At 43.1% G+C, this 532,358-nt stretch overlaps 12 protein-coding genes across 49 annotated transcripts; 5 read left to right on the top strand and 7 right to left on the bottom strand.

Moving 5' to 3' along the window:
• The first annotated feature begins 45,856 nt into the window (after positions 1–45,856).
• On the top strand, positions 45,857–77,864 carry POMGNT2 (protein O-linked mannose N-acetylglucosaminyltransferase 2 (beta 1,4-)). Of its 10 annotated transcripts, none has more exons than XM_071429453.1 (4): positions 45,888–46,005; positions 66,961–67,114; positions 72,014–72,163; positions 75,541–77,864. In XM_071429453.1, exon 4 carries the CDS (start codon positions 75,633–75,635, stop codon positions 77,367–77,369), a length of 1,737 nt encoding a protein of 578 aa, XP_071285554.1. In that variant the 5' UTR covers positions 45,888–46,005; positions 66,961–67,114; positions 72,014–72,163; positions 75,541–75,632; the 3' UTR covers positions 77,370–77,864. The 10 variants fall into 10 exon arrangements, with proteins under 10 accessions (XP_071285549.1, XP_071285554.1, XP_071285551.1 ...); XM_071429451.1 differs by lacking the exon at positions 72,014–72,163 and adding an exon at positions 62,096–62,201 and having other exon boundaries at positions 45,901–46,005; XM_071429452.1 differs by lacking the exon at positions 72,014–72,163 and adding an exon at positions 62,099–62,201 and having other exon boundaries at positions 45,907–46,005.
• Positions 77,865–95,129: 17,265 nt separating this feature from the next.
• GASK1A (golgi associated kinase 1A) lies at positions 95,130–113,617 on the bottom strand. The gene is made up of 5 exons (XM_071429459.1): positions 113,224–113,617; positions 102,192–103,025; positions 98,619–98,741; positions 98,239–98,342; positions 95,130–97,690 (listed from the first exon to the last, which is right to left on the bottom strand). The coding sequence occupies exons 1-5, from the start codon at positions 113,224–113,226 to the stop codon at positions 97,480–97,482; spliced, it is 1,275 nt and encodes a 424-aa protein (XP_071285560.1). The 5' UTR covers positions 113,227–113,617; the 3' UTR covers positions 95,130–97,479.
• A 13,114-nt stretch (positions 113,618–126,731) lies between these two features.
• Positions 126,732–130,948, bottom strand: RPL14 (ribosomal protein L14). The gene is made up of 6 exons (XM_071429460.1): positions 130,862–130,948; positions 130,071–130,172; positions 129,388–129,482; positions 127,921–128,020; positions 127,512–127,565; positions 126,732–126,990 (listed from the first exon to the last, which is right to left on the bottom strand). Exons 1-6 carry the CDS (start codon positions 130,862–130,864, stop codon positions 126,808–126,810), a joined length of 537 nt encoding a protein of 178 aa, XP_071285561.1. The 5' UTR covers positions 130,865–130,948; the 3' UTR covers positions 126,732–126,807.
• Positions 130,949–132,250: 1,302 nt separating this feature from the next.
• On the bottom strand, positions 132,251–153,653 carry ENTPD3 (ectonucleoside triphosphate diphosphohydrolase 3). 10 transcript variants are annotated; one of them, XM_071429468.1, is made up of 12 exons: positions 153,079–153,653; positions 152,583–152,631; positions 149,923–150,003; positions 149,429–149,549; positions 144,494–144,611; positions 141,614–141,764; positions 140,679–140,838; positions 138,400–138,630; positions 137,680–137,952; positions 137,476–137,586; positions 136,824–136,961; positions 132,251–134,650 (listed from the first exon to the last, which is right to left on the bottom strand). In XM_071429468.1, the coding sequence occupies exons 4-12, from the start codon at positions 149,546–149,548 to the stop codon at positions 134,417–134,419; spliced, it is 1,536 nt and encodes a 511-aa protein (XP_071285569.1). In that variant the 5' UTR covers position 149,549; positions 149,923–150,003; positions 152,583–152,631; positions 153,079–153,653; the 3' UTR covers positions 132,251–134,416. The 10 variants fall into 10 exon arrangements, with proteins under 10 accessions (XP_071285569.1, XP_071285563.1, XP_071285571.1 ...); XM_071429462.1 differs by having other exon boundaries at positions 152,583–152,694; XM_071429470.1 differs by lacking the exon at positions 153,079–153,653 and adding an exon at positions 152,901–152,978 and having other exon boundaries at positions 152,583–152,694.
• Positions 153,654–178,745: 25,092 nt separating this feature from the next.
• Positions 178,746–188,941, top strand: GGCT (gamma-glutamylcyclotransferase). Its single transcript, XM_071429472.1, has 4 exons — positions 178,746–179,043; positions 182,191–182,336; positions 185,431–185,566; positions 187,433–188,941. The coding sequence occupies exons 1-4, from the start codon at positions 178,921–178,923 to the stop codon at positions 187,580–187,582; spliced, it is 555 nt and encodes a 184-aa protein (XP_071285573.1). The 5' UTR covers positions 178,746–178,920; the 3' UTR covers positions 187,583–188,941.
• A 509-nt stretch (positions 188,942–189,450) lies between these two features.
• On the top strand, positions 189,451–217,054 carry NOD1 (nucleotide binding oligomerization domain containing 1). 6 transcript variants are annotated; one of them, XM_071429475.1, is made up of 13 exons: positions 189,579–193,788; positions 194,223–194,302; positions 195,993–196,331; positions 198,182–198,356; positions 199,557–201,366; positions 203,392–203,475; positions 204,475–204,558; positions 206,147–206,230; positions 207,847–207,930; positions 209,987–210,070; positions 210,686–210,769; positions 212,818–212,901; positions 214,301–217,054. In XM_071429475.1, exons 3-13 carry the CDS (start codon positions 196,116–196,118, stop codon positions 214,371–214,373), a joined length of 2,862 nt encoding a protein of 953 aa, XP_071285576.1. In that variant the 5' UTR covers positions 189,579–193,788; positions 194,223–194,302; positions 195,993–196,115; the 3' UTR covers positions 214,374–217,054. The 6 variants fall into 6 exon arrangements, 4 of the variants coding, with proteins under 4 accessions (XP_071285577.1, XP_071285576.1, XP_071285575.1 ...); XM_071429474.1 differs by having other exon boundaries at positions 189,579–192,531; positions 192,929–194,302; XM_071429476.1 differs by lacking the exons at positions 189,579–193,788; positions 194,223–194,302 and adding an exon at positions 189,451–189,509.
• A 5,660-nt stretch (positions 217,055–222,714) lies between these two features.
• On the bottom strand, positions 222,715–281,543 carry ZNRF2 (zinc and ring finger 2). Of its 2 annotated transcripts, XM_071429478.1 has the most exons (5): positions 280,441–281,543; positions 250,209–250,304; positions 230,520–230,625; positions 229,729–229,806; positions 222,715–228,607 (listed from the first exon to the last, which is right to left on the bottom strand). In XM_071429478.1, exons 1-4 carry the CDS (start codon positions 280,913–280,915, stop codon positions 229,749–229,751), a joined length of 735 nt encoding a protein of 244 aa, XP_071285579.1. In that variant the 5' UTR covers positions 280,916–281,543; the 3' UTR covers positions 222,715–228,607; positions 229,729–229,748. The 2 variants fall into 2 exon arrangements, 1 of the variants encoding a protein (XP_071285579.1); XR_011679572.1 differs by lacking the exon at positions 222,715–228,607 and having other exon boundaries at positions 250,198–250,304.
• A 2,302-nt stretch (positions 281,544–283,845) lies between these two features.
• Positions 283,846–353,284, bottom strand: MTURN (maturin, neural progenitor differentiation regulator homolog). Of its 6 annotated transcripts, none has more exons than XM_071429484.1 (4): positions 353,075–353,284; positions 347,208–347,330; positions 340,871–341,025; positions 283,846–284,632 (listed from the first exon to the last, which is right to left on the bottom strand). In XM_071429484.1, the coding sequence occupies exons 1-3, from the start codon at positions 353,234–353,236 to the stop codon at positions 340,915–340,917; spliced, it is 396 nt and encodes a 131-aa protein (XP_071285585.1). In that variant the 5' UTR covers positions 353,237–353,284; the 3' UTR covers positions 283,846–284,632; positions 340,871–340,914. The 6 variants fall into 6 exon arrangements, with proteins under 6 accessions (XP_071285585.1, XP_071285584.1, XP_071285582.1 ...); XM_071429483.1 differs by lacking the exon at positions 283,846–284,632 and adding an exon at positions 286,746–287,510; XM_071429481.1 differs by lacking the exon at positions 283,846–284,632 and adding an exon at positions 286,746–287,513.
• Positions 353,285–365,824: 12,540 nt separating this feature from the next.
• On the bottom strand, positions 365,825–385,846 carry EAF1 (ELL associated factor 1). The gene is made up of 6 exons (XM_071429490.1): positions 385,713–385,846; positions 382,175–382,269; positions 378,738–378,874; positions 376,050–376,216; positions 369,363–369,593; positions 365,825–367,467 (listed from the first exon to the last, which is right to left on the bottom strand). The coding sequence occupies exons 1-6, from the start codon at positions 385,813–385,815 to the stop codon at positions 367,421–367,423; spliced, it is 780 nt and encodes a 259-aa protein (XP_071285591.1). The 5' UTR covers positions 385,816–385,846; the 3' UTR covers positions 365,825–367,420.
• On the top strand, positions 385,791–407,721 carry METTL6 (methyltransferase 6, tRNA N3-cytidine). 6 transcript variants are annotated; one of them, XR_011679573.1, is made up of 7 exons: positions 385,791–385,930; positions 387,637–388,020; positions 388,722–388,856; positions 390,073–390,243; positions 391,945–392,086; positions 394,694–395,081; positions 406,045–407,721. XR_011679573.1 is itself a non-coding variant. In XM_071429485.1 (6 exons), exons 2-6 carry the CDS (start codon positions 387,739–387,741, stop codon positions 394,840–394,842), a joined length of 879 nt encoding a protein of 292 aa, XP_071285586.1. In that variant the 5' UTR covers positions 385,791–385,930; positions 387,637–387,738; the 3' UTR covers positions 394,843–395,135. The 6 variants fall into 6 exon arrangements, 5 of the variants coding, with proteins under 5 accessions (XP_071285586.1, XP_071285590.1, XP_071285588.1 ...); XM_071429485.1 differs by lacking the exon at positions 406,045–407,721 and having other exon boundaries at positions 394,694–395,135; XM_071429487.1 differs by lacking the exon at positions 406,045–407,721 and having other exon boundaries at positions 385,915–386,026; positions 394,694–395,135.
• An 18,337-nt stretch (positions 407,722–426,058) lies between these two features.
• Positions 426,059–477,461, top strand: SH3BP5 (SH3 domain binding protein 5). Its single transcript, XM_071429495.1, has 9 exons — positions 426,059–426,223; positions 428,383–428,445; positions 438,512–438,640; positions 457,496–457,660; positions 465,789–465,919; positions 469,790–469,832; positions 471,723–471,942; positions 475,062–475,322; positions 476,008–477,461. The coding sequence occupies exons 1-9, from the start codon at positions 426,143–426,145 to the stop codon at positions 476,187–476,189; spliced, it is 1,275 nt and encodes a 424-aa protein (XP_071285596.1). The 5' UTR covers positions 426,059–426,142; the 3' UTR covers positions 476,190–477,461.
• A 1,098-nt stretch (positions 477,462–478,559) lies between these two features.
• Positions 478,560–510,803, bottom strand: CAPN7 (calpain 7). 4 transcript variants are annotated; one of them, XM_071429491.1, is made up of 21 exons: positions 510,625–510,801; positions 506,536–506,644; positions 505,737–505,894; positions 503,417–503,484; positions 502,114–502,314; positions 501,629–501,715; positions 500,817–500,943; positions 500,403–500,488; positions 498,632–498,725; positions 496,905–497,051; positions 495,151–495,257; positions 493,498–493,618; positions 493,094–493,238; positions 491,484–491,583; positions 489,691–489,826; positions 489,152–489,227; positions 486,782–486,927; positions 485,990–486,052; positions 483,526–483,656; positions 482,259–482,351; positions 478,560–482,178 (listed from the first exon to the last, which is right to left on the bottom strand). In XM_071429491.1, exons 1-21 carry the CDS (start codon positions 510,724–510,726, stop codon positions 482,034–482,036), a joined length of 2,442 nt encoding a protein of 813 aa, XP_071285592.1. In that variant the 5' UTR covers positions 510,727–510,801; the 3' UTR covers positions 478,560–482,033. The 4 variants fall into 4 exon arrangements, with proteins under 4 accessions (XP_071285592.1, XP_071285593.1, XP_071285595.1 ...); XM_071429492.1 differs by lacking the exon at positions 510,625–510,801 and adding an exon at positions 509,924–510,465; XM_071429494.1 differs by lacking the exons at positions 486,782–486,927; positions 489,691–489,826 and having other exon boundaries at positions 510,625–510,803.
• Between the last annotated feature and the right edge of the window lie 21,555 nt (positions 510,804–532,358).

Genomic DNA, 532,358 nt, shown 5'->3' on the forward strand with positions numbered 1-532,358 from the left:
TTGACTTCTTCATAATGCTCATCCTAATGCTCATTCCTGCAGTGGAGGAAATTAATCTTTGCTATTAATTTTGTCTATTAAAGCCAGAATTCAGATCGGTCCATTTGCAGTCCTTATTAAATAAGGACCCCTGCTGGCCCTTATTAGATAGATGAAGGACCAGAGTGAAGTTCCTTGTTACTTAAATGAAACCCATGTTTAGCAAAGCTGTTAAATCACAGCTGAAGGCAGACATCTTGATGAATAAATCAGCATTCATGAATAAATAATTGACATGAGTGCTAAAATGGGATTTTCGTTTTCATGCTGTTTCTGTTCTTGGCCAAAAATTGAGACAGTCTGTGTGAGTGGCAGTGGTGGCCTTGTGGCAGAGACAAGTAAGGTCAGGTTTCCAAAGGTGTAGATACATTTCTGGTAGGACTAACAGAAGCGTCTCAGTTTGCTGAAGGCTTCAGCTCCTTCAGTTTCAATGATTCTGATGAGTTAAGGAGCTGGAATGAGCCTTACCAGCACGTTTCCCATAGGACATCAAATAACGTGAGTCAGTGCTGCTCTGGGACACATTTGCACTTTGATCTAGCAGTTAAAGGCTCAGTGTCCCATTAACAGTTTGTTCAAGACAGCTGCCTTTCCCTGTAATTGTGCTGGTTATTCACACCAGTGGAACTTTCATCAGCCAGCCGCTTCCTGGGGACAACTATTTCCCACTCTGCATCACCAACCTTAAATAGGTTATGAGTCTTGCAGCATTTTGTGTACAAGGCCGTGAAAAGTTTCAAGAGTAATGTTTCTGGAAAAGTCTCCATGTTTTTGTTAGCATGGTGGCTGTATCCTGCCAGAGACAGAGGAAGCATCACATCCAAAGATCATCTTGCATAGAGCCAACTCTGGGATTTTTTTGTCTCCTGCCTAAGTGCTACACAGGACCCATAAGAACCATCCCAGCGTCCCATTTTGTTTTGCTAAATTTTTTAAATACCTGTGGTTGTGGGGAAATACCAGTGCTGAAATCTGCCACTTTAATAATACAAGTGGTTTTCAGATGCTGGGGATAAGGATGCAGCTGCTCCAAGAGCCCAAAGTGCTGGTATTCCTAAGAACTGCAGCCAGGCACTTACAATGCCCCTGTGTCTTAAAGCCACAGCAAAGGGCAGGAACCGGTGCCACCCGGGAATCAAAGGCTGCCGTTCATGCCCACACAAAGCAGGCAGGCAGAGCCTCTGGAACACTCCAAAGCAAGGCTCAGATGAGACTAAAGCAGTGCCAAAGCTCTTGCTGTGGTGGTTTTCCTCTCACCTCACAAAGTGCATGTGATAAACATCAGTGCCCCTTGCTGTATGCGAAGGGCCAGCACGTGGCATAACATGCAGTCTGCAGGGATGCAGTGCTAGCAGGCTTGAAGAGAGAAAAAGCAGGATGGTGTCTTATTACAGGCCATTTGGGGGCTATGTCTCCAGTTACAAGAGCTCCTCACCTAGAATAAATTGACCCAGCTCCATCTGACTCAGAGGAGCTACACTGATTTACACATGCTGGAGCTCTGTTTTGGGTTTCTGTAGTGCAAAGCCATCCACTCTCTAATTTCACTGGCTCATAACTTCACCAAGTTACAAAACCAGCTAACAGATATTTGCATATTATAAAAGCAACAGGTACTCCTGGAAACAGGCGTTCCTGAAGTCCTGGGACACGAATTTCCTGAGCACGTAGCAGGATGATTGCGCAAGGCATGGAAAAGCCACTCGCTATCATCAGACACTGTGAAAGACATTAAATAGCTCTCATGGTAGCATGGCATGCAAAAGGAGCAGGTAAAAGCAGCATCAATCTCATGAAGAGGAAGAGAAGTTACATGAAGTTCATAAGGAAATTTCTAAAAATCCAGAATTCGGGTGAGATGGGAAGCTACGAATTTGGACCGTGACACAGGCTGCTGAAGTTAGCAGTGACCTTGCTCAATGGCCTCTGTTGTCCTACAGCCACTTCCTCTCCACTGCTGCTGCAGCAGCAGAATTTCCCTTGACAGCTTCTGTTTCCCCACCAAATCTTGTTGTTTCTTGCCAAGTGTCCCTGTTTTATTTCGGGCATGGAGCACCTCCCCAGGATAGAACCTGTTATTTGGTAGTCACAGCATGTATCTAGGACACATATATTCCTACTCCCTTAGGAGAGGAAATTATGCTTGGGATTCCCACATTGTGGATGAAGCTTCTTGCTGTAAAAAGCAGAAGATGCCGAGTAAGAGTAAATTGCTCTACCTATTTCACAATTTTGGGCAGAATGGACTGGCCACGTGTGTGGTGAGAGAACTTCCTAGGTGAGGTTTAATGGATCTCATGGGTGAAGGAGCTCCTAATTTTGGACCTTGTAAGCCCTTCTGTCCTTAGCCATGCAGCATCATGAAAATTGTACTGTACAGAGATAACCACCTGACAGCACTGTCTGGGAAATGCTTGGGGGCTTTTTTTCCCCACTGCTTTTTGCACACAGCAGCTCCTCAAGCAAGATTTTGAGAATCCAAACATGTCCATGGTGAGCAGAAGCAAAGTGCAGAAGGACATGCTGGGCCATAAGTATTTTTACAGCTGAGCTCAGTCTTCCCTAAGGATGCTGCCCTATGGATCTTCAGGTCCAAGATATGCTCTGGCAGCAGACAAGCTAAATCAAACAATACCCATGTGGGCAGCATGCAGGCAGGAATGGGGTCTGGATCACCTCTGACTTTGCCTTTCAACACAGAAGTGCCTAAACATTGAAACTGGGGCATCTGCACAGGAAATTTGGTGCTACAGATGCTTCATGGGGAACCCATGGGCAACTGTATATATGTCTTCTTTTATATATCCTCAGTCATGGATTTGTTGTAGATGACACTAAAATACATGTGGATGTGGGATCACTGGAAAATGTTTGGCTTGATGATGCTCTGTTGCCAAGAGATGCTAAAACTGGCTTCAGGCTTGCCAGATCCTTTCAGCTGAGAGGCCTCTGCCAGCTGTGCAAGGCTCAGCAAAGGTTGGTTTAAGCCTTTTTCAACCTTGAGAAGCCAAGTTTACTGGAGAAGTCTTACAGTGTTTGTACTACCTACAAATGCTCCCGGTCAGCATTTTATTTTACTTTGTGACTTGGTTACCTAAGCTGCAAAAGCTGTTGTTTTGGAGTTGCTCATAGGACTTCTTATTGCTTACTTCAGTGGCTACAGGATTTTGAAGTTGTGATGCATATTTTTTGCTCATCCATTTGTCACCCTGGAGTTTTCTGGTCACATGTTGCTCTGTATGTGTGTCCCCTTCATGTATGTGTGTCCCCTTCTGTATCTCTGACCTACAGATCAGACATTCTAGGCCCTTGTAGACCAGATTTCAAGGGGGTTGTAAAACCTGGCAAAAGCTGAAAGAGAACAAGACAGAAAACATATTGACATTGATGCAGTTATACACAAAAAAGTGCCAATATTTTGCAGTGGAGTCCCAGAGGGAGATGGTGCCCATCCAAAAATTCTTGTAGGAAATGCTGTTGTTTCTCAGCAAACTTCAAAAGCGAGAAAAATCTCCCTGCTTTTATTGATGAAAACACCTGCTGGTTTCTCAGTGATTGGTAACAACAAATAATGAAGTTGTGGAATGGCACTTATTTAACAGAAAGATAGACTAAAGTGGAATTGGAGTTCACCCGAGTCAGCTATACAAAACTCCCTCTGACCCAGTTCAGAGGCTGACGTGCTGGAGGAGCACAAGGTGCTGTGCCTGGCAGGCAAGATGCTGTGCTCAGGTAATCTCACTGCCCTGAGCATTTTCACAAGCACACATCCACAGTTCATTTCAGAATCTAGTGCTTGGATAGGTATTTCTTTGAAATGTTTAAAAAATTTTTTTGAAAAAATTTTACATATTCTAACATTTTAACATACTCTCATCAAAACTGTGCTTTTATAAAACATTTTCAATGCTTTTTTTCCCCAAAATTTCCATTGACTGCAGCAGGCTTTGGCATGGACACTAACTGTACAAAGCCGAGGACTATAAATATAGATTCCCAAGGACTTGACTGGAGGGAGTGACAGATGCATAGCTTGACTCCATGATCTGCCAGGGCAACATTTTCCAGAAGCAAAAAATGAGAATCATCTGTGTTAAATTTATCCAGACTTGGACTTCTTTGGTACGTGCAGGAGGAACTCGCTAGGGAGCAGATGACTTTTTAATCTGCCAGTAGTGTAAAGTTTGTGCACAGTCTTCGAGGCAATGCTGTTTATTACATTCCTTGGGTAAATTTTACCTCTGATGCAAAATATATAAAACATCTTCACAAGGTAAAAGGGAGGATCAAAAGCATATGGTGAATAACACTCTCTTCTTCGGCTCCCGCCTGAAGTGTTGCTGTGTGCTCTTATGACATGGTTCAGATCTTGGATCCAGACACCCAATCATGCTGTTGACGTGCTTCCCAAGGACTTCATCTGCACCCCACCAAAAACCTCCTCTGCACCTCAGTTGCTTTGGGACCAGGCCGAAATGCACTGATCTCCCACTGATGCCCCACTGTCTACTAGAAAATTTCTTTCTCTTTGTACTGGAGAGGGATCTTTTGTTCAGTCTGGCTAACAACTTGAGAGCAGGGTTACATTTTTTCCTCCATTTCTGGTGACCTTTGGGGCTGGAAGAATGTTTTGGACGTGAGCTCTTGGGCAGCAGAGTGCTGTGTTTGCTCCTGCCGCGGCGGGGACGGAAACGTGTGTTTAGAGGGAAGTTCTGATTAAGATCATCAAAGTGTTTCTTTTCTTCAATTCAAACAGACCCGCACAATGCAAGCTCTGTAAGCCAAAAGCATGATTCAATGCTTTAATCATTATGAGAGGTGATGGGGATGGAAAGGAGTCATTTTTCAATGGGAGGGAGATGCTCTGTACCAGTCTCATTGGCAAAGCCTTTCTGTCAGTGCCCAGCCAAGCCCTTCATCAGAGATGGGATACAGAGGTAGCCGGGGCCTTGGCCTGACCCAGAACTGATGCACTGATGCTTTTATAAGTGGTTTGCAGCAGAGAGAACCAGAGGCAGTTTGAGCTGACTGGCTGGGGCTGAGTAATTCAGGCATTCACAGCCCAGGTTAGCAGGAAGGCCCTGGGCAACTCTTGCCATTGCACCTCCTCTCATTTTTCTCATCTGTCAGAAGGAATAACACTGACTCTGCCTGCCTTGTGAGGGTACCCTTGCAGGGCCTGAGTCATTTGGGAGGGGGACAGGCTCTGCATGGTGCCACTGGTCCCAGCACAGCTGCCTGGTGGTTCCTGAGAGGAGACTGCAGCCAGCTGATGGTAAAGAGCTTTGAAGATGCAAAGAGCCAGGGCTGGCATTAAATCACAGGGGCCGGTACGCCTTCACAAAAACTGTATTTTAGTGTCTCCTGATGAGCAAGAGAAAATTAATGCCTCTCTGGAGGGTCCAAGCTCAATTCCCTCCTCCCCCATCCCCAAACCAGCTCTTTCTTCTGCACTTATGGGAAGGAGAGGCTGGAGGCTGGAGGCTGGCAGGCTGGGAGTTGTTCCAGCAGCAGGGAGCACTCATCTGGCAGCATGCTGACAATCTGGAACTGGAGGACTGTCCCCCAGGGACCCCTGCCAGATGGCTGGGATTAGAGTATCCCTCTGGCAGTTTTAGCTCCTGCTGGAGCAGTGGAGGGACATGGGACTGGAGCTGAACAGGACAAAGATGTTTTCCACTGGTTTAGCTGGGTGGGCTTCAGGACAGAGGAGAACATCACCAACTGTATTCCTGTGGCTTTTAGACAGGCTGAGACAAGGGAATAGCTGCATAGACAGAGAGAGGAGCGTTGATGCTGTGTACTGGGTGAATACCAGCTTTCAACTCCTGTGTGTGTAAATGTTAGTCTTGGATCAGTGATGGCTGGCCCTGGAATGTGTCACCACAAAGCCATTCCTGAAGGGACTGGAGATTCATTTAGCGAAGGCAAGAGTGTTCTAATGAAAAGGCATGTACTGAAATATCCCCTCCACCAGCCTCCTTCATGGTTTGACATGGAGGGAGAAGCTGCTGTGCTGCTCCACACCCCTTCAGTGCTGAGAGCTGGCCTTGGTTTAGCTGGACCTTTGTGAGAGGAGGGCAATGGGCACTGTCTGCATGGCCAGACAGGCCCTCAGCCCTGCCTCTCCTCTGCTCTGGCCTCGTTGGCTCTGGGCTCCAGCACGGCTTCATTGCTCCCGTGTTCAAAAGCCACTTCTCACAAAAGATGTCTTCTCTCACAATGCAGCCTGCAGACAGTCTCTCTGTAGAGGAAGGAAGGAAGGAAGGAAGGGGCTGGTTTTGGGACTGGGGCCCTGGGTTGGCATTCAGAAATTGTTCTGCTGCAGCACCACTCCATAGTGTCAAGCATGCTGTTTACTTGCTGAGCTTCCTCTGCCCATCTGCTTTGGCACAGGGGGTGGAGAATGAGAAATCTGCTGTGGAAACCCTGGGCCTCCTGCACTGGGTCACAGTTTCCAGATATACATGTGATGTGGTGATGAGTATGGACCTGCTAGTGGAGGGAGGAAGGGCAACTAACAGGGTTGAAGCCTTACCCTTCCTGATGCTGCATGTGTGTTTCTGAATCCCACGGCACCCTCACAGCCATCTGGTTTGCGACAGCTCAGTCACAGCTGTGACCACCGTGTTGGGGACTATAAAGTTTCTGGATAGATAGAGACAAGAAGATGGGCTTAAGGAAAATGTCACAGCTCTTGGAAAAATACCGTGACCTTTTATAGCCAACGCTGATGTGGTGAATGAAGAAATTGCTTCACTGGACAAATATGAGTTTAAGGGAGGGGTGTAGGAGGGCTGTCCAAAGGAACCTTACACACAGGATAAAAACAGGGCTTCCAGATGCAAAAGGCACAAAGAATGAAGTGGGACCATGAAGGGATGTAGGGGCTGGGTGAGGAGAGCTTGAGGTGCTGGGCAGGTGGGTGGGTTGAAGAGGACAACTTACTCCCCTCAGGTCACATTCAGACCCTGCTGTAGTGCCTCATACAGTCAGGGTATCAGTGTTCCAAGGGCTTGTAGCTACTCAGAGAAAATAATTCTGCATAAATGTAGGATCATTATTCACTCAGCATGTCGACTTGTTTAAATTTTTGTGAGGAGAGCAAGTATATTACAGTATTGTTATCCTATGTGGAGAGTTGTTCATGTTTAATTATAGTTCATGAGAAATACAGACTCTTACAATGCGTCGTCTGTTCAAACAGATATATACATCTGATGGAAAAATATAATAGTGCCATTATGCTGCTCTTATACAGTGCTAGAACAAAGCACACATGCACGTCTCCTCAAATCCAGCAATAAAATAAATGTAGGTGACTAAACATAGGAATGTATCCTACAAATATGTGTAGCAGCTCACTGTGAGTCAATGGGACTGATCTGTGCAAATCCCTCAGGTACCTCTACGTAAATAGATGCCCCCACACCCCAAGGGTGACATTCTTGGGAAAAGGAATGTCTTGTATTTCCTGATTTGCTTCCTTGCTCTTTAGAAATCACTAATCTTGCACTTGGCAATAGACAATTTAGGGATAAACTGTGAGCCAAAATCCCAATGTGACTCAGGGGGGCTCTTCCTGCCCACTGTGGATGTTATTCACATCACCTCACTCCTAACTGCTGAGAACTGCAGAAAACAAAGTGTTGCCACCATCCTTTGTCCTGCAGGCAGCAATTTTCTGCCTGCCTGTGGGAAATAATCCTCTTTTAATTTAATTATTCATTTTTCAATTATTTAATGCAGTACTCTGGGATAGCAGCAAGGTTTCTGGTTAGTTTTCAAATTGCTGCCACCTCAGACAGTAGAGCACTGGGATCCAGCTCCCTGGGAGAAGGGATTTGTTGTCTTTGAGCCACTGCTTCCATTAGGAGGGATATGCTGTCACCTTTCCCTGGCACATCCCTCGGGAAGTTTCCATGTGTTCTGCCAACCTCCTTAGGTCCCACGGAGGTTTGGTCATGCCTGGCCAAAGTCAATGGCTCTGGACAAGGACAGCTGAAAATGGGCCACCATCAGGAGTCCCTCGGTGTTTCTTCCTGGAGGGCCCCGTGAGCACCCTCCCTGAAGCACTGTGCTGTGCTTTAATATTTCCTAGTGTAGGAAAAGCAAATGCTGGCCCTCAATGGTGGCACTTTACAGTGCTCTGTGCTGGCCCAAGGATTGCTTCCCATATTGCATGGGCCTTCACCAAGGCTGATTTTCTGCTCTGAGCTGAAAATCCATGTTAGTTCCTGAACGGCATCAGCTCTGATGTGGGGGGCAGGGGTCAGCTCTAAAAGATTACTGCATCAAATATAAAAGATGTTCATACAGTATTGAGCAGGAAGGAGTTTAAAAGAAAAGAGGTCAGTTCTGCTGCCCCTTGTGTAGTTTTTGATAGATGTAACTCCATTCATTTCTGTGTAGCTAATTTTGTTTTGTGCCACCACAAGTGAGAGCAGACTCGGGCCTTCCTCCTGCAGCAGCTAAAGTGAAAAACATTTCTATTTTTAAAGCTGAAAGCATTTCTTATTTCTATTTATCAGATGTCACTTTCCTGGCAGTGATGGTGTAAATGGCACAGAAAAATTGAATAAACAATTTATGGGCACTGCTTATGACCCCATCGTGACAGCTACCAGGCATTGCTGGGCAGCAGAACCTAGGAAGCCTCAGTGCTTAGGCAAAGACAGGGCTGATGGTGTTCACCTCTTCCACCCTAAAACTGCTAAAAGGGTGTCTTTGTTCTTTATGGATTCTGGTTTTGCACTGCTTCTGGATGCTTAACATCTCTAAGCTCTCTAGACCTCTGTAAAATTCTATTTCCACAGTAAATGTGACTTAAACAACAAGAGGGCAGGTGTTCAGTCGGGCAGTCTGCAGGACACATTCTCATGGCTGACCCTGCATCCTTGGAGTGGCAGTGAACCCTTCCCAGGTGAATTTGAAGGCTTTTTGGAACACAAGATGAGACTTCTTCCCCTGTGTGTCATAGTAAGTCCACTGGTAAGGAGTCTCACAGAGACATTTTCTTCCCTCTCACAGGAAGAAATTTCCCTCCAGCTAGGAAATTTATTCCCTGTAAAATTGAACAGGAGAATAAGATTTCCAGAGAGAGCCTGTGGCTGTAATAAGGGATTATTGCCAATTTCTTTGGCTGTGCACACAGAGCTTGGCACTCAGGTAGAAAATTTTGTGTGTCCAAAACCCCACAGTTGGGTGAACACGAATGCCAGGGTGCAAAGCCCTCACTGAGCAATGACCAGAGGTTTCAGGGATGCTCATCCCCAGATGAAGATTTCCTTGGAGGCCCTGTGAGGCTCTGCCATGCAGGCTAACCAAGCAGGTCAGTGTCACAATGCTCACCCCAGCCCAGGGTGCTTTGCCCAAATTCCCCACGCCAAACAGCTCAGCTCCACATCTGCAAGGCAGAGAGAGGGACCTTTCTTGGTCCCTTTCACAGAGAGGTTGTTGTGCTGATTGCATTAAAGACTCCAGCACACCCCAAGTGCTCAGGGAGCCATGCGACTACCACGGGCTGGGAGAAATATAAAATACTATAATTTAAAGGCCCTTGTCTTTCAGTTGCTAATGGCTTAATTAAACAATAACATTTAACAGATGTGCTTTTTCTCCTCCAGTAATTCACTCCATCTGTGTCAACATAACTAGGCCCAAATTAGTGCATCAAAATGTAGATGTTAATGCCTTATTTCAGTTTTTATGTATCAATGTACATTTACATACATATTGTTTCATCTTGTGATGAGATGATTGCCTCCTTAGAAGGAGATATTGCACACTATATGGAGTTTAAAGAGCCTCTCTTAGTTCATAGAGTAAGAACAAAAAAAGCAAAAATCCAAAGACAAATACTATACGGATACTTTGAAATTAAAAGAAAATTAGGCACATGTTATATTAGGGGTGTTACATATTGAACTGCAGGATAACTGTGGCTCTGTGCTCTTTAGGATAGTGAATATTTTGTGACCCTTTGTTTCTGAAGCAGTTTCTCTCCTAACTTCACATGATGGGAAAAAGAAGCATGCCTTGTTGCATGTGAAAGCAGATAACCATCTGAATTCCTGGAGGATGTGCTGGGGGAGTGGATAATGTAGATATATATCTGTGTAGAGATCTGTTGCTTTATGAAATAGCTTTAATAGCATGAGAGATGAACGTAGCTCACTTGATCCTTATTACTCTCACTTTAAAACACCCTTCCCTGTGGTAAGTGCTTTCTCCAAAGTGCAGGGGGTGGTTGCAGACCGTGCAAACCTCCCGTGCCATGGGTGCTGGGTGTGGAGGCGGTCAGGCTGCTGGGGCAGCAGGGATGAAGGAGGTGAGGATCCCTGCTGGCTCCGTGCTGCCCTGCATCCCAGCAGGCTCATGCGGAGCTCCCAGCCCGGGCACGGCACGGCACGGCACGGCACGGCACGGGAGGGGATGCTGCAGGGCAGGGCTTACGACCTCCTGCAGGGGCGTGTGACAGGTCCCACCGCCAGGTCCTCCCAGCCACGCTGTCCCCCGGGAAGTCCGCAGGCTGTCCCAGAGGCAGCTGGGAGTACTGCAGGGCTGAGGAGCAGGCACAGCGTGTTCCCGGCTGCTCCTGAGACTGGTCGTACAAGCCGTGCGAACTCCTCAGCCTAATCCATCCGGGTGATGCCTAGGCAAGAACACTCTCGGGTCCTGATCCTTTGTTTCCTTACAGTCTGAACTGCTTCCTTTTAATACTTTTCCTATGAATTCTTATGAACTGACTACGTTACTTGACTTTCCCCTAATTTAATTTGGATTAATTTAATTTTAATCAGTCTGTCTTCTCAGCATCCTATTAACCTTCCAATGAACCCTTCCTATAAGGGGATTGGTGAAGGAGGCAAGTCTACATCTGTTAAAATACTAGCTTGCTGTTTGGGCTGCAAATCATTAGATATCAGAAAAGGTTTTTTTGGCACAGCACATGGTCAGAGGGGATGGTGATTGATGATCCAACCTTATCCTCACTGAAGACCCCAGCAAAACCAATGTAGCACCTCCCCAGATCTGCTTGGCCCAGTTTATCCTGGCAGTAATATGGAAAGCATCTAAGACTATAAGCCCCTGGATTCAGAGCACCAGCCTTTGGTGGTTCTGCCCTTGCCATTGAATCCAAGGGGACATTGCAGGCCCAGAGACACAGGTGGTCTCCAGTAGATATAAGATGTATAACAAGATTAGAGTTGTATCTGCCTGGCTTTTTCTCCTGTTATACTGCCCAGTTTGCCATCTGCTTAAAAATTCATTAGACTCCTAACCAAAATCAATTCCATATATATACACACAATAAATTGTCCTCAGTGTTAACACCTGCCCAGATAAATTTTGCTGACAATCAACCATGAAATAGTCACAGCTTTTTCTCAAAAAAGGAGAGCTGAACTGTGCCAAGGTGGCAGCAGAACTCTCATCTGAGCCACCTCCAAATTTAATATTTTTTTTTTAATTAAGGCAGGTAGGTAATAAGGAAGTTTAGCTAAGAAAAGTCTGGGGAGAATGCGACTGTTTTGTATTTTTTGTGATCAGTGGGCAATTCCTCACTCATCACCAGGAAGAAAACAAAGTGTCTAACTGGGGGTCCTCAGCATCACAGAAGTCAATTATTGCAGCCTTTGCCACAATTTGACATGGGAAAAATCCCCAGTGACTGCATCCAAATTTTGCCTGCTCAGGACTGACGTGTTGGTCACATAAGTTATTCAGAATCTATTTCATCTTGTTAAAAATAGGTACCTAATGAACCTGTCCATCAGCTATTAAAAGAATAGATATTTCTGAAAACCAGTGGGGCTCTGCCAGTGTTCTCTGGAAAACTTGTGTGCCATGTGGCTTACGTAAATTTGCATTCAGCCTTGCCAGGATTTCTCTCTGGAATAAGCAGCTGATGCATTTGCCACCAGGGCTGTTACACAGCCATGAACAAGAGGAAAAGGGCTTTGGATTATCACAAATAGGATGGAGAGTCCTTTGTGAAACAGCCCTTTTACTAGGATGCAGTCTGCAATCTGAAATGGGGCATGGAGAGATGGGTGTCTGATACCTGACAGTGCCATGGCTCCGTGCATTGAGCTGTGGAGGCCTCAGCACAGGGTCCAGGAGATGAGGACTTGTCCCCATGGGGCTCTGTATGGGGTCCTCAGCCCGAGCCATCAGCTCAGCAGGACCACAGCACCAGGATGCACCATGTGATGAAGAGAGTGGCTGTGTGAGATCTGCCAGGCTTGTCCAACACACACATTACAGCCAGGGCTCAAACACCCAGCTGCAGGCACCTGCCTGCACCACAGGGCCAGCCTTAATCTCAAGAGCAAAGTCTCCCTCTGCTCACTAAGGACAGTCAGCTCAGATCCTGCTGACACCCGGGGCTCTGACAGATGGGCTCTGGTGGCATCAGCGCTGGGGCCGGGGGTGTCACAACCCTCTCGTTTCCCCATGCCAGGGTACTCCCAAGCTTGACCAGGCAATGTGCAAGGGCAGTCCTTAACCCACTGCCAGGAATGCTGGCAAAACATGCAGCTCATTTCATCCCCCCTGCAGTCACTCCGGGCTCAAGCAGTATTTTGCCCACAAGTGGGCATTTTCAGGACAGCATGGGGACTGCAGTGAAGGCATTGCACAAGGACAGCCATCCCTTCTGCCAATGCCTCCTTTGAATACTTGCTCCAGCTCTTCCTCCCTTTGTGATTTCTGTACTGGTTTGTGTGTAGAGATCTCCCACAGGTATCAACTGGCACTGCACTGCTCTTGAAGGATTAGAATTTGGTCAAGAAGACAGCAGTGGCAGAGCAACATCACAAAGTCAGCCCCCTGGAAATTAGGAGCTGTTAAGAAGGACACAAGTAGTGCAATTTTAATTTAACAGTCCCTACAATACATAGACTTTAATTACTAATGTAATTGAGTGCATGCTAATTAAAATCTATTTTTTCTATGGGATTCTTGCCATCATGGGTGCATAGGATAGAAATCCTATTTGATAGCCACTACTGAATATATTATTTTCCATTTTCCCATCTTGTCTCTCCCTTACCTTTCAGTTCAATTTCATTCTTTTCTGCTCAAGCAATCCCAATTCTCATTCAATTCCTCATTAATTTTCCTTCCATCACTGTGTGCCTGCCACCTGCAACCTCCATAGTCACTCCTGGTGTTGGTGGCTGTGACACGCTTTCCTGGGTCCCGTAAGGATCAGGTGTGCCCATATCAATCTGTTCCAGATGGACTGATCTGCCTGCTTGCACTTGGTCACTTGGTGACTCTTCTTCCATGCACTGATCTGCCTCATCCCAGCTCCCAGTGTGGCCTGTGCAGGTCAGAGCAGGGCCATGCAGTGCCGGGGGAAAAACAGGCTGGAGCCTATAGGGATGAAGGACCTCAAAGCTCATCCTCTGCTTCAAAATTGCCTTCTTCTAAAACAAGCTTGTGTAAATTAGGAGTAAAAAAAGCACTTGTTTGCTGTCTGTGGAAGCGTTCTTCACTCAGGCAAGAGTCATCAAACCACTTTCTGTCACTGCTCGCCCCTCCGGTTCAGTGAGGCAGATGTTCCACGGACACGGCTCAAAGCCACTCTTACCAGTCCAGCCAGAAAACAGTGTCAAGACAACAATTTCTCAGAGGCTTATTTAAACTACAAGCAAATTACTAATCTGTTGTGAAGCCAAACATTCTCTTCCTCATTGTGGCTGCACAGTCAGATCTCGGACCGAGACCTTCCCTCCACATGGCTGTGTGTGTGACAACCCTGCGTAACTGGGACCATTTACTCACATGAGTAAATTTACTCACATGCCAGAGATTAATGCATGCACCTTACACACAGCTTTTGTCTGAAAGCACACTCAGGGGCACATCCTCCTTCTCCAAGCAGGAATGGGTTAGAGAGGCTGTCCACTGGCTCTGCCTTTTGCAGCATGTGGTGACTCAAATCAAGGACCACCTTGATCCACCATCTGCTCCATGTCCTTGTCCCTTCACGTGGTTGCTCTGAGCACCCTTTCAGCCTGTGTTTGTTAGCAGGATGAGAACGTGGAGTTCTGAAGAAACTGTGCCCCTGCTTTCCACCCCAGTATTCATAGTGGGTCCTGGGGATATCCAGGTGGAGACCCCAGAGCCAAGCAGTGGCACTGAGTAGGAAAGTAGCATGAGACTTGGGGAGGGTGAAATTATGGGGGAATTCCTCTGAATTGCTCAAGTTCTTACATGCCTCTGAACCGTATTCTTAACATATGGTCTTGTTTTCCAAAGGCTTATACCTAGCCCGAATTTGAGAAGATTTTCACAGGAACAGCAGAAGGCACACCCCAAAGGTCTCTTGCACCTGCCAAATTTCACAACTCTGCTCCAAACCATGGAAAAATAGAGCTTGTAAAGGTCACTGTTATTTTTAGCTTACTTCGTAAGGAAATACAGCTATGCAATCGCTTGCTCCTTTTGCATTCCCTGTATTACACTGGAATCATTGGCTGCCCTCAGACAAACCTGACAGAGGAACAAAAGGCACAAAGATATTGAGTTCCCACAAGTTTCATGAAAATAGGAGCTGAGCATAGCAGAGATCCCAATAAAAGCAGCAAACAGAGGGAAGCTGCAGGCACTCAGCCTTTACTGGACAACAGATTAAATATCCTTCCTCTGCTTTGGCAATTGGTTCCCTTGAGGATACAGGGAATATATTTTGGCTGGAACATATGTTAGCACCTTGTAGCCTCTGGGGCCAGAGCTGATGGGCTCATGGGGAAGGGTCCACAGCTCTTTGTTTCCCCTGTGAGAGGCAGCAGTTGTAAGAGTAAGAGTCCCTGTAGCAATGCCTTCAGAGCAGCTCTGCAGGTGGTATTGGGGTCATCTCTCATCTGGTGCTGGTGTTACCCCAGTGTAGTTGATATATTTGGGTGCTTGTTGTAAATTAAGCATCTTCTGTGATCTCTATAACCTGAGGATTCTGCTAGAATATTAGCCAATATTTTAAAAGGCACCCCTGATACTTGAATAACATAATTTATTTGCATCCCTCAGCATAAATGTGGGCTAATTAGTTTCTCACTTCAACTTTAATGACCTCTCATGTTTTATGTGGCATATAACATCCTGAGAGGACATAAAAGATGGCACAAAACGTGAGGCTATTAAGGCAAAGATTTATTTGTCATGTTTGAAAGAAGGATGTTTTGAGCCTGTAAGCAAGTCCTCCAGAGATCCCAGGTCAGCAGCAGCCCAGAGGCCCTGAGGGAAGAGCCAAGCAAGGGGCAGTGTCCCCTGTCCCGAGGGGCAGGCTGAATGCAGGAATCCTGCTGGGAGGCCACGAGTCGAGGTGGAATGTAATTGCAGTCCTGCCTCTGTAGGAAGTGCAGTGCCTCAAAACCAGGACTAAAGAGAGCACGGCAACGACGAGGAGCCTTTAACAGAGTAACAGGCAAGTCAGCAAACAGGAGGAGAAACTCAGGAGGCACCCAAATGTTGAGGTGGTCAAGGCTAGCTGATGTATATGCCTGTGGGGCTCTGGCAGGATCTTCTGGGATATTAAATTGTAATAGGGCTCTCACTGGAGTAGTTCAGCTCACAAGCTGGATGTGGGCATGGGTCACCTGCCTCATCAACATCTTCTGGCCCTCAGATTTATGGGTTTATGTTTGGCTCTGCTCAGCTGAGTGTTTTTTGCCCAGGTTGAGGTGATGCTGATCTGTGCTACACTTTCTTTGGTATTGCTGTTAAACCCCCAGGTCTGTGTCCCCCACAAGCATCATCAGTGATGGTTACGTTTTCTTCAAAGTAGTTATCAAAAATATTTGCTGTAATGGGCACAAAACACATGATCCCCAAAGTGGCCTGCACACAATGCACACAAGGTGAGTCTTATTTACAATTTACTTCATGATGTGGATGTTAAGCAGTCTGTAGTTGCTTAATTTCATTTAATATTGACACATTGATTTCAAGCCATCCTGGTTTCTAAGCCAATGCCACGCAGTACCAAGTCCAAGGCATTTTATTGCTTTCAGCAAAATTTATCATCTCATCAAAGGAGGCCGGTAGGTTTGAAAAAGTACATTTTATATAAACCACTGTGAGCTGGCATCTTTTTAGTGACCTCCTTTAGTTCTCAGAGCACTGTGCCAGCTGTTGCATTATTTGGCCTGTATATTGGCCTCACTTCATTAGTTTGAGTTTAACCCTGTCCTGCAATAAAACCCTGAAGCAGTTAATCTGAGAGTCATGTCAGTTAATATAAAAATTACCAGGATAGTTTCTGTTCCTGCAGTTTCCTGATTTTATTCCACTCCTAATCCCAAAGTAAATGACAAAATTTAAAATATGTCCTGAAATTAAAATTCAGTTTTCAACTGGCTTTTGGGTTAACTGAAAGGTTTTCAATAACGTGATGGACCTGGGATGTTTTAATAATATCAGCACAGTTTGCTTAACCAAAGAAAATTGTAATTTTATCAAAACCAGTACGTGGGGCATGTACTCAGTGTAGGGAAACATCAATCTTTCTGTCTAAAGGGGAAGTGGGTAAAGAGAGTGACTTGGTTTTCCTGTGTTGACCTCAGTTTGTAACACCATTTTTTACAGCCCCAGAAGAAAGAAATCCCCATTGTAATTAGAGCAGCAGCAGTTTATACATCTGTGTCTGGCAGTGGACGCTTAGCCCCGCCACGTTGCCTGCGACAGCAGCAGCAATATGGGCTCAGTGGAGGTGCTGACATCTCAGAGCAGTGAAGAGATGTCAACAGAGCCACATCCGCCCTCAGATATCAGCTATTCCACGAGGGAAAATAATGCTTTTAAAACAGGGATCCCTGTTTTACCCTCCTTTGCCAAGGGTAACATGCTCACTCTGCCCCTGTGGAAGTGGGGTTGGAAGATTTTTGAGGCGTGCCCCTGGAGCAGATGTGGTACCCCTTACCCCACGTCCTGGTGACCTTTCGCTCAGCTTGTGGTTTGTGCCCGTGACTGCCACGTCCTCAGGAAGCAGGGATCACCTTTTGCAATCAGATGTTATAAAAGGAGCATACTTAATCAGGCTCTTTTGTGGCTGTTGCCCTTATGATAGAGGAAAATATTCTCCTATCATGTATTTATTAGCATTCTGTATGTAAGTAGCACGTCTCAGTCTGCATCTTCGTTACAGCCAAAAGCAAACCCTGTCTTCTGTTTGTACTGGATAAATGAGACCTCTTAAGTAAGGGAGGCAAAATCCCTGTCTTACCATGGAAGATTTCTGATTACTTTTTCTTGAAAGCTGCATTTCACTGAATGTCCATCATATTATGGCTCGGCCTGATAATCTGGATACTTTGTCTCCTTGACGACAGACAACATCCAGACCAGAGTGTCCCTCTGTCACAGATGCTGCGGGAATCTCGGGAATCTCGCTGTCCTGGCGGGCAGGAGGGCTCAGCCTGGAGCAGGGGGTTAGGGCCCTGTCAGCAGGGTGCCTGCAAGGGCAGGGAGGCAGCCAGCAGCCAGCCCATCTTCATCCCTGCTCTGCTCTGCCCCAGGTAATTCTCAAAAGCCACAAACCACAACAAAATTAACTTTTCTGCTTTTCAGAAATGTAAAAACTCAGTGTGATGGAATAATTAATGCAGCTGATTAAAGGGGAAGATTACACATTAACAGAGGAAGATAAGCACTTAATTTCCAGCCTTATTGCATTTCAAACTTGAATATATTGGTTCCAAAGGTGGCTGCAGACTTATTTGCCTTTCTCTATATGTAACTATGTAATATACATATGTATGATTACAATCTCCTGCCCTGCTTTAATAATATACTTAATTACTTTCTGGCCCCACCTCAAGCTGCCTAAATTCGTTTCGCAGGGAAAAGATTATTTGCTGTTGGCCTTTAGCAAGTAAATTGCCTGCCATCCTTAATCTGGGTAATAAAAGGTACTGCATCAGGCTGCTCACAGCTCTGCACGTTGTGTCTGCTGCCACACAAAGTATTACTGACAGCTATTTGCCTCGTGCCATCCCAGCAAATGGAGTGAGGATGTAATGTGAAATGTAAACCCCACAGACCTGCTGAGAGTCGGATTCCTTCTCTTCTGTTGCTCTCACTGTGACACTAAGTAAATTATTTGCATATGATATTTGCATTACATATTACATCTACTATGCTATCCTTTTTAATGTCATACATTATAATAAAAGATAAATACTCAGGGGCAATACTCTGATCAGCTCACATATTGGCATATATGCATATTTACACACAAAAGCAGGCAGGCTCATGGCTCTACATCCACATATCTGCAAGCACAGAAACCATGGCTGTGGTTCACACTGCTCCTGTCCATAGGACTTTCCACCAAAGCGCCACGCAACAGGTCACAAATTGAGATAAAAAGGGGAAAAGACACCTAACAGACAAAGAGGGGCAAGTGTTCAGGATGGGTTTTTCCACCCAAGATGGTGTAGTTGATGTGATATTTTTCATTACAGGGGAACACCAGCAGGCAGGACTGACCAAGGACAGGGGAACATACAGCCCTCCACTTTTGTCATTTTCCCATGGGGGACTGTGGGGTGTAAAAAGCCCATAGTGGTACAAACATGGCCAGGAAATTCCCAGAACATCAAGTGTGAGGCTGCAAAGACTAGAATCACGTTGCATCATTTAGATGTAATCCAGCAGGAGGAACGATCTCCTGAAGGGTAATCTCCTTGGGGTTCATGCTGTGCATCTGTGCTTAAGCATTTAGGCATCTGTGACTGTCTTTGGTGGAAGAACAGAGGCCTCTAAAAGCTTCCAGACTGCCTTTCTATTTTTTTTAATATATATCAGGAGGAAGAGAAAGGATGTGGCATTTTTTTTCCTGATAAATATCAGACACATTCCACATTCAAGTTACCAGAAAACAAGAATAATGTCAGTGCAAATTTTGCCATAGCCTCCTTTTGTACTGGTTTTGTTCAGCTCCCCATCAAGTGAACAGCCAGAAAGGGCATGAAACCATGAGAGGTGGGACATTGTCAGGCCTGGAACACAACCTGCAGCAGAAAAAACTGAACAAGGTTGGTCCCTAACACTGGCAGACACAGAGGGATTCTGGATAGATTGTCAATGGGTTTGGTCCTCACTGCACCTCACAGCTGGTCCCTAGTGAAAGCCAGGCAGATATGAAAACATATGGGATATTGCCAGCCTGCCTGGTTTAATGATGGTAAAATATCATTCCTCACTCAAGCAGGGGGTGGGAGGGCAGCTTCTCAAATCAGGAGGTAAAGGCAGTAATTAAAGAAAATTGTAAGATGCTCATGAGCTCAGGAACAGCAAGGCAAAAGGGGAAGGGGTTGCCCAGTAGGAGAGTTCTCCCTCTGCTCCTCCTGAGAGGGAAGAGATGCATCCACCCCCTCCAGCCTGTTTTATCTGCTGAGAGAGGCATTCTTTGCTCAGGATGTGAAGGAAGACATTTCCTCAGTGGTTGCTCCTGAGCCTCTCTCTAGTGTGGGCTCTGTGTTTGCTTTCTGGGTACTCTGTGGCAAAGACTGAGAAACTGAGGCAGTCATGCTGTTCCTTCTTCACTCGTGCTGCTTTCCAAGATGGACCAAGTGATCCCTGCCATCATTCAGTCATGCCAGCAGCTGAACTTGAACAGTCTGGAGCTGCCAGTGTACTCACAGCCATATCCAGCAGCATCATCCCCATGGCTGAGCATGCATCCAGGGGACAGTGGGGAAATCTTCTATGTAAAAGGCAATGCTGTGCAAGACACGATGACCTCAGAGAGATCACCCCAATGATGTGGCTCTTCTACCTGTACCTCCATTGATTCATTGTGAGATGCCTCAGGTAGATCAACATGGCTAATGCTGCACTGCTGGGGGGAAAAAGGCAGCCAGAAATAGGGAACAGTGTCTGCGGGAGGATGGGCTGGATAGACTGGAAGTGAGATGGCTGCAGGGCCAGGGTGAGCATGTGGGAGGTCCATGAAGGAAAGGGAAACAGAAAGAAACTTCCATTCCTTCTCACCAGGCCTGAAATCACCATGTAAATTTATGAGGCAGCACGTTTAAAGGAAGTGTGAGGAAACAGCGTTTCAGCACTTCACTGCCATTTGAGGTTGTTGGCACAGGATGGTGTAGGTGCTGGGAGATTTGTCAAGGGTCAAGTAACTAAAATCCTTCAAGGGCCACTGAATTCAAGGACATCATCTCAAGCAGGTGATGTCTGTGAGGCACTGGATGGAATTTCCATGGGACAGATTCATTGTATGCTTGTGCTTTCCTCATGCCCTCCCTGGACATCTCCTCTGGCTGCTGGGCAGGGGCTGGCAGGAGCTGGCTGCTTTCTGTCCTTGCAGCCTGATGTGCTCTATTGACATTCCTGCTGAGTGAATGGAAAGGGCAGGAGCTGCAGGGACCCAGAGCACCCAGCCCAGTGGGGAAGGTCTCCCCTGAGTTACATGCTTCAGGGAGCTGCAGCCTTCCAATGATATTCCAGAATATTCTGTACACATTTGTCACAGGGCTCCTGACTTGCTCTTGCCCCTTTTTTCCCACTTCAGGAGTAGGGTAGCCTCGGTTTTGCAAAGAAATATTTTGCTCCTTGTGAATATCACGAGTAGTGATTAATGGTGGATTTTAAAAATCCCAACCACACACCAAATTAAATGCAAATTTCAGAGTTCCTCATCTGGCACCTTTCAATGCCATTTAATTGTACAGTTTGATGACACATAAAAAATCTTTCACCAAGTTTTTCTGGCATTGCCACAGCTCCCCATTCCTGTAGCTCTGGGTTAAGGAACACCAGGGCTACAAGGAGCCCTCAGCTTGACTAAGCTCATTGGGACAGAAAAATAGAAAATTCTGTGGCTTGGTGTTCAGACCTGCTGCCCCTTAACAGCAAGGAATCTTGTTTTAATTTTAGAGGCGCAAATTAAACCATATGGGAACACACTGTGAACAAAAACTAAACCACACAGGTGAAAATCCTGAAAATGAAAGCGTTAGGAAAGGCAAGGCAAGGCAGGCTGTGCTGTGTGGGAAGAGGCTGCCCAGAGAGTTTGCTGCAAGAGCCCCTGGGGCTGCTCCCTGGGGGAGGTCCCTGAGGGTGCTTGCTTGGGGACCAGCTGGCTCATCAGGTTCCCAGTGGCTCTAATTGTGCTTCATCTTGGATTTCCATCCTTCCTCCCCCTCTTTCTCACAAAGCAAGTCCCGCAGGACACAGAAGGGGTCACAAGGAGAGGCACTGCCTTGGCACGCCTCGGGGAGCCCTGTGGAGCACAGACAGACCAGTGAATCTCTGGGCTTACCTTTTATCTTTCCAGGTAAGCAGCTGTGTCTGGCCAAGGGCTGGCTGAGCTCACCATCTCAAAATTCCTCTGCAGAGGTAAAGGTGCAGCACTGCACAGCCCTTGCCCAGGGCTCGGCTGCTGCTCCAGCTGTTGGCTCCGTGTCCGGCCTGGTAGAGCCAGGGGCAGTGGGAGCTGCTGGAGGGGCCATGCACACTCCCAGCAAGCAGAGGAGGCCCAAAGGACTTATTCCTCCCTCCTCAGTCCACAGGGGAGGTGGGCTGAGGTGTGCTTCTGTGTGGTCACACCATCCCCGCTGTCGCGCTTGTCCTTGACTCAGACCCCTTGGAACCTCCCCTGGGAGGGGGCTGGGAATGCTGGGCTCATCACTGGCCAACCCATTCTGGATAATTGGGCTTATCCTAGTCCTGCACACAGGCCATGGCCAAGGGGGAGGTGAAAGGGGACAGATTTGTCCTTACCAACTTTATTGAGCACATGGAAGGCTTGGGGTCAGTTGGCAAGGCAGCTGTGCTTGAAGCATGCCAAAAGGTGCTGGGCTCCAGCTTTGAAGGGAGGAACACCTGCACCACGGGGCTCAGCTTCAACTTTAAATCTTAAAATCTAAGTAAAGCATCTTTTCCTTTGGTTTCTGTTGGAGGTGGGCTCAGACTGAAGCACTGGGTGCACACTCCATCTCAAATTAGATATGAAATGCAAGTCTAAAGTTCCCAGGCTTCAGCATTACCTGGGACTGCAGCAGCATCCCAGACTCAGGCATCAACAATGCTGGGACTGCCTGGAGCTGGAGCTGGAGAGCTGCTTGCACCTTGGGTCTCTTTACTTAATTTATTCTTAATGAGAGCTGGAGTTGCCTGTGTCTGTAAATCACTCTGTTTATCATAGTTTTACTACAGCACCATCTGTTTTCATGGGATTTGGTGGCCATAAAGATAGTTGTTGTCATGGGTAAGAGAGAGAGAGTGTGTGTGTGTGTGTGTGTGTGTGTGTGTGTGTGTGTGTGCAGGGGTCGGGGATCTGCAGCTCTCTGCAGGCAGCAACCCCATTGTAGACAATATAATGATCTAAGAAACTCTGAATTTTGAGGCAATGCACATTCACAGGTAAGCAGAGCAGGTGACAGACCCAATTTTTTTCAAGACAGTGACTGGAGTACTTGTTAAAAGGAATATCTGTTTCCAGACATCCTTTGCTCATAATGAAAACACCTTCTGCAGCATCTGTAGCCTGGTGGTGGGGATTTTTCTGCCCTGAAAGCCTTCTATTTTAATGCCTTTTAAAGTTACTAGCATAAAAGAAGGGATGGTTATTCATTCCCAGTTCAGAAGTGCCTTTTCTTTTTGCTGCAGCCCAGGCAAGCAGGTTTCTCTTCCTGAAATGGGCATTTGAAACAGGGTTGGAGCAGCAGCAGGCAACTGGCAAAAACATTGGGTGCACTCAGCTGAGCAAAGCACAGCAATATCAGCCCTGGTGGGATGAGCGGGCTCTGGACTCTGGACACAAAGCACAAAAACCTGCTGCTGGAGACAAGCTTGAGAGGAGTGAAGAAGTAATTCTGTAAGAAGAGGTTTTGTATATCCAAGAGAAATAACATTTCAGACCTGCAATAACACATAGCTTTAAACTGAGCTGAGTGTTCAAGCTGCTAATATATCTTGTTGTCATGTTCCTTCTAGGTTTGCTTTGTGCTGAAGGGATGCTGTCAGAGGGCCTGAGCCAGAACCTTCAGGTTTATAAAACAAATGTGTCCTTTAATTTTTTTTTTATCATTTCAATAAAATAATATGTCCATTGCTTATTTAAACATTGCTTGTGTATTCCCTGGCTAGTCTTGGGAAGAGAAACAAAGCAGAGCTCTCTAACGCAGAAGGAGCAGAGAACTTCAATGACAAATGCATGTCCTTGTCCCAGTCAAGCACGAGGCCACTGCCTGAGTCCTGGAATGTGCTCAAATAAAAGCACTCCCAGGCCTGCAGGTCAGCTCAGGTGACAAGAGAAAAGGAATTAAGGGGCTTTCATCTCCTCCACAGTTTTAGCAGGAGGTCTCAGTGCTTGATAACATTCTACGTATCTCAAAATACAACTGCCCTGTTGAAGAAGTGCAGGGTTATTTTTAGGTCTTTGGGATTGTTTTTTTGTACCCAAAAGTTCTCTCTAGGACTACAAAAAGAAGGCCAGCTGGAAAGCTTGGGTTGTAAGTTTGTTTTGGATGGCCAGTGCTTCCTGGAGAGCTGTGGAGGGTTTGCCCCAGCCCCTGTTTACCCCAGCAGGGCTGTGGCACCAGCAGCAGGGGTGTTGGCTGTGCAGGCACCCCATGTTTTGGGGACTTGGCTCCAGGTTTGGAGAGGGATACTGGAGCACTGTACCACAAGTACCTGCCTGGCAGCCCCACCAGCTGGGCTGTGATTTCAGATGGTGAGCTGCTGCTTTCCCCCTTCCCAAAAGGACCAGCATGGAAACATCCTGATCTCATCTTCTGTGGGGGGGGGGGTTGCTGTTTTCTTTATGTTCCACACTAGTGCTGTGTTGGAAGTGTGTAGCCTCTCATGGAGGCTGGAGTGTATCCACTGTGCACACAGCCTGCCATGCCCTGTGTCAGGATGGGGGGACAGAAAGCTGTGTCTCCCATCTGAACAAGTCACAGGGAGTATTATTAGCCTTTTGAAGAGATTCCAAAGAATTTTGTAATGATGTTCAAAGTCTTTGAATCAGGTCTGGACCTCTGAAAAGCCAGGTGCTACCTCTGGCAGCGCTTGTGATCCCAGTGCAGAAATCACTGGGTGAAGATTTACAGCTAAGTTGTGAGAAGATAAAACCAGATTATGGTGATGGTCTCTTCTGGCCTGAACATGGATGAGTCAGCAAGGGGGCAAGACAGAGCCTAGCTTGGTAAAACCAGAGCATTGGGAAGGCTGTGCTGCCCTGCAAGGTAGCAACAAGGCTGTCCCTAAATCAGTACCTCCTCCTGAGGACCCTCCATCAGTTCTGGCATCCAGATGGGGATTTGCAGAGGACACTGGACACAGGAGCTGTAGGATGCCATGCAGTGTGGCCCTCCTTTGCAATCCTCCTTGGCTGAGCTCAGAGACATGCTTTGCCTGGCCTGCTTGACCAGGCTGGGTCATGCAAGGAGACAGGTGGGAGGGAGGAGCTCCAGAAGTCCATTGCAGTGGCCCCGCTTTTCCAGCCAATTAATAATGAACCACATTTGAGCAGGCTGCAAACCAAAGGTTAAAGCTTTGCTAGAGGAGGAAAACCCAGCAGGAGCAGGTGGCAGGAGAGCTGACTCCAGGTACACTCAGCTATGCTGGCCCACAAGCAGATGGTACAGAAAAACAGAGGCTCTAAATTAATGAATTCTGGGTTTATTTAAAGTAGGAGACAAAAAAGCACTATGGAAAATTGACCTGAGGTGCATACCCAGAGTTGGGATTTTCCCTATGTGTGTCTGTGGGGCTGCTCTAGGTTGTCACCTCCAGTGTGATGCTGCAGGTTCCAGCTCTATATTTACCACACAGGGAGATGAGCCCTGTCCTGCTTGTGTGTCAGACCTCCTGCTTTGTGGTTACCACCTGCCAAAGACAAGTGGGATGTTTGTTATAGAGGAGAACCATTTCTAGACTAGGAGGCCAACTGCTGGCCACCTCCCTGTTATCTCTGGAGACACAGGCAGATGGGAAGGGTTCAGTGGGAAGGCAGAGGACTTTTCACCCTCTTGAAAAAACCTTTTCCATGGAGCGTGCCCAGGTGACTCGCAGCAGTGGAAGCTATTCCCAGCATGGGATGGATGGGAGGATGGTTGAGGATCACCACATCCCAGTGATGCTGGAAAATGGGGACATTCCAGCATTGCTGCCCAGCAGCCCATAGCTGGAATAGCTTGGCCATGTGGGGAGCTTGCTGCTCCAGCCCTGGCTCCTGCAGTGGCATCCTGCCCCTTTCTCCTCCTCACAGTGTCTGTTTTGTCTACAGGCTAATATTTTCCACTTGGTGCATCCAAAAAAATGCAGCCCAGCTGGGCTGGAGAATCCTCTGAACCTTGACACCCCAGAGCTGCAAACATTCCCCTCCAGCAGAGACCTGCAGCCAGGGCTCTGCACTCCCCACCACCCCAAGAGATCCCACAGCTGGTGATGGTTTTTTTGCCTCCTGTCCCCCCTAAAGCTGGCTCCTCTGAGTGGCTGGATGCTGGGAAGAAAGGGTTGTGCTTTGCCCATGTCCAGGCTCATGGCTGAGATCTGGGATGATGCCCCAGCGAACTATGGAGCTGCCAGGTCTCTGCACTGGCAACCAGGGGAAGGCAGCAAAGGATGAGGTTTCCATCCATCCCATGTGTTAAGGTACAAACTGTCTGACTGGAGTGGTGTGCCTCTCTTTAAAATGGTTAGTGGACAGGGAAGATAAAATCTGAGGCTGGCTCCAGGCTGTGTTGCCTCCTCAGGGCTCTGTCCTGTGGTATATTTTCAGCAAGCATGGTTTAGCACACAGGAAGGTTTCCCAAGAGGCTGCCCCACAGCTCTCCCTCAGGTGGGAGGAATGGCTCGAGGTGGCAGTGATGACCTTGCCAAGTGGGAATGCTGCAGAGCACAGCAAGCAGTTTAATGAGTTCCCTGTCCCTTAAAGTGAGCTCAGGAGCAGCTCCCCAAAACTGGGAGGCAGGGGGAAGCATGGGGTGCAGAGGGAGACCCCCGTGGCACATCTGCCTTGGCTATGGCACATCTGCCATGAGGCTGCTGCACGAGGGCATTGTGCTTGTGCTGACCCAGCAGCAGGGCTGGTGACCAGCCAGAGAAACAGGCTGGGAAACTCATGGCCCAACAATGTTCTGAGAAGAAGAGAGGAGGAAGAAAAATGAACATGTGCCAGGGAAGCAAAAACTACAGTGGGGAGGCATGTTTGTATAAATAAAACTAATTGCCCAGCCTGGGAGTAACTCTGGTTTTGCTGTTTATATTTTTTCTTTCCAGGTTCTGCCTATCCCAGTTGCAGGTGCAGCACAGCTTCCTGCAAAAAGCCATAGAGCAGACCAGAAACTTCTCTAAATGCCTCTCCCATGCCTCCAGAAGAGTTGCATGGCACAACCTTGACACAGGCAGCAAAGACCTTGCAGCACAGCTGGGAAGCTGGCAAGCACAGCAGCAGCACCTGCTCTTCCCCAAAGGCTCATGCAGAAATTCCAGCCCTGATTGTGCCCAGGATGTGAGGGATCCTGACTAACACACCTTGCATAACCCTGACTGGGAAATTGCCCCATCCCGCCAGGGGAAGCACAGCAAAAACCAGACATGGAGGCTGAAAACAAGGAGCTGGGATCATTTTCCCAGCTAGCTGTGGGAGCGACTGGCAAACTTGTTCCGAGGGCCAATGATGTTTAATGCATGCCTTAATGATCTGGAAAAGAGGTGAGCAGTGAGGTGGCAAATCTGCAGATGGCCCCAAATTGTCACAGTTGCTTGGGATGAGACTGCAAAGAGCATTTGTATGGCAAGTCCCCTGCCTGGGACCTTGACCCATGATTTAGGGTGGGACTGGAGGGGTCCCACCCATTCGAGGCTCACTGCTGGCACCCTCTGTATCCTGGTTATAGCACACAAGGCAGCAGGGCTTCAAATCCTCACAGACAGTCCATGTCTTTCAGATGGCTCCCAAAATAAAGCCTGTGAAAGCAAGTTTTGGAGTCTCCTACCAGCCTGAGAGCATGCACTCTCTGTGGGGGCACTGCGAGCAGTGTGACAGGCAGCTGTGCGGGCAGACAGGGAACTGGGAAGGAAGAGATGGGGAAGGTTTTCCTGAGGCATAGCCTCTCCAACTAAGGTCTGAAAGAGGGGGGCTTCTCTTATCTCCTTAATTCTGCCCCAATAAATCTGCCCCTCACTCAACAAAACCATAAAAGACTGCTGCTCTCTTTTTATTTAAAAAAATAAAAAGGAAAAGGGAAAGGAAAGGGATGGAAAAGGAAGGGGAATGGAAAGGACACAAATCCCAAGGGAAAGGACATCATAAGCCACTTCCTTCTTGGACCAGAAAACAATAGCTTTGTGCTGAGCCTCTATTGCATCCATGAACAGGCTTAAACAAGCTACACAGAACAAGACACCAATATCCCCACATTTCCTAAACATCTTGGTCAACCTGCCCTAAATTCAGGACCTGACTGACTTGAAAGATGGGGAATTTACCAATTGAAATCCCAATTTCAATGGGCTTAAACATGACCTCAGCAGCACATGAGCCCAATGGACCGGGGTATTTTACACAGCAGACTGGATAGCTGTGGAAAACACTAAGACTGGGTCTCATTGTACTTTCAACTTGCTTGAAGATGTTACAGTGTGTGAGCTAAGAAGCTGTGCTGAATCAAACCTGAGAAAAGCAGTAGTGCTGTGGTCGGTGTGTTAGACAGTGTTATCTTGTACGTGGTGGGGAGCTGTCAAAACTCAGGAAGATGAATTGTGTCTAACTTCAAAAAGCATGCCTCACCTTCACATTTTCACATATATAATAGTGTTGTGGCAGCAGCAGTGAAGTGATAAAGCCAAGTCTCAAGGTAGCTCAGCAGGAATGAATAAATCTTCATAATTGACAGGCTGTAATAATAATAAATACTTGAAGAGTTTATTTCTCCCTCTATCCAGTTAGAAAATGACTACATGGGAATCCTTGCCAGCAATTGGGGCTCTTCTAAATAATTACCAACTCAATTCACAACCTCTGCCAGCTCCAGCATCTCAATAATTAAAAAGGTAGCACTTGTAGCTAATGGTAAAGAGAACAGATGTTTCCCCTCAGAAGATTTTTTCTTCTTCTTTCCCATTGTTTCCACTGCCTTAAGCCATCCTGTATCTCCCAGTTATGCTGGCACACCCATTCCAGCAGGTTGCAGAGGCAAAGTCTTGCACCCCAGAGCATGTGAGGGACATATCTGCAGAAGCAAAGCTGGCTTTGTTGCACTGAAGGTGATCATTGTTGTTGGCTGCAGGGTGAAGCAGTGCCATGTTCTCAGGAAGCTGGCTCAATGCCCTTATGCATTTTCCTGCTGGCACCTACACTTGGATGCCAGGCAGGATGAAACACACAGCCACATGCCCAGGCTGGCCAGGGCAGGAACTTTCAAGGCTTTCCCCACCTCGGTGTGGAGGCAGCTCATGTACAAAATGGTGATTTGCTGTCTGCTACAGGTTTGTACCCTACCCTTAGCCCTGGCACTGGACTGTGCACAGCCTCCATGATCTCCAGGTGTGAATTCTGTGAGTTTTTCTTCCAGGCATGAAATCATCTGCTCAATGGTGCTGTTTTGCTTTCCTCTGGCATTACAGCTCTTCTGTGGCCCAGTTTGCTTTGCTTGCTACTACAATCACACAGCATGTTATGAGCACTCAATAAATGCTTCAGTCATCTTGAGGTAAGGTGTGAAAAAGGAAAGCCTAATTTTTTGTCTGTTTGGAGCTTAAAAGATGCTTAATCTAGAACAGCAGCATTTTTGCTGCTTAAAATTTGTGGTTTATTCTGCGAAATTGTATCAGTTGCTGTTTGCTGGCATTTGATGTAGTAAACATGACCTACCTCTGGAAGGCTGCAGGTCATTAAAGGATGTTGCCAACAAAACTGCAAGCATTTGCCACCTTTAGAAGGTTTCTTTCCACCCAAAGTTTAAAATCTGGTAGGTTAAAGTTAAGACAACCAGTAGTATTGTGGATTTGCACAGAAGATAAACAGAGTTGCTGGGTTTGGTCTCTGCAAGGCTCGGTCCTCATGCATCTGACAGACAGCAGCATGGTAGTGCCATGGACAGTTTTAGACTTGGTTGAACTCTTGGTGCGTCTGATCTCTCCATTCCTGCACAGCTCTTGGGATAAAAGTGGGTAATCTGCTCTCCTGCCAGGGGCAAATATAAGCAGGTTGAAATTTAAGCTGTCCTAAGTTAGTCTTGAGCTAACTTAGTAGTTAAGGCATATAGGGAGATGGTGTGGCTAATGTGAACTTCAAAACTTTTCACTCCACATCCCAGACATGCAGAAAGGCAGACAAGGGAGGTGAAGGCACAAATGAAGCACAGCACCTAAAACCCCTTAGAACCAGACCCATAAAGCCTGTCATGAATCCCTGTGTACAAATACTGCAGTCCACAGGTGAAAGCAGCAGACCTGCGAGGGTTTCACCCAGACAAAGACCCCTTACAAAGCAGGCAAACTGTTGGCAGCTACAGCCAAAATGTTGTGCTGCTCTGAGCACACAAATGCTCAAGGTCCTCTTGGGGTAGGCAGTGATCAAAGGGACAGCAATGGCAGCCAGTGACACACCTCAGGCCACAGGGGGTGACCAGACATGGAGTGAGATCTGGCAGAGATTACAGCAGAAAGACAGTAACTGGTAATGTGCAAGGATGGAAGGGGACAATGGGCCCAAGGAGCCAGAAGGAGGGCACAGCAGCCTGTCCCCCCATGGTGACTGAACACCAGCTCCACAGACAGTCAGCAGTGCCCACGCTGGGCTGCCTGGCTGTGTGGCATGAGGGGTACCAGAGCTGGGGAGCAACCCCACTGCCTGGCCCCAGCCTATGGCACAGGAGCATGGCCCCAGGATCCTCACACTCAGCTTGTGAAACCTGATCACTTAGCTGAGCTTCCCTCCACAGACCCTGGCCTGATCAGGTCCTGTTTGACCTCCAGGTAAAGCTGTACAGACATTTGCATCCTTCATAAGGGAATCAGGGCTGGGCGAGGCAGGAATATCCTCATTTCCCTTTCATTGTCCAAATATCCTTTGGCCTGGAGGGGTTGCACAACTTCTGCCTGCTGGGACAGCTGGACAATATCCATCAGTCTGCCTTGGCTGTACTGCAAGAAGTATTTCTAAAAGCAGACGTGTGACATAGATGCTCATATCATCTTGCAAATCAAGAGGACTTGTGCTCCTTTGAAGATTTTCAGTCCACATGAGCATAGAACTTCCAATATTTTGAAAGCCACTGGAGAGACACATAAATATTTGCTTAGGGTCCATCCTATTTTAGACAAATAAAACTACCCACAGGAACCCTCAGCGATGCTCACATCATGCCAAGGATCATGGTGGGACTGATGTCTCCTCCGAAGGTTGCTTGTTTGATCTGTTCGCTGTTCTCATCTCTCTTCCCTCCTACTCTTTGGCTCCTGCAGAGAAAAGTGGTGACATGATTTATAGATGTATTCTGAGGCATTTGAATACCTTGTTCCTGCAACCTGCTCTGACAACTGCTGTGCCGAGGGCTCCCAGAACAAAGGCTCGGGACGAATGAATCCTTGTCTTCACTCACAAGAAAAGTTTAAAAAAGAATCACCTCCTTCTTCTATTATTTCCTTGTCTTGTTATTTTAATTTTTTCCCCTGTGCAGACAGCAACATTAAGCCCACTGGAGAATGAATGAATATCAATGAGACAGGGCAAAGATGGAATATGCAGCAGTTCTCTCCCAAACTTATAATGAAAATGCCTACAGGGAGGCGGTATTGCAGCAGATAACACACACACTCTCACACCCACTGGTTTTGGGAAACATCCACATTTACTGTAAAATGTCTCCTAAGTGGGCAAGCTTCCAATTGTCAAGTTCATGGTGCACCCACTCTTCCAGCAATTTCATATAGGAATTGCCTCCTTTCAATTACAAGTGGAGGTGCAGCCAGAGCCCAGAGATGAAACAGGCTGGGAACACTAGAAAGTTAGATACAGACTTTGCTGTAAATTCCCACATCAGGGATTGTTTCTAATCATAAATTATGTTAGTCAGGAATTAAAATAATTGATTCCTTGCTGGCAGGGAAAAAAGATGTGCTTCTAACAGCAAATAGAGAGTTAGAGACAGTGTCTGTAAACACTGCACCAGCTAAATCCTCCCTTCAAAATTTCCTAAGTCCAGCCCTTTGCCCAGGGTGCCATCCAGCAGCATCCCCTCCTGCTGCAGCTGTGGGGATCTCCTCACTGCTCTCTGGTCTTTTTAAAACTCAGGAGGGAACAGAGACTTTTAGTGAGAAAGGGATTCAAGTCCAAAGCTGGTTCACAAAACTACTGTCTGCAGCAGGAGCTGGTGGCTCCCCAGATGATTTCTGAGTACCCCTAGATCCTTCCTTTCCACAGGCCCCCAAAACAGGGGAACAGCAGCTGGGTGTTACAGGACATGTTTCCCTTACAAGGCTGCCCAGGTAGTGTCTAGTTCTGGTGACTTTCATGGCCAGGGTAGAGGAGAAGCAGCATAGGCCTGGCAAGGGGCAGACCAGAAAGCAGCATTTTCCATGAAGCTGTGAACAAAAAACCCCAACCCTGCCCTCCCTCTGCCAAAACAGTCTCAAAAATAGCCAGCTTTAAAAGGAAATTTTAGTTAAAAGCCAGTTGATAGAACAGTTTTTGAAAAATATGAGTGAGAAGCTTTTCTTCTTTCCGAACTGCGCAATCACTAGAGAGCCAAGTGTTTTGTTGGGGGTTTATTTTATGTGATAAAAAACTCAATGCTGCCCTCTGTCAGAAATGCAGCAGAACTGGTCTTCAGCTGCTTGTCCTTAATTAACAAGTACTCTGTGTTCTTTCCGTGGCACAGCTTTCGACCATAAATCCCTCTCATCCCATCCGAGTGAGAAGGTGATCCCATGGCCGCCTGCTGCTCGGGTTCGTGTGCTAAACATCTGACGGTGATAAATAATGCACCTCAGCAGCTCAGCTATTTACAGAGATGGCTCAGCTAAGGATGACTTCATGAAAAGAAGATCTATTACTGCCCAGGTAGAAGAAAGAAATAGTGCAGTTACTGGTTGTGCTTAGTGCAGTTTAAGTGGAAGAATACACGGGTGCTCTGTTAAATGCTGATTAATCTACGGTGTAAGGTGAGTTTGCAGTTCATGAAGGCCAAGTTGAAGACAAATCCCCCAGGTACGCTGGGAGAAAAACACCCCTGCAGTCTGGCACTGTCCCTCCCCAGCTGCTCAGTCCCGTGCTGTGTGGCTGTATAACCTATGTATGGTCTGTGTCTGCACCTGGGTGCAGGGCTTGTGCTGCCTGGACCTCTGCCCAGGGGTGGCTTTAACACACCTGGAGAAGTGACTGCTCAAAGGGGATAAATTACAGCTCTTAGCTATGTACCTCGTCAAACAAAAGGCTAAATCCAGAGTTGTTTGGTCCCAGCACACTGTGCTGTAGCAGAGCAATCTAAAAAGATTGTGATGACAGGGGACACTGCCTGGCTAAGCCCCCTCCCAGCATAGGCTGGTGAGATTTACACAGTGCAGACTTACAGACTTCTGCCTGTAGCTGTATGTGTGCTGGGCAGCCCACAGCTTCCCCCACTGAACACAAGACAGCTTTTCTATGGCACCATGTCCCACAGGCCTATGAGTCTATCTCCAGAGTGCCTGACAGCCACGGATGGGACCAAATGGCCAAGGGGTGATGAGAGCCTGCCTTGTCCTTACACCCCGCCATGTGTCACCTCTGCATTTCTTCTGGAGTCACCACCATGCAGTCCTTGCACCTCCCTGAGAGGAGATGGTACAGTGGAGCCCACCTTGAGCTCAGCCAGCCTGCAGCCAAAGCAGGGCTGCCCTCAAAGGCCACTTTGGACAGGACGGCCACGCTCTCCAGTGTGGTTTGGGAAGGCCAGCAGCTGAGGGAAGGAAATCTGCACCTGTAAAATGTCATAGTTGCTCAGTAGCCACAAGCACAAAGCACCAGGTTGCATTGCTTTTCAGACAAGTGCTGTCCTTGAGAAAGGGCAGAGGTCTGGGATGAATTTTCCTGACTGAAGACAGCAAAGATATCACTTGGTTTCACAATGAGTCACTGAAACTCGAGAAAGGCAATTCACCAGGGAAATCAGAAGGAGTAATTAAGAGAACATGGTAATTTAAAATGTATCCTAAGAGATGCTGTACGTGACATCCGCAGCAGATGGAGAAGCATGCCTTTATCCACCCCAGGTTACACCAAGTCTGGGGAAAGCTGCAGCCACAAAGTCACCATGGTTACAGGTGCACAAAACTCAGAGTGATGAGATGTCCTGCTCTGACACAGCCACAGTGTTCATCTTCAAGCTGCAACTATTTAAGTGACCCTGTGCATTTGAAAAAGAAAGAACCACAGAAAGTCCTAATATATTCACGAATATGAAAGTAGACAGATTAGAGATTTTAATATATGCACACAGCTCAGGGTGTGCAGAGGAATATATAATACGTTATTGGACTGTAAATTGAGGCACTCATTATGCAGCCCTCATTCTGTGTCCAAAACTTCTGCTTAGATTTGTTTATATCACCTTCTGTCCTAGAGATGCCTGCATTTAACACACTGATGTATTATGTGTCTATTTGCATGCATGCATACTAAGATGTAGTTGTAATACATCATAAGCCCTGCGTACTAATTATCACATGCTAATGTAGCAAATTAACCATGCATTAGTTTCCATCAAAAGCAGATTTCCTTTGCATGCAAGGTGCCAGATACAACTTCATGTGGCCTGATCAGAGTGGTGCATAATAACCACTTGAATACACTTTCCATGCTATTTTGCTGACATAAATCCAGTGATAAAAGCTTAAGAAGCCACTGAGGGTTTTAACTTCACAGTGTTTACTGCACATGATAAGGAAACTGGATTTCACCGTCTGGATGTATTCCCAAGGGCAGACTAATACACAGTGGTTTTTGGGTAGTGTAACAGTAAAATCCAACCTCACTTTTCAGATTTCTTAGGATGTCTTGTTATTTTTGCAAATGCTGCCTTCGTCTGATGCTGACAGGCTGCCACAGCAAACTTACAGCAAATTACCTTGACACTGTAAGCAAGTCCATAGGCAGGAAGAAGGTGTTTGGAAACATGGGCTGTGTTTACAGTAGGAAGTAACTCACCTAAGGGTAGCATCAGAGCCAGCTCCTGTCTCTTGCCCTGAGGCTCCCAGTCCACAGGACTGTATTGACTGAAATGCCTCGGCCTGATCACCAGAGAGCACACAGCTTTTCTGTGGCTGAGGAGGCTGTTCTTCCCCCCTAGACCACGGGTACATGTGTGACAAGTATCAAATGACATGCTCATCCTCGTATTTTTTGCATGGATGTGGCTCCTAGGATGATTTAAGACTGATGGAAGTACAACAACTTCCACTGAGCCACAGAGTCGATGGCACCTCACAGGAATTTTACAGAAGTACTCTTCTGAGCCAAGGCCAGCTCTCAGTGGATATAACAGAATGACTGGCTTTGTTCCTGGCAAGGTGAGGAAACTAAGCAGCAGTCTTTTTGCTCAAATATCTGAGCTTTATTTTAATTTTAAAAATACAAGTTTGTAACTCCTTGGCTATGGATACTCAGTATAAAATATAAAATGTTTTTCCTTGGAAGCGCAGGAAACACCTGTGTCACTACAGGACACGAAATAACATGATGCGGACATGCAGTTCTTCCAAGGTGAAAAAGAGAATTTTTAATTTCTGACTCCAACACTTATAGATTTCCAAAAGTGACAGTGGATTGGAGGGTGACAGTGCCACCTCTCCTATGACACTGGACAAACCAACAGTCCATCAAATTTCTGCTCCTCCATAAAAGAATGCAAAACAATAAGTTATTTACAGAAAGTGTGTGAGAAAGTTCATTACAAGAATGTAAACATCAGAAGGCTTAGAAAATCTTAAAAAATCAGGGCGACACACTTGCTCTATATATAATAATGGAACATAAAGCAGAGCAACCCAAGTTTCAACACCAAATTTCAGTAAAGCTGTTACAACTAGTGGTTCATAGGCAATGAAATTGCTGTCAGCATTTGGCTGTAAAGAATTATAACTGCTCAGTTGGTAAGAGGACTCAATTACAGAAACCCTAATTAGAAAGGAAGTAATTTGCCTACCTGTACATACTTACACCTTCAATGATGCCACTGCCATCTTGTCTCAGTTTCCTGCCAGGTGAGATGACCATGGTCTGTATGTAATATCAACCTTGGTGTGGGTCTGCAAACGTCTCAGTGTGAGCTGTGCTCATGGTGCTCCTGCAGCTCCCAAGCAGCCCAAGCCCACAGTTCCCTTGGCCTGGATGAGACAGTATGGAGTTCTGTGGCAGCTGAAATGCCAAATTTTAACTTTTAGCAACTGAGGCTCCTTCCCCCTAAAATACAAGATCTTCAAACCAGCCTTTTCTCAAAATATGATTTTTTTCTGAGCAGTTACTTTTCTCTGTGCAATGCATTTAATTGTCTGAAGCTTCAAGCTGTCTGTCTGCTCTCCTCACACACATTCTTGCTGCTTTTTACCAGCCTTGCTGCCATTGCCAGCTCTCAGAGCCATCCCTTTCTCCTGGAATTGTTCAAATATCAGTAGGGGGCATTATTGTCTGAAGCTGCCTGGTGTCAGAGTGCTGCCTGTGGTTCCTTATTCCATTCCTTATTCTTCATGAAGACTGTCTTTGAGCAGATTGTGTGTTACTAGAGAACTAAGACCACTTTGGTGGACAATCCTACAGGAGTTAATGATCCTAGAACCAAAGCCACAGCTGAAAGGCTTGGACTGTAACTATCACAGTCACACATTACATCTGCTATCTGTTTGAAGAAAAGTTCTGTAGCATAAATTTGTCCATAAGAGTCCCATCAGCAGAATCAGATGTTTACAGCTCAGAGGAGTTTGCATGGACCCTCTTCACGAGGGAGAATATCACTGTCTTGTAAAAGGAAACAGAAGAGGAATACAGTCTGCAAGTTAGATTCAAAGTTGGGAACATGCCTTGAGGTTTCCACACAGAAGAGTGGTATTTTGCAGTTTTACTTTTAGAACAGTTTATTAAAAGACCCCAGATCCCTTTCACCTCTGAATTTTCAAAACGTGTCAGCACTCCTCTGGTCAGATTTTCTTTTAATCTTTGATTTTGGAACTGGTAAAGTTGTCTTCAAACATGCCTATAGCAGTGCTCTGACATGAGCTTGTGTTGTGCTCTGGATCCAATTCATTCACGTACAGAGGAACCAGCAGAGGGATCTCTGTGCTGCTAACACCCTGAAAATAGGACTTACACAGTCTCTGTGCATACTTTGGCCTTGAGACCGCTAAAGGGAGTGAATTTCAGCTCAAAATTGGACTTCATCTTCAAGCTACAATGTGATTTTCATGCCTGGGCTTTTCTTACTAAAGTTTTCTATTACAGCCCTAGGACAAAAATGCTAATCCAATAGCTTTCATCTTTACAGTGTCTCTGACCCGTCTCACTCCCCAGCCACATTCTGGAGTATGCTCTGGATAGAAGGATGTGCTGCAAGGAAGGCTGAACAGATAGCCTGGTGCTTCTTTAAACAGCTGTGTACTTAGTCAGTAGCCACTATGAAAGAGGTGGATTAATTTTTATTGTGTGGCCTTCTCTGTAGAATAGCTCAGTCATTTGCCCAAAGAAAGAGCAAAAGCTCCTCCTTTCTTCCATCCCTGCTCCAGTACTCAGGTGAGACCCATCAGATGGGTGCTGAACACAGTGAAAAACTGGAACTGCCATCAGGAGTAGCCCCTCAGACCATCTGATCCTGTGTTCTTCACAAGAGACTGCCAACACCATCTGACTTGGAAAAAGAAGCAAGAAAACCTAATAGTGCTGTTACAAAGGTTAGCTTTGGTCTGGGACCATGAGGACTGGCAGCTTCTAATTGCTTTGAATGGTGCATTGCTGGTGAATACAACTCTTGGCTGCTCCAGCTATCCATATGGCAGCAGCTTCTTTCAGACCTGTAATAAAGAAAGACAATGGTAAAGACTAGTAAATATCAGAAAGCTGCAAAGAATTCACACATTTAAATCAAGCTTAAGTGAAAGACACAATTTCCAAAGTATTGGTTTGCATATTTACTGTATTGTCTGCATCCCATACCAAGAATTACTCATTGCTGGCAGCATTTTTGCCTGTGAAACAGTATTTGCAATTACACTTCCTAAAACAGTCCAGCACTTTACCTTAAACAGCCCAATGCCTTTTGCCAAACTCACCTGCATGGAAATACTTTTAATGAAATGCTTGAGAAGTCACAACAGACATCAGGTCTGACTTCAGTGTAAGCATCCCTCCCCATGACCCATCACTTTTGTGCATGGAAAAGAAGATAAAAGCCCTTTCACCACTGGGTGCTACTCTACAAGCTAATCACCACGGTAATGTGCAGATGTTCTTTTGATACGACCTTTGTCATACTCCACACAGCAGGCTGTTTGGGTTTTCTGTGAAGAAAATGGAAAGAGACCCAGTGGGTGACAGGAGTACTGCATGTTTGTTATTATCCACCTCACTCATCAGAACACCATATGAGTCGATGTGCCTGTGATTTCTTTTTTTTTTTTTTTTACATCTAATGCAGTCACTAGGAGCTGCCGCTGCAGTGGCGCTGCCTGTGGAAAATTAAAGGATGGAGAAGTGAGGACAGATTTAAAATCTACAATTTAAATCCAAGTGGCACAAGAGGAAGAGCTTAATTTTCTCTATCATTTCAGGCGTGAAGCAGAAGGTGACCCCGTGGAAATCATTTTAATAATATAAATGAGATGGGATGTGTCATCTGTAAGGGAGGGAGCGGGGGGAAGGCAGCAGCAGCTCACAGGGGGCTGTAGCTGCAGGGAGATGGAGCAGCTTCACATGGAGATGATTTTTCTGTCAACACAAAGCACATGAGGGGAGAGCTGGGGCACACTCACAGACAGCGGTGCTTTCAAAGAGCAGGGAAATGATCCTGGCTGAGAGATGCTTTGTCTTGCTGTGACATGAATGGAAGGAGCCAAACTCCCTGCTCAAATACACAGGCAAATGCTACATGTTTTCCACTACAAGAAAAGAAAAAGAAAAAAAGAAAGGGAAAAGAAAAGAAAACAATAAGAGGGAAGGGAAGGGAAGGGAAGGGAAGGGAAGGGAAGGGAAGGGAAGGGAAGGGAAGGGAAGGGAAGGGAAGGGAAGGGGAAAAAGAGTACCTGTGTTGCTGTTCCCTGGAGAGTTCTTTTCCGTCCTATGTATGAAATCTTCAGCAAAAAGACAGATGCTGAATTCATGTTACATCCTTGAGGCCCTGTGTTCCCAAAGAAGTGGAGCATTATTCTTTGCCTTGGTTTCATTTAATTTGCTGTGCTAGGTAAAAATTGAGCTCATAGGAAGATACTTCCTGGCGCAGACAGACTCCAGCAAGGGAGCCAGCATTATTACCTGTCCTGGCTTTCCCAATTCACTTCTGTGGTTCCGAGGGCTGCTGTCAAGGACGGCAAGGTTCTAGCTAAGTTGTGGGAAAGTTCACTGAGACCAAACATTCCCACTTGAAAACAATGCCACACAAGGATTGGTAGTTGGCATTGCCTTCTGGCTGGCCTGGAACAGGATCATCCTGAAAAGCAGGACAACCAGTTTCCATTCTCTGTCACAGTCTGGCCCTCAGAGGAAAAGACAAAGAGACATTTGCTCTCACTGAGAAGAAAGATCTGAACCTTTTTAGGCAGGAGTCAGCTAGTCCAGACTCCTCTGCAAGTGGGAGAAGGGTGGAATGATGACCACTTCCCCAGGTGGTGGGCAGTGGGGTTTCTGGAGCAGAGGAATCACTGTAACTCATCCCCACTCAGATTTGGAACCACAATGGTTGTTCATGCATGCAAAAACAAATTGCTGAAAATGAAAGCAATTGTTCAGAAGGAAGACTTGGGTCCAAAGCAAGGATTTCTTAGCATTAGGCTTGATGTTTCCCATTGTTTTGCAGGATGGACATGGCTCTCAAGCTGCAGTCTTGGGAGGAGGTATAATGCCTCCTTGTTTCATATCTGTGTCATTAAATGAAGGTGACAAAGATAGACTATGCTACACTGGGGCAAAGCTCACATCTTACAAAAAGCAGATGCTTTAGAGAGCAAAAGGCTGGACTGTTCAACCATCAAGTGAAGCAGGGATAGTTATCTTCTATGTCCAGACCTCACACTTTTCCTATGGAGGTGTAACACATAAAACTGATTCCTTTCCTGTAAAACAACTTCCTAAAAATAGGATATGCACTGCCAAAACCTTACATGAACGAAGGGCATCATATCTCATTAGAGGTGCAGAAGGGATCCAGGGAGTGAGGATGATCTGTGGCATAAGCAGTCTTAAAGCAAAAAAAATCAAAATTCTCTCCTGTGTGACGGCTCAGTACCAATGTCAATAATCTCTCAGGATTTCAGCAGGGTGACCTGGAAGAGATGGCTGAAGAGAGGGTCTCCAAAGGACTGCTCATCTTGGTGAATTTCAGGTGTCAGTTTAAACTTCAGCATCTGAGCTAACCAGCGATAAACTAGGCATCCCAAAATATATTCTAGCCGCAAGCTACTAGATATTTTTCAGAGAGTTACAGATGGATACTTGGGAGCCACAACACACGCTTAAAAAAAAAAAAAGGAAAGCAAATATTCTGCTAACCACAAGTTGGCAGAAAGAACTGTTAAAAATCCTGTCCCTGAAGAGCTCATGAATAAAGGAAAGAAGCTCTTTGAAAAGAAAGACAGAGCGTGTGAAAGTCGAGGTGAACCACATCTTTATTTGTTATCACCAGCCTGAAGAGTTAAACACTCTTTTATTTTGTTACAAACACTTATATGTAGGAAAAAAGGAAACTACTCCTCTGTGAAGACTTTGTTTTGTTATTTTATTAAAGAACAAATTCTTTTCATGTTACCATTTGCTGGTGTTAGTTTTCTTTCTCAAACAGAAGCAGGGAAGCCCTGTGGTACTGAAATGCAGCTGATACTAGGTAGTTTTAGCAGTAACATGTAGATGGTATTTTATTTAATTTACAAAATCAGGTGCTTAAGGCTTTGCAAAGGCAGATCTGCAGCTTTAATGCATCCCCTTGTGACAACGGGCTGGAATCAGCCTTTATACATGCATAGTTTACAGGAAGAGGCAGAAGAAATAGATGGGAATATTAATCAAAAACAAAAAAGGAAATTGACAAATTATACCTCATGATATACAAAAAGGAAGATAAGACCAGATGTATCAATCCAAGTCAAAGACCAAAATTTATGTAGTCACAGTTTGGTGAACACACTGACACATTGCACATTTTCAGTCATGTCTCTTACCAACAGTAATTCTCATGGAAGCAGCACACAGCTCTCTGTTAGAGAAATTCCTGCCAGGAAGGGTGGGAAGATGAAAGAATTTGTGGTGATAGGAGGCCCTCTTTATGCAGAAGAGCAGGTGTGAGAGGGTAGGTCAGAGCACAACAGGCTGGGAAAGCAAGAGGCAAGAACATCATCAAATATGGGAATCATTCTCAATGAACAGGGATGGCAGGCATTGAAGTTGGAGGACTTGTAATGACAAGACACGGCTAGCAGGTCTCATAAACATCCTGTATGGAAGAAGAGTGATTGAATGGACTGCATTCCCTCTGCATCTAGAGCCCTCTCATGCCCCGCCAAAGTGGCAACTGCCAGCACTGCTCCTGCCACTTCCAAAAATCCATCTGGATGGGACATTGCTCAGTGCAGAAGGGAACTGGTCTCTTACAACCTATGTAATGTTTCTCAAGGATTCTGGGCCCATGCTCTCCTACTTTCTGCTGGACAGCTCCTCACCTCAGCAGTTAAATACGTGACAGTGCTGTCACCTTAAACAGGCAGACTACACAGAGAGAACACCACAGAGAGCAGAGCACCATCAATTCAGTCACTGAGTGACACAAAGTACTAGGAGTGATCAATCTTTCCCACACGGACAAGAAATGATTGATTTGAATAATCGCCCGAGAATATTCACATGACACTCGAACAGTTGCTGTCATGATTACCAATGTCTCTCTTCCTCACAGCAAGTCTATAATTGGCAGGAGTGTCTTAGATAATTTATACAGCAACAAGATTTTCACACTTTCCCAGTTTTGGATAGTTGCTAATATTTCATGAGACAGTCATTTTGTCATACAAAGGAGCTTTTGGCGCATCTGTTGATGCCGACTGCCATTGGATTTCTCCATTTTCCTGTCTTTTATATTCATTGTCATTAGTACCCACCTATTCCTTTTTTGAATTGTGGAGATTTACATTCAGTTGAATTTAGATTAGTGCAAGTGTTTTTCTATATTTAACAGAAACATCTACTTCAAGTCCATAAATGAATGGATTTCCTGTTTTAAGGAAAAATTCCTTATTGCTTAATAGTTTGCCTGTACCATGTTGTTAAAAAAGTGAATGGCTAAATAAATCAGGTGTTTGCATATCTAACTGTCCTGCATTCCAAACCAAGCAGACTACTCCAAAAACCAAGCAGAAGCTGTCACCACTCCAGGAGGAGCTAGGAAAAAGCTACTCTCTCCATTGGTTTGCTGTCATGCTAGTGTGGATTGCCATGTGCTGCTCACCTCTGTGCTCCATGGGATCCCACTGCTAGCAGCAGAAGCAGAGGTTGGTGCCCTGCTTCTGGGACTGGGAAGTCTTCTTGTTCTCTTAGTATCACCATGAAACCAGTGGATACTTTTAACTGTCATCTTTAGAAGTCCTTTTTTGATCTCTCTTTGTATAGAATAGTTATGTTTGCTCCCCTGTTTGTGCTCATTTCACCTCATTTCACCTGCAACAAGATAAACAAAACCTTAACCTTCTTTGGCAACAGCAGCAATTACTCAACCCTTGGGCTTAAGGAGAGAAACACTGGGATCTGAGCTGTGATCTTCAGAACACCCAGTGTCCTCACCACCTCGTAGGAACAAGTCATTTCAGTGGCAGCATTGCTCAGCAGCAGATTTATTTCTTTTTTTACTCCTGCATGTGTTCGACATCAGTGTGTGAAAAATTGCTACTAGAGGGCAGATACTGATCATGATACAGCTATTACTGGCTGCCAGGTACTGCAGAGATTGGGGTCACTGCTTGCTTTTTCCAAAAGAGAGACAGTTTAATGAAATCTTGCTCTTCGGAGGCAAGAAAGCATTTATCCCCTCCAAACAAATTCATGGTCCTGAGGTAAAATGACATGAATATGTATAATTTCTTTAGTGAATTACATGAATTTGTAAGAGAGGTTTGAGGCATACAGCACTTTCAAAGTCCCTCGTTCAGCTCTCTCTGCTGCCCACATTTAGCATATGCTGAGCGGATGTGCAGAGAGTTCCATGGTGCCTTCAGTCCCAAATGGCTTCACTTATGGTTTTGGCTGAAACAGTTTTCCTTGGCAGGATGATTAGGCAGCAGCTACTCCATGGATGTTGCTTATTACCTCTTACTCCATGGATGTTGCTTATTACCTCTTGCAAGACTGGAATCCCTGGTGCTCATCCAATTTTACGTACTGGCTGGTTGGCCCACAGGCTCTGCTGAGCTGTGATTATACCACAGGCAGACTGCTACATCCCTTGGGATTGCGTGTCCCACTAACCCCACCAAATGCATTTCACAAAGCTGACATTGAAAAAAATCTGAGTGGCTAAATCCCAGCAAGATCCCAGTAGATCCTTATCTCTGTCCTGCTGAGGAAAGGATAAGAGCACAAGTACCCACAATTTGTGCAGCACACAGAGGCAGTGAAAAGCAAGGGAGAACAGAGGCATTAGGTAAATGGCCAAAAAAGCTGAGGCAGCCTCACACAGAAACACACAACAAAGAAGCCAGTGGATCAGGTTGACTTCAGCTGAGCAAGGCTTGGAGTGCTGCAGTCCCATGTGTTCATGAGCAGGCACATCAGTGACTCTGCTGGGTGGAGTCAGCTTCCAGGATCCAACCCTCTGGCATTTTATCATTCAAAGAGAGTGTACATACAAGAGAGCTATAGCACAGGTATAGAAGGTGATGTGAGGAGAGGATGTAGGTGTTGGAAACATTCCAATGTTTGCTTCAGGCTGGAGATGCAGCCTATTGAACTGCAAAAGCTAAGTTCGAGCTCCCAGCTGTGAGCCCATCCTCTGCCTGTGTCTGCAAAAACTGATTTATTCCCTGAATGGTCACATCAGAAGCGATTTGGGCAATATAACTGTGTGACACTCTGTTGAAGCTCAAGTCCAGGCCAGGCAGTGTCTTCTTATAGATCCCATGTTGAATCTACCAGCCTTGTGCAGATGTCTTGGGCAACCTAAACTGTCCAAAACTGCACTAGGCACCAGTGCCTGGGCACCTGAAGGGGCTGTCTCTGCCATTAGCACACTGCTTCCAGTAGGTATCTCCTGTAAAACCTTGCATTAAGGAAAACGCATCCCTTCCCTGTACAGACGATGTGCTTAAACAGATGTGGGTCCACAAAGTTCTTATTCCAGGAATAACCAATGAACTGTTCTGCATGAAAAGTTTATCAGATTATGCTCTTTTTCCCATTGCAGGTTATTCTGGAGCAGACATGACAATAAATCACCACAACCCTATGAATATTTCATAGAAACACATCTCAGCTTATGGGTGTTCTTTTTTTCTTGAACGATTATGTCTGTGTCTTTAGCCATTCATCGTCTGCGATACGTGACTGGCCACTTGATTCAAATTACTGTAGTGTCTGGCTTTTGACTGGTTCATTAAATATTTCATAACAAGGAGGAAAAGTAGCACTGCAGATGACATTAACGTGAATATACAAGCAGGTATTTGTGAAATCTTAGTCAGGATTTCTACTCACAAATGCTTTGGGAAGATTAATAGATATCTCTAAACATTATTGAAATAGTGACTTTTTATTCCAGTGAAAATTCCAATGAAATAATGAAAATTATGATGATAATGATTATTTGGTACTGTTGCTCTAGTTAAAGGGATATGGGTCCAGCATTCTGAAGTCTATTCAAGACAGGACTATAACTAAGGAACTTAATGAGAAGCAGAGTAGATGGTATCTCTTGCAATGGAGCTCATTAGTGTAGTAGTTCTTGAACAAGCTGAAAAACAAATCTCAGAAGCCTGACATTTGCCTTGTCAGTCCACGGGAGCTCAACACTAGAATTCACAGAGACTGTAACAAAATTAAATTTTAAGTAGCAACAAGCATTTCTGAAAACCCTCAGTTCTTGTGTGTATCTCTTGTAACACAAGTTATTTCTTCAAATTATTAGCTACAAAATCTGCAAGGCAGAAAAAAGAGGCTAGAGGAAGGAGCACTAAGCTTTTAGATTTGATTTTCCCCAAATGATTATCAGCTTTTCAGGAGCAAACTTTTCAATGGTTAAACTTTTTTATTAAATTCCTGCATGCATGTTTAGCAGTTCTGTCACTCTGGGAGCATTTAGGTATACATACAAACATCAGCCAATGTGAAAGATGCTGCCAAACCTCTATCTGTCCTTCCCGTTGAGTGAGAGCTCTGTATGGTTTGGAAATGGGAGCTCCCATGAGCCTCAGTGAAGTGGATGACAAAAGCCCCAGTGACTTTGGGAGAGGCTGGGAGCAGAGGTGCTGTTACACACACGTGCCCACCTGCTCAGGTGATCCAGCCTCTTGTTGCAGGCTCCGCATGATCTTGGAGGTTTTTTCAAGCTGTAATGGTCTCTGGGTTGCTCTGGTGAAGCCTGACCAGAGAAAACACCACCATGTGAATGTGACCTGCCACCACTGTCACAATTTCCCTGGTGGGAAGGAACCTTCTTCCACTAAAGATGCAGGTGCCTGAGATCTGTCAGGTTTTCCTGGTGGATTTGGAGGCGTGTGCTTATCTTAAGGATGGCTGCCCTCTGCTTTACCACCTCTTCTGAGTGGAAGAGGGTAATGAGTGTGAGCAGCAAGGAAGAAGCCTGTCAGGCAGGGGGAGCAGAGGGTGAGAAATGGAGCCAGAGGGACAGGGGTAGGACAGTGTGGAGAGGTGATGGGAGGTAGAGCGTAAGAAGAGGCTCAGGGGAGACTTCATTGCCCTCTACAACCACCTGAAGGGAGGTTGCAGTGAGGTGGGGGCAGGTCTCATCTGCCATGCCTAGCATGAGAGGACTAAAGGAAATGGCCTTAAGCTGGGATAGGGGACTGTCATATAAGCTGTCCCCTATTAGATTAGGGGACACACATATATTAGAAACATATATTAGAAACAAATTTTTCCCTGTTAGGGTGGTCAGGCATTGGAACAGGTTGCCCAGGGGTGTGTTGAAATCACCGTCTCTGGAGGAGTTCAAGAGACACTTGGACCTGGCGCTGGGTGAAGTGGTTTAGGGGTGACAGCGGTAGTGCTGGGTGGACACTTGGACTGAATGATCTGAAAGGTCTCTCCCAGCCTTGATGATTCAATGATTCTGTGGAGGCTGAAGGAGATTTGGGAGAAAGATGAGGAGTTGCAGGTGGGCAACGCAGAGGGCTGGGAAAAGCAGAGGGTTCCAGGAAAACGATCAAGGACTGCGCGGGCCGGGAAGAGAGCCGGGAAGGGAACCCGCCGGGCTGCGGTGGGAGCAGGGGTGGGAGCTGGCACCGGGTGCAGGGTGTGCGCGGAACAGCCCCGAGCAGGGCCGGGGGCAGGGTGTGCGCTGACCGCGGGGACAGGAGCGGGGGCAGGGTGTGGGCTGAGCGCCCAAGCAGGACGCCAGCCCTCAGGGCCCCGCGAACTGCAGCCTCCACAATGCCCTTGGCCCGCACCGGGCATGCGCGACCGCCGCCTGCCAGGCCCGCCCGCCCCGTTCCCGCCCGCCGCCGGGCGGGGACACCGTGAGCGAGGAGGCGGCCGGGGCGGCGGGGCCGGGCCGGGCCGGGCCGAGGGGCGGTCGCTGCCGCGGGCGGCAGGTGAGGCGGCGCGGGGCGGGGGCCGGCCCGGACTCCCGCAGGGGGCGGTTCGTGGGGGGTGGCGGTGGTCGCTGTCGCCTTCTTCCCGAAGGGGGGGAATGAGAGGAGAGGGGGTGATGAAGAAGCGGGGGGAGCGGGGCCATGTTCCTCGTGGTCGGCGGCGACCCCGCGGCGGGGAGGCGGATGAGATGAGCCCTCCCGGAGCGGGGCTGGCGCCGCGGCCGTGGGCACCTCTGCACAGGCGGGCAGCGAGAGCGCTCCGGGCCGGCAGGGCAGCCCGCGGTGAGGGTGAGCGGAGCAGGCAGCTGTTCAATCCCAACTCTGATAACCTCCCCAGAGGTCAAAGGCACTGCAGGTTTAAAGCCTACTGGGGAAGGTGAAGATGTAATTATGCTCTCCTGACAGTTTTCTTTGATGGCTGAGTGCCTTGGGACACCCCCCTAGCCCCCCGACAGCTGTCTTCGGCTTTGAAAGCTTAGCAATGAATTTGCGAGTTTGGCCCCAGTGGATACGGATGCTGGGTTTATCACACCCTGCACCTTTTTAATTATTGCGTGCTGACTAAGCATGGTGGAAAAGTTTCTCTTGGCTGTGTCAGCTCTGGATGCATTGCACACGCCTGTTCCGAGGGTGGGCTCTGTGTGTTTGCTGGGTCCCCTTGCTCCCTTCCAGCCCCCCTCAATTAACCCGGTGTTTAAATGGGCTATGAAGATAAAGGCTTCATGTTTAGAAAAATAAATAAATTGGAGAGGCACACTCTCCTCTGGTGATGAGAATGAGGACTGTATCTGAACAACTGCTCAAGCCAAGGGAACGTATCAGTGTTTTCACACCAGTGCCATAGTTGGGTAACTATTGACAAATGCTGACTGTTAAACGGTGACTGCTGACTTTGGTAATAAAACAGAAGCGGCTCTTTTAAGAGCAATCTCAAAACGCTTGAACTGATTGATTGGCTTGTTAGCTCCAGCCTTGACTTAGCTGGGAACCAGAAGAGCTCTTATTCTCTGCAAGGACGTTCTCCCTGAAACAAATCTGACTTATGCTAAACGCATCAGCTATAAGACAGGGTGTTTATTTTGCAATGTCATTTTCAAAACCGCGGTAGATACCAAATGTGTGAACTAGATACAGGAAAGCTGCCTTGCAGTCTGCTTTTCTGCCAGAGTGCATTTTGAACGGTTTATGATTGCAAGGTGGCAGTTTTACTTGGAGTCTCACTTTTGTGTTTTAATTAGCTGTCATCAAAGCTGGAGTTCAGCTTCCAACACTTGTGAAATGTGCCATGAACATGCACTCTAGATGCCTGGGTAATGTTTTGGAACTAGTTACTTAGAGCCCACTCTCTATTCAGCAATGTGAAAAATGGATTGACTATATGGAAATTTCTTTCCAGCTAAATTTCCAATCTCCTTAGTTGCATCTCATTGTGAACTTACTGACGTTTGCTTCAATCATCTGGAAATTGAATATTCTCATTCCCCTTTTTCTCACCCCCTTTCTTTTAAAAGTTGTTGCTTTAAAGTGTTCCATAAGTGCTGTGGGTTTAAATGGTTCCCTATGACATTAACCCACATTCAGTTGCTGCTCCCCAGAGTTTTTAATGTGTCCGGCCTGTGCTCTAACATAGTAAGGTCTTTAGGAGGTGTTTTAAAACATAGGGACCTAGAGAGATCTTCCACGAGTAAAACTGTCAAATGATCAGAGCCATAGATGACTTTTCTCAGCAGAAGAAACTGCTTTCTATTTAAAATGGCTTTTCCAGTCAGGGTGTATCTAGGCTATGAGGGAGTGGATTTTTCTAGGAAGTAGTGGGAGGCAGGAAGAATCATGAAAAAGAAGGTGGCGCAAAGGAGAGCATTTAACCACAGAGCCAGAACCAGATCACAGATCCTCAGCTATGCAGATAAAATTTCTTCAAAAAGGCAAAGATCTCACACTGTGGGACAGTCTTTTCTTAGGTTGTGTTCCAGGGTGGTTGCAGAATTCAGTGTTGAAGTTTACATTGAGAGGTAGAGAGACCTGTGGGTCCACAAAGGCCAGGGAAGAGCGGGCTAGGAAGGGTCAATGGAGTTTTGGGGAAGATGAGTGATGCTCCCGTCTTTTGCTGGCTGCCTTCCTGGGGAAGCCAGCAGCTGTCCCTAAGGGACTTTGCACCATTGGCACAGAGCACTGACTGAGGGTTAGTCTCAGGGTCTCAGCTGGTCAGAGTGACCCCAAGATATGTTAGAGAGTCTCTTCTCCCAGCCCGGCCCTCAAAGAAGGAGTCAGAGCTCTTCAGTTCTCAGTCTCAAGGTTGTTTATTGTATCTTATCTATAAAATTCTTTCTCCTGGCCTGCCGAGGTCCGCTCAGCAAGACAGTCAGAGGCACTCTGCCCACCTCCAGGCTGTGTTATCTTTTTATACTAAAAACTATGTGGACAATAGTTACAATTACTTTCCAATACCTGTCATCTATGTTAGACAGTGAGCTTCTACTCTAAACCAGTCTAAAAGTGCCACCATCACAGCACATGGAGACCAAGAAGGAGAAAGACAGGACACGCCCCAATTCCTCCCATCTTGTCCCCTGAACCCCCATTCTAAAAACCTCAAAAACCTATTTTTCACCCTGTGATAAATTCACTATCATTCTACTTAAATTTCATTGCTTGTAATTCTTCATATAAGGTTGGTAATTGTTTTTTCCAAGGGCTAAATCAAAGGCACAGGGGTCTTGGGCTCTGTGCCAAGGTCTCTGAGCCCCCTGGGCAGGGGCTTGAGTCTTCCAGGGCAGCCAGAGGAATTTCCTGGGTTCCCAGAGGTTAGCATTTGTTGGTGGTTCTGCTGTGCTGGATGAAGACATGATATGGGATCCTCTTCCTTCTAAAAGGTTAGGTCTCCCCCCCTTTCCTTCACCTTCTGTGGTAGAACGTGTTCCCTTCTCCATCAGCACACCACCTGCTCTGACACCACTCTGCCACCTTTCCCACACAACCGTCTCTCCCTGTCCTGGAAGCCAGCTGGTAGGTGTGAGGGGCTGGAAGAAAGCAGGTTTCTTTCTTTGCCTTCCAAGTGTGCAGGTTCTGCCCGCTGGCAGGGCAGGGGAGAGAGGGCCACTCACCCCTGGTGGTGCCGGACGGCGCCCGGCTCGGCCTGCGTTTGGCACAAGCTGTGAGCGGGCATTGAGCTCGGCACGGGGGAGGCTCAGCTGGGAGTGTTCAAAGCCAATTACTGGACGCAGTCTGTGTATGACAAGCTTCAGTTTCATTAGCTGCCTCCCAGGAGTATCGAGCTGTGCGGCTCACCTTTGCAGAGATCAGAGTCTCCTCTGTGATGTTATTAGGTGTTTTTAAAAATAGCTTCATCAATCCACTTTAAAAGAGCTGGTCTGCTCTGATAACAGTGCCTGCTGGTGCTTTTCCAGATAAGGAACTTGTCACTTTTCCTGCTGTCATACATGCAGCTTCTGCCCTATTTAGAATACAATATAAAAAAAGACTACAAAATAACCACCAGTCTTGAGTAAAGATTTATGTGTTTAGTTTAGTAACAACTGAACACTCCTTATTTAACTGCTTTGGACAGTATTGGTTTATGGGGAAGTTAGGATCAAGCTAAATGCAGAGTTGAAGATAATAACTTCACATACCAGTGTCTTGAGGAAATCTTCATGATAATGTCTCTTACATAACAAAATGACGACAGGCCAAAGATATTTTTTTTTTCCTTTCTGTCCCAATTAGAAATTCATTACCTTTAAAAAGAATTTGAAATACTATGTTGTTCATGTATGTGTATCATCTATACAATGGTGGGAAGGAGCCAGATGAAATGGCGTAAAACCAATTTCAGTCTCTTTTGGGGGTCTGAAAAGAAGTTCCCAGCAGTATCATGAGGAAACTGCAATTGCAGGACATACCTAGTAATTCATTCTATAATGGTATATGCAGGAGCAGTGTTCTAATTTACACATTTCTTTGATGTTTTGTGAGCAGATGGCATTTTTAAAAAGGTCTATTAATTCTGTGGGAATTTGGTAATGCCTAATTGCTGGGGGATCAGAATAGAGTAGGAGTCAAAGCGAAGCTCCTGACTTCTCTGCTCTCAAAAGGGAGACAGCCCTCTGCAGCCTCATTTTTAAGCTACTATCCTTTTAGAAATCCTTGCTTAAGAATATTCACCAGTGCCCTCAGCATAAATTTGGAACTTGCTGATTGGTCGTCATTAATTGGAGTGTTCTCCATGAACCAGACACTTGTTATTACAGGTAAAAAGTACTGGGGTGGTCATTGCTTATTGTGGGACACGATGCATTGTGGATTTTCATAAGAAAGCCCTTTACTCTTTCCCTCTTTCCCTTTTTCTCACTTGTTTCATGGTTCCTTTCCTTTTATTTTTCCTTTCTCTGTTTCTGTCTCTTTCATTGCACCTTGACTTGGTTGGTGTACTTCGGGCACCTGCCTAAAGTGTTTGCTGCAAAGGACCTAAGTACCTATTTGCACTGTGACATCAAAGGATCACATTTTGAGATTACAACTTTTCCTTTGAACAAGAAGAAGAAAAGGTTCCTGGTTGCTATGGTGATGAGCACTATATAAATGCCTATAAATAAATAAAGTAAACAGCTGATTCATGGACTTTGATTTGCACTATTTTTTGCTTTTCTAATGAGATATAATTAAATATCAGAATGGGAGGAAGTGACTTTCTATTAATTTTATTAAATACATGCTATGCCTTCTCTTTTACAGTATTTCAGCTGAGAACAGTTAAATAGTAAGATGTGTATTTTTCTCTCTGTAGGAAGTTGATGGTTTGAAAAATCATAGTCTAGTATTTATAGAAAAAACTTTTAGATGCCAAAAAGCAGTCCAGTAAAAAGATGGTGTCCATTTTCAGTTTAATCAGAACGTACATTTTGAGCTAAATGCCTATTTTTCTTATCTCTAAGAGACTATTATAGCTGTTGCAACATTTAAGTTCCAGTCAAAAGTGTCTATAAATGTAATTATGTTCTTCTGCAGTATTTGAAACCCCACTGGTGCACAACAACAAAACTTGAAAATGTCACTGACTTTTTCTTTTATGTCAAAATGACAAAGGCACAGTGAAAAATCATACATTCCTTGTTGAAGTTCGAGGAGGAGGGTAGAATTGGCTTTTTCATAAGCTTTTTGTTCTCAGGGCTATGATGTAAAAGTAGCTTTCTCTCTGTGCTGAAGGTGATAATTGTAAAATGGATTGGATGGAGACAATAAACAGCACACTGGAGTAATCCCACACTCAGGTGTTTCTCACTCAGGAAACGGGTGCACTTTGATTAACAGCAAAGGAGAGTCTGTAATGGAAGGAGCTGCCTTAGGGGAAGGAAAAAAGGTTTGTGTGATATACAGAACTACTCCTTGGTTAAAGGATCAGTCTGGTTTCTTGGTGGAAACTGATTGTGCCACACTGGCCTGAAGAGAGATTACCTCAGCTCTGAGCTGTGGAGTGCAGCTTGTGCACTGACAGGGAGTAGATCTGTTTTCTACCACAGTCACAGCTTTGTATTCAAAGCAACTGTCAGATTTCCAAAGGACTTGGAGCACCATCTTGCCCTATTAAACAATGATAAAGTAACACCACATCCTTCACTGTCTTCCTTCCCATTGTGCATTCAGATTCATGTCCGTTTGCTTTACCAATTAAATATATATTTGACTAAATACCTTTTAGTCCCAAGCATGGGTAATTGGGAGGACAAGGACATGTGGTAGTTCTTTGCAGTTACACACAACTTCCATCTCACAGAGCAAAACATGTTTCTGCACACAGCTGTAGAAGGCAGGGGCAGAACAGGAGCAAGGAATGGTGTTCCTGAGGGTCTCACTCGAGCAGTGACAGCCTGCTCCAGTTTGATTTACATTTCATAGGCCTGTCACTTCTGTCACAGCTGAGCTGCTGCTGCGGCCAGGCTGGTGGTGCTCACCTGAAGAACAGTGACAGCATCAGTGAAATAGCCATGGAGCTGCTTCTGAACCTGGAGTTTCCTGCCGTGGGACTGTGCTCATTTCTCAGAGGGTGGCACAGTGTCCTGGCCCTGACCCTATGCCTGCCACAGCACTGTTTTCTGTGGGCCTGAGGCTGGAGCAGGCTGTGCATGCTGGAATGTGATTTGTACTCCACATGTATCAAAGGCAGTTTTACCTGGATTGAGGGTAGGTTTGGATAGTCAGTGTTTGACTGTGTGACCGACAGTGGACAAGGCAATCCAAGGTCTCTCCTAAATGAGTTGCTGCAGAGGCTGATGAGGTTTGTGGCAGCCTGGACCCAAACAGAATCTGCTGCCTGCCAGAGCAACAGGGAGATGGGAAAGGTGGCAAACAGGGAGTCTTGAATGTGCTTCAAGTTTGCAGCTACTCCCAGGGCTAACCACATGGTTTTGGTGTTCCTGGAGACCAGGCTGGTGCTGGAGCAAGACCAAGCTCCAGAGTCATTGACAGAATTTTCTCAATTGAAAAGCAGCATTGTAAGTAGTACATACTGCCTTTAAGGGAGAGGCATCTTTATTTAGAAGTCTTTTCTTTGGAGAGGAGGATGAAATATACATATAGATATTAATGAGAGGACAAACTGTTGAGGACAAGCTGGAGCTGTTGTGTATCTCTTTTTCTGGCATGGTTAGGGCAAAGGGTGAAACAGTGCATATACCAGATTTATTTTTTTTTCTATTCCTCAGAAGCTCTGCTTATGGGTGGTTAGAATTTTTTTTCTGTCAGAATTTTTTTAATAGATAGATATGATCCAGGACCATCTGGTGGAATTTGCTGTTGTCACATCTAGGTTTTCTGATGTATTGCCTGTCAAGTTATGTTGTATGTTCAGATGAATTTCTCATATGATCTGCTGACAGCTACTGACAGTCCTGAGACGGGAAGTTGGAAGCCTGGGGGGAAGAACAGAGGGGCAGAGCTAGCTTTTAAAATGTAGCTTTGATTGCTTTTGATTGGTGAGCTTTTATTTCTGGTATTTATGGGTGACTTTTTAAGTGAAGAAATGTGAATGAGTGAACTTTAAACCAAGTGTACCTAAACTACTGTAATTTTACTTGTAAGGTCTTGGAAATCTGCCTATAGTTTGTTGTTGATTTTATTTCTTTCTTTGACACTGGGCTCCTTAGTCGTTCTCTATCCTTAACTCTCCATCTGTAGACAATCTCACACCTACTTAAATTGCAGCCTTTTCTTCCTCCTTTACTCCTCAGTCCTTATCCAGTCCCTTTTTAGGAAGACCTCAAAATATTTTTGTATTTTTAGGATACCATTAAGAATCCTAATAGTCATGGTATGCTAATCCTAAATCCTAGTACCATAATAATTCTGTAGTAAAATGAACTTAGATTTTTGGCAAATTCATATTAACCTTTGCAGACAGATCACATGTATAAAAGCAATAAGCAACTCTGAAATAACTACAGTAATTCTTTTCTTGGTGATATAATTCTCAATTAATTAAAGTAGATGGTTTTTGATGTAGAGATCCACAGTGCAACTGCATTTCCTCACACACTGACAAAGATAATGATCTACACTTTGTAAACCAGAATCCAAATAAGCCATAAGCCCTTCAGTTTTGTTCTTCATTTTTTTCTGCCATAATTTGAAGCTCCAAGTAGCAATTATAGGCTGGTGACAAGATAAATTTCACAACCTGTTGTCATTCATCATTTTTCAATTGGCTAGATCAGAAAATAAGTGACTTGTGTTTGAACTTTAAAGGTTTTTAGTTTATATAGTACTGGTAGAAAGCATAGTACAGGTATTTCTGAGTGGGTTGGGAGGAAGCCTGTTTGTAGGCAGAGGTGGGATTGCCCTGCAAAGGCACATCCAGGTGTGGCTCTGAACACAGACTCGCCCCCTTCTCTCTCAAAGCTGTCCTGGTTATACTGGGCCTCAAAGTTGGAAGTCACTCTTGAAAAGGAAAAGGCTTTCTTCCATGGGAATCTGGATCTCAAGATGACTGTCCTCAGAGGACTCTTGCTGAGGAAGAAGCTGGAAAGCATTTACTTGCCTCTGGTCACTCCTGTGAGTCCTTGATGCTCCTTCCCGGACTGGGGACTGCGAGTGCCCTTCTGTGGCAGTCGAGAGAGAGAGCATATTAAGCTGACCAGGCCTGCAGAACCTAAATGTGGGGACCACTGTTGTGTACTCCAGTCTTCTTCCATGCTTTTAAAGTATCAGATAAGGAGACTTGGAAATGATCCCACTCCTGTGATAGGGGAGGGATTGGATATGCAAGGGTCAGTGTAAAGATGCAGCAGCTCTCTATGGTGGTGGTGATCTGTGTTGGATGGAGCACTGTTCTCATACTGCTCAAGCACCAGCTCAGCTATTTTCAGCAGAAGTGGACTTTGAAAGAGACCCCATAGATGGAATATGGCCAAATCCTCTGCCTGTAACATGTTTGATAGCCCTGCAGGGTGGCAAAGCTGGTCTTCAGTCCTTAAATGCATTAAATTAACTGCAGGCAGGCTTGCTGAGGAAAGGGTAATGAAGCGGGTCCAAAATGGGCCGTGTGCGCTCAAGCACATGCAGTGGGCTTAATGCTCTAGGCAGCACTGCCACAGGCACGTGGCTCTGGAGCAGCCAGGTCAGGAGCACACTGGGCTGTTTGTTAAATGTATTGCAGACCACAGGTGCAGCCAAAATCACTTAGCCAGGCATCAAAGTGAAAGGCAGGAGGGAGAGCAATCCCATCAGGAGAAACTTGTGAGAGGAGCTGGATGCAGTCTGGCATAATGCTGGCTTGTGGAGGATGTGTTCCAGTCAGCACCCTCTCAGGACCTGCCTAGCCCACTGTAGGAAAAATTTCAGTTTCTGGTAATTGAGATGAGAATTTCAACACATGGATTGTGTAGTTTCAGGTAGAGGCAGCAACTGAACAGGTCTGCAGCGAGACTGACATCGTGCAGTCTTCATCTTTACTTCATGGGATGAAGAGGTGGGAGGGTGGAGATTATTTGAAGCACCTGGATAGAGACAGAACATAATTTTTCAGAGTTCCTTTGTCTGGAGGAATACACAGCCCATATATAATTCAGAAATGTTAAAAAGTAGAGCACTGTTGTCTTTAAAAATCAGTGAGCACCCAAGTCTGTTTGTTTAAAATCTTGTGCTATGTCTAAAATGAACCAGAAAGTGTGTACAAAAACTAAGCCCTTCATAAACTCAGAATAATGTGTATTTTCCACATTTAGGCTGAAATACCTGGAGCTGCACGTGGATTTATTCTTGTCAATTCTTCTGAAATGACGTTTAATAGAGATGTTCTTTTCAGATTGATCTGTAAACAGACTTTTTTGTTTGTTTCTTTTGTAGTAAATCTTGCTTCCCTCACTTTTTTTTTTTTTTGCTTCTTCAAGCCTTTTCTTCCTTCTTCTGATTTAAACCTGATGATGTTATGCTATAGTTAAATTATCTGAGAGGGAGAGTGATATCAGCCTCCTCCACCTTGTAGTAAAAAAATCTGTATTTTTGTTTTCTGCAGTGTATTGAGAGCAAGATAAACGAGCAGGGTGTTGCCACCCTTTATCACAGTCAGAATGATAAATGTCATGTCGTGGAAAGCTTAAAGATGTGTAAGAATGCAAATCCTTGGCCCACAAGGAGATATGCTTGAAAGTGCAGATCCAGCCAGGAGTTAAGCACATCCTTAAATCTAAGCAGAAGCATTGCTTCCATTGGGTGTATATATCTGGCACCACGCTGTGTGGGGTAAGCAAAGCTCATTCTGTGAAAGGAGATCTGACTTGTTTTAGTGGCTTGAAGTGGGATAAGAAGATGAGCCTTTTCCTGTCCCCTTGAAGAGCAGTCTGAGGGTAGTGCAGGTTTAACTGTTCTGTGTTACTGTCACACAACAGTGTGAACTGATGTAATGGAGATGCTGATTGTTTGCTACCTTACAGTGCATCCATCCCTCCACTTCTCTTCACTTTTCACCCTCTGCCCATGTCTGCTAACCATGAACAGAGAGCCTTGTTTGTAGCAGGCAATACAGCACCACAGCACCTCAGCTTACAAGGTGGAAGCACTAGAAGGGACTGGGATGTTATGTGGGAGTGCAGGACTTTTCCTCCCTCACAAACAGGGAAATATGTAGAAATTTTCAATAATTCCCAACTCAGCCAGGAAGGCCAGTGACTTCCTGGGGTGCATCAGGGACAGCATCACCACCTGGGCAAGGGAGGAGACTGTCCTGCTCTGCTCTGCTCTGCTCTGCTCTGCTCTGCTCTGCACTGGGGCAGCCTCACCTCCAGTGCTGGGGGCAGTTCTGGGAGCCACAATGTAAAGAGGACATTTAACTATTAGAGAGTGTCCAGAGGAGGGCAACAAGGATGGTGAAGGGTCTGGAAGGGAAGCCTGGTGAGGATTGGCTGAGGTCACTTGGTTTGTTCAGCCTGGAGGAGACTGAGGGGAGACCTCACTGTGGTCTTCAGCATCCTCAGCAGGGGAAAGGAGGGGCAGGTTCTGATCTCTTCACTCTCATGACCAGTGACAGGACTCAAGGAAATGGCAGGAAGCTGAGTCAGAGAGTGTTTAGTTTGGATATCAGGAAAAAGTTTTTCACCCAAACAGTGGCTGAACACTGGGAGAGGCTCCCCGGGGAAGTGGTCACAGTACCAAGCCCAACAGAGTTCAGGAAGCATTTGGGCAATGCTGTGGGACATATGGTGATTCTTGAGATGTTCCACATGGGACCAGCAGTTGGACTCGATCCTGATGGGTTCCTTCCCTTAGCGTATTTTATGATTCTATGATCTTTTCTCTATCTGGTTCTTTTTCTGGTTGTCCTTTAGTAGAAGTACTCTTTTTGGCTCTGTTTTCTTTCCTCCCCTGTAGTTCATTTTCCTGCCATGTTTCTTTCTTCTTTTTATTTGATGTCATGTGTGCTTTCTGAGGATGCAGTGTATTCTCTGCTCTGGTGGCTGTCCACATATTCCTGGTAGTGTGAAGTCATCTATGCCTTTCCTCATGGATTTGAGCTAGTTTTCTAACTGGGAGGTGATATATCATTTTTGTGTACAGATGGAAATGTTTTTATTTGGGTTTTTTTTTTGGTACTGAATTAGATGTCATCCCTCTTGCATCCTTGAGACTCTAAAAGAGGGATGGAGGCTGAGTTTTCCTGATGCACTGATTTTACAGCATCAGTTTCACTGAATTACCACTAGCTGATCCAACAGCATTGCAGCTGGCACCAACATTCCCACAATCTTCTCCTGTGTTTTAAGTGATTTTGTTTACTTCGTACAGTGCAATGAGGTCTCGAGCTCATGACTGGAAATTTCTTGGTGTTTTATTGATAAATACAGATAAAAAAGATAATCTTCCTGTCTGCTCTTTTTTTTTTTTTTTTCCCTAGAGCAGTCTTTGAAGGTTGCACCTTCTTCTGTTGTACATCCTTTGCCCAAGTGTGTCTTTTTTTTTTGTCTATTCCCCTCCTACTTGTTTCTTCTCTTCCTTCCCTTTATTTTATTCCTAGGTCTTCTTTATTCTTTTGGGTTGTTTTGTTTAGGTTTGAGAAGAGACACACCTGACTTTAAGTATAGTTGGCTATTCGGAATTAACCTGGAAGTTTTCCTTACAACTGCCATGTAAGCAAAGAGCTCAGTAATTTGCCTCTTCATCTCTTCAAGCTTTTTCCAATGTCAGCTGAAAAGTTTCACAAACTTTTGCCATCCTGCCTCCAGCTTTCATTGCCTTTTGACCATCTTGTGCTCCAAAGCTTGCTAAAAAACTACAGGTCATACCTGTGAGAGGCCGTGCTGCACAATTCTCACATCCAAACCAACTGATGTTTCCCTTTTCCACTGTAAAATGTTTCACCTTTTCCTTTCAAAACACAATGCAAGTGTTCTCCTCTCCTCTGGCCTTTGACTCTGCCTTATAAAACTGCAGCAGAGATCTAGGTACCCACTGGCAGCTGGACTTCTCTGCTCACTTGCATCCAGGAGCCCCTTCTTCAGCTGCTAGATGTTCTGAAGGCCACATGTGTATAAAAAGGGGACAAGGGCTCATTTTGATATTAAATAAGGATTTCTTGGTTCTAGTGTGGAGGTGGCTTGGGATTAAAGATGAGAGGAATAAGAGTTTGTTTGATACCAAAAGGGGTTTCTCGTATTTCTGAAATAATGGCTTTTGTACCACACAGTTTACTTGCCAAAGTTCAGCTGAGAAAATGTTATTCTCAGTGAAAACAGATCATGTGTTTTCAGTTGCAAAGATTTCTTTGTATATGGTGTTAATTGCCTTTCCATATTTTTTACTGTTTTACCTTAACAATTTGATTATACATGTGTTTTTGCTCTCGAGAGACAGTGGGTGTGATACAATCTCTGTTTTAAACTGTTACCATGTAATTAGCAGGGAGGGATGTCTCTAAAGTCTGATCTGCTGGCTGCTTTGCTGCTCAAGAAGCAAAGAGCAGCTGAATTATGGGATTTGAGTCCTTGACTGGAAGTCCTTGTTGTGCAAATTTGGCATAGGCTGCTTCTGTTTCAGAGAACTAACTCTTTCATCAGCTCAGAGTTGTGTATTAGGACCATGCTTTCATGACATCAAGAAATTGTTATGGGTTTCCTGGTTATGCTCTATGTATGAAGAGGGCTTGCACACAGATCTTTCTTATGCACTAGTTATGTTCTCTGATAGTAAACCATACAGGCTTTTAAAGATCCTTCTTGTGAAGTCTTATAGCTTACACTGAAAAGTAATCTTTGCTCTCCCTTCTCAGAGTTTCTAAACCAGATGGGAAGTTTCTGCTACATTCTTCTCAAAGCTATGCTGTGAGTTTTTAATATCTTCTGGTACTAAAAATTCACCCATTCTATTTTAGGGATCAATTTTGTATACTCTTCACTGAATAACACTATTGGCAGTTCAGTTCTCTTCACTGGTGTACTAATGTGAATGTTTTGTTCTAGGAGTGGTACTCAGCTGAGAGTTTAGACCTTGGTTTCTTTAAGCTCAGAGACTCATCTGCAGTTTTAAGCTGTATGTGACTTTTGAATCACAGGTGACCAATGAAATACTTAAGCACAGTCAATGTAACATACCTTGGAAATGCCTTGAAAGAATTTGAAATCAACTGCCTCTGTCCCTTCCTCTCTCCCAGGGAAAAAAACCCTTCTGAGTTTGTGTGTAGGGACTGCAGTCCCCCTGTGCAGTCAGTGGTTCCCTGGATGTGGTGGGGTTTTTCATGTGCTTCTGGCAAGCAGGCAGCCAGGTGTAGTTACAGAGTGACCACAGTCCATGACACAGACGCTCATTGCTATGCCTTTGATGCATTGGAAATGAGTGATTCGTGAATTGCTTCGTGTCTTAGTTTGCTGTTGTTTTCCCCTGTCCCAGCTGGCCACATGTAATGTAAATTGAGTGGGATGGTGGTGGATTGTGAATTGAAATCCCTTTGCACTGGAAAATTAGTTTCCCTGAGCAGATGAGGCTTTCATCTGTGGATATGTGGACAAAAAGCTCTCTCCAGAAAGGTGTGTGACAGCACTTTCATGACCTCTTTTTTTGCACTGACTCAACCATATCATAAACTCACTTTTGTGAGCCAAACCAGACTCAGGCTGTTCTGCTGTTGTCATTTATTTCAATTTTAATTTCAGTATATTCCTGCTTACCTTTCACAACGGCTAGGAGGAGTGGCGGGAGGGAAGAGGAGGAGCAGTGAAAAATAAAAAGGTTCACAAAGATTAATTTGCTGTGTAATTTTCTCCTTTAGAAGGAGGGAGAGACACACCTGGGAAAATAGGCTATCAGACCTCTAAGCACACAGATGAAATACTGCCCTTTCTAGCAGACACTGGTGTGTTGCACTGAGGCAGTTCACTTACTCAGCACTAAAACTATATGACCAGATTCATTTTGAGGAGGCATGATGTGGTTTTTTCTGTGTGTCTGCATTTTTACTGCCTTTAGCTAAGTTAGGACCCTTGGTGCTTATCACTTTTTAATGATTTGTTCTTACCTCTGCTCCTTGCTTCTGGCTGTTTGTTCTTTACTACTTAGGTTGTTATTCATGTTCATGTAGAGACCTGAGAGTTAATAGAAAATGAAGATTGGAGTTGCTCTCACCTTCTCTTCTCCTGTAAGGTTGCCTGGGACAGTTCCACAGACATTTATATAAGGCTTTGCAGCATCTCGGCTTCTGACTCTGTTATGGTTGTGTCAAAGTATAAAGCTAAAGCTAGGAAGCCAGCAGCTCATTGAAATTCTTTGGATTTATAAAATCATTGATTAATCATCTTTTAATGTGGGTATAAACATAGAAGAAAGACATAGTCTCTGTCTTAATTGTAATCTTTTATATTAATTTTGGAATAGTCATACATATGTATTATATATAAATATATATATACACTTAGCACAGAGGTCACAAGGTTATATTATACACAAAGTTCTGTAATCCTTGCTTAATTTATGTGCATGTATTGTCCCCCTGGAACACAGGACTCTTGTTTGCATGCTTATTTTTAAGCATTAAGTATATTAAAAGAGGGGTTTTATTTCAGTGTATTTTGGGGTTTAATTTGGTTCATCACCTCGATGGTAAAGAAATGGTGGTTATTTTGTATAACTATAGGTCACTCAGCATGATGGTTGTTTCCTAGTCAGTCTTCAGTCCCTGACTTCGGTGTTTTCTCATTTTACATACTTGCTGCAGTAACACAGGTGCAGATTTGGGGCTTTATAGTTGCAAGAGAAGCTTTTTGTGCTGTAGCTTTAATCCCTTTGCCTGGAAGGAAGGGTTGGCTACCTCAGCAGATTGTTCCTGTCAGCCTCCAGGTTAGATTATAAGCACATCATTCTGCCACAGAAGGGGTGAAGCAGGATGAGCCAAGGCAGGAAGGTTCTAAATGTCCTCTATCTCTGACCTCTCTCTCCACACTTAGGATAGGATTCACTGCCTATTGCCAATACATTTGTATATTTTAGTCTTGGCTTCAAGGTCACCAGACCTTCCTCTTTGAGGCTGCAGGGTGTGGCAGCACTTATGTCCTTACTGTGGCTCATCTTGGGGATGCTTTGCTACTGAGAGGGTTGAGCCCTGCTCCAGCCCTCCCTGTGCTTGGTGGCTTCTCTGGGGATGGCTGCATCAATGCCAGCAGAAGCCTAGGGATGGAAAAGCACATCCTGATGTAGGAAGCTGTCTGGAGAGCCCTTGATGTCTTGAAATACTCTGTAAAGTAGCTGAAAGACCACTCTATTCTTGGCTTTGCAAATACCAGCACATGGATCCAGAGCTGTACAAAATGAATGAGGGCAGATGTTTTTAACTGGAGCTGCCTTGAACAGCAGTTGCTTTATTGGGCTGATGTTGCTTCTCTCTCAGTAACAGTCAGGTTACACTTCAGTTACTTGAAGAGATTCTCATTGCCAAAGACTTGACTCAGCATTTGATGCAACAGAGGCAGCAGATATTGCTGGTAGGAAGGAAGGGAACAGAAATGAGCTGCTGTGGCAGGGTTGGGTAAGGAATCTCCCATCATGGAAGGGCCACAGGTGAACAGCAACTGTGTCAGTAGTTTTGCAGGTGTTCCTCTTTCAACAGATACTTCCTGCTTTTTCTCTGAAACTTTCGCCTTCTTGTGTGTATTGAATGTCATATTGTTTATTTATGGGGGTGTTAAAAACTCTGCAGAAGTGGGTCACAAGGAGACCCACTTTTCATTGTAGAGAAATAATACTTTGATTTATTGGTGGAAAAAAATGGGGCAAAAATTAACCACCTTGGTTTTTATTACTATTCAGATAAATACAACAGCAAGTCTAATACAAAAATTTCCCATCATGTCAAGCTTGGACTTCTTCCTCTTGCTGCTGTGCCCTTGATAAATATGCCTAAATTCAATAGTCTTTCCATGAATTTTCAAGCTGCTGAGGGCATGAAGAGGCTCTTCTTAGGTATTGAACTGTAAATGGTTGCATATGACACCTGGAGGAGTTGAAATGGGCTTTTACAATTAATTCAGTGTATTCATCACACTTCCCCTGTTGTGTGCAGCGGTTCATGTTGAAGCTGAGAAAGATGATTCATTTGCTTTCTTCTCCCTCCTGTCAGTAGCAGGAGTAGCCCTCAGAGCAACAGTAAATGCCTGGCCTGCAGCCATGTGTTGATACTTCTCTTCTGGGCCTTCTGAAGATACTGTAATCAGATGAGGGACAAGGTAAGAATTCTTTTCCCTGGGGGAAATCAGACTGAGATTTTTATCAAAACCCAGTTGTTAGGATATTTTTTTTAATTGGCCAGCAGATATTTTTCATTTGTATGGCTTATGGTGTCAGGAAACACAGCTTTGATTTTTTTTTTTACCTCCTGTCTAGGTTATTTTATGATTTGTGAGACCTAATGCTTTGTTCTAAAATTTCATGTGACTGTCAGCACCCTGGGATATGCCCCCCACTAAAAACATGGATGTTTTGTGCTCCCTTAGCATCAATCTAACAGGTTACACTACAGGGAGAGTATCCTGTGATACTGTGCTCCTACCTGTTGTTATATTACACTGCTGACCTAGGAGTAGGGTTGGGCTGTATGCTGGCTGCATCCTTTAAAACATGAGGAGGATGTGTTGTACAGGTGTGGCTGAAGGGGGCGTTGGAGGCAAAACGATCAGTTTGCAATTATGGGACTCAAAATGGCAGTAAACCTTTTTATTTCCCCTGATTTGATTTAGATTCTCCTTTAGCTTGGCTCTGAACTATTTTCCTGTCATGCTGCTGTTCTAGCTACTTCCAGGCATTTGTCAGAGACTGGCTAATTGAAGCACATGCTCCAGCTTGGATCGAAACTGCTGTTTTGATCCAGACTGTAGATGCTGTTACTGCTTCCTTGTGGAGTTCTTTCCATGAAGTACTAGGACTTTGGTTTGTAGGTTTGGATTCTCAAGGTTTTTAAGAAAGTACAAAGTCTCTGAACATAGAAAAAGTGGAAGGTTAAAACAAAGGCAGCTTCAGGCAGCAGTCCTATCATAGAATATTCTGAGTTGGAAGGCACCCATGAAGACCATCCAAAGTCCTGGGCCTCGATCCTTGAAGCCCTCCTGTAATCCTCCTTGTGAACCAAGATGTCCTCATCAGTTCTGGAACAGCTGCAGCCCACTTGCAAAGCAGGTGCATAGTCCAGTGAAGGCAGTTAAATTCTTGGACACCTTAAGCCCTGTCCTTTGAATACTTCCACATAGTTGTTATCTGTTCACCCCTATAGATCTGTCTAAGTGCCTGTTGGTGTTTTTTATTTCTATTATGTCTCTCCCATAACTTGGCACCCCTATTATGTTCACATTCAGGGGTGTTTTTTCTTTCAATAGGTGTATTTTGCTGTGATATTAACATCTTAATTTCCTAAGACATCTGTGAGACTTGCTGGTTATGACTACCCTGTCTGTCTCAATAGACAGGAGAAGAGGCTCTCTTCCTTTTCCTCCAAAATTCCCAGGACAAGTAACTCTGACATGGCCTCCAACTTGAAGCTAAGTTGTGGGTCCAGGAGGGGTTTCCCAGCTATGCAGGAGGCCCCTGGATTTCTGCACAGCAAGTGCAGTGGGAATAGAAGGTGAGACAGAAGGGAAGGTGTGTGGGGAACAGAGTGTGTCAGGCTTGTGGCTACTCCTCCAGCAGCTGTTTGAGAGCAACAGGGACAGAGCTGGTAACATATTCCTCTCTGTCCTTTACCATGTTTACTCTGTCACCTGTGGTCTTAGAGGCCCCAGCTTCTGTCTTGAGCCCTGGAGCCCATGAGTACAACCTTGGAATACACAAGAGGTTTTGATTGTTGGTAGTTTTTTGACAGGAAGCTGCTCTCATATTAATGGATGCTGGTGTGGTGCATCCCAGCCAGATCCCATTGACAGGCTCAGTCTTTTTGTCTGTAAAATGGGAGATGTCTGTCTTCAGGTGAGGTTGTGGCTGAATATTGAAGTGTCATCTGAGAGAGGGCAGATGATCTTCCTGCTGCCTGGGCAAAACCAGTGAACAAATAGCAACTGTGGGCAGCACCAGGGTGAGGCTGTACCCAGGGATCTCACAGGCAATGTTTTACCCTTGGTTTCTCACGTCGGTCTTGCTGAACATCATTGACTTACCAAACTGCTTTTATGAGCATGAATTATCTCAAATTCCCTTGCAGACTCACTGGCACTAATTACATTTGCAGGTGCACAGTTGGCAAAGCTGTAGGAGAGGGAATTGATTTATCTCTGTCACCCTGCTGACCTGTCATTACTGATGGCCAAATAGGAACTTGAAAGAGCACAAGTGGCACCTAACTTGAATCAGAACAGCTACCAAAGCCATTTCCTGCCTTGGGAACTGGCAGGTGACTCTCCCACACCTTTCTTCCCCACACACACTGCATACAGCTGCAGGAGCAGGCCAGTGTGTCCCTGCAATGCTGCTAGGGTGGTTCCTAATAGGGATGGAGGGGTTTATCAGAGTGAGTAGTTTAGCATATGACAAGTTCAGATAGCAGGCAAGTATATGTTTTATATGTCTAAAACATGCTTACATCTGCAGAAGAGAATAAATATCTATGAATTTGTCTGGTTGATGTCAAGACATGTAACCTCTGTGTGTGTGTGCGTGTAAAATATGTTTGATCATACTTCAACCTTTTTAAACCTAATATTTATGTAAAACTTGCATCCTACATCTCTTAAGCCTGGGATCATGTCATTCTTGAAGCACTTGAGCAAAGGGTAGTTTAGCTTCTGAGATATTCTTCTGAAAAATACCTTTTACCATATCAAAGTATATTCTTGCTTAGGAATTTTCAATATTTGGCTGAAGTCCTCATCCTTTTGGCATGAGTTTTAATTTTAGCTTCTACAGAATCAAAATGTCATCCTCTCTGTGTGAAGTCCCAATCTTGGTGTCCAGAAACCAAATGCTTCCTTTGTGTCCTTTTTGTATTTGTCAGTACAAAGACTTTTTTTGTTAGTTCAGGCATAATTTTTTTTGTGTGCTCTCAAACTGAAATGCACTTTTGGTTCAAAAGCACTGCAAGAGGAATAATTTCTTATAGAGAGTCCTTCTGGGACTATAAATAATAAATGCTGTGACTCAGAGTGATGCAGGCACCCCTGCAACATATATGTGCACTGAAAAGATTCAGTAAATAACGATTTACCTGCTCTTTGTCAGCCCTAAACCAAGAGGGATCTATTCAGACTTTCTTGCTAGCTTGATGAGTTTTGTTTGTGCTGTACTGCTTTTTAGGAGTTCTAAAATGTGGTGCTGTTATTGAAGACTGCAACTTTATGAGGGGTATTAAATAATTCATCAAATTCTTAGTTCTGAGCCAAGATCTCCTATTCAAACCTTACCAGCTTGTAGTAGGTGCTGACTGTGAAGAGCTTGGGACTGCCACACTTAGTGCCTTATAGTGCAATAGAAATGGACAGTTATTATTTCACAGTTGCTGGAATTATTAGATTATGGTTCCTCCCCCACCCCTTAATGATGCAGTTTTGTACTTTGTGGTGTGGCAGGTTGACAAACAGGACCCTCTTCAGGACTGGGTTTAAACTCTCTTCCCTATGCATTGTGATAAATTGTACCTAAGAAATCCTTTAATATAACTCATTCCAGGGGTAGAGAATAAGTTTATTCATAAAAGACCAGTCTGTATATGTTGTCCTTTCTTCTCCAGTAAAATAAAAGCTTTTCTCAGAGAGAGAGAGACCAACATGGTGTGTCCGGGTTATCAGGGTTCCTACGGATACAGTCACTAGCCAAGATCTGTGGGGTCAGTGGAAAGGCTCCCGTTAGCATCAGTGGGAGGTAGGTCACGCTGTGGAGCTTTCTGAAGTGCAGAAAGCACAAAGTTAAGGTGTGTTTTTCTCAAGTGAGATCAGCTCCAAATCTAACTCCACTCCTAGAGTTACAAAATTCAGAGGAAAAATATCGGACTTGTTCCGCACAAGGCAACATCTTTGTATTCAGAGGCGCAACGGGACAATGAGATGGTCTTAAAAAGAGAAGGGTGACTTTAGATTTCCTTAGTCCCAATAGGACAGGCTGAGGGCACTGGATGGGCTCGCTTCTTTTTGCTCTATTCTATTATTTATTTCCCCCAGGCACATGTGACTGAGCAATGTCTCTCTGAGATCCTCTCAGGACAGGCATAGGTTCATGCTGTAGTTTGAAGTGCACCTTGAGCATGTAGGAGGAGGTATTAAGAGAACTTTCCTTCTTTTTCATCCTTCTTATTTTACCTGTTAGGTCTTTAGGGAAAATCCTCACAGACAGATATTGAACAAGATGTGTCCTGCAAGGATACAATCAACAGGTTTGCAGAGCCTCCTGTGTTTGCTTGTGGTCTGCCTGCAGGAGTGTCCCTGCAAGGCTGGGGTCTCACTCCTGTGTTTAATGGTGTGATTTCATGCCATGAGCCTTTTGGAGGGCTATGATCTGCATGTGGATCCCATTGTGGGATAAGAACTGGAAGTGTTCCCAGTCAGTTCTATCTGGTTTGCCATCTTCATGAAGCTGCTCAGCCCCCACAGGTTCAAGCTCTGCTGGGAAGGTTTGTTTAAGGCACTCACCTCCGTGAGCTTGTGTGCACTAGGAGATTCTCTTACAAGCTCCGGGATAATTTCTGTGCCTTTGTGTTTAGCAATTACTTGTTTCCACCATAAAAATTAACTCTAGTATGAAAATACTGCTCCCTGGATCTCTGAAGGAGGGCAATCACAGCCCTGTTCAATTCTAAGCCATTTGCTGACCGTCACAGCTGGGAAATTGCTTTCCTGGTGCCAAGGGAATTACTAGAAAGCACGACGAAAGGCTTTCACGTCTTCAAGCAAGGGGCATTTTTTCCTTTCTCTCCTATTGTTTTCTTCTTTTCTGTGAAGTGTTTGGAGTAGCGGTGGCGTTAATGATCCTCAAAAGCAGCATTTCTAAAATGCGTGTGTCCCCCCTCCCCAGAGCAGTTCGCCGCCCGTCTCCCAAGACACGCTCAGCTCCGTGGAGCAGCACGCTGGTGTTTGTTTCAGTGTGGCCGCCCGTCGGGGATTTGCAGGAATACTGCAGCAAATCATCCTGCATGCAAGGCTGACCTCTGGGAGGCTAACAAATTGAGGTGAGCCAGCTGGAGCGATAGGACAGTGCCGGCACACAGAGCATGCTCAGACCTGGCGGAGAAAGGTAGCTCGGGCTGCCGATGGTGCGCGGCTTACGGTGCCGACGGCTCTTAGGTGGGATTTTTGCTTTTTCTTTGTGGTGGTGAGGAAAGAAGAGGACTGGAGAGTGCTCGTTCCCCTGCAAAGCATAGCTTTAAGGTGTCTTCTTTTTTCTTTCTCCTGTGAAAGAGAGGCACCGGATAGCATTTCCTGTTATTTAGCATCACCAGGTATGCGTGCATGTGCTGAAACACTGATCTACCAGTGACAGTACTTCCAAGACTAAAAAGGTTGCAGATGCTCTGAATTACTGTATTTCTTTGCCGGGTGTCATTGTAACTGTGCTGTGTTTGCTGTGCTGATCACATACGGCTCTGAATTCAGTTTTGTTGGCAGTCCTGGTTGCAGTGTACTGAGGAGAGGGGGGAGGTTGGCATGTTTTCCATGGTATCTCCTCGCTCCCCCTTCCATGCAAGTTCACACTGAATCCCTCCTCTGTGTGTGTGCACATGTGGGAAGGGAGTCAGTAGTTCATTTGTAATCCCACGTCTTTGTAGTCCCTCTTTGTTTGACTAGTGGTTTGCTTTATCATTTTTAAACAAAAGTCTCATGGGGAAAACATCTCTGATATGGACTAAATCCTGTAGGTTTACAGAAATGTATTTCTTGCCTGACATGTGCTGCTATGGGATTACTTTTTTTTTACCTTCCCTTAAAAACATGCTAATGTGGAGCTTGTGGTAACCAAGGAGGGATTGTCACTGTTCCTATTGGCTGTGCTGTGCTCCAAAGAATTTTGGCTCCTGCTTAGGATTTGCAGCACCCAGGAGCAGTCCTGGGCACCGTGCTGATGGAAAGCAGGGAGAGCTCAGGCTGTGGGTGCTGCTAAGCACAGTCCCAGTACCCGAATAACACAGGTACTCTGCCTGCTGGAGAGCACAGAAGGAAAGGATAGATAAAATACAGAGAGTAACAAATGGCAGCTAAAGCCCAGAGGCACAGTTGGACTGGCTGAAGATCGTCTTGTTCAGTCCTCTGGGATTTCACATCATACTCTTTTTCATTCAGTTTTGCAGCATTAGTAAATTTTCCCTTCAGCCACCCCCGCTCACTCTTTGCTTTAGGCAGACCACTGAAGTAAGACAAACCTGCTGCTCTCTTGACACTTTTTGTTCTGACAGAGGTATCTTGTTTACAGACTAAAAGCAAGAGACCAGGCCAAAGGAGAGATTTTTTTACTCAAGTGACATGGCTGTTAATGACAATGTAACCAGATAGGTTTCAGTGGGATGCTCGGGTGAGCAGAGATCAACTGGAATGAACTCTGCCTGTTAAGCTTTCACCTCTGTTTAGCCATGGTTATTTTGAGTAGCTTGGGTTTTCATCTTCAGGCTTGGGACTCTCAGAAGGTGAACAAGACTTGAGGGACTGGGAGAAATACCTTTTTTTTTTCTTTTTCTTCACCTTTTTAGCTCATTTTCCTTACATCTCTCGCCTCAAGCTTGTTTATCAAAAATGCATCTTTTTTAGGGGAATTTTCTTGAGATCTGGGATTTTGTATGGGGAAAGAATTTCATAGTCTATTATGGATGGAGAACTTGGGAATGCAGATCTTAAAAGCCCAAGAAATATTTTTTTTAGATTAATACTTTTAGTTCAGCTTTGTGGCTTGCTTCTATGCATTGACTTCTTAGTCTTGGAATTTTTTTTAACCTGTTATTTTCTAGATCAAGACAGGAGTATCAGCAAATATTAAATTAATGGCTGCTAGTCATTGTGAAAGTCAGGTTGGATCTCTTCCTGTCCCAGCTCTCACAGACTTGGAATTTAAATGGAAGAAAACTTAGGTTTTCTATCCATAAGTGCAGCTGGGAGGTGTCCTGTAGCCACCAGGTTGTTCATATGGAAGGTACTTTTGCAGTAGGGACCATTGCACAGAGCCTCAGTCTCCTTGGTTGCAGTCTTGTATAGAAAGATTTACAGTTTTGCTTTCTGTTCTTCACTTATGTTGAACCATAAAAACTGAAGATGGACCCTAATTTTGATCACAACTATCTATAGATAAGGTTTTTATAAGACAGTTATATTTTGTTTTTTTATATTTTATATGTTTTATATGTTTTGTTATATTTTGTTTTTTTTTCCCTAAATAAAGCTCTATTTTTAAAATTCTTCTTGAGACTACATAGTCAAGATATTCTTGTTTTTCATGTCCCCTCTTTGTATCAGGCTTCAATAATGATATTTTTATCTTTAACTGCTGGGCTTACTCCCTCTACAAGAATCTGCTCTTTTCCTGTTTAAAAAGTCAGCACTTCTACAGTTGGCTGCTTTTTACAAAGAAAATGTTCCAGTATATCAATCATTCAGTGTACCATCCTTTCTTTAATGTGCTATGTACTGTGAAAGATATATGTATCTCATTAAATAAATAGAGTGAATAAGATGATAGCAGCTTTTTGGGGTGTGGGGATTGACTTGCTTGTAGTTCTGTGGGAATCTGTGACAGAGATGAGAATAAAAGCAAATTCTTGGCTGCCGAATCCCAACTCCCCCTCTTTCCAATTGGGAAAGTTGTCTTCTAGCAACTTCTGCTTTGAGGATGAATGAAGTAGGTATTTAAAACTGCATGTGTTGCATACACTGAATCCTTAGCTAAACCTCTTGCATCAGGGATGGGAGAAAGAACAGAAGACGTTTTGCAGGGGGAATGCAAGATGCCATGTTTGCATGCTTTTCTTTTCCTGTACTGGTCCTGGAAAGCCAGTCTAGCAAGAGATGGATCCAGGGGTAGGGAGTGCTGATGGAGAAAATGTCCTTGAGGAGGGAATAGCTGCTCCTGCCCCTCCCACGGTGTTACCCTAACAAGAAGCCCATTTCCTGGCCATGCAACTCTGCCCTAACTCCTTTCCTGTCCTGTGGCAAGACCAGCTCCAGTCCACTTCCAGTTGTGTTGCATTTCTGGCAACTGTGGAGATGGTTCTGTTTGGACACCATGCCACCACTGGCAGGCTGTGCACAGGAGCTGGGCCAAAGCCACGTTGGCCTCCATGAGGCATTTCCTCTGTGCACAGAGGGGTGATGCTCTCTGGAAATGTGTCTCCTTCATGCTCTTTGGTTTTCCATTTGATGAGGCTTTTTAGCCTGCTGAAGCTTTTTAGCCTGCTGTAGCTATGGGAAGCTGAACATTGGCCTGGAAAATGTCGGGCAGTTAGTAACAAAAGTTCATCAAGGCCTAAACAGACAAACCCAGCACTTCTCATTTTGTTAATACCTGCAGGAATCAGTGACCCCTCCTTAGGCGTGCTGGTCACCCTGTTCACCCTTGTTCTCCCTAATCAAGCTCTTGATTTTTTCCCTTTGGGGGTCTTAGTAGTGTATGCTTGTCTTTTTTGTAGTTGGGATTTTTTTATGTGGATTTTGTAGCTTTTCTCCCTATTTCTTACCTAGATTGCAATTTTTAAAATTGAGAGGAGATTTGGAACACTGTCCATCATATTAATAGCTTTAGTGATTCATCCTACTGTAGCTTCACAATTAAAAAAAGAACAACAGAACTCATCTCCTAAATGAATCCAAACAGTTCTTCATGCCAACTGCCTATTAGTGGAAATTCCTCTCTCATCCCGCCCACTCTGATCTCCTAGGCATGTTAACAGGAGATGGAGAACAGTGTCTCCATCTATGCTTCCTGTGTCCTTACCACTTCCTGAGGATGTTTAATATATCAGATAACCTGTAGCTAACAGGCAGAAGGTGCTGCTGTGTCCAAACTTGCATGAGAGTGTTATGGATCTGCAAGACCCTGGAGGGCTCTGCCAGAAGTGCCTGCTGAACAAACCAGAAGAATATTCCTGAAGACTTTACCTGCTCGCCAGCAGCCAGTGCTAGTTAGAGGAGAAGTAGCTTAGCTGTGAGAATGAAACTGTGATGCTTTTGCTGAGTGAATGGGGGTGGCAGAAGAAAATGGGGTAAGCTCTTCATGCCTGTGAACTCTTGGAAAAAGAGTAAAGATGAGCTGACCAAAAATAGAGTGCCTCCCACAGGCTCTTAGCTGCTGGAGCAGCATCCATTGTGGTTGAGCTGCAAGCCTCAGGATATGCTCTTAATTCCACTGCACAGTCTGGAGCTGCCCCCACAACGATGTTTTTGTTGAACTCCCCTTGTCTGGCTCTAAGACTGCTGCCTCCTGCCTGTCAGCATCACTGCCAGGGAAATCGGCCTCTTCTACCTGCCTCTCTCACTCCTGCTGCTCCCCTGCAGCCCACTCCTCTCAGAGTCCTCAGTGGCACATCCCATGCCCTCCTCTGGGACATCATTGCCCTGTGGCAGCTTGGCAGTGAGAAGCTCTGTGCAGCTTTTACGTGCACGTCTCTTCTGCCTTGGCTCTGCTCTATCACTTGCTGTGTCTCCTGGTGCTGAAGGATGGTGCTTTAGCATTTCAAAGCAGAGAGTGAAAAAATGTCAGTCCAATCGATTTCTTTGGTAACTGGGGCATATTCCTCATGTGGAGCAGAGCCCTGGGTATGCCAGTGTCACTGGGAAGCAAGAGGGTGGATGAATGTGGTAGGGATGGGGAGGAGGGAGTCTGTGTGTGGGCAGCTTGGGTGGTGACTGGCCTAGAGGCTGCCCTCTATGTAGAAAGAAGCAGCACAGAGCACTCTGCTCTTAAGAAAAGTAGCAGTGTGTCTGGCCTGCCACTTCTGCAAGGGCCTTTCAGTTCTTAGGATGTTCTCTGATGACACCGTGGGAGTGGCAGCTCTAGACCCATTTACTGAGGGAGATTTAGTAATGAAAGTTTCTTTTATTGTGAAGCAGCTCTCTTCAGGTAGGAAACTAAATGCTTTCACCTTTTTCAGTGTTGCCCTCTGCCTCCTGGGAAAGATTCTTATCCCAGGTCTATTGCTGCTGACAGCACTTTATGACTGATCTCAGCTTGGGGGACTGAGGAACCAGGGGACATGCAGAGTGGTTGCTTGCCTTTACTTCCTCGGTGCAGCCTCTCTTGGGTATGTAAAAGCAAACAGTGTTTGTTACTATTTATGCTCTATCGTTCCCTGAGGGACCAAAATTATAGTTCCTGAAGGTCTGTTTTCACTGAAGGTGTCAGATTGAAAAAAAAGTGGATGATAAAATGTGGGAAAACAGGCAAAGAATTAAGACAGTTCTCTGAGTACCTGTGAAATTCTCCTTTCATTTCTGCCTGCAACACCCCTTCCTGTCCACATCCCGTTGTTCACTTCCATCAAAAGCAGCTTTCTCTCAGGCAGCATGAACCAGGATTTAGGAACTGGCAACGAGGACCAGAAATGAAGATGGATTACTTTAGCACTGCTAACATTTAACATATATTCCTGACACCTGGTTAGCTAAAGCACATACACTCATTTCAGCTAAGTGCAGGGGAGTGAAAGAGCTGCAAGAGGAAACAGGTAGAAGGGGGCCTTGCAGGTGATTTTTTGCTAAAAAGCGGAGTTGCTCATTCCTAGCCATTTAGCAGATATGGCTGTGGCAGAATCTGAAATGAAAATTGCTAACCTCTGAACATTGGCTGCATCCATCAGGCCGCATCTCTGAAGTGCCTCTTATGCCCTTCCCTTGGGGCTGGAGGGGAGAGAACAAATCAGTCAGGGGTGAAACATTTGAGCAGGCTGTTTTCAAGGAGACCTGTTTGGCTCAAGGGGTTTGTAATGGTCAGCAGATCTCCCCACCACCAAAATGCCCATGAAATGCAGGTGGCATCAGTGGTGTTTTTGTGGACTGTGAGCTTCTCATGGCTTTGAAACACCCACACATACGCACTCACTTTGCCATAATGGAGTAATAAAGAAGCCATGTGGTTTTCCCTCCTCTGCCAAGTTGTTGCAACCTGCATTGACTCCCTTGAACTTGTGTGTGCTTTGTTCTTCTGACCCACAGAAGTTAAATTTCATAAAGCCTGCGGGCTGGCCTTCCTTTGAGGATGTGCTTGCAGGAGAGTACCTGCCTGTTAAAGGTCTCCTCCATGAACTGATTATCAAGCTTTGCACATGGCTGGTGGGGCTTGATCCTTTCCTTGCTGATGCTGTTGAAGTCACTTAAAGCTGTGCTCACAAGATGAGAGGTTTGTAGTGGAGAGGTTATGTACAGAATTGGGTGATACCATTAGACATTTTTCAAAGAGAGTGAAGAAGTAAAATAAAGCTGTGAAAGTTGGTACCAGTAAAATAATTCAGGATCTGTCTGCATCAAAATTTTTTCTTCCTGAAAACTGATTTGATTGCATTAGCAGAACCTGAGTGATATACTGCTGTCCCCAGTGGGTTTCTATTCCAGGCTGTCCATGGAATAGCCATGATTGAGAGTTGCACAGCCGTGAGGAGCAGCAGTCACCCCTGATGGAGTGGACAGCTTGAGATGTGATGTGACAGCCATCATTTTTCTGTGCAGGCTCTCTGTGGCACCTGGGATGAGACCCAGTTAAAATTGCTGTGGTGGAAACAAAGGCTAAGTGTTAGAAAAAGTTTATCACAGTCCTTCATGCCTCTCTTAACAGAGGCTGGCTGAGGAGATGAATGAGTACTAAGAATGAGATTTGGGGCATGGTTTATGGAGAATTGATTCTGCCCTGATAATCAGATGATCACTCTAGGTCCCTTTCCTTTTTTTCCATGGTTGAAATCAAAACAACACATTTTTAATTTGCTGCTTGCTTTTAGGGAGTTTCTAAATGGAGCGGGTTTTCAGACCACTTTCCAAAGGAGGTGGACTTCATTTCTCTTTCATTTGAATAGCTAGAAATGGAAGTGAATTTGTTGCTCAGATCCCTGGAGATCACCCCTTGAGTTTGTGTGGCTTACAGCTAGCACTCATTTCTTTGGCATTATTCAGACTCTCAGTACCTTCAGCTCTTCCTAAGATAGATCCCCCAGGCTGTTGGGATCTCATGAGGTATAGGAATCCCTTCACTGAGTTCCATGACTCTCCATTCAATTCCAAGTTGCAGGATCAAGCTTTTAAGTTGCAGTAGCTCTTTTTAAAGAGATTCCTTTGGCAGTAGAGGATGTGTGCTTTGGTCCCAAGTATGCCTGGCTAACTTCCTCCACATTGCCATGTAAGAAGTGTCTCTTGGTTAAAATGCTAAAGGATGCTTGGGATGTCAGAACATGTGTTTGAGACATTTCTTTTTTTCTGTCACGGTAAACTTGCACCAAAAGAAATTTAAAATTGCTAGCTTTAAAAATGGCAGCTAGAAACAATCTAGTGAGGTAAATACTAATCAGAAGTTTCCCTTCCTGAAGTTCCCCATGAGTCATGGATGCAAGTATTTACAGCCTGGCTAGCAGTGAATCTTGATGCTTAATGAAAATTGAAGCCCATAAATTCTGTAGGTGAATCAATATCTCAATTGAAGTTCACAGTTGAAGTTATAATCAATACTCTGCTATAAGCCAGTAGTGTTTCTGCATAGAAGGAAAACAGTGGTAGGCTCTAACAGAAAAAGAATCAGGGAGGCTTTGGAGCCGCACAGAAAAGGTTCTCAGGTTGGAACGGGAAAATGCCAACAGTGAAACCCTTCAAATGCATTAGCTTATCATTTGTATAAGGGCTGACTGTGCTGTGCAAGCCAGACTCTCACTAAATGAAGGTCTGATTGCTTTAATGACACATCAGTTCCTCTCATAAAGAGCAGAGCTCTCCTCTCTTCCATGCCAATATTTCTTTTGGAAGACGATGGCAGTTCCTAGCCTTTGATCCTGGATTGCAGCCAGAGCAACACCCCAGTGACTCAGGATTCTCCCTCAGGGCAGTCCACAGACCTGCAAGTCCTTCCCCCACCCCTGGATAAAATGAAATTGAATGTGATGTTCACTAGTTCACATTGCACACTGGAGTGTAGTGAAGTCTGTGCTGGCAATGCTCCTCGAGCTATTGCTACCGGCACAGTGAAGGTGAGGGCACCCCGAGTGCTCTGAGCCGTGCAGAGCGGGAGGAGGAGCTGGGGCTGGGTCCTCTGCAGGTGATTGCACTGCTCTGTTTCCTCTCACTGTGGGAGTGGTCTGCAAAAGGCAGAGTGTTCCAGAGTCACAGAGAACGTACTTTTCTTTCTAGCAGGTCTTCATAGAGCTCATCCTTAAAGTCTTGTACATTTTCTTCTTCAAAAGCATAGAAATGAAGATGAGAGAGGAGCCTTCCTGTAGTGCAGCTCCCAGTTCTGTTTGCTTTATATTTTTTTACAGTTTTGAGGAGAGCTTTGTCACTTTTTTTCTTTTTTCCCCTGATTCCCTGGAAAGGGAAAAATTACTGAAAGAAGCCTAAACTCTCTTGAATAGTCCATCAAATATGATTTATGGTGGAGCTGTAAACCTGATGTTTAAAGGTTCCTCTCTTTTTTTATTTTCCACAGATCTTTGCCCTCACCATGTCCAAGAGCGTTAATGATGTGTTCCCTCTCCATTGCATTCCCCACCTGCCATCCTGCTAGGATCTAAGTACAGAATGAACATAGCAGCTGTGTTCAATGCCCTGCTCGTGTCCGTCCTTGCTGCCGTGCTGTGGAAGTACATCAAACTGTGCGATCATGCCGCCATGGTGGAGGAGGAGCTGGTCCTCATGCGCCAGTCTCAGGAGCTTTCTGAGGCTCAGGTTGACTACCATGCAGCTCTGCAGGCCCTGGTGGAGAACGGTACCAGGATGGTGTGCACTGGCAGGATGCACACCGACCGCATCTGCCGCTTCCAGTCCCTCTGCTACTCCACCGAGGCTGAGGAGTTTGTCTACTTCCACAGCAACTCCTCCATCATGCTGCCCAACCTGGGCTCCCGGAGGTTCCAGCCGGCTCTGCTCGACCTCTCCTCTGTGGAAGATCACAACACCCAGTACTTCAACTTTGTGGAGCTGCCAGCTGCTGCGCTGAAGTTTATGCCAAAGCCGGTCTTCGTGCCTGATGTGGCGCTGATTGCCAACAGGTTCAACCCGGACAACCTGATGCACGTCTTTCATGATGACCTCCTCCCCATCTATTACACCATGCAGCAGTTCTCCGACTTAGATCTGGAGGCACGACTCTTCTTCATGGAAGGGTGGAGTGAAGGTGTTCACTTTGACCTCTACAAGTTACTGAGTAACAAGCAGCCGCTCCTCAGGGAGGAGCTTAAAACCCTGGGCAGGCTCCTCTGCTTTACCAAATCCTATGTGGGACTATCCAAAATCACCACCTGGTACCAGTACGGATTTGTCCAGCCACAAGGGCCAAAGGCTAACATCTTGGTTTCTGGTAATGAGATCAGGCAATTCACCAAATTCATGATGCAGAAACTGAACATCAGCTTGGAGGAAAGCTCCAGTGAGGAGTACATCGTAGTATTCAGTCGGACAATCAACAGACTTATCCTAAATGAGGCAGAACTAATCCTGGCTCTTGCTCAGGAGTTTCAGATGAAAACCATTTCCGTCTCTCTGGAGGAGCATTCGTTTTCTGACATCGTGCGGTTGATCAGCAATGCGTCCATGCTGGTCAGCATGCACGGGGCCCAATTAGTCATGTCGCTCTTCCTGCCAAGAGGGGCCACTGTGGTGGAGCTCTTCCCATATGCTATCAACCCCGAGCACTACACCCCCTACAAAACCCTGGCAACCCTTCCTGGCATGGACCTGCACTACATTGCCTGGCAGAACACCGCCAGGGAAGACACCGTGACCTACCCGGACAGACCCTGGGATCAGGGCGGGATTGCTCACCTGGACAAGGCTGAGCAGGAGCGCATCATTAAGAGCACGGAGGTGCCGCGGCACCTCTGCTGCCGCAACCCCGAGTGGCTGTTCCGTGCCTACCAGGACACAAAGGTCAACATCCCATCTCTCATACACGTCATTAGGCAGACTGTGAAGTCTAAGCCCGGACCCAGGAAGCAGAAGTGGTCTGGTAGCCTCTACCCTGGGAAAGTGAGGGATGCCAAGTGCCAGGCCTCTGTCCAGGGCACGAGTGAAGCTAAACTTGCTGTGTCCTGGCAGATCCCCTGGAATCTGAGGTATCTCAAGGTCAGAGAAGTAAAATACGAAGTGTGGATACAAGAGCAAGGGGAAAACACTTACATGCCTTATATATTGTCCCATCAGAATCACACCTTCTCAGAAAACATTAAGCCCTTCACGATATACCTGGTGTGGATACGCTGCATCTTCAACAAAAACCTTCTGGGACCTTTTGCAGATGTGCTCTTGTGTAGTACATAACCCACTGCACTACCTGTACAGCTCTAACCTGCTCTCCACTCCATCTGTGGTTTAAAACTTCTTGTCTTGTAGTTTGTAGAGGGCTGAAGAGGACTAGACTGTACCAGTGCCTAAGTGTCCATTTTACTGCACTCCACATGTATTCTTACAATGGTATTTATTTCCAGTGAGTGTTTGGGAAGAAAAAAAAAAAAAAAAAAGAGAAACCTCTGTGTTCTTCAGAGTAACTTCCAGAGGTTAAATTACATGCTGAATACATGTAATTGAAAACAGAATGGAAGTGAATTGTGTGTACCTTGGTCGTGATTTAAATTTGTTCCTATTGTGTGGTGACTATTTAAGCACAGCGTTAAAGCGCAGTTAATTCCATGGCTAAGTGAGCAATTCTCATCTGCTTTTTCACTGTGAGTTTTATTTTTCCGTAACTCTTGGCTGTAACTTTGAGTTCAAGATTTTGTACGAGAGCCTTCATTAAACTGCTGTAAACCTCCTCAATACTTTTTTTGCCTTTTGTTATTTGTCAAAAGCATTACTGTGATAGATTTGTCCATTGCTGTGATAAAATGTGTATCTGTAGCTTCCTCTGTATTTTGACTGAAGAGAATGACTACAGACTACAGCTTCGTGTTTAAAATCAGATTTTAATGCATCCCTATTGCAAAACATTGTAGTAACAGGTCAGAGGTAGAAGGGATGGAGTAGATGAAATAATTTACTGTGTTTTAGGAGCTTTCATTTTGTGAGTTATGTACAGGTGGGTGAGAAAGGAGTGGGGTGATTTGGGAGAGCTGATGCAGAAGAGATTGCATTTACAGCAAACTGCTCAAGAAAATCCTTTTTTTTTTTGTGTGTGTGTGTGTGTGTTTAATCAGAATAATTGGTTGATAATAGCTACTAATAGGTAGATGCTTTGCTGGGGAATAGGCAGGTGGTGGCAAAAGGGAAGCTTTCTGTGCACAGGTGTTCCTGGATGTTGGTGGAAGGAAGCAGAGTCAGGCAGGAAACAGGTAGGTGTGCCAGGGAATTGGGCTGGCCACAGAACGTGGCAGGGATCAGGCTGATGACACTCACACCTCTGTTACTCCAGGGGGGGAGTAGTTTAGTTTAGACTTAAATTTGTTTTCCCTGAGATGAGAATCTGGCTTCATTGCCAGGGTAACACACTGACTACTTTGGACCTGATCCTGTCACATCTGCTTTAGCTGGAGACCCTAAATGGCACTGTCTGAAAAATGGCTCTGAGTCACAAGTGCAGTTCTTGAGGAGGGGAAAAGGAAAGGGGCAGGAGTGTGAGATGTTTCCCTGACAGATATTAGCATCCTCTCCAGTTTATAACCAGTGTTGAAGCAAAAGGAAAAGTGCTTTCTTCTCCTTTCCCTCCCAGTCCACACCTTCCTCCCAAGGTCTGGATGAACATTTGAAGAATAGGATAAATGTCTTGCTTTCTGGGTTGATAGATGAGCATCTTAGTGCAGGATTATAAATATGGGTTCTAAGGAGAGGGGGAGTACAAATGGATGTATAAATTTGGACAAGAAACAGAAAGATTGAAAAATGAACAAAACACAGCACAACATTGGATCTTTGGGCAAGTGCTGCTTCTGTAAATTCATTTTCATTATGTCTTGCTTTGTTTTCAAACATGTTTATGATTTAATGGAAGGGAAGAAACAGAACATGAGTCCCAAAGTCTGCATTTGCTTTTCAATTGTAACCTTGCCAACTAATGGTTTTTGCCTTGATATTTTAAAGGGGCACAGGAATATTCCCATTGTTGTTTTCTTGGGAGAAAATGGGCTTCTTGCTGAAGTGAGTATTTGAGTTGTGCCCCAAAGTCTCCATGTGGCTGCACATTCCACACCATATATGTCAGAGCTGAGGTGAGAAAAATTTCCTAAAAGCTGGCAGTGAAAGCAAGCTGTTCAGGGAAGCATCCAGGACCTGTGGCTCCCCAGGAGCTTGCTGGCAGATGAGCTCCTGCTCACAAAAGGGTTTTGCAGCAGGTTTTGCATCCCCACATCCATTCAAACTGAAGCCCTGTGGCCAGAGGCTCAGCCCATCCTGCTGGCTCTTGCAAAGATGGTATTGTTGGTATCCTATTCGGTAGTGAATGAGTCTGCAGACATGTGAAATTTAGTCAGCATTCATTTTGTATCAGCTCTCAAAAATAATTTTCTTTGAGTGTAAGTTCTCCTAACCTTTGTTCATCCTCAGCAGGCTATTGATCTGCTTGTTGCCTTCCTGCCTGCTTTTCTCTGTGCCTTTTGTAGTAATCCTATGCCTGTAATTTGTAGATCATCCCATTTCACTTAAAATTAGTTCCATATGATTGCAGATTTTATAACATTTGCAGATTGGTTACAGCACATTAACTATTTTCTTCTCGTATCCTAATGACTAATCAACAAAATTGGCTACAGAGCAATGAAGTGTCATATATGTGGGTTTCTGTGCTCTTTACTCTGGCATGAAACAATCTCTCGTGTTCAGAGAGAGACTCATTTTTTCCAGAAGATAATCAAATGTGCTTTCCAAAAATGTGCATTCAGGTTCTGTCTTCCTCATCAGTGCTGTGAGTACTTTATGAGGTGGGGGAAAAAAAAAAAAAAAAAAAAAAAAAAGAAGGGCTTTTTCCTTTTCAAATTCTCAAATAGCTGAAGTTGTGCTGGTGATGTTGCCATTTGCCTCCAACACCTGCCCAGTGTAAAAGTGTCTGTACCTCACTGCTGTACCTGAATTTCTCCTCTGCCAGAGCACACAGCAGTGAGAGCCCCTGGTGCAGCCTGTGGCTGTCATAAATTGGGCACTGTAATGTTATGCTGATTTATACTACCTCAAGAACTGCTCTGGAGTGCTGGCATCTTTCCAGAGTAAATCTTCTTTCTTTTAATAACTTTGCCATCAGCGCTTTGCAGGCCCATTCCATTTCTTAGGCCCAGACCTCCCCTGTCCCATGGGCTCTTTGTTTCCCTTGCTCCTCTCTGTCAGTGCCACTTCTTGATGGATCAGAAGGAATGTTTGCCTGGCATCATTTAAAGTTCTGTCCTATAGTGAATGAAGGCTCTCTGTGCACAGGGGCTGAAGCTGCATCTCTCTTGTGTGCAGGAGGGCAGGACTGGAGCTGGATTAGCTCAAACTCATTGTGTGAGTTTGTGGGGCTCCTTTTGACAAGTTGCTTTGTGCAAGAGACTTGGAACTTCTACTGCTGCATCATTTGTTTCTGCTCCCAGAGGAAATGCATTATGCTCTCCAGTGCTGTCTGTCCACGCTGTCCTGGAAGAAGAGCTGGGATTAAATAGTAGATTAAAATTAAATTGTAGTTTAGGATTAAATCCAGAACCCTCTGGGGGCAGTGCAGGATGCTGGTCTTGAACTCACTGCTCCTGGGCTTGTCCATGCTTGCAGAGATGGATCATCCCAGGAGGGTTTCCTCTGGATGCAGTTTCATATCTCCTCCTAAATAGCCAAGTGCAAGCACCAGCCAGTGGCTGTGGGAGGGCTCTTACTGACATGTGTGAGGATGAAGAGGAGCTGAATGGAGGGCTTGGACCCATGAGGTGTTGCAGCAGGAGCTGCAGGTTGCTGGTAATGCCTCCATGGGCTGCTTGCAGCCCAGGTTGGTCACCCAGGGTGGGTTTTACAGCTCCAGAAGGTGACTGGAAATAGTTGATCAAAATACCTGGGTCTGCAGGGTTCAAATTGAGATGTTTCTCTCTCCTTCCTCTCCCCTCCCCTGATTTTTTTTCTGACAGATCCTTTTCTTAAGGAAATGATAACTCTTAAGAGCAGTAACATGGGACTTTGCAAAGTTCTTTTTTTGGCTTTATCAGCTCAATCTCTAAGAGCTAAATACATTACTCAAGGTAAATGTATGACAGGATTATTTGTTAAAGCTGTCTGTTGAGTTTTAAAATTTTTATTCTTTCTTCCATTTCAAGCCACTTTTTTGCCTCCATCTCTTAGGGCTTTGCATGTCCAGCACACTGGGATCTGTGGATGTCTCTTGTCCCAAGACACCAACACCTCACAGGACCCAAATTAAGTGAGGACACTCAGGATTTTATTCATTTCAACACCCTGTAGGCTGCTGGTGTAGATGGCTCTGAGGCAGAGGCACATTTGCTGCAGGTGGACTGGCAAGGGCCCTGACACAAGCCTTTAGCCTCCTCAGGGCAGGAGTTGGTCCAAGTCCACAGCAAGGAGGTTGTTGCTCTCTGGGACCCCCTGGGTGAAAGGAGCTCTATAAGCACACCATCATTTAATTTGCATTGAACAAAACAGTGACTTCAGCATCTTTATTGCTGTATCTCTTCTGCTGAGCTGTATAAATAGCAGACTTATTTCTGTAACATTTTTCTTCTGCTGTCTATGCTGGTGTAAGGTAGGATTGGTTTAGTGGATAAAAGAGCACTTAATTTTCCCCTGCTGGACTTGGGGTAGGCACACTCTTGGAATGGCTTTCAGTGTGATGACTGACAGTCCATCTGTGCTGTGGGTGGTATGAGAAGCATCACCATCTGCACGTGTGTGAGGCACATCACCGTCCTTATGTAAGAGCAGTCACCTCCCCCAGCGTGGCCCTCCCGAGGGGCTTTCAGCCAAACCCTCTGCTAGCATGGGGCTGGCTGCAACACAGAGAGCCATGCTGAATTTACCCTGATTGAGGGCCTAGCCCTGCTTGTCACCTCTCAAGTCATCCCTTCAGAACATGCTGATTACTAAATTAATTGTTGGCACGTTCAGACAGATGCATGGAATAGCCTCCTGTTTGCTCAAAATAACTTGGCAACGATCTCCACCTTTAAATGCTGCTTAGTCCTGCCATTTTCAAACGTGCTGCCTTTAAAATTTCATTGAGTTTGCTTTTGTTGGGTGTGCATTCAAACAGCTTGCTCCAATTGCCTGATTTCCCTTCTGGGTTAGCCATGTCCCTGGATGCATAATGCAGCATCCACGACAGATCCACTCAGGCTAACATCTCTGTTCCCTGCCCTAGGGACTCCCTGCTCCTTTGTCTCTCCTTGCTTTAGTGTTATCCTGGCCTCTAGCAATAGCCAGCCAGTGTGTGGGTGAGGTGATGGAGGTGGGACAGTCTGCAGGCATTCCAAGCCCAGCAGCATTGCTGTTTTCCCACTGTGGGTTTCCAGCAGTGTTACCCTGTGGATGTTGCTAGCAGTGTGATGCTTTTGTGATGAGTCAATTCCTCCTGCTTCTTCAGTCTGCCTGACAAAAACCTGCCAGGTCCTTGTGGCTGTCCACAAATAGGCACTGGGGCAGCAGCTGCTCTCTGGGCTCCCATGGATCTCCTGCTTTGGGGTGATTTCACCCCAGCCAGAGCTGGGTACTGCCTTTCCCCACCTGCCAGCCCCAGGGGCCAGGTCTGCTTGTGGGGCTGGCACGGTGTGACAGACCTGGGTGAGCAGACACCGCCTCAGGCTGCTGCTCAAGCTGCCTAGTGGGGTACAGGCACTGGTGGCCATCTGGCTGAGGTTTTCATGAAATGTGTCTGGGTTTTTGTGGGATTCTCACTCCAAGAAACAGGGAGGAGAGGGAGGTGGCATGCGGGGGAGCAATCTGGAGTGAATTACTGGAAGATCTCCTCTATTTTATAGGTGAGACACCAGCGGAGGACTGTAGATCAAAGCCTTTTGTTTTAGCATGGGACTCCAAGATTTGCTGTTTGTACAAGTCCTCATCCCAATCCTGCTCCTCTGTTTCAAGGATTTACATAAATCTCCATTACTTTGTCTTTTTTATTTGCTCTTCTCTAGATTCCGTCTTCTGTTTTGCCATTGGAAGGTGAAAAATTTGAGCTGAACTTTATGCAGAGGGGAGCAGGGGGAGAGCTCCATGAGCAAACACCTGTGAGAGAGCTGTGATGAGACCTGTGTGTCTCCAGCTGTGGCCAGGAAGCCCCTGGCAGCAGTGCTTCTGCAGGACAATGGAAGATGAGTGCTGCCCTCCATCTTTCATAAGCATTCTTTTTCATCTCTTTCCCTCTGAGAGAGAAAGGTGCTTTCCTCCACACATTAATACCTGTCAGCTTCAGAGCCAGACAGCTGTGAAAAATCTCTTTCCTTTCTTCTTCCTCCAAATTCCTTCCTCAGGATGGTGATAGTGCTTCAGAGGAGCAATTAGAAATGTTTGCTTAGGAGGAAGAATGGGATTCAGTTGTCTGGGAGTGAGAGCTTCAGATGCTTTGGGTTCTTGTTCTTTTCCTACCTCTCACTTGCTAAATTTTGGGCAGGGAGTGACTCTGTAGAACATCCTCTGACTATTGCTGATGCCTGGAAGATGCTTGTCCTTAGAGAAAGTGGACAAAGACACATTGCTGCTGCAGCTCCAAAGGGCCAAACACCACAGTTGCATGTCCAGCTGCTTTTGTGAGAAACATTTTGTTTCTCTGACAACTTTTCCTTCCTCCACAAAAAAAAACCCCAAACAAACAAACCAAACCAAACCAAGCAAAACAAAAGAACAAAATTTTATTAGGGAGAATTTTGATGAAATATGTAAATTCCAGAGCTATCTTTCCACTCAAAACTGTTTTGACACAATTTTCAACAATTGATTTGGGTCTAGATAGGGAGTTATGATTAGACAGTGGTTTATTTATGCCATTTTTCTTTTCCCAGGCTAGAGGAAGGGCTGAGAAATTGGTGGGGCTGACCTGATAGTGCCTGTCTGCAGTGCAGAATTTGCAGTGGAAGTCTCAGGGCACCCTTTTCCTCCCAAAAACTGTGCTGCAAAGCTGGTAGGCAGGAAGAAAACTACCAAAGAGCAATTAGCTTCATTCTCTACATTGCACATTTCCCTTTTAGGTGTCATCACCTTTCTGAGCAAGGACCTAATCTGAGTGTTCTCCTCAGGAAGGAAAAAACCCAAACAAACTGTATTTCTTACAGCCCATGTTTGGGCAAACTCTGACCAGCAGAGTAAGCAGAGTACACCTTATCCAGTTTGATGCATCCCCACCAGGAGCTCAGGTGAGGGCCACCTAGGTAAGCACCACACACAAATAAGTTGCACAGTTCCAGGCAAGGGTTTTGGCTCTGCTTTCTCAGCTCTGTTTCAAGGCAGTAACATTTCAGGGGAAGCCAAGACCCACAAAATGACCCATGTGGAGCAGTAGTACACCTTGGTTGGTGCTGCTCCAGGCAGGACAAGACATTTGCCTGGAAACCCTCTCTGCTTGGTGGAATTAAAGAGTATCTTACAGCCAATCCCCATGATCTGTAGAAAGATCAGATCACCATTATCTTGGGTTTCTGTGGTTGAGATGACCCCCAAGGTATTAGAAAGTCTTTTTTTTCCCAGCTCTGCGACCAAAGAAGAAGTCAAGATTCCTCTTGGTTCTGCTTTTCAAGGTTGTTTATTTTTTCTTATCTATTACATTCTTTCTCTGACCTGCTGAGATCTCTCCAGCAGGTCGGGTTGTGGCACAGGGACTGCCCTTGGGGTGGTGTTAACTTTTTATACTACAAACTACATGTATTTTATTTACAATAATTTTCCAATGCCTATGTTAGACAGTTTGTCTCTACTCTAAACCAATCCAAAAGTGCCACCATCACAGCAGAAGATGGAGGGCAAGAAGAAGAAGGAGACAGACAGGATACACCCAGATTCCTCCATCTTGCTTCTTGAACCCCCATTCTAAAACCCCACAATTCTACTTTTTCACCCTGTGACAAATTAACTATAATACTCTCGTGGCTTGTAAATATTCACACAAAGTTGGTAATTGTTTCCATGGGTTAAAATCGAAGGCACAGGTGGTTTTGACTCTGTGCCAAGGTCTCTGAGCCCCCTGCCAGGGTCTCGAGTCCTCCAGGGCAGCCAGAGGAATGTCCTGGGTCCCAACACCATTAGGGGATCAACAGCTTCAGGAGCAAGCAGACATGCCTGAACACAGCCAGGTGCAGTCAGTGCATCCAGCTGCAGCTGCATGGAGCTTCTCCCTTTTTATCCCTGTTCTGGTCTGATAGCTTTTTTCATATCCTTTGCCTTCATGTAAACAACCACATGGGTTGCAACAGAATAAACAAAAATCAAGCCCTTGAATGTCATTGCTTCCCAGGAAAGGGACCAACGTGGAGCTCCATGTGCAGCACTGCAGGCACAGCCACCTTTGCTGGGGCTCTGCCCTAGCAGGGGCTGCAGCCACCTGCATGTCCTTGGGAGCCTGCTTGCCTTTGAGAGATACAGCAGCAGGGGAAGTCTGACTGTCACTGTAAAAGGGATCCATCTCTTGTTTAACTCTGAAGCTGCCTGACTCACAGGGGAACCTCTTCCTCTCCACGGAATCCAAACAGACTGGAAATGTGTGTTTTTAGGCTGGAGTGTTTTGAAACGCTTTAAAAATGCAAACTATCCATAAATGCAAACTGATTGCAAACCTGCAGCTTGAAGCAGAGGCAACAAGAAGCAAAACCCCAGTGCAATCAGTGCAATTTATTTTAAAATGTTTTGTCTGTTTCCATTTAAAGCATTTAAATAACCACACTGGTACCTCTACACCCACCTGCTGTGCACCTGCTGCTACCCCAGCCCAGCTCTCCAGCTGCCAAGAGCTCCAAATATTTCCAACCTCGATGTAGAGTGTTAATTTCAACATGCTGCCTACTGGAAGCTGTGGTCCTAGAGCACACCAAGCAATGAGGCTCTGGACTGCTTCACTGAGCTTGATTTAGTTGCTTGAGACCAGGCATCACCAAGACCGAGTTCCCTTTGTTCACTTGGAGCTGTGGCTCGGGGTAAATAATTTCCTAGTTTAGTTAAGAAGGCAGCTCAAACTCTGCCAGAGTGGGATCCCACATGTGATGGCAGGGCTTCAAAAGAAAATGCTGCTGACAGTGGGCTCACTCTGTTTTCCCATTATCCAAGCTGCATCCGTGGTGACACCAGGGTGATGCTCCAGGGCCGAGGCTGGGAAAGAGCAGGGGGTTGGCACATGGTGGTGGTTTTCATCTGGTGTCCCCTGCCAAGCCCACCAGGTCACCCTGTCCCTGAGCTGTGGGCCATTTTCTCCTCAGTTAACTCACTCTGACAGTTCCAGCTGGTCCCAAGCCATCCTAATTAATGCCACATCTTTCCTGTTTCTCTCTGGCTTTCAAACACGTGCCCAGGCTCCCGCCAGCTCCCATCAGCCGCTCCCCTGGTGCCAGCAGAATGGCTGCAAGCCAGAGAAAGGACCAAGTGGTCTTGCACCAATGGTGCCAGGCCAGGCTTTGCGAGGTCTGATGGGACTGGTGTGTCACCTCTCACCTCAGAAGTTTGCTCTTGGACTCTGCAAAAGTGGGATCAAAGCCTCTCTGCATTGATGGCAGCTTCTCTGTCCTCTTCCACTGTTTCCTGACCAATTCAAAGGACCATGGAGAACCTGTGGGTGAGCTGGACTTGCTCTCCATCATTTATCAGAGTTGTTTCAAGCTCTCTACCCAGAGAGAGGACCTCTGCCATGCAAGAGGGTTGTCTCAGTGCTCCCACTTGTGTTCCCCTTTATTCTCCAAATTTACTTTCTTCCCTCCCATCCTCAGAGACAGTGCAATTAATAAAAAAAGACACCTGATGAAGGGTTTTCTTTGAGGAGACTGCAAAAAAAATTGTGGAGTACAACCTCTGTTTTGCTCTGTTTTGCTAAAATGGAGATAAAAGTCTGTCCAAACTCATTCCACACCTGGAGCTGAGAACTGCTTGAGGACTTCTCTGCAGGCATTCAAAGACCTGATTTATGACTACCAGGTTTTAGGTGAAATATTTTGTTCTACCTGATAGCAAAAGGGAAAGATTAGGCCCTTCAAACCCTGGCTCTTCCCAGGCACATTGAGGAAATGGACATATTCCTCTCACGTTTGGGGCTGACATTTCAACGTTGAGTTCAATGCTTGGGTTTAAGGATTTCTTTGGCACCTGGCTGGGATTTTATTGGGGTTGAAAGACAGAGCTTGTGAGTGTTTTATTAGCTGTTCCTTTACCTGTGAAAGGAACATCTCTTGTTTATTAGTTTAAGAGAAGTACAAATGATACATTGAGTTCTTGTTAACTTCCCCCAGTGCTCCAACACAATGGCAACTTAATCTCAGTGTAGGGTGCTCTCTGCAGCTGGAGAAGATTCCAAAATCATGGAGAAAAAAACCATGCAAACCTCCATCCCCTTGGGCAGGAGAAGCCTGTGACAGAGATGTTGCAGAGGGGCTGTGGACACTGGTGTAGGGATCTTGCAGGGCATCAAATAATTTTGACTAATAGCTGAATATGTTAAAAAAAAAAAAGTCTGAATCTCCTCATGGATAATTCACAAGCAGTAAATCAAACATTGTTTTGCTGGGAACATCTTGCCTTGGACTTTTTGCCACATGTATTCTGTGTATGTTGCCACCTGGAAGTTTAGTTGTCTGCATGTGTTTGGTGCCAACATCTCTATAAAATCCAAGGAAAATAAGCTGTGAAGAGCCAGAGAGCTTTTAAAAGAGGAATGCTTTACAGAGGAACAAAATACAGCATTGAAAAGACATCCAGCAGTTACTTCTTCTCTTGGGCTAGTTATGGTTTAAGATTTATTTGTTATGGGAGTAGTGAAGTTGGACCCCAGCTATTAATCCAAACCAGAGGGAGAGTGTTCAGCTGAGAAAAAATTTCCTACCTGCCAAGCTTCCCCCAACATTTTCCCTGTTTCCCTGCTCATGCTGTTGGGTTTAGCTGTATTTGTGTCCCAAGGGCCTATGATTTTTTAATTTCTCAGCAGGATTTAATATTTAAATTCTCTTCCTTTGCAGAGGAAGAAAGAAAGGAGAAATCATGGTGCTTGTGAGAAGGACCACAAGTGTAGAATCTCTTGGAGGGATGTAGGACAGAGCCAGCCTTGGTGAGGGCTCCCTGGGCTCCAGGGAGGTGATGGACACCAGTAAGGTGATGGTTCCAACATCCTCTGGACAACAAAGTCTCACCTGGAAATAGGTGTGATCCCTCAGTCCCAGCATCCTCATAACTGAGACTGGGCTGAGCATCTGGGTCAGGAATAAGGATTTGGAGGGAAGATTAGGGAATAAGAAGACAACAGGACTTGAATGGAAATATTTGTTTTGCCCAAGGATTTTCATTTATTTGATTCTCCTGGAAAAGCTGCAGCAGGCTCATTAGAAACCAGCTCAAGAATTGGTTTAATCTGCAGTCTCCTTTGCTCCTCTGGAAAGGGGCTGTTCCACCTCCTCCCCACTCCAGCCTAGTTCCCCAAACACTACCCACACAACAGAGATGAGGGTGGTTTTTAATGTTTAAGTTAACTGTTTTTAAAATATTTATTCATTACATGTCTGTTGGTGCCTCATTAGGGTGTTGGCTGAATGAATTATTTAATCTTTAATGAAAAAAGATGGGGAATATTTTCTCTTCCTATCTAAGTGCTGATTAAAATGAATCCCAGCACTGGGGGGGGGGGGCTTATGCAGTGGAGCCTGGGCTCTCCCCATTAGCTGGGTACCACACTTTCCCTTATTAGCCCATCTTTTCAAATAAGCTTTGATGCCCTTAGCTCCAGAATTTGCTCATCAATACCAGCCTCATGCCCAAACATTTAGAGAGCTCCAGCAAAGTTCCTCCATGGAGATTTCATACAGAACAACTCCCTGAGGGTGTGTAAGGGCCAGGAAGGTGGGGGACAAGGGGGCATTTCCTTTACTGATTCCCCAGTAAATTATTTCCACACAGGCCATGCTGCCTTTGTGCCTCACCCCATCCAGTTCATCAATGTGTGGCCCAGCTGCAATCTCCACTGCACTGCAGAGGTGGGGGGAAAAAAAGATTTTGTGCAAAATGAACGATGGCTGCCCCAGCTCATGTGAACCAAGGATGCAGGTTTGCTCCTGCACTGTGTCAGAAGATGCTGACAGGAGGCACCTTTTTTTCTCCTGCACCCTTGCAAGAGCTTAAACTCTAATGGCATCACATTCTAAAAATTAATGATAGCATCATTATAACCATTAGATTTGGGGTTTGCTGAGCTGACAGGCCTTGACTCGTCCCAGGGTATGGCTGCTGTAACCACCCTCTTGTGATGTGGTGATACAGCCTGGGAGGATGCTGTGTAAAATGGCAGAGGTCAGTGACCTGGGACTGCTGTGAGGAGCCATCCTGCCTGGCAAATCTCTTTTTGTGAGGATGGAGGAGAAGGGACAGAGATTTGTTTCAAAGCTTCCTTCAGGTAATGCTGGGTTCTGTCTGCTCTGCCCCTGTGAGTTCCTCAGGGTCAAAACTTGGCAATGCCAACTAATAAATAACCATGTTTTTAGAGGCTTTGCTAAGCTCTTTTTTGTAAAATAAGTCCAGAGAGGCTGTGCACAAAAGAGCTGTATCTCCCCAAGGACAGGCTGTGATCAGCCTTGCCATTTGTGCTCAGAGAGTATTGCCTTTTTAATAAACCAACATGATTTTATGGTATTGTTGTCATATAAGGAAAAAGAAAACAAATTATTGATTCTTTACTCACAAAGAGGTTGCTTTGCAGCCTCCCTGTAATACCTGCAATGATTTTGCAATATATAATGATTTGAAAAAAGGGACAAGGACAGTTCACCTGTGCTGTGACCATCCTCAGCAGTGCACTTTTATTGTTGTAGGAACACACAGTTTGCCTTACAGACCTGTGTAAGGGCTGTACAAGACCAGACAGAGTCAGAGCTTGTGCCATTTCCCTCCCTGGCTCTCTCCCCCACTGCCACTGCAACCTAGAGCAGCAGCCCTTGGAACAAACGTTATCCACCAGGCAAGCTGGGAATCTGGCACTGCTGGAGGAGACAGCAACTCCAACACCAGCACCTCTGCAGTCTGTGGCTTCAGTTTTCATGGAGCAAAACTGGATCTTGGAGGTGCCTCTTTTTGGTCCTGACTCAGGGGTGTCCTTCATTGTGGGAGCCTCTCTGCCCACTCTGGATGCAGATGTGCTGCAGAGTCAGCGTGCTGGGGAGGGAGGCCAGCTGGGAGGGGAGAAACAGACCTGCACTTTCCTGATCAGTTCAGGCATGGCCTAAGCTGTTTTCCACCCACAGCCAGGAAATCTGTGAGAGGGGAAGAAATTGGATTTCAGCCTCCCTGCTATGAAGCTGGAGCCCTAATCACTAACCTATCTCAGAAATGTAAATTTTGCAGAGTAACTCCTGAAGACCTGGTTTGCAGCACTCAGCTGGAGACAGAGCTCTCCCTGAGATGATTAAAACCTGATTTACAAGGCACGGTGGACAGATGGCATCTGTTTTCTGCAGTCAGTGGTCCCTACAGAATAAAAGAGGCAAACTTCAAGGCCATAGCTCTGCAAAGACAGAGAAATTATTGTCCATATCCATGCAGGTGCCTGCACTGACACATCTGCTCCCACCAAGCCAGCAAGGTACCTGCTTACCCTCCTTCCCCTGCCTCTCAGCATCCAAATGTTCCTTATTTCCAAGCCCTTCCCCTGCCCCACATCCCCTAAAGCAACTGTAAGGAGGTGGGCAAAAGCAATTAAAAGAGAGGACAGTGCCTGGCTGCCTTGTGGGGTGTGCAAGAGGCAGCTCCAGCAGGCAGGGGCAGGGAAGGGATAATGCTGCAGGCAAAGAAGGCAGTGTCTACCTAGAGCAATCAAAATGCCTCAGGAAGATGAGATCTTTTAGAAGGGTGAATGATGCAAAAGCATCACCAGGAGGGAGAGGCGGGGAAGGACTGAGCAGGTTTTCCCTCTGCATAGCCTGGGGCCAGGCTGGAATGGAGCCCCAGGATGTGAAGCCACATTGCCCAGCCAGGGGCATGGCTGTGCCTTTTTGGAGCGTTTTTTCCCCACCTCTTGAACTGAGATCAGGCTTGAAAAGGCCATGCCCAGCTGAAGTAGAGATACCTCCCCCACACTGGTTGTTTCCTGTTTCTGGAAGAGGGGTAAAACTGAAGGCAAGGAAGAGGCTGCAGCTGATTTGATGCCCCTGTATGGGCACTTAACCCTCCAGTTGAGCTCCTCAGCAAATTGCTCTGGCCTTTGATCTCTGCCCTCTTAGTTTACAACTTCAACTCAAATGGGCAGGATGAGCTCTTCCTGAACACCTAATTATGGCTCTTTCCATGTGATGCAATGTTTCATGCTCAGACAATAAAGTGTCTGACCTAACCTGTCCATTCTGTGCATAGATGTTGTGCCACCTCTCCCCCACACTCCAAACCAAGTAAAACCATGCTGAATTGCCTTAAATTTAATATAATCACCAATTCCCTGCTTCCAGACTATTTACTGTTGGCAAGGAGCAGAGCTGGCAGACCCTGGTGAACTGAACAAAAGCCATTTAAAAAGATTTGTCCCAGTTGTGGCAAATCTCAGCCTCCTGGTATCTTGTTGGCACCTAGATGTGCTTCCTAGAAGCCCAAATCTGCAGCTCAGCTTATTAGATCCCTTTTTTTCCCCAAGATTTAACTCAGAGGAGTCAAGAACTTGTTTCAGGGAAGGTCAAGGCAATAAACCTCCAATTGTTCATGTATATAAAGAGCCCAGGGATGTAACACGCTTTGCTTACTCCAAGCTTTCCCAGATGCCCAGAATGGGAAATTAAAACCAAATAAATGCAAAAATACAGCAACATTTACAGTGCAGCCTGCACCACTCTATCCACTCACCTCATCCTCAATAAAAACTACATTCCTGCTTAGATACAGCCAAACATTAAATCCAAGGGAGCAAAATTCACTGAAAAAGCAGGACTGGAAGAGGTGGTACCACACCTGCTCAAGCAGAGAGCCTGGCCAGCAGCACTATGGAGTCAGCATCCCTAGTGATGCTGGGTGTGGCCCAAGGGAATAAAAACTTGCTCAGCTCAGAAGAGGAGGAAATCTGAGGCAGGTCCTTCAGTCAGGAGTGAAGCAAAAACCCAGGGAAATTCCCATGGTGATAGTCTGGGGGTAGAAAACTACTCCTGTTTGGGAGAGGCTGTTCCCATCTTTGGCTTTCCTTGCTTACAAACCAGTGGATTCCAAAGCCCCGGAGCATGGTTGGATTTGTGTTATCTGCCAGTTGGATGCACACAGCTTTAGGAGATGTATCCTTTTAAAATCCATCCCAGGGACAGCTGCAGGGCCCATTCAAAATGTCCTGAACTTTATGAGTTCTCTGGAGCAGAGACAATCCTACCAAAGCAGCAGCTATCCAAAATATCCCTAGGGAAAAACTCCTGGACCTGACTGCCATTTGAGATCTTCAATCCAAAAATCCAGTGGCTGCTGTGCACCTGGGTCCCCATTTGGGTGCACACTAGGGTGGAAAGAGCCCTGGGTGCTGTGGCATTTTGTTCTTCAAGCAGCTGCTTGCTCTGTCTTGCTCATAACATAACGCTCTGCTTCCCTAAATCTAGATTTTTGTAGGGAAGAGAGAAATGGGGGCAGAAAAGGTGGAGATATAAAGTACAGCTGGGCAGATTAGGCTGCAAAGGAATTAGGGACTTAATGATGCTTTAGCAGCCTGAAATCTGCCAGTCCAGAGATGAAACTTGTAAGACGCTCTTGGCAAGCCCTGGGAAAAGACAGCCTGTCGAGCCAATGCCACCTGCTGGAGACAGCACTTGGACACCAAGATTCATGGCACCAGCTAAATTCATGGTTTTTAGTCATCAGTGTACCTAAAATCCCTCTTCTGAAGCTTGAAAACCTGAGCCCATGTCTATCAGAGCAGAGACCTCAGGAACCCACAAGCACAGCCCCTCTGCCATCCCCAGGAATGTTTAGTTTCTCCCACATTCCCTGTCTCCTTTCTTCCATTTGCCTTATCTGGCAGGTAATTATCCTTGCAGTGGTAATTGCTGCAGGAGCCATATGGGATGCATAAGCTGCTAATGCTGGGGGATTTTTTACAAATAATCATAAGACCTGTACATCATTGTTGCTGATATTGGCACAATTATCCCTGGTGTAAAAAGCAGCCAAAATTGCCAAAATAAGTTGCAGAAATGGTTGCATCAGCACAGACATGAAGAAAAAGTTATCATTTCTGAAATCTTAGGGGATTTTAATTGAGAGGAAATTGTATGAGAGAGCTACAGAATAAACCCAAACCTACAGGGAGGGCAAGAGGAGGGAAGGGAAGCTTCAGTGTGGACACCACCCCACTGGGATTTGGGAAGCAGCTGCCGACAATGCGGCAGATCCGGGGGGACTCAGCACTTCCCTGTGCGTGTACATGGTGCTTATCTAATAAGCCATTTCTTGAGCTCCAGTGATACTGCTACTTATATCATAAATTCAATGATCTTCACTTTACTGGCCATTAATCTGCTCCTTTTCCTGACAATTTTATACTCTTTTGATAAACTGTTTGTCTAACTGTGTGGAAGAAACAATGTCAAGAGCTGTACCTTAGGCGTTCGCCCAGCTAATGAAGAAAATCCATCACAAGGAGAGTTTATCTATTGCTTTTCTGGATGTAAATAAAACATCAGGCTAATTTACTTCCATTAATCTCAAAGACCATGGCTACAACAATAATCCTATGTCAGAGTAGACTTTTTCCCCCTTTTTCGCATAAATATTTAAGTAAGTACTGAAAGAATAAATAAATTGCTTTCTAAAAGCCAGATTATTTTTATATACAGAGATTTAACAATGAATTTGGATTTACTTGCTAGCTCATGCCTTTCAGGCAGCAGTCAGCCCACGCTTCCCCTGTGCAGCACGGGGATGCTTGGGTGGGTTTTGCAGAACATCCCTGGGGGCTCTCTGAGTGTCACCTGTGACACCCCACCCTTAAGGGGAAGGAAGCACAAGGGTGGCTCATCATCTCACCTCCAAGTGCCACCCCACTGGTGTCACCTCTGCCACTGGGTGGGTTCCGTGAGTGCTGGGGCTGCTCTGCGAGTCCACAGGGAGCTGCAGAAAAGACTACTTAGTGTCCGGCTCAAGAAGTGGCCCTTAAGTGCAGCAAATTGGCATTTAGTTTATGGAGGGTGAGGCCAGCAAAGCACTGGAGCAGGCTGCTGGGGGTGCCAGGGATCACCAGCTTTGGGGGGTGAAGATCAGGCTGCACAGGAGCAGTGACACAGTGCGTGTTTGCACATGTGAGTGCATGTGCTCGGCAGGTTGGAGCCAATCTGGCCCTGCCTTCCCAGCCCCAGCCCTGTTTCCTGCCAGCTGAAAGGCTGTGCACAGCAGAGAGCTGTGGCACACGGCTCGTGTTGCTCGGATCACTGCAGAATGAAGCACTTCCCTCCTGCTGGAGCTCCGTGGAGGTGTGTGCCCGTGCTCCCAAACGCTGTTCCAAGCACATTCCAAGGTGCCAAGGGTGAGCAGGGGGGTGCTGCAGGGATACCCCCTGTCAAGGAGCTCTTGTCTCTCCACTGGATTTTCCCTTGCTTAGCTGCTGCTGCCTTCTTAAAGACAGAGCCATCCTGCAGCCAGCATGAACCATCTTATTTTGTGACCACACCCCAACACGACCTGTGATGATGTGCAGTAAAATTTGGTGAAACAGCATCCCTGCTCAGATGAAATCTAGCTTGTCAAGTATGGCCCCACAGGAATATTTCCAACTATAAAGTAGTTATTACAACCATAACAGTAAGTCTGTCATAGGGAATACGACACACTGATAGCTGGAGCAAACCAAACCCAACACGACAGGGTAAAGGCTGGCACAAGCAGGGCACAGGATCTCTCTGAACAGCCATGACTGCAGTTCAGAGCCTGTGCTGGTTACGTAGGCAAGCCCATGGAAAAATGGACTAATTAAAGAAGATGAATGATCAGTCTCAGCAAGATCTTGGCTTTTGCTTCTCTCATTTATCCATACAGGGCTCTTTGTTAAATCACGAGGGGTTTTTATTCACATGTATAACTGCTTACAGATGTTCCCACATGTGTTTAGCCAGCAAACTCACATTACAACTAAAGAAATGCAAAAAAACCCCACTACCTTGTGCAATGTTAAGGTAGAGCAGATGCAACAAAAGCTGCTGGTCCAACTCAGCAATGTCCACAGCTTTGGCCACTGCACAGAACCCCACCTGTCTCTTGATTCTCACTGAGAACTTGGCTTAAATGGAATGAAAACCTCTCCTTTGATGAAGTTTCTCACTTCAGTGAGATAAAGCAAAACTCTGACTGATGCTGTACATCATAACTAATGCTCTTGTTACCTCACATTTTTCCCAGCAAATTTTTTTTATTTAATTTTGTTACATTTAGTATCCTTTATTCCTACACAGCCATGCCTGGGTATGGCTTTTCATAGGACCCAGGATGAGTTATGTTGCTTTCTTTCAAGCTCACAAGCTAAGCTCACCTCCCAGTAATAAATCCTCATGATTCAGGCTTTAGCAGGGTTTCCATGACTGTCATCCATCTCTTGGCACAGCAAATAGGGTGATAATTCACAGGGTGGAGAGAGTGTTGGGGGAAAGGCCCTCCCTGGCTAATTGGAGGGCAAGACTCCAGGAACAAGCTGATGGCACTTTGGATGCTGCTGTGCCTGTGATGCTGAGTGCTGATGCTTCCTGAGAGCACTTGTGCTTGCTTGTTGATTCATGTCACCCACGTCTCGCTTCACCCTCTCTTCAGCAAGAGGGAAAAGGGGGAAAAAGGCAATTGCCTGTGCTTATCAGCATGGGTGTTAAAGCAGACTCTCAAACTGACATAGTGCTGGGAAGGATGGAGCAGGGAAAGTATCCACAGCCAGCTTTTCCTCTCCCACTGCATGGGTGGCCATGTTCTCCAAACCTATTGCAATGGGGCAGCTGTACCATGGTGCAGCTGGGTGCCAATGCCAGTTTCACTGAGACTTTCCAAAGGCACAAGTGAATTGGGAGTGCCTGAAGCAATAGATGCTCTGCCTGTAACACTGGAGAATTGTAGGCCTTTAAAAAGCCTTCTGGTGGCAAACCATAAACCCACAGGCCAGGAACTGACTGCTCCAGGCAAACACTGCCTGCATGCCTCAGCTGGGAAACACACTGTGGGGAATGATGGAGCCCATCCCTGCATCTCTTTTCCTCCTGTTCATTTTGATTTTGAATTATCTCTCAGCCCTGACACTTGAGGAGCTACCTAGCTGGGATGCTGCTGTGCTTCATCAGAATGGGCTGCTGGGAAAGAGCCTGAGGGGTGACAGGAACAGGATGGGCTCTGCCGGAGGTGCCAGCATGCTCAGAAAGCATTTTGCACTCGACTGCCTTCTGCTAAAATAGCTTGGCATTTTTGTTAAAACATATTTCTGCAAGCCTGGGGAAGAGTTACATGCAGTCATGCCCAGGAGAGCAGCCAGGAGTGCTTTTCAGAAGTGGGGTAGTTTTGCCTTTAATCCCCTGACAGTGAAGGCAAAGAGTAAAGGAGAGATTTAAATCTTCAAATCCGACATTGAGAGCATTGGCAGCAGCCCAGGTGCACCAGGGCACGTGCATGGACCACGGCTTATGGCACATAGCACGTGGCTCTCACTGGGGATGGTACCATGGGCTATGTGAGGGCAGCTGCTGCTCAGTGCTGCTGAGCTTCAAGGTCCTGCCTAATCTCAGCTCCAGGCAGAGGCTCACAGTTTCCCAGGCACATATTACCTCTTCTGCAGGGGGAAAGGCAGAGCTCAGCTCTAGTGTCTTGTCTTTGTTTAATCCACTTAGAAAGCTCCCCTCTGCTTTTCCCCTGCCTCTCTGTCCAGGATGTTTTATAAATAGCAAAGGTATAATCAAAAAGTCATGGAAAGGCTGCCAGTGACTTCCTCCACAGCTTCTTTAACTCTTAACTCCAGGGTCCCTGTCAGCTGTTCAACTGTCCAAGACTCCAGTTTCCATAGTTGCTGTTTGTGTGTTTCTGTGCGTGTGAGTAAAGGCACCCAAAAAATCTCATGGATGTGCCCTTCCTTTGAAAATCCATGCTGAGACCATAATTTGATGACTGTTGCCTTTCTCAAGCAGTCGTGGCTTGTCTTAGGAGACATCTCCTCCCCATGTTTCCTACCCCCCTGTGGTACCATCTGCTTTTCCAGATCATCCTACAAGGTGAGGGGAAACACCTTGTGGAGAGCCAAGCACCAGAGTGGAGCCTCATAAGGTCCATGCCGAGGGCAAGAGGGACATCCACGGCTGCTGGGATGTGCAGGGACACTGTGAGCCAGCTGGACTCAGCACGGCGAGTCCTCGAACACCGTCAGGTTGTGCTCCTGGATGTGGCGGAGCAGGATCTGTGCCCTCCTGTCAATGGTGTGGAGCAGGGGTCTCAGCCCCTCGGCGCCCCCCTGGCTCTCCCAGAGCTCCCGGTCCAGGCGCAGGGACTGCAGCAGCAGGCTCTGCAATCTGCCCGACCGCAGCCTGGCCACCGCCGCCGCTGGGAAGCTGCAGGGAGGAGCAGAGGAGACAGGGAGAGAAGGGGTTATCCAGGGAAAGCTGAGCAGCAGGGCACTGGAGCAACGATGCTTCAAGAGGAAATGCTCATGCAGGACAAGGAGCCTTCTGCTTAAAACTCTGCCCATGGTGAGCATGCAGGATAGCTCCATCAGACACAGACCCAAGCAAATTCCAAATCAAGAGGCCTCCAGCATGCCAAAATGCCTCATGGGCAATGGCGCAAGAAATGCTGAAATACCTGATTATTCATTATTTTTGTGCAGCTGCCAATTAAAGAGGGGAAATAGGCTTTGGAGCCTGCCATCAGCCACCCAGAGCAGAATAAAGAGTTAGTTTCAGGGCAGGGGCACGTGGGATGTTTTTGAGAGCCCAACCAACCACCCACCCTGTTCTGGGAACATCCAGAACATCCATCCCCATTCAGAGGGATGCCCCATCAGGGAGGCCAGAAGCAGCAAGAAGGTGAGCACACACAGGGCTGCTGGACATCCCCTGTGTGCCAGCTCAGCCCTTGCTCAGCTCGTGCACATTCCTACCTGCCTATGCCTTGCAGGAGCCTGAAGTTGAGCTTCTCCTCAGGGTGCTGCAGCCTGCCCGCATTGTCGATGAACACCAGGCGGGACGGCGCACTCCTCCGGACCTGCCAGCAGGATAGCAAGGAGTTCACTCAGTGCAGAGTCACCAGTGTGGGGGTTTAGGCTGCTTTTTAATGCAGTGAGAAAGCCTGAGAGTATTTGGGGGAATGTGGATGCCAATGTCTATGTCCCTCCATACCTCTGCATACCTCCCAGCCAGGACCCAGCATCACCATGGGACCTACATTCCCTTTGCTACCACCTCAGCCCTGCAAGTGCCTCCCAGGCACCCCCCAGAGGTGTTAGCCCCAGAGCAGCCCTTGGACAGCAGGGAGGCATACCAGGATGTGGACCAGGACCAGCTCTGCTGGATTCCGGCACTTCTCGTGGAGCATCTCCTCCACGCAGGGCTCAGAGGGATCAGGCTGAAACCCACAGCAGTAGCGGTCCAGGCGGTCATGGACCTGCAGGAGACATTGGGGGACCTTAACAGGAACATGTGCCTGGGATGGGGAGGTGCTGTTGTGAGCTGTTCTTGTAGAGAGGAAAATGAAACATTTCTAGGGATCCTCAGGAGACGTGCAATGGAAAAGCTGCACACAGTGGTGAGTGAGAGGAGTGGAAGCACACATGCAAAACCCCTTTGGCATGAAGAAGGTGATGAAAAAGGTGATGGTGACAGGCTTTTCTGATGGAGCTCAGACACCTGGTACCTCCACATTCTGTATCTGCACAGACTGAAGGGGTTGTGCTTCCAGCTGAAATGAAGGCGTACACGATGATCAATGAATTAAAAAAAAACAACAAAGCATCCAAGGAAACCTAGAGTCTGAAACCTCAAAAAATAATTTATTTTTCCCAGTCCTGGTGCTCTGTATGACAGTTTCATCTGCTTCCTGTCACATATGCAACCTTTCATCCATTCCTACAGTAACCTGAGCAGCTCTCAATGGAAAGATAAATGGAAAAGTATTGGTAAGGGAAAAAGCAGTCTGTGAATATGCAGAGCATGCCTGACATTTAAGTTGGGCCACAGTGACTTGTTTCAGCTACATTTGTGTTTAATCATTTGCAGGTGCTGCTAAGGCTCCATGTTGCTCCTGCTTAAGCCCAGGCTATCAAACCTCCTGCTTCCCATCCCGGTTCCCTGCAGAAACACTGGAGCTGCTTGACAACTTCCAGTGTTTCGACCACACCCTTGGAGGAATGAAGGGCTTTTAAAAGACATAAATCTCTGCCAGACTTGGCCGCAGTATTTATGGAGCTTCCTCAGCTTTTTCAGAAGCAGCTGGTACATCCTCTGTGGTGATTTGTGGGGCAGACAGGACCTTAGCTGTCAACACACCTCCCCATAGCTGTGTGTTCCCATGACCCTGTAGGGGAGCTGCCTCACCTCCTCCTGATCTCAAGGCCTGTTTACAAAAAAAACCCCATGTATATATATGAAATATATGAAATATATATGAAATATATATTAAATATATGAAAATATGTATAAAGTACAAAATAAATCTATTTTCTGGTTGCAGCATGAAAATGTCCTACTTGCTGATTTGCTCGGCATTGCTGGTGCTGGCCCAGGAGGCAGGGCTCGAGGTGCAGAGAGGCTCCTGGAGCCACTGGGAGGGCTGGAGCAGGTCTCAGGTGATCCAGAAGGGATCTGCAAGTGACAATGAGACAGAAGCCAAGGGACCCAGAGAGGCTGCCTATTCCCTTTACCCTGGTAATTAGCACAAGTTACCAATTACAGGCTGTGCTTTGCCACAGAGCTCAGTCTGAACCCAAACACTGACCAAGCACTGGAGAAGATGCTGCAGGGAAACACAAATTGTGATCTCCGTGGCCATTCCATTCCCTTTGAGAAGAAGGATTAGTCCCACACTGGAGCTTCTCAAACCTCTCTGTTTTCTGAGGTTTAATGAAGAACTCAGGTCAGTATTCCTCCATTGGGAGACATTCCAGTAAAAAAGTACTCGAGCCTCTTGTCACAAAACACATGGAAACAGAAGAAATATCACATTTCCTCCTCACATCTCCTGCTAGAGAGCTCAGCACGCCAGTCTCTCTCACCTGATATGTTGTTTTGCAGGCTGCACAGAAGGTGAAGACAACCTGAGAGAACTTACAGAGACATTAAATAGGCTCAGCACTCCCCTCACCCACCCCCGAGCACCTGTGAAACCAGGGTGGGTTGGTGCTGAACCCGCAGGGATGCGAGGTGGAGCCAGATCTGGTGTCCAAGTGGAGCCCCAGGAGAGGGACCAGATGGCTGTGGAGATGCTGAGAGTGCCCTGACATGCTGACAAGCCCGCCCTCCCCTGGCCCTCCCCTGATTTTCTGGTATTAATTTCTTCTTTCCGAAGCCTAAACAGCTCGAATTCATGGGAATTTTGGTATTATTGCTAGGACACAAATACATGAGCCACACCTTCTCCCATCCAAGCTCAAACACTACCAGAAGCTCACCTTCAGCCCCTCTTATGCCCACCCTGGGACATCCCCTCGCATGTGATAGGTTTTTCCAGTTATGATTCAGCCTGGGATTGCTTCCTCTAGGGAAATTTTTATTGCTCTCCCCCTGGCTGGGAAGAGGGTGTCCCAGGGCAGGGATGTGGCTGCAGAGTTCATTTAGATTTGGCTGTGTTTAAGTGCAGGACAAAACCATCAGCAGCTGCCCCTTTTCTACCAGGCTTGGCATTTTGACCCCACTAAAACTTTGCACATAGTGGGTGGTTCCCTTATGGTAAATACCAAGAGAAATTAACATCGAAGAAGCCAAAATTTAAGAGAAATTGAAGAAAACGACCAAGATTTCAATGCCAATGTACAACAGGGCTCAAAGCTCACCAACTTCTCCTTCCCCAGTAATGGCAGGAGATGCTAAAGCCATTTCTGAAAGATGCTACTCCACTTCTACAATATCCTCTTTATGTGACTTGTTCTGCATGGGAGGATTCTATTCGAATTATTGAGGAGAACCTATGGATTGCCCTTGAATTTATCATTGCACTGCTTCAGTCCTTGAGGAGGAACTCTCCTTAGAACTAGATACTTTCTCCTGCAGTCTCAGCCTTTCCACTGCACTCAGCGGTGTTTTGGCCTGGGGAAGGGAAGGGGGTTCGTTAATCTTCTCATTTCTCTGGTTGTTTCAGCTAAAATATTTTCAAGCCCAACCAGAACAGCTCCACCTCTGCCAGCCACAGTTGTAAAAAAAGAGAGAGTAAGGAAAACATATTTTAGTAGTTTGAGGGTTTTTTATTTCTTCCCTTTTTTATTTGTATTAATACTTGTCCTTTCAGGCAGTTTTCTCTTGTCTGATAAACAGCCCCCAGGTGCCTAAACAGGCTTTCTTTTTCTCCACAGAAATCACTTTTGCCTCCTCACAGCTGCCCTCCAAGACCTGATAACTCTCTGGGATACTGTTGTAATCCCTCATAGCGGCAGGGTGTGATTTTCCAGACAGAAGATTAAGTGCTATTAATGCTGAGGAGGAGGAAGGCAGTGCTGTCCAAGGCATGGCTCCTTATTTCCAATGCCTGCAGCACATCCCTGAGTTTGGATGTGATGGGGCTGGTGCAAGACATGCTGCTTATCCCTAGGGATGCCCTAGGGATGTCTCTAGGGGTGTCCCAAGCCTCTGCCAGCACAAAATGAACAGCAGAAAGCTCTCCCATGTGAGCACAGACTCACCACAACTTGCCTGGTAAGTGCCAAATATGGGCCATACTCAGGCCAAAGTACTTCTACACAAAGTTCTGCTGCTCCCCAAGAGTGAAAATACATCCCAAGAAACCACAGCTGATGTGACCCCTCAGAGCAGAAGGAGACCATGGTCAGACAATAGAGGTGCAGGTGCAGGGGAACCTGGGTGCAACAGCTGATGGGACAGGTGGCCTCAACCACCACAGCCCTACCTGGAGAAGAAAGTCAAAGAGGGCCAGGCGGCTCCACTCGCTGTGTGGGATGCTGGAGCAGGGAGCATCCCTGGCCACCGGTATCAGTCTGTGGGGCTGCAGCATCTCCTGGTACTGCAGCCATCCCAGGGCACAGGAGTTCTGGTCATTGTTGGCATCCTGCAGGTGCTGGAGGTCAGGAGCCCACCAGATGATGGGCCGCAGGGCGCCGTCGGTGTAGCTGTAGGGCAGGAGGCGGCTGCTGAAGCGCCGGGCCACGGCGGGCAGGCTGCGGTTCAGCCCCAGCACCCTGTCCAGGTGGAAGGCCAGCACCTCGTACAGGTCCCCAGGGCGCTTGATGAGCCCACAGCGCCCATCCTGGCACTCTCCTTCCGGGCTGGCTGGCAAGACATCCCCCTTGGCATCTCCCTTGGCATCCCCCGCGGCACGCAGCCTCACTCGCATGATTTGCCCATGGGCAGGGACGCGGGTTTTGGAGACCACCTGCCCGCTGGACAGCAGCCACATCTTCTGGAGGTCGTCAGCAGAGAGCCAAGGGGGAAGGTGGGGAATGTCCCTCTCCAGCCCCCGCCGCCTCCTGCCCCAGCCAGGGGCCTGCTCCTGCTGCAGGCGAGTGCGGGGCACGGGGAGCCTTCTTCTGTGGGCCTGTCCTCCAGACAGGGGGGCAGCCACCTCCCTCGGGGGCCCTGGGGGAGCCGAGGCCGGCAGCGGGAGCAGGGAGTGCTCCGGGGCTGGGGGCAGGTGGATGAGAGCCAGCAGGGCCAGGGCCAGCAGCGCCCCGACAGCTGCTGGGGCCGGGGGCTTCATCCCCATCCTTCGCCAGGGTCGCTGGGCCTGCGGGGACACAAAGGGGACAGAATGATGCTGGAGTGGCACTGCAGGCAGAGCCCTCCGTAGGGCTTGCTTTAGGGAAGCAGCCCCTCTGCTTGTGTGGTCCCTGCAAGAGGATCACACTGTGGCAACAGGGTTATTTGCTTTATTTGCTGGTGCCTTGATTTGTGCCAGAAATTAGCTGCAGTCCCTTAGAAGCAAATCAGAGCAAGGGCTCACTCCCCACCCAGAGGCTGCCATATCTGCAGCTCTGAGGTACAGGATGACCTTATGGGCAATAAATTTTTCATGGTCAAATATTTCGCTTTAAAGACTCAAGAAATGGAAAAAAAAAAAAAAAAAAGAAGACCAAACTAGAGCAAATTCCTGTCTAGATGTGAACACTTTCCAGTTCCTAAGAGGTTTTATTTTTCAGACCTTGCTCTGGGCACTGTCACTGGTTCCTATTCTGGTTGCACACTGAACCCATAACTTGGATATCTCAATGTGTGCTGAGACAAGGCCTCTGGAGCTCTGCCCATCATTGTATCCAGCAAAAGCAAGGCAGCTCCAAGTGTCAGTCAGGACATGTTTTAAACAAAAGGGTGCAAACTCCTGGAGGAGTTTGGGACACCTCTCCTGTGAAGACAGGCTGAGAGAACTGGGATTATTCAGATTAGAGAAGAGAAAGCTCTGGGGAGAATTTACAGCACCTTCTTGTGCCTAAAGGGGCCCACAAGAGAGTTGGAGAGGAATTTTTTACAAGTGAGTGACAGGACAAGGGAAAAGGACTTTAAACTGAAAGAGAGGTTCAGATTAGACATTAGAAAAAATTCTCCATGGTGAGAGTGTTGAGGCATTGGAACAAGTTGCTCAGATAAGCTGTGGAGGCCCTATCTCTGGCAGATGGCAGACATTCTCCAAGCCAATCCAGTCCCTGGGCCACGCTGCACCCATGCCTCACTCACCCAGGTTTGGGCAGCCTCACACACTTCAGGAGGCAAGAGCCACAAAAAGCACCTTGGCACCATTTCTCTGCTTTCAACAGGCATTTCCAAGCAGCTCAAACCCACACTGGAAGTCAAGGCGATGGTCAAGTGGATACGTCTTTTTCCAATTATTTATTTTGGAAGCACAAGCATATCCATGGCAGACACAGCAGGACAATATATTGCCAAAGAAGGGATAAGAGACTGTTTATAAGAGGAAAAGCTTGAAAAAAAAGAGCAAAAAAGCTGGGGAGGTGAGAGCCAGCAGCCAGAATTACTTCCAGAAAGCAGCTGGGCAAGCAAAAGCATTTCCAGCTGTGGGGCTCTTAGGACCACAGGCTCCCAGTGACCACAGGGACCCACCACCAGCACAGCTCCTGCCCCATGAGCAGCTGCCCCAGGCAACCCCAGTGCATGAGCTTATGAGCTGACACAGCAGAGTCCTAAAATCCATCAGGTTTCATGTCCTCAGCTGCTTTAGGCAGTCCCCTGGTGAGGAGCCACATCCCTTGCAAATACACTGCATCAGCTGAGGTGGGTAAGAGGAGCCACTGACTCACTGGCCTCAGCCCCAGTTTCTTCCTTGCCTCCCTTTCAAGGACTGAGCAGATTTAATGCAGTTTATAAGAGCTATTGATGGTGCACTTGGAGTGATTCAGCTTTATAGCTCCCACTTAATTGCTTCTCTCCCAGAAACACAATGTAGTGCAGCAAAATATATCTGCTGGGCTGAATGCTCTTTTTCAGACAGGGTTTACACCAGCCTCTGCCAGGAACCAGGGGCTGCCTGGTACAGCTTTTGGGACCTGCCAGGGGACCTCTGCTTTATCTCTTCCCAGAGTGGAAAGGACCTAGTCCAGGGTGAGACTGTCCAGAGAGGGATGTCCTCTCCTAGTCCACCAGCAGGGTTATTCAAGGCTTGGCATTAACTGTCCCAGGCATCAAACTAGACAGCTAAATCATTGTCCTAGGTGCCTCTCTGGGGAGGGGATGAGCATGAGTACCCCTAAGCACTCTGAGGGGCAGCAGGACTTCTGTCAAGAGGCTGGTTGTGATCCCAGCTCTCTCCCACTTGAATGGGATAATGATTTGCTGTGGAATGACAGCCAATGCCAAGTGACACAAGCAACACCCAAGCTCAGCCACTCAAAACCTTCATGCCCCAGATTTCAAGCAAATTCTGCAGAGTGCAGACACACATTCTTTCCCAAACACCTGCAATCCACGTCTGGCCTCCTGAGCAAGAGTTTAGGGGAGGTGCAATGTCTAAATCCTAGTTTAAGCATAGTAAAATAACTCTGTGGCATATAAAGGGCTGATGCTGGTATCCTGATATCCACACTCCTTTCTAATCATCACTGTAAGTGCCTCACAGTCTGTTCCTCTGGCCTCAAAGTATGCTGAATTAACAGCAGTGATATCTATGGCATCAATCCTAAAGGATAGGGCTAATTGTAAATCTCAGTATTCCCATCTGCATCGAGCCAGGTCCCTTCCCAATCTGTGCTTTCTTGGGCATGTTTTCCCAGCACCTCCCCTGTCCCACCCTTCTGGAGAGACACAGCCCATCCCACTCTCACCAAAACCCCTGTAACCCTTTTCTTCAGCACAGAGGATTTTCAGGGGAATTTTTTTATTATCCAGCTGATAATAACCCTCTGGTTGCTTATACCATCTCTGGGTATCTAAAAAACCTGTCTGCCAAAAGTTCCAGTATCCTGGGGGAGGAATGCATGTGGCAGCCACATGGAGAACCTTCAAAGCACTGCAGGAAAAATCCTTTTAAACCCACAGCCAGAGAACAGAGTATGCCAAAAGGATGGCAACGATTGCTGTGTTTTTAATGTCAAGTCAGTTTACAGTCCAAGTGGTTGAGGAATCATTATTGTCCAAACCCACTTTGTCTTCCTTGTCAGTGAGCTCGGGTTTGGGCATCACAAGTTAGAGCCCCATTGCTTTCCCACCCTGAACTCGAAACCCTGGGCTGTGAAGTTGGGCAAGGGCCAGCACAGGCTCCCTTCCCCAGTGCTGTTCAGGGTTTCCCTGCCACATCAACAACAAAAAGAAACAAAAAAGGTGCAAGTACAATCTCTCTGTTATTTCTGGTAGTTGATATTGGAAATTTAATAAAAACCTGGGTGATTGATAAAACATTGCAGAAATAATACTGTATTTACAAGCCCTGGGTAAATACTTTTCCAAAGAATCTTTCTCTGAGCCCATGCTGTAAAAAATGCTGCAGTTTAAGCTGTGGCTTCGATTCAGCCTGAAATGCAAACCATACGTACAGCTCTGCTTTGCCAGGCTGACATACTGACAGTACAGCATATCTTTGCCAGAAATTAGGTCCTTTTCCCAGCAGGCAAAATCCATAAAAAGGCTTAAGAGAGGTACTACTTGTTCCAGGATGCCAATAAGTAAATAATATATATTCTCACTCATCAGAGGGACACACAGCACAGCCCAGGCTCTGAAGGCACAGTGGAGAGCTGTGCAGCTTTGATGCTAGGAGATAAAACTTTCTAAGTCTAGTTGGGGGTGAGGTGGGGGAGGGTTATCCTTGACATTGTATTCCCAGGACGCTTGAACCTTGGCAGAATTTGAAGCAGAGAAGCCTGTTTTCAATTTCTTTTCAAAGTGCATCAAATTGGCTTTGTCGAGCTTGAAAGAAAAGAAAAACAAACCCCAAACTTCATTATCCAAGAATGTAAGAAACAGCCCGGAGACTAGAAAGACAACACGGAAATACGTGGCTGTTGAAAATTGGATTGATTCCTGCTTTCCTCTGCCATGCAAAAGAGTCCTCCTGCCCCTGCACTGGCACTGCAAGACGCCTCCAGCAGTAAATCCCACTGTCCCAAAGAGGTGCTCAAAGGAGCCAGGGTGGCTCAGCCATGGCCACGTCACTCTTGGCCACCTGCCTGCCCTAGACTCCCAAGCTCAGAGGACTTTGCTGATGAGCAGGTTAAAGGCAGGCCCGTGCATTTCTCTGGGAGCACCCTGGGCGGGGTGCACCCTGCACAGGGGGTGCAGCACACAGGGCTCTGCTCACCCTCCCAGCCCCGCGCTCGCTGCCCGCCCAATGAACCGCAAAACCGCCTGGGCAGCAGGAGGTGCAGCCTGCCGTGACCAGCTTTAACAAAGACTGCCTGAAAAACAAGTGGGAAACCTCCTCTGCCTGCCCCCCACCTCTGGGAATGTCTCCAGAGCCTTGCACCTACACATGGTGCTTGCAGCAGCTCCCGGTGCAATGGGAGAGTGGGCACGTCAATCAGACCTGGGATTGGATCAGCCTCTTCATATTGTGCAGGAGGTTTTGGTTTGTTAAGGGCATGGCTTGTGAGCTGGAGACCTATAAGCATGCAGAGGACATGGAAGGAGACAAAACTTCTTCATGCCCAGAGTGACTCCAGGCAAGTCTGAGCAGAAGGAAATGCTTGGCAGCGTCCGTGGCCCATCATTCAAGTGCATAAATGCCTTCCTATATTATCCTGCTCAGGGAAGATGGATGGCTGGCAGAGTGGGAATTTAAAGACTGCTATTAAATGATGATTGCCAGTCCCAAAGGTAACTCTGGCTCAGAGTGGCTCCCCAGGAGGGCAGGTCTGCTGTGCTCCCCCAGCACATGGGGACAGCTCCACCACCAACACTTGCCTGCACCCACATGGCCATGGGGCATGAAGAATAGGACAGCCCTTCATCTGGCTCATGATCCATCAAAGTGGCTGCAATTCCTAGCAGACCCACACCAGCTTTGTGTCTGGGTTTTTTTCTCCCCAGATATGAAGGACTTTTTTCTCTCAAAAATGCCCTTCCAGAGGGGAGAACCATGACCCCACTGCATTTCTGCAGACACCCTGACGACCACCCTGCTTGGCTCCAGGACAGGGATATGGAAGGTAGGCCATGCCCATCTGCTCAAAGTGCTCCTCCAGCCCCACTTCCACAAAAGTGGCTTGGGAAGCTCAAGCCAGGCACTGAGAAGGTGGGAAAGGGGACTGCTCCCATAAAGCCTATGAAACAGAGTCACAGCAAACACTGGGTCAGCTGAAGCTGGGGAGATGGAAATGTGACACATCACCACATGGTGCTGGGTCCTTCCCTCCCTGCAGAGTCAGCAAAGTCCTCAGAGCTGACACACAAACCTCCCCACCAACATGTCCAAAACCAAACCAGAAAATGACCGAGTTAAATTGCCTGGGATGAAACCTTAAAACATGCTGTACTTTGCTAAATTTTGGACCGCCTGCAAATTTTCTGGGATCATTTATAGCCTAAGTGCAAGACAAGCGTGCTTTGCACTAGCAGAGGGCAGCACTCTGGCAGCAGCATAAATGGATCAAACAGTGTTGGCCCTGTTCAGTCTGAGCACTGACTTCAGAGGGATGCTGCCAACACACCACCTTTAATTTCTCAAATAATGCTGCCTTCACAGCTCTTCCCAGTTATCACTACAGCCTTGGAGCAGCAAATTACAAAAACCTGGAAACCTTCAAGCTCCACAGCCTCTCTCTAGTAATAACCTGGCGTGTCCTTGGCTCCAGGCCCTGCATCAGCTCCTCGAGCTTTTTGCTTCCCAGGGATGAAATGTCCTGTTTCCTGCTCTAAACCTCCCACCCAGAGTGACTATTTCCAGTTTTTGGGAGGCTCCTTGCCCTGGAGGTTCTTCTCTGCACAGCCATAGGCTGAGCACAGCCCCTTCTCACACATCCATCATCCAAAGAACGATTTTACACAAAATCTTCAGCCATAGATGCAAACTGCTCTGTTAACAGTGCTATTCCCATTGCACTGTCTGCTCCCAGTCGAGTTATGCACCAAAGTACAGCAGAAACACAGGCTTGTAAACTCCTTGCCCTCTCCACGAGTAGCTTTGAGGAGTGGCAAGACTCCCAGCATCCCAAATGTCCTGCTCAGTATCTCTGAAGAAGGAAGACCTGAAGCAAGAGACAGAGGACACACCTTGAAGGACACATGGCCAGCACCTGGCTGGAGGACACCACACCATGGGGTGCAGCTGATGCACTCAAGGTCAGGGCTCCTGCTTGGGGGAAACCAGAGGGGACACACACCTTGTCCTGCACCTGGTGTGGACTAAAGCTCTGCAGGGTACCAGCAGGGACTTGCTTGTCCTGTGATGACACTGTCTTTACCCCAAAATCATGTGATTTTCACTGAGCAAAAGGAAAGATTCATAATTCTCCTCACTCCCACTGTGTAAATCTCATCTTGCAGACAGTTAATACTCAGCTCTGTGTGGGATGGACAGGGAGATTGTCATCCTGGTGCTATGTACAGTGCAGCTCAGGACCACTCTGGTTTCATCCCAGAAGTCACCACGAAGCACCACAGAAATAAACAGTCTCCAGGATGCCACACTTCTTCTGCTTAATGTAAGCAAACTAAAAGCTTTCAGATGCCTTATCTTTCTCCTATTTAAGTTCAGCCAGGGCTTTTACTGCAGACTCTTGCACCTAGCTGGATCTTCTACTTCTTGGAGACACATCTCTCAGGAGATTGATGGAAGTCTTTAAGAACACATCACTGAGATGCACAGGTCTGCTGTCATTTGCATGTGCAAACATCTCCCTTACTTTTCACCACTAAAAGTGACATCAACCTGCACCCAAATCATGCAGATCACTGAGGACCTGAAACAGCATCCCATGTTCACAGGGGACAGTGAGGACCTGGGCAGCCCTGAATGCACGACTGTCCTATTATCCTCAGGGGACAAGGCAGGTCCTCCTCTTCTTCCCTCCTCTCTCTCTGCTCATTCCTCCAACCCTCACACTTGCATGAGAGCAGCACAACCTAGAAATTCCTGGCAGGGACGTTAAGGAGGGAAAGCAGCAGTTTTGGGAGGCTGTTGCTCCCTCCCTCCACCACTGCCGTGGAGCAGGCTCCTGCCAGGTTTCCCTTTTCCCCCTCCCCTCGTCCCAGTTTCCCGGCCAGCCTGCTGCACTCAGCTCTGTAAGTTTTCAGAGCAGCTTTCCCATCTGCCTGCTGAAGCAGCAAGCAGGGGGCCCCTTCCCCAGTGAAACAGATGTGGCTTGCCTTTGTGCAACATCTGTGCCTCATGCCCCGCTCATTTTGAACAGTCTTGTCTTTGTTTCTGAGAGCTTGGACGGGGGATGCTCTGGAGGAGGGCAGCAGCCCCTGGCCCGTGGGCTGGACTCCTTCCCTTCAAGTCCCACACACAAACTGCCTCCAGCCCTGAGTTTCTTCTGGGCAAGAAGAATGTGCTTTGTTCCTGTGGCATTCTGGAGCTGACAGTCCTGTTCCTCAGCAGGCTCCAGCCACAGACCTTACCTAGGAGCTGACTCCTTTGGCATGTCTAAACCCAGGGACATAAGAACTGGGAGCCATGGACTCCCTTCCTCATGACTCCCCTCACCCCAGTACCTTCTCTTGCTGCATCTCTGGGCTGCTCACCAGCTCTGGTTTGGCATCCCCAGAGGGGCTGTGCTGCTGCAGCTCCTCTGCACATAACAGAGGCAAAGAGCAGAGGTGCTGGAAAACCATGTCCTTCTTGCAATGTGTTCTGGGCTGTATTTAATATGGGGAGGAATACATTACAATAAAATCACATTTTATTTCCTCCTCCTCTTGATGAGTTTGCCAATCCTGCTTGTGACTGCCTGGAATGCTGCTAAAGCTCTCACACATTTTGGCATTTGGTTTGGTTTTATTTATTTTATCGGGGGTCATGTTTTTCTTATATTTTGGGGAGGAGGGATTTTGATCCACTTATTTTCAGTTTTCATTTCTAACTGGTGGACCAGCACCAGGAAACAGGAATGCTTGCTTGGTGCCCAGTGGGGGCTCACAAAACCCTCTTTGGGGTGTTGGCAAGGAGTAGCACTGGATTGATTCCCTTGTTGGAGTTTCAGTGGAGGTTGCCCAAGTCAGACAGTTGGGTTTCCCTGAGCTGACTGTCAGGTTTTTCCCCTTCCTGGAGAGCAGGAGAGTGCATTCGTGGGATTCCAAAGGGGAGGGAGAAGGAGGAGGACAGCGGGGCCTTTCAGCCCTGTGGGCTTTCTTCAAAACAGAATTGTTCATACCAGCCCCGGCCTCAGCTGCAGAAAGGCAACCTAATTTTCCTCCTGTTAAGCCATTACAGTTAAAAGATAAAAAAAAAGGGGAAGAAAACTGCTTGCCACTTGGCTCTGAATGCTGCCTGTGTCCTGCGGACCCCATCCTGGGCAAAGCCTGCTGGCAGCCACCCCCAGCCTGCTTCTTCTCCTAGCAAAACCCATGGGGTGAGCAAGCAGAGCAAATGTAGTATAAGTGATGGTGCAGCCAGGCTCACAGGAAAGGGGCTTTTCCTTCAGGGCAAGGCAAGTAGCTGCAGGTGGAGTGGAGTTACTGAGCATTGGAAAAGAAGGGGTAATTGAGGCATTTGGAATTTATGCCAGAGGATTAGCACAGTGTAATCAGCCCCTCGTATTTAGAGTGCCTCATACTAGGCAAACGACAGCAACTGGAAACTACTCTCTGGCAGATTTTGAAGGCAGAAGAAAGAAGATGTTTCTGTAATGCAGTCATCCCCCAGCCTTCTCTCTGCGGCAGGTCGGGTGTGAGATCCAGCCAGAGCAAGCGTGCTCTCCATACCAACACAGAGCTCACAGCTGCCATCCCTCCGGCTTTCTGCAAGGGGGCACCCTCCTGGCGCTTTTGAACGAGTCAAAAACCATCTCGAGCATTTTGTTTGGGGTTTTGCTGCAAATGAACAACAAGAAGATCAGCTGGGGGCATAGCCTGGATTTATTCCTCATGACCACCACTGCCCTACCTACAGGTGCCCAGAGCAAATCCAGATTAGAGCTAAAATCAAGCAGTCAATGCAGGAGCTCACAAAGGGGAAAGCACTGCAGAAGCAGACCTTCCTTTGCCAAGGCAAAATGGAAATCCAGGCAAAAAGTGAATACCCCACTCTCACATGGGAGACCACACCAGGTACCTGGCTTTGAAAGGCTGTACAGGCTTTGAAAGGCTTCTTAGTGAAGGCTTGTACAGAAAAATGTTAGTGCAGACAAAAGGCTGGTATGGGGAGAGTTGTCTTGCTTTTCCCTTTGACAGGGAGGAGTTATCTCCAAACCCAAAATGGGTGACATGAGCCCCAGCCTTGTAATTTTTTCTTGCTGCTGAAGTTCATTAACTAAGAAACCCAAAGCAGCCTATGCAAACTGCAGGATGGAAAGTGTAAAGCATGGCACTAGTGTCCCCTGTACACAAACACACGCACTCCCGTGAAGGCTGGCACAGCAGCACTGTCCCCAGAGATGCTCTGAGTCATCAGCACACTCTCGAGGACATAAAAATGGCCTCAGTGACACAAATGACCAGTTTCTGGCAGCAGCACCAAGCATCTCCTCAGCTCATCTATCACAGGTTTGCAATCCCTGCCCAACACAAGCTTGGCAAGGGCTGAGGTGGTGAAGCAGGGACAGAGCCCCCTGCCCCAGTGCAAACCCCCTGGCATGAGTTTGCATGAGTTTCCCTCGGTGCAAACTCCCTGGTGGGGCAGGAGTAATGGGGCATGAGGGACCATCCCAGCTCAGCTGATGTGTGCTTGCTCAGATGGGTCTGCCAAGGGAGGTTCCAAACTGGAGCACTAAAACTAGATGACATGGAACACCACCCTAAGGTTTGGAACACGCTACAGATGCGGATAAACCTTCTGATGCTGGGGAAGCACAGCATTTCTTGGGAGGGAGGTGAAGTTTTCCCATGCCAAATTGGCTGATTTTGTGGCTTTTGGATGAAAGTGCTGTGCTTGGTCAGGACCAAGCAGAAAGCACAGAGGGCTCTCCGTGATCTCTGTCTGCTCTCGGTGCTGCTCCCCACGCTGCTGGCTGCCTGAAGCGGTGCCACCTGGCCGCCTAAAAGAGGAGGGTTTTGGCTGGGGGACTGAAATCACCTCCCTGGCTGTCAGCAGAGCTTTAGCTACCGCAGCCCCGGGCACTGCCCTCAGGGGCATCCTGACAATCTGCTCTGCCCATCCCTGGAGCATTCCTGCAATCTGCTCGGTCCATCCCAATGCTTTTAAGGACAGCAGTGCTGCAGCGCTTCCCCGCCTTGCTTGGCTCACCCTGCTCTGACCCTCCGAGCGAGCGGTCCCGCACAAGCTGCCCCCAGGATGGAGACATCAGGATGCACCTCACATCCCATGGGGCAAACCCAGCGTTGCTCCCCACCATCGGCTCAGCAAGGAGACCCCTAAATCCTACCATGTCTTGCAGCAGCAGCAGCAGCAGCCGACGCGCTCCTCCTCATGTGCTTCTCTGGGCACACAGTCACCTCCTGAGCCGGGTGCCGGCCGCCTGTGGCACTTCCATACCACACCAGGAACCCACACGGGACACAAAAAAAAAAAAAAAAAAAAAAAAAATTAAAAATTAAAAATTAAAAAATAAAATAAAATAAAATTATCCAGCAACGAATGAGCCCGCTTCCTCTCCCCAGGCCATCAATGCCAGGCGGGGGCTGTCACCCAGGGGTGCCCCTCCGGGCTGCCCACAGTCCCTGCTGCCCAGCTCCGCAGTGCTGGGCTCCTGTCACCACTCCCCCTGGGCGGGAGGACACCCTTCAAACTTCAGCTGTGAGTTTTCAAACTCTGCCTCATCCCAGACCCACCTCCCTGTGAGGAGGGGAGTGGAGAGGCTGGGAAGGGGGGAACAGGCATTTGAAAAGTCTCTTTTTCACAATAAAAGCCCTTCTTGCTGCTTTTTTGCTGGCTTTCTTTTTTTCAATACCAAGGGCAAATTTGAGCCAGAAGGAGATGAAGATTGTGCTCCTCGTGCTCCTCCCAAGCCCGTTTGTTCCCAGTGACTCCAGTGCCAGCCAAGTAGAGGGACAAGTAGAGCCCCAGGGGCCACACAGACCCCACAGCCAGGAAAGCAAACCAGAGGTCTGCACATGAGTGCCCAAGCAAATGCTCTTTGCAGGTCTTTTTTAGCATTTCTTTGCCTTTCAGTAATGGTCCAGCAAAAAGCTGTGCCACATCAGTGCCTGGAGTGGACACAGACCTGGGAGAAGATTTATTATCTTCTTATTCATTATTATATTTATTCATTAAAAGTCATTAATGCATTAAAACCATTTCTAGGGTGCTCAGGCACCTGTTTTTCTGGGGCACACAGTGCCTGCAGGCAGCCAGGAGAGGGGCACAGGGGAAGAGGACCCTCAGCACCCGCAGCAGTGCAGACTGCAGCTTGCTGAGCCCTGCCTTGCCCAGTGCAGCTCCAGCACCCAGCACCTGGGCTAGGGTGAATCCCAGGAGCCTTTTCCTCAGGCCCCTGGGAGAAGAGACTCTGGAGGCATTGCTTTGGAAAGCAGTGTGTTTCCAGAGCCCTCCATGGCCAGGTAGGATGCACAGGCAGCTGCCAGGCTGCAAAGCATTTCTTTTTCATAAAACTTTCCCCTTCCAGCTCTGAGGTGTGGCCAAGCAAAACCCATCAGTGCCTCAGCATGGCAGGTGACAGTGCCAATTACTGCAGCCCCTCCCCAGCTTCAGCCCCAACCAGCCCAGCTTGGGGACAGGACACCCTCTGTCTCAGGTGTGGGGGCTTTCCAGCTCCCTGACATGTGCAACTACCTCCTCCAGGAAACTATAAATCAAACCAGATTGATCAGCATTGTTCTTTACTGATATTTGTATTTTTAAAAAATCTGATCAAGGCACAGTACAGGCTGTTGTGAGCTATAATGAAGATATGGTGGTCTAAAAAGACAAGAGGATGAGGCTGAGGGAAACTGGGCCTAGTCACTTGACCAAGGCAGCACAGGAGGGTTGTAGCAGACCCAGGAGGAGGCTCCTGTGTCCCCAAGCCCCATTCCAGCTCACTGACCGTGCACAGTCCACAGTAACATTTCACAAGGTGGAGCAACACGGTGGATGTAAACAATGAGGGCAACTCAGAGCTCTTGCCCAGTGTGCCCTTGTGCCAGTCCCAGTGCCCCAGGGCCTTCAATGAGTGCATCTTATTTTAATATGGTACATCTCCCTTCCACTGCTACTCAAAACTATAGCTAGGAAAAGAAGTGGTTTGAAGGTTACACACCAAAGCAGTGTGCCTGCTTTTGGCTTCATCACAGCCCACTCCATGCCATCCTTGGACATGAGGAAGGGGTGCAGAAACCAAGCCCTGCATCCCCTCCTTGCTGCCACCACCAACCTCATTGAGCCCCGCCTGTCCTGGACACTGCAGCGTTGAACATCCCAAAACACCTCCCTTGAGGCCAGCTCCCTGGGGGCAGATAATAACCTAATGCATCTAATACAATTAGCAACATGAAGTAATTAGCAATACCCACTGTTGGCCTTGGCACAAGGATGGTCTGTCCAAAGAGAGAGCGAGTGCCAGGGAAGGGATCTGCAGGGCTCTGGAGGCTGAACCCTGTGCATCACCACTCATCAGTGGCACCTCATTTCAGAAGCCTTTGCTTTCATCTCCCTTCCTTAATTTTGAAATTATTCCATTTATATGCAATTTTCTGTCAAAATGATTCCTGTCGGTGCGGCAGCACCGCAAACCTTGACTGACAGGCCGAGCTCTCTGGCTGGTCCCTCTGGATTGCCTCTCCCCACAAATAACACTTTAAAATGCACGCCTGACAGCTGAGGAATTTGACATCAGAAATAAGCTGGGATGGCTGCTGTGGCAGACATACTTAGGTGATCAGTGGCCAAACCAGTCAGGTAAATCTAGCAGGCCTTGAAACAAACATTATGATATTTCAAAAAATTTATTTCCCCCCTCCTTCCCCTGCTTTTTAATGGCATTCACCATGCAAAAATCAGATTTAAAAAGCAGACCTAAGAAGCAAGTGCATTGTAAACCAGTTTCCTGAGGAGGCCTCCCCAAATCCATAGGACTGTGATTACCTTGTACCTGATCTGGGTAGTGCTAAGCCCACCAGCACAGCCCCAGATCCCATAAGTAGCATCCCTGCTACTGCATCCTGGAAAATAAGTGAGTATGTGTGTTGTTTTGGAAAGACAGGAGTCTGCTAAGGAAGGCAGGAGCCTCCCCTGAAATGGAGAATGTAAACCCTCCCCACCCCTCTGAATTGCTATAAATTTTAAATTAAGGGGCTCTCAGGCAAAAATATGGGAGCAGGAAATAACAGTTCTTTAACAGGGAAGAAAAAATAAAAGGATAAAATAAACAATGCAGTACACTAGAACAACACTGACAGAGTCAGAACCCAACCTGACACCCTGTGGGTCAGGGTGTTGGTGGCAGTACAATTGGAAATGTGGCTGCAGGGCTCCTGGAGTGTCAGGTGTGGTTCTGTTGGAGCAGGGGGTCCTGTAGAGAAGGATGTATTCTTCCTCCAAAGATCCAGTGGAAGAAGAGGCAGCTGCTGTTCCTCTGGGGAATCCAGTGGAGAAAGCCGTGCTGGTGTCTCAAAACCTCTGGATTATATCCGGGTAGGAATGCTTGGCTCCTCCCTCTGGGCAGAGCATCTCACAAAGGGATGCTGTAGTTCTTATCAGTCATGCAGTGACATTCAATAGCCTGTTATCAACAGAGGTCCCCTCCCGAGGGAGGAGTGATTGTGGTCACTCAAAGAGAGAGATAAGGCAAGCTGCCCACTTGACAAAAGATAATCTGCCATACAGATGGTAATAGAATGCATCTTGCCTTGCAATCTGGAACAGTATGTGAACAGGGGAAGTTGCTTTTCTTATCTTCTTTTTCTTTTCTATCCCCTGACCACCTCTCGTCACATTCTCACAGCCATTCCTACTCACCCACATGGAGATTTCCCTGACATTTCCCTGACTTTAGCTGAATCCAATCCTTCCATCAGACAGACACCACCTTTGGAGGATGAGAGACAATCCTCGCTCCAAGAAACTCCCAAGGGATGCAGGCAGCAAAGGGAGATGGAGGAGAGCAGGGAGGTGGGACTGCACCCAGCTTGCAGGCAAAATGTGAGTCCCCAAAACAACCACGCCTCTCACCAGGTGCTCAGACCTACAATTTCTAATACCAAAGATCTCCTGAGCCTGATCCCTCTCACCTTGTTCTTAGGCAGGAGGAAAAGCTGTTCTGTCTACCTTGCAAGGCAGAGGACAGCAGTGTGGGGGGGCTCTGTTTGCTGTATCTCCTGGCAGATCCAGCTCAGCCAGAAGCAAGAGACAGGAAACAGGAGAGCTGAGACCTTTCCCTAGGGTTCTCTGAGCAGGCCAAAATCCAAGGAAGCCAATGGAGAGCAAAGAAGACTATGGGTGCTATTGCACCCACAGCAGGTCCCCCAAATGACTCCACTGGAGGCACTAGAAAATCTGGTATAACCCTGACTCCATTTCATAGACCCTGACTTGCCTTTCCACTTCCTTGTCCTCATAAAGAAATGCCTGCTGCAGAAGGATGAAATTATTAGGCTGATTATTTTTCTGCTCTCCCAGAAATACTTTTTTCTTTCCCTTTCTGTCCCAGTGGACCTGCATTCATTTCTCCCTTGGGAACTAAAGACAGGCAGTGGAAAGGGGACAGATTTCAAGAGCTGTCAAGGAACAGAAAGCTATTCTGCCTCTCAGAATGTAAAGCTGAAGGGTCTTTCTTCCTTTTAGAAAAGTGTGAGATTCTAATGGGTTTGAGGGGCTATGAATATGACTTTTCACATCTGCCAAGATAATTATAAGCTTGAATGAATTTCTGAGACCCAAACCCTGCCCAGATAAATCATACCTATCAAGCACTGATTAAAAACATGCTATTCAGAAAGCCTTCAAATTTATCTTCCCTTCCCACCCCACCCCACTATCTCCTGTATCTGTTAGAAATGGGTCTCAATGCTTTACTAAGGAACTGTAGAGAAAACTCTGGTACTTCACCCTTTCTTTGCAGGAGGTGTGAAAGAGATGGGAAATTAAGGCAATAGGGATCAAGCAGAATGAAGAGAGATTTGGGTTCAGACTGGGTCTGGTGCTGGGACACAGAAGATGCTGAGAAGCAGGTAAAGTGCAAAACTGAGTTTTGCATCTGGTTTCAAAGCGTGACACGCACCCATGACCCACTTCCCAAATCAGTATCCCCACAGGGGACAAGCAGGAATCCTAACTCAGAGAAAAACCTGGATGTGCGTGATTTCTTTCAGTTCACTGTGTGTGGGAACGACTCGTGCACCTCAGGTTTTCCTCATTGTTCACATGGAAATAAGCCCACCCCAGTCATTTATGGAATGCACTGAATTTTCATGAATATGGTGAAGAAGCTGCACACCCCCAATAGCAATAATTAGAGTAAATTAATGCTGCTGGGATGCCTTTGTCACCGTTTGTCTGACTCAAGACAAAAGGCAGAGAGGTCACATCCTGAAGGGAGAGTAATCCTTTATAAGCAGTGTTTAAGATGCCAGAGGAAACAATAACATCTGCAGAGGAACCACACGTTCCCTGAGTGCACAGGCTTTATACTTCCCACAAATACCTATTGTATTCTCCTTGTTGTCATGACTCAAACACAAGCATATGGAGGAAGGGACAAAGAGTTATTAAGTCCTTCAGAGGTAATTACTCATTCCTCCAATTTAGCGTTTTTGATAAACACTACAAAAATCTGAATTGCTTGTCAAAAACAGTATTGTTTTTACAGAACATGAGCTGAGTCAAATGAGTTAGGGTTCTCTTTTCATTTTTTAATTTCTAAGGGCTGTTTTTAAAGCTTTCCCATGTTCAGCCAGAAAAAAAGTCTAACCACCCATGTTCTGTGTCCAAGACATTTGCTGTGTTATTAGAGAAGGAACTGTTTCCTAGCCTGCTCCTCCAAGAAAAGCCAACCCCCCTGCATCACCAAGGGTCTCAGCCTCCATCCCCCACCAGCTTTTGGAAACAATTGAACTTCAGCCCCATGTGAAAACAGTCACTGACAGTCCAGCAGTGTTGTGGCATCCCAAGTCCATGGGAGAGGGTGAACCTTCCAGGTGGCACAATATGGGTGCCCCAACAGGGTTCCATCCCACTGGGTTCATTGCTCCCAGCAGCTGGTGTTAACAACTTGTACCTCAACACTGACTTTCCATCTGTACTTCACCCCAGACACTTCTGTCCTCTTCAGTCAGTCCTTCCCAAGGCAGGGATCCCCCATTTTTAAAACCTTATCTTTTCTTCCTCTCACTTTCTCCTTTCTAGATATAAACCCCACCACTCCAATGAATCTGAAACACCTTTTTTTGGATTGTCACCATGTAAATCATGAGGTTCAGATCTCAATTATTTAGCATCCCACTAATCCTGCACCATCTGCAGTCTTCACCAGCAAATAAATGCGTGTGTGTCTGTGTATCCTTAACTTGATCACTGTTTGAAAATACAGGATGTTGGATGAAGAACAATTCCACCCCACCACATATAAAGGCTTTAGCACTGATGTCTCATTTTGAGATCTGTTGCTGAGACAATTTCTCATTGAACACGTAAAGCAGTCCCTGTAAATGATACTATTTGCAAAATAAAAAGGGCATTTGGTGCTGTGTCCATTGCTTTGGAGATGCCCAGATGTGCTCTGCCAGCACAGATGCCATTTGACTGACGTTTGCTGGCAATTGTTACACCCACAGCTCCTCACTTCTTCTTAACAAAGGTTTTGCCTAGCCATCCACTTGTGCTGATGCCTTGAGACGCTACCCAGAACAGAGACTAGACAGTATTAAAGGAATAAAATTGGCATTTATTAAAAAGGCTTTCAAAGGATGCACCTTGGACAGTACAAGAGCCTGGCTGAGGCTACACTCAAGATGGACAATAGACAATGAGTTTTTACACTTCTATGAACTTTCATCGATTTACATATTTGGGTTAATTGTCCAATTACAGCTTCAGGTTATGAAGTCACATCCTCCCAGTTTGCTCTCCTCAATTCGCCCTTGTTTATATTTTTGGGCCTGAAGCTGCAACGGTGTCCTTGGTTCTCAGGCTGGAAAAGGATTGTTTTGTCTATCTAAACTGTGAGGAGAACTTGCTAACACTTTATATGAAGTTCAGAGTTATTTACTAATGCAGTACAGAATCTGGATAATATGAAAGCTAAAACTTAAGGCATCAGTGGCTTATGGAAGGTGGCCAGGAAAAGTCACTGGAAACTCTGTATCATTACAGAAGAAAATTCCTGAAGAGTTGCAAAGTTAGTGCACAAATTACTTGGGTTTAGAGGGGCTAAGAGTTAGTATGGGGAGTCCAGAGATCTTCATGGCTGATTCCCTTGCCCTCCTGAGCAGGAGTTGTCCCAGCTCATCCTACTGTGGAGGCACCTGGGGAGAGAAAAGGAGGTGTGGGGGGGCTCTGCAGGGACCAGCTCAGCTCGTCCCTGCCTGCTCTTACACCTCACAGACAGGGCCAGGGTGAACACAGGTTCTCCTGCACCATCCAGAGCTCCCTGCAGCTTCCAGGAAGCCTGAAAGGGAGCACAGACAATGCCAGGTGGGAGCACAGAGCATTGCTGCCTGAGATTCACGTTAGTGGCTCCTGGTGCTGCATGCCCTGCCTCCCCACTGAGTGTGACTGTGGCTCTCCAAGACCTTGCCAGAGGTCCCTTCCTATTTCTGCATGTGAACAGGCCAGATCCTGGGGGCAGAGCCTGCCCTCCTGGGTTTGCTGTGTGCCAGCATCAGGAGCCCAGGGGACATCAGGCTTCGCATCTGACTTCATTTTCCTAAGAGCATCTCAGCAAACCCCCAGCTCTAACCTGCAGGATCACATAGAAACATGGGGGAAATGAACACAGACTGATGCATGGAACATTTCCACACCACACCCCCCTCCCAAAAAAAAAAAAAAAAAAAGAAAAAGAAAAAAAGAAAAAGAAAAAGAAAAAAGGAAAAAGAGAGAAAGCAAGACAGAAGCAATCTCTTTCTTTTCCTGGAAGGAGTTATTGGCATATGCCTGAGTTGGGACCACAAAGACACTCTCCTGGCTGTGTACATACCTTTGCACCAGGGAAAGTCCTCTGTGATGCCAGGATGGGGGAAAGTGGATGCATTAACACATGGAGCAATCAGGCAGAATTTAATCTGAGAGCTTCGAATTGTGGCTGCTGAAAACAGGGTCTGGCCAACATATGGGCTCATGAATCTTTCCTGACAGCCCTGCAGTTATGGAAGCAAGAAGTGGAGCCTCCTGGTTATAAATTGGTCATGAATAAATTTAGGTTGACAATTAGAAGGTTTCTAATAATCAGAGGATTAGGTTCTGGGAACCTTCAGACAGGAGTGGGCTGTGAACCTTTGTCACTCCCAGTAGAGCAGCATAGGAGAAGAGAGAAGAAAACTGAATGGCATGGAGAATTCATCCTGTCCATGCCCCCAGGGATGGCTTTGTATCACCTGCTAATGATACAAAGCAATAGCCCTGGAGCCAAATTTCTCAGAAGTTTTGAATAGAGTGGCCAGAAAGAAAGGTCAGATTGTCAGGGTCTAGCTTGTTGGGCATGTTCTCCTTCCAATGACATGAAGACACTGAATTTCCTGTCTGAGCAGTGACCACCCAGGGTTGTTGGCAGTGCCTGTGACCCTGAGCCCTCTCATCCTGTGGCATGGCACTGGGACTTTCTTCTGCCCACCGTCCCAAATATTCTGTAGGATGCTGGAAATTATTTTGCACCATGGATTGTGTTGATGCTTTCGAGTCTCCTGTTGGAATAACTGTCCTGTGTCACAATTGCCTGCACTGACATTTAAGTGCAACTTTCCCTCCCACTCTAGACCTGCTGTACTGCCAGCAGAGACCTGGCATATCCAGTATGAACATCCTTCCTTCCAAGGTCACAATCAGGTGTCTAGGAGTTGAGGAAGCCTGTTCATATCTGGGATGAGGATCTGCATGCATCACCAACAGCAGCAGCTTGTCAGCCTCTCCCTGGACCTTGAAAAATGCTTCAAGCAAGCGGAGCAAAAATGATGCCACTTTCAGCTAGTCAGACTTCATTTATTTCATTATGCCGTGAACTCTGATTTTTTTTGCATTATCCACAGAGAATTCTAGGATTAGCTAAGACTCACATGTGCAATGTGAATGAGACAAGCAAGGAATGAGACAAGAAATAAAGGATAAACAAGGAAGAAACCCCTCCCTGTAAAGTTATTCAGGGATTCCAGGGAGGAAGAGAGGGAAGAAGGAAAAAGCCCTCAAGCCTATTTTCCATCTCTTCTTTAGAATATTTTTACATAGCACCTGACTGTGACAATAACACAGCTAGCAGTAGCCCCTTCCTTTGTAAACAGAAGGCTCAAACAATGGCAATAAGAAGTCTTGGCTGGTGAGTTATTGTGAAAAATATTCAGATGTTGTGCTCTCCCACTGTGTATCCTTAGGTAAAGCTCCAGCAGATCTCAAAGATAATATTCTTTCATGCTATTTAAATATGCACACCACTACTTTTTTGAAGTATCTCTCATTTTCATTAGAGCAGAGCTTCCTGATAAGATCCTGTCACATGAAACTTTATCAGGGCTCTGAAACACCACCTGCACTCCACCAGCAGCCCAAAGTGAATGTGAGGGAAGAGCTCAGCTCTGCTGAGGGCCATGATGAGCAGGTCAGGGCCTCTCCTCACTATGTGTGAGGAGCAGTTATAGAATTCATAACCCTGAAAAATACCCTCCAACCAAGGATCACCGGGAAATGTTATAAAGTATTTCTCCTATAACAAGCATTTGGTCAAGAAGGTCCAAGTTCTTGTTATAGGAGTTTAGGAAGGAGGAAGTGGCTCTTTGCTGATGACAATGACATAATTTTTATGTTGGTGACCAGCACAAAAAGCTGACAGCAGGTGGAAGGCTTCCCTAATTTGGATGCATATAGTGGTCTGAAAGCTTATGGGGGAGGTGGAGAGTTTTCCAGAAAGACTTGCCTGGAGCCCACTCAGTTTTATCATCTCTGAAAGGGAGATGAGGAAAAGATGACCAACTCTTTGTTTATCTAAAACAAGAGTATAATACAGGGACAGCTGCACAAAGTGAAGGTTGGGCCACATTCCCACTTAATGGCACCATGAACTGAAAGTTGCACAGCCCCCAGGAATGAAGCTTGTGCAGGGAAAAGGGTGTGGGTACACCACCAGTACCCACAGGGCCTGTGTAAGGCAGGGACAAGGACTGCAGGACAACCAAGGGTCTTGTGTTTAAACTGGTAAAAGCTGATCTTGCTGCTTCAGTGGAGGAAATCCCAGTACAAACTCAAAAGTACCTGAGTGTGACAATAGAACAGGCAACTTCAAACTCAAAACAACATTAAAAATTCCCAAATTAAACCCCCAAACAAACCAACCCAGCCCCCCTCCATCCCCCCAGAATTATAGAATAGAATAACAAAAAGCTGAAGACCTGAAATGAGTAGACCACACAGTCATCCCTATAATTTGCTCCACTTACCACTTCCTTGCAAGCTGTATTTACTCATATACCAATAATGCTGTGAATAGAAATTAGCACCCCTTCATGTTGATAAAAGGCAGGCACGTGGAGCTTTCAGAGACACTTTAGCAGTGTGCACAGGAGAAAAGCAAAGAATCCTTATGGGGCTGGAAGCATTTAAGAGGCACTATAATTGAAGCAAGACAAAATAAATAGAGCTGTAAATTAGACCAGATTTGTCACAAGTCAATCAGTAAATGCAGAGATTTCTCTTTCAGGTCTATTACATCTCAATGAAAAAAAATTGAAACACATTCAGATGCCAAACACAGTAATAGGCATGCTAGTCAAGAAACAAAAGAATGCAAATACAGCATTTTTCAAGAAGAAGAAATATGCATCACCAGCAAATCAGTTGGCACAGAACTGTGGCTGGTTCATGGTAATAACAGATTTTACACCTTTTAACTACAGATCGTGCCAAGGAGTCCAATCCTACTCCAGGAATTGCTCACGCCCCCCAGACTTTGCAGCACAGAGATTAGAACTGTGTTTGCCAAGTACTGGTATTGGATTGGGAAATACAGCAATTACCTGCTGATCTCAGGGATGGGGTAGATGCCCTGCTTTGCCCCCAGCAAGCCCACTACACATCTTGCATGAAGTGATACAAGAAAACAAACACAGGGGCTTCACTTCAAGCTCAAACAGCAGACCCCATTTCTCTATGCTCAGCTCCACCAAGCAAAATAAGAAGCATATCCATAGTCCAGCAAAGTACACCTTGGTCAACTATAAAGGCAAAATAAAGAACTGGCTAAGCACGTCCAGCGCTCTCAAGTGTTTGTGCCATCTTTTTTGTTTGGCACCATTCCTCGCACGGGAAAGCAGCACAATTGCCTGGCCTTAGAACAGCCTTACGAAGAGCTAACGTTGCCATCGTGTGGTGACCTTCAGAAATAAACTGCACTCCTGCAGTTCTCCGTCTCCCCCCTAGCTTTACCAAAAGGAAGAACCAGCCCTGAGGGCTGGACAATGCCCGAGGACTGAAAGGAGGGTGGCTTGCCCACAATACAGATTTCAGAGAGGTTCCATGAGTTGCTGAAAGGAGCACCAGATGCTGCTCACATGGAACACAGTGAACAGTGAGAAATGCACAGCGCAGGTACCAAAACCTGATATATTCTGCTATTGGTCTTTTCCCCTGTCCTGGCTTGACCATGATGCTTTTATCCCCAGTCATCTTGTTCTGTTTATGCTCTTTATGCACCTTTAAGACTTGTTCCAGAGAGTGAAGGGGGGAGAGAAGTTTGTTTTCAGACACTGCACTCACTCCTCCACATTCCTCCTCCGGGACTGTGTTGTCTGCAGATGGACAGACAGCAGGACAGAGATCTCCTTTGTTTTAGATAGTTTAGTGAACTGAGGCAAAGAAGTTCCCTGGACTGTGGGTTTTTTTCCTTTTCTTTGGACCTGTTTAAACCTGCTTTGGACTGAACACCCAGAGGAGCACAGGCAGCTCTCACCTGTGGCCCACCGGGCTGGGCCTGGGCTGTGGCATTTCCACTGCCAGAGACTGATAACAGACTGGGTGAGCTGAACTGCAGCCCACCAAGGGGACCATCTGAGTTTGTCATCTCTTTTGGAGCAGCAAGAGGTTTTATTGTTTAATATTGTTTAGGTTTTATTGCTTAATAAACAGGTTTTTTTCCACTTTTCTCCAAGGAGGTATTTTCTCTCTAACCGGTTGAGGGGAGGGGACAATTGAATCTGCTTTCCTAGAGGAGCCCCTCCGGGGTTTCTCTCCAAAATTTGCCCTGAACCAGGACATACCGTTTTGGCCAAATTGTAAAAATCAGTCGTTTGACAGAAATACTGCTTGTTAGCTGTGGTGTTACATAGCCCAGTTTTAAGGCAGAGAACACTCTCTCCCCCCAGCAGTGCCTAAATCTTTCAATGCCCCACTCTCGTGGTGCAGTGCTAGGGCAGACACAACCCTCTACATGTTTTATACCACTACCAAGTTGCTCTCCAGGACAATCCCAGCTCCCAGGGATTACTGTACACCTTATATCCTGGAAACATTGCAGCTGCCTCAGCAGCTGCCAAGTGATAGGAATGAAAGCACTGGATAAATTGCAGTCATAGGCAAAGATGTTCTGGGGAAGACAGTACCTTTATAAACGAATAAATGCTGCACAAGAAGCATTTCTGAGCTCCTTATGATTGAAGGCACATCTATTTTCTGTACAGGCACTTTTACCATTTTTTCCCCAGTCTTATATAACCAAGCTTAACAGTAGTACATAAAAAAATCAAGAACCCCAAGGGACAAATCTTTCACCTTAAAGGACCTCCAGGTTGATAGAACTTTGAAGTTACTTTCAAGTTAAGAGTTTCAGAGTAGGTGGATTTAATCACTTCAAAATCCAATTTAAAATCAAGGTCTCCAGACATTTGAACATGGCTTTTAGTCCCAATTTGCATAATTTCTGATTTTTTTCCCCTCAGCAGTTATATCCCTTCCTATCAACCATGTGCTTGAACTCTATTTCCAAGTGTATATAAATAGCTCAAGACAACACTATTCTTTTAAGTGTTTGGGTATGCCTAATGCTGGCTGAAATAATGCAGCACTAACCATGTAAATAGTTAAAAGCACACATTTTTAGCAATATATGCTTATCAGTGTATTTGACAACATATATTTGAGTGTGTATATGACAATAAGGTCTCAAAACCTTCATTGTTTAAAAAGATACTTCCTCCTTCAATTTCTATTTGACTGAAAAAAGTAATTTGCTTTTAAATTACCAGATACCTCAGACTTTACAAGATTTCTCCAATGTGAAGAAAATGTAACTCCTGCCAAGAAGCTACAGTAGGAAACACAGGAAATTACATGGATGCTGATGCTGAGATTTGTAAACATCATTTTCCAATGCAAAGACTAAACTGAGCAGTTCAGTGTTTCAGATGAACTGATTTTTATGTCATGCTCCCTTTTACTTGGTTTTGATTAAATAGTGGAAATTAGTTCTAACCAGAATACATCCTTTCAGCATATGCCTGAATTTATACAGAACCATTAGTGTGATTATTTTCACATATTCTGCACTCAAGACTTTGCAAGTAACATTGTACATTCCCAACCAATTCCATTAGCAGACTGCTTTTAAATGTCAGGATCTGACCTACTTTAAATAACTGGAAATGCAATTATTTCAACTGGCATTGTGTACTGAGTACTGGGCACAGCATGGCAAAAGCATTTCTGCATGTTCCTGGGGAATACTAGAACCCAACATTAAAAAATTGGACATTAAAAGATGAGACAGACAACCACTCCTGGTCAGAAATAAAAACAAACGTATGATTTAAATTTAAATCAAATGTTTGTAATTTTAAAATTAGAACAAGGACACAGAGTTACACATAATGAGAAGTTAATTTTATTTCTGTGCCTTCTGTGCCTTCGGTGCTGGTGCCTTCTCTGGCTTCTTAGCCTTGGGTGCCTTCTCTGGCTTTTTGCCCTTTGGTGCCTTCCCGGCCTTCCCTGGCTTCCCAGGCTTCTTGGCTTTTTTAGCAGCGATCCTCTGGAGCTTCTTCATTTCATGCTTGATGATTCTGTTCCTCTGTTAAAAAAAAGAAAATGTTTACAGTTCATCAGCATGAGAAGAGCAAGAGTTCAAATACTGTGCCTTAATTCAAATTCTAAGCTTTCAGATTCTGCCTCTTTTCATAATCACCCTGAAATGTCAAATTCCACCTAAACCTGTTCTAATCTACCAAGTGGACATTATCATTCTGGCTGGTAGCTCAAGCATCTCAATATTTTCAAGTGTAATGATTTTCATTAGAGGGTGAAATACTAACAGCTACCCATCCAGAATATCTGATTTTATCAGCTGGCAATTCTATCCTCAGCTGTAACTTGGGAGGACTGACACATGGATTATACAAGTTCAAGTCTGACCAACTACAGAAGAGAAAGTGGTGACATACTAAAAAGCATGGAAAATTCAAGGCATTCACACCCACAGTGTCATCCCATAACCCAAGCCAGCTGTGAAAGTAAGCTACTAACACTGGATGTGACTCTCAAGTGAAAGCTACAAGCACTAACCCCATGAAGAAGCAGCACTCAAACACTTACCATTTTCTTTGCTTTCATCACCTTGTAGCGATCAAAGTCAGTCATTTTGGCTTTCTGTGTGAAAACAAACAGTCATGAAACTCTGATAATATGCAAGTAGTACAACTCAGCATTCCAAAGCATTCCTAAAGTAACTGATCATCTCCAAATGATGTTTAGCTGCACTTCTGGAACTAGCTCACAATTTAAGGCCTTTGCACCATCCCAGGATGCAGGAAAAGAGGCTGTTACAGAAACAACACCACATTAACTGTTAAAATACAGGAAGTTTAAGCTGGTCAGTTAAAAACCTATGCCTTGTCTACCTTTAATCCTAACTTACTATTGAAAACATGGAGCCTTTAGACTGTCCCTAATTTTACAAAGCAGAAGCAGTACATGTACTCCTCATGCAGTGAAACATTGTTACCTTTTCTCGGGCCTCAATCTTCTTTGCCCATCTTGTCGCTGACCATTTCTCATTTATATTTTCCTTCTCCCAGGCAAGTCGCACACACTTCTGACGAGCGCTGCATGGGAACAGTCACAAAATCATATTCAGTCTTTATTAAAAAAAAGGTCCTCCCTGATGCTGGCCTCCCAAATTTCATTCAAGGGAAGATGACTCTACTACATTACTTCAGACATCTTATATCAAGTCAATGCCACATGCATCTCTGTGGCCTAATTAACATTCTGTTGAATAAGTGCTGTGCTAGCACTGACAGAATCACAGAATGGGTCAGGTTGGAAGGAACCACAGGGGGGTCACCAACTCCAACCTCCCTGCTCAAGCAGGGCCTTCCCAGAGCACACAGTACAGGATTGTGTCCAGGGGTTCCTGAGTATCTCCAGTGAGGGAGACACCACCACCTCTCTGGGCAACCTGCTCAGTGCTCAGCCACCTGAGCTCCAGGAGATCCACAGCACTCCAGGTGTGGCCTTACCAGAGCAGGATCACCTCCCTCACCCTGCTGGCTGCACTCCTCCTTACACCCCCAGGACACCTCTTGGCCACAAGGACACTGCTGGCTCAGGGACAGCTTGTTGTACACCAGAACCCTCAGGTCCTTCTCTGCAGAGCTCCTTCCAGCAAGTTGGCCTGAAGCCTCTGCAGGTGCTCAGGATTACTGTTCCCCAGCTGCAGGACCCTGCACCTGCCTTTGTAGAACTTCCAAAGTTTCCTCTCTGCCTGTCTCTCCAACCTGCTGAGATCCTTCTGCATGGCAGCACAGCACTCTGGGATATCAGCCACTCCTCCCAGCTTTGTGTCACCAATGAACTTGCTGAGGAGGCATCTGCCCCTTCATCCAAGTCCCTGATGAGTAAGTTAAACAATCCTGGGCCCAGTACTGAACCTTGGGGGACACCACAGGTGACAGGCCACCAACCAGACCCCGTGCCACTGACCATGGACCTCTGGGATCTGCTCCCAAGCCACCCCACTGTTCAAATGAGCAGCTGCTCCTAGCACTGCTTCAGGATCAGAAGCACTGCCCTTTTCTGATTCTAAATTACAGAAATTCATTAACTGAGCTAAAAGAACAGAATGAGTTCAGCCTCCTGCAATTCCAGTGTAGTTCTGTAGGCAGGGAGCCTATTTAATGCCTGAAGGTGACTGAAGCAGTAGCAAAAGCAAAGCTGCAGCAGCATTTACACTGCTTTCCCCCACACCATCCACCACAGAACTACCTGTGAGACTTCCTCTGCTCCTCAACGGCAGCTATCAGCCAACACTGGAAATGAAAACCTAAATATATTCAACTATGATATCACAGTGTGCCAAATTTTTACTGTTAATCCACTACTGTTTGAACCTTCTAGACTTAGCAAGGATCAGCCATCAAGTGACAGCATGGGGGCTTTTTCAGACAGGTCAAGAAAGATGTCAGCTCACCTGTGTGGGAACTTCAGGACAAAGTCAGTCAGCTGCATGCACTTGAAGGGCATGGCCTGCCTCCTGACACCACTGCAGGGGCCATCCACCAGTGCCTGAAAAACGGAAACAAATATGGGGGGGTTGCAGCAGATTTCTCACTGCATTTGATTTAGACAGCTGCTTCCTAATAAAATATGAACAGTATCTTGACAACACTCATCCCAAACTGAAATACATATTAAGCAGACAGAAATGGAGATAGTTAAATCTTGCCTGTACAACCCAGGCTTTACAGAAAAAGAAAATTTGAAGGCCTGCCTTTGACAAAAAAACAAACTGAATTAAAAAAAAAAAAAAGTAGACAAAACTAAGATGTGCACAGGAAGTCCCCAGCCCCAAACAGTCACTTTACACATACATTAATGCCATTTAATTAATAAGTTTAGATTCCAACTGACATCCCTTGTCCACTTCTACACCAAGGAAACACAGCAGAGAGGGGGATGTATCACTTGCTGGCGGGCAAAAGTGTGCTCCTAAAGGTATCAAATACAACAGCTGTTAAATCCTACCCTTCTATCAATTGCTTATTTGAAAACAGAATTTCTAAGTCAATATCGAAGTCAATACACACAGCCTTAGCATACAAGCCTCTGTTAAGGCAGAAAGGAGGAAATACAGAGGCAGCACTCACAACTTACCCTATTTTGGTCAATAACATCCACGATGGCCACCAGCTTGCCAGCATGGGGCCCGAAGGAGATGAAGGCAACTCTGCCGATCTCCACGAAGCGCTTGAACACCTGGGAGGGAAGGAATGGACAGTTAGGTGAGAACACACCCAAGGCCATCTTCAATTCAAGGTTCTGAGAGCCTTTATAAGAACTCCCCAAAAAAATCACAGAATGGTTTGGGTTGGACAGAGACCTTAAAGATCACCTAGTCCCAACCCCCTGCCGTAGGCAGGGACATTTTTCATTTCACCAGCTTCCTCAGAGCTCCATCCAGGTTTTTAAAAATTCTAGGGATGGGGCATCCACGATTTCTCTGCACAACCTGTTCCAGTGCTTCAACAACCCCACAGTAAAGAATTATTTCCTACTATCTAATCTAAACCTAATCTCTTTCGGTTTGAAGCCATCCCCGCATGCTCCTGTACACACTCCTACCCCATCGTTCCTCTAAGTTCCCTTCAGCTCCTGCAAAGCTTTCGGACCGCACGAAACCCCCACGCTTGAGCACAGCGGCCGCGCTCCCGCGGCGCTCCGAGCCCGGCCCTGCCCGAGCCCGCACAACACGCGGAGCGCGGCCCCGGCCCAGCGCGGCCGAAGCGGGCGCGGGCTTCCCGCCGCCGCCACCGCGGGTGCCGGCGCAGGGAGGCGCAGGCGGGAGCGCTGAGGCGGCAGAGGGAAGGGGCTGGAAGCGGCGGGAGCGCAGCGGGAGCACGGCGGGAAGCGGCGGGGCCGGCGGAGCGGGGCATGGCCGCACGTACCATGATGGCGGCGGCAGCAGAGAGGGCGGGGCGGCCCCAACGCGCCCGGAAGCCGCCGAGGCGGCGCCGCTGCGCGTGCGCGGGGCGGGGGCGGGGCGGGGGCGGGGACACGCGCTGGGACACGCGCTCCGCGTGGGCGTGGCTCCTCCGCGCGTATGCGCTGTGGCGTCAGGGCGCCCGTGGGTTCCCATTCTTGTCCTCGGTCTCCTGTCCCTGTGTCCGTCTGTCGGATTGCACGGCGGCAGGAGGTGCTTTCCAGGAGAATCAGTTCTTCTCTCACCACCTGCACGTCCCGCCCTCCTCCATAGGCACTAAATTAAGCTGTGCCTCTCTGGGCGCTCCGCTGCCCAGCCTGAGCGCAGCCTGCGCTGCCAAGCGTGGGACACACCGAGACTGAAGTCAGAACGCTCTTGGTGTGAGGGCTTGTACACTTCGTGCCGCTTTCGGCTGGTAGAATTACCTTTCTTCACAGTGGCCCTGTGTGGAGCTGTGTTTTGGAGTTGTGCTGAACACAGGGTTGGTAATATGGAGATGTGTTTGTTGTTGCTGAGCAGGGCTTGCACAGAGCCAAGGCCTGTTCTGCTTTCCATACTGCCACACTGGCTGGGAATTTGGGAGTGCAGTTGGAGAGGTTGGGAGGAGACACAGCTGGGACAGGGGACCCAGAGTGACCAAAGGGATATTCCGGACCTTAGGACATCATGCTCAGTTTATAACGTAGGGGAAGAAGGAGGAAGCGGGAGACATTTGGAGTGATGGCGTTTGTGTCCCCATATCACCACCATGTATGATGGAGCCCTGCTCTCCTGGAGGTGGCTGAACAGCAGCTGCCCATGAGGAACAATGAATTAATTATTTGTTTTTATTTATTTGGGTGTCTGGTTTTTGCTTTCCCTGTTAAACTGGTCTTTATCTCAATGCATGAGTTTTCCAGCTCTTACCCTTCCATTCTCACCCTGATCCTGCTGGTGGGGGAGTAAGCGAGCAGCTGCCTGGGGCTTGGTTGCTGTATGGGGGTAAACAACCAGAAATTTCAAACCTAATCAGCAGGAAAGGAGACCTTATCAGTGAAACAGGCAGCTTTTATATATATATATATATATATATATATATATATATATATATATATATATATATATATATATATATATATATATATGAGTGTCTTGCTTTTAACTATCAGGATTTTCTTGCTGTGAACATGGCATTCAGGAAATAATGAGTCCTGTCCACTTCAGAACCTGGGTCAGTTTTGCAGCTTGCAAATTTCCACCCCCTAGAACAGTATTTCTTCCCTTTCTATTAACAATAGCTTTTCTACCAGCATCAAAATACTGGTGGGGGGGTGCTATCCTCTAAGACATGCTAAAAATAAAAAGTCTGCTTGGCTTAATTTTTCCCAATTTTATTGATTTTCATAAGCAGGCACAGAAGAGTGTAAAAAGATAAATAACCTCTGGTTTTTACACATTCCCACATGTTGTCAACTTCCCTGTCTCTCCCAGAGATCCTTTCAGTTCTAGACAGCAGGACAGGGATCTGGCCTGTTGATCTGGTTCCAGCTCACACCTGGGGGAGGATTTGGCTGTGGTCACTGAAGCTGCTTGGCTGGAAGTTCAACACCCTCAGCTTTCCCATCTGAAACTGCCAGGAGAGGTACAAGGGAGCAGGTGGGTATCCTGGTGACACTGAGGGAGGCTTTTTTCCAAGTGTGTTCCATTTGTGTAAAACCACATCTGAATGGCCCTGCCACTCAATAGCAAATGTTTTGTTGGGCAAGTAAATATTCCAGAGTACAACTTTCCACTGAAAATTGACAACAAAAGAAAACATTTTAATTCTCTCATCCAACTGTCTGGGGTTTTTTTTCACCCATAACTGCAGTTACAGATCCATCACACAAAATCTCTCATGCCAGCCTCTGTAATGTCCATGCACTCTGAAGTCAATTTTACACTTTATCAGATATAACTTTGATGCCACAGAGTTCTTCATCATCGTATAATACCTTTTACCTTATTGCTACTCCAGAAAGACTGACAAGACTTAGCAGTATATCAATAGAGAAGGGACAAAGCCCTATTGAGCTGCTTGAAAAATCACTTTTTTCTTTTTTTCATTTAAAAAGATATTTAGCTCCCTTCAAATCATCGTCAGCCTATGAAAAAAGCACAAAAGAAAACAAAACCTCAACCCCACAACCAAACATAAGTAAGAAGGTGATACAGAAACAAAAGACTGAAATTAAAAACATTATTTATGGGGAAAAATACTGGCCACTGTTCTCCTATCTATCCCCAGATCAATTCTGGGAATAGACGAAGCTCTGAGAGTGCTATGACTTAAGGGAGTGTGAGGTTTGGTGAAGAATGGCTGGGCTTTCAAGGAGGGCAGCTGATTGCTGCGTGAAGGCAGCAGCAGGAAAGCTCTGGAGTCAGAATATTTGACAGGAGCACCTGCCAGGTGGATCCCAGCGCTGCTGAAGGACAGTGCAGAGGCTGACCAAGGCACTAGAGCCATGACTGCAGCTGAAAGGGTGGTTTGCTGGCCTGGAGACTGGCTCCTGTTCCTCTTGAAAGAAGGGCTTAACACGTTAATGGAAGGAATGTTCAGGTCTGAGACTCTGTCCAGACAGCTGAAATAATGCATACGTGTCAAATCAGTACAGACTGTCGCTGTCTGAGACCAACAGTATGTGGGGTATGCAGGTCAGGGTTTCAGTATGAAAAACTACAAAAAGCATTTCTGTGAAAGTTAGAAAAGAATACTGAAAATTCCAGTCTTCTGAAGGCAACCATGATATATTTAAATTTAGGTTCAGTTACTAAAGTGAGAAAGCATTTTGTTCCACCTCTAAAGCAAATCTTATGTACCAGACCAGAGGCATTTTGGGGTCTCTATGGTACCAAAAAGATATAGCTCTGTTTAAGACAGGTTCAAAAATCCTGAGAGGTGTTGACAGTTTATTACACTTTCTTGTGATGGGGATCAATCCATTTGGAACAGCAATAAAAACAATTCTATCGCAGCTCTTCCTTTCAGTTCTTGTCATTATCCAGTACTTGTTCCAGCTTCAGAAATTAGATTACTTCAGAGCTTTTAGTGTCAGCACTGCACACAAGGACAGCTACCATGTTCCCACCTCCCACAGTTGCTATTGGCTTGTTTAATTTTACCTTAAACTTCTGCCACTGTGATCAAATCCTTCACTACTTGAGCTCACCAGTTCGCACAGAGTTAATGAACCAAAAAACAAAAACAAACAAAAAAAATACACACCTGGCAGGAAAAGTAATCCCTTAGAAAGCAAAGTGACATATATGCCCATGTTTTCTCTGCTGCACACTGGACAAATTAAGTTTACAGAAACAATTACCAAAATATTTCAAAACCACTCCAATTCACCGTATCACAGATTCCTTTGTGCCCCTTCTCTATTTATGCTTCTGGTCCAGAAGTCATTTTTTCTGTCTTTATTTTTGAAAAATGGGGGGCAAAATAAAGTTCTGTTTAGTAGCACTGTAACATTTTTGGTTTGTCTCCAGCCAAGTTCATTCATTCTGGAATAAACACGTGTTCCACGCGAGGGACGTTCTTCTGCTGATGCGACACAACGCACAAGTAGACGAGGAAGAGGAGGCACAGCAGTGCCGTGGCTGTGAGGAAGACGAGGAGCCCAGCAAAGAGAGAAGGTTTTAGAGGTAGCTGGATCAGCTTCCCTTCTGCTGGAATCATGTTGGTGAGGCTTAACATGTAACCGAGTGACCACCCTATGCTGCTGTTACCAACCTGAAATGAAGACAGAAGATTCCTATTCCCATGGAATTTTTCACTCAAAGACTCCAAGAGCTCAACTGCTGTTAATGGCAACTGTCCTTTAAATTAGCAAGGAGAAATCTTTAGTGGAATATGCAAAGAAGATACAGAGCCATTTTAAATTACCCTTTTTCTGTAGTTCCAGAGGATGGTAATAAAATTGTTCACTGGGCTAAAAAAGTGAGACACAGGTATTGGAGGGGTACACAGATGTGTGGTGTATATGCAGGCAGCCAGTTATGCAATTTTAAACAAACAAATAGAAAACCCCATGACTACTATGCCAATTCCTAAAATTAGCCCCTCACCTTAGCCAAATCCCATGATGTCATTTGAGTTCAAGCAAACAAAAAAACCCCACGAGGAGTCTCACCAACATGGACAAAGAGGAACTGAGGATAAAGTCCCCAAAACAGGAACTCTATTTATCGTCTTTTGTTCCATGTTTGGTTTTGTGCCTGCAAATGAACCAAAACTAGGCTCTTCCGTTTTAAAAATAAACATAAATTAAAAACTACTTCAAAATGGATGAAATAACAGCCAAGGGAGTATGTTTGTATTTGCTCCATGGTCCTCCTGCTTTGCTGTCTTTCCCCACTTCTAGTTTTAGCAACAGAGCTTACCAGTTTTCCACTGTCCTTTTCATTAAGTCATTGTCCTGCCACTTGATAAACAAAGGATCAAAAGGTAAAGTGTCCTCTGTCTTCCTCTCATCATGAGGTTTAAAACTTATAATTTTTGCAAATCATGTAGCTCTGGATCTCACCCAGATCTTAGCATTAGACCAAGGTTCTTTTCATTGGTTGTGTTCACTAATTAAAAGGAAATATATACTCCTAGCATAGACAAAAAACCCACCCTCCAGTCATAGTAAGATTGTGCTGTTATCTCTAGGGTAGCTTAGCTGATCAGCCAACATTAGATCTTACTGTTTTAGTAGGGGCAGATCTAATAAAGAGAATGTAGTTTTGCCTTTTGGAGTTTCATAATTACCCTAGTGTAAAATCTAGGCAACAAAGGTATTAATTTTAAATAAGCCTTTTGGGGTTTTGTTTTTCTCAGTATTTTTATAGTCTTGGCTAAATAGAAAAAAAAAAAACAAAACAAGAAAATGTTGTTTTTTCTGGCTGCTCCTATCTGCTGCGGACAATACAATATATATTTAAATATCAAGACAAATCCACACCCACCCCCTGCCCAGTGGAGATTAAGATCTCAAAGTACTCTATGCTGTTTTCCTGGTGGAACAGCTCAACTTTGGACATTCCTCCAGAGCTGCTAATGACTGTCCACCAGAGGTAAAAATAAGGCAAGAAAATGCTACTTGATTCCTTAGTGCACGAGGAATAGATATGACTGTTCAGAAAACATTGCTTTTGATTTCTCATTCACAGCTTGCCAGCATCTCCTGCATCTAAGGGGATTTAAGCATACAACATGAAGATCTACAGCCTATTCTTTTGTTGGCTTTGCAAGCAAGTGCTGAAGCATTTCCAAACTATATGGACATTAGGAGACAGTCTGGCATAGGATTTTAGAGTAAGGCTTTGTGCAGCAGCAGAGAGGAAAATAAAGGCATTTATGACACAGATATTGTAACTCTTCTCTCTCTGTCAACTGAAAGGCAGTACCCCATCAAAATACATTCTTATTCCAGAGAGCCAGATTATGGCACAGATGGATGAGCTGGGTGAGGATGAAAACTGTCCTTGTTGCTTCATCACCACTCACTGACTCCAAGCCTCTTTGCCAGTTCCTCCAGGGCTCTGCCAGGAGACTGCAAAGTACAGTTCTGCTCTCCAGCTCAGCAGGGTTGGCTCAAACTGACCTTGACTGGTGAGGTGTTTTAGGCAGATCACTGCCTGGAGCAAAATACTGTGGAAATGTTTAAAACACAAGTGTTTGATCTTCACTTAAAGCTCTTTAAAAGAATCTATGTAGTATCTCCAAGTAACGCTGAGACCCCTGAAAACAGGCTGAGATTGCTCCTGAGGTTTGAAAAGTGCTTTGTCTTATGCCAAACATTTGACAGTCATTTACCAAGGCTGTTTACAACCATTCTGTTTTTGCAGGCTGCTGCATCCTCTGTCTCCTCCTCAAACTCATTGGATTAAAATGACAGTAATAGAAAATTATTATTCCTCACCTCCTTTTGAAAATGTATCTGTGGCCAAGTTTCTGCATTGAAGTTGTAACCATGTACAAGCAAGTAATAAATGAAATTGGCTGAGAAACAGTAGGATCTAGCATATATTTCTTCAAATTTAGGCAGCATAAACTGGAGCTGAAAGCAAAAGGGTTTTTTTAAAAAACATGTTAATATGGAAAAAGCAAATGCTTTGGGTTTTGTAACTAGAAAATATTTGGGTTCTAATTAGAAGCTAATAACATTTTTCAGAAATACCAAGTAAAGATGTAGACAACTAGATACAGAGATTCAGAAAGACTCTAAAAGTGACATAGCTTATGTAGTAAACAATGAAAATAAACATAAAACTGTACATTGAAGATTGAGGATGTTATGGTTTCTAAAATGTCCATGTCATCTCTACAGTGTGGTTAGAACTTGAAATGAAATTTTGAAACCTATTCCAAGTGTTAAGCATGACAGAAATACTACATGGTTTGAAGCACAGTGGAAAAACAAATGCTGGATTGATACACACCTTCTGAAAGGTTCTGAACACATAGCTGGTCCATATTATTTTTATATCCCTCTTTTAGGAGTTTAAAATGGAAAAGAAAAATCCCAACAACACCAAAAACAAACCAACTAACCAACCAACCAACCCACTTACCTGTGCCCAGCTCTGTGAACAGAAAAACCACATACTTGAATTGAAGTCATCTAGGGAAAATTGCCCAGATAAATTCAAAGCATGAATTGTATAGTAGAATCCAGAGAAAGCCTATAGAAAAGGAGTGGATGACAGGTTATTTTCAGAACTACAGAAATCAAGAGCAAGGAAGCTCAGAAAGAAGGACACTATTTGCACACCTACCACAAAATTCCCTTTAACTTTTGGCTGATGTATTCCATTAAATGGACAGTCCTCTCTGTCTCTGCAAGCAGTGAGGTTAAACAATAAAGAAACCATCTCCTGGCACAGACCTGGGTCTCCTGTTCCATGGAAATTCACAGGCTGGTTTGGGTAGTAATTTGCTGGTCTCAGAGACTGTGTACAAAGGCTGCCAAAGAAGTCCTTCATGGTTAATGCTGTGTTATAGTTTTGAGGGTAACAGGGATTATCCACATTGGCACTGGTCTTTGATTTCTGGGGGGGAAAAGAATCAAACAAAAACAAACAAGAAAACCCAAACAATAAATACTAGTCAAAAGCAAGAAAGGCCTAATTTGGCATGAGCTACAGGAATCTTTTTGAACTGCAGATACATGTATTTTTGTTCACTGACATGACTGGTCAGCACAACACTGCTGATCAGTATAATTCATAGAAACTCTTTTCTCCAGAAGTCGTTTGCAAGATCAGCAAAATATTTACAAGGCCTTTTGGTCAAATGGCACAGAACTCTTGCTAATTTCTAACAAATATGAAGTTCTTTGTATGAAACCTAAGTGTGTTTGGCCACAACAAAGCACAGCTGAGCTCTTACTGGGGTCTCCAGACTCCAGCAAAGGGAAGAGAGCACAAGCCTAAGATGCTGCCCAGACAATCACTGAACACTTGCAAGAGCAATATAGCAAAGGGTCTTAAACAGACCTGGAGCAGCAATGCTAAAAGCCTTTTCTCAGCTTCATCTCTCCCATAGCACTGGTAGCTGTGAGTGTAGACATTGTAGTTGTAACCATACAACTTCACTTGCAAGGTGCTGTTGAGATGCTCCTCGGGGTCCTTGGGGATAAATGAAATTTGAGTGGAAGCTCCTCCAAGATCCAGTGCACCCATGGTCTCTTTTCTGTAAGGATGGACCCATGTCCTCCAAAGGTTTCTCTACATGCAAAATTAAAAACAAGGCAAATTAGAAATATCATCTACTTGTTCTCCCCACAAGCTTTTCTACTCTTTACTTCTTGAAGCTTCCCCCCCTTCTTTGTCCTACACTCATTCAAAAAAAAATAACTATGAGGAAAAGGTGCAGATGTTTTTATGTAAGAGGGATGTACTTTCAGAGAGTGAAATGATCTTGAAAGATGGGAGAACTAATGCAGCATATTGTTCCACTCAATAGGACAGCACAATGACCAAAGCATAGGACTAGCCAGAGCAGTGTCTGTCCTAGAATGTAGGGAACTGAAGTTCAGATAACCAGGAGAACTTGAACAAATCTGGATGGAAATGGTATCAAGATTTGCTTATTTCAAGGCAAGAAGAAATATTAAAGGAATAGAATACTAAGAGATCACAGAGAGACAGAGAGTGAAAAGAGACTGAAAATAGAGAGAAAAATGCAAATAGTCAGATGAAAGCTCCATCAAATTCAGAAGAACAAGGACCCTTAATCTGCACATTTCCTCCACTGAAACTGCAGTCTGATCCATTCAGATGGCATTTTTCCCTACTACCCAAAATATTCCCCAAATTCTGTATTTGATCTACATAGTCACAGTGCCAAATATAGATTTTCCATGATTATCTATTTCAATATTTACCCAATAAGCATGATGAGATGAATGCATACACAAGAAGGGAAACGATGGAATTTATGGGCTAGCAAATACACTCACCATAAAATTCTACAGTGAAAAATTCCCATAAAGAACCCCTCACTGAATTTGACTCTCAGCCTGTTGTCACAAGAAAGGTCAGAATTTCTCTCTTCTACTAGTGATATTCCACATATATTTCTTCACGGAACTCTCTAGACTAAAATGGTTTGACAGCATCTAGCAGTCCATTTTTATGAACTTGCCATATGGAATTTGATATTTGGATGATTAAAATTCATGTGGTAGACGACTGACACTGCCTTGAACTTCATCATGTCATTTTTGTGGCATGAAATGCACACAACAAGAAAAATTCCTACAGAATGTGTGATTCCAAAACTTGTTTTCTTAACGTTGCAAGTCACAAGCACATTCACCATGAGCTATCACAGCACCAACAAGTAATTCCTTCTTTTTTAATGGCCATGATCTGATAGGAACCATTCAGTCAGGACAGCTAGCAGTACCCAGAAGTACTGGTTTCAATTAAATGAAATTAATTTCATTTCTGGTAAGACAATCTGGCAGAAGTGCTGTCAATGCTGAGGGCAGCACCCTCCTGCCACAAATGCAGATGAGTGATTGCAGATCATCTTGGTACAGCTTTTACTCTGAATGAAATCACACTGAATACCTGCACCTAAAAAGGGATCTTCCAACACATCTGACTCCCTCTCTGCTCTGAGGCTCCTGCCTGGTCCTATGCCAAGTTCAAGAACAGCATGAGTGTGTTTATATTGGTATCACTTGGTCTGCACAGGACAGTGTGTTGCAGTCTACTGCTGGTAGCCTGCAGCATGTCAGCAGTCTTGGAAGGAGCTGTGTATGAATGATTTCTGGCTCAGCTGAGGCATATTTGACCACCTTCAGTGCTTCAAACAGTCTTGTCTGCTTATGACAAGTAAGCCAACACTGCCAAACAATTTGGAGACCCCTAAGCCAGGCAGGTCCTTCACCAGCAGGGACAGCAAATAAGCAGAAGAAAAGATCTTCAGTTGGCACCACTGTCAAGACAATCAACACCTGTCACACTAAACATACCAATGCATCTAAGAGTGATCTCACCTTTTGGGTTTAGGTAAGATGCTCAATGTCGTTTAGAGGAGAGCTTTTTTGTGGATCAATGATTTTACCTTTGCCATATCCCATTCCCATAACAACATATTCTTTATGATTTATGTTTGCCCTATGACTGCCACAAAAGGACCCTGTTAGAGACTTAGGGAAAAACAGAAGTTGCAACTATGACATTTTAACAGGCATGTCCTCTCAAACTTCTCATTTATAAGAGAGAAACAGTGAAAAGAAAAGCATGCAGTTTTTTCCACACACCTCTAAGAAATTGCCCATTAAATAGTTGGCCGTTATCCATCCATACACCCCTTCCTCTGGCCCAGTTATGATCTGCGCACCCCTAAATTCAAAAGGTTGTGCTCTGAAGTAGCTTTGAATGCTTGCAAGGACTTCATTGGCTGCCGATTCATTTTGCAACCTAAGCAATTCACAAAACATGAGACACTGAGCATCTGGAAAGGCAATTTCATGTTTATTGTTCACTGACTAGCAATTCAAGAAAACTCCTACAATCACATAATAAATGAAATAGACATTATGTCCCTAAAGGGGAAGCTTAGGAGAGGGAACAGCCAGTATCCAGCATTGTTTCAGCAAGCAACTCCCTCAGTATGTACCAACTCCACTCTTTATCATGCAAGTTCATGGGTGGGTTTTTTTCTCTTCATATATTCTTTATTCTTTGTGAACTGAGTGTTTATATGACAGCTTCTCGTTAAAACAGTCCTGGAATCTCTCTTCCAGCTCTGTTTAGCCACAGAACAAATATAATAAAGCCAGTTTGTGCCAGGGCTAAAGCTACAGACAGACCCCAAAAGCCATATCACTTCAGATCACATCCATACTCAGAATGCAGTGCCTAGCTTCCATCTGCCTTTGCTGCCCATGGATGTGCACAAACATTATCTGTTTACATAACACTGTATTTTATGACAGATGTGAAAGAGAAAATTAAACTCTTGCCTTCTCCAAAATAAAGCAAGTTTCTTTTCAATACAGCATAACAGAGTGGTTTTATGCAGACACGCTTTCCCTCTCAGGAAAGTTTATTAAATTAAATTGGCTGGGCTCCATTTCCTTTTGAGATGGCCAATTTCCAGTGGGTAAAAATGCATCCAGTACATTTTTCATGTTCTGTTTTCACAGACTGCTCTGCCAGTATGCATACAGAGTAGTTCAAGTTTCTGCCATACCTCAGCAGTCTCATGCCAGCTGTAGCCCCCAGATAAACAGAAGTGTTTTTATGCAGATGAACTGGTATTCTCTCCTTCACTTTATTCAGACAGTCATCAAGAGGCTTGGCAAGAGCTCCAGGGCTACTCCCATAGCTGGATATACCAGGGCCTAAAAGAGAACAAGGAGATAGATTTCATCCTGCTTTGCCAACTACAAATTAGCCCAATTAGTTAACGGGTGTTAAGAGAAAGACATTTCCCCCTTGCACCCCCACCATAACTGCAAACAAGGGTAGGATGGCTGAAAATTAGGAGTGCTTATGGAATGAACAATGTGGTGCCTGTGCATTTCAAGATGCACAGAAATGGCTCTTGAATTCATAGAGGTACAAGTCTGCTGTGGTGCATGAACTAGTGAACAGCTTTCCAAATTTCCAAAGCCTTCAAAGAGCAGGAATGAGAGCCACATCATGCTGCACAAGGCATAGCTATTTGAACTATTAACATCAAAGTCCTGCCTTGCTCAACACTCCAAGGACCATCAGGATCTTGACTTGTTCAGGCTCAAATTGGGTGTAAATAAAACATTCCTTACTGAAATTCCCTAGCTGAGGAAGTTCCACGGAGAACAAGTGCCAGAACTCCATCTGCCTCTGTAACAGCCATGTCTTGCACAACCTGGTCCCAAGCTAAGCAAAAGGTGGCTCTTAGCCACCTTTCTTAATTCTTAATTTAATTTCTTAGTTGAAAAGAGAAACCATTTATGTTCAGTCACATTGCATTGACAGAAACAGAAGAAAAAAAATATGTAAGCCTTTACAGATTCCACACTCCAAAGCTCCTGTTTTGACTGTGTGAATTTCAACATAAACACTACCATGTCACCATTAGATGTTCACAGCCCTGGTTTTGAAATAAGACTTTCTGAAAGTCTTATGTCTGGCACAAACAGACCTGAAACTGGAAGGAAAGCTACTCCCAGAGGAAAACAGAACAGCAACATCCTCAGCAGCTGCCACTGCCTCATGTTCCTTTGGTGGCTGCAAATTCCCATCTTCCAGTGTTCAGACAGAGCAGGTCACAAGGCAATGACCATGTTCTTCTGGACAACTGCCTGCTTTGCCAATGCTTAGAGCCTTATCAGGACAGATTAACTGCACTATAGAGTAAGGATTTTGATTTGGGGCTGGTTCCTATACACAAAGGCAGAGGTACTTAATAAAGGCAGAAATGAAGTCATAAAACCACCACAAAACTCACACAGCAGTTGTTGACTTGACCTTCAAGTTCAGTAAGTGTGTGAAAATCTGCTTTTTATTATGCCCAGAGCTATCCCCCCGTTTAAGTGCTTAAGACTGTGGTTGGAGGGTCACTAAAGAAACACTGACAGAGGTGTTCACCACTGTCACCCACAGCTCAGCTGGGGACATCTCCCAGGAACCAGCCCTCTGTCTCCTCCAGTGCAGAGTTATCCAAGACTAGAAGACTGAGCCCTGGTGATTCTGTACGCTCAGGGATGTGGGAGTACTTGGCTGCTCATGGCTAAGGCCATGAACCTAGAGAGTTCACAGCAACTTGGACTCCTCTGTTTTGTAATTTATTTGTATTCCCCAAAGGTAAAACAAAATCTAAACCAATTCAAGAAAATTCACGAGGCACTGCTGTTTTGTTTTGGGTTTTTTGAGAAGAATAATGCAGTTTCTCTGTGCATTTTTCCCAAACCAGAATTCCTAAAGGCAAACATTCCTAATGAGTCAAGACATGAGTTAGCAGAGTGTACCCCTCCCCTCAGCAGGGTGGCCACCATTCCAGCAGTTTGTAAGGACATTTCATCATTAGAGACATGACAGTGCATTACTCCTGTTCATGTTACACTTGCTTTCCTTTCCTTGCTCTAGAATTGCTGAAAATGTCCACACACATATTTAACAATGAAGATAAAAATGCTGGTGCTGCTAAGAAACCATTGCCTTCCACTCCCTATTACTCATGGGCCTCTGTGGCTACATCTCCAGCATCTATTTCCAGACACAAAGAGGAATGTAAGACTTTGCAAGATCATGACTGAGACAGAAGGAAAATACTGAAAATACTTTCTTTGAACACTGCAGTTATTGTCAAAGAACAGAAAACCTGATTTCCCTCCCCTCCCTGGCCATCTGTCTTCACAAAATGTGTGGCATTTCCATAACTTTGAAAGCTGGGTCAGATGTCACTGAAGTTGACTAAGAGTTTCTATGAAGGAATCCACAGCCACCTAACCATACTGGAGTGTGATCAGAAGTCAGCCTAGTCCGTCTGTCTGTCTGTGAGGAATCAATTCAAAACCTCAGAAAAAAGACAGGGCAGGTAGCCAGTGGTACCTGTGGGACATCTTTAGCTGTGCACAGACACAGGTCTTCCTGAGACAGAGGCCACAGCTACATATTTAATAAAACAATGACGTCCTGTCAGAAATAGTTCTGCCAATTTAGCTATTTTACTCAGTATTACTCAATTTACTACTAGTTCTGTAATGTGGAGAAGCTTAATTAAAATAACACCTAACAAGAGCTGGATTCCCATTCTTCTAAAACTCCTTTTATTCCAAGCTATTTTTAAATATATATAATACTTTTATTCTGAAAGAAACGCAAGGACTGAGCATTTATGGGTCCTGACTGTCTTTAGATTGAATCCTGTCTGCACCAATCATGCACTGCCATGAGTAAATCAAATTTTGCCACAATTTCCTTTCTCTGGTGCAATGATTAGAGCAGCTTATTGTATCAGTGGAAAAGAACTAATGCTGACAGATACAGACATAGTCTTGATGGGAAGGGAAGGGAATGGAAGGGAAGGGAAATAAACAGTACAAGCAAGGCTAAAAACAAGTAAGGAACTTTCCTTTGAGCTCACCTTTCACATTGCACTTGAAGGTTTGGCTCACTACTCCCGTGTTGTTTTCTTTTTCTGCTGGCCACTCATAGACATAGACTGTAGTCCGAGAGGATCCAGCATCAAGGACTATTCCATACTGGGGATTAAGAAAGAATACATTAGATGAAGAAACAAACAATGACAGCTTAAATGCCCATGTGCAGCTGCACTGCACCAGCAGACATTTAGAAAATGCATGCACAGTGTATTATTTACAAGAGAGATTAATTTGAGTGTCAGGCGCTTAGGCATGAATCCAACAGCCAAGCACAGAATGAACCTGGCTGCAAACCAAGGAACATGATACATATCTTCAATAATTAATTCAGTGGGGATGGAGAATGCTCATCTCCTTTCAGCATCAGGTTCAAAACCCACACTGACATATAGATAACACTGTGTAAAGGCCTGATTTTGGAGCAGGTTCATTTCCCTTTATCCCAGTCCATTCCCTGAACACAGAAGGGTTTGATATCTAAGCACGGGTTTTAGATTCAAGGATGCACAAGGGATCCATAAAGCTATGAGCAAAGAGGTAAAGTATCTGAGAGCTGACAGTAAGAATGATGTAACAAGTCTGGTTCTTTCCTAATTGCCCCATAAACCTCTCCCTTGGAGTGGTTTACTCCACCTGAGAGTTCACCTCTGAGAACAGGCTGTGCCAGAGTATGAGACAACACAGAGGGAAAGAGAATCAATGTTACCCCATGAGTATTTATAACATAAACGAGAGATATTTAAATTACTTGCCCCAGGTCCCCTGGACTCTGGGATTAAAGCACAAGTTTCTCCATCCCGCCCCACAGCTCACCAGACCAGTCTTTCCCTTTTTCCCGTATTTTATGGCAGGAGAAAACTGAAGTAACTGGAAAGGTAATCTCATAAAGAGAAGCAAAATGCAATTTTGGTATCCTCTTTATGATCCCTGCAAGTGTTTAGCTCTTCCAAAGTCACCCAACTGGTAGGAGTCACACAGTATAGGGTTCATTTTTCTGTCAGCTTTTTTCTTTTGGAACAGACAGATGCCCAGGAGCCTGACAGTACTGAAAAATGAGAGCCTCCATCTGTCTGCAAAGCAGTAAGAGCCCCTGTAGCAGGCTAATAAATTCCATCCCACTGCCTCCCTGGGGGACCAAAAAGTCCAACTGGGAAGGATCACTGCTTCAGGTGGCAAACCATTTGGCTTCTACACCTGATTATTCCCAGCTTCTACTGTAATCCTAAAAACTCCTGGCCCCCAAAGAATACCAGCAATACCAGTCTAGTCTGTTTCCACAGAGGACTGTTAGATAATGAAAATTTCATTTATAGTCATGGAGACCATATTTACCCTGATCCACTAAAAGATTAAAAGCCTCCACAGATACTACCAAACTACACAGATACTCCTCCACAGATACTATCAAACTACATCATTAGGTTCTGTTTCAGTAACTACTTTAGCAAAAATAATTTGAGTTTATTTCCTCTCCTTGGAAGATGTGAGCACCCTGGAGGTACATAACACAGTAATGGTCAATCTGCTTGAGGACTACTAATTAAATCTAGTCTCAGTCAGCTTAAAGTACCAAACATAAGCTTTTAACTTGGCTACTTTTAGAGCTAACTATGCCCAAGGAGAGCTGGAAGATAATGGAAGCATTTTTACCTCAGTTAAGTGGGGGCTTTTTGAGCTACTTCCTCCTTCCCCTGCATTTCCCAGGCTCCTTCTGGAAGTAAGAGATTTCCATCCCAAAGAGTAGTGGTGTACTTATCTGAATCAATGTGTGACTGACAATTTTTTTTAATTTTCTTTCTCCCTTTCCTCCTCTATGTTTCTTACACATCCTTAAAAGAGATGCTGATTTTTGAAAAGGTCTCTTGGGCCCATTTCAAGGTGACCTGTGAAGCTCCTCAGGACTTGTGTGAGTTCCCTGTGTGCAAACCGGCCCATGCAGCCTCAAAAAGTAGTGACCAGTGACAACTGCACCACATGTTAGGACAAAGATTTATCTTTAATTAAAAAAACAGAAATGACACAGGACACTGCATCTTAGGAAGGTGAGAGAATTCTACAAGCCTTGTCTTAGCAGGCTGCCAAAGACAAACTGGTTGGATTAAAATTTTCTGGGGACGTTAGATTTCTGTCCAAGTTGCAGGCTGGATCACCTTTGTCTGCCCTTTAAGGGCAAGCAAGGCCTTCCTGCTTTGAAATGCACTGTGAGAACGTTGGCAAACCCTTATCCCAGGCTAGCAGCTATTAAAGAACAGAACTACTTTTTCTCCATGATTTCCTTTCTCCTTCAACTGTCTTCCTGAGTATCTCCATCATCTCAAAGGCCTGGTGATTCCATGATATCCAAGAACTGCACCATCTACTCAATGGACCAGATTAGTCAGACAAGACAGGGAGACAACATTAATCCAGAAAAGTTTCAGAGTTCTGTTTTCTAGTTCAGAGGAAAAAAGAAAGAAGAAAGGGGAGAAACAAGGTGACATGAAGGAAAATGTTTATTATGGGAATATGGCTTTGTAGGTACATCCTGAGGAGTAGTAATCCCAATAGATAAGCAAGCACAAGCCCCAGGATCAATCACCTTTTCAGCCTATCATTCCAATAGGAAGACACGGAGATGCACAAACCCTTAAAGCAGGCACAGTTATGATGGATCACCTGCCTTCCAATCACTTTGGAAACTGCCAAACAATTTGGAGAGAAGCTGACAAGCTAAACCAGTTGCAGGGAAGATGGAGGTCACAAAAGTGGATCTCTGCTAGATGTATGATTTAATTCAGCTGCACGGGTTTGAACAATTTTTAATCAAATACAACAGCCACAAACAATGCAAAACACTTCCTAGGAGCCAAAAGAGACATGAAAAATTTAGGTATTGAAAATTGAATTGTAGCACCTGCCTATAGCATAAAGGAATACAATAATGAAGTGGGGTTTTTTTCTCTAGGGCTCACAAAACAGCAATAGACAAACAGATTTGATTTTTTTTTTTTTTGACTGGCATAAAGGCTTACTTCATTCAGCACTATCATCATTTACAATTGCAGACTTCTCCACTGAGGACATTTGTGTTTTCTTCATCACTCTTCTCACTTCATGGTGTGTATCAGTGAGTCATGAGTCCTTTCAGTGCCCCAGCCTCATGCAATGGGCAGGCCCTTCCTTCACTAATCACTGACTCAGTCTTCAGATAATCCAGCCATCAAGGATCCAAAACATTCAATTTTGCAACAACAGTTTAAAACACCAGTGACACAGCATATAATTTATCTCTTGTGCCACAATGGATGCTCTCAACATACATCTTGGGAAAGAGCTTTTATGCCACAGGTAACACAAACAGTAGTAACAGAAGAACAAGGCCGTTTACAAAAAATAAATCCGCTTTCATCATGTTGTTGCCATAATTAATTTTAATCAACCATTAAGTTCAGGACACTAAGTCAAGTCATTTCCAGGCTCCATGTCAGCCAGGTATGGCTTACCAAGGCCTCCTTACTGGCTTACCAAGGTCCTCCTTCTACCTGTGAATTTCTTGTGAATGTAAATTACTCACTGAGGACAACTCAGTGTCTCAGGAATCAAACTCGGGATCCTCCATATCACCTGCATTAGCAGGCTTACAGCCCAAACTCAAATCCAAAGCCAAGGCACACCCAGTAGAGGAAACAGCAGCCCTCCTACAGAAGCTGCTGTGAAGCTGCTGTGATTCAGCAAAGCTCCCCACTTAAACCAGCTCCAGAGAGTCCAGGTGGTTCCAATGCTTCCTCAAAGAGGAAGGTAAACAGTTTTATCATTTTGGATGTGAAACTGAATTAATGACAAACACAAAAGATGTGTAGGCTGTCTTTTAGATAATGGCTTCAGCCTTGCCCTGGCTTCAGCTGGGATACATGTCCATCCAGTCCTGCCTTGCATGAAAATTGGGATGTGAGGCTGCTGCAAGCAGCCATTTGGGGCTCAACAGAACACATGCTTGAGGCACTGTGGCCCCAGGCACAAGGCCAGCACACTCCCCCTGCCACATCACACAAACACATAGAAGGGGTATCAGAATTACAGTTTTATCCCGTTGTCTGACTCACACACCACCAAATGATTCAGACAAAGCCAAAGGTGTTTATAATCGCATGAAGTGCAACGAGGCATTAACCTGTCGTTATCAGTGTGTGAACTATCCAGTTAAATACTCATGCAGATGGAAAGGCAGAAGGGACTTCAAAGAAAAATCTGACAAGAGAATCGTGGGAAAAAACAGCACCCTACATATCCTTAGAAGGATATTTTCTACAGCTTTTCCTCGGTTGTTTACATCTCTCATTGAAGAACCTGCACACATGTTCCACAGCAGAAGGCAAAGCCTGAGCTTCAGTTTGTGTTTTACAGTTTGCTCTGCCCCCCTTAAGGAAGTTAGTTTGCTCCCGTTAGCATCCAGCAAGTCCCAACACGTGGTAAAGGATCAAGTGCATACTTGGAGCCCAAATGCTTTTGATACACAGGAGCAATTTGCAAAGATGTCAGCACAAACTTCCCAGCTGTGCTTGGGGCCAGAATTTAAACTCTGGGTATTTCCCACTTCAAAACTATTTTTAAATTACTTCCAATTTCTGACAAAACTGGGGAAAAAAAAAAAAAAAAGGAGTGAGATATTCTCCCCTTTTGGCCTTTCAGTCCTGAAGAAGACATTGTGTGATAGCCACCACAGAGAAGGAATCAAGAAATACTTTTCCTGCTTTGCTACTGACCCTTGACCAATTCTCTTTTTCTCTCAGCTTCAGTTTTCCCATCATGATATGATTAAACATTAATTTATGGCTGTAAGCTCATTTGAATCACCCCATAAAATGAGTTTAGAAAGGCACATTATTAAATATCAGTTCAAAACATTGTTCTCCTTCCTGAGGTTGCCTAAGACTTACCTTAAGCCCTGGGGAGAGGATCTGCTGCTGATTTATCTGAATCACTGCAATGGCAATAACAAGGACTACGCTTAGAAGAAGGAACACTTGGGCAACAACACTCGGGGTTCTGGTGAGCATCCTGAAACGACAAAGTGGGAAGCACTTAGGGAACTTGAAAGGATTTGGCGATTCTGTCTTAAAGCCTGAAGTCCTCAATCAGATGAAACTCATAAATCTAATTTCATCAACTGGATCACCTAGTGGAAATTCCATCTCCTCCTCAAGAACTGCCTGGTGTTTTGCAACCACTATTTATTGTCTGGAAGGGCCGTGTCTGTACTGTCATGCTACCAATGCCAGATTTCACCTGGTGGTGCCTGTGTGGAGGTGCCTGCTCCCCAGCTCCCACGCCCCAGGAAGGGCAGGCTGTGGGCACACAGGTCAGGGCTAGTGCTTGCCCAACACTCCCCTGGGCTCCTGCAACACAGCCACAGTCATGGCCAGGCACACACCTGAGCCAGGCTGCTCCACTGAGTGCAGCTGGACGCTTCTGCCAGACATGCAAAGTCGGTGTCCACAAGAGGTGCAGGCTTCTTCAGCAAGAAAGAAATAAAAAATAAATTTAAAAGGAGGTTTAAAGAACATTAAAGTAGGCGTCTTTCTACTAACAGTTGATGAAATGTGTGTGTGTGTGTGCATATTCCTATTATTATCACTCTGCACTGCAAATAACATATTAAATATACACTCTAACTCAGACATTTTGCAATGAAAAGTTACTAAATCTAAGTAAGTCTAACACAGTTATGTTGGACAAACCCCAAGGTGGCATGGAACATGCTAACTAACAATAAGGCTATTTATATGTTCATATCCTCTAGAAAGGTTTCCTAGATTTCAAATGTGATTTAGGTTTCCTGGAACTTCCGCTCATCCTTTTCCATGTCCCTGACCAGACACGTCTTAACCCCAAGAGATCATCCAGTACTTCTGAATACTGACAATCCATATATCAAAATCCTTATGCTCCCTAGGGGTTGAGGAGGAGAGAGGCAACTGCAAGGACATGGCAAGATTATAAGTGTCAGAGGAGCACAACAAGGAGAAGTTTCCTGCCTTTGTTATTCCAGAAACCATTGATTTTGGCACAGAAAAATCAAGCCTGGTGTGATTTATCCTGAGTCACATCTCCTACTTCTTCCATACTGACTGTTGAACATACCAGTGCCTACTCAGGACTGTCCTGCTATTTCAGCAATCACCTTCAGTGCCAACCTGAGCTGAGGACAGGAGCTTAAAGGTGCTCTCCAGTCCATGGCCAAAGCACTCTGGGTCAGCCCCATTGTACCTGCAACACATGGTCTTGTCCCTAGCTCCAACCAGAGCCCTAGGGATGAGGGAGAAGGCAGAATGAATGCTTCTCACACAGCTTCCCTTTTCTAACCCCATGGGCTCTGCAGCCTGGATACCCATGGTCCAACATCTGTGTTCATATTCAAAAGAGAAGAAAGAAATTTGTTTTGTTCTGGGATTAGCTTCACACTGAGCTTTGCCTATGGCTACTCCTTTCCTTCTTTTTCTTGCTCTTTCTGTTGTGAGAACTATCTCAGATTGGCTTTTGGAAAATCTTTTGACATATCTTACTTCCAAAGCATCATTTTTTACATTAATTAACTCCCTTTTCTAAATCCATATGGGCTCCTTGTTTACTGCCTATCTACTCTTCCAATACTTTCTTTCTTAGCTTGGTAATAGCTTTATTATCTTAATCATCAGTCAGTTTAAAGAGAAAATAACCAGCCACATTGGTGATCTATTCACTTCTCTCCATTGCTTCACCATCCTGAGGCACTGAAACATCAGGTACACAGTGCAGAAATGATAAAATGAAATCTTTATTTTACCATTACAAAATATGTTAACACCTATACTGTAACCTGCAGGACATACTAATAAGAAGTATTTTAATGTCAGGACATACTAATTAGAAGTATTTATACAGATCAATTCCTTTTTGAAAGGAGAGAATGGATTCTTAACTACACATTTATGAATAACCATCTGGATAAAATACTTTAAGGAGACAAAAAGTCATTAGCTTTCATTTGTACATGGATATCTCTATATAATATTATAAAGTGACTGAAAGAGAACTATCTGCTCACAACCCAATATATATCAGTCACTCCTGGATCAAAGCACTGATGTTCAGTGGAAAAAACCAAGTCATCATCAAAGAAAAAACGTGCAGGGCAAATGACTCTTTGGAAAACCAAAGCATTACTAAAAAACAAAGCAATAATGACTATTTGACTCCTAACACTTAAGTCTTGAATGATTAAATATTTTCTGCTCCCATTTCTGGGAGAAAAAGGGAAATCTTGGTTTGTTGAATTTCCCATGTGCTTCCCTGCTACTGAGATTTCTCTTCATCGGAGGTGATTTTTCTCTTTTCAAAACTCTTTTTTGAGAGGGAGCATGTAAGGTAAGGGCAGATCACTGGAGACATTCCTCATACAATCATGTTCCATCAGCAATCAGGGCAATTTCATCAGAGGTAATCTGCAAATCCTGATTTACACAATAGCCTCTGTATCATCATCTGTGACCCCTTGAAGTCATCACCCAGCTGGGACCTTTGCTGCCTTGCCACATAACTGGATCAGAAGCACAGGGCTGAGTTTACCTGTGGCTACACTCAGATCTAAGCCTCACACACCAGGCAATACAATCACATTTGCCCATTCAGTGAAATCTGTAGAGCTATGACAGAGGAGTTCACTCACTCCACAGATTAGAGTAAGGCAAGGAACTCTTGCTATCATTGTGCACTTGTTGGCAAAAAGACAAATAAAAGGTGTTAACTGAGTATCAAAGCCCAGTTGCCGTCCATTATTAAAACAACATCATCCTGAAGCAAGAAACAGCATAAATACATATTTTCCACACCCAGTTAATTATGCTAGGCCACACGTGAGCACACTGGAAGGATCACTTTCTTCACCTTACCTGCAAACAAAAAGCATTCCTGCCTGCAAAGGAAAACACACTCGACTTCTTTATGCCACCAACATTTTAACTAAGTTAAATTCACACCAGTAAAAATTACTGCGCTGAAATTCCTTTTCCCAAGTAACTTGAAACACCAAACCCACATCTTTTAGGCACTGACCTGTTTGTTCATAGGGTGGGTAAGCGTGTGCCTTTCTTAACGCTGTAACCTGAGAAATGCAAACACGTTACCATTTATTTCAGACGAGGCCGACAGGTGAATGCTTCAAGTGCTGTGGGGGGAAAAAAACAACAACAACAACAAATAAACAACAACCACAAAACCAATAAAAACTGAAACAAACAAAAAAACCCCCACAAAACAAATCCCATAGCACTAAAACCCCAACATCCACAGCACTTTAAACCGCATGGTGAAAACCTGCCAGGAGGTTTCACACGCCTCCCTTCGGAGGAGAAATTAAGTAAAAACAAGCACATGGACACAAAATCGCGGCTGAAGCTTTCCCTCATCTCACTGCCATCCCGGATGAGAAAGCTTCACACGATGAGCGTGATTTGCGAGAAAACACCAAACAATCCCCCCAAAATAACCTCGGAGAGGCAGAGCGACACCCCCGCCGTGTTGCCGGGGTGGCCGCCGCCCTTTTCCTCACCTAATCCCCGCCTCAGTCCGGGGATCCCGGCCCCACCACACGCCAAGGTACCTCCACAAGCCGGGCTTGCCCGCCCGCTCCCGGGATGCGGAGCGCCGGGAGCCGGCGGCGCCCTCGGAGCGCGTCTCCCGGGGGGATTTGTGGAGAGGCACCACGCTGGTGCCCGCCCCGTGCTCCTGTATTTCCAAAGAGATGGAAAACAAACAAACGAAAAAACAACTTGCAGGTTAAAAAGAAAGAAATAAAATGAAATGAAATCCGGATAGACTGAGTGAAGCGGAGGGAGGAGCTCTGCGGCGAGAGGAGGCAGCCGGGGCGTCCCCGCAGCGGGAGATGCGGCGGGGCTGAGCCCGGAGGGGATGCATCGGGGCTGGGAGGGCACCGAGATGCCGCCGCAGAACCCCCGTGGCACGGCCGTGCCTCCCGCCCTTCCTTGCCCTCCCCTCCTCCGGGGCTCCCCGGAAACGCCGCTCGGGATTTGGCCGCAGCTGCTGCGGCAGGGTGTTGCTGGCCGCCCCTAAATCACATTCCTCAGGTCCCTCCCAAAGCGAGGGCAGAAAGGGGTTTGTCTGGAGGTGGGTGAAAGAACCCCTGCGTCTTCTAAAAGGAACAGGTGCTTTCTCAGGAAGGCATTTCTCAGAACCCAGAAATCAGCAGTCCCTTCACTCTTAGGGCTACCTTTCCATCCAGGTTTTAGCGTACAGGCACCACTTATTTGTAGTTTTACTGGAGTTCTTGCCAAACCTAGGCTGCTCAGTGGGCTTAGCACATTCCCAGAAGCAGCGTCACAGATCTTGCCCTGTCCAATCTGTGTGACCAACTACAGCCAAAGATCATCCTACAGCCTGCAGGGTGGGTTTGCCAGGGACACGAGCTCTGGAATCACAGCGAGACACTCCAGCTGCTCTGCCACCATTTGCTCGTTGTTCTAGGATTCAGAGTCACATAATGTAAAAACCCAAATGCACCTCTGTTTCTTTTTCTCACAAAGATCTTGAAGAATTACAGCATCTTGATTTTTGGATAAAGGAGAACAAGAAACCAGCTGCAGCCTTGTGAACCATCTGTAAGCATCTTTTCATAATCTACTCATTTTGGGAGTGGAGGCAATTTTCTCTTTTTGATGACAACACATTATTAAAGCTGATTTAATGATGATCTTGGGAGATCAGTTCAGTTATTTCTAGCACATGAAGACAAAGCCTTTCATCCCTCCTGATTGCCTGACTGTTGCATGTAATTTATTTCTTTTGTATTATTTCCATTCATGTGGCATATTTTTCTTATCCCATCCAAATGTATTTAAGGCCCTTGGTCCAACTGACTGCATTGGTAAGTCACCTGAATCTCCTTAGGTGTCCATTTAAAATGACAAGTGAGCTGGATTGCTTACCCCACAGAAAAACATTATTTTTATACAATCAAATGTGAACATTTTGAAATAGAAAGTAAGATGTCAACCAGTCCTACACGAGTGACTGAAATTTAATGTTTGCAAAGACAGCAAACCTCCCTTCTATATAATCTACTTCTATAAAAACAGACATACAAGATTGTTTTCTTTCTGCATCATTTCCAAGAGATGGGCAGTTGCACAAGCTGCTGTTGTGACTGTTATAGCCAGGCTAAAATCATGATGGCAGCATAAGTGATATGGGCTAAAAAATCCCCCAGCTGGTTCAAAGTCCAGGACCCTGCTCCAAAATCAGATGGACTAGAAACAAGATTCCCCTCCAGGCATGCCCAGTGGCTGTGTTTCATTGGTTCTTCTGCTTCAACCCACGGGACTCACCTTAGATCCACTACTTTAATTTCTTGTTTTCCTAAACCTTCTCCTTTGGCTTTTCTTCAGTTTCTTCATCAGCCTGGTCCACCCTTTTATGGTTCTTTTCTCCTGATCCTCCATCCCTTCCCCACTCCCAAGGCATAGATTAAGCTGGGTGCCATTTCCCCAGCCTGCAGCACACACACCTCTCCTCTCCATCCTTTTCCTTGCTGCAGCACCTTTTCCTTCTCTGCCTTCAAATATCCTTGTTCAAATGCACTTAGTGTAACTAACTGTATTGATTTGTTTTGCTTGGACAGAATCTACCCCAGGTGTCCATTTAAAAATGACAAATGAGCTGGATTGCCAACAGTCTCAAGGAAAATTTTACTGCATTTTCTGCCATTGAGCATGAATATGTGGAGTAAAAATACAATGACTGATATTGGCAGATTATTATTGAATACCAGTGTCTATAATCAATAGCAAGTCTCTAGAAACAAAAACATAATGGATACAAATAAAGTATTTGTTAGAGACACATTTCTGCAATGCATTTATGATATCATGTTTGCACAGGACCCACGGCAGATACTGCCCCATTTCCCTATGGAGTGACAGCAGCAGCATCAGGAGAGGGGATGGATGATTACACATTCCAAGACACCATGGAACTGCATCTGTTCCTTGTGTAATGCTGGAATATCAAGAGGCCTCCAAATATCCTCTGACAAGACAGCAAAGGGTGAAATGGGGAGAAATCTTTATGTAAAAAATGGAGCTAAGGAGACACAGGTGGCTGCAAGAAGAGAAGTTTGCTTTCTTGCATGGTACTTTTTCAGTTCATAGGAATAGGACCCATCCCTCATTTCTGTGCATTCTTTGCAAGATCCAGTAAACAGGGAAGCTTCTCCTCTTCATCCTATACTTTTTACACCATTTGTGTTGCCTTTTGCACAGCCTTTTCCACCATTTGTGTTGTCAGCAGGATGGTGTGATGCCCTTCCACTCAGCTCATCACTTCCATCAATCTTCCTGGATACTTTCCTCCTGGTACTTTTCCTCAGTGTTGACAAAGAGCCTTCATTCACAATTTCTGCTCCCAAAGACTTCCTACCTCCATGTTCACCTCTTCACCTCAGGATCAACTGTGACAAATGGCAATGCAGGCAGAGCTCTAAAGAATGTGGAGCCCTCTGGGCCAGCATGAGTCAGGACATTACAATTAGGCCTTTTTTGTGACTAACATGTTATTCCAAGGCAAAAAGCACTTCTTCTACTTGGTTCAGACAAACATTCTATATATTGTGCATCCAAAGCATTGCAACAAAGCTGGTGAAGGGTCTGGAGCACAGGTCCTGCGAAGAGCAGCTGAGGAAGCTGGGGTTGTTTAACCTGGAGAAAAAGAGGGTGAGACCTTATCACTCTCTAGAACTACCTGAAAGGAGGGTGTAGCCCTCCTTCTCCTCAGGAACAAGTGATAGGACAAGAGGAAATGATCTCAAGTTGTGCCTGGGCAGGTTTAGATAGGATAACTGGAAAAATTCCTTCATTGAAATGGCTGTCAAGCATTGGAACAAGCTGCACAGGGTTGAGTCACCATCCCTGGAGGTATTTACAAACCTGTATATGTGGTGCTTAGGGACATGGTTTAGTGGTGGATGTGGCAGTGCTGGGTTAACAGTAGGACCCAAAGATATTAAAGGTGTTTCCAACCTGAGTGATTCTATGATTATAGCAGCATACCGTGTGAATTGTCAAATTTAGGAAGATAGCTCTCCATGCTTTCAAGCAAGGAAGTCACAAACCACATGTGGACCCTACATTTAGAAAAATGTTAAATGCAATTCTTTTCAGAGATCATGAATGCACTTTTTTTGTTCTATGCCTTTGCAAAACTGATTTTTAATAGTCTTAAAGCATCTGCTGCCCTACAGTTTTCTGTCATTACTGACAAACACCACCACCACATCCCCATAAAGACCCCATAAAGTAAAATCATAGCTATGGCATGAGAAATTCAGTTTGTGTAGTGCTCATACATTCTCAGAAATTCTCATTGTTTTGAGTAATGGCTGGACACAGACATTGCTTTGTCTCTTTCAGTGTTTCACTGATGGCTTCTTTGAAATACCTTAGAGAGCTATTTGTTAGTTTATGCTTTTATTCCTTTACTGGAGCACTAAAGCTAATGATGCATCTCAGATTTAGTTTCTGAATCTTCTGCCTCATGCATATGACTCTGTACTGTAGGAACACTTTTCTGGTCCACATCATCTTGAAACAAATAAAAATTTCGTTCTGAGGCTGAAGCAAAATATTTTCTAATTTATTTATTTCCCTTCCTGAGGGCGTATAGCTTTATACCCTTGCCTCTCTTGTCCTAAGAATCAAGAGCTGCTTCAATCAATCAAAACCCCTCAGGAACAGCCTTCATCACATGGTTATGAGCCAGCACAAGTTGTAGGCACGTAATTAGGGCAGCAGATTGCTGGGGCAGCAGAAAAAGACAGCCCCTTTGTCTATTTTGCTATGCCCGAGTTTTAGCAAGCCAAACGAGCTGCCGCGGCAGGAGAGGGTGTGTGCCAGCCCCGCTGTGCTGCTGAAAGGATTGGTGCTTTCCAGGAGTAACAGTGCCTGCTCCCATCCCTTCCCTCCCTGCCCCTCAGCTGCAAACCAAGCTCCTGGAGCTTGCCAGCAAACTCCTCCCGTTTCTATTTAGCCACTCCTTCCATTTCTTTTTAGCCATGCCTGCGAATGTATGTGTTATGTCCCAACTGATATATCCCACTGTCATAACACCAGACACAGGAATCTGACCAAAACCCACCATTCTCTTGCAAGAAATTCACTATTGGACTCAAAGACATGCACCACCTCCAGTGAATGGGCATAAATTTACAGATACTACTCCTTAGGGTTTAATCCTTTAAAAATTGCTGTGTGAAAAACTGCTCAACACGAAGATTTCTGCGCAGCTGACAACTCTAAATGAATGTTTCACTTTCCATGGCCCAGAAGTAATTGCTGACAAATTGCTGGAGAAGAGATATTTTCAAAAATTATGAAGCAGTCCTTGTAGTAATATTTCTGTCATGTTTTTGTGCTCTTCCTGGAATGGATCAAATCAGCTGAATAATTCTTAAATTCCTACATTAAATCCTTCCCATTGCAGCTCCATACAGGTCAGGTTATCTCTTTGAGTAGATCTGTGGATGAAGAAAGTTCTATTACACCTCTTTCCAAGTTCACCTGCCAGTACTGTTATTCACTTGTTGCTTTGTTTCCCTAACTCTCAGCTAATATAACAAGTTCTTTTTTCGCTTTCCATTCACCAACATTAAACTGCAGTTGTGCAGATTTTCTTCACAGGCTCAGAAATGCAACTATAGCCATTAAAGTCAGTTGTACAGAACAAGAAGCCTGTGGGAGAAAACAAGCAGCACACAGAAGAGTAGAATGATCCCTATAATAGTGATTCTAACAACCATTTCTAATTTGCAGACTCACCCTTGTGTAGTTCCTGCTCGAAAATAGCCTGCACTAAGCAGCTTGTTTTCTCACTAACTGAACAAATACAGAGACACTTAATTAAATGCCTGGTGTGATTCCAACAGATTGAAAAGCTTTTTCTTATCCAGTGGGGAGGAAGAGAACCTCTTGCTAAATGCAGTGCAAGGCTGGGTTTGGTGGAGGGTATGAAGTGCGCGTTGATTGGGATGTTCCTACAGCCTTGACTGTGTTTCATTATCTTCATTCACTTTTGCAGCCACAAGTACAATATCATCTCTTGACCTCATGGTAGTAATAGTAAATAATGCACCTGACATGAAAATGCATCCAGTTTTTGGTATATCTGTGAATTTTCCTTTTTTTTTTTTTTTTCATTCCTTTTCTCTCCATTCTAGTGCCTTGTGTTTATGACCTGTAGAAGGGCACATCCCACACACCATTTTAGCATTGACTGATGGCTTTGTGAACCTTCCAGGGAGTGCCTCAGGTGGCTTTGTGCCTTGACTCAGCCCTGGGTGAAAGTGAGCACCAGAAACAATCTGACATGTACATGACAGAGGTGCTGCCTCCAACTCCAGTCTGTTATGGTGGTCCTGAGCAGTCAGCCCTGCCTGCCAGGATTCGTTGTGCATGCACAGTAAAGTCAGACACATTAAAGGCAGCTGCTGTGTTGGCCAGCCCATCATGAGAGTCCTGTCTCTGTCAAACACTGAAGTTACTTGCTTGGCCATATCACTCCTAGAAGCACAAAATAAGAAGGGTGATAATTTCATATGGATGCTTTGAAAGTTGGTGTTGTTTGCTCAGGTGTTTTTTTTCTTTGCCTCCCCCAGTGAAATTTCCTAATGGTATCCTGTCCCACCATTCTTCCTCCAAAGCCAAATGCACTGTTTGGCCCCTCAGCATGGCAGTCATCCTGCACCATCTTACCTGTCTTGCTTTGCTCCTCACTCAGGCTTCTTCTCACTGGTTTTGCTGTTCTGGTTTTCCTCCTTGAATGACTCACACATGTAAGACCTCTCTCCAAAGTGTTCCTACCTAGCAGTGGTAGTAGATTCCTTTAAATAAATTAATAAAAATTATCTCCTTAAAAAGCATATGCATACCCTGAATAATTGAGCCAGCAGACAGGGCACCCTCCTCTGATCTTCCCCCAGTCATGGTCTGTCCAGAGAGGTCTCTGAGGGAGGGATTATCTCTGAAGTGGCAGGGGAATGGTGCCAAGAACAGTGGAGCCCTCATTTGGCCAGGGTACAGGATAGAACTGTGACAAAATGCATTAATAACCCTAAACCTGAAACGGGGCTCCATGAAACCAAACATGCTCTCAGTCCAGCTGATCTCCCTGGGGTCGCTTCACATCAGTGCAAACAATTATGACCCACAGGGAAACAAATCACTTCTCTATGGTTTCCAATCTATTTTATTTGCCAAGAACGGATTAGTTTCATTTTGCACTCTATATATACAGCTTTTTACATAAACCTGTATATGCAAGGTTTTACATGGGAGAGGCTGCCAGACAGGCATTCTCATTTTGACTTCTATCTGCTGAGCAAGGTTAGCTGTATTTTGGGAGTGTGTCTCTGCATACTTTTACATTTTGTATTTTTCAGTTTTCTTCTCTTTTTTCACACAGTAATTTAACCCCACTTTCCAAGACTAAAAGAAAAGAACCAACAGATGTTTGAGATCAGACAGAAGGTGGATGTGCCTTCTTTTTAAGCATCAGTAGGAGCAGATGTTGATGAGAAGGCTGTTGAGACAGGGCTACCACAAGTGGATAATTCCTCTGAAATACCCTCTCAATTGCTGCCATCTCAGGCCTTAGAGACTCCTTGAGCCAGATGTTATATCTGGTCTAATAGCACCTCACAGACCTCTCTGCCTCTGAATATATTTGATGGCTTTTTGAGCAAATGCTTGTGCAGCAGGCGAATCCACAAGGTGCCTGGCTGTTTCTTAAAGGTTCAAATGGAGCTTGAATGCCAGAAAGGATCTGGTTTAAACAGCCTGGCTCTCTCAGCAAGCTCTAGACTTGCACGGAGAAACGTGTCCAAAAATTCATTTTTTTAAATTATCTGAGACTTGCTTAATTCTTTCATAAATGTAGATGCTTATCCATTTTTATAAATGTTGGGGGTTTTTTTGGGGTATATTTATGTTTGCCTACTGCTTATGATAGGGTTATTAGTTTTAGTGTAGAGATGAAAAATGAAAACATGAATTGCTGTAACGTCACTGCTTTAAATTCTAAAGTCTGTTTGTGAAAGCTCAAGTAAGACTAGAAAAGTCTGTACACTAATAATTTGATATTGAGCTTTAAACCCCACTCATGGATTATCTGAAGGAGCCTGGTCAGAGAACACCAGACTCCAACAGCATCACAGAAAATCTCAGTGTGTGTGTATGTGGCCTTTGCTATGTGTGAAATGTCTTTTCATGGGGTGTATACAGCTGCAAAAAGAGCTTAATTGGAGTGTGATGGGCTACAGAGGCTTTTTGCTGGCTCCCTGCACAAGCTGGATTTCATCAGTACTAAATTGTCTCATAATCAGCTTGATTACATGGATCGCTTTTACAGCCATACCTGGGCAGAGCTTTCTGACCCAAATGTGAATTTCAAACTTCACATCTTTTTGGGAGTCTGACTGTCAGCACTCGCCCTGGGCCTGGTCTGTGACCCACATGCCACCTCCTGCAGGTCCCTCTGACCACTCTTTCATGTTTCTAGCAGACTTTAATTTACACAAGGTATAACTTTACTAGAGTTTTGGACAATAAAACACATGAAAAAACCGTGTGAATTAGGGGCTCTCAGGGTCAGAATTTAACAACCAACAAGAGTTAAAGTCTCAGCCTATACACTCTGAGAAACGAAAGACTCACATTTGCATTAAATTATATACATTTGCATGACTCTGCACAGACTTTTAGAACAACCTGATCTTATGAGGAAATTGCATCTGTTCCTAAGCACAGTTATAAGAAAAATCTAGCAAGAGAGCTAGACTGTTAGTGCCACCTCATCCTAGTAACAAACCAAAAAATAAAGTGAAAGAAAGTTCAAACATTCAAGCAAACCCACAATGTTTCCATTCTGGTCTCCTTCAGAAAAGAGGCTTGCTGCTGTCACCTGGGAAGGGTGGAATATTAAGAAACATGACACCTACTGCTGTCATGTGTGCCCGCAGTGATCATCCACATTTATGCCACCATTCACTGAAGGTGACAGACTGGAAACTAAGGAACTGCTCAAATGAGAAGTGCTCTCCTGAATTGCCAGACTCCCAGTGAAATACATTGAGTCAGACTCAGAGGCAGCTTGCAGAAATGAGGCCAGTGGGAGCTCTCAGTTTCTGACACAGTACACACATTTATTGAAGAAGCAAGTGGGAATAGAAGTAGTACAGCATGCCCAGGGCAAAGAAAAGCATGTTTGTGCTCAGCACATCAGACAGATCACCAAATAATTGTTCTGAGAAGATCTGACCTCTGTACTGCTGCCAAGGGCATGGAAACATGGTAGGTATTATGAGAAGCAGCTCTCATTAAGCACCTCATATTTCTATAAGACAAAAATGACAGAAAATGCACAGCAAATTTGTTGTTCTCAGTTCTTTCAGCTGTTTTCACTCCACTTCCCAACACCTGTCTCATCCCTTTTACCTAGAGACATCCAAACACACTTTCCAAGTCACTAGCAATTTTGCCTCATTTAGATAGGGGTACATGAAACAGAAAACCCAGACATGAAAGAATGTAATATTTTCTAAAACTTCTGTTAGAGTTGTTTAAGTTACCCCTGTTTTCCAGAGCAAATGCAGTTGATTTCTAGGAGCTGACAGCCCACTGACAAACTGGTCTGTTGAGACCATGGGATATTCATTCTTTTGAAGTCAAATTCTCTATTGATTCAACTCTACTGATTCTATTGCATTTTCTAGTCATAAATTTTACAAAGCTAAACTTCACAGACAAAATTCTCCCATTCTTTGCAGATTTTTTTTCATACACAGAAAGTAACAGTGTGAACTTAGCTTATACAACAAATTCATATAATTCTCTTTCTTTACTGATAGTTAAAGTTGCTTCTGGATACATTCTCTCCCTAAGGCTGGAAATGAGACACAAAAGAAGAGTCTCATGTATTTGTCTTTTCACTTGTAATAAAAATGACATTGAGGTCTCTTCATAAAATGAAAATTTCATTACTGACTACTGCTTTCTGCAGAGATTTTTAAAATCCTCTTCACCTAAAACTATTTTTAAAAATCAGTCTGCTGCTAGGAGGTGAAAATTTCTCAATAGGATTTGCATTTTTTTCATCAAAATTTTCATTCCAAATCAAAAATATCCTTTACAGCAAAAATGACATTAAATCAGCCCACAGACACAATGGTGAAAATGCAAGAATGGGCTGAGTTCAACAGGAAAGACTGAAAGTGCTTTCCCAGCCTGCCTTTCCCAATAGTTAGTTGCCTGTTGGTCCCAACGTTGTTGTGGGAAATGGAAAGTGTCCATGTCAATCCTCACTGAAAGAGACAATGACTGGGTCTGGGTGTCTCATGCTGTGGAAGAGAACTTTTAACAGACATTATTTTTGGCAAAAAGGATAAAACACCTGCCAGCTGCTTAGCTTCAAAGGATAATTTTCCTTTGCCAGTTCCCAAAAAATTCCTTGATACCCATTTGGGGGAAAGGAGGACAAGCTGCCATTACATGAATGGAACAAGGTGGTTCTCTGTGACACAAAGTTTGGCTCTTCCCTCCTGGAGACAAGCAGGAACTAAGATTTACTCTCTCTATTTTCCTCTCTGTTTTCTGTGGCTGTAATTTCTGAGGAGGATATCATGGAGTTGCCTGTTTGGAGGCACTTCTCTGCCTCCATGCACAATCTAGAGAGCCACAGGGACTAGTTGATGGCTGTGCTCTCCATCAGGAGATAAATGTGTGGGAGATGCTTATTTTCTCTGCTAGGTCTGGACTTCTACTCTTAACCACCAACTGAGTAAGGACAGCAAAGGTTCCACCACAGTATCTTGTCTTTGGATGCAGGTAGCAAGGAAATAGCTATGGCAAAACCTCATTTCCTTCCCAGGGTTTGTGGTCGAGGCTCTTGGGTTAGACTGGTTTTGTCAGCTAATCCCACCCTGAAAGGCAATAGAATGTGGTCTGAGCAAAGAGGAAAAAACACCTATTTTAAAAAAAGTGAACAAGATTTTGTCTCCTAAAAAATACAAGCATTTCTTCCCAGGGTCTCTTTATGAATGCATTAGCTTTATATCTAGACCTTCAGTATGAGAGTGCATGCAGCCAGGACAGAGCCTCTCTGAACACCTGGGGGATCAGTTATTTCATAGTCTTCATGATTCAGAAGAAGAGTTTTAAAATGGCAGCTCCAGCTTGCTTAGAATACTGTCAAGCTATCCACAACACTGCCTGCATGGTGACCTGACAGGCTGGAGATGGAAATGGGGGGGAAAAAAAGTTAATGCATTCAAGAGGGGAAGAACAAACACAGGTAGGATGGTGAGCCAAGCTAAGAAACACAAAGATTTTGCTTTTTTCCAGGTAGTTTCCTTGCTGGTTTTAGAATGTTATAAGATGTTTGGGTTAGTTTGAAAAAAAACCAAATTTCTTTACTTATTCCCAACAGATGAAAGATCTCCCACATCTTGCATTGAACCATCAGTGGGCTCTAATTCACCTGGTGAAACCTGCTCTCAGATGCACAAATACTGAGAAACTCATGAGACCATATTCACATACAAAAAGGATCCCAGAACATTTTCCCACAGCTCTTGGAAGATTCTGTTCATTTCATGCCAGTGGCACTTTAAAATATAAAACCTACCCCTTCTAGGAAGAAAGAGAAGACTTAGATCAGAGCAGGGCCTGTTATGCAATACAACATTGCATTAGCACAGACACAACCACTTAAGGTTTGGCAGTTTGTGATTAATACCAATCTTAGTCCACCTCCCAAGAAAGATATTTTCCACTGCACATGCTGTGGATTGCTCTTCTCATCCTAGGCTCTCAGAAGTAGTAAACAAATAGGAATGAAGCCAGAAGGGGAAGAAAGGTCACAGTTTTTCCCTATTTTTGCACAGACCAATTCTATGGGATTAGGTAACTTCCTGATATCCTTTAATTTGGTGTCTTTTTTACAGTTTTGAGAGTAGCACTGTGACACATTTGAAACATCCATTCTCTCATGCCCAGCTGGCTTAGTCACCATAATAACTTTGTTCCACTGAGGTGCAGTAAAAATATATAAAAGCTGCAATTTCTCTGATTACACACCCCTACTGTGAAAATAGCAAAAAGACCAAAGTCTTCTGTAGGGGAAAAAAAAAAAAAGAAAAGCAGCTAAATTTTAAATTTTCTGTATTGCTGCTGCTCACTGAAATTTCCTTCTGACAGCTGTTCAATGGTAACAGAATTGAGCAATGTGCTCCACAGGAAAAGATAACAAAGAATCGATGTCTAAACAATTTCAGGATCATCTCTGAATTTGATGTCCAGCAGATTAGTTTATATCATAATGGTTCCTCAGTCCTATTTTAAGCATTTTAGAGAAGGACACTTTGTAACACAGTTAAAATGTTTCCTTATCGACAGAAATCAATATCCAACAAGGCAGCAATCGCCTCTCCCAAATTTTGTTAATGCTCACTATGGGAGCACTCAAAATATTAATCCCAGCGAACCCACTGCAAAATTGAGCAAGTTTTAAATAATCCAGCATGGTAAAAGAAGCTTCTAACAATTCATTGAGAGAAAATAAGATTACCTCTTCCTGGGAAGAGCCTGGGAAAAGGAGATTGATGGTTCTTCCTTCCTTCACACAGGCTAACTAGTTCTGGGTGGCTGTGCCTGTTTGACTTGGTCTTGAGACAAGGCAACTCTCAACACCTCTTGGAAATATAAGAGAATAGTTCATATATATCTCATACATTTATGCACACATACACACACATTTATTCTTATAAGTATACATATATATATATATATATATGTATATATCTATTCTTCACAGACATATATATATATATTCCTGTGTGCATTGGGTATCCTCACCTGTGTTTTTGGAGTAGGGCTCCTAGGACAGTGGTGTGCTTGATTCCATGCATAGCACATAACTCTTCATTGGAGTGCCTGGACATATTGACACATTAACAGTACAGCTACAGACACCTTAAATGATGGCCAATACCAAGAAGCAGACATTGAAAGCTGAGTATTGCACACGGCTCTCTTGGGTTGAATCATCTTTGACTTGATTTCATGCTTCATTATACTCATTCTTCTTAACATTTTGCTAAAGTCCACTTTGCTTCTACTTAAAACTTTCTGATCCTTCCATTAGTGACCCTCATCAGCTGGATTTTTTAATTCAGAGCAGCTCCAGCTACCTCTGTATACACTCTGCAGATCTGCATTCCAACTTACCTCTATTCTCATGTCCCTGGGGTTCATTCAATGCACTCCTCTTGCCCATCTATCCATAAGGGTAGCTGGACCTACAACACCCTACTGCAGTTGTGTTCCTACCTTCCTTGCATCCAAAACACAATGTGTTTAGCTATTTGGAAAAATCCTCCCTCTCTTTTCCTAATGCACCTGAGTGGGGCACCAGCTGACTGTCAGACAGTTTCCCAGTCTCAGCAAAAGCCAATACAGGAAAGAAAAATGAAGGCCAACTGGAAGAGAGGGATCTGGTCTGAGCCAAGCATAAAGAAGCTCACAACAGCTTGAAAAAGAAATGGAAGAAATTATCTGCGTTGTTGATGTAACAGGCCAAAAACTATTCATCTTGCATGGCCTTTGCACAGCAAAATGTTCACAAGGGGAATGCTTTTCATCCCTCTCCCTCTCTAAACTGGAATGGATGGGGCATTCTCCTGCAAACATTGCAGGAATAAAAATGGGATTCTCCTGTTCATATCAGTCAAGTACATTTTTATCTGTGGTGGCAGAAAAAATTAAGTGTTGGAAAAAGTATTGCACAAACTGCAACTCAGGGGGCTTCACAATCACTCTTGTTTATTGCAGATTGTTTTAAAGGATCCAATGGATCACTGGAATCACTGATGGAATGTGGAATAAAAGAGATGATTGTGTCACATGCTAGAGAGATAAAAGGTACATAGATTTACCTACTTGATGTTCCAGGACAGGCACTGAGAAATTTTGTACTGCCTAATTTAGAAACAGACTCTGATCTTTTTTTTCAATTGTAAGGGTGATTAAATTTCTGAGCTAATTAAACTGCATAGTAATTACCTTGCTTGTTTTAATGTGTCCTCTAAAAATGGTACCATTGTTATTTGTTATACTGGTGAGTGCTTATAAAATGCTTCTCTTTTTTGCTGCTGCTGTTCAGAGGGAATTCCTGGGGGTTCCAACACTTGCATCCTTTGCTGCTCAGACCCATTTCTGCTGGGAGCCAGATGACTCTGAGCAACAGAGAAGCCACAAGCACTACTCAGGAATGGCGAAACTCCCAGAAAACCTGAAGAGAAGGAAGTTAGTGACCAAATAAAATTCTCCTGTTGAGTTGGTGAATCTGGAAACAGCAAGAGAAGAGTATTGTCTCCATGAGGAGGCAACTGTGCGTGTCCTGGTGGAAGGTCAGCCTGTGCCCTTGGCTGCCTGGCCCATGCAGCTGCAGGGCTCATCTGGGGCTGTTTGGATGGCTCCACTGGCTGTGACACCCTGTGCCTGGAGCAGGTGTCTGAGCAAGGAGGACCCTGGCTTGTCCCTGTCCTCCCCCTTGCCATCTTTGGCCCAGCTGATGACCACAGTGCTGGGAGGGCAAAGGGGAAGAATACCAGCCACTTCCAGTGGTCACCCCCTGTCTCCTCTCACAGGGAAGTGAGTAAGAGTGTTTTCACACTCTCCCCTGCTTATATCTTTGCTTGCATTTCCTCTGCAAGTCATCCCACACAAAACCAACTCTTCCTCGGGCAACACCACCCTCCCTTCAGTGGGAGTTCAAGTGGAAATGGAGTAACAATCCACATTTGGGTTATAGCTGTGGGAAAACAACTTCATCCTCACAAGAGTTTGGTTATAACCACATTTTCATATTGGCAAGCTATTTAAAGCATAAAAGAAAATATCTCTCTTCTGCTCAGCTGTGGTATCTTAGGCTGTGTTCCAGCCTGATAAAGACTCTGTATTTTTCCATTAATTAAGATGCTTTAATTAACTGGGACAGCTAATTTGAATTAGCTCTAGGAATAGGTATAGCCCTCAAGAGAGAAAAGAACAATGGCTGCAGTTAACTCAGAATAGATGAGGGAAAGCTCTGCTTTAGGAGAGGCATTCAACCCTATAGACTAAGGCATCACTGGATGCACAGCTGGTCATTTAAATGCACCAGGTTTTTTGAGGGTTTTTTTGGTTTGGGGTTTTTTTATGTTGGTTTGGTTTTGGGTTGGTTTTTTGCTTGAGTTTTTGTTTTATTTGGTTGTTTGTTTATTTGTTTTGTTTTGTTTTACAGGCAGTGCTGGTTTGTCCTTTCAGGAGTTACAGTCACTGGGGTTTTTCCCCTATGATGTGATCACAGCTAGGTTTTCGCCTGGACAAAAAAGATAGTTTTGATAACCCTGTATTGCCTTCACATGACACAAGAACTAGAAAGAATGCCTAGGCTGTGTCTTTCCAGTGCTGGCACACTGCATTTACCCCAGCCCTGAGGCATGAACAGTTCTTTCCATTAATGCCTTTCTTTCACCACACTGAGGGACCTCGTGTGAAAAAACAACACTTTGATGGCACATACTGGGCTCACCCAGCTTGTTAAAGGAGGGAGCAGGAGTGGAAGATGAGATCAGAAGCCTCTGATGGAGCAGGAGATCCAGGGCTAATTCCATAGATGACTCCTGATTCAGAATGGGCAAAGGGCCTTTCCAAAGAGGCAAGCTGGACTAGGCATGCAGAAAACAGAGGTATTTGCTTTCTTGCTTGCACAAGCACACTTCTCTTGGGAACAGAGGTGAGAGGGGAAAACAAAGTGCAACTTTTGATCAGCCATTGTGATTATTCGAGCAATAGCTTTGCATTTTAAACTCCCTGGCGTGTTTATCACTGCAGGAAGAACTTGTTCTGCAGAACAGGTAGGTCTGTCTGCAGGTGCAGACAAATCTATAGATGAGTGCTCTCTACACTGAAACACACCAGTAGGCTGGCCTGTAGAAGGGTTTTGATGCTAGATACTACAAAGAAAGTGTTCACTCTAGAGTGAAATGTTCCAGCTAACCAAAAACTGCCACAGCCAGGATAGAGTCCTTATAACTGGCAGAGGTATGCAGATAACAGTGGCCTCCAAGCCCAACAAAAAACCCACTATTTTAGAAATAGCAGCAACTTCTCCTCCTTGCACAAACAGCTGCAGTTGAACTTTGTTGAAAAGGCCATAGCATACTTGCTTTTTTCCCCACCCTGACATAAATCCTTCACATCAGATATGATGCGGGATCTCAAGCCAATGACTTGGATTTCTTGAGACTATGATTCTTTTTTTCCCTTGGAAATATCACTTTGAGCTCAACAAACACATCACCCTGTCCTAATAGCAGCATAGATTCTGCAGGACACACATGTAAAACATAAGACAGCAGATTTAAATCTTTTTAAATGTTTCTGCAGATCAGTTGATCCAGTTTTCTCCAGGGAGCACATCAGAACAAGAATATGAAAATATGCTTGCAAAAATCTCCATGGGGTAACCACCCTAGATTCAAATAAGGGCATTGAATTCCCCACTTTTCACCCTGTAACATATTGTAAACTCCTATTAACCCTAAATGAGGTACCTCACCCACTACCTGAAGGACCCCAAAGAGCTGGCCAGCATCAACATGAGATGGCAGTTTTCAACAGATTTTCCTGTTCATCATTTCCCCAGAAAACCTGGATTTGTTTAGATGTTTCTTTGCTAATGGGGGGTGGCATTTTTAGCTCTTTTGTTTAAAAATAGTAATCTATTTTAAAAACCTGATTGCTACTAAATACACCAGGAAGGCTCCTTCAAGTAAACAATTAAACAATTACAATGGAATATATTAAAATAAGGTTTCAGTGATATGATGGGATTGATTTAAGAGGGTTACAGGAAGCTGGAGCCTGCTGTTCTGTGACAAATGATTTCCCTGAGAAAACTCAGTAAGGGAAACATAATCACATAATGGAATTGATCTTGAAATATCACTAGCTCCTGGGTTTGGAAATCAGCAGCCCCCAGTGACCTTGTATTTGACATCTTTATTCATGAACTAGGAAGAGAAAAGGTAAACACATAAAGGATAAACCAGTAGACAAGAAGGGCAATGTCAGACTTGTTTAGCCCATGGGGAACTCAAATGGAAAGAGATCTGATTAGGGAAGTGAATTGGGATGTTACAGGCTACCTCAGAAAACAAGTCTAATGAGCCATTTAAGGGCAGGACAGAATGGAGACCTGCAGAAAGATAGAAGCAAGGGAAGCAGAAGGCAAAACAGAACTTATTGAAGTGAACTGGGGTTACTTACTTACAGAAGTACACTTGGCACCCATCTGACCCTAAGAGCTCTAGAAGCCCTTTGCTTCTCAACACTGATGCACTCAAGCGTCTGCCCTGATCACCAAAGCAGAAAAATCAAGAGTGAAAGTGCAAACCATGCTTTACCACCCCCTTCATCTTCAAAAATTTTGTTGCTTATGGCACACCATCACAGGCTGTCCCCTGAAGCACTGGTAACACCAGTTAGCCTTTGGGACAACTCTCATGGTGGCAGGCAGGTAGGAAAATCTGCTTTTCTCCATGAAAACCAGTGTACTTGGGGCCCAAGAGACTGGCAGTGGCTGTGGCTCCAGGAGGGGTATATTTCATTCATGAGTGAACATGAGGACCAGGAAATGTCAGGAGCCTGTTCCCTAGGACACAGAAAATTGTGCCCACAAGATGAGCAAAACCAGGAAGGCTACGTGGTGGAAACCTCAGGCTTGAGGTTTCCATAGCCAAAACTGAAGGGGCAGCTTTTGCACTCCAAGCAACTACAAAATCTTTGTTCAGTGCTAATAAGAGGGTGTTCATCAGGATGTGGGCTGGAGAAAGCACCAACTTCTCCCATGTAAGGCAAAATGAGGAGATGGTCAAAGAGGCTCCAGCCTTCTCAAGCAGCATATTTTCAGCTTTCCATCTGCATCCTGGCCTCCCTGTGCAAAAGTGCTGCTGGCAAACAAATGTAGACCAGGTTTAGTGGTACTCACGGTTTTCCAGCATCCTCCTCACTGGAGGATGGGGAGAAGCTGCTGTCCCAGCTACGTACAGCCGGTAGGAAAATCCAGAGACGGACACAAGGAGTGATGGCTGCCCGATTTGGCTTTTCCTGCCGACGGTGCCCAGCCCTAAGTCTCCTCGTATTCCCCGTGGAGCGAGAGTGGCACCTGGTGGTCACATCGGCCTCGCACTAGCCAGGCGATAATTTTTTTATTACTTTTTTTTTGAGTGCTCGGTAGAGTGAAAATGATAGAGGAGCACTCGGTATAAAGCAGTCGTGATTAACTAGATCAGTGACAACCGCTGGCTGCAATTAGTCCTGTAACTCATTATTTTCCAACGCCCCTTTTCATTCAAGTAGGGCCAATTCACAACTGTTTTTGCAACACACCCTCCCTGCACAAGCCTCCCTGCCCGCTCATAATGCTCCTGTGAGTGTAAAGGAAGAAATGAGGACCTGTCCTAGCTTGCTGAAAGCATGTTTTTCTCTTTTTTTTTTTTTTTTCTGGCTTAAAAAAAAAATCAGGGCTTTCTGTGCAGTCAGGAATAAAATAAGTGTGTTTCTAATCAACTACCAAATGCACATCCCTAGAGATGCTCAGGGCCACATGTGCCTTGGAAGAAAATATTGTTATTCTCCTTCTGTCTGTCATTGAGACATTCTGTGCCTCGGCAGGACATGACTTCTGTATATCCCTGCACTCTGCAAACCCTGTGAATAATAGATGTGCTCTGAGGCAGAACTTCTGCCAAGGCTGCTCCTGACATCGTTAACTTGTCTGGCAAGCTGAATTTTTGGTGCAGAAGAGCTCTTTCTGAGATATGAACAGAAAAACAAGCCCATACAAAGCACTGAACCTAAGACAACCTGTTTACATTGAATTCAGATCTTGTGGCTGAGTGATTTTTGTATGACTGAAGGGTGAGTGCTTCATTAGAAATCAGATTCTGGTGGATTGTCTGTCTCTTTACTTCTGACAAACAAACTCCTTTTGGAAGTTTTTATGTAGCTGGGCCCCTCTCTCTCTCCTGGGCAGTGTTTTTGCTGTCTAAGAGCAGCTTACTCAAACTGCTGTGTCTCCCTGCTTGAGACTTATTTTTTCCCCAGCTGCACCTTTCCTAGAATTCACAGGAACACATGGTCTCAGAGATTGGTACTGGTCTGCAGGCTTGGTAGGAGCTGCCCAATGTGTTCAGCAGTCACCAGGATGGGCAGTGAAGGATGCACACACTGGTGTGGACACACAGTGTGACAGCATGAGCTGCACTTCCTTAGGAAAACAGACTCCAAGGCCTGGGACTGCATGAAACAAAATCCATCTCTCCATAGCTGTTGTTCTGCAAAGAAATTATAACAGCAAAAATGAGGCAATTCTACAGCAACTGTCACAGCACGGAAGCTGCCAGGGCTGGCTTTCCTTTGTGCCAGGGTCACCTTCCCAAGCACCATAACTGCACTCAGAGAGGGATATCCACCTGTCTGGCACTGCTCCAGCACAGGCAGCAACCAGAGAAAAGGTGACTTTATGTGAACACTGCTATCCATTTTAATGAAAAGTGGGCAGCCTGAGGATGACTTTTTTAACATGAAAGACCTTCAAGGTAACAGAAATGGTACATGATGTATCTCAGATGAATCCCAGAAGGTTCTTCTGGTGAAGAAAACAACAAAGTGCCAGCACCCTTCCCATCAGCAAGTTTTTTCTCCTGTTCTACTCCAGGGGTTGCATCCCTGATGCAAGGGCAGAGGTTGTGGAAGAAAAAGCAAAATTAGAGGAGAGAGACAGTAGGCAAAGTGCTCCATCAGTGGGAACAAGTGCTAAGAACACAGTCATTAAAAGGCAACAATGTAGAAGTGCAAGATGAAAAGAAAAACAGCTTTGAGAGATAAAGGATTTACTCTTTCTTGTTTCTCCTTGACATGTGCCCGCAGATGGCAGAGGAGCATTGATATTCTTGCCCCAACATCTCCAGAGATACAGAGCTTGCTGCTCTCTTCCCTTCTTGGTTTTGCCCTGTATCATCATCATCATCAAATCATAGAATGGTTTGGGTTGGAGAAGACCTAAAAGATCCTCTAGTTCCAATCCCCTGTCATAAGCAGGGATACGTTCCTCTACACCAGGTTGCTCCAAGCCCCATCCAACCTGGCATTGAACAATCCCAGGGATGGGGCATCCACAACTCCTCTAAGCAATCTGTTCCAATGCCTAACCACCCTGGTAAAGAATTTCTTATGAATTTCTGATCTAAACCTAACTCTAACCAACCTAACTCTAACCCCCTCGTCCTGTCACTACATGCCCTTGGTATAAAGTTTCTCTCCATCTTTCTTGTCAACTCTCTTCAGGTACTGGAAGACCACAATAAGGTCACCCCAGACTATTCTCATCTCCAAGCTGAACAATCCCAATTCTTTTAGCATTTTCTCATACAAGAGGTGCTTCGTTCCTCTAATCATCTTAGTGGTTCTTCTCTGGACTTTCTCCAACAAGTGAGGAAGGGAGGAAAATACTCCCAAACCCCTAAGCCCAGTCAAGTTCTGTGCAACTGAGCTGGACCAGGTCTTGTCACTGGTTCAAAGATCTGCTTACACAGAGGAGCAGAGCAATGGCAAGCCACAGTGTGAGCTCAAACTGCTGTTGTCCCACCAATGCAATGCTCAGGGTCAACCTCTTTTTCTGACACACAGGGATTTTTCTGGTTTAGCTTATGTCGTGCTAAAATTGTCAGTCTAAAACAAATGAAAAACCAGTGCTGCATTTATTCCACAACAAAAGCATCCACACAGGCCACCACCCCAGCAGAAGGACTGAATTGGATTTACCAGTAATTGTTACATTTCTGCCCAGAATCACTCGGTGGGGATCTGTACTGTGTTTTGTGAGGTCTGTGCAGAACTAGAAGGAACAGTACAACCAGGGCCTGTTTTGACATCCATGTCACATGCTCCTGCAACTGTTCTAGCACTGCTCTTACAAACAGGGAAATACTACTGCCTTTCTCCCTCCCAACGTCTCATAGTTGCCCTCAGAGTTCAAGAAGCCCAGTGATGTTGCTTCTGGGAAAGGGTGTGGCTATGAGACACATTCCTGCATCGTGGCTGGAGCCATGTGATGTCTTCTGCAAGCTTAAGGTTTGCAGCACAGAAATGGTTACAGACATGGCAGTACAAAAGCAGAAGTACCAACTTGGTGCGAAATACACTGCAGGGTTCAACTGAAGAGCCATAGGGTTAATACAGGACTGGAAAACACCATCTGGAAGAGAATAAAAGGAGAAATAAACAAGAGTGCCCTCAACCTACAGAAGGTAAAAGGATGGGAATAAAGTGAATGAACATTAACCTATAAATAATACTAAGTATTAAAGATAATTTTAAAAACCAAAACCATAAGCACATTGTAAAAATAGCAAAGCTGCCAAAAGACAGCAGGATACAGCCTTTTCATCTGCTGGTCTGAATTTGATAGTCATAACTTTCATGGGAAAAAAGGCTCAAGTACTTGACAGACTTGAGAGAAAACCTGTTTGGTATTTGGTGAGAAACAAGTCCCTGCCAGAAGCAGATGGCAATGTGAACTGCTCCTCTGGAAGGAGCAATCACTTCTGTGGTGGGAGAAGATAATGCACCCTGAGACAAGAGGACACAGAAACATCACACTGACAAATCCTCTTGACACAGCAAACTAAGAGATTTCATTATGAAGAGATTGAGAAAATCTCCTGTAACCATTTGTGTCGTATCAGTAGAGAACTGCAATCATTCGGTAGAGCTTTACAATGAGGGAAGTTAAACACTAGGTCCTAGGAAAAAAAGACAGATTTGGAATGTACTTCCACAAAGATGATCAGGGTCAACCTCTTTTTCTGACACACAGGGTTTTTTCTTTTGTTCCCACTTTTAAGTTGTTCCCACTGTACACTCATACACAAGATAAAAACACTGCATGCCAGATACAGTCTCTGCAGTACAACACAGCATTTTTCCTTTGAAACAGCATTTTTCCTTTGAAACAATCTTTCCAAACAATTTGGAAAGATTTATTAACCATTTGCTGAAGTCATACATGCAAGTACCTGTAGACCTCGGATGGCACTGACCACACAGTGACATCTCAGAACCACACAGAGTGTGCAGCAGCCAGGGAGAGCTCAGGGCTGCCCCAGGATAGGCCCAAAACTCACACTGGCATTGGGCAGAAGCAAAAAAAAAAAAAATAAAAGGCAGGTGGATACATGCACAGACCCGGCCATTTTAATGGTTCCTCTCCTGAATGACTGCACTATTTATGGAAACATGTGAGAACAGAATTGCAAAATGAATGATGGATATTCCTCCTGGTTGTCAGTGGGGCCAAGCCACAAGTACCTCGGGTTAGTGGCTATTTTGTCAAGCAGGGAAGGGAAAGAGGCTGAGTTTCTGCAGGACAGCATGGTCCCCATATTGTAGGGAAGGAACAAGCACAGCAACATCATGACACCTTGTAAAATCATTTGCATTCATTTGCATGAACATGAAGTCTCTGTAGACCCCCAGACCTTGCACACTGTATTAAGAAGCTACCACCAGCTGTAACCATCTCGCAGCAAAAAGCTATCATTTTGATGAAATACTAATTGCAGAGCACATCCTACTAGGGCTCCTCAGAGAGGAGTGGAAAGCTGTGGGGAGGACTGCACACACAGCTCATTTGCATCAGTTGTCCTTATTATTCCTCCAGGTTCTCTTTTCTTTCTTCAATATCAATTATAGCTCATGCTGTGACAACCATGGGGTGTAAAGGCAGTGATGGGGAGGCACATTGAGTGACTGGAAGACATTTCAGGAGGTTGACTTACCCTTCTGCATCTCATTTTTTTCCCCTCATTCCTTATTTTTTCCTAATTTCCTTTTTCTCCCCCCTATAACACAGGATATGCTCAGGAATATATTGCATCTAGGCAAAAAACCTGATGGAAACAAATTCCTGCTTTCTTTGCATAAATAACCCTGTTGACAGACAAAGCACAAATAGCTGTGGCTATCCAGAGCTTTCGCCCATGTTTGGGAAGGTCCCGAACGGGAGGCGTACTCCTGACTGCTTACTCTGCGCAGGTTTTGTAGCGACATGCAAGGGAAAACAATGCTTCCAAACTGTTTGGGGCTTCAAACAGGTTAACACAGGTCTCATGTCAGCTGCTCTAGAGATCACTTAGAACTGACTAACTCAAAAAAAAGCCCCCAGGATTTTATTTAACACACTCCTCTCTCGGAGAGTTAATTTTCACCTGAAAAGGTCACGAAGCAGCAGAAGTGTGAAATCTGGTAGCACCACCAAAGCCTGTCAGGTTTGTACTCAGATTCCTACAGGAAAGGTCCTCCTCCCTGTTTTTGCTCTTGTAAACTTGGTTTCCAAGCAAGGTCTGCACATAGTGCCCAAGTATTTCCCTATGCACATACAGCCATTTGGTCGTGATTTGGACATACATCAGCAGAAAGACTCACAAAGCTTTCACTCCAGAGCAAATTCACTTCCCTCCCATGCTGCCTTGCCAGCTGGGAAGAAATGGATTTCAGAAGTGCAAACTGATTGAATCCATTTCAGAAAAATAATCACCATAGATCTAAGGTTTACCTAGGTAGTTCAAATATCACCTGAGTACCGTCATGTTGTGTCTAGACACCATGCATACCAAAACCACACTCCTGGAAATATTGGCTCATGTTTCTTGGTTAGAGAATAGGCTTGGTATTCAGTACAGACTGCAGAAAATGGAAACCTCAAAAGATTTTAATTTGAAAAGGCCTTTTTGAAGGATTGAATACTTGGAAGTGCAAGTGGCAGTGTTTCACACTGATTATCTTTCCATAAATTTCAGGGTAATTTTTCTAGCTGCCTTTGCTAACAGAGGTTTTCCGGTGTACAAACCCAGCCATGATATCAAGGGCTCCATCTCCTCATTTGTCAATCATCTGACTTAGCTCATAACATTGAAGTCTTGATTTGAACAGCATGGAAAAGAACAAAAGCTTTAGGACAAAAGCTTCACCATGTTCAAAATCTACATGCTTTTTGAATGAAAAAATAATCGCAATTGTTGTTGAAACTCTGAGTGTTGATAAAAATAATGGCTTTTTTTGAGCATAATGTCTAAGTTATTGAAACTTAAAAAGTGTTACAAAAGGCTGGTTGGGGTTTTTTAAGAAAGTCATTTTGAGATTAAAGAGTAGCAATTGTTACATGCTTCACTGCAACTCCTATGTAAGTTTTTTCTGTTTAGAAAGAAATGTCCACCTCAGTTCACAAGGGACAGCTCATATAAAACCCAAACATGTAGTGCAGTAAGCACCCAGGCTGGAAAACCTGTTCACCAGCAGGCTTAGTCCCCTGGGCTCCACAGGCCCCTCTGGAAGCCTCCCTCCTGGGATCCCTGCTGCCTCACGGCCGTCCTCTTGACTCTTTCCTTGAGATCAGCTGAAACTTGGATCTCTTTGAAACCCCTGGCTTTCTGGTTGAAATTAGGCAACAGTCCAGAAACTGATGGAAGATGAGAGAGAGAGAGAGAGAGAGGGACACTTCTCATGGAGTTTGCATGTCCTTAGGGAAAAGGGACTAAAAGCATATACCAGGAGCAGGTTTTCAAAAGACAGGCTGGGCTACCAGTTGTTGTAAAGAGTGGGAGTGATGGAGTTTTGCTATATATTCCTATGACCTGTGTAATCCTTCTCACTTTACAATACCTGGATCCTACATAAAAAAAAAAAAAAAGCCTAAAAATAGAAAGATACTAGTCAGGAAGAATCAGAATCACTTTTATCACTTTATGAGCTTCATGATGAATCTGTCTTTCCCAATCCCTGTGTTGGGAAAACTAAAGCAGGGACTTCAATGGAGAACTGAACACATAATTGAAAGAAGGAGCTGCTTTCCCTTCTATATTGCAGGATGGGGATGTGCCCAGAGAGGCCGGGCACTGTGCTGCCAGGATCCTGTGCTAAATCCTGCAGCAGCTGCCTCTGCTCAGGAAGCCAGCTTGCACTGAGGGCTACTTTACCTGCCTTAATGAGTGGTATCTCACCATTAATGGTTACACTATTGCTAATTACAGCCTTCCATGGCTGTGTTATACATATCTATCTACTGCTTCAGCAGACAGCAGTAAGGGCTCCTCCTGTCCCATTCCAGCATTGCTTTTGTCAGGGAAGGAGAGGAGGTGCCTCCATGCATGAGTGTGCAGCTCTGCCTGCCCACACACCAGCATCTTCTCACCTTTTACCTTTGCACATTCCCATCTTACTCTGCTCTGAGTGCTTCCAGCTGGGAAAAACTGCTCTGCTTCGCTTCTCATGGAATGTATTTACAAATCACCACTGTTTATCTCAGAGGTGGCCAGGATGCTCTTTTTGGTTCCAGGGGCTGCAGGCCCTGCTCAGTGACAGCCTATTCCTCCCCACAGAGGATGCTCCTCAGGAAGCAGCTGAGATGCTGGAACAGGCAGGTTCTCCAGGTGTTAGTGCATGCTGTGCCACCTGATCAGGGCCTTCTCTGAGCTGCTCCTTGTGAGCTGAGCTGGACGTTTCCTTCTAAACAGAAAAATCTTATGTAGGGATTTTTGAAGCACATAGCACGTAGCAATTTAGTGATACTCTTTTGTATCAAAATGACATTCGTCTAAAAGAGAGAGCCAACCAGCTTTTCGTAAAACTTTTTAAATGATTGGAACCTTCGATATTCTACAAAAAAAAAAAAAAAAAACAAAAGCAAAAAAAACCACAAAAAAACCAAAAACAAAATAACCAAAACCAAAAACAAAACAACGAAAGAAAAACAAACAAACATACACACACACACACACACACACACACACACACAAAAAAAGGTGAAAGTTTTCTCCTAGAACTTGGGTTCTTTTCCATGCTGTTCAAACCCAGACTTCAGTGTTATGAGCTAAGCCAGATGAACGAGGAGACTGAACCCCTCACGGCTTGTGCCCCTCAGCCACGCAGCCCTGAGAGCCGCGGGGGCTCCGGCCCAGCGCCGCTGCCGGCTCCGGGCTGGATGGATGGATGAATGGACGGATGGATGGATGGACGGATGGAGGGGCGGAGCGCTCCTGTCCGCGTCACGGCCCCGCCGGGAGCCCGCCTGAGGCCTTGCCCGGGCTCTGCAGCCGCCGCTCTGCGTCACGGCCCCGCTCCGCGCCGGCTCCCGGGCGGCGGCGGAAGCGGCGGGGAAGGCGAGGCGGGAGGGCGGCGTTAAAGCAGCGGCGGGGCCGGGCCGTGCCGTGCCGTACCGGGCCGGGCTGATGGAGCCGGGCGGCGAGAGCAGCTGCTGGTTCCTGTACTACGCGTACGGCAGCAACCTGCTGCGGGAGCGGCTGCTGCTGCGCAACCCCTCGGCCGCGCTCTGCGCCCTGGCGCGCCTGCAGGTGCGTGAGGGGGCGGCTGGCGGGGCCGCGGGGGGCTGAGGGAGCCCGACGTTCCTGCAGGCAGCCCCAGAGGAGCCGCACGTCCCCGCGGCTGCCTGCGGTCCGATGCTGCAGCCCGTCCGTCCCTCCCACGGGGGCGGCCCCAGCACGGATCAGGCGGGGGGTCCTCGTCAAGATGATGGTGTTGGGTTGTGCGCCGTGACAGGACAAGGAGCGATGGACGTAAACTAAAACGCAAGTTTCACCTCAGCGTGAGGAGTGACTTCTTTATGTCGAAGGAGGCAGAGCACTGAATAGGCTGCCCAGGGAGGTTCTGGAGTCTCCCTCTCTGGAGGTATTCCAAACCCTCCTGGGCGCATTCCCATGTCACCTGCTGGAGGTGACCCTGCCTTGGCAGGGGGTTGGACAGATGATCTCGGGAGGTCCCTTCCAACCCTGGAAGGATTATCCTCTGCTTCTTGACCCAGGGCCTGCTGCCGGGGCTGCTCACTGCAGAAGGAGTGTTTGTGGTAGTCCCAAACATTCGGGGGTTATCCGACAGGACTTAACCTTCCAGGCTGCCAGCCATGACCCATGGCCCGTGTGTACAGCACTCCGGACTTTGAAATGTAAAGCAGCAGGAAGCAATTCTTTACTGTGAGGGTGGTGAGGCATTGGAGCAGGTTGCCCAGAGAAGTTGTGGATGCCCCATCCCTGATAATGTTCAGTGCCAGGTTGGATGGGGCTTTGAGCAAACCAGTCTAGTGGGAGATGTCCCTGGTACAGGCGAGGAGCTCTGCCTGCACTGTGTGATGGGCAGATGGGAGCTTTCAGCCAGCTCTGCACATCTGCAGCTGACACCATAAACTCTACAGGCAGTTCTCTCCCTACCAGGGTTATTAAATACCATTTGTATCAGCTTAGTTTTAGTGTAGGCTTGGAAACACCACCTTGTGGTCATTAAATCTGTTGATGTACAGATCTGTGCCACTAGAAGGATGCTTGGAGGAGCACAGCATCAATTCACACCACTTAAAGATGACTTGAAGGTTCTCTTGGAGTAACTGGCTGAAAGTTATCTATGTTAGAGTGTATGAAGAAGTTCCAAAAACTTGTCATTAATAAACTCCCCATAGTCAGATACTTGGTGTCTCTTGGGACTATCAACATGGCAGCTGAGGCCTGCTCCTGTAAAGTGTGAGGAACTTACAGCTAGCCCTCCACTGAACATACTGAATCCCATCCTGCTGAACCTTGCAGGATCAGACCTTGAAGGCAGGGAGAAAGGCACTAGTAGTGTGTGCTTATCTTTGAATAAAAGCAGCCTTCTTCAGGTCGATTTCCAGGTTAGTCAGTAAGCACCTCTTGCCCCACTGCAGGCTGGCTGCCTTCTCTAGCTGGCCTATGACCAATTGCTATATTCCCTGCTGACACCACGTGGCTTCACTCCTTTGCTTCCAGCTGGAAAATCACTGATGCTGGGGAGTGAGGGACTGCAGGAAGGTTAGAGCTGATTTCCTATTAATTGCTCTGTGATAGTGCCACTTGGGTTTAAAAAAATGAGAAACAGCCTGTAAACAGAGTGCTTTGGATCCTAAACTAAAGTAAAAACTCCAGTTAAACTTTAGCTAAACTTCCCTCTAATTTTACTTTTCAAAGCTTTGTTAATCTTCAGCCAAAAGCTGTTAAGAAATGGGAAGTGTAACAAGCACAGAAAGGATCTTATTACATTGCTACTTAGAAGGACCAAAGACCAATTTCTTGACCCAAAAAAGTATCTACCGTGTTTTTTCCCTCTTCCCAGCAGTGCCTGATGCAGCTGCACACATGGTGTAACTTAGAGTTTCCTGCTCCCAGAACCAGAGTGAACTGTGCTGTTTCTGTGTGATTTCTGTTGCTGTTTTGGGTGGTGCCTGATGATTTTATGCAGCTCCTTGCAGCTATTCAGTGCAGGTCAGGTCCAAGAAAATATAACTGGAGGAATAAAGTAAAAATTGGTGGGGGGGGTTCCCCTTTTTCTTCTTCTTTTTTTTTTTTTTTTTTTAATGAGACTGCAGTGAGAGCAGTTGATTCTATCCAGGATTTCCTTAGGGCTGCCCTGCAATTACTTGTCCTCATCTGTAACTTCAGTTTGTGACTCAAGTGGACTTTTGTGCAAGTAACTTGGTGCATCTAAGTAAACCATTTTCTAGTGAAATTGGTTAAATAGGGGACATTTTATAGGGCAGGAAGATGACTCTGTTGATGGAGTAAACAGTGTGGCTTTGCCAGGCTGCTGTCACTTATGCACACACACACACATTGATAGATGTTCTGTGTGTATGCCTCCAAGTGCTTTATTTTTTACAACCTTTTTCCTATATCTATTAGGACATATTACAAGAGAATGATGTGTCTCAGAGGGAATATTAATGTGTACATGTGTATGTTTCAAATCAAAATCATAGGTTCAACAGGGTGGTTGTAAGAAATACACAAAGCTGTGGGGCTGCATAGGTTTGGGTTTTTTTTTTGTTGTTGTTAAGCAGGTAGTCTTCCTTAAAGCTTGGTTTGGATTGTGGGGGTAGGGAGTGTTTCCCTTCTGTACTGCTAGGGAAGGATCCACAAATTGATTAATAAGTAGGAGAGGATACTGAGTGTATTGAATCAGGTGAGAAATTACTTTGATACCATTCAAGAACCCATTATTCTCTTTTTCATATATACTGATATTGCATGTAAGAAAAAGTGATATTGGTTTCCTAAAATAATGTTTCTACTTACAAAAGCCTGAATAAGCTCACTCATTGAGACATATGCCTTGACTTAGAAATACCCAAGAATGTTCCAGAGCAGTGATGAGATGGCACAAAACATTGTAAAATACAAGGGATGGTGTTTTAAAATTGGGCAATCTTATTAGTGCATGAGAACAGGACCCAAAGCTTACCATCTTGTAGACTTCTTTACCTTTACTATTTTCCTGGATCCTGCCATAGTATCATTTAACTCTTGTCACAAAAACCTGCAAAGGATTTGGCACCAGGTAGGTGGCACCTGTCTGTTCTTCCTCCTGTGTCTCCAACTGTATGTGTACTACTGTCCTTTGGCTGCCCCTTTTGTATCAAGAATAGCCAACAGCCCTAATTTCCAGGGGAAATTGATTCTCTGCATTTCTTTGATTTGCAGGATTTTAAGCTCGAGTTTGGCCATCATCAAGGCAGGACAAGTTCTGTCTGGCATGGAGGTACAGCTACCATTGCTCAGAGCCCTGGAGACGAAGTGTGGGGAATAGTGTGGAAAATGAACACTTGCAATCTGAGTTCGCTGGATAAGTAGGTGACTTAACTTTTGCTGTCTTCTACTATTTTAGAGAGTGATTGAAAATTAGCTAATTTTTGGTGAAGAACTGTGTGTTGGAATCAAGAAGATGCTTTCGATTTTAATATGTGAATTCTATTTCACAGTATGTGTATTGACTTCTGACACTTCTGTGATTAAAATAGCTTTGTTTTCAAGCTAAAGCTACTTTTAGGGGTATTTTAACAATCTGTGGACCTTAATTTGAAGTCAATAGGTCATGCTTCTTTTATTTTTTTTTAACTGTCTTCCCAATTTTCTGTCTCTTTTAAGATTCTAAAATCTGTATTTGTCCTATGGTGTTTTTCCCATTACTTTAGGGAGAATTTCCTTTGAGACTGACATCAATGTCTGTCTGTTTACATCTGTAGACTCCAGTTGCAGCAGTAAAGGAAGGGATAAGGACAAGACTTCAGAAGAGAGATCTTTTATTCAGGCAAAGGGACCTTTTGAGGAAGTTATTTGACATCTCTTCTCTTCCAAGGATGTAAACTTTTGTGAGCTTGAGGAACATCTCAGCAGAGAGCTGGGGTGTTGTAGTTTCCCCCTTTGAATGGGAGAGCCTGCCTACACCTTTACAATGGATGGTGTAGAATGTTCTACCTGTGCCTGGTCATTAAGAGACCTTCAAGAAGCCCTAAGCAAGTTGCTCCCAGGCTGAAGTCTAAAAGACCACCTGGTTAAACAAAGCAAGGAATAGCATGACTTCTTGCAGGGTCTAAGACAGGGCTTAGAATGTTATCTCCAAAACTTTGCCTGCTGCCACGTGCTTGTTGCAGCTTTTGAGATGTGCCTGCACAGCATGGTGCTTCTGGTACACATAGATTGTTTGTTCAGAGCAGATCATTACTGACAATTCCAGTAGAAATCTGGGCTCATGAAAACAAGGGAGCAGAGCATAATAAACCCAATGAAAGCACTACCTCAATACTGTTCTCCTGCCTCTGGTACTGCTGCAATTCCAGTGTGTAAATATGTCCTTAAAATCCTGGCAGTGAAACTTGATTCCAGTGTGGTTTTTGTTGCCTATAGTGAAGCTGAAATACAACGGAAACTGTTGCCCAAGTTCTGTTAGCCCCTTATGGTAATGGCCACTCTTGAGCACTCTTGTCCTGGCTAGGAGGGTTAGCCTCAAGCAAGAGGGCATGGGCATTGAGTTGGCATGCTTGTACTTGGGCACAGCTTCACATGTCCCCACTTCATTATCCCCTGAGTTCCTCTGCTCTTGCTTATAGTAGCACTTAAACATCCTGACCCCTTCTGCTGACCTTTACTTAAAACTCCTGATTGGCCATACTTTCCTGAAGCAAAACTTCCTAAATATGATGATCCTGTCTGACTGCATCTGCTCTTGTGTTTTCCCTCCATGGGGACAGTATTTTGTACTTTGACTTCCATACCTGTTTACACACTGTTTACACTTGACATAGTGTAGGATTGCAGGTCCCTGGTATTTGTTTGGCAGGGGATAAATTTCAATGCTTGCTAAGGTACTAGAGACTTGAGTGCTCTAACACCACCAAAATCTGCAGCATGGACACCAGCACCACAGATTACTTTTTCCCACTTGCCTCATTGATGCCATGGAGGCAGACTGGAAATGGGATGTGTTCTTGACTTTTTATAATCATAGTCAACAGTGCTCTTCTAAGAATCGCTCCTAACCCACTCAAATGAGCTTGCAGGTGCTCCTGCTGAAGGTCTTGGGATCCTTTGGCTGTGTGCAATCTGATATATTTGTAGGTTCTCTGCCAAGTTATTTCCTGAAATTACCATGTATCCAAAAAGAAAATGCCCACCTTTTTTTTTTTTTTTTACCCCTCCTAATCTGGGTAAAGTAGTTCTGTGCTTTGTTATCCAGAGGCAGAGGAGGGAATGTGTAATTGAGGCTGCATGTAACTAGTTGAAGCACTAACAAAACGATGTAATATATAAAAAACAAAAATGGGAGAGAGCCTTTTGCTTAGATGGCAGGACTCTTTGGCTTCAAATTCATTTTCTTTGATGTCTCAGCCACTTCTAAGGGGTTTTTTGTCCTCTGTACTTCACAAATCTGTAAGTTACAAACTAAGTCATGACTCTGCCTCATAGAGTCTAGCAATGGATGTTACTAAACAGTTTTCTTGCTCTCACACAACCACATGACCTATTTTTAGTCTGCTGGCCTTGAATCTGCAGTTAGCTTCCAGTCTGTACTTGCACTTAACCTAGTTATTCGCCTAGCATGGCCCACATTCTGTACATTAAATAACTTGAAATGGTAGCAAGTCTTTGAGAAAAAGATGAGTTGTCAAATTTATATTGGACAAGCAGGGCTAAAACCATGTTATGACTTGTAGCTAAGGTACATCTAAAGTCAATTGTTCTATACAGTCTCTTGTATTGCTTAAGTTTCTCGTTTATGTCTTACTGTTTTCTCAGATTTTTATTGGTGGCTAAATGCCAGTGGTTGAGGACAATAAGTAGGCTTGGTTTTGAGTCTTTGTTTTTTGAAGCATAATTTTGTAATAAAAAAAAAAAAGTTTTTTTGTCCCGACTTAGCTCATTACTGCTCTGTATGTCTTGTGCAAGTTAAAAGGTGTCTTGGATTATTCATTGGAAAGTGCATTGCACAAGTTGTGCAAGTTTTCCCTTATTAAAAGGTAACACAATGGACAAGATAAAACTTTGCAATTGCTTCTTTATCTGAGTGGCAACTAAGGAACATGTATCTGGCTCATTAAGTCTAATAATCTTGCTTGTATTTCTCTTTCTGACTACCTGTCTTCCACAGTAATTAGTTTAGGAATATTCTCTTTCTGACTTTGCAGGTTAATCACAAGTCATCATTTCTTACAGAGCTGAAATGATAAAAGTGAATGCTGCTTCTGTAAAAACATATTTTCTTATATGAAACAAGTTTGCACAAAAAGCACTGAAGTATGTTTTGCTTCATTTTTCTCTAAGTATATTAAAGCACTGACCAGTGTCCTGCCTTGTATTCTGTTGTAATAAATCCATATGTTTATTGCATGTTTGGTTTGAAATGGACTGGATAATTGACATGAAAGGAATATATGTCTTTTACAGGCAAGAGGGAGTTGAGGATGGCATTTATGTCCCAATAGAAGTCAATGTCCACACGCAAGCAGGAAAGGTACTGACCTGTCGAAGCTACCAGATGAAGGACTATGTCTCTGGTCCCCCTTCTCCACAGTATAAAAAGGTAGGTGTTGCAGCACTTTAATTTTGGAAGAGTGTACAGAAGTTTATAATGCAGTACTTCTGTGCTATTTAATAAGTACTTTGATTACAGTGCATGGAAGGCATGACTACTGTAAAGGTATAACAGTCCTTGTGCAATGTACTGCTGTAATGATGCTCACAGGAGATTGCTAGCTCTTACAGACCTATTAAATCAGCTTGGGGTTTTTGGTGTAGTTATACCTTACAGGAATCCCCTATTTAACTTGGGAATTAGCTGTGATTGGCACAAGGTTTTCTGGAGGATATTGCTCACATATATGCAGCAATTCTCTGTTTCAAAAATTAATGTACTCCACTGAAAGGACAGAGGGAATCTTCTGTAGGGAAAATGCAGCACCTGGCTTGTAGTTTCCAGGAGGTGGATTATCCTTTCTATCTTGGGAAGTACTTGCTATGATGACAGGATGCAGCTGTCACCTTTTACCAGACACATCACCGGTACATCACAGGGCTTCAGCAGCATTACAGAGCCCTGCAGGGTTCCCCCTTGACGGCTGGTGAGGCACAAGTGTTGCAACACTGTTCTGCAACACTGACTCTGCAGAGACACATGATCCAGTCACGCAGCAGGCCTGACCTGCTTAGTCTGTGAGATCTGGGCAGGCCCAGGCTGGGCTGGTGTGGCTGTGTCTGATGTGTACAGACGTCACTGCAGCTGGCTTTTCCTACCTGAAGTGCAGAAACCAGGAGCGAGCCTGTTAACTCCCAAGTGTGCTGCCTTCTCCAAACTGAGGAACTCACTCCTCTGAGCTGACTTCCAGGAGCACAGCTAAGGCCAGCTGCTGTGGGACTGCTGAAGACAGGGCTTGCTTAGAAAGTAGGCTTTACTTTTCCACAAACCTCTTCCCTGCCAACCCACCTCGTGGCAAGGCAGATCTTTAGGGCTTTTCAGGGAGCTAATACATAGTCTGCTGCTGTGTCAGTTCTCATTGGTATGCTGAAAGTGCAGACCTCCACTATTGGCAACTTTATCATTCCCTCCTGCTCCTGTCAGGAGCGGTTGTTATTTCTGTTCTTCTCCTGTGCCCCCAGCTTTTTCTTTTCTTTTTTTTTTTTGTTTAAGTTAACCAGGCAGAAGAGCTAAAAACTTAAAAGATGACTGCATTAGCATGCAGTGATTGAACTACATCCATCTACTGTTATGTACTTTTTGTAGCAAAATTCATTCTTTCTAGACACCTCATCCTTAAAATGCATGCCATTAAATGCATGAAAGCATATTTAGAATGTTCATTTCTATATGCAACCTTGCTGGTGTCTCCTTCAAGCTCCTTCCCCTTCTCCTCTCACTGTCATATCTTTTCTTCTGCACCAATACTTCAGTTTATTTTATGTATGGAAGGAAAACTGCAGTAACAAACTAAGGAATCTGTGCTTTTTCACTGAGTTAAGTGTCTGTTTCTCCTATTCCTGTACCCTGTCTAGGTACTCGCTGTTGTCCTTTGGACAGCTTAGTTTTAAAAAGAACCACTTTTTAAATTCTCAGCCAACTTGAGTGTCACACCTGAGTGAGAAGCAGCATATATTATTGAAGTTATCATCCTGTCTGGAAGAAAGAACTGAATAACTGAATAACAGCTTAATTAGAGAGGCTTGTGCGCTTCAGTAACACATCAGAATCTCAGGGGTAGTTAAAAGCCTTTTCAGAGTAATTTTGTTCATGCTGTTCTGGTCTCCCAGAAGCCTTTGGCTAACCTTAGGTACAAATAGCTCTGTTTGAGATAAATTCTCTGGGTAACTTAAATGGTTCCTCCTGCTCAAGCGATTGTCTGGAGGACTCTGTCCTTTCTATTACTGAAGGCTTTTTTTTCTGTTTTAATTATAGGTTATCTGCATGGGTGCAAAACAGAATGGCTTGCCAACTGATTATCAGGAGAAATTAGAAGCTATTGAAACTAATAACTATGCAGGACCGGTGCCAATCATGGAAGAGATTGAAGCTGCTGTTAAAGCAGAGAAAATAAATTCTGCATAGAATGCCTCTGCATTTGCTTGGCCATTCACCTTGATCTAGATACTTCTCCTCACTGTGCTGATCAGCAGTTTCTTTATTTATCAAGAAAAGATGAGTTTGCTGTGCATCTACAGTAAACCATTAGACATAACTTGCAGTCTGAAGACACACTGATATTGGTAACTTCTTTTTGTATGTATAGCTTGACTACATGCTGAAGTACATGCTGCACATACATTTCAGATTTAGAAATTATCTTTCTGTAGTTGTCATGCAGTGCTGCATGTAAATTTGTGCTTCATGTCCAGTTTGCTGACCTTTTTAAAAGAAAAAGGCCATCTTTATGAGTTTTGGCACTTGTTGCCTTCTGAGGAATAAGGGCTGCAGGATCAGGTCATGTGTTTGTAAAAGTTATATGTGTACATGGCCACATTTGTTAGATGCAAAGTAAACTCAAACCTCTAAGGCTAAACCTTTTTCTCTGCTACTTCTCTTAATGGTTTAAAACCCATCCTATCTGATGCTATGGAGTTCCTGTTCCTGTTTTGTAGTTAATAAAAAAGTAGCATTTTTTAAACTCCTTCCATGTTTTATAGTGTAAGTCCAAAAGGCAGCCTGAGCCTGAAGACAATATTCAGCAAAGCATCTCATTCAAACCATCATAGCTTCCTTCCTTTCAATGTCTAGTGAAAGTCATAGATGAACTGGTTAGCTATAACCAAGGCATTTTTGAAAGAATTCATTTTAGTTTGATATTTCCAAGGGTTTTTTTAATTACCTTTTTGACTGGCTTGTTTGCCTATCTAGGCCTTGGTCCAGTGAAATCAGAAAGTCTCCTTTGAGTCCTAGCACATTTATTCTGTGGGGGTTTTTGTCTGTTAAACCCTAAATGAACAGACTTGGCCTCTTGGTTTTTGTTTTTTTTTTCTGTTGTTGTTGTTGTTTTTCTCCCCACAGTTTGACAGTCCAATGCATAACTGGAAGCTTTTGTAACATATAGAGTATTTATTTTCATGGTACTGTGCAACCCCTGCAATTTGTCTATGGGGGATGAGGAAAAATTGACAACATGGAAGATGTCAAATCACTGAGATTTGGCTTATCTTCTCTACAGTGTATTTTTTTCTCTTGATGTACAGAGAGGTGTAAGATATAATTGATGTCACTGTGTGACTGCTTAGATAAATGATAAAATAACAGACTGCCCATGTCTTCTCTCTATAAAATCTTTTCTATAAACTTCTGCCAGGTATGTGTAGCTGCTGTCCTGATGTAATATGCCTGTTTCCAGAGTTGGGCACGGTGACTGCTGTAAAACATGGTACTTTCCATATTAGCACTGTCTAGTTTGAATAAATAAAATTGTGATTACTAAACCTCTGATACGCCTGTTCAGTTTGCACCCCTCAAGAATATCACAGAACCACAGATTGTTAAGGTTGGAAGGGACCTCTGGAGACATCCAGTCCAACACCCTGTCAAGGCAGGGTCACCTCGAGCAGATGATACAGGAACACGTCCAGGTGGGTTTGGAATGTCTCTGGAGAGGAAGGCTCCAGAACCTCCCTGTGCAGAGTGCGTTGCTGATGTAAATAAAAACTGGTGGTGTGGGAATACAGCTGAAGCCTCCGGTGGCTATTTGTGTTTTTTAATGGATGTACAGTCAGTAGGGAGCACAAAACTATGCACGAAGCACTCCTCTGGCAGTATCCTTACACGGGGGGAGCTCGACCGAGGGAAACGGTCGCTGCCGGTGTACCCGGGCACCTCTCGGGGCAGGAAGGGTGGGTGCGGAGGGCAATGCGATGCTGGTGACGGGGAGCCTTGGGCCATTCCTGCGCGGGGAGGAGGCGCTTCCCGCCGGGGAGGAGAATCCATGTGTGGGACGGGAGGGGGTGAGGGAAGCGCCCGTGGGCTCCTCCCCGGCCTCCGTCCCTCCGCCGCCGCGGTGAGTGCCGGGGAAGGGCCGGGGCGCAGGCGGGCTGCAGGGGGGAGGGCTGGCGGGTCCCAGCGTCGGCTTTCCGTAAAAAAAAGTTTCTGTGGTACGGCTGAAAGGCTTGCAAGGTGGGACGGGAAGGGATGCGCCGCTCCTGAGCTGGAAACTTCGGGGCTCCGTGGTGTTTCCTCAGGAGGGTCCGTCCCGCCCGGCGGCCGGCGCTGCCTGACGGGGAGTGGGGAGCGGGGACGGGCGGCAGCGCCCGCAGCTCCGCGGCGTGGGGACAGCGCCTTCGTACCAAACACAGCAGCGCTGCCCGGCGTAAATGGTGCTCCACATGCTGGCGAGGATGTGGCGCTCCTGAGGGCTGCTGGGGAAGGGTGGCGAGGTCCCATCGCTTGCGATGCATCGCTCCCGTCCCGCCCTGGCGGCCGTGGCGGGGTGCAGTGAGCCATTTGCTGCCCCGAGAGCCTCAGCGCAGATCCCAGTGCAGGGACCTCACGGACCCACGGGCCACTCGCTTAGGCCCCGGTGCTTTGCCCACCTCACCCGAAAGAAGCTGGAAGAGAAGGAGGCGGGAGCGGCTCGCAGGACAGGATGGTGCCCCGTGGCCTGGCCGTAATTCCATCAGTTCCGTGATTCCATCAGCTGCAGCTTTCCGTGTAGGATTCACTGCTGGTTGAATGCGAAAATAGTAAATGATAAAAGTTCCATGTTTATAGACCACAGTAAATTTCTCCCTCCTCCTCTGTCTTTAGCTAAAAACAATTCCCCAAGATTTCTCTGGTTGGAGAAAGTTTCTTTGCTTTCTAGTAGTGGCTCATTATTTATTGATCTTTTCCCACCGGGAAGGAGTTACAAGGAAGCCACATAAAGTCTTCCTGAGAGGGGCTTCCTAATGCATCCAAACACTCTATATAAAGTTATATTTCTATACAGAGAATTCTGTTAAGATATGTAGGAACAAAACCAGTGACGGATGGGAATATTTCTGTTAAAGCCTGTGCCTTTTAAAGAAAGCTTGTCATTTTACCAGATGGAAGCAGAAATAATTTCTTCTGTGTTCTTTTATATCTGTTGCTCTTCAAATAACTAGGGATGCTTACAAAAGCTTATGATACAGTCAAAAGAGACTGAGAGAGGGGAGGGAGGAAAAACCACTGAAAGATGCTGATCTCTGGGACCCCAGAGCGATGCAAAAGCACGAGTTGTAATGGATTTACAGGAACATGATGTTAACATACGGCTCCCTGGGCATTTATTGACATGTGTAGCATCACTGATGATAGTTAGACATTGTGAAGTGGGGCGTGATGAGTATGCTTTAATTCACACAAACAGAATAATTTAAGATCTGCACAGGGACTCTGTACAAGATCTACCAAAGCACCATTTTTGCTATAATAATAAAAGGCTATTTTTTAGTACCTTTGGGAATACATTGCATTGCTTCTCATCAAACATGCAGACTTTTTGTGTAGCACACGTGCCCATTTACCTCTGATCTCTGCATGTTTTTTACTGTTCTTGAACTAAGTAAAATAGCTGAAGTTCTTTTAAATGTGGGACCTGCTGTGGGGAAATAGGTGTTTTATTCACTTATTATAGTCAAAGACTGACTGCTGTTGCATGCATGACATAAGATGTGGAAAATCAATCCCTTTTCTGTCTCTCCCAATGATAGCAAAAAGTTGAATTTATGCTGGCCTGACAGAGTCCAGATTACCAAGCATACCAAAATTTCCAATTCTCTTGCTGTAATGACTCTGTAGCAAGTAACTGGCACTGTAAAATAGCTTTTCTCAGGAAACAACCCTGACTTGGAGACACAAAGGGCATAGGGCTCCATTTCATGTGAAATGGAGCATTGTTTTCATACAGCCACCTCTGGAAGAGTGATTATGTTTTGAATGCTATGGACAGAAGGCTGTGCTAGTGGGGACTCCCCTAGCCCTGGGCTGGCACTCAGGTTTGTGTGCTTCACTGTTGTCCTGCCACAGCTGACTACTAGGTGCTGTGTAAATCCTGAAGATAATCCAGCTGCTGGCTGCAGGTAACTAGGTAGTAGCAGAGGACTTTATTTCACAGGCAATTTAGAGGAACACTTCTTGTCAGGATAGCAAGACTGCAGAAGAAGTAGAATTGAATGAGTTTTCAGCTCTTCAGAAATATTTTAGATTGGTCTCAAATTAGTTGCTTTAATGGAGAGTTGTTAATTAATTTGTTCCTTGTATTGTCTTTACTGCATCATTCTACACAGTCTCCTTTGGAGCAGCCAGCTCAATAAGGACTCAATTCAATAGCTGACCCAGAAGTTGAAATTTTTTTTAGCTGTTCTGTAAGATCCTTTAGCCCCTTTATCTACAGAATTTATCTTTGACAAAACCTTGCAATAAACTTTGCAAGACTTTGCAATAAACATTCTTTGCTGCCAGGGGTCTTGCAGCACTGGCAGTGGAACAGGCATCACAGTTTTGTTAGAAGAAAGAGCTAGGAGATCTTAGTAAAAAGAGGATGTGAGGAGGGCAGGGCCAGGGAAAGTAGAAATGTATATATGCTTGCACAATGCTGAGAGTAGAGGGAACTCGGAGGAGACACGAGATAAAGTGCCAGTGCCTTCACTGCAGCTTATTGACATGGATTGTACAAAACCTTGCTGGAAGTACTGATGCTTTTACTGTACCTCTTACTATGACAAATTTCATTTCCCTGTTTCATTTCCCTCCTTACTCCTGGCCTGATCCCCATCTTGCTTCCTCTTTTTATTCTCAGTGGCACAGGTTTTTGATGGCATTGATTGCCACACTTGCTGTTGCTTCTCATATCGCTTCAGTCCCCATCAGCATTTCATTTGGCCAAGACCCTGTCTTCCCTTTCTTCTTGGCTTTTACAGCTAGCTGGTGGGGAGGTGTTCTGCTCTTGGGTTCTTTTTAATTCCTTCTAGTCTGTTTCCTGCCTTCTTCACCTGATGGACTTTGCTGCCCTCAAAATGGCTAACTGCATTTCCTCTCCAACATCATTGGCCGTCTCTTCAGTAAGTAATTGGGTTTTTTTTAATTTTTCCTCTTAGGAACCAGAAGTCCATTCTGTTCCCAGATAGGAAGCTTTTCCCCATGAGTCTTTCTCCTGTTGTCTCCCCATTCTAGACTCCTGCTTCATTCAAGTATTATCTGTCTTATCTGTCCCCATTCCTCCTTAGGTGTTCTGCTGTTTCAGCTACTCTCTCAAGCTTGCAGGTCTTTCCCTTTTTCTTGCTCATTTCTGCAAATAGATGTGTTCACAAGCTGTTGCTGTTAGAACAGGTGATCTGTTTTGTCCATAACTTTGTAAGAGCCTTAAGGTGTCTCTCAGAAAAACGATTTTACTCACTTTTTCCCTTTCAGAAATGGAAGGCAGTACCCTGAGGTGTCTGACATTAATGTGTGTCTCAGTCTTTTCTAACAGCATCCCCATGACTGATGCAACTGTTGTCACATGAATTGCACTGGAATTGAATCCAGCATCTGGAGGGCCCAAGATAAGGCAAGGAACACTGTATGCACTCTAGTAAGAAAGTGCTTTCAATGCCTATTTATAAGCTGCATAAGCATTTACCTTTAAACATACCAGATGTGTAACCTAGCATTGTAAAACTGACAGATCTTCCACAAGAGACTTAGCAACCTTGTGTTCCCTCCCTGAAAAAATTATATTGAAGCACTATGGAAGCTGGGACTCTTTGCAGAAAGAGGTGATGGGTTTGCAGATAAGATGGAGACCTCATGTTGTCACACACTGGCCTCATGTTTTTAAAAACACCGCCAAAAGAACCCCAACAACACAAAGAAAGCCCTAGTGAAACAGAATCATATATGTCAAATTTCTTCATACAGCTGATACACTTTGCTATGAATACATGTAGCAGGAAGTCTTTCTGTTCCAGCACCATTTGAAGTGTTCAGCTCTTCATCTGGTATGGATTTTCTTAGTCTGTGAATGGTGGAAATTTCCATTTTTTTCTTACTAAAAAGGACTGATGAAAAATACTAAGTACTCCAGTACTGGATGGTGTGGAGTTTTGCATTAAATTTAATATTTTCATTGAAAATATCACTGAGAATTCATATTGCCAGTCCTGACTTCCCTGCTTGGTATTTTTGTTCTTTCTCCTTTTCTCCCTGATATTTAGCCTCACTTTATATTCTTTTTTGCTTGGTTTCTTGTTTCTCCATTCTGCAGATCACCCTGTGTGAAAGGGAACCTGGTCTGTCCTGCAGCATTTGTATGCACACCACTTCGAGTTGCAGCCGTGGTTTGTACTGACTTAGACACAGTCAGATGCAGGGCAGACATTTTTGAGACCTTCTTGTCATTCCATATTTTTCATGTTCTGTCCTGCTGTTGTATTTCTTCTTTCTTTTCTTATGCTCCTTGTAGATGGAACTGAAATAGTGAAAAAATACTTCGATTTGCTTTGTACACTTGACAGCACGTTGGTTCGTTCTTACGGTTTTCTGAACGTTTGTCTCAGTTCTTCTTACAAATTAGGAAGAAAGAAAGTGCAATAGAATAATGTGGTCCTGGAATAACCAAAGCAAGCAAGGAATGTTGGGTGGATGCAGTATCTTGAAAGAGTAGGGTTAATATTTTAATTGCACGTTTTAAGCTGATACTATCTCTTTAACTAAAGCCTACAGATATTTAAGGCTAAATTATGTTTTCAACATGCTTGGTCTTCATTCACAGAATGAGCTTTCTTGAACAAAGAGATGTGCCAGTGTGGCTTCTGGAAAGCTGAGTGACTCAGAAATCAGCCACTTCCTCGGGTGGGTCATCTGAATGGGGTAATGAAAGCTTGATTTGTCTGAGTAGAGGCAGTCACTTACTGGTGTGGTAAGAAATTCAGATCACTTGGTTACGTTCCGTTTGTTGGAAACAGTTTTGCCATTTTGGGAGTTGGCTATGACCCAGAACAGTTGTGCTGGGGATTTGCCAGGTCTCAGCCCTTGGAGAGCCCAACTCTTAATGCAGTTATCTGCATCCATGCAGGTCAGCAACCCTAAGCTGGGACCTGTTGGGAAATCTGAGGGGCTAAGCTGGTTTGCCCTGCTGGTTTGAGTGTAGATAGTTAGTATCACTAAAATGCAGTGGCATAAACTGTGTCCTTCTCCAGCATCAAGCAGGAGAAGCTTCACCGATGCAGACAGCAGCTTCTGATATAGAAAACCCATAGAAGTGAGATTGTTCCAGTAGCAGGTCATTTAGAATAATCTGTGAGCTGGCAGGGCTCAGATATATCTTGACAGGGGAGTGCTGGGGAGCATTTGAGAAAGTTTGTCATCACCACAAATGTCTTAAGAAACTGTGAGAATTTTGTAGCAGCAGTGTTGGCACATTTACAGAATTTTTGAAGGGTTTTGTCTTTTGGTTTTGTTGATATGACTGCAATCAGAATCTAAGAACATTCTTCCAGATATCCCTTGACCTGCTGAGACAATAGTATGTTTTAACTGTTACTGGGCGTTGTCAGTGATTTGTGTTGATCATGCAGATTCTCACTGTCTGTGTGGAGGTGATTCAGTTGAGATCTTGGCAAAAAATTAGCTTCCTGCATGTGAAATCATATGTGCAATTTGTACCTAAATAGTACCTAAATGAACTTACTGTTGAATTGTAATTTCAGTATAACTTCATGCCTACTATATGGTGGGCACACTAACTAAAATTACAAGAAGCCCTGCTTTAGTAATACAATAGAGAGCAGTCTGATCCTGATTCCTCTTGCTTTATGCCCTGTAGAGAAAAAATAGGAATAAATGGGCATCTAAAAAGAGCTCCCAAGAGGTGGTTTGGAGAACAAGGGCATACACTGTGTATGTATTTGCAGCCAAGGAGAGAGCATCCATGCTAAAGAGTATGGTTTCAAAATAACATCCCACCTGGTGTTGATGAACCTTCTATCCTTAGAAGCTAAACTCTTTTTCCTATTTTTCCTAGTTTAGCTAAAACTGCCTCAGAGTTCACAGGGCCTTGCTTTCAGGAACAGGTATTATATTTTCAACACTTCTTACACTCCCTTGTTGTTAACAATGAAAAAACAGAGTGAATTGCTACTATAAATTAATTCCTCCTACAAAATTAATTGCTATGAAGTATAATTTTATTCTGTCCAGATTATGTTTGGACAGATGCCCTGCTTTGTCTACTCAAACATGAAAAACTAATAAAAATTATTAAATTATGCATTAGGAACAGGCAATTAATAAAGCAGATGCTACTGGTGGTGTTTGAGGCAAGCTAGAGTAAAATAGTGGTACAGGAGGGAGACTGCTAGTTGTAGGTATTTTATTTTTCAAAACCTGAACAAATAAATGAAAGTACCTAAGGAAGAAACATTATTAAGAAGTTGGCCATGATACTACACAGAGTTTGGGAGTATTCTGTGATGTCTAATTGAAGGATGTATGTGCATAGAGTAAGGTTTAAACTGAGGTTCTGTACAATTACTTTTTGCAGGCTCGGTGATGTGAAGGACAGATTTCCTGTTTGCCTGAAGTTAAATCCAAGCTGACCTGTCACTACAAATGGACAGTTTTTCAAAGATGAGGCTTGGTGGAGCAGCTTCTTGGTATCTCAACAATGGAAGGCCAACTTTGTGCTAATGTGGACATTTCTGTGAAAAATCCTCCAGGAGCAAGCCCTCGGTCCTTCATTGCTTTGCTGAAGGTTTACAGAGAGCTCCTGGTCAGTAGGATCCGAAACACGCAGTGCTTGATTGATAACTTGATTAAGAACGACTACTTCTCCACCGAAGATGCAGAGATTGTTGTCCAGTTTCCTACTCAAGCAGATAAGGTATAATTGGTTTTTTTTTCTAGCCAGTGAAGCTTTTGGTTACTTTCAGTTTATCACCAGATTTTAAGGGTTCATCTGACAATTTTACATCTAGTGTGTTTTCTAATCTTTGTTGTTTTGGCGTTTTCCCACCCATTCTTCCTGGATGAGTGTCTCCAGCACATCCCTTTCCAGCTCGGCTGGCACTGCTGGTTATGCCCGTTGGCAGCCATAGGAATTTAGCAGGGTGATAATTGCTATTCTGTCCCTCCCAGCTGCGGCTTTGTCCTCTGATAAAGATGTGGCCACATGGTTGTTAGAGTATAGCAAGGAAAATCTGATTAGGATGCTGTGGGATAGAACCATCCTGCTGTAGGAGAGACAGAAATGAAATGTTGTTTTAGAAGTTAATAATTGTTTGTTGTCTGTGTGAACACCTTCCTTTCTATTTAAAGACCTATGTACCTTGTAAATGTTTCTGTGGAAAATTGATGTATCCTGGCATATTTGGGGTTTTTATTCATCTTTGGACATCAATAGCAAGAATTATTTCCCTTCATTAGGAAAAAAATTACCGTTTACACAGTTGGTCTTTGCATGGTAGCTTGAAACAGCTGAGGAGATTGGTTGGTCTGGGAAACAATCAGGCAGCTTCAGAGCCCTGTCACAGTTAGGGGCAGGCAAACCATAAAAAATTCAAAGACCTTGGACTTCACCAACAGTGCAGATTTTCATAAAATAATCATTCTTGCTGGCATGTTGAAATGGTAACACAGTGCTCACACTGTGTGTAGGGTCAAAGCTGAATAAATGCACACTGTATGATTATCTCAATTTCTTATTGTTTGGCATAATACGCATGGTTGTATGCAAAGCTGAGGGGGAGGCCATGCATCAGGCGTCTAAGCAGAGACAAAGAGCAGGCCACAGTGATGTAAGTGAAGTGGACTCTGTGGGAGCTTCTCTGGAAGGCATAAAACTGCTTTTTAGAGCATACAAATTGTCAGAAAATGCTCCATGTTTGCTGTGCTGCACATACTTCACCCCGATTTAAGCTCACAAGAGACCACAGTCTCTGGAAACCCTTTGTCTGGTCTAGAACTGCATTCTTCATTTATTTCTAGCAAGAGGATCCTGACATTCAAAATGTGCCTTCAGATGACTTCTCTGTCTTGCAGAGGGGTTTGTACTAGGACTGCCTTGTACTGGTGCACAGAGATCACCCTCTGCCTTGCCCGTGGAGGTGACACTTTGTGCTGAACTGCTGTAGTCACTGCCTGGTAGCCATTAGTTTTGGTAATAACTGCAGGCAGAGGGGCCATTGTACAGAGGGAGCCTGGAGAAATGAGTTGCTGTGTTGGAAGGAAAAGTTGTAGGGTTTTAGCTCAGCGTTAAGATCCAGGGAGGGATTCAGCCTATCCTGCTCTGAACCTGGCTGGATCCTGAGGTAAATCCAAATGTGACTAGAGTATTTACAAAACAGAAGGTGAATTTAGGGCACTGAGAAACCACCTCTATTTTCATTTTAAACAGCACAGGGTTTAAAATACACTGTGTAGTCATGCTGAGGAAATCCTTTGGGTTCCCTGTTGAGGACTGGTATTTATCCATTTTGTTTCTGGTTAGTGTGATTGAGCTACAAGTTCAGACCTTAACTTGCAGAACCAACTCTCTCACAGCACTCAAACACAAACGGCGGTTGGGTTTTGTGGTGGCTCTAGTTCAGAGCTGGATTTTGATTTCACCTTTTTGAAGCACCAGTTTGGATTCTGGCCCCCTGCTCCAGTCCAGAAAGGATCCTAAAGAAGCTGACAGGTATTACTGTGATAAAATGCTGTGTATCAATGATCCTTTCTGTGGTGTTTCTTCAGGTTCGCAAAATTCTAGACTTGGTTCAAAGCAAGGGAGAAGAAGTTTCGGAATACTTCGTCTATGTCCTGCAGAAAGTCACTGATGCTTACTATGAGCTTCAGCCTTGGCTGGATGAAATAGGTTATGAGCCTTCAGAGAATATTTGTAGTAAACCTGTGGTAAATACAGATCCAGGTAAGGTCATGCATCTCTATCCCTTCCCTTAGAAGTGTCCTGCTACGTAGGAAGCTCCAACCAAGTGACAGGAGAGTAAAAGTTTAGGCAGGCACAGCCAGGGAAAATTAAAAGGAAAAATTAATTAGCCAAATTATAAGGCACACTGTATAACACAAGGGTGATGTTGATAAATTACATCCTGTTTTGTTAAACTTGGGCTCTTTCTGCATTTGGTTGTAGGTATGTAACACTGGCAGAACCACCTTGTGCCAGCTGTAGTATTTTCTAGGCCTCTACTACAATTTATTAGCTACATTGTGATGTTTTGGCCATGGACTAGACAGTATTTCTTGATGAGAACAGTCAAGCAATGAGGCAGGTTGCCCAGGGAAGCTGTGCAGTCTCCATGGGGGTTTTCAAGATCCAATTAGACAAAGCCCTGAGTAACCTCATCTGATGTCAGAAATGATCCCGTTCTCAGCAGGAGGTAGGACTAGACCTTCTGAGGTCCCTTCCAACCACAATTATTGTCATCCTAAATGATGATTTTTAGCAACCCTAAAAATCAGACTTTTAAGTATTAGAGAAATTATTTCCTCTGGAGAGGTTTTTCCATACTACATAAATATAAGAATTACTTTGTCGCCATCTGAAGCAAAGTTTCTGTTGAAAACCACAGGCCAATGTTGTGCAATAACTGAGATTCTCTTGTTGGTTTTTTTGTCATCTTAAAAAAATCTTTTGAGATGCCTGGTGCTAGGTTTCTAAAATGCATGGCTTCTATTTGCAACAATATAAATGACTAAAGAAGTTAGGAAAGAATAACCACCTACCTGATAGAACTGCAGTTAGAATATAAGTACAGTGAAATCAGTGACCAACAACTCCAACAAGCCTTTGCAGAGAGTTAAGCAGCCTTTGACAAAAGATCAGGGGCTTGGCTTTGAGTCTCAGCTGAAGGATAGTAACCCCTTAAACTAATGCAGCATCAGTACTGGCTTTCAGGAAGTGGTGGCTCACATGTGACCTTTCTTTAGCACCTGAATTTCCCAAGTGAGTGATGATGGCAGCACAAATAGAATTAATCTGCCAAAGAACCTTTTCCACATTAGAATTACTTTTGTTTATAACCCCCTCTGAGTTCCCAAAGAGGTGGGTCATTGTATACATAGGTTTTTAAATAATAGTCTCTTTAATAATAGTTCACTGTCTTTTTAGTTAGCAGGTATTGCCAGAAACTCAGACATGAACTGGGACGGGACTCCAAGTTTTTTATGTTGTATGCTCAGAAGGAGGAGATGCTGCTTGAAGAAATCTACTCCAACAGTATTATGGAGCTGGTCAGTTTTACCAATGAGAGTCTTGGCCAGGTGGGTCAGTTAGAAGCCCTTTTTGATGATGCAGTTGGGCTAATTAATGAAGATGGAGAGACTGTTTATGTCTACGGTGATGCAGGAATTGGAAAATCCATCTTGCTGCAAAAGATACAAAGCCTTTGGGCCAGGAAAGAATTGGACATAGGGGCCAAGTTTTTCTTCCGTTTTCGGTGTAGGATGTTTAGCTGCTTTAAGGAAGATGAAGCCATATGTTTGAAAGACCTGCTCTTCAAATATAATTGCTACCCAGACCTGGACCCTACAGAAGTGTTCCATCACATCTTGCAGTTCCCTCATACAGTTCTTTTCACTTTTGATGGCTTTGATGAGATCTATTCCGACTTTGATCTCAGCAGCGTACCTGAGGTATGCTCACCCAATGAACCCATCCACCCCCTGGCACTGCTTGTAAGCCTTCTAAGAGGAAAGCTTCTTAAGGGATCCAAAAAAATTCTTACAGCCCGGACAGGAACTGAGATCCAAAAAAACATCATTAGGAAGAAAGTGTTGCTCCGTGGTTTCTCCAGGAATAACCTGAAGGAATACACGGCTATGTTTTTCAAAGATGAGCAGCGACGAGCACTGGTGTCAAACCAGTTGGAAGCTAACCCAAATCTCTGCAGTTTGTGTTCAGTGCCTTTATTTTGCTGGATTATCTTTAAATGCTTTGAGCACTTCCACTCCAGCCAGTGGTTTGACAGCCACGAGCTCCCAGACAGTTCTGTTACATTAACAGATGTATTTCTGCTCATGATTGAAGTACACCTGAACCGATCTGTGAAAACAAGTTTGCTGAAGAGCAATATCAGGAGCCAAGCAGAGATGTTCAAATCAAGAAAGGAAAGTCTTCTAGCTTTGGGTAAAATGGCATACAAAGGGATGGAGAACTCTTCCTTTATCTTTGAGCAGGAGGAAGTCTCATCGGCAAACATCTCTGAAGAAGATTTGCAACTGGGCTTTCTCAGGACAGTTAAAAGTTACAGTGGCTGTGACAGTCAGGCCACTTACGAGTTCTTGCACTTAACCCTTCAGTCTTTTTTCACAGCTTTATTTTTGGTTATGGAGGAGAAGGTGGGTACCAAGGAGTTACTTGAATTTTTCAATGAATGTTCTTCCATGGAGACTGCCCAGCCTACTTGCCTTCGTATCCCCTGGCTGAAGAAACAACTAGCAGGGGAGGATCCTTTCCAAAATAAAGAACACTTTAATTTTACCAACATGTTTCTTTGTGGCCTGCTTTCTGGATCCAGGCAAAAGCTCTTCAGACATTTAGTTTCGCCTGCAGTCATTAAGAGGAAGAGAAAAACACTCATCACATACCTTGGGGACAGCATGAAATCCCGCCTGAAAGGCTACACTCGGTCCAGGCTGAAAAGCTACAACCAGGTGCAGATGCAGCCCAACTTTGTGTGGATGCTGAGGTGCCTGTACGAGACGCAGAGTGAGAAGGTGGGGAGGATGGCAGCCCGCCGCTTGCACGCCAACTACATCAAGCTGGCCTACTGCAACGCCTGCTCTGCCGACTGCAGCGCCATTTCCTTCCTTCTGCACCACTTCCAAAAGCACCTGGCTCTGGATTTGGACAACAACAACATCAATGACTATGGAATAAAGCAGCTGCAACCTTGTTTCAGCAAGCTTGCAGTGATCAGGTAGGGGTCTCTGTATGTAAGCAGGTCCTTGTGTATTCTTCATTTATTCCACAAACCGGTGGGCTGAAGGAATTGATGTCCCAAGTGGAGAATTATGAGGATCAGTGCTGCTGGAAATTAATACTTCAGTTCTTCTGAAATCTTTGTTCATTTAGTCACAGGAGCAGAGATAAGCTGTGAATTTGGAAACCAAAATGGAAAGAATGGAAAGAAGTCCTTAGAAGCACAGACTGTTTAAACCTCTAGGTTTAGTTAGCTCCATCTCAAATTGTTTTGTCTCAGAAGAGAATTTTTATGAGAGAAGGTGCTTAAGGGAAAAAGGAAACAAATGGGATCCTCCATTATCTGAAGATTGCTGGAGGTCATCTCTGCCCTTGGTCATAAAGGGTAAGGGAGGATCTCCAATAACCCTTCATCAGAAGCTCTGAATTTCTTGCTTTTGCATCCTGTCCAAATGTCTGGCTTTCATAGGACAAAAACTCTCATGTACATCCATGAAAGAATGTAGTTGATGCCTTCAGATGTGGTGTTTCCCTGAGGTGCTGTGAAGGGGGGACATGGCTTGGTGTGAACAGGGAGAAGTAACTGCACCTCTGACATCACAGGCCAGATTGTTTCACCTCCAGCCCTTTGAGCTTGTACCACGTAGCTATATCTTATTTTCCAAACATTTAGGTGCAGAAAATCAGGATCTTTTTTAAAGGTCTTTCAGCCTCATGAGAATTTTTTTAACAACTGGATTTATTCCTCCTGTTTGGCTATGCCTTGCCTTGTTTTCCTCTAGGAATAAATCAAAGCCAGTGACTCTTGGTTTTTTCCCCAGTGATTTGCAAATTGACTGACATCCCAGCAGAAAGCAATAAGGAAACTCCTGGGAAAAACACATAAGTACATAAGACAAAACAAAGAAGCAAAGGCCAGCCTTTCATTCTTCATGCCTATCATGATTGTGCCATACACAGTGTGATCCTAACACCATCCCCAGCACCAAAACAGTCTTTTAGGTTGCCCTTTTAGGAACCCTTTATGGATCTTCAGATGTTGGAACTTTTATTTCCAATGAGCAATTTCTGCAGGTCAGGAAATACTGTTTCCAAGAGCTTAGCTATCCCTTTCAAAGAAGCAGGCTGTCCTGATGTGTAGAAATTGGCTGATCTCTCCTGTGTGCTGGTGCATTCCAAAGGGACAGGTTGCTAACTAGCAAAGGCTTGGGAGGCAGTTGGTGATAAGGGACTCTCAGCAGGAAATCCTCAGGTACTGACTTTATGTGCACACTAAATGTGGTCAAAGTGTTTTCACAGGGACAGCTTTACCCAGAAAATGTGATTCATGGCAATTGGAATGCTTCATTTGAACCTGTCCATAAGGTGAAAAAGCTTGAGAAGTTAAAAAAAAAAAAAAAAAAAACAAAACAACAACAACAAAAACCCCACGCCAAACAACTGTGAGATGAAGCATTTTTATTCTGTGAATGACTGATATTGATTTGCTTCGTGTCTGGCTGGGACAATAAAATTAGAAACATCTAGCACACCCATGGGAGCACAGTCCTGTTTTCTGGCCAGGACTTTTCACAACCTTTATTTGGTGAAGCCTGAATGTGTTGTGACTTTCAAGATGCCTGGCTTTCACTCTGTACTCAGAGAGAAGATTGCAAGACTAGTAGTTTGGACAGCTTGCTTTTGTTAGGGTGTTAAGCAGACTTTCTTCCTGGAATCACAGTAAGCACAGAAGGAGGGTGAGATGTTTATCTGGAGTCTGACTTCCTACATTTTATTGTTCTCAGTTCTGTGGACAGCTTCCAGAACATTACCTAGGAGATCTGGGGCTTTCTGATTTTTATCAGTTTTGGAGTGAGCCACATGAATGTGAGCTCACATTTCCCTTAACAGCTTTTAATATGTGGCATAAGGACCTGTTAAAATATCAGAGGAAAATGCATAGGCCTCCAGACATTCGTTAACTCACAGGTGATGAACGTTTCTAGTATGTATTGATTCAGGCTTTTCATTCCCTTCTTTCCAGGCTCAGTGTAAATCAGGTCACAGATCATGGGGTGAGGATCTTGTATGAAGAACTCTCCAAGTACCAAATTGTGTCTTTCTTGGGGTACGTACCCAGCTGGGAGCAAAACACTCAGCAGTGATACTGGAAAATAAAACTCTAAAGCTGTCAGCACTGACACAGCAGAGGTGGGGTGGAAACTACAGTTTAAGCAAAGCAGCTTTTTGTGTCAGAAATGATTCTGTGACAGTTCACTGGGACAAGGACCACAGCTTCCTCTCCCATCACACTCCCTCACAGCCTCCTGCTGGCATCAAAGCCTTCTGTGGCACAGTGTGGACCACCAATTAACCTGCTTGCTAATTTTTATACTGAAAGCCTTCTGCTGTGGAAGGGATAGACTGCAAGCAAGAGAGCATGTGTAGTTATAGCCTGCTGTTTTCTCCACTGTAAACTGATTTATTTCAACTATGCAAAGAAGATACAGCTTGGTAGAGACTGCTGTCAGGAACATGCAGTTTCAAGTGTCATGTTCATGATACCAATTTCTTTCAAGAGCTTAATTAGTTCTTAATGAAGCTGAAGCTGGAAGGCACGTTAGCTCTGACTTCCTGCTCTTGGTTAAGTAGCTACATAAAAATGACTTTTTGAAAGATAAACATGCATACCAAGAATAGCTTTTTTCCTCCAGTGCCCTAATGTAAGTACAACTGCTCAGGTATCTGCTCTTCAGTAATATTTGCAAGGGGATTTTATGACTTTTAAAAGACCAAAAGTACATTATGGTGTTTTGTCTTTTGACTTACCTTCTGGCAATATTATTTCTGTACTAGCACAGGAATAAAGGGAAACTTTGTTTGCTTGTGGAGACCATTTATTTAAAAAATTATATAAATATTCATGATTTGCAGTCTAGTCTCCTTATATTTTATATCTAGCCCATCACAATATGAATTATATATCAAAATAGAAATACAAGCAACTGTGAATATGTACAAAGCTGCACAGAAAAGATAGATGCTATGTGTGCATCATAAAACATTCAGGTTGTAAATATTTAACAGCAGTAATAACCTATTTTTACCAATGTGATTTTTCTTTAAGCTTATACAACAACCAAATCACTGATGTTGGAGCCAAATATGTTGCAAAATTAATTGAAGAGTGTTCAAGCCTGGAATATGTTAAGTATGTTGGATTGTTTTTCCTTTCTACACTATCCTAATTGAGATTAAGCAACTTGAAAGGGGAGGAAGAGTAGAAAAAAAGACAAAAATTGTATTTGAAATAAAATGTAATTTAGGTTGTTGTTGTATATTTGCTTTGCAGTAGTCTAGCAGTGGATAGCAACAGGTGAAACTCTTGAATCCATAGTCTTTTCTGGAATACAGTAGTGAGTTAAAGGAGTGCATGAGACCTGTTCTTTACCTAAATCCAGTCTGAGCTCCTGAGCAAGGCTTAAGCTGTGCATGGACCTTGCTGCTGCTTCCAGCAGGCAAATTCCCTTGGATTTAGTACCAAGCTTTTTAGTGTCTGACCTTTTATGGGCCACTGGGGTCAGGCTGTGCTGGTGTCATACCTCAACTCTGGAATTCCCCAAATTCACCTGGTGACTTGTTCCCTTTAATTCCTGGAACTTCCCCAGATAAGAGTGTCTGGCCATGCACATTGGTTGGACCTAAAGGTAGATCATTAACCAATGGTTTAATTGTGACCATAGCAGAAACCAGAGGTAACTGCAGCAATGTCAGCTTTGGGAGGGAATGTAGGAACAGGCAGCCAGGGAATCTTGGGTTCTAGTCCTTTCCTTGTTCTACCACTGACTTGGTCTGAAACCTCACTCTGGCCATATCCTTCCTACTTGAAATTTTTGCAAAATTTTGAAACCCAGGAGCACTTAGTTTTTTCAGTGCTTTGACAGTGCTTTGCTTATTTCATGTAGCTTTCACAAAAAAAAAAAAAAAAAAAAAAAAAAAAAACAAAAAAACCTGTTGAAGGATGGTTGCATTCAGGCTACATAGTAACCCTAGAGGTTATTTTGAGATAGTGTGCACATTCACGTGCCCAAAGTCAGCCAAACAAGACAGTTTTATGTAAATGTAGTGGCTTGGGGCTGGGGGGGAGGGTTAGGGGTTTGGTCTGTTCTTTAAATCAATCTATATGCAATTATCTCTCCCTTGAACTCCAGCCATTTGATATCCACGTAGGCCAAAAATAGAAGAGGCCTTGTGTAAAATGCCAGCCTGGGACTGACTGCTGCACTGACCTATGCCACTGCCTAGAGCCTGTGCTTACAACAGAAAAACTTGAAATTATTGCAGTCTGTGCCTATCAGCTGCAGTCTGCTCTGGAAACACACAGTCAAGAAATATTCTGTTCCCTGTGGCATCATGAAACATGCTGCATGTAATTCATGAGCTCTGTAGCAATTGCTGATAGTATGAATTATATTAAAAACAAGGCTGGGGTCCTTGCCCTGAGGATCAGTTCCTAAAGCTCATTTCTAACATACTGAGCACCAAACCCAAGACTCTACTGCAGTACTTCTGATTTGGAGGGCTGACATGCAAAATATGCAAAAGACAACATAAAATTATGTCTTTTAGTCAAAGGTCAAGTGCCTGCAGTCTTTTTTCACTCTGGGTTAATCTTTGATAACTGCAGGTAACCTGCAGAGTTAATTAGCCTTAAGTACTTGTGTGGCTTTCTGAACTGGTGTTCTGATAGCTGCACAGTTGTAAGTGATGCACCTCATCAATTCCTGTACTTTGTGCAGAATAGGAGCAAACAAGATAACGAGTGAAGGAGGGAAGTGCCTTGCCCAGGCCATCCAGAAGAGCAAGACAATGTTTGAAATTGGGTAAGTTCAGTGCTAAAGAGCAGAAGTTAGGGCTTGATCTTGGCTAGGATTCCTTTTTTTTATGCTTACCTTCTCTCCTCCTTCTACTCCTTCCCTCCTCAACAACAGCATTTGAACAAACAATGCTGACAATATGTAGAGGCATAGCCACATTTTCCATGGAAGGAAATGCTGCTTTGTTGTTCTTCAGTTCACACAAGGTTTGGTTTGGGTTTTGGCATCTGTTCTTTTCTTTTTCACTGTTCTGACAGAATCTTAAAGGAGAAACAAGCGAACAAGAGGACAGTATATAGAGCTATCCCCTTCCTTTATGGCAGCACAACTCCTCTAGAGATACTTGGTTATTTTTAAGTCTGTGTGGTTTTATGACAATTAGCACTGCATCTAGTTATTGAGTGTCATTGTTACACCTGTCAAACCTTCTGCATCACATGCTGATAAAGTTGTTAGCTGGGAGAATAAAAGGGTATTCACATCGTCCTTTTCCCTTAGGCTGCCCCTAATTGCAAAGTGCTATTATTGGAGAGAGCTCTGCATGTACTCCCAACCTTTAGTTCCTGCCCTGTTTCTCAGGAAGGGTGCTAGGTTTGACTTATTTTATTTATTTTTTTCCTCTTCTGGCAAATCCTAGTTTTTCTTTTCACTCTACAGGAGAACACATTTCTTAAAATTTAGTACTTGAATACATGGAATTAAAACCTCTGCTTGGCCATTGTGAAAATCACAGTAGCTGTGAGACATGGAAATTGGATTGTACAATCAGATTTTTGGCCTTTAATTTTGTTGTTCTACAATATTTCACAAATATAGTGAGCAACCTGCACACTTCCATATAGCTGGGTCTGCTGTGCTGTACTTGCTGTAATTTCAGTGAAGGACTCCTGTTTTCTCCTGTGGAGGAAATGATCATTCCAAATGGACTTAGGATAGCTTGGACAGAAATGTCGAAATAGCAAAACTGCACCAGCTCTGGAGGACAAGGAAATTCTGGGGAACTTACTGGAAGTCCGTATGTTTAGATACCACAGAGCTCAATTGATTTTAAAAGAGCTGCCAACTAATTACCCATAAGCTGAGTGTGGCTCTGAGTCATCAAGCCAGGATCCCTGTAAAAAACCCAACAACACAGACCTCAGCAGAGGTGTTTTCAAACCTTGTAATACAGGGTGAATTTTCAAAGTGATTACTCTGCATAGAAAGGATTTGACCAGATACTCCTAGTTTCTGATCCAATCTCTCCAGCTTGTACCATGTTACCTTCTCTCACAAAATAACCCTTTGTGTAATCAAGGATTGTTTTGCCTTTGGAAATACTATTTCTTACCAGTGTGCAGCAAGGTGATCCCTAAAGCATTCCTGCTGCACAGGCTGTCTCCCAGAGCTGCCTCGGTGCTGTGGCCTGAGGGTGCTGGTGAGTCAGCAGAGGTTACTGGTGCCATGTGCAGGCAGTGGAGCATACCTGCCTCACTGGGGAGGGTATCTGCCAGGTTCCTTACAAGCCTGAAAGACTGTGAAGTAACCAGGAAGGAGGGGAGGGGAGAGAAACAGGGAGAATGCATTGCCAAGAGTCAGTAGGGCAGCACAACTGATAACTCATGTTGTCCTCTCTTCACTAGGATGTGGGGTAATCAAGTTGGAGACGAAGGAGCAAAGGCATTTGCAGAGGCTCTGAGGAACCACCCCAGGTTAACAAACGTGAGGTAAAACATCAGCAGAGCCAGGCAGCTTGGTGCAGTGCTGGCTTTTCCATCCTGCTGTGAAGCAATGACTCTTCCCACCAAGGGTTGGCTTGGAATGCCATCTGGTATTGCAGCCTTTGCTGTGCAGCAAAGAGGTCCCTGGTGCAAGTGAGAGGCCAGACTCTGTCAAATAGCCCTATGCGGCCTTTAGGCAAGTTAAAAATACCACATGACTGGCATCCTTTCCTCTGCGTGCACCTCCTGCCCTCATGCTGCACAGAGGTCTGGCATTTGTAAAGGCACATGGTCAGTGGGTGCCATTTTGATCTGGGAGCATTAGCAGGAGCAGGCACCAGCTGTCACTGAATCAGGTTCCCAGTGAGCTCAGTATTAACAGCATCTATTGAAAAAGTGCAGCAGCTCTTACCAAAGCACTTTGTAGGTCATAATATGAGGGGCTGGGACATTCTCACATTTGGGCTCATCCTGTGCTCCAGTGGAGCTACACCACCACACATTCAGTGTTGGATGTCGTCCTGACTGGAGTTCAGGGATGGATCTCAAACCAGCCTTCTGGAAGCCATAACACAGGTGAGGTTGGAAGCACAGCAGAAACCAGCGTGTTAAACAGCCCATTCCCTGCTAAACTTTCAAATGCTGGCTGGGGATTTAAAGATTTAAAGATGTTTTGGAGTCCCTCCACACAGCTGGAGCACTGGGTTCATGGTGACCCTTTCTGTTTGTCTCCCAGTTCCACTGGCCTTCACGGTGAGGGGAGCAGGCAAGGCTCCTTAGTTTCCCCACAAGGTGGCACATGGCACTAGTTTCTTCAGAAATACTCTGGGAGTTTGGGGATCTCTGGAGAGTTTATTGCTGCCACTTCAGATCCGGGGATTTCAGAGCTGGTGCCTTGTCCTCTTTTCTGCAAGCGGGTAGTCAAGCTTAAAAATTAAAAGCTGAACAGGTGCAGTGACCTAGATATATTTAAACTTAAAAGCCATCTGAAATAGCCATCTTCCCATAATTGCACAATCCATCCAGACACATCAGACTTGAAAGAAAACATTTTGAACTTGAATCAGAGCTCAGGGATTCTCAGATGAGAGCAAATATGCTGATGAATGTGTTTGCAGAAATAAAGAGGAGTAACTGTGCTGTCTCGAGCTTGGGTTTGCTGGCACTTGTGCAAGGTGAATCCTCTGCTCTGCAGTGCACTTGTTCTTGGCTTCATTTCTTATCTCCCACTGCTAATCTTGCTCCATGATTAGAATTCATAGTAAGCACCTGTGGTAGCTTTATGTGAAGACCAAGGGAAGATAATTCCTACTACATTAGTTTACTTTATTTGCCATTTTTAGGCCCAGGCATGATGGACTGAGAATATCCAGTTTAAACTGAAGCTAGGAGGGACTCCTGCCAATACATACTTGTGCTATTGCTCTACTTGGTTCCCCTTTCTACATTTTTTGAGGCCTTGCATTATTTTAAGGGGGGAGATGCTTTTTGAACTCCTAAAGCCTAAAGAACGTAACTGACTGCATGATTTTGCCAATGTCTATTCAAAGAATGAAGGGCAGACTAAGAAATGTTTGTGGTTTGTAATGGAAAGCATTTACAAACTCATCTCTCCATACACAACACAAGGTGTTGTATTTGGAAGAAGAATGAAGTATTTAGATGCCTGAAGGACTTAAAGGACAAAGTGCCCACTTTGTACAGGGATGACAAACACATGTAAAAACCTGTGTACTGCTAAGCACAACTCTTCGTCCTTGTTAAGAGCTTCAACTCTCAAAATTACTGAGTGCAGCTCCACTGTCAATCCCAAGAGCACAACTCACTGACAGCAAACCTCGTGGACTGTTAGATAGACCTGTACTCAGGCTGCAGACTGTGAACTGCTCTCACTTGTAAAAGTTGTAAGGGCTCAGTGGTTTGTGAAGTATGTGAGCCTTTGAAACACACAAATGCTGAGCTGTACATCTGGGAAGCAGATCATCCAGGATATTCCCTGGTATTTGGCAGTGGGAGAGCCAAGTGGTTCTGCTTCTTAGACATTTGTATCTTTACTTCACAGTCTTGCATTCAATGGCATCACGACAGAGGGAGGCAAGAGTATTGCTGAAGCCATGCAGCACAACAACTCCGTGAGGATATTCTGGTAATTGACAGTGTGGTCTCTTTCTCCTCTGCTTCCTTTTCCAGAGCAAAATGCTGGTTTATGTCCTCCAATCCCATAGCCCTTCCTACTCTCCCTCCTCCTTCTCTCCCTGCCCTCATCCCCTCTGCTTTCCCTATCAGTAAGCTATAAGATATCCCTTTGGAAGAATGTGGGCATGAGTAATGGATCAGCAGCACGTGTCCTTTGGGATACATTCCAGTGACCAGTGTCATGCCTCGCTCTGCTCCCTCCATCTTGCTTTCCCCACCTTCTCTCCTTTCCATCATCTGAAGTCAAGTTCTTTGTCCTCAGTTTTTGCACCTCTTCAGTGTTGTCTGTACCTTTTCCCACCACACCTCATTCACCTTTTAGACACTAAAGCATCATGAGAAAGTATCACTAGAGCATTGCTCAGAGAAATAAAGATCTGATACTCGTCTCTTTTACCTCCAGGGCTTCTCTTCAATATCTCTTTGTGTCCAGCCTTTACAAATGCTCAGGGCAGGAACAGCACATCCCCCTTTGGCTGTCTAAAGCTAAGTCACAGAAAGCTGCAAAAAAGGGGGCTGAAAAATAATGTCAACATCCTAAGTGAACATTGTCTCTCCCACTTAGGTTGACTAAAAACGAGCTGGATGATGAGGCAGCAATGAGTTTTGCAGAGATGCTGAAAGTCAACAAGAAACTGGTGCATTTATGGTGAGCTACATTCCACAGTGGCACAGACTCTTTGGCAGTAACTACATTAAAGCTTCACCTTCCAAGTCTATGTAGGTCACAGTAACAGCTTCTGTGCATGGTCTGGATGCAGCTGACTGCTTGTAGACAGTTCTAACGGGAAGTTAATAAAGCTGCTGTCTAGCATTTGGAACCTGCTTCCATACAGGGAAAAGTTCAAGCTGTTTCTGGTAACTTTCAAACTAATGATTGATTTCATCTCTCCTTAGGGGAACAGTACTGGCCTCAAAATCAAATGTTTCAAAAAAACAAAAACCCAAAACCACAAGCAGACAGCTAGAATAGAATAAGGTTATTACAATTTTTTCTGTTTATTATCATGCTATGAAAGTAACTCTTCAACCAAGAACCTAGGTGACAGACAGATACATGTCACATTTGCCTGATGCTTGCTTTTCAAGCTAGCAATATACTGATGCATGACACTCATCTCCAAGGCATCAATCCTCAGGAAACCAGGGATTATTTCTAGCAATCACAGTAAGACTTCTTACACTTCTAAGAAAACACAGCGTTGGCTTTTCTAATCCAGAGGTTGCCAATGGATGGGGTTGGGCAGATGTGAGCTGTAAAAAAAGTAGCCATCCATTCATCTCAAGTGATCAAGGGAACATCAGACATGGAGTCCCTTTGCATGCTTTACAAAGACTCTGCTGACCACACTCCAGCACACTCCCTGTATTAATCCTAGTTCCAGCCCCTTAGGAAGCATGCTGGCTGTCATGGGTGCCACTCACAGCCTCTTTTGAAAGCAGCAGAAGCTGTGGTGCCCATCACCCTGCAAATGAAAAGACAGTGGGGGAAGTGCTTGATTTCTTTGTGCACAGCTGCAGATATAATTCACTGAGCAGTTTGGGTTGAATTCATAATAAAACTTACCCCAGCCAAAGCAGGCATAGTAATCGAGATGAATGTCTTTGTCATGGCTCAGTGTTGTCCAAGGGTGTCTGCCAGTGGACAAATTGATATCCTGCTTTGTTGATTGCACCAGTGGATACCTCCAAAAGGTGGTGACCTATATAGATAGTTGAACTTGAGGCTGAGTTAAAGTCTTTTTCCAGTAGCTGAAAGATTCTACTGGATTCCTTTGCATTTTGATTCCAAGTGCAGAAACTCCTTTAATGGGAATGCCTCCTCCCCTCCCTCCCTCAGAGATGTTCAATACACTCCAGTTTTCAGCCTCATCCTGAATCCTGAGGGATTCATACAACCAGTCACATGGAATAGTACAGCTGTGGGGCTCACCATGGTAGACTGAAAGGTGAGTACTGAATTAAGCTAGGCTGATGAGGATTTTTATACTCATGCAGATGAGTGGCCTCTGTTCATCTTTAGCTAGTGAGATGGTCTACAGTGGTTAATAAGAATTACCTACTGTTTCATCAGTTTCACTGCTTGAGGATCTTATGTATGTTTTTTTTCCTTCCCTAAGCTCAGATGAGACATAATTTATAGCTGGTAAGTTGGCTTCACTGGGACTTGCACCTGCTCATACCAGAGTCAGAATCAGTGCTTTATTTTTCAAAGATCTTGTTGGTCTGATAAACAAGACTGGAATATTTGGCAGCTTCTGGATCATAACTGCTAAAACACTAGGCCTACACAGGGTCTGTACTCAGAATTTTCTGTACATCACTTAAAAATGTCTCACAGTCTTCTTAGTAAGAAAGCAGAGCTGAGAGGTTTGTCTGTCTCAGTCTAAATACCACAATCCCATACCATTAGTGAACATAGCAGAAATTTGTCAGCTGTGTAATTAAAATTGGTCAGAATCTCCAGAATGGAACCACATGCAAGATTAAAAGGAAAAGATTAATACTCTGACCTCTGTTTCTGAAAGTGCTTGTGGGACATTTGACCAATACTGTGTACCATTCTCACAGATAAAATCACAGTAATTTTCTTGTGACAGACAGCTTTGCTCCTTAATGTCAAGCTGAGCACAGGTTGTGCATGTGCTGCAAAGTAGTTTCCATGTTAGATTGACATGAAATGCTTTTTTTTTTCAGGCTTATCCAGAATCAAATTACAGCCAAAGGGGTGAAGTGCCTCAGTGAAGCTCTCAAGGAGAACACAACTATTCAAGAAATCTGGTAAATGTCCCTTTCTCAAAGGGTCACTTTGTAAACTTCCTTTAAAACCCTACTGGCCTTACTACTTCCCAGCCTAAAAAATTCAGAGCAAGTTTATGTGAGGCAGGGGTTGTAGTTCCAGCTGTGGATTTCAGACAGGTAAAAAGCCACTGCCATTGAAACATTTCCTTGTGTGTTATGAATGTCAGGCGGTTTTCTTGGTTCACATCTGTCTGTACCACTGATTTGCAGAATCAGGGCCTGAATTTATAGACCCAGCTTTGCTTGTTGTTTTTATTTTTAAACTTCTGAACATGTTCATGCTTTTCAGGATCTAAATGCCAAATAAGCAGGAGATGGTTACCTTTAATCAGCATTACTAGTCTGGTTCACAGAATTTGTGCTTGGATTTTTTTGGGCGGTGCTCCAAACATACTGAAAGTGCTAAGCTACAAGGCGATTAACTTTTTGTAGGATTTGTTTGTTGTAGATTAGGTGGGCATCACACAGTCACACGTGTACATTTAAGGCAGAAAGCCAAATACCACATTCCTTCCCTCGCCTCAGGGAGCTCAGGAGTCAATAGAACTGAGCTGGTTTTAGCACTGCTGCTTTATTATTGAACATGAAATTTATTTTTAAATATATGTATTTGTTTTAGTGAAAGGACACTGAATTCTTGCTTAGAAAGACAATGACTCACTGTCTGACTAGTGTGTTCCCTGGAGATGTGGAAGAGGTACTTTTTCCAAAAGCCACTGTCAGCTTTCGTCGACAGAAGAGGCATCAACTTCCCCTCAGATCATTCTGAATCTTCAGACTGAAATCGGTCTTTTGATTCTGGCCTGAATGTTCAGAGGCATTCATTAACCCAAGTAATTTTATAAATCTGCATGGTTTAATGGATTTCAACATTTCTGAGAGCAGCACTTAACCAGGCTGCTCATTTTCAGGAGTGTAAGTATCAATGTAGATTATGTAGCCAGAATTGAAAATTTTGCTATCGGTCATTTCACATTAATAATGCTTGAATACTTCACAGAATTTTCTTCCCATGTTGTCATAGAAGACACAAAATGCTCTGTAGACTTTAAATATCTTTAAACCAGCCCACTGCACAGTAAGAACCTTTGTCAACTCTGTGCTGCTTGCTGAAATGCAAACAGCTGGGTTTCCAATGCCAAGTTCAGTTACTGGAGCTTAGGTGTGTGTTCAGGTTTTATTTCTGAGGGAGGAGCCTTGTTCCTTGGATGTGCAGTAGGAACAGCAGTGCTGGATCCAGCCTAACACCCATTCCCAGTTGAGAAGCATGCAGCCTACGTGACATTTCGAACCTCTGCACCAAAGATGGTGCACACAGATGATGGGAAATGGTCACTACCTTACTTTCACTCACATCCCTTTTGTTGTCCTCCTCCAGCTTGAATGGGAACCTGATAAGCCAAGAAGAGGCCAAAGCTTTTGAAAATGAAGAGCGGATCATTTGCTTTTGAATGAGGACTTTCCCATTTTGCCAAGTTGGTGTTAACAAAGGCTACTTCTACACTTGGACTGCAGAGTTTATAAAGGCACCAATCTACAGTGCTCGTGGCAGGAGAGAGATACACAATAAGCTGCCTTTTTATGAACACACTGCACTCCCTCAGCTCCATCCCTTACCCTGCCTGTTATTTTTTATCCTTTTGGTGAGTGGGAAGTTGTCTGGGTAAATAATTAATGTTTGTTTGGTGCTTTGAAGATGAAATGCAAAGTGTTAACAGACTAAATCCACTGGCAGGTGTATGCATTTTGATAACTGAGTTTAGATCTATTCTGTACAGTGATGTAAATAATCTGTCAACTTATTTATATACGTAAATAAAGACATACAAGTATGCATAAACAAGAAAGGGTGCAAGATGCACAAACTCCACCAGCTCTGAGTATTACCTGCCTCAGAACTGAAAATGAATATATACACAGCTTTACCAGAAATGGTATCTATAGTAGTTGCTTGGTGTTTTGAACACGAATTCCTTCTTCCTGCCTAGAAATTAGGTCCCTCTTTCTCCACTGACTACAGGCAGCATCGTAGACACTGCTTTTTTTTGTTGTTGGGATTTTTTGGATGGGTAGGAACGGATGCATCAGGCTCAGATTACTTTCAGTAATCTTTTTGTCCCATATCAAAACCAATCCATTTTCTTTCATGCAACCAGAAGCCCTTGCTGCCATCACATTTTTTTATGGTAAAACCATAACACGGGCAGTAAACCACTTCTGCTTCACATTTCCAGAGGGCTGCATAGAAACAGCTGCCTCCTGTTTCCACAGTGTTTGTTCTGGGGAGGGGGTCTGGAGAGAAATGTGAACAATTAATTAGCAGGCTGTTCATTGCCTTGGCTCCTGGCCTAGGCTCCGTGCTGGTGGCACTACACCAATGTCATGTTGCCCAGCATCAGTGGGGAGAAAGGACGATTGAAAATCAACTGCGTCAAGTAGAAATCCCTTCTCCCAGCAACAGACAAGCACACAGGAGGATTGAGATTGGCCTGGAAAGCTTTTAGTCTATGCTTGAATCAGTGGACACAGCAAAGCAAGGGGCAGTAGTAATAACAAGGATCAGCAAGAAAACATTATCCTCCCCCAAATGATTATTGCTTAGGGAGTGTAACTTTAGAGGCTTTGAAAGAAATCAGTTAGCAAAGGAGTGGGGTATTTGATTATTTTTTTGTGGGAGCTTTATAAACTCAAACTCTACCCCACAGTGTAGAGGGTAGAGTTTGAATTTATAAACCTAAAATGGAAAAGTGTGAGCCATTTTTCTTCCTTCTCCCGTGTTACCATCTCCCCCCCACCCCGCCCCCAAACTTTGAGAAACAATTCTCCAGTTGCTGACTAACCCACAAAACCTTGGTAGGCTGGAAGAAGAATCTCCAGTTAAAATGCCAAACCAATGAACCCTCACCTCCCCATCTCCCAAATCTGCCCCATGAAGCAAAGAAAGTGCTTGCTTTGTAGGTCAGAGCTTCTCCCTTTCCTATGAGGTAGCAAACCTTTCCTAGCCCTCAATTCTGTCTACTCCCTTCAGCTCCCTAACACATTTTCAAATACTCACTGGGCTTCTCACAAAACCTGCAGCTATAAAGGGAAAAAAAAGGGAAGAAAACCAACTTAGTTATTTTTCAGTGGCTTTTCCTCTGTGCCTGTGGTATCAACACTGATTTTTCACAGGGAGACAGATGAGGTTTTTCAACCATGCCCGAGGGAACTCAGCTAACTTGAATGATTTCTGCACCTGAGCCATTTGTTTACTGAAGCGAAAGGGCACACAGTTACAGATGAGCTGGATTTCAATTGCCAAAACATCTGCCAAAGCAAAGCCTTTAAAGACTTCTCAGTGACTCTAACAAATCAGAGACTCATGCACCTTGTCAAAGTGTGTTTTGCCAGCCTACTCTGATGGAAGGGAGAAGATACTGGTGGCAAGGAAGGCCTTCACCAGAGGTGTAATTTGCCTGTGTTTGAGGAAGCGTGCTCCTACTTTGCTCTAATCACAGAATTATTTGCTCATTTACCAGGTAGAAAATGAGTTTAAAACTACAGTTCCTGTCCTTGTTTCTCTAATTGACTAAAATAGCTTCCCCCAAACTTTCCAGTGCAGTCACATCTGCCCCTTTTTGGGGCTAGAGCAGCCTTTGGCATTGTTTGTAGTGACAATCTCAGCCCTGTTGAAAATCTTGTTCCATACCTGGCTGTTACAAGCTGGGCATCCAGGGGGTGTTTTCAGAGACAGCAGCATTTACAGGGCTGCAGCAGCTAAATGCAGCCTCAGGATAAGTGATGGCAGGATCAAGCCCAGCTCCATGTAAGACAGAGTTTGGCACTGAACAAGATTACAGTGCCAGAGACAGAGCAAGTCACAGCCACTCCTTCCAGAGGTGATTTTGAGCAGCAAACATTTGTTTGGACTGGACTGAAGGTCTGAGCACAGCTCACTCTGGGTTTAACAAAACCAAGGAGTTTCATAGCATCCTGCTCCCAGCTCCCCCAGAGCAGGGGGTCTGCTTCACAGGGCACATCCCAGCTCTGGGAGCCATGCTGGGCAAACTCTGGGAGCAGCAGGACATCCCTTGTTTAGCTGCACAGCATTTCTGGCTGAGGCTCTTCCTAGTCTTACCAGCCTGTTTGTAAGGGGCATTGGAGCAACACTTCTGCAGCTTGCAGGGAGAGCCTTGTTTACTCAGAGACAACTGTAACTTTTTTCAGACTTGTTTGTAATTTGCCAAAGCCTTCTCTGTACACTGTGTCATGTTTTTCCACTCGTCCACTGTGGTAATAAACAGCTTTTTAAAGAACAAGCTGCCTGCAAGTGCTCAGGCTTTGCTGAAGCCCTGTGGAGCAGATGCTTGGCTGCATCAAGATGGGACAGTGACACCCCAGCCAATTCTGGCTGCAGACAAGAGAGAGGAGCTGCCACAGCTGGAGAAGGCCTTTCACAGCTGCCATTGCCCATGAGGGGCCCTTCCAGCAGCAGGAGCCAATCCAGTTAGGGGCAGTGGGGGAAAGCACAGTGGTGCCTCAGGGATGTGCTGCAGCCGTGCTGCACCCCTGGAGTCCTCCTGCCACACTGACTGCAGGAGCTCTTCTCATTTCCACCTCCTGCTGCTGGGGGCAAAGACTTGCTGGCTGGAGGTGTCACCACTTGTATTGGGCCGGTACAAGCTGTGTGTGTTTACTGGTGCCAGGTGATGCTGCAGCCCTCAAGGAAGCCCTGCTGTGACACAGCGCAGTCCTGCTCCAGTCAAACACTGCCAGGTCCTCAGGACAGGGTGTTTGCCTGAGCCTGGTGTGGCTCACTGTTGTCACACATGTCTCTAGGTGCCAGTTTATGACTTGCAGGGTGGTGCAAGGCCATGCAGCCTTTGCTCTTCAACCACAGCCAGGGCAGGATCCCAATCCCACTGTTCCATCCCAAGGGAGTGGTACTGATGCTGAAAATACAGCAAGACACCTGTTGCTGTTGACCTCGTTTCAGAGAGACGAGATACACTCTTTTCAGTAGTGAAAAAAGCTTTATTTTTCACATCCCTTTATATAAAGTTTTATAAACCCTCCTGTGTCTATCTCCAGTTGGTCAGTAACAAGCTGTTACCCCGTGGTAATAGGTCAGTCTTGGACAAGGTGTCTACGTGCAAGAAAGGGTTGTTTGTGAGATACTGTTGTCATTCTTAAAGCTGAGATGGTTGGGATTGTTGAAACAGGTGCAGGAAAACAGACCTAATCTGCAGATTCTTTTGCAGGGAAACAAGTTATTTTTTGCTGTTGCAGGCTTCTGTTTTCATGAAGAGATGTTGGCTTTCTCAGGGCTGTGTTGGGCCAAGTCAGGATCCAGTCTGCAAGGCCTTATACACACACACACCTGCTGTTTGCCACCACAGACACCCATGCCTGCTTTTCTGGAGCTTCATTCTGCTCCCTTACCTTGTGTCAGCAGACAAAACCAGGAGCCCACTGCAGAGCTGTACAAAGCTGCAGCTGCCAGGCTGCATCAGAGGCAGGTGAACAGCAGTGAGGGATGGGTTTGCCGTGAGGAAGGAGAGGTCGCTGCAGAAACCACTCTGTTTTCAACTGATGGAACGAGTAATCTCAAGCTGCAGCTGTACACAAAGGTCTCAACTGCTGCTTTAGTAGAGAGAAACAGAACAGCAGGATTGTGCTAGATGAAAATGGAGGCCAGGCTGGGAGCTGCCAGCTGCACTCAGGGACTCCAAATTTACTCACAGGAGGAGGTTTCTCCTTGCTTGCTGGAGGCTCTCAGTTGCTCTGTGGGATAGGTCAGCCTTCTGAAAACACAGCAGACCTACTGGGGCGAGTCCTTCCTCACTTGCCAGAGTGGGAAGAAAAGGTGAGAGGAGGCAGGGAGTGTCACAAGTGCTGGGGGAGTCCCTCTTCAATCCTGGGAAATTGCTGATGGAATCCCCTGTGAATCTCGACAGGGCTGAGGTCAGCGAGTGTTCATTCTCCACACCCAGAAGTAAATGAGAGCTGCAGAGTTTGAAATAGCTGCCCTCAGGTACACAGGGGGATGTGAAAACAGGGATGATGCTTCAGAGAAAACAGCAGCTTCAGCTTCAGGAGCATCCAGGCATGAGAGGTCACAGCAGGTGGGTTAAGGAATAAAAACTGGCCTTAGCCAGGGGCAAAAACTACAGTCATTGCTTTATACTGGGAAAGCAGGAAATGTCCTGTGCCTGTTGCAGACAGGGAGTCTCTGGGTGATGCACTGGGAAACAGCAGGTTTCGGGCAGTGCTGATGCCACCTCACCCACCCGAGGTCAGGACCTGCAGGGCTCAAGCAACCCTTTGGGGTGGCAGTACATAAATTCCTGCCACACACAGGGCCTGCAGCTGCTGCTGGCACCAGGGCTGCTGGGAGGGGGGCTCCCAGCAGCCCCATTGTGCAGAGCTGGTCTGAGAGAGGTGCCCTGCCCGCCTCTGCCAGCCCCACGCAGGCAGCTGGCTCGGGAGGTGGCGGCCGGTGACACGGCTGAAGGGACGCTTCCATCGCTGCAGCCCTGCTGCACAAGTGTCCCCCTTGCTCCCGTGGGACAGGGAGCCAGAGCTCCAGCTGCAGCAAACAACTAAATTATGCCCAGCCTCTCCTGTCTAGGGATTCCCCTTGTACACTGAAGGCAGCAACTTAATTAGCTGCTAAAGCCTTGCAAGCCGGCAGAGTTGGACCTCACGGGCTGGAGCAAATGAAGCCGTCAAGCTTTCATGCTCCCATTACCTGCCAGACGCTTTAATCCTGAGTTTAGCAGATGTTAGTCCCGGCCCGGGTGACTTGTGAGGAGGAAGGCTGCTCCCTTGAGAAGTCACCCGGGTCCGCAGGGGAAGGGAGCGGCAGAGAGGAGCCCGGCGGGGCGGGAGCAGCCCCGCGGTGCTCACGGCCCTCAGTGACAAGGCCCGATGGGGCTCGGGGAGAGGCCTGGCAGCTTCCTCTTCCTCCTGTTTGAAGCGGGTTTACAGAAACAACGAGGAGGGAAGGGAGGGGGAGGCTTTGTAAAATGTAAACGCGTGTTCAAACAAAGCAATCTGTAAACAGGAAGAAAGGAAAGTAGGGCAGGAGCTCGACACAAAGCATGACTCCGAAGACAAGGGGCCAAATGCGGAGGCACAGAGCACCTGCCGTTTCCAGCGGGCTCGGCTGGGGCCGTGTCCCTGCGCCTCAGATCTGCCTCCTCTAGCTCCTGCCTTTACGAGGAGTGAGTCATCTTGCGTCAGCTGAGGATGGGCTTTATGCGATTATTTATTTATGTCAAACCCTCCTCCCTGCCACCATGCATCCCTGATCTCATCCCCCTCAGAAAACAGATGCTTTATTACATGAGGGCTGGAAAACTCCATCTCACTTGGCTTTTGCTGAGGCTCCTTGTTTCGCAGTGGCTGGCTGGCAAGGAGATAGCAGGAATGAGCTGCACAGCACCTCAGAGGCAGTGTGCTCTGCTTGTTTTGCTTTTTGGACACCAGCATCCCTCTCCCTGCAGGGTGGGATGGAGCAGGGAGCCTCCTCTAGTGAACAAACATGCCAGGGGATGTTTGCAGACACCAGCAGGCTCCAGCCTGCACCTCCCCAGGCACAGACATTGCTTAGGTGTCGTAGCCTCAGAAGGAGAATGAGACCTGACAAAACAAGGCACTAAAACACCAGGGGAGGAATTTCCCTGTTTAGCTCCTGCTGCTGCAGGAGACTCTTCCCACCTTCCCGCTCTCTTTGCTGCCGGGTGTGTGTTGTTCCCCTCTTTCTGCTAAAAACATGGCATCCAGAAGACATGGACCACTGGCTGTACCAAACAACAGTGTGTGGTAGCAGGGCCAGACACACACACATGCACACACACACACACACGTGTACAACATCACCATCTATTGCTGACAGTTCCCAGGAACACCCTGGGGCCAGCACAGCATCCCAGTTCATCCTACAGGAAAAGTAACTCAGGGCAGAGGTGGCATGTCCCATGTCCCAGCCATAGGGAGGAAGGTAGGATGTGATACCAACAGATGCCACTAATTTAAATTTCACACATGAAATCCTGTACCTACTGAACTGGAATGATTTCCAGCAGATATTTCTGATGCAAAGCCAAACTCAGCTCTAACTAGTCAATGGACTGCTTCCATAACACAGCTCAGGACTGAGCAGGAAAACACAGAAAGGACCGGCAGTTAAGGAATTCAGGCTTTCCAGAAGGCGACTGGGAGGAGCAGCTAGGGAAGTGGGGAGGGGTGGTGGAAAGAAAGTTACTCTAACAAATGATAGGAACATGTTCCTCAGTTATTGCATCCAACTGTTTCTTGGTGCATTCTTGAATAATTTATGCATTAGAACTCTCATCTCCCACAGAGAGAATTGTGATGATCCAAAAGTCACTGTGATTTAGCAATGGGTTCAGCTACCCCCAGTCACACCAAAAGGCTTATCTCAAAAGTGGAGCAGGATGTGAACACAGCCGTGCGGGAATCTGTGCCATCAATCCGTGGATCATGTTCCATTAGCCTGCACAAGTCACCCTGGCACGGAGCAGCACCCAAGAAGCATCTCCTGCCTGGAGAGTGAACTCCTTTCCTTTTCTCCCACATCCTCCACATAACCTTGGTGAAATGCACTTGGTTTTACTCAGAGCTCCCACAGCTCCACTCCCAACTGGTGTAGGGGAGAGGTGTAAAATCACACCTTCCCCGCAGCAGACTTACCCCGTACACTATCTGAAACCACACGGCTCAGCTTTGCTCCTGTCCTCATCTCACTTTACATTCAGCACAAGGGCTACAGCTCCCCAGCTGCTGCCAGGCCAGGCAGGAAGGTTTGGAGGGGTAACACAGCCAGCCAGGTCTCTCACACGCACACCCACCTGCTGCAGGTGACCTGACTTGCAGAGCTGCAGCCACTGCCCCAGGAGAAAGTTTCCAGGCAGTCCACATCACAGTGCTCTGCCCTTGTCAGGATGCTCCACTGGAGAACAATTTAACACCCACAGTGGTACTGGGAAGAAATTCCCTCCTCCAGCAACATGTCTCTGCAGGAGGCTGTTATAGTAGCCTCCTTCCAGCTGTTTAGGGACAGACCAGAGTGCTGGTAACCATCCAGGACAAAGAAATCCATGCACTGCCCAGCCACAGGTATGCTGTCAGGGAATCAGTTTTTAAGAGGCAACCATGACGTGTTTTGGGAGGAAGCTAAAGTGGAATTTGGGTTTGAGGAAACTGAAGGAAAGAGCAGCTATTAAGTTACCTTGATCCTCTGATGGGGGTTCCCAGACTCCAGGTGATGAGAAAGGACTGTTTGCTACCATCTCTGCCCCATATTCTTTTTTTTTTTTTTTTTTTTTCATTTGGAAACCACCCATGAGTTTCCCTACCTGCTGACCTGGCAGCTCTAACTTATGCTAACCTTGAAGGCGATCACGTCTGCTGAAGATCTACAGAGGATGCATTAACCAGAGACATCTCACCTTCAGCCTCCCCCACAAAACAGCAGCTACATCAGCTCTTGTCTGCTGAGACCTTCCCTGCCCAGAGGGATACAAGCCTGTCATATCACTGCTTGTGGGACAGGTGAAGAGTGAGAGGGACTCAGAGGGGCCAGAGGCTGGCCTGGAGGGTTGCACTCCCACCTGCAGGACTGCAGAGAGGTGAGATGCCAAGCTGCTTTTCTGGCTGTGGCTCTAAACCATGCAGTGCTTTTCCTTCCTCTGCTCCAGCTCAGACATACAGAAGTTCTGTCCCACAGCAATGCCTCTTTCACCAATACTTTAAAAAAAAAAAATCACCTGGAAGTGTGAGGAAAACTGTGCTTCAAAAGATTTATTACATATATTTGTACATATTTTACATGAATGGAATGTTAAACATACAACCTAAAAATCAATAAAAAAATATTTTCATTCGTGATTATGTACTGGCAAACCACTGAAAAGAGTACCTTAGAACAACTTAAGTCAACTTGCAATCATACTGCTCAATTAAAAAAAAAAACCAAAACAAAACAACAAAACAAACAAATATATTTTACATTTACATTAGACATTGCAAATTACATTCCAATTTCTGCTCCGGGTAATGAAGGAAGGTATCTTGTCCATTACCACTGCACATACAGGTGGCATTTCAGAAGCTAGCATGGACTTCCCTCTAACTCACTGTGGGCAAGGTTAGCTCTGTAGGAAGAGGCATATAAAAAAAGGGAACACACACTCTGCTCCCTCCCAGCAGGTATCTGCCAAAGGGTGGGAAGAGCCAGAATGAGCTCTGTAATCAAGGGATAAAGGTTAACGCTGGATCACCACTCATTCAGTGCCACGCTGCAGCTCTTAAAATTTGTTACAAGTAGTTTTTATGTAGTTCACTAAAACATCCCCTCTACAGCTAAGCCACCTCCCTTCTTCCTTGAAAGTTATAGTGCTTTGGCAATATCAGCTAGGGGAGAATTCTTCACTGTATGGTAACAAATATTCCAGCTTCATCTTAATATATACAAGAGCATAGAATCAAGCTTTGATGTCTCTTTCTCTTAGAATTTCACACTTTGAGAGCTTGTGACCAGTCGTGTTGAGAAGTGTTTACTATGAAATATAACATATCAGCATTAAAAGGGACAGATTTGAGAGAAAACAAGAGGAACAGGATTCAGCAACAGATTATGTTCTTGCAATGTCGGGTTACTTACACTTGAAACTCTGCCAAAATCGAGCAAATCCTATTTATCGTTGCAAAATCTTTGCCAAAACACACCCAAGGGCAAAAGTCTCTCAAACAAACACACATAGATTAAAACCTGCCAGAAAGATCAGTAGTGAGCTGGCTGCCTTCTATTTCTTGTACACTGGCAACTTATTAGATCCAAGACAGAACCAAGTCCAGCCTTTTTCAGGTGCAGGATATTCTTATGGTGCAGGATATTCCTTTTTCAGGTGCAGGTTACTCAGGTGGTTTACCTGAGCAAGTCTTCAACAACTAATAATGCCCCACAGTGAGGTCATTTTACAGCTTATCCCACCATCAGCTCTGATGTACTAATTGAGACATGACTTTACAGAACACAAGCAAGCCTGGAAAGCCAGCCTATAATTGTGGAGTAAGATAACCAAATGTAATTTGAGAGTATGGACTGGATAGGCTTTTTTAACCTCCAACAGGCTAAACCATCTCCAACTTGATTTTAGAAGCAGGTTACTTATGTGGAGAAACAGAAACATCACAGATTTTTCATTCAGGAAAACAAATCCTGGACATAGTTCTGTTGTGGATTTCTCATGCAGAGTGTTTTGAATGACAAAAAGTTAAGTGGTAGGAGCTGCATGAAAAAAACTACATTTGGCTGGATTGTAGGAAATCCATAAGAAGCCTTCTCTTACAGTTACAGCCTCTTACATCACTTTTGCTGATGCCAATGGAAAGCCTATTCATATAGGAATATAGCCTAACATATATCTCATTTTCAGCTAGGCAGAGAAGAAATGGATACTAAAATGACTTTTAAGCTTGGACGGGTGGAAAGTGAATCATCAAATATAGCACTCATCAAAAAAAGAGATAATCCTCCACTACCAAAGGTGAGCTGGAACATCCCATAGTAGCACTTCTGCACTCCCAGGCATGTGGTAGTCTCTCAGCAGCAAAATCCCAACTGCACAGCAGAATTAGTACCAAATTTGCACATAAATACTCCTTCAATACAGGAAAATGGCTAAAAGCCACAAGAAACTCAGAGAGATCACTGTCTGCATCAAAAGCAACGTTTTGCCACCATTTACAAAGAGAGATAGTAACATCCAAGTGCCAAGTCCCTTGCTTTTGGTGGAACATGGAAGAAATGGAGCAAGTTTCTAAAGCCCTCACATAGAAAAGGCAGAGCACTAAAAGTGTTCTTCAGCACATCTTGCATATTAGACATATCCCTCCATAAACATCAAAGATCCACATTTCTCAATAAAAAATATCTTTCCCATATTTGCTGAGATTTTAGTTTCCTGGGAGTCTGTTGTACCAGCTCTCCAACCTTTCAGCAAGGCTTAATTAAAAACCCAGTGCTGCTAAAATTAAGAAGTAGGATAAATGTATAAATTTTGAGATTCAGTCATAAACCCCCTTTACATCATAAGAGAAGCAGGGAAAAAAACCAAGGTTACAAGTGTCCACCCACATTTTTGTAAATACCCTACATGTTTTCCTTTCCAAAATACCCCAGTACACTTCCCCTTGATTATGACAGCTAACCTGACTACAAATAAGACCATCTGTTTTTGGCTTTATCCCTGCCAAAATTAAAATACCAATAATTTGTGGTGTGCTTTGTATTTTTGCTTTTACATCCTACTCAACTCATTGCTGAATGTACACACTGCAAGAAAACGAGCTACCTCCTTCCAAAGGGAAGCATTATCATAGATATACTGACTTGTAAGAGCCAGGACAAAGGGTGCCCTGTGCTGACAGCAGTCTTGACTCCCTTGTTATTGTACGGGGTATGGTTAAATACAAACCAACTCACAGCCACCTCCACTATGAACTTCAAAACACGAGCTGCTACTGAAGAGACATGGGTATGTTACAAGTTCAGAAAAATCGCACATTTCAAGACAGTGTCAAATCTACTCTTCCCCTGCTGGCAAGCAGCATGTTTATGGCAGACCTGAGTATGGGAATTATTTCACACCCGTACATACTTAGGGAAGATATAGGCCAGATGACAGAAAATACTCTGAAACAGCACAAAATTGGCAATCTCAAGATATTTACAGGCAAAGAAGCATATCTCACCAAAATTGAAGTTATTGCTTCTTGTGGACAAGTGTGGTGTTCCTTGTTTGAGACAAAGGACTTGTTTGGTGCTTATTTTTCCCTTCTGAAGCACAATGAGTTGACATCCCTGTGAGGACATTTTCAAAATGAAGGTGTTGTCTGTGACTAGAGCTGTGCCTACAGCATGGTCATCACCAGCTGATGGTGACAGAAAGCTTACCTAGGTGAGTTTCCACTGGTGTTTTCAAACCCAAGCATCGCTCTCATGCTTCCAGGGTCATTCCAGGCTTGATCTATCTTAAAGGTTTTGATATAAGAAAACCTCCCATTGTCTTTCAGAAGGGATTTATGGATACCAAGAACATCAAACTAAAGCTGACCTTGTATCAGTTCCTCAAATAATCCAAGGAACTGCTGCTCTACGGTGCTGATGGAAGCAGCCATGGACTCTTGCCTGCAAAAGCTTCACCAGTGCAATAGCTAGTGACCTGCTTTTCCAACACTGTTCCTAAACATGGGACAATAGTCCCAACTGCTGGGTCTTTAAATCAGCTACTTCCATCTGAATACAGAAGATGAAGGGGTTTGAGGAAACAGTAAGTGAACTAGAAGTATGAACTACCAAAACTGAGCTCAAGTTGTACACAGATTTATGTTTCTTGTATTTACGTACTTAACCCTCAAGCCAAAGACTATCTATGACCTCAGAGCACAGGACATCAAAACACTGACCCACCCCCTTTACATGGCTACAGGTGAGTTTCTGCAGGCATGAAGCCAACAGTAAACATTAAATCAATGCAAATGGAAAAGTTTTACTTTCAGAAGATATCAGGAGTTTAAAACATTGGGAAAATGGGCCTGCAGGCAACACCACTATTTGAGTATCACAGGTGCTGTAGTTCCTCATCCCCTCCCTCCCTCCCCCAAGATAATACAAGGCAACACAAATATTCTTGTCAAAAAAGGACTCTGTACAGGGAATGACTGTACATTTGATGTGACTACAGAATCGAATGTGTGACAGAATGATTCTGCTCCCACTGAAAAAGAGAACTCAACAGGGCCCCATAGCTTACAGGTTCAGCTGAAACCAGTGATGCAAGCCCAAAAGTATAGAAACTGCACTGGCAATTATGACAATTATCTAGTTTGGACTCCTTTAGATTTGCAGCGTAACAAAGGCATTTTACAGAGCAACATTCAGGAGAAAATGTTATCCAGGGAAGAACTGCTCTTCAAGCAAGATGGGAGAGTTTAAGAACATGAACTGCACTTCTTCTCCAGATAGCGGTAGTTGCTCCTGTTTCTTTGCCCTTTTTGATATAAATCACAGCAGCAACAGAGAGAAATGTGTACTTAAACAAAACAAACAAACAAAACAAAAAAAAACCAAAACCCAACCAGAATTATTTATGTACAAGAAAAAAAGTCTGAAGTGTTGTGCAACTTATTTTAGCTATTGAAACTCACTAAGAATACTGTTGCTAATAAATATTCATAAACTCTTCCCTGTGTTGTGAAATTCAGAAACTACTACAATTAATTCTCGATATAAAAAGTATGCTTCTAAACCCTGATATCTGTTCCAGTTCATTGTCTTTAAAAAAAAAAAAAAAAAATTTAACTGTGCTACTTTGTGGGAACTAATACATATCCACAGTTTTACTTGGTGTACCCACCCAGAGACATCCTGTGTTTTGTGGAGCTCTGGTACACCAATATAATACAGTAAAATAATAATAAATTAAACAAATGCAGATGAATTAAAAAAAAAAAAAAAAGAAAGATAGAAAAAACCCAAACTAAACGAAAATCCACACTGTCAAATGCTGGTCTCCACAAGAAGACACCAAGGGTTTAGATGCAATGTACTACAGATCCTGTGACCGAAAAACACATTCAAACAAGGAAACATGAACTTGCGCATGTTCGAAAAATAAACACAAATCCCACCTCGATGTAATCTCGCCCATACCTATAAAAACCTCTCCCCATGCCCACACTTGCAGTTATTCATTTACACCTCAGGAGGCAGCCTGGAGATGAGAGTAGTACAATAAAATAATTACCTGAAACATCTTTAAAAAAATACCCGTTAAACAAATTACCTTAACTGGCAGCACTTAAAATTGGTAATTCATTTCTTTTTCCTATTTTAAAAAAAGTTGCATAGCTGTAAGATTTTGCTTTGCTGCATTTCTTTCTGTCATTTTGACTCATGAGCAATAAAAGAGACGTTTTAGTTACTTAAATAGCAATACAATGTGCAGATTTCAACAATCTCTATAGCTTGATCAATATAAATTAGTTACCTGTCTTGGTTTTACTCTTTGGACTGCATTGTGACAAAGGTTTAGTTACAAAACTTTGAAATACAGTATTCTTACACAGAGCGGGTTATGTTTTCTGTTCTTGAAAAAAGTGAAGAACGTAAAACAGGGTGTGAATTCAGTAAATTAAGGTCACACTGTTAGATTTTATTTAGTTTGCCATGTACTCTTCTTCAGCCAATGAGAAGGTGAAAACGTTCCCACTCCGATCTGGGGCCGTCCCCCTGCGAGGGTCTCAGAGAGCACGTATCGAACGTCTCCACTTCCACTGGAGGCAGTAGGAAACATGTCCAATAACTCGCTTCTTCACAGAACCAGAAGTTAGGCTGAAATTTGGAACTTTGGCCTTCAATACAAAACAGTGTCAGTAATGTCTCTGGGGAGTCGATTGTTACAGGATGTGCAGCATTTTCAAAATCCCTGTGTGTCCTTTGCATGAGTGTTTGGTATACTGAGCACTACTGTCAAGTAACGGTGTCTGCAATGCTTTCTCCATGTACTGTCCATCTTTGCCTTTTTCAGCCACAAAGAACTAAGTCTCAAGCCAGGCACGCTGTGTTCAGCAAGAGAACCTCACATCTCCTATGTTTTCTGATCAGTGGAAGCAGCTGTTGGAAAAGCAGAGGAGAAAATAGCATTATTTCAGTACAGAAACCATTCAAACAGCATGAGCACAACAACTGAGTTTTCCTGCCCTTTCTTCCTAAGTCCCCAGTTATCACCATCCCTGCTGTGGAAAAAGCAAATAGAATTTAACATGAGGCTGGACAGCCATGAGCATGTACAGAGACACAGGTGTTCATGAACAGCATGCAGCCTTCTGCCACAACCAGAGACTGGGGGCAATAGAGGAAATGTGTTTGGTTATTAATTTTGACTAACACTGCCCTGAGATCAAAACAATTATCTCAGTAGCAGGATATCTTCCTTGAGGTTTTCTTTGCTAGCCCTACAACACAGACACATGAAGCAACGTGAAACAAATGCACAAATAAATGCTAGTCATGAATACTTCAGATTTTTTTTTAAATTTCCTTCAGAACTACAAAACCAAACTCTCAGCTACCAGATAGGATTTCAGATATCTCTATTTCTCTAAGAATTATGATTGTTGATGTGCTTCGCAATGCTTAGAGGCAGTTATTTAATCTAAGTTAAAGTTTCTGAGTCAGTCAACTAAAGAATAAAACTATCCTTTAAACTTTTAACACAGATTGCAGATCTGCAACCATTAACACAAAACATAAGCTGGAAAAATGCAAAGTTCTGTGAGATGGGAGAGAAACATGTCAACATTTTTTATTTATTTATATGCTTTAAACATTCTGGAATGCATTAACATTAAGGTAGTTTTGAAAATACCTAGTTTCAACCTTTTCATATGATTCCAAAAGACTTCTGTCAGAAATACATGCCAGTACTCACAGAACAATCCAAAATGACATAATTGTATTATTTTAATTTTGTTTCATTTCTATGGAAAAATCCTCTTAGAAAGTCAATGCTAAAGGTTTCTTGACACTGACTTGCCACTTTCCAGTACTAAAACTGCAAAGACCACGCCATGCAAGGATGTAGAAGCCTTCTGCCTATATTGCAATTATACATCAATTCTTACTGATTAATATTGTAGTTCTGAGACACAGTAGTAAATTCACAATTAAAAAGAAATAGTACAGTTATTTCAGGTAGTCAAGATATTTATTGTTGGAACATAAATAAACATTACCTAAAAATATGAATCTTGTCTTAATCTGATGGATGCTCAGGGCAAGATCTATTTACTTCAAACCATTCATCTATGCAGCTGTTGGATACATGACAAAAATGAGAACAATTGACATGAATACAAGTAATATTTAGCAGTAGGATATGAATATAAATTGGTTTCTCCATTTCAATGACTAGTAGAATTTTATATTATACAAAGAAGTATATGCATATACACATATCACTGGAAAAATTAATAACCCCAAACCACAGTAATACTTGGGTATTAAACAGTGTTGAAAACCTATATTTCTTAAGTGTTAAAATTTTCTAAGGAAACATTTTACAAATTACAGATTTCATACACAGGTTAATTAGCTACTAACATCATCTTGCTTGTATCATTCACTGACATTTTACTTTCTGTAAAGTACAGACACTTACAAAAAAACAATATGAAAGAGGTTAAAAAGCCAATCCCCCCCTCTCTCTGCCCAGCTCTATTAGCGTTTGATGAAACTTAAGCCCACATGACCTAACTCCTCAGCCATGATACACATTCCTTCCCCATCCAGGTGATTTTCCAAGAATGAGGACTTTGTAGCAGGGAAAATGAACTTCAAATGCATTTGGTATAGATGCAGGAAGATGTAATTTAAAAAACAACTTTAGGGCTGCTACTGCAGTTTCTTTGTTATTTTTAAATGCAAAAAAGCAACTAAGTTTAAGCACTTCTTTAAGCACCCCTTAAGAAGAGTTACCCATAAATGTAATCTTGTGAATTTTACATCCATCCTAAGGAATACTTGCCCTTTATGATATATGCAGAGGCAAGGCAGCCGTGCTATAGTATCTCCTTGCTGCAGCTCTTCCAGGCATATTGCACACTCCCCAGCGTCTTTACTCAGCACATCCTCTGGGGAAAGAACACAAAGTGAAAGGGTTAAGAATCAGACTACTGCAAGCAAAATGTTCTTTATTCAGAACATCAAGGACAGCTATTGAAGAAGGTATTTTTTGTCCTGCAAAAAGGCAAGGATCAGTGACACACCAACTGACTGAAGATTCATGAGAACCCATGCTCAGTTTTCAACTTGGAAGTGAAGTTCAAGCCTGAATGTAACATTTCTCTGACAAGGCTCTGTAGGTAAATAACTAGGTAGCTTCTAAACACTTAGCCTGTCATTTGATTTTTCTACTCTCCTACTCATCTCTCTTGTATACATCTGGCTTTCTTCCACCAGCCTTACTGGTAACTCATATTTCACACCTTCAACTTCTTCTCACCACGCTAGCATGTTCTACATCCCATCCACCTTCTTCTCAGTGTAAAGTATGAAACTGCCAACTGTAGGAATGTGAGATTTCCATGAAGGAAAGGTCATTGCTGTATAGCTCCAGAGTCCTGGAGAATGAATTTTTTGCAGTATTACCAAGTCCGAAAACAAAGGAGGAAAAAGTAAATTACTAGGAATGCAAAAGAGTTGGCTTTCACTAAGAAGTTTCTGGGAAAACATATTATTTTTAATAAAAACCTTCTCTCTTGGACACTTCTCTTAGCCAGAATGTGGGATGCAGAATTCAGTCTTAGCACAAACAGAAGATCACATAAGGCCCTCTTTGCCAGATACAGATTAGAAGTCCCTGTTAGACACAGCCTCACACTCCACAGGGCACTCCCAACAAGAGACCATGTAGCAACCAAACTGGCAGATCAGAAAGGTGCACACCTGGCAAAGGTGCAATGTCCAAGTTTCCATGGTTTCATGGGAAAAGCTTCCTCTTCATTGCCAAAAGGCACCTCAAGTGATTGCTTATGGAGAGTACCTTTTGCAGCTATGACTGAAAAACCAGCAGCTCTATGCTGTTCTCTCCTGTGGCTCCATCACCACTGGCATTCCAAACACAGAGAATGACAGACTACTCGAAAGCTACCATGGCAGCAAGAAAGTAAAAGGAAATTAGGTCGACATTGTTTCCATTAAATGACAGCTGTCTTGCAGGTGCTTGGGTTTCTAAAGCAGTGCTTATTTCAGTCTCCACTACATTCATTGGTTATGCTAAAAATCCTGTATAATGCCACGTGTGTAGCACCTTCATGGAGATGTGAAAAATATATTGCATGAGGTGAACTATTATAAACAAAACTATTCAAAACAAAAATATAAACAATATACATCCACCACAACAAAGAAAATTTTAAAATTATTTTAGGCACAGTAAAGTCCTGTTTTTCAATCAGAAACTGTAAGCTTCTCAGAAGATCAGAGATACCAGGGAGACAATGTAATTTAAAACAACAGAAAATATTTTAAGAACTCTTACCTGTCAACTTGCCCAGAAGAGGGTGCTAAGGATAAATACTTCCTTGAGGTTGGATTTTGGTATTTGATTACTTGGGGTTTTTTTAATACAAAGGTATTCTAATATCTGACCGGGAGGTAAATACTCTCCAGACACTGTCTGGCTAGAGAGATATCAATCTTTGTCTGATGCTCTCAGACTTCATCCTCCTAGACCACCTCTTTGCAAAACGTTACAAGAACTCCTGTGAGCAGTTCTCTTCTCACAGTTAGGTTGTAGGAAGCAGCACCATCAATAATTCAAGCATGTATCATACATACAGAGCATACTTAATAAAAGTAACTTTTTCCACAGAGTCCCTTTATCAGATCAGTAGCTGTTACCCAAACCAAAATGGGACTAAGATACGTCTAGTGAATTAAATCCCAGTCTCACTCCCTCAAGCACTCTCAAGAGGGAAGCATTTAGTCAAGCTTTGATAAGAGAAATTGAAAAGCTGTCCGATAAAAACATAGTTTATAAAAGAAAGCATTCCTGTGAACAGCTTTCCCATCGTTCTCTATTGTACATGTCTGGCTTATCCTGCACTCCCCAGACTGCACAATGCTTGGGTCTGAACTCCCACTGAGCAATTTAACAAGGTTCTGCACCTTTTGGCTAACATTAGGGCGTGATGCCAATTCAAACATTTGTACCTCCCACAGCCCTGGCGTAAGTGTCTGACACTCCTTTTATTTTCCCTCCAGTATTCCTGTACTCTCCCTTTTGCCAGTACTGGCCCTACTGCACAAGTCCCTGGCAAACAGCTTGCTGCCATCCCTGGCTTCACCCCAGGCTTTCCAACTGGGACGAGGCACCAGGCACACACTGGGCTTTGCCCAGTCAGGCCAGGGGGAGCTGGTGCTGGCACAGACCCGACCTCAGAAACACAGTGTAGCTCTGCCATCCCTGTAGGAGGGGCTGTGTTAACAGGTCTCCATGCTCCTCTTCCTCTGGAATAATGAGGAATCAGCATTCCCTGCTTGTGCAAACCTCATGAATCCTACCTAAGGCTCTTGTGCATAAATACTGAAGGTATGAGTGCAAAAAAACAACTGCTCTAAATGCCCATGTGTAACTTGCACATTAACATACTCCAAACCCATATAATTAAGCTTATAATTAATTACACACATAGAGTGATAACAGCAAAACCAATCCTTCACAGAGTTATGACACCTTAGATCTGACTACCTTTTGACCATTTTAGGTGATTTGGATCATCAGTCTCAGACAAAGAAAAAAGAGTGAATAATCCAGTTAGACCTGAATCTGGTCAGAATTTGTTCTGCACTCTCCTACACCAACACTGGCTTGTATCAGATGCAAGTCAGTTTAAGGGCCATTTAACAATGACTTTTAAACATACCTGTTACAGAAAAATCTGTATATCATTTTGCACAGAACCACTGCAGTCTGAAGAGGTTTTTTTGTTTTCACCTTTTCCTGCAGCAGAGTGATTCAGCAGATACATTTTATTTTAAAATTTTTCCCTTAAAAACCCCAAACAAACAACAAAACACACAAACCAAAAGAAGGAGTAAAGCAGCTTAAAACTTCATCAATTTTATGATTAAAACATTTATATCAGTGTATTACCTAAATGAAAGTGGGAAGAGGAAATAAGCCACATTTTTCCATTTCACCCACATGTGGGTACATAGACAAATATCACACCCCCACATGCCCTTATAGGAGGTAAACACTCCTCCACCTTCCCAGCTACTTGAGTGAGTACTCACTAGCCAAAGACTGGTGTTAAAGATGAAATCTTGCAAAAGAGCATAGTATTTCCCTCCTGAGTCTGCTCAAATACTTCTTCCTCTTCTCCTCTATCCCTGGTTACTACTGTTTTAACTTTGGGTTGTCAGTAATTTTTCCTCCCAAGCTTCTGCTTTTATCTTGACTGGAAAATAAATTCTGTGGCATTTCTGCATTTATAGCAAAATAGGTAGTAGAGGATTAAAAACCAGGCATTCTGGAAATTTTGCACATACTTTAGCATTTAAAAACTTTCCTTAGAACTTTTGAAAAGGCATCTAATAACTATGAAAGCCACTAACTCAGCCATGATTAGGATTGTAGGCAATATCTGTGATTAAAATGTCTTTAAACTGAGGACTGCAAAAGTGTATGTACTGCATACCTTCTGGATAAGGTAATTAAAATCTGTGCTGATGCTTTTTGTTTTGCCTTTTAAAACACAGGCAGCTATAGCCCTAGGCTCAAGAAACTTAAGTCACAAATCATGGAGATGTCAATATATTTTGAGAGCTATCACTTTATAGCTGCAGTATTTTACTTCACTCTGGGCATTTACTGGAAACAGAACACTAAGTTAGAAACACCTTGACCCAATTCAGATTGACAATTTTTGAAAATGTCTGTATTTTTTCTAAAATTTAAAACCTTAAATGCCCATGGAAGCTGCCATCACAACTAGCTTACTAGTGAAGGACACCACAAAGGTCAACCCTTTCAGGAACACTGAAACTTAATTGAAACATACCTTTTGAACAGTATTGGCACTAAAATTGGTAAAACATCAGCCATTTAAAAATATTGATGGAACTTTATTAAATAGTACATAATACCATGTATCTGTTTTGAAGCTGGTGACTTAAAACTGTTTTAGTATAGTACTAGATACTGTCTCTGCATGTTTTTAAATGGAGTATGCAGAGCTCTAGACATCTAGAAACCAATATATTTGTTCAGATGTAGAGCTTGATTTCATCCGTATTGAAAAATTTACATTTTTGATGATAACACAAGGGGTCAAGGAGGACCTACACATTTCTACAGGTACCTTACTATTCAGCAGCCAGGAAGCATGTGTGTACGTGATTACACACTTATTAAATGTTACTGACTTCATTTACTAAATCTTTATGGCTTCTGTCACATCTGTTTTTCTCCCTCTCCATTTCTTTCTGGCTGTTTCTTACTATGCTTTCCTCCTCTTCACATTCATTTTCCCTAAAATGTGTTTTCTCTAGACCTGGATTTTCTACCACTGCTCCTGCCCTCCATCATCTCATTCCATTTTCTGCTGCAAATCAGGCACTGGAGGAAGGAGGAAGAGAGAAATATTTTAAACTATCTGATACAAATAATATGGACAGCCTTCTTACATGGGGTTAAGGTCCTTGGGAGAAGTAGACACTAGAACGGAAGGAAAACTATTATGCATGGGAAGTGCTTTTCTCATGTAGCTCAGTGACTGAGCTTTGCAAACTGGTACTGACTGCAAGCAAAACCTGTCCTTCCCAGTCCATCCTAAGCACTACGAGAGCCAGCAGTTTATTTGACATTACAGCTGGTTTTTAGTATTCTGGCTGCCACAGGAGGAATACTCTTCATTCTCTAGGGATCGTTCTTGGATGACCAGGTCAGCAATCCACTGCTGCTCAAAAGTTGAGGCAGAAGGACACTCTGAAGGAAAGATGATTCTTAAGTGCTCAGAGCTCCCAACAGAAGAAGGAACATCATTCAGTTGTCACTGCTTATGCTTATTTTGACACTCAGCTTTCACAGCTACAGGGTCAGTCAGCAGATTGAGCAAGGCAGAGCTGAAGCCATTAGCTTAGTTCACCTATGAAGATTGTGCCTTCACAGCCAGAAGTGGAAATTCACTACCCTCAGCAGGGTAGTTTAGAAGCAGTGGGTTTCTAACTAGAAAGATTTCTCTTTGCTCTAGTATAAGCCAACTCCTCTGGATCAAATTTAAAAGGGAAGATATTTAACATCCAATATTTTAACTTATACCACAGCTAAGCAGTTTTCAGGATTCACAACACTACAAAGTTGAGCATGTCAATAACTTAAATCCAAATTCCCTTCTATGCTGCTGAAAAAAACCCAATAGCCTTGTGCTAATCAAACAAGCACAGATGGTAACTTTTTGTGCATACAGTCACCCCAAACAGCACTGCATGACTCATGCGGCAATAGCTAGAACTTAAGCAAGCCACAAATACCTTCCCAGCCGCAATATTCAAAAACTAAACCTCTCCAAAGCAAGCTAACAAGCTGCAACAAATGTGACACTTGATCAAATACTGACAAAGTGCTTGATGAACTGCTGGGTTGGGGGGTGTGGTGATGTTTTTTCAGCATCTCACTCTTCAGCCCTTGCAACACTGCAGCCCTTTACAATCTCCTACTCAAAGTCCAAGTGTTATCCTTGTTTTCCCCATCCCTCCCACGTTGCTCAGTGTTGGTCCAGGACTGAGACAGCTATGTACAGATATCCATCATGAAAGGCTTCCTGCACACACACTGTCTACAGTCTTTGGTGCTCCCTCTTCTTAAAACACAAAAGTAAAGAGGAGGGAGCTTGCAAAACACAAAGGGAAAGTCACACAAGAAAAATATTTGCAGAATTAGGCCTAAATGGCAATACTTGTGTAGCAACATCAGGCTGAGATGGAAGGAGATGGCTACAGAAGTTTCATTGTTTCTTAGCTAACCCACATTTGAAGAACTGGCTTTAAATTTTTATGGGGCATTCTGAGCTTAGTAAATTCTGAGAAATAGCTAGATGCTTCCTGTTCAGACAGATAACAATCAGGTCTATGGTAGAGAAAAACACTTCTGGTGAGATAAAGGTAGAAACTGAAACAGTAGTGATAGAAATACATTTAAGTGAGCAGAAGTAAAAAAGTCTGTGTTGTGTAGTCATAGTTTACCTAAACAGAATTGTATCCAGGTAGCTAATTAATACAGAAGGCAGAAGCATTTGCACACTGAAGAAAACTGACTTCTTCTGTAGAGAAATTTAGCTTCAGTGACCACATGGGAAACCTAGCTGGAGCTATGATACAGGGTGCCAGTACAAGTTATGGTTCTGAATAAAACCCAAAACTTAAATCCCAAGTATCAATTACACAGGTTTGATACAATGTCCAATTAAGGTATCTTGCTTGCAGACAAAGTCAAGTTTGCGCCTCAGGGCTCCCAGTGAAAAGCTATGCTTTGCAAAAAAGGCCAAGTAGTCAGAGAAATAAAGCTCCTCACTTCCAAGCATCCACATCCACAGCCATTCCTGTGCTGTTGTTATCAGTATACCAGCTTTCACAGTCCATATTTACACTGCTGACAGAAAGTGTTGGGGTGAAACAGTTATTCATACTAGATAAATTCTGTTAGCCCAACTGGCCATGAAATGTCTTGTCCTCCCATCTTGAGATTGCTAGTGACTATGCCTTTCCATACTAATTCAAGATTTGCTCTCAATACAATTATCTGATTGACTCTAAAATTTCTGCTTAAGTCTTTCCAATGTCTGTTTAATCAGTCTGCTTGCAGTTTACGATGCCTTTGGACATTAAATAATCTCAAGATAGCTATATAACTTTCTCCTGTTGCACTGACTACAAAAGATAAGTTCCATTCACCACACTTGTGAGTACTATGTCTTTAAATTGCCAAATTTTATTCTAGGTATGGGCCAAAGAGCTGCACCTGTTCATAAATGAACTGCAAATAAACAGTCTTGTCCTCCAGAACATGATGTAAAAAGACTTTTTGCTAGCCTTACCCATCTTGTACTAAGTCCCCACTTCAAATGAACTGACATATATTTGTTTTTTGAATGACCCAAGGGGTACCTAATGCTTTAAGTGTCATCCTTGGCATGATGTATTTTGTCCAGAGGCTTACCCCTCTCTTGTCAGAAGCGTTGCTTCTGGGAGACAATACTTTAAATCTTGTCTTCTCAGAAGGTGATTGGGTGAAAAATTCTTGAATGCAGCCACAGCAAACTAGCACCCCACGTGAAATCCCACCACAAACGGTGTACCCTAGCACATGCTGCCTGAAACAAAACTGCTCACTGCAGCACACGGAATAAGGAAGCTGCCTTCAGGCTGTTTTCTTGGGTTTTCACCGGTATTACATGACCTCTCAGGTTATCGAGTGTTAATCTTGAATGTCAGGAGTTAAAAGCAGCATGTAAAGGGGCAAACCCACAAGAAACAAAACAGCAGCAAAACAAGATACCTTAGGAGACAGCGTAAAGAAAGGATCACTTGGGGAATACATCCTCCTTGGCTCCATCGGGGAAGAATGATTTACACTTCCCAAGGCTGAGTTTACCATCAAAAAGGATCTTGCACCACAAGTATGCTACAAAAGGAGGAGTGGTTGATTAAATGGCCAGAGGCAACCAGACTGTATTGCTGACAGAGTCTGCTGCATTTAGAGAGGATCCTTTCTTCCAGGGAGCTGGAGATAAAATAGAGCTGGGAGGAAAGTAACTTACAGAAGCAGGCAAGAAAGAATAGAAGTGTGGGATCCACACATGCAGATCTTTTATCATTTTTGTTTGTTCAGGAGTAAAACAAAGCAAAATATTTAAGTGCTGCTTATGCATACCCACCAATCTATATCAGTACCAAGAAACTGCTATGACAGATGAAAAATCAACTTAGGTCTATTGAAAACTTGGGACTGCAGGCCAGAAATCCAGTACAAAGGTAGGTGAACCATACAGTTTCTGCTTAAGCAACAGGCAGGGTTACCATGCAGGGTACACTCAAGAAAAATAAGAGACCTGAATTCCAGCTTGCCTTGCATAGCACTTCTTTACCAAAGGTAAAAAAACACCAAAACCCAAACCCAAACAAACATAAACCCAAACACACCAAAACAAACCCCTATCACTCAACCAACTAACCAAAACAACAACAAAAAAACCCCAACTCCACCAAGGCATATAACCCCAAGAATATTTATCTATAAAAGGTTCTTCTGGTAGCAAATCACTTGGGTGTCTGAGTTAATGATTTCATGAAGAAAAGCTACCACTGTGGTCAGGGGAAGGGTGAAGAATTCCTTCCAAATACAGTGCAGAAACAGGTCTCTTCCCATAACTTTACAGTCAGAAGGAATATTTCACTCAGATGCTGTAAGTCTGTTAAAATGAGCAACTTTTGCAAATCAAGACTGGATGCTATCACCAACAATGTTCTTAAAAACTTAGCAGGTAAGGCGGAGCACGGATGTGGCAGAAGAAACAACAGAAGATGACTGACTGATCGAGCTGAAGGAAAGATCTAAGTTGGATAAGATCTCACAAGTGCAGGATGTTGATGTGGCAGTTCTAAAAGATCCCCACTGAGTTTGGGAAATCCCTTTTGCTTTGTCAGCTTCTTTAAGTGACTATATTTATTTTATCCCCAATGTAACAGAAGACCTAAAAGATTGCAGAGAAAAGTTTTCCAAATGGCGAGTCTTCAATCATTTACCATCACTGAAATTACAGCCAGAAGCCAGAGAAATTGCATTGCAAAGATTTTCAAATAAGATGTTTCATTCTTCATGGTCTGCAATGAACTAGGAGTGTGATGGGGACACACTGACCTAATGAAATGCGAGAGAACTCTCACATGACAGATAAAACAAGCACATTAGAAAGCTTCACAGGAGGAAAGGGTAGGGCAGGAATGACAGAGGCAGAGAGAGGGGATGAAGAGAAGCAGCTCAGATGAAGTTATCTATCCTGTTAGTCTGGGCAATATGGGTTACTTTAATGGTGACTTGTTTTGAAGTTGGATGAAGGATTTGATTCCATGTTTTGCTCACTTTGTCCTTCTTCAGGTTCCTATTCCAGGCTTCCTGCAGGTGCCCTAAGCACAATAAGTTTTGCCAAATCTTTTTTTCCAGTCTTTTAACATTGGCCAAGTAACTGACTCATTGCAAGCAGAGGAGTTTGGTTTGATCTGATGCAAAATGAGTGCACAGGGAGATGGCATGAAAGATGAAACTATAAGCCTAAGGTAAAACAGGAGGGGGGGAGAGAAAGCAGGTGTGTGTGACTAAGACACTATTCTTAGGGAAGATAGGCTGCATTACCAAGCAACAGACAATGAAACACTGGTGCCAAAACCCAGTGTGCATGAAGTCTGGCTTGTTAACCCCAGTGTCAGGTGCTAGGCCTAGAAGGTACTTTTCCCAACAAGCTCCAGATCAGCCTTCTCCAGATTAACACAATTTTTGGTGTTAACATGCATACATGGGACAAGGATATAAATAACTGCATAATTTTTACTTGTCTGTCTTTTCTGTTTGCAGCAGACAGACTGCTTTTTACAAGCTATTCCTATTTCAAATGCAATTATCCTTGTGATATAGATGGAATGCAAAACATGTCTGAATGCAAAGGTTCTGATAACATCAGATATTGAGTCAGAGTTTTCAAAGTTATCTCAGTTTTTCTACTCTACACTAACCCATTAGCCAGTATTATAATTTATTGCAGCAAGCATAGAGATACAGTATTTCTGGTGCTAACAGGTACCTACAGGTTATTACTATCCCAATGAAATACTGAGTATGTAGGTATTGAATTGCAAGAGGATGGAAAAAAAAAAACCAAACAAAAACCAAAAACAAAACAACAACCAAAAACCCCCAAAACCAAACCATCAATAGACCTTCTTTTAAATTTTAAAGTGACTAAGTGAAATAAAAAACAAGCACAATTCCAACAGTACTCAGTAATCATGATAATTCACAAACAATAACACAAAAAGGTTAATATGGAAGATGTGTTTAAAAAACCAAACGTCCCCAAAGACATTTCTCCAGTATTTGTTCCAAGTTACATGCCCATAATCTGGCTGTGTGTATTTCTACAGCCATTTAAAGTTTTGTTCTTCTCCTTGTTTTTTTCAATTTAGACGTTTCCAAAACTATTGAACATCATTATGACATAATTTCAGCTAATAAAGCCATAGATTGGAACTGGGAGAAAAAAAAGGTAAGTGTTAACCAAACAATTCCTTCCTCCACCTCTTCATTCCAAACAAATAAACATTATTTATGGGCTAAAAATTAACAGTGAATACTACATTCTTGCTTAGCTACACAGGGGCCATCAAATACCTAACAATACACATGAATAATACCTAATTAAACTACACACAAGGAAGGAGGGCATGAGGAACATGGTCAAAATTATGAAAATCTGATAAGGCTTTAAATTACAGATAAGCTGGTAGTGCAGGGTTAAAATGGAAGTTGAGGTTTTTATGAGGAAGTTTTAACAAGGTTTCATGAGTGTTAATATAATTCGGCACTAAACTCCAGTGAAGTTTCTCATGTTTCAGCTGTGTGTTAGAATTTGGGATTATTTCTGAAGCTGAGCAAATCTGTTGCCACATGAGACAAAATTATGCAAACTTTGGGGAGCAAAGAGGTTCCCCCAGGGAGGATAGAATAGGCAAGTCTAGTATTTTGTACCTATGTCAGTAGGTGTTTTACATCCTGTTCTAGAATCACTGGATTTTGTTAAAATTCTAGACTAGAAACTAGAAGCTGGTCATCTTTCCCCTACGTAAGCAGTGATAAGAATCCCCAGTTTAGAAGTGAGAGTACTCTATCACACTAGCAGTGTTCTCACCCAGCTAGTTTCTGAAGAGTTTGCCTTGTTTTATCACTGGAATCCCCTACAAAAGCTGGACTGACTTCTTTTGTGCATTGAAAGGCTGAGTCTGCAGCTCAGAAGCACAGGACTATTTAAGTAATCAAAGGGTAGCAGGTTTTAAAGCAAGATTTTAATCTGAAGAAAAAAAATAAATTACAAATGACATTTAAGGCAGTAGTTTCTAACTGATCTGCCCTTGGGGCAGTTTCTGAGCCAGAAGGAGTAGTTCTTATTCTTTCATACTTCTTTAGAGGAAAAAAAAAAAAAAAAAAGGGGGGGGGGGGAGAAAGTCCTGATCTGCAAATAATCTGTATTAGTTCATGCAAAACTGAGAAATTTAGGGAAAGAAATATCATGAAATTCCTACATAGATCAGTGAGATGTACTCTGGTATTTATTTTTTAAGACCTAATGATTTCCAATAGTATTATTTCAAAATCCAACAAATGAAATCCATTTTCTATGATTAGAAAAGGGATATTTTCAAGGTTTGTCTCCACAGGGCAACAACAACAAAAAAAAAAAAAAGAAAAAAAAAGAAAAAAAAAAAAAAGACTGCTGCTAGCAAATGAGTAAAATCTCAAGGTTTTAGAGGTATCAGCTTTAAAGACTGCAGAATTACCACAGAAAGCCAGCAAAGCTAGGAGCATTATTTCCCCTGGAGCTAAGTTCGCAGCAGTCACAAGACTGCAGCAGTTGCAGACGCGATTTATGACATCCTCTGAATGACCTCTCGGAGCTAAAGACTGATTAAGTGCGAGGCATGGAAGGTAGCTCCGTCTGCCCGCATCACATGGTGCGCGCTCACAGCGCATGGCATCAGCACAGCACGGCGGGCAGAGCTGTGCCCAGCCCGGCTGCAGGCAGCCCGGCGCTGCCATTATGTAAGGGAGCAGCGCGCACAGCAGCGCGGCTGGCGGACCCCTCCCCGTGTCCCCGCACAGCTTCCCTGCGGCCCTGGCTCACAGGTGTGCCTGTCATTTTCCAGGACAAGAACTGTCCTTTGACTTCAGCAGCGCAGTCAGTGCAACAGCCAGACAACGGAAGTATCTGGGGTTAAGGAGTGGCATAGAAGCAAAAGAAATAACTTGAGCTATTCAGCACATGAATGATCCCATTTTCTCTGTTTCTTCCAGAAACAAGTGGGCTTGTTCTATAGCTGTCAAAAGCTTTACTGTATTTATCCAAAATATTCCCATGGCACAGGTATGCATTTAAATAAAGGCAATTCCAGTGTATTGAGAAAAAAAATATTGTCCTGCTCTCAAGAACTGAATTAAGTATTAGGTGACATTGAAGCTATTTTGCCATGGCTTTGCCACAGGAAGTTCAGTCTAGCAGATTTAGGCCTGGCTGAAGGGAAAGTATGCGGAAAATACTTCTCCCCAAAGGTTTGTTAGAAGAGTAAGTCACATGCACAACAAATCAGAGAAAAGTTTAAGATATTAATAGGTGTGATCTCTGCAGTGTGTCCTTCTCAGCAGGATCAAAGCGTATCCACTTTAGTTCATTACAGTAGAAAGAAAATCCAGCATGATCGACTGAGCATCTCCAACCTGAACCATGAAAGTGAGCTGTCATAGCTTCTTTACAAATCTATATCCCACATTTCTCTTGCATGCAAAGTAAAACAATAAGCAATATTGATACTTCAACCACCACCACTACATCTCCATGAGTATATCTTGCAGAGATAAATGGGGCAGTCTGCAGTTCTGGGAATTGCTGCTCCAGACATTCAAAGTACTTCCCTGTCAGTTACACTGTGTTCCCATTTGATGAGCTTTCTTCACAGCCACACCAATACAAACACACAGCTTACTTTTCTGGCTCCATAGCAAAGGGCTGACAGTTTGTGGGTGTGGAGGAAAGATAAGAGACTGCACCTTCTAAAAGTGCTGCAACTCCACACTGTAAGAGACTAACCCAGTTCATCCAGTGACTGAGGCTGGAATGGGGTCACTGAAGCAGGTCCCACCTCCTCCCTTTAGGCAGGCACAGGTTGCACAAGTTGAACTACAGTGTGGTCTTATTTAGTGACATCCATCAGCATTACTCTTCGAGATGAACTACCTCCCTTCCCAACAAACTTGAAATGTAACAGGCTGCTTTTGCAGTGATGCTCTTCTGTGAGGCACCAAAAACTGTTGAAGGAGAGGTTTGGGATGGTGGGAAGGAAACACAGCTTTATTGAACAAAGGGAGGAAGAAATTAACTTTGCCACTGCTCCTCTTGGCAGTCTGGTTTGGACAAGTAGCTATCTTTGGCCTTCACTGGTGAACATCAGTAAAAGTCTGCTCTTATCAACAATTCTTAAAGGCAGAAAGTACAAACTAGTCAATATATTTTAATCAAACATTACTTTAAACATAATTGCTCTTCCCTCCTCAAATCTAACAATGATTTGAAAGACAAGTTATGAGAAGCCTGGGCCAGTATTAAATTAATTCACAGAAGAACATCTGTGCAAATGTCTGAGATGAAAATTTTATTTACTATAATAATGTTCTACTGTCACCACATTAAAAAAAAAATCTCAAAGTTCAACAGTTTTTTATATTTTCAAGAACTACTGAAGAAAACAGTTTTAAAGCATTGGGGAAACTGAATTAACCTCCTACATACTCTGGAGGAAGTTCACGAGAACACAAGATCAAAAGAAAGAGTAAATACCACTATTTTAACTGCAAGCAGAGGAGTAAGTGTCTTTTTACATGTTCTGTTAAACTACCTTTTAAACTATGCTCTTCTGCCTCCCCAGCATCCCTGAGGACAGAGCACAGAACCACCTAGGGCAGAGTAAGAAACTAGAAACTTTTAGTCAGGAATCTTGTTAAACTTTAAAAATTACAGAATAAAAAAAAAATCTATGGAGAATTTTACACCTTGGATAAAGTGGAATGAAATAACTGATCTGCCTTAGCATTATTTTGTACAGCTCTGCTAAAAGTCTAGTCCTATTAAAGGATGAGGACAAGGAGGAAGGCTTAAGCTTTTCCAGGCAGACTGGCAAGATGCCCTTTTGCAAGGTCTTTCAAGGTATGATCTCAGGAACTGTGGCAGAGAAACTAACTTGAAGTTAATAATCCTTTTCATTCCTGAAGTTTTGAGTGCATCAGTCAAAACAGTTGAGAGCATCAGCCCTGCTGAATACTCTCCTCTGGTGCACAGAAGTTACCAAGCAAATCAAGTTGCTGCAGTGGGCAGGACTACCAGAATCATGCATTTTGGTGCTTCAAACATTAGATTAAGGTGCACTGTTTTTCTTTCCTTCTACTGAGCAATATGAACTCAAGTTCTGGCATAATTATCTTGTTCCAAAGACGCTGAAACAGGTAGCAATCAACAAAGGTTGTAACTTTAATTTACCTAAAAATTAGGTCAGCCCCATTCACAAAGAATGTTGCCAAAATATTTTTATTTAATCCTTTAGGTGACTCGTGCCAGTATTTAAGTCTCTGCTCTTGATCAAAATGCGTGTTATGGCCATCATTTCAATGCTGACAACTCCTCTAGAAGGATTATTGCTTACACAGATTCCAGCTCAAGATTCTGCTCACATTCAGGCCTCAGCATATGGCAGTCCCAGCAAGAAATGCTTTCCTCTCAAGACAAAACTTTACACAACATCTCAAACCAACTTGAAACAAAAATCAGTGTTCATCTGAATCAATTGCACTGTTGTGGCCCAAGTCAGTTTGAGGTCAGCTCAGTTGGTCAGAGCATGGTGCTAATAAAACCAAGGTTGTGGGTTCTTTCCCTGTGTGGTTCATGCACTTAGGAGTTGGACTCAATGATCTAACTGTGTGTACCTTCCAACTCAGAATATCCTGTGATTCTGTGAATTTGGTTAGACAGCATGGGAACATTCCACTATTTGTGCCTGGTGATGCAAACACCTCAGAAAACAAAGTACATTGCCAGAGAGGAAGAGCACATTGAGTTCCATTCCTGTTTTTCCTTCTGGTACACATACCTTCATTTTTCATATTCTGTCTATAACAGTTTTCCACATAGTAATTCTCCATTTCAAAGAAATTGGATAAACTCTTAATATAAAATCATATCTGTAATCCCTGCTATCAGTGATGTCAGATCTCCAGCTGTTTTTTAATATGATAGGTCTAAAAAAAATCACTTATTGTAACTTAAATAGAAAAATTACAAAGTTCTTACTTCAAGTAATGAAAAAACTTTCAGTGGTTCATGCACTGGATGTCTCAACATTGGTCCTGTCTGAATTACACTAGTGAAAGCTTTTCCCCTTAAAACGAACCTGAGTAAATATGCTGGCCAACAGTCAGACCCTCTGCCACATGTGAATTAAATGAAGAGTAGTCTGAGCAAGAGCAGCACTGATGTCAAAGCAGAACCACCCCTGAGCGAGCAGCTTTGAGGAGATCGGCTTAGAAAGTTTCCAGTAGAACACCATTCCAACAGAAAGTGCTGACTTGATGAAACCCAAAATATTCCACAGGAATGTGCTAATTCAATCAAAACTTTTGAAAGAGGACAGGCCGGCTCGCCAGGCCAGCCAAGCAGCCCAGTGAGCTGACTGGCTCTCCCCAGCCCTCCAGGGTCACTGGCTGCCCCATCTGGCCAGCTGCCAGGCTGCTATCCCTGCCCTCTGAGGGGCCCTTGAATCATAATAAAACTAACGGAGTCTCACAAAGTGTGCTGAGAAACAAACAGAAGAATTTCAAAATGAAAACCAGAATTATTTCAGAACCAACTGCAGGGTTTCATCAGAGGATATTGGGTATGTTTGTTGCAAAGCATCTGAAGTCATGAGTCTCTCCTGTGTCTCCTCAATTTTTTATAAAACATCTTCCAGTGAAAAAAGCTGTATTAATATTGCAACAACACAATAATTATATTCAAAATCTAAACTTTACCAGGCACCTGTAATCATCAGCAAGGAGCTTAAGGTAAGTTGCTTCCAAAGCACAGAGAAAATTTACATAAATGCCAGTATCTGACCAAAACATGGGGCTACAATTTAAGCAACACCTTTCAGAGAGCAGTCCCTAAGTGGGCTCCCTGCTTGTCACCATGACAAATTTGAACAAGACTGTGCAAGAGGCCTCATTTAACACTCTGGAGAAGCTCAAAGGATTAGGTATGGCTACACAATATTTTAGCAGTCTGTCAACTAGCAAGTAACCCACTTTCTTCAAAAACTGGCTTTTGGCAACCTGTGGTTAACTAGTGCATGGGACCTACTTTGGCTCCTCAACAATTCAGCAAGCATTTGCTAACTGCTAGGAAAGGTTTTTAAAGACAACATGACCAAACACCATGATGTTTTCTGCACAATACCATTCATTTAACCAGCTTTTGTATAAAAATGCTTAGATATTGGTTCATGTGTGAGCACCACAAGTAGTTTAAGGAATGTGGAACAAAGTTCCACAGAAAAAAAGAAAGAGCTCTTTTAAAATGCCTAATTCAGTCAGCAATGAGATCTCTGTTGCAGGCAAGTCACATGATTTTGAAAGAATAAGGCTAATAAAATGTACTGATATATTTATATGAAAATCAGCACAACTTCCAGCATAAAACTGACAATTTTGTGACCACTCTTTCAGAAAACACATGTAAATCAGACAGCTGCCCGAGTTTGCAGTTCACTGACCCTTTCGACTGCCAAATGCAATGCACAAAGGTAGCTCAGAAAGCAATTAGAGATTGGCTGGGAGGACTCATTAATTTATTTAAACTTGAAATCACAGCTAAGCAGTCTTGTAACCTTTTTCTGGGGGAGACTGTATGCCTCAGACTCATATTTAAAAAGAAAGGTTTGTCTTCTCAGAATGACAAAATACATACAATTTGCTCCCTGGTGTTTCTTAGAAGCAACTAATACATCTACAGTACCATGAGGAAAGACATCTAGAACAGAACTAGACATAAGCACAGTTCAATCCAACTGCTCAATCTCTAAATACTTCTGCACCTGCAAAGTCTAAGGCTCCCTTCAACCCCTTGCAACACAAAACTAAAAGCTAAAAGAAGATGAGGAGAAAAAAAAAAAGGAAGAAAAGAAAAAAGATATTTTCCCTTCTAGTGATAATAGGACTGGGAAATATCAGTGACCAACATAAGCAAATGATGCCTGCTTGGCTTTGTTCTAGTATATATGGCATGAGGCCAAGATAACAATGAGAAAGTAAAGCATAAAGAGATGCTTTCTATTTTGGAAGCAGGTATCAAAAGTTGACAGCAGCATCTTTTCTTCTCTCAAACCAAACTTGAGATGCCCTTGGCCTATGGCAAAAAGGCCGATTCATCACTAATCTCATGATGACAAACAGCAAAACAGACAAGAAAAAAATGCATGCATATAGACAATCATATGCAGGTCTGGGCCTGAAATCATAGCAGCATTAAGTTACCAAACTTGCTAGTTAATTTTTTTCATGAGCCTCATTAAAGGGACCACAACTATAACACAAAGGAACAACCGAGCACTGCACAACTTAGAAGCCATATCCTCAATTTCTTCATGCTGCAGTAATTTAAATAGCCAGCTACAGGCTATAATTTCAGCTTTAGTCCCTGACTCCAGGAGCTAACCAACTGGAGCTACAAGGATCAATGCACACTTCTCTGAAGTGCATGAAAATGAGACCATACTTCTAAGTATCTCTCTCAAGCCAGCTTACCTAATTTGATAGTTTCCTTATTTCACACTTACATAACGATTTCCTAGAATCAGTTTCTGAGGCTCACTGTACAGCAGACACACTCCTAAGGCAACAGATGACATGCTGCTGTTAACTCCTATTGCATTGCCCACAACCACTTTTGTCATGCTGCAGATTATCCAGAGTGGCTTCAGCTGCCACTCACAGGTTTTACTTCTGCTCATCTGTTGACTTAAAAAACTGTGCAAAGGTAAGAAAATGGCCCAAAGGGACTCCAACCAGCCGTGTGTAAGCTGAAACAATGCAAGATGGAAAAAGGAGTCTGAATAAGAATATATCACCATTGCGATTCAAACAAACATCATAAACAATACTGAGAGGTTACATTATGTAATTGCCATATCCTCAAACAAAAGTTAGTCAGCTGAGTGCACTCATATGTACCTGTAGGAAGCAGCAGGGGAAAAGGATTTCAGTCAAATCTGGGCACCCCCCATCAGGTGGATTAGTGCCAGAGCTTGTTCTCTGCCAGTCTGCCTCCCCCTGCTCCACCCTAACTGATCCCAAGTGCATTTTCCTGTCCTGACTGGGGTGACTAGTGTGCTTCTCTTCTCTCCAATGTCCAACATCCCTCAGTACACACCTTATCTTGGAAAATGCTCAGACCTGAATTTAAGAAGGAAAAATAAAGAGGAAAAAAAGCCCTCTTTGTTAGATGAAGTCAACCTTCTCAAATATATGTGTGGTAACACCAGGAAGAAAAAAGAAGTATTTACTTTTCCTAAGTACTGTGTTTTCAAATGGACTTCTGAACTCTAAGCATATGATTTCAAATTATTTTTGCAGTTAAGGTCCAGTAGTATGGATAGCATTATGGTATCCAAAAAATAAGATGGGCCCAACCATTCTTCAAGACTTGTTTCAATAAAATGGTCCAGTGTAGAATACCCTAACAGCAAGGTACCTGGAGGGTCAAAGAGCCCATGACACTGCAGGTTATTTATGTAGCAAATAATCCATGTTGGAAGGGATCTCTGGTGACAGCCCCTCACTCAAAGCATGACCAAGTTAGACTAAATTGCTCAAGGATGGAGATTGCACAACCTCTTCCAGTGCCTTGCCCCAACCCCCCTTTATGTCACATTTCTACTTAACACTGAATCAGATCTTTCCCTGATGTAACTTGTGAGCACCAACTTTCAGCTTCTTGCTGTTCACCTGCAAAAAAAGCCCAGCTTCCTCTCCTCTCCACAATTTCTTTCTAACTGCATTCTATTCTGACATCTGATGACTCGTGAACAAGAATCTCATTGAAGATGCACTGTAAGATTTTCTGCCAAAGCAGGCAACTAAAATTTCAGTAAGACTTTCTAATTCCTTGTTTCCTCAAGCCTTTTTTTGTGCTTGCCGTAGAACTGAGTATCAGCCTAAGCCACAGTGATAGAAAGGTTTGATCTCAGTGGCAAAAGTCCTGTTTGCCTTGCATCAAAGCTTGCCTAGAAGGAGAGCTTAGTAGTAGGGGAAAAAAAACAGTGCTACTACAGGTGATTTAATATTGGCCAGTTTGATTAAAATAACAAAAACATATACCCAGTCTTTATGAAGTATCACATATGGAATCAAGTGGAAAAGGAGAAGTTCTTTAGTTCCTCCCAGAAAATGTAATTTTCTTGAATAATGTGCAAATGCATAGCATGTCAAAAGTAACAGTCCTTAATAAAGTCCCCAGGAGCCTCAATTGACCCACCTCACTACTTGATGTCATTAGATGAAAGGAGGTGTAAGCTACACATATCTCAACTGGACAATAAGCACACACTGACCAGTAGTCAAAAAATGGAATAAACACATTCAAATAAGAATAATTTTATGTTCGCAGGACACAGGGCAAATTATATTGGCATGCAGTATACAAAGACCAAGTTCTTAGGAATTAATTAGAAAACAAACTACAAGCAAAACAACGACATAATTTATGAGTCCACCAAACTAGTTACCAGAATATCTTAGTAAGTAAGGGACTATAATCACACCAATGTTTAAAATGAATAAATAATTATCAGCTTACTTCTTTCTTACCATTGTAGGTTATCCTTGGTTTTGTCAAACACATCACAAGATGTAAATCCATTTCATCAGAAGATACAAATTTTGAACATACAGGGCACTTGAATCCTACGGAAAATAAAAATATGTAAGCGTAAGCATACTCAACCATGTAGCAAATATATGTATTCAAGCCAAAAAGCTATTCTGCACATATAAACATAAAGAAAAAAGAAATCCTGGAGGATTTTCAGTTTTGACCTGACATTTCTTACATAAATAAGATTCCCTTGATTTTAAAAGATCTCAAAATGGACCATTGTTTCTGGAAATCATTCTGTTGTCAACTGGAAACATTGTCAGCACCTCTGGAACACAAACTTTCTCAACAACTTAAGAACAGTTTAGGGCGGGAGCAAGAGATCATATGACTATACTCAAACAGAAATTACAAATGTGCAGAGGACAGAGCCATTAAAATTTGAACTTGGGCAGGAATCCTGAATTAACATGTTCATTTTTACTGGGAATTGTACTGAAATTTTAACCAAGGATCTGGGTTTTACATCTCATCATACAAACTGCAGCATCTTATACCCATCTGGGGCCCTGGGAAAATATTAACTCAGGGGTGTTGCCTCACCTACTGAATCACTAAAACTTCCTGTAGCACTGAATTTGTTTGACTGCTCTCATCCTAGCCAAACATAGCCTTGTTTAGCTTTTGAGGTCACTGCCTCAGGCAACATGGGGTAAAGAATAATTAAGACAGTCTGCATTGTGATGCAACTGCATCACAGCCTATGACAAAAGTGCTTAAATGTGTTAATTTATGTTATTGCCAAAGACTGCAATCTTCCAGTTAAAGGACAAGATCAGCTGGACAACTTTTACAATCCACAGAAGAGCCTGATTGATTTTGATCTGCTGAATAATTAACACACAAGTGAGAGACAAAAAAAACACCAGCAGGGATCTCGATGCATAGTAACTGTTAAGGAGTGGACCTACAGGCGTTGTCCAATAGGATAACATTCAGCAAAAATATCAAATCTACATCCACTTTCAGCACAAAGGCACAACTTCTTCTCTGATGCTGTGAAGAATAATGATGCAGGCCTGTATAAAAGGTCACTGCACCTTCCACCAGCATTCCCATCTGGGCCTGCTCCCACATGTTTTAGTTTGTTGCCTCTTGCTTCTGTACTTCTAACCTTGGGAGTCCACAATAAACCGAGTCAGTCAAGGATGACAAGCAGCTTGATGCTGCACTTTCAAATAACTGATGCCTGAGAATTTTCATCTTTACTGTTAATTATTATCCAGATGTAGATCAAGCAACTAACCTGAAGCATTAGCACTTGATACAAGCACTGCACTTTCCTTATCAAGAAAATTATGTATTTCTTATGGGCAGCTCATAGGAAGCAAGTCAAGGACAGGCAAGGACAGCTAGTAACAACCATAAGGAACTCAGGGCAGCAGCTGAACATGTGCTGGAAACCACTTCCTGAGATAAAGTCAGTTCTGCTTCTTCCAGTTTTCAATTTTAGTCATAGCTATTTGTTCTTTGTGTCAATCTTACACTTCAGGTTTGAACATTGCTCTTCTCTCCTTGATTTTATTCCTCCTCCCCCAACCCACATTTTTACAAACAACAGATCAATAAGCATAGCATAGCCAAACATGTCTTTTGGAAAAAAACAGCTGAAAGCATTCATTTGCTTGTTGAAAGCTTTATCAGTGACCTTTCAGCCACTGTGTAGCCTCCTTCACACAGGTGTCCTGGGGTGACTTTATGATGCTGAATTGCATCCCCATTTGTCTGTTTAGCCCAGAAATAAGTTTTGCACCTTTAAGACTGGTTCTGGGAGTGAAGGGTGGGGAGAGAAGAAGCATGGAGTTTGTTTTCAGATACTGCACTCACTCCCCCACATTCCTGCTCCTGGGCTGTGTTGTCTGCAGAACAGACAGCGAGAGAGCTCTCCTGTGCTTTTAGTTAGTTTTGGGCTAGCTGAGGCAGTGAAGTTCCCTGGACTGTGTTTTTTCTTTTTCTTGGAACTGTTCAAACCTGCTGTGGACTGAAGAACCCAGAAAAACACCAGGAGCTCACTCACACCTGTGGCCCACCAGGCCCAGGACACTACCAGAGGGACTGGTAACAGACTGAGTGAGCTCAGCTACAGCCCACAAAGAGGACTTTCTGAATTTATCATCTCTTCAGAACAGTAACAGTTTGTTGTTTAGTATTGTTCATTTTGCCTGTTAAATAAACAGGTTTTTTTCTACTTTTCTCCATGGAAATGTTTTCCCAAACTAGTTAGGGGAGAGGCCGCTTGAATCTGCTTTCTAGAAGAACCCCTTTAGAGGTTTTCTCCCAAATTTGCCCTAAACCAGGACAGCAGGCTACACCTCAACATGACAAAAATCAAAATTAGTAGCTCAGTCTTCCAAACACCCAAACCCACCACCCATTACTGTTCTGTTACAAGTTTCTTCAAAAACTGACCCAGGGTAAATTTTCTCTCAATCTTTATCACCCTACTGCTGCTGATTGCTAGGTTTTGACTAGACTCAAGACGCATGCATTATTCTCATTTATAACCTTCTGTAAGGCATAATTGACAACACCGTTTGATGTGAAAAAGCCTCGAACTTCCTCATATGCTTCAGACTGAGTTCTGCTGTGACAGAAGGGGGTGTTTGCATTACAGCAAGTTGACTTTTATTTTCATGGCTAGTTAAGCACTGAGACAGTCATTAACAAGTTCTCTCTGCTTTCTGGACAGAACTCTTCCAGCTTATTCCCTAGAGTCATGAGCACATGTAATTGGGAGTGACAGGGAGCAGGGACAACCACCAACAGGTCCTTAGAACTATTGTTAAAGTTAACAGTGTTAAGAAGGTATGTATCCCAGGAATTCTTGGAGGAAATATTTTAATCCAAATAAAGTATTGGGGAGAGTTTGAGTGAATAATAATGATAATTTAATAATAATACTGCTTTTACTTTAAACCATGCTTCAAGATAGACAGCAGTGAAAAATATTTCAGGTTATCCCCTAGAATATTCAGATGAATGTGCTTTTACCACCATGCACCTGCCCTTATATGTAGTAAATAGTCTGTGTTCTAGCAATATAGTACGTATTTTAACAATACATTTTGTTGTGGCTTGTCCTGTGTCAGGGGGGATGTGAAGGTAATGGTTAAACAACTACAAACATACTGACACAGCAAGTCTGGGATACCTGGCTGTTGTAGCTCTACTCAGTGTGCAGAACTGAAGAACCCAAAGAACAGAGGACATCACACTTAACTAAGGTATAAGGAACAACTCAGCTGACCAAAGTAAAAGGTGTATTTGTGGAAAATATGGTTTTCCAGTGACCACAGTCAGCTGAATGCCAGAGACTAGCATAATAGCAGAAAAAGAGCCTTAGGCTCACAACACTTGCTGAAACATTCTTTAAATACAAGTGAAATCTGATTTCTCATGCCTTCACAATGTTGAGCTGCAATCCAGCTCCTGGATTTAGCCATCTTCCCCAAGAGATGCATAGTCTAAGTTTTGTGTGAAGGAAATTACCATCTCCAACTCCTTTTGGTAACCCCAAAGAACTATTATTTTGACTACAGACAAAATATTTACTTTAGTCTAACTGTATTTGAAAAATATAAATAAGCAAACAACATACACTGTCCACAAGTCAGTTGAAGGTCCTTAAAAAAGCTCATCTTTTTCTACCTTTCCTCAAATCAGAAGGCAATAGTTTCATGACCCAGTTTACAATTAAGTACTGGGAAAGAACAAAGACTCTATTGTACCCCTGCCCAGCAGGATAACAACATTTATAGCCCATGTTTGTTTTTACTGTCTTCTCAAGGAACAATTCCGATAACTTAAAGAAAATTTCACATGACTTTAACAATCAGCAATGGGTCAGAAATAACTTGCTCTCTACATGACTTGTTTTACTGGGTTTTGTAGATAATTCACAGACATTTGGACAAAAAAGTGGAAGCAGTTATCAGATGAGGTAGCATCACATGAAGTGTCTTCCAAAAACCTATGAAACTCAATCAACTACTTTCTCACTCTCTTTACAAGGGCAGCACAAAAGATAATATACAGTTCTAGGTAAAAATTCAGCTCTTAGGAAGGTGTTGATTTCAGAGCATCCCTTATTTTTGTCCCAGATAACAACTATCACCTTTGCATCAGCGTTATCACTGTCAGCACATCACTGCCAAGTCCTTCCTTCTCCCTTAGTAGAGAACTCAGGCTGTGACACACCCTAAATCAACTGAAGGACCACCCCTCACCCCATTTCCTACATACAGAAGTACAGCACTAAAGAACTGAGCACCAAAACTGAGCAAGCACACACACCTCTAGCTGACTTTTGCAACTGCATCCTTAGGAGGGCAGGGAGCCAAATTCTTACTAGCTCCCACCATCTAGTTTCACAACCCTGAGTACAATACTGAAAGTAACACATTACTTAAAACAAAACCAAAATCCTGGGAAAAAAAAAACAATTACAAGAAATGGAGACAGAACAGAAAGTTGCAGCACAGCTACTAAAAAAATCCCAAGGTGACAGAGAAAATCTGAAATAACTAAACCTGCTTCAGTATTAGGACATAGCAGAGGTGAATTCTGTCTCATTCTCTCTTGAATGTATCACTTTCTTCAAGCTCTGCCATCTTTTGCAAGTGAACCTCCAGTTGGGTAAGAAATCCCATATTCTCTGACATCCATCTACCAAACTCACGCTTTTCCTCTCTGGCAGACTTGGGAACTACCCACAGGGACAGGTTGATGGGTGGCCACTCACTCCATCAGCACCAATTTCAAGCTCTTAGCGATGCCTTACTGTGTTTGCCTTGCTTTGCAAACATCAGGCTGCTTATGTTTGCACATCAGTGCACAGCAGAGCAAACATAAACACCAAACGAAAAAACAAACTCCCGGATTGCTAAGATTTTTACAAAATCATGCCGGCACTTATTCTTGAATATCTACTTTGTGGTACAGAAAAAAACCCCACAAAACTGCTAAGAGCTTCCAGACAACACAGTGCAGAGTGTCACAGAACTGCACAAAAAGAAACATATTAGACTTGCACAGAAGAGTGGATGATCCTTTCAGACAATATTAAACAGTTGTAGAAAGAAGTAAGCACAAATAAAACCTGCACCAACACAAAAGACTGAATGAGCCTGATCAGAGTAACTTTTCAGCAGAAAACATCAACTGGAACACTGCCAAAGCCAAACTAAAAGCAGAATGGGAGCAGCTGCTATTTTAAAGTATGCAGCCTACTACTATTTTAAGTCTTTGTATCCTTGTGTTTTCAAATAAGATGGATAAATCTACCTTGTTTTGCAGTTAAAGAAGTTGTAAGAGAAATCCTTGCATCCACACACTTTAGAAAAAGTGTATTTGAGAATAAGAAGCCTGACAAATGTTACTTACATATTCACACATGTTCTTTGGTACTTCAAAAAAGAAGTACAGACAATCTGGAAACACAGCATCCAGTAAATTTGATGTATGAGGATGGTATGCAAAATCACTATCACACAAAGAAAGCCTGCATAATAATGCTAAAAAGGAAACAATACCACACAAATAAGAGTTGGTTACTTCTTATATGTTCAGTAGACACAGAGAACAGTCAGTAACTCTGCTTAGTATAAAACACACATAGACACTGGGAAGTGTGCACCCTTTATCTTTTTCACCTAGCCTGAAAACAAACAGGTTACTCTAATGTTTCCTCACAGGCCCTGACGCCTAAATGTTTATTGCTCTTCTTGTCTTCTTTCCAATCTTACCATGGTGCACTGCCAAGAACTGGGCAGAGATTTCAGGCTAAGACTTCATAAGTTCTAAGCATAAATTAATACTTACCTATTACATTGTTCCATTACACAAGGTGTTAGTATATATAGATCTATCTATACACAGTGATATCTCTTTTATGGGTGTATATATAGGTTGGTACATTTTCAACAAACCAACAGGTGATTGCCTCATTCCTCTCATGTCTCACAACAGCCCCTAAATCTTCAGCAGAACCGTTGCTAGCCAGGTCCATTTTTAGTGCTATATTTCTGCTCTCATTTATTAACTCTTATTTGTCTTTTTTTTAATCCATTATTGGTGGTTTTTTAACTTGTTAAAAAAATTATGAATGCAAATTTTGCCCTCCATAGTGCTTATAAGTTTAGAATTTTATTTAGTTTTTTCAAGTGCCCAGCCTCCAAAAAAGAAGTTGACTGAAAACAAACCCAAAGCAGACCGCTGTGATATTTGATTTGAATTGCTTTCCTAAAGCAGATGTAGGATCTTTTTTTCCCAACTATTTCAGCATCCACCTACTTTTTCACTTGGACCAAATTCTCTAAGTTGGCTTATAAGAATATACATCAAAATAGCATAAATATTTTCAAGTCAAAGCATAATGCCTCTGCTTATTCCACTTCTTCCTTTTTCTGTTCAACTGTGTAGAAGACTATGAAGTAAAATTTTAAGGACAGCAGAAAAATAAATGGAAATAATTCAGCTTCTCAGTGAAGTAACAGTCCTGGTCAAGATAAAATTCTATTACTCCCTTCTTCTGTAAACTAATTTGTAAAATTTGAAGTAGTTAAAAAAAAAAAAAAACTAACTGTTCAGTAAAGGCCACATGGTCTATCAGAGTTATATGGTCACAGAATTCTCTCTTCTCCTCAGACAGCTGAAATGGAAAAAGAGAATGAGTAATTCTGTAAGCTCAAAACCACAGTTTTGTACACTAAAGCTTATTGCTTTAACACAGCTAAGATCTTGCCTGGCAAGTTTACCCTAGCCATCAAAGAGAATATGAAAATTATTTCAGACTAAATTCAAGAACAAAGAACTAACATTTTTAAAAGTCTTTAAGTTAGAAAGCAAAAGAAAAAAGAGCATTACCAATTGCCAGGGAACCTTCTACAGGAAAATTTCTAGGTGCTGTAGCTGGCAATAGAAATGGCTACTCAGAGAAAGTTTGACATTTTATGGACTTAAGTTTTTTGTTAAGGAAGAACATGTCTCAGTGAAAAATCACACCTAGTTCTCTAACTTTCATCCTTCCTTCTGTTGTCAATTGTCTAAGCCAGGAGAACACAGCACCACCTGGAAAGACTTCTGGAGATGAAAAGAAATAAAGAAATACTCCCCTCACTTTGGGAGAGAATATGAAATCAAACAGAAATAAGGAACACAGTACAAACATTCTAAGCTCTCTCTTTTCTAGAAAACAGAGCCACAGTAAGAACAAATAAGCACTTACTGATTTCAGGTTCATAATCCGGAGGGGTTTTCTTCCCCACTTTTGTGCCATAACACTGAAGTAAATAAATCTGTGAATTCCTTGAGGGAAACAAGGGATTTTCTCTTCTGTTTTCTGATTTAAATGTCCCACAGAACTCAGTGGGAAAGGGGGATATATAAAGTGGGGAATAAAACCAAATATGAACTATTTTAGTTTAGGAGTCCACAGAATAATAAGAAAATATATGTTTAGATAATACTTCATCTCCTAAGCAAAAAGTCATGAAAGACAAAATTTTATTACAAACTTCTTCAGCTCCCTTCATCTTGGTAAGTAGAAAAGTTAGATCTTCAGTAGCAATCACTGAAAAATAATGCAGTACAGAATGAAGACAATCAATTGAATAAGATATTTTCTGACTCATAAACAAAGCCTTTATCAACTACACAATTCAGGTGTCTAATACCAATGTAAAATTATCATGTAATGATGATTATAATTGACAGCTGCACAGTTTTAGAAACTGAATGAACACAACCATTAAGAGAGTAAAAAAAGCCCAATTTTAATATATCTTGCAAACCAGAAGATGAAATTACAGGCAGACCTGAGGAAAGCTTGATATTAACTTTAAGCAGAACAATAAGAACAGCTGTTATTACAGGAACAGCCTTTTAAGAGTGACATTTCAGATCGATGCAAGCACCCAACAAGGGGAGAAAGACAAGACTTTTTTAGCTCCACCTGTTTTGTGGGTTCAGTGTTATCCCCCCAGTCCCATAGGGATCTGCAGTCAAGCTAAAGGAGGGATTGCTCAAGTCTCTGCCATCCAAAGTCCTACAGTACCTGCACTTTCAAACTGACAAGCACATAAACAGGAACAGTTCTTCAAGTGACTTGTAAGCCATTTATTCACTCTTCAACTTACTACTTCATTACCCGCATTTGAAACACATCACACCCTTCCCATCACAGATCCACACCACAAGTCTCTCAATGGATCTGAAGTAGCTGAAGACTGACAAGTGTGAATATAAACTCGGGTTGGGAGCAAGCTTTTGTTTTCATATAAAAAAGGCTCCACCCACACCCTAAACCCAGAAGATTTTAGCTTTTGGCTTACAATGCTCGAGAAGTACATTTTCAACTAGCAACCAAAAAACTCCCCTTAACAATGAGACTTTGCCCAGAAGAATATCTTTCACTTCCATTGTATGTTCCCAAGGGAGGGTGAAGGGGAGAGAACCCAACGAAACACACTTCTCTTTTTCATGTAGGTGTGATGACTCCCTTCCAAAATCTGACTCAAGGACAAGAAAGGAAATACACTTTTCTTCTCTCTCCATCATCAGATCTTTGGCAAGCAGAGACAAGAGCAAGGTCCCCTTCTAGCCTCACCAGCAGGGTAGCATAAGGAGTATGGGAAGAAAGTAACCCTATCACCATTTCAGAGGCTTCTCTACACAAGTGGAGCTACTTGCCACGCAGGTGAAACCTTGGGGAGCTGAGCTGTTGTCTGAATATGAAGTTCAGCCAGGGTGGACACATTTTTGAGCCTGACTACCTTCTTCAGAAAGCAAGCAGTCAGAAAGCACAGTCAATGGTTCAATGCAAAAATGTATTTTATTTACACTCAGCAGGCAAGATCATCCTGCCGACATTCATCTAGCTCAATTATGATGACAAACAACCCACTGCAGGCCAGCTTGGAAGTCTGAAAACTTTTAAGCAAATGAAATGCCTGAAAACTCTTACTTCAGAGATACCTCATATTCCCATTGGTTTTTTTCTTCTTAACTCACCGACCTCAGTTCAAAGAGGAAGAATTCTCTCTCATTCCCAGTCTCTCCTGAACCTATACATTTGGTTTTTTCTTTCTTCTTGAATTTTGCTACTCCCTCAATTTTCTCTTACTGCCTGGAGCAAGATTTTTCTCAAACACCTGAAAAAGGTCTTTCCACTCATAATTTCACAATACAAGCGGAGGAAGACAGACAGGACAACTGTGTTCTGTTGTCAGAAGGCACTGCTTGGGCAACTGAGTAATTTGGCAAGACAACTACAAATTTTTAAGTGCAGGGAACCAGTTTGTCTACACTTCCCTGCCCTACTTCACACTGTCAATAAAGTTACTACATTCAAAAACATACCAGGGTTAAAGAAAATTTTCCATTTGAAATCACATAATTGAAAAGGGAGTATAGGAAGAGCTGCTCCAAGATCAGAAGCCCTGGGTTTTCAAAATGCACAGGTGTAAATATCTTCAAAGCTTGTACTGTACAGCACAACAAATCTGATCAAAAATTACATGAAGCACGATAACAAGAGAGGAGAGGGTGGCTATACCATGCTGAGAATATATTTAATGATAGCTAAAAGGGAAGAGGTATGATGTGAAAATGGCTGAATAATGGTTGACAAGGATGACTAAACTGAACACGTGAAACAGAGCATCTTGTTGGACGCAGAGAAGTCTTCTGAGCAAACTGGCCAAAATGCATACGAGGTCTCACGAAAAAAAGAAATGGGAGAGACAAAGTAAACACTGCACTTGAAACGCAGCAGACAGGAACAAAGGAGCAAGCCCCAGGAGAAGGCAGCATCTTGGAAGACAGCACAGATTATGATGCTGCTTGAAAGCATGCAGAAGACAAAGTCTCTCGGAGAATCTGAGAACTATTATTCTACTACACAAACAAGGTGATAATGGAGACCTGAGAAAGCACAGCATTTACAGACAATTAGTCTGTTGTCTACAAAGTTTTTACCAAAGTAAGTGAGGGTAAAAAAAAAAAAAAAAAGAGATCCTCACTAAGGCAAAACTTTGTAAAGTCTGATTTAGTCGAAATACTTACCAATAACCTACTTGTTCCTGCAGAAATAGAGGTAGCAGTGACAAAAACAAAAAAAAAGGGGAAAACCAATCAATGACAAAAAAGAAGATTATCTGGGAAGAATATATGTAAGTAAAATGTTATATTATTATGTGGAATGTTCCCAGGAGTTTATATATTAATTCTAAACAGAATAATGATTCATTTTTTGACAGCAGCATTAAATTATATACCAAAAGTACTTATTATTACATTTATTACTCAGTATAACAGGAAAATTTTACCTATTACAGTTTCAAGAAAGCCAGGAACAAAGGTTTCAAAGCATATTTGTTTTCTTGTGCTTTTCATCTATTTTTTCATCACACAACAATAATTTTTATTACTTAAGCACAACAGCAGATTTTCCTGTATCATTATACACTGTATTTTCCCCCTTTATCTCTCCACAATAGCAGTCCTCCATAGATGACATCATTTATCAATTCAGCAGGGAAATATCTAACCAATGCACTCATTTACTTTCATTCACTTGAAACTGGTGAGAGTCGAGTTAGGAGGGCTGGTTGGTTATTTGAATTTGTTGGGGAGAGGTTGTTCAGGGTTTTGGGGATGGTTTTTTGTGGTTTTTGTTCATTTGGCTTGATTTTTTTTCCAGAGTAGGAGTATGGCTTATGAATAAGAACAGAACTTATTAGAAAAGTCTGGCTTAAAAATACCACTCATTGTCAGAACAAAAGAATTTTCTTTAAGGATTAACCTTTTATCTAAAAGCATGGACATTCTCTGCTTATCATAAAGCAGCCTTTTGTTTTTAAATGGAAAATTCAGCTAAGAAAAGTTCACTCTACACTGATCCATTTATTCTTCCAACTTGGAGAATATTTACCTTAATGTATGGACTATTGGCCAGACCAGGGTGTTGGATCATAATAAGCCAGACATTTAAGATAATTAAAGAGAATATTACAAAATATAGAGACATCCAAGGGTTGGTTACAAAATGTTAATTTCAAAAGTGTACACTGCAATGAGACCATTAAATTCCTCAGTATTAACATAATTTAAGTGTTTAACATAAGCAGCATACAAATTTTGGGAAAATGTATTTTGGGAAAATGTGCTGCATTACACCTATGTAATGCAACCACTAGTTTTGCAGAAGTTCTTATGTCTAAAACAGAACCTTTTAAGAGCATTTGAGAATGTAGCACTGTGAAGAAAGTATCCAAAATGCCTAGTAAGAGGAACAGTAAAGAAGATGCATTATTAGTTTAGAAAAAGACAGAACTGAAGTCAAAAAGAATAACCCCCCAAGTATTTATCGTCAGTAAAAAGTGAAGAAAAGCTATTGAGTTGCATGCTTTAAATATGTCAATGAGAGATTTGTCTATATTTAGTCTTTCACCTCTATTATGAGAGTACACAGCACCCATAACATATTCTACAAAATCTTTAAGAACATCCATAAATCCCAAACCAACCAAACTTTCAAATGATATGTTGCACCACTGCTACCACAGTAACTAAGGCAGAAAATGTAATTCTTGCTTCTTCACAGCTAAGACAACACTATTTGAACACACTGTTCATATTTTCTGTATCACTCGTATTTTAAATATCCCTGGTAAAGAATGCTACTGAGCATTTCCTATTTTTTTTGCTGTTTACAACTGCTGCATTGGTCTATCAGTCAAACTGTTGAGAAAGTTGGTTAGTTACTATTTTAAACATCTGCATGTAGAAGAGAAACCTCTTGCTTACATTAACCAGATCATGCTAATAAGATGCACATATGCATGCACACACACACACACAGAGCATAGACTTGAAATAAATTTTAACAGGGATCTGCAGTTGGAAATAATAGATTGAATGACAGTTTGACCTCAGCAGTTTGAAAAAATGACACAGTAACTCAAATGTTTTTACTTATCTAATTACACCGTTCACTTCGGGTGTTACCTGTTTTCACTGCTTTACTCATCCATAAGGTTACTGAAGGTAAAAGAATCTACACCTGCTTAAGAGGTATGGGGTTTTTCTTCAGTGTTCAAAGAAAATCATGACCTGCCCTTTAATATACATAAGCAATACTCATAAAAAAAAAGCAGACACTGTCTTGAGTTTGAAAACTGAGCATTAAACTGCAACACGCTAATGAATTATACTTTAAAAAGAAAGGTTGTTGAGGTTTGTGTATTTTGTTTTGTTGTTTTTGCTCTTTCTGATGAGCAACTAAGGAGCAATCACAGTTAGTATTCTTGTTTCAGGAGTGTCTGTATTAGATCAGAATCACATAAAAATATGTTTGTTCACAAATATGTATTAGTCTCTCCTCCAAAGAGCTTACTCTCCAAAATAGACAAGAACAAGCAATGGTTACAATGGGAGCAATGTCTCCATTTTATACTTGAGAAAGGCAGTAAGAAACTAGCCCTGCCTTACACAGAGAGTCAAACAAGTCTCCCAAGTCCCTAGCTGTCAGCTTATATAAAAATGACTATTTGGGCACAATGACATTGAGACAAGGATCACAGAAAAAGTAAATCAGTGACATAAATTTTCTCTGCTTTCTATGTAGCAATGCCTTCTTAACCAGCATCTTACCTAATGAGTTAGCCAGGCCCTACCACAGATCCCTAAATCCAGTGACTGCGTAGTTTAAACATAAATAATAAAATGCTCATTGAAAAAAAATTCATGTTTGGAAAGAATTAAAAAGCTCTTTAGAATAGTTCTTGATTGCAGCATAAAAAATGCCTGAGTTTGAGCCTGCACTGCTAACTTATTTACACGTTCATCTCTTCACCTTCCTTTTCTGCTGTATTAGCCAACTTGGAGATTAAGAAGATCAAAACAGAAGCTAGAGGGGAAAGGCCAATAAGGGGCATCTGAAGAAACCCTTCCATGACATAACTCCAAACAAACAGTTAAAAAACCCCCCATGCTACAAGAGACAAGCAAATGAAAGATGTGCCCAAAATGTGTACTGTACACATACTTTACCAGCAAGCAACTTACTTTTAGAAAAAAAACCTTCCACAATACACATCAAATAACACAACACCTGGGATTTAATTATCTACTGAGAGGCACTCATAAATTATTTTTTAGTGTCTCTCACACATTAGACATCTAAAGCCCTGAGGTAGACTACTTAGGACAACTACTACCCAAATGTCAAACTAATTAGAGACACAGATTTGTATCTGTTTTCCCATAGAAGCCTTTCATTCTAGGTTGAAATTTGTAACTTTCCAAAATAGTCTGTGAAGGAAACAATAGTTCTCAAAAGGCACTTTAACTTAATTCAAACCATTGCCCAAGTAAGAAAGATTTCACACTGTTAAGTGTTCAGGCATGAATTATCACATTGTTAATTCTAACACTTAACATAATTTATAGGCACTTTTTCAAATTAAACTTTCTCCTTTATCTAAGAGGAGCACTAGTACCTGTTTCAGTAGGCAGGAGATGTACTTTCAATCTCTTATGAAATAAAATCCCCATGATAGTCTTGAAGTATAATTCTCTCATACTTAAACTGTTACCAGTTTTCTAAAAGGCTTTCTTATCCTGGATTTTAAGAGAGGTCAAAGTAGCTGTTTCCCACATGGACACAAGTTTAAACCCACTCCTTTCATTGTGGAAGAAGCCCTCAGAAGGCAAGGAAGTCCACTTCACACTGGTTAGTGTAAGAGCAGCTGTGATAAATTTCACAGTACAGCCACACACAGAATAGTGAGATTAAGCCAGGTCTAAGTCATGAGCTCTGGTGAAAAGACAGACTTGTTCCAGTTCTTCCATAGCAAATTCTATCTGTATTTAAGACTTCTGAGAAGTCAGTCATAGGCATGTAAAGGACAGCCTCTACCTCCAGGCTTTGTGGGTTTATCAAGTAACTTTTTTTAAAACTTGCCTTTAACTACCATTTTTGGGAACACTTAATAAAAGCTCCTAAGGGAAGCTGGCATTCCTGCCAGTCACCACAAAAGCATACTCTTCTCTCTAGAGGAGGTCTTGCCATACCTGTCTTTTACAGCAGTTGTATCAAATCAGAGATCAGTAGACCAAGAGATCTGCCACTAAGGGAAATCTATTTTTATTGGATTTTTCCCTCTAAACAAAGCAATACTCAATACGATTCCTGGCTTTGGGCAGTACAAATGCCATTTAAACCATTAATGAGAAGAGAGTGAGAAACCATTAATGAGAGACTCATGTCTCTTCTTTCCAGAACTGTGCAGACATCGCACAACTTAATTTTATTAATCCTGCAACCTACAACAGCAGTTTCTGGTCTGGAAGATATCTCTGCAGGGCCACAGAAAAAACTAACATCTCTCTAATCCTCCAGGGAGTTTCTCCAGCTCCAGGTTGCAAAATGAGTGAATGCTGAACTTGTTCTGTGAGCAGAAGATTCAGCCTGGTACACTCTCTGTCAGGTACTTGGCCCAGAACATAGTGGGACAGACTGAAATTCTGCTCTTGGTGTAAAACTGGTGCTTAGTTAAAACTGCATCAGAATTGTCCAGAAGCTGGCCTAAGAGGAAAAAATGGATGCAGTTGGAAGGGTTATGTCACATATATGAAAATAGAATTCTTTTATACATGAGAACACATTTCTGGGTAGAAGTCAAAACCAAGAAAATTGTCCTACTTCAGTATTGTGTAAATAGGACAATACCTATTGATATCAGAGATAATCAAAACAACATTGCAAATTAAAATCTTAATTAAGGAAGGATGTTCACAGCACTCAACATCTACACAATAACTTCCAGAAGAAAAATAAAAATTCATTTACCAGGTGTCTACCTGTAATAAAATTCATATGGGTTGCACTAAATCTTGAGACAGACTGATCTTGTTATACTGTCACCTGGTTACTCTAGAGCCATACAGTGACAGCTTCAAGGGGAAGCAGGTGATCTAGGCTCAGAAAAACAAAACCAAATGTGTGTCAATCCACCATGTTTCTAACCTACAACACAGGTGGGATTATAACTCCTGCAGTACCTTATTGTTCTTGGCCAGGCCAGGTTTGTCATGAAGTTGAGGGCAGTGCTTTCCACAAAATAAAACAGCTTCTGGAATCCGTTCCAGATGTTAAAAGAATAATACAGCATTCTAATCTATTAGTATTCTGGCAAGAACATGTGTACACAAATCAGAGTCTTTAAAACCAATTTAGACAAAAATCCTGATCTCAAATGTATTAGTATGGACAGCTACAAAGCTGCCTTATTTTTCATAGGCGAATGGCTTGTACACAAGCAATTTACAAAAGACACAGGAACATCTTCTAAAGTGCCAGTTATGACAACTTGTATTATCAACTCCTATTCCCTCAGGGACAGTTTTGCAGAAAGAAACTGAAAATTAATCAAGGAAAGAAAAGCCCTTATAAAACTACTAGCTTGTCTTACACAGGCTAATCTGTTAAAAAAGGTTTGAAATTTATTTAACCTAAATGTACATGGTGGGTTCCATCCCCAACCAAGCAAACAGAAACAGTATTTAATTCACTGTCCAATCTCTGTATGTTTCTGTAACTATTCAGGGAAAAAACTGTTCTTATAGCAAACCTAAGAAATCAGAATACCAGGGAAAGAAATTCCAGAATGCAACTTCAGTAAAACCCCAGGACTTATAAATAGAATCACGTTAATATATCATGTCTCAAATGAAGCAGGATTAAGAGGAGGGGAAAAAAATAACATTGAAAGGTAGAATGCAGCCCTGGAAATCACCCAACAACTTGCCACTGTTCCCAGATATATGGCAGGGGGCCAACCTAAACAACCTAACCCTGACCCAACCTAAACAAAGCAAAGTTACCCATAACTTAGGGACAAGTGATTTAGAAGTACATCTTTTCCAAGACACTAATAAAACTCTAGTATTAATTTTGTTTAGTGATGGATTTCTATTTTTCATTTAGAAAATACACTCCAACAACTGAAATAGCAAAACAAGTTTATTTTCTTTTCTTCCTGAAATTCACCTTATCTCTTCCAGTAGGGAGTACAAGAAATGCATGTGGGTTCCTTTTTTATTTGTTTAGTAGCAAACCGAATAAAGCTGCCAATGTTCTTATAGAACCTGCTCTAATGATATAGCAGTATACCAAAAGGTCTTCAGCATAAAAAGGAATTCATATTTATTAAAAATTTCCACCCCTAAGGCAAATTCTGCAAGACACTGCTAAAAAGATGACAGCAAGTAGGGAAAAAAACCACATACTGTCTTAAATAAACTGCACTTAACAATATTTAAAAAAAGTATTCAAACCACACTGGTCTCTGCAGCAGGTCATAAAAAGAAAGAAAAAAGGTCACAAAAGTATTTACAAAACTTGTTTTCACACAGGAATCAAAGTATTATTGTGTTTTCCATCTGGGCTTTGAAAGCCATTAAGTGAAATTAATTATTCACATTTTTGTTCTTTTTCTTCCAAACACAAGATAGATCTTGTCTTGTTACCTCAGCAATACTGAATACAAAGCTATCCCTTTTCAAAAGTAAATATTTCATAATACCACCTTGTAGATTTTATCTTCTTGTCAAGAAAAACTAATATTATTTCTAAAGGTTAATCTTTCAGTGAGCCTCCGACTGCTCAAGGCATCTTTCTAATACTAACTCAAAACATATCGGAGGTTTCTCCAGGTTAAGTTCAAATATTTTATTTCTCTTTTTAAAACATTGGTGTCACAGAGCATCAAACAGAGTGAGAACAGCAAGGATCTGCATAATTTGCTTTTTCTTTTCAACTTCCACATACTGTGAGGAACCAAGCAGGGAAGTCCAGTTGAAACCACAAGCCTAACAAAACTTTCAGCAGAAAATGAGAACTAGGTCCAGAAAGTCCTTAAACCACGTGAAAAACAACAGAGATGAAACTAAGAACAAGGAAGCTGCTGGTTTAGCAGTGTGTAACAAGAAAAAAGTGAACAAGTAGATTAAAAAAAAAAAAAAAACAAACTGCAGCCCTGTGAGCCAAACTTGGAAAGAACGACTAAGAGCCTTCCAGGGAAGCGTACATGGTCTGCCCTCGAGGCTGTCTAAGCTGCTTTCTGCACCACAGGGGCAAATGAGGGTCTATCAGGAACTCTGGCTCTTTTCAGTGGGATTGCGTGGCCCAGCTGTAACGCTGAGGGCCATGGGGCAGGTACAGCTCCTGTGCTGTGCTGTGGTTCCCCGGCGGGCTCCGGGAGCCCCCAGGCCCGCAGCACCCGAGGGGAGCGGCCGCGGCCGAGGCTCGGCCTGCGCTGTCCAGGGCGCGGGTGCTGAACGGGCCTGCCCGGGAGGGACCCGCCTGGGGCAATGCCTTCTCCTCTCCCTGCCCTCCGCACAGCGGCTATTAACCCCTAACAATTTATATCCTGATTACCAGTCTCCTGGTAATCCTGTTATTAAGTGCAGTTAGCCAAATACCACAAGAATGACACGAATGTATTCATACACGAGGTCTGTCTTCTGCAGCCGGGCCAGGATCAAGCCCTTTAAGTTTTTACTCAGCCTTAGGCTGAGATTCATGGCTTAAAGGCAGAAAGACAAAAACTTCAATTTGTGTACCAGGATGATGAGGTATATGCAAGTGTAAGAAAAACCCTGAAATTCTCCTCTATTTATACAGCACGAGTGCCAATTTGTATAAACAGTCACAATGGCACTTTCATCTGTGTTATGGAAACAGTGGTTTCACAGCCCAAACAGCTGCTTTTAGTTTTAAAGAATAATTGTTGCTGGCTTTCTTGTTTATACAAGAAGCAACAGCTTCAAGATTACTCACTAACACAAACAGTAACACCAGATAACTCTATACACAAACCTGTTTTCAATGAATTCTCTTATCAATCTATCCTCCTCAATCTCACTAGGCAGGCAGCCACTGACAGAAACAAATAACCTATGTTTTTAAAGACAGTTACTTTATTGTTAAATGTTGTCTTCTTCATTACCACCCTGGTCCTTATTTGTCAGACACACCTAGCAAATTAGAGCTTTCCACAAGCCTAATTCAAAGTAAGAGGCAATAAAAATCGAGAGGTACTAAGTGCAATAAATGTCCTTTCAGCTACATTTCAAGGCTATATGCATCATTGAAATTGTAGTTAATAGCTAGCAAGAGTCAAGTACAATTAGAAAGGAAAAAAAGAGCCTTTCATGATTGTAATGAGAAAAGAACTATCTGCTAAAAAAAAAATTGTATCAATTGCAAATTTCTGCATTCAAAATGAGAAATCAGTTGCAAAACAGTAAGAGTAATTTGCTTATTAGGAATTTTTCCACTGGTAAAATCAGTTGTCAAAATAAAATACCAGAGAAATTAGATGGTTTTCCACTAAGAAATTAAGAAAGAATAAACATCATCTGCTTAGAATGGGTTAAACCCAGCTGATCCCATATTCCATTGCTGGTAGGAACCCCAAGGTCTCTTCATGTACTATGAACATCAGAGAGACTTCAGCCCACACATCACTCATTAGAATTAAATCTGTCCTTACAAGCCCTTTTGCATAAAGTTTTTGGAGAAAAGTCATTGTATGCATAACCTAAATATAATAATGCAATTTTCTAATGATTAATTATTTTCCAAGATACACTGTGAGAAAGGAAAAAACAATGTTTAAGTATTGCTTACAACAACAAGCTCTATACTTACCTATCTGTGTACAAGTACTCGTGGTGATATTTGTAATCCTCAGTCAGAGAGTCCAATTGCCATGGGATTCACTGACTTCCAGGGTTAGGAAAGCACCATTACAACTTACTTACAATTTATGAGTTTCTGCAGAGGGCTACAAATGTAACAATTTAAGAGCATGAATAGTGAGACTGCAGAAAGAGCTCTTTCCCCTTCAGCAGAGGAAGAAATCCTTGTCAGTTAGAGATGACAATTCCTGACAAATGGGATTATGCCCTTCAAGGTAGATTTGTGAGCAAACAAGAAGTTCTGCAGGAGCAAGACTCACTGATTTCAGTAAAGGTGTCCTCAAAGTGTTTTAGCTGTACCAGTATCTTAAACACATTTTACCTAGTACATTTATCATGACTGCCTGAAGGAGCATGAGGCTTAGTATGTCAGAGAGACTCCAGGAGGGAAAATAAAAGAAAAATAAGGTCCTATCTTGAGGCTTTTCTTCCTTTCCTATTTCTATCTGAAATTTTACATGTCTGAAATCAAATCACAAGTGTGTAATTTTGCAAATTTACAAATCCTTAAGGCATAAACAGAAAACCAATAGGATTAGAATTTAATATGTTGACATTTCAATTCCAGGTTATATTGCCTTATGCTAGATGTACAGCCTATTTACATGGTTAGCTCTTTGAGGGAGCAAGTTTAATCAGTTTTAACTCATATGTGCTTAAAAACACTGCCAATAAAAAGCAAAATTTATGTCACAATTTTCAAGTTTGGGGAAATGCAAGTAAGAAAAATTTGAATTCAAGAAAATATCTATTAATAGATACCCTAAAATGAATAATTTAATCAAAATGGCCTCTTTGATACAGAACTAATTATCTATTTCAGTAGGTTTCTCTTCAGTGTTATTCCTCCATTAATAGTACTGATATATAATTGCTAGATAAAACTAAGATGTTGAAGTTAAAATCCAAATTATATATAATACCCTAAATTATGTCTTTTAATTAAAAAAAAAGAAACAACTCCTAAACTTAAACACTGATCCTCTTTTTAAATGTGAGTATTTTTAAGATCCAGCTAAGTCAGTATTTCTGCATATTTATTTTTGTTTTCACTAGCACTACAGTTGCTAATAAAGGTGTTGCAAGTAAGATGACTCATCCACAGAGAAAACAGCAAAAGGGTCAGGAAAAGGAAGAAAAAAGGAGAGGCTCTCGATAAATGACACAGAGCTTTAAGTGTCACAGGACCATAGAGTAAGAGATTGGAAAACAACAGGATCAGTATCCATATCCCTGCATCCCAATTCCCTCTAAGTAAGAATGCAACAAACACCACCATTCCATAGAACCTTTCCTTCCCTCTTGCTTACAAGTTTGGCATCCTTGCCAGATGATTTTGAGGCTAACATTTCCTGGGGTGCTTACATTCTTCACTCATTTTAATTCTGCATCTTTGTGAATAGTGCTGGGCCAGCAACACGTTGAATACAAACATTTGTTTTTAAACATATTTAGAAGAATGCTTGCATGTTACAGCTAACAAACTTTTAGGCTGCCAGGGGACACAGCCATTTAACAGCCCAGAGACAGTGCAAATCCATGATGGAACAATGATGAAAAACAGGAGTCCCTAGAAGGGCATCTTAATAAAGTATTTTACAGCACTTTGAAAAATACAAAGGTATTGGCAAGCTGTAGTTCTGACCACTGGCTAAACAATTCTTATAAAAACTTGTTAAATATTTGCCCTTTTAACTTGTTTGTTTGAGCATCAGAGCAAAAGATTTCAAGGACCCTTGTTGTGGTTCTTGCTTTTAGAATAATAAACATTAATTTCTGCTATTTCTTTTAACTCTGGGCAAAAATTATACCCTGAATAGTTTTATCAATGCTAAGTATGCCTTGCCTTATATTTGTTGTAACATGGCAGCCTTTCCCTGCAACTTGCTTAATGGCTAGTCAATCCCTAAAAGAGAATCAACAATGACCAGAATTTAAGAATTAGAATGCTTTTGACAACCACTCCATGACCACATAAATCTGTGTGGATAGGAACAATCTCAAGACTGCTGTCAATCCAAGCTCTCTTCAGAGATCTTAATTCCAGCTCACTTTTCACAAATTAATGGTTTTCCCCAACATATTAAATGGTTTTATGTCAAGAAATTACATCATCCAAGCTTACAATGCTTTTAAACATTTCTTGTAAACAAAGCTTTAAAGCAAAACATACAATCATTAACTATATGCAAAAGGTTGGTTGCCTGCACACCTCTAGAGAAGTCATGTGCACCAGCCCAACCCACTAGAAGGAACTTTTGCCCTCCAGCTCCAAATGTGTTCATCATCTGAACTTGATCAAATGAATTTACTCTGACTTCATCAGCTGAACACAATTGTGTGCTTTATGACTGCAGAGGCCAAGCGGAGGCACAAAGGGAATAACCTGGGCTGAACATATCATCCATTCCCGCCCTTGCACAATATAAAACACATTATTTGCATTAGCTTTCTTATCCCTTTGTTTGCAGCAAAACTAGCCCACATTTCCAAGGAACATTTCCTCCACTCCCTAGTTCTATGCTGTCACTGGATCTCAGTCTTATCAAGTGCATGAAAACCAGTTTATTTTGGTACACAGTTTATTATTCTAGCAATGGCATCTGTATTTCCTCCAAACCAGAAGCTATTTCAGTACTGTATTTTATTTCAATAATATTTTCAGCACTTCATTTTTTTTACATCCATGGTTATGAAGAAGCTCAGTATAATGTGTCTTTGAAAATGTTATCACTTAAAAACACACAAATGCACAGATATAGCACATTGGGATATAAACTAATCCAACTGCCGAGCTATAGCAAATATGCATTAGTCTTCAATTAATTTTAACTGTATTTCAGACCTCAAAAAGCAAGGCAATGCCTCTACACTTGTCATCTGGTATTTTAATATTAGATATCTAGTATGCAAATGTTAGGACAGCTGAATTAGATATTCAAAGAGTGTTTCTTTGATAGCATGCAGCCCTTTTCCATATGTGAATTTCATGCTGTTTTCATTCATGTGCTGTTTTAGTAGATCATTTCTCTTCAGCCAGCAACAGCTTTATGGCACTACTGCATGGGCAAACCAGGTATTTTATTTCTTTACACAGCACTTTAAAAAAATATATATAGTTTTACAATTATGCTTTATTATTTTGGAATTGTAATTTGTTAATAGATTGCTAGAGGTTTGATAAAAAAACAAGTCATCTTTGTTCTGCTTTGTACTCAGGCAACCAACCTATTTGCCATTCATTGAGTAATACTCCCAATATAAAAATAAAACAAGTATCTATCCAAACTGATCTGACTGCCTCTAACAACTACACCCACATGGCTAAGAGAGTGAAAAAAACCCTAAAACTCAAACACTTAAACCAGCTCTAATCTACAACTGAGTTTGAAAAAAATCACAGCATTGAAAAATCAGGAGTTGCACAGCTAACCCTGTTTTTGGGCACTTCATGCCTGAACTCAGCCACACCACCTTTTAGAAAACTTCATCATAATGAGCTCTGAAGATGAACCATCATTATCCAATGTAAGATATTATAGGAGCCCTGAGCCACTCATACACATGAAAAGTATGCCTTCCAATATTCAGAACACAGGTCTGTGATTTAAAAATCATTCTTCCCAAAGGACAGACACAACGAAATGGACAGCAAATTCTCAAGTCTGGCATCTTAGGCTACTTCAGTCATCCTTGCTGAAGGATGACTGAAGACACTGAGAAGAAAGAGAACTGCCTCATAGTGAAAGCAAAGCAGTTAAATGACCACAGAGAACCACATTTTACTACTGTCGTTATTCTTTACGATCTGGAGATTGTCCACCATTATCTCTCTGACATTTGCTTAATTGATGATGCTCTGATCTATTTTGTAGTGGCCACAGCATTTTCTTAAGGGAAGCAAGATTCTTTTTTCCCAAACTGAAACTTTTATCCATTCTTCACACTGAAGAATAAAGGAGTGATACTCTTCATTCTACAATAAGTAAAACTTCTGATAGCTGCAGGAAATCAATATTCAAAGTAACATAATTTTTCAGCTGACTATCTAAGATTCTTGACAGCATGACAATCTAGTTTGTAAGTTTTCTGAAAGACTATCACAAGATTGGTCCGGATTTCATTATAAAAAAAACTAAGATTCTCAAAACACTGCTTATGTGTTCAGGCAATCTACAGAAAGCACCTCTGAGCAGACTTTTGCTGTATATGGAAAACTTCACATCTGTTAGTGCATGCTATGACAGCTTTTATTTTAGCAATACAGAACAACTACATTTAGGTTATTCTCAGTACAACTCAGGAAGAACCCATCCTTCAATTTTGTGTCAAAGTCAACACTCAAAGACAAATGCATCTGTATTTTAATAAGACAAGGGATCCTCCCCTTTCTGCATTGAGTCTTATAAGTGCCCTAACTATATTTCAACTCAAGAAATTGTATATATACCAATACTTCAGGGGAAAGAAATTCCAGGAGAGTCATAACTAAGTTTCACTTTTTTACCAGAGAATAACCCTTATGGAATATGCTAGCATTGGTATAAAAAAAGACTGTAATTTACTAGTATTGACAGTATTCCAAATGCTCAAGTAACCTCCCATGCCTAAAAACTCCACCTTCAACTTTTAAAACCATAATGAAAACGCAGTATAAATCAGTCTGACATAAGGACTAATTATGAGAACCCAACTAGGAAGTGTTTTGGAATACCACTAGCTTTAAAAGCCATTTACAGTTAAAATGTTACTAAATAATTGCTTTATATAAATGACACTTTGTATGGAAAGCCAATCAAATCGTAACAGCTTGCTTCTCCTTGCCATTATTCTTAGGTGAATTTATTATAAGTTACTAGAAGACACGCAAAGTGCATGCCAGATGAGAACTCTGTATTTATAGCACACTAAGTCAGTCAGCAAACAGAATCTACTAAAAATATCCCTGATGGTATGCAGCACACCCACCCTTTGGGGACTGTGCACAGGCTGTGGTGGTCTGATTTTGAGACAGAGCAGACTAGCAAGAAAACACCCAGCTAGGTCAGCTCCTGAAGACAACAGGGTGGTAACAGTCAAATCCCACACAGCGCTCCTGGGTCTTCTGTTTGGCAGGCAGTCAGACACCTCGAGCCCTATGAGATTTTCCTGCATGCTTCCTGATCTCTCCAGGTCAATACTATTCAATTTCCATGCAGAAAATAGAAGCATGTCCTGAGTGAAAGGGAGAACCAGCCTCATTCGTTCTATGGCTTGCCCTCCCATTTTTGAAATCACCAAGGATTTGAAGCCTACCAAACAACAGAGGTCAAAAGCCTCTGGATGCACACAGAGATATCCTCATGAAAGTCACGATGATCATTTACAAGGGAAAGGTGGTCTTGGGAATATAGGCACTTGTTCAGGAAATATCTATCCAGATAGCAGACAACAAAAACCACTCTCCTAGACGCTTAAGATATGCATTTCTGGTTTTACTCAAGTAGTTGCAGTTTTATACAAACTGTTTTCTTTTGATTGGAAAGATGCATGTCTTTAAAGATGCTCCAAAATAGAGCACACAAGGATTTCTCACTTTCTTTTCACAGGTTAAACATCTGCAAGAACAACATGCTCCATTACCACAGTAAATGAACACAATCTGTTGAAATGACCATACACCTCTCCTGAAACTAATTAAGCCATTAATGGGCAGCAGACACGCTGCAGAAAAATCTTGAAAGTAATATAAAATTGGTTGCATGCAAATAGCAAGGAAAACCTACCCCAAAATTTTCACAACTTTATTCAAAACTTAAAAGTTTCCTACAAGGAAACTAAGAGAGCAATTCAAGAACGTTTGCATGATGAAGTTTTCCATGAGCAGCTGGCAAGAACAGGGGAGGAGAACTTACCCAAACAGATGCATAGGCAACGTGTTTTAAAAATAGTTTTGAATTTCTAGCAGTGACAAAAGGCTTTCTTTATGAGACAAAGAAATTACTTGGGAGGTTGTTGGAGACTAGCTTGCAATTATATGACAGAACATGAGGAGAGACACTGTCAGAATATCAGGCTTGCATAGGTATTCAGAAGACATTAAATAAGAGGAGGGCCTTTGTTTGAACTGGCACTGCAAAGGTTCAATCAGGTATTATCACTACCTTGATAGCCAAAAGAAATATTTATATATGCCATTACAATTAGGCTCTTTCCGTTCCTGCAGACGGTTAACTATTTACATTTTCCCCACAAATGCAGTGCTGCCATTTTTTATTATTTATCTTCTCCTAAACCCTTTTGTTGACCAAACAGGAAGAGGGGAACAAAGGAAAAAATAAAAGCACTTCAAAAAAAAAAGAGCCTTTCAAAGATCCCCTATCACTCATCTCAGCCTTTACTTCACTGCCCCAAGCTACTCATCATCACAGAGACCTGTTTCCAACTGAAGGAAATGAAAGATGACTCCCAGGGACTTCATGAGTGCCATCAGAAGATTCAAACAGTTCTTCTTTTAGCTCACTTTGTCCAAACACTTAACATTTGAGACTACAAGCACTCTCTTGACAGAGCTGGAGCAGGTGGCTGGTGGTGTTGGACTTTTTGCTACTTTTTCTTGTCCCTGACTCGGGAGGATTTACACCTTTGCTGCCAAACCAGGAGCTGTGTATTGCCCACTGAATGTACACAGGAACAGAGCAGCCCAACTAAACACTGGAACAGTGAGACTCTGCAAAGGGACTGGATTCTTCAAACTCATCAGTCAGAACAGACCTTCTAAAGCTCATTATCAATAGACTTATCCTTGGACTGCTCTCCTAGTACAATGGATTTTTCAATCTGTGTTTTGGTGAAGGGGATGCTAATGTGTTTACAAAATCCCCCATATCTTCAGAGACTGCAAAAGTGACTGTTCTCTCTCACTTTGGAGTCAACTCAATGATACAGCTGAACATATCTATTCCTTGCCCCCACCAGCCCAACAGTCCTGTTACAAGGCACACTTCCCAACCTTTCTCCCAGTTCAGGGGGCAAAGACCTCAGAGTGCCCCTTTAGCTTGTAAAATGGGAGCAGCATTAGGTCTGAAGTGTTTCAGAGTTTCATAATTTCTCAAAGCCATAGTACTTGTGCCATATGGGAAGAGAAGTGACCAAAAGACAGTTGAACCTCAAAAATACATCCAAATGTATCATATAACTAAACAGATCTGATGGGAAACCAAACAAGATGTGGCCTTCTAGGCAGTTTGAGACACATCTAAAAAACTGTTCTGAGAATTCACATCATTCTTCTACTGTTATCTGCTTCCCACAATCCAACTAGGAATTTAGGTTATAACCTCAGGCTTTCATAAACTTTCATTTATAGAATGAAGAATTCATTCATTTCTTGTACTATTATCACAAACAGATGCCACTATAATATACCTACAAGGTTCTACCCATGTTATGTACATTCAGTAGCTGGTGATAAATCCTGCACTGTAAACTACTTAATAATAGAAGTCTGATCATTGTTTGGCTTAAGAAGAATGTAACAAACTTCCTTCTCCTAACAGAGTTGAACAGATGCAACCTTATCTCCAAATCATTACTCCCAATCTTGACATAGGCATGAAGGCTGCTAACAGCTGTACCTAACACTACATATTTTAAAATCTATCTGTAAAAACATCATATACAACACAAACTAAGACTCTATATAATACTTGTACAGTCTCTGCTCAGTCATCTTGAAAGAAGAATTGATGTGAAAATTTTAAAAACTCAGTATGTTTGAGTTTCTGCTATCTTCAGCTGAATTTTTATATATTACTCCCTAAGAGACTCTAAATGACAAAACAAAACAGAACAAAAGTAAAAACAGTTTAAAGACATTTAAAGGCATCACAACAACATTCCCAAATTTGAACACCAGAAGGATACTTATACGAGGTGTTTTTGCCAAGAATTCTCCCAGTTATGACCACCCAGAAACAGGAACATAAACATGAAGAGGGTTCTAAGGAGCTGTCAACACTTTAAGTGATGGAAGTAACACATCAGCAGTTATCCAAAGCAAAGGCCATCCCAAAAGTCCATTTTTAGCTGAACCAATTGCATCACTGACAAAAACAAGCTACATTGTAACTACAGTGGTAGCTTTGCTGCAGAGCTCATGAGTATGTAATCTCTAAAAACACAGTGGAAAAACTAATGTGAATCTGGCCCCAGGTCCTCAGGGCCAACTCTTCTACCATAACAGAAGGTAAGAATATTTACTTTGGGGCTGGAGGAGAGGGGAAGTCCCATTCACTGAGGAACAGAGCAGGGAAACTACTGGTCAAAATTCCCGATAAGTGTTATCACCTTAAAGGAAGCTGGAACTTGGCACTGTGTCGCAAGAAAGCTCTTGAATGTCACGCACAGGTTTGGCCTCTCTGGGAGTGCCTAAGATCTTATGGAATTTGGGTCTCACTCTACTTAACGCCCTAAGCCTACTTCATGCTCACAGCACAAAGTCAAACACACATACATATATATATATGTACTTTTGTGAGACCAAGGCACTGATTATTGAGTGAGCTGAACTCCCCCTGAGACAAGACCAAGCTACACAGCAGCATTTACTCCACTGTATGTTGTTCACAAAAGTGCCTTAGCCTGAGGTCAGATGGGAACACGAGACCTTCACAGCCAGGAAAGGCTGTTACTACTACAGCTGCTACTGAAGGAACACAGGCAATAACTGAACATACTCGCCAATACGTTAACGTAACTTTTATATTCTCATTCAAGTGGTGTAGTAAGAAGCTTAGTATAGATTTAAGCATGTTACATCAGAGGGTTAATATTTATACATTACTTCAGCATGCAAAACAGCTCAGTAAAAGTGACAATAGAGTGTAATTGACTAATGGCAAATTAATTACAGTAATTTAACAAATGCAACACCCACGTGCCACTGACTGACGAAGCAAAGCAGTATTCCTAAAAACATAAATAGCTGGAGATTCGGTTCAACTTACAGAAGGTATTACTGTTCTTCTTGTTTTATTTTAATTTTCACAGAATTGCTATGCTAATCCTCACAATTAGTTTTGGCAGATTTCAGGATAAAAAGAAGTAATTCAGCTAATTTGCAAGTTACAAAACAAGGGAGGGGACTTCAAGCATGCTCAAGATACACAAGATAAATGCCAGATACCACACCTAGACAAGCTTGAGCTAGTTACCATCAGGACAAAAACAATGCTTCAAGTTATTTTTCAGAATGCTGATGCTATTAATGTATGATCTCCAGTTGGGCTACTTTTTCCAACCATGTAGTTATTACAAGGAATCAAGAAAACACAAAGCACGCAACTAGAAAAAGATGGCAACACTGAGTGGGATGTGGAGTAATGTATCATCAACATCACAAAATATTTAAATTGAAAGAAAGAATAATGCTTCAAGTGAGGCCTTCTTCACAGGTGTTGCAGTATTATGATTAAGCAAGTATTCATCCCACTAAGACACACTGTCTTTATGTGGTCACAAGATAGTCATGAATCTATTTGTTTCTTCACTAAAAATCTTACTGTATCTTGAAACTTGCCAGTTATACTCCTAACATATGGCAGTCCTTATTCATTAGTGAGTAGATGAAGACAGTGTACCCCTCCGGGCACTCCTCCTGCACTGGTAAAAGCAACAAGCTTTGCATCACTCCAAGGACAAAAATACAGTGTAGTACAGCAATTAAAAAATGAGTACATGCCGTAGAAAAGTAAAATCAAATTCAGAGTTATTCTGAAGAGACCTTCCTGCATCTGAATACAGCCTCATCACTTCGTTTACATTTAATCCACTCCCTCCTGGCACCAAAGCAAGTTGCAGTACAGTGTCAAAGCACTGAGGAGGAAAAAAAAGTTTCACCTTTGAGCAACAACTGGCTACACATTCTAACGATTCCCTTATGCTTAGCACAAGCTGTACAATACTCCATGACAGCACATCCTTTCATCACTACAAGAAACACATGCACCTTCTTCCCCCTCAAGGTACTTTGGTGGTGTAATGAGCATCCTTGCAACAAAGCACTCCTGTCCACCAGCTCAGTACTAGGAGAATAGTTATGTTTTCTTTCTTAGAGAAAAATATTATTTTATTATAATAGGGTTTGACAGCTTTCTGTTAATGTTCAACCACTGGGACAAGGCAGTTTTAGATATAGGAACTAACAGCTATGCTGACTTGAGGTCACCAAGCCAGAAGCGGCAGGCCATGTGACAGAAACCTCGTGTACCCTGCGAGGGTCAGGCTGCACACAGCTCTGCTTTGGCTAAAAGCTGGGTGAATTACAGAAAACGAGAAAGCCAACCTGCAACAAATGGTATTCACAAATGGATTAATAAGAATAAAGAAACGTAGAAATTTTACATTAGCCTCTTCTTTTATCCCCTAAAAAAAAACTTTGGGGTATTAAGTTTATAGGTACATATATATTTATATATATATATATATATATAAAAATATATATGTGTGTATTAAAAATGTCAGTTGAGGAATACATCCAATAAACAAATTTGCTCATTGTTTGACCTATATGAACAGCCTTTAGAATGAGCACTACTTAAAGGAGCCAGCAACTCTGAAGGCAGCTGGCAACGAACAAGATGATTTCCAACTTCAAGGTAAAAAATACAGGCAGTAAAACCTTCATCCTATACAGCCCAATTAATCTCGGTAGCGCAAGACAGACAAAAAAACCTGCAACGTGCTCCACGTACACTGTGCTTCTCCAAGGGCCTCAGCTCCCTGGTTATTTTAGAGTCTAGCCGAGTGTTCCTCCTGCCTCAGGAGCACATGTGCCCATCCTCAAGACTACAGGGTGCCGGCGCTGCAAGCCTGTACTCCAGCGGCACGGACAGCAAGCCGGGTCTGCTCACCTCTTAGAGGGTGCACCAACAAAGAAACTTTAACTTCTGTTTTTCTGTACCGACTTTCTGAACAGAGAACTTAGAAAGAGGAACAAGCATCAGCCACACATTAATCAGTGCCGAAAGAGGGGTTTGGTCCGATTTTAGAATAAACGGCGGAGACACATGATCCAATTAAATTCTAATTATGTAAGTAGTAGGCAAGAGTATTTACACAGGCACTGATTACAGCTATTAGAGTCTAAAGTCGCCGGCCGGAGAGGCTCCGCTTCCTCCCCGCCGCCGGGCTCGTTTCATTTTTAACCTCCCCGTTCACAGCTCTCCTTACACACAATAGGAGACGCCGGCCCGAGAGCCCGTCTCCAAACCCGGACGCCAGCTTGGAGTGATGATTCACTATCCGTCCCACCTCGGAGCCGGGGAAAGACCCTCCACACCCCATCCCACCGCCCGCAACCCCGGCCCCGCAGCACCGGGACAGGCAGCCAAACCCTCCCGCCCCAGCGGTGCCCCTTACCTCCGAACAGGTGCGGCGAGAGGTGCGCGGGCAGCGAGCCGATCACCAGCCGGGGCCCGCCGGAGGAGCCGCCGCCGCCGCCGCCCCCCGCGGGCCGCTCCCGGCCGCCCTCCTCCGGGGTGCTGCTGACCGAGTCCTGCGAGCCGTAGGGGCCGCTGCTGTGGGGGATGTTGAAGGCGGACTGCGCCGCCCGGGCCCCGGAGGCCGTGGCCCCCCCTAAGGACCTGCTCCGGGGTGCCGACCCCGCGGCACTTCCCGCCGCCGCCGCTCCTCCGGCCGCCGCGGTCGCCGCACCGCCGGGAGCGGCGTGAGGCGCCGCCGCCAGGTGCGCGTAGCGCCCGCCGCCGCCTGCCGAGCGCCCGCCGGTCCCGTTAGCGCCGCCGCTGCTGCTGCTGCTCGAGGAAGGCAGATCCCCGCCCGAGTACGCCCGGGTGCGGCCATTGGCGGCGGTGGGGCTGCTCTGCTTCGCGCCCATGGTCCCGCCGCCGCCTGGCGCTGCCCGGTGCCCTTCGCCGCCGCCGCCGCCTTCCCCGCGGCGCCCGGGGGTGGTGGCAGTCCGGCCCCGGCGGGGGCGATCCGAGGCGCGGGTCGCGCCGGGGAGGGGGGAGAGGGAGCGTCGGGGGAGGGGGACGGGTCGCTCGGTGGGTCGGTGTGGAGAGGGGAGAGCCGCCCGCCGGGATCCGGCTCAGCTGGCGGCCCCAGCGCGGCCGCTGCTGGCGGGTCTGGGGCGCCACCATGAGCTGCTCGGGACGGTGCTGGCTCTCGGCGCGCGGCCGCTCGGTCCCGCCGCCGCTGCTGCTGTGCCCGCCGCCGCCGCGACCACCACAGCCATCCTCCTCCTCGTCCGCCGCCGCTGAGCCCTGTGCGGGGCACCGGCGGCAGCAGCGCCGCCGAGGCCGCTCGCTCACCCGCGGCGCGCCGTGCCCGTGCCGAGGAGGCGGGAGGGGGCGGTCGCCCCGGCGCAGCCGCTCCTCTACCGTGTCGCCATGCTGGGGGCGGCACCAGCGGGCGGGATGGGGAGCGGTTACAGCGGGCGGGGGCCGCCGCCTCAGCTCCCCCCCCGCGCCCAGCGGGAGACCGGCCCCCGGCGGCGGCGCAACGGGCCGGGCCCGGCGGCTCGCCCCGCCTCCCGCGCCGCTCCTCCCGCAAGGTGCGGGACAGCGCCAGGTGAGGCCCGCGTGGCCTCCGGCCGCGCTCGCCTCGGCAGGAGGGACAGTGCCCGCGACGGGGCCGCCGGCGGGACACAGCCTGCACACACACACACGAGGGGAGCTCGCTGTGCCCTCGCCCGCAGGCGCGTCCAGCAGGGCGCCCGCCCGCCCGGGCAGCAGAGCAGAGCCAGACCGCCGCTGGCGGAAGGCGAGCGGCCGTGCCTGGGGATAGCCGGCGGCGGCCCCCGAGTCCGCGCTCCGCCCGAGTCCCGGCAGGTGAAGGAGAGGAGCGGCCCGGCGGGGCGGGCAGGGCCCGGTGGCGGAGCGGCGGTGCCCTCCTGTGCCCTCCTGCTGCGCCGCCGCCGCTCGGTTCTCCGGCACTGCGGCTCCAGCAAACGCCCGGATGCCCGACCTCGGCGCCTGGGGCGGCTCCCGGCCGCCCGGCTGGGCCGCGCCTCGGCGGGACAGTGGGGGAAAGGGCCGCGTGCCCCTCTTGGGAGCTCTTCGGATCGGCAACTTCCGACCCTGACGGTTGGCTGCGAGTCTGTGTCCTCCGAGAACCTGGATGTACCAGGAGACATATGGACATATCGGGAAGCAGGACTAGAAGGACAAAAATCTCTGACATCTTTGGTTCACAGGTGATACAGGAAAATCCAGTATACCTCAGTCACTCACTCAAAGTCACGGGTTTTTTTACACGAGGTTTAACTAAGCTCTAAATTTTATCCCAGTGAAAAATACCTGTGTGGATAGCAGGCTCAGTTTGATCATAACAAAACATTCAGAGACATAAAACTGTTTTGTGCCTTGTTTGATACTGAATGTCACATACATTGAATTTATATAAACATGATTCCTACAGTCGGTCATCTGAGGAAAACTGCTGGTTTATGGATTTTTGTCTGCTCCAAAATAGACTGTGTCACCATGAAGCAGTGCATCAGGACTCTCCATTATAATGTCTCAGTAGGGATTCCATCTACATTCCTTCCTATGTCACAGTGGCACAGTATCCAAGCTATGTTATAATTAATACCATAAAACTGATCCAAACCTTAATTAAAATACAAAGCATTATGAAGCATTATATTTACACTCATGGCATCTTTGATGCTGCTTCTCAGATGTGAAAGGCCTCCTGTTCCACCTCCTTTTGCCATGACTCTTACAACTGCCTGTGGCATCACATTCTGGCATCGCTGCAGCTCACAGCTGGGTCTGCAAGAAGAGGTGCCATGGTTGGGGGTGGCACAGGAGGGTACAAGCCCTAACTCATCCTTCCAACACCACTTTTCTGGATAGCTGAGACACTCTGTGAATACTCTGAACCCCATTTAGAGCATGCTGGTGTAAACTGTTTGCCCATTTCAGCGGGAGGCAGTGATTCCACAGCTGTATCATGAAGAGTCTTTTGTGTGCTGGGTGTTGGGCAGACAGCTGGGGTCGATAATCTGCCGTCCCAAGCTATGTCATCCCCACTTGTGAATTATAAGCTGCAGTCTCTGCTGGCAGTGGTAGATACTCCAAAGCAGATCAATCATGAGCACTTTCTAGTTCAATTCCCTGCAGAAAGAAAATCGGTGTGGATATGCTGTCTGCTTTGCCACCACTAGTTACTTTTTAAATCCTTGTCCAGCTTCAGCCAAATCTCAGAGACATTAACAGCATAGAAAATAAGTGGTTATGTAGAAGACAGAGATTCTAATGTTCCCACAGAAAGGAAAGCTACTGTAGGAATTCCTATCCTGCTAGATTCCAGGAATCTGCTTGGGCAAAGGATGTTGCAAACATGACTCATAATTTCTGCTGCTCACAGAATGCCTGTGGCATGTTGAGCCCTATTGGAGCAGGGTTACAGGGAGCATGCTCAGAGTTTTATGGAGTTTTTAAAATTTCCACTACTGAGTGTTAGTAGAGCTGTTCAGCTGCTAGAATAAACAGCACTTTGAAAATAGCACATTGCTACACAGTATCACAGCACTTTCTGTATTTTTTTAAAGTGGATTTTAGAATTGAGCAGGTATTAAATACAGATCGTATTTGACTGTGAATAATATTTTATTCAATTTAGGATTAAATTATGAGGCCTGTGGTGGAAAAAAAACCTACAAAAAAGACACCCAGTTACTCAGTCTTACAGTCAGAAAGTTACATTTAACAGCATAGGATATTTCACAGAAAAGAAATCACAACAACAGGACAGCCTGCGTTCCCTTCTCAGGGAGCATGATTGCTCCCAGTGCAATGTGATTTTCTTTTTTTCTTTTTTTTTTTTTTTTTTGGTAGGCTTCAGTTTTTGTTTTGCATCTAGGACATATTTGCAGCTCTCTCACTATCAAGTGTGAGTCTAAACACAGCACATCTCTCAACACCTACATCTTCAGGAAAAAAAGCGTGCCACGCCTTTGAACCAGTTTTTGCCCCCCCAATTCTTCCTGGTCTCTCTGAAAAAATGAAAGAAATTTGTCTAGATATGAAAATTTGCTTTATATAAGCAACAGTACAGTTAGGTTTTCAAGCTAACATTTCTTCTAACAAATGTCTATTAGCTGTCTAGTCTTGTAGAGGCAAGTATCTGGGGCTGTAACCTACACCCATTTGTTCATTACTACTCTCCAGAAGTAGCTTGCATAAAAACTTTGTAAATTACAAAAGAAAGTCACTAGTGATGAGAGCAAGCATTGCAGAGAGAAAGTAGAATATCTTGCTGCTGGCCATATTTCTACAGATTTCAAGAACTCAGTGGAAAAGCAGATAGTTATATAAAAATTAACTTCTATAGGTCCATATGGGTGAATGCTGCTTTTGTTCCTGTAGAAACATATCTAGGGAATCGTAGTCAAATAACCACTATTTGTTCCTTGTCCAGGATAGTGGGAAAAAACTGGTTTAGACAGGCAAATATACTCACTGTTCTTTGTTATAAGCTGCATACCTCCTGTTCAGTTCTGGTTGCACCACTTTGTCTATCAGCACATGAAAATAATGAACTTGATTCTTGACCAGTTTCCTTGAATATACCAGGTGACAGGTGTGCCCTAAGCATACAAAATTAGGTGTAAATTCATAATATTGCACATTTTGGAAAATGTGTGCTGATAAATGGAACAGGGGCCTGCATTTTGCTTGACAGTGAGCTATGCAGACAGATAATTTCCCCTCTCCCCTCCTGCCCCCTTCTTTGATGGCTTTTAAAGGGACACTGAAACAAGGATTTAAGCAAGGTTTCATTACTGACAGAAGCATCTGACCCTGAACTAATAAAGCCAGCCAGACTTTCATTCAGTCAATCAGACACTCTATTATAAAGGAGAAAGATTTGAAAAGTAATGGCATACCCTCATAACATACAGCTTAATTTTATAATAAGTAGTGTGGGCTTCTAAAACCTTCTAAAAAGATTTAGCCAACTCGATTTTCTGAGCAGGTACCAGGCTAGAACTGCACATTGTGATTGGAAGAGGTCAGTGCAATTTTTACATTACTGTGTATTTCATCTGTTTGAAAGAAATAGCTCTGCACAGATAACTGAAAATAGAGACTTCTGATGTGTTCAGTTGCTCATAGGGAAAGCAAAATAGAGCTGTTTTATATTCCTGAAATATGACATGTAAAATGTACATTCCTTACATCTGTAGCTAGAGTAGGCCATCCAGCAGATGAGGCTGTTTGATGTTCACATCTGTGCACTGAGGGAAATAGGTCCCATATAATCCCTCTCAGTGTGACTACAAACAATACATAAAGCTATTTAGGAATCCCTTTAGATAGATTTTGGTGTCAGTGATGCTCCAGCTGGTGTCTGGTGTTTTAATAGATGCAGGAGACCCCATTATCCAGATTTAGATTTTTATTTGCATTAAATAACTCTTTACACATATTGATGTTAATCATAGGAAGATTTGGGCACATGCTTGCACTGACACGTGAAAAACAATTCTGCAACATGTTGAGATCAATCTTCATGGAATAAAAAACCAAGCTGCTTGTCAAACTCAAAGTTTGATTTCTAAAATTGTTTTGTAAATGTGTGGTGATGCTCACAAGGGTAAGGAGGTTCACCCTTGCTTTATAAAAATTCTGTTTAAAGCCTTCTGTCTTTTGTTTGAAGTTTATGCTTTTCTGAAGTTTCTATGCTTTTCTAGTTTCACACTGCAAACAATATGCTGTATTTTGTACTCTAGAGTTGCTCGTAGAGAAAACTGATGTTCACAAAGATAATCTTGAAAATAAACTGACATTTTGACTGGACTTATTGATTGACCATTTTGTACAGGAAGAAATACTTGGAAATAACACACTTGACAAAGTGGCAATTTGTGCTGTGCACTTCATTACCACATGTTGTAAAGCAGTACTTTAGGAAATATACTTCAGTCCAAGATTTCTCATAGGAAAGGGTATTCACCCTAATAATTACTATGCTGTCCTACACTCATAGTTGTATTATCATAGCCACTGAGTACCTATGTAGGTAACCAGAGGCAATACCAAATGCTATTCAAATGAATTTACCTTTTTGCTACGTGATCAGGCCAGTACTGTTACTGCTTCTGCCATAAACCGTATTAGTTTTACTTGTTGGTTGGGTTTTTGTTGTTATCAGCTTGGCATTGATCACCTCTTTGTGTAGTTTCCTGATCTTTCATGCAGTTACAGCCCCACCCCCAACCCTCATATTTTTACATGCTTAAGAAACAAAAGAATACAAATAGCTGCTTAGGCTATGCCCATTTCTGCACCGGAGGAATCTGCACCATTTCATCAATGAAGTGACCTGGGTGCATGTTTATGTGGGCAAGGCACGATGCACACATCTGTAGGCATGCCAGTCCGGGGTAGAAGCTGACATATAAAGGTGCCATCCAGCTTATTTCTCTGTTTCTGTGACTTCGGAGAGGGGGTGGAGGACAAACTGACCGATGGGAAGCGTGTTTACTCTCTCTTGTTTTCAGATCTCCTGTCAGTACCCAGCAATGCCAGCTGAGTGTGGATTTGGGAGTTGGGGGAGGAGAATTGATCACCTTAAGCTCCCTTTACTTGGGCAGGGGGAAATAATGGCAGTCTTTTGAGGTATATCCCTGAATTACACTAATTTGTTTTTCAATACAGGGTGGGACCACAAAATCCTTCTGCACCTAAAGAGGCAGCTGGCTTAACAGAGAGCTTTATCTAGAGCAGTTCATGATGGTTAATAAGAAGGAAGACACTTCAAGTCATGACACAGTGAGAATTACACAGAAGCTGATTGCAGGCAAAGCTCTTTTACAGGATGCATCTTTCATTATTGATACTAATTCTTTGAATGCCAGACATCTAAACAAAGAGGTAAGTATTTGAAGAACAGTATTACAGAAAAATAACAGCAAAAAATGTAGGACTGAGAGCAGGTGGTAAATCCATGTGATATTAGATTTGCCAAGTACAATCTGTATTCTCTCAGGTTATCTATTATCTACCAAATATTGCCTTAACTTCTCAGAGCCCAGAAGACAAAATACCTTTGTCCTTATTTTTTGCACAGTATTTGCTAATATTTTATATGAATTATTAATTGATATTCTACAGCCCCCGAGTTGCAGTCTGCTACTGATAAGCCTAATAATGAGAAACAAAAACACATAGGAATGTTAAGCACAGCTTTCACATGTGGGCAGTCACGTGTCACAGTGACTTTGTGCAGCAGGAGTCAAAGGGACAGCAACAACCACAAAGTCCAATAAAAGCTAGGCACACCAACGCATGTATCAGGATAATACTTCATTAGCTGATGCTTACTGAAGAACACAAAGGCATGTAAGTGGATTTTTCTGAAGGCCTGGATCACAGCTCCAGCAGTACCAGGTCAGGAGGATGACAGAGAGCTCGGCACTCTCTGCCAGAAACGTTTTCTGCCCCAGCTCCTGCGCATCACGCCTGCTGGAAACAAAGCAGGAGGGTGGTGTAAAAGGCTCCATCTGCCGTGTTGGCTCACATCCACTCCACAGAAGCCAAAACCCATGAACGTAAGAGATGAGAAATCAGAATTGTGAACCCACTTCCTCCTCTCTCTGCTTTGCCTTTCCCCAGTTTGTACTTCTCCAGGAGCAAGAGGAGCTGTGTCTTGTTCTAGATTGCTGCTTGCAGAATGAGGGGAGTCAGGGTTCATCCATCTTCCTCAGCCTTCCCATAACAGCATAGGGAATGAGGGACCTAAATTTCTTAAATAAGCAAAATGTTTTCCAAAGAGTGGTAGAAACCAGTCATTTCATCACTTCAGAAAGCCAACATACACTTCCTGGCTGGTTGTTCTGCCCCAAGATAGTTTCAGTTCAATATTCAGAAAATGCCAGGCAAATAGTAAATCAAGTGCAAGTTAGAACAGTCCTTGTAACTGCCTGGTGTAGCAAAACACTTCCAGATGATGCAGTATCTTTCTAGGCAGTAGGAAAGCAAAGACTCAGTCTTGTCAGTAGGTTCTTGTTGAGATGAGTACTCTTAGTTGCAGGATTAACCATCCCCATGGACCACCTGTGCAATGCTTTCTTAGCAGGGTCACAAATTATCAAGATAATTCAGAACCATTTCTTTTTCTGAATTATTTTCTAAACAAAGCTTTTCCTCTGGACTCATGGTAACTGCTCTTTAACTCAGTCATGATATGATCACAATTTAAATTAGGGTCTTTTTACAGCTGTATTAATCCCAGTCAAGGACAGAAAGCAGTTCTACACTTTCCACGTGGAATTTAAACAGCAAAAAAAGACCTGTTTTGTAGAAAGCATATAATGAGGCTGGAGAGGCTTGGATTCATTCAGGATAGCAATTATTCCTCTGTTGTTAAAGAAAACTTACAGAGCAGTCTGGTATTGCAAGTCCACACTGACATCTAGTGCTGAAAAAATTGCACTAGCCAGTGAGGAAACAAAGAAGGGAAAAGGTGTTGGGTTAGGAATGAAAAATCTAAAAATACAGCAAAGCATCCCTCCTGCTTTATGAAAATGCCTGGCTGTTTGTGGGTCTGTTCTGTGGGCAGGAACTGCTCTGTCTCCATGAACTTGGGTGCTGAGGGGGCAATCCCTTGGGAAAATGCACGGGATACTGGGTCTGACAGAGAACATAGCAAGCCCTGGCTGCTCCGGAAAACTGCTCTTGAGGTCAGGAGGAATCTTGAGTTGTGACTTACTTTAAGTTTGTTTTCTAGCCACTGCTGCTGTAGGACTTGGTCCAGATCAGCATAACTGATAGAGAACTGCTGCCAGTGGCCCAGTAATCTCGATGTTATAAACAAAGTCTTCGCAAGATTAAAATGTTCTCACCTTCCAACCTGAGAAGAGAATTTCCTGGTACTTTGGAAAGATTCCCTCTCTAAGCTGTTTCTAGGGAAGAGGGGCTTTTTTTTTATTTTTCAGTGGCTTTTAGTTCTTGATGTTCTCTTACCTCCCACTTCAATACAAAACATTCTCATTATTTTTATGCACACACAAAAATTTGCACTTTACAATATTTGACTGTGCATTTAAGGGCAATTAAAGATTGTAAAACAAAATATCTGTGATTTTTTTATTGTAATTTCTACCTTTCGTGGGGAAGTAAAAAGTAATAATAATATACAGAATAATGAATGTTTTTCAGTGTCTTAGCTGCCAACACAGCTCCTTCCCTGTCACCAGGGAAATGGTGAGATTAAAACCATGTGCTCTATGTGCTTCAGAGGTGAAATATGCATGTCAGTGTTGTATAAATCATCAAAGGAGATGAGCGAAAGGACAGATCCAAAGCCACCAAGATCAATGGACTTTTTTTTCCCCATTAAATCCCATGAGCTTTGGATCAGGTCCTGGCGGATGTCAGAGCTCTGCCAACCCCACAGAGAAACTGTAGTCCAAATGCTGGTGTGCTGTTTGGCAAGCCACAGCTGTGATGTTGGCAGATGTATCCTTCATGGAGAGAATCCTGGTGTTGATGAGCAGGATTTCACAGTGGGACCCAGCACAGGGGAGTTCTTGTTTCTCTGCACGGAGGCAAAGCAGGGCCTGCCCTAGCAGGGGCTGCTGTGTGTGAGAGCATCCTGTTCCTTCAGACACACACTGAGGCACACCAGCAAGCTGCATCTCCTGGTACTGCCTGGGGAGCAGCTCTTTCCTCCTCCTCCTCCTCCTTCACAGCACAGCAAGGAATGACTGGCAGGATTTAGCCCTTACTGCCTTACCAGTGTGAAAGCCTCAGAAGAAAATGTGGCTTTTGTCCTGTACATAGTACCCTTCCTCCCCTTATAATCAGAATCAGCCCAGGTGCTCAGACATAATTTCTTCTGACAGTTTTTGCAATTTTTTATTTTTCCTGGGAAATAATGATACAGAAGTGAGCATGTTGTCACATCTAGGCTGCATTTTCTTTTTGCCCCTGTATCTTGTAATCAAAAACAGTATGCAGATTTTAGAAATGTTTTCAGACTTTTGTGTCTGGGCTGGACAGGTTGGGATGTGCACGGAGGATTGGCAGACCCAATTAGACAGTAAATAGTGTAAGTAGCTGTCAGAAAATAAGGCTAAAGCAGGAGAAAGCATGTGGCATCTCTCACTAGATAAGCTAGAATGATTGGCATATTCAGTCAGAAACAGTCATTTTCTGATTTAATGGGGGCTTAAGACAAATTGTCTTGCAGCTGAGACCATGCAAATCAATCATTAAAATGTCAGGTTAGAGTCCGATGTCAGTTAAAATTCCCTCAATATCAGGAAAATTGCACCAAATTTATCCATCCAAATTTATAGCGTGTGAAAATTGACCCATAATTATTATTAGGAGCAAAAGCATGCAAAACCGTATCACATGTCTAGAATTTTCTTGAAATAAAAAGTAATAGAATAGTAAAGCCAAAAATGTATAATAGACTAGAGTAGAAAAGAAAAAGAAGGAAAAAGAACAGGAACGGGAAGAGGTAAAGGAAAAGGAGAGGAAGGGGACAATGGAAAGAGGAAAGAAAAAAGGGAACAAGAATGAAAGACCGAAAGAAATGCCAAGAAAATAATGCAGTAAATGTCCCTGAGGAAATTTTAAAACATGGGAAAAAATTTCAAATGTATATTAATAACCTTGAATTAAGTCGCTTCAACATTGCTGTCATCATGTCACGTTCATATTCATCCTTTCCCGTTTTGCTCCCGAGAAAACCCAAAGGAAACCCATGAAATCTGGTGGCAGGAATTCATTCAAGAAGGTGCCACTATCATTTTAAAGGTGACTAGCTTGCAGAGCATATTTGGTGCAGTGACTGAGCATCCAGTACGAACACAGTCAGCTGACATGAGTTCCTAAGCCTTTAGGAACATTCAGAGTGTGTGGAAATCAATGTTTTTTCAGTGTGGTACTAGGCAATAACAGATCCATTCCCAGCTGAGAGCACTGGCTTGCTTTGTGCAGAGCACGATCTGTTTGAATTTCAAATATTTGGGGGGAGGCAGAGAGTTAGGTTGAATGGTAATAATTTAGTTTAACATTAAATTCCCTACTTGGTCCTCTGCCTTCTGTTTAGGAGTGGGGTTCAGTGAAGGGAATGCTCCTGTTCACACAAACAGGGTGACTTGGGTGGGGCTACACCCACAGCCCAGGTCACAGAGCCTCTATGGGGCCTCCCAGTGACTCAGGACTTCCACAAGTCCCCAGTCTGGGGTGAAATAACAACTTTTGTAAAGTAGTAGGTTGGTTTTACAAGCAGTAGCTGCCCAGAAGACAGGAATGACAGAGTTTTGGCAGTGTGCAGACCACGCAGCAGCAGATCAAGCCGGGGTGGCTGACACGAGTACCAACCTTGCCTCATCATGCTGCCCTTATCTGAGAGGCTGCCATCCTTGCCTGGAGCTGACAGAAGGATACAGACAGCTTGACGTGTTAGAGGAAAGCAAAAAATATGTCAGTCAGGAGCAGTGGCAGCTCAGGAGCAGCTGTGTGACCCATCAACACCCTCCCCTGCGAGGCTGGGAGAAGGGCTGGGACAGCCCTGCTTTAATCCATTGCCACACACAAGTTAATATCCCAATTCTTTGGAATTTGGCCATGAACAGCTTCTAATTCAAGCTGGCTGTCCTCAGTAACAAAGAAAAATGTAAATGCACAGTGACACTTATGCAGTGTGGTGTGTTAGACAGGGAGAACAGAGGAAAAAATGCTTTAGAAAATACAGTAAAATCCCTAGAACTGAGGAAGCTCAGGAGCATTTTTTTAGCTCCTTCATTATAATTGGAGTAATTCTCCTAGCCTTTATCTGAAAATGGTTCTTTCCAGAATCCTTTTAGACTTCAGACTTCATTTAAAATCATATTTGATGATCTGATAGTTTGCTCTGTCTGACAGTATTACAGAGCAGGTTTCAACAGCTGTAAGCCTCCTGAACTGATGTGCCTCTACTAATAGTGTTCAAACCAGGGCTTTGGTTCAGGTCCCTATTTGCAGTGGAGGCTGAAGGAGAAATGTTAATGCAATTCCATTATTATGAAGGGCATTTTGCAAAGGGAAGAGAAAAAGTCAAACTGAATAAGGATGAGCTAAAGGATAAGGATGCTAAAAATTATTTAAAATACATTGTTAAATCAAAACTTATTTACATGAAGGATATCTTCCCAGTGGAAGAAAACTGGAAAGACAGTATATTTTCTCAGAAGAAAAGGAACAAAGGGAAAGAGGGTACAATGCTTGAAGAGCAGCAGCATAGGTCAGAAGAAAACTTGTTCTTGTTTTTCAGCTATTTGGCTTAATTATTTGGGCAACTTATAAGTCAGTCTAGTCTCTAGCTGATTCTATTCCTCCCTTTCTACTCCCTACCTCTTTATCATTTTGTCAGGATAAAACACATTACAAATTGCAAGAAACTCAAAGAGTAAGTAAAAGCATGTTAATAAGCCCACAAGGTCAATACATTTTGTAGTATATCCTTATGATAAGAAGAGCTTTGGAAACACTGAACTGTTAGGGAACTCATGGTATCCAATTTATGCAAATTCCAGTCACAAAAAACCCATGTCACTAGTGTCTCACTAAGGACAGCCATGGAGCACAGAACATGCAATAAATATTTCTGCAAAAATACCTTGTAAGTTTGTATACAGCAGGATATCTCTGAAGAAATTAGTCAGAGAAATATATTGTCATGTAGAGATTGTAGCAGCCTGAGAAGCCACTTTTGAATTCACCTGGTGATTTATAGATATGACCTGTACTAGGAGAAAATAGATAATTGTTTTTTCTGATCAGCTGCTGACATAGACCAAATGTATTTACTGTCAGTGCTGCACAATTAATCACAAAATCCCAGAAATCAAATGGTACAGAACCTAATGGTTTTTGCTAATATTGCTGTATGGTACATATTAGGGCTTTCTCAGGTAAGAAATTAATTCTTATTAAAAAGTCTTGTGGGCATCAAAACAGAGGTAATGAGACCAGAATTAGCTGGGAGTCCAGAGGCAAATGGGGTGGGGAGGTCTATATAGAACAGCTCCTTAATAAACAGCAGGTGAAAACTCATGAGAAAGGAGGAGGATGCCAAATGGAAACAGCTTTGCCTGTTGCCTGAACAGTCTTTCACCCCATTTTAGAGAGGCAGGGTGAAACATTGTCAAGGCTGATCTGTCCCACAGGCAGGCAGTAAAGAATTTGGTCTGTCTCTTTATTAGTTCTCTAACTGAGCTGACTGCCAATTCAGACCACTGGTGGAAGTTTAATTATCATCCCTGTTGTTTTCATGAAAAACTGCAGTTCCTTGGTGGTTTATCACTTCAGTTTTTAAGGCCTTTCTGTGTGTGGTTTGGTCACAGAAGTAGCAGAGCTAGATTGATTTAGAAACAGATTTAACCAGACCGGTGCTGAAATTGTGGTTAAACTAGCCTGACATACTTCTTCACCTCTTTCTGTAACACACATGCTAAAAAACCTGTCCTTGTATTTACCAGAATTAAACATAACTGGAATTACATCAATAGTCTTCGCAGAAAAATCTCACTAAGACGCCTCTTTGACAGCCATATGATTAATCTGGAATCTCTAATGAGACTACAGCCATGGCTCACATCCAAGCTGCAGGTCAATTGATCAATATTTGCAAGAAATCCTGAATTAGATTCCAAATTTAGTTTTTCACAGAGCTCAGAAGATCTTTTCCCTATCCTCCTCTTCCAGACTGGGGATATGCCAGTCTCCCAGTTCTGTTGGTTAATAAAGATCTGAAAGCATAGCTGTTACTGAGAGGCTTATATGTGTTTCACATACCAGCAAATATGCCTGAAAAGTGAGAACCTGAAAGGACATAAAGCAGATTTCTGTAGACAGTATTGCCTTATGCTGGTTTTCAAAGAAACATGGTGGATTTTAAGGGTTTTTTTCCTCTCCATAAATCAAAGAGGTTATGGAAAGGTTGATTTGTTCCTCTTCTTCTCCACAGCAGACTGTGCTTTTGAAGGCCTTTCAGAGTACTTGCTAAAAAAAGTGCTTATTACCTACCTGTTCAGGTCTTTAGAGGGCAGGGCAAGAATATATTATTTTGGCAGGTGTGATTTTATGGTTACAAATCCAGCATGCTGTGTGGCTGTTGGTGTAGGTAGACATTATAAAATGCTTCCAGAAAATCTTTTGATAGTGGCAAGAGAAGAGCTGGAATTGATGAACCAGTTTTTCCCAGGACACATTGTTCAGCTCTAGCCCCTCAGGATCTGTCTGCACTCTGGGTCTAATTCAAGTGAGCAGCAGACCCAGCCAGAGCCTGTGCAGTCACACTGCAGGGCTGCATTCTCATGCCATCACCCATCTCCATCCTAGTGCCTTCTAGTGAAAGAGGAGGGCAGGAAAACAGAGGTGGAAGAACTGCACAAGCACTTTGGTTATCATTTGTGTTTGGTGTCAGAGCTGCTGTGGGTGTATCCCACAGCTCTCAGCCTTATACTAACCCAAGCTGTTCTGTCATGTGTTTCCAATGAATCTCAGGCCATGACTGGAAAACCCTCATTTTAAATGGTTTTCTTGCAAAATGGCGCTCCCTGTGTTGCTACTGTGACTGTTGACAGCAGAGGGATTTAGGGTTCTAACCCAGCCTAGTGCAGTGCAAAGGAAACACTTGGATGAGCTGGTGTGTATTTGTTGTCACATTTGGACATAGCATCCAGCTAGGGCCCTGAGTGAATCCTGAGTGGTCACAGAATCACAGAATATGTAGAGTTGGAAGGGACCCACAAGGATCATCAAGTCCAACTCCTGTCCCCACACAGGACACCCTAGCAATCACACCATGTCCCTGGGAGCATTGTCCAAACACTTCTTGATCTCTGGCAGGCCTGGGGACATGACCACTGCCCTGGGGAGTCTGTCCCAGTGTCCAACCACCCTCTGGAGTGGTTGTGCCCTCAGTACTGACAAGATGTCTACAGAAAGACTGACACCATTTCTCCTGGCAATACAAACTAATCAACATCTGGCTGTGATGGTCCTTTAGCTGTATGAGGGGTTTGACCCCAAAGGCACATGTGGCTCTTCCCACTCTGATCTATTTTCTGCAAACCTGTAAGGGCAGTTGGAGGGTCACAGGCTCTGCCTCAATATCTTCTTCCTCCTGAAAGCCCCTGTCCAGAAATGCTGGATTTAAACAGCCCAGGCAAGGAGCTCCCCAGTTTCTGGACTATGGACAGCTCTTTAATTAACCCCATTTGTGGTCTGACCTCTCTTTGCTGTCAGTCTGTTTTCACTTTTTATTTCCTCCCAAACGTGACCCTGATATTTACAACTTCAGAAGTGTAAGTTTAAGCAGATTCAGGAAATGTAGAGATTAGCAGCCTTGATGGAGAAGTGTGTAACTTCCAGCAGAGAGGGAACATATCCCAAATGGCCTGAGGAAATCAATCTTTTTCTTCCTTACAATTCCTTGTCTTGAACATGTGACATTCCATCTCATGTTCACCCAGGAGTGTATTCTTGCCAGGCAATACTTCTTTTCTATATGGTGTTACCATTCACATATCAATAAAGCTACAGAATTAATATATTCATATAAAAGAGACTTTTCACAGTGTTCCTTATATACTATTTTCACTAAGCACGAGGTCAGATTATATTTCACCAAAAGCACTTTAAAACCAGGCTTGGTTTTCAGTTCTTGAACACACGAGTTACCCAGCATTTCCCTCTCCTACCTAAAGCAAATTTTGATAATTGAGACTTTTCTTGCTTGACACAAACCTCCAAACACCATTTATGTGGGATGACTGGCCTCTGAACCACACGCACACAGATGTCTCATACACAGATGTCTCATCTTTCAACATTTAGCCTGAACCAGGGCAGCAGACACCGGGGATCATCTCCTCTCCTCATCTGTCTTCTTGTCACGGCTTGCTGCCCTGCTGAGAGGTTCCTACCCAGATAGGTCCCCCATGCCCCAGGCAGTGCCCCTATCTCAAGAGACATCTATGAGCCATTTGCAGATCCAGAGCGAATCCTTGTTATCCTATATGGATATGCCTTATCCAGCCTACCCAGGGTGAATTTTAACTGGAGCACAAGCGCAGTGTAATCATTGTTTTGTGTGCTATTTACGCATGTTTTAGAAAGATACCGCCCTCTGCATAGCTGGGGTGTCGCTCCATTTGAATGGTAATGAATCAGTGTGAAGGGAGCCTTTTCTGCTCTGCTCCTCGCCCGGCCCTGGTGCCTCTGATAGCTGAGGCAGGCCCCCAAGAGCAGCAGGGCCGCTAATGAAGGTGGGGACATGAGGACAAAGAGCCCCGCCACACCTATTCAGGGAAAATCTGCATCTGAAAGTGCCTGCTGGAGATGGGCGCGCTGCCAAACAGCAGGGAGAAGGGGGACGCTCTGGAATATAAAGGAGGGAATACTATTCTCTTTCTTTGTCTTTAAGTCACTGGTTATTCGTAAAATAAAAATAAAAAAAAAAAAAAAAAGAAAAGGAAATAAACAAGGGGAACGGTTTGATTTGGCAGCTGTGCGTTTTATATCCATATAAATGCAAATGCAACACCTTCTCTCCCACCAACCTGCCTGCTGCTGCTACTCCTCTATTACTGCAGGCATTCTCTTCCACGTCTCCACAACCATTCTCCTGTCCCATCTCTCCGTAAGAGTCTCTACCAACAGCTGATGGATCTACAGCTGCCCCAGGATGCAGCTGTGCCGTCTGAGCACACAGGTGACTTCAGCACTCATTTCCAGGGATCATCACTTTTTTTCTGGGGAGTGCAGCTCATGCAGCTGAGCACGATGCCCACAGCTCAGGTCACAGCAGCCACCGTTGCTCAGCAGCCTTTGCTATTCCAGTTGAATGGGTTTTGTTTTGCACTTCTGTCTCCAACCATTCCTACTCCCCTCCCCTAGGGAAGTTGCCACATCCTTTCCCACTATGGTCCCTCTGCATGCCCTGCTGCCTCCAAGGGAAGAAAGCTTCCTCCAAGAGACTTCGGGTCCTGATGTGTAATGGCATCCCCTGCTGAACACAGGTCAAAACACACAGCTCACATCACAAGAGAAAGGGGAAGCAGATCAGCAGCAGCAGAAGGTTCATCAGTACTCACATTCACAGGGGACAAACTGCAGCAGGAGCCTAGATGACAGGGAGGAATGACATAGCACCAGTGGATAGCATAATGCTGCAGCAAAAGCCTGTGCTCTCCCTCCCCTACTCCCCTTTTACTAGACTAGCTGGGCTGGTTAATAGGCAACAGCCTTCCCTCTGGGAAAAAAAAATTAAAATAAAAGGATTATGTGTGGGCCTAGAGTGAAAGAGTTCAACTGGGAAGGACCATCTTCCCCCAGCAACCCATCAATTATGCTGAGCTCCAAACTCGGTGTTCAGCATGGTGGGAGGAGACCTTCAGGCCCCTCAGTGCAAGTTTGATAGCAGTGTGTGAGTCAGGGGACCTGGGCTGAGAACCTGCTCTCTGAATCTCAGCTTCCCCAGTGCCCCAGTGAGGCTCATCCAGGATTCATCTGCAAAGGCTAGGAAAGAGAAGGAGCAGTGATTGACATGGTAATACAGCATCTCCCATGCAAAACTGCCCTCAACCCCCTCTAGCATTTTCATAACCAAGTACACACCTTGTTTTGCACTGTAAAGAGCATGGGAATGAAATGTGATAATGAGACATAACGAGATGCATGTGTGAGACAAGCTGTGGACAGGCAGTGAACATAAAAAGAGACATGTACATGTGCACATACGGGAGAAGTGGCAGATTTCTTATAATCTGGCAACAATAATCATGACAATAACTGAATTCTTTCTTATTTTCCATCCTCAATGCACTTTTGTCTCTCAAGAAAACAAGCAAATGACCACATTGCAAATGGTCATTTACAATGAGCAAATGACCAGGAGCAAATGAGGCTTTCTATTCAGATTCTTATAACTAGGGTTCAATGAGCCCTGTCAAAAATGTCCACTAATATTCACTTATAAGATCAGGCACATTTATTTCACCTGTCCTGCTGCCCCTTGTAGTCTGTATTTTTTTCTTTATTAAAAAGAAGAATGCTGCATGGAAAGCCTACAAGAACACATCTTACAGAGAACATTGGAAAATATAAATTCAGAATTCCCTTTTCATAATCTGTGGCACACCCAGTACTAAAAGCTGCTTCCACTTTATCAGGAATCAGAACCAATGCTAGATCTGCCTCTGTTTCTTATACTTGCAAAATTAATACCAGTAAGTGTCATCTCAGAAAGGACTTTGAGAGATTGTCTGGCAGATATTTTCAAATGATAAATAACAGGGGGGAAACAATACTGTCTGGAAGTGTACCTGCTGAAAAAGAGACAATATTGGCTCACAAAATGCTTTTCTAATTATTGACATACTGCAACTACTCAGCATGAGAGGCAAAAAAAAGTTACAATCTATCCATGTTCTCCATTTTTGGACTGTTCCCAGTAATAACTTCAGCAGTGGAGCGTTTTGGACTGAAATACTCTGGCTTTTCTACTTAAAGGAACTCAAAGGCTGCACAAAATGTTGCAGGTTTTCTGATTTTTTTGCAGCAATACTTTTGTCCTTCTGCCTTTTTGTGAGGCCAGGGATCCACAGCAACAGCCCTTTAGCTGAAAGCCTGTTGTAAACTGAACCAACAGTAGCAGATGCAGAAACAGATTTCCCTTGGGAAATAATGTCAAGCCAGTCTGACAGCTGTAGTGGCAAGTACTAGCAATGCTTATTGCCCTTGTAAATCTTGGGGATAAACACCCCTAACGTGCCTGATGGTGGAGCCTGAGTGGAGGGTAGGTGCTGTAGTACACAGTGCACATTCCTGCGCTCTCATCACGCGAAAATGGCACTGAGCGATCATTTCTGTTGGGCAGGGTGCAGTTGCCTGTGCTGTGCCACAGAGCTCACGGGCAGGCAGGGCTGGGCTGGGTGCAGAGGCTTCTACGTGAGCGTGTCATGATCCTCAACAATCATTGATGCTTTTACTCCCTTGTATTTGTTGCTGTGCAGGTGAATGCTTCCTCTTATTGAAGCAGAAATTGTTTATGCGTAGCACGGTGCCAAGAGCCGTGCAAACATTAAAATGTGGATATCATTCGTTCCTGCTGATGGAAGAAAACCCATGGCATAAGAGAAGGAAATTATTCTGCTTCTTTCCACCATGGCATGGACGTCTTTATAACAGGCTTGAGGGATTTCTAGTCTGGCTTTGCTCCCTATTGGAAAGAACATTCCCCTGCTGCAGCTTTGCAGGAGAAGTTGGGCTGGCTGCACACCCTCTTCTGGGCTGAAATGTGCCTGTCTCAGGACAATAAAGCCTCCTTCTAGGCAAATTTTTCCTCTCAGCCAATCTTCTGGATACCATCTTTTTGCCCTTTTTGCCTTAGAGGGCAAGGAAATTACTGATGGGACATCAGCAATGAAGAGATATTCATTGGTGAAACCAGCAACCTGCTTTTCATTGTTACTTTTTACTCATGCCTGGATCGTCTTGCAGTGGTTTCTATGACAACAGAAAAATTATTTCCTAACATAAATCAAGTTTGTCAGACTTTTACTTGTGCATTGCACTTGCTGAAGGCTAGAAAAGCAATTCTGAGACCGAAAGCAGACAAACTGATTTGGTCTGAAAATGGAGCTACCAAGGATCTAAAATAGAAAAGATCCCTTGTTTTCCTAGGGAAATTTCCTCTTAGTATTGCACTGTTGTTGTTGTTTTAAATTTTGAGGAAGAAAAGCATGGGAATAGTGAATATCAAAAGTAATACACTTATATTTTAAATGCAGACACTTTGAGACAAATCAACTGTCTTTCTAGGAAAAGAATGTGAATATTCAATACAGAAACAACATAGGAAAAAGAAGAAAATGGAAAGTTCCTGGAGCTCCTTTTTAGAAAATGTAAAGGGGTTTCTGAAAATCACATTCTGTGCCTGCTTGATGCACAGGTAGTGACAATAGTTATTGGTAACCTGGTCCCCAGAATGCTAAATCATAAGTTTACCTTTTACTTTCACCTTGTTTCTCATCTTGTCCTCTGGCATCTTTTTGTTAGCCCCTAAAAGTATAGTTAGCATTGGCAGATTGCAATGACTGTTTTGCAGGCAGTTCATCCCTATGCCACGTGTTTCTGCTGCACAGCAATTAGCCTTTTTAAATAGTTTGAGTTTTTTTACAGACTGAGTGATGAATGGTAGCACTCCATATCTGTTTAATCTAGAATGATCATTATTGTTATCCAGAAGCTTAGAGCAGTTTGTAGTATTGATATAAGCTACTGGTTCTAGGCAGTGGGTTTCTCTTGCTAATATAAAATTGATGGTTACCAGGCTGTTTCACTTGAGCTGTCTCTGACTGAGGGGGGTACCCTGTTCATCCTGTGGAAGAGAGCAAACTCCATCCCTGGGTACAAAGAATGGGCTATGGTATGAGTATGGACAAGCAGATTGCCTTCTGTCCATTGCACAGCTCCTGTTTGTCTCAAAGAGAGCTTCACAGAATGAACAAAGACAAAACCTCACCTTTTGCTGCAGAAGGTGATGGGTTGTTTATTATCTCTTTACTCTTTTAGTATTTGATTCAGCAAAACTCAGTGGGAGTGATTTCTCTTCCCTTCCTTCCCATCTTCCTTTCTCTCTTTCTGCTCTACTTCCTTCTTGGCATCTCTCCTTTCTTCATCCTTCTCCTTCCAGCAATTCCAAGCCCAGCCTCAACTGCATCTTGGCTTCATTTCTATTCCTCTCCATCTGCTAAAATGTATTCATGTATTATGTATCAAATGTTGACATTTATAATGTTGTCAATAAGGTTTTGAGTCAAAGCCTGAATAGAAACAAGCAAATTGGCCAGGGTTTATATCTCATCAGTATCATTTCAGACTATTTTTGGACTGAAGAAAGGAAACACTGCACAGTTTGGACCTACTAGGAAGATTTCCTGAACAACCATGATAGATAAGAGCAATTTTTGTACTTTAATGGAAGTATAAATGCCAATGAATATGGTGGTTCTCTATGGTTAACTCATGAATCAAGGTGACCCAGTGTTTCAAGAATCCTGTATCAAAGAAAACATATGCCACTGTAGTAAAGTCAATGTGCAGTCCCTTTGGAACATCCACACATATGCATGACTGGGAGTGGGGCTGTGTTCTTAAAGCTGCAATTCCACAGCACTTTAGTATATGACCTAAAGTGGGATTGCCCTCCTCCTTTTTTGCATTTTCTCTTCTCTTTTCTCTTCTCTTCTCTTCTCTTCTCTTCTCTTCTCTTCTCTTCTCTTCTCTTCTCTTTTCTCTTCTCTTCTCTGATCATACAGAGAGCCAATTAAGGGGGAGAAACAAGCAAATCATTTCATGAGGTGTTCAGAGGGGAAAAGAAGCATTTTCTTCCATTTTAGCTCTCCAACTCACTGCAGGATTAGGTACAGTTTTTGCCAGTGTGACGGAGAGGTGAAAAATCCAGTCAGTGTCACGGGGCAGAGGTGCAGGTAGTCAAGAGGTAACAGCAACCTTGGTCAGCTTAGACTCTGAAAGAAATGCATTTTGAAAATCTTGGGCATGACTTAGCTGTATCTCGTGTAAAAGCATAAGAGGTGTGTCAAACTTGCTTCAGAAGCATTGTGGCATTAGGGATGCTTAAATTTACAGCCCTGTTTTCCATTTCTTGTCTGTCTCTGATGTATTGATTGCTACTCTTCCTCCAAGCTGTTTGCTATGCATGACACTTTGATTTTAGGAGAGGTTTCAGACAGCTCTGGATATCTTGATAAGACAAATTTCTCCTGCTCTACAGATTTATTTGATTTATGTTTATGGCATGCCCATATCTGACTGTTTGGATATGAACTCCATGTACACCAGAATAATTTGATTGCAAGTTCCATAGGTCTTCCAATTACAAGATGCTACAATCAGATGGGGGCAAAATATGAAATAGTATCAGGCACAGCCCCAGTCAATGCTTATTTTTCCCAATATGAGATTTTTTTTTTCTATTTTACCCTATAAAAGGTTCAGCACTTTGAAGAAATGGAACAAAATATTATAGAAATCCTTAGGTGTGATTTTCTCTTGGTAAAAACAACTGAAACAAACTGAAATTCAGCTTCTCCATTAACATGATGAAACAAAATAAGAACTAGGCAAGGTAGACTAACAAGTACATGGCTTTATCTGGAAGGAACAGAGGTGAAAAGAGGTTATAAGTGAGAAGAGAAAAAACAAAGGTATTCTGAATGCTTCAGTTAGTCAAAGCCCTGCACAGATGCCCAGCTAAGTGGACTGTGTCCCCTTTACTCTCTGATCTTGGTCTGCAAATCATTCATAGCATTCACTGACCCACTACACCAGCCTGCCAGTCAGTTATTAGGGAATAATGAAATGCAGAAGGGCTCTCTCTGTGCATGGCCCTTCTGCCACCAAGCCTTTGTGTTGAAATGTTTTCGCTTGTGTTTGGTTCTTGCTGCTCCTGGTCTTTTAAAATATGTCTCATTTTCTCTAATCATTTTACAAACACAGACTCAACCGAAGGACACCCTCCAGGGCAGAAAAAGTTCTGCTTTATTTGCTCTTAGAGGTCACTTCCCCTGAATATTATACTCACAATTTATTTTAAAATTGCTGTTTATCCATTCTAAGTGGTTCAACCCATACATAATGTCCTAAAAAAAAGACCTGGCCTTGAAACATTCTGAGGACCACCCAAGAATTGCTGAGTACTTCCCACTTCCATGAGAACTGAGGGCTCAGAGTAACCCCCTGTGCTGTGCCTTGACTCTTCTGTCAGAACAGGACTGTGAGGCTTCACCCTGATGCTTCTGCTTCCCACCTTTCCTGTTTGCCAAGCATCAGCTGATAGGTACCAACCAGTACCTGTGGTTGCATTTCTTCAGGTGTGTCTCAAAGAGAGAAGACCTCAGCAGCACTTTCTCATACTTAGAACAAACTCTTGTAGCTATCCAGTCAAAGGAAATTAAATGTGGGAATATTTGCAGGAAAATTCCAAATCCCATCCCTCAGTAGGTGAGCACAAACCTTTTTGGGAGAACATGTTCTGTATCAATCACAGAGTTTAGAGTTTAAATGTGTCATTCTGGAGTATGTGACATCCATGACTTTTCATCCACTACAGGATGATCCTGTGCCATCAGACAGGATGATACCTGTCCTAAAATGGAGGCAAACCTTCTTCTCTCAGGAGGTGAATTCCAAAATGGAGCCAACCTACATGTGACTTACAAGAAGTAGTGTATTATTTAGTTTCTCTTTATTATTTATAGTCACCAGGACCCATTAAAGCTGTGAAGCTGCACAAATGTTTGCCAAACTGGAGCTGTATTCTTTTAACTCATAGTGTGTGGAAGGGGCTAACAGCAGGCTTGTTAGCTAAAGGAGTGAGAAGAAGCTGAGAAGTAAGAAGAAGCTGATAAGGAGCTGTAACCAAAGAGACTGAGAAGAAAGATAAGAGAACCTTGCAGCTGGACAAAGTATTTTTAGAAAGTTAGCTGAAGTCACTATAACTTCTCACCAATAGTATTATGTTGACTTATTGTAGCCAATAGTAAAGGTAGAAGAAGCATAAACAATTAGAAAGTGTATAAAAGTCAACCATGTTCAATAATAAAAAGTTGCCAACTGAGACTGCTTGTAATCTCTGCTTTGTGTTGTGACCGCCTCGACAGCAACAATAGTGCACCTGGCAACACAATCCAGTATCAAATAATAGACACCTGAGGGTGTTGTCGGGAAAAAAAGTGATGGTGTGAAGTGATTTCAAAAGGAACCAGAAGTGTTCAGTCATGAAGCTAATATTTGGCAAGGGAAAAGTGACAGTCTGTAGAGAACACAAAATATATTTTCAGAGGATAGTGAATGGAGAAGGATATAAGAAAGCCATGCCAGATGGCAGAACCAACAAATGAGAAAATAAACTGTACCACTCACTGGAATTTTACATGGCAATACATCATCTAATGGGCTGTAATCTCAGCTAGGTAGGCTGGAATAACTCCATTAAAATCAATGAACTCAGCAAATCCAGCTGGGGACATGAAAAAAGACATGCCTTTAGCAAGTCTTTTTGTTTAAGCCACACTTTGGTGCTTTCTATGCTGTTTGTTTTCCTCTTGTAACCCACTGAGGGCCAAACTCACTTTCCAAGGCTGTCCAGTGCCCGACCCTACCAGCATCATTGCTGCTCCTGTCAGAACCAGCACGTGGAGGGGAGCAGCAGATTGGAGCAAGGTGCCCATGCTGGGCAATGGCATCAAATGGCAGCCAGACAGGAAGAGACCAGAGCCCAAAGCAGCCCTCGGAGCTGGCCTGCCCTGGCCAGGATGGCAGGGCCAGGGGTGCTTGGGCAGGCACCGCTCCCAGGGAGATGTTACACCTCATCTCCTCTGCAGAGCAGCTGCTTCTGCTCCTCCATTGTTTCCAGAGGAGGCAGGAACAGGCAATTACAGCCCTGCACACACACTGGCCAATCTGTTGCCCCCTTATGTCCCCTGATCTGCCCTCTCTGTGTCTAATGGAGTAGTGAAGTCAGACACGGGGCACTCTGCATGCAAAGCATGTGAGCAATTTTAAAGGAAAAGCAAAGCTTTTGACAAGCAAGAACTTGATGGAGCTAAAAATTTCATTTTATGGCTTGTAAAACACATGCTTGTGATGAAATGACCTATCAACAAATGACCTATGCAACAGACAACTTGCAGAAAAACACCAGTGCTAAGCATAGAGCAATTTGAAGGGAAACAGGTCTCCAGAGTTTTTGCAGGTTTTGCTTATCTTTCCCTTTGGCAGCATGGATGCAAGAGAGGAAAATCACCTGATTTGTTTTTCCCTCCAACTTATTTTCCCAGACCTCTGCAAGTCAGAACCCACCATAGACAAAATTCTGGAGCAAAGATAAGCTACATCAGACCTCCAGGTAAATGGATACCTTGGCTCAGAAAGTTCAGTGTTCTCAAAATGAGTCACTCTCGTTATTCCCTTCCTCAGATTGCAAATGACATTTATTGAGATTTCCTCTCTTTTACCCATCATCAAATGACCTTTAGCTGCATGGGCAACACCACATAAATATGACCCTGTCATATTATGGATTAAGAGGAAAAGCCTAGAAGAAAAGCAAGGGTTGACGTAAGTACACTTCTAAGCAGCCCATGTATCCTTCAATTAATCTCAGGTACGCCTCCTGAGATGTTTATCAAGTTACATGTTCAGTTCTTTTCCCCTCTTCCCATTTTTCCTGTTGCTTTTGGATTTGCTATCTGATCAGAATAGTTGTTTTGGTAAATAGGAGTACTTTGGAACCACATGCTGGCTCTTCTGGCTGACTTTTCCAGAATTGTTCCATTCATGACCACTGCAGTACAGGAGCAAAGCATTATGAATTGAAGCTTAATGAGCCTATTATTCAACTCATCTCTAGATACAAGATGTCCTAATTTATGAACAATGTGGAACAGTTGTTGAGGTTTTTTGGTCCTCCTCACCATGATTATAACCATAAGAACACAAATATTAAGGACTTGTTAGTTTTCCAACACTTTTCTTCAACACCCTCAGAAGTCACCAGGAGCATCTATTTTCCAATGAAAAGTCACTTATTGCTGTCAATAGGGAACCAATGAATTGTTTCTCTGACTTGGCAGTGAAAAGAGACACAGGAATAACTTCAAAAGCAATTTTAGTTATTTTTCCTGTACTTTTTAGGGCAGTATAGATGTTTGTCCTAAATGTTCTGCTCAGGTTAGCTGTGCCCATTTGTGCTTGTGCTGGAATGGCTAAAGCAGTACAGCTTGTGGGCACAAACAGTTATTAACCTTGGAGAGAACACAGAAGAGCCTCTGATGGCAAATTCTAGCCTGAACCTCCTGCCACCAGCCTGTGCCTGCTGCACCAGAAGGAACCTCAAAGAGAAGGATGGAAGGCATCTGAGTTTCAGTAAGTCCCTTTTCTGTCACTGTGGGAGTCCTTTTTCAGAGTCTGTAGGGAAGAACAGTCTTGAGCAGGCTGCTCCTTCCTCACTCCAGAGGTACCTGGGGACCTCATCAAAACTGGGAAGTTTGAGAAGAAACTTTGGTTCAAGTGATTTTGAAAAGCTCTGGGCAAGAAAACCTCTTTTGCAATGTACTCTCTTTTCTCTACATGTGCATTTATGTTGTGGTACAGGCTGGAATTATAATCTTAGTCAGGAAGGTAGTCTTCTGAATGCAAAGCAATCCTAACACTAAGGAGGAAAAGGCTGGCATCCTCCACTTGGCCAATGGTCAATGATAGGTATCTTCCAAAGGCCTTTCAGCCCACCAAGCTTATACTCCTTTTTTAGGATGTGATAATTGCCCCCAGTGGTGGACAGGCTATAGAAATAAACTCTGTGTCAAAGTTTGTGTAGATGCTTGGTATCTAGAAGACTAAATTTGGATAAAATGAATGTTCTCCTACATGATAAGATTTTATTAGTACTTTGGACTGGATCACCACAGATTGCACCCAGCTTGGTCACTGTAACCCCTCATTTGGTATTGCAGCCTCTGTTTCTTGGGCATTGCCTTTCTCCAATGACATTGTAAGAAGCCTAAGGTTGGCCGTTTTGGATTACAGAAGTTAAAACCTGTCTTTCCTTTCTCTCCTTCAAATGATCAGGGCTGTCAAACTTTGTGTTGGAGATAGCATTTTAACCCCACAATAGTTTTCTTATTTAAACATACGTTTTTTTGCCTCTGTTCAAGCTGTCTGTATGTCAGATTTTGGCAACCTTGACAGGAAAAGAACTGTGTGGGACTGGGACTAGGAGAGGTTGCTGTGCCACAAGAGAAGCCATGAGTGTTTCGGGGACAAGTCAAGCTCCTTGGAGAATTTCACCAGTTCTGCTGGAACATGGTGAGACAGGGCTGGGTCTGAGCACTTGGAGCCAGATTTGCAATATACATTTAGTTGCATGACACCCAGGCTTCATTTGCCACTGAGAGGTACCCTGTCCATGCCAATATTATTTGTGAGTTTAATCTTCATAGCCTAATTTTCAAAGATAGCTGTCTCCTCCAGCCCCAGTGACTAAAATTGTACTTTGGGGGATTTACTTCCTGTGAATTCTTAAATAATTGCTCTATTGATTACACAAGGGGGAAATATTGCTGCTGGATGTAAGAGCTGTGGAATTGGACTCTTGAGGGTTAAGATTCTCCTGGCTATGATCATCTTCCCTGTTTGGTCAGCTCCAACAAATTGAAGACAAGCAGAACATCAGCACACAGTACACAATTACATTTCTGACACGTTGCATCTTGCTGTGCTATCTCTTCTTAAATCAGAACCTGTTTTCACTTTTATGATTTAATAGAGCATGATCTGAAGCCTTGAATAGAATGCATTTCTTTAAAACTTGACTAAAAATAGCTTTCCTTCCACAGTGAGCTCATGTCTTTTTGCTTTGTTTTATGGTCAGTTGACTTCCATTTCACACATACACATATTTTATGAAGTGGATTCATACAAATGAGATTTCTGAATTATTAATTTACTTTGTGATTTATTTTAGTAGTTTCCTTATATGAGTTCTTAGAAAAAGAGTTGGCTGTTATGTAAATGGACATTTTGCAGACACAGGCTCTCTTCTTCTACATAAACATAGTCAAGTATACACTTTTATACATTTCATTTGGAAAGCAGTAGAGTTTAGTTTAAATACTTTTGTCACCTCTGGGTTTTGTTAATTTCTGTGACTGTAGATTTGCAAAATAAGATGTATAAATTTGTTTACCAGACATAACATAAGGCTCTGCACTAAGAAAAAAATGGGTTCTGTTCCTACTGAGTTAGGTACCTGGAGTGAAGCTGTGGGAAAACCTCTATTTTTTTTTTTTCAGCCATCTTAGACAACAGGGCTTCAAGGCCTAACTACATCATTTTCTGCTTCCCAAGGTTTTCTGCTAACTCTGGGAAATGGACATCTGCTGGGCACTCTCTGTATAATTCCTGGTCAGATGGTTGGCCCCTTCATGCTCCACTTATGTCTTAAATCCCTTTTCTGTGTACAGTGCAACTGGGTCTCTTGTCCCAGCATGGATTGTCCATTTTTAGGACTACACTTTGCAGCACAAAACCTGGGCATTCTTGTAGGCAAATGCTCATGATAAAGTAAAAGTATGGCTTTAAAGAGAGCTGTATCTTGCCAGAGTTTCTCTGCCACATCTGTCAAAAACCAAATTGCTTAAGGAGGGGAGAAGGGAATTTGCATTCCCAAAGCTCAATCAAGGAAAAAAGCCCTGCTTATGCTGCCTCATTAGCCTGGCATTGGTTTGTGGACCAAGGGCCCATGTTTGTTCAGGGGAGCTGTGGCTGATTATCAACAATGATGGGCCTGATTGCTCCTAAAACCTGAGGAGACCTGCAAGGGGATTAACACTGGGGGACAGAAAATGCTCTTTGCACAAATGATCTCATTAGAATATTTATTGGTGTAAAGAAGACAAATTTGAAGGTGCCAGTTGTATTCTAAGGAAAATCCCTTCGTGACAGGATGCTTCAAGAGCACAAGGCCTTTAACGTATTTACTCTGTTGAGGATATGCAGGACATTCAATGCATTAAATGTAGGGGTGAAAACAAATAAGGAGATTTGAAAAAAAAAAGGAAATGAGAAGTAGGAGCCAAGCTTAGATATCATGTATGTTAGAAGCTGTGCCTACTGACTCAAAAAGCTGTAACATAGGTTAAAGGTACTCTGAGCTTCTTTTCAGAAGGATACACTTTCAACAGACTTGCAGAAATCTGAAATATTAGAGTGACATTAAGACCACTTGATTACACCTCACCATATCAGTATGACTTTTCATGAAGCATTTGTTAAAATGTCCAGAAATCTGCTGAACAATAGTGTTCAAAAATTTCCTCTCACTATTAGGCTACTATGACTGGAAAAAAAGAAAAGAAAAAAAAAAAGAGTAAGCAAATCAAATCATGGCGTTCTATGCAGTTTAGCAGGGTAGCCAAAGGACGCCTAACAAGTGGCAGAAGTTCAGCCATGGATTCCTTTGTCTCTTAATCAAAGGGAAAACAATGGGAAGAGATGTTCTCTTACACTGCTGTGTAGTAGCTCATTTCTTGTACTTTGCACTTGAAAGGCGATCTGATACTGGTAAACCTGATCTCCAAAGAGACCTCCACAGAGGGTATAAGCACTGAGCACTTAAAAATTCTAAATCCTGCAAGACAATTAAGATGCTTGATTTCATCAGACGATGATAGAGCCAGTCTGTCAGCACTACAATCAGCAGTATGTAAGTGCCAAAACAAGAGTCTCTGGGAAGCCATGCCTCATCATGGACATAGTCAGAGATACCTCAGAAGGTAGGAACATTCCAGTTCACTCAACAGCTTGAAGCTTCCTTGAAGTTCCAGCAGGGACTTCAGAAGGTAAAGTCCTGGGTATGTTGAACTTCTGCTAAGAGTGTGGTTCTACTTTAAAGGAAAACCCTATGGAAACAGAAGAGCTGTGTTTCCTAGAAACATCCCACCTAACATTGAGAAAATGGTGTGGAGCACCATGACTGAGCACTGGAATTGTCAGTGTTACAACCTTAACTCTGTCCCTTGGTCCATCAAAGTACCAGTCTGGCAGGCCATACTTTAGGCAGGCTGAAAGGAAATTTCAAACAGCCTGTAGCCTCCATTAATGTGTATTTTAGCCTATTTCTCCCAGCATCTCTGAAGTCCCTCCCAAGACAGTGGTCTTTTGTGTGTCCCATCCCATCATCGTTGTCCCCTCCCTCCCAGCTGCCTAAAGCAACACTCTTTTCTGACACCTCTTTCCTGTGGAGTCTGAGGGAGGGGAAATTCTGCTCCTTCTCTGTAAATCCCTCATTTACTCTGAAAAAGACATTATCAAATTTACTATCAGCTAAGCATTGCCTGGTTCAGGTGATTCCTGAAGGCTATGGGATGTGACAGTTTAGAGAACAGCCATAGCTCTACTACCATACCTGGATTATATCTTTTTCCTGCTCCAACAGGCAGCAGGAATGTGACACAAATGTTCTCCTTTCACTGTTGTTAAATTGTGGCCAAGAATGCTACAACTGCAAGTTCATCAGCTTAATCAATATTAACAGTAATCATAAGAGAATTTCTTCAGGTTAAATGGGAAATGTTTTCATTTCAGATGAAGACCTTCAACCAGTACTTCAAACATGAAGTAGATGTCTGCTGGTTGCTCATCATTTTGTCATATTTTAATTCTTGTTTATAACTGGGTTGTATTTTTTTGAAAAGAAAAAATACTTCAGAATATAATCTGAGGTATAATATAATATATATCACCATCTCTTGGTGGTGAATATTTTGTTGTATGGCTCATGATATTGAAAGGTACATATATCCTTCCTGAACAGAAAAACTATTTCCAGTTCCTTGCCAACCATTAATAACATTGTTAACCAATACCCAAGTACTGTATAACAAACTGTGCTGATTTCTACTCCTTGCAGACTGCAGATCCCCATTACTTGGGGGAAAAAGGGGGTTATGTAGGTCTCCATTAATAACTGTCTCCATTATAACTGTCTCCATTAATTAAGCTATTCAAATCCAATTAGCTTTTCCTAGAGGGTACTTTATCTCATTACAGTTCTCTTAACTTAAACAATAAAACAAACAAGCAGAAACTACAAACCCAATCTTGCTGTTCCCCATGTCACGATCAGTTAATGTCCTGCTTGCCAGAAAGTGAGCAGTGATGCTAACATGTCTAGTCAGGCCTGCTCTTGCCTTCATCTGAGATGGGGAGCAACTGTGATGTTCATTAGAGATACTCATCACTGTCACAAGAGAATGGCAAGCCACACAGCAGCAGTGGCCCACTGTCACCATCATATTTTCTGGAAAAATCCCTTCGCCAGGATTTCTTCTCCTGGGAAGCTGAGAAGCCTCAGAGAAAAAGGAACACAGTATTATCTAATTTGCTTCTCCTTTGTTTTGCTGCTTTGGAATGTGGTTTTGACATTGTTTACCAACAGGTGATCGTTCATTGGTTTCATGGGAATTGTTTTTACTTATTGGCCAATTATGGCCCAGCTGTGTTGAGGCTCTGGAGAGAGTCATGAGTTTTTCATTAGTATCTTTTAGCCTTCTGTCTGTATTCTTTCTCTATTCTTTAGTATAGTTTAGTATAGTATTCTTTAATATAATATAGATCATAAAATAATAAATTAGCCTTCTAAGAACATGGAGTCAGATTAATAATTTCCTTCCTTCGACTGGGGTCCCTGAAAATACCACAGCCCACCACGGTCCTCAATATTCCAGCAGCAAGAAGCTCTTGGATGTAACTTGCCTTTGTAGGCAATCACAAGCCTGGCTACTGCATTTAAAGGTGAGGCCAAAGTTCTGCTCTTGGTTCAAAAGGCACTGCCTCTACGGTGAGAGCGTGGCACGTGTGAGGATTTCCAGGGGTAAGGCTCAGCATGGTTGTTTCTCACACAGGATTTCACCCAGTCATGGGGAAGTGAAATGCTACCACACACCAAGTTGTGTTGCCATCTGGACACTGCAGGAAGAATTTTGCTTCTCGTAAACAGAGTGAGATCATCTTTCCTCCTTAGCTAGGTCACTGAATGGCTAGCTATCATGCTGTGTTATAACATGCACACTCTAATGCCTAATCACTTCAGACCAAAAGCCTCTGAAATACAAAAATAAGGATAGATCTATAACTTCACATTTCTTTGCTGAAAGATGCCCCAAACTCATGTTCAGTGTTACTTGGTCGTGTGAATGAGCACCATTCAGGTCATTTACTCAGCAGTGACAGTGATTGGCAGCTCTAAGAGAAATACCCAGATGTTCCTGTTCATTTCTTGCCACCTTGCAGGACTGGCAGCTGATTGTAATCCAAGAGAGGACTCATAAAACCAGAAAGAGATGGTAATAAAGGCCAGATATGCTGGGAAGCCCATGAGAATAGGGAACAAGCTGCTCTGTCAGTGACTCAGAAGCAACCTCCTCCCTTAGGAGTCATTTTATGGTTTTTTTGTTAGAGGACAGAATTTGAATTAGTGAGAGACTTGATGGATGTAAGTAATAATATTTCTATTTGGGAACTTGCATAGTTAAGAAAAATAATCTAAACAGCCCATGAGTGCTCATAAAAATGGATAGCCCCTGAACTAGAACAATGTAGGACTTGGCAAGTTGGATCTCTAAACCCTTTTGCCCACAGTAAGTGCAATTGCTGGCATGCAGGTGGAACTCAGTAGTTGCCAGGGATGGAGCAAACTGTGAGTTGGTTTCAAGACTGAACATCACCAACAAGCCTGAGAGAGAAAGAAATATGCCAAAGTAGTTTTAAATTAGAGGATTTCAAAGCTTGTCATTGATACCAAAAGGACAATTTGGCACACAACTCCTTTACTCCTCTGGTTTCTGAGGCAAAGCCTTTGTGTCTGCAGTGTTGTTTTGTACCATACCAGATTCTGCAGTAGTGAAAAATTGCATGTGTTGACCCTTCCTTTTAGCCTGCCCTTCCTCCACAAGTGGTGAAATTGCAAACTATATGGATAAACAGCAACTTAGAGATCAGCCTTCTGTAATCCTAGTTTCCTTCTGTGCAAGGACTCAGAAGGGACAGCATCACAGACCTTGTTACTTTATCAGATGGGCTGGGTGGAAGCTGGGAGTGCTGTGAAGGGCATATCTAGAGGCAAAGGAGGGGAAATAGGACAAAAATCTGTAAGAATTCAATATCTATTTATTCTGCTTCTGACAGAGCAACGTGTTTGCAGAAGACAACACTTGCAGCAAACTTCAGCACCAGGGTCTGTAATGCTGGTGAGCCCTAACAGCTGAATTTCTCTGTGACGTTTGAATACTTAAAAAGGTTTTGTTTCAGAAACTAGAGGAAGTATTACAAGTCTTGTTACGATTAATGGATGTTGTTATACTGCCCATTTCCTAGATGTGTTGTAGCTAATTTTAGCCAACATGCATCAACCCTTTGTGCAGTCAAAAAATCACTGGATGTGAAGACACACCAGTCTAAGGAATGTGCAGAGCTACAAGATGGGCACATGAATTTTAGATGCCTGAGACAATCTCAGTGTCAATGACATGTCCATGCAACACATACCCAGAACCCAGTATGGGCAGCAGTTGGGGGAGCTGAGTTGGGCAACTGTACAGAGCCCAAAATAACCATGCAGGGAGGAGAGCAGAAATAACACGCATCAGACATGCAGTCATTTTGGCTGAGCCCTGAATTCTTCATCCATTCCAAAGACAACCTTGTAGATGACTAAATGACAGGTTTCCTTTTGGAATGCAGCATGTACTGCTGATTTGAAGGGATGGTGCCACAATTGATAAACTTGACAACCCCTATTAAGCTGGCCCCCCAGGGAGATTGTGACCCTGGCAGAAGATAGGCTTTGTCCATACCTAAGATCAGGTTGAGCTCCTAAGCATGTGATGGTGTTACAGTCACCAACAAACAGGAGTTTCTGGAGGATCTCTTCAGTGACCCTTGCAGTTGGATCTCAGCTGCAGTGGATTAACCAGTGACCATTGTCACCGTTTGTCACAGTCTGAGGAGGACAAGGCCTGGTGGCTGAAGACAGAGGGGTTGAAAAAGGGAAAAACTACTTGGTCCTGTCTTAATTCTGAAAACCTGCTGCCTTGCTTACGTTCGTGTTCCTACACCATGTACTCATGTGTCTGTTGGCAGATGCTCAGACTAAAATTAACCACTACAGCCACTGATTGTTATGCCTCTGAATGATTGCATAATCTGAGCCACAAGGTTTAACCCACAACCTAGCCTCTGCTAAACTGATCCAGTGGTCATTCCTGTAAGGTAGAAGCATAGCAGGAGAGATCTGAGTGGATGGTGACATACTTCTCTAGCTGGTGTACACTGATGTGATACAGCAATCATACACAAGATTTCTCCTGAAGTCCCCAGTTAGGGTAACATACCATACAGGTGCTGAGCAGTCTGTCTCTTGTTCTTTATCTAACTCCGTGTTTTGCATCAGTAATGTCCCAAGTCAAGGTGGGAGTCATCTCATCTGACATCAGGTGTCTCCATCTGAGCTGGCCTTTGTCATCAGTGAAGTAGGTACTTGTAGACATGAGTCATCTGTCCCCTCTGAAATGTCTGCATTGGGGTGAGATGACTCATGCTCTTCCCAGTTACTACAAAGGAAGCTCAAACCTCAAGCTCAGGTAATAACACCTCAAGATATTAAGACTAGCAGAGAACTATTCTTAATATCTTGAGGTGTGTCAGTGGCCCAGTCCTGGCCTGTCCTTTCTAAATAAAACAAAGCACTCGCCCTGATAATGATGTGTCAAATTCATGCCTACTTGAGTGGGTGCTCTCAAACTGGAAATAGCCCAGTTTCAAATAAAGTGTAAAAATCATGGAAATACCTCCTGTCCCTGGCTTCTACATAGCCAGCTGATAGCCAGCTATATTTTGCTGCTGTTTTACAGTCACATTTTCCTGTTATCTTTTAAATTATATTTCTCCAGTCACCTTCTACTCCCTACGAGCTACTACTAAGAGCACACAAAGAGTGGACACAGCAAAGAGAGAAGCTAAGACATACAACTAATTCTGCCAGCTGTATGAAAAAAAGTGTTTCTCCAAAGGATTTTTTTCACTCCTGTCTCTTTTTCTTTTTCAAAAAAAATTAGTTACTTATGACAGCAATAAAGACTTCTCCAATAGAGTGATCTTAGTGGGCAGTGTCCATTTAAATTAAATTTTTCTAATCAAATAGCTAACTTCATCAAGCAGCCAAAATCAATGCTTTGTATTAGACACGGACCCAAACTCATTAAGGCTTTATTATTCAAGCATGCACCTCCCTTCAGCTTTTATCTCCCCTCAAGGGTTTTCATAGCAAAGCAGGCTTTTTTTTTTTTAATTAGCCCTTCTGCCCTGGAGTCTTCTATTTGATTTTCCAGTATCCAGGGAAGTATTGTTTTTTTTAACTACTCAATCCTTGAATAGAAAATTTTTCCTCTTAGTTCTACGTTATCAGTGATAATAAAGCTTTGTGGAAGACATTTTGATAATGCAGAGACAGAAGTGCACAAAGGCAAAGCGACACTTCAAAGGAGCATTAGCTCTGATATTGCAATCTCATTTATCTGACTCGCTCCTAAAGGACAAGTTAGCAATTCGCGAGGGTGCAGTTTGCACGCACACGTGAAGTGGCATGAAAGGCCTTTTGCTTCAGCAGAGCTGCCTGATCCCAGTGCCCTTCAGCATGTGGAGCTTTATGAATGCTGTTGTTGTATTTTTATTTTTCCTCGACTTTCTTTATTGTCATATGGAGGACAAACTGCTTGCTTAGCTGTTTCTGTGTGTGTTGTGTGGGACCCAGAAATGGTTGTATAAGGATTATGGTTATTGTACGAGGTGCAATCTGAAAGTTTGCTGCTTTCCTATATATGCTGAGCAGCCTGTGACTGCTCACTAGCCCACCACTATCCATCCAGGTACATGTCTCAGTGTCAAGGATGCTGTGCCTTTGCTGCTTACCCATGGTGTATCTCATTGACAGGATAACCAATGCACATATATCAGAGCAGTATTAGTCAATGTTTGTGTATTAATGGGGATGAGTATATGTTTTACCCACTGGAAATACCACGTACACCTACTCAGGAACTATAATTTTATTAGTAAGGGCATTAGAGCATGTTGTCCAAGGCACTCCTCAAAGCTCAGTCCACATGCTGGACCAGATTGCTGTCAGTGACAGCTGAATCTGTAGGGTGGGTACCACCCTGTAGGAGCACCAGTGAACCTGGAGTTTCTCACGGGGCCTTATCACAGCGTGCTGTCATCAAGACAAAATGGCTCATCTGCTGTAGCAGCCAGGGCTCCCAGAAGACAAAGAAGATTAAAACTGCTGTCACCTTTTCTATTATTTCCATCTTTTACACAATAACTCACTGTGTGCCAGCCTTGAGTGCCAAGGCAGACACTGCATGTCTGTGGCACAAAATAACCTGGTGCTGAGCTGGGTCAGACAGACACACCCCTGGTAAATTTCCATTCTGGCAGGTAGCTAAGGCATCTCTCTCCTTCCCTTTACCAAAGGCTTACACTTACCTTACTTCCATTCCTGACAACTGCCAAAGTCTCCATACCCTGCTGAAAAACTGGGATGTCAAAACTGAGAACAAGAAGAGAAAGCTTTCAGCCAGACAAGCTCAGGAGCTAGTGTGGCTGGGAACAAGGCATTTGGTGAAGTTTTACCTCAGTTATTTTCAAACTAACCATCATCACATGAAGAAAGCTCAATGTGAACTGTTGGCAAATTGTTCTCCAAAGCATGAGGCAGTAACTCCAAATGGAAACTGTTCTACTTTTAGTGAAAGAAATGTCTGCAAGCAGCCATTTAAATGTCTATGCAAATTAATTCATTCAGTGATCATTTTGCTCCTGCTAATGAGTTTATCCATATTCTCCCAAAATCCCAAAGGCCTGGGGAATTTAAGGTTGTGCACTGTTTTGGGGAAAACCACAATAATAGTAGATGAAAGATGGAATTTATTGAAATAGTGTCAAAGAACTGAAATTGGCCTGAAATGGCTGTCAGACTGAAAATGTTTGCCTTGCTTTCTTGGCCAATCAGCTCATTTTCAAAGCTAATTGCTTTTTAGTGTAAGCTAGTCAGAAGCAAGCCCCAGCCCAGCACAGAGGGCTCTGAATTGTGCATTAATTTTCATACGTAATCTGTATGTTTTCATATATAAATCGGGTTGCCACAGAATTCCTGATTCATCCTGCCAGGACTTTTCCCACAAAAGAAGACTAAAGACAGAGCTTAGCACCATCCTACTCCCCACATGGGTTTGGAGACAGAGTTTTCTTCATTCTGCATCACCAGCATGGGAGATAATTTCCCCTTCACTTGTGAATGCTTCTCTGCCTTGCATTGCTGCAGGATCCACACACGAAGGGAGAGGGCTGGCAGCACAAGCAGGTGACTGGCTTTGCAGTGCCTCATGTGTACTTATTTCTCTTTGTTCTTCCATATTTTTGTTCTCAATTTTTCCATGGTGTCACTTTAGCAGTGGATTTTTGGTATGTTGACTCATCTGAACCTGTGTGATTTTGGTGAGCACAGTAAGCCAAGCCAGGCCAGCTCACGCTCTTCTGGAAAGTTCTGCACTGTACTGGACAGTAACTGGAAGTCTCCAGAGTGGGCTGTCCCTGGTGCTTGTTCCAGCCTGTGATGGGGATTCCCAGCCCCTCTGACTTGACACCTTACCTGCATATGTAAGCACTTCTAACCCTGGTCAAAGCCAGGCAAGGCTGCTTCTTGTCCTAAATCACAGATCCTTGGTAACTTAAAGAGTCCATGGGGACATAGGTTTCATAAACGTGTGACCCAAGGATTTCATGTGCTCCATGTTCAGGAGGTGGCTGGCTGGCAAACTGAAGAATATGCTGCTTTTAAAATATGTGCCATGAATAGCATTTTTAATACAGATAATTTGCTTGGAACATTGCTAGTTGACTGAAAGGGAAGCTTCTCTTTTTAGCCAGACCATGATTAAGACCATGCCAAATATACCAGCTATGCTTGGTATTATAAACAAATACTTAAATCTTAGGAACTCTTTAGATCATTAGCATATCTAAAAGTGCCTCAGGAAACAGGACTGCCTTTCGTATCCACCTAGTCTACCATTATGCTCCATGATAGAATCAATTAGATGTAAACTAGATTTTTGACAGGAGTTTTTCTAGTCTTCTCTTAGAAACCTTTAGTGACAGAGACTCTATAAACAACCAGGCAATCTCCCCCAGTGTCTCACAATACCTAGAGTTAGGAAACTTAATTTCCTGGTCTAAGTCTCCCTTGCTGAAGTTTAAGTTCATTTTTTCTTGTCCAGCCTGTGGTGGAAAGACGATTCCCTGCCTATCAACCATAGCATGTTTGAGGGGGGCTGCAGTCCTCATTCTAAATCTTCTCTTTTCCTTTCTGATCTTACTGAGCACTGCCCATTTGTAGAGTCTTTTCTTATTGGTAGTGTTATTTAGACACTCCTACTCCCCTAGGTCATTGCTTTCCTTTGAATACTGAGATATATCAAGGGCTTTTGTTTTGGTGTGCTGGTAGATGCCAAATACAGGTCTCCAGCAGAGCTGTGGTGCTCCCAGTGTCCTGTGGATAACATCTAGCAAGTGAATCGAGTGTCTCTCACACATTTTCACCACAGTGTGTTACCATCCATGCATGTTAAATTGGAAACTGTCACCCTTAGGTCTTTCTGCAGAGCTTCTGCTGGCTAGGAACACCAAGAGCTAGAGAAGTAAAATGGCTCGAGCAGTCCCCTCCAGATCAGAGGCAGGCGTGGGAACAGGCAAGAGGAGGTTGGTTTTAGAGAACTGTGATAAGCAGGGAAAGAACAGAATGTGGGAATGCAAGTGTCAAGGGTTCACAGGAAAGCCCTCCTCACAGTTGCAGCCAGTTCCCAAACCACTCTCCTGCATTCCAGCCCATCCCAGAGCTTTCTCTGTTTGCTCCAGACAAAGCAAAGCAGTTAATCTAGCACTCACAGCCTTAAAGAGGTCCACGAGGGGGTGAAGGCCATACAATGTTCCAACTAATTTTGCACCAAATATTTCTGTAAATGTTCAAGTCTTTGTTTGGGAAGCCACTGTGGGAAAGGCTCAGTGCACGCCTGCATGGAGCTACCTATGGACCATGTTAGCATTGCATGAATTATTCAGACATTTGTGAACAATTACTTAGGAACCACTTCTGCCTTCCTGAGAGAGGAAAAAGCACCAAGCACACTGAGCATTGTTTGTACCACACTGAGGGTCCTTGCAGACGTCCTCTCCTGATGCCCTGGTTGCTACTGAGTACGTGTCCCTTAGGGTTGGGGTTAGACCATACTGGGAGCCACAGGTGTGCACTGGGGAATTTTCCATTTGGTCACTGAGCACTTTTTGGTGTTTTTTGGTTATCACATTCAGATACACACCCGGAGTCCTCCATGAGTGTTATTGTGCCGTGCCAGAGCACGGTTCAGAAGTGAAACCAGGCAGCAAAGCAAACACTCTGTAAGGTGCTGTAAGGTGTGTCAGGCTCACTCACAGTCTCTGCAGCACTGTGCCACGGCTGGGCTGAGCACAGCCCCCTCCTCCTCTCACTGACACAGTGATGGGTCAGGGGGTGCAGAGCTGCATTCAGAGAGATCACAGCACAGGAGGGATGACTGACGCAAGCAAGGGTGGCAGGGTGGGGAATGAGAAAACACAACCTGGAAAGCTCTGAGCATATTATGCTCTCTTGTTACCAATTTTCATTTGCATTGAGAAGGCAGCTTTTTTTCTAAACATCACCAGCACAGAGCATATTTTCTGACTATTTGGAGTGGTCCAGCCAGGTAAGATGTTCTCATTGAAAGCTATATTGCTTGGAAATGAGAAAGTCTGTGATAGAAGAAAGCCACCTTTTTGTTTTTCCTTGATGCCCTATTGTTTGTCAGGCACTAACAATGCTCAGTGCCATGTGCACAGCATCCATGCCTGGAAGGAAGGCGTACTCTGGTAAAGAGTGGCACAAGGCTGTCATGCTGGCTGCAGAGAAACAAAAGCTTCAGGAGGCACTGCTGTCAGGAGCAGAGGGGACACAGAGCCTCACAGCTGTCACCCTCCAAGTGAAGCTCCCTATTCACTCACCTCCTGCCATCCAAGCTCATGGGGGCTCCAGATGTTCCCCCTCCCTCTACTTGTCACTCACGAGCCCCCAGGGATGCTAATGCCATACCCTCTCCCCTGCAGCATGAACAAGAAGCTCTGTTCTGAACTTGGTTTAGTAGGAAGCCTCACAGCAATAATTAGAAAATATTCAAGATTTGGTTGGGGTTTTGTTGTCTGTCTTGTTGTGGGTCTGCAGCAATGAGCCAGCTCCCATGCCCCAGTATAATTATTTATGAATGTTCCACAGAGACCAGCTCCTGTCAAGAAGTGATTAAGCCAAATGCTCACTGGCTGCACCACTTGGCTGTTGTGGCAGTCATCCTCACTGATCACTGGCAGAACAGGATACTGTCCTTATCAAAATAGACTTCCTAATTGCCTCCTCTGGGAAGGAAAGAGTTCCAAATCCTCATCTGCTTGGAAAGCAGCAGACACAAAATCCCTGTTTATATCTCTATAAAAATACATGCATAGGTGTTCACATGACTGTAGTTAATGCATATACACTGGCATGTGCACACAGGCATCAGAGAAAGGTGACAATGACATCTTGAGATCTCCTGCATTGTGTGAGGCAGTGGGCAGCTGATATGGTGGTAGGTGGATCTCAGCAGGCATCAGAGAGAAGACAGCTCAGTACAGCTGTGTAGGGAGAGAGAGCCAAGTAGCTGGGTCCCTTCACACTGGCCCCTGATGGATTGTCCATGCCTTGCTGCCCCCTTTGCTACAGCATAGGTCTTCTCCCAGTTTGTGGTCCCACAGGCCAGCAGCAAGGAGAGAGGCTTATCACTCTGTATTTACAATATTTTGTAATACCTGCACTCTAAAAAAAGCAGGAGCACAGCTTACCCAGTGTCATGGAGTACTGCTATTAGTACCTGGCCCACTGATTCGTATTTCTGCAGAGTGCTGAGACTGAGAGTGGTGTGGCCACCTCAAACCTACATCTCCTATCAGTCATATCCTAGACACCTGACGTGGTGTGATCAGTGCCCTGATGAGGATATGAGAGGATAAGGATGGATGAGGAGGAGACACTGACTCAGTGATTTGTCTTCTGTTGTGCACTAAGTGCAAACACCAGGAGTTTCAGTATGTGATGGAGATGTGTGTTTTCTCATATGAACTGTGAATTTTGTTTCCCTGTCTGACAGGTCTCACCTGTTCAGGACTCAATGCAGCTCCCATTCTGATGGCTACATGCCACTTCTCCTCTGCTACTAAAAAGAAGTTAGGCTAAAAAGAAAAGGAAGGAAGGTCACTACAGCCATTTCTGGTCCTCTCAGATATCTGAGAAGATATCTGAGGGGACCAGAAATGGCTGTAGTGACCTTCCTCAGATATCAGTTCTTCTGTAGTGACCTTCCTCAGATATCAGTTCTTCCACAAATACTAGTTGAGTGAAATTTTGGGTATCCACATCCTGTGTTAAGTAACATATTCCAGCACTTGAGTACATTTTGGTGAAGAACTTAATTAAACCTGCCTTTTGCTAGTTTTATTTAGTGGCCCCCACTATTGGAGGAGAAAGTTAAAACTTTTTTCCTCTTCTCCATGGTCACATCACTTATGACTTCACAGATCTTTAGAATCTCCCCTCTGCATTTTCTCTTTTACAAGAAAAAGAGTCCCAGAAACACTCATCAATATTAAGTTTTATCTGCCATTTTATTGCCTGTTCCCCCTGCAATTCTTTGCACTTGGTTTTGATTTTATTACACCTATTAATTCATTTTCCTACAGCTATTAACTTGAACTTTCACAGATGAAGAATGGGTATATCCTGGAGCCATGGCTCATGTACATCACAAGTGAGAGTCCTTCTGCTGTGTTGGAAGGGCTCTTCAAAGCAGAGTCTGATTTATGATGGATCTGATTTATGATGTCTCCAAGGAGAGCTTAATTTGTAACTCCTGAACAGAAATTCCTAAAGATTTCAGAAGCAGTTATAGCCTCACTCTGCTGGCTGAGCCTCATGCCTTGAAACAGAGAGGACCCACTCCTGGTAGCCAATGCCTTTGGCAGAGGTGCAGGGCATTGATTGATGTAACTGGATATATGTTCTACTCTGCTACAGTGCAAGGATAGAGCTTGGTGAGGCATGCAGGGTCTTGCTTTAACCCAGTTTTCAGAGGGAAGAGGAGGCTTGCTGCTCTGCCACTAGTCTGTGGTTTTTGAAAGCCTTAAAACACTAGTAGCAAAGGGCAGCTGTCCATGGGTTAGATACGAAAAGAACTTCTTTTGACCTGGAATGAAGTTCCTCTCTTCCTAGTTTCACAGCATCATGTGCCACCAGAGCAAAAGGATTTGTGAAAGGCTATAAATAAAACATTTACCAAAAAAAAAAAAATGGGGCAGCTGCAGTTCCACAAGCATCTGCTTCTCTCTGCTGTAGACACATCCCTTACGTGCCCAAAAGAGGGGTGAGGTGAATGAGGTAAATGCTGAGCTGTGAATTCCTGAGCCACCCAGCCTGTTACTAATTACCATGATTAAATATTGACACAGTGACTGCACACAGGGCTCCCAGGCAGAGATCAGTACCCCTCTGTGGCGGCAGCAGAGAAATCCAGACAAAGAAATAGTTCCCCAAGCACTTAGACTGCAAGACCCCATCCTACAATTATCATCCCCTGGGTACTGGCAGCATGTGTGAGAGCTTGCAGAGCTCTAGCAAGAGGCAGGTGGGGGTCAGGAGGTTTCTGACCCCAAATCATTGCCTTTGGGACTCCCTTTGCTGCAGTCTCCAGCAGCTGGGTAGGGCGAGCAGGCTGAGGCAGCACAGAGGGATCTGCTTCCCTGCAGCAAACACAGGCTGTTACTCAGAAGAATAATAGGGCCCTGCTGCTCTGGCTGCCAACCCCAGGGCATTCTCAGGGAAGCTCCCAGACCTCCCAGTCTTGCTTGGCTGCCTCCCTGTACGCCTGCCTGGGCTGGCAAGCCTGGTCATTGCATCCCCCCACACACTCCCTCAAGAATCTTATGCCCTGTCCTTTCATGGGTCCCAGTCAGAGATCAGGACAAAAGCTTGTGAACCTGCACTTGAGATTGCTCCTATTGAGGAAAGTGTCTAACCTTATGTCTAAGAGTGTCCTGCACAGGGATGCACAAACACACCCAAACCAGGAAGATTTTGCCCTAGAGACACTCGCTGCCAGAACATGGAAGCCTCTGGAGGCCATAGCTCCTTCTTCTCTCTCCTCCTCTTCCCCAACACTTCTGGTTAACGTGCTGGGCTGTGTGCCAGGGGAGCAGATGTACAACAGCATGGTTTTTACTCCCATATTGGAGCCGTCTCCAGCGCTGATTTTGACCATGGTCATTTTTTAATACAGCAGCTGACTTGGCCACAAGTGAAAAATAAAATATGATCCCTTGCAATTGCAAACTGCCCAAAGCCATCTGAGCTCCTTCTCCTCTGGGAACAAGAAGCAGTATCTGTGAAGTTCCTCTGTATCCAGTGCATCTACTAGCCCAAACTCCATTCCTTCTTCATTACATTTTCCCTCTTCATCTCTTCAAATCATATTGGGCAGCTGCAGAAGCCAGGATGAATTTGTGGCAGCTTAGTACTTGTAAAGCAGCAGAATATTAAATTTTTCAGCTTGACCCTGCTCCAGTGCTAAGGTTTTTAATGAATGCTGCCTGTTGCTTGTGTTAAGAAAAATCACTTCCAAGTCTGAAGCTCTAAGGAGCATTTGCTTTGTGGCTGAAGTTTCTTATCCTGATACCAGAGAGAAAAGTATATTTCAGAAGTGATGATGGAGAGGTAGCTTTTGAGATTATATTTGCAGGGAAGCAACTAAGACACAGCTTGTATATTGATACAAAATGTTGCAAGGCACCAATTTCTCCATTCCCCTGGTTTCACACTGCAGCATCCAGCAGCTTTGCCCCTGTGGGGTGAAGGACTGCAGCTGCTGCAGCTGCTGTGAGGCTGGATGGGACCACCCTGGATCCAGCTTCCCTCCTTGCTCTCCCAGGAGCAGTGAGGATGGGGGGAAAGAGGGAGGAAGTTACGCTGCAGCTTCTTTCCCCATGGAGTGTCAGAGGCTGCAAAGACAGATGGAGGCAAGGGGCCAGAGAGGGGACCAAGGTACTCACTTGTGGTGGTTGCCTATCCCCTTTCAGTGTACCTTCTGCTGAGGATGGCTCATGTTCACAGCCAGTGGCAGCCCTGAAAAGCACTCACAGAACCTACTTATTTGGGATGGGGAGAGGAAGAAGAGAAGACAGGACACAATGTATTTATTATCCATCCCAGACATAAACAACAAGCTGTTAATTACTAGACTGTAGCACAGTCTGATACAGTTGTAGCATACACAGTTTATACTGGAAATTGTTGTTTAAAGAAAATATCAAGGATGGTATTCCTTTGGCTTCTGGTTTGCCTGTACTGAGCATGTTGCTTGGTACTTTGGTAAAAGGCTGGTATATTTCCAGTTAACCAGAATTTGGCTGGGAAGAAGCCTGAGCCATCCCCCAGGTTTGCAGATGGGTTAGGAGAGGGGTCAGGGAAGCTGGATTTTGTTCCACTCGACCTCACACTTTTCCCCTGTCTTCAGGGAAGATGCTGGGGCTGAGGGGGTCACTCTAACCCAGGTGTAGGTCTCACACATCTGGCCTGATTGAATTGGTTTTTAGAAGCTGAGATCTGCTCAGTGTCCAGCAGCAGAGGTGCTTATCCGGTGGAAATTAAAGGGAGGGTGATGTGGGACTTTGCAGAGAAGGAAACACACTTTGTCCTGATTTCTCCGGATACTTTTGTAACCTTGAGACGAGTGAAAGAAGCTTCAGTTCTATTCTTCCACTTTTGATGATATTTTAATAGTCATTAATTAACACAGTTATGCATTTAAGTACTTGAACACTTGTGGTTTAGATGCAACTTCAACCAGCACTTGAGGATTGGGATGAACATCATGGTCCATAGCCAAACAGCTGTAAAGCACGTACACAAGAAGTGACACACCACCATCTCAGGCAGTCATTTGACTCACATTGCTTTCAGCTGTAGCTTCTTTTCTTGCTATTCCTCACCCCTTAAGAATCCTCACTTGTTACTCCATCATTTTCTGATTTGGGGCCAAAAGGTGAACCAGCCTGGGTTAGCAATAACTTCATCTGTATGGAGGTTGTTTTCAACACAAATCAAGTCTTCAGTCTCTTCATTGTATATCTTGACAAACAGTCTCACTGACACAACCGGGAGAGCAGGGCTGGAGAGAAATGAGTGGGCAAATGCAGAATGAAGTCTCTCTTGAGCAAGACCTCCTCCAGAAGTGTGCATGCCATCCAGGTGCTATTTCCTGCTCATGCTGCTGCTGCTATGCATACAGGGGCTGCCCTATTGCTCACACTCTCCAGAAGCTGTGTGGGCAGCACAGTGGTAAAGGCACTCTAAATATGAGTATCAGCAACTGCTTTACATCTACTGAAGAACTGAATGTGTAATGGAGAAGGCAGTAGTTCACATGGTAGTCTCAAATTTTGCTGCTGTTGGTTCCTCAGTGACTCTTCCCTAGTTCCCATTTTTTCTAGCTCTACTTCCATTTCATACATTAAAACACATAACAAAGAATTTCTATCCATGGTTATGAAAATTTGTAGCAAGAACTTTAGTCATTGAAATAGCATGGACTTAAGTATAATTGGTCTGAATTTTCTGATGAAATTAATCCAGATTTTACTCCCTTCTTGAGAACAACAAAATATGTGGTGGTAACTTATACTTCTACAAATCAAGTGCTTATTGTCCACCTAAATTTTTTCAGCCTTCTTTCAAATCACTTTATCTCCTGCTTTCCAGAAGAGAAAATTTCAAATGCTTAAGTTCAGCCTGTAAAAGTTGTTCATGGGTTGGCACAGAGTGTGAGCTGAGACAAATGTTGTCCCAGGCTATCTATCACCTCAAAAGCCATCAGTCCAAAAAAACCAGAAGTTGATTTTACATTAAGGCATCCATTATCAGGTCCTATAAATACATTGTAGTGGAGACTTCTATAGGTTGTTAAGGGACAGGTCTTTATTTATGGCACCCAATGAATAAAAAGAGGGAAAATTAATTTCCTGCCTTGAAATGAGTCTCAATTTTATCATAGGAAAAACTACATCACGAAGCTGACTGCAATTTAATGTACACAGCTTTCCTATTTACCCATTAAGCTGATTATTGTCTGCTGGATGGATGTGTCTTTCCTTTTAATGTTAATGATAGTCCCACATATGCAATGACAGAATAAATGTCAAACTATGTGAACCATTTAATCCTTAAAGGAAAATGGAGTAAATCCTTCAAGCAATGTAGGATCTGCCAGTAAGTGAAGGGTAGAGAGAGCTTCTAGCAGAGCTGAAATGTAGGGATGTTTTGCCAGCTTTGGCAGCAAAGACAACTGAAGATGTTCCCGTCCATCCTGTTGCCATCCCTGTCCCCTTGTGCTGTCATCCCCTGCTCTCTGAGTTGATTCAACTGTAAAAATGAGCTGCTCACAGGCCTGAGGTTTAAATCACCCCTTCAGAAGAAACCAGTAACCAGGTTGCCCTTGTTGGTCTTTAACCCAGCTCCTTTCACAGTTCTGCAGACAGTTGTACCAGAGGCACTGGGAGCAGCAAACAGTGGCCAGAGTCCAGGAACAAGCAATTAGGGAAGGGCTGGGGAGAAAACTTCCTACACTGGCGTAGGAGGGAGCAGGCATGCTGAAGGATGTGGAGTTATGCCAGGGTGCCTGCCTTGGCACACAGCATGGCTCTGCCACCTCTGCACAGGAACACTGGCTCACGGAGCTGTGGCTCACCCAGCTGACGACTCCAGCAGGGTTTGGTCAGCACGTGGCTCTTCACCTGAGCCTTTGCCCAGGCTTTGAGGTGGACTGTCCAGTTCTCCTGGATCACAGCCAGGTTATTCAAGGTCCATCCCTGTTGTCTGCCCTCTGAGGCACCTCTAGAAGTCATGGACACATGCCAGGGCAGCATGATGGGGGACTCCATGACCCAGAAAATCCTGAAGATGAATAGAAAAGGCAACACCAAAACATTCTTTGGAGTTCTCTATGCAGCCATAAAGCAATTGTTTAGATGGAAAAAAAGAACAGGAGCTGGATGAAAACCAGCTCTAAGATTCACTGATTAAGCTGAAGAGGAAACTGAGATTTTACTCTTTTAGTAAACCACTGAGCTACGTCAGTAAAATCAGCTTTAACTGTGTATTTTCACACACATTTCACAACCTAACAAGTTTACCAATAAACAAACACAGTGGAATCCTTAATATCTTGAGTGCTAACTTGCCAGGAGTTCGGAGCCACTGCAGAGGAACTAAGCTGGTCTGACCCAGTCTATTCCCATAGACTGAAAATCCAGTGGGTGTCCCCACTAACAGCCTACCTGCAGACCTGGGATACTTTAATTCCCTGCTCTTTGTCACAAAACATGTATTTATTTAAGAAATAAAGAAGATTCACAAAACATGCATTTATTTAAGAGATAAAGAAGATTCTTGCCTTTGGATTTGAGATACTTAGAGGTCTTTTCCAACTTTAGTGACTCTATAATTCTATGATTCCGTGATTTCTGAGGTAACCCTCATGGAGTTGAAGGAATGCAGTCAGTCACAGCAGAGGGGAATTAAACCAGACTTTTGTCATCAAACAGAGAACAGGTTATCAGATCAAGTTGTTTCCTCCCCACATAGGGCCTTCTTCCATGGATGAGTCAATCCAGATTCACATGGAGTCTCTCATGTGATACCAACAGGATATGAAAGAGAAAATAGCCAAGAGGGTCCACACTGCAGATCTGGCAGGTCAGCTTCTGCAAGCCCTGTTTGCCACCTCACCTTCTCTTGTGTCCTCCAAGACTGATGGGGACTTTGCCAAGTCCTGATGTGTTGTTGTGGTCAAGACAGCTCCACATGCAAGGCTGCTGCTCACTGGCTGCTGGCAGTGGCTCCTGCCCCTGCATCTGACCTGCTCTTCTGGCTGGCAGTGGTTTGGTGAGCCACATCCCTGCTCCCACATTCCCTGCACTGGATAGCATTTGGTGCAGTAGTATCAGCAACAGCAGACGGGAGCAGGGAAGAGGACAGAGCACCTTTCAAAGGATATTTGAAAGAAATGCCCCCCTTAGCTAGGAGGGGCTGTGCTGTTCATCAGAAAGGCTGTGAACTGTGACCTGTTTTGGGGGCGACAGTGGAGGTGTCAGTAGCGATGTGACTCTGAACAAGGTTGTCCATTCAGAAGCACATGCCCCCCATCTCCATTGCCAGGATAGCTAATATGAACATCAGTTATTTCATCGGTCTTCTCCTTCTTCTTGGAAGCTCTACTCCTCTGCCATCACAGCTAATGAATAATTTTTATGAGATATTGGGAATGCAGATTGAGACCATTTAAGTACCACTGCTGGAAAAGAGTGCATGCATTCTGAGAAATGACAGGTAGGTGACAGGCATTGACTGGAAGGTTCACTCTGCCAAGCAGTAGCTGCAAAGGCAAAGGAGAGCAGGGGTTCAGGGACGTGCAAGACCACATGAGCTGCCCATCAGATGTGCTGGCTTCAGTGGCAGTAGTCAGAAGCACGCTATTCACATCTTCTGTGTGATTTGCTTGCGTGTCTAAAGGTCTGATACACAGCAGCAAGCATCAGGCCGCTGCAGATGACTGAATGGCTGAACTTGGTCACTTTGCTTCATCACTTTGTTACTTGTAGTAACTCTCAGCATCATCATCCCATTAAGCAGCCTGTAGGCCTGGGCAGGTCCCTTCTCCATGGGTAAGGCTTGCCATACAGTGCACAAACAGCCCTAGTTGCAGGGCCAGTGGGAGGGAGGAGACTTTATTAGGAAGGAAAACATGACTTTTATTGTTCTGAACGACAGTTGGTGGTGAAATGTGTGATAAAACGTACAAGTTCATGCAAATGGATGTGGTCACAAGCTGTGCTAAGGGTGCAGAGGACTTTAGCCTCAGAACTGCAGCAGTGTCTCCCTCACAGAGCAGCAAATAGCCCTGTCTGTTCAGTGTGGTGGCTGGCTGGGTGTGGAGCACTGTGGCAGCAGGACAGCACATAGTCATAAGGATCTGGGGTCCTGCCAATGCTCTTCTTGCAAAGGTTGAAGAACCTGAGTGACAGGGGAAGAGGCCAGAGGCTGGCTGCAGCTCCTGGAGCAGGACCAGGTACACAGCACCTCACTGGGGACTTGTGAGGAAGAAGAAGAGGGTTGAAGAAGAAGGCTGCTATTCATTGCTTAGGTTCCACACTGATTACTTTTCTTCTCTCCAGAAACACTCCAGTTTTGAGATGTTATCTCCACCATTTCTTACGTGTCTCTGAAGACTGTTTAGTGGTGAATTTGGCAGGGTTAAGTAAAAGGCTGGACTCAATGATTAATTAGAGGCCTTTTTGAACCTTAATGATTCTAACCCAGAGATTCTAACCCAAGTCTATCCCCAGTTTCCCTCTTGAGCTCTTTTATGTGCTGATGGATGAAAGCATGTTCCTGGGGCCTTTGCTGATCTGCTGCTGCAATGCAATCTATCTTTTAGCAGGGATGCTGCACAGGGCCTGTTACCTACTTGGTTGCTCATATCTGCCTGGGAGGGTTCAGGGAGTGCTGATGAACCCTGGTTAGTGATCACATTACCGGTTCTGCAGGTAGTGCCCTCCCTTTTTTTGGATGACATAACAAAAAAATTGTACATGGACAAAATCTAAAGGAATGTAGCAAGAGCCTTGCTCTGGTGATGCCCACAAAGGTGCCTCCTGAAATCCTGCAGAACTGGAAAAATACACACTTGTGCACTGGTCCTGATGCACAGTTGGAGAGGTCTCAGCAAACATTTCATTATCCCATTTTATATCTGCAGCTCATGGATTGCTGCATCCATAAAACTGTCATGCCCTCAGGCTCAGATATTTTGTGATGGCAAGAAAGAATCCACGGTCGTGCTTTGTAATTTAGGTTTTGCATAAATAATTTTATTGCAGCCTGCTACACTGACTTCAGAAGGCTCCAAAACAGAGCTGAATTCATCAAGGTCAAGGCATTCACTTTCCACAGCCAGAGGCACATGGAGGAGGAGATATGTGACCAGCACCTGGTTGACCACCCTAGGCATGGCAGCCAAGAGGGTCATTGACAGCTGGGTGACACATCAGCAGCCTTTGTCATGAGATTATGTGAGCTGGGCACAAACTCACATGCTCAGCTCCCAGAGCTGCCACTCCCCATCACTGCTACATGACTCACAGGCAGCTCAAAACCTTCCCTGATAAGGGGTTTGCAGAAACAAAAAGCAATACAGTAAACAGGGAGTAATAGGATAATAAAAAAGAAAAGCCTTCAAGAAGAGCCAAAATAAAATTTTCCAAACTTTTATTAACCAAACCAGATAGTGTGAAGGCATAAAAGCTGGCACTGATTTTCTGTGTGAATTGCTGCATGTCTAGCACTATGTGTCCTCCTGAACAAAGACTGCCAGTCTCTGCTCTTCACTAGAGCTGAGCGTATGATCCTTAAGGATGCAGAGGAAAATGGAGAGCTGTGCTTGGAGGGTTTCCAGCTAAAGAATAGGGAAAAGGGCAGCCATAGACTTGAGTATGCTGACCAGGAGAAAAGCTGGGGAGAAAGAGGCATATTTTGCCAACTGCACTCCCAGTTACTTAGCCTGCAGCTGTAGCTGGGGAGAGGGTGAGTAGCGTGCAGGGTGAATGCAAGCTCACGTCCACTCAAGGTAACTCATTTTCTCATTACTGAGAAGTGTGATGCACATGTTGGCAGTGTCCTGCAGGCACTGGTTTCAGGTCTCCCCTGACAGGGCTGTTTGCTGCAAGCAAAGACATGGAGTGCATGGACAACGTCTGTGCTGACCAGACATGGAATGATTGTGACCTGCTTGTCAGCCTCAAGTCATTTCAATGCGGCAGAGATTGGCTCCCTTACAATGCCATTCCAACCCCAGAAGCTGAAAAAGTCCAGGGAAAACTCAGCTCCACCTCCAGTCCTGGGCTGGGGTGGCAGGTAGAAAGAGTGCCTGCATGAAGTAGGCTGGGATTGCAAGGATCTGTGCAACCAGAGGAAACATCTGGTCAGCAGCTGCAGTATGGCTGAGGCCAGCGTGGCATGGTGCACACAGGTGAACGCTGAGAGCAGAGCAGTGTGACCAGCAGCCACACCACTGCAGCACTGGAGTGCACATCCACACACAGGTATGGCTGGGGCAGAGCTTGCTCTGCTGGGACATTGCTTCTGACACTGTACAGTCCAGCTGTGATCACAGAAGGAATGGCTACCATCGGAGCCAAGAGGTGCCCCATGCAGCTTTGACAATGCTTGCACCCATCTTCTAGCTGCTTCTCCCCCTTGCTTCAGGTTCTCAACCTGTCTGTCTGTCTGTAAAGGAAAAGCCTGTCTCCAAAGCAGGACTTCCTGTCCCACGAGCTGATTCTTTTCTTCCCCAGCCTGATCCCTTCTCCGGCAACAGTCGAAATTGTCAGAGAACACAAGCAGGGTGTCACAGGGCAGCAGCAAACTTGCTTTCATCATTCCTGCAAAGCTACCATCAGCTAGAGCTGTTTCAAAATGTAGGCTCTGCTGACCTCTAGGGGACTGCTACAAACCCAAAACCATAAAGGCTTCAAAGCTCGTAGCACGTTACAGCCCATCTTCCCAGGCTCCTCAGGAGCCCTGCGGTGGGGATAACACAGCTGACACAACCTACTCCTGGTCTCTTTAGCACTACTAGGAGCTGTAAATAAAACCCTGGCTCCAACACTGCCTCTTCCATCTCACCCTTATGGCAGCAATATCTCAAGAAATGTGTGCAAGAAATGTTAGGTTGTTGGGGAGATATTGCCTGCTATCAGACTGCCTCATGTAATTGCTGCTTTTCAGCATGGAGAAGCACTCTGGGAGTTTGGGGGTTTCAGTATCAGTTTGTCTAATAAAAGGTATAAAAGTCTTGCCTTGGTGTCACAAGTACAGCACTACTTGGTGAAAACCATGGATGCATACATCTAGGCATTGGAAATAAAGTTAAATGTGCTTTTTTTATGGCATTTCATCACTCAGTAAACAAGTGGCACAAGCAAGAACCTTGTCACAGAGTAGAAGGAATGTGAAGAAAACGTAAAATCTGATGTGCTCCTTAAAACAGCCCATGGTGCTGCCCAGGGCAGTAACAGCATTTCCCAGCTGGCTGCTTGAGAACAGCTGTGCTGGGGAACAGAGCATTAGGCAAGAGCCAACAGAGGCAGCACATACTGTGTACCTCTAATGGACCTGCTCTTGATAGAAAGCCAAATCCTATCACAGCCCAAGAGTATCCTAATTCCTTGATCCAGGGAAGGTGTGACATGATCTAACTTTGGAGAGCTGGAGCGTGGACAGACTTGAGCTGGGAAAAAAAAACTGTGCTCATGGCAGTGCCCCCAGCTGCAGCCACCACCTTGCAGGGCAGCTCCCCACCACAGCAGGGCAGATGGCTGTCCGTGGGCTGAGGTCCATGTTACAGACAGCTGATGTCTAAACAATTTAAATTCACTTGACCTTCTGACACAGGCAGAAGCCCATCCAGCAGGGCTGAGAGGGCAGCAGGCTCCAAGCAGCTGAAGAGGTGCCTGGGAACAGCACTGCTTCTGCAAGGGCAGCTCTATCTGAAGCCAGAGCCTGACTGTCCCAGTGGCTTCCACCATATGCAAAGGTCTCTCAAGAGGCTGTGGGGCCTGTGCTGTTGGGATCATGCTCCAACACGAGGGAGGCAGTCCTGGCAGGCACTCCACCAGCCACAGGAATGACTTTATAGGCAGCGCTTGGGGTTCTGGGCACACCAGAGGACATGTAATTAGTGTGCTCCTACTCAGTGCTCATGCCCTGGGAAGTGCAAAAATACAAGGCACGTGCTAAGTTAAAGCAATTCCTCTTCCATGGGCTGGAAGATGTCAACCCACAGAGGCTCATGACAAAAGGTAACAACTGACTTGACTCTTTCAACTAAATCAGGGTGAGAAGATGTCAAAGTGGCAATTAAGAGTGAAGTGTTTAAAGAAAAGAGATAAATTATTTGAACAGAATCACCATTTTCATTTCAGCTTCGTTACATGTCTCTTAATTAGAACAGATGTCTCCCTATTCTGTGCAAAACAGAAAAGGACCTGCGAGGTCTGAAATACTGGCTCATACACAAATACTACCACCAATTCCTGGCTTCTGACAGCAAATCCACTGTCTCAGACTGTGCCAAACCAAACCACCTGATGATTCTGGGTCCATCAGGGCTGGCTTTGCAGTGCCCAAAGCTCAGATGACATAATTTTCTCCTCCTTACACCTATAAACACTGTGTGTTATCCTACCATGCACCAGCAGTGCCCATTAAAGTCAGGCCTGTGCCACATGCATTGTAGCTGTGTTTTTAGTCCCTCTCAGATTCACAACTGAGTTGATTTTGCTCACAGAGAGAAGACACCATCAGTCATCAGAGTTTGGTAAGCTCTTTAATGGGAAGCTCATGGTGTTATGACACTGCTGGATTTGACACCTTGGTGGTGGACGAGGAAGGAGGATCAGAAGGCAGGCAGTGCTCCACTGTAGGCTTACACCTCTGAAAGTGCTGAACAAAAGGGCAACTTCTTTTGCTGACTCGTTCACAGCTTAATAGTCCCAAAGACAGAGAGGTCTTCCAGCCAGAAAAATTATGGAAACCACACCAAAGACAGCCTTGGCACGGCATGGCACAACATGATTTCTGCTTGGTGTGTTGAGGGCTGACTAGTCCCTGCATTAGTAAAGGAAAACTTGACAAAAGAATTGCATTGACTGAAATCCAGAGCTGACACTTCTACCACCCTTGAAGATGAAAGCTTCCTTTACATGCAGTGTTACCACAGATCTTTGCCTACATGAGCAATAGCATGTTGGTACTGAAAGGGAATTTCAAAGTTCAATGGATTTTACATGAAACCAGTAAGGTTCATTATAGTCAGCAATAACTAGTTCAAAGAAGTTTGGGGTTTTTTCTTGTAGACAAATGAAGGCCCTTTTTGTTAATCTAATTTTTTTTATGTCCAAGCTCATACTGACAGTGTAGTGCTACACAGCTCTGTAAAAACTGGGGTTTGCAATAATGCAGATGTGCCTTTAGGGGATGTATTTCTTCAAAAAAAAAAATCAGCAGTGAGAAAAAAGTCAAACACAGATCATGTAAAAGACAATGTGGCTCACTGAACTGGTAAATGTGGTTAAGTGAAGATGTTTCCTCTGTCCACCTGCCACAGACATCAGACACCAACAGTGCAACTAAGTCTTGAAGTCCAATAAGACCCCAAAGTAACAGAATCTGCCCTTTAAGGACCAAATTTAAGGACTCTATTTAAATATCTGCATTGGAAGTGATGTCCCCTGAGCCTTCAGCTCCATGGTTACCCTGCAAGCATGTCATCAAGTCCAGCTTGTTACTGGGTATAGGAATTGCTGCCCTGAGTCACTCCTGCCCGGCTCTCACACAAAGCTTTCCCAGCTGCAGCTGTCTGCAGAGACAGGCTGCTGGGGAGGAGGGGAGGTCCTGCCAGAATTAAACACATAAAACAAAGCATTTGCCTCTGCTCAGCAATTTACAGAAAGGGGCATCCAGCTAATGCTCCTGAAGGGATCTTTCCCAATTTCCCATGTCCTCTGGCCAGACCGAAAACAGCCAGCAGAGAAAGAGACCTCCCAGTGACCAAGGCAACTAGACAAGTCTCATTTTCCGACGTCCAACCTGGAGAGTCTCAATAGGTTATGATTTTCAGAGACTAGATTATCTGGCTAGACATAACTGCCTGTAAAAAGATACTGGGTCTGGCACATGAATGACTGCTGTCTTCTGCACAACCCCTGTCTGGCATGGACCACTCACACGTCCTCAAGAGATAACACATCTCCCATGCCACCTCATCCCCCTGTACAGAAAGGACAGTGTGACTCACACTGTGCTGAACTGCAGCTCCACTGATGCACCTGGCTTCAATCTGTGGGATGTAAGAGGTGCTTCTCTCCTCCTTCCTATGCTTCCCTTCTTCTGGGAGTGAGAACTTCTGAGAAGAACAGAATGGTAAGGATGGACAGGAAGAAAATATGGACACAGGATAAGGATGCAACCTCACCTCCTGCCACTGCTGAAGCTAACACTGAGTAAAATAGTCATAGACATCAGCCCTGGATCCCAGACAAAGATCAGGAAAGACGCTGAAAGAGGCTGGGAATATGTCCTGAATAGCAGCTTTCCGAAACACTGTCCATAATGTTATTGCAATCGTTTTTACTGTCACAGTCTCATGTCCCACCTTGCAGAGGGGTAAAGGGCAGGGACCTACTCAGCAATTTTGCAGCAGAAACTCCTCCCTGCTGCCCCCAGCCACCATATGACACAGCACATCTTCCATGGGTCACAGTGACAAGATGCAGCAGCTGACATGCATGTCACTGATGCAGGCAAGCTAACTATGGCTATTCCCAGAAAAAGTGGCATTATGACACGCATGAGACTTTCAAAGGCACGGCACTATGCATGGAGGGAAACTGCCTGGAAAAGAGCTGGGAGCAGGGCAGAAGGTGGAGCTAAAGTCTGGTAATGGTTCAGGTCATCATGCTCTGGGGTGAGTTTTTCCCCTCATTTCTGTGAGATAACACTCTCACAATTTTTTTTCTTCTCATGAACAAGTCCTTTTAAAGAGATTATATTATACACCTAAAAAAGGAGCTTCCTGCAGCCTGACTGCTGCTCCTACCAACTCACACAATACCATAATGCTGGAGAAGAGGAATAGGCTTTTCAGTTTGCTTTCTCTATCCCTTCCTCCCTCTACCATCACAATGCATTAATCAGGCAGGACACTAACAGGAAAACACTACTGAGCTCAAGGCCTCAGTAGTGTCCAGAGGAGCTTTTTCATAAACTGCATGATCATGAATGATCATCAATATGCAGATATTTGGCAGGATGGCTTTGGCTGTCTCACAAATATCAGCATCTCTCTCTCTGAAGGGGCTTTGCTCACTCTTGCCCCTGCACTTGTCACAGTTCTGAAATCTGCCTTTCCATCTGGCAGATGGAAATCCCATATATTTCTCATCACCCAAGCAGCACTCTGCTTCCTGCATTCATGCAACTCATATTCAGAAGCACCAGTTCTGCAGGAGGCCCTGCTCTGCTGTATTTATATTTACTTAGAGCATGAAATGCCTATGAGAAAGGCCGAGGGAAAAGGGAAACCCTTCTGTGTCCTTTCATTACCGGTTTGCTCTGAGGATAGGCAATGATAATGTGTATCTCTGTTCACCCACAGACCTAAAGTGCTATATACACTGCTGGACAAATAATACTAACAGTCCCTTTTAGAAAAGGCTTAAGGTGGGACTTTCAAAGGAGTTATCCTGCACCTGTTAAATTTTCCAGAGGCCTGCATGCATAACTGGAGCCCTGCCCTGAATTCTCAGTCTGAGACCCACTTAAAGCTCAGGCCAAGGTAATGGCAGAGCTACAAACCCATATCTCACTGAGTACCCAGGCTTGCAAGCATTTATGCGTGTGTTGGCAAATCTTATGTCTCAGTCTGGCAGCCTAGTCACAGGGTCATGCTACCCCTGATTACTTACTGAACAGCTACTAATGGCAATATGTGGTAGGAGGGAGGGAAAAATAAAATACAAATGAAATACAAAAACATTTTGTAGTACAACCAAACCAGCTCCACACCTCTTGCATCATTTGGCAAGTATGGGAAAGTAACACAGTAATACAGAAATGTATTTGGTCAAAGTAAGGAATCAATATTTTTTGATATAATACATTCTATATTAATGCTCATTCACATTTATTACATGTAAATTAAATCTTCTGTGTATAAAATTCCAGTTTATTCTCAGTGCTGCCTGGTCATGCTTCAGTTCAGCAGCAGGGCTCAACATCTTCGGCTCCTAGCGAAGTGAGAGGAAACGAGAGTGCTCAGCTTTCTGCAGGGCCAAGCCTCCTCACACATCCCCTGGTCCTGCAGGTCCTGCCTGAACAAAATCTCCCTGCCTTCAGCGGGAGTTTTGCAGGGGACAGCGCTGCAGAAGGGCTGGCTGTCCAGCACTTGCAGTCTGTGTGGAAATCACTCAAATGGCACATGACATTCCAAAGAAAAAGTGAGTTAGTGAATACAGAAAATAATAATAACATATCTACATAATTTACAGCGTTGTTTGCTTGTAACTGTACTAATGCTCAACTGCTCATTAACAATTCAATCAATATGCAGGGAAAGGTAGCAGAGTGCAGTACATGTTACAACCTGCATGCAATTACAAGCACTGGATCTTAGTCTTTTCTCATTTCATGAACTCCTGCCTATCCTGCTGCCACCAGTGCCCAGTTCCCACTGAGCCTTGTGGAGTGAATCCCTCACAGCATTTAGGCCAGTCCCCATCTCCGCCACAGGCCCCTGACACCATGCAAGGCGCATTTAGCAGCAGGCCCTCAGCTAGTACCCATGTCCACCCTGCACCCTCCCCTCTCTGCTGTGCCAGCACTCTGTGCAGCCACACGCTGAGCCAGGTTGTGGGACCAATCCAGCTGGAAGCCTGCCTGTCTGTAAAAGGCAGACGGCTGTGTCCCAGTCAGGCCAGGCTCTCAGCACAGCTCACTGTGCAGGTGTGAGTAGGGTGCCTGCACCTGCACATTGGTGCCAGCCACCTGCTCCTCAAACAAATGGGTGAAGTGCCCAGCAAACCTGAACAGCAGGACTTTGCCTCCAGCTTGCACAACTGTAAATTGCTTGCTTGCACTACAGTAGAGCAGAGGAAAGTCAGCCCCGTAAGATCTACTTGTGTGAGCCACAACCCAAGGGTTGGATGCTATGAAGAGAGTGGTTCTTCCAATGGAAGGCTCTGTTTAAGGTTGTAGCATCTGTCCTAGCTGGAGAAGAAAGAAAAATTTAGGGGCTTAAAGCAGGGGTGGAAACCACTGGTCTTACACTTTATTTCAGTAAGCAAAAAGCCTATTGCTGCTATACAGTGCTATACAGTGAACTGCCACAGTTCTCACATCACTAGTCCATAGAAAAGGTGCTGCAACTACCATGTCTATGCCTGCATGCTGAAAGAATGTACAAAGTTGCATTAAGCTCTGGTTTTCTTCCACATTTTTTTTTTATATTCTCAGACTCTGACTTTTACAGTGTTGCAGACACTTCTTTGCAGACTCCGGGAACACACATCATCCCAGTTATGGAAGATCTTTGCCTCCGACAGAAAAATCATGTGCTATGCATCTCTCAAACCATCATAAATGTAAACCATCAAGAAAACTTGCTCTCTTTAGTAACCCTAGAAAAAGAGTCTTTAAAAAATCTATTGAAAAGGAAACATCATTAACAACAGGGTTTTCAAAATGATGCGAGTTATTTATAGGAATTGTCCAAGCATTTTCTTTTTGCTCACTCTTTGTTTTTATAAAGCTAATTCTGTATAAAAGGGCTTTTGAAGCATGTGACCTTCATTTTACAATTTTTAAAAAACTGGAAAAAAAGGAGTAAATTTAGAAACATCGTTCTTGATTGTGGAAAACAGCTGTATTACAACAGAATTACCTTTGCTTCTTATATTTTCGGTACAAAAGGCAAGTAAATAAAGAGACCCTGCATCTTCACAGTCTGGCACTCATCCAAGTTACTTGGAACTACGTAAAACAGGTAAAAAGTATGAGGGGTCATCTTCTCCTTCATACCCTTCATACTAAGAGCCTCACCAAATCCCTTGGGGAGCAAGTCCCCAGATAAGTAAAACCTCACTAGATTTTCTATCAGCTGAAGCAGTATTTTAGCTCCCCTCCAATAAGGTGTACATGCCCAGACTTGCTCAAAGGCCCAGGAAGAGGTCTGGCAGAATTTTAAGAGCCAGGTGCTGGTTGATACCCTTATGGCTTCAGTGTTAAGTTGCATTCAAGTTGCGTTCAAGGAAGATTCTGGAAACGACAGGCCTATCAGTCTCACTTCAGTGCCCAGTAAAATCATGGAAAACATTATTCTGGAAGATATATAAAAACACCTGGAGTACTGGTGACAGCCAGCATGGCTTCATGAAGGCAAAGTCCTGCTTGTCAAACCTGACTTCTTTTTATGACAAGGTAATCCATCTGGCTGATCAAGGGAAGCAAGTTGATGCCATATATTTGGAGTTCAGTAAAACTTTTGATACTGTATCAAAAGTATCCTTCTGAGCAAAATGTCCAGCACACAGCTGGATAAACATGTCATGGGATGGGTCAGTAACTGGTTCATAGGCTGGGCACAAAGGGTTACAGTGAACAGGGTGACATCAGACTGGTGATCTGTCACCAGTGGGGTTCCGTAAGGCTCCATCCTTGGCCCTGTGAGCTTCAACATCTCATTAACAACCAGGACACAGGACTTGAAGGAATACTAAGTAAGTTTGATGATGACACTAAATTGGGAGGAGCTGTCAACTCTCTAGAGGGCAGAGAGAGATGGGCAATCACCAATTGTGTAAAGTTTACAGGGGCAAGTGCGTGGTTCTGCACCTGGGACAGGACAACCCTGGCTGAGTGTAAAGACCAGGGAATGAGAGGATGAGGAGCAGTGCTGTAGAAAGGGACCTGGGGTCCTCGTTGATGGCAAGCTGAATGTGAGTCAGCAGTGCCCTGGCAGCCAGGAGGGCCAAGCGTGTCCTGGGAGGCATCAGGGACAGCACTGCCACCCAGGCAAGGGAGGGGACTGTCCTGCTCTGCTCTGCTCTGCACTGGGGCAGCCTCACCTTAAGTGCTGGGAGCAGTTTTGGGAGCCACAATGTAAAGAGGACATTTAACTATTAGAGAGTGTCCAGAGGAGGGCAGAAAGGATGGTGAAGGGTCTGGAAGGGAAGCCTGGTGAGGATTGGCTGAGGTCACTTGGTTTGTTCAGCGTGGAGGAGACTGAGGGGAGACCTCATTGTGGTCTTCAGCATCCTCAGCAGGGGAAGAGGAGGGGAAGCTACACGTCTCTCCACTCTCATGACCAGTGACAGGACCCAAGAGAATGGCCTGAAGCTGTCAGGGGAGGTTCAGGTTGGTTATCAGGAAAGGTTCCACACCCAGAGGGTGGCTGGGCACCTGAACAGGCTCCCCAAAGAAGTGGTCACGCACAAACCTGACAGAGTTCAAGAAGCATTTGGACAACAGTCTCAGGCACATGGTTTGACTCTTAGGCTGCCCTGTGCAGGGCCAAGAGTTGGACTCGAGGATTCTGATGGGTCTCTTCCATTTCAGCATATTCTATGATTCCATGACTCTAATGCACAATGCCACAAGGTTTGAGTAATAATTTGGCAGTGTATCAAAACCAGCAAAGCTTAAAGTTAGTTGTCATGCAGAAGTGGGACAGGCGACAGCTATTTTTTACTTGATTTGAAGGAAAGCAGCACTTGCCTTTGGATCACATGGTGTGGAAGGGCTGGTTACAATGTGTGCTGCTGGTGCCAGTTATTCCCAGGTATTAATTCAGCACTTGGAAACTCAGGTCTCAGTGAAATCACATCAATACGTCTGACACCCCCTGGATTTCCTACGTCCTATTATTATTGTTAAGCCTTCATATGCACTTCTGCAGCACACCATTACTAAACTATTGTTTTTCAGGAGAAGTCTCTCCACGTTTGGTACTTTGTCAAAAACCTATAGCTGTTGAACTAAAAAGAAAAGCGCAGGTGGTGTTTGCTCTCTGCGCTGGTTTCCTTGGAAAGGTCACGGGTGAGGACTCTCCCCACACGCCTCCTACATTCTCAGTACTCTACATTCATGTCAGCAAACACTACTCTCGAACACAAATCGAAGAGACAAGTCAGCGACAAAACTACTTCTAGACTGATAACGGCAGAATGCTACCAAGACAATTCCATAGAAAACCCACTGAAGCAGGAGCAAAATTCAGGTCACTTCTTAGCAAAGCTCATCATGGATTATTATTATTTTTTTTAAAACCTTTTTTTTGTAAAACTTTTATCTTGGCAGCCAGATATCCCCTTGTGATGTGCTAATTCAAACAGGCTAACGTGGGACCACCTGACCCCACCTGGTACCAAAGGCTTCCGAATTTTTTTATAGCTTCTCAGAAAATCACTGCTGACTGACACCCATCTGTTGGTGATCGGCTTCTGGCTCCTCTTCTTCCACATCTGCGTTATATTCTTCAAATGCATCATCATCAACATCTGGAAGCCCAAGTAACTACAAAGAAGAGAAAATACTGTGTAACAGTGAATTACCCACTTGTGCAGCTTTGCTGCAAATCTTCACACAAATCCTACGTGCACTTCTTAAAAACCTCAAACCCCGGAATAACAATACTGCATAATGATCTTGACTCTTTTTCTTTCTCTCCTGGGATAAAGAAAGATTTGAAAATGCATCCTCACACCAAATTAAGCGCTCAGAGACCGGAAGATAAATAAAACAAAAACAAAGCACTTGCAAAAAGCTTCACATTCTTCCCTGAGGTCACATTATGAATTGTTGAGTGTTTAGACTTGGCAGTGGTTTAACTTCAGAAAGAACCATAATACTGTAGCAGTAGTTGTCTTGGTTTAAGCTTGTTTTTCATCAGCCCTATAAAAGCAAAGAAGAAAACATCCTCATGAAGGACTGCCTAGTGTGGAATAGGCAAGGAGTCCCCTAAAGCCCAAAGGACCCGTCATGTCAAATGCTCTTCTTGAAGCCTTCACTACACCACACCAGATAAAGTCTTGCCTGCTGTGTGAAGCCCTTGCAGTAAGAATTACTGTGTATTCCACTGAAATGCTGTCCCTTTAGACTTCTGCAAATTATATTTGGGCTTGCAAGCAATTGCCAGTCCATCTTGCTTGGATAATGTTTGGATGCCTCCACCTGATGGCTCCAACCACTGCAATGTCACCTCTTCGGTAGAGGAAGAAGAGCAAACAGCCATGTTTGAACTTCTCCCCTCTCCCCCAAAAGGTTGCCACACCAACAGAAGTCAGGAAGACAGATGAGCCAAATTACAATCAAAACAATGCATCTGTTGTGGAAATCTCAGATTCCTCCACTAACAGCTATTAATAGCCACAAAGCAAAATCATAGGCCTGGCATTACTGAGAATACCATGTATTTAGCTTGCCAGGGCTGGAAGAGCAGCACAGATGCATGTAACACCCTCTTTGGTGATGCAGCTGTTAGCTCTTGAAAGAGGCAAAGCTCAGAAAAATCGTGAAGAGGGTGACACTCTTTAGGTGAGAGCATGGAAATGAGAAGGCTGCAATGAGGCAGATTTTCAGGGACTTAAACTAATTCAGTCTGTGATCGACATTCAAAATTATTCAGTGGACATAAATAAAAGGCATAGAATTAGCTTCTGGGTGCAATGAAGCTTGTATTCCTCACTGTCACTGGGAGAAAATCAGATTTTTGTTACAGGCTTTCTTTGGCAGGGAAATGGAATGAGAATTTGCTGACTAAATCCCCTCGTTCGCATTTTAAAAATACTTACTGAGACCCCAAATGGAAATTTGTTTTCTGAGCAGAACAAAGTTAATTTTTTCCTTTTGCATACATATTTTTCAAATCAAATGCTTAACTGAACATGAACTGCTGAGTTCATTTTCAGGATGTGGGGGTTTTATTTTGTGTTGAAGCTAAAATTAAAATACTCAATTTTCAAAAGGTAGAATTAGGGACTCTTTATAGACCTTCTTATACACCAGTATTATTTTTGATAAACTAATCTGGTATATTCCAATTAGATATGAGTGTTGTACTCCTGTTTGTATCACCTGGCAGAAAGAGTTTTGATTGCATTTTTTTTCCCCACCTCTGGTCATAATTCCTCTTTGATTTGCAAGGAAATGAGTCACATGAATCTTCATTTTATGGGATACTATACTGCAAAATTAGCATGGAAAAGACAATGTGCACCACAAGAACTCCAAACATACGCACAATGCCAAAGGATGGGGAGCACATCCTGCTTTTCACACATCCCCTCTCTCTTTGCCATCAGGAAATCCAGCTCCTCTTTCCCCGGAGGTGTAAATCAGAGGGAGCAGTGTAAATCAGAGTGATGCTGTAGGCTTTAGTGGTTTTACAGAGGAAGAATGGGGGTGGGGTGGGATGGGATGGGATTCTTCTCCAAGGGAGATGCAGTTTTATTCTCTCGCAGATATTTTATAACCCTCCAAGCCACCAAGGACCTCAGCCATGCAAGTCTTGCTTTTAGGTGTCATATCCTGCTGTTTCCCACAGGATTATGGTGGCCCCTCACTGCTGTTAACCCCTTACTGCTCTCTGGACTGCAGTGACAAATCAGCCCACACCTTCAACACACGAAGGGAGAATCAGGGTCCAAAGCGCAGGGAGCTCTACAAACATTGGGACAAGACAGAAGGAGGGTATACAAAAGGTAAGGACAAAGTAAGATGATAAAGATGGCCTGGGCTGATCCTAGATTGACTCCCTTATCTTCTTTCCCACACACTAGTTTCTGCTTCTAGTCCATAGCTGCTACGTATTTTGAAGTATCAGATATGCAGCAGACTTGAAAGGACTTAACTGCAGAGGAAAACAAGGAGAAAAGACATAAAATAGAAAAGTGTTGTAAAAAGAGAGAGCTGATTCATCAGCAGAAAAGCCAAGGGGAACCAAAACTGCCAGGCAGGGATGCATAACTTAGGAGGAGGTCAGGGGCATGGTGAGGAGGGAAGAAGGGAGGGTAACAACCAGCAGCATTGACTGAACGACAGCTATTTATTTCTGCTGGCCAAACTACCCATCTGGAGGTAAAGGAGAGGTCATGGGACATGCATGAATACAGTGCACATGGAACAAATGGCTTTTATACTGCAGACTACCCACTTCAGATGTAGGCTTTCCAGGCTGAAGATGAGCTCAATGTAGGACCCCTGGAATCTGCTGCTGAATTGTATGACTCATGCCTTGGTTTCCTGCAAACTTTGCCAGTTGGTGTGATGTCCTTCAGGCATTTCTTATATTTGTCTTCCTTAACCCTTTCAAAGTGCCCTGATTTTACAAATAACCTCACAGTTACTAACTCACAGAAGCAGAGTGACACCATCTCCTATCAAAAGCTGACACACAAGCACACTGAAAAATCAACCATGTACAAGACTGAACTTTAGCAGTCCATGTGATGCTACACTAGAGATAACCAGTTCTGTTGAATCCCTGTGGGAAGGACGTCTCCAGACAGATATGCTTGAAAGCACCAGCATGGGCACCTCCTAGCACCGGATCATGGCACCTCTGACACCAGAGAGACCAAAACACAGAAGGAGATGGGATGCTCTGAGGCAAATAACAGTATTTGAGCCCAGTGCTATTTGTTGATATCATGTACCTTTGTGGTGTCTGGAACTTCTGGATGCTCCCTGAAGAAGTGGATAATAAGACAAATCACAAAGTCTTGTGGAAACCGACCCAGGAAGGCAGTAATGGGTAGAGAGAGCATGCCCCTCATCACCTTCAGTAAAGAAACACCTTGAGAGGTGTGGATAGTTGTTGCAGGCAAGCCAGCACTTTTTAAAAGCCTCATCTAATTAAATATCCTGCTTGGCACTGTGTTTAGGCACATAAAACATTAGGGAGAGATGCCTGAGAGCAGTGAGGGGCAGCGAGGGACAGTGAGCAGACCTACACCACCCTCACTGCCCTCTGTGCCCAGGGAAGACTGGTGAGCAGAGGGAATTCTCTGTCTCTCACTGAGAGAGATGCCAACTGCTGGGCATTCATATTCTCGCTGTCTCCAAAACACAGGGCCCAGCAGCATGAGGAGCCAGTGCCTTTCCCACTCCACAGCCCCAGGGCAAGCTCATGGAGACACAGCTGGGTTGTTATCATGAACGTGCAGAGCAGGGCTGAGCTGAGTTACTGGAAAAAGTTGTTTTTGGAGCCCTCAGTAATGGGAAGGCAGATGCTCATGCTGTGCAAAACGGCATGAAAAGCTGCAGATGCACTGCCACTGTTTTCTTCTAAATATTCCCCTTCAAAGGACCCCAGCAAAGAATTTCAGAACTGTCTAATAATCACAGATGTCTACTGGGAATACCAAAATGAAGAAGACTTTCAGAAGGTGCTTTACAGTGCTTAGCAAGAACCTGCTAAAAACCTGGTCCCCAGTGTCCCAGACTGAGAGCCAGAGCCACCACATACTTCAGAAAAGCCCAGTATGACCTTCAGTTGCAGTTTCTTCCTGAACTGGAGTTTGCCAGACTGGTCTCTGTCAGCTGATTTGCTGGGATAGAGAAGAAATGCCTTGCAAATGCACTGTTGCCTTGAAGCTGACAGCAAGGTGGTCTCATTAGTAAAATGGGTCCAGTTCAGAAAGGACAGGAGAAACGATGAAGTGATGCCAAGGAAATAATTTCCCAATCTCAAAGAAAATAGGTTTTATTCTGGGAAAGGCCTGAGGGTGCAAAGTAGATCTTTCCATACATCTACTGTAATACCATTCAATTTTTAAAATCTTTCCTCCCATGTATGTGCTATTTTTAATAGCTACTATTAGGAAAAAATGTCAATACACTCCTTAATTAGACTTGTCTACACACAGCCATGCCTCAAATGATAAACTCTTATGCTGATGCAAATCTCTCAATACTGGGTGAAAGGAGAATCTGAGAAACTGAATATCTGTGGTACAACCACGAGAAAATGAAGAGGTACTTGATTACAGTCTGAAAGAGGTTTCTGGCAACCGAGGACACCATTTTTGTGCAAACAAAAGCAAAATGAAATTCAACAGCTAGGAAGCAAAACTAGAAAAATGCAGATTGTAAACAAAAGAGTTATTCAGAGCACCATAACTAGCCATGAGAAGAAAAAGTGCCCAGCAGTGTTGTATCCTTTAAGTCACCTGAAGACTGCATCAAGAGTCAGTGTCTTTGGAAAGGACACATTCTAGTTCAACCTCATTTTATATGGTCAGCTGTGGGAATCATGAGGTGAAATGTGATGTATTAATGAAGGGCTCAGGATACATGAGCATAATGGTTCCCCTTGCTTTCAACCTTTTTATTCTGAAGAGTAGCTCAACTTGCTTTGACTGAAGTCAATTTCTCAGTAACTTAAATTATGCTGGAATAAATGTGGTTTAAGTGAAATAAGTAATCTGTACCAATTTAATTAAGTCTTTTTTAAGTCCTCCTTAGTTAAACCAATGAAGTTCCTCATCAAAGGCACAGCTTCCCTGAGCAGGAGAGGACAGCTATGAAGATCTCAGAGCCCAATATTGTTCCGGAAAGCATAATTATATTTTTTGCATGTTTTCACAATTACAAGCAGCTGTAGTGACAGATCAGATTTCCAGTCCTTTCTAAGAAAAGTGTGCATCTGTTCTATTTATTTCTAGCCTCTCAAAGGATTCTTTAGAACGATGCTCTTTTATGTCGACCAGCTGTGGTGATCTGTGCAAGGGTGTAACACAGGGAGGGCCAGTGTTTTCGTATCGGTGCTCCAGGCCCTCCCTTTCACACTAAATACTTGGGATACATTTCCAGTCTTCTCAACTAGTCAGCCAGAAAAAGACAGGAGGGGAAAGTTGAGTATAAAAACATCTATTGGTGAACTTTCTTATGAACGTGACAGGAGAATGGCTCTGGCTACAAACCTTCCCCTGCTTTGCACCAAGCCCTTAGCCAGCCCTAAACATGCAAAAGGAGTATTTGCCAGAAATGAAGGACAATGGCCAGCCTAAGACACCTCACCCTGATGAAATCCTGGCTTTGGCACAAATCTTAGCGTTAAACAAGGATGGAGAAAGCTGAGTAGCAGCAAAACAGGAAAATACAGGCCCCCTCCCCACAAAACCCAGCTTCTCTTCCAACTTCTTCTCAAGCAGTGACCACACCAGTGTGTGCAAATACCAAGTGGCAACCATCCTAATAGCAAAATCTGCATCACTTGGGGGAAAAAAACCCCAATCATAAAATAAACCACCCTGAGGAGAGACCGCACTTCCAGTTTCCCAGAGGTTTACTCTTGCTGTTCATATCCTTGCAAAACTCTCCAATTCCAGTGCCAGGAAACAACTGTGCCACAAAGTCCCGTGGCGCTGACTCGTATCCCGTTCCTTGGAGTCAGAGCTGTATCAGCAGGATGCAAGCCCCTGCCTGCTGCCACTAGCTGACACATCAGTTGGCCTGCCATCCCACACAGGAATCTCATCCTCTCAAGCACAGAGATGGAAATAAAAAGGCAGCTGACTTCCAAGAAACAATTTCCAATTGCCTGATGCTAGCTTATGTGCTAACACTCCTGTACCCATGCAGCTAACTGGAGAAGTAAATCTCTGGAGAAGAAAAACCAGCTTGCTCTATCCAGTGCTGTCCTATTAAAAGTCACAGCTAACTGTCAATGTTTAGAAGGGAAAAAAAGCACTTACAGGTCTGAAGGATTTGAAGACTTTTTCCAATATTTCATGGAGCGTCTTTTTCCCACAGGAGGAGATGTAGTCCTGTGCAAGCTGCAGGAAAGGTAAGCAGTCCTCACTTTCGCTCCACACATGCTGAAAGCCAACAGCAACACAAGAAAGGAAAGGCATTAACAGGAATTCACGCCAACCTTTCCATGTGATTTTATAAGGTGACATGTTGTAAACATCTGCCAAAATACACTGACCCTCCTGCAGTTCAGACCCGCCTTGGGGACAGGCATTGCAGGCTCTTTCAGAAGCCATGTTTCTGAGGGGAAACCTGGATCTTATTAACGTGATGCATCAGAAAACAGGGAAATCGATCCAGAAGCAGAAATGGTTGCACCAGCCATGAAGAGTACACGCACCAGCCGTGAAGTGTACACGCACTTGGCGCACAACATTTTACCTATAAAGGTGCTTTTGTTCAACATCAGCCCTGCTCAGACCTGGAAGTCATGTTGGGTTTTCTCTTTTTCTGCATCATCTGCTGCAGTGAAGCCCTCAGGAAGAGCTAAAGCATCTCTTTGTCTTCTGGCATTAGTGCAAATATGATGCGACCCTGGAGGTGGAATTTGATGTGTAATTCTCTCAACGATGCAGAAGAAAAGACGCAAAATCTGCCTGCAGGCTAGACACGGAGCCAAGGAGAGATGTTTGGGCACTCACAGCATCCTGACACTTTGAGCCTCCCACCCTGTTTTGAGATTTACTCCTCCTGGAACACAATCTTCTCTTCCCAGGCAGGCACATTTAAACACACTTGAGACCTTCCTGCTGTGGAGATGCTGGTTCCCCAGCCTTACACGCAAAGCCTCTCTCAAAACTGATGTTTATTCTGCTGCTGGGAGGTTGTTTGAAACAGAGCTGGCAAGCAATGGAGGGAGCACCCAGACAACAATGCTTCCTGTGCCCAAGGGCACAAGCTAATGTATCATCTTAAACACCTTCTGTTTGAAAACTTGGTGCATGGGACTGTCTTAGGCAGCCTGCCACACAGAGAAGTGCAATACTGCCAAATTGGTTTGAGACTCTTGTACCTCTCTTTTTGCACAGCAGCTCTTTTCCCCAGAGTGCCTTTTTACTTGCTATAAACAGCAGGTTATGCTTAAACAAGGAAGAGGAGGATCTCTCCAAAGCTTAACTAACATTCAGGGAAAGACTCAAAACGACAGATGTTTCAATCCCTAGCATAAGACTTGCATATTGCCTTCCTCTTCAGCAGTGAGTACCTGCCAGGGATGCAGTTTTGCACTTAACAAAAGAAAACAGTACTTGACATCACCTAAACTGCACCTTTAAGATAAAACCTGTAACTGCTTTGCTATGAACCTCACTTGACCTACATTTTCTTTGCTGCTTGTTGCACTTTACAAGCATAAACACAGTGAAATGTTTTGTTATGAAAAGAGCCCTGCATTACCGAGTAGGTTCTGCTCTTTCCATATAACCAGAGTCATGTCTTAACCATTCTGGCAATAAAAATAAGTTCTTTACAGTCTTGCCAACTCCCAAACACACATACCACAAGTCTCATGATGCTTCATGCCATCTTAAGAGTCATGGGCCTTGTAATCCTATAAATATACAACTAAATCTCGGTTTCTGTTTACAACAAAAAAAAGCAGAAAAAAAATCTGCATTTTGTGATTCCTATGGCCTAAAAAAGCAGAACGTACATGAAGTGAACCGAAATGAGCCCTCTTCAAAATACCAAATGAACGCTTCCAAATCACATTTTAAAAACAGCCTCTGGAGAAGTTTTTGGAGGTCTGGCCCCTGATTGCTTCATACTTGGGGTTAGCAATAACTATTTAGTTACTCCTAAACATCAGAGCTGAATGTTGCAGCTTGGCAATTCCTGGCTCATGCCAAACCTGTTGCAATTGTTTATATATATAAAACAATTATGACTGCTGAGATCCTCATTCTTGTTTAAATTGTGGCTTCTTTTGACTACCAGAGCTATACACAGGAGCTTCCACATAAATGAAAATGAGGCCCTGCCCTTTAATAAATCATTGCTGGTTCGTTCCCCAGGGCAAGTTAACCCCGTGTTGTCCAATTGTGTTTTTACAATCTCTTTTCAAGCTGCACCACATTTTAGACACCAGTGTGAATTCATCAGCAGTAGGCAGAGGAAGATGACCTAACACAAGAGGAAAACCTAAGAGAATAACCTGATCACTGAGTTTTTGAGGAGATTTTTTTGCATAGCATCATAGGACAATTAGCAAGTAACAATTACAAAAATCTACCCATCTGCAGAGGATTTAAAATGTTGACTGTAGCAACAAATGCATTATGAAAAGTTTCATGTGCCATTAGTGCGCACATCTCATTCGGAAATGGGCTGATTTAATCTTCTCCCTCAAAAACCTCAACCATAATAAAGAGCAGGGCTGTGATGTCTGTAGGTTCAGCTGCATCTACAGCTCTCTGTGGTGGTTCAGTGCTGCACCCAGGCAGCACAGGAACCCTCTCGGCACTGACTCACCCATCTCCAGAGGAACCTGCAAAAGGAATTTCAGCCTTTCAAAATAAAAACAAATGCAATTTCAGGATTCAGCTCCTGCTTAGAAAGTTCAGTAAGGCTGCATAAACGGACATGCTTTTCCTGGAAAACCCAATGCCTGAGGATCTCTCTGCAGTGGGAGAAGATGGGTGCTGGCAAACTGGTGGAGCACAGTGCTTGGTTGTGGCTGTGCAATTAAAAAATATTAACTCCATCATCAGAGTATTTGTCTTCCAAGCTTGCCCTGTTTTGCTCACTGTTGCTTTGTGTCCCTACAAAAGCACACAGCTGCTAATTTCCACCTAAGATCATGGTTGAATTATTTAGTTCAGCATCCACACATAGCTGAGGAAATCAATAGGGCTGTATCTGGAGGGGTTTGCTTTCCCTCACACGTTTAGATGACTCAGTCTAGCTGGATGACAGAATCACTTGCCTGGCCCACCTTTTTCTAAGCAGCCCACTTGTTGTGCATGACAGCAAAACTTTTTATTTATGGGGATAATTTGGCTTGCATGAAATATTCAGACCTGCTGACTCTGTTCTGAAATATTTTCAGGAAATCTTGCAGCAAGATGGCATCATATTTTTATTTATTTTATTTAGTTACTTTGAATACCAGTAATAACATGGTGACAAAACAAAAGACAGACTGTAAAGAATAGCATCACAACCTCTTTCTCCTTGATTATGGCTATACAAGTCAAATTAATTTCTCAAGAACCTCAGGATCATCAGGAGCTGAATAGTAAGTACATTGTTCAGCTATCTAAAATGCTGATTTGGAGTTTCAGTGTCCAGGTGGTACTGAAAATGCCAACAAGCATCTACATGGGTCTCCTGTATCTCTAGCATGTTAAAAGCCTAGCCTAAAGATATCTTTTCAGGAAATGAAAACTAGCAAATTGATATGATGTGGGATCTCTGATGTTAGACAAAATTCAGTGTTTTTCTCCCCCAGACTGCATCTTGGCAATCTATCCAAATTTTTCTCCTCTCCTCTTTCCTTTTAAGTTCATCATGCTCATCATTTCCTCCTTACAAGTGGGTTATCATGGAATTCTCTGGCACCTCCTACATAGCTTTTTAAGTTGCATCATTATGAGATGACGACGTAAAGAAAGAACAAGAATACCAGGCATCAGATGCTTATTAAATGTGAGGCTCCTTTATAAGAAGCACAGGGTACAAGAAGGCTGTGAAGTGTGTCACTGTGAATTCTGTTTATATTTACTCACTTTCACACTCCGCACTGTGTTAAAGGAGCCATGCAACAAGGCTTTAAAGTGCAAATGGTAATCAGTCCCTCGGCTTGTATTAAGTCTCCTTTAAATAAACTTTAGCCTGTGGTTGCACACAGAAAGCAAAGTTATAATCTGGAACATTAAAGAAAAGGAAAGTGACTGCAAAAAACCAAGATAATCAAGCTGGGAGAAGAAATTAAGTCCCATAGTGCACTAGGAGAAGGAAACAGGATGCTGGAAAATCTAATCATTAGTGGGTCTTAATCATATTAAAGAACCACCATCTCTTTAAAGAAAACGAATTAAGAATGACACCTATCTGCCTGTCTTAAAAGTATTAGCATTACAAAAAGTGCCTCAACTAATAAGGCTAGAAAAGACAGAAGAAAACATCACTTCTAGTTTTCCACTGCTTATGTTCCAGATTTGACAGGAGTTGGCCCTTTGCTCCATTTTACTAGTGGTGACTCTGGGCAGGGAGCTCTTCCCACACCAACCCTGGAATGAAAATATTTTCAAAAAAAACAAAGGGAAAATGTGATTTCAAACACAAAAAAAAAAAAGGACAGCATTGGAATAGGGTCTGAAGCTGCCTAAGATTTTTTTTTGAAGTTGACTAGACTTTGTATGAAAGAGTTCACTCAATTATTGAGCAGCATATCAAGAAACAATACATGTCGAAGAAAAATAAATGGACTTTCTTTGCCATTTCCAATATAATTAATGTTCAACCTTAGTTTTAGCCTAGTGCTGCACTGGATTCATATGTATTCCTGTTTAGGAGTGCAGCAGGCATGGCCCCTTCTGGGTACAGGCATCTCCAGAGAGCAATGAGCACTGGGGTCTGACAGGCTCAGAGGTGCTGGGACGACAGATGCACAGAGCTATTCCCACAGAGGACTCAGAGAATCCACATCCTGAGATACCCCACTGCTACATCTGAACGTCTCACGAATCCCTGGACAGATGCATAACTAAACTCCAGACATCTTCTTTCATAATTCAGTGTGACCATCGACTCTACACAATAAATAAATAAATGTCCTGCTCGCTGGGATCTGTGCTCCTGGAGAAGTCACTCCACTGCTCTTTGTTTCCACGGACCCATCTGTCAAATGGGCTCACTCCCCACTTACCTGTTGGAAAGGGAATTAGCGAACATTTGTCAAGCAAGTGGAGGGATGAAACTTGCTTCGTGAATGAAAGAACCTACAAGATTCCTACAATAATGGTGCTAGGACCTGTTTTGTTAAAATAAGCAAACCAAAATCCTTTCACTGAAGTTAACTGGCACTTGGCAGCTTACAAACCCCGTGGCGAGGCGCCGCTTTTCCGTGACTCTTCCTGCACTTCTGCTCACCACCGGGAGGGTCTGCCGACGGGAAAAGCACCCTCCGACCCTTCCCAAAGACAGGGCTTGTGGTGCCGGAGCCTTTTCAGCACAAACTCGGCGCTGAACTCCGCGAGAGGCGGCGGGGCGGGGGCGCCCGGCCGGCACCTGCACGGATCCCGCGGCGGGCCCGGCGGGCGGGAGGGGGGGCGCGGCCCTCCTGTCATCCTGACTCCATTTTATTCCTGCCCATTCTCCATTTGCCGTGACAGCCCTGCCAGTCCTCCCGTCCCCCCGCCGTGCCCCAGCCCCGGCACCCCGGGAGGATGGAGGGGCCGCGGGGGAAAGCGGCAGCTGCAACCCCCGCGGGGCGGGCTGGGGGCACCGCACCGCTCCTCCCCGCCCGCCCGGAGCCCGCAGCCACCCCGGGTCGGGTGATGGGGAACGGGGGGGTTGGGGGGGTGTCCCTGCCCGCGGGGCCGCCCCCCACCGGCAGCGGACTCCATTTTGCAGATTGTGGGAGGATCCCCCCGGCCCCGCCGCCCTCCATCACCGCATCCCTCCCTCCCGGGCACGGCCCCGTCCTCCGCCCCCCCCGGCGCTCCCCCTCGGGTGCTCCCGCCGGGCTCCAGGGATCCGCACGGACGGAGCGTCCCGGAGCGGCGCGAGGGCTCCCCGCGCGGCCCCACAGACGCGCGGGGGGTGCCCCGCACGCCCGTGACCCCCGATCCCCTCACGGGGCACTCACGAAATTGTCGCCGCAGGCGGCCTCCGGGCACAGCACGTAGAAGGAGACGCCGGGCTCGGCGTAGAAGTCCATGCGCCGCTCCGTCTCCTCGGCGGCGATGAGCTGGAAGGGCGTGCGGGCGCACCATCGCTCCGCCGCCTCCGCCAGCGCTTCGAAAGCCATCGCCGACCCCACCGCCGCCGCCGCCGCCGCCGCCGCCTCCCGCCCGCGTCCCCCGCGCCGCCCGCGCCTCGCGCCGCCCCGCGCCCGCCCCCCGCGCCGCCCCTCCCGCCCCCCGCGCCGCGCCTCGCGACCCGCGCGCGGCTCCCGGCACCGGCCCCGCCGGGATCCGCGCAGACAATTGGCTCCTTCTGGCAACCTGGGGGAGAGGGGAAGGCAAAAATAATTCATAAAGGAAAGCCCCACGCAGGAAGGCGCTGTCGGCGAGACCGTGCCTCGCCTCGCCGCTTCCCATCCCTTGTCCCTGGAACTGGGCCGGAATCTCGGCTGCGCCCATTGTGCTGGGCACACGGGTACCCCCTGCTCTGGGTTCCCTGGGAGCCACCCACGTGTGGGCTGTTGGGCTGTCCAAATACAGGCAGAATCACCCTGTGACATTGGAAAGCTTTACAGAGGTTCCTCCTGGCCCACTGTCCTGTTAAAGTGGATCTGTGGGTTTACCATGAGGTTTGCATTACTCTTCCAAGCTTATCCGAAGGGATTACCTGTATGTCCGGCCAAAGCATAAGAGATAGCAGAGCTGATCTGCATTTATAAAAGGCCTTAGCTTTGCATTGGCATGCACTGTGCTGCAAAGGAAAACAAATCCTCACAGGCCTGTGTGGGTTTTCAGCAGGAAGCCCAGGAATTCATAGAGGTGAACAGGAATTCATAGAGGTGAACGGGAAGCACAGAGCCTGTACGTGGCAGTGGGCAGAAAAGTTTGCACGGACAAAGAGAACACTGGCCTCTGAAACAGCCCAGTGACTATTTCTGGTCTCCTGAGTGCTGTTCCACTGCATTCCCATGGCAGGTACCAAAAACCCAGCTGACTGTGTCGGTGTCACACATCGAGCGCTCCCACCCTATGTATCAGTTGGTGCATAAATCACTCGATGTAATGGTGAGGTCACCAGAGGCCGTTTCCAGCCTTAATGACCCTGAGGTTGGCTCGGCTACAGCATGGTGGCAATAACGATTCTGTGATTCTAAGCTGCAGAGGGAATGTGACTGAGCAGGGTAGCACCAGCAAAGCTGCTGCAAGGACACATTCCCACTGCCTCTGGCTGACCTGGAGCACACTCCGAGCACCCACGCTGCTGTGCTCAGCCCCGCGGTCACTGCCTGCTGCCGCTGGCTTGTCACAGGTCTGGGCGTGAGTGCAGCAGAACTCAGTGCTAGTGATACCACGGAGAAAATCCTCCACTGGCATTGCAGCCGAGCACTGAAGTGTCAGGAAATGCCAACAACATGACTGCTTGTGCAACTGTAACTCAGCTCCTTTATGCGTGGTGGGATGGCAGTGCTTGCTGTTTTTTTCCACCAAAAGATTTTTTATTTATTCTGCACAGATAGTTTGGATAATGCCCTCATTCCTGGGGTGCTCTTAGAGTGGCAAGTGTTGAACATTCCTCATTACACTTAGAGCTGTGCTCTGAATGTGCAAAACATGGTAAAAATTACCGTTGTTCCAAAACTCCTCTAGGTCTAGGTGCCTTAAATCTCACAATCTGGGTGTGCTGTATTAGGTACTTAGCCTGGTCCTGGAAAATGAAGCACCATCAGTCTCCTACTGCATGAGTCTGGGGGGGTGAGTGCAGTAATACCTGCAAAGCACTCGCTCTGTGCGGTACCTGTGGAGGACCTGTGGCTCTGCAGGCAGCCTGGGGCTGGAGCAGTGAGTCCTGAATAGTTGGAAAGGAAATCCTAAACCTTTTGCCACTTCCTGAAGGAGCCAGGAGTCCTGCAGAAAACCAAAGGTTACCGCAGGCTGTCAGGGTTCTGTCAGGTGTTGGCAGAGCTGTGAGTCCTGTGCAGGACTTCTCAACTTTAATATTCTTTCATCATTGGGTATTTGATGTTTTCCTTTCCAAACACATTTAAGTAGTTAGCACAAAAATAGGACATGGAAAAATCTTTTCTCCCAATATGTGACATTTACAAAAGCTTGCCTGCAACCAGTGGGCAGGGAGCCACCACTTGGGCAGATATCTCCCCTGCCACAGGGCTCAGCCACCAAGGTCAATCCCAATCCCACTGTCTCTTTGTGCTTCCCAGAGATCTGGCTTTGTTTTCTATTCTCTCCAAAGACCATGCTGGCATTGGGTGAGGACGTGGTGGTAGGAGTGAAGCCTTGGCCTTTCCTGTCCCCGTTGGGGCCATTGGGGCCCCCAAGTTGGGCAGCCAGGCAGCCATGTCCTCCTGTCTGGCAGAGCCCTGGCCCATAGCAGCAAGGGGAGGTCAAGGCTGTGTTGCAAACAGGCACAGTTTCAAATAAATGGGGTCTCAGTGTTAACTCTTACAATTTATGTGCATTTTCAAAGCCCCACATGAACATCTTTTTAGTCCTTAAAACATCACTTTGAAGTATGTGGTATTCATTAGCTCCCTTCTGTGGAGTAGGGAAGCTGACAGGTTTCAAACGAGATTTTAAATATCTTATTGCAGCATGCACTGCAAAATCCTTTGTCACGTTTGAGGGTGCAGCCATTCAAATCAGACAGATGTGATTATTTGTTTATTTACATGTGATGAGTCTTTTTGCTTTAACACCTGTTGCCCAAAAGCAGATTATAAAAACAGGCTGGTAAAGGGTAGTGATTTTGGCAATGCAGAAGTGCTGCTTGCAGAGCTAGCCAGGCTCAGTGGCCCTGACCATTGTGCTGAAGCCAGGAGCTGAGGGATGGACACATGGATGTCAGGCAGGTGCAATGCTCACAACACCCTTAAGCCTCTCTGCAAGTCAATATCAGAAGCACCTGCTGCTTCTTTTACAAGATGAGGAGATGGCCAACAGTGCTGTACAATGCCTCAGCTTCTCTGGAATAGTGTCTACTGAAATCACACATATGGTTTTTCTTCCTACTTGTTTCAAATACCCATGAGCATCCATGCCCCAAAGCATGGCCTCATAAGGGGAGCAAGTACCTTCTTGGGAAAGAAGGGGGGAGGATCAAGGAGCTATCTGCTGTAGCAAAGATGGTTTACAGAAGAGAAACCAGAGGGAAAGTAGTTTCCCCTATCCTAAGGGGATGCACTTTGTTTTCATCTCCTTCTGGAACATTGCAGTTCTGATGCTTGCCATTGCCCTGATCCAGGCCATAGAGAGGGGAGGGAAATGTTGCTGGATCATTTCAGAGGGATGCCAGTAGTCAATAACTGTGACCAGCCAGAAAAGGCATTTCACTTTGAAGAGCATATGGAGAGCATTAGGAAGGGAGACCACGTACACTGCCATAGCCATATTAGTTGGAACAAAGATATAAATACCAGCATTCTACAGGTGACTTCTGGTTTTTGCAGGTTCTACACCTCCACAGAAATTAAAGAGTCAGGTGAGAGGGGAGCGTCAACATGAGGGCTGAGTGGATAAATCAATTTTCTGCCTTTTGCATGGATTGGAGGAGGTGTGGAGGGGAAGGTTTTCCAAGTACCTGGCTCGCAGGAGTTACCTTTACAAAAGCCCTTGCCTCTGCAATGCCTGGTGATGAGTGTGGTCTAGAAGGCTAAAGAAGTTCAGAGTACCTTGCTAGGTGTTTTCTATTTCTCTGCTCCTCCTGGACACAATGACACTGGGAAAAGACATGTAGGGAAAGCGAAGTGAGAAGCTGTGGAAGGTGGAGGAGCAGAAGGGTTTCTGAAATGTGCCAGACAAACACAACTCACCCACAGCTGTGGTGTCTCTCTCAAACACCGAGCTACTGCTCTCCTCTACAGTGGGTTAGAAATCTGACAAATTCCACTCATGGACTGGCCACCTTCAAGATTTGGGTTTTTTTTGCTTTTTTTCCTGATGAAGTGCCCTCATTGGTCTGCTTCTGGTGAACTGCCAAGCAATTCGCATTAATTCGCCTGACCAGCTGTAAGAACCCGATTGCCCTCCTGCAGCCCTCATTAAGCACCCTCCCTGCTGATCCAAATACAGAAAGGTCAGGAGGGTGAGCTCCAGTAAATTATAAGAGATACACCCTTAGCTGCTGTGCTGTGTCAGCTTGTTCTCTGGCATCTCTACGCTGTATCCGCAGCTTGGTCTCCTAAGGAAAGATTGGTTCCCTTCTTCCAGGAAACAAAAGCATCAAGAAATCCTAGAGGAAATAAAATAGGTGAGGAGGGTTCATTCCTTCATGGACAACCTCTCATAGACCTTTATACCATGAACCTTTAAAAAGAAAACATTTCTTTCTGTTATCAGTACTGGTTCATTCACAAACATGCTTTTCACACATCCAGAGTGTCCTTCACACTTGCACTTGCTTGAGAGAGGTGCTGGAAGAGCTGTCCCTGCAAAAGCCTGGTCTGTGCAGGGCTTCCAGTGGTGTTTGCACCCTCATAGGTTTCCACTGAGCCTTTAACAACTTTAACACCATTACATGTCCTGCTGCAGCAGAGCAGCAGGGTGTTGTTCCAGGGACTCAAGCTGAGTGACTGTTGTCCAACAGATCAGTTCTAGGCTGGAATCCAAGAGCCAACATGTTGGTATCTTGCAAATTGTTCCCACACCTTACTTCCCTGCTCCTAGAGATACTCAGCTTTCCAGACAGCAGTCTGTGTTTATCTTGTCTCTAATGAGGAGCACAGCTGTGGCTGTCCTCTTTGCTTCGGGTTCCCTTTCTTTTTATTTTTTTTTTCTTTTAAACCCAATGGTAAATGGAGTTGAGGATAGAGCAAGAAAACTTTGAGGAATAATCCAAGCCAAGAACATGTTGTAAAGGGAAAGTGAGTTAGAAATGCACAGTTTCTCAATTAAATTAAAATGTTAGTTAGAAATCTATATAAAATAAAGATCCTGCTGCTCCCACAAATCCTCCTTTTGAAGTCAATGGTTCAACATCCTATTTCTTTGGCAGTAAGAAATTAAACACATAAATAGTGATAAGATCTGGGCTATGAAAAATCCACTTACTTAATTAGCAGCTTTCCCTGATGGCATTGCCAGCTCCAAAATATGAACTTAAATTTTAAAAAGGCATCAAACAACCCTTGCCTTCATCCTCCTCCTAGTCCCTGCTTTTTAGGAATAGGAAGTTCATGTGTTAAATGTGAGGGAGAATATACTGATGTGCTGTCATCTTCCTGGTCTTTAGGCAGACACTTTTGATGTCTGTATTGCTGTTGACATCCAGGCCAGCAGTGTCACACCACATTGGTGCTGGGTGCTGTGCAGGAACAGCACAGTGTCCCCCCACCGGTTTGATAGTGCCATGCACTTACTGGCAACAGCATGTTACATTTGTGAACAGTGCACTGAGATGTGATGGAATATTGGATGACTCAGCAAGCTGAGGGTGATACGAGGCTGGATTAACTGTGGATCCCTTCACCTGAAACTTTTCATCCATCTTCCCTTTATTCTGACCCTCCAAGCCTGGTACAAAGCCCTCATCCTGCCACATGCTGGTAAAACCAGCACCAGCTGATGTTGAAGAAGTTGAAGCTTTCCTTGAAGCTTCTGAAGCTCAGGCTGCATACACGTTTAACATTCTGTGTCCTTTTGGAAACGGTATGCTTCAGACACAGACACAATGGTAGGAATGAAGAGTTGTGAACTTTGTTTAGGGCCTGTCACCTGAGGCTCAGCAAGCAGCAGCCAACATGGCCAGACATGAGGCTTAGTGAGCCCAGACTGGATACAGGGGTGGTAGGAACTGGGAGCAGAGCACTGGATACCTTCTGCCCTTGCATCTTTTTTGGACACAGAAGTTGGTACATCACAGTTCCTGCCTTTTTCACCGGGAAGTATCTGTCAACACTCTTGTTTATTGCTGGATCTGTGTATCCATGAGCAGACCATGTAGCCAGGAAAGCCAGGTGGGGGAGACATTACGAATTGGCTTATTAAGAGCTGAAAGGTGACTTTGCAAAGACTTGAATGTCATAATGCACCATAATCTCTTCAGGCAAACAAACAGGATTTTTTTGTCAAATTGTGATCCTTTATGATATTGAGAGGGCACAGAGCTGCAGACTGTCCCTGATTTTCAAATGAATTGCTCCACTAATATAAAAGATATTCTCATAATAGTCACAAATTAGTTGATTGCTTGAAGTGCCAGAATCCTTAATGCTCTGCTATTTTAACATATGGAAATTGATTCAACACTTACCATCTATTTAGAGATGTAAATTTATTGAAAAAGATGCCACTTCTTCTTAAGCTTTAGGCAAGCTCTGATACTTAGCTTTCTGGGCACAAGCAGGTTTTTAAGAGGACTTAGGATTTTAACTGCAGCAATTTACTTTCCTTCTAAAGGAGGGGAGAAGCAGAGGAAAATTGACTGTATTGTGTACGAGGGGAAAAAAAAGATACTGGTACAAGCACTGGTGTGAACTGACACAGATAGCACAGTATCTGGCACATCATACCCTGAGGGTCTTTTCCCAAGCACAGCACTGTCCCAGACCTTGGCCTAACTTCTGCTGCAATTGCTCTGTAAGTTCACACTGATGTTGGAAGCATCCCTTATTTCTGACACAGCCACTGCTTTAGGGGAAGGGTAGTGAACAACTGAGCACAGGCAGTGACAGCAATGACATTGGCTGGGCCAACACCCCGTGGAAAAGAAAGCTGCCCTCCTTTCCAAGGTTAGCCTAAGCTCCTAAAAGCAAACAGCCTCAGTCTCTTGGGATGCCTTCCTGCAAGGGCAAGCCCTGTGCTGATGTCATGGGCATGAGGCTGCTGATAGGATTAGGTGGGAAAGTCGAGCCTGGTCCTAGCTGTGCTGCTGACAGCCTTCCTTTTGATTTGGCATAGTCACTTAGCACCTTATAAGATGGAGATTTGTGTGTATTAATTAGGAATACTGTTCATGCCTTAGAGCTTGTGAAAATATGAGTTTCTCATGTAGAAAAAGATTTTTTTTAAAAAATGGTTGTCTTAGGTATTTGATCCTGTGTTATTATTATTCAGTATGATTCATATATTAATGCAATACCAATGTCTCCATAAGGCCTAATATGCTTCTGAGATTAAGTATTTCTTAATGTGTTTCTTATTTTTGCAGAGAAGCTGGAATGGGGCCAGTTCATGCAATGTGCCTACACATTAATAGTTAGCCCAGGTCAGGAAAGCACTTACAAAGTGAATGCCCCAATCATCCCTACTTACCCTGCTGTGGTTTGCATCATGAAGAGGGCACAAGAGGTGGCTTCCTCTCAGATGAAAGGCAGACAGCGTGCACATTGCAATCTCAGCACTCTCCTGCATTATGGATCTGCTCCCGGGCTGTACTACTTACTAGCACAGACACAGCTGCAATATATTTATTGCACCTTAAAAATCTCTTGATGGCATTTGGGAGGTGAGTTCACTGGCTGGATTAATTAACCACCAAGCTTGGTATTTTGACTGGCTAATGGTTAATCAGGGGCTTTATTTTCTAGTTTACACCATCTTGTTTATGATGTTGAGTCCAGCCTCAGTAGTATGGAGGAAAAAACTGGCTCTGTTTCTGAGGTAAGACATCTTAGTGTCTTGCAGAAACCTGAAAAATTATTTTGGAGTAAGACAGGGTTAGAACAGAGCAGGCTTTGGAAGTCACTTCTTGGAGTCCAGTTAAATCAGAATCTTAACTCCCGGTGGGAACTTGTGATATCCTTTAAGACTCACTAGCTCCTCTTGGAAAAGAGAGGAAACCACCACAGCCTGTAGCTCCTGAGTGAGCTCCATCTCTACCCTTCCCTTCTGCCATCGCTCTCCAGAGCCCAGACCTAAATAACTCTCTCTTTCCTAATTACAATGACTGCATACCTAAATAAAACATTTCTCACATTGTGAAGAAGAGGGTGACTATCGGTGAAATTTCACCCGATTGGTGGGAGGAATGATGAGGAGGACTCCATGATATCAGAAGGCTAATTGATTACTTCATTATACTATATTATTCTATACTATATTACACTATATTACATTACATCTAAACTGAAACTGAACAAGAACTCAACTGAACAAAATCTCGTGACTGTCTGCTGACCGGCAGTCTGGACACGCACTTGGCCCTGATAGGCCAAGGAAACAAAACACCATCACTTTGGGTAAACAATCTCCATATTGCATTCTACTTTGGCACAACACAGGAGCAGCAAATGAAATAAGAATTGTTTTGATCGTTCTCTTCTCTGCTTCTCTCGCTGCTTTTCTCAGGTTCAGAGAATGTGAATCCCACAGGTGACAGCTACCAGTAACTCTCAGGGCACTCAAAGCTTCTCCACCATAAAGGTGATCTCTCACCTTGATTGTGCTGGGCTGCTCTGAGGCTATGGTCTGACTCAGCTGACAGAACACTGTGGCTGCCATCACTGGGTACTCTCTCACTTTTGTGTTCTCTCCACTTCAGTCCCATCAATAGCCTTGCTGTCATCTCCCCTGTGCAAACCACTCCCAAACATCTCCTCCCACTCAGCTTCCCAATGCACATGTGGCACAGCCTGTGGCTCTGGTGTAATTGACCATTTTGGTACATGTCCCATACAATTACACAATTTTTTGTCATCTTTGTGATGTGTGATGAGCATGCAGGGCTCATAGCACAGTCTGTATTCCTAGCAGACTATCACAATCTTAATACTTATTTGGAGCACTGGAGCAAAATCCATGATGCTCACTGAAGTATTTGGTAGCTGTTTGCCTGAGCAGGTGCTTGTTCAGTTTTGATAGTGTTGTTAATATCTGGCAGTAGGAATATGTTAAGGAGGTGTCAGAGGTATAGAGGAAAAAGCCAATTCCCAAGTTATGGAGGGGTGATGGCAGAATTTATGGGCTGACTGGGGTGGCAAAGGAGCAGAAAATTATATCTTACTGTGAGCACGCAGGGCATGCTTTCCTTCAGAGTTGACCCTGTACAAGTGTGCATCAAAGATTTTCACACAGCATCCTACAACAAAGCTAGCTGGTCTGGGAAGAAACACAGGTCAAAATTTTCATGTAAAACCTTCAGCATGATTTTTAGTGCATTTTTACACTCTACCCTTCACAAAGCCCTATTTTTACAAAAGCTTATGAGAATGAAAATCGCAGTCAGAGCTACCAGAACCTGCAGGTTCTGTGGGATTTCAGGTCAGACTCATATAATTCCTTCTGAGATATCCCATCAATTGTCTCATTTAGTTGTCAGTGCCATGTAAAAAACAAGCAGTTGAACAAAATCCAACAGCACACAGAAGAACAAAACATGTCAGCCTCACTCCAGTCCCTGCTTCCACCAGCATCTGCCTAAAAAATTAGGGAGGTGTGGGTACCCCCATTATGCAGGGCACACAAAAACTCACTGACAGAGCTAAACAAAACTTAGCAAGGCAAATCATCCCCTCAAAACTCTTGCACAAATTGCTTTAGCAAGGTATTTTCAACCTGATTTTTCTCCAACCTCCACTCATCCCAGCCACAGGGCAGTGGTAGCGATGAATTTTGTGTCCAATTTACAGCAATGCTGTGAGATAAGTCAGGCTAGCTCAGGCCATGGCTCCATGACAGCATCCTCAACATATGCAGCATCAGCTTGAGGTCTTTCACCCTCTGTCATCTTGCACTTTCTTCCTCTTGTCCAAAGGAACAATGCTTAGTCCTAAAAAGCAAAGACAAGGAGGAGGAGGAAGATGGGTCCATTCACCAGGTCTTTGTCATTTACAGTATTTACAGTAAGTTTAGAGCAAGGATGAATACAGCCAGTGCATTTGTAACATTTCAACACCTACCCCCTTTCCTGTAAATTCCTGCAGGACTTTTTGGCAGCAGAAAGCATAACTATGCTAGAAGTAATGGAATTACAAAAGAAAGAAAGGAAGGGAGTGTAAGCAGTGGGAATAGGAAGCAATAGCTAAACAGAGACTTTCCCATTTTATATACACACCCTTCTCACATAAACCAGAGGCAGCTATTGCCTAACTGACTGTTAGTTTTGTTGATCATTTATCTTCTGAGAACAGGGTTTGGGTGTAGGATCAACAACTTTTAGTCCACATGTCTGTCCCCCACATGGCAGCTTCTGTTTGTGAGGCAAGCATCAACAAGACTCTTTTCCTTTTGATGGCACACATATTTGTGTGGGTATAACAAACTGTAAATAACCAGACAGACCCAAGATGTCGTCATTCACCGTCAGCAGCTGAATCCACAGTTATCATCAGAAGCCTTCATCCCATCAAGATGCCCATTCCTGGGCAGCTGTGTTTTCCACAGGATCTCTGACTCAGCAGCTAGCACACTGAATAATGAAGCATAGGCAATTACTGAAAATAAGTGTTCTCCAACACATGCATTTCCAGGCTATGTTTCTCTCAATTTTCAAATGGAAAAAAAAAAGTAGACATGCACAGATTGTTGAACTTTTTGGGTTTTTTTGACAACTCAAGCAAATGGACTTTGAAGGAGAAAAAAAGACTGTAAAACTTGGCACATCAAACTCTTTCTATACATAAACAGGTCTATATCTAGTGTATAATACAGGAAACTGCAAATCAACTCAGGCAGAGCATCTTCAAAATAGATGCACTACCCACAGTCAAACACAGAGCTATTCTGAGACATGCTGAAGAAAAACCTTTCTCCATCACACTGCCTTCCCCACAAAATCAGTTCAGCCAAGACTTGTGAGAGGAGGGGATGCTTTGGTGGAATGAAAAAGGGCAGTGCCACCCACTCCTCCACATGTGACTCTCATCAGGGGCCTGGGACACCTTTTGCCTGGAGGTGGCTGTTCCTATGGTTTAGCTGGAGTGATTCAAACCATGCCTGCTGGCAGGGCTGGTCAGCCCTTGGGGCTGAAACAAGGGCAGAGATGGGTGAATGTTTTTCTGCACATGACTAAAATCTGGCACATGGGCTTAGGCATTGCTGCAATTGTATTGTAAGACATCCCACCCAGACAAGCAGATGACTGAATTTGTCCCTTTGGAAACCAAGGCTTTTATGAAAAAAAAAATAAAATTGTAACAATATTTGAAATTGTGATAATCTACTTAAATCATGATTGTTTATTACTCCTACAGCAATTCTAGTTATGGGAAGTCATAAGCAGGCCATGTTTGCTGGTGAAGTTTAAGGAAAACCAAACCACTGAAATGGATGAAGTCGCTGAACAGAAGAAACCATCAGAAACCAAAGCTGCCTTGAACTGCTCACCCTGCCAGCAGGCAGCTCTCCGTGAATGCAAAGAAATCCTCAGTTTCAATTCATTCTCATAATTGTACTCCACATACACTGTTAATCCACATTTTAACTAACTGGCATATAAAAGAAATTCCTGCTTTATGTGGAAGAATTACTGTGTGGTAATAAGATGTGCTAGTGCTAACATCCTGCAGGATTAGAACCTACCACAAATAATCAGGAATATTTTATTTCGTTAACAAGCCTAATCAAAACATGTTAGTCAACAATTTTTCCAGCATGTTAAATATATTGCTAACTAATTAAGAAAATTCAAAATAATTGCTTGGATTCAATTTTTCCATCCAAATGAAACTTACTGCAAGTTATGAACCAATGAGCAGGCATCTAATAGGAACAGATAGACAACAGTTAGTGTCTCTTAATACATAAAAAACCATAAAATTTCAAGGGCCTCAATCAAAATGCCAGGCTGGCAATGGCTTTAAAACACACAGGTGTATTCAGAAAGAAGTCAACATATTGCTGGTGGTGGTGGCAGCCACCTTTTCTGATCTTAGAAGTTGCCTCTGCATGGTTCACCTCCACAAATCACATTCCAAGTGCCTGAGAACTGTGGGAAGGGTGGAGATGCCAGAGAGCTCCTCAGGGAGGAGATGCCAGGAGCTGACTGGGACAATGGCAGGGAGGGAGGGGCTGGTCACACACTCATAGGGACTGGCTGGCTCACACCCTCCAGCAGGCTGTGGCCACTCACTCACCTGCGCATGGAAAAGGGCACATAAACAGCTCATGAACAACAGGCCACCCTTGATATGATGCATCTGAGGGGGATGCAAAGCATGGCTAAACGGAGTTTAAAAGTGGTGCAGTTGTGTGTTAATTTGGTTACCAACAGAGAAAGGGAAAAAATCTGTCAGGGAGGAAAACATGGCCTAAAGTACAAAAACAAGGCAGAAATTGATTATCTGAATGAAGCTTTCCCAGCTGTTGACCTAATCAGCAATTAAAGCAGCGATTCAAATCAATGTAGCCTGGTGCTATCTTACCCTCTAAAGTTTCATATCTTTTATTTACACATAATTAATAAACTTCCTATGACATGTCCTGGATTTTAGAATACATGAGAAGGTAGTGGATGGTAAGGAATGAAAATGCTGCACTCTTCTGCTTTTCCATTGAGTGCAAATAATATCAACAGAACTCAGGCATTCACTCCAGTAATGGGGAAATGGCATCAGAAAAATGTCTCCCTGCTTATTCAGATCTTTAGCTGGGGGAGTCAGGAGCAGCATTAACATTTATTAGATTGCAAACCATACCATGCAGATCTCTGGTACCAAAGTGTGAAATCCTGAAATGGTACAAGCTTGTAAAACAGGCCATTTTTACTGTAAGAGGGAGAACAGGGAAAAAGAAAGAGAACAGGAAAAAAAAAAGAAGAGCAATTGTGGCTTTTCATCAAGTATATTTCATAATTGTCCATTAAAATACATACCTACATCACAAAACACTTTAAAAAAAAGCAAGTATTTTTAATGTATGTACAATAATGCAAAAATATGCCTAAATATGTATCTAATGCAAAAAAATAAACCATTTAATAAAATCTCCCTTCAAATGTCCCCTTGCTCTTTAACATGTTAAAAAAAAGGACAGAGCTCAGTAAACAAACAGGAGTTAAAACACAAACTGACAGATGAGAGCAGTGCAAAGCAGAGACCTGAGAATGGAAAGGCATCTGATTCAGCTTCCCATTCCTCAGGATTACACCACAACTAAGGTGCAACTTGTCCTATGTCAGCAGAATTTTGATTTTAAAAAGTCACAAGAGGCTGCCTATATGGCACTCATTTTCCATGTGAGCAAAAAAGTTAATAATAATCCAACTAAGCACCCTTTAAACACCCTTTAAACAGGGGTGAATTTCACCCTTGGCAAATATTTCATGTTCTGTGTACTCCTGTCAAGCACAAAGAGGTCTCGTCCAATGAACAGTATGGACTAAAGTCTACCTTTACAACTGTGGTGGGAGAGAGACTTCTGCTGGTTCATGGCTACTTGTTTTGTCACCTCTTTTTGCACTCTCTAGGAAACTGCAAAGAGGGCTCCAGTCTTAGAATTTCAGTAAGTCAAATATTTTGCATTTGTAGCATTGCAACGTCACTAGTAGTTGGGATTGTAAGTATTTCTAAAGACTAGGTCTGAAAGTCTGAGTTAAATGAGACCCTTCAGTTTCTAAAGAGAATGATTATCTGATTCCTACTTGGATGAGTTTAGGTGATTGATGTGTATCTTTCATTTTGCTAGAGTCACTGCCCTCACAGCACAGCAGGCTGTATGTGACACACAGCTCTTGTTTGCAGAAGCAATCTGAGGTTTCAGTATTGCTCCAAACAGGGAAGGTGGCAGGAATTGAAGCACTATTTAAAAAACCTGCTTATAAGGCACTGATGCAGCAAGGTTTGTGACGAACATGGTTTAATCATTCCTATTGTCCAACTGTTTAAAAGTCAGTCTATTAAATCAACTATAAACAGCAATAAAAAGGCATTAAAAAAGTCCCAAACCAAAGAAATCAATTTAGTATTGAAACCTAATTTATGGCAGTCCTACTTCAGTGCACACACTAGCTCCTGGATGTTTTTTTAAACTCATTGTAGGCACATGCTCACCCTATATACAAAAGTCCCCTGACAAAGTCATGATGCGCTGAACATACCCTACAAACAAGAGATTTTTGGATGACCTCACATAATTACATGTTAAACTTACAGATGGTGGACAGGAACATACATTGGCTCACCCACTGTACATATGTACTCAAAGCTTTAGCAGAATAAGAATATACACAATATATACACGTAATTCACACAGTAAAACAGTCCTCGACATCTGCTATTTTGTAGGGCTATGCATTTCTTCTATTAAAATTCCACACATGGAACCATCTCTGTGCCAGCTCCTCTTCATAAGCAATAGGATCACTTCAAGGTAAATTAGTTCTTCATGTATATGTAACAGAAACAGCAAAAGCTCAGCCTCTAGTCATCACTGTCGCTCCCAGACTCACTCAACTGCAAGTCATTTCCTATGGAAAACAAAAACCAACAAAACACAACAAGTGAGTAGGCGTCAATTCACATTTCATGGCAATCAAACCAAAGAACAGTCACATTTACACTGGAAGATTTAAGTAAGAATAACACATTAAATGAATGCAAACATCATCTGTGATTTAATGAAACTGCCCAAGAACATAAAGAGCTGCATGGGGCTAATAGCTGGATTCAGGCCAAACCAAGCATCCTTGTCTCCAGAGCCACCAAAGGTGCTCCCTGGTGGGACAACAGCCCTCTCCAAGCTAACAGCTGCAGAAAACATTCCACAGTCTCCACCCACCAAAGCTCCCATATATGGCTCTGGGACAAGGCATTGGGGAATTCCTTGGCTTTCTTTACCCTTTAAAAACAGATTTTTTTTTTTGGCATAAGGCCATTTGGGTAGCCAAGGCAAGGCCTCCACATGTCAATAAACCAAAAGGGCTGTTAAAGCCATCACAACTCAAGGGTGAACGAAGCTGACATGTGCTGTGATGGTAAAGGCTGCCCTCCAAAGTGCAGAGATTGGATGAAAGGCCAGGATATGGATCAAACCTACTGGCTCTGATCCTGTTTTGCAGAGCACTTGTGATTTGGTGAGATAGAGAGGATAAAAAGGGGCAAGAATCATGCTTGTGTTCTGATAATTGAACCTAACTCTTCCAGCATTCTCCCACTGCCCTCCCCTCAAAGCAGCTGCAGGGCATCTGTTCAACAGACATAGAGACAAGACATGGGAGACAAGGACTTGGGTTAGGGGTGATTCTCCCACAGCAAAAGTATTTTAAATCCAAAAGCAAAAAGCACTGCATGAAGAGAGGAGTTCCCAGATTCTCCTGCAGTCAGAGGCTTCAGATCATTAAACCCATGCAGTATTGTGGTCGAGGAGAAGCAGAGAGGAGGCTGCTCACAACCAGAAACAGGGAAATGGACACAGTCCTAATGACTTTGTTGAACTTTGGATTTCACTTAGTCCTTCATTACTGGCAGCAAGACTGACAGGTCTCTAAGTTTTCCATCAGGGCTTTTTGGTGGGGTCTGTACAATATACTTATCTTCTCAAAGCTGGAAACCCTACACATACCTGTATTCAGACTCCACCAGTTCCCTATGAATGGGTGCCAAGAGATGTGTGCAAATATGCCTCAGGAGGAATTAAGAACAATTTATGGCAATTGTAAATTCAATATTCTAACTCCATGGAGTTAGAATATACCTGATGTAGCGTAAGGAAAGAGCAACACAGAGGCACACCACATCCCCAGAGAGAGTCTCATGGGACAGAACTATGCTTTAAAAATGTTCCTGACACTTCTTAAAGGGTGAAGTGAGCTTGTACTGATTCAATGCTTGCAACACCATAGCTGAAATATTTTAACATAATTTTAATTTAAATTTTCCCTTCAAAATGTGGTATTTGTGAAAATACAGCTGAGACCAACACAATAAATCTGCTGACAAAGCAATACTGAAGACCACAAGACTGGACTTAGGAACCCAGAACAGCCTTGAGCTGTTCACAGCTCTTTACAGACCTTTAACTGACATGTGTCAACCCCAGTATTTCCATTTAATCTGTGTATTCACATGAAAATAAATCCCATCCTCCAGTGCACCAGATCCTCCCACACCAGTGGCTACTTGGAGGCCTGAATCAAGACCCGACAGGGACAATGGGGACCACTGCACTGATGCCCACAGGCTCTCCACACCTTCAGACAAGTCTCAGCCCCCTGCTCATAAAATCTGCCTATGTATTTCACCCAGTGCAGCTCCCTGGAACTACTATTTGGCAAAAGGCATTTCATGAAGTTAGCCTATCATGCTAAGTAAATGAGTGGTCATAATCAGCTTTCACAGTGGTAAGACACAAGCATTTACTTACGGAGCGTGTTCATGAGCTGATTGCTTCCTTGTGGCCTGCTGGTGCCATTAGCAACAGCATTCCTGTTGTTGTACTGCTGGTGTGGTGGCTGGGAAGGGGAAACATGTGCTGGCTCTTCCCCCTCGCTGCTGGAGCTTTCATCTTCACTCCCAGATGAGCTCTCTGAATCCGATGAGCTGCTTCCACTGCTGCTGCTCATCTGCTCAATAATTTCAACCTCTGCTCTCAGTTCTGAAATAAAAAGGAATTCATCTGGTTGATACCATAAACAGGGCCCCACGGAATTTTGGAAAGAATGTGCAAATGCGATGGTTTTGTCAAGTATAGTTTATCACACCAAAATATCTCACATGAAAGGAAAGGGAAGGGAAACAAAAAAATCCTGAAAACTTTTAAACTTACTGCTATAGCTAAATTTTAAGAAACAACAGCATAGGTTACTATCATAAAACCTTCACTTCCACAATTATTCTTCATATACTTCACACTCCTGAAAGCACTTTCAGCTTCATTATTTCTGACAGGCTATGGTCTACATACAAAGTAAGCACATCAGCTGATCACGGAAATCTAAATCTGAACTGTTAGATGCTGCTGACATTTAGGCTTTTGGAAAACACAAAAAATGGTGTGTTGGGGGGTGGGTACATGGACATTGGCAAATGATTACAACAGAAACTGCCTTGACTTCAGATAATGTATGAAACTGCTTCAGCACAGTCACACAGCCCATGTAAACAAACTTCAGAAGCAGATGGATGACATCAAATAACTCTGCAGTAGGACAGATGAGAATAGCTGAGAATTTTCACATACTGGGGAGTGGCAAAAATACCATAACCTGCTATGATGAAGCTTACAAGTAGCCAGGAAATAACGAAACTACTCTGAAACTAGGAAGGTATACAACTCAAGACACTGCCTACTTTAGGGTTTCCAGTGCAAAGAAACACTGGAACACCATGCAGGCCCCACAACAGCCTCATCAGCAACAGCTAATGTTGGCTGAATGACTGGTTACTAAAGAGCTATTAAGGTATGTCACCCCAAATTATACAATATTGTTAAATTTGTCATAATTATAAGTGGCCTAAACACTAGTAGAGGACAACTCCTTTGTATCCACCCACAAGGCTGAGTATCTAATGACTCAGTTCATTTTGGCAGGTTTCCATGAGAGAACATCCACACATATATTAAACATGGGATGTGAAACCCTCAAAATTTAGGCTTTTGTTGTGCTAGCAGTACTATACCCACAGGGTTAGAACTCAGTGCCTGCCCTGGAAACTCAGATTAAAGGGACAAGAATGAAAGAAGGGAGAGATGAGGTATTATCAACCCTACCTAACAAGTGGAGAACTGATGCCAGGAGTAATTCATGTTAGGTCAGATGTGTGTCACGAGTTCCTTTTTAATAAGACTCATTTTCCTTGGGCTAAAAAATAGCCCAACAAAAACAAAAGAGTAACAGCTAAAGTTTTCTAAACTTTAGAGAACATTGTAAGTCTAAAATAAAGAGTAACAGCTAAGTTTTCAGCCTCCGCAATATTTGCTGGAGAGAATTGCTCTAGCTTATCATGTATCAGTTTGAGAAATTGTGTTTTCTTTCGCCAGATTTAAAATCACTATTTTTCACTTTCAAGGTTTAGAGCTCAATTTCAAGTGCTATGGTTACACTCCAGCTGGGTATTTCAGGATAGCAGTACTGTTTCTCCAATTTATTTCCTACATATAGATCCCTACCTATACCATCTGTGCTCTCTGTGGTTTACCAGTATGCCAGGTAAACCCTACTCTTTCAGCTTGAAGACTTAGCATAAGAGACCATTGGAAGAGAAAGAAAATATGATTCAACAGAATCATATATTGATTCAACTGGCCAGCAGCAGATTCTACTTTGTACTGTAATATCTTTCTCCCTTATGGCCTCTCAACACAGTCTTGCAGGCTTTAAAAATACATTTCAGGCCTGGAGTCTGATACACACACAAATAAGCACCTGTGAATCACTGTTCTCAGCCTACTCATACTGAGGCTTTCAAATTATAAATGTTCCTTGTATTTAAGGCTAGGAAATTAATAGGGGAAAGCTAAAGGAAAGGTAACCAGGACTAAGGGTACTTTCTCTTTAAAATGCCCAGGTTTAAACTTTTCCCCCCCAGCTTAATGATGTAAAATTTCTACATTCTTCTAGTGATGGAGTTGTTAGTTGCAAATTACAGTGATTGTAATACATTGTTAGAATATCCTGGATTGCAGCAAGCACAATCACCTATCACAATCCATAGTGCAAAAAGATATAACAGACAAGTCTAACACAGGACAAGTGCCTGAGAATTACACATACATCACTACAAAGCTGGACTCTGTGGCTGGAATGGAAGAATGTTGGCACAGGGACCGAGAACATAGAGCCCATATGTAAAATAGAGTGAAGAAGGTGAGGTGATCTTAGGCATTGCTAGTGAGAGGGAAAAGTTAAAACAAAAACACACTGCAGAGAACTAGGAAAAAGCCCAAAAACCTAAGCAAGAAGTGTGGACTTGATACAGTAGGTGAGGAGATCACTGAAGGAAGTGATGCTGCCTGACCAATGGGAAAGGAAGATTAGCCTGGCCAATTTTAAACAGAATTGGAGATTAGTGTGAGAATGAAGAATGGGAGGTTTCTGCTGGGGAAGCAGAAAACTAAGAGACCATAAAACACATTTGGTTATTAGAAAGGAATGAGAGAATGCCTTAGAAGTAGTGCTAAAGCCTGCTATGCTGAACAGAGGCAAGAAAAAGCAAAACAGAAGCAGTACCACAAGCTTCAAGGACTGGGATGTTAAGGCTGTTATCAGTGACACTGGTCACAGGTAGAAACTTGGTCAGAGCCCATCTTCTAATCAACTTTTGCCTCACAGGCTGACAGCTTCCCCTCAGATCTCTGTTGTCTCTCATTCCTTGAGCCCGGAATTTTAAACATCTTGTCTGAGCAGATGAGAGAAAAGCAATTGTTTCCACTAATGTTCTGGTGGCTGCTGCAACACAAGAAGTCTGTCAAGAGAAATTCAGCCGGACCACAAAGGAATTTTGTTGAAAACACTCTTGTCTCACACTGTCAGTGACTAAGCCAATGATGACATCAAAGCCTTATAGGAAAATCACAGCTGCTTTACAATGGTTCAATTTTGCATTTTCCCATTTGACTGCTATGCTTAGTACAGCTATAGGTACTGAAGATGTGGGTTAAACATTTCCTCATGGTGCTTCCATTAAAATAGCTGTGTGTGTATGTGCACATATATTCTAAGCTGAACAATGAAAGAATTTGACCTTTCCTAGACATTTCTGCACCATAAAATCAAACACCTCATGTTGATGCGCCTTTGCAGTTTGAAAGATGACAAGAGTCAGGATGTGCAGCAGTTACTTTTAAAAAAGCTTTCCATACAGTACAGTTTTGAGCACTTGCCTTAATTGAGTCTACATCATCTGAAAAGGCTGACAATGCTTTGGGAACCTTAACTTCTCTACATTTCATGTTACAGCTGTAAGATTTCTTTCAAGAAGACAAAATGACCATTTTCACTGGAAGGTAATACAGGTTTTAGAGTAAAAAAAAATAAATTCAAGGTCAGAAATCATTATCCAAACAGAACAGCCTTTCTCAATAGGGCTGTCTTCTGTATATATTCAGTATCAAATACCATAAGAGTGTTTAACTGTTCCAACTTCTCTCAATTCCAATAGATTGCAGATTTTTTAACCAAAGCCTTCACCTCAGACTGCAAGAATACCAAGGACTGCCAGAAAAAAGTCATTTAACTTTAGGGAGGGTTAAGTTTGAATGCCTATAGCAGAACACTTACTGGTAATAATAGAATGCAAGGTGGAGAAATCAACTTGATACTGGCACCCTGAGCACGTGGAGATGGCAGCTAAAAGAGGCAGTATTTTATACTGATGTGCAGAAAATTTGACTGAGGTGTTCTTGAGAGACAAACAGTGCTATGGCATAATCTTCACATACCACAGCTACATTCCAGGTAAATAAAACCTGCTCAGATTTTTAAGCACTGAGTCTTCAAACCTGAAATATGTTTCTGTGGGTTTTTTCTCAGATGTTGTAATCATGTCAATATTATTGCATGCTGTGATTTTTCAATATTATTGACATATATCAATATGTTGCATGCTGTAATTATGTCAATGCTTTTGAAAACATTTCTGCTATGGTCAAATTGGTCTGATAAATGTCAATTATTTTGTGCAAATAAATGGCTGTATTGTGGTATATGCATGCAAATGTTCACAGCTTAATGAGACATTATCAGATGTAGCTGAGTGTTCAAAAGAACAAGCTCCTACCCTCTCCCATGCTCCCATCAGGAACGAGGACAATATAGAAGCTTGAAGAGGAAAGGATTCTACTTGTGCAAAACCCTCAACATAGCCTCCCAAAAGCCTCTGTCCATGAAGGAAGGGAGTGGTTCAATTCCCAGATGCTCTGACCCTGTCCTCAGACACTGCTGTTTGGACAGCTGTGTACTGGGACAGAACTGATCTACCTGAAAGTTCATTTCCAGCTCACCTGTAAGGGAGGGGTGGAAATGCACAGCTGAGGGTACCAGGGAAAGCAGACACCTGCACTGAGGTTACCTTAAAACTACTGTGAACCATCATGAAGGCTGTGTGTCTCACCACACCCTTAAGTAGGGCATACAGGAAGCAAGAGAGTGTCAAAGTGCCAGAGATCCTTTCAAGAAGCTTCTTTGGGAATTTTAAATTCTGTGCTGTGTTCATTAAACAAAAACCACAGAATTTCAGCTTTCTGTTTATCTTTCTTTCATACAGAGGAAGTACTTGAACCAAAACTAAAGCTTCTACTTGAATGGAAAGAACACATGCTCTTCTGAACTTACAAGTCTGTGTTCATAAAAACACACATTAAGGGAAGATAACAGGATTGCAGACTACATTACAGCTTTTACAGGTCATTGTCCGCATTTCATTGTGGAATGGTGTCAAAATTTTAATTCTACCTCTTTTAAGTAGGTTCTTATGATATAAATGGTTCAGCAAGGCTGACACTCTAGATCATCAGTGCTGGAAAGAGTTATAGACTATAAGCAAAAACACCCCTGCCCAGGCTTTTGGCTCTTCTGGGGCTTTGTACAACTCCCCCTATAAAGCACCAAATTAAAGTCCTATTTTTAGTACAAGTCAGGTGCTCTAACTCTTGATTTTGGAAACAAAACCCCACAGGTTATTTATTTGGAGGTACTTTCATATAAAAGATTATCAGGTGGCAAAAAAAAATATTAGGATAGCTCTGAACAATGTGACTTATACTTTAGACCACTACAGAATTATCTTTTAGAATAGGTGTCACCCCAGACAAATGTAATTATTTTACTGTAATACAATCTTTACAAATTGCTGTATGTATACAAAAGAGTGCCCCAAAGGTTAAGTAACTTATTATACCCTATAGGAAAAGACATTTAAAATCCACAACTGATCTGATTTTAAAAAATTGATATATCATCTATTTTCTTTTTTCTTACCTATTATACAGAAAATAAAAATAACAATGTAGCTAACAGAATCTCTCAGAGGTTGATTCAGGCTGCTGAGCAGCATCCAAGTATTGAAAACACTACTGCTGCAGAAAAGTGAGACCAGTCAGCACCTATGCAAACACACAGTTTAGCAGCAAAAGTGTCACCTAGTGATTAGCATGAACTGAAAAAACACCCTGGTGAGTAATTAACTTCATCTGGGCAATTAACATAGGCTAAGTCTCCAGACAAAAATAGCTATATGGGACAGAGAAAAAAGAAACCCAGAAAAAAAAAAAGCAGACAGAAAGAACTAGCTTAAAATAAAATAATTGTGTCTGGTGTTGGTGCCAGAGAAGAACCAAACAAAAATTTAAAGTCTTCCTTATCCTGACTGTATTATCCACAGCAAAAACAGGTATCCCATCAGTAGCAAAAGAAGGGCATGGGCAAAGAAATTGCGCCCTACCCACAGCAGAACACTAAGACAAAGCTCTGCCTAAGCAAAAGAGTGAGTTGAGCCAATCATTTCTTCAAAGTACTTTTTAAATAGAAGTTTAGCAGCCATAAGGCATGTGTGTCAAAGCTGCAAAGGAGTGATTGTGGAAGAGGGTAAGCTGCAGGTTTGTTCACTCTCTCATTCCTCCCCTACTAGCAGTGCTTGCCATGGTGCAAGCTTGTCTTGTACTGGGAACACAGCTGCCTAGCCCTTCCATGCCCCCAGCCTTACTCAGTGCAGGGTAACCTTCTCCAAGTGACTTGACTGTGTAACGAGACCTTGGACCATTACACTTTGTTATTGCTGCTGTGGTGGCCTAAGACACCCCTGCAATTGGTCCAGCACTGAGCTACAGGTTTCTGAATTCACATTAATTTTTTTTCTTCTTTCCCCAACAGAGAAAGAAAATTACCCAGAAAGAGGAAGTTTTCTCACTCCAGGGAAGATGGCAATATAAAGATCTATTCTAGTAGAAGAGAATAAATAATGAGTTTACTAAGATGAATAAAGAAACAAGATATAAAGAAGTCAACACAGCTATCAAGTACCATCTTTTAATCCCTGAATGTTTTTAGAAATTGCACAGTCATAGTTTTTATTATAAAGAAGAAAGACAAAGAAACTACAAACCCTTCTTTACCTCTCTTAATATCGTCCAGCTGGGGCTCTGGTGAAGGATTATCCTTCAAAGGAGAAGTTTTAGGTCCAACTGCTGGCTTGGTTGGGGCTCTGAACTGTGAAGGAGGCTGAGATGCTCGGGCAGACTGTTGCTCTATTCGGGCTTGGATCTTACTGCTGCCCTCTGCTCTGAAGAAACAACCAGACACATTTAGTGGTACTGTGCAACTATGTCCAGCTTTTTCAATATCCTTGTACTAACGCTTCATCTCTGACTTCCTTTTGTAAAGATCTCTAATTTGTTTTACAAAGATGAGGACTGAATTACAGCTTTCTGTATGCAACACTTACTTTCAATAACAAAGAAACATATACAACTACACTGCAACACCCTTACAAAATGTATTTTCAAATCCAGATGTGGTTCAGTGATGCCAAATTCTCTACTTGAACAACAATGAAGGCTTTAATTTAGCAATTAGTAGTTGTATTTTTAAAAAAAGAATGATCAATCATAGTAATTTAAAGTAACTGCAAATCCATTCACAACAAAATCCTGCTTAAAACAGTCACAGCAAAAGAAACAATTTTCTCAGTTGCAATTAAATAATCTCAAACTGAACTCTCTTAGAGGTCAACTTGGCTAGAGTAATCACTCTTACTGCTAAATACAGCATATAAGCATTTAATTCCTGGGTTCTATCCATTTGCTGTTAGCCCTTCAAAACAGTTTAAGCCATTTCCTTAGAGGAAAATAGTCTCCAGAATAACACTATGCCAATCTGTTCAGTTCAAACCAGGTATTTCTGCCTTTTACTGAACTTCTGATGTGATTGAGATTGCAGAACAGTCAATACCCTTGGCAGAAAAAGAAACCCAAAAAACAAACCACAAACCCAAAGTAGGTTCCTTTACAGTACACCATAATAAGTCTAAAGGGTGTGGTGTATTTATTGCATAACAGCAAAGTCTTTGGGGTTATGGCTTTGTGCAGTGCAGCACAGAAGCAGCTTGTGGATATGAGAGCTCAGTTTCTGTTCTAGGAGGGTCCCACCTCAGTAGTGTTACACTTTGTGTCTGGAAACTAATCCCATAATATGAGATAAGTTAAACTAGCCCATGTTCAACGTCCTGGGGATTCACCTAAACCACCTGTGGTACCAGAGCTGGTACATGGAGTGTTTACTGGGATATCTCTATGCCTCAGTGAACTCTAGATTCAGTCTCACACAGAACCAACCCTCTCTTCGTTCATCAGTAACATGCAGCTGTTAGATACCACATTAATGCAGCTTAAAGTTTATCTACAGCAGAAGTGAGAAGTTGGCAAGATACTCACTGTATCAAGTGGATGGTAAAAGATTTCCAGCATTAATTATGCTCTTGGAACTACAGATGGTTTTATGTGGAGTAAGTTCACTTACTCCCCTGTGAATTTCATCAAGGTATTAACATTAAAAGCCCTGTTCCCACAGAGTGCCAACAGGTCGTTAAAGATCAGAGTAGCCATGGAAAATAAAAGGCACTTCTGATCTAGAAAATCAATGACTTTGCAAAGCACTTTTCATCAGAACAGGGACCCCCAAACTTTTTACTACCTGAGAAAATTTTAAGTATTTTTACCCACACGAGACTCAAAACTCAGTGTAATCAATCTCACAGAACTCAGGCCCTCCTGCACTTATTTGCTCCCTTCTGACTTAAGCTTCACCCAGACAAAGTCCAGCAGAACTGAAATTGGGAATTCCAATCTCATCTCTGATGTGCTCATATCCACTGGACAAGATGAATGCTACATGGATGAGTTTTCACATCAGTGACTCAGAGGAGTGTTACAGTCCATTTACCTTGAACTCAAGGTGTTCCTGGCAAACACCCAGCCAACTACCAATGAGCAGCAACCCACATTTCTAGTAGTTTTAGCAGCCAGGGGTTCTATACTGCAACAAAGTGTTTTTTAATGTAAAACTTGTAAACTTATCCAAGAGTCTTTTCTTCACAAGATATTCGAGTGACTGTTTTCTCTTTATGTGTCAACCTGTGGTTCAGTGATGCTGAAAGATCCAGACACTTCAGGCACTTGCTGAGCAATAGGACTGACAAAAACTTTCCAGCTGCATACTTTGTAGCATTTGTGCAGAAGAGTATTGGGTCAGAAAGTATTTCTGGCTTCATCAATTCTTCTAGGCAAAATACTATAACCATTATTTCTCTGCCCACCTTCACCAGCTGGAGGCTTTGTACTTGTGTTTCACTTAATATATTGCTTATCCAATATGGGAATGAGTGTTTCTTGTTCCCTAAGATTATGTTATTGAAATATCCTGACTCCCACAGGAAGTTGTAGGGAACAAACCTAGAAAGTCCAGTAATCCTTTTGACAGCCTAATATTTTCATGGATTTTTTTGGCTAACTAGAGATTCTTGAAACACATCCCATCCTTCAGCCAGTGTCTAAAGCCTGAAACCATCACAGGTGTTTCACTGCAAACTATAATTATGTCATTTCAGCTGTGGAGAATTTGCAAATTCTTTACTCTTGGATTCACACTCCTATTTGCATTTTTAGGCATGATAATTGGCCACGTAAAGCTAAGGTTTGGTAATTAAACATCACTACAAAATAAGACAGTTCTGTTTCAAAACCCAGTCTTAATTTGAAACTTAAGCAATAATTAATCCTATCAATTAACCCTGTCCCCAGCTTTACCTTGTTTTCTTGACTTGAATGCTGCTACTAAGTTTTTCCAGCACATATTCCCCAGTGTCATGATTGATAATAAGCACACAGTCCTTCTGATACGGCCTTTTATTTCCTTTAAAGACAGTCATTGGTGGAGTTGAACCCTGGTACAAAGAAAGAGCACATATTTGTCTGGTTATACTACCCTGTCCAAAAATTTATGAATACTAAGAGGAAAGAATGTATGTTTTGTTCTGAAAAACAGGCTAAGAACTTAATGTTTAGTACCTACAGAAAATATTCATTCATGAAGAGAGAAATACAGAGAAAATGTGCAGTAGATCAGACATTTCCTCATAGCAATATTATGCCTTTCATCATTTTAAGTGTCTCTGTTGTGACAAAACATCTTCGCCATGGCTGCCTTTATTTACAGTTCTCATTCCCAAAATGGCAGCGTAACTAAATTTGCATAGCTGTCCCTGACAAGTATCAGAAATCTTCTTGATGTTTCTGCCCTGGAAATCATGGGTTTGGATAAGAAATAAAGTTCTAATTATTTGTGCAGCAGAACTATTGCCCAAGGAAATATGCGGTCAATTGAAAAATAATTTAAACTGCACCATATATTTTACATAAATATATATGGCAGTATTTTCACAGTGGATTACAAGCAATTGTCACTTACAAACTATGTAAGAGCAGCTGCCTTCTTCAAAGTCAGATTAGCATGCATATGCCCATGCAATCATACTGAAATGTCTTCTCAAAGGCAAATGGGGTATTTTGATGCCTTCCCATCAAGTCCCCAAGTCCGCACAATGTTACACAGAGCCTTAGAAGTCTAAAGGCTTAGACTGAGAAGCAAAAAAGACAACAAACTCATGTGGTGGTGCACACTGGCTAACTGGTAATGCTGAGATTATGCTCAGCTGTACTGCATCCTTGCACAGCCTGGCCCATACCTGGTTTTGACATTACAGCCAACTGAACCCATGGTCTATCTGCATGTAATAGAATGGATACACACCTGGCCACGTCAAAAAGCTGTTACTCAAGGGGTTATGTTCTCAACTATAAAACATTCTCAGGTTTCTCTGTAATGTGTAGATACTGTATAAAAGAATGTGATTTTAAAAATAAATGTTTATTCATATGCACCTTTGCACATACTGCAGGAAAGCAACCGAAACCAGGGAGCAAATGAAAAAATCCTGCACTCTCCTATATATTATTCTGAGTAGCAAAAATGAACAATCACATTTTAGCTACTCTGAAAGCAATTCCTATTCTCCATGTTGTTCACAGATAGAATATATTTGAATTTAAAATAGGTTCTGAACAGTAAGTGTGAAAAATCTGAGCTCCTAACAAAAGACACAGTAAGAGAGATTCAGAAAGGATGTCTCAAGAAAGTCTAGTCTTCAAAGGCATGTTACATTTTTATCATTCCTACATTTAAGAGAGGAAAGCAAAAATTAAGAGAGTAAAAAGAAAGCTTAAAGTCAAATCCTGCTTGCTGTTGACAACTAAGCCAGGAAAGGTATAATGATCAAAGTTTGTTGGCTATCATTCTGCTACCCAGAAGCCTCCTAAAGCAGCAAAGACTGTGATTTTGGCCAAACAATAAGTAGAAGTGTAAGTGCTTAAGCAAATTAAGTCCCACTCTTCTACTTAAAACTAAATGTTTAGGGTTTATGTTGGTGCCTAAGTAACAGTGGCTTACAGATTTTGCTGATTACAGGACAGAATTGTTTTCACCTGTGAGGGTTTTTTGCCTGACAGAGTTCAAGAAGTGCTTGGACAACGCTCTCAGGCACATGATGTAATTCTTGGGATTGTTCTGTGCTGGGTTAGGAGCTGGATTTTGATGATCCTTGTGGGGACCTTCCAACTCATGATAGTCTATGATCTTCTTCTGTAGTACTCTAACAAGCAGAAATTTTCCCTTCCCCAATCCAGATTTTTTTTCAAGTATTAAAGTCACTAAATCCACATGTAAAAATAGTACTTCAATTTATCCAAGCTGCAAGAGACACCAAAATATTTCCACCAAACAAATTATCAGAGATATTCTCAGGCACTAGGCAGTTTCAAAAAGAAAACCTCAACTCAGAATTTGAATCCTATCCAATTGCTGGACAATTGGGAAGCAAAGCAGCATCCAAGAAATTTAGTGAAACTTGTCAGGATGAAACAATCTCAAAACCTCTCATTCTTTTCCAGTATGCCAAGTGTTTTCCAACTCTCTGTCCAGAACACAGGCAGCACTGCCTTGGAACAACATACACAGAGTGGCTTGGCTGCCTCAGCCTTTGCAGCATACCATAAACTCAAGCCTGCTCATACTGAGGGGAAGATAATCAAATTAAGCTCCTCAGTACAGAGATTTGGAAAGAAACATTACAAGTGATGCTGCTCAACACAAAAAAAATGAATGAGCAACTCTGTTTCCAACTAATCCAAGATGAATGCTGCTGTTGTGCTGTTACCTGCTCTCCAATAGCACTACCATGCTCATCATTTCTATAGACAAAAACTCACACAAAGGAGTGTGTGACCTCCTGCAGCACTGAAGGTGACCAAAGCCATATAATGAACAGGAGCAGGGTGAAGCAGGCTACAGCTTCACTCAGTGACAATTATCGCAGTACCATCACCTACCAATTAAAACCACAGATGTGCTGGGAACAACAATACCAAAAGGATCTGACACACGGCTTCCAAACTGGTGCCCCCTGCAGCTACCAGACCCATTGATGTCTGTGAATTCTGGTTTATTGGCTTGACACATAGCATTAACTTCAGCTAATAAATCCACTTCCAGCACATGAGCAATTTCTTTTGTTTTGGTAAGGAAACCACTGAATCTTCAATTACAAACCAGCTGCACCTATAAACAGATTGATCACTTTATTGCTGTTTGACCATCATCCTCACACAGTAGATCTTTATAGCATCATTAGAGAAGGAAGTGGATGGGAAACTACTTCATGGCCACTCACCAGGACTGTCCCCTTGCTTCCACTGATAAAGCTAAATGCAGGGAACCCTCTATGCCCTATCTGTACATGATTGAGAAAGGCAGGAGCATGCTTACAGGTCTGACTGTGGGTTCTGAACATCCAACTTTGACTGAAGCCCGAATGACATTGCCTTTACACAGCACTAAAAATGGATGGGAACCAGGTGTACAGCTTCAGCTAATAGTAAAAGTCTCCTTGCCTTTCAAGGAAGAGTAGGAAGGAAGGAATCAAAAGTAAAGAACAATTTGGCAACCTTACAAATATAGCCCTTTACAAAGAGCCAACTGTACAGTCCTTTCCTAAGGTGGTAAACTATAGCTGCTTAAATATTGAACCCACGGTGTTAATAAAGAAAGTGAAAATAGCATTTACATTAGAATGTAACAACAATGCAAATTTGTTGGAGAGAAAACAGGATCATATATATAAGAGACTTACTGGAATATGTGGCAAAGTGATGGTAACATCATCTCCTTTACCCACTTGGAGATCCCCCTCACAAGACGTATCAATCGATGCTGGCTTAAAATCATCTAAAGAGGAAAACAATTGTGATTACATTTGTTAGAGTCTCCAGAAGCATCAATGTGCCTTGCAAAGAGCCACCATACATTTACTGTGATTACAGGGAATGGTAAAACACACACTAGTGTTTACAGCAGGGCAGAATAACACACCAGTACATTGTGTCTACATGTAGCAACTCTGTCATGTGGTGGTACCCTATTCTGAGCTTCCTTTTTAAAATAGAAATAAGGTTGTAGATCTTGTGTTTGAACACCAAAAACAGACTTCTCCAAACCCCCAGGCTTTGAGTGGCACTTGGTTTTACAGGGAAGTGTAAAACTGTACCAATCAAATTCAAGAGAGTAATAACTTCCAAAACCCTGGGCTCTGCTTAGTTCTTGCCAATTGCAAACCTGAGGACTCCTCTGTGACAAACACTAATTTAATGACACTTATGGAGGCTGGCAAACTGGCTGAGAAGCTGACTAGGGTCCCCTTGAAGGACAGTCCTTAAGCAACAACCTCTTGGTCATGGTGAGGAAAAAGCTTCCCCCAGAATGCATTATTGCCATATGTTGATTCTATGTATCCCATTGGCCCTTCCCCTTTGTTCCACGCCTGTGCCCTCCTCTCATTTGTCCTGATGTTCTGCCCCACCCCTTGCTATCCCTATATAATCACCTGCTCCCTGCACCCTTTCCTGGCAGGAGCTCAATAAAGACCCTCTGTGGAACCCCATATGAAGACTCTGTCCCTTCCACCCAAGATGTCTTTTTAAAGACACTTTTCTGGGAAGGTCACAGCACTCTCACCACCTCCACCTGCTGCGACAACTGTAGCTTTGAGTGGCCCTTGGTTTTACAGGCAAGTGTAAAATTGTACCAATCAAACTCAAGAGAGTAACAACTTCCAAAACCCTGGGCTCTGCTTAGCTCTTGCCAATTGCAACACTGAGGACTGCTCTGTGACAAACACCAATTTACTCACACCCACTTATTTAGTCTTATTGATATTTCAGTAATTTCTTTAATGGCCATCTCGCCTCCACAATAGTGCCAAAAGCTCCACATGGGTGGAGGAGATCTCAGCTCTCAATTATAAGGAAAAGGAGAGGTGCTGATCTTACTACAGCAGCTTCATGCTGGTCCAGAGCCACTGTGGACAGAAAGCACCAGTAAGGGGAGGCACTGTACTGGCCTTAAATTTACACTTGTTTTAGGTAGTTTTGCTCTGTTGAGCAACGCTTTGTCTCCCAACCAGGCTCTTCTGTTTAATGTATTCATTTGAACTGAGAATATTTTAAGTTAAAAGTATTTTCCCCTCATTATTCTGTTGTGCTGGTAAGCCATAAAATAACAGGAAAAAAAACCTATCAGAACCTCTAATATCTTGAGAGAGGATTTAGACAAATTGAAATAAAATCACACAGCTATAGGCTAGTTTGCCTTGTGTTTGTTTTTATAAGAAGCCTGCATTCAACTCTAGCATCCCTGCATCTGAAGAGGTGCAATTATATTCATGATCAAGGCTTTTAATTACCACATTAGTTATGAAATTAATACCTCTGAACAAATTTAAAATATAATTCCACTATGAAAAACACATTTGCAGGAGAAAAACTCCAAACCCTGGCTTGTAATAAATTCTCATTAAGAGGATGTTAATATTTAATTGAGTTTTACTTTGACAGCACAACAAGCAGAATCAGACACACTTGACTTAATCCTCATGCCATAACTGCCAGATCAAATCATAGCCTTCAATTTCATCTGAGCAATCTGTTTCTAGCTATTGTTTCCCACCTACTTTATGTGCAAGCTTGCTAAATAAAATAAACCAGCTGTACAAGAGATAGTGTCTTTGCCAAAACGGGATCAAGAATTCCAACAGCATAGTCACCAACTTAAAAGGAATATCACTACCAGACTTCTTTCTTGGGCACAGCAACATAGAATTACTTTAAACAAACACTCAACTAATGGTTTTCATTTTGTTATCACGTGCCTGGCTAATGCTCATGTAGATGGAGAGCACATATTTCCCTCCAAATATACCCACAGCTCTTTTCCCAAAAATCAGATGTTTCAAGATGTGTTTTTCAAGGATAATCCAGTTTCTCAGTACAGGAATGAAGTATCTTAAGAAGGTTGAAACAAATGTAGCCTACAAAATCCTCTCTTTGTAGTTTGTGTGAAGAGGATTATGGCAATAATATAGTGTTTGGAACCCAGATAAATCTTTCCAGAACAACAGTTAGGGGAAAAATATACCAAGACAATGAAGAAATCTCATTTAAAAGTCACAGATGGAAAATAGAGCATTCAGAAAGATCTTCTGAAATAAAACTGCATTCTTCCAGTTGTAGTCTGAAGACCTTTGGCTTTGCAATTCCTTAGGAAATTGGTTATCGAAGCACTTTCCATTTAAAAAATCCAGTATATTTCCACCTGGATATATTTTGGGTTTAATTCACACAGGATCAGGCACTTGGGTGACCAGTATCACTGAAACTACTATTTGTGGTGTATGAATATGGGCAATGAGACCAGGCCTGTATTTGTGCATCATAAGCCAAAATATCCTACTGTTTTTTGTATAAATTCCCCTACTAAATTATAAGTTTAGTATTCTTTACATTTACTCTTGATGGTTTACCAGTCATTTTAGTAATAAAAACTGGACTCGTTTTGCTCAGATTTCTTGCCCCACAGAATTCAAGTACAGTAATACAATGTGTTCCTCTTCAAAACAATCTACCGCAGGATTTATCTTGCATTTATTAGGCATTACTGTAAGTGTCTGAGTCCCTTCTGCTTGCTTTCCTGGCATACTGACTTATTACAGCTGGCTGGAGTCGGGACAGCCAGGGAGAGCTCTTCTGGGATACACATTGCTTCATCAGGAAAACACCCAGCTAAAAACCCAACTCTGGATGCTCGGGCTGCCTCTCCAGGCCGGGCCTGCGGTGGCACCTGTCCTGCAGTTAATTGCCACAAAGAGAAAAAAAACAAGATGGCAAAGCCACCCCTTACGGGGGGAACTCCTCATGCTTCCGAGAGATTAATGGCAAACTTTCTAAAGCTGTCCCTTCGCCTTGGCCTGCCTCGCTCAAACCCGCCAGCATCCACCCTCCCCTTCCTCCCGGGCGCGACCCCTCTGTGGGGAAAACATTCGTGGGGAGGAGAGACGGGCGCCGTGGGAGCGGGAAAGGGGGAGACGGGTGTGGAGGGACAGCGGGGAACGGGGGGGAGCACGGCGCTGAATGGGATAGAAGGGAAGGGGGAGACAGGCGATAAGGGGGCAGAAGGGGAGCGGGTAAGAAAGTGGGGACGGAGCGGGGATGGAGCCCCGCGATAGCGGAGCGAGGGAGGCGAGGGGAGCAGCGGGGTGGGCGCGGCAGAAAGAGCAGCGCAGCCGGGGGACGGGACACGAGCGGGGAGGAAGAGGCGGCCGCGGGGGAGGCGCTCACAGCGGATGGTGTGGAAGGAGGCCTTGGGCCGCCGCTCGAAGCTCTCGCCCAGCTGCAGCGGGTGCTCCTCCTTGTCCAGCAACGAGTTCGCCGAGCCGTTCATGGCCCCGCTCCCGGCCGGGCCGGTCCCTTCCCTCTCCTCCGTGCGCGGCCGCCCGGCGTCCTCCCGGAAATTCTTGGCTTTCCCTTCCGGGAACCCTCTCCGGGGCTGGCGGCGGGTACGGCGGGGCGAGGCGGGCGCCCGGGGCCGGGCTGGGGCTGCTGCCCCGGGGAGGGTCCCCGGGGAGGTGGGAGCCCGGCGCTCCCCGCCCTCGGTAGGGCAGGGCAGGAGGGGCTTTCCTTCCCTTCCCTTCCCTGCCGGGGTATCCAAGCCTTCGGTAGGGCAGGGCAGGGCAGGAGGTGTTTCCTTCCCTTCCCTGCCGGGGTATCTGAGCCCCGGCTACGCTGGGGCAGGAGCTGCGGGAGGGAAGCCGGTTCCGCGTGGGGGGACCGGAGGATCACTGGGAGGTGTTACATGTTTGTGGGCTTAGCTCTGGATTAAACACCTTTAAAAGGCTCTTTAGCCTAAGCATGGGCTGTTGCGACTGAGTTTATCATCGCGCTGCCTTCCCACCGCAGCAGAGGCGTCACTGAAAGGAATGGCTCGCGTTTGTTTGTTTGCGTTTGTGCTCCTTCTGTGATGAAATAATGGAGCGTGCCTGGGATATAGGCGGGTGTAGAAATACGGCAGAAATGTTGCTGATTAAGTTTTTGTTTGTTTGTTTTGCTGATATGCTCTTCTTGAAGAGACATCCTTTCGAAGGAGCCTCTTCTTCATAACCTCTTGCGCTGTTCTTGGAGGAAAAGAGGGTGTGTCTGTGACGCTGGATGAAATTCTGACAGTTCTTCATTTGCACGCTTCCGTATTTTATGTTTGTGTCATGACGTATATATCATGATAGCATCATATATAACATGTACATACAATCCGTGTTACGTGTAATAGAATGTATTTTATCTTAAGATAAAATACGCAAGTGAAGTATTACTCTTGTTTGTTTGTTTGTTTGTTTGTTTGTTTGTTTGTTTGTTTTAGGGTGTGTATTGTTGTGGTTTTCTCATTTCCTTTTTGGTAAATTGACACCAATCAGTGCCTGGCTCTGGGCACTGATGTACACGAGTGGTGTGTGTTTGCTACCTGGGCTTCCCTGCGAGTTACAGGGCCATGCAGGATTTAATTGCCATGTTCCATCATCCAGGATCTGCATGTTTATGACAAGGCAGATGTCAGAACCAGTTTAACATCAGAGAAAATGTTTGACTCCCTTCCCAGCCTATGTGAAGCTCTTTCTGTTAACTTCTGAAAGTAAAACCACCTGTGATTGTTAAAACCCGCGTGAATCCTCAGGAGGAGGCAGTGGGATGAATGCTGGCACAGGCCAGCTCTGGGCATTTTTCCCACAGTACTGGTTTTGTTCCCTTCCTTAGGTGACATGTTATAAATGCTGTTTTCACCAGTGTTCTCTCACAGAGCTGAGAGCAGGAAGGAGAAATGCTAATGTGAATACACTTTGTTTCATTAATTTGAATGTGACTCTCAAATGTCATCTGTTCTTAAGTTACTTTTTTTTCTGGAAGTGTTCTGAGTGAGGTTAATGAGAAACAAAGCCCTTGCTTTCCTTCTTAAGTCTCTTTTAGTGAAAATAAAGTTAGAGCTGCACCAGCTTTTTCTTGTTGGATTTCTAGAATGCAGAGGGAAGACCAGGAGACTCTGAAGTATCCTCTTTAACATAAGTGTGATGCTGTATACAGTTCTTATCTTAGATGAACGTTTTCTGAAATTAAGAGAAATCTGGTGAGATGTAAGCCCATCAGGTAGGACACATCATTAAAGTTGTAGTAAGTGCATACTGTAATTATTTCTCATTTTTAATCCTGCTTCTAGATCCTCACTTATTTAACCTAAGTTAAGTGATGGAACCATACACTAAAGAAAAAATATCATCCTTGGGTCTTTGGTGTTCATGTTTGTGTGAAAGAATCTAGGATGTTTCAAGAAAAGGCATCAGCAAATTGCTTAAATATAGTACCAACATCTACTGAAGATGGTGCTTTCCAAAAGAAAGGCCACAGTGCTCGAGTCCTTAGCCCAGAAGAAGCGGAAAAACTGGCAAAAGATCAGGTTTTGGTGTCTGAGTTCAAACAGCTAAAACTGGAGAAAGAGGCACAGAAGAACTGGGATCTATTTTACAAAAGAAACAGCACCAACTTCTTCAAAGACAGACATTGGACAACCAGAGAGTTTCAAGAGTTAAAGGCATGTCGTGAGGTGAGGTCTGTACAGTTCTGCTGTAAAAGATGGGATTGCTTGTTTCCAATAAGTTGTTTCCAGGGGAGTGAATAATACTTAGAACAAAGCCATTTGGGTAAGAACTGCCACATGTAAAGTCTGCAGTGCACTGTGTATTTTCTTTTAATATAAAAGATAAGGTCTCAGAATCATATGCATCAGTTTAGTTTCAGTGTGTAATTGGCCCTTACTGGATGGGGGTGCTGTTCATAGCATCCTGGATGCTGAGAGTGCAGTCTGGAATATTTGGTTTTTGAGTCCTAAAGTAGACAGCTTGTCTCTGTGTGTGCAAGCTGGTGCACTTCAGTACACTGCTTTAGAGAAAAGCATCCAGAACTGCAGGCTGACTGCTGAACACAGTTAAGGGGAATAGCCAGATGCATCTGTTGTTCCTTATAGCTGAATGAAAGACAAGACAGAAATAGCACAAGTCTGTTGATTACTTAAGAGATAGATGACTGAAGAAATATTAATATGTTCTAAAATGATTTCTAATTCTGTGGAAATTCAGGATGTCTGGGTTTTAATGTCAGATTATGCAGTGGCTGTCTACTTTGGTTTTTTTTGAAGAATCGTAATTAAAATTGATTATAGCTTTTAAAATGCTGGTTGAACAGTGCCTCTGCTCACATGATGAGAAAACAAAAATTATGTTTTGTCTTGTATTGCTTCCTCCCCAGTTTGCAGATCAAAAGCTGACCATTCTGGAAGCAGGCTGCGGGGTTGGGAACTGCTTGTTTCCACTCTTAGAAGAAGATAAGAATATTTTTGCATATGCCTGTGATTTCTCTCCTAGAGCTGTTGAGTATGTGAAGGTTGGTGTGATATTTGGAACTTCTTTTAGAGTGTTTTTTAGAAGCTTCTAAAATTACAAATGACTGTAACAACAGACTTCTCTTGGCGTCCTTTTTGTAGGAACGGTAGAATATGCTTTGCCAAAAAAAATTCAGACTGATGCATTTCAGTGGAGATCCTATGTAAGAAGCCAAATCATTGCTCAAGACTTGGCTTTTCAGTGTCAAATTAGAGCATTATGGTATATTACTTGAATGATTTATGAAGATTTATTTATTTTAGGGTTTTTTTTGGGTGCACTACTATGTCTCTGCTGACTGTGCAGTAAAACCAAAATTTTGTTTGTCATGGAAGCTTGCCCTTAATAGAGGGAGTCCCAAGGAGAACCTTAAAAACAAGGCTGGAAATTATTGTTAAAGGTGTTTGTAACCTGATTAGGAGTAGGTATGTTTACACTTAATCGTGGGTACTGCAGTCCAAAGTGGAGTCTTGCAGCAGGGCTGGTGGGGGCTTTGGGCATTAAAAGCCATTATTAAGTTTGTAATCACAGATAAATTCCTATATATCTGTTAACTGAAAGCATTGTGACCAAGAACCACAAGGCACAGACAGCATTTATCATGCAAAAGATGGGAAGAAATACCTGTGGCAAACAGAAGAGGACAGCAGCTCCCTGGGATGCTGTGGCTGCACCCCAAGATGAGGTTGGGCTGAGCCTGTACCCTGGGTTTTGGATGACTTAATGGCATCTGCCTCCACAGCTCTTGCTGAATTTATTTTTTTTGCCAAGACTGGGTTTTCTTTTTTTTTTCCATAGCAAAACTGGGGCTAGAGCAGCCCAGCTGCAGATTGTGTGACAGGAACCCCAAATGTTTGCAATCTACCTGTAGCTCAAGAGCTTTACTTTCATCACCCTGTAATACGTAATTTCTTTCAACAGAGTTTATATCTTCTTTAAGGAGTAGAAGCAGGAGTAAAACAGAAATGTTTTCTGAATTGTCTTAATGCACATTCCTTCTCAAATTCATGGGAACAGGCTATTATTCTAGTTGTAGTTTCACTATTGTAGTTAGCAGCAAAGAATTTCTGATAGCAGTAGCCACCTGTTGGAGGTTAATGTTATCTTGCCACTGTGTTTTGTGTCTCTCTACTGATTAATTTCACAAGATTTTTACTTTATTGTAGCAACAAATGCTGCTAATTTTCAGTGAAAGCTTGCTCTTTTAATTTCCCTAGAAAAATGCCTTATATAGTACTGAAAGATGTAAAGTGTTCCAGTGTGATCTTACCAAAGATGATCTTCTAGACAATGTACCAGCAGATTCCGTGGATGTTGTCACACTTATATTTGTGCTTTCTGCCATTCATCCTGACAAAATGCATCTTGTCCTGAGGAACATTTACAAGGTAAAACCAGCTGATTTTACTGCCTTTAAAACACTTTCCTTCTTTTTAGCTCAAAAGTATATTTTTTTCTGAGAAAATTACTCTCTTGCAATGGTGAGTTTTCGTATTATATTCCATGGATGTATTTCATTAGCTCATCAAGTATGCAGGACTAAAATATATTTTACAATTTCCTTTTTTTTCCTCTGGTATTGTGAGATTGTTTGGATTGAGGCCTAATTCATGCTGTCAGTGTAACAAAAAGATATATAAAGTATGGCCTTGATGTACCTGAAAGGGGCCTACAGGAATTATGGAGAGGGATTTCTACAAGAAAGAGCATGTAGTGACAAGGAAGGGAGAATGGCTTCAAACTGAGAGTGGGTTTAGATTAGATATTAGGAAGAAATTCTTTAGGGAGTTGCTGGTACAGCTTGCCCAGAGAAGCTGTGGATGCCTTACTCCTGGAAGTGTTCAAGGCCGGGAGAGATGGGGCTTTGAGCAACCTGATCTGGTGGAAGTTGTCCCTGACCGTGGCAAGGGGGTTGGAACCAGGTGATCTTTCAGGCCCCTTCCATCCCAGGCCACTCTCTGACTCTGTGATTTTAAAGCTGTGACTTGGGCTGTATGCTGTGAATAATGTTTATATATTGCAGAGCTGTCTGTGTCCATAAGGTGTGAATGATAGTGAGCCAAAATTAACTTCCAGAGGTCCAGTGACCTGCAGTTAGGATGTTGCTGTTATTATGAAACCTATTTGACCTGTGGTGATTTAACAGTGGAGTGTTCAGAAGTCAACATTAACCTAGAGAGACTCATTCCTCTAAGCTGTCTTTGTTAGTTGACAGACTAGGACAGGCCCATCCAAAGGGTGATTTAAACAACCTGAACTGTGATTATTCTGAATTTTCCTGAGATGTCATATATTGACTGCAGAGGAAAACAATCAATACGTTTTTTTACTATTGCATATGTGTGTATAATAAGTCTTGTATTTCCTGATGTTATTTGGCTTATTATCAGCAGTTTGAAAAAGGAGTATTAGGAGTTTTTTTGTATATCTCCAGCTGTTTTCCAAAATCAGGATTGGTTCTTAGCTCTTATAAATATTTAGATATCTAAAATCAGCATGGGCAATGACCATGTATTTATAAATTTTAAACTCTTTACAGCTTGCTTTCTTTACCAAAAAGCAATGTTAAAAATCCATTATGCACTCTGCTAAAATGGTTTCTTATTTATTTTGCAACATATTGCAACGTGTTTCTTTCTCCCATGAAAAAAGAAATGTCACAATATTCCAAATTTTATTGTTAACCATTAAACAAAATCAGGTGCTAAACAGGATACTAGCCAACAGAAAAAAATGCACTGATGGGAATTTTTGTTAAACTGTGTATTTTCTTCTTTTTTTGTCTGTGTTTGAAGAGTGTTGCTAATTTAGCTGATCAGCACCCAAATAGGTATTCTAAAACTAGTTGTAGTCTTTTATTCATAGGGAAATGTTTTTAACAGTCAATCCAGTTTTTGCACCACCTTTTTGTTGCAGAGGGAATGAATTGTATATCTGTCTATAGATATAGATATCTACCTCACTGTTGTATTGACTATGTTAGTCTACCTTGTCTCAGTTACCTGTGTCTGTATGTGTACACAAATACATATACCCATATATTACTACATCTGTTTATCTTATTAAAGCACGTGTGTATTATGTGACAGGTATTAAAACCAGGCAAGTGTGTCCTGTTCCGAGACTATGGCCTGTATGATCATGCAATGCTCAGGTTTAAATCAGGCAGCAAACTTGGGGAAAACTTTTATGTCAGACAAGATGGGACAAGGTCGTATTTTTTTACTGAAGGTAAGACATGCTGTAGAGTGCTTTCTTTTCTGTGCATCTTCTCTTCAAACTTTCTCCAGCAAACTGCCAACATGCCCCTGGAAGTTTTATTTTGTGTGGGTGAACTGTTAAATTGTGGTTTATTTCATTTACCATCCTTTTTGGGAAGAAGCAGTTATTTAGACTGAAAGAACTTCATGGAGCACTTTCTTGTTTACAAGTTTGTTGTATGTGCTATAATTCTCCAAGACCAGGAGTTCCTGAATTAGCTGAATTTCATTCAGATTTGTTACCTAAGGGGAAAAGACCTATGTTCAGTAAGAGAATTAATCATCTTCATGAAGCAAGTAAGCAGTCCTTTTGGCATCATTCTTTGTGCAGGCGAGCAGGATGAGGTCTATTGACTTCTAAAAGCAGAACCATGACTGCAGCACTGAAAAGCTCATGCACAAATCCTGCTGGGATAGCACTGACTAGCTCTGTCTTCTAGGGTTTGTTTTTTAGTGAAGACAATGCAAAAAACCATTTCCATGTGATACAGTATTTAGTTTTTGTTCAGTGCTCATAATGGTTTAGGAGGAAGGGTAGTTATTGCAGTTTACTGGTGGAGAATTTGAAGCACAGACACTCGAAGGAATTTGCCTAGACTTTTACAATGATTTGTGTTTACAGCTTGGCTATAGCTTCTAACTCCCAATTCCTCATGCTAAACTCACTACTCCCCCCATCACTTGTAGAGCATCGTGTAACAAGAGCTGTGAATTTATTTATGTGGGGTACTTTGTTCTTAAGTCTAAAGCAATATATAGCTGCTGAAGAGACCAATTTAGAGCCAAGTAAATGTTATTCATATTTTATGCCATAACATATTGACTAATTGCTTCTGATACATAAAAACCATTATTTTTGTCTGAGCTCCCCCTATTCTTCATAGGACAATGATGAAATCTAAGATAATGCAGTGCTACAACTTCAGTGAAGCATTTCTAGAACTGTTATTTACTGATTTTTAGTTCTGTTTAAACAATTAGCTCTTACAAAGAGAATGGATGCTAAAGGGAACAAATAAGAGACTGACCTATCTGTGAAATTTTAAATCTCATTTTTATTGTGTTTTAGAATAGTTTCTGAATGAGAAGTTCTTTGCTAGTATGCATGTTTCCCTTGCAAAAAGAATTGAGGTAGGGATAAGGAACAGGAAGGAAGGAGAAAAGAGAGAATTTATTTTATATTGCTCATGTCAGCAATTGTTTTTCCTTGGGTTGGTCTGTGACTGTCTCACAGATCACCTCTATTCCCATTTTTAATCATTATGATCTCATTCATTTCACAGATTTTCATATAAACATTGCTTAATACTTGAGAATTCTTTTGTTACTGGAAACATGACTCCCATCATTTCCACAGGGGTTGCAACCCTTGCTATTTTTCATTTCTTTAGCACTGCATTGGTACACCAAGTTATTGCTGCATGGGGTGATTTGAATTATACTTGTTTATAATATGGCAGATGGCAACACCAAACTTCTTCCATGGGAAAAAAAATCCATTCTTCTACTGTTTGAAATGATATTAAATATGTGGAGGAATGCATGGTTGTAGTCTTGTATTATGAAATATGTGCAACTTCCTTACAAAAAGATTTCAATAGGTCCACAATGGAGTGCTGTTTATTTATATTTCATTGGTGTGGGTCCTCATTTTACATGAACACACAATGTTTACAGCCATGGTGGGCTTGGGTTGATATAATCCTGTAGTGCCACCAAAGGGGTGGTCTCATTTTCCTCAATACACCGTCTCTGGTGATGCTTCCTGTACCCACATGATCACTGTTTCATCAAGCTAATCCCCCTGAGCAGTCAAAAATGGAATGTCTTTGTTCTCTATCAAGTAACAGGAGTTTAGAACAGCTTAAATTTGCTGTGGAATTGCTGCCTGAGTAAGTGAACTGAGGTGCAGGAAAGGAAAAATTATGATTTTTAATTAACATGACAAGTCAGTAGCATGAGCAGACCTTCCTGCTGCACAGGTCACTCTGTTTGTGAGGTGCTTCTGCCTTCCTTAAGGGAAGTAGGCTCTGAGTGAAATTCTTTTGTTTATGGAAAAGACTTTCAGTTCAACTTAGTGGAGTCTTGGTGCCACCATATCCTCTTTGCCATTTTGTCAGTTTTTCTGTTGAGCAATTGCATGTAACATGGGGTGTTATTCTTCCCTGAGCAGAGGCACATCTGCACAGCTGGATTACCTTTGAAATATTTGTGCTAAGTGATGTATTCAGCGAGTGAAGGTCAGCTGCACGAAGGGAAAATGCACTGGTGTCAGTCACAATGAGAACGACAAGGCTTAATAAAAATAAGAGATGTGGCAAATTTTGGAAATGGAACTGAGTAACTAGCTTAAGCCCCAGTTTTACAAGCTGTTTTGCTTAGGTTGATGTTTCCAAAAGAGATCTTTATTGATTTTTATTCAGCAGTCTGCCCACATAGAACAGCTTGAAATCTGAAGGCCTGTGTGATTTTCATGCTGTAACACATAAGAACATATGCTTATATAAATGCTGTCTGGTGTTTTAAAAATAGCTTAAACATAATATTTTATCTTCTTTTTTTTTAAATTCTCTTTCAGAGTTCTTATCTCAGCTTTTCAAGGCTGAGGGATATGAGCAAGTGGTCAATGAGTATGTGCAGCGAGAAACTGTGAATAGGAAAGAAGATTTGCGTGTTCCAAGAGTTTTTCTTCAAAGCAAGTTTCAAAAGCCTTTCAGGGAGACATAAGTTCTTGCTCATCAGCAACAGCATTGCTTGTTTGAAATGGAAACTAGCTGTGTGCTCATCTTTCTGGTGCACCAAAAATGTTGGCATCCAGTACCTCTTGTTGGTTTCCATCCTAGGATACAAAATATGAGTTCTATTTCTAATTCAATTTTAAGACGGTTTAGTGATGCAGGCAACCTGTTGAGCATCTGTATTCCTGCTTCTAAAATAAAACCTGTGCCACATTGTTGGAGGAGTAGGTAAAGCATATAAATAAACTTCCATTTTTATTAAAAACTATTTTTAAATAAGTATCCTGTGTTTCCTGTCACTTGTGATTTTTGAGGCTTGTTATAGTATTTAATTTACTTTCAGTACTTGTAGGACTTCTGAGTGTACTTTCTCAGATACAGAAGTGAAACAGACTCAGTGAGCAGTATAGTGTAAGCTGCCTTAATATTTTAATAATGGTATCTTTTTAATATGCTCAGCATTTAGATGTGTAAACAAATGCTTATATTCTAAGGCAGATCCTAATTTATCTGATTTCATGCTCGAAGAATCATGTTACTGGATAAGGTTGTATTTATCCCTAATTAATTTAAGATGTTTTTCATTTAATATGCAGAAATATTTGAGGTTTTGCAGGTCAGTTTCCTGTTTGAAACTGAAATCAGCAAGTCAGGAGTACTTTCTTTGATATGAAGTGTAGCCAGCTGCTTCTTTCCTGGGAAAAGGTCTTAATTCTTTTCCATCACTCCCAGGAAAGTTGTGTTGGTCTTTGCTCTTCCTGCCACTAAAAGCCACTTTACTGTTGCTGCTGCAGATGTAACTGCTTGAAGGAACTTCATCCTTTCCTTACAGCTCTTTGCACTGTGGCACTTTGCACTGCAGGACCTTTTCTGTGCCCTTGGATGAGGTAGTTTCAGAATCATGCCTGTGTCTTTAACCTGCATTTTGAGCAGCTGCACTGCAGCAGAGGAAGCCCAGAAGTATCCGGTGCCTTGTGCAATGGCCTGTGCTGATCCTGCCTAATGTACACAATGTGCAACAGTGGAAATTCCAGTGAAATACTAAGGGGAGAGCAAATGCTGGGGCAGGGCCCAGTGAAGTTTTGGAGCCTTCATTCTTGGGAATACTTGGAATAAGACTGGCCAAGGCCTTGAGCATCCTGTGACTTTGAGGGTGGCCCTGTTCTCAGTAGGGATTTAATCCCAAGCTGTTTATATGAGTATGTGATTGCTTGACTCAAGCTGTCATTCCACTGGACTTGAGTGTTGTTAGATGACCCAGTCATACACATCTGATGTGGACCAGAGGTGACTTTTTCCCTCTGTTTATGACATAGGATATAATAATGGTTTTTCTTTTTCCAGGTTCTTAACACTGGGTGTATTGTGCATGAAACGAAAGAAGTAATAATTTTCCAGCCTGAAGCTAATGTTACAAAGTTAACCAGTCAATTTTTTTTAACAAATTGGAGCTGCTAAAGGTCTTATTCAGTTGATGTGGTTAGAAATAAATTTGCAACAGATCACAAATCTTTGGCCTCTGAGAAAAAAAATGCTTAAATCATTCACAATTCTCCTAATGACCCTTTGAGGAGGGTTATTACATGTCATCTCCTTTTTTTTTATGGAGAGTATTATCCCAGAGATTTATGCATTGCTGGCCCCTGCTGTGCTACCCATTAGCTCTTTCTGCCATGCTAGTAATAAATATCTAGTAACGCTTACAGTAAATGAAAAGCTATTGCTAAAAAGAGATATAATGATGACAGCACTATCCTAATCTGAGTTATCATTATTTGGTTGCTTTCATCAGCACATGTTCATCTTTAGCATGGCAGTTTTGCAATGATTATATGTAGTCTGAGCTCTGATGGTATTTAGTGGTACTTGCAGCCTGTAACTCCAAGTGCCTTTCAGGGCTGCAGGCTTGGTCCTTTTGGAGTATACAGCACATAAATGAGACTGGAGGAATGCCTTGCATGGTGCCTTATCGTGGGGCTGTGTGCTTGTCATCACATGCAAATCCAAGTGCAATGAACTGCTCATCCCCAAAAGGAAATGAGATGTAGGCAAGAATCAAAAATATTAATCAGAAGACCTGAGTCAGCCCCAATAGACTTAGCTAATAGACTCAGACAATCACTGAGTTCCTTCTTACACTGAACTACTGCCAGAACAATAATTCATGTTTTTGTGTGTGGCTATAGCTTCAGTATTTCTGTGTACACTTTTTTGTGTAGCAGCATGTTAAACGGAGCGCAATATTTCTAACTTTTTTTATTATATCTCATTCAGTCTCATTTCCAGTCAGACCTGCAAAATGAAGTAGCATGCTTTAAGGCCCCTGCCAGAAAGATCATCTGCTGTAGTTCTCATAAAGCAGATGTTATTTTGAGATGAATGGTCAGAAAGGTTAATTTAGTTTCTATGACTCTGCTTCTGTGGACTTTAAATCATGGCAAATTTTTGTAACTGTGGTAAAGTTTGAGGAAGTTGAGTCAGCTTTAAGAAATCCTTGCCTCATCATGTGAGACATAGTAACTGATGGGGTTGCTGCAGTGCTGGCTAAAGGGGATCTACTCCCCCAACTCTTCAGCTTTCCAAGCTCAAGGAAGCTCACCAGCAGCACATGCCAGCAATACCTGTACCTTGTATCCTTACTTGACCAAACTGCAGTGATAGGACAATGAGTTACTGGTTCAGAAAGAAGGGAAACTGAGGTTAGATATATGGAAAAAATTCTTTACTCTGAGGGTGGTGAAGCCCCAGAAGAGGTTGCCCAGAGAAGCTGGGGGTGCTCCTTCTCTGACAGTGTTCAAGGCCAGGCTGGATGGGGCTTTGAACAACCATGGCAGGGGGATTGGAATTAGATACTCTTTAAGGTCCTTTCCAACCCAAACCATTCTGTGTAGAGCTGTCCTTGGGGAGATGTAGTAATCAGGGATAATGGTGTTAAAATGACTTGAAAAAAGCATATATGCACTGAATCATGCTCGCCTTGCACAAGCAAGCCACTGTGCTGTGATTGTTATAAATGTCCTGATTGTTCTTTGATTTGTCTGCAGTCAGTGGAGGCTCTGAGGTGACTCAATTGTCTGTAGATCTGCTTCTTGTTCCCCTTAAGATCAACTAGCTGCTGCAAGCATAAGTAGTAAGTTCCTTTATGCCAACACCCTGTTCTGAGCAATACTTAGAATAGAAGGAAATAATTGTTGAAGTAATGGGACTGAGAAAACCCAATTTTTTTTTAATGATTTGGTGCCCTGAGATTACATTCTCTGATGTTTAATAAAGTATGAACTTGGATTAAGGTTTTTCCTGAAGTCAGGGAATCTTAAATACCACTTTTCAGTGTGGGATTCTTTGATGTCTCCTCCTGGAACTGGACATCATGTAGTAAGGAATGCTGGTAATGAGGACATGGGTAAGGTCTGACTGTCATCTATTTTCATCAAATTTACAGAAGTATGAAGTCTTTGAGTTCTCTGACATTGTGTGTCCTTTCTGTCAAAGGATAGCTTCTGTCAAATTTGATTGATGTAGTCTGATGTGTGACAACAAGCTAGGACAAGACAGAAATCCACACAGGTGTTGTGTCTGTACCGTATGGATGGGTGAGCTTTCTTTCCTTAGAAATATGCACTACTGAGAAAAAAAGCATTTCAGCTTTAAGGTGATAGTGTCACAGCAGGTTTTATGTGGTTCATTTGGCAGCTAAAAAGCTATTTCAGGTGCATCTTTCAGGTACCTGAAAGCTCCTTGGGTTCCAAAGACAGAATATTTAATTAATTAATATAATACTAGAGCCATGGTTGATTGTGCATCACTTCTATGAAACCAAGTGCTATAAAAGTGAGACCTAAAACTCCAGCAGCTGTAAGCAGCAGCAGTCAACTGTAAAACATACAGCCTTGGTCTCCTAGGAGAAAACTGGTATATGAAATTGAAAATGTCATTAATATGCTCACCTGTTATAATTTTTTTTGCTTGATCTGTTGAACAGTTCATACATTTGAGTATACTGAGAGATACAAATTACAAATTAGGAAGTGCTTTATGGAAGAGTTAGCTGAAATGTATATATATATGTATTTGGAGAGGATATCAATGTTGAGCATCAGTGTGTGAAGGAAAAATGGTAAGATTATGTTTAAATTTCTAAGAAAAAGAAAATCCCGAGTTTCACAGATCAGGGATGACATATAATAAATTAAGCTGTTCATCTGAAAAATGAAATTTTGGAAATGGAAGCCTGCAGGTTCCAAAATTAGGCTGAGGTTCCAGGGAGGCAGGAAGGTGGCATCTGATTGTGTGTGGTATTAGTAATACATGCAAGACTCTGTGGGAAGCAGAATTTTATATTGCAAAGATATTGCTGAGATACAATTGGTGAAAATAGATAAGTATTTTTTTAGGAGTTTTACCTTACCATAATATAGCTGTGATGAATTTTTCACTGGTTATGATTGTTATTAGGAAAGATTGTGAGCCATTTCAAACATTTGGGAGCAAACATTTGCTAGTTATACGTACTGCAAAAACATCTGACCCTTGGGTGCAGTAGGCTCAGGATATGAGTATGTTTGTGCTCTGTGTTTGCAATGTGAATTCATTTATAAGAGCACAGGCAGATGGTGAGCCTGCACTGTGGGGAGGCACACAGAGCCATTGCTTGCAAAGATAGAAGCTATTAGCCAAGTAAGATGTTCCATTAGGGAACCTTTTTCATTCCCACTTCCTAGGCTGATGTGCACTGTTCATTGTGTTTGCAGCAGGGTGCTGTGAAATGAGGGAAGACAAGGGCACAAGTAAAAGACTACGTGATTCTTCCAAATTAATAGTGATTTTGTGTATTTCTTCTTAAATGATTCTGTTTGTTACCATTTACCTTCTTTCCCAGCAAATTTTAGGTCTCATCCTTGAAAAATTGGATCGCTTTTGAAAATCCTTGCCAAAGACATAGGATTAATTTATATGCTTGAAAAATATATGATGTGAAATATTTTAAAAGGCAGTTGTGTGACTGAAAATACAAATCCAGCTCTGTTTTCCTCCTTTGACTTGAAAGAAGCTTTATACTTCACTGTCACTTCAGTGCTTTTTCACAGCTCCCACTTTGAGGTGCTGTGCTGTCTTAAGTCAGATGGCACCAATCAACTGCGGCTCTGCTTTCTGATGCCTGTTGCAGCCAGAGAAATTAGAGTGGAAATAAATGAGGGTAGCTACAGGGAAAAGTCAGAAAGTAGGCAAATACAGGTGGACAAGCCTGCTTACTGTTTAGGCTCCACTCAGTATTTTTCCACAGCCCATTTCTCTGGACCCTTGGATTGCTGTTGTAAACTTGGTACAGCAGAGAAGCTGCTGTTCAAAGGGATAATGATATCTTCATACATATGGGATTGTTGTGCATCTGAAATTTAAGGATAGTCATGTGTTTTTTTGGGATCTTTTCCCCCCAACTTTGTCTTCAAACTTCTGTTTGAAATAGGACGCTTAATTGGAATTCTCATCATCTAATAAAAGTACTTTTCATTAAAATGTAACAGACCTGTTGCTATTTTGCTAAAACTAGAGCGTTCAAAAGCAGGATGGAAGAAGTTAAGGAGAGAGGAAAGGAGGCTTGTTTTCATTACACAACAAGGAAATGTTCGAACATGAAAATAGTTTGAAGATGCCTCAAAACCATTGCCACCATTTTTTGAGAACTACATTCAGGAAGATAGTTCTGAAATCCTGTACAACTTCATAAACTTGGCTGTGACCATCTGGGTGAAGTCTCTAATCAAAGATCTCACATTTAGAATTTGAGGGTGCTTGGTTGAGTGAGTCCTTTAGGACCTGGCCTCAGGGAACATCACATTTGTGACCTCTTGACCAGATGAATCTGGGTCCCTGAGAGTTGAATATGCAGATGTTTAGACTTGCCACCTGATGCAGCAGCATGCCCTCTTGGCTCCATCCCGTGTATGCCAATGACTTTTGCTGGCTTTGGATCAGCTTCCAGTAACAGTTTCAGGTTGTGGTTTTGTTTTTGAAAGCAGCTAATAAATTAAGGATCAGCAATTATCTGTGTAATCTTGACCTGTACTTGGCTGGGAAACAATGGCCAAGAAAAAAACCTGTTAGAAATAAAACTCAGAAGAGGCAAGCACCCACCTCAAAGTAACCTGAAACAATCAAGCTAATACAGAGCCAGGAATGTATTTTAGAAATAGTGAAAATTCTTCCTCTTACAGATTTTCCTCCATACAAAATACTAACCTGCCCTTAGGCTTAAGGGCTCCTTTCCAAGCTACTTTCCAAGTTCCAAAATGCATAAACCTTAAAGGAAAAGAAAATACCACAAACAGACCCTACAGCACCTCCTAAAGTAGGGCAGTGGTGTTCTCAAAAGCCCACTGAAGATGGGATAAGCTTAGCAACTGAGAGCTTTAACCTCAATTCCATTATGTGCAGTTTGTACTTCATTTTCACAGACTTCTTTATGGGAGATCTTTGCCTGATTCAATCACCAATAGTAGATCAGTGAGATAAAATGATTTTGCAGTTAGAACAAATCTTAAGATGTATTAGTGCTTCTGTAAAAAAAAAAGTTACCTGTGAATGACTGATGAAGGGGCAAGATTGTTTTGTTAATGCTAGCAGCAATATTGTTTGTTCGTGTGCCAGGTCAGCTTATTGTTTGGCAGGAAATTCAGTGTCAGGCAGCATTATGTTGTACTGTAAAAAAGAATTCCAGAAATAATATCCTTGTCCTTAAAAATAAGATTTTTTTTAAAAAAAGCATCTTTCAAAAATTTCAAGAGAGGAGCTTGAATGTGCCTGGCATATTCAAACAGCATGCAAATAAACTGTAGCTGCAACAGTGGCATTATTCATATTTAAATACCAAACAGAGCTGAAGATGTGCAATGCCAGACTTTGCTCCTGTTTTGCAGCATAGGTAGCAGTAGTGTAACTATCTGTTACTGTCATGATATGGTTTCTGTTTCATGTCACCCTGTAGAGAGTTGTGAATATGTTACTGCTGATTCCATTCATAAATATGAGTAAAGTAAATATGAGCAAAGTATGATAAATCTTCTTTTGTGGCTTGATTTGACAATTCCTGGAGCCTTTCATATAATATATCCTTACTTTAGCTACTTTTATGTTGCTATTGATTTTTATGGTGGGTGTCTTAAATATTACAGGACATGGAAAGAAATATAAATTACTGGAATTATAAATTATACTGGAATTATAGATTGTACAGTACAACAAGAGTCAAAGAAACCAGGGTGAATGGAGCCTGAATGACAAGTTTAACACATGTCATCTTCCATCAAGGAATCTATTGAACAAACTCCTTTAAAAATGTTCACTACATGCTTGTTGGGGTGATGTCTGGGAACCCTTGAATGGGACAGCATTCTCCTAGGTGCTGTGTACTCAGAGAGTAAGAGACAATCCCTGTCCTAAAAACTGTAACCACTCAACTATGCAAGATGAGTAAGAGGAAGAAAGGACATCCCCCTTGTGGTAAAACACAGAGATTGATAATTTCCCTACTTCAAATTTAAGGGACTGAAGAAATTATCTCCTTTATCTTGGTTCAGTGTATAACTAGCAAGCCATCTTGATGCAGAGCAGGTCCTTTATTGCAGAGATGGGAGATACTGGCTCTGATGACAGAAAACCTGGTTCCTGAATGACTTCTCACTGCAATCTGAATGGCAAGTACCATTCCTAGCCCTGCTGTTGGTTTCCTGGGTGACTTCAAGCCTTTGCTCTCACTTTCTGCCTTGTAGGGAAAAGGGAAAGATCTTGGAGTGAAAAACTGAAGAATCATAAAATTATTTAGGTAGAAAAAAATCTCTTTAAGATCATTCAGTCCAAGCATTAACCCAGCACCGCCAAGTCCACCACTAAATGATGTCCTTAAGTGCCATATCTACAAGTCTCCAAAATACTACTAGGCATGGTGAATCCACTGCTCTCCTGAGCAGCCTGCTGCAGTGCTTGACAGCCCTTTTGGTGAAGACATTTTTCCCTCATCTCCAAACATCCCCTGGTGCAGCTTGAGGCCAATTCCTCCTGTACTATCACTTTTTTCTAGGGAGAAGGGACTGATCCCCACCTGCCTACACCCTCCTTTCAGGCAGTGGTAGAGAGTAATAAAGTGCCCCCTCGAACCTCCTTTTCTCCAGGCTAAATAACCCCCAGCTCCCCCAGCTGCTCCTCATAAAACTTGAGCTCCAGACCCTTCACCAGCTTTGCTGCCCTTCTTTGGACAAGCTCCAGCACCTCAGTGCCTTTTTCAGGGGCCCAAAACTGAGCACAGATTTTAAGATGTGGCCTCACCAGTGCTGAATACAGGAGGATGATCATTTGCCTGGCTCCACAGGTGTAGTGGGTCACAGAAAATTTGCCCATGGATTATGGGATCTTCATTCTGCTCCCTGTCCCTGTCTTCCATTTTAGTGAGTACCTGGAGACCAACTTAATGTTAGTGTTAAAGACTGAAGCAAAGGCAGCATTAAGTATGTCAGCCTCTTATCCTTATCCTTTGTCACCGTGTTTCCTCCTGCATCCAGTAAAGAATGGAGATTCTCTGTAGCTCTCCTTTTGTTGCTAATGTATTTATAGGAACATTTTGATTCTCTTTTACAGTAGTGTCCAGAATAAGTTCTTGTTGGGCTTTGACCCTTCCGATTTTCTCCCTGTATAACTTCAAGATATCCTTGTAGTCTGCCTGAGAAGCTTGCCCCTTCTTCCAAAGCTCATAAACTCTCCTCTTTTTTTTCCCTTGAGATCCAGCCAAAGCTCTCTGTTCAGCCAGGCTTCTCTTCTTCCACTCCAGCTTTCCTTTAGGCATGTGGGGACAGCCTGCACCTGAAACTTTATTATTTCCTTCTTGAAGCATGTCCAGCCTTCCTGGGCTCCTTTGCCCTTCAGGACTGCTTCCCAAGGGACTCTATCAACAGTCTCCTAAACATGCCACAGTCTGCCCTCTGGAAATCCAAGTTAGTCATTCTGCTGATCCCCATCCTTCTCTGAGAATAGAAAACTCTATCATTTAGTTTTGTGATCACCATACCTAAGATCGACTCCAACCATCATATGACCCATCCCTCCTTCTCTGTTCACAAACAACAGGTCCAGTGCCTTCCTCAGGTGGCTCCCTCACCAGCAGTGTCAGGAAATTACCTTCCACACACTCCATGAGCCTCCTACACTGCTTCCTCTCTGCTGCATTGTCTTTCCAGCACACACCTGGTGAGTTGAAGTGACCCCACAAGAAATAAGAAATAAGTCCCCCCTCCTGGTTCATAAGAAACTCATTTGGTGTGAGTTCTAATTCTTATTTTCCTACTGCTATAAACATCAAGTCTTTAAAGTGTAGGAGATGGAGAGTTAACCATAATGCAAGCTTGAAAAGGAAAGGATTGGGTAAAAGGACAAAACTGGAAGCTGAGGGGAAAATTCATCTGACTTCCTTGAGAGCTGCTTGCACCTCTAGGATGGCAAAAGGGCTTGCACTTCAGGATGGGGGATCTAATGGATCCTCCTCCTTGCTGACCCTTGATGTTGGGAAAAGAGGAAACACTGATATAAACAAAGCTGATTAAAAAAACCCTGATGAAGTAGGTACTCAAAATCCATGGGATGGAGTGGGGGTGTAGGAGAGGTGGTGAGGAGGAGAAAAATGTATTGAAGTGCCTTAAGTAATACAAAATAATTTTCGTTTTATTGGCACAGTTTCATTTACAATTGTATGCTGCCAGGCACAGATCTTGTGTTAGTATGTTACAAAAAGTGCCAGTGCTGCTCTCCCTCTGATCTCTCCTGTCTTTCCTATCTGTTCCTAATCAGAGCACTGCAAATCCCACTCTTGTGGAGTCCATAGGGAAGCTGGAGGGTTGGTTATTCCTGTGTTTGTGTTGTTTGAAATGCAGTGAAAAAGGAATAGCTTCTTTTACCATCAGCTGTACTGTAAAATATTTCTCTTCTTTCTAGACTGTCTCTATTTTGTAAAGCTCCTGTCTGGCCTGGTTGGAGTCTTAGTCTCATGTTTATCCCTATGGGATAAACTTCTTAGCATGAAGTTACTTATTCGTGCAAAAGTTGGATTTTTTTACTCTACTTTGCTGCATAAGTAGTTTGGTAGAAATGGTGAAGGAAGGGTGTTTGGGATTTTGTTCACAAGGTGGCACTAGCCACTAACCAGTGCTACCTTCCTTTAAGTCCCAGCACTGAATTGTCTAAATCTTTAACAGGGCGGTAGGAAGAGCTGGGAATGATTAACTGTAGACCAGACAACTAAGAGTGTTTTCTTACATTCAGTCAAGTCCTCTTTTTTGTCTACTTAAATAGCACTTGGATATCAGAGAAATGGAAACTTTTTTTTTTTTTAAAGAAAATATAGTTGCATCTCAGAGATGCTTAGTTACAGGGAATGTTCTTAGCATAATGTGAGGGAGGGTACAGTGAAATACTATTATTGTTAATGGCAGCTTGGATTCTAATTGTCTCTACCCATGAGGCAATAATTTGTTGCATTGACAGCTTGCTGTTTGTTTCTGCTTCATTTGTGTCCCACTGTACTGATACCTTAGAAACTGCAGTGCTTTATACAAATTTCAAAATGCAGTGCCTTTATACAAGATTTCTTTAATTCCACAAAAATATTGGATGAATCTCTGTTTATATTAACTGCTCCCATTTTTGTCCCACTTCTTTTGTTTTACAGACAAGCTGCTCTCCAGTTGAGCAGCCATTCAAGCAGAGATGCATAGGATGCACATGACCAGAGAGGCAGTGTCTCTCTCATTAATTACTGTGTGAAGTCAGCTGCAGTTTAGTTTGCCATTTTACAGTTTCTCCTACTTCAGTAATCCCCATTTTGTCTCTGGCAAGCCCTTCTCATTTCAAGGGAAAGAGGAAGAATAGAATAAAATTACATTTACATATTGCTGGCTTTATATCTCAGTTTAAGCATGGTGTGTTCAGTATAATCCATTACTGCTAATAAGCTACATGTAAAATTGCCTCAACTGCATTTTATGAACAGTAATTCTTCTTCAATTCTTCATTTTAAGAACAGTAATTCTTTTGGATATTAAATATTTGAAGTAGTGTAAATGCTAATTAGCTGCCAGTGCAGAAACTGATTTGTAACAACATAGCTTCTCTCCTTGCCTTTCTTACACCTTCCCTTCTCTTTATTTAGAGGTGGTTTCTCTTTGCCTTTTGCACAAGTGAGTGGGATCTGCCAACCCCAAAATAAGTGACTTTATGGAAAGGCCTCTATGAATGAAACCTATCACCAAGCACAGTGCAGAGGCTGTATCCAAATGGCTCCTTCCCAGCAACTGGATGATAGGCAGAAAAAGACTGAGAGCTGCTTTTTCCTACTTCCCAAGGCAGTGGTGAGTGCACTGGCAGGTATGTTCAGCCCAGGGGAAGTGCCACAAAGCACCTGCTTCCCACAGACAGCCTCTTCAGGCTCTTTCAGTTTTTTCCTGGCCCCTCTCCAGGACTGAGAGAGGACAGGCACTATGGCTATCTACAAATGCATCTGGTGGGTTCTTTTGCTCAGAGCCCTCTGACTTGTTATCAAGGGCCTGATCTTACAAAATGCTGCACTGTGCCATTAGTTTCTACTGACTTTGATGGTGGGACCACACCATACCACAGATTTGGGCCTTGAGACATTCCAAGGAAAGGTTGCTTTGATTGGGAACTACAGTGGGGGTTAACAGGTGAGTATTAATACCATGGTGTTGGGCTCCTGGTAAATTGTGGTATTCTTCCTTCCCTTTCCACCAAACTTGTTCTGATTTCCACCATATAGAAGTAGCATCTGGCCTACCACTTCTTCTCTAAATACTCAGTAATCAAAAAGAAAACGTGTCACTGTCATATCAAACTTTCCTTTGTCTGTACAGGCTGAGAGCAGCAGACCCAGCGAGAGCAGCAGCTCAGAGGGCACTGGTGTATTTGGGCAGGACAAGAAGTCTTCCCTCCTTGGTTAGCACAGGCTGATGGGTGTCACAGCTGTGGGACTGTGAGGTTTCCCTGGTTGTGTCAGGATTGTGTTCAGCCTTGGCATCTTTTTTCACTACACACTGAAGCAGAGGTGGAACAAGGGTGTTGAGTCTTACCCTGTGGTGTTTCTCTTGGCAGGTTGGTCTGTGTCACTGCCTGTGGATTCCAGGAGCCATGGCCAGCTCAAGGGGGAGAAGGATGAGACTGGATGTTTGCACTCTACATTGCTGGCACCAAGGTTTTCAGAGCCAACAACTGTACAGCCTGAAAGGGAGACACTAACATTGGCATCTGCCCTTTGTTCAACAGGTTAGATGATCCTGGCTCACATTACTGAGGCTGCATCCAAGACAAAGCTAGAGACAACACTACTACTCCAGCCTTCCCGTTCGCCACCCCTCCAGCACTCTTTAGCACCAGGCAGGACAGCAGAATCATGGGACAATTTGCATCCAGGATGTGCAGTGCCTTCCTGGGCTCCCGGTCTCACAGCCTTGTCACCATCATATTTTCTGAAAAATCCCCTTGCCCAGGATTCTTCTCCTGGGAAGCTGAGAAGCCTCAGAGAAAAAGGAAAACAATATTATCTCATTTGCTTCTCCTAGTGTTTCACTGCTTTGGAATGTGGTTTGGAGATTGTTTATCCAACAGGTGGATGTTTGATGGGTTTCATGTGAATTGTTTTAACTTAATGACCAATCACGGTCAGGCTGTGTCGGACTCTCAGAGACAGTCATGAGTTTCCATTCTCATTCTTTGTGGCCTTCTGTCTGCATCCTTTCTCTATTCTTTAGTATAGTTTTAATATAGCATTCTTTAATATAATATAATATAAAATAATAAATTAGCCTTCTAAGAACATGGAGTCAGATTCATCATTCCTTCCTGCCACAGGGGACCCCAAAAATACCACACAGCCTCTTCCTGCCTGCCATGTTCTCAGTGTGACACTGGGAACAAAGGGCATCTGGGGGCCTGCAGCGTGGCTGCTCCCTCCTGTGCTCACAGCAGGCGCGTGGAAGCACTGGAAGCACGACCCTCTGTGTCTCTGTGTTGGAATGAATCAGTATCACAGCTGTCTGCCAGGCTGGGCTGGGTTGCTGTACCCCGGAGAAGCCGTGGCACGAGCGCTTGGAACGGGAAGCTGTGCTGTGGGCAGGCTCATGTTGTGCCAGGCTGAGCAATTAGGGCTCGTCCACTGAATAAAGCAGACTGTGACCAGGCTTCTTGGCACTGTGTGGCTATTGTCTGGCAGATGGCACACGGGGTATAATGGGCTGAGAAAATATTCTGAGTGGGGAAAATGTCACAGCTAAAAATGGCACCACAGCTGACGTGGCTCTGGAGAAGCAGAGGCCAACTGAAAAAGCCTTTCATGCAGACAGTGGGTACCAGCAAAAGATGAAGACAGTCATGAGACTTTTTCTTTCTTCCCATTCTGAATCAGTTGATATGTCTCAGACTTTTGAATTGTGGCCAAGTAAAGAGAAGAGGTGAAGAGTGCATTTTCTTGTTCTGTTTTTAGTATGTGAATACAAATTGAAAATGCAAACTGAGACACCGGCTTTTTCCATCAAGGGAGTTAACTTGGTCCGTGATGAATTGCTGTGCACTGAGGGGGGTCAGAGAGCATTATTAACTAGACAACACAAAACTGACCAGTTATATTCATTGATCATAATTTGCAAGGCAGAGGGAAACCCCCAGGTGGGTTCAGAAAATTTAAGAAAGTTGAGCAACTGTCCAGTACTGCAGAGGCAGTAGAAAATGAAATCTAAAAACGAGAAGAAATGCAAAAAGACATGCCAGAACTAAAAATGTGCTGATGTAGAGACTTTGGCAAACATTGTTAGCCAAGACAATGCAACATTTGAAAGAAGGATGCAAAAACACCCACGGGTTGTATTACTTGCTAGTGGAATGCAAAGAGTATAGGTTGGACTGGAGGATGGTGAGCTTCAGGTAGAAAGAAAAAGTGGATACTGCTTCAGCTGAAGCAAATCTCTCCTAAACCACACAGCTGTGTTAGCAAAGAGTTAGCCAGTGAGTCACAGGCTGATATGATCCACAAATACAAGAATATCAACATAGACACAGTGCTGATATGACTGAAGAGAAACAGATAAAGCCTAAGACATGGTGGTAAGGGATGCAAATTGACAATCTTGGTAAGCTGTGAGTGGGCTCTATTAGTTTGCTCAGTGCAGACATGGGGAGGATACTAATTGTTATGGGAATCTGGGATTTACCTACTTGCTGACTTCCTAAGGTGAATATGCCATTAGAGAGGAAGGAGGCCAAAAAAAAAAAAAAAGAAAATAAAATTGAGAGTGTGTGTTCAAAGATCAGCAGTATTTGCAACAGCAGCAAACAGAGACAGCCCCACTGTCCCATACCATTAGTATAGCTCTCCTTGCCCTGAGGCAGAAGTCTGGGGAGAGACAGGCAAATTGATTACACTGTGAATCACAAAATCAATAGGGGAGTTAACAGCATAGATACCCATTTGCTCATTGTTCTGAGAGAAGGCAGAAATCCAGAATTATCCACTTCATATATGAACCCAAAGAAATTTAATAAGCATTTAGAAAGGGAGCATTTTTCCATGACCTGGAAGAAAAATGCTTGAAGAATTCAAACCTTTTTTTTTAAGCTTGGTGTACCAGCAGAGTTCCAAAAGCCTAAAAAGAATGCATACATGCATTTAAACCTCGTGCATTGCTGGGACACTGCTTTCTCAGCTAAACTGTGGGACTTGGACCTGCAGCATGGCCCCCAAATGACTGAATGTTGGGATAGGCTTGTTCGTGCACCATTTCCCCTTCTCTCTCTCAAAGTCCTTGTTTTCATTAAGAAAGAGAATATCTGTGCAGGAAGGGAGAAAACCAGAAGGGTCTCCATAGGTACTGCCTTGTATTATGTATACTCATCCTGATAGCCTTAAGATGCCACTTGGGATTTCTTGGCTCCTGAGAAATTTCACCGGAAAATGCCAAGAACAGTAAATGGTAAGGGGAGCAAATATTTCTACAGAGCATTGCTTTGTCAGCCTGGGTCACTGCCTGGGTCTCCTTCTCTCAGAGACAGTGGTGAGACAGACATTCCACTGAGTGATGCAGGCTCAGGGTGATCAAGCCTGTGCAGAGTGTGGGTGCTGAGGAGCACTGGCTGTGCTCCTTGGGAAGGGAACAGTGCTGCACTTTTTGGGAGGCTCCTCTGCAGAGTCCCACGTTGCACAGGGGTGCATGGTTGCAGCCAGCAGACTGCACAGGGCAGACCTCTGTGCCTGCTTGGCTCAGGGTGAGTTCTGAATCAGGAAATCAAGCCCATCAACAAGTCATCCCCTATCCAGCCCTTTTCCCCATTTTCCATAATGTCCTTCTTTATTTTCCTCCTACCCTTAAGGAAATTGACTTGCCTGGCTCTCTCCCTTCAGTGATGCAAGCTACCATGTAACTAACCCTTGTTATCTGCATGTGATAAACATTTCCTTCCTTCTCCAGCTTATTGTCTTTAGACTGCAGATATTTGAGGGCAGGTTTGATTTCCCGTATGTTTACATGGTATTTACAACAGCAGAATCCAAATTTGGGCTGAAACTATCAGGATTTAATCATCCTTATTCTTATTTATCATTTATAAAAGATAAGTTCCACAGGTAAATGCTCTGTAAAAAGCACTGCTTCTTCCACTGACCTTGGTTCCTGCTGTGCCTCATTTGCATTGAGGATGTGTTGGAGGAAATTGCTCTACACACAACATGGAGTAAATTGCACTTTATTATACCCTTATTCAACATCTCTCTTTTATTTTTTTTCTTTTAATTTCTCCTTTTTCTGTTAAACCCTCAGAAAAATGTAAACAATTCACATTTTTTTCTTATATGAGCAGCAAGAGCCTTCTCTGTCATCTTGTTCTGCTGACTAGTGAGTTCAAACAGTTTCACATCACTCTTCACATACAGCTCAGCAGAGTGTGTCATCCAGCCTCTTCCCTTCAGCCATTTGCCCTCATCTCAGCAAGTTCTTAGTCTAAAAAAGATCCTAAATTTCATTAATTGGTCTGTGAGCTGACATATAATGTAGCCTGGTTTGTGAGGGTGCACAGAAAGAGGGGAAACCTCAGTCATAGCATTTGAAGTTCTTTTAGCCAAGTGGTTATTACAGATATTGGTGCAAAGAAAGCACCTGTGCTCTTAGATTCACTCCCAGTGCTTATTTTCCAATTCTGGGTCATGTTCCCTTCAGAAAGTAGGCATGAGAGGAACAGCAGCCCAGCTGAGATGAAGAAGTGAGAGATTTGAGGAGAGGAGAATTACGTTTGAATTACAAATCCATTTCCCCCACGTGACATGTGTGAGAAAAAACAGAGGCTGGTGGGTTCTGCTTTGGTTCCAAAAAAACAAAGACTATGGAATCTTTAACCAGCAGAGAAGCACAGGTGGAGTAAATCATTGCCTAGAGAGTGGATTTGGTTGAAGATCCTTACTATGTCATGAACACAAAGGTCAAGTGGTGCAAGACATAAGTGCTCCTGCCATCTGCTCTCCAAACAGTTTGCTCTGTTCCTTAGAGTTACCTGGACAGTGCAGGATTTTCATAAAGCTGGCTAGGAAATGCATGGTAGTGTCTTACACACAGAAAAACTGTTTGGAGAAACTTAAACTGCAGGTCCCATCCTCAGTCTCTTGAGGCAGAGGGGGATTAAGCAGTAGAGAGTGATGGTCAGGCTCACTATGGGATTTGTATCACTGAGCTGAGATACTGAGACTAGCTGGGCTTATAGCTGCAAGGGCATAGACAAAGAAGAAAGTGCTGAGTTAAGCAGCTCTGGATGTATTTTGGCCACTTGCAGTCTGTTTAGAATAGGAAAAGAGGACCAGAGGGAGATAGGATCTGGTTTTCCTTGAGGCTTCATGTGAGACCCAGCTGAGAGCTTCAGGCAGTCAGAGGTGACTTGACTCCCTTCTTCTTGTTTTTCCCAAGCATCTTCCTTTGACTCAAGGCTCTTGATATAACATACAATACAGTAGTGAGAGGCTCAAACTCCTAATCAGTATAAATAGTAAGGTTTGCTCACTTGGCATGACTTGGCTTTAGTTCTCAAGAAAAATTTCATTGTCTTGCTTTGAGTTCCTCAAAAGTCTGTACAAAGAAAAGTTGCTCAGTTGTCCTGAAAGTAGGGAATACATGCAGTAGAAGAAAGACAAAAACTCAATTTGGACACCAGTAGAAGAGAAACTAAGCAAGGAGTGTGGAAATAAGGCTTTGTGTGCAGTGTCAAATCTCTATGCTGTCTTCCCAATATGCAGCCCACTTTCATGATTTTGTTTTTCTTCTTGGAGTCCTGGTTCAGGCTGTTGAATTACAGACTCAGTTCTCATGACCAGAAATACAACCTCAGTTCCCAATCCTCTGAGTTGCAGAGCTTGAAACAATGGCATGATAGTAAGACCCTCAAATGGAGAGTCTTCTGTGAAACTATTTTAAGCCATTTTGGCAGGAGGAGGAGATTTGATTATATTATGCAGAAGCTGCAGAATTCTCTTCCTTCTCTTCCCTCACTTATATTTCTTGTAGATAAAGAAGTGGGAAATGTACCAGATTATGTGGAATTGATGGGGGAAACCTATCTAGGATTTCTTGATTTAAAAATTGCTGGACTTTTTGTATTGTGACAGAAATACTTTACAAAACTCTGCTGTGTTTCATGTGCTTGTAACTTTTAAATATGTCCTAGATTTAATATATGGTAGATAGATAAAAGAGATATAAAATACATTTTGGATACTGCAGACAAGAATTGTATGCATGTAATGACTGTCAGGATTTGCAGGATAGGAATCTAAGTCAATAGGTGTGTTAGAAATACTTAGAAGACAGGTCTGCTCATCTGAGAAACCCCAGGCTCAAACCCCATCTGAGAAACTGCAGGCTCAAAAGCAAAATGTGTGGCAGATAAAAGCAAACTGGTGTCTTTTGAACTTCTCAATGATTTTTTTATTGCTGATACATCTGTGTGTAAGATAGCTTTGAGACCATTTTAATGCATCTTTTGGAAGAAGGTGAGTTTTAAACCTGAAGTTTTCTTTCTTGCTTGCATTTATTTTTCCCCTTGAGGGCATACAGGTGTTCCTTTGCTGTCCCTGTACCTGCTCATATTGCAATTTTCCATGGCAGTGCTTGGGGCAGGGGTGGCAGCAGCAGCAGCAGCAGCAGCCTGGCTGTGGGTCAGGCTGTGGCAAGCCCACAAGGAGGTACCTGGCAGATCATACACTTGTTCTCCACCTCTGCTTTCTGGCATGGCTCTAGCCAGAAAGAGTTAGACCATATGGATTTGTGAACATAGCAATTTAAAGTGCCTGGCTGAAAACCATAATTTAGTAGAGAAATATTTCAATGTTCCTACTGCATTATGCCAATGTAAAGAATTCTGGCAGTTCTAATAATAACCTTCCTTTACATAGCTTAAAAAAGCCCTCTAGTCTTTCTTTTCTACTTTTTTTTTCCAGGCAGTTCCTAGTTGTAAACTATGTAATGAAGTTTTCAAGAGAAGCTGTTTCTATTTTTCTACTGACTAGAAGAATCAACGTTCTTTATTGTGAGACCAGACTCTAAATATGTAACTCCTGAAAGCTTAAAGTTTATTTCCTTTATGAAAAAGTGTATTCAGATCAAGAGTCCAAATTTCAGAGCTTTCTTTATCCTAAGTTTTAAAGATCAGGATTGTGGAGAAGTAGGAGGATATGAACAACATTTCAGAGGAGACTTTTGAACTCTGAATTAGGCATTCATTGCTGCTGTCCAAATTCCTAAAGTTTTTCTCATTTTAAACCATTTATTTATTTATTTAGTATTTGAATTATCATAACATCAGGAAACACATTAGTCACACATCTGTTATCAGAGTGGTACTATCAAAGTCTGATTAGAGTAATTTTTAAAATCAGAGCCTGTAAGTGAAGTCTGTAGTATCTGTTTTCATCTGGATAAAAAGCAGCACTCTTTTTTGAAGAGAAATTGATCTGACTGCACACTTGGATACCAATTAGGAAGAAATTCTCACTGCAAAAGCACAAGAAAGAGTGGGTGGAAGGTTGTAGATCTCTTTAAAAAGAAACTGTAATGATACCCATTTTACAGTCATGTTAATCATGCCATTTGAATTGGGGAATATCTGAGGAGAGATGTCTGAGCACAAGCTTTTGGGTGTGGGGAAGGTGCACCAGAAAACAAACCATGATTGATGAAAGGATGCTCTGCTCTGCTCTAGCAGTGAGATACTGTTAGATATTAATGCAATGCATTTGTTACAGGTGAGGGTGTGGCATGCAGAGGTTTTTTATGTATTTAATGTATTTTTAGTAGAGAGCCTGTTTCCTTCTAAAACAGCTGCAGCTACTGTAACCCTGTGTAAAAGGTATCATTAACTTAAAAGGAGCTTAGAAGGATGCTGCTGCTTCCTCTATGTGTGTAAAGTCAGATCCATCTTGCACATCCTGCATGAGACTAAGGTATTTGAGTCTCAGGTGTGCTCTGCTGTGCTGCCTTCATCTCCAACCTCGTGTATGATTGCAATGGAGGAGAGGTCACAGTGTTCTGGTGCAGCTGTGTTAGGTTTTGGAGCCAAGGGATCTCTTGCTAGAATGTGATTTTCTCTTAGTAACTGCATACCATGGCCTTTCCTCCATCCTGCACTGGAGAGTCAACTTTGTGCCTTGCCATGTGATGCAACTGGTGAAGACTCATGTGCTGGACTGGAAGAAGAGAGGAAAGGTGCCCATGGGCTCAGACAGACCACAGACCAGCTTTAATGTGTGGATGGCTTGGAAGCAGTAGGTCCTTAGGCATACACCTCTCCTTGGGGAAATACAGGAGTGTTCAAGCTAACTTTATACTTTTTCTATGTTTTGTTGGTTTATTTTTTTTGGTTTTTTTTTTGTCTGTACAAAGAGAGTTGTACTACATTACATCATGATTTTTGCATGTATGCAAGTCATGACTAAACCCCTTGCTTCTGTATCATAAAATTGTCCCCTGCTGACAAGGCAATGGGCAAATCTTCTTTGCCAGAAGTGACCTGAAGGAGGTTGCTCTGCACTCTCACTCCTTGGGGCTCTTCCAGTTTCTGTTTCCCCAGCTCTGGCATGTTGGGCCTGCCCTTCAGCTAGGAAAGAGGCACAGCTCCCTTGAACTCAGGAGAGCTCTACTAACCTGTGCCAATGGCAGATATGATCCATTATTGTTAGTGTTCCCAGATGGTGAAATGTCCAGATGCTGTTACTGTAGGCAAGGAAGGAGGAGCCACAATTTTGTCCTTAATCTGTATCTTTGTAATACTATGGAGGGGGAAAAGGTGAAGAAGCATCTTGCCTCCTCTCACTTCTGCTAGTATTTACTCATGGATGTGACAAGCTGTCATTTTCTAGTTTGTGTGAAAAATGACACTTATTTCCCTTCCCCCCTTTGCAACCTTGCCAATGTATTTGCTGCATGCAGATATAGATTTGTGTTCATTTCCCTAGCAGATGTCACAGTGATTCAGTGCAAAATCTGCTTGGGGACATGATGATAATTGAACTGTCCTCCAGGAAGGGGAGATGAATGCGTGGGCATTTTCTGCTTCTGTTACAACAGTGGAGCTTTGTATTTCAGATCCTCGATTCAGAGCTTTAATTTTCCATTTTTCCCAAGCAGGCTGGGTGAGATGTACTGACACCTAAAATGATGTTTGAATTGTGCACTACCTAAACTGTTTGAGAACTGAATTTGTATGCAATTCCATTGTGAAGTGACAGTTGTTTGATATTTAGATGCAAGAAAGCATCTATTAGTGGAATGTAAATATTACTGCTATTTAAAGTAAAGTTTAATTAAGTGCTGGCTCCTGATACTCAAAATTTACTGAGAAAGCTTATCCTTTCTTTCACTTCTGCATCCAATTTGCATATAAAAATCATTCACTGCCAAGGAAGTGGCTCAAGAAGGTTTGGTATTCTAGTTATGACAACCCAGGGGCACCACTTCCCTCTTCAGAGTACAAGTTGATTATATAGCTGCAACAAAATAACAGAGGAGCCAAATTAAAGAAGAGTAAAAAGCAGTAACTACCTGCTCACATTGCTGCTGCTATGCAATTGTTTGATAGCTGTATAATTGATGTGTGTGGCTGTGATATGCAATCTCCAGTTTGTGTGCATGCTTGGTGCCTGTAAATTCTTCCAGGAATTCCTGACTGCCTGCTATTTTCTGTTGTTAGGAGTAGATGTTTACATTCAGTGCATCTCCAGCTGGCTCTTGACCAAGCCTTCTCAAAGCTCGTGGAAATACCCCTCCTTTAATAAAGTTAATGTCAGTGGAGATTGCCATCTTCAACCATTTTGATATCCTTGGCACAAAGGAAATGCTGTTTCCTCCCTCTGGAGGATTAGACAGCATTAAAGCTGCTCCATCTGTGAAGATTAACACACTGCTGGGTGGCTGGTTTTTCTCCCCCCTTGAAAGAGTTACTGCTGCAAAGGGGTGCCTGCAAGAGGAGAGCTGTACTGCAGACTGCCTGACATCTGCTCTGTTCCTTTTGCTCTGTCTGCAGAATGCCTGCACCTGAAAATCACTTTCATCTCCTGCTGTTTGGAGAGGATGTTCCTGTGCTGGTATCCCACTGCTCATCCCAGCACTGTGCAGTGGCAGTGGGAACACTGAGTCTGTCCCTGCTGCTATACTGGGGTGCCCTCCCACTCCTGTTTGCTGGGGCTGGGGAGAAGTGTGGATGCCAGACTGCATTTGAGCAGCTTTTGTTTGCATTATTGACAGTTTTCCCGATTTGTCTGGGAATTCTGACAGATGCCTTCTGGGTCCCCAGGGTGCTGAGCACACCAAACCTTCTTGTGACCAAGGAGGCAGGATCCCTCTCCTTTCTGGTGGGTTGAGAGATTGATATGCCAAACATCTCCTCAGCTTATTTTGCAATGTGTGTATCCTTCTCCAAACAAGGGCTGGATGATCCTCACAGAACCATCAAACACAAATCCCTTCAACTACTTTCCTCCACATTGATTTCCTAAGTCCATTTGCTGAAATGGTCCTGACAGCAAATCACCTAGGCAGCTTTTTCTTTTCAAGACCTGAACACTTTTTCACAGAAAATAATGTGAAAAACTCAGAGAAATGAAGGTACTCTTTTTTTGGACATATGAAATCATATTTTGGACATATAAAATCCCACTGTCCTACTCAGAATCTCCCCCAGGTATTCAGCATACCTACCACTTGCAGGGAATTCAGATGCTTTGCATCACAGGAGATTTGTTTGAACCTTGGTGCCTTGACAGAAGTGTGGGTGCAGGGGTGTATGTGTGGCCTCTGGTGTGAACAGCTCAATTGAAAGGAGTTACCCTGTGGGAGGGTAGGAAAAAAAGGAGTGGGAGGAAATTGGAGGAAAGGCCAAGGAGCTAAAAAAAGAGGCTCAGGGGTCACATTTTAGATCAGAGGAACACAGTCCCCAGTGTGGAGTGATTTGTGTTCATCTGCATCTTAATAAATGACAATCTGTCAGGCTCAACATGATCCTTTTGGGGAGGATTTTCCAAAGGGCTGATGTGTGTTCCCTTATCTCTTCCTGCTGTTGTGGAACTTGCTCCTGAGATTTGTAATGGCTGTTACATCTAAGAGCTATACCTGCAAATTGAGCTGGAAAATTGCTGTTCTGATATAGTCACTAGAAGAGAATAAAGGAATTGTCATCTTCTTGTGTCAACAGAAGAAGGAAAACCAAAGAATGAATGCCCTTTTAGACAAAAGGGAGTAGTTTTTTAACCCAGTTATCTGCACAAAATGAATCCCACTCTGGAAGTTTAGAGGGCATTTAAAAAAAGAACAATTTCTAACCCCTGGGGGAGTTGCAGGGACTTTAAAATTAAAATGTTTCATTTCTGTCCCTATGACCTCTTATTCATTGGGATTGCAAAACTGCCTTCATCTTGGAGAGACTTTAGTGGAGAGGAGTTTGCAGCTAGGGTTGAATATGTTTCCTGTGGCAAAAGACACTGCTCTGCTTTGGGGGTGATGAACATACTTAAAATGATACTGCAAAAGTTTTTCAGTCTCTGCAACAGATGAGCAAACCCAACCCCAAAGTGGGAGGTGAAATGATGAAGCTGCATCATTTTGACAAATGGTGGTGCTGAACCATTAGCATAGCTAATGGCAATTGCTGTGTAACAGTTCATACATGAAACAAGGGGAAAAGAGAAAAGAAGGATAAAGACAAATTGAGGAAGGAGGGAAACAATGGCTTAAATAATACTTGCAGTGGTAGAAAGAAGGGGAAGGTATTGAGACTGGGGAATAAACAAGGCTGAGCTGGATGGTGAGGGAGAAGTAGAGATGACAGGCTTGAGGTGAGATCTGCATTGCAATCCAAAGTGTTTATGAAGCTCTAAGAGATGTGAGGCATTTGGTCAGGTACTGCTGCAGCATGCTTGTGCCAGGGAGGTTTCAAAACCTGCCCTGTGTGACTGCCTTTGGTTTCACAGCCTTGGTGCAGGCTGCTCTCGGGCACCAAGATGGAAATGCAGGGATGTGGCTCTGCAGCAGCATGGAACTGCAGAGGTTATGCAGCTCCTGGAGGTTATGATATGGGAGAAGGCAGGAGAGGGATCACAGTTAATCACTACTTCTCCTGACATATAAAGTTGGATGCTAAAACAGACTCTGCTTCACTCCTACACACAATGTTCTCAATCATTCCATTTTTAATGTAACAGGAAGCACTGAAAAGTCTGATTCTGCCAGAGCAGAAAATCTAGCTATTAATGCTGGGAGAGGGAAAAAAAGAGGCTTTGTACACAGGAAGCATTTCACTTGTACAAATCTGAGACAGATATTTTTAATTCAAGTATTTTAAAGGTTTGAATTTCCTATATACATAAATATATGGAAGGGCACACTTGAAGTGTGGACACTTAGGATCTTGCAGACATCAAATTCAGTTTGCAAAACTGACAAATTTTTCTGTATCTAGATACTTCATAGGCTTCATATTTTCTGGCACAAGGTAAAATAGCCTATAACCAGCCTGGAAACTATAGAGGAGGGTATAAAAACATTTCCTATTTCTCCCGTCACTGTTTATAGGCAGTTAAATGTGGTTAGGAAGCAAATAGGCAGTGCAAAAACCTTTCTTAGTATCTTGCTAATGAGACTTGGCTGTGGAAGGGTCTGCCCCTATCTCTGGGCTTCCCAGCTGTCTCCCTCTTGGCTGCCAGTCTGCCTTCACAACTCACAGGCACGACTTACCCTTTGGTTGCCCATCCCTGTCTTTTTTTCCTTTTTTCTCTAGATATAGACCATGATTCTGCCTTTTCTCTTTGCACTTGAGCTGTTCATGATGATAATGAAATCCCAAATCTTCCTGTGGCTATCTGGTCTACTCAGGGAGCTAGTTTTGAACAGGTATTTGTTTCCCTCATCCTCTGGGCCGTGCTTTTACTTGAAATGCCTATGCTGCTTCCCTCTATTAATCAATTGGCATGTAAAATAAATGGGATTTGTGCTGGGATCCAAAGGGAAAGGTTCTCTGGATAGTTCATGCTTGAAGGAATGCTCTGAGATCTCCGACAGAAGCTCAAGATTTTGATGTTGTGTGTTCAGCAGCTTAAAATAGGACATGAGTGAATTTCCTGCCTGATAACAAGATAGGTAGGAAGCAAAGTCTGTGGTCAGAGAGCCTTCAGCAGTCACCTGGTTGCCTTTGCACACAGCTGTGCTCCAGCCTGCCCACTCCAGGTACCTTTCCTCCGTGGGAGATGACTCACGGCAGGGAGCGGGTGTCACAAAGCATCTGTCAGGAGCATTGCCTGAGACCAGGAGGCACATGGAGACACATGGAGACACATGGAGACCCTCTCCTGCTGAGCTGGAATGTGCCAAGCATGTAGAGCAGCCATGCTGCATGAGGGAAGGGTTGTGGAAATTGCCAGCTTTAAGCAGCCCTTCCTGGCTCTCTCACAGAAAGTGCACCAGACACATGAATACCCTGAACCAGAGCCACAGGAACTTCACTACCTGGCGTTTCTTGTTTGTCCTTACATTTTCACAGGAACTCCTGCCTTCTGTCAGTGTTGCATTCGAGCATGGGCTGATGGCAAGAAACCTGTGAATTGATTTTATCTTTAATTTACCAATGAGAAATCTACTGATAAGTTAAATAGCCACAAATATGGAACTGGTCTGAACCTCAAGTTCACTACTGAAAAAATGAGATGTATTCTTGCACGTGGCTGACGTCATTTGAGAGTCAGAGGTGGTTCTTTAAATAAATGCTTTAGATGTGGTTTGCATAGATGTCTAAGTACAAAGAATAAAGGAGGAGGGTGGGTGTTTTTGTACTGAATAGCAATGATGTACCCACACCACTGCAAAGCCTCAGTGAATTGCCAGGCTGGCTAGAGGAGAATGGCACTTGCATCTCATTTTGGCTCTCACAAGCCAGTGCCTCTTGTCTAAGGCCTCATTTTGAGTACAGACTAACACCTTTGCATTTGATCCTGCTGCCATTGAAACTGATGTGAGGCTGCTTATCAAGGAAAGCAGATAGCAGGACTGGGAACCTAGGTGGATATATTCAACTTAAAAGGGTGCAGTATAGGATTTTTCCTTGTTCAAGTATGAAGCATTGTGAAAGAGATCTTCCTTATCATTCAGCAGCAGATCTGAGGAAGAGGCTCATGTTACTCTGTTATTTTCTAAATCTGCAAGTGCAGCACACTCTGCATTGTGGCCAGAGGAGCAGCAGGACTGCTGCAAGTGTAGTGTCATTGCATGGATGGTTTTTTCCAGTGGGAAATTCCACCACCACCAGCCTTGCCAAAAGACAGCTTGGAGGAGGAGAAAATTTCCTGTGATGATGGTGGTACTTTCCCAATGAAATAAGAACAAGCAGGGAAATCCATCAAGCTGTTAGTCATGCATTTTTTTACACACACACATATATATATAGCATAGTGCATGTGAGTGTGTCTATGTGTGTGTATAAAAAACTATACTGCACTCACACTCTCTGTATGAAGCATCATCAATTTCAGCCTTCAAAATAATAAGAAAAGTAACTCATGATATGATGGGAGATAAATGTATATACAATAGAAAATAGCCCAGTGGATAATTTTGCTAATAATCTTTGTATTTAGTTTTTATGGAAGATACTAAGATTAGTGTGGCTTGAAAATAGATTGTACCTCTTTAAAATGAGCCTCCTTTCTTTGTAGCCCTGTGAAGCCTGGAGGTTATTTTTAATTTTAAATTGTGCTTGTTAAAGAGAAGTGAAATCAAAGGGTATTTTGGAATGTAGCCTTTTCTTTAAATACATTCCTTGTAGGTGGGGAAATCTACAAGTTTTTTGTACCACAGATGCTCAAGCTCCATTAATATTTCTTTGTGTGCAAGTTCATAAGGCGATACCATCTTACAGATTGGTGTAGGAGAGATAATTGATTTTTAGTGCTTTCTAAACTGCAGAGCACAAACATGCCACAACCACTCTGAGTATGGAAGCGTGAAATTTATTGAGAAATAAGCCGGGGGAAATTTTGATTCTGACCACTTTGTGTTTAATACCCTGCATATGCATTCCAGAAATTTAAAATCTTCAATAAATGCAGTGCATATCTTCCATAAAAATTTTGTGCTTAGCCTCCTATAAATGATTAAGTGATAGAGGCCCAGATCTTCAAATGTACAATAACTGTGGGTGAGATCCCACTTAATGTTTAAAAATGTTTCCAACATGTGCAGTAGACTTCTGGAAAACCAGGAAAGTATATACTGGATTTGAACACTGGCAGAGCAATGTCTTTGCTGCAGCTTGGAAGATAGACGTGGTGGCTCTGTGTTTAAATGAGACATTCCCTGAGTTAAACTCATTTCTGGTGTAACATTGCAAAAGTCAGTGTAGTAAACTGGTCTTCAGGGTTAATTCAGCTAAGAAGCTACATGGCAGATTTTATGCTCATAAATGTATTTTGGGGACTGTGTTACTCCTTAGAATTGGACAGTTTATACTTCTGTGTTCGTTTGTTGGTAAATTATTTAAAATTGAATTACAACAGCCCTTCAACATTTGAAGCCAATTGAAAGTTAGCCTCTAGCACCATCATCAAGGGAAGCAGAAGAATTTCTCAGAGCAGAACTGTTTCTCCAGTCCCCGTGAGGAGAGGGGCAGTATTCTGTAAGCAGGGCTCTGTCTCTTAGGCTGTTTTCTTCTTGAACATTTCCGTGAGCTGAAATGTGTCTTCAGTAATCAAATGTGCATTAATTAGTCCTGAACTTTGCTTAATTTGCTATCAATGTTCAGAAAGAGAAGATACATGTTTATGAGGAAGGAAATGCAACTTTTGATTTGTGTTTTAGGCTCTTGCCTCTAGTGCTGGGGTAGAAGCAAGCTTTGAGGGCAAGTATGAGCAGAAATTTGAATGTAAAATGAGATTTGGAAAAAAATCTTCCTTAAAATCCATTCAGAATCTACCATTATCAAATATATGTAAAATTACTCTATCCATTCCCTTTGAATTTTATCCCTAAATTAACTATAGTCATTAGGATGTTTCCTCAGGCAATTCTTCACTGATGCATACTTCTTCCCAGCTGATCTTATTTAAAATGCAACTTCTAGTTCCCCAATGGCTATTCAGCAATGTAATACTGAGTCTACAAACCATCTTCCAGAATGAGGAAGAGAATTCTTCTCTGTATTCCTTCCTCAAAGTACAGACATTTCAATCTTTCCCTTGCCAAATCTTCCTTTTGCCTGTACACTGAGGATTTCCATGGGACCAGATAATGTGCTTATGTAGCAACTTCCCCCAAAAGTAGAGCTGTAGCTGTACTCTCAGCCAGAACATCACCCTTGCCTAGGGATTTCTGCTCCAGGGCATGATGTTAACGATAAAGCTTGCACCCTAAATGCCTGCTGTAATATAAGGTGTTGCTTGACACACTTAAATTGGTTGCTGAAGCAGCTTGGATTGTGGCTTTTCCTGCACCAGAACCTCTCCTTGTGCTTTTTAGTTGAGCTGTACCCTCTTCAGCACAGCTCATGTTAAGTTGCAGCCCAGCCTGACAAGTCTGGATTAATTCTCTACTGTGGCCACTCTGGAATCCCATTAGTGAAAGAGCAAGTGGTTTCTTCCTGCCTTGACTTCAGAGTGCTTTGTTCAAATATTGAATACTTGGGACTGGGATTTTGAAATATTGATACAGGAGAAAGTACAGACTGTCTTGGTCAGGCCTTGTGCAAGCTTTGCTCAGACGCCTTGGCGCATGTAGGGCCTGTGGGGGAAGGAAAAGGTCAGCATGACTGGCTTTTGGGAGTGGGGTGGGGCTGGGGAGCAGTCTGGCCTTCAACAGTTAGTGTAGGAGGGATTTACTGGGCTGAGATCACTCATGATTTGGCAAAAGTAACACCCAAATGCCATCTACTGCAGTTCACTTCTTGCACAGGATTGACCTAAGCAGAGCATAGAATGGTTTGGGCTGGAAGGGACCTGAAATATCCTCTAACCATGGGAATCAATGGCTTCCATTAGACCAGGATGCACAAAGCCCCATCCAGCCTGGCCTTGAACACTGCCAGGGATGGGGGATCCATAACTTCTCTGGGCAACCTGTGCCAGTGCCTCACTAGCCCCACAGTAAAGAACTTCATCTGATACGCTGTTCCAGAATGGATCATAGTGGGAGAATCGCCTCCCTTAGCTGCTGCTCGTGCTTCTCTTGATGCAGCTGTCCTGGACAGCAGCCCAGGATGTGGTTGGATTTTTAGGCTGCAAACACACATTACTGAATCATGTTGAGCTTCTTGTCAACCAACACTCTCATGTCCTTCTCTGCAGGGCTGCTCTCAGTACATTCTCCACCCAGCCTGTATTTTTGCTTGGGATGCCCCAATCCAGGTGCAGCAGCTTGCACTTGGCCTTGTTGAACTCCAAGAGGTTGGTCCAGACCCACCTCTCACACCTGTCAAGGTCCCTCTAGATGGTGTCCCTTCCCTCCAAGCTGTCAATCTCACCACACAGCTTGGTGTCACCAACAAACCCGTGGAGACCATGCCCATGTGTGAGACACAGGTTTGTTCCTTGGGTATTTCTCGGGTCCTGCTGCCCTTTGCACAGGACAGCAGCTTCAGCAAAACCCATTCCATGGCAAAGAGAAGAAAATGAACATGTAAATAATAGCCTTGAGTCTCTTATTGATCTTTATTGTACTGAATAGTCTCCCTTTCATTGTTCTGTCAAATCTTTTCCTTCAGGCTACTTTTCTGTTAATGCCTTGGTGATGTCTGCAGGAATGACAGAGGTGCATTCTTCACTGATTTTATTATATCCAGATCTGCCCAACGTATTGGCTTGATATAAAATGATCTCAATGGCCTCGGGGCTCTATGAGAGATTTCAGATTCATGGGAAAAGGGGCTTGTGTATCCACACCATCTCTTGCACAGTGCTGAGCTCTGCAGGCAGCTCTCCCAACTTTCTGAATCTAAGGAGAAAGACAGCTTGCTGTGCCTTGATGGTGGCAGATTGAAGAGTTTGGCTGGATGTTTTCAAGCTGCAACAATTACAGGGATTGTCACAGTGGTAATGGAAGAAGAGGGTCCTTTGTGCAAATATAACAAATCTCTTTGGGAGAGCACCTGTGTGCAGGAGCACTTCTGTACCCCAAGCAGTGGGCAGTGCTTTTTGTGACATCGCCATGGGTCAGCCTGCGCAGGTTTTGAAGGAACAGGGCATGGCTGGAGTGAATCTTTTACATGGTCTTGTTTTTTAGAAATCAAAGTGATAACAGCAGGACTGTCCACATTAAGTCTTCCATGTGCAGCTTTGTGTTTTCTGTGCTGTTTTAGGATGATGGGAGTGTTGGATATTTGACCACTGCAGTTAAATGAGCTTGGCATGAGCCACAGCACACCAGGGAAAAGAAACGCCAAGGTCCTGGGAACCTCTGGCTGTGTGTACACACTGGAATCCCTTAACAGACAGCAGTAAGAGCAAACACTTGGCTTTGGCTAATTTGGTTTTTGGTTTGTTTTTATTTTTCTCCCCCCCTTAACATGATTTTTTTCTTCTGTGAGCAGTGAAGATGTTGCAAACAACCCATCTGCGTTTTTGCAACACCTCCTCTGTTCCTTGATTATTTTAGTTTGTTGGTGTCACTTTGCATGTTTATACTATTTTCAAATGTTTATGTCACTCTCTTCCCATATTTTGTTTTTTTCCCCTTGGTTGCTTTATAGCATTTGGAAGAGCTTGACTGCTTTTCTTTTGCCTCCTTTTTAACCTTAGTTACTTTAGCAATGTTAATTTTTCTCTTCTTATTTTACCTCCCTCTTATTTCTATCTTATAAAGAGATATGAGATTCTTTTTCACCTTCAGTCTCACAAAGGATGCTCCTTTCTTCACTACATCTAAACTTTGAATTTTTTTTACTATCTTTTGATGATTTTTCAAACAAAAAAAAATGGGGTTAAGTTAATAGTGATACTTCAAAGGTGGAAATATATTCCTCATTTGTTCAAAATTACTTGTTATCCACCCCTATGATTAGGGAGACACTAATCTGAAGTGCACTGCTAGACATGGGCCATGCACGTACATATTTCTTGTACAAAGTTCCTTTTTACTGACAACAAAAGGATGTGTCTTCAGTATGTCTTTTTCTACTGCATGCAGTAGGTACAATAGTTGCCCGCTTAGCTGCCACACAATAGAAATCTGGGGTTCATTTGAATTTTCAAGCTTGTTGAAAGTGCCGTTAGTATTTTTCTCTTTTCCCTTTCTCCCTTTTAAATTTTTTTCTTTCTCTCCATGGGCATGTCAGCCTCCAGCAGAGCTTGAAAAAGAGGAAAGAAGAAAAGAAGGAGGGGCGGAAAAAAAAATAAATTAAAAAAGCCAGCAAGGTGTCCTTAGCGTTTCCCTGCACCTGGAACTACTCATCCTGCTTTCACGCAGCGCCCTTGCGGGGGGGACCCAGGAATTAGCAGGCCAGAAAAAAACGGGGCGTGAGGCAGCGTTAAAAGAAAAAAAAAGAAAAAGAAGGGGAAAAAAAAAGGAAACCCCGCAATTTGGCGCTGCTTTCCCGGCTGCGCTGCGAAGGCACAAAGAGACGGGGGCGCTGTGGGGAGGGAGGGGTTCCCCCGGAGGCGGGGCCGGGCCGGGCCGGGCCGGGAGCAGCGGCGGCAGCGGGAGCGGGAGGCGCCGGCAGCGGCTGAGGGAGCGGGAGCCGCCATGGAGCCGGGGGGCCGGCGGGGCCGCCCCGCCGAGGAACCAGCGCGGCCCGAGGACGAGGAGGTGGATCCCCGCATCCAGGTGAGGGCCTGCCTGCCTGCCGAGGGGCGGCTGCGTTTCTTAAGTTCGTTTCAATATGCGTGTTATGGCTGTATGAAGCAATGTAATGTAATGTATGTAATAATGGTTGCCTTTTATTTCATTGCTTTTGCTGCGTATGTGCATACATACATATATATACATATATATATATATACATACATATGCTCACGCATACGTCAATACATACACACATATGTGCGTATATATATTTTTATTTTTATATTTTTTTTTTCCCGGGTGTCTCGGCGCCCGCCGGGAGCGGGGAAGCGCCCCCGGAGCGCCCCAGCCCTTTGTTACCCCGGGCATCGCTCCGCGCCCGGCTCTTTTGGGCGTCCCTCCTTCTCCTCCTCCTGCTGCTGAAATCCCCCCCTCCCCTTTTTAGTTTTGACCATGACAGCGTGACCTTGCTCGTGGAGCGGGGCTGGTGCTTAGAAATTCATAAATGCGGGAAAATGTGGGGTTTAAATTTTGTCTCATTATTTTTATCCGTATTTTTTTGTTTCTTGTAAAAAGGAGCTTTAGTGGAATATGGTGCTTCCTCTCAGTGAATGCCTTCTGCAATGGTTTTTATTCTTGCATGGTTTCTAACAAAGCTTTTCTCCCCAAAATCGCGTCTCGACCAATAGCACGGTGCAAACTTGCAGCACGCTGTGGTCCCCGAAATGAAATGTATTTTTAGGTCTCTGCAGATTTATGGCTTTTGCCTCCAGCATTGCTGGTACTGTTTGTCATGAATGAATATAACACGTGTGTACAATGCTGAGAGGATCCTTGGCGTAGGTCCCTGCTCGCTGTAATTGTCATTCTTTTCTCCATCGTGAGCATTTTGTTTTCCAGGGCTGTGCGGAGCCATTGCAAAATTCCCAAAACATGGTTACACAGAGCGAGGCCCTCAGCCAAAAGCTAACCTGGTACTGCCCTGATTTTAAGAGGCTGAGCTTGGCTGGCATCTATTGGTCTAATTTTGGCCTTAGGTTCTTCAGCTTGCTACTCGTTTCCACGTATACGATTTGTGAACTGTTGGCAAAACAATTGTTTTTGTTCAGTTTTTTGTTTGGTTTGAAAAACAAGCTGCTGTGTCTGCTTCCGTGAGAGCCATGAGGTTTTGAGCCTTACAGTAAGAGACAATTAGGTAATTTTTGGATGAGTGTTTGTTTCAGACAACATGGATACCCAAGTAGGTGTTTTCCAAGTCCTAGGACTAGGAAACGAAATCTGACCGCTGAGGATAAGAGAGCTAAACTGTTGTAATGAATTCCTTTCTGGTTGTAACCAGAGTCATTCTTGTAGTCCAGTGGGAAGCTGCTCAAGTGACAATCAATTTACAACGTTTGGTTTGTACAGCAAAACATTTCCAGGCGTGTTCTGTTACATTGGTTGACAATTAAATAACGTTTAAATTGGAGAACACTCCTGTTAAAAGTCTTATAATCATGTTGCCCAGATAAAGAAAGCTACCACATCTCCTCCTGAGGGTTGCTTTTTGAGGCAAGAAAGTCAGTAAGAATGAGCTTTATTTTTACAGTAACTTCATTCATGCCAATGCCACTTCTACTACATAATTATTCAAGGGATTTAACACCTTTGTTTCTGCTGTTAAGGGATCAAAATGTTGTCAGGAAGGCAAATTATGTTAACATAATTGTATGTCCCATGGACTGGACTAGGGTTAAGAAATGGTTTGCCGAAATCCAAACTAAAATACTTCTCATGCAGCAAGATGTGTTTCTTATCAGCTCTGTCCTTTCACTGCGTGTCTCCTGTGATAGTACAAACTTTGCTAATCTCCTGGGGTAGGCGTGTCTGTTGCTCAAGTACCTCGCTGATATTGACTATATTGATTAATGAGACAGAGCTTACTGTACCTTGTGTTTATTTGTAATAATGAAGAAGTAACCAGAAAAGGAAAGGTGTTGCCTGTACATAAAACTATAGAGCTTCTCTGATTATTTTTTCTTTTAAGTAGCAAAGTAGAAGACCAGTGGCAAAGTTAAGCTGGGCACCTCAAGGTTTCCTCTTTTCACTAAATTCATTAGCTGCAGCCCTTGTGAGCTTTCAGTGGGGATGCTGAATGAGCCTTCTCAGACATGTTTTTTTCCCTGATTTCTTACTATGTATCTGACTTTCTTTCCTTCTAGGGGGAGCTAGAAAAATTGAATCAATCTACAGATGATATCAATCGCAGAGAGACGGAGCTGGAGGTACAGAATCTATCCTTGCATTTTCCTTTTGTGCATGTTGGATTTTGTGAACAAAAGTACAGTGTTTTTGAGTAGGTTGCCTTCTGAATTTGTGCATCCTGAATCGTAATTTTGCAGCAAGAGTTGGGTGATGATGTTTTTAAAGGTATGAATTGACCTAACAGCTAAATATAAAGGGAAAAGGTAGAGGTATGTTGACAGTGTAAAAACCCTGTGTGGAGAACCTCACACACAACCACTGCCAGAACCTATTTTTAGGTTTTGACACTAAGCTTAGACAAGTTTTATTTTTACAAGTCACTGTTTTGCATTTGTTGATTATAGACAGGGAAAGTTATTTGGTTAAGAGGTTTTTGCCGTACAGCTGTCTGCCAGGATCTTCTCTTTGGTGGCTCTTTGGGGTTTTTTTAGATTGTTATCTTTGCCTTTTTTGTCATCACTTCCTGAGCAAGGAAGGTGATGAAGGAAAGTTGGAAAATAAGACTTCCTGGTTATACAGAGAGATTTTCAGGGATACTTAAGAATCTAAAGCAAGTTCTGAAGAAATTGTTTCTAAATCCCCAAATTTGAGCTTCATCTACTTGGTAGTTATTCTGGAAGGATCAGCATTATTGATTTAATAGTGAAGTAAAACAAACTATCTTGTGTGTGTGTCTGAATTTTCTTTTGTTTGCAAAACAAAGAAGATAAACACAATGAAAATATAGGATAAACATGCTGCTAAAGAAAAACTGGCATAAAATATGACTTTACATTCTAAATAATTTTGATATCATTACAAAGTCTTGAATACTGCATTAAAACATTCTGATATTGCAGTGAGGAACATACTATAAAAGTACATCTGTACATTTCTGTCTGTACCTTCAAAATATCAAAGTATGGTTTGTTTGTTTGTTTCTTTTTAATTTTTTTCCTCTTGTATGTCTTTTCATGAGATGGATACCTCAAGCATGGGGTGGTTCTTGGTAGAATTTTAAAATACTGGAGTATCCACTGAAAGCACTGAACAGAAAATGGAGTTATGATCTTTGGACAAGCCTTGTCTTGTAGCTTTTTTCTTATCCCCACTTGTTTGCATATTCTGTCATTGTGGTGTGTAGATTATGAATTCATTGGTTAATAAGCTTAGTTAAATGGGGAACTATTTGCTATGCATAATGAAACAGTATTTTTGCTGTGAGAACTGTTCAGTGTCACTAGCATGATTTAAATTTTATGAGTGAACTTTAAAAATCAGTATTCTAGTCTGCAACAGTGGCAATTAAATGGACTTCAGGAATCTTTATATAGATATATTGGAAAAAATTATCATACGTATCTTTTCAGTCTCCTTATTGCATGCTGAGGTACTGAAATTGAAAGATGGCGTTATGGATAGTTGCCTGGATTTCATTAATTTTGTCATAACCTTGCACTGAGGACATATTATGAAGCAGATGGAATAGTAATAATAATGCAAAGGCATCCTCATGAAATAAATCCCAGTGACTTTAAGATGGGATTTTGCTGCTTGATTAAAATTATTCATGTGATCAAGTGTTTGTGGAGCCTGCAGATTTGTAGCTACTGTGTGTGTGGCACATGCTGAGCTGTAGAGGCTGAAAGGCTCCTGGAAATATAACTGTAAATAAAGGAGCAGAATTTCCACATTAGCTTGGTCTTACATTGTTGCTTACTCAGCCTGGTAAATAGCAGGTGTTAGATAGGTAGAAAATCATATAATCATTCTCTGCACTTTGCCATTAAGTGTTTACTGCAGATCTGTCTGTAGTACCTACTGTAAGCAGTTTTTGATGGAATTAAGGTGAAATACCACCAAGAGGATGCTTTCTTGAATGTTTCCTCTTTGCTTTTCATCCAAAAATCCTATTATTGGATGGATGCCAGTTTGTGGTATCATGCAACTGCATAATTTTTAATCTGTAAAGATTTTCATTACATTTATCTGCTTAAATATCATCGATAAATGCAGTTGGATGATGTAAGCAAGGCTTAATTTATATACAGGTTGATAAATGCATTTTAAATGGACTTAAAACCTTTTTAGGGTAAAGGAATAAAAAATCCCACCACACCCAACACTTATGGTTAGCAGAAAATCTCTGCATTCATACTCAGCACAAGAAAAGAAAGATTTGCCAAGCAGCCTTATAGGAAAGTTTGGAAGGAGGAGTTTGGAATTGGGATCATTCTGCTTCAAAGGCTTCCAAAATCCATGAATGCTGTTGAAAATGTGGGCTTCTGGGAGAGCCATGCTGAGTTTCCCTTTGAAGATTTGCACTTTTGCCTCTTATTAGCTGCTTTGGGTCCCTCTTGCTGCCCCTTCCTAGTTTGTGGTGTTCCTGCTATATTTCATTGGAAGAAAGATGTGTGTGGGTGTTTTTTAACCAGACAATGGAGTTATATTTATCCTGTTTTGCTAGTATAATTTTCTTTATCTTTCCAATATCTTTAATGGGAACATAGATGTATCATTACATTATTTAGAGCACAAGTTGCTGACGACCAGCTTCCTGTAATGTTACTTTGTGGTCCATAGATTCCCACTGTTGATTTTTTTCCCAGAATAATCTGGAAAAGCAATGGGAGTGTTTGAGTAGAAGGTACATTTCTTTGAAGGAAGTTCAGAAAAAGACACCCATGTTTTTGTGACTTGATGTACCGTCTGATAAGCAGGAAGGGTAACCTTATGGCATCTGAATTCTGCAAGACTTTTCTGGACTTCCTGTATGTAGCTTTGCATGAGTTGCTCTAAATGAGAATGCTGGCTGTCTCCAGTTCCCATTAACTGGAAAAAAAAGCTGTTAAATCTTTCTAAACCCATGTTTCTGTTCTTGCTGTGCCTCAGGTCTGCATCTGCAGAATGGAAGTAATAATGCTGTGTTACCCAGTGGAAAATGTTATGGGGCTGAATTCAGTGGAGGCTTCTAGGATTTTGAGGCTGCACTGGCCTGGCCTGGTGTAGCCACAGGAATGTCCTTGTTTGAGCAATGTAGAAAATACTGATGTCTACTGCTTACAGAGGTGATAAAATGGGGAATTCTGTTTTGAGTTGACCAGCCTGCCACTTCTTTAAGTTCTGCACTGAAACTGCTATATGACCTGTTTTTAAGTTGAACAGCCTGGGTTTTTTTAATCTTTTAAAATAAGTTCTGCACCCATACCGCCTGTGAGAGCACTGGATATACATGCATGGCATGACTTGAACAGATACATTGAAATTGGATGCATATATTCTTTCACTTGGAAGAATTACTCATTTTTTGCTCTTTTGACCTATCCTATTAAGCCCTGAAGAAACACCCTGACCTGCTGACACTCACTGCCTGTTCAGGAGTTGCAGAGCTGCTGAAGGGCACCGAGTGGCTCGTAGTTATATGTTGCGTTAATGTATTGCCTGTTAATGAATCTTTGATTAGACTTGATTTAAAATCCATAATGCTGCTCATCCTAAGTGCAACACTGAGCATTACTGACACAGCAGAAGGGTGATAAGGGTTCTCTGAGGGATTTAACACTTGGCTTCGCTAATGTCCCTGTTTATGTTTGAGGTGTCTGTGAAGGGCTGGGGGAAACGTCTTGCAGGCGAGATACAAGTGTGTTTTGGCCAAATGCAAGAGGTTTTTTCCTGTTTATTGGAAGTGCATCTCCATCTGAACTCGCATCAGGAGCTTGAATGTCCTTAACAAATGTGCAGGATTTGTCTGTCCAGCCAGCTCACAGAGGGCTTGGACTGGCGCTGAAAGTACAACTCAGCTGTAACAAATTAACCCGGGGACCCTCTGGCAGCCTTGTGGGGAGGGGAAATGCAGCACATACCATTAAAGTTACCACTGGAATCCCAGCTATCCCAAATGTGGTTTTTGTTAGAGAGAGTTTTTTGTGTTGCTGGAGCTACAAGCTTGCCAGTGTTTGTTCATGGGAGATACTGCACAGGAAAACTGGAGCTGAACGGTGCTGCTTTCAGCCATGCCCTTATCAGAGGGCCTGGCTGGAATCCTTCTTGTGTGCTTGCCTGGATCTTCTAGTCCTGATCTGCTACACTTTGTGTTACTTTTAGTCCTGGGTTTATCATAAAGGTCACCCTGGGTTGTTGTTGGATATAAGGGAAGGAAGGGGTAGCTGTGGTGCTCTTTCACTGGTGAGTCTTGTCAGCATTTGAGCCCCTCTCAGAAGGGGAAGGACTTTTTGTCATGGTTTAACCCCAGCTGGCTGCTAAGCATGACACAGCCCCTTGCTCCCTCCCTGCCTGTGGGGCAGGAGAGAGAACTAGAAGAGTAGACGTGAGAAAACCCATGGGTTGAGATAAAGGCAGTTAAGTAAAGCAAAAGCTGCACACACAAGCAAAGCAAAACAAGGAATTAATTCTCTACTTCCCACTGGCAGGCAGATATTCACCAGTTACTTAGAATTGCTTCTTCTTCACTAAAATACTTGGTTTTAGGAAAAAAACTTGAGCTGTTTTCCCTGTTACACATAAAACATGTAAGCAGATAAAAAAAAATCCTCTATCTTTCAGATTTTAGAAAAATGACCTCTCAGTGTCTGGAATCTCATTCTGAGCATGCCTGCTTGGCTTGAGGAAACATCTATCTGTGGAAACATCTGCCACCTTATCAGTATCCCTGTGCAGCATTTTCCAGTGTCCACAAAAGAATGCAGAGATAAAGGCAAAGCAGCTCACTGCCTGGTGTTCCTGCTGGCTTTGGGAGGAGGATGTACATGTGTGATGGATTTGTCCAGCACTATCAGGACAAATCTTTCCACATTTCTTTATGATCTACTTGCTTCCATAGGAAATGGCTCCTGTGTGTGAATTCCTTGTTGTTTTGCCTTCTGCTTTCATCCAAGGATGAGTAAAGGAAGGCTTCTTCCTCTGCTGTGGCTCTGGAAAGATTTTGTCAACCAAGTGAGTCAAAGGGCTTTACTTGATTCATGTTCTTGACGTACAGATGGGTTTCCAGCCTGAGAGAGGAAGGGTTAGGTGGAGAAATCTTGCTTTGGGAGGAGCACCCAGTACCCTTCCATGCCTGCTTTCTTCTCTCTCCTTCTAAGAGAATTAAAAACATTTGTAGTAAAAAGTATTAGTAGTCTCAGTTTGTAACTGTCTGCAAGCAGGAGGTTAGAGCAACATTCAGGTACTGATTTTTTTAATTGTTCTTAGATGGCAAATTAGTAGCTGCTTAAAAAAAACCAAAGGGGGGAAGGCTTTTCTTATCCCTTAAAAATGGAGATACTACTTTTCCTCTTCCTTGCACTTTGTTTTTAAGATTTGGTTGCCAGTCTGGCTTACTTGAACTGCTCAGGTACCAAAGAGACATTTAAAGTGTCTTTAACTGGTTTGATGCTTGAAGGTGGATTTCTGAGCACACCTTGTGCATCTGTTTGGTGTGGATGCTGGTTTAGCTTGGAGATGAACTTTTGCAGCTGGTAGGTCTTTGTAGCAGAGGAGATGGGTATGGATCTTGTCAGCCTCTTGGCAATAGATGAAGGCTGTCTCTCAGCCAGCAATTCCATTTCCATGCACCTCCCATGCTTGCCAGAGGTTTTGCACACCAGACAGGCAGAACAGTTACGAGACAACCTTTGTAAATGAAATTTAGATGTGCTTGGTACTAGGATGATTCAGACATGGTTGATATGTAAAGCTCATTTTAAAAATAAAATTGTTTGAAAATACATGTTTAGTTTGATGGGCAGAAATAGTTATTTACTTGTCATCTGGCATCTAACACCAGCTCATCACCATCACTCATGAGTGAGGAAAACAGGCATGCTTTTTTCCTCTGACAGGTGCAGTACAGGTTGAAAATTGTATTTTAGTTTTTCAGTTTTTTCCCCACATTTGAGAATGGATCTTCAAAATGCTGCTGTAAGGATGACCTGTCCTTAAGTGTGGTCCCTCTTTCTGGTGCAGTATCAAAAAGCTGCCCAGCAGCAAAACAAAGTCTGTTTTTAATAATGAACTATTGCAGCAAAACCATATATGGGGTAGAGGTCTGGCATGCTCCTTAAGACAGTGCTAGTGAAATCTCTTTTGAAAGAAAAGTGCTAAGGATTTCCAGAAAGAAAGCTGATGAGCATGGAGCTCTTGCAGCCATAGAACAAGATGTTGAAATGTAAACTGCAGCTGTCCACGTGCTACACTAAGTGCTCTGCCTGCTATAGTGTGTGTATGACAAACACCTAGCTAGTGAGAGTCTACTTGTTAAGGCTGTAATTTAAGTAAGAAGCTTCTCCTGCTACTTTTTTTTTTTTTACCTTGCAACACACATTGAGGATAAATGCCTTAATCGGCTTTTGTCCAGCTTGTAAAAGGTTTATCATCATCTCATTTGAGCAAATAGGAGGGGAAAAAAACATTGAAAGCTGACTGGCTAACATTTTCAATGTCACCTTTCTATTTCTGAAATCAGAAGCAAGGTGTTCTTAAAAATGATCACATAAGATTAGGAATGAGTAGAGGGGAAAAACACACTTTAAAAATGTCAGGGTGTTTGAGATGTCTGGTGTCAGTTGCATTGCTTCTGTTAGAGTCTGTGTATGCATTCAGTGCAGTGATGAAAAAAAACAAAATGTGTTTTTAAAAAAGAAAAAAACCCCAAAACATAAAACTCACCCAGAAATGGTGAGTGTGACTCACATGTTACCTAAGGCTGCTGTTATCAATGAATAGCATTTCTGCTGGAATGAGTTATCTTTCAAGAAACTGAAATACAGAAACTGGAGATTGAGGACTGTGCTTGAAAATTTCTATGGCATATGCTGCACTGTCTTGGTTTTGCTCACGACAGCAAGTTGCAGGAATTGACATATTTTCCTTTCTCTGTTATCTGTGTGTGCAAGATAAAGGTCTAAATGAAGCAAGAGTTCGGCAGTTAAATAGTAACACTTGTTTGGAGGGGCAAGTCACACCAGAGGGTTTGATAAGTAGCCTGAAAACGTTGTGGTTGTCTTTCTAACATGGATGTAGGACTTACCCTGTGCTGGGGACCACAAATGAGCTACAGTGATGTGCTGTTCTGAGCCTCTAAGTTCTTGATGTGAGTGTCCTTACAGAAAATGATGTTAAGAGGATTTATAGCTTTGAACCACTTCACATGTGGGTTGAAATGTCTCATTGACAGTAACATGGGAAGCCAGACATAAAAAGTAGTGAATTAAATCAATTCCCAAGTTACTGCCTTGAGCATAGGCCCATTCATCTCCGTGAGCAACAGATGTGCTTCTCATGTCCCATAAGGAGTAAGTGCAAGCCCAGTCCTGCTGGCTGGTGCAATTGCCTTGGTGCTTCTGACCTCCCCGTTTTCACATGAAGCATAAAATAACTGCTGCACCTGTAGTTCTCACTCAGACTTCCCCAGGGTTACCTGCCAGGGCAGTTCTGTGCTGTCCCAGGGGTGAATGTCTTTTGCAGGTGCTCTGTCAGCACCTGGCAGGGCCCACACCCTGGACCAGGAGCGTGGCTGGGTGTTTGCAGGAGGCAGCTGTGACCCTGCTCTCAGGAGGGGCTGCCGTAGCTCCCAGGTCAGAGGCATGGCCAGGAGAGCTGGGTCAGTTTGGTTGAGGAGGCTGGGTGGTGGGAAGGCACTGGGTTCCCACAGGAGCACACACACAGGGTGGGATGGTTTGCTTTTGGAGTGTAGTTGGGGCTGGTGGAGTGTTAAAGTGGTGTTGGTAGGGCTGCAGAGGGCATGGGTTTGGCATCCCACCTCAGAGACCTCAGCATCCTGCTGCTGGGTCTGAAGGGGATGGCTGGAAACCTTTGGTGGGAACTAATACCAGCAGAGAATTGAGCATCTGCTTGTTCTGTTGTGCAGAAGGCGTTGGAGCCTGCAGGCTTGTGTTCCTGGCAGCCAGGAGCCTGAGAATAAATGTCACTAAAATAAGTTGTGATGGGTGATACAAAGTTCCGGGGTGTTTTGGTTTTCATTATGGTTCTTCGCTGCAAGAATGAGGTGGTCAGACCTAAAGTAAGCCTTAAAAGAAGAACCAGTCATCTTTGGAGGAAAATGATAAACTGGGATTTCACACCAGTGTGTTCTTCAGCTGAAGCTTCCTATTCTGTGTAACTAACCACTTTGTGGAGTGGAGTTTGCTCATGGGCAAATGTCTGTTTCACCGTTTGTAAGACCTGTGCTTCAGGCACCAGTTAGAGGAGCACTTGGAGTTCAGTAATTTGTATATGCTTCAGAGTTAAAGGGAGATGAATGGGTACAGAAGTTGCTGTTAATTTGACTGCTTTGTTCTTAGTGTCCTTTGTTTTCTTTTGTTTTGTATTTTTAAACTCTAAGTGGGAACTAGTCATCTTTTTCCTATGGGATAAGACTGTGTATAATTATTACATGAGTAAATTTAGGGTAGGTTTCCAAGCACAGATTTGTAGTGATGGTTTCTTTGTTCCAAGTGATCTTACAAACATGGGAACTGAACTTTTGGATGAATCACTGCATAGGGATTTTTTTCCTTAAATTATTTTGCCTAACTAATATCCTTAAAGGCAGCTTTCACAAAGAGAGTGAAAAGAAATCTTCTGGCTCATTCATTTAGAAATGAGCTTTTAATTCTGTTTCTACACCTGCAAAGAATTTTTCTCTTTGTTAAATATACTTCAGTACTTATTATTTTTCTTGCAATATAGTCATCATGCTTGGAGTCTTTTTTCAGTTACTTATGAAACTCATTTTGAGCAGTGAACCATGTATGGTCCAGTAACTTAATTGGAAATATTCAAATTCTTCTCACTGAGAAAATCATTGACTCAATAAATATTGTTTAAATGATACATTTCAGACTTTCACTGAGAAATGAGATTATTGACTGGATTTGAGTTAATGAAATAATACGTTAATGTCCATTTAATTCTCCATTTTTGACCTTGTTACCCATTTAAATAATTCCTTAGAATAAATTGGAGTACCTTGAGAATCCAAAGCTATTTGGCCCAGACTAAGATAATGCTGATGCTGGTTCAGGTTTTACATAACACTAAAAAGGAAGCAAAGAAGCTTTTACGGAAGTATATTGCTTTTTCTGCAAAAACTGATGTATTGTTGCCTTTTTTTTTCCACTTCTGAGAGCATAGTGGCAGCTTGCAATGTATTTTAAATCTTCCAGTGAATAAGCAGTTTTGCATTCCAGAAATCGTCAACAATAATGACAAAACCCTCCTGAATTAGGGCACTTCTTGAAGCCAGCTGCTTCCTGATTATCAACATGTCACTCCAGCAGCCTGCATAAATGTTGCACTCTAATTAGAGTTACAAGCCTTGTTGAGAGCTCGCATGGCCCTTCCTCTTCATCTCCTTAAATCCTGGGCCAGGTCCCAGCCTGAATTTGCATCAATCTGCAATAATTTCATATATTTAGAGTCTGTAGTGGATTCTGAGATTGAAATCAGAATCACTTTGCTTACATGTGTGGAAATTTCAGTGGAGCAGAGAAAATATTTTAATTACTTTAGCTAATCATGTAAGGAGCACGACTCATCCTGTTTGGAATTGGCTGGGTTTTTTAAATATAGAAAATATTAGCAGTGAAGTGGAATGTAGGTGCCCTTCTCCATTGATAGAAACCACAGCTGAAAAGATGGGTTTTCTGTGCCAGTTCCAGCTGATGTGCCAGCCTGCTGTGGGGGTTTGGCCTGCCTGCTGGCACCATTCTAGCGTTATGTATGTGAGATGTCTTTGCCATTGAAGTCCCTCTCAGAGTTTGTTACACTGCTGTTTGCCTCCTCACAGAGTGAGTAATTTACAAACAATTCCTCTCTGAGAAACCCTGCCAGAGGTAACATCTAGAACAGGCTGTTGTAGGCTTTATGTAAAAGCTGTCACTGAAAGACAAAGATTTGGTGTCCAGGATGCCGGCTTTAGGATTTGGCTCTGGATTCCAGGGATCCCTGCTGAAAAATTCTGCCTTAATCCAAATGCCAGTAATTGTTCTGAATGCATCAACTCCTGTGTGAATCTAAAGAGGAACCTGAAGGTAGAACAAACAGGTAGAAATAATTTTTAAAGCTCTAATCTGCCTTTGTCCTTTCTTTCCTTCCTGCAACGTTTTGAAGGATGCACGCCAGAAGTTCCGCTCTGTGCTGGTCGAGGCCACAGTAAAACTGGATGAGCTGGTCAAGAAGATTGGAAAAGCTGTAGAAGACTCTAAACCTTACTGGGAAGCTCGGAGGGTGGCCAGGCAGGTAAGAGCTTTCTGCCTTATAAGCTGGAGGGCACACACTGATGGTGTTGCTTTCCTGCTATTAATAACATCCTAGGCACATGCACTTGGCTGACACTGGGCTGCGTCTTCAGTTGCATGTCAGCCATGGGAATCAATGGCAAAATGGATTTCTTCACAGCCACAGCTGCACATGCCCTTCAAACCCAGAACAGCTACAGCAGACACAATAGCAAAAAGACTAGCTCTCTTCTCTCATAATAAATGGCCTTTCAGAGCTCTCTCCTATCAGTACTTATTTGAAAATACAGTGTAGACATTGTGTGTATCTTTTTTCTTCTTAGAGCAAAATGCTCAGCAGCTAAATGGCTGCAGCTGGAAGCTGCAGGGAAAAAGGCTGGAATGGGGCAGGGTTTGGTGCTGATTGGGTTGTGCTGAAGTAGGAATGTGCTAAATGTGTCTCTAAAGTGTTTTGGTTTGGGGACAAGCTGAGCTTGGCTTTCTCTGTCATCAGGGCCTTACTTCCCATGCCCTAACTACTGCTTGATTACTGATAGGCCTGTGGAGCTCAGGGAGGCATGAGGTGGGGAGGGAAGAGTGTGACCTGCTGGATGAAGAGAAAGTCAGAAAGCTTGTGACATGTCAGGCAGCATCTCATTTTAGGAAAGAAGCTGCTGAGAGTTGAGCATGTGGTGGCTTAGGCAGTGCTTCTGCTGGTGTTTGTGGTGGTGGGGCTTGCTGGTGGGTGAGGCTCTTTGGTTTTTTCCCCAAGGGAAGCATGTTCCTGGGTGCTATTTCTGTTTTCTCTTGAGGCAGGAAGAGTCAGGAAGAGCTGCCTAGAGCTGCTACTTCTGTGCTTGGCTGGAAGGATGTGTGGGGTGACATCTGTGGCTGGGTAGCTGGGATGTGACTGTGTTCAAGGGGAGAATGAGAGATGGGGTGGCATCTGTGAAATCCATGAAAACTGCAGAAGGATTTTGTTCATAAAAGTAGGTAGAGGGATGAGAGGAGTCGGTGTGTGCCAGGAGGCAGAGTAAACTCTCAGGGTAAGAGAAGGGGAGGGAAGAGAATGTGTCCTCAGAACAGCACACTGGAAAGGGAGGAATGAGGAAGCTTCATTCCCTTGAAAGCTGGTGGAGCAGGAACTGGGTTGATGGGATGTGGCATGCAAGGTAATATGTGACTGTGTTGATGCTTTAAATTGCATAGCATTGTTCTGGAGGCATTGTCTCAGGTGATGGGGATGAGGTGTAGGGGGTATTAGGCTTAATCCTGCAGACTAGAAGCAGTGTGGCAAAGAGGTAAACTCTGCCCTGCTTGTTGTGCTTTGAAGATCTGCCTCTCATCTAGAAGTGCTCTGGAACCCTGCTCTTCAGGGCTATGGGGTGTGCTAGAGATAAACCAGTGGTGAGCTACAGAAGTTAGTGATTGTGTAAACTAGTATGTGCAGTTTGGAAAAACAATCCCTGTGACCCTGCCTTGAGCATGATCTTATACTTCTGTTACTATAAATAGCTGGGTAAGGCACAGCATGCATAGGACTTCAAGAGTTACACTTGGAAGAGTTAATGGTACAAGCACACACTTTGCAGTACAAAAAAAAAACCATCAAAAGATCAATTGACTTTGAGGTTTGTAACATCACAAACTCAGAGCAGCGAACTTTGCCCTCTGTCCTGAAGCTGGCAGCAGTTTATGTTCTGGAAATGGAATTTTGTATTGTTATGTCTCTGCTACCCCTGAAATCCATTCAGTTATTCTGGTTCAAAGGTACTTTGCAAGACCACTAAGAAACCCAAGCTCCTGAAGGTCCTTAAATTAGTAGAATCACTGCTCCAGCAGTAGGCTTGCTAGAGGGAACAGTATTTTTTTTCCCCAATCCATTCTGTCACTAGCTAGATTTAAATGCTATTTATCCCAGATCCGTTTATTTACTTCACATTTGTTCACATTCGTGTTTTAATTCCTTGATAGCATTTTATTTTAAAGCAGGAGGTGCCCTTCTAACCACTAATTTCCCTTTTTTTCATTTTGTTTAATGGATCTGGTCATGGAACAGAGTTCCCACTTTGTATCTGCTCAGCAGACAGGGATAGAAGATGGTCTCTGGTTTCCCTTTTGCCCTTTGTCTAATAACATCTTAAAATGAAAAATGTGAGGGCCAAGAGGAATGCAAGCTTTGAACAATGGATCTATTTGAAAGCTGGGAGATTGGAAAGATTGGTGCCAATCATCAGTAAAGCATCTGCCTAAAGAGTTTTTCTAGTTTTAATTTAATCTAGAAAAGTTCCACATAACTGGGAGCAAATCCACTGTGATAGAGCATGGAGAAGGTGTGAATAGGTAAGGAAATATGAAACTGAAGGAATGTACCAGAGTATTAACATGGTTAGGTGCCAGTTTGCATTTCTCTTTTTACTTTGATTTGCAAAACTGTAAAGAAATAATGGGAAGAGCTTGTTATTATTATTATTAATTTAAATTAATAATAACATCTAGCCTGTGAAGAATTGTCTTCCTCCTCCTTTCTTTACACTTATTTTAGAGCCATTAGGCTGCCTCCAGAAATACAGGAACAAGGTTCTTGAGGGCTGAAAGAGCTTTAATTAAACAATAAGGGAAAAATGAGTGACTCTACTGGTAAGAGAAAGGGAAGTGTAAATTCCTGTTTGTTGTTCTCACTAAAGGGAAGTAAAACTATGACCTTGTAAATTTTAAGCCTTTTGGAAACACAGAATTGCATAATTAATGACTCTTAGTTTGGCAGAAATGCAGGAGTTGTCCAGAGTTACTTGAGTTTAAGATGTCAGCTGCAGGGTAAGTTACCTAATGCAAGCTGTAGTAAGTCATATTGAGGAGTTTTTTTTTACATGACACCAGCACGAATCTCTTTTGGAAATGCATGCTTTATCTATCAAGATAAAACCCATTAAAAAAGTTATGAGGGCAGTGATGTGGGGTGACCAAAAACCAGGTCACCAACTGAAGTATAACACTGGAGAAGATTTAGGATCTTGAGCCCTTTTGTCTACTCACCCTTATCCCCATCTTGTGCAATCCTGTGTTGGCAGAAGATAGGGAATTCAAAACAAATTAACTCTCCTATGCAAAGGTCCTGTAGGATCTTGTTTGTGGAGTGTTTGCCAAGAGAGCCACGGCTTGGCCTGTCTCAGGGTGAAACTTTGCTTCCAGAACATTGGTCCCTTGGTGTTACAATCTGAGTACTTTGCCATCTGAAATGGTGGCACAGGGAGTCAGGATGCTGTCTGTTGGTACCAAAGCAGTAAAATTTGGTTTTTGCTGAGACTCAAGTGAGATCTAGCTCATATTCTTGTTCAAGGAAATTTCATGTAACTTCTGCCAAGACAAAACTGTTGTGATTCCTCATTTGGTGCAGCAGTGGGCCTTTTGATTGCAGACAATACCTTACTGTTTTGGAGAAATTTGATTCCAATTTGTTGTTTAATTAAATTTTGAGGTACTTGTGCTGTGAGAACATTTTTTGTTTGGCATATTGTCATTTCATGTTGTTCCTTAACTTAAGCAGTAATGCCCATGTTCAGTGGAAGAACCTTGGCATGTAGAGGATTGTGCATGTACACAAGCAATGCCCACGTTGCAGCAATATGAAATTCCTGTAATCCAGAAGATGGCCCAGGTTCTAAATGTTCAGGAAACCAAACTTCCCATGTTTGTTTGGTTTAGATGGTGGTTTATTCTTTTTTCTTTTCTGTTTTTTTTTTTGGGGTTTTTTTCCCAAAAAACTAGCTGCTTCCCTTAGTTGTCTAGTCAAAGAATGAGACTTTTCTACCCAAAGGTAATGGGGGAGAAGGGTGAAGCTGCCAGGAAACATTAATAATGTTAAGAGAAGTCCTGAGCCTCTGAGGTAAGGAGTGTCTTAAGCCACTGTTGACTTAACGTTTTGCAGGGCTGGGGCTGGAAAGTGCCTATGCAATGGTGTTCACAGTAGTGTCTGAGCAAGTGACAGCGCTGGGAAGGGTGCTACCTCCCTGGTGACAGGATGCTGTGCAAAAGCAAGCGTGGTCTAATGCATAAATCACTGGGCTGGCAGGAGCTGATTTTGTGCTGCTGCATGGCACAGATGGATGACTTCATCTCTCTCTCTCAGTTCCCATGTAAAATGAAGCTGTCAAGCTGCTGTGAAGCTGAGTTCATTAAGGGAAGTAAAAGCACTTTGGGGTCACTGGGTTAGAGGTGCCATTTAAACACTGCTGTCCATACATCATCACTTGTGAACCCATAGACAAATTGAACAGGAAGCGTGCCTTTCTGTTTTGCTTCTGCTGGAAAAATAATCTGATAAAAGTGTATTCCCACCCCCACAAATAAAACAATCCATGTGTTTTTCATGACCCTAACCTGACTAAAAGCCCTGGGAGTATTGTTTTTAATTGAGCTTCAACATTGTTTTGGTTTGTTTTCGGTTCTTTTTTGTTGGTTGGTTTTTATTTGGTGGTGGGCTGGTTTGGTTTGGTTTTGTGGCAGGGTGAGGGGTTACATTTTATTGGCTCAGATTGGGAGTGAGGATGCTTTGCTCAGCTTTAGTACTGAGCCTATTTGGCAGAGACATGGTTTTGCTTTGTGATATTCCCTTCACCCCTCTGCCCCCCTGCCTCATTTAGCTTTTACAAAAAAGTATCAGAAAACTTGCTTCAGGCAAAAATAGGTGAAGGATCTATGCTGGGTCATACCTGTGTGTGTCTCAGTAAAGGACCCACCTGTACCATGTGTTCATACAGCAGTATGTTGCAGGATATACGTGTTTTGCTTTCTCTTGGGTCAGTCTTCTAAGTTTTACAAATAATTATTTTTTTTTCATGTTGTTGGCATACTTAAGCAGCACTCTTGTATCTGAAAAGGCTTGGAAAAACCCACTGGAATGAATATTCACAGTGGTTCTTCTCCATTGATGTCCAGGCATACTCAAGAGAAGTGCAGTTGATGGACAAGTAGGGACAGCTGTCCCATCCTGTTCACTGTAACTTTTTATGTTGTAGAGCTCCTTTCTCTCACCTCACTAATAATCTTTTACTCATGTAGTATTTTGTAACTGAATTGCCACATCTGTGTGAAGAAATCAGCAGAAACAATAAAGAAGTATTCGAGGTGAGCTTTTGGATATTTAGATCCTGCACCTCCATTCTGCTTGTCTTCACAAAACTTAGGGGAGCCCAGTTATCACTGGGAAATTATTTCCTCTCTCAAATGTGAGTTTTGATGTGATTCAATGAATTTTTTATTCAAAGTGAATCAGGATGAAAAGTAGCTGCTGTAATCTTGCAGAACAGGAATGGAGGAGGAACTGAGCCACTTGGTGGTGAAGGTGGGAGGGGTGTAAGCAGATAACAGCTCACCTACCTAGCTGGAAGAGTCTTCCTCAGCAGATGAGACTGGTACCCTTCTTTGTAGAGATCAAGCCAGTAAATGAACAAAACTTTCTGAGGTGGCCATTGCATCTCAGCTGCTAAGTGTTCAGCTTGAGATGTCTGAAAGTAGTGTGGCAAGTGTGGAAAGTTGCAGATGGTGACTTCCTTAGCTCAGGAAACAAAAGCTTTTTAAATTCATGTAACTTGGAAGTTCAAAACTGCCGAGCATCCTTAAAGATTAATTAGGAACTGGAAACTGTGGTCTTGCCACTTCAATTCCCGCAGCACCCAAGTTTTGTATCCAAATTCCCTCAGTGAGTGAGAGCTAATGGGATCACAGCACCAGCTGGCTCTGCTGGGAGAAGGAGGGCAGCACTGAATGTGGATGACAGCTCCTGGGTCCACCAGTGGTAGATAACCAAGTCTTTCCCTCTGGTTCCTAGACACTAAATGTGTTATCCATCAGTATATTGACTTCCCATGTCATAAGGAATCTCCTTCTCCATCCTACTTTTAGGAGCTGAAGTCCCGATGCTCATGTTTAGGACAGCAAGGAGTTAAGACTGATTTGTCTAATCTGGTAAGCTTATCTTGGCAAAAAAAAAAAAAAAAAAAAGGTGGAGGGAGAAGGAACTTGAGAAGCAAAAATTAAATGTCAGCAGAACTGTGACAGACTGTTGCATTCCTGTTTGGAGACTTGCCATGGAGCTAGTAAAAAGCAAAATTATTGGCACAGTTACAGCAAAGCAACGAGCTGACCTTTCCTGGCTGAAGGAGTGTTTCTGGTTAACTGTTCATAAACCAAATAACTACCCAAAATGTGGATTCACATTTTGAAAGGAAGGAATAGAGAGACTTGAAAATAAACTTTGACAAACCTTCTGCAAATTCTCCCAACTGTTTAAGGAAAAAAAACAAATGCCCAGAGCACTTGAATGCTTTCTGTGGCTATAGTTCGGTGCTGTTATTGTTTTTAAGTAATCATACAATCATGAAATGGTTTGGGTTAGAAGGGACCTTAGATATCAACAAGTTCCAGCCCACCTGTCATGGGCATAGATGCCACCCCCTAGACTGGGTTGCTCAATGCCCAAGCCATCCTGTCCTTGAGCACTTCCAGGGATGGGTCATTCACAACTGTTCTGGGCAACCTGTTACAGTGCCTCAGTACTCTCTGAGTAAATAATCTCTTCCTAAGTGTAATGTAAATCTTTTCCTTTTTAATTTAAAACTGCTCCCCTTGTCTGATCACTAGGAAATTTTTTTTTGCATTTTGTGTTATTTGTATTTTGGATGGATGTTGCTGCTCTGGCCTTTTGCAATGAGCAGTCTAGGCTGGCAGTGTAGGTTGTGTTGTTTGTGCCCTGCCTGTGCTGTTTGCCCTTTGAACTGAGGATGCTATACTGCAGCTGCCCTGGTGGCTCTCGAGGAGCCTCTTGGCACTGGGAGATGGGAGGGAATGATGCCTGCATTGGGAAGGTGGGGTGCATGGTGTGAGAAGCAGCTCACTCCCTGGGTCTGTAAATCAGCCATGTGGAAGTGGCTGTGATTTTTAGATTAGTAGTTGAAGAGGCAGGGGAGCAGCTCCCTTCCTGAACTGGGGCTTTTTGGTTGAGGAACCTGTCTGTGGGATGGATGCTGATGTGATGGCCTCGGCTGGTGCTGTGGCAGGCACGAGAGGGAGGCAGGCAGGCACAAGCCTTGCCTGGGAACAGATGACTGATGTACTCTGAAGGGAAAAGAGACATGGAACTTGCTGCGTGAGCAGTCAGGAAGCTCAGTGCTGTGAAGAAATGGTAAGGGAAGAAAATGCAGGTGAGCTGTGCAAGAAGTGCCTGAAAGGATGAAGCATTGAGGCTGTGTATTGTACCTGTTTGCCTGTGAAGTTTCGTGTGTCCTTTTTACCTTTCTGCTCCCTATGGGCCTGCTCTAGGTCTGAACCCCTTCTTCCCACCAATGTTTTTGGTTTTTTTATTACAAAACACATCATTAAATCTTGGGGAAACCATGTCGATGTGACGTCAGTCCTGTGGTGCAATGTGGAGTTCCCACTGCTGTGATCCCAAAGGGCATTCTCACTGTAATAATCTCCCTTCCCACACAAAGCATGGCTGAAGAGGGCATAAGCCAAGCAAGGGAATCTGTAACTTTATTATTGAGGGTGAGGAGTCACTTCCTGGACTTTCACCAGAGAATCCACTGAATTTTGTAAGCTTTTTCTAAGGCAGGATGTACTTTGGATTCAGTCAGGCAAATGTTTTGCCGTGCTCAGAGTTTGATGGAGTGTCTCCTGTCGTGTTTGCACAGTTGGGATCTGAAACCCCGTGAGCAGCGCGTGGGGAGTCACTACCCTGCCATCACTGCTGCTGCACAGAGCTTGTGCTTGGTGTGCTGTTTGTTCCTCCTGAATGCTTAGAACTTGAAAACTGTATTTTAAATCTTGAATCATGATTCTGTTGCATTTTCCTTCAGGCCAAAGTAGCAACAAAGCCTAGGAAGCAGGGAACTCAGTCACTTACCTGGGTCAACAAGCTAGGTTTTGCCTGGTTGATTTATTAACATCATTTATTTACTTAAAGCCTGACTTAATCTGGCTTTTGTGTTCTGGCTCTGTCACCTGGTTGAAGAGTGTGATATTGGAGTATGTCAAACTGAGTGTCCTTTCACTGTTCAGAAGATGACAGATGTTGCCTGGTCAGCTATGCCAAAGATCTGATCTTTGAAGGAAAGCTCCTTAATGTGTTTGTCTTCCCATCAACCTTACTAATGGGACAGTAGGTCAGTGTGGCTGGCAAGTTTTTACCCTCTTAGTCTGTCCAATGTTTGGGAGCACTGACAACTGCTGCTTCTCAGATGAACGGAAAAAAATCCTTACCTGATTCAAATTTAGTGCTCTGTTGCTATTATTTCCTGCAGAAGAGGTGGCATCTGTAACAGTATCTGCAAGTACAATGTTCCTGGCACATTTGGATAGTGGGAACTAATTTTAACCACTTGCTTGTTGAAATACCTATGTCAGTAAGTTCTGTGTGTGTGCATTTCCCTCTCTGAAAGTTAACTCACCCTGCATTTCTGGTTTGTGTGAGCACTATCCTGTTGAGGGATGGTTGTATAAGCTATTGATACAAAAACTGTTTTCTTATGTCTATTTGCTGATGTGCCTTGAAGGGCTCCATCATGTAAATTTGTTGACTGTGCTCTGTAAATTAGAGGTTCTTCCCTCTTCCGCTTTTATTTGCAGAAGAAAATGCTATTTAATCTGTTTTGAAGGATTTATCTAGGAGAGATGAAAAAAAAATACTCTTTTGGTGTCTCTCCCACTTTCTCCAACCCTACAAAGCCTCCATCAATTCTCAGCCATAGCGGATGGCAGTAGCTCAAAGCAAGATAGCTGTTCAACCTCCCCTCCATTAATTCTTGGGAATCAAATGACCTAATTATTTTTCCTACCTTCAAGAATGTTTTTTTTTCTGTTGTGAAATAGTTAAAGTATTGTGCAAGTAGGTCTGAAGTAATGGAATACTGGGTTAAGTTGGTGTGGAAATACCCTCAGTTCTTTGGAGTAACAAGGAGAAGGCTGGTGCAGAAAAATTTGTGGTTTTTTTGCAGATGACAGCTGATTTAGGCAGAAAGAAGTGATACAGGTGGTCGTCTGGCTATTATGTTTAGCCACAGATACAATAACAGATGCTGGAACTGTCAGGAAGGTATAAGCAGCTCTCAAAGGGTGCTGGAATGTGAAAATAGAACAGAATCCCTTTTTTCCTCTGCTGTTGTGTGAAGATTTGAGGGACATCATTTTGCATCCTCTCCAATTTGGAAAAACCTGAGGGATTAGGTTGTGCATTCCTTTGTGTGACGGTAACACTTGCACAGCTATTGCCAGAACACTGATCTACAGGAAGAAAAAAAACCGAAACAAAACAATTTAAAGGAAAGGTTGCTTTGCTTTGTTGTCTGTCACCATTTTCTCCCCCGATTTTTTTTTTTTGTCTGGCCTCTAGTAAAGTCTATTTCAAGAGATTGTAAACCACAGACAGGATCATCTGTTAAAAATAGTAGTTGGCATTTGAGCCTGGGTGGCTTGAGGTCAGGGTGATATCCTGTCTACCTGTTTTGTGTGATAATTGCTCAGGGATGTCTGCTGAAGGCAGCACAAGTCTTGCAACTTCAGGGAATTTTTTCAGCCAACCAAGTATTTCTTGTGTACAGTGGTCTAAATAGGTGGGAGTTTATTTTGGAGTGATAAATGCTCATGCTGACGTCTGCTGCCAAAACAGATGTGATATGGATGATGGTTATTGCCTTCTGGATGTGTTTTGGTATGACTTCTAGTAAAACAGTATGAACTTTGCAGCTTTTGTCTGTTCTTGCTGGAAAAAAATATCTGAAGACTCTAATTTCTGTATTAGGTAATTAGCATGTGGGAATGGCTCTGCATTGACTGAGTTTCTATAAGAAATACATCTCAATTGCAGCAAACAAAAAGTTGTACTATTCAACAAGAAATTTCGCTGCCAGGATGTGGGAGAAATGTCCACCTCTTTTAGCTGTGTCTGGTTGTTTGGTTTCTGTTTTGTTGTTGTTGTTTGGTTTGTCTTGGTAGGTTCTTTTAATTTGGTGAAGCTAATGGCTTGTTCTCAAAGGAGGATTTTATTGCTGTGAAGTATAATTGACATAGTCCCTATTCCTGCTGCTGCCTAGACTATTTCCTTCGAGGAATGGACTGAGCCCTTCATTAGTCCAGGACACCGCCTGCAACATTTTTGGTTAAGTGTAGCAGGTGTTATTCACCTGTGCTGTGGAGTTGTGTAATTTGACTAGGAAAAATGTTGAAGGGTCAATAGTTATCTCCAACATGTCCCTTAGGAGGATGACAGTCTAAAAAGTATCTGTGAGCGTGCAAAGGCGGACAAGGTCAGCCTAGAACTTTCTTCCAGAGTGTGTTCCTGGTATTGAGGACAGGCTGTGGGTGTGGGGCTTTCTGGGAACTGGGAGAACATGTCCAGAACAGCCCATCAGCCAGGTGAAACTCCTACCCACATGCCTTGTCTGTGCTTATGCCAGTATGAATGCACAAGATGTGCTTTCAGAACCAGGCTGCCAATCCCTTGCCAGCAGCCTGGAAACTTCTACTTAAGAACATTGGCTGCTTTGGTGGTGATTGCATGAGACAAGGAACCAGTGTTTCTCCTGAACATGCCTGTTGCATCTGTGTGTGCTGAATGTTGATTATCTTGGATCATTAAAAAAAGCCACTAATGCAGGCGGTGTCTCTCTTCCAGGGTGTATTCATGGGAGTTGTTCCTTGCTTCTATATTTAATTCCAGCAAAGCAGGCTGCTGCCAGGTGCAGATGAGCATGTAGAGCCTCTGTAAACCTGGAAGCCAGCTGTAAGCCCTAGACTCGCTGACTCACTGCCTAAGCTCTCAGAATGCAGGTGCATGGAGCAGGGAGGATTACCTCAGTGTTTTTCTCTCTTAATAAGATGTTTTACCTTTGAAATAAAAACCTGGACATATTCTATCATCCCCTCTTCCAGAAAGCAACAGCTTAATAATTTCAGCCACAAACAACTGCACAGCTAACAAGCAGATGGCGGTGAATGCCCAAGAAGGCTGTGCCTGGATGGTATTAGACTGAACCATGTGTCATGCTCTGGTGCCACAGACTTGTTAATTAGAGTGAGTAACTCCAAACACACCAGCATCTCTCAACAACCACATGAAAAACAAAGGAGGGGCAGAAGGCTTGGGGTAGTGTCTGCCATGCAATCTCTGCACCCAAGTGAGCATCACCTCCCTGTTCCTGTAAGGCAAGGAGCTACATTGATTAAAACCAGCAAGGAGACCAGCAGGTTTCAGATGACTGACTGCACTGTGGCAGTGATCAGCTCAGAGAGAATATCCTTGCCCTCATTTCTCAAGATCCTGGTTACAACCTAGATGGGAGCTGCCAGAGAACAGAGAAGAGCTGGCAGCTGATTGTTCAGACCAGTTCAGTACTGGCCTTAACAGTGTTTAAGGGAACTGTGTGTTCAGAAATATTCTTTCTCATTTCCTTCCACAGCTCCCAAAGAAGGGAGGTGGGATTCTGCCTTGAGGAGTCCAGCTGTCTGCATGCTGGTGAAGGAAGCAGCTAATGAATGAGCTCTTGGTTGTGCCCTGAACCTTCTGGCTCTTTGAACACACTCATGACCCCATCTTAAAGGAGTTGCACATGCCATCTAACTTTAGCACAGAGCTAGATGTCTCTGGAAGCATGCTTTGTAGGTCTGCTCTTATTTCCTGAGCCTTTTTATAGACTACATAGGAATGTAACACACAACCAGGAGTCAGGTCAGTTCTGCAACAATTTGGCTGTTAGAAGAGAAGGGGTGGATGCATGTGGGGGACCAAAAAGCCCAGCACAAGAATAAAACACCTAATCAAAAGCAGAGACTAAGCTTCACATGGTTTTGGTGTTCCATAGGCATTTCACTAGTTATGCAGCAGGGGAGGAAATGGTTTGTGTTTCACAAAACTCTAGCAAGGCTTGTTTTCACCTTTTCCTCCCCTCTGCCTTCTCCATCCAGTTAAAAATCTTTCAATCTGCTTTTGAAAAAACAAATTCTAACTCATGTTCAATTATATAAAAATTATATTATATAAAATTTATAATAAACTGCTTAAAGAACTAAAGAGGATTTCAGACTCTTGAGAGACTGTATTTTTTGATGTAAACAGTCATCATGATTATATAGCTCAGTCCTTGTAGATGCGTCAAAATGAGGACACACCCATGGCCTTGGATTTTAGAAGTTGTTTAGAAAAGTATAGCTAGAAGGGGTTTCTGGAGTGTTTTTACTACTTTTCAGTTCTGGTTTGGATCAGAGTTTTTAGGTTGTTGAGAGAGGGGAAAGAAAGGTCATGGTCCTTAAAAAAAGCAAACAGAACCCTTACACCCCCCTCCCCCTGAGTTGCACCACTAGTCTGTTTATTCAGGAAAATAAATGCATCTGAGTATCTAGGAGAACATTCAGCATCACTGCAAAGTTTTTGCAGAAATGTTCTTCAGATTTTGAGAAACTAGGAAAAATAATATGGTATTTGATTGAAATAGTGGGTTGTACAGGACCTTTGGAGGTCATCAGATCCCAACTTTCTGCTCAAAGCAGAACTGTCACATTGCTGGATTGCATCAGCCATGGTTTTGCCAAGTCTTGAAGGCTGCCAGAGATGAGGATTTGAAACCTGTCTGTGTAACCTGTCTGCAGGACTGGCAGCCATGGCTCTCTTAGTTTAGCCTAGGACATGGTTTGCATTACTCCCAGTGAGACTGCACCTTCTCAGCTTTCTCAGCCTGACACCTGTTGTAATGTGCAGGTCCTTTTGACAGGGCTGACCATGGGATTGTTCCACCCCAAGTGCAGGAGTCCACAGGTCTCCTTGTAAAGTGTCTCTTGGCCCAGCCAGGTTTCCCAAAGTCCATCTAGGCTGAAGTTCTGCCTTTTCAGCCACCTCCTCTGACTTAGTGTCATTTGCAGATTTGCTGTGGATGGAGCTGTGCCAGTGCCCAGGTTGTTGTTATTTGTTTGGATGTTGAGCATGATGAGCCCTTGTGCTGACATCTGGGCTGCTGCTCTTGTTCCTTCCTGCCAGCTGAATTAAAACAGGTTGAGGAAAACTGAAGCTGAAGTAGCAGCACTCAGTGGCTGGTTACTGTGAGCTGTGCTGTGAGCACTCAGCTGCCTTCACCCCGGGGGCTTCTGAATCTCTGAATCTGCTGCAGGGCTGGGGGAGATGGGGATGCTGTGGTCAGTGAGTGGTGATCCTGCTGTCCCCATTCCTGCCAGAAGCTTGTGCAGAGTGCCCTGGTGCAGTCCCTGCACTCAGAGGGATCCCTGAAGACAGGCAGTGCCACAGCAGCTCTGGTGGGCGATTGATGGAGTAAAGTTCCTGTTTCAAAACATGTTCCCTGTTGTACTTTGCACAGCAAATTAACGTGGGATGTTGATACAAGAAGGAAAGGGGGCCAGAATGAAAACATCTGAAACTTGATTCCTTCTGGAGAGTGGGACTGGAACACAGTTAATCATTATCTATTTGCTAGTAAGCAAGTACATGCTTGCTGGTGGCAATTAAACTATTGTTTTAAAGATTAATGGGTGGGAGAAACATTGGTTTCACAGTAACAAACAAGTGCTTTCTAGAGGAAAGGCCTTGGGCCAGCACGTGGGGTGCTGCTGCCTTGTTCTGACCAGCAGCTGTGTGTTCCCTTCATGTTCCAGCTTATGGTGATTTTATAAACAGAAATTGTTCGTGTCTTTCATTGGCAATAAGTCAGAGATGCTGAAATAAAGTGGATGTCAAGGCCTTGGCAGTGCAGGATGGGACAGATTCACTTGGATAAATAAGAAGCCAATTTCAAAAATATCTGCTCTTTGCTGACTGATGTTTCTAATGGGAAAATTTCTAGTTGTGTTGTGATGTCCTTTTCATTTAATATCAATACTTGAGGTCTGGTCCTCTGATGAGGCTGGCCAAGGGGAGAAATTCTGCATAGGCTTCTCTCCACAAAATGAGCCCTCTACATCTATTTGGAGAAGCCTGGCTGGGCTGTGAGCTGTGTGCAGGTGTGTTCACGTGTCAGGGGCTGAGCAGTGCCTACCAGGGGTACATTAGATGTTGGCTAACCTCAGAGGAATGCTATAGCTGTGTTGTACCATGTTTCAGTGTCAGTGATACTGTGCAGAAACAAAAACAAAAATCAGAGATGAGATGAAATACGAGATGAGATATGTCATAGGTTCAAGATATATATGGGAAGGTGGAGAAAAATCTATTAGCAACTGGGCAAGATCTTGACTACAAAGAGGGTTTGGGTCAATAGAAGCTAATGTAGGCTAATCAGAAAATTGTATTTCATAATTAAAGAGTGCACAGTTTTCTGCTTTGAAAGTGGACAAGCAGATGTCAGTATGTTGCTGGCAGTTCCAGAAGGACTACATTTAAAAAGTGCCTGGTTTTGTTTTCTGTTAGCTTGCCATGGCCTAGTGTTTTTTTAATTTCTAGCTGACAACATAAATCTGTCTGTTGTGCTTGGTTCCCTTCTGTGCAAGGCCCTGGGTAGGCTAAGCAGAGGACTGCCTATGGGGATGCAACTTTTGTCCCCCAAAAGGGATTTGTCAGGACTGAGCATCTTTCAGCAATATATTAATAGCTTGAAGTTATGAATTCTGCCAGTACCCCTTTAATTTTACATAATTTATTTTCTAAGCTGACACATTTTATACCACAGTTCAGGATTTGCTTCTGTGAGTGCTGCTACTGCATGTCACTTCTGGGTCTTTGGGAGCTGCCTGGGAAGTTCAGGGCTGTGCCTGTCAGAGCCAGGGAGATCAGGGACATGGATGAGCTGGTGAGGGGAGGTCACATGTGCAGAACAGCACAGGGTGGAGAGCGGTGTAAAGAGAGCTCTTGGCCATGAGGAGGGGGCTGAGTGGACAGAGCAGCATTTCTGCATGTGCTGCTGGCTGTAGGGAAGGGATTTACTGTCATGGGAGATGCGTTTGTAGCTGCTTGCTTGTAGAAGACTGAGTTGCAGAGGAGGCACAAACACAGTGGCAGGAAGAGCTGATGCTCTGTGTGGACAGTGTGTGCCAGATGTGCTGTGACAGTGGGATTCTCCTCAGCTTCATTCTCTGTGGTTGACTAATTGTGTTTCTTTAGGACTCCCATTTTATATTTTCCAGTCATGCAGGGAGTGTCTGCAGTGGTGAAGGCACTCAGTTGAGTTTCCTGGCAGAAAGCACTGATCATGAACGACAAGGAGCACTGTCACCCTGGCAGTGGGAGCTGGGGCACGGGTACCCCAGTTCCCAAGGTGTCAGGGCTTGCTCATTTTCAAAAAGAGGCTTCAGTGGACTGGCTCTTCTGACTATAATGAAAGAAATCCTCACTTCTGTATTGGGTAGACTCCATCAAACACCAGTGATATGGATGACAGGCAGAAAGTTGACATCCTGCTTGCCTCCAACCTCCCTCAGCAATTTTTGTCCTCATCCCTAGTACATTTTCTCTCATTCTACCCCAAGGCTAAGCCTCTCTCAACTCAAACACGAGTTTGTGATGAAAGACAACCTAGTTTTCAGCCGTTCATTTGAATTTTGGATTTTAGTCTTGAGAGAAACAGCCACTGTCTAAAGTGGTGAAGGTTATGTGCAGCACAAGGAGGCTGGATGGAGAGGTGAGCTCCTGCTGGTTTCTCTGTGGTTTTCAAAGCACATGAAGAACATGGCTACTCTCTTTTCCATCAAATGGAATGACCCGAAGGCTTAGGACTGAGAGCAACCTGTTGGTGATGGTGCAGAACAACTTGTATGTGCTGGAGGCAGTTTTAAATGAGGGCTAATTATTGGGTAACTGTACTAGAAGACAAAAGAAAGTGTTGGAGTATTCTTCTTCACATTGGCAAAGCCACAAACCTTTTGATGTTTTCCTAATGACAAATGTATCATTCTTTACCTGAGCATTTGTTTTGGTTTTTTTTCTTTCTCAGACTTTCAATAAGCTGCTTAAAGTAAAGACTGTAGACTGACTTCAGATAACTGTTGGAGCTAAATTGCTATTTGGACTAACTATGTTAGTCCAACAGTCCAACTAACCATAGTTAGTCCAACTATGTTAGCCTAACAGTGTTTCCAAATTGCCAGTGCAGAGCAGTGTTCAACAAATGCAGCTGGGAGGGAGTGTTTAGGTGTGATTTTGTTTCAGTTTTCCATTTACCCACACAGATAGAGGGCATGAATCTGAATGGATTATGGGCCTAGAGTTGTGGGCTTGCCTGTTAACAGCTCCAGCTGTCACTGTCCTACAGGTCCAGGTGCAAGCAGAAATCTAACTAAATTGTAAATTTGGCTTCTGGGTTTTTTATCATAAAGACAGTTTTCCTTTTTTAGAGTCAATTGGCCATTAAGGCCTTCATCAGAAGGGCTGCTAGTACTGCAAGCTACCACTAAGTGTTGTTTTCCATGAGGATTAAGTATCTCAGCTCCTAATGCTCTGCAGGCTTTTTGCTGGCTCAGATGTCTTGATCCCTGACCCAGGTATGTGTGCCAACAGAAACTTCCAAGTGCTGATGCATTATGGTGAGAAAACTGCACTTCTGTGCTTGCATTGCCACTGGGATCTGGCTGTACTGAGTTTCCAAAGCAGTTGCTCTCTGAGGAGGTTCTGGCTGTGCTTGGAATGGGTCTCCAGTCTGGTTTTGTGTGTTTGTAACTCATTTCTCACATGGGCAGGCCTGCTCATGCAGCAGAAGCTTCACAGCCTTATTGCTGGAAGCTGCTGGGGCCTGGCTCCCTCTCGTAGAGTCTTCCATGAAAATTGGTCTTGCTCTTCCTCCAGGCATCCTCAGCATTGTTCTGCAGTACTTGGTGCAGGCTCTCACTGGAGCCTTGCATTTTATTTCCTGTCTTAAACCATCTCAAACTACTTCTATGGAAACTTTCCTTTATTTGTATTTGATTTCTTTACTAGCATAGGTCAAATTTACTGGATGGAAAAAAAAAGTTGTGAGATTTTAGAAAATATAGTAGGTATTTTGGGGACTAAATTCAGACTTTTGGCTGTATTCAGGCTTTTTGATGTATTCTTTGTTGGAAGCCCAGGTTGAGCCTTGTTTAAATATCCTCAGATGGCTTTTTTGTATTGGTGAATTTTTATGCTTGCTGGGTATCATGTTTTAGGTAAGTTAGTGGCTAAATAAAAATATTCTATAGTCAGGCTTATTCTGAATTTATAAAATGTATTAATATATTTGAAGCAGGCAGCTGATGACTGGGGTGATGGGGAGGTGTAACATGGGGTTTTTTTCAGAAAGGAGAAGAGATAAAGAGATAACCAGGATGCTGTGCATGCACTAACCTTGGCCCAAAGGATCTGTGCTGCCTTGGAATGTGCAGTTCTGCATGGAAATTAACACTTTTAGTGCCCTGGCTCTTCACAGATGCTGTAGGCAAGGTGATATGGTGTAAACTGGCTGGAAAACAACAAAGGGCATGGTTAGATGAACTTCTCTGTGGAAAACATCACCAGCCACTTCAGAAGGAAATGCATCAGGGACCTTGGTTGGAAGGAAATTACTGCTCTGATTGTGATGATTTTGATTTCCCTCTCCAGCTAGTAAGTGAAGGACCTCTGACACATAATTCCTATTTTTGCATGGTTACCTTGGGGTGAAGTACTTCCATGTGAGAGAGGAAAGGAAGTAAGAAGAGCTTGCTGCTATTTCAGGACATGGAGAGGGAAACTTAGTAGTGCACTTTATTTCCTTTTGAGACTTGTGTTTAAATTAGGAGTCATCTCCTCTGCCATGGGGCAGGGAGGGAGGGCTTTTTCCATTACCTTTACAAATAACTGTGGTGTCTCAAGTGTGGAGGTATTTGCAACTGGTATTGAGAGGGTGTAGCCAGCTGTTTGCTGAAGAAATACACTGTTGTTCAACTTATTTTATATCAGGAATTTTTAGCCACTTCCCAAATGACCACCATTTCTTCAAGCTAAAACCTCCTCCTTTATTCATAAGACTTTGACATACAGAATACTACACTGAGGAAGATAAAGTCCTTTCTCATGTTTGATTGTCAGACTCCTTCTGTGTATATCATGATACCTAACGTTTTATTCATTATTTTGTTCTGTCAGCCATGTCTGGTCAAAGACATTTTTCATAGGTATGTACTGCGTAATTCCAGTTTATTTTTGAAAAATCATTGAAGTGTAAATGAAAACTCTCTTCACAGTGCTGAATGTTCAGTTGATTGTGTGTGAAGCTTACATTGGAAGGGTTGCATTTCTGAGCAAAACAGCTCAAAAATATTCATTTAAATAAAAATCTGTGAAATACCTAATGTAGAAAAATCAGGTAAAGATTTTTTTTTTAAATTCCCTTGGTTATTCTTGTGTCTGTGTGCTGGGGACTTACTGTACCAGTTGTGTACCAGAGATAGCAAAGTAAAAAAACACCCAAAGAATTAAGCAATCACCATCTCAGAGAACTTGTTTATTCTTTATAGCATGCTAATAATTCCAAAATATTTCCTCAGCATGATTAATGGCGTATCAGATAAAAATCCACCCTGACTAAACTCAGGGAGTGCCGTTCTCAGTGTATTCTTGCCATGCCACTAGTTTGCTATTTCACTTTCTTTTGGTTTGCTCATCAGTGATTAAACCTGCATCATTTGGTATTATCTCTCAGCCAGGTGCTTATTTGTAGGCCATCAGCTACAAATTGAACTTCTTGGCAAATGACCTCTTCGGGTGGGAACTGCTGCTTTGGCAGGACTTACTGCAGTGAGAAATCTGTCATTTCAAATAAAAGTTTGGGAAACAGTGACGCCGGTGTGGCTCTTCATAAAAGTCTTGGGATTTGTGTCACAGATCTTCTAAATGTGACTGTGAGGGTTCCTTTGTCTCTAATCCCAGACTTTTTTTTTGCCCCTTTAGGCTCAGCTGGAGGCTCAGAGGGCGACTCAGGACTTCCAGAGGGCCACGGAAGTGCTGCGTGCTGCCAAAGAGACCATTTCCCTTGCAGAGCAGAGGCTGCTGGAGGATGACAAGCGCCAGTTTGACTCTGCCTGGCAGGAGATGCTCAACCACGCTACTCAGAGGGTAACACCAACTTGCCCCAGCACCTGCCTTTTCCATACTTTGTGTTCCCCTGTGGTGTATGAGGCCCAGTTTCTGAAAGACCAGATTTTCCTTTTGGTCCAGATACATGAGAGGTAGGAAATGAAGCCATGGAAATGGTGAAGCCTAAGCCTGAGTGGTCTGGGCCTTGGCTGCTTCTGGGACAATTCTAGTTCTCTGCCTGGTGGTGCTGGAGTAGTGGAGTAGCTCTCTACAGAAAATAAAAAAAAAAGCTATTACCATCTATTTTACAGGGATAAACAATGTCTTAAGGCATGTCTGCATTTGAAGTTGTGCCAGAATAATTGCATGGGGATGCCTGTTCCTGAATGTGTGTTATGGGAGTGTTTACCCTGGCAAAACAGGGACATGTTCCAGTTTTAGTATAACCTGTTCTTTGTATGGACTACATTGAACAAGTCACTTTGCTTCAGAAATGTGTGTTTGAATGTGGAATTACTCAAAATCGTGTGTTGCATTTTAAGCTTGCATGCTGCTTTATCCTGAATTAACTTTGGAATTTAGACAAGGTCCTACCTCCTTTGTAAAGTCTTCTTAAACCTACAGAAGAGATGCACTAACAAAGAAAGACAGTATTCTTTCTAGCAGATGTCAGGAAGAATTTTCCTGTCATTTGTCTTCTCGCTGTTAAAAGAAACCTTTCTGCCTTTTTTTTTTTTTACATAAAAGAACCAAAAATCCAAGTTAAAAACCTTTGTTCTACATATACTTAATATGCCAGTAAAGCTGAACTTGCTATTCCAAACATGCTATCATGCCATACAATGCTCATATTGTCTTGCAGCCCTCAGTGCAACAGTTGCTCTGTTCTGTTGCAGAAGCGTCTCAGTCATAAAAAAGCCTCTATTTCAGAGTGAATTTTAAAATCCAGCTGCCTGATGAAGAAACAGGGAAGAGAAAGGATGTTGCCTGTGTGTAGGGGGAGAGATAGAAAACCTGGTATATATTAATGAGAAAATGAACTCCAGGGTACTGTTTGTGTTACTGTCCCTGTTATAATTTGGTGTTTGCAGATGTGGTGACCTCTGTGTTTATGAGGGGAGCCCCACCTTTGCAGTGTGTGTGTGCCAGCTGTCATTTTTCCTGGCTGTAATCCCTGCTCCATGCGAACAAAGTCCAGAAATAGATAATTTTTGATTCTCAGAATTGATAGATGAGAAAACCAGAAGTGTCTAAGGAGTTGCTTAGAGCTCCTGACTGCTAAACTGCTGAGTTTTGGTGGACAGTGACAGCAATCACATCTGCCACCTACCTCTCTCTAGCTGGCAGAGCAAAATCTTGTGTTGGGGTGGGTGACAAAAGAAACAATGGCAACTTGAGAGTACAAATGAATTCTTCTTTTCCTTGGATATTTCAAAGGCATCCTTGTGTCCATCTACAACCCTTGATCGTTCCCTGACAGCGTGTGAGAGGTGTGCACCTGAGATGAGCAAACCCAGTGATTCAGAGCAGCAGCTGGCAGTGTTTGGTGGAGTCCTGCTGGTGGTGTTGATAGGTGCTGTCAGTGATTTTAGGACAGCTGCTTGTTGGGGGGCTGGTTCAAGCCATAATGCCTCTGAGTTGTTAGAGCTGAACAGTAAATGGGGTGCTTAGGTGTACTCACTGCAGCTGTAAAATCTCCTGGGCACTGAGTGGACTGTGTAGAGCAGCTGAGGGCTCCATGAATGGAAAACTTGGAAAGCAACAATTCCCAGTGCTTAAAATAGTCTGGGCAAGCTCAGTTCCCAGAAAGCACCCATCTGCACCTTTGCATGGTGCAGCAGGTTTTGGGAGAGTTCCGTGGAAGTTTGTCTTGTGATTTTCACTGGCTGTGGTGGAGGTCTTAAGGCTGAGGCCAGAGCCAAGAAGGGTGAAAATGCTCTTGGAAGTCCTGACTGAGCACACCCAGCATTAGTTTGTTTGGAGTGCTTGACTGAGTTTTGTGTCTTCTCTAAGAGTGGGGTGAAAGCTTCCCTTGGCTTCAGTGCATGCAATTAATGAAGTGCTCAGTGTTCAGTGAGGCAAACAGAATGATTGGGATCTCGGGGAGGAGGAAACATTGGCATTGCCTACCAAGCTATGGGTGAAAAGAGGTTAGAGAATGAAATCTTTTAGAACAAAAGTTCTCCTTGACTGCCACAGTGTTGCTGACAACTCAGATCATTAACTATGAATTACATTAGAAATCACTCATGGAAAAAACTGTTTCTGTGGGTGAAGGCTGAGAATGTCTATTAAGAAATAGACATCTTCTACTGGCACATATAAAATTGTTCTTGGAGAAAACTTTTGCACTCTGGTTATTTGGATTTTCTAGCTTTTTTTTTTGCATGCATTTATAGATGACAGTTGTAGTGGGCAGAGAATAATCTTGCTCCAGGCCTTTTACAGCAAGGACTCAAGTGCAGAAGAGCACCTCTGAGCTAAATGTTAGAAGTGGGCTACTGATTCATTTGTTTCTCTTCTGACAGAAATGTCAGGCCAGAGTCAAGTGTTTTTATTTGCTGTTCTTAGGCTGAGAGAGCAGGCTTTACTGAATGAATCTGAAACTTGGAACCAAACCTGAGCCCTGTAGCTGCTTGGTAGCTGACAAACACTGTAAACAGAAAGCATAAAGAAAAAGGGTAGGCAAGAGAACAAACGAGAAACTGATTTTTTACACAGCTATGTGTGAAAATGTTGCCAGGTTACTTTTGCACTTGACCTGATGGATATAGACAAAGACTGGGGTTCCAGGGTACCAAATAGGAAATGCTGTTTCCAGACCCTCACTGGGAGGAAATAGAGATAAGGGTTGTATGTTGTAATTGCTTTTTGATGTCTTGATAGTCTGAAAAGCTATTAACACTATTTTTAATGTAACAAGCTATTGGGCTTCTGCAAACAAGATTTTTGTAGCCACTGATCTAGAAAATCTTACAGTTCAACTGTTGCAAAATGGGACAGTTACTGTAATATTGTTTTTCCTGGGTGAGCTGGGAGCATAATGTGTGGAAAATCTTTCTATTCATGGAACAGGCAGAACCAGCATGAACATGTACATGGAGTATAGGCTATCACTCAGAAATTTCTTTGCACCTCACAGTTTGAGCTATGTTTCCAAAGGAGGCTGGGAGCATAAATAGGAGCTGGATTCCTGCCTACCTGCCTGTGAAGATGCAACTAATCCCTGCAAATGTCTGTGCTTGAGCTAAGTGTTCACCACAGAGAAGCACTGGACTGTGGTGCAATCCTGCAAGTCAGGAGGCTGCTTTGCCCACTTCTACTCTTAACTTGATTTGTATTTTGGGGTAAAGGCCTGTGGGTTTTTTTCCTAAATGTCCATTTTTCCAGGGATCTGAGAAGTGTAATGACACTTAGATTGGAATTTAGCTCATGGTGTCATGTCTGGAACCTGGCTGTGTATCACCATTACTTGCCAAATTTCCATTATGATGAAAGGTGATCTGCTCAGTAAGTGGTGTCTGGAGAGCAATTCGTGCGGCCAGAGGGGCAAGTTCATTAAAAGATAAATTCTCTGTTGATTATAATGGAAATGTAGACAGGCTTGATGAGCTCTTAAGCTGCCTGGGGAGGAAGAGTACTGTTCACTCTTAGCCATTGGCTTACCAGGATTTTGGTAACTGCAGTGTCTCTTTAAAATTTGGAGGTGATGTTTTTGCTAGTGGTACCAGCCTGTTTGTACCTTGAGTTGTAATGCTGCAGTTTGGGGTGCAGAGAGCTGGTCTATGAGAGAGAGTCCTGTGACAGGACCAAAGGATATTGAATTTTGGAGGGATGGAGGAAAAAGATCTTCACATTTATGCTTCTATTGAAAATAATTCATAAAGATGTACAAAAAGATAGTATTGACAGATGTGTTACATCTAGTTTGACACAAGCTGGAGCAGAAAGGAAGACGCTTCATGAATTTCAAGAGAAATTGCTAATTTCTAATTGCTGATGCAATCTGCAGTCTTAAAAAGGTTCTGCTTTTACAGTCTTTCCTGAGATATGTTGAGTTCATAAATTCTGGCAGGGAGAAGAAATGTTTTGGCTCTTGATCATGAGACATTTTAAAAAGGAGAGGATGAGGGGAGAGTAAAGAGGGAGGAGGCATGCTCCCTCTTGGATTAATTTGGCTTGTGAAGCTCCCTTTGATATTACACAGTGAAGTACCATCTGTCAGTGTAAAATGTGTGGGTGCTTTCGTGATGTAGAGAGGAGAGAGACTTCCTGCAGCTAGAAGAACTTAGAGGAAAAAAGGGGAGAAGAAAAGTCTATGAAAAAAACAACAAACCACATCTTTCCTTGTCCTGATCTCTCTGTCACTTTATCCTGCAAATGCAGTGATTTTTGTGATCCCTTGTGTGGTTGATTCTCTCCTCCTGGTTTACTGATACTGCATTGTCTCTTTCGTCTCTTATTTTTAATTCTTCCCCTAGAAGAACAATCAATTTAATGTTTTGTGAAAGAAGCAGTCCTTCAGAGTAATTCTCTGGCTTAGATGGTCAGCTTTGCTCAGCTCCACTGATAAAATTGTTCTTTTGCATCTGTTATTATTACTGAAATTTTGCCTGGAGTCCATTTTTACTTCTGATTATGGAAACATTTTGGGTGGAACAAAGCTACTTGTACAGACTTATTGATGGTAAATACATACTCTACACTGACCCTCCTTTTCCAGACGAGGTTTCCAGGGTAGGAAATAGAGGGTAGGGGAGGAGAGAAGAGGAATTGATCAATCCCTGTGTTGGGGGTTTTTGCCTGCATTGTTTCCCATTACTTGTATCTTATAGCCTGTGCTGCCTGTGAGAGTGACTTCTGCCTGGGGTAGGTGATCCAGTAGTTGGGGACAGGCAAGGGCTACAGGAATGTCTGGTGGTTGTGTGGGTATTATCCTGGAAGTTCATCCATCCTGGTGTTTCTGTCCAAGACTATGTCCCCTGCTGACCTCAAGGGTGAGCTGAAAGGCAGGTACAATGTCAGGAGGTGAGATGTGTCTTGAGCAGCCTTTGTTTGAAGGAGGTGTCATCCTCACTTATTTTTCTGCCTTTTTCTAAATGATGCTGCTGCATCTGTGATGGCTTAAGAGCATCTACAAGGCAAGGTGGGTGGTAGAAGCACTTGGGTTAGACAAACCAGCTTATTTGGCAACTGTGACTGAGAGCTTGTTTAGAAGTCCATATGACACTGCAATTTTTTCACCAAATGTATTATTAGCTCTAATAAAAAGGCTAGTGTAGAAAAGAAGTACTATCTGTCTTTTTCTAAGCCTTCTGAAGGAGGTGAGGAGTTAGGCTAGCTGGTCTTACATTGAACTTCCCAGCTGCAGAGGTGGCAGCATCATTTGCAGTTTGTTTCTGTCTGCCAGCCCTGATGGACACTTCTCCATTTAAAGGCTGTTTGGAAGGGAAGATAATCTCTCTTGCTTCTTCTTGTTTGAATGAAGTGCTTAAATGCATTTTGGCAGGTGATGGATCTCTGCAGAGGCACCTTACAATCCCCCAGATAATATCCTGGCACCTTACAATCCCCCAGGTCATATCCTCAGCCTCAGGCATGCACGTTGAGCTGCTGTCCCAGGAAAAGGGGACAGGCAGTCTCTGCAGACTTGGGTGGATAACGTGAGCAGGAGAACAGAATTCCCACAGGAAAACACGGCTGTAGGGGGAGAGAGAGATTTTGTTACATCACTGATTTCTCAAAAGCATGAAGTATATAGCCTTTTTTTTCTCCTTTCTTTCTGAGCAAGATAATGAATGTGGGTATATATGGCTGGTAGCAAATTCCACGTTTTGTCAGATGTTTTGAGGCGTTTGCAATGTGTCATCCTCAAATTCCAGTTCTGCAGGGTTCAGCATTTCTGTGATGTTTGATATGAGACATTTGAAAAATCAGCACAGTACTGGACACCTAACCTGCTTTATGACTCTGGTGTTGGTCATACTTATCATGTGATTTATCTCAGATATCAAAGTTTATGCTAATTTTGCCCTAAGAATGGATGAGAGGGACTGACACGTAACTGAGCATTGGCAAATTCCAGTTGTTCCATTATTTTGTAGCTTGCAGCGTTTTTAAATTGCAGTTTCCTTGCCACACTAGAAAGAAGATGAGCCACCTTCTGTGCAGTCTTTGGAGACTGCAGTTTGATTTAAGGGACTTCGCCGTTAAAACCAGCCTTGTCTGACATGTTTCACTAAGGCAAGTCTTTGCACCAACTGACTTTAAGACAGCTGTTTGAGATAAGAGGCTGCAGTTTATTTTTCAGGGTGCAGGAGAGAATATGTTATGAGCCTGATAGATTTTTTTTCCCCCCCTTTCTTTGAAAATGGATGCCTTATATATATGAGAAAGTTGAAAGGTGTTTGGATTGAGTATATTATTTTATACCTGATCAGAAGATCCTTTGAAAACCTTTATTTCTCACAGTTTAAAGTTCTCCAGCAATTCCTTTCTTTAATAATGAGTGGTGTGTGCAGATGAGCAAAAAGTGTGGCAGCAAGAGCTCCAAGTTGATGCTGATGGCTTTGGCAGTTTCACTCTTTCATTTAGGCATCAGAAAGGACAAATATGACAGTTTTCCTGAGAGGAACAGTGATCCGAGTGAGTCAGAGTTGGACATCTCTTTTCCTTGTTCAGTTCAGCCTGAGGGTTGGGAGGACTAGCACACCTTAAAAAAAAAAATTAAAGCTTTGTGGGTGAGGTTATTTAAAATCAAGATATTTTGAATATTCTCTCTGCATATATGAGCTCAGATGTAGTCTGGTGGTGGGAGCCAGGAGGAGCAAATTTATGTGAAGTTGTGCAGTAGTTGGTATCACAGCTGAGGCATTTCAAAATCCAGTACTGGGGAGAAGTCCTGCCATTTTTGTGTGAATATCTTTATAGCCGCAAACAGGAAGCTTAAAAAAAACCACCTGCTTTCCCCTCATTGCCACACCAACAAAGAGGTGTCACCACTTTCCTGACTTCAAAAAAATCAGTCCACTCCCTGCCCGGATCTTGACTGCTAGCGCCCCAAATAGAACACATTTTCTGTGTTTTAGATGTAATTTCAGTATTTACCGTAAGCAGTAAAGAGTGCTTACAGTACACCTCTGATGTCTCAAATTTGAACAATAAAATACCCTGGATAAAATTACTGGCAAAGCGTGGCTGTGGGATACCAGCAGTGCAGCTAATGGAGAGACATTTACTTTCCCAATGCTTGTGACAACCCTTTCAGTGAAAAAAATTTCCTAATATCCAATCTAAACCTCCCCTGGAGCAACTTGGAGCCTTTTCCTCTTCCCTGTAGCTTGTTACTGGGAGGAAGAGGCTGATTCTCACCTGGCTACAGCCTCCTTTCAGGAGGTTTTAGAGAGCAATAAGGTCTCCCTGAGCCTCCTTTTCTCCAGGCTGAACACCCCCAGCTCCCTCAGCTGCTCCTTATCAGACTTGTGTTCTAGATATCTTGATACATGAGGATAGGAGGCTGGTCATCAGCATAACTCTCCTTGTCTGCATGGTGGGAGTGTCAGCTCAGGGTTTGAACCTTTGCATTTTCAGTGTTGCAACTGTGATTTCAGGCATGTCAGCTGTTTTTAAGAAAAGAGCCATCTTGGACACAGTTTTCTAGTGATTGGTTGTTCAGGCCAAACTGTGTTTGAGTCCTCCCTCTGTGGTGGTTGGTGTCCAGCCCTTTCCAGAGTGGTGGGGCTGCAGCTGGGAACTGAGCAACCAGCAAGCTCTCTGCTGGGAATGTCAGGTTCCTGGGAGAGGAGCAGGAGGAAACAGAAACATTGCTATGTAACTGAGTGACCTCAGCTAGTGTTGCTCCACTTGTGAATATCTAACTGGGTTAAAAAATGGATGTTCCCAAAAGCTTAGGGTCTTCTAAACTTCCTGTGAGAGAGATTGTGTGAAATGCTGTAACACCTTTGTCATAATTTACGCAGTATTTGAAGACCTGCTGCTCTTTTTGGGAAAGACTTTTAAGTAGGTTCACTGGAAGTAATATTTTCTATACCCTCACTTTCCTGACATGAGCTGATAGGAGAGATTATGAAGTTGCTGTTAATTGAAATGATAAGAAGGGGATCACTGTGTCTTGCTGCTGAACCTGTTTTTTATCCCCCTCTTGAAGGTCATGGAGGCGGAACAGACCAAAACGAGAAGTGAGCTGGTTCACAAGGAGACTGCAGCCAAATACAATGCTGCCATGGGAAGGATGAAACAACTGGAGAAGAAGCTGAAAAGAGCCATCAATAAATCAAAGTATGTTTTATGTTTGGAGAGGAGTTTAGTGGTGAAAACTGTTTGGGGGAAATACCTGTCCTACGGGGTTTTTGGACTTGTGAAAGTGTATTGCTCTTTGCATTCCTCTCTGTGTGTAGCAGCCTCACAGCACAATTGGCACTGGTATTTGTCCTTTTTGTCCTGAGTGTCTTTTGAAACACCTGACTTGGTGGACTGGTGAACTGGGGTAAGAAACCTTTTCTGAGCAGCATCTTGGTCTTGTTCTAGTGCACTGAACTCCTTGGTGGTGTGTGATTTGAGGAACAGGCACATGGGATCCACACAAGTGCTGTCTGCAGAGCTCTGTGTGGATGTTTCACAGCCTAGGATTGTTCACAGTTCTTATTTTTAGTTAGGAGAGCAACAAAGCAAGTGGCAGAAAGCTGAAAGGTGCGAGACTGCACGGGTGTAAGGTGCTGCACACAAGGCTTGTTTACTTCCTCCTGCTGCCATGGCAAAGCTGTGTGAGAGCTGTTCTTGGGGAAGGAAACACCCTTCAGTGGGCATAGCTAAGCAGCTTGTGTCATTAATAATTGTGTCTGCATTTACTCTGCAGTTTGGCTCTGTTGCAGAGAAGTGAAACAGCTTTTTGCTCAGAACCTGTTTAAAATTTTGGCCCTGTTTACAACCAATTCTTAATCCTCTTTATATTTCACAGTCTTTTTTTTTTTCTAATATTTCCAGACTGTGGCTTGTCTAAACAATCTGCTTGCTGTATTTAGCTTTTAATCCCCTCCATCTAAAAATGACTTTTTGGTGAAATCAGTCCACTAAAAATCTATTTTGATTGGTGTTTGCTCAATTCAAGAAAGGATTAGCACTTCTCAAGCAAGATTCAAGCATGTTTGCTGAAGCAGTGTAGTGGTGTGACTTCTAGAATGAGCTGCATGCTGTTTGTCTAGCACTGCACAAGGGCTGTGAAAACCATTATCGGTTCCCTAAATGACAGATCCCTCTGGATAAGGGCAATAGCTGAGAACAGTTTTGGCTGCCAGGAGTGCCTTCCTTGCAATAAGATTTAAAATAAAGACCATTATTAAGTTGCCAGTGGGGTCCTACACAGCTTTTTATCATGGTGTGGAGCCTGGTTTCCCAGCTGCCTCTTGTGTGATGTGCATCTGAGTTTTCACTTCTTTGCTGGAACTACCCTCAGAGGGGTGTCTTGTGTCATTCTCCTCGGTCCAAGCTGGTTTCCACTTCTGTGGAAGGATCCCAGTGTATTCTTTTGTCTCACAGCAGGGCTGATTGCAGCACAAACCATCTAGGTAGGGTGTTTTGGAGATCCTTTAATAAAGGGTGTACAGAAATGCCACGTCTAACCTAGTTCTGATGTGAAAGATGCCTGGTGGCATAAACAGTCGTGGATGTCTTTGAAGTTAGGCTACATAGGGATGCTGGAAAGGTCAGTTGTCTCCCAGCATTGCAATTTTCCCATAAAGGAAAATTGCAGCTGAGCTGAAAACATCAGTGGTGTCAAGTGGCTACAGAAACTGTGAAATGAGGCTGCTGAATTTGCAGGTGTTTGTGTTGTAGGGTGTAGCTGGCCTCTAGCTGCTCTTCAGGAAGGATTTAATACCAGCATCCTGCTCTGACCCCCTCCCCCTGAAGTTTGGCAGCACTGGCTGTAATTTAGGCCTTTCTGACCTTTTCTTCATCTTCTCTTTAAACTTATGGATAGACACACTGAATGAGTTGCTCTCTTTTGGGCAGAAAATTATTTGCATTTGCTGCTTGCTTCAGTTGGGATTAAGATGCTTAAAGCATTACTGTTTTGAAAGCAAGACTGGGGCATCCTGGAGGAAAGTAATTTAGCTGATTTGCTGGGTAAAGTTGATGAGCAAAGGATTATTGGGTAGTTTTGTTTTGGTTTTGCTTTTTAGTTTTTGGGTGCTTACTTGCTTGTGATTTATGAATGTGCATAGGCTGCACGTTCTTAACAGTTACCACATCTTCTGGCTCAGTGCCTCTGAGCTGTAGGATAATGAACTTGCCTGTGTTAGCTGTTTTTTGGAAGTCACTTTCTGCTCTGGTGACTTGGGCAAAATGCCTTTCACTCATCCTGTCACTGACTTGAAAAGCACTTTGTCAGTGCAGTGCCCTGGGCTCAGCTGTAGGACACCAGAGAACAGCTCTCCAGCCCTGCTGAGTTACAGACCAGCCCCCAGTGACTACAGGGCCATGGAATGTCAGGGAATGAAGGGACTCTGGGACATGGGAGTGTCTCTGCCAGTGCCCTGGTTCCTGCTGGCACCGGGTGCCCAGCTGTGAGCCATGAATGAGCAGGAGTGTTCATGTCAGCTCCTGCACACCAGGCTCCTCGTGCTCTCCTTGTGCTGCTGAGCTGGGGTTTCTCTCACCTGTTGCAACGAGACATTCCTGCTCCTGTGTGCACAGGGATGTGTTTGTGTACGCACACACATGCACGTGTGGATTACTTTTTCACACCATGCCAACACACTTGTGCTTGTCACTGATAGAGAGGGGACTTTTCCCAAGGCTTGTGGAAGCTGGTGGGAGGTTAGGACTCGAGCCTGGTTGTTCCATCCCAGCTGGCACCAGGGTAAGGAAGGTTGAGAATCAGGTCATTTGAGGTGAGTGGTTTTCACTGCTTTCCCTGTGCATGTTTCCCTGCAACACCATTCTGTCAATATCTGTGTGCTGCCATTGCTTTGGGGTAGGGCTGTAGGAGTCCTTGATCTTTTGGACCCAAATTCTCAACTGCAGTATTTTATTTGGCCTGGCAGTGCATCTGTGTAGCCTTTGGCAGGGTGATGTCCCACTAAGGGAAGGCAGAGGTGCATTTTGGCTGGATTGGTGTCACTGGAAGCATTGAGACTTGGCTGTGTGCTCCTGGTGATGGTGGGAGGGTGCTTAAAAATATCAGAGCTGGAAATAACCTACTCTCATGGAAACACCACTCAGTTATTTTGTCTGTGACTGTGTAGTGAATTCAGCCCTTCAAAGAATATAGGATCAGAAAGCCAGTTTCACACTCCTGAATTCTAGTGCACAGTCCAAACTGCAGCTGCAGTAGGGCTGAGAGCTCAGAAGAGCCTTGCTGTCAGGTTAGAAACACAACAGGGGTAGTTCACATTTTTACTTTCATGTAAAGCCATATCTGATTGTTTATCTCTCCCCTACTTTCCAGGAGAGCTTCTAAGAGGGGAGGAGGGTAGTGAGCCCTGCTAAATAACAGGGCTATTTTTTTTTCCCTGCTCAGAGTTGTATCAGATGATGTTGGCTTGTGGGCTTCAAAACTTTGAGGGTGGAAAGTGGTTTCTTGGCTTTGCACTGCACCTCTTGTACCCCTGTCCTCTTACAACCTTATAAGCAAGTTTAGGGAAGTGCTTGGTGGGCCACTGTTGGGAGGTGCTGTGCCCTTGTGTGTGGTGCTCTGACCTCCCTTCACCCCCTCTCCTTCACTGAAAAACCCAAGAACTGCCCCTCCACCCCCCACACCTGAACACAGAGAAGGTTCTGTAGGAATTCACATGTGCCGTGGGCTCAGAAAGTAGCTGGGTAGAGAGAGGATGCCTATGCCTGAAGTTGGATGTTACATTTAAATATCTTGCAGAATCTAGGCCTGGAGGAATTATGCTGTCAACTCCAAAAACTGGAATTTTGCAATTTGTATTTAGGTCAAAGGACCCATGAGGAATAGATGCATTAGGGAGTAAGAGAGAGACGCTGAGAGCATGTGTAGGTGTTCCATCATCTGGATAGTGGTCTCCTGGGATTGCAGTGAGACACAAAATAGCTGTGTTAATGCTACAAAGAGAGCAACTCCCACGCCAGTACATGGCATTCAGTCCCAGTGATTGTAAACAACTGTTCTTTGTTTTTCCACAGACCTTATTTTGAACTCAAGGCGAAGTACTATGTTCAACTAGAGGTACGTATGTAATTCACATCCATCTGAAACTCTTTACTGCTTACAGTAAATACTGAAATTACATCTCAAGTGCTCTGACAACTATGTTGTGTTTCTATACAAAACCAATTCAAAACCTCTTGAGTAATTTGCTAAGCACAATTTAAAGATAAAAGACTAAGAGAGTCTTTGTTTCCTTGTGTGAAATAAGAGTGTTTGAACTCTGTCAGAACCAAAAGAGCACAGTCTGACTATCTTTGCTTCTTGTAGTTTAATATGTCTGGGATTTGTTTGTTTGTTGTGGGTTTGATTTTTTCCCCCCCTATGTTTTATGCTTCAGACTGTTTAACTGTACTTGGGGTGCTCTTTTATGTTCACTGACTGGATCAATTAACAGAATAAGTAACCTGCTTGCAGTGCTCCGATACCATGCAGATGTGAATTTCTGATTTGGGGTTTGGCATAAGAGAGATTTGGGGTTTGGCTGGATAGGCTTCCAGGGCTTTTTGGCATCTCTGCACTGCATTCTGTGTGGTGCAGCAATGTCTGGCCAGTGCTTGGGCACAGCACATGCCCTGCAGGGCACAGTGGCCCCGGGCCAGGCATGGCAGTGCTGTGTGGGATGGTAATCCCTGCTGTTACAGCCAGTCTTGGAGCTGCTAGGGATGGGAGGGCAGGGCAGCCATACAAATTCAAATACAAGAATCACTCTCTCTCTATTTGAGTGACTTTTGCTGCATGTGGCCCCTAAAATGGGGGACTCTGGCTCCTCACAGTTGCAGGGTAGTGGCCCTGCAAGTGGTGCTGTTGTTGTGTGGAATAGGCAGAGACTTTGAGTGGAGCACATTGCCTTGGATTACTTGCTGGTGTGGTGCTGGGTCAGTAGGACCCTAGCTAGAAAAGGATTCCCATTCCTTGTCTGGGGTGCAAGGCATATCCCATAAAGGTTTTGTGAGCCCTTTCCTGCCTGAGATTCAGCAGCATTTTGTAAGCCTCAGAGACTCTGGTGTGCACCTTTTTCCTTGCCAGGTTCCAGGCTCGGGTGTGCTCTCCTCCTCTGCCTTGCCTGCCTGCAGCTGCTGCGGCATCAAGCTGAGCCCTTGCCTGCCCTGGGCTGGCTGCCAGGCCAGTAATCCCTGCTGCCCAGAAGCATCTTTTGAGAAATTCCCTTTTTTCCACGGGCAAAGGCACACTGTTTGTAGGCCTGTTGCTCCTCTATGGCAGCTGCTCAGTGCCCTTCTGAAGCAAGGTGATTGTGTAAAACTGTATGAAGAAAGCACAGATGGTTTTTTTGTGCATTAAAAGCAAGCATTGAGAGAACTGCAGACACACAAGTAGTGTTTCCCCTTTGGGAAATAGGATGCACAACACTTCTGCCCTTGCTGTAGGGTGGTGTTTGTGCCTGGGGACACAGGAACTGCTGTGTTACAGCTGTCACGGTTTGAGGTTTGCTGCTTTCTGCTCTGCAGGTTTAGTGAGCAAAGTGATGGGTTTGATGAGAGTGAGGCTCAGCCCCCTCAGGGGTGGCCCCCAGCTCTGCTGTGCCCTGCAGACCAGGGCTGCCAGCAAGCCTTAGGGGTGGCTCTGGGATAAGCAGTGACATAGCTGAGAGCTGCATTCCTGTTAAGGAGAGATCCTGCATGCTCACATCTTAATGGGGCCTCTGCTCTGTGCTTAGCCAAGGGCTGTGACCACACTCCAGAGGCAGTTCCAGCCCCTGGCTCCCATGGTTTGCTTTGCTGTTGCCTCCTTCACAAGTGGCACTGCTTGGGCCAGGGTGCTTCTGAGTTCTGGACTCTGCCATCCCCTAGATACCAGCCCAGTTTGTGCTTGCCTGGATGTGTAACAGGGAGCTGTGTGCTGTGCCTTGTTTGTAGTGAAGGTCCATCTAATCCCTGTCTCCCTTGTTAGCAACTGAAGAAAACAGTGGATGACCTGCAGGCCAAACTGGCCCTGGCAAAGGGAGAATATAAGACTGCCTTGAAAAATCTGGAGATGATCTCCGATGAGATTCATGAGAGGAGAAGGTCCAGTGCCATAGGGCCCCGAGGGTGTGGCGTGGGTGCCGAGGGGAGCAACGCCTCTGTGGAAGACCTGGCAGCGAGTAAGCCGGAGCCAGACGCCGTCTCCAGTGAGTACAGAGCACTCTCCTGCTTGGGAGCATCCTATGGGCATTGTAAGAAATGCTGATGTTAGGGCTGCTCTCTGTGTTCCGCAGTTTTGAAATGTGCTGGCTGTTTTGGGACTGTGGCTAAGTTGTGATGCTTCTTGTTATTGCAGGAGTTGATTACATTCTTTAATAGGCAATTTTCAAGGGAAAGGGTAATGAGTTAAAGTGCATCAGCCATTCCCTTTGCATCCCTGTAGTTTTTTTCACAGTGCTGTATGAAAGGAGCAAAATGAACACACTCCAAAGCTTGTGTCTAATTCTACACCAGTGGTGCTGCTGGCAGTGATGTGCCTGGGGAGGCTGCAGGCTGTGGCAGATCATTCATGCAGTCTGGGAACAGACCTTCTGGATCAAGGGCTTGTCTTCCAGTGCTGGGCCTGTGGCACAGGGAGCTAAAGTTGTGGCTACAGTAGTAGAGAAAGGTGTGATGCTTGCAGGGAAGCAAGTAAGGATAAGCTCCTTTGTGCTGCAGAGTCTTTTGCCAAGGTGTGATTTCAGCAGAGCATGCGTGCTGTGAGCAAGAGGGGCTCTGTAGGAGAAATGGGGGACAGCAACAACCTCCAAGGAAGTTCCGAACAAGCAAGGTAACCTCTGCTCTCAGCAAGACAAGGTCCCCATGTGCCACCAAAGTCTGTTGTATGGTGAGTTTGCATTTGTCCTGGCTCCGGGTGAAAGTGGATAGATGGACATTACATGTGGCCTACTTTTGCCTCCTTCCTGGACACTTTTTTCCCTTCTTGATGCAGAAAGTCTTTTTCTTGCTGCCCAGTCCCACAAATTCCAGTTTAATTTGTATTTCAGCTTTGTTTCTGCAGGGGAAAGTCTAGGTCAGGATTGCAGGAGTTGATGATTGCACAACCCTGGTGCCCAGAGGCAGAAGATGCAATTTCCCCATAAACACCAATGTGTACTGGCACTGAGGCCTTGTAGGTACAGCCTTAGGAGCTGGGAAGCAAGCTTGGGCTGGCCTCCACCCTCTGCAATGGCAGGAGTTTCTGCATGATGTGTTGGAGCTCTCAGTACTGTGCAGCTGGGACCTGAGTTGCAGCAGCAAGGGTGTGCTGTGTCTGGACAGCTGATGCAGCCAAGTTTCAGTACGGCTGCTTATCTTCTGCCACCCTTAATTTCTGAGGTGGACCCTTTCCAACCTAGGCAGGAATTGCCTCTTTTGGATATCTGCAAATCCCCCCTCTCATGCAGAAGGCCTCCTCAAAGCCTTAGGTATAACTGAGTTTTAGGGTATTTTGTGCTGAAGGAGTTCAGGGACCTGGGATATAGGGGCAGAAAGAGCCAGGCAAGTTAATGTTAGTATCAGTTGCTGGCTCACCTGAGGCTGCAGGCAAGGACCAGCAGCGTGGGCTCATCCCTCTCTTTGAACTCTACAGTCTGACATGAGTGGAAGGACATCAGCTTGTGTCTGGTGCCAACACAGAACTGGGTTATGACAGGGCAGGACTAGCAGACTGGATTAAATAATAAAATAGCCTGGATTAAGTTCTCATTGTAATGTGGGGGGAGCTTTCCACCAAGGTCCTTTTGTATCTTGATTTCTGTCTGCTGGAGTTGGATAACACCTCGTCATCAGCAGGAGTTTCTTGGCCCTTGCAGATGCTCCTGTGCATTATGGTGATTTTTAGACAGTGAAAAGCAAGCTACAGTTTAAGCTGTGCCATGTGTAGACTGCCTGATGTCAGTGCTTCTTGCCAAGCAGAGGACTCTAATTGGAAACACCTTTTTTGCCAAACCTTTTATTGCTTTCTCCCCCACAAAGTTATCTGTACTGCTCACCATATATTGATGAAACACAGCAAGTGAGAAAAAAGGCCCCTCTGCAGTCTTAGATTTGACTTCATTAAAAACAAAACAACAAAACCCAAACCACAAGAGAAGCTGTCTCTGACTATGAAGTGCCCTGGAGAGGACTCAGAGAGGTGGATAATGTTGTTATCCATTTCATGCTCAAAGCCTTTGGGGTCAATTTTGCAACTGCTGTGAGTGCAGCAATCTGCAAGTCCAGCAGAAAGAGGCTGAACATCTCTGCCATAAAAATGGCAGGAACAGCCTCTCTTGGCACCTTTGTGTCTGAGTGGTGCCTGCAAGCCCCAGGCTGCCAAGGTGACAGGAGAACTTCTTTGAAGCTTCTCCTTTGAGCCATTTTGTTAACGCCTCTGCTTTGCTCCTGCTGCTCTTCCAAGGTGGTTCTGAGCCTGGCTAACAATGGCAGGAGTCACCAGGAGGAGGAATTGGACATAACCTCAGGTCACTGTGGATGTCTTGCAGTGTCTGGGACTTCTTCAGGCCAGTGGGATTCCAGCACACTCTTATGTGGTGTTGAGGCTGATGTGTGTAGAGAACCTTCTGATCCCAGTGGGACTGCTTGTGTGCAGAAATCTTTGGTCCCCAGCCTGCAATGAGCCTCTGAAGTGTGTTGAATTTCAGCAAAATCTACACCCTTGTGTTGCACAAAATGGGGCTTTCTTTAATGGTTTTCTGCTCTGGTTGTTCATAAGGACCCTACAGCTTAACCCAGACAGACAGTTTGGAGCAGGTTTGCTTTAATTAGAATTCAGATATGAGCAAACACAAGCAGGGAATATATGTTTTGTTTTGGTTTTTTGTTTTTTTTTTATTTAGGTGTTGTTTGGTGATGCTCATTCAAAAAGAAATCTTGGGACCTGTGTCTTTCTAATTTAGCAGCTTAAATAACCAGGAGGCTGCACAGGGATCAAGATAATGCTGGGGGAGGCAGACACAGGGAATTAGGCTCTATCCTAAGTTGTCTACTGAAAACCACAAATGAACAAGGCCAGCAGGGCTGGTAAAAATCCAAGAGCTTCTTGGCATGAGGAGCAGTAGCTACTGCAGTGCTGGCCTTGCAGGACCTGGCTGGCAGGTGTGCTGCTGCCCAGGGCAGAACCAGGCTAAGGCTTTGCACAGGGAATGGAAAACCAGAGGGGGCAGCCCATGCATTAGCAGTGTGTCTGTGTATGGAAGATGAAAACCTGAAAAACTGCCTTTGCCTGGGAAGGTGCAGGACAGGAGGCTGAATTACTGACTGGAATATTCTTTGAACATTGCAGTGGCTTCAGAAGTGTTTGAGGATGACAATGGCAGCAGCTTTGTGTCCGAAGAAGATTCAGAAACTCAGTCAGTGTCCAGCTTCAGCTCTGGTCCTACGAGTCCCTGTGAGGTGCCCACTCAGTTTCCTCCTGCCACACGACCGGGAAGCCTGGACCTGCCCAGCCCCGTCTCCCTCTCTGAGTTCGGGATGATCTTCCCTGTCCTGGGCCCCCGGAGCGAATGCAGTGGGGCCTCCTCCCCCGAGTGTGAAGCTGAGAGAGGTATGCACAGCTGGATACACCCTGGGCCAGTGCTCTTCAGCCTCATCAAGGGAGCAGGAAAACCTTCCCAGCTCCCCTAGGCATATGCCAGGGAATGCTCAGAGCTGCTGCTGCTTCTATGGGGAAGGCAATTGTGGAAGGCCCCGTGTCTCAGAGTTAACAGCAATGTCTATAATGTATTAATTACTGTTCTCCTGGTTGGGAACGTTCCCCAGTTCTGCCTTAGTGCAGGGGTTTGAGATTTCTCACTAAATAAGTGATCAGTGGGATTGTCATGGTACATTTATTTGGAGGAAAATCTGAGTTCATTTATTTAAATTACTGTCCTGCTTTTTGAAAATGTTGCTTTCCAGGGGAAAAAAAAAATCAAACCAAAATCCCCACAAAAAATAACATGCCAGAAGGAGCTCGTTGCAGGCTCTGCCAGCTCTGTCTGACTAATTCAGACTAGAGGATTACCACTGCCCTTGTCTGCTTCATTTTAAGGCTGTTCTCACTAATTTGCTGATGCAGTGCACAAGATGAGCACGGCTTGGAAGGCCAACTTGGTTTTGTTACAGCATCTTGCTCCTGCTCCTGTAATTTCTATGCGCTTTGGCAAAGGAAGCTGCAGAGGCACCTGCTTGAAGCTTAACTTGCAGAATGAAATCCGGGTTTAACATGCAGTTTAATCCTTTCTTTGCAGGGGATAGGGCGGAAGGGGCTGAGAACAAGACAAGCGACAGAGCAAACAAGAACAGGAGCAGCACCAGGAGCAGCTCCACGGAAGGGCTGGCTCTGGATAACCGAATGAAGCAGCTCTCCCTGCAGTGCATGAAAATCAAAGAGGGAATTTGTGCAGGCAGGAAAGCTGCCCAGATTGGCTGAGGCCTTCTCGTGCCCCATCCTGAATAATGGGAGTCTAAATATTTATACATGAACTTCTAAGTGTTTGAAGAACGTTGTGCCAATAATATATGCCAAATCTTAAGCGTTTACTCTGAGAATTTAAAAATGCACTAAGAAGTTTAATTGATGTGGAGGGCTGAAGTTTTTATTCAGTAAATCCTTTGTAGGCCGGACGAGTTATCAAATGTTTAAGCTGTGCTCATATTTCACAGACTTTGTAAATTGTTTTGTAGCAGCCTGGCTGAAGCAATAACTAGTAATGTTCCCGTGTAAATTCATGCCAGTCGGGGTCTGAAATTCAAGCCAGACTTTTGCAGAGTGGTTTGGCTTTGGTTTTGTAGAATGAAATGCTCTTTAGATACAACCAGTCTCTTGAGTACAAGTGGCATAATCTTTAAACATCTGTATTGGTCTTTATTATGCTGAAACTGTAGAAATATTTTGTATACAGGAAAGCTGTTGCATGTGGGGGGTCTGAAAGCCTTCACTCTTCCCTTGGTGCTCACAGAAAATAAAATGAGTCATGCCTCTAAAAGCCTATAAAACAGATGGATGACAGGAAGGGGATGGTAATGCCCAGCAGGGGGAGGCCCTTTCTAGACACCTTCCTGAGTCTGGCTTGGACTCTGCAGGTGATTCCAGTGACCAAAAAGAGTTGATTGGCCCCTTGCTCTTCTGCTTCCCTGAGAAGTGAAGAATTATTTTTCAGCACTTTAAGTGTTTTTTGGTTTTTTTTTCCCCCTCAAAAATGGGAGTCATAGATGTTTTCAGGATGATGATGATAAGGGGTTTGCCCTTGAAATATGCATGAAGAAAAGGAATTGCCAGTGTAGATTGACAATGTGTTCTTAAGCTTCTCTGTAGGTTGTACTGTGTGGGGGTTTATAACTGTTAAAGGGACATGGGATTTTAGTATGCCCTAGACAAAGTGTTCAATAAAACTAGAAAGGGCACGGGGCATGTTTTGCCAGCAGCTGTTAGGCAGTAGTAGTGTCTGATAATTATGCTAATAAGTGGTAGTAAAAATCCTAGAACTCTTCAGTTTTGGTGACTAAGCATTTCTGAAAGCACCATTTTCTCTAAAATGTCAGTTTATATTGTTGATTTGATGGGAATCTTAGTATTGCCCAAAGTATTTTCTATTCTGTTTTTGCAGTCCTGTTGTATTTCATCCCTGCCACAGCTTGTGTATCTATTCTCAAAGTTAATGTAAAATTCTTCACACTACAGTAAACATTTTTGTTTTCCACATTTTGAGTCTGTGCAAGTGACGTTTATCTCAAGTGCTAGGAACCAATCTTTTCCCACAGCAAGTTTAGCCTCCAAATATCCATTTCCAGCTGAAGACTGCAGGCTGAGGTCACACTGGTGTTAGAATCCATTAAGGTACGTGGGCAACTGGTGCCTCTTTCCAGCTTCCCAAATCCCTGCATCCGTGGCTCACAGTTTATTCTGAACTGTGCCACAAGACCAGGGCTTCAGTCAGGCTCTCCAAAACCTCCTTAGTGTGCAGGAGGAGGGAGGTATTCTGTTACATAAGACCTCTGTACTTAATGCATGCTGTAAAGCCATGCAGCATTGGAGGCAAAGAATCTGTTTTCATAGAAAAATAGATTCATCACATTATAGCTGTTAAGCTGTAACCTTGTTAGACATTTATATGTTTACATCTTCTGAAGACCTTAAGGCTGAAATCTTTCACTGCCAGCAATTCCAAGCACAAAAAATGCTTAGGAAAGAAGTCTGTGCTTCCAGCTTCTGATGTGATCATTACTTAGGAAAAAGCTGGGATAGGCAGTATTAAATATGAAAAGCAGTACAGGAGTTGCCACATTGTATTAAGTGTTTTTACTTAAACTGTCATAGCTGAGCTGTTGTCTGTGCTGCATTCAGTTGGTAAACTAGCAGAGGTCGTTGTGGTTGAATCTCACTTCTGCAGACCTCCCAGTCAACAGCTGTTACAGGTTCCTGGGTTCTCTGAATGGTTGTTTTGGTGGTGATTTTTTTTTCCTTTTATTTTTTTAACCTCTCTTGTTATCAAATTTCTTCTCATCTCGCCAGTTGGGACTGGAAACCCAAACTTCCCGCACTTGGGCACAATTAATTAATTTTGTGTGTGTGCTGCCTTGCCTATGTCCTGATTGGGTTCAGCTCCCAGCTGGGTAAAACCATTGATCTGGAAGTTTGAAAGGGTGTGGAATCCACTCTGCCCTTCCTTTTCTATCACCCTGCTGCAAGAGTTGGTGAAAGATCATGGTGGAGCCTTCCTCCTTCGGTGAGCCCCAGACCTGGCAGGTAAATCACCCTTCAAACGTGCAAGCAAACAGGCACAACTGTGTGTCTAATAAATTAATGGAAAACTCATTTTATTTTAAACTTCATAAAAGCCATAATTATAAATATGACAGACTTAAATGAACATACATTGCTATGGAGTACAAGCAAATGAACAAGCTTTCTCCAGTTACTTTTTACTTAAGCTCTTCATGGATTCTGAAGGGTAACATGATGGTAGCTGCCTTCATGGGTATAAAAATAAGCCTCTGGTGTATCAAAGTATACATGATTGCTTCATCTGCCCTGATGTGAGAATGTATAAAGCAAATGTTAACCTAGGAGTTCTACTTCTCTTTGGTATTATCAAACAATTTCAGTGTCCTTTTAGATGAAGCAATGGAAACCCCTACTGTATGTACACAAACTTAGTTCTAAATAGGTGGCTGTTCAAAGGCTGCAGAGATTGTGTGGTTAAATGCATGATTACTGTACAAAATAGTTACATGAAGCTTGCAGCAGGAGACTAGGACTGAGCTCAGACTCACTGTCTGGGGCAGTTGGGATGGAAGCTGTTGATACCATTCATCCATGGTACTGTGTCTCACTGAATCTTTGGGAACTGAGGGATTGGATCAACCAAGGGCTAACCTGTGTCTTCCTAACAAAACAAACAGAACAAACTATGTTCTCTGTCATATGGCTCAAAAAATGCTACAGTACAGGGGAAAGAAAAGCTTAACTTAGTGGCCTGAGGTCATGTTAAAATCTAAGGATCAGTTCACTTTGCAATAATTTTTTCAGACTTACTTGTGGAAAATATATGAAAGTATATATTTGACAGAAAATACTAAAGCAAATCCTAAATGCTTACATCAATGGTTTTTCTGAAGAAAAAAGGGCAAGAAAATTTTATTGTAAAATTACTTTACCATAACCAGAATCCCTAGGCTGCAATTTATATGGGTATTTTGTAGTACCTCTTAAATACTTCACCTGAGTGTTCTGTCCTTTATCTGAAGGGAAATGCACAGTGATGGCATTCTAGTATGCAGTGCAGGTGCAATATTTGAATACACTTTGCTTTATATATATAAGACTGATACTAAACTTAAGTCCTGTGCATTAATGGGGATGAGCCCAATCTACTGACTGTTCCAAATGTGTAAGAAATATTGACATATCCTGGTGGAGACAGGTTCCTTTGGCTTTAATGTCTTTGTCTGGCATTAGGAAAGTGAGTACATTTCTTACTTTTCAGTTCAGTTTAAGTTCTGCACAGTATGGAAGCTGAGCCTTATGCTCTCATTTCATGCAGCATAAGCTTTGGCACTAACTGGTGCTCAGGGGGAAAGGGAAAGAAAAACTCCTTCCTGCCGGATAGGAACCAACTACTGAAGAACAACAACAGATTTTCCTCTAGGCAAGTCTACCAGCTTGATCTCAAACAGCAGAGAACTTGGTGCTGAAAGCTGGCACTTCTGGCATCTGCCTTTTGTACTGCCAAAAAGATACTCAGCTGAGACTTCCTCACTACCTCCAACTCTGGAGGTGATAAGATACATGGAGGACTCCACTGCTACTCAGCTAAAAACTTAACAGAAACGTGTAGGGAAAATGGGAGTTGAATGAAATTTTCATATTCTAGGGGTGGGGCAGTCCTTGGCACATACTCCGAAAGCCAAGCATAACCACAAAGAACTTAATCTGCTTTATTCTCAGCTTGCACCCATGCTGCTCCTTCTGTTGATTTATTGCAATAACCATCAGAAACTTCCCTGCAAAAGAAGGTAAGTCACTCTGTGACAAACTTGTCACAAATTCCCTAGCCCAGATGGTCTCTGTGAGAACTGCAGTCAGCAAGGCATGTGTTCTCCAAGGCAGGAGCTATCCCTGCCCTTTCAGTGCCAGACACTTGTTAAGCAGCTGTCTGATAAAGGAAATGAACCAAAAGGTTCTTCTACTTTTTGGAGAGGACTAATAGCAGATTTCTGTGGGAATAATTTTAGCCCACAGCTATTTCTGGTGCTACTGTAGAATATATGTTCAGTTTCCCAATGGCCAAGTGACACCTGTAACCTAAAGCAAGATTTAAATGCTACCTTTTTGCCTGGAAAACTGCCAAACCAGTATGAATAGCAGCAAAATTCCCATGGCTGTTTTAAAAATACCCTCTCTCCCCTTGTGAAATACTGTGAATTTTGTAAAAATGACAAAATTTAATCCATTTCAGAATCTGTGAGGCAGTTGGTATTAAAAAAAAAAAACCAACAACTCATCTTGAATCCTCTTCAGATACAATGTATACAGATGTAGAGGAAGAACACATGGTAGGGGGGTCCACTAAAAAAATAACTTGTTCTGCATTAATCCCACCTCCACTATTTTCTTAAGAACTCTGACCCTGCTTCTATTGATGTCACTGACCTTGTGCTCAATTCCTTCACTGGTTTCAACTTAAAAGGAAAAAGTATCTTTTCAAAGATGTTTTGCATAATGGAATCAGCAAGTGCATTCCCTGCAGCTGTGGTGTATTGGGAGAAAGGTTTAAATGATCCTTCCCTACATGATGCATACTTAGAAAAGTGATGAAAATAAAATATTTCTTTGCAGAGTTGCTGATGGTGGGCAGTTCTGCATCTCCCTGCACCAGCAACTGAGACTACCCTCAGCAGATACAGTGAATGTTACAGGGAGGGGATCTTCAGATGAAAACCTTTCACAGCTGCTCAGGGAAGGCTGTGCTGCACTGCCTGGTCACCTCTGCTGGATAACCTCCTGTCCTTCCTGCTCATCAGGATCAGCCTAGCTCTGGCAGATGGCAGGAAGAAAGCCAAAGAACCTCCTCCTGTATTAGGTACTAAAGTCATACAGAGATGAAGTTACAGCTCTCAAGGTACACATAACATGAGCAAAGCAATTGCTTTGCTTTTAGAATTAGCTAAAGCTGGAAGCTTCCTTTTCCTATACTCTTAGATACATATTCCAGAGAAGATGACACATGGAATACTACTGGCTCGGCAGTAGTACATTTACATTTAGATGGGAGAACCAGTTCAGTGCTGAAAACATAGACAGCAGCACAAATATGTAATAAAAGCTATTTGGTCCTGAGACTGAATAAGCAGAATACACAAGAATATTTTTTTCTTATATGTTTACTTTTAAGAATAGAATCTTTAGCCCATATACCCTGTATGTGGGGAGGAGGGAATTTCAATGTTAGTTTTTCTTGTAACCCACTAGACTTTGATTCAAAGTGTGGAACAACTGCAATAAATTGAATTCTTCTTCTGCTGGTTCATTTGAATATGTGCATTTTAGCCTATTCCCAAGCCTGTTGAACAGTGCTCACTCCTGGACCATAGCAGCAAACTCACAGCTAACTGCCTGCCACAATTACCTGGCAATCTGTCATTCCATGCTTTTGGTATTAACTCGGGATGTAATTCTCTTTTGTGCAGGTGTAATAAGGGTTCTTCACCTGTTCTCAGGCTGTAGGACAGATCAAAACCATCTCCTTAAACAGCACTGCACAGTTCTGTCTCCTCACTGCAGCTGTGACACCTTAAGAGGAGTAGTACTGTTAAAATCTAAGAAAAAAGGCCCCTCTTGTTGAGGCAGGAATGTGGTGGGGATAATGTTGTAAACTCCAGCAAATGTGTTCTCCACCTCCAAGTAGCAAAATCCACACCTATGATAAAGAAAACTACCTGTTAGAAATGGGATCTACAGTATGTTTCAAACCTCTGTACAGACTTCATTAAGTGTTACCTGTAGTCACCACTGCTTTTTTTCTGAAAGCCATAGGAACCAGGATCTCCCACTGTTGAGACGGTGACAAGTTCAAAACCAACACTGTATTGCCTGCAAGTGACATGACAGACTTCCTTTAGATACTTGGTTCATCAGGATTATCATGAAGAGGACTAGTTATTAAAAACTATACAGTATAACTGAAAGACATCTAGAAGTTTTGCCACATTTGTGACAAAAATGAAAAGTCAAATTTACCATGACATGAATGTGGTATTTGGAGGAAGACAGAACTCAGTTCAGGTTTAGAACTAGACTGTAGGGAAAATGCCTGCTAGAAGCCTGCCTGTGCACTCAAGCAGAATTCAAGTAGTTAAGCTTGTGACACACTCCTGTGCCACATGGCAGAGATCCTGGCCTCTGATCAGATTGCTATTGGAAGACTTAGTGTCAGTGATCTCAGCAGAATTTCTCATGTTGCAATACAACTTGGGACACTTTGTCTGCTCCTGCTAATGCATGTGACAGGCACCATTGCCTCTGTCCTTCAAACTACCCAAATGATGTACAAGTGCAGGAAAAAATGCAAACAAAGAACTGCTCAATTCATGGAACCCTGCAGCCGCACCTCTGCCTTCATCTTCATTTCATGATAGAAGGAGTTTCCTCAAAGAGGGGAAGAGAGATAGAAAAGTTCTGCCATTTTGTAGGGCCCACTGTGCAGCTTTGCAAAGGATAAACAGTTGACTCCAGGTCAGGAGATGGTGCTATTCAGAAGTACTGAATACTGGTATTTTGAGGTAATCATTAATTGTGCCAAAGGAATTTGGCATGCCTAAGTCTACTTTATGGGACATTGACATCCAGCACTTCTCCTGGCCTGCTAGTTGCAGAGTAAATGCACTTTCAGAGGTGTTTGAGAGCTGTAAGGGTTTAGTATCTTGCATATTAGCTCTACTACGAAATAAAAGGAATTATGATCATAATTAGTTTTAAGAAGAAATCCTTTATACCTTCTTCCCTAGCTCTGCTCAGACCCCAAAACTTAAAGGAAGGCTGCTGCTTTCCTTATAGGTCAAGGATTTCCCTCAGTAGTTAATTGTAGATTTAAAACACTATTGATGGTAAAGATAGAAACAAATAGTACTAAACCTGAGTCAACTCCCACACCTTGTTTTCTGGAGTTTCCATGAGCTTGCCACCCTCCCCAAGGGGATACTGACAAAGCTTTATCTTTGGCATGCAATGCTTTCACTGTATTGATGCACAATTATTTTCTACAAACCTCGGTCCCCGTAGTTCAATTAGCAATGGCCCATTCTTGTCTAGCTGGAATTGATAAATGGGGTTATTTTTGTAGGTGTCTCTGAAGTTTCCACATCCTCCAGCACTGTGACCTTTCCACTGTCCATTAACCTGAAAGAAGTCAAAATACAGAAAACAGTTCCTGAGGAGTTTTATTGCTTATATATACACACAGACAAGACAAGAGGGTCCTCTCACTTTAATAGTTACTGACTTTAGTGACCTCTCCTAATTTTTAAAGTGAAGTGCAAGATGGTGTTAAGCATTCATGAAGTCTCGTGCAGTTCCCCCTCCCCCTCGATCAAAACTTACATCCCATCCCTGTACTGTATTTTTCCAGCTTACATTACACAAGCACTGAGTGACTGTTTCTGCCTGTGACAAACTGCAGCTAACAGAAGACTCACATTCCCATCTATTCCATGCCTACTAGACTACAGAGGTTTTTTTTTTTTTGTCCTCAGACACTCCCCTGTCGGATTAAATGAGAAACAGCAGTGATACAGGCACTACAACACCAATAGTGTTGTAACCTTTGCTTTTAAAGATCTCTGCCTTCAGCCTGTCCATCACCTCTGTGTGCTCTGAGAACCAGCACTGCAATGACAAGATAACCACAAGGACAGATTCTGCAAGGATAAAGACACTCAAGGGGAAAAATGCTGCTCAGACTTTGAGAAGCAGCCCATCTGTTTCCAAGTTCCTCTTGCTAGTCATTAAACTGAAAGGTTAGACTCATAAGGCATGCCAGGCATTCCCACAGATTTATAGCTGAGATCCATGTCTCCTGCCTTTGTCAAAGCACCAAGGGACAGCGTTTTCCCTTTTGATTTAATTTCTCCACTCAGTGCCCAAACCCCTCAAACCTGGTAAGTACAGAAGCAAGGGCAATTTTGCCCCCGTACCAAGCTACTACCCAGGAACCTAAAACTGCTGTGTGCTGTGGAGCTTTCTAGCCCTTTCCCACTTCTGCTGCACTTAATTCCCGGCATCACATCAGGGCTTGGTGAGCTCCAGAGGTGACCACTTGACTCCAGTATCGGACATCTAACAGAATTTGTTTTTACTGCTAAACTGTCATTTAGTTCTCTGCTTGTTTTTGAGTGTGATGACTGCTAAGCCATCAGCAAAGGGGCATTAAATACAGGTAACTAACTTTTTGTGTTCAATCCTAAAGACAGAACTGGCATTGGATAGATAGAACATACTTTTTTTTTTTTGAATACTAGAGAGACATGTTCAAATAATCAACAGGAGTTTTCTACATACTTAATTCTCTTTTCAAACGTATTACAACATAAAATGCATGTCCCTCCTCAAACAGGCTTTTCACCTGGAATATGTTTTTAAACCTCTTAAAACACTTCCTCAAAGTAAGCCCAGTTTTTAACAGCTATATAGGACAATGGTTTCTGGAAGAACCAAACAAACCATCTTGCTGTTCCCAGGAATCTCTCTATCCACTCACTGTTCTCTAGAACAGGTTTCAAGGGACTGTTCCAGAAATACCAGCTGGTATGGAACATTGTCTGAGCCTGAGAGCCAAGCTGCAAGCCAGCATGTCCCCCTGAGCACACAAAGTAATGCAGCCCTGGGCTTCAGGCATGAGTGTCCAAGCAAATGGACTGTTCCAAACTCCCTTGCTTCTCTCTTCCTGAACAAGTTGCTGTTTGGACACAAGACTTCTGTCTACAAGACTTCTGTCTACAGTAGGATTCCCCAGGGTATGCATGGTAGGTACAGAGGTAAAGCTGCTGGTTTATTCTTTCCTGAGGATAAAACTGCTAAAACGTGAAAATACATGCAAGTTCCTTTATCCTGTGAGCTCTTGGCTATATTTATACTTCAGCTGAAGGTGTAACTGCAGCTCATGTTGACAGCTGAAATATGAAGAGCAGCTGGCCCCAAAACTGCCTGAGCTTCTGACCTAGTTTCAGTCAAGTTTTTCACTCTCCTCCTGTTCCTATACTCTCAGGGAGTGTACAATGGATATACTTCCTTGATCATGTCTGGCAACAGGAGCGCTTATTCCGATTGTTACAGACCCTTGAGGTATCTTGTGATATTGCCATCCTAGGTTTGTTTCTTATGGTCTTGCTACTGGTGCCTTTTGTTTGGCATTGCTGATTTTGTCCCATCATGCCAAGAGTTTTTCCAAGAAAATCATGCAATTCTCCCAAGGGGAAATGAGCAACACTTCTGGGGAGTTTTCATTCTGCACCAACCTGATTTCTGCAGAGTGATGACTTATTAGGTTATGGGTTGTTGTTCCAAAGGCCAGTCTGTTCTAAAAAGGCTTTGCAGCATGTCTGCAATGGCACAGCTGCAACAACACACTCTGTGCTGGAGGTGGGGCAGTAGTATCAAAATATATTTTAAAACCTTGTACATCTCAAATATGGAAAAGCCAAACCAGTGATGCATAAAATAAAATGTTTCTTTACCCGTTTGGAAATGGTGTAAGGTGTAGGGATCTTGGAAAAGGTGAACTTGCACAAGGAATACACCTGTGTTGTAAAAAGAAGCAGCAGGTCACACATTTCATCTTGCACTTTTCAAATGAAATCACGACAAATTAAAGAAAGCAGAATTGCCCACACAACATTTTTAGATACTTGTTCACTTCATGCCTGTATTACCAACCAGATGACCATGTGTCAAACTCAAAATTCAGAATAGTGCTGGGATTAAGACTTAGTTCTATTTAATTTTCTTAACAATCCTGCTCCCCACCCCCCAAAAAAAACTCCAACCAACCAACCAAAACCCAACCAAAAAAACCAACCAACAAAAAAAGCAAGATGGAAACAATCTGCATTTTACTCTTTTTTCAGTGAAAAAAAAATCTAGCATTGATCATAATGAGATTCAGCAGTTAAGAGAAAAACCCAAATCCTAAGTCAAGACCTAGAGAAGTCAAAAACCTTTAAATCTTAACCAGGATCTAAAATAGGTTTATTTTGGATACATAGAGAGCCAATGATCTGCCTGTACATAGATACTTTTTTATTCTAGAAACTAGGAGTATTTTTCAGCTGATTTTTGTTACTAAAATTTTGTTACTACAAATGGAAAACATTATCAAACACATCATCCAGTGGTTCTGCTCCATCACTCACAGCTTCCCTCCCCAAGATAGCAATATTAATTCAGAAATACCCTTTTTATAAAATTTAAAAGCAAAGGACACTTTACAGTTTAATTGCTTACATTCATTATGGAACAACAGCACATACCCTGATGGTGTAGTGGATGGTGTTTTGTTTCTCATACTGGGACACCACTAAGGTGAATGTATGGGAACCTGGAGAGGTCAGCTTTATCTTGGTCAGATAATGAGGACTGTTGATCCGAATACCATCAATATAAGGAGGAGGATCAGCTGAAAAAGAAAAGGATGAACATTTTTTTCCTGACCAAAAACCCCTCAGCTTGGCAAACTTCTAAGATTAGAACGAACAGACCTGAGTGCTCTGAACAGATGAGAGCCTCAAGATTTACATAAAGAAAGGACAGTCTTAACAACAACTACTGTTTTCAGGAGGGGTACATCACACATGACAGGACACAAATTCCATGCTTGAAAGTACAGCTTAAATCCCAAGACGTGCAAGGACTGCTTATCCATCTCCCACCAATCCCACTACTCAAAGAAGACTGCTGTAATTATGTTGAAATTTCAAGAGGAAGATAATGAATGTTTAAGCACTCTTTGAAAATCTGTGAAGTGTCTGCTCTTTCTCCATTGGCTGGACAGTTCCAGAATGCCAGCTGCCAGAACTTTGGCCACCTTGTAAACAATACTCCAAAACATGTTAATTCCTGTAACTAAATCACACACACTTTCTGTCCCTCTCTCTTCAAATCCCTGTGATCATTACACAGATGTAGCTGCATCCCAATACCAATGCACATGTGGTACTCAGAAAGATCCCAAATGTTTGCTTTTATAATTAGACAGTGTAATTTGTTATTTGGCCTCTAATTGGTTCTTTCCAGACTTCTTTTAATTTCAGTGAAGCAGGACCAAGTCTAGCCAATTACTTCAATAGGTCCAGGATCAGGTCCTTTTATTTTCTTCCACAAAGCAACATGGGAGAGGGGAAAGGATTAATATAAAACAATAAGAAGCTTAGGAATGGGAAACCTCGGCCTTGCTGCCAAAGGATTAAGCTTTTTTGTTCTCATCTCGTTTTAACAGATGGTTAAAGATAATAGTGCAGCTTGACCAATCTATTTCCATGGAAAAAGGTTTTAAACAAGTTTGAGCTCATGAGATGAGAAGTTTTTAAGAGTTTGTGTAGCAAGACAAAACATACAAATTGTTCAGTTTTTGGTGCTGGTCTTGCTAGGCTGTCTCTTTCAAGCACAATTTAACAATTCCTTCTACTATGCAATTGTGTTTGGGTTTGCTCACTTAAGAACATTTTCAGTGAGAGACACGTGTAAAATAAGCACTGCTCCAACCACCAGGAACACCAGAAGCAACTTGGGAGTTTACTTCTCCTCACAGAGGAGCTCTTGCAAAACCAGATGATGTCAGGTGTCAAGAGATCTTTCCACAGAAAGACTTGGGTTCTCAGGGAAGCTTGGATTCTGGGGGAACTGGTTAGCAGAGTTCACTGAACAAGATCAGATGCAAACAATGCAATGCTCATTAGCCATTCCAATAGAAAAAGTCCCACAAATTCCACTCTTGGATGAAAAAGGCTTTAAAATCTACTGAGGGGGCTGTTGCACGAGCAGCTACCTGAATGCAAACCTGATTCTAAAGAGGTTCCTATCTGTAAAAGCAACCAGTCAAATTCCACTTGTTTTAGGATGCACCTCCACTGAATAATTCCAAGGAATATTTCTAGCAATCTCTAACTTAAAAGAAAGAATAAATAAAAATATTATCTTACTAGCTCCACCTTAAAGTTTCAGTCCATTCAACCTGGGCATTACCTTTACAGCCTGTGTCTCAGATCTGCTATTTCTCTTGAAATAAAGCATACTTTGTTATGTCACAGCTACAGCAAACCACTTCTCCTCAAGGTGAAAAGAATCTGACATAATGACCAAGAGTGACATTTTGATAAAATTTGAACATTTTTAATATTCCGTACCTGATACTTGGAAATATGATGAAGTGTTTACCTGTATTTCATAAGCTTGCTTAGGTATTTTACTAAGCCAAGTTCATGGGACAATTAACCCTGATTATTTTCATTTTGTGGAAGCTGTAGACCTTTAAAAATTTCACAAATGTAGGAAATAATTATGCTATCAGAGAAACTAACACACAAAATCTGCTCCCTCTAAGCATTAACTACTGGCACTGAAAAATAATCAGAAAAAATAAAGAAAATGTTGCATCAAAGTAAGTGTCAGCAGGACCTCTTAAGAGTAGACCTCTTAAGAGTGCTTACAGCATGTTTAGAATAGCCTATTCCTTCAGTGTAGACTTTAAGTAGGATCAAACAGAGCAAAACAATGATTTCAGAAGACTGACTTCTTAATGAGGCATCTAGTTTTAAAGAAAAAAGGGCCTTTCCTCTCCACAAAATTCTGTGTCCTTCATTTTATTTATAACATCAGCTTCTTGACAATTAAGGCACACTAACCTGGATAGTAAACTTTTTTGCCATCAGTCTTGTATACAACCATTGTAATGAATTCCCGATTGTGTGCAAAGTCATCCTATTAAAAAAAAAACAAACACAAAAAGCCACAAATCAGAATTGTGATATTCTGTGAAACATCATGAAAGCTTAATCAGAGTCAAGAACACCTTCTACCATCCCATTTGATCAGCACACAATATGATGTGATATTTGTATTTATTGGGATACCCAACAGAATCCTTTTTCAAATGCCTGAAGTAAACAAACATCCACTAATTGAACTTATTCAGGCCTTAGGATTCAAAGTTACTTCACAGAATCTTTACAGTGGAATAGAATTGCTTAGCTCAAATTTTACTCTGTTTCAATTGGAGGTTACACGTACCTGCTGAATTAAAAATTTCAAATGTACACAAGCATACACACCTGAACACGGGCAGTAATATACTGCCTATGAAATAATAAGAGAAATAATAAGAGAAAGCCATACAGAAAGATTTATAGAAGCTGTGGCAGAGCTTGCAGTGCAGAACCAGCACCTTGTCAGTGATGTGCCTGCTGAGCAGGACCCAGACAGCAGCACCACCCTGTGGACACTGCACCTCCAGCTTGTACTGAGGGTTGTTGGCCAGGCTGTAGGCATCCTTCACCGGGCCCTGCTTTGCATCCCACGTGCTGAAAGTGATACAGACACGTTATTAGACCAGTAAGAAATTAATTTGTGCTCTGAAACGAACTCCAAATCCTACACATATGCAGAGTGTGTTATTATCAGTAACAAGTTACCAAAGCCTAGTTTTCTACTGGAATCTATGGCAGTGGTTACATAACACAGTCACATCAGAAGCATTATCTTAGAACCTTGTTTTATAAATGAGTTCATCACAATACATGTATGATAATAAAAAATGTTAAATACAAACAGCCTGGCTGGTGACTGCAATCACACAAAGCACAGAAAAAGCTGAGCCATTTAAGCAGCCTGGGCTACACAACCATAGCCATGATTGCACCCACCAATATTAAATGAAAAAACACCTACACTTTTGTAATTGTAGAAAACTATCTATCCATCTATCCATTTGCTATGGTTGGTTTCAAAAGCTTGCCAAATATTTTTCCTCATTTTTATTTTTTTCCTGGTGTAATTTTATTTTAAAATGTGCCCTGTTTCATGCTTGGAAGGGTGCCCTGCAGATCTTTGAGGTGCCCTACTGCAGAATCTCCCTGCTGCCTTGTGAAGTGTCTAGACAAGAAAAATACAGTGAGAAAAAACAAAAAGTGCTGATGACTGAACACAAAGTGTGGCACACTGGAAGCAGAAATGCACACAGAGATTCATAAGTCTCCTTGTCCCTCTCACACTTGTAAAACTGAACAGCATGTGTGGAAGGCCACATTAAAAAAGTTTCAAATTACCACCGTTGTTACTTCACATTTTATGGCAACCGCCACTGTGCTAAGGCTTTTCCCTACACAGAGAGAAGACAATCACTGATAATGTAAGGACAGACAGACCAGTAGGTGAGCTCTGACATTAGCAGACACATTATCTCATCTTGCTGCATCACCACAGTGTACTTTAGAAATAATTGGAGTGCAAAGATGGAAGGAGCCTTTACAGATAAGCTCAGCAGTCACACTGTGGATGGAGGAGCTTGTGCAGAGCTAACACAGGCAGGGACAGTGTGGAAGCAGTGGTGAAATGCAGTCTAGTGGAGTGGGAAAGAATAGAAAGCATTGTCTTCCAAAACTGAGACACAGATACACACACTTATCCCCAAACTGGGAGACAAACCCCCTGAGTGTAATGGATATTCAGTAAGAGACACTCAGACTCAGAAAACAAATCAGCAAGCAAGGAAGATTATTTATGATAACTACAACTGCTAAAACCCAGAACTGGTTAAACTACCCTGATGTCAGTGAACACACCCTGTAAAGACAACACACGCCACAGAGCTCACTTGCAACTGGCCAAAAAATTAATTTCAAATAATAACTAGGTCACTTAAGCACTGTCTGGGCACTGCTTAGAGATGGACTGCACAAAAAACTGATTTTTATTCTGATAGGGAGATGTGGGACTGAGGTCAGGATCTGGTTATACAGCTGTAGTTCCACAGAAACATCACAAGGGTCACTGAGCTCCACTGATGTTACAGAATTAGTCAAAAACAAAGCCTGGGCTGAGAAACTGTAAAGTCAGGCTCAACAGAACAGGGTTGGAATTCAAGCCCCTAGCTATAACCTGGAAGAATTGAAGGAAGGAAACATCACAACAGAACACTTACTGAGATTTTGAAACAAAAATTTTATCTTTTGGACCAACCTGTGAATACATGTAGATTCTTTAAAAAGACTTGGGTTCCAACTCAAATAAATAACATCATAGTACTGGCACAGGTCCTCCCAGGAAATCCAGAAAATGCCTGAAAAGGAAATGCTGTTACTATGTTCTTACCAGATACCTTTATTTTACTTGTTTCTCAAAAGTCTCTTTCTGCAAATGATACAGCTTATATAAGGACACATTTCTGCAAAATGTAGTAGTAATGTCTGCACTGCCTAAATTGCTAAATTTAAACTTGCCCCTCAAACCAAGTTAAAGCAAGGAAAAGCAAGTTAGTCTCTTATTATCAGAGCTTCACTTTCTGAAGCTGTCAGAATGCTTTTCCATTCTCAAGCACTCAGCAGAAGGTATAAGAAAATCTGCTATTTTGAAAGAGACATCATTAGGTGATTCTGACCTGATTTTCCCTTTCCTGGGTTTCTAAAGCAAAAAAAAATAAAATACACAGTCAAACAGGTTCCTGCAATTCAACAACCTACTTCAGCAGTCATCCAGCACAACCAAGTATTCAACCAACACGTGAGTATGTTCAAATGTATTTCTAAGGTACTTCATCCAACACCTATGTCACTGGTTTTTGCACCCTAAATTTGCTTTATCTTTGCAACATTCTCATGCATTTATTCTAGTTCTCCATAGCTCCCTTAATTGCAACTCCAGCCAACAACAGTCCCTTCAAGCCAACAAATTCCTAGTGGAGTGAACTTTTAAAATGGTAGCAGCCTTATAAATCATGTGTCTGACATAGGCAGTTGCAGATCTTGCAGCACTAAAAAGCAGTAATAATAACTACACAAAAACAAGAAGGCCAAAGTGTAAATCCAATTAGAAGAAATAATTCCATTAGAATTACTAAGGTAATTTCATATAAAATTTTAACAACCAGATGCTACAAATTACTTACTAAATGAATTGGGAACTAAGTAATAAGCTATTATAACTGTCACAAATCCAGGGCTGCTATTTTTATGTTTGAATCAAAAGTTTTCATCAGGCACTTGCACGAAGCTTATCAATAAATGCTATAATCTAATGGATTTGGAGGCATAGTGTTGTAAAAACAGTGGCACTGAACAAAGGGGCTCCCTCAGAGATTTGCAGCAACTAGGACACAGCAAAAAGCAGAAACATCTTTCTGAAAGTAAAATGCAGCTGATGCACCAGAAAGAATGATTTAAATACTGATTACAGTAAGCATGTTGATATATATTTGAAAACGTTGGAGAGGAAAAAACCCCACAGAAAGTCCATTCACGTATTAAAAAGCAGCATTACACAGCTTATTGTCAGAATGTTCTTTCTGCACTGAACTCCCACATACTGACACAGCACACTTTGACAAGGAGGTACTTTCTTGTCAATGAATTTGAGATATATATTTAACAGTCTAGATTACTTAAACCCCAGATGAACCTGAAATGATCTAAATGATCTAAATGCAAAAATACTTCCTAAACTTTTGGACTATTTAGTTTCTAGTATTTGTTTTACTCTCCTTGTGCTTAAGCATTCCTTTCCACCTTCCTGTAGGGATTCACCACAAAGATCTATACTATTTGAAAAGATAATGACTTTTAAAACCTTATTACCATTGTCTATTTTCTGAGCTGTTCTGGGATCAAAGTTCAAGTATTTTTGTAAGTCTGGGGTCCAGTTTCTTGTGTCATTTTCACTGTATCGTCCCTTCCAACGTAAGTGGCTCCAGGGATTTTTTAGCTGAAGAAATCGAAGTCCCTAATAAAATCACAAAGGAAAATTGTCAATTCAGCTTGTCACGGTAATATTTACATATTCAAAGTGCTTTCATATGGATCACAAAAACACAGAATCATTAAGTTTTCTGAAATTTCCCAGTGGAGCTCAATTCCAAGACAAAATAAAATAAATTAGCCATTAGAGCAAAAAAACCAGTAGCTACCCATCTAGGGTAAACCTAGAAACATAGGTAGGTTTCAAACAGGAGTTTATAAACACCTCCAGCTTCATTTGATACCTTATATTCTCTTATATCCAAGACTGCATATGCATGGGTTGGAACTAAACCCCACTTTTCTCCTTCCTCTTCAGACATCACCCCTGTTGCTGTTGTGATAAGGACATCTCCCTTGTGAAATCTGTTCAAAAAGAGGTGAAAAAATAGCTTAATTAACTCCCACAAGTTGCAATCTAACATTTGCCAGACACTGCAATAGCATGTTTGTACACTGCCCATTAGCATGACCCTGCTTTATAAAAACTGGGATATAGGGGTTTTTGTGAACAGAAATCACTCCTGAAAAAAAATTGAGAAAGTGGAACTATTTTTCTTCCACAATTAAGTATACAGTTTAAACTAAAAATTATTCTTTTAAATATAATTTCATATTTTCATAAACAAAATTCAGCATTTATCAACCTGAAGCTCAGCCTGGGTCACTTTAAAGATACTCTTCACAGATCCACAGCTGAGCACAAATGTGGTTTCATCACCACTCAGTCAATGACTGCATATAGCAAATTATTAAGTCTGTCACACCCCCAAGATTTTGAAGAAGGAGAAGTTCATGCTTCTGTACTTTTGCAAGTGTTTATACTCAAGTTTAGTGTTCTGAATAGCAATTGCTAATTTTGGAACAATTACTGTTGTGAAAACACACTAACCTGTTTCTATCCTACACTAAAAATCCAAGTACATACTCAGTGTCCCTAGGCAGATTACAGGATCACTGGACTGCATGGATCAACACATTTCCAGGTGGACAATAGCAATATTCCAATGGCTAGATCCCATCCTAACTTTAGTCATACCTTCAAATTACAACACCAGAACATCTGAAAAATTGCTGACAGCTCTGAGAGCTCCTAAGCAACTGAAAAAAATCTGTAGAAAGACTCTTTTTATTGTGGATGCAGATGTTTCAGTCAACAGAATAACCCCCTTCTACTGCATTGAAATACATAAGACACTGGCTGCACAAAACATTTGGAAAGAAATCAAAGTACTTGGTATACCTGGCATTTATAATTTACAGCTGTATCTTTCACCATAAGCAAAATAATAGAATCATTTACTTTGGACCCTTAAGACCATAAAATGCAACTGCTATGGTAGGTCTGAAAAGCAGTATTGCAGTTTTGATAAGACTTTTGCTGCTCCTCCAGGAGATTTACTGATGGGGCATAACCTTGTGATACAATTATATGTATTATATCTGCTTATCTGCTTGCCAAGGACAGCAGATATAGTTCTGGGGAACTGTGTGGAAACACAGAACACATATCCTTCTTCTTTTTAAACACTTAACTGGTATATATTATAACTGGTACCAGTTAGAATATAACTGGTATATTGGTTCCAAACTGCTCTTCTCTGATTTTATATTCTGTTTTCTTTATCAAGGAAAGGGATATTTATTTTTTATTCATACATATAGACAAAGAATTCCACTACACAAAATTGCCCAGAACTTTAATCTTCTGTTCTAACAAAGCCACCAATATCTCATTTTTCTTGTTCCAGAAAGCACATGGAGGTTTTATAAAGCACAATTTGTAGCAGTACCAAAATGCTGTTGAAGTATCCGTGGTGACTGTATTGCTCTTAGAGTGGTAACACAGCTACTACCCAGCAAGCATTTTAATTACTTAGGAAAGAACAATTGTCTACCTCTGATAAAGCATTCTGAAAGTGCTGTCTTTATTGAAGGCTTGATTGTCAGAGTGCATTGCAATTCTTTCAGGTATCCAGCCTGTCAGTGCATGGAGATCAATATTCTGAAATGCAAGTATTCAAAAGAAATCAGAACAGATAATCCATATATAAACATATGATGTCTGTACACAACTTATAAAACACCTTGAAAGAAATTAAGTACACATAAGTTACAGTACAGCTCTACACATAAAAGGGTCAAGATTAAGACTAACAAACAAAAAATTCTTTGATTATACAAGGACAACGTTTCCAAGTATCTTAAAAAAAAGCTGGAAAGTGAACTGATGAAATAAACTGGAATTCCAGAGCAATGGAAGCATATCAGAATCATCAGTCACATTCAGCTGTGTGATGTGTTCTATTTATTTCATTGATTTACAGACTTTTAAAGCATAGTCAGAAGCACTATTTGGTACCTTGCTATTATATATGCATTTTAAATAATTTATACTTTATTTCTAAAGCTCAGGGTTTGGATTTTTTATTCTTTTTGGTAAAGCTGACACTGACATGTATTTCCATAAAAAGATGCTTTAATCTCCCAACTCCTTGAAATATTGCTTAATTCCTATTCTTTTGCTTTGTACTCCTCAAAGCAAAAGCAGAGACTGTAAATGCTTGAAGTGTCAATAACCAGCACTAGGGGGCTGGGAACTTGAGGAATTACAAATACAACCCAGCCTGATTCTAAGTAACACTGAGCTTACAAAAGGAAGCTGGAATACAGTGGAAAGTGGAGGGGGCAGGAAGGGTGGAGATTAAATGTCACCAGTCAAGCTGTTTTTCCAGATAGCAAGTTACAGGATGACAATGGGAATTAAATAACGTTATTCTCATCAGCTTTTGTCCTTCAAAACAAATATTTTTAAGTGTCCTGACACTTAAAAATATGTGCTACATTTACCCCTTACACAAAGCCACATTTGTCTCTATAACAATTTTTCAAGAGGTGATGATTACTAAGTATATTCACCAAGACTGTGATTGTCAAGACACTAATTAGCACCATAAATTTAAAAAAAATCTTTAAAATTATAATAGTATAAAGTTAAAATCAGAAAGGCTTCCTAAGTAACAAATTATGTGGGCTACTCATTTCAGCAAACAAATTAATTCTCTTTAAAGAATAACTTGCATGTCACTTGTATGATGTATGTTGACTGTTTCTTTAGTAACCACATTATAGAAACCCAATGCATATTTATGGAGATGAGTGGAACAATCTGATAAACAAACTTACACAGATCAAAGCACTTGCTCCCTCTATACAGACCTAAATTTCTAGACTGCTCCTTTCCTAGCTGACTCCCATTACCTAATGAGGGAGAACTGCCCTATTCATTGAAAGAGTTAGAAACCAAAATCAGCAGTATTGATATAGGCAAAGAGAATTTGACTTCATCCAACACGTCCATCTAGACTCTATAGAAACACTTCCTACCCACAAACATCAATACTGAAATCTGAGAGTTAAGATTAACTTTGACCATCAAGATGTCTTGATCATTCTATTTTGATGGACTAATTTCATTAAGTACAGCTAAAAATAATTGTGAAAAAAAGAACCAGAAAAAAAAATTAAGAAAATGTCATACCAAATACTTGTCTCCCTAAGCTGCTCACTTTGATTTCACTGGAATGAAATTATTTTACCCATTATTATTTAAGTGGATTTTTTTTCCTCTTATAAATAATCTCATACTTACAGAATTTGATCCAGGAAAATCATATCCTCCCATGACTTTCATGTAAGCCTTTTCTATTAGTGACACCCATAATTCATTCTTATTATTGGAATAAGAGCAGAGAAGTTCCCCACTATGATCAACAGGTAACTGGTCATCTATGATTACCTGTGTGAAATGAATGAAGTAAAGTATTATGAAAAAAGTATTTTGAAAGTAATCAGAAAATCAAACAAAACCCTCATTAATACAAAGCTTTTCAGCTTTACAGCCAGACCTGACCATTATTCTCACATATGGACACCTCTATCAACCCTGCAGTGGTCTGCCCAAGTGAACAAGAAACTCCACTGTCAGCTCTTGATTGCACAGGCCTAATTGGGTGACATGTGAGTGGCTGCCTTGACTGATGGTGACAGTACACTCTTATAAAGTGTGCAATAGCTACTGCAAAAGGCACTTGCAGAAAGGTTCCATGCAATTACAAGCATAAAAAGTAAAGAAAAGCCTAACAATATTCCTCATCTAATTAGGAATCAGAGCGTGGATGATGCTTGGTAGCCAGCAGAGAAATAAATATTTATTTATCTTTAAGGAAACAAATTGTGTCATATCACTTTCATAGCCTCTAGTTCCAGATTTAAGTTTCTTCTCTCTGAAAAGGAAGAACACCTCAAAAGCAGCAGCTCTGACAGTATTAACATTTCTTCTTTAAATTAGGTACTATATATTCATCATCACTACAGATTCTTACTGCATATTTGCAGTAATCTGAAACAGTTTCTGTGAATAGATGTTTCAGTTTTCTGTTGGCACTGGTCCATTACAAATACAGGCTACCAGCACAGCACATTCTCTGGTCAAATCCTGTCTGTGCAGGAATGAATAGACCTTTTCATAGGAGAGCAAATGGCCATTCATCCTAAGAAAAGGCAACCCTTAGGAGATATTTTGGAAAGAATATTAAGAGCAAGGCAGATACAAAAATTATACTTCCCTGGAACATTCAGATTCCAGAATTTTGCAGCTCAAGGACTTCCTCACCCAGAGGTTATATTTTAACAATTAAGACCTTTGAGGAGTTTCCCCTACTTCCCCACCCCATGAATATGACCACTCAACTTCTGAACTCTCATAGGCATTCATCAGTCACTATGATCTGTGCTACAGTTAAGTATGATGTGGAGAAATACATTATTTTATGTTCTTATTTATTGCACTGAAAAGAAAATGAAATTGTTCGTGAGTTTGCAAAGTTTTATCTTCAGGCGTTTCCTCTTCTTACCAAAAATCTGTAGTCAACCAAGGCCTTGCTTGAATTATCAGTCAAGTTATTCCACTGTGGTCATTTCATATCTACACTCTTCCTGATATCCCCCTCTATAATTTTTCATTCTCTCTAAGATGGAGTGGAAGAGTGCACATCTAATTCATAAATAGGGGATACATAGCTTTGTTCCTATTTGGTTTTCACAATTCTGTTAAGTAATATAAGGCATTTTTAACATGAATGTAATGTAAGGCTGTTTTTATTAATGTTCATAGAAGTATAGAAGTACAGAAGAAGTATGTGGTTGCATACTTCAAAACCAAAAATGAATCTCAAAAAGGATTAACAATTAAAAAATACTTTCCAAAAACACCTGCCTAAAGTTTTTGCTATGCAAGCACTTCGTAGTGAAGCTAATCAAGGCTTTAAAACACATGACTTTTGTAGTAACAGCAGTAAGTTCCCCCAAAAACTTTACCTTTCTAGGAACACCATTGATATGAAGCTTCACCATGTATTTACCACATGGATTATATTCTGGTTCTCCTTTCTTATTCTGAGGGTAAATTATACTGTTAACAGAAAAAAAAAAAGGAAGGAAATTATGACATAAATGACTTGGCTGTACCTACACTTACAAAGATAAAAGTGTGATTAACACAGTCTGTTTAAGGAATTTACACTGAACAGAAATATTGCATTTTTAATGAAGAGCAACTCAAATTTAGTAAAAATAATCATGCTTAAATAGGTTTTATTTTTTCAGGCCCTGGTCTTGCTGCAGCTTTCTACTTAATATAGTAGCAAAAAGAACATAAGTAACCTAACTGTTTCTCAAACAGAAGCAAGGCAAATAAATTTATCTTATGATTAAACAAGCAGTATTTACAAATCTATAATATAAATACAGTATTTGCCTGAATGACAAGTCACATATTCCAATAAACTTTTGAAGGAGAAGGCTATGCAGAACTTTGAAAAGATTACAAATTCAGTTCCAAAAAGAACAGATTAAAACAAAACAGTCAAAAAACATTCACACACTGGTCTGGCAACAGCCTCCCAGCAAAGTCCAGAAAATCCATGGCAAATTTATCATAGGATGCCAATTGACCGGAGCTGAGATAGTGTTGTTAACATTAATTCCACAATGAGCTGTAAAATGGACCACCTGCTGCACAGCAGCCAACAAAGTAGACAAATGAAACCAGAGTGCATTATAAAGTTTATATTTAAAAAATCCCAAACAAATACAAAATCCTTCCAAATTATTTCTTACTCCTCAAAGCACATCTGAAGTTAGACTCCAGTGTCTGTATTCACACCTATATTGATAGCAAGTTATATCTTAGCTAGGAGTTCTGTGATTTTTAAAAAAATTGTAATTAACTATGACTAATTAGTTAAGGAATGCTTGACTCTGATTTTAGCTGGCTTTGATTTAGATCTGTGTTGGCTGAATGTCAGAAGAAAACCCTGAGAAACTATCTCACAGCACCTGCAGAAAGGAACTCCATGAACCCATACCCCTAAGAGAACTCAATCAGCAGTTGAAGAACAAAATTCAATCAAGAATCATTCAATGGTTATCATATAACTAGAGATAAATAAGATGTCATAGAAAAAGAAAGCTATCTTGAGCAAGTTAAGGAGTCAAAGGCCTATACACCCCAGAAAACCTGATAAATACACTGCAGGTAAAGTAAGGGAGCCAGTTCATAGGCTTGTTACACCCCAGAAAACTTAATCAATGATAATTGTCTAACCAGGACAGCAAATTTAATAAAGTGCTGCTTGGCTGGATAAAATTTGGGTTATCCATTAAACAAAAATAGATGAGATGTTCTGGAAGAAATAAAAGAAGCAAAACACCTATACCATGATGCAATAAATTGTGCAGACTTTTGGGGGTATCTGTAAAAAATCTTGGATATTAGAGCATAAATAAATGTCTGAAAACTGTTGTTTCCTTGAACATGTCTATGGTGAATAAATTCATTATCTGTTCCAAATTTTGACTCAAAATATTTATTAGGAATGTTTGTATAACAGCTTTTTGCTGTTAAACTTAAAACCCTTTGTTCCAATATAAAGTTGGCTTCCTGCTTAGAAGTGCTGAAACCATGAGTCCAGGGGAGATGAAGGTGAAACAAATGCTGGTTTTGACTGTGTACAGCTGTCACAGAAGATATTGCAAAAGCTGGGCAGTGTTAAATCTGAAAAGATCTTGCAAAGCAACAGCTACTTACCTCGTGATCAATTTTTTGTTGTATCTTCTTTCATACGCTGCACTGATAGCTAGTGATGCCACAAAAGAACAATCTGACACTATTGTCTACAAAGAGAAGAAAACCAGTGAGGACATTTAGTAATAATTCAGCTACTGAGAGATGAATGCAGTATGTGGAGGGAAGGAAAACAGCCAGTTAGTAATTCCCTTCAAAAGGGAAGGATTTAGACCAAAAGAAGCAAAGCCACTATTAAAGAGGCAGAAAATGTATGCTTGCTCAACATGAGGCCCCTACAGAGCAAATTTTTTTCCATTTATTTAACCTCATAAGAGCCAAGGAAAGCACTCTCCTATTTGGGGATTCCTTTTTGAACAACAAGCTCCCCCATGATAAACCACTAGCAGCACACAGTTTTCCTTAGGAACAATTTACCTGCTTTATGCTGAAACTTGATACGGTATAGATCATCGTAGGGTTATTTGTTATGTCATCTGGTCTCACCCACTTGGCAAACATTGCTTTCTGTTTGGGGGATAATGGTAGCTTCCCACACTTATCACTAGATTTAAGAGAGAAAAAAAAGTAGAAATAAATCAGTAGCAGTTTAGAAGAGCTTTTTATGGTATGTGCAGTCTTAAATATGTCAGATAGATGGGGCAAAATATGCACAGAACAATTACAAAGCTGTAAAACAAATCCAAGGAACACTGCTTTGAAGTTTGTGATTTTTAAGAGGGGAAAAAGGAAAAAAAATTGAAAAAAATCAACCAACCCCAAATGTCTTTGTCTCCTATGGCTGTATCATCTCAACTCATTATTACTGCTTATGAATGAAAATCTAGCTGTTATATATCACTCTTACTTGGAATAGCCCTTTGCAGAAGAAACAGCTATGACCTGCATTTTACAGGCAACAGAGCTAAATTCATTAGCATGGAGCAGCATCAGAAAACAGACTCAAGCTGCCAGCCCAGCCTGATAATCCAAAAATCCAAATGTAATATTATCCTTATAGGCTTGAAGACACAAGTGCAAAAGCACTACAGAGCAGGATCAGCTTACAATAAAGTTTTAAGTTCAAAGTGGAAGAAGGAAGTGGTAGTATTTAAATATCTCTGCCTGAATTATGCTTAAAAGCCCACGTAAATGATTTTAAACACTGAAAAATAAAATACAGAAATACTAAATATGGAAGCTTTGAAAATAAAAACAAAACTGAAGTTCAGTAACTGACGCATACTTACGAAAAAGGCATAGGGAAGGCAAAACGTTCCCTCAGATCAACACTCATGAAAGGTACATATTCAATGCCATTAATCTTTGAAGTCTTCCTGCAAGTCAGAAGAAAAACAACAAAAAAGAAGAGCTACAAACTAATCAATCATCTGAAAATTAACTTGCAGAAGGTAACAATGAAATAAGTTTTTAAAAACTAGTAATACACAGTGCTTCTGAAAACAAGATCACTACCTCTTGAACATTATATATTTGATAGTTTTCAAAAGTCACAATTTAGGCTAATGGTTTTATAAATTATTTGTAGCTTATTTCACCTATAATAAAAACCAAAGTAAAAGGAACTGGATGGAATAGAAGGCAGAGTAATATAAAATATTATGCTTTTATTTCCAGTGAAGTAGCAGTTGTACAATCTATAAAAACAACTTTGCACTTTGGCTTCTCAGTGTCAGACCTTCCATGAACTCATTTTGGAAAATCTTAGACTTACCTGAGTACTTCAATCTCCTCTGCAGTGTATCTCTGACCTTGAGATTCACTAGCTTGTACTGCTCTGATTGTCTGTGGTTTATCATTTAAAGAAAAATCAGGTCCCAATGGAAAGAATGTTCTGACTGGCTGATTTGGTTTGGCTGCAGTTGACTTTTCTTTCTGAGATGATTTTGACATAGATTCCTTCAGTGCTTCTGCTCTAAAGCAAATAAAGAATGTATTTTCTTTACAACAGTGATAAAAATATAATTACAGTTCAATTATTGATTTTCTTTGTTCATGTTCCCACATATATTAAATGGAATGAGCAAATGCCCCAGTTGACCAACACTACTTTTTCTTAAAAAAAAAAATCAAATCGATTTCTGATGTTGGTGCTTCTTTATTTTTCTGTTCTTGAATCAATTAAAATACAGCATTTCCAACTCTTACAAGCTACTTTTGACAGAACTCATTAGATTTTTATTGCCTCTAAATTATGCTAATAGGAGAATTTCTGTAAGTGTTCATCATGTGGAATCTCAGAACAAGATCACTGAAACACAGAGAAAAAATTTTTCTGCATCCTCTCATACCTTCCAGATTTATTTTGTCTAGCAGGTACAATAGTGGTAAAACCCATGGGCATTCTCACAACCCAAGCTTTCAACTGCTTGAACATCGTGTATGCAGGAGCCATATTTTGTTACTGCTGCATTAAGCTTCTGTATAGTCACACACATGCAAAATATTGGGATTTTTTTCTGAACACAGACTGAGAAATGCTAAAACCCAGTTTATACTGAAACTTAGCCCAACACAGCCTGGGATTCACCATCATAGAGCTGATTTTAAAAGACGTACATTGACCTTATACTTGTGTAAATTGTTTCAGAGATTTGCTATTGTAAAGAAAAATGTTTCCCAGTTTCCAAGCTGTCTTCCTTATGGAGGGACACTGACACCTTGACTTCATGCTAGCCTGAATTCAGCAACTTTTATAGAGGCCAATAATTATAGTACTCTGGATTATATCTCTGAAGTACTGCATTTGTTCTAACAAGCACACAGTCCTTTCCTAATTCTGCATGTCCCAAGATTCCCAGAGGGTTGGCACAACAGCTGCCACATTCAGCAGTGAAGCAGCTGGCAACTGGCTCCAAGGTGAACTCTGCAGGAGTTTAGTCTACACAGAATCCACACAGACATGTTAGACTGAGAATCCAACTCAGAGGGTGCACTCAGAACTGACAGCAAGTATGTTTACTTACATTAGTATGTTTACTAACATTAGTATGTTTACTAACATCAGCAGTACTCACCTATCCAGTGCTTGTCGAGCCAGCTGTTTCAGTTTGGACTGGAGTCCTGCTTCTGAGGTTTCAGTAGCCTAAAGTGCAAAATTAAAGAAAAATCTACACATCCAAAAACCACCAACATGTTTCATTAGCTCAGTTGTCATACTTCTAGATTACAGCAAAGAGTAACTAGCTATTTATTCCAATTCTCTTTTTGAAATGAGCAAATATTTTGGTTTGTTTGTTGTTGTTTCTTTTTTTAAACTCAGCATAAAAAAATACTATGTAAGCAAATACCATTTTGCTGCTCTAGTGAAATTTTGATAGAATGGAAGTTATGTCTAAAATTCTTCAGCATGAAAAACAGTCCATACACAAAGAGAATTGCCAGAATTAATTGTATTCAAACACTGTTGGCAGAAAGAAGACACAACAAAACGCTGCACATACTGCTGAGCTTGAATGTGTTCAGATTCTTTTCTCCAAATGTGTTAAAATGATCATGGTAATTTAGGAAAAAGATTTTAAATGTTTACTTTCATAAGATAAGTGTTTTCAAACTAACAACATAGTGGTGCAAGAACATTTTTAACTTGCAATCAAAAGCATAAAATAACCTAGGACAGGGTGACAAAGATGTGATGAGTGTTCTGCTTCTGCTCTCATTTGGGAGGTCATTTTTGACAGTTTATACTTTTGTCTTCCTTACAGATGAAGCATAGCTTGTGCAGCCAAACAATCTGCAGGAGGCACAAGATGAGGTGTGGCCTCTCCTGTGGCATCTAAAAGCAGGTTTCAGGTTCTAGCTTTGTGCCTTGATCAATTATTTCAGGTCGGGGATGTCCTGAAGGATACAAAAAGCAATCTACTTTCACCCCAAGAAACAAAACTAGAAACACCCTCTGTAAGAAACTAATTTCATTTGCAAACAAATAACATTCTGGGGTTCCTGGCTGGAAAATACTTTAAAAGATTTATGAAGGTAAGTAATGGAGATGGAACACCAGCACATTCATCTAGGAATCAGCCACAGAAGAGAAGTAATGGCTGAGTACTTCAAGGGTAAGGAAGAAACAAATCTCTCCCCCTGAATATACTGAGAAAAACATGAGTAAACTTCAAGATAGCAGAGTCCTTTAAATCTCCTTTCATCCTGGGAAGAAGAAAGGACTTTTGGGTCACCCTGAGGGACAAACCTTACCATCATGTCAGCAAAAGAATATGCTAGTCAAGATTAAAAGAAACTTCAGCAGTATCTTGTACCTAATGAAATACTCAATAAATGCAGCTGTTAATACGAGATATTTTCAGACTAACTTCAGTAATATTTGCATGCACTGACACAACAGAAGGAGGAACACAGCAGAGAAAAAGGAGCATGCTGCTGCAGTAAATGTTATGTAATAGACTGAAAATGTTCTGCTCCAACAGCTCAAGTGGAAAAACTAGAGCAGCTCTACTAACTCTTGATCTGGTTACACTGTACCACCAGGGGTTTTAGCCTAGGTAAAACCTGTTAACATAATTCAGAGGAAAGGATTTACTCAAGCATGTAGCAACAGTAACATAACACCCTCAACAACCCACAAATATTTTTACATTATAACATTGAAAAGAAGAGAAAAAGAAAAACAGACTTGGTGGAGTTACATTATGATGGTGAGCTCTTCTTGTAATGAGTTAGTTAAGGCAACTGGACTTAAGGGAGAAAAGCAGTACCTGTAGTTATATTGTTTATTGTTTATGTAATTCTTCATTGTTTATGTAATGGCCAATTAATCCTTATTAATTGCAGTGTGAATTGAATTCACTCATAACAGCTTTAGTGTTAAACATTTGAGTAATCAAGTAGTATTTGAATAGTTATGGCATCACTGTTAACGTCTTCAAAAAATGTTACACACGCAAATTTCCCTTAAATGACTTCCTTTAATGTAGTTAGAAATTAATACAGCTGACACAATGGCAAGTCAGCTATTCATTTTTAACAGTTTTTAATTTCTGGTTTTGTGGTGTTTGCTCCAGGGCAAAAATCAACACAAAAAATATTCCAGAATATTTCTAGCTTTTAGTATAATCCAGTTCAGAAAAAAAATCCACATAAATGACAAGTCCCTATAAATTTACAGTGTTGTATAGAACATAATAAAGACTGTAAGAAACACTGAAAAAAAAAAAAACAAACCAAAAACAGTGAAACAAACAAAAAAAAATTTAAAAGGGAGTTTTTACAAATACAGGTACTCCATTTTCAAGCCAGCCTTTAAGAGTCAGTCATTTGTGAGAGTGGAAGAATTTCTTACCATCACATAATTCCACCAAGTTACCCTGTAGCTTAACATACTGTTTTCAAACAGAGTTCCACTGCTTCTGTGTACAACTCTATAGCTTCTTCTGCATTGCCTTTATCATCTTCATCAAAAGCCTGAGTAACTAGGAAGTGTGCACGCTCCAAGTCCAACTGTTGTTTTGACTTCAGAGGGTCTGTCTTCTGTGATTGAACTAAAAGAAAAAAACTGTCTTTAGCCTTCTATAGCAGCAGACATGTAAAAACATCCTGAACGTGTCACCAAAACACTAGCAGCTCTAATCAGATGGGTAATGTCTATTTCTTGTCTGCTAACAAAATCTTTCCAAACTTTGCTAAAAACATCTATGCAAGGGCAAGGAAACACCATCACAATTCCTGAAGCAGAGGTTAGCTCTCAGGATATTTCAGATTTGAAATAATGTATGTAAAATTTCTTTCATACTACATGGAGAACAAGGATGTTTAATTATGTAAAATATTTTATCATTTGTGAAAATACATCACCTATAATAATATACTTCAGTGTCCATCTCACTTAATACCTTTACTAATGACCTTTCTCACATTTGCTCTGCAGATGTGGTTCCTCAGAATATTTAAAACCAAAGAACACCCACACCCAAGTCCTTAGAAAGTAATGCTCCACTTAATTTATGGTCTATCAGAATTCAAAGCACTGATGTGCTCATTGTATTTGTGATTCTTCACAAAGGGCAAGAAAATCAGAGTAATAAAAACAGAGCAAACACCATTGATATGTATTTCACAGCAGCAAACAACTTTCCACTCAATTAATTTAAGCAGAGGTTTAATTAGAAAGCTCCTTACCCACCTGCTGAATGGAGAGCTTGAACTCTCTCCAAGTACTCATTTATTTTTTCTTGAATATTTTCCAAGTTGGACCCAGCCATCCCAGCATAAATCAAGGCTTGTGCAGCTTCCTGCAGGGAGAAGAATTGGAGACAGAGTTAATGTTTGCTGCCTAGAAAATTACTTACCAAAAACAGAGGGCCTACAGCAGCCATGAGTTGCATGAAAGCAAGCCATTACATCTGCAAAAAGACTCAGTGGCTACAGGGAAATTCTGCTCAAAAGAAAAAGTTTCAAGTTATAAGCTAGATCATGTTTAATTTCTCACATCTGGGACAACCTATAAGACTATAAAAACATTCAGAAGTTCTGTAACATCAGATCTTAGGCCTGTTTATATAGTAATGTATGAAATCAGGAGATTTTAAGTGAAACTCTTCACACATGCACTGAAATCAGTTTGGTTTCAAAGTTGAGGATTTAAGGTTAGGAGAAAAAAGTAGCTATTCCAGTTATTTGCATTTAATTTGGTAATAACAAAAGTAAACAAATATATAAGCTTTTTAAAATCAAATGCCAAGAATTTTTGTTTAGTAAGCATTTTTATTAATTATTAAAAATTATTATTACTCAGATAAAGCTATCCAATCTGGAACATGTACAAATGTGAGGCCTCCTAGCTTCTCCAACTTGTTTTTTTAAAATGTTTGTATGTATACAAAATACCAGGTGGAAGTCTGCTTCCAGAACACAGGCCTCTGGCTCAGAAACACAGTACATTACTCACATTAAGGCTTTTTCCATCCTCTACAAATCTATTAAGAAAAAACGCCTTCAGTAGCATAAGCTGTCTATCCCTTCACTGAATTTATGAAAAACACCTAAGGTTTGGCAGGATTTCAATAAATAGCCAGAGCTGACACAGTCTCCAAACCACATGGAGAATCAACATTTGTCACCCCACAAAAACGAGGACAGAAACCTTGTTTTGTCCCCATTACTGTCCCCATGGAAAACCCCCCAGTTTTGTGGCAGCGCTCGCCTTCCCAGCAGCAGCAGAGGAGAGGAGGTGGTGGGGTAGCAGGCAGGCTGGGAAGGCACAAAGCAGAAGAGTAACTAGAGAAGAAGGCAGAAAGCAGAAGAGTAACTGGAGAGCTGCTTCACAGAGATGGTGCTCAGAGAGGCTGCCCTGCACAGGGCAAGCACAGATCCATGGCCAGGGCTCCCTTGTGTGTTTTATGGCCATTATTTTGGTCAAGCTTAGCAGTTTGCTCCCATATCCATCTGTTTAGTTTGCCCAAACTTAAAATTGATCCTGACACAGCCTGTATTTGTTAACAGGATAAATTTTCACTGAGAAACATCCCAGAACTAAGTACTGCATGCTCCCTGCCAGCATCCATCTCCATACTACATCACACAAAACATCCACAGCCACTGAAGGGTAAGCAGAAGTACCATTTATATGTAGCAATTAACTACCACTAAGGTCTAGCACACAACTATTTTTTGCAGGAGAAAAAAGTGCACTACAGCTGTGTGCTCAAGGGATGGGTATACTTGTCTGTGACATACTGCAAGTACAGACTGACAAAACAGGTGCTGTATCACAAAGGTATGTGCTCTACATATGATGCAAAGAACAAATGTGGATTTCCAAACCAGTGCTACAAAACCAGTGTATAATTGATGTTGCTTCTGTGATTTCAAGCACAATTGTTTTTGCCTGGTTTTAAGACGTAAGCATAATGGAAACAAGTCTTTTATAAACCAAATCTGCAAAGGACTGAAGCAGTTGACAGAGTGCTTGTGGAGCCAGCATGGCAGCTGTTTCCAGTGACCAGATGGATGTGCAATTCAGACTCAACATTTATGATTTCTCCAATGTCACTACTGTTTGTCACAAGTAGTGTGCCACAGTCACACTAAGCTAACTACAGCTCATCAGTCTGCAAGCTGCTAACAGCTGGTCAAGAGCCAGACTTAGCAGCAGCCTTCAGCAGTTTTGGCTGAAGTCATAGGTGTCCAAATATGATCCTGACATTTCTGCAGAGCACCATTAATTAGCAATCTGCCTGAAGCTGGCTCACACGCAGCACTCCCCATGGCATCTATCAAAGTTACATGGTAGCAGGAAGCCAAGCATACTTGCTAACCATAGGAACTCCATTCACACGTTTTGGTGTTGTCTACAGCAACAACTGTAGCATTTTCCATATTTCATCCTTAAGGTCAAGTTCCTACAGAAGCCAGTTCAGTACCCAAGCTTTCCCACATGCTTATTAATTGCACCAGTGGGCTCTGAACTTCTTAGAGCAGTTGATAAGAAAGCTGGTGACAGGCCGGAGCTTACTTCTACTGTGCTGGAATATATAAATGAATAAATAAATAAAGTATCCCTGAAATAATAAATGACATTTTGTAATTATTTTGTATAATCTAACATGGCAGTGATTCTTCAGGCAACATCTGGAAAGCCAAACATATCTAGGTTACCCTCTTGTCTCATGTAGTTTCAAGTGCACCAAGACTGACAGGGGTGCATTTTTCCACTTAGCAAGAATATTACCTGTATACAGCATGTGAAAAAGATTTTCCACACAGATGTATGCTCAAAAGCATACAGGGGTGACTATTTGCACAAAAAGATACTTTCATTCTGAATAGCACTGAGTAATTTCTGCCAGATGAAAGGAGAGATACACGGTGCTAAAGCAGTACTGCACGTGGTTATCAGACCATGCACACATGCTGCTCCTGATGAACACAGAGCTTATCAGCGTTATTATGGGCAACTAAAAATGCTCCATATATAAGGTTTACATATATAAATTTAGCCCTCTAAAAATTAACAACTGGGTTAAAAAAAAAAAGAAAAAAAGACTCTTCTTCCTATTCTTTCACACTTACACGCATATGCCACCAAGATATTAACACTATGCTTTTTAAACATTTCACAGACACCTTGTACTCATGAAATAAAAGGCCAGCTACAGATCCCTTAACAAATTATTGGAAGAGAATCACTTTGTCAGGATAACAGAATCTGTGGAATGATTACTGTGATAAGGATAAACAGAGGCCTCAAAGAGACTTCTCGCAGGTGAGAAGTCAATGCAATATGGAACTTTAATGTAACTTTACAACACATAAACCAACAATTTACATAGGTGAAAAATGCCTAATGGTTGCACAAAAAACGACTAAATACTAGTAGTAAACATACAGATATTGAGTAAGACACTAAATCAACCTCATTATAGCCTTAGCTACACCAACCTGACACTCTACGGAAACAATAAAATCTGGTCCCTAACGGAAAGAATATTCACACGAGATAAAAACCTGACACTGACAGCTTGTGATCTGAAGCTGTGTTACTGCCGAGCATCTTGTATTTCACCACAGACCTCTCTATTTGGTGGCTGTACAAGAGAGTTGCTTCCAGCTGCACACCCAGGAGCAGTAGTATGCCCACTTGTGGTTCTCCAAAATGCCCAGCATAAAACTGATCAGTCTTTCTGGCCTGGCAGGGTTTGGGGAGAGGCCAGGAATGAACGCGTAAAACCAGCGGGGCAGAGACGTTTTTAGATTACGATGAATCTTCCCAGCAGCACTGAAGGGGCTGTGTCTCCAGCAGCTGGAAGAAGCGCCCGTTCCCGCTTTTTAAGCCGAGTACCTGCAGTGCTTCCCCTAAGCCTGTCGGTAAACATCAGCGCCCGGGCAGCGCCCGTTCCCACCTAAAAGCAGGACGCAGGCAAAAGGCGTTTCGCAACCCGCCCTGAGGGACGCGGCTCCTCCGAAGACTGACAAACTTTCCACGCTCACGCACGGCCTTCCGCTCTCGTCTCGGCGGGCACCGCCTCGCCTTCCCCGGGCCGAGCTCGCTCCCGGGGCACACCCGCCGGGGGAGGGCGGGGGCGGCCGCGCTGACCCAGCGCGTCTCCCTCCGCCTGCAGGGCCGTGCCGGGCCGCGGGTGTGCCGCGCACTCCTCTCCGGCCCTCGGGGGGCCAAGGGGGGAGCGCGAACCCTCCGGCAGCTCAAGAGCATCACGCAGCCCGCGGAAGGAGACGGCGGCGCCCCGAGGAAGCCGGCGCGTCCCCGCCGTACCTTGTAGTAGAAGACCGCTTCCTGGTAGCGCCCGCTCTGGTCCCGCTGCACCGCCAGCTTCGCGAACTTCACCGCGTCCAGCTCCAGCGTGGTGGCGTCCATGGCCAGCGCCCTCCCGGTGCCGGCGGCAGCGGCGACAGCTCCCGTTGAAGCCCACGCTGTCCCTGTCCCCGCGCCCGCCCGGCCGCCTTCCCCGCCTCCTTGACCCCGCCGCGCCCGTCGGCCGCGCCCCCATGTCTGGCCACGCCCCCACGTCTGACCGCGCCCCCCGCCCGCGCCGCCGCGTATGTGGCCACGCCCACCGCGCCCGAAAGCGCCCGGTCCTCCTCGTTTGGCCACGCCCACCGCGCGCCCACGCCCGCGCGCCCCGGCAGACCTGCGCGTGCTCGGGCGCGCGGGGGCGGCGGGGCCGGTGAGGCGGTGAGCGGGAACGGCGCGCTCCCACCTGAGGCGCTGGAGGCGCGAGCGCGCGCCGGGCGGTGATAACAGAATGGCAAAATTACAGAATCACAGAATGAGTTAGGTTGGAAAAGATCTCTGAGATCATCGAATACAACCCATGGCCGAACACCACCGTGTCAATCAGACACTAAGTGCCACGTCTAACCTTAAACATCCCTGGGGACCGGTGACTCCACCACCTCCTTGGGCAGCGCATTCCAATGTCTAATCTCTCCTTCCGTAAAGAAATTCCTCCTAATGTCCAACCTGGACCTCTCCTAACACAGGTTAAGACTACGTTCTCTTGTCCTGTCACTGAGATACACCCTCCTTTCAGGCAGTTGTAGAGAGCAGTGAGGTCTCCCAGGAGAGAGGAGAGGCTCCCTTCCTTTTCTCCAGGCTGAACACCCGCAGCTCCCTCAGCTGCTCCTCACAGGATTTGTGCGCCAGACCCTTCACCAGCTCCATTGCTCCGTTGTCTGTCTGGACTCACTCCAGCACCTCAATGTCCTTCCTGAAATGATGGGCCCAGAACTGGACACAGCACTCAAGGTGTGGCCTGACCAGTGCTGAGTATAGGTGAAGAATCACTTCCCTGGATTCTCTTCCATCCCTTCTCTCCCATGGTTGTCAGCCACGGGCGAAAGAAGCAGGTGGAGCCCAGGGGTTGCAGAGTGGGGTTGTTCTTTTTTTTCCATTTCTCAATTTTTAATAGAGGTGGACATGGCTAATCCCCTGAGGGTGGGTTTTCTAGCCTTAAAAAGAGAGTGTTTTCAGTGTGCATCTGTTTTCATATAGGTCTAAAATGGAAAACAAACAAAAAACCCCATTTTATTGTATTGATCCTCATTAAAACAAAAAAAAAAAAAAAGTCGGGCTAGCAGTTTTGTAACCTAGATTGCTTAGCTAGGATGTTCAGGATTTTCTCTTTTTTTCCTACCATAAGAGGCAGTCAGGGGAAATCTGAGGGGTGGGATGCTTGAGGAGTGGGGTCTGTGCACAAGAAGCCACATGGCACGGGGTAATGGGAACAGGTTGCACTGGGAGAGGTTTCATCTTGACATAAAGAAAATTTTTATGGAAGCATTGACCATTTGTTGGAACAGCCTCCCTGGGGACATTGCTGGAGGTTTTCAAGAGGGTATAGGCAGGGTGCTAGTCTCATCCATGCTCCCCTTCCCACAGAAGGCTGGACGAGGTTCCTTCTCCCCTGGACAATTCTGTGATTCTACAAGCTTTTATTTCTGCTTGAAAATACAGTTTATTGCAAGGCATTGTTTTCATGAGATATAAAAATACTCTCTGGCAAGTTGTTCTGCAGCTCTTTTTCATGTGTGTCTTTTCAGCCTGTTTTCTGATTATAAATTCAGTTGGAGATGCAGCTAAATGCAGGAGTATTAGGTACTGAAATACTGAAATCTGTTATTTTCCCTGTAATTTTCTTAAGTGCAGAGTTAAGTGTTCCCAATCCATCTTGTTCTCTTCTTTATCCCTTTTGTGCTTTACTGACTGCATTTATATAAATACAGTAATGTTTAGTGCAAAAAGAAACTTTGTTTTTGTGATCTGCCAGGTACGGGGAAGTTCTTGTGTTCTTCATGGCTTTCCTTTTTGGTTGTGCTCCTTATAAAGTTACTTTTTTCTTTCAAAGTATATTTTATGGGTTTTGTCTGAGGAAAGATCCACATTACCCTAAAGGGTTTTTCTGAATAAAGCTCTATTTGTTCCATATTTCCCTAATGATACCATGAAAATGAAGGAGTTTCAGTCAAGGTCTGCTTCAATTTGATGTTGAGGCATAGTGGTGTAACTTGCATCGCCTAAAATTAATTTGTGCATCATGTGTATCAGTGTTTATCATTTTGCTTCAGACTAAACCATTAATGGATCAAATGCAACTTTGCAGTACTCAGAGTGACATGCATGATGCAAAGGAGACTGAACTGGGCAGAACAACAGATAATGCTGTTCCTTACTTAAATCTACATGCCCAAACCACCTATTCTGTAACATAAGCTAGGACCTCTTCCAGCTAATCGGGATTCAAAAATGTCACTTTGAAGAATTATTTTTTTAACTATTTGATGGTCACTGTGATTGGCCCTGTTCACATAATAAATGTCTTCTGTGTTTCTGTTTCTTACTAATCCTGTCTAAAATTCTACAAAAGGCTTTTAAATGTACAGAAAGTACAGTAAGTTATTAAGGTTATGACTGTAGCTAAGACTTCACATATATAAATTTTTTGCCTTTTGTATGTAGCGGTGTTTTACTTTTGGAGCCAGATATTAAAATTGGCCCATTTTCTTTCTAGATGAGGAAGAATATTTTCTTTCAATTGATGTTGATGTATCCTAGACATTTAAATTTTTGTATGGTTAACTCTTGTCTCCCAAGATACTGTGCAGAAAACCACTTCCACTAACTAAGATTGTTAAACCCCTTTTTCCACCGTCACAAATCCCAATTCCACATCCAGGTCCTCTTCTGCCTCAGTTTTTCTTCCCTTTGGTGATATCCTGAGTATCCCTTACTTCCCACCTTCTACTTGCCTTATTTACCTACCTTCCTAATCTCATCTAATGCTTGCTTTCTTTCCTTCCTGGCTGCCTTTTACAGTCAATATTCTCTGGGAAGATCATAGCTCTGTATGTTATCTTAATATTATTCCATCCAGCCCATGTCTTTTTGCAGAGGCAGTATCACATGAAGAAATTCAGGTCTCTGTTTCTGTGTCATAGTTTTTCATTACTAACAAGACAGAATCAGTTCATTCTCATTTGTTCTTCCTCTGAAGATACTTTCATCCCTCTTTTCCTTTTGTCTCACATAATACTGTAATTTGCTATCTCCCAACTCCTCTCTCTGCCTCCTGATTTTGATTCTTGCTTCTCTGCCTCTTCTCCTCATTTTTTCAAACATATGTTGTAAGGATGGATGTCTGCATGATGATGAGGCTTCTTACCTAAATTTTTTCTATTGCCATACCTATTTTCATTTGACTGCAGCCAAAGCTTTTTCATGTTTTATAATGTTTTCAGTGCTTCCCCTGCCCCTGGCACTGAAAACCCCAAAGATACAAACCTTGGATATGATCTGGTCTGTGAATTCCTCCACAGTTCCTTTCACTCTGTTGAGGCAATACAGAGTCAGAACAGGAGTTACTCTGGTCCTTTATTCCTCTGACTGGAGTGCAGTTGGTGCCTGTTGAAAGAGTACAGGAACAAGATAAAGTCAAAGTAGTGTTTTGTCTCAGCTTCCCGTAGGCTGTGGGTTGAACTCACATTATTGCCTCTGATACTGCTTGCTGGGCTTATTTTCAATTAATTAGTCTAATTGTTGCTTTAGCACATTTTGATTTTGGCATTCAAAATATTTTGTGGGAATGTTTAAATTTGTTGTATAACATTCCATTAACAAAAAATACAAACCAAAACCCAAAATAATAAATCAATTTCCATGCTGTTTCTCAGTGCATTCTCCCACCATTTCTCCCCTTCTTATAAAAATTATGATCCTATCACTCACATCTTTTATTTTGTCCATAGATTTATGTTCTTTACTATATCTTCCTACCATTATTTTTTGTCACACATTTAATCTCTTTTTAATCTCACAATGTTTCCTTTGACATGGAGTGATCAGAATACTGTGCAGTATTAGAGTTGTCTTATTACTTTTGTATCCTTTTGCATTGTTTTCTTCTGTTTCATAATGATTCCTAACACTCTATTTGCACTTTTAACCACTGCTTAGCATTGACCCAAGTTCTGAGCACTCTCCAGAATGACTCAGCTTTTCTGAGAAAGGATTAATGGTTTAGCATCTGTCATTATGTACCTAATGTGGTGTGTTTTCCCCTGTGATTTACCAGCATTTAATTTCACAGGCTGCATACACAGGAGAGATCCTTGCACAACTTTCTGTAGCAGGCTTTCACAAACCAGACTATTTGTATCAGTGGCTGTGGAAAATTGCCAGGCTTGCTGCAGAGAATTGTTGAGGCTGCTTGAGCCAGCGTGAGCTGAGACATTTTTTCCTCCACCTGGATAGAGCAAGGCTTACCAACATAATGTGTGGGGTAAAGCAGAGGTCTCCCAGCCCAGTGTTGTCTCAGTGAAGCACAGAAGAGCACTGACACCTCTGTACAGGGGTGTTGACCCTGAGATGTGAATCCTGCTCACCCAGGTGTAACAGGCCTTGTTAGAAGTGTGTATCTGGTCCTTTGAGGAGACAACGATGTATGGTTTTAACATGCTGATAGAAGGAGACTGCTGGGCAGAGATCAGACAGCCTTTACTGCTGCTTTGACTTTTTTGGAGAGGAAGCAATGCTGCTCTCTCAAGGTTCTATTCTGCCTTTCATTCATCTGTAAGTCCTATAGCTCAGCTTGACCAAAGGTCAAAAAGCCCCTCATCGTCCTTCCTTTGGATGTGAAAAAATACACCCATCAATATGAAAATGAGAAAGGGGCTGCCCCCCCAATTATGGCAGCAGCAACATTTGACCAATTGTATTTGACTATATCCCACCCCCATTTACCCAAAAATATAACACTGACATTTGGAATCCTCCATGGAGAGGATGAAAATATGATCCCAGTTCACAGACAAGTTGTTGGGCTTGCTCCTCTCTCCTCCCCAAACTGGTAGGCCTTTTTTGGTAAGATTTGTGATTCTGACTTGTGTCAGAGCATACTCTGGTGAAACCAAGCTAATTAGCAGTGAAGTTAAGCATAATGAAAAGCTGAATTTGTTGCTTTAGCTTGAGTTGTTAATTTAGCTTAATTAATCTAGCCTTGATATATTTATCACTAATGCAATAAGTGCATTTATCAATGGCTGCTCCAAATCTTTATTTCTGTTGCTCCAATAATCTGCACCAGTCATGAATTTGTGATTTTGAAAGTTCTTATTGAATGTGGCTGGACTTACAGGGCCAAACTGGTTATAATCAGAAATTCAGCCTACCTGCACCCAGCACCTCTGATCTCTGAAGACTAGAGATCAAGGTGAAATGCAAGGGGGTTTATTTTCTCCCAGACTGCATACTCTAATGCACCACTGGCTCTTCACCTTATTATTTCTTGCCATTTTTAGGTGACTTGTGAATTTTTGCAATAGGTGACCACCTTGTTCAGAAACAGAAGTTGGAAATGCTGTGTTCAGGTTCCATAGGGGTCTCCCCCTTCACCATTTGAAGAATCAGCATCCTCTATATTTTACCGATGGTTACTTCTTCCTCTATTTGTTAAAGAAGAACACTGTGTGGGAAGCTTTTAAGTGCCCCTGTATGGAGCTGTCCCCAGATTTCTCCTCTCTTATGAGTGACATCCTTTCCCAAGTGCTCTCCTCTCCTTTTACTAGTTGTTTTCCAAACATTCTACCTGAGATGCTGTTCATATTTTGACACTGTTGCTTAGCCAGGAATTGTTTTCTCCTTGCTTCCATGGGCTGTGCTGTTTCATGTCTAGTCAGACTATAGGTAATCTCTTCCTTTTTTTTAGTTCCAAGTACAGCAAGGTTATGGTAGTTGTCACTACTTTAAAATAAATAAAACTAATCACTGTATTTGCCTCCTCCCCCTTCATGTAATTTGTATTATTTTAGTCATTGAAGTATGTTGAATAATCTCTTTATCCTACATAAAAAGATTGTGGGTTTGTGTTTTGCAGTTTGATTCAATACATAATTTGTCAGGTTAATTTATGTTAGACATGTGATGGTTTATATTTTAAAGACTTGGGGAGATCTAGGACTTAGAGGAATGGAGAAGAGTGACAAGAAGCTAAGGATGGTAAAATAGCTCACTAAAAAATGGCTGCTGTTTGTTCAGAACATCTTTGAATATCAATACCTCTTTCATCAATAACTTGTTGAACGTGTATACACAAGTGTTAAATGGATTCTGCAATAATTTAGGGAAACTTTGCCCACATTTTTCCACTACGTAGGAGCAACTTCTTATATCTGTATTTGTGGGCCTGGTATGCTTGGCTGTTCCAGAGCAACTCTGTTTATATTCTCCAGTGCATAAAATGTTTTCTTAAACAGACTAACTGATCTTGGTTTACTTTTGTGCAAAGAACCACAAATTTATTGTTACATAGGCTATCTAAGTATTCTATTTTAAGGACTGAACCCCCTACCTATTGATTATATTAAAATCTTTTGGTACAAAATTAAATTTTCCTTGATTGAAGGCTTCTGAATATGAACCCAGACTCCTGATTGCTGCAGATGGTACTTTTATGAAAATAAGATGTCAGGAAAAGTATAGGTGAAAATAAAGTCTTCAAGATTGTATATGATATTTTAATTTTTAATATGCTAGAAATCCCTTCTATTCACAAGGCTTTGGATTTTTGAAACTATTTGAATAAAGGAATCAATTATATTATACCACTAGGTGTCCATCTATGATTAGCTTGAAGATAGAATTTTTTGTATGGTTAAAGGAACAGAAATTTTAAAAATACATTTTTAGTTTGATTTACCTATGAGTATGGTTAAAGTTGCTTGAGTTATTTTTGTTTTGAAGTTTTCTTGACTCCCTCACAGAGAATTAGATTTGGTTTTTATAGTCAAACATCCAGTATTCAGACTGGTCAGAAATATTGGTCCCCCAAACACTAGAGAAATAAAAGTATGAAATACAAAATTATTTTACTAAAGATTCTGTTGATTTTTTTTAGTAAGTAACGCAGTTTCAGCATAGATCATTGCAGTCCTCCAAAATTTATTTGTTAGTTTATTGCAAAAAGTAATACAACTTTCTAAAAGCAAAATGTTCCTCCTTACACTTTTAAAACAGTGGTTCTCAGCTTTCTAGGCTGTAATTTGTGGCATCTGTTTCAAAACAGTCATGGTGACAGGGACTGTGTTCCTTATTATAGAAAGAGGGAAGAAAAGAGACAAATATATCTTGATAATAATATATCAAAATATTTAACACAGCCTTAGTTAATTTTCTCAATTTCAAGGACAGTAAAGTTATAAAATAGATGCTCAAATGGGTCTCTGTCATCTGTTGAAAAACATTTCTGTAAAGAAAGCCTTATTCTTTATAGGATATCAAATTTTTACCAGAAACAACTCCCAAAGGGTTAGTATTGGCTGATATTTTATTTCCTTTTTGAAGAAAAATTAAAATTCAGACTCCATGCATTGGGCGAGGAGGGCCTTTTTTAAAGGTTCCTTTGGTGCTATTTATTTTCTCATTTCTGATGAAGGCATTTTAATTAGCATGAATAATGTTATTTGCAAGAAACTTGAATTTGATCAAGGAAGTCCTTTACTGAAACATCTTGTTATACTGCCGAATTTGTACTCCCGGGTAATTAAAAATTTAAAACTCTAGACACATTCCTCTTCGTGATGGGTTGGCTTCAGCTGGCAGCCAAGCTCTCACACTTCTATCTCCACAACAGGACAGGGCTGGGGGAGGAACAGAGAAAACAGATGAACAGGAGTGAGAAAACTCATGAGTCAAGATAAAGACAAGGAAAGCATTCACCCTTTACTGTTGACAAAACAGACTCCAGCTGGGGATTAAATTAATTTATTGCCCATTAACATAAACATTTAGTTAATGATTTGGGCATTGGGAAACAAAGATAACAAACATTTAAACGCTTTGTGAAAACACTTTTCCTCCCCCTATTCTGGGCTTAACTTCACTCCAGACACCTCCCCTCCCTTCTTGTAACTGGTGCAAGTTACATGTAGGATTTTAAGAGAGGGTGATGTATGATGCAGGAGTTAGAGGTCAGTGCGTAACAGTTTCTCTTTGTTCCTCCTTGTTTCTCTATTCTTCTGCTGTGTTTACTCTGTGTTTCTCTATTCTTCTGCTGTGTTTACTTTGCTCAGGTGTGAGTTCTCCACTGACTCTAGTCCCTTTGGGATTGTCCCTCCTGCAGCATGGAGTGCCTCTTTTCTGTTTTGGCCTTCAATGGGGTTCAGTTTTGACAAGCTTTGGTGCATGTCCCTGCACTTGATGGCATGTGGCATGCCTTTTGATGGCTTTGACTTTGGGGAAGATTTTTTTTGGTTTTTTTTTCCTTTATTTTAGGTGTCCATGCCATGTCCCTCATATCTTCCCCTGCAAGTTGTGTCTTCCTCCTTGATTTTTTCCCCTGCTTTTGCAACATCTGTGAAGTTAGTTTTGGCCTCTTTTGGTCTTTTGCATTGCAGCTCATTTCCCCACAGATCATTTTTTGAAGGTACTGAATCTCCCTATTTCCTGGGTTTTTTGGGTTTTTTTCAATTGCATTTCATTTGATCCTATCTCCTTTCCAGAGTGTTTGTTAGCCTTTCTTTTCTGTTTCACAAGATCCCGTTTCCCATCTCAAAAGGAAATGAAATTTCCTTTGGGGAAGGGAAATGAAATCTTGCAATTTCAATGGGGATCAATTGGGCAACCTTTGGTGCATGTCCCTGCACTTGATGACATGCTGTGCCTTTTGATGGCTTTCATATCACCTACTATTTTTCTTTTCCTTTTTTCTTTTTTTAAAGCATCCCTGCCATGTCTTTCATATCTTCCCCTGAAAGTTGTGTCTTCCTCCTTGATTTTTTCCCCTGCTTTTGCAACATCTGTGAGGTTAGTTTTGGCCTGGTTTGGGGCTTTGCACTGCACCTGATGTAATCCCTGTCCATTTTCTTGTAGTGCCCAAATTTCCCAATTTTCTTTTTTTTTTTTTCCTGCAATTCCACTTCCTTTGATGGTATGTCAATTCCAGAGTGTTTGTAAGTCTTTCTTTTCTGTTTTGGCCTTCAATGGGGATCAATTTGGGCAAGCTTTGCTGCATGTCCCTGCACTTGATGGTATGCCATGCTTTTTTGGTTTTTGTTTTGTTTTGGTTTGGTTTTTTGTTGTTGTTTTGTTTGTTTGTTTGTTTGTTTGTTGGTTTGGTTTTTTCAGTATACATGCCATGTCCCTCATATCTTTCCCTCGAAGTTGTGTCTTCCTCCTTGATTTTCCCCCTGCTTTTGCAACATCTGTGAAGTTAGTTTTGGCCTGGTTTGGTCCTTTGCACTGCAGCTCATTTCCTCAGAGACCATTTTTTGAAGGCACTAAATCTCCCGATTTTCTGGGGTTTTTTTGTTTTTTTCAATTGCATTTCATTTGATCCTATCTCCATTCCAGAGTGTTTGTTAGCCTTTCTTTTCAGTTTCGCAAGATTCCATTTTCATTTCCTTTGGGGAAGGGAAACAGAATCTTGCGATTTCAATGGGGATCAATTGGGCACGTCCCTGCACTTGATGGCATGCCATGACCTTGTTGCTCACCATACACTGGTACTCCCAGTGTTAGATTTTTCTGCCCTTTTTTAAAATATTTCTCGGAGAGGTGTTACAAACTTTTTCTGTCTCGCCTTCATTGTGCTGTGGGTCCATTGCTGGTTCAGCTACTTTTGATACAAGCAGCCCCATACCTCTTTTTACTGAGACCACTCCTGCAACCCCCTCCCACCACTACTAAAACCCAGTTCTTTATAGCCCAGTGTATTCATAAAGAGATGAGCTTGAGGAGAAACAAGAGATTATTACAAATAAAGATTTTTCCTCCTCAAATTTTTTAACAGGCAAGTTAATACAACTAAGGCAGTCAGTTGCACCGGGTTAGTTACTGCTTGATATTACATATGTAAGGCACAACTGAAAACCTGTTGGAAGGTAACAAGACCCCTACAGAGGATACATGGATTTCAAGTTCCCTTTCTAGGGTTACCCTCTTCTTTTTGCAGAGGGTGTACCCTGGGCTAAGGTAAATCCACAGCTGCAGAAGGAAACAATCCCTACTGCCTCAGCTGGTGGTTGCTGAATCTGGCTGGGAAGACCCTTATTGAAGATCCTTGTTGCTGATCAAGGAGACATTGGTCAGAAACCACTGATGGCTCCTATGGGTTGTCCTTCATGTACAGTTTGTATGTTCCTGTGGCTGCTGCTCTCATGTTTGAGTATTAGAGTGTTGTCTTCTCCTGTTGGAAGCAGGTTCATGTAAGAACATATTTTTGCCGTTTTACGAGCAAAATTAAATTTCTGAACTTGATGTGTATCAGCTGTGCTGTGCCAAGTACTGTCTGAAAGCAATGCTAAATAGTGAGATCAGTGAGAAGGTAAAACTGCTTTGTGCATATTGTCTTTTAGAGGGTAATGTACATGGGACAACTGTTCATTGACTTTGTACTTGACCTTCCCTAACAGTAATTTTGCTTGCATATCATACCCTTATTTGAGACTTTCTCAAGTGTCTTTCAGGTGCATGATTGGTCTCTTTTGACTACAATCTTCACACCCCCACCCACCCCCCCAAATCACACATTGCACTCAGGTTCTGATTGCACTCTCTGATTTGTTAGCAAGTTTAACAGTTCTAATAAATATAGATATATCACAGTGGGTTAAATTTCAACTTTCATCCTAGTATGGAAATGCCCAGCAATGGTGAAAGTTTGAAGAACATTCACATTCATTGGACTTGATTAACAAGGTCAGCTCAGTGGACTGTGGGAGGCTGATTATTTGGGGAAATTCTTGGGATCAGAGTAATGGTTTATGTGGCTTTTAAATAAGATGGTTTGATACAGGACTGCGTAGTTTATCCTCCTGCCAATACTGCTAATGAAGTTGGTCTGTAAAAATTCGATTATTTTGCTTTATGTGCTTACTCTAATTAAAAATTGAAATTTTGCTTTAATTAAAGTAATGCTTCTTCATTAAAGTACATTATTGCAGGATTTCATCAAATAACCATATTCTTTATAACTGTCTTCCAGGTGAGAAAGATACTGGATGCTTGAAGAACCTTTTCCTTCATGAATGAACTTCATTACTGTACTAATGACATCTGACTGAATTTTGGAGATAGCTTTGTGGTAAAAACATTTTCATGTCCTTAAGCTATATAATCTAGGTGAAAAGAACAAATGTGTATGAAGGAATGGGGAAATGTACATGAAGGAATGAGGAAAAACAGCTCCAAATAATTGTAATGGGAGGATGGAGTACAATTGTTCCGAGACAGTTTTGACCCATCTTGGTAATTGCCACTTTTCTGAGAAAATTTTTCCTCATAAATTGATGCAGAGAACAAATTTGATAGCATTTGGAGTAGATACCAAGTGTACATCTTCAGCTTTCTCCAGTCTTTCCCTGTGTGCATAAATACACTTGTACTCAGTCAAGCCAGTTTTTACTACAGATTTTTTCCATTTTTAAGTCAAATGACATGATTTCATCAATCATCAAATTACATTATTTGTTTGAGTTTGTATTTTTAAAGGAGGCCAGAAATATTGTTCTAAGCAGTTATTAGGCAGGCAGCAGGCAGATTCCATGATGAGTGCTAAAATAATGCCATTTATACTGCATAGGAATGCAGCAGGAAAAAAAAAAGACATTGAAGTCCTGAGGAGACCAATGTGTATGTAATGGTAGGCCTCATTCAGTTATTGCAAATCCTAAACTTTTACTTTACTCTTGAAAATTTCACTAGGATTAAATTGCTCATGGGGCTAAGTGTTTGTACAGCTGGAACAAGAGAAAAGTGTAGATACATTGCATGTGAATCTCTTAACCTAACCATAACTCTCCAGATATTAATAAAAAATAGCATGCTAAAAAATCTAGTCCATTTTTCAAATGCAAACCTAATTATTAATTTTTTTTTCCTTCTGCACAGAGTCTCCCTTTAGTCCTGTGGGACCATTGTACAGGATTTAACTGTGTGATAAAACAATACTGAATAAAGTCTAGCATGTAGTGGGTTTTATAATCTGCATTGCTGCAGCATGTCTGCTCTGAGCTACCAAAATAAAATGGCTGAGTACAATCAGAAGGAATTAAGGACAGAAAACCATGACCTGGAAATGTCACTTCCGATCTGGCTGTCATATCCTATAACCTTTCCACATAGTAGTGGTTTTGCATGTGATGGTCTCATTTTTATTATGTTTTTACTTATACATTGAATTTTTCAAGGTTAAAAGGCAATAAAGTATTTGGTTTTTAACTAAATTGTGTCTGCCTCAGAAAAATGAGCAGCATAATGATATGAAAATGTCCCTCAGAACTAAGACAATTCCTGTGCTTTATTTCTTTTTAAAGTACTGCAGGCAAGGAAGTTGGCAGTGAGCACTGTCTGGAAAACAGAACTAGACCTCCAACAGTATTGGTAGGTGAACACTTCTTTGACTGTTTTGCTGCCTAGAAACAAAGAAGCAGTTTAGAACTGGAACTGGAGCAGCCTGGAAGTTATAACTGTTTTGGGCAAAAAATCCCCAGTGTATCTTGCAGGAAATTGTCTTTCTGCTGTGTTTTACAAGTGGCATGTGCGTACACTTTTTTTAAAGTGGATCCTGTTGTTAGAGCTTAACTTCAGGCTCTCTGCAATGATCTTTAACTTGACTCCCAAGAGGAATCCTTGTGTTCTAATTTTATCTATGAAGATAAAATTTTCATCAAAAAATTGAGCCAATCCTCGGTTCATAAAATTTTTTTCAAATAATGTTTCCACTATCCCTGAAAGTCTGTGTGAGAGAAGAGTAAAAGAACCCAGCAGAAATGTAGTAATGCTCTAGGATCAGAGACTTCTAGAGATAAAAGGTGGATTTTTAATGCCTTCTGATTAATTTACTTTCAATTCATTGGCTCTTTGTGCATATATGATGTTTTAGCAATCCCAGCACCCTGCTGCAAAGCATTCCACAACTTAAGCACCCAGTACTTGAGCCTCCATTCAGCTTGCTGTGAATCTGCCAGCATCTAGCTTCAGTTGATATCCTGTCCTTTGTTGACAAGCTACTGTCTCCAAGTTGCTCATGGCTTTATAAGTACCCTTCATATCTTCACTCAGTTGTCTATTTTTTTCCAGTAGTCTGCATAGTCACTTTATGCTTGGATGTCTTTCCATACCTTTCATTTATCCTTTTTATCCTGCTTTGTGCTTGGATGAATCTGCAAAGTTATTGCTGATCTCTGAAAACACTGTTATTTTACTTGAATGGAGACATGAGTATTTGATCATATGAGAGAAAAAAAGAGCAGGAAAAGAAATACATGGGCTTGAGGGGGTCTGTGTTGTCCAGTCAAATGTAAACATTGCTGCTTCTTTCTGTGTCTCATATGATGCCCTGCAATGAAGTTAGGCTCTTCAATAGATCAAAATCTTCAAAACCAAACAGTATGTCACAAGAAGAAAACTAAAACCCAAACAAAACAATTGTTTAGTGGAGAATGATATGTGTTATGAAGTAATAAAGGGAAATCAAGAGAAGTAGTAAAGGTGTGCAACTGTGCATATTTTATTAACTTGATCTCATCTCATCTTTATGTACCAGCAAAGTGGGAAGTATTCCAGTTAAACAGATCTCAATGAACTCTCCATTCTTAGGAACACAGCAGAGTTCACTTTGCCAGATGTTCTAATTTCCTTTCTTTTGTATGAAAACTGGTGTTTGCCAGAGGAGGAAAACATATCTCCATGGAAGGTGGGGGTGTCTTTGAGGATTTTCTTCATCTGTCCTCTTGTTGAAATCCAAGTAATTTTCACTCAATACCAAAACTGCCACAGCAAGGCTTGAGTTCAGTAATGACCTGTGTCAAAAGCCAGGAGTGTAGAGATCATGCAGAATCTATAGCCTTAACGTTTATATTATTTCCTTTGAGTGTTAAAGCTTTAGAGGTTTTACGTTTTTTGCATTGCCTGTTTTTAAATACTCAGAATTTTCAATATCTGTAGTAGGTCACAAAACTAATGTAACAGAAATAGAGCCTATTTAAAGCTCACTGTGTGTTCTTCTAGACAGTGCACACACATTCAGATCAAGACCCTGAAGACATGATGAAGATTTAAGCCACTGGAGTAAAGAATGAATGATGCAAGGGTGGCATGCTGGGACAGTGGAGTTTTCACCATAAGCCTGAGTCTGATCCCTTTAAAAATAATTACACAAAAACTGTATTGTGCTCAAAAACTACCCTCAGCTACAATGAGGTAAGCCTGCCTCAAACATTTCTTTCCCTCTACCTCCCCAGTTTGTTTCCATTTATGAAGTACCTTAATGTTCCCAGCACCGGAAAAAAAACCCCAAAACAGGTTCCTAAGAGACCTAGTTAAAAGCTCTGCTATTCATCATGAGAGAATAAATTATACAGTAGTTTCTTTTGACCTGGAAAATGATATTGTGCTTTGAGTTTATAAAGGAATAAAGACTGATCTTGCATTAAATTTTGAAAAGGTATACAGATGCAGTGATTGATTAGACTGGAATGGGTTTAGTCCTCAGTTTTGACTGAGCATTTTAATAGTTTTTCTTTGTAAGAAAATGTCAGCTTTATTAATACATGGAATTGATTCACCTCTTGCTGGCTTCTGCAATGCAGGTATGAAGCTCTCTGTAATGATATTCATGTGATGGCTCCAGGCTTCTTAAACTAAGAGACTGTCTTTTTTTTTTTTCCTTTGAAACAGGTGGCTACCTAAGGCATTGACCTCTTGGCATGGTGGCTTGTCTGTGTTAGGAAGGGTTGGAATCAATTTTTCCAGCAGCAGTAGCTGCTCCTCTGACCCTGCTCCTTCACTACTCCCTGTCTAGTTTCTTGTAATTTTATTTTCCACATCCCTTTCATCCTTTTATTTAAAGCTGGCATGCTTGACATGGGATGCAGCCTGTATACAAACAGATGTAAGTATCTGTAACAGGCAGTATTTTGTATTAGGTTTATTTGGGAGCATAAATGAGTCTGGTGTTACCAGCTAATTACTAGATCATCCCATAGCAATGGCAGCTACCCAGTTTTCTACGTGTAGATATTTGTGTTCCTCAGTTTTGTCAGTGTTCTCTGCCAGCATGTGTTCACTGCTGGCACTATTATGGAGCCATGAGATGTCACTCCAGGGTTGTAAGCTAAGCCCAAGATATTTGTAAGAATATGTAAGAAGTTTGTAAGAACTTGTAAGAAGTTTTGAAAGTCAGGCTTTTAAAATTTGTTTTTATGAAGAATTTTTGCCTTCCTAGGAAGTGAGGATTTTTAAACTGTACAGGATTAAGTACACTACCTGTCTACTGTCATCATGTGAATGTGCTACAGGATCAGGATGATCCAGAAGTTTTTCCAGATATTCTGGAAGTAGGTTTAGTTTGAATTTTGGATCGGGAAAACATTCAGCAATGTCTGTCTCATTTTCTGACCATTGGGCTCCCTACCCCAAAATGTAGGAGAGACTAGCAAAACATTACAGTATTTGATGCTGGAAATCAGTTTTTCAGTAAAAGGTTAAAAAAATAGAATTAAAGCCACTACATCCCTAAAACCATCCCAAATTGTGCAATTGCCCCATTAGTTGGTGTGATGTTGTCCATACTATATAGAACTCCTTGTGATTGGAGCAGGGATAGATCCACATGAATCGTTTCTCATGTGATCTCTGTTCCAGTTTAGCCTTGCATACCATGGCATTATTAGCTCATCCTACTTTTAGCTTTTGCATCTTTTCCAGTTACTGTGTTCAGAAGGGATGGACTTCCCTATTAAATCTATCTTTCACTGGAAATAAGGCAAAAGATCTATCTTGAAGCAGTGTGACCTGTAGAGTCACTCTTACAATAGGTGGTCATTGCCTGTGCCGGGCAGTCCAGGTGCATTAGTTTTTCCTTTTCCTTCTAAGGAAAGACATTGCTGGAGAGGTTGGAATAAAAGCCCCATCTGTACACCAGATCCTTATCTACTGTAAACTGTGCTAATGAAGTCTGTGGTTCTTTGTTGATTTTTATCCCAAGGGATATGTAGAATAGGAAATAAATTCGGAAAAAAAAAAGCAAAGTTGCTGCCTGTCTTTCCTGAGACACCTGATTGCTATAAAACAGAACAAAAATTGTATGGGTTTTGAGATTGTATGATACTTAGAAGATGTTTCCTAGGGAAATAACAACAATAACAAAAAAACTGATGGCGCAGCTGAAGGTTAAAGCAAATTGAAAATAAAATGAAATACTGAAGAGAAAAAGTCGGGGTGCATGGAAGGAATCAAGCAATCCAAGACACATCTGGAACTGAACCTGGCGAGGGAAATTAAAAATAACAAATAGTTTTTTTTCAGGTACTTAGGACAAAAAAGGAAGAGAAAGAGACTGCACCCTGCCTGATCAGTGGGAAACAGGGGACCTGTCTGTGACTGACACATACAAAACTGAGATACTCGACAGCATTTTTTCCTTCAGTCCTCACTAGCAAGTGCTCCAGTCATGTCACCCAATTCCAGAGTCTAAAGGTAGGGACTGGGAAAATGCCCTCTTAAATGCCCCTTAAGAGAAGATCAGGTTTAAGACCAGCTAAGGAACCTGAATGTGCACAAATCCCATCTTTTCCAGGTGTTCTTGCCTTCTGTCCCTCCCTTTCCAGATTGCACAATACGTGTGAGGCTCTACAAGTGGAAATGAACAATTACAAAGATAATGATTCATCTTACCTGGGGGTGTCCCTGAGGTTAAGTTGCTCTACTCCCTGCATCAAAACTGCTTCCATAAAGAAAAAAAGGTGGGTGAGACTCTCTCCTGAAGGGAACAGAAAACCCACTGTCTCAGATGTGGGCAATTGAGCTTTCAGCATGTGGGGTTTTTTTTTCCCATTTAAGTTTGAGACATCTCAAACATTTCTGTAACATGAAGAAGCATTTTTCTTGCCTACAACTCCAGATAAATTTGGTAACATAGTGGTTGCTGTCTGCCTCTTATTGAAGGGAATGAATTGTCTGTTGAGGCCAATGTCTCTGGGTGGTATTTTGACCCACTTGTCAATATTCAGAGGATCCTAGGAGCTCTGGTTGCAGTGCTTGGAAGTAATTAGCATGTTTTAAAAACAGGACCGAACTGCAGCTACATTATCTGTATGTCACTATGTTGTGCAGGACAGTGTTCAAGATTCCACTTCTTTTCAGCTTTTCTGACACCAGACAAAGTAAAAGCATTTGTTTAGAGCCCTTTTACATCTGAATTGAACCTACAACCTTCCAAAGCAAAATTAGAATGTAGAAGCATAATGGCTCATGCAAGAATTCTAATCAGTAAATAATTAGAGGCATATGGTAGTCTTGAACTGAAACATTGTCCAGGAAATGTTAGTAATGCTCAGGGAAAAAACATTGATGCTATACTTGTTTTCTTTTGTGTGGTCCTAGGGAGACAGAAGGTTCTTTCTGTAGATGATGCTGTAGAGGCCAAATTCCATGCCTATTATTAATTGTACGTTATCTCAAAATACATTTTCTGTGTAGGTTATTCAGTGTGAATAAAGTGAATTTCAGTGGGAATTGTCATTATAAAAAATGCGGTGAAAGAGTTTATGTGCACAATTTTTGCTGGATTGGAACATCAGAGACAAGGCTTTGAAGGAAGAGAACCCAACACCTTCATCAGTAGTTTGGAGATTCAACTGATATTCTTTCATCTGCCAAGACAGTTCTATGTAGTACTGACTAATCATGTATGACAAACACTCATTTTGCAAATGTGATGCAGCTCATTTCAGCATTCAAAAGCTTATCATTATAGCATTAAAAAAAATAAATCGAAGAACACTGATTTTTGAGAAAATGCAACACTTCAGAGGTGCCAAATTGTATTTAAATTTATTTACCTTGGGGGAAAAATTGGAATTTTGGTCTTATTTTGATTCTGTACGAAGCTACATTTTTAAGTTTCTTAGCTCCTCACAAAACTGTTTTCCAAGATCTGCTATAGTGTGATAGCATTTCTGAGGATTATTAATGAATGTTTGCATATGGATGAGCTTACATTTTATCTGGTGCATTGTGACTTTAGTGCATGGCGAGTGTCACAAAACGCATTTTCTAAGTTACCTGTATAGGCATGCAGACACCCGAGAAAGTGTCAGATTTCCACACTTGCTTTGCAGAATTTATTATGGGTTATTCTCTCGATGTGGCAATATAGAAAACATGCTGTTTAATTTTCATTGGTTTTACAACAGCTGCAGTTTTAAAGATGGTTGTCACAAATTTACTCAGCTCTAATTGGCTTGCATACAGTCATTTACATAATTCTTCCAAATACAGTATCATTCAGTCAAACAAATCTCCTTCATGTCAACGAATAAGAAAAGAGCCTTTGGATAAACAAAATTTATTCCAAATGATTCAAAGTAAAATAAGCACCTAGTAATAATATCAGGATGCTTCAGAAATGTGTATGTCTCTTTGCTTTGTTCATTTTACAAAGATGTTTCATTTGACAACGTGAGCCTCGAACTAATTATGGGTGATATTGTAGTCTTGTGAAGATATTCACAAGCAAAAGTCTTGATTCTACCTAGCTTCATGTTTTCCTGCCCTCAAAAGTGGTAGATTCTGGTAAAAATGCATAATTTGCAGTACTAGAAATGAGAGGATAATTAGTTGGGCTTTTAAGCACGTATGTTGGCAGAAGTTTTACTCCTATTGACTATTGCAAGATAAGATTTTTCTAGCATTAGGTTTTCATAAAGCAAGAATCTGCATCTTGCCACCACCAGCAAGCTCCTCTTTTTAGAATCCTATTCCAAAGGTACATCTAGCATATGTTAGTGAATAATTGATGGTTTAAAAATTGTGTAACGTTGCATACAAACTGTTGTCCTCAATTTTAAATTCCCCATTTTATGGTCGTTTAGCATGAGGGGACTTATACTATTTTTATTCTAAAACAAGAATTGTTATAAAATTAATTTGTTCCAGATGAATTTGAGTACTTACTCATGTGGATAGGATGCTTTCCCACTCAATATTCCTGGAAGTAGGAGAGTCACATCTGCTGGTTTTCTTAAGAACTTTTGGCTTTGAGAAGCTGCTTTCATGAATGAAATGTTTGTGTTTAGTTCACTTAATATCCTCTACTCAATGAGTCAGTGAAGCACATGTGGGTAAGGTTTTGCATTTATGCTGTTGACATTTGTCTACTTTCCAGTCAAAGGGACTAGCAAGTATATGAAAAGTTACTTGTATCATCCTCCAGGTTTAGCTGACCCATTTTACAAGGTCTGTGAAATGTTTTTGGTTTGCTGCTTTAATGCTTTTTATTGATCAATTTTATACTCTTTTCTGCATGTAAACAAACTTGATCTGTGGCACTGCCATGATATTTCTTTGGCACTGACATGCTACTACAACAAAGTAAGTCTAAGGCCAGAACAGATAGGAAAGAGAGAGAGAAACAATAACAAATGTCTAGTTCCATGAGAACTTTCTGATGTGGGAAAACTGCTCATCCATATGAAGGAGCTCTTTTGGCCTCCTTTACCCCTTTTAACAAATCCCTTAGTAGGAGATACATTACCTTGCTGTGAACTATGTATATACAGGTTTATTGGTTACAGTTCCAAATTGTTGTATGAGGCATCTGCTCTTCTTTTATTGAGTGCAAAGAACAGAGTGTTTAGGAGTTTGAAAGTGAGCTAGTTCTGGGTCAAAATGAGTTGTTGCTAAGAACTCATTTAAATCAAGGTTTAAAGACTCTAAAGTTTCACAGCTCCATTTAATGGGTTTGGTTTTAAAATTCTTTCCCCCATCTGGGATGAAAGGTTAAATGTAACCTTCAGCTTGACCTCTTTCTAGAGGAAACTAAAACATGAGTGTCTAAAGCCTGAGTAATGTGCATAGTTATGTTCATTACTGACAACTTGGGATAGTCTAGTTGAATTTATACACTTAGAGGCAAGCTTTAATTAATTTCAACTGAATATACCAGTTTAAATTAGGGTGTGATTAGTAAATAGCTAATTACAGTGTGTTCAATGTGAGGAAGTGAAAGCTTATCAGGCTCTCAGAATAGCTAGCTGTGGTCTTAGACGTTGTAAGTATTCTGGTTAGATTTAATTTTCATCTAGTGAGGTTTTCAGCCCTTTGTTTTATTTTATTCTGTGTTAAAAATAGCTTTCTGAATAAAAACCACAGACTTTTCAGTGAAGATTTTCCGGAAGCAAAGTACTGGGAGTTGGGACAAGCAACATAGCAGTGTCAGAAAATTTGTTATTTGAGTCTTACAAAGTTTTTACTTCTGACACCTGGCAGGCAGCAAGGACAGCTCTGCTTGTCTCATTATCATGCATTATGGGAGTTGCAGGTTGCTCATGCTGAGCAAAAGAAAGGTGTAAAATAGAGAGGTTTTTTTAGAGGATGCTCAGGACTTCTCAGGGAATTGTCCTGATCCTAAGGGAATATACATATGTACTTGATACATTCAACACATTTAACTTCAGGAGACACTCTTGTTATGGTTATATATATGTTAAGGTATATGGTATGGTTACTTCAGATATGGAGATGTCAAAAATAGCTGGGCTGTCTGACAGAAGATTTGTTTTTGAGGGATCTTCTGGACTGAAGAGAGAAACTGTAATTTTATTTTTAATTTCATGGCAGGTTAAGAACTGTTTGAGACTGTCAGGATACCAGGGTCTACTTATAAAATTTTGTTAATGTGTACTTATTGCAATTTGTTCTGTTTAAACCATCAGGAATATAGAAGTATGAATGATAAGGAATTTACTTATAGGATCATAATGTGCTAATTACTAAGCTTTACTCAGAAATGGAAAAATATGCAATAGGCTTATAAAAGGTGCACCAAATACTGAAATGGAAACTCATTTTGTCTCTTCATTCTTTAAAATGAAGTCGGCAAGTAAACATCCATCCTGTTTGCTCACAGACAGGCAGACACTGATTTTGATGGTAAATGAAACTGAATTTTAGTGTCAGTCAGTTTTTCCTTGTAAGACTGGGTGTAGACTCCTCATGGGCTGGTTGTGTGCTTGTTTGTACTTACGTCTGTCTGTGGGGGTGTTGCTGTCCTTGTGGCCACGTCCTTTCCAGCTGTGTCTGCATGTCCTTCTAAACAAAACCCTTCCTTGAAGCATATTGATCCTCATGTTGTTCACACTGACTTCTTAAGTCAGGTAAGTCACCCAGGGTCTCCTTGCTTGAATCAATGCCTGGCCCTGTGATTATACCTGGAATCATTAGGAAACTCCTTTTTCTCTGGGAAACCTGCGATGAGTAAAGCAGCAACTTTCTTCCTGCAGCATTTCAGTGCTAACAAAAAGATAATGTACTTGTAGGAAAAAATATGTGGCTGTAGAGAGGAGATTAACTAAAAAAAAAATTTATTCCTTTGCATAAAGATCTGACACCTAGAAAGTATTTTGCATTATGCTTACAGCAGCATTTATCTTTCTTCTGGTACTATGATTTCTCAGTGTTTAAAGTTCAGTAGGTGGATATATGAGGAGAGTTGT

Source organism: Agelaius tricolor, unplaced genomic scaffold, assembly GCF_023055355.1.
Source record: "Agelaius tricolor isolate 1412-34295 unplaced genomic scaffold, bAgeTri1.0.p SCAF_6, whole genome shotgun sequence".
NCBI lineage: Eukaryota > Metazoa > Chordata > Aves > Passeriformes > Icteridae > Agelaius > Agelaius tricolor.

What these genes read in the sequence shown, in the direction of transcription:
- POMGNT2 (XM_071429448.1), top strand. Translation starts at nt 75,633, where the DNA reads ATGAACATAGCAGCTGTGTTCAATGCCCTGCTCGTGTCCGTCCTTGCT.
- GASK1A (XM_071429459.1), bottom strand. An exon ending in TGGTCCTGGTCCACATCCTG is followed by an intron (nt 98,343 to 98,618) that starts GTATGCCTCCCT and finishes TCCTGCTGGCAG; the next exon opens with GTCCGGAGGAGTGCGCCGTC. An exon ending in CTCCTGCAAGGCATAGGCAG is followed by an intron (nt 97,691 to 98,238) that starts GTAGGAATGTGC and finishes TCCTCCCTGCAG; the next exon opens with CTTCCCAGCGGCGGCGGTGG.
- RPL14 (XM_071429460.1), bottom strand. An exon ending in GTCCTGAAGTTCCCACACAG is followed by an intron (nt 128,021 to 129,387) that starts GTGAGCTGACAT and finishes GTTCCCATGCAG; the next exon opens with CGCTCGTCAGAAGTGTGTGC. An exon ending in AGATTGAGGCCCGAGAAAAG is followed by an intron (nt 127,566 to 127,920) that starts GTAACAATGTTT and finishes GTTTTCACACAG; the next exon opens with AAAGCCAAAATGACTGACTT.
- ENTPD3 (XM_071429471.1), bottom strand. An exon ending in GCTGGCATGAGACTGCTGAG is followed by an intron (nt 140,839 to 141,613) that starts GTATGGCAGAAA and finishes TGAATTGCTTAG; the next exon opens with GTTGCAAAATGAATCGGCAG. An exon ending in GTTCACAGAGCTGGGCACAG is followed by an intron (nt 136,962 to 137,475) that starts GTAAGTGGGTTG and finishes TTTTGCTTTCAG; the next exon opens with CTCCAGTTTATGCTGCCTAA.
- GGCT (XM_071429472.1), top strand. Translation starts at nt 178,921, where the DNA reads ATGGAGCCGGGCGGCGAGAGCAGCTGCTGGTTCCTGTACTACGCGTAC. An exon ending in GCGCCCTGGCGCGCCTGCAG is followed by an intron (nt 179,044 to 182,190) that starts GTGCGTGAGGGG and finishes TTTGATTTGCAG; the next exon opens with GATTTTAAGCTCGAGTTTGG. An exon ending in AATCTGAGTTCGCTGGATAA is followed by an intron (nt 182,337 to 185,430) that starts GTAGGTGACTTA and finishes TGTCTTTTACAG; the next exon opens with GCAAGAGGGAGTTGAGGATG.
- NOD1 (XM_071429476.1), top strand. Translation starts at nt 196,116, where the DNA reads ATGGAAGGCCAACTTTGTGCTAATGTGGACATTTCTGTGAAAAATCCT. An exon ending in CAAATTGTGTCTTTCTTGGG is followed by an intron (nt 203,476 to 204,474) that starts GTACGTACCCAG and finishes TTTTTCTTTAAG; the next exon opens with CTTATACAACAACCAAATCA. An exon ending in CCCAGGTTAACAAACGTGAG is followed by an intron (nt 207,931 to 209,986) that starts GTAAAACATCAG and finishes TTTACTTCACAG; the next exon opens with TCTTGCATTCAATGGCATCA.
- ZNRF2 (XM_071429478.1), bottom strand. Translation starts at nt 280,915, where the DNA reads ATGGGCGCGAAGCAGAGCAGCCCCACCGCCGCCAATGGCCGCACCCGG. An exon ending in ACCAAGGATAACCTACAATG is followed by an intron (nt 230,626 to 250,208) that starts GTAAGAAAGAAG and finishes TTCTTTCCCCAG; the next exon opens with AGGATGTGCTGAGTAAAGAC. An exon ending in CTCTGCATATATCATAAAGG is followed by an intron (nt 229,807 to 230,519) that starts GCAAGTATTCCT and finishes TGTATCCAACAG; the next exon opens with CTGCATAGATGAATGGTTTG.
- MTURN (XM_071429484.1), bottom strand. Translation starts at nt 353,236, where the DNA reads ATGGCTTTCGAAGCGCTGGCGGAGGCGGCGGAGCGATGGTGCGCCCGC. An exon ending in CCGCCTGCGGCGACAATTTC is followed by an intron (nt 347,331 to 353,074) that starts GTGAGTGCCCCG and finishes GTTGGCTTTCAG; the next exon opens with CATGTGTGGAGCGAAAGTGA. An exon ending in TCTTCAAATCCTTCAGACCT is followed by an intron (nt 341,026 to 347,207) that starts GTAAGTGCTTTT and finishes TCTTCTTTGTAG; the next exon opens with TTACTTGGGCTTCCAGATGT.
- EAF1 (XM_071429490.1), bottom strand. Translation starts at nt 385,815, where the DNA reads ATGAACGGCTCGGCGAACTCGTTGCTGGACAAGGAGGAGCACCCGCTG. An exon ending in CTCCTTCCACACCATCCGCT is followed by an intron (nt 382,270 to 385,712) that starts GTGAGCGCCTCC and finishes TTTCCTCTTTAG; the next exon opens with ATGATTTTAAGCCAGCATCG. An exon ending in ATTCAAGTCAAGAAAACAAG is followed by an intron (nt 376,217 to 378,737) that starts GTAAAGCTGGGG and finishes TTGTTTCTTCAG; the next exon opens with AGCAGAGGGCAGCAGTAAGA.
- METTL6 (XM_071429485.1), top strand. Translation starts at nt 387,739, where the DNA reads ATGTTTCAAGAAAAGGCATCAGCAAATTGCTTAAATATAGTACCAACA. An exon ending in AGTTAAAGGCATGTCGTGAG is followed by an intron (nt 388,021 to 388,721) that starts GTGAGGTCTGTA and finishes CTTCCTCCCCAG; the next exon opens with TTTGCAGATCAAAAGCTGAC. An exon ending in GAGCTGTTGAGTATGTGAAG is followed by an intron (nt 388,857 to 390,072) that starts GTTGGTGTGATA and finishes TAATTTCCCTAG; the next exon opens with AAAAATGCCTTATATAGTAC.
- SH3BP5 (XM_071429495.1), top strand. Translation starts at nt 426,143, where the DNA reads ATGGAGCCGGGGGGCCGGCGGGGCCGCCCCGCCGAGGAACCAGCGCGG. An exon ending in TCAACCACGCTACTCAGAGG is followed by an intron (nt 457,661 to 465,788) that starts GTAACACCAACT and finishes CCCCTCTTGAAG; the next exon opens with GTCATGGAGGCGGAACAGAC. An exon ending in AGAGCCATCAATAAATCAAA is followed by an intron (nt 465,920 to 469,789) that starts GTATGTTTTATG and finishes GTTTTTCCACAG; the next exon opens with ACCTTATTTTGAACTCAAGG.
- CAPN7 (XM_071429491.1), bottom strand. Translation starts at nt 510,726, where the DNA reads ATGGACGCCACCACGCTGGAGCTGGACGCGGTGAAGTTCGCGAAGCTG. An exon ending in TCAATGGTGTTCCTAGAAAG is followed by an intron (nt 497,052 to 498,631) that starts GTAAAGTTTTTG and finishes CATTTCACACAG; the next exon opens with GTAATCATAGATGACCAGTT. An exon ending in CTTACACCATTTCCAAACGG is followed by an intron (nt 483,657 to 485,989) that starts GTAAAGAAACAT and finishes GACTTCTTTCAG; the next exon opens with GTTAATGGACAGTGGAAAGG.